Genomic DNA, 482,633 nt, shown 5'->3' with positions numbered 1-482,633 from the left:
GTGTTTTGAAATATGTTTGGCATATCATCAATGCATTTTTGACAACTGGAGACATGTTGGAGAAATTTTTTGAATTAATTTTAAATATCACTCTCTCCCTTTGTGATTTCTTGAGTGGGGTGTGCTGTAATTTATTTTTAAAGAGGCAGTGTAAGTTTGCAGATGCTGTTGAAAGAATCCAAAATAATTTTTTTTGCACCCTGCCACTGTTCAAAGAAAAGGACACTGAATTCATTTAAATATATTTGTGAAAGACTGATTCTCCCAATGGAATTTACACATCTACTTTCACTAATTATTCCTGAAGTTTCACCTATCAACTGACAATTTTCTGCAGAAGGGAAGCAAAACAGTTTGACTTTCCCTGACAGTGAAGAGCTTTAACAGAACTAGAATGAAAACTGGCACCTCACACTCCTTACCTCTCCAATATCTACATTACCAGAAGAAAGAGCACTAATAACCCCTTTTTATGTGAGCATTAGAACCCAGAGTTTAATTTAAACAGCTAGGAATAGAAATCAACAAAACATTTATTTTAGTAATGGTTACCTTGAATTTTTTGTCTGCTTGTCCTGGTTCTGGCTGGGATAGAGTTAATTTTCTTCCTAGTAGCTGGCATAGTGCAGTGTTTTGGATTTAGTATGAGAATAACGTTGATAACACACTGATGTTTTAGTTGTTGCTGAGCAGTGCTAACACTAGTCAAGGCCTTTTCAGCTTCTCATACTGTCCTGCCAGTGAGTAGGCTGGGGGTGCACAAGGAGTTGGGAGGGGACACAGCTGGGACAGCTGACCCCAGCTAACCAAAGGGATATTCCATACCATATGACGTCATGCTCAGCACATAAAGCTGGGGGGGAGAAGAAGGAAGAGGGAGACTTTCGGAATTATGCCATTTGTCTTCCCAAGTAACCGTTACACGTGATGGAGCCCTGCTTTCCTGGGGATGGCTGAACACCTGCCTGCCAATGGGAAGTAGTCAATGAGTTCCTCATTTTGCTTTGCTTGCATGTACAGCTTTTGCTTTACCTATTAAACTGTCTTTATCTCAACCCATGAGTTTTCTCACTTTTTCCCTTCTGATTCTCTCCCCCTTCCCACCAGGGTGGGAGTGAGCAAGCGACTGTGTGGTACTTAATTGCCAGCTGGTGTTAAACCACGACACATCCTTAATACTTATCTTAAATGACACACTTGTTGTCTGACTTTCAAATTAATGATAAAGTAGTGGGACTGAATATGTTTGCCCATTTTTATTGAAACTGAAATATCAGCTGTCATTTTAAAATACATACAAAACCAAGCATTTCTCTTTTTCTTTTTTTTTTTTTTTTCTTTTTTTAAGCATTAATGGCTAGAAAAAAGGTACACAGAAAGATACAGCCTGTCAAGCACACAATTTTATTGGCCTGATTTTGGAAACAGCTTCAGAAAGTTGGAGAACAAACTTAATTGCAATTACTTCCACTCTGTGTATGAAGCTGAATCTAACAGCAAATTGTTTCTGCAGCAAAATTGGATGTTCATCAAAGAATAAAGGCTCCATATAAAATGCAGTTAACACTTGCCAACATATCAGTTAAATTGATTCTAATTTCCTACCTTTTTCAAGGCATTGATATTACCCTGCTGCAAGGCATTTTGATTATCATTATTATTTTACTGTATGAAAGCTTAGAAGCATTTGCTGCTTAAGTGATCTGCATCTATGGCTTTGTTCCAGGCGTCCCTTGCTCTTTCTTAAGAAGCAGCTGTATAAAGTAATTGGTGGACCTCTTTCTTGGAGGTTTTTTTTTTTTGGAAATACACAGGAGAATTGAACATAGATGAAGGGATTTGAAAAAGCTTAAGCAAGCTGTGGGAAAACTAAGATCTGAAATAAAGAAAGGCTAAAGGGTCATTTTATTGGAAGAGGCAGCCAGACTCTCGGGCTGGCACTTGCCAGAGTTTCAGCCCATGGGAGAAGAGGACGCCCAGGGAGGTCTCAGTCTGCTCTCATGATTCCTCATCCCTAGGGATGGTGGGGTTGGAGGCAAGGACACATATGCATTTTGTCACAGACACAGATACAACTAGTGCTCTATTCCGTTGTTTGTGTCATACGGGTTTTTTTACTTACCAGCCATAAAGTTATTTGGTTTCATGAAAGGGTCCCAGTGCAATTAAATAGAGATTAGTTTTTAAATTAATGCAGAATCCAGTACATTTGGCCGATAAAAAATCTGGGAGCAGCATAAGCAACATCCATTTACTTCGTATCAAAGCAAAGATAAGCACTCCCTTCTTTTCCTCTTCCAGCCCTATTTCTCCATTTCTAAGAGCAGAGTGTTGCCTTTTCCACTGTGCCTGGTACCATTAACTTAATCAGGGTAGTCACCAAAACCCCTCTAATGTCCTCAGTGGAGGCACACATCCCATCCTCTACCTCACACAAGAGAGAAACACAGTACTTGCAGTGGCTGCTGGCCAACAACTTTCTCCAATCCTACACAGCCTTCACCATCTTTGTGGTAGACTACAGCAAACAGGGACATCACTAACAGCACGCAGCACACTTCCCACTGTGAGAAGCTAAGCCTTTAGAGACTCATTTGGGAAAAGTGCTGGAAAACAAATGTATTTCCTTATCAAATTGGTCAATAAGCCTGTTTTCCCAGCTGTGGAGAAGGGAAGAGCACAGAGGCTTTTCTCCAGAACAACCTATAAAAAGGATGCAAAAGAACATTTTTTCTTGAAGAACCCATAGGTAGCATTTATCCTAACTTTTCTAGTGTGTATTTTAGTCCTTGCCTATTAAAATACTCAAGCCAGAATCTTCACCATGTGTTTTCTTACCTATTTTGTCTGCTTTTCCAAAGCTAAATAAATCTCATTACTTCTCATGTCAAGTAATAACTTACTGAGCAGCATATACTGCATCCATTCCTCTTGTAGGCAGCCTTACAATATGGAACATATGATACAGCCAAGGCTCTTTCACCTTGTCCTTCTCCACAAACTTAATTTAAATTATCTAAGATTTCAGTCTGTAAGGAAACATCCTGGGGCTCTCACTTTGGAGTTTAAGTCTTTCTGCCAGCCTTTCATCTTGTTTTCAGTTTGTTGCATCTACATTTTTTTGACATCCAAGAGCATTTGTGACCCTTGGGCATCTCCTTCAATGTGTTCCTAGCACATGTTCTTCTGGGTGAAGCATACAGCGTGCCAGTTGGACCCTTCTCCTTCCTTCTCCTCACCATACTGCTAGAGACCCCAACCCATGGGGTGCTGAGAGCCTGTGGGGCACGACAGCATCCCGGACCTTCTGGTGCTGAGCATGTTGTGAGATCTAACAAGCAGCCGACACGAATAGATAGATAAGTTTTGAAAAATGAAAGTCTACAGCTCCTTTCACATCTCTCTGAAGAATGTATTTATAAGTGTTCTTGTAGAATTATGTCAACAAATTAATTCAAACAGACTTCCCACAGCTAGAAATCCGAAATCTGCAAAGCCATCACTTACACCAAAGTCCATTTTATAAACAACATATTTTGCTCATTTCTTTTTCTGTATTCTGCTCTCTACTCACCTACAAAATCCACCAACACAGTATGGCTGAAGACAAGCTTGCCAAGGAAGATTTAATACATCATATAAAAGAAGGTACTTAAAAAAGGGAGAAAACAAATCATCCAATCTGAACACTCAAGCTCTTCATAGAAGAGAGAATAAAATAAAATCAAAAGCAAGCAGAATTACACCAAAAAAACAGGCCAAATGTTGAACAAAAATGCTGAAGAAAATTTCCTGATTCCTGTTTTAACATGCAGTTGAGGATGATGTACAGCTTCCTAAAACTAGCAGATAACCAGGGCCCCTTGCTCATCCAAGCCTGTCCTATGACAGGCACTCATCACTATGCTACTACTCCCTGGCGTTGTCCTCTGTCCTTGCTTGCACAGTAGTGAAAAGAGCAATTGACTCAAGAGATGTTTGTAACATGGGGTGCCTCACCTCATTTTGGGCAGTTATGGTCTTCCCAGAACCCTGTATTTCTGAATTCTGTCCGTGGGCCCCGTGTTTTAACCCAGCACCAGGACAAAGAGACAAAAGCATGCCTCCCAACTCCCAGGTGGACACTAGCTATGGTAATGTTATTGAAAGCTGGGTGGGGGAAACATGATTTTTGCCACACTCCCTTTACTAGGTAATGTTTAAGTCTCATTTCAAAATCACTTCACTGTAGCACATTTCAAGAACCACCATGACAGAAAGTCAGTTACACCATACATACTGGCATACATACACCCAGTTATTCCTATTCCTCTTAACACCTAGGAACTTCTATGGAGTTAACCAACCCCTCCCATACATTGTTGGGTTAATCTTTTTCAAATCTAACACACCTAAACACATCCCTAACCAAACCTCTTCCTGTGCTGTTTCACATTGCTTTGAAAGCCCACAGACCTGTAAAGAATTGGAAAGGAGAGACTTTAAAAGTCTTGGAAGGGAGTAGAGTAGGCTTTTCTACCTCCTCCCCACCCCAGAGAAGCACTACAAGGAACAGAGGAGCAGTGGCAGTTGTTTGACTTTATAATTAAGTCATTGTCATCCTCCTTAACACACTCACCAGACCTCGATTGACAAACAGCAAGAAGCTTGCTTTCAGAGATGCCAGCTGATCCTGGCTCCAGATCAGAGGGTGGGATGTGTTGGTCCAGCCATTTTGTCTAAATTTGAAACCACTCATTGAAATTTTTCTGCTGAAAAGCTAAAATGCGTTATGGAGATAACACTGTGTCCCATCCCTGCCTGCTTAGCTTCAGCCTGTGCTAAGATGTAGAAGATAAAGGAGGAAAAAAAAATCAGTGAAAACAAGAATTAAAAAAACCCAACCAAACAAAAAACAACAAAATTGAGCAATCTAAACTATATTTTGGAAAGGGCAGTATACAATGTCCATTTGTTGGATCCCAGTCATATACAAAGACCACTGGAAGAAGAAGAAAAACAATTTGGTAAGAGTATAGAGTCTAGTCTGAAAAACACACAGTCTTGAAAAGAGACGAGTATCTGTCCTCCTTAAATGTCTGTGTGGCCTTTGTTAAGTCCAGAATAGACACCTCACCAGCAAACTCAAAGTAATGAGCAAGGTCAGGACATGATGATACTATGATGAGTCTTTGCAGGACCAAGTAGGCCTGTTACTTCAAGTCTTAAAAGTGAAGGTGTGAAAAATGCAGGCTTGTATGTGTATATTATCAAAGTAATTGACCGGTTTTATTCTCTTCTTTTCCCAGGGCTGTCTACTTATTCAATTTTTATTTTGGCATGCTGGACTGTAAACACAGATAACAACTTGCAGGGCATGTGCCCCTCCCCCACCCAAATTTTGCAATTTTCAGCAAAGGCTAAATGGCATAGGACTCTGAAGCTATTTCACTTATCAAGTTGGCTTATGTTTTTAAGACACTCAGAATTCTTCTCAGTCTTCAAAATCTTCCTTTACAGTGGCTGCCCTGAGGCCATAGTCAAGCGATTGCCTCTCAGAATGCTCTCCCCAAATGCCTCCCCTCTCACCCCCCAGTTTCTACTTTTGCTTTTCTCAGTATAAATCTTCTTCTAAGAAAAGAAAAACCAAACCAAACCATAATTATGTTAAAAAACAAGCATCGGAAACAAGCCTGTGAAGTAGCAGTTGGCTCTTGGCTAACAGTGGAGTAGGGGCTGAGATCATGCCTGTGAAATCATGCCTGAACGATAACTTACTATCACATTTACTTTACTTCTCATTTGTTGCTTGTCCTCAAAACTAAGATAAGGACTATCTGAATGATCATGTTCAGCATCACACCGAAGTTGTTGTTCTCCTTTTCTTGATCAGTGCTGACAAATATGGTATCAGAAAAATTGCACTCTGTGGGCTTCAAGGCAGCTAACTGCCGGAGTCCAAAAATCAAGTGGAAATCATAGGTCATAAAATGAAGTATGTGAACTGATCCTCATGCCTCTTGCCTGTGCCAAGCCTGGTTTTGGGAGATTATTTTTTTTCTCTTTCATGATACCTACTCAGATCTCTCCTTTATTGAAGACATAAACTGCTCACATAAACTGCCCATTGCTTTCCTTGACATTGTCCCTTGCTCAGCATCTTTCATCCTTAGTGGCCCAAACCATCTGTTCAACCTTGCTCGACCACGAGCATAACATATACTCAGTATCTGAAACTTTTTCACTGACTTGGTGTTCAGGATTTCTTTTTCTTTCTCCCATGTATTTCATGAACTGCACGCGTTTTGGGAAGTCCCCATCTGGTCTAGATTTTTTTTATACTCTCCATCCTGCCTATGCCTACATCCAAAGCTAGTGCTTTCTATGTTGTTGCCCCAAAAACCAGAGAACAAAATTCCTATCTTCATGCTGGTCTCAAGCAGTTCACTGGCTATTTTATTCTCTTTCTCTTGCAGGAATTTTATCAATCCCCCTGTGCAAAAGCAAAAGGCCCATTCCTTGGGCCTCTGCCCAAGTACCCCCCAAATGCATCCATCATACCCGTACCTGCTACCTTGATTCCACATACCAAGAGTTGTATTTGAGGACAGAGACTGCTACAGGCTGTGACTCTGACTACTTAAAGGACTACCAACTTAGAAAGGATCTGCATTAAGCATAGCTATTATTTAAAGTAAAAGTGCCTGAAAGGAAGGCACACTGAAGTTGAAACAAAGCCTGCACTTCTTCCCTGTTTTTTTTTTTTCAGAAATTTTTAAAAGCCTTTGCCACATACAAAACCACACAGCTATTTTCTCACAGCTGTAATTACAGCTCACTGCCACACTAGCTGAACCAGCTCATCTCGCTGGAGGAGAAATATGAGAAGAACCTATACTATGCCTAGTGCTTTTATGCTCCATTTTTATCCTCATCCCTGAAGTTGTCTGACCTGTGAGAACTACTGCTCAAACACTGCTGTATTTCTTAATGCAAAGTAAGCTGGCAACCTTGGTCATTTCAGAAGATGAAACTAAGCAGCAACCTATTTATACAGTTTAAACTGCATCAACTGAAGCTTCAGTGATACAATTTGTGGCAGCAGTGTCACGGCTTCCTAAGTCTGCTATTTCTACCTAACCCAATGAATGCATACACGCCTTCAGCAGGTGCTTTCAAGCATTTTCAGTAAAGGCAATTTTGTGCAGCTAATCTGTATGATCAGCAAGTTTCATAACAATTTCATCCTGAACCAGGGGAAAAAGGCTACAGCACCAGGTTCTGTGCTGGAGATAGTTTGGACTGTGGGTCCAGATGGGCTATTTATTGTGCCTGCTCATGGCTACAGCAAGTAGATCAGAAAGACTAATAAAACATCAGTAACGAGACTTGATGTCCTTGACCACAAATGAACTGGGATTTCAGCTACTGGGACTTTAGTCCACACACACAATTTGTAGCAAAACAAATGTCTTTCAGAACTTTTCTGAAACTTATCATAGTTTGGCTTTATGGCCTCTACAAAACCCAACTCACTCTGGTTACCTCGAGAGAGAAACTCTAAAGATACTATAATCTCTGGTTTCATGTTTGCTATCAGAGTGCAAAAAGACAGTAACTTTCTTCAAAATTTCAGGACAGGGCAAAATACTGTGTCATTTCAGTTACTATTCTACAAAAGATTAGATACACAAAAGAAAGACAAAAGTTTTCCACCGTGAAATGGAAAGAGCTCACACTGGTTTGCACCTGGCAGGAAAATACACACGTATTATCACAATCTGGAGGTACTGTGTTCTGCCAGATGCCATTTTGTGCTCATTACCAAAAAGCTCCAGGGTATTCCGAGGCTTGCAGAAAGATCATGTTTTGCTTCCATGTCCAGAAGAGGGGGGTTTTGTTGCTGTTTTTTTAACATAGTCTTCATTTTTTCTGCTTAGTGAGGATGTGAAAAATCTCTGAGCATATGGGGATTTCAAATTTATCTTGATATAATTTGTGAAGTCAGGACTATTTTCTGATCCAGATGGAAGCTAGAAGGGTTACAAAAGACTATTGAAATCAAGCTTTTGTATCTCAACAAGGCACAAAAACATCTGTTCTTTGTTGGCCAAGACACAGTTAATAAACATTATTATTAGGTAAGCATCCTGTTGTGCCTGTCATCATACATGTCAATCTCTATATAAATTAGGAGTCGAAACCCAACAGCAGGGAAAGAATTAATTTCTGAGAAGCGTGGGCCAAAATAACATTTATGCCTGTCAACCACCACCACCATCTCACATCATTCTTTTACTCAAGCTTACAGAAAAAGCACCCAGCAAGCTTAAAATAATTTAGAAACATTTCTTCTATATTGTCAGCATCTCAAATTTTGTTCAGACAGAGGCTCTAGTTAAAAAAATAACAAAGACAAGGTTTTGCTGCATAAAGTCGAAGGGAAATGTATAGGACTAAACCTCTGCATATTCTGAAAGTCTTATCCTCAGTATACACAATCTGTTACTAGCAGATTATTCAACATCAGAATGTAAAGACGTAAGTGAATATTCACAGATACTCTTGACTATCCTGGATCGGTGGAGGTTACAAGACCTTTGACTGTTTAACAAAGGAAGAGTACTAGCAATAAACCACCACAAAGGTTCTTTTGTAAGATTAGGATCACTTAACTCAATTCAGACCTCTACGTGACACAGGAAAGTACAGCAGAAAACGAGTTACTTTTCTTTTCAGTACAGAGCAGGGCACTATAAAAGCAGCCTTTACATTTATTTCCAGATCTCAGGGTTTCTTCTGACACAGCAGCAGAACGAAGCTTAAAAGAGGCCCTTTATACAGTCATTTGTCAGTCCAGGTGGCCTGGCCACGCAATGATTCTGCAACATTTTTTCTCAGGCTGCCCCTTCCTTGTCCTTTAACATTTCAATTCACGTTGGAGGCTCAATGACGTAGCACTTGCCTGCCATTGCTTCCTCAGTTTGCTTTTTTAGACGATTTTGGAAATTCTTAACCCATTTGAAATAGCACACTCCTGCAGCAGCATTTGCTTTCACGTTTCTCTAAAGAATATTGTGTTTCTTAACGTAGTACCTTGGGTGGAGGCAAGGACACACCATAAACTACATAATTCTATTATCTGAGTGACTTCCTGAATGAAATAAATCCCAGTAACTACTTGCATATACTGAAGATACTAAGCTTCCAGCTTCAAACTTATGCCTGCAACCATTTTCCAGGAAGGCAAAACCTATTTCAAAGCTGTTGTTTCCTGATGGCACAGCATTTACCCAGGAAGCAGGAAATGTAAATTCTAGGATCTTATCAACCAGCTGGGGTCTGATCTCTCAGGACCGGGGTAAAAGTTCAAAAAATGGGTCTCTTCACACCCGCTTGCTGGTGTGAAGGTCACTATGAACAGGGAAGGCAGATTGAGAGGGCTTTAAAAAAAAAAGAGAGAGGTAAGCCTCTCTCCATATAGGGTGCCAAGGTTTAGTACCTCTTGTTTTAGTAAACTTTGATCTCCATGACACTGCTTTAGACACTTCCAAGGATTTAAGGTGCTCAAGGCCTGATATAGTCCTTCAGTGTTGGATCCTACGATCTGGTTATTTAGGGAAAATTCAGATAGTTTGAACACCTCCCTAAGTTACCTCTTTGGTTACTGCTCTATAGAAAATGAACCAAAGCCACCAAAGTGACACTCAGAACTCCTTCCACTAGCAACTACAGAGACGAGGACACTGGAGTCATCACTTCTCAGCTTTAGAGCAAAAAATACCTTCTTGCACAGAGCAATCATGCTTTTGGGAACTTGTACGCTCCTTTGGTTCCTTTGTTATGTGACATTAAATCAGTTTCAACTTCATTCATTTCAGATTTGAATCATCTCACGCTCCTCCACAGATGAAGTCTTTCGTGCCTCTTCTTTGTACTCTGACTTGATGCGCATTTGCTCTCTCCGTATTTGCTGCTTGTGTTGGTCCTGCCTTCATTTCATGCAGCTAGGGGAAGCAGAGCCTGTGTACCTTGCAGGCTGTAGCCACTTCACCGAGTCTGTGGTAATGTTTCAGCAAGGGCAGTAGCCAGCAGAAAGATTTTGAGAAGCAGTCTTGAAACGTATGGACTTCTCCAGGGCAGGAGCTGCTGATGCATTGCGATACTGGTGCTGGTGGTTTTTCACTACCTCAGGGAGTAAAATATTTCCCTCTTCAAGTGCCCAAGGTCAGGAACGTTTCTCTCCCTCCACTGCACACTCCCTTTATGAGCAATACCTGTTCTCCCCCTGGGGCAGGTTTTCACAGTCCCCCCACTTCTCTTTCTTCTGTCTTGCACAGGTGTAAGAAAAGGATACTGGAGCAGCATCTATCCAGGGAACAGAGCTGCCACAGTGAAAGCAAACTGTCTCTTCCTGATTTTACAGTAAAAAGCTGATTCTAATATTGTCTTTTGTCTAAGAGACCCCCAAGATATACCATTACTGGAGAATGATATTTCTGAGTTGCTTCTCACACACCATATTCCCTCTGCATACTTTCCCCAGCCTTGCAAGGAAGAACTTCCCACAAGTTTTTCAATCATGAGCTATTGCCAAAGCTCATTAGGTCACCACAGTCAGCTACAGTTACGGAAATTACATGACTGTCAGAGTACTTGAACAACACAGGCAGAGTTCCCATTTGCGGAATAACCACTGGCAGCTATAATACCTTCCAGGTGAGGGGGACGCTCCCACGGAGGACTCCTGTGCAGGCACAGTGTGGTGCGATGCCAGGATTTATACTGGCATTTGCACTAGTCATGCTTAATGTACAGGGAAAACTGGGCAGAAAGATCCTACCAAGGATTATGAAGTACTAGTGGGGATGGACCCCACTGCCCCCAACACAGCAGCTCTCCCTGAAAATAACTATTCCTTCAACCTAATGGCAATGCTGTATTTTTGGTCAGGAAAGAAAAAAACAAAAATCACTCTGGTCAGTACAGAACTTGGCTTTTGCATTCCACAACCCTAAGAGCTACTCATCTCATCTGTCAAAAAAATTAATCTAGACTTCTAGACAAACCTGATTTTCTCAACACCCTTTATGGACAACAGAACAAGGCTCTTCCAGAGTCCAATTAATTTAATCCCAGACACACATCTAACAGGCAGGATTAATCAGCCCGTGGAGATGCTGTATTGTATCCGCAAAATGTGGTGACCAGACAGCTAGCTTTAGATGATACATCCAGCACTTTGAGTGCCAAAGTTAGCTGAATGCCATGGCCCCACAGAGAAAGCTGGCAATGTTGCAATTCTATTGCATGCAGCTTATAATTCCCTTTCCAATGTAGCAAAAGAAAAAAAGAGCAGTTTTCAGTATTAAGAACCCCGACCCAGCAAATGTTTTCCAACCTGATTTGTTTACCTTGCTATTCCTAGGTAGGAACTAACAATGGGTGACAAAAGACTTTTTTTTAGATCTGGAAGAGGTGGAGCTATGCAATACACATGGGGGCACTGAAAAAAAATCTTGAGTAGAAGTTCTCTAAACATTTCTCTGTCATTTAGAGTGTTGGACGGATAATTTCATGGGTCTGAAGTAAAGAAAGAAACTTAGAGCACACACATGACATGGAGTTTTCTGAAATACTCCCTGAAACACTGAAGTGAAAAATAATATAGTTTTCCTTATCCATATATAATCGGTCTTCCAGACAAGAATGACTCGTTAACAAGGCCAGTAAGTGAGAGGGTATGAAAATAGGAAATAATATAAAATAATCTTTAAATAAAATTTTAATTCACTCTTTACAGAATATTTAAAAGCACCTTATCCTTTTACTGTCAGTTCTAAAAAAGACCAACTGGAATGATTTTAGCTGGTAAAATATAGGAAACCTTGTGAACAAATGGATACAAGCTAAGCAAAAGCACAGTAATATTTTGTACACCACAACTATAATCAGAATCTGGCATTGGTTTATTCAAATTTTGCTTTCTTGGAAGCAAAGGTTACATGTTCGTAAACATCAAAATAAACATTGCTTAATTTTACAATATGCTAAAGAAATACTTTTCTTACCCTCAAGGGCATATGCAGAGCCATCTATTTGTCTGGCAGTTCTCCTGTTGACCTGTGCTTCAATAGTTTTTTAAATAATTGGTTCCCTTACAATTTTAATGGTGCTTGAAAATTCCTTCCAATATTGTGCAAGTCATAGGCAAGGTCATTTTGATGTGTGCCCTTCCTTACATAGTTTTTTGATCAGTACTTAATTAATGCAACTGTGAAAAACTATACATTTTCAGGAAAATGTTTTGATTTTGGTCCTGTAGTTAAAGACCTTCTATAACCGAGTTGTTTACATGGATTTGAATCACAAGCATGTACACAACAAAACCACTATACCAATGTTTCTTGGTCTATGCATAAAAAGTATGTCTTCTACTTACACTAAAACATACAAAAAATAAACTACAAAAATTGTTTACACTTGATTTCAGCAAAAAAAGCTTTCTTCAAGAAAAATGATTCTTCTTTTTTCAGCCATCAAAAAAGGAATGCAAGTAAACAATAAATACATGTGCTTTCTCCATATAGACATATTTACACTTGAGTCTTTGGCTTATGTTTAAGTTTCTTTATAAAGATCTTTATGTGATCCAGCCATCATTGCACATTAAAACAAAATAAGCCAGGTTTTTTTTACTATATATAATATATATATGCAACACTTGAAACGTATAAAGAATGAACCTTACTATCAATCTGCACTGTTATTATACTTTAACCATGTATCAAAAAAAAAAAAGAAAAATTAATACCATATAGGAAATATTGATACATGCAACAGATGGTCGCTCTACTGTAATTGAGAGACGGCTGCATATACAAACACTGAAAAGTCCTAATTTGCGCAAATCTCTTCTGACTCTGGGTTTCATTAAATAGTATTTATGTGGCACTAAATGTTGATACTGTATACAAGCATAGAAACAGATTGAGTTCTTTTATTAAGATACACAACTTCATAAGAAAAATACTTTGCATTTAAAATTTAAAATCCCTCCCACCCCCCTCTTCCCCTAAAATCTTTCTTCACAGGATCAAGAACTGTTGTCAAAACAGCTTATTGAGATTCATGTATTTGGTGAACTTTGTCACATCCATTCTGACTAAGAGGATTCCAAGTACTCCAGCGCAACATCATAGCAGAAGCGATATTGCTCCTTTAAGGGGAAAGAGGGAAAAAAAAACAAAAAGAAGGAGAGAAGTTAAATTAAGATTCTAAAGTATTAGCAGTAATATCTACAAACAAGAATAGTCTTTGCTAACTACTACGCAATTATAACTTCAAGCCTGACATGATTGTGGTTTGTTTGGTTTTTTTTTTTCCCTCTCCCTACTACACAAGTGTACTACCAGCTCTGATTTAAAAACTCACCCTAACCAATGAACTGGAAAAAAGAACCTGGCCATGAAATGCAATGATTTGATTCTCTGATTTTTTCCGGCTTCTGAACTGGTTTATCAAACATGAAAAGTTCTCCTATCAGTCTGAGCATTCTTGCGGTGAAAGCACCTCGACTCTGATATACCATTTATATTTAAGTTTGCTGATACTGAGCAGTTAACCAGTGCCTGCTGCTTGGACAGCCAGGGAATGGCTAGGGAATACTGAGCTGTGACACAAAGCTGCGCTGGGCCCACAGCCCATTTGTACACTCATGTCGATATAACGTCCAAGAGATCAGATGCACATTTAAACAAGAAGTTAAAGCTCAAAATTTCATCATGGTTAGTATTTTTCCTTAACAAGGATACTGTTCAGAGCTGATGCTGTGGGAGAGGGAGGAGGAAGGAGAGGGGAGCGGGCCAGAAGGAGAAGAAAACCCAAGGAAGTGAATTCATTCTCTATTGTCCTTGCGACCTAACAGAAAGAATCTACTTTTATGATTTATTTTTGTTTGCAAAGGAAGCCAGCGCGATCCATTAGCAGGAAGTGGTGGGGATATCTTAAAGGCTTTACTGCGCTGCTCATTTTTGTTATCTGATCATGCTGCTCAATGTAGGGCACATGACAGTGTTATACATTGGTTTTCCCGGTTTATTTTCTAACTAACGACTCAACAGCTGCTGCTGTTCAAGAGTTCTGAATAAAAACCCACACAACAGAAACACGTAACCTCGGAAATTCATTAACTGCAGATTAAAGCTACAATGGAATTCAGGACTATTCCGAAATGAAATATAAGATTACAGACCATTTATCCGAAACACACACAATCTACCTTGGCCTCCCTTTACAGTGACACAAGTAATTTTCCACGTGATCTGACCTGTTTTCTTCATAGCAGCAAACTGAAATCCAGGCAGCAATTCAGTATGTTGTGTCTCAGATGTCTAAGACACAGCAGACTGCAAAGTATCTGTGGCAAAACCAGCAATACCTAGCCTAATGTCACTGCTGCTACAGGATGCTCTACCTGTTAACATTTTAACCATCTTTTTAATTTATGTGGTGGCAAAGGACAGAAGTGATGCACAATAATTAAGCAAATCATGCCACAGAAGCTACTTGATACCAAGTAAACAGTGACACCTGGAAAAAAAGGCAATATGGGAAGAGGCAGCTACAGCCATTTTGCTCAATATGCAAGTTCACAAGGTCAGAAGCAATTTTCACTATGCATAAACTGCAAAACGTTTTTAATTTCAATTGGCAACCCTGATTTTTATGCTGTAGGCAGCCATCTGGTTGAAAAGTGACACTGGCTGCTGGCAGTGTGAGAGTCAAATGGCAGAAACTCCCAAACACCCTCTAACCTGCTTTCACATTCACCTACAGGAAGGAAGAAAAAAAAATCTACTTGGGAGAATTTTAAGGACTTTCCACAATGTTCAGTTTTCGTGACTGAAGGGATCACACAGATGGATACGCACTCATACTGTACAGACAAAGATTCACCAGGAGAGTGAAGGTTATTTTGAGTTCTGGCAATGTACATACAAATATTTAGTCTTGTGGTTTTGCTAATTCAGGGTCATATTGTTTATATTAGTTTAGTGTTTATATCATTTACTATTTAGGCTAACTGTTGGACTCAATTATCTTAAGGGTCTTTTCCAACCTAAATGATTCTATATAGTCATTTCCAACATACTAGATCCAAATCTTTGATTTTAAAGTTGTGAGGTATCATTTTGACTACTACATATCTGAGTAACAAACATTATCATTATTCAACATTCAATTATTATCCAAATCAGCAGTTATTAAGAAGCAAAATAGTCACATCTCCAGCTACTAACTGGACTGTACCAAGAAGAAATGCCTTGCTCCATAAAATTTCAAGATGGTTTGTGTGAGCACAACCCGCTGCAACTTCTCTTCAAATAGACCAGGTTATTTTGGGAGATTAAAGTGTCTGCTGTTAACTCAGAATGTTTTCTGTGAAAAGCATGGTACCACTACAAGAGAAGTAGCGTAAAATGCTCGGCCTGGCCTCTCGTGATGCTGGCTTGTGTGTACACTCAAGAAATTTCCACCACAGAATGTGACATTTCCCAGCCTTACACTCATGCCAAGAATCAGACCAGCCTCTGCTCAGTCTACACTACAAGGGGAGCCCAAGACCCAAACCCCACGTCCCTTTCTTCTTGTGGCCCAACATAGGTTTGCTTCGTTTTGTGGGCACAGGACTGAGAACACTGCTCACACAACAAGACAGCCTCTGGCTCCCCGGCTGTTTGCAATAACCCCGACGGGCCGCTGCTTACCGGAGTTTCTACCATGTTGGGCTTACTGTTCCGCAAAGTCTTCACGGCGTGGAAAACATCCACAACGTTCTGCCTTTTTACCATCTCAACCACAATGCCGATGGCACAGAACATCCCGCTCCGGCCACCGCCGTTTCTGTACACAAGGAAAAGAGCTGGTTAAATGTCACCACGGCATAAAAGAGCATCCAAAACGCATTTCTGTTCTTTCACTCTGTAAGCATGAGTGATTCGTGAGTCCCACAGGGAGACCAGGCTTTAGCAATCTCCCTGTAGCTCCAGTGGGTTTGGTCTGAGACATTTGCTGTTTCTAACCTTTTGAGAGGACTCAATTACTTCTTTTGAATTCTGCCCTTACAGCCCGCCATGCTGCCCAGCTATGCTATAGCCCAATTTACACAGGCATTAGAAATAAAAAACTAAGTTCCATGGCAAATACAACATTAGAAATTAAAACTCAAGTTCAATAGCAAGTACAACATTTTCCACTTAGTTCTGGGAAAAGACTTACTTAAATTATCCTATGGTATGAGGATTATCTACCCAGAGTAATGCCCAGGCATCACTGATTTGATACCTTGTGGACCTTTAGGGACACTTCTGAACTATTTTAATCTTCATTTCAAAGAAAATAAGGTAGGTACTTCTTCTTATTAAGTTCAAATTAGCCAGAAGGTTCCACAGATAATGAGGAGGGGTGGGCAGAAAGGGGCCACAAGTTAATTCTGCAACATTTAAACAGAAGCCTTTTTTAAAAACCAAGGAGAAAGGCATAATTAAATTTCTAAGTTTTAAACTTTGTATTTAAATAAGGTGGGAGACAGATTGGTCATTCTCTGCTTAAGGAGAAAAAGATTCCACCTTTTCAAAACTCCCAAACCAGCTCCCATTTGATATTCAAAGGCTCAGATAAGCAGCCAGCAGTCATTTACCAACAACAGTTTTAGGATCATATACTGTATTATAGAACTTTTCTCCGATTTCATGTATCAGTAGCTTTCAGTCTAAAAGCCTCAAAATATAGTAGGCCTTCTGGAAAAAATGCAGCACACGATATGCAAGAGAGACACAAAACCCCAACCATTTGGCATTCAACATAAAAGACTTCCTTACTGAAACCGTAGAGAAGAAATTGGTCTGAACACATTTTGTACCTGAAAAACATGCTATTATGTACAGAAGGAGACAATACACAGTATTACTGCAGTGTCATGTCCAAAATACTCATTCCCATGGTACCTTGACCTGACACAGACAAATCCAAAAGCTGACCAAAAGCCAACCTACAGTATCAGTGGTACTTTTTTTTTTTTTTTTTTAAATAAAAGAAACAAGGGTCCGTGCAAAAGAATGTAGCCCTAAGAACACCACTTGAACTCAAAACAAGAACTAATTTATAAGCATTTATTTGAAGGGCAGCAATCTGACTTTCTCCCAATTACTCACAGGCAATGGATGATGGTCCGGCCCTCCCCTTCTTCACATTCCTCTTGCCATTTTTCAACCTGGAGAATTAACTTCAAGAAGGATCTCTTGGAAGCTGGTACATCTCTGTGAGAAGCCCATCCCAAATACTGGAACTGCTGCACCATCAGATAGCCCTCTTGTGGCTGAGGGAAACCAAAGAGCTTTAGGTCAATATGGCACCTTTACATCTTGGTTTAGAAAACTAAAATATAGGACTAACATGAAACCTAAGTGTTTATATTATGGACAGATTCAAATATGTATATACATTGCATAGTAGGGTCTCCATTAATTTGTATCACTTGAGGACAAGGAAGATGTCAAAAAAGGAAAAAAAGGGAACGACATTGAAGACAACATCACAGTTTATCAATCCACAGTTTATCAATCACTAATGTAACCTATCCTGACTTCTTCTGAATAGACAAACTCCCTAGATTCTACCTGTCAAGGGTTTTTATCCTTAACATCAATAATCAATTAAAAACATCACTGTTAAATTCTTAGACCTACAGAAATGAACAGACATACCTTTGGCTCCCATGCATGAACTGACCCCATTATAAATAAACAAGAAGTAATATTGGTGCACAAATATGACTATTTTCCTTGAAGTCTTCCCTTTTTGCCACACTACAATAATTCTGAGAGCCTTGCTGCCAGTCTCTGAGCCTTCCATGTGCTAGATGCTACACAGGGAGAGCTTTGAATAGAATTAGACTGTCACAAGAAAGGCCTCAGTAATTGGAAGAATAAGTAGTCTATTCAGTTCCTTGGAGCTGAAGACGACAAAAAGGAGTAGGAATGTGGATTTCAGAAAAGGAAGAACAGAGCAGAGATATATTTAGAAGCAATATGTAAAAGCGAAAAGGTATGGGAGACAACGAGAAGTAGAGGAGTAGAAAATTAAAATATTGTAAAAAAGAAGAAATGGAAAAAGTGAAAATAAGAAATGAACCCAAAAAAAGAGGAAGTCTCAAAAAACAGCAAAAAAAGCGCTATGGCGTAATATTTGCCAGTGTGCCTACACCTTAGCTTCCTGTAGTTTCCAAACAAGATATGAAGAGCTGAAAATGTTTTTCTTAGCTCTGAATATAAGCAAAGTAAAGGTTTGGATAAAATAGTGGCCACACACAAACTGATCTCCGCACTTTGAAAAAAGAAAATGTGATGAATATATCTTTGCATACACGGTAATCGGTTTTCCCCACAGCTATTCTTCAACATTAACGAAAGTTAAACGTATACTAGAAGTACCAGTTGGTGGCATGTAAGTTCAGTACCGGATGAAAGATACAAAGTAGCAATGGTTAATAAAAATAGGGATTGCTGGTTAACTGTACATATAAAGGTGGCACAAGCATCTGTAACTCTTTACCTGGGGGCAACATAAATAAGTGATTTATAGAGGTGAGCTGAAGGAGGAGACACTGCCTGGCAAACAGGGTTTGAGAAGATGCCATGATACCGCGAAACACTACGGGACGGCAAAAAGACAAGATGGTGCAAGGTGTGAAAAAGCTGACAAGGATGCAAGACTGATACTGCTCCTGAAGTTGAGAAAAAGATGATAAATATAGGTTGAGGCACAGTGGTGCAGAACCCTTCAGAGGCAGAGGAGCTTTCAGAGTTTTTTCACACCCCGCTTCGCAGGGTGCCACAATCCTCCTTTTATGTTGCGGTTCTCGCATCTTAGGCTGAGAAGGTGCTGGTTGCATAACCAGCCTCAGCGCTCCTGTTCCTGATTAACCACGGAAGATGTCTTACGCAAGCTACGAATTAAATACCTGTCACTACATGTTCATTACAGGGATATTTCTTTCACTGCACACTGAATGAACAGAATACTACTTATACCTCTTACACTCATCAGGGAGAACGTCACAGAACAACAGTCATTCACCTTACTGCTCTCTCTGCTTAGCATGCAGCTATAGAAAAGTACTAGAAATTAGTATTAGATATCGATGCTTGACTGACTCTTTTTCTGGGTAATGGCTTAAGAACATTAGTATTTTACTATAAAAATTACAAAAGCCTAGAGAGTGTTAAAAATGACATATTTTTATGTTACATATTGTTACGATAATGCTTACTCTCGTTAGATTGCATATCCTGAAAATTCGGTTTATGACGTCGCAGTCCATTGAACATGACATGCATTCCACTTGGATGGGACCGTACCGCAGTATGCCTTCCTCGGGCCAGTATTGGGGGCAGCCCTGCGCCAGAGCAAAATGGGCATAATGAAATGGTAAGTCACAACTTGAGCATTGCCTTATTCCACTGCAGGCATCTCACCTAACCTTTACTGAGCAACTAGTGTTAATTAGTTGCTGTAAAGCAGAGAATAACTGTGAAGTCACTGCACTGCTCTACATTTTGGTCATGTAGTGGATCCAGAGTGATTAAAGCATGCGATGGTACACGGAAAACTCGAGCCCCAGACTAACCTGTGCTAAGTCGACTTCATTTAACATCACAAGAGAAGTACAGCCATAGTCATACACTAATCTCCAGAAATCTTTCACAGTGTTTGGTAAAGGATGTTGTGTGACAATAAAAGCTGCTGGCTGCCTGTAGCTCTGTAAAGGCAAACAATTTTATTAGCGCCGGTAGAGGAAGTACTTCATAACTTCCACTCAAACACTGCAACAGAAAAAACACATAAATAGAACAAAGCTGCGACATCAATTACACCAGATATTACCAAAGCTGATGTTAAAAATACATTGTCGTCTCCAGTAAGAACAAAGAGGTTACTCTGCTCAGATCTGCCTTCTGCTTTGTTGCAGGCCAAGCCCTGTTTCAGTTCAGACAAGCACGGGGCACTGAAGATGCTCTTCAGGGCTCTGCTGAGCTGAGACTCGGGCAACTCTGCTCCAGGCACTGTGCCCAGGAGGCTGAGCATGAAACCATCTCCCTGTGTTGCAGAGAGGGGTGCAGAGGTCTCAGAAGGTCACCCCATCCACAGCAGGTTAACCGAGAGCTCTGTGACTGAACCGAGGATTAAGCTCAATCCCAAATTCTGTTTTGGTGCCACAGCCACAGGGTGACCCATGGAACTGACCTTCATGACTACTGGGGCCCATTTCCAGCAGAAAGCAGAAGTTAAAGAGCAAAATACCATTTCCTGCCGTGAAAGCAGATTCAATTTTCTGCATGCTGCGTTATACACAACTGCAAATAAGGATTTCCAGCCTTGCATAGGCTAGCTGAGATGCAACTAATAGCAGAGGGGCTAAGCCCCTGCAGCACATGTATTACGAGCAGCAAGCAGAAGAGGAGAGATCAGAAGTTTTTTGCGTGCAATTTGCAACTATGCACAGAAGAGTTCTGCAGTGAAGGAATACAGATATGAACTGGCAAGGAAGCACTGACAGGTTAATCCGAGAAACAGAGTAAGATGGTGAATATTCTTGTAGGCGGATGGGATCGTAAGTCACCAGTTTGAAGTTAAAGCGCTGGGACTGCTGTATGCAATGCAGAGATCCCCGTGTTTAGCACCCATGCTAGTACCAAAAAGCAGTTTGGCTGTTTTTTTACTTAATTAAGTAGAGTAAATTAACCTAGGAGAAAGACCTGGTAGGGTAACTAAACCACTTTTGGTATGGAAGCTTGCTTGTTCAAAGATTGATATGAGGGATCTTCACGTGCAATATAGCGACATATCCTCGAAGAGCACACAGTGAGGCCCAGAAGGAAAAAATAAAATTCTTTTCACCCTTCTACTTGCTGTAAATTGTGAAGATAACATATTAATGCACTTATCATCAGTACTTGTTTGACAACAGAATAAGGAGGCTGACAATTTTTTTTGTCTATGTTTGCTATCCTTTTCTAGTGCATAAAGCATATTGGGGTAGTAGCGGCTTGTTTCCTACTTCCTAGATCTGCCCAGGGAACAAAGAGGAACAGCCAATATCAATTCTTCCCTTGTATTTTTAAGAAATAAAACATGTACTAGCTGATGTTTTCCTAGCCTTCTTCCCCATCATTTCTGGTCTATCCCAAGATGAGAGAATGTACTGAGTCTGAGATGATCAGGTTTTCAAAAAGAACAGGCAGGAGTTCTGCTGTCACGCTGGGAAGCAGACACCTTCTTGTGGGAACACAGGGACAAGTACATTGTGCAAAGGGGAAAGTTTCCATTTCTGTTTTGCTATTGAAAATCCCCTTTCCTTTCCCAGTAGTGCCCCCTGCCCCGAACAAATGTCTTAAAAAAAACCCCAAACAAACCAAAACAAGAAAAAAACAGAAGAGAAAGGGCAAGAAAAAGCTTCTATTACCCAAAGTTTTAACCCTGTACTTATAGCCTTGTTATATGCCTTCATTGTAATATATTACCTTTTTCCTGCTGCTTTTTTCCTTTTATTACTACCATTTCTGTCTTTCCTTACTTGCCTCTGATTGCTCATCCATTAATACATTGCTTGGTTCCTGTCCCTGCCTGCCACACACTGTTACACACTCAGAGTCCTCCAGCCACCCAGCCATTTCAGCCTGCGTTGTCTTCCTTTCTCCCCAAGCCACACTTGTCTATGCAGCTGTGTTGGTTGGTCCATAGCACATCAATTTTATCCAGGTGCTTAATGTAATTTTAACTGCAATTCTAAACAATTTTTGTTGCTACCAAAATTCTGCTCACTGCTTTAATTCATCCATTCAGCCCCAGTGACTCCCTAATAGATTGATCTCACACATGTTACTCCTCCATTTTTCTGGCACAATAGCTAATTGTGAGATTAGGGACTGCATTTTGCTAGCAGTTCAATGTTTCCTGCACAAGCTCAGGCAGAACTCCTGGATGAATATCATTCAGTCCTGACGATTTCTGCTGTTATTTCCCATTTTATTCCAGCATCTCTTCTTGACACTGCAGTTTCTGACAGCACTTCATTTTTGAGGAAAGGGAGATGCTCCTGGAAATCAGGCCGTTTATTTAAGTATTTACTGTAAAGGAGACTTTAGGGGCCTAACTTTGGAAATACTAATGGCAGGCACAGGCAGGTATCTGACAGCACATGTGATGAACTGCTTTATTGATCAGACACCTATAAGCAGGTTCACCTCCATTCTTCCCATTAATTCACCTTTCCCCCTGACAATACATCTGTCACTCAAACTTCAAGGGTCTTTAAAGAGCTGCAACTCAAAATATGAACAACAAAACCAACTCTATCCCCAAACCTGCTAAAGAAACATTTTTTTTTCTTCTCCCTCTGTGTCTCTCCTGCCTCAATATACGTAGCCTTTCTGCTAAACCAGCAATAGTAACCTCATGCTCAGGTAGGTAATATTTACTTCCCAACAAACAGCAGTTTTTTGAGATCCTGCTGAGATTTGAGATTCGGAGGGCTGGAGATTAGAGCTTTATATAATGCTGTTGAACAGGGGAGATTTCCAGTGGGTCCCACAAGGATGCATAGGACTAATGATAAAAACCCCTTATGAACAAGCAACACAAGCTGGTGGAGTTTCTTACCCATTCCCCCCACCCTTCTTCATTAGGACTGTTTTACTGGGCACTAGAGTAAGAAAGAATTACCCTTTCTTAAACCAGCAAGTGCGCTCTCTCATATTACACAGCTTTTTACGGCACACTATGCAGACAAAGAAGATAGTCTCTTACATCCATAAGAGCAGCATTGATGTAGTTGCTGCTCTCCCCATCAATAGTAATTAAGAAAGGCAGACATCTGTCAGGTGGCAGCATATCCATGAAGCGGTTCTTGTCGTGGTTCCTTGGCAAGCAGGCTATACTGCAGTCCTCCGCTTGCAGGCGAGGGGTCACAGAATTCAGGGTCTAAGGGAGAGAGGATGTTCGCTTTAGCACGCTGAACTAACAGTCAACGGTCTCGAGATTCCCCAAGTTTTAATTTAAAATATTGTAATATGGGAAAATGTGAGGCACAAGCAAGAAGACATTAGCAAATAACAGCTCCTATCTGTTTGATGTACGTGCTGGGGCTTTTCAAGGGGGGTTAAGCTGCAGGTGTAAAAGGCGCTCCGTGTACCACTGAACAGATTTCTTATTACACCATCCCCTCTGAAAGGAATAAAACAAAGAGGATCCTTTGGAGCCCTAAAGAGCTATGCCTTAGCTGTGCAAATGCAAGCCAAAACTCTCTGTGGTTCCTAGTCAGTGCTCTTTATTCCAGACAGATATTTACCGCAATTTTATTCAAAGGAAGATATTCCATATTTAAAAGAACTTTGCGAAGCACATAAACATGGGTGCTTTATTTTTGCGGACTAAAAGTAAGGAACCAAATGCTATAACCATGGTATGAAAACCCTTTCCCTTAAAATAAATGTATCTAGAGGCAAAAAAATTATTGTCACATGAAGAGTTAGTAGGAACTGTGAATACCTGAAACTCATCTTTGAGATGTGAAGAATTCGTCTGAGAGTCTATTCTAATCATATCAAAATAAGCAGCTTTGAATTCGCAGACAGGAATGGCAGTTTCTCCACACAGGCAAGCTTCTAGAATGGCATCATGAATAAAGATGTACTGCTCCTACCAAATTAGGCAAAGAAACAAAAATTATAGCCATTTAAAAACAACACATCTTTCCTTCTTTCAGCATAAACAGATCTCCTGCACATTGTAAAACTCATTCAAGGTAGTGTCCATCAATCCATTAAATAATGCTTTAGTACAAACACAATCTTCTCCTAATTGGGATGCAGTTAACAAGAATGTTTTCTTCAGAACCAATTTAAATTCAGTAAAACTTAACAGAACAGGCATAGCAATTTATTTAATGGGAGGTTTTCAGTTTTCTTGTGATTCTTGTGGGTTTCTGCATATATCCCAGTGACTTGTTGGCTTTACTCGTTTTGTTTTTTTTAAAAATAGCTTTCAGTCTTATAATACTAGCCGAAAGCGTAAATTGCTTCAAGCACTACTAGCGTGATTAGCAATTATTTGGCACACTGCATTCTCCTTATGTGTGTGCAAGCTAGTATACTAATTGTCTGATAGCCGGCTCTAGGCCAGTAATAAACTCAAATGCGTCCCAACAGAAACAGCATTTCTTCCCCTTTTTTTTTTCTGACATGCCTTGAGATATCGTGAGACTTAGAAAACTGCATTACTATTTCAGTTAGGCCTCCTGTCAATTTTTACACAACGCCTATTATATTTACTTACTGCAAGAGTATTATATGTAAATCATGTCTATACAGTGAAGTGTGCCAACTGTGCCAGCCTCATGTAGGTATTGTGGATACCGATGTGGTTATTAACAGCACAAAATTTAACATGTGCCTGTAACAAGAGCACATGTCCAAGGACCATGGTCGTATTCTGGCCCTACAGCCTGTGCTGCCTTACCCACATAGCTATGGAGCTATTGACATCACTGTTGTCTACATGACCATCACAAGAACTTCCTGAAATTGCAGCTTTGTTTTGCTGTGTAAGTATGAACCTTTGAGAGAAGATGAGAGGTAAGAGGCAAAAGGGAGAGAAAGAGAAAGGAACCGCAGTAGGGGTGTTAATTCACATGCAACAGCAGATTAAACTGGGATGGTTGAAGCAGTCACACTGAAACAGTCCACACACTTCCCAAAGGTTAATGGCCCTATAGCAGGGGTAGTTGACTGGGAATATTTATTTGTTCAACTGCCACAGGTTGCAGCATGGAATAAAAATGTGCACCTGATTACGTGGATATGCCTGGCACTTGCACGCGGTCACATTACGGGTGAAATAACTTCTCAGGTAGATGTCCACATGGAGGACAAGAGAGAGAGGTGGCAAACCATGCCAGGTAGCCTGTCTTAATATAAATCAATAACCTATGTTTCTGTGGAAGCTCAATGATACTCGGGTGGCAGAATGGGAGCTGTTGTAGCTTCATCACTAAGGCAATGGTTTTACTGTGGAGGTGCTTAAGGCATGATGAAAGACAAAAAGGGTAGAAAAGGAAAAAGGCTTGGTGATGAGATTAATAAAGCAAATAAAAACAGAGTTGAAAATGCTTTCCTTTTCTTACAAAGCTAGGCGGGCACTCGTTTGTGTGAAGACTGAAAGAGCTGGCAGGTTTGTTGCACTGTCCTGGTTCTGGGTGCTGTTTGCATTGAGCAATGCTCCCCAATGGAGATAACTCCACAGCACGGTCACTGGCTGCTCTTTGCAGAGTGACAGTGAAATTCCGACCTAGCACGTTTCAGAAAGCACCAGGTGCTTTGAAGGTAAACTGCCGTACCTCTGTCTGTACCATGTTGATGCGACGGGACCGTAAGGCTTTGACACAGTTGTAGATATCCACAACACCTTCTCTTTCTGCCATATCTAACATGATATCGATCACAATATAACAACCTGTTCGTCCAGCACCAGCACTAAAAAGAATCAGTAAATGCTGTTAGGAATAGCCCCATGAAAACACCTACAAGCTTTATAAACCCATTACTGAGAGCATTTTTATAAAGTCATTCAGTTCTTTCATCACAACCACTATCTAATTTTTATCTTCTCTCCTTCTCTTCATAATGTCCTTTAAATCTTTTGATGTGCCCAAACCAACCATTTTCCATCAGATTTGATCCACTAAGTAACAGCAAAAAAAGCCCTGTTTTCCTCCTTTTATCACCCAGATCAATACTTAAAGTAAAAAAGAAAAGTTAGTTAAACTGAAATCTGGAGGATAATTAAGCTTATGGACTTCAAAATATGACAGATCTTGTTTTTCTTTAATAAGACTAAGAATACTTTTTAAGTGATATATTACAATAAGAAACTCGGGTGTATGCTTTACCAGCCAAACTCTAAGCTGGTTCAGGCAGCACATTTAACAGCATCCAGAAGAATCTCTCTTGATTTATTTTATGTTTTTGTTTTATGTAAAGTTATGGACAGTTTTTGCACAGTGAATTCTTAAACTCTGTAAAGGCTGAGTAACTCTATCTACAGAATATAATTAAACATTTGACGGTGCTGAAAGAAAATTCTATTTGTCAAAAAACTGTGTCCTCACAGCACAAACCTTGCAAAGCTTGCACAGGAAAAACAACATTCTGTATTTGTTGCCATTAACCTCATTCCATCTTCCTTCATCTACTTGTTTACTTTGATTTAAATTAATAATCTGTTCAGACATTATATGCAACACCAAGCTACAAAAGCAGCTGTATCTACACTTATTCTTGAACACTGTCACAAATTGTTGTAGGCTACCTAAAATGATAGCCCGAAGCATCATATGATTCATCTGGTGCAGCTCTTGCAGGAAAAAGAAAATCCCTGGCTATTCTATTTAAGAAAAGTGTACTAGAACCTGGTTATTTCCAAACATTGCTGTAGACAGCCAAATCCTGCTGCCGTGTGAATTAGGCAATTCAAAAAGGGAACAACAAAAACAAAACACTTCAAAATGATGGATGCTTCACAAGAGACTACTGTAAATGCTCACATACACAGTTGTGGAAAAAATCAATCTACCTCTTCTGTACACACCTGCAATGGACAACAATAGGCCCTGCACTAGGAGGGTTAGATAATTTGACTCTCCGTATAAAGGAAAGCAGGCCCGTGGCATTGTAAGGAACTCCATGATCTGGCCAGCCGGTGAAATGGAACTGTTTAACTTCACGGATTTCATTGTATCCCCTCTGCAAAAGGAAGGGAGAAAAAGAAAGGTTATGAAGTATTTCATAGACTAGATATTCTCTGACTCAAATACTGAGAGCACACACTGATAGAATCTACATGCTGTTTTCATTATTTAACCAATTATTTAAAGCAAAGGCCATACGAAGCTTAAAGATGTCATTGCTTTCTTTTTCATTTTGAAGTTCGTAATTTTTTTCTTTTGCCATTAAGTACGCTAGTTTTGCTTCATTAGATCCGATTCACATAGATTTTCAGAAGTTTTGCTAATTAAGACAATGGCCTGCTACATTTACAGGCAAGTATAATGATCTACCAGAAGACCACAACTGTATCACACATCTCGCGTTCACAGAGTTTGTTTTTGATGAAGTGAGATTGGCTCAGCGGCATTTAGGGCACAGTGAATGGAGATGAATGACAGGCATGACTCATAACCTGGTACTTGCGCTCAGCTCAGAAGCGTGGCTACAAAGAGGTGACTGTCAGAGAGGGGAGGACAGCAGTCAACATTTCTGGGGAAATTTGAAATCCCACAGTGAGAGGCGTGTTTGAATAGTCTAATGCAATGCATTACTCCCACAGTGAGGTAAGGCTGCCTACACTGTGGAGCTGTTAACCAGACACAGGGATTTGGTATTGTACAGCAACACGCCCAAGCATAGCCTCCTCCATACTCCTTGCTACTGGGGAACAGTATTTGCCAAGCTCCTTCAAAATGTGCTCACCCTTCCCAGAGTGAAGGTCCTGACGACATACTCCGCAAGGGGCTCCATCTCTATACAGGTCACTTTGAAGTCACCATAAACTTCTGTGTCATCAGGCCAGTACTTGTAGCACTTGACCTAAATAAAAAAATGGGAATGCATTGTACACCAAAGGAAAATAAAAGCTTGAGGATACGTTACTGCATGTACTGCATTACACCGCATTTATTTCCAAAATGACCATGTACTCATGTGGCTTGTCATGGCTGATGGCTGTTCTGTCAAGTTAAGCACCAGCTACAAGGACTTTCCACTGCTTTACACAGCTGTACTTAGATGCCAAATTCATTGCTAAATGAGCATTTATATTTTTTTAGTGCTGAGCTATGGAATACATTTCCACTTATGTTAAACTGGGATGCATTTCATATCAGTAATCAAACTGTTGCAAGTAACCCCAGATACTTTATATTACTCCCTGAGGGATGTGTTACTGCTAAACTGTAAATAATTTGCTGATTTCTAGCCACTGATATAGAAGCACAATTGCTCACTAGTCCACTTACTCTGCTCGTTTGAGTGACAATATACAAATCCATTTTGCTGAAATATGAATTCTGGTTTCAGACAGTTCTTCGCTACTCATGAAAGCAACACAGCATCAGTCTTCTTCAGAAGTTAGCTTTGGTTTTACACAATACCATAACCACGACAATGTCTGGACTCTCCCCCCTCCCCTACTCTTAGGATGCAGGGTTGTCCTTCACAAGACTCTTCTACATTCTGCTGATAGTGTGTCTTGTTAGCAGGTTTTTCTTGTGAGCAGGTTTTTCTTTAGGCTTGTAGCGTTAAAAGAAGAACAAAACAAAAACTTACTCTCCCAACTTCCACTAAATTTGTGACCATCACAACACAAGCTGATTGCTCTTGCCATATCATTCTCCAAAAGTCATACACAGTCTCATGAACTGGACCTGTAAGAAGAAATTCCAGGTAATACTCTGCAAAAAAAATAACAGTCAAAGCAAATGCTAAAAATAAAATCCAATGCTTTTCAGAGCTGAAACACATGAACACACTTGCTCAAAGATGAAAGCTTCGTGAAACCACATCATCATACCATCATGCCAGTTTCCAGACTATATTGTTATTTCTAACCAATGCTGAATCTTCTCAGTTTAACTGAATTACCACTTAAAAGACATTAATAGCAGGTGTTTCACACAGCGAAACGCCAGAAGTTGCTTGAAAACTACAAGGACTCAGCAATGCGTGACTACACCTATAGTTACATTTCTAGGTTTGTTTTACATTTGTTAAGTATAATGTGTTGAGCGTGAGTCTCTTCAGATGTTTACCGAGGAGTTGCCCACACGAGAGTGAAGTATCACTCAGGAGGGCTGGCGGTACAGACCCTGTGCACTTACCATCTAGCTCCCAGCAAAGTGCGCAAGCATGAGTAGGCGCTGAGGCATAAACGTCCCACTGAAGGGTATTTAAACTAACTTAACTACTTTTCTGGGAAGCCAAAGAGGAGCACTTGTTTAAGCTTTGCCTCCTGCTCTGCTGCAGAGACAAGACACATTCAGTTGAGCAACAGAGGCTTTTACCCTGTTACAATCATCTCAGAAACAGCTCCCTGACCACAGTCCACCAGCAGTATAAATATTACTGCATATAACACACATCTGAAGACTCAGCCATATTCCTTCATATGCTAGATCGAAGGCTGCATACTACAGTAGCAATAAATTTTTGTGTCCTTTACACATTATTATGTGCAATGATTTACATAGGAAAACAGAAATAAAATACAAATGTAGACTTAACTGCCATAGAAAGACCTGTTTAGACAGCACTTAGGCAAAAATAAAAAAAATGTGGACAGAAATTTGAGAATCCGGCTTTAAAACAAGCCTTTAGTTTGTCTTTCCTGTGTGCAGCTACAATCAACTGAGGGCACAGCTATCTGATTATGCTCACAAATCAAATAATGACACATCTAAATCTAATTATTTTTACTTTAATTCATAGCCTCTGATACTTCAGTGCAATCTTAGACTAATCTATTTGTTCCTCATTGTGAGGATTTTTATCAGAAATACAAAATGAATAATTTCCATAGAAATTCAATTTTTTCCTCTAACTCCCCTTTTTATTAGCAGGGTGTTATATGATAAAGATTTCCCTCGCTTCTTCCTACAAAGAGGCATTGTCCTTCTCTGGCCTTACTTTACCCAGATTTTCTGAGACAGCATTTAATTTATCATTAGTACATTCATCATCTCCATCCTGGATAAATCCTAGACAGTAAAATAATACATTGTAATATGGAAAGAAAAATGCCTCAAGGCAGGTTGAAACTGTTCTCTTCTCTGTCCACATGCCTCTTTTCTCTATTCATCTTCATAATTGGAAATCATGGTAGTAGCTTCTGACTTTATCAGCTGAATTTATCACTGAAAGAGTTGCTCAATATCTAATTAACATGATAAATTAGTGCAATTTTTGCATTTATTCGCATTCCACCTGAACATGCTATGTTAATTTACCGTAACACAAGATGACAACTCACAATATTGGATATGCTTTATTTTCATCCACTTCCATTTTACCGAAACACTGCTGGACACTACAGTGAACACTTGTGTGGTTTGATTAATGCTGGTTGATTCTTACCTTGGGTTGCAATGTAGTGACTTGGTCTCTGATATCCCTAAAACAGCAATATAAGTTGGTTTGAGTACCATGTTACTAACAGAGAGGGGAAAACAAAAGCATAAGGGTACTACAGAAGTCTTATCTCTAGACAATGTTTTCAGAACAAACCAATATTTAAGAGCAGCATGAAGTTCAAAACCTAAAAAAACGGTTAATACTTAAAAGGTTTCAATGACAACAGATACAATGGAAAGAACATCTGACTTGAACAGACATTGTAGTGTATGGGAAGGAATATTCTAGATGGGTCCCTTGGGCCTAAAAATTAGTCCTCTATTGACATTATCTCCCCAGCCAAATACATCGGGGTGTTTATTCAAAATTTAGTAAAAATTGTCTTTGCCACCAGATTATCTCAAAAGTTGATCTGTGTTTCCAGATCATCCAGTATGAAAAAATACACACCTTTTGCCTTCTTCCAAACAGAGAATTATGGTAAGGCACAAAGAGCCATAATGTAAGGTAAGGTACCTGAGCCATAACTAACGGGGACAGAGCTGGACACTGTGGTGTGCGCACAGAATCAAGGCCCTACTGCAGTGGAATCTTCTGCAAAATATTTTGCGCTACTGCACAAAGTACGTATCAATTATACTGGACATGATATGCACAAGTATATACACATACATACATATAGGTAGATAGATAACCCTACACGTCTAAGCCTTTCCCGTTAGCTGGGTCTATGCCAATGCTGGTGGTACTGTACAGCATTAATTGTCTGCACAAAAACTACAAGACAAAGAGATTCTGCTCTTGAGGAAATCATTCAGAATATATTTTGACCAGTGCCAGCAACATTAGCTACAAAGAGGAAGGAAACTTTAGTATTGCTGGAGAAGACAATACAGAATTTCACAATGTGCAAATGTTAAAGAAATAACTCCAATTATTTCCGAGGTTGCAGTTTTATTAGGCCACTTGATTCAAGTATTGCATTACAGGGGAGCACGAGTCCTTGGATTCCTGGTATTCACAAGATGCTACTAAAGTGAAGGATTTCAGTGTACCCAAGGAGTTTATATCCTTTTGCACAGACTGCTTCATTATCCTGTCTAGAGTGAGAGCACCTTCCTTTGGGGCTTATGAAAAAACTTCTGAGTGTCTTACTCTTGGCTTTACAAGAGACCAAGATTGCATCAAATGACGAAAAAATTTCTCCTGGAGTCCTTAACATCAAGCCCCAGCTTCAAATTATGAAAGTGGAACCTATGCTACACTGTTTTACACTCAGTAATGCTTTCCAGAAGAAGGTAAAAGTGTCACTTTAAAATTGCAAAGTGCCAGTTTTAACTTGCAGCTTTCCTGTCTGGTTATAATGAGATTCAATTTACTCCTAAACAAGAGAAACAATGTCCTCAAGGAACTGGAACTACTACCAATCTGGGAGAATTTTCTTGTTTAAGGCCCCAGGCAAAATATCACAGGCCTAACACTCCACAGAGATTGCTGTGTAAAAATATCAAAATAAAGAGACAGTGATATACCTCGAGCTAAATCTTTACATTCTGGAAAGTCGAGGGGGTCTTAAACAATTTATCAACTGACAGTGCACAGGAGAAATTAGTAAGGTGCAATTATAAAGAAAAGTAACCAAAGCCATGTATTTTAAAAACACTTGTATTAGCTATTCCAGCACCTTTCGAATTACTTGGAATTACTTTGAATACAACTTGTTTATTCCTGAGGTGTTAACTGGACAAAATTTATATTTTGTTAATCAAAATACCTGGCAGAATCTGTTCAAATCTACTGTTTGTATCAGGTTATTTTTCAGATTTCTTGTATTTTAATCAAAGCATGGAATTTCAAACTTTAGAAGTTTTCTGCAGAAGCGAGGAAATTTCTACTATGTTAAAATATTTTTTATATATATATATATATATATGTTTGTGTATATACTTTGTAATACCTAAATTAGCACCTTAAGACACATGTCAGCTAAATATTGTTTGTCTAAATCGTTGTTAAAAACATACCTCCTCCCCTCCCCCTGCCAAAGGTCATCATCCCTCCCTTTTTGCCAAACATATATTACGACTACTTCACAGGTACATTTTCAGACGACTACAGTACAGTATACTATCCAACTTCTCACATATAAATGGGAAGGGGAAAAGAAAAACTAGTGGCCAAAATCATCATCATAAAAGAAAAAAAAAGTGAACAGCAAATTCTCTTTAACACATAGGTTCACCTGAGTTACCTAACAATATCTAACAATATTCAGAGCTATGTTAAAAGGCCAAATTATCTTTTCAAAACACGTACAAAAAATATTCACACAAAAGGAAATTTTTTAAAGGAACAGATGAGACAAATCAGATGAGGCATGCACAGTTATCTAGTGGTAAAAACAGAATAGGAAAGTAATTAATAACAATATCTATGTTAAATATTTACAATAGGATGCCATTATTCACATATAGTGGTACTTACATCCCTGTACAGCCAAATCTACAGCCCAAACCAAAGTCAGATGTGAAAGAAAGCACAACAATGTCAGTGAGTACTAGGACATAGAACAAGGAAAGTGTACATTTTGTTCTTAATAAAAGAAAGCTTTCAATAAATTTGTAGGCATAACATGCAATAGTTTCACATAGAGAAGCTGGCAAATTGAGAGGGAGAAAGCTGTGCAATCCACTCACATCTATGTAGTTGGCATTAATGTAATCTGAAGATGGATCATCTTCAACAGGTTGCAAAATCACCCTGGAGTGGTCATCTGTAAAAACCAAGTGGTTACAGTGCCTTTTTGAAGTGTGATTTTTAAGTAAGATATTACGGTAAGTCGTCTAGAAAACCAAAATCAGCTGGCATAAGGACCTCACAATTCACAACCCTTAAATTTACACAGAATTACAAAGAACCATTTTGTCTGAAGTCTCCAATTACTTCAAAAACATTCACTAAACTTCATTATGTGTAGCTGAAAGGTACCACACCGTTACACGGGGTTAAAAAGACACAAAGAAACCAGGTTACTTGCTCAAAATCCCTTTCAAAATCAGCTCCACTGATGGTAATCTAGAAAACCAAAAATCCTGATTACCGTTTCCTTACTTCCAACCCCAGCCTGCTTAAGTTCAAATTGAGACATTAAAAAAGTAAGTTAGCAATGGTTAGCAATGCACTTTGGATTTGATGAAGAGGTTACGCTACCCATTCAGGGACTTCTCCAATAGCTTCATTCCGCATGTTTGATCGCATTTGTAAAACAGTAACATACTGCATTATCCCAGGGGATGAATCTAAACTATTGAAACCTTATGCCAAAAGACAAGAGACAGAACCCTCTGATTTTAGTCGTGTCTTTTAATCATCAGTTTTACACAACTGCTATTCAGGTGTATCAGGTCTAAATCACATAAAGCAGAAAAGTTTTGAAGTCAGATTTTCCTGAAATAAATTATAACTGTAGAAAACTGCCACAGAATTAACATCCAAATGAGTGCTAGCTTGTCGCTGTTATATGCTTACCACAGCTTGCACAACAGAGATGCAAATGCAAAATTCAGCCTGAGTTATAAAAGGAAGGAAGTTGAACTGTGACGAACAAAAAAAAAAAAATGCTGGAAAAGGCACTGTCCTCCTTCTCCGCCTGGGGTATTAAGCAGCTATGCCACCGGAGACTTGTAAAGAAAGAGAGAACACGGCACGAGTAACACATGACTACAGCTACCGCTCAAACCAAGCACACTGATACTCACATGCTATAATGTTTCCATAGCGGTTCTTTGTTCTGTTTTGATCCTTCTTAGCGACATCCCAAGAAGCTGACTGCCCCTCAAAGAAACTCTATAAATAAAAATGTTCCGAAAGAAAACAGTCCGACCATTAATTTATCTCCAAAAATAACAATTTAAAAGAACTGCCCTACCATAAAGTAAGCTCAGTTTGGCTTGTCCGCTCTGGTCACCCAGATGGTACCATGGTATAGAAATATATCTAGAGAAGAAGGGAAGGCTCTCTCCCTCTGACTGCTACAGGTCAATGGGCAAGTCACCGAGGGACTCCAGAGGGATTTCAAATCCTGGAATCGCTGGAACTCTAAACTTGCTCAGACATCCTTGCTATGGAGGAACAACAGTAAGCTGAGAAAGCACAGGGAGGCCAATCACCCTTCTTTACAAGACACCGCTATATACAGCCTGTTTATTACAGCATTACATTGCTTTCCTCATATTGCTTAGTAAAATGGCTTTTCTTCCTACAGAGCTATCAGGAAGTCTCCTCTGCCAGTGTTTATTGTTCATACTGTTCTTCCTCAGATCCCTTCCTCTAGTCACTAGCAAAATTATTCTACATTTCTGAACTCTTCTTAAGAGTCTGATCTCTCAGTAGCGATAGAAGCAGCTTTTATTCCTCCTCGGCTTTTTCTTCATTGCCCGTAGATATTTTACAGCTGTGGCAGGCCTATGCTATTCTTTCCTTCCAGATGTTCTTTTATCCTGACTTGGGTAAGTTACCTCCAGAAAGTACACAGTAGCCACGGAAACAAAACTTTAATGCACACTCAGACGCCCAAGCCAGGGCAAAGATGTCACATATGGTAATAGAAGCAACAACAAGTAGGAAAACACCTGATGTGGCATCAGGGACCACCCTCCCCGCCCAGCAGTGGTTGACACTTGGGTTTAGCCCTGAAGACAGGCAGAGCATAACGAAGCGTATTCAAGTAAAAGAGAGGAAAAGAGAATAATATTCTTTTAAAAACCACACATTTATTTATTCCATTTCTTATGTTACAGTAGAGACAGCTGCAGAAAGGAGAGAAGGTTGAAAACTGAGTCAGAAGAGATTACTTACTCAGAGAAAACTCATTTTAAACCTAGCTGTATTGCATGCGACCTTGGCAGTACTATTCCCATCTTTACTGTGTGTCCTACCTGATATTCTAATCCCAACGAATCACAACAGATTCAGAGATCAGAAGTGAAATGAATCTGTACTCATCTTCTACCTCCAGTGCTGGGAATTTTTTGCTTCCATTTTAACATTAAAGTTGTAAGTAGACATGCTCAGGCAGGTCTAATTAGAACTTCAAGAAGTTACTACCCTTGGCACGTCTTTACTGCTTCTCAGCTGGAGTTCAGTCCCAGTATTGCCCTGCTGAGATGCTATAATAAATTGTGAGAGTGCTTCCACTCTGTGCTTCTCGCAAAACCAGCCAGGTTAAATCTTCACTTTAACCTAATCCAGGAGATCTGCACTGAAGATGGCTTGGAAAGCTCACATAACTAGTTACAGTGCTTCAACTAAGCAGCAGCAACAAAAGGCTGGCAACTTCTTACAATATGCCAAAAAGATTCAGCAGGACATGTCTTCTTATGTTCTAGAGGATACAGAGAGCGCTTCTTCCAGGCACTTTTAATGGCTCAAACCATTGTACTCCACTCATTATTTCACTTTTGGGTTACATATACAGGAACCTTATGCCTGCTTATCTTTATCTGTTTTTCACTTGAACTCATGACATTTAGTTGCATCATTTTGCAATGCAGTACAAACAAAAGGCTGCCCCTTTCAAGGGGATTCTTCCTAGCAAAACCCCACCACTGAAGGTCTCACCTCATACTCCTCTTTAAATCCATAGCTGTCAGAGGTCTTCATTAGGTTAATATGCTGCAGCAGATCAGCCACCCTGATGGCAGGGTGCAGCTGCCCAGTCTGGTACGGGGATTCTGTGCCTTCGCAGATGTAACGAGGGACATCCAGGAGTCGGCTGGACTCTGCTGTCGCACTGTGATTTTCATCTGTATTCACAAGAAATCAATGCATTAGGTACCTGCGCGGCAATAACACCTGCTGCTATACATATCAACATCTATTTTCAACCTCTTCCTTCAAAAACATGTCTAATTTCTAAGAACGCAAAGCACTTACTCTCCAGCACATAAATAGTGTGAAGTACATAAAGGAATTTAACTGCGAACACATACAAAAGTTTGCAATCCTTCATCCCGCAATAAAGATGTCTGAAGGGCATTTTATTTGAAGCTACAAAACTTTATGACATTAATGTACTTGGAAACTCCAGCCTCTATCACCCAAAGTAACTTTTTTAATGGCTAATATGTATCAACAGCAATACTACACCTTAAACAATAAATTAGAATAGCTCTGTGGTAGTATCAGCACATCATTTGTCTAAAGGCAACAAACAGGAAATTGAGATCCCAGTAAATAAGAGAACCAATTATTGTACCGCTTCAGAACACTACCTCTGTTTGGGAAGATGAATCAGCACTTCAGAGTGGTCATTTTAACTCGGGTCTTTTAGCAGAGAAATGAAACTGTTGAGTGTGCTGATTTCAGCTGCAGTTTTTGCTCTGTATAAACAAAGAAGTCTCCTCTAACGCCCTATGTTACACCAATTCTCTTATCAAAACCAAATGTCAAAGCTGCGTGAAGTGATCACATTTAGTCAATACCTTCTGTGATTTTTTTTTTTTTTTTTTAAATTAGCAATCAGCAGTTCAAATGAATTTAGAGAGGAAGAAAAATTCTAAATGGAACCTTTTTGGAAAGTAGCTACTGAAATGAGAAGTGGGTAGCCAACCCCTCCTACACTTCTTTGAAATCAGTTTACCGTTTTCCTTGCAAAGGATCCAGATTAGGAAGTAAAACACTCAAGGAAAAAAATGAGCACCCCAAGGGGTGGATTTTTTTACAATTCCACCAAAATGCAAACCCCGTTAATGCCTGCTGAAATGAGATTTCCTAGTAAGAAACCTGATTCTTTGAACTGTCACACAAGTTCCTAATTTCAGTACATTTATGCCTCACTAAACTGCCTAATAATGTGAGTGACATGCAGAAGTCACTTTTTATTGTAGTGTTACCCCTATTAAATCATACACATTTCAAACCACCTCAGGATTTGCAGTTCTCCCCATTCCTCGCAGTATACTTACCAGTAATAGGCACTTTAACCCATTGAAGCAGCAAAAAACAATGAGTGAACAGAACACAAGAAATTTATTTCAGGACTGTATTAGAAAATGACTAAAAGAAAATGACATTAAAAGTTGTTAAAGCTTCACAATAGGTAACAATGAAAGCTGTTTTAAAAATATAAGGGCCACATTATTATGCCATCAATGTAATGATAGGGACTTGAGAAAAGCAAAATTGTCATACTAACTTAGTGCTAATGTACACAGAATGGAAAGTAGCGTTAATAACCTATACATGAAGAAAAAGAAACCTAGTACAGCTACAAAGTAATAAAAGCAGCATTAATAACCTATACATGAAGAAAAAGAAACCTAGTACAGCTACAAAGTAACAAGAGCTTCATATAAAGTAACATGTTCTATAATTTAGAGCCCATAAAATTTTGCTCATCTCTAAATAAAACAGAGAAAACTGTTTTATGATGCTGGGCCAAGCAAGGGCTACATGATGATGGAGGAGGCCAAATGATCTAGTTCCAAAGGAGCAAGCTTACAGGTACCCAACCCCTTCTACACGGTGTGCCCAAAAGCTTGTCTACTTCTCTCCGCTATTTCAGTCCATGCAATGAAAAATATTACCTCTTCCAACCGGCACTGCTTTGCTTATACCAGGAGACTATCATGCCCAAAACACCATTACCAGTAGATGGAAATGCAGAACTACTAAACTGTTCTTCAATTAATCCCTTGTCCTCACTGTTCACAGCTGCCCGTGTCTGTGTCTGCCACAATGTAGTGGCAACACATTGACCTTTGGAATATGCTTATAGCCTAAATGAGCTATTAGGAATAGCTTGACAAGTATCACCAGATAGTATCTATGTAGCTTGTAAGTGCCTGAAATACAGCTAAAAGGTACGAGAAGATCTTAGAAGAATTTCAGGAAAAGGCTCATATTTTATGAATGTTAAGTCCATTGATCTAATTTTGGGAAGTATTCAGAACTACCAGGTCTACCCCTTTGCTCTTTCAGGCAACGGTGCTATTTCACCACCCCTCGTAAACTTCTTAAACCACCTGGTTAGGCTTCCTTGGGCCCAAAGTGGAAGGCTCCAGCATCTAACTGCTCTGATGGTTATAAACTTTCTAAGACACCACTGTAGTCAAGAGAATGGCATTTGCAACATTATCAAAAGGAAATGGGAAGAATATGACTTCATAAATCTCCCACAGGGCGAGTATACACCAGCTCGCAAAGACTGGTGCAAAGAGCAAAGACTACTCACAGCTAGTGATTTGCTGTCAGTCTCAGAGGACACTTTACATGAAGATCTGCAAAGGCTCCTCCAGAGCATACTCTCTATCAATATTTTTACCCACAACTTGCATAATGGGACAGAAAATACCATGACAGTATGAGCAGAGGGCATTGAGCAGTAAGGCAACACAAGCACTTCACAAGTACAGGATCAGATTTCAAAGTTACCTTGATTATTTGGGAGACAATGCAGAAATCAACAAAGTGAATTAAACAGTGAATGCAACATACTGTGTGCAGGAAAGGGAAGCCAAATGTATAACTTCAAAATGGATTAATGGACTGGATAATGATAACTGGGATTTTAGCAGGTAACTTAATACAAGTCAGCAACACGAGTGCAATAAAAAGGGCAAAATACAGTTCAGGTAGCAGGGACACTACAACTAGGGCATAGGGGTACCTATTCCATTCAGCATTGAGATTTCTAAGAACTGTACCTGATTTGGAGCACCATAATTTAAAAATTCAACCTATGAGTTGGAAAGTGTTCAGAAGAAAACAACGATAACAAGTTTAGAAAACATCAGCTACAAGAAGACATGTGAAAGAACTGGGTTTAACTCAACTAGAAGAGAGACAATTGAGGATGTGTGAGCCTTTCAATGGGTAAAAGACTGTTTTAAAAGAAAAGGAGTGTGTCAGTTCTCCACATTTCTTTGAGTCTCTCAAAAGGAAATAGCTCAATTCACAGCAATGAGGATGTAGTCTAGATTAGTCTAGTTAGGAAAAACTAGGAGTGAGCAGTAGTAATACTCAGTAGTAACACCCAGTCAGTAGTAACTAATATTCAGTTAGAAAATTGAGCTTTGGGTCCCAAATAATACCAATATGGATCTGAATTTTATTTTTATTTGGGAGAAGCGAGGCACTGGAATATGCCACTGCAAAAGTAAAATTCTCTTCACTCAGATTTTTAAAACACAATAGACAATCAATTGCCAGAAACAGTCTGTACTATAGGTATAATGTCCCACCTCAAAACAGAGGAGGGATTAAATTGTCTCCAGGTCCCTTTAAACTTCACCGCTAGAAATCAAATTTTCAACCTCAGTTTATATTCATGCCTACTTCCTGATATTTGTCTTTTATCCTAAAATAACCTCAGCAACTGACTGAAACTCAAAACAGCACATTGTGTTCATCAAACCAAGAACTTGGGTACAAATTATACTTTTATGTCTGTATTTTTTTAAAAAAAACTCTAAACGTGCATTCAGTGTTAGACGTGACACAGAAATAAGCAGCCTGGCCACTCCCAACATCTGTTCTTCTTTTTAAACTAAGTACAAAGTTGAAAAACTTGCCAGTTAACGTCAATTGAAAAATGTAAATGAATATAGGCATACAAGAATATTTGTACAGAACCTACAAGCAAAGTTATTGTTTGTTCTTGGATATTTCAGAAGTTCTTCCCTTTTCTCTTTTTCTTTTTATTCTTGTTACTTACTTAGAAAATCAACCTTTGGGTACCAAATATTCATCTGAATTTTATTTTTACGTATCTCTTAAGAGAGTTCTAGTTTCACATGTCAGTGTATTGGGACTCAGTTTGAATGCATTGGGGAGAATAGTATTTTCCATTTACCTATTTCCTCATTTACTCTTCAGTTGGCACTGACTAGGAATAACTTCTTAATGAGAACATAAAAATTTTTATTCTAAAAGCAGCGTCACTTTAATTCTGAGTTGACAAACTAAGTGTAGAGTTATTTTCTGACAACAGCATAGCTAGCTTTTACATAAAACAAGCTGTTCCAACATTCAACCATGCAAGGAGACAAAACTCATGCAGGAATGGGTAATGAAGGACTAGGGTCCTCACCTAACACAGCTGTCGGCACAAGTGGATCATTGGGCACTGTAGGAAAACAAAGCTCATGAAGAAATACATTACCCTCCATTTGTGTATTTTTAAGAATAAAAACAATATACTTCAGAGTTTAACCAAGTGATAAGTAAACCCCATTAATTTTGTTACAACAGAAAAACAGAACGAATACACAGATCCAGAAAGCATCTTGAATAAAAGAGGAATAAGAGGCAGTGATTTTGGACTTCAGAAATGTAATTATAAAGGCAAAGAGATGCTTACTGAAATGAAATAAAGAAGATGTTACATGCAATTTAGTTTTTGAAAGGGCTCCTCCTTCACTATTGTTCTTCTGCTTCACAATAAAGGTTCGCTTTCATAGAACCAACTCCTTTCCTTTTAAACCCATCCTCCTCTCATATAATACTTGAATAGCTTATCTCAAAATAAAATGGTATTTCTTTAAAGTCTTCAAGGAAATTTAAAAAATTATATACATATTTACAGTGAATAGCTTTTTTTATGTGCAATGCCAAAGATATTGCTCTTAATGAGTACAGAAAAATCACAGATACACAGATGCAGATGTTTGAATAAAATTAATAGAATTTTATCATTCGTTATCACAACTAGAACCATGCAGAGACAAATGTGCTGTTTCGGACAGAAAAGGTGGAATCCAGAATTTGGTTTTGTTCCAATCTGGAACAAAAATTTAAAGTATCAACAGCTCTGTGACAAAATTGAGCTCCACTTCTCAAGCAATCTGCCTAAAAAGTTTGTTGCATAGCAGAAAACCCTGGAAGCTTGGAAGGTTCCTTGCCTCATCACAGATGATGGTCAGGAGAATTGAATCCTCCAACACCGAAAAAAATCACATACCTGGGACGCTGGAAAGCAGTGATGCCAAACTTCTTTGCCAACCAACCAGGACAGCTGTGGTGGCTGGGGCTCATGGGCTTTTGGCATCACGTCAGTCCATCTGGAAAGCTGCCCAAAAGGGCCTGGCAGCCCCGGCTCACTAATAGCCATGTAGGTTCCTGATGGATACTTTGCCTGGAATCCACCATAACTTAGTCCAAATTGAACTGTCTTTGCAAACCTGCCTCCACAAATTTCAATGCCAGTAAGACATCAAACTTTGGAGAATTTTCAAACAGTTCCAGCCAAAACTGTGCAGAAAAACTCACAGGCTGATACTAAACTCCCATCTATAATTGGTTATGCGACACTTAAAATGTTAGCACTCTGCAGTTTGGTAAGCTTCAATAAACCGAGCAATAAACTCTCCTCCAAAATCCATTTCCCTTACAACAATCAGGAAAGAACTTAAGAGCCTTAAGGGGATGCATTTTGCTCAAGCATGGTAAGCAGTATTGGAGGCAGGAGAAGGGAGATGGAGCGCCATTCCCAAAAGATGGCAATTCAGAAGCAGCTCACGCTGCTCAGATCTGTTTAAAGCCAAGCCACAAGTCCATGTGGCCGTGAGAAGGTCAGGTTCCTGCCAGCTCCATGGCAGAATTGTGTCGCTTCGGTAACTTACACACTGGTTTTGAGGTATTCAGAATCTGCCAGTGGAGTATCTTTGTTTTGTGCAAGGCATAGTGCAGATGCTGGCAGGTAGGCATGCTGGACAGTGGTAGCTATAACCCAGACACTTAACAGTCAGAAACCCAAAGTGCCAAACCTTGTCAAAACCAGACAGTTGGCAAGTTTACAAAAAAGGAACACAAACATAAAGCAAATCTGCAGATATATTAACAAGCTTGTTCCTAAATTTCACAAACAGCAACGAAAACTGTCAATGTTTCCTCCTGTTATAACGTCCTTACTGCCAAAAGAAAGAAATAGATTTGGACCTTATATTATTATTCATTACAGACATGGTGTTGTGCAGTAATATTTAACATGTTGATATTAAATATCCTCATAAGGGAAAACTCAATTTAAGATTTTAATTGAGATATTCTAGAAGTGTAATATTTTTCCCTAGAACAAGTATCAACGCATACTGAAAGTACATGTAAATATTTAAATAACTGATCACATGCCAATAAGGATAACACACGAACATCCCTACTCAACCTTTGGGTTTACCAGTGTTCCTAGAAAACCTGGAGCTTACAACAATTTTCCTTAAAAAGTAAAATTGTTTTCCACGTTTCTATATTCACCTACGCTCTGGAGTATCTCTCACTGTTGTACTTACATCTGGGGCTGAAGTTATGAGAGTCCATAAATGTGATTGAAAGGGGATCCTCTGCATGCAGGGTGCTCTGGTCAGCGTAACTCCTATCCATCGCATTCACCATGTGTGTCATCTCCTGGCGGGTGGTCCCCATGGCATCCTTGCGCTTCTTTGCAAGTTTACTGCCCAGCCAAAAAAAAAAACCCAAACCACCTTAATATTTGATGAACATTGATGTCTACAGTAATAATTATCTATAATCCTGAGCGACTGAGAAGTTTGGCTGATTTTCCTGTGTACAACTTTTCCAGCATGAAATTGATAAAACTATGCACCCTGCTATGAGTGTGTTTTCTGTACACACACAAATGCTGTAATGGAAGTGCTAACTTCTGTACCCTGGTAATATTTTTTTTTTTTTCCTGTGGAGTAATTACACTAATATAAACAAATTAGAGAATATAATTACATTTTAACTGAAATGATAAATAAGAAGCATCTGTGCATGCAGTTTTATCAACCACCTCCATTTGAAACTGTGTTTTGATTTTATAAATGGATAAGTCATTCCCCTTGCTTGCCTTGTTAGGAAGAAATCATTTAACCTTCTAAATCACTTTGTTAGTCAAAAAGCCTATGAAATAACAAAAGAAACATAATTATTCAATATGGATTCATATTACCTTTTATGTTAAAAGTTGTTCTTCCCATTCAGTACACAAGATACAACATGATACCACACTTTGTTCCTGACATTGAACTTTGGTTCTTTAAAAAACAAACCAACTCCCCCTCTCACCACTCTACCCTTTCATGCAGTTTGGGAACATCTTAATTTTTGACATTAACAGTCTTACACTCTGAATTTACCGCAGTTAAACAGCAACCTAATCTGTACCTCTGAACTCCCCAAATTAACAGCCAATGCCCTTAAAGTGCACACTTCAGAAATATCTCTCAATTCTTTCCTTTTGACAAAGAACTGGAAGTGACTTTCACTGTCTCCAGAAGTGAGATGGGAGCAGACAATATATTTTAATGACCACTTAAAGCTTACTACCCTTAAAGCATATATCTCAAGTAGTAGGAAGTATGCAGAGCAGCATCAATTGCACCTTGGTTCTGCAGGAACCTGTGGCATACATGAGACTGTTCTGAAATCTCCCTGTTTTCATCTGAAGCTGTGACTGCAATATAACAGATAGCCAACCTGCTTATTTGGATACATCTGACACCACGTGGGAGAGACACAATCATCACTGAAAATACTGGGTTCTTGAAAATGTATGTTTAAAACACAGCTTAGCTTCACAAGCTTTTTCTGCATAAAATATCATCAAATATCCTGTTAACTGTTTAGACAGTGTTTATCTTGCATTTCTCTGACTAAAAGGACTGTTTGCTCTTCCTCTATTCTCTAATAACTTTTAGTATTCTGTGCCGCACCCTAAGAGTAGACAAAAGGAATATTAGTGCAAATGACCCATCAATTTACTTGTTAAGTCCTGGGAACATCCACCACAAGGGACCTACACCACTCTCTAGGCCAGGGAGCACTTCATGTATTTGCATATTGAAGAAAATGTTAGGATTGTTTCTTAAGTTAATAGTCTTGGTTCACAATAAGAGGCCACTAAGTAGGATATAGATGGACAAAGCACTCCTGAGAATAACAAAGATTCTTTCACCGATCAGTCTCACCTTCTTACTTTGTCCCCCATCCCCCCCTTTCTTTTCCCCATTTACAGATAGACTAGTTGGAAAATTGCTACTCAATAACTCCCTTGCTACAAAAATCCCAAAGGTGGTCTCTAAACCTATCATTTTTTCATCAAACCCTTGTGGTGTACATGAGGGTTCTGTGTGTATCAGTCGTTCAGTGAAAAGTAAAAAAGCAGTAACAGTTGGATGTCCCCCCTAAAATGCTTTACTTTATACATTTACTCCACACATTCGTATTTACTTAAGAAAAGCTGTTTTAAATGATACTCTGGTCAAAAAAATGAAGACCATCAGAACTTCCAGAAGTGAAACTGCTTGAGCTTTATAACTGGTTCTCAATACTATCAAAGCTTACAGAAAACTGGCATTTCTAGTTCAGACTGTTTTTTTAAGTTTCAAAGCCTTTCAGATAGTCTCTATACACTGAAGATTGCCTTTTTCTAATGCACCTCAGAAACGGAACAAAAAGACTATTACATCTCCTCTCTTGACTATATTAAGCCCTTCTTTGAAGCATCACTTCGTAACAAAACTTGCTAGCTACGCTAAATAAATCAACAGCTATTAAGGCTTTCAAGTTATTAGCTTATTACAGTAGCTACTTTCTAATTCTTATGCTCTCCTTCAACTCCGAAAAAGGCCCATTGTGTTGTAGCACCGCAACCCAAAGCTGCTGGGAAATGGGAAGACAGCTTTATTGTTCAACAGCTCCTGGCTCCCTCGGGGTTTGATGACTTCTTTTTCCTTTCCTTTTTTCCTTCCTTCACTAGGCTAAAGGCACATGCAATCTATGCTTCAGGAGAGTTAAGCAAATTGTTAGGTTAAAGTACTTGAGGCTGACAGAAAGTGTAAGTGATTCTCATTATCTGCTAAAGGATCCAGTTGGGTGAACCTGCGCAGGTGGGTGTTTCAGCGGGAGCTGGAGGGGAAAAGTGCTGCATCATAGGATGAAACTGTGCGGTTAATTATCTTGAGCTGAAGCAATTGTTATTTAACAAGGAAATTATAATTTGTCACAATAAACCGGAGAATGACAGTTAGCTAAGCCAGCTTAGCTTTTTTTTTATTCTTAAGTTTGTTTAAAGAAGTCAACTAATCTGCTTAAAAATGTGGAAGAGCATCATCAGACACCACCGGTTCATCGAAGCACTTGATTGCATTCTTAGATCCCCTCTGAAGTCAAGGACTTTACGCGTTTATTTAAAATGAAGAATGTGTGTAACTGCTTTGCTCAGTCACAGCCAAATCTGCTGCAGCCCTCACAAAACCACATTTGGTCAACACGTATAAAAAAAAGTTTGCTTTAGGAGCAAAGCAACGTCATAAAGCAAGACCCCCAATTTAAAATATGTATGGAAAGCACCTTACAAGCAACAGATGCAGACCACTTCACAAAAAATATTTCTCTAAAAAAACAAACCCCAACCAACGTTGGTATCACAGAGGCAGATGTGTTGCTCTGCCCCTGGTAGGGCACAGACCTATTTATAAAGGTCTGGCGTCTGCCTACAATCTGCGTAAGAAAAGCGGTGCACAGGATCACTCCTGAACTGATACCCTAAGAAAGAAAAATTTGTGATTTACAAGCACAGTTCTCTAGCTAGGAAATGGGAAAAGAGGTTTTTTCCTTAGTGTGATGTGTCGCTGTGAATCATAATGCAAATTAAATTATGATTATAATAAACCAAAATGATAGTTATGGAAAAAACTGTAGCAAAAAGCAGAAGTCTCAATATACAGTCAGAAATACAATATCCCTTTAAAAAAAACAGGGTAAGAATAACAGGAACAATGATACAAGTAATTTTTCAAGCCTGAGAAGAAAGGTAACTATCAATAAAACTTTAGGAAAATTATGGAGACTGTTTCTCTTTTTTAAAAAGGGATACTGCATCTTTAAAACATGTAAAATAGTAAGTCACCCGTATTCTACTTACAGATAGTAGGAGTAAGAATAGTAGCTCCTCCTGGCAAGCAAATCACAGACAGTGGAAAAAGAGAAGCAATGGTGAATGAAAAGCGTGACTCTGTCACATTCAATAAAGCAGAGAAATGTGCGTTTAAAAAAAAATTGAAAAATTCATGTTTCTTCAGTTAGCATTTCAACTTGCTCATGCACAAACTAGCCTTACTTTGCCATGCAATTAAAAAAAAAATACACTAGCATATAAAAATGATTTGTTTTTTAGAAAGATCACTTGAGAAAATTACATGCTGAGATTTCATTTATTGCCAAAAAATTTGAAAATTAAATGGATTGTGTATTTTCAACATGCAGTTCAGCATAATATAATGATTACCACCTAGATGTCATGACAAAATGAACAGCTGTGTACAAATCTTGTGCCGTAAATATGCTTTTTACTTTTCAGTACAAAAACTAAAGATTGCATTAATAAATACATTTAATCAGAAAACAAATTTCATGTCATTCATTTTAACATCTTTATCGGTACACAGGTGTATGCATATATGTTTGTATGCGTACTATATGTAGCTATATGAGTACACACATTTTAAAGAATACACGTTTACAACAGATATGTGTGTACTGACATATATACCACACATTTCCTGAATGCAAACATATGTTTTCTATTTTAAAAACTTACAATTGGAAATGCTGATGTAGTCATGCTAAGCATTAAAAATATGGAAGGTAAACAAATGGAAGGAAATGAAGGACATTTGGAAAGAGTCCAACAATGACTTCGAAAATAAAAATGGCATTGCTTGTTAAAGATGCAGTATCCCTTTTCTTAGCTGGTTTGATTACTCCAGTAAAACTCTGTAAGAGCTGTTAAGAGCTTCATTCAGGAAAACTTCAAACCAATTTGTATAAAATGATCAGGCAAAGCCTAAAACATCTCAAGCTCATGAACAAAACTGCTTAGTGCTCCGTTTTTCAACAAAATGTAATGCTGCATTTAATCAGATTGAGATAGCGATGGCTGTGCATCCGGCTTAATAAACCAATGAAAATGCAGAAACCATTTTTTTATTGACTTTTCCGTGTAATAAGCTGTGGTCAATTCAGGTACCAAAAGGGATACTACATAATGGATCACTGAATATGTACACTACAGAAGATGATTCAAACGGATCGGTTTGCAGTCCCATCGCGACTAAGTGAAGTGTGTTTATGTACGTGTGAATGTGTCAGGGTTTTTACAGCTGTTCCTGGCTTCATTATATGAATTGACCTGATTCACTAGATGGACTGAATTAACTCAGGTATACAAAGGTTTTCTATGCTTTTTGTAAGAGACCTTGACTAAAGCTGGTATTAAAAAAACCCGCCCACTTTCCCTAAGGGGGAGGAGGAGGGGACGGGAATGGCACCCCTACAACTTACGTGATAGACAACCAATTAAACTATCATGATGAAAAATTGCCAAACATTAAAGATGCATTAAACAGGTTAATTTCTCACCTATTCTGAATACAAAATAGTACAGGATTTAGAAATGTTATGTGCTTTAGAATGATGATCAAGTGTCATTCCTAAGAGGGTACTGCCTTCACAGGTTCAGAGAAAGGAAGGGGAAAATGGCGAAATTTTAAAATGTCATTTCATGGACATAATTAACTTACTTTCATCAAACAATTCAACAGTGAAACTATGAGTCTAAAAGGACTCTGAATGCAAGAGGTAAAAAGGATAGGAAAAATGAACACATTGAATTTCAAGCTTTTTTTTTTTTGTTACCTGCAGAACTAGTCAATCCCATCTGGAAGTGACTGACCTCATATAGTGGTAGACAATCTCTCTCTCACACACACATGTGCACACACACAGAGTCTTCTATTAAATATGAGGGGACCACTGCCACACGCACTGAGAAGATGCTACTCCCCAGCACATACCTTGCAATAAAGCTATAAAATAGAGATTTCTTCCTCAAAGCTGAAAAACAACTTTTTGTTTGTTTGTTTTTCAAAAGTTGTGTAAATAAAGAAAATTGGCTAACTGTATGTCTTTTTTGCATATGATGAGTTAGACCTTTTGCATATGTGTTAGTTCTCAACCACAGAGGTAAACAACAGAGAAAAGTAAAAGCACTTTTGGGAAAAATCACATATGTAGCTAACTAACACAGAACACTATAAGCATACCTAATGTTTCTAATGCAGACGTTTCTTCTCCAAGTTATATATCTCCAGGGATAATTGTAAAGAGGCAATAAATTAAAAAAATCTAATGCAAACCATTAATTATAACATATAGAATGATCTTAGGTACAATTTTCATTTTTTTTCTTAATCTTTAAAAATAATAGCAAGCTGTATTTCAGAGGAACTTTCGCAACATTTACAAATACACTTTTCATTAAGACTTCTGCAAAAGGCAAGGGAACGCAATGCACACGCCACTGGAAGACAAAGGTCTCGTTCTACCCAAGAGAAATCAGCTTGTGCCCTGCTAAGGGGACCCGCCAGGGAGAGGGTGCACAGAGAGAGGAATTAATTTCGATGCTATAACTACGAATTTATAGAGCCATATTATGAACTTTTATGCCAGGTTAAAAGAGTTGCAACCACTGGGAAGTCAAGACTTAAAAACTGAACGAGAAATAGGGTAGCACCATTTACTATAGGGAAGAGCGTTTGGATACGGAGTTAGCATTGTACAATGCCAGAAGATGGCGATATTGTTTACTGTCTAAGAAAGCGCTAACAAAATTCATTCAAATTAATACACTTTTAAACGATTTCATGCACTAAGGACTCACTAGATAATTTTACAGTGATGTGGTATGACTTTTAAGAAAAATCTCCAGGTTTACAAGACCATAGACAGAGGTATAAAATGACATTATTTTCCAAGTTGGATAACGTACAGATACAAGTAACTCATTAGAGCTGCCTATAGAAAATCAAATTCATTAGGTGATTACAACATGAAAAGTGCAGTAAGTTATTCTTTTTTTTTTTTGCTTTTCTTTAAAAAAAAGGCTCCATGAATTTCAATCCCACCCACTTTAATATTCTGTACATTACTCTTAACTGCAACTTAAAACTACTTGGAAATAAGTAAGTATGAGAAAATGTATAGCTATGGGATCCCAAATATAAAGTAATCCTCTCTTTAAATCCATCATAAGAATCACAGCAAAAACAACAGGAAACACAAAAGTCATCCAAAAGCTGATGTGAACTACTGGTCCTGAAACTTTTTTTTTGTAATGACCTGTAAAAAATACCCATTTAGTTATTGTTGTTTGAAATAGAGAGAAAAAAAAAAAGAGGGATCAGCACAGATAATTTTCTTACCTTTTTTTGACGATCAATATGACCACAAGGAGAAGCAGGATGAATACCAGAATTCCAGCACTTATTCCTGCTATTTTCACCACTCGATCTGTTTGCTTAGCCGGATCCGGAATCACCTCAGGTTCTTCTGTTGCTGCTGCTAAATGCATCAGAAAAGAAGTTGCTTAAACATGTAAGCACTTGACTCATGAAAATCATCATTGGTGATCATTTCCATGTATGTGTGTTAACACAGTAGCAAAAAATATAGATACATGTATCGCGTTTATACACCCACAGACACGTATATAGATAAGCTTAGATACACTAAGTTTCCATCTATATGCCATACACATTCGCAACACCAAGTATATGACTATATATATGAGTCTATACAGGTACATACATATATGTAATTTCATGTGTACAGAAGAAGTGCATATGTATTTGGATTTTCAAGCAAGTTACTGCATTACAAAGCAGAAGTATGTTTTCAAAGAGACAATCTATCCACTAAATCACCATTGCTTCCTTTGCTGTTATTTTTTCAGATACTAAATATGGAATATTTATCATGGACTAGTGAGATTACACAACTCACAAACAGTAAATTAAACTCTCTTTCACAAGCCGCAGCCAGCGCTGTAAACTCTAGTCCTTTTCTCTTTCCCCCAATTTCAGTCCACCTTTGTATATTAATTCACCTTACAGCACCTGGCTGGAGATCTGCATTCTACTGGGAATTTTGACTCTCTAAATAAGGCCATCCACAAAGCCAAGCCTAAAGTCAGCATTAGTTTTATTTCTGTTTATAGGTCCTGAAAAAAAAAAAAAAAAAGAAAATCGCTGGTCTACACAGAGACGAAACCACTGTGTAACACAGCTGAGTGGGCTGAGGCCACAGGTTACAGCAGAGGGGAAAACAGAATATATGTGAAAGCGCACAGCCATTCAGTCTGCACCTCTTTGCATCACAGCCTGGCGTACAAAGGATCAGGAACATGGGGGTTTTCAGCCTGGCAAAAATATCAAAAAATATAAATAGGTTTCAGCCAGGGGTAAAATCCCATGAGGTGTCTACTTGTAAAATAGGAAACAGCTCTTCAGTTCTCTAGTTCTGACTTTCTAAGTCTGTGGCTTAGCACTTTGCCTTTCCCCTGCTCACCGGCATGGATGGGTACGCGTGCTTGCCTTCTCTCTCTGACCCTTCTGCTCTCACTCTCCACCCGGCATGCAGCAGATGCCACTTAACCTCTCCCTCCTGACAACAGCTGCACGTGGAGTAGTTACAAGCTGTTGGTATCGTTATGCCTGTATCATTACACAGAAAATGTCCTTTACTCTGCGACTAGGATGCTTCTCAACAGACCACCAAAACAAGCAGAACGAAAAATGAGGAGCCATACCAGAGGAAAACCACTGCTCTCCTGAAAATCTGCTCCATAGGCCTTTCGGAAAGCCAGTGTAGTCAGTACCAGGGATAACTGGTATCTAATACTTTCTGGTTTTAACCATGTTACTCAGACCATTTCTATTTGGGTTCCATGTGCAGGAACCTGTATTGTCTTTTGAGGGAAGGATCATGCTGTTGTTTAAAATCACTCTTTATTACTTGTTTCTGTAGCCTCCATCTCAGCAGTATCTGACCACTTACTAACAACATACCCTCAAAGCAACCTTCTGAGTCAGGAATGTGCTCTCTTCCAGACACCCATGTGAGAACTAGGCAGACAGTGAGAGATCTGGCAGTGCTTTAATCATAAAACTTAATCATCATCATAAGACTTCATCATCATAATCATCTCTCTCCCCTACAGCTTGAACTCTGTCTGCTGAGAAATACTAAATGCTTCCTCCTTTGTGTAAATATATGCCTGCACGCACACTTGCATACATAACCTGCGTGGACTCAACACTGTATGTTTTGTTTGTACTGTGTGTGTTGTTGAGGTATCTAGAGGTAAGAGTCAGGATCAGGTAAGTGGCGTGTGTATGTATAGCTGCGTACACACAACACGTACTCACACACAAGCTAGAATTAATGCTGGCTACACATATGATGCCGTCTAACAGAGAAAATGAGGGAGATGACTTTTGAGGTGGAAGTGGGAGAAGAAGATGTTCGAGATTCTCAATGCTTAAAATGAATCAACTCCCAGTCTACTATTAGCTGGGCTGGATATGACAAACATGAATGAACATTTGATAAGCAGTAGAGCCAAAAGGCCCGTCAAAAGACCAATTGGTCAAAAGACCAATCAAAGCTAAAATATAAATGGCTTTATATGCCAACGGGAAAAACCCTCATGTTTGCTGTAGGGGAGAAACAGCAAGGACAGGGGAAGGGTAGAGAAGGGAGCATGCAGGAGTGGGAGAGTTGCTGTGTCTGGAATCGCCATGGGTACAACGTGAGTGCAGCTGGGTAGCTCTGACCTAGCGAAGGTAAGAACTGCTCAAGCTGCAAAATAACTAAGGCTTGAGCAAGAGATTTAGTTGTGTGGCTGGAGGTTTAAGGCCATGTCTTTGAGAGATTTCAAAATATGAATCACAAGGACTGGATGTGACCTGAAGACGCACTTCAAAAGTTGAAGGCTCAAAAATACATCCAAAAGTACAGGCTTTGAGCCTTGATCAAGGCGGTGGTATTTTCACAGGAGTGAGAGATGAGAGAGTAGAGGGGAAAGAATGAAAGACCTGTCTCACACTTCCCTGGAGAAAGATAGGACCCTTATTGCTTGATAGAGCAAGCTGCAATACAGGTGCTTCTCAGAGTCATGTTTAAAATTATTGCTTGGCCGCTCACAATGTTATTTCATTCAGAAAAGTTACCTCAGAGAAACAACAATACACTTCTCAGAAAATCTGAAGGAAAGGTTACTGAGGAAGTTTACTTATTCACCTAACTTAGGTGCTGGTGTTTTATTATATATTCTGTAAGAAATGATTGAGTTTGGAACATCAGTAACTGTTCAAAATGCAGAGCTCTGTCCAAGTTTTTAGAACAACAGTGGAAAGCCAGGAGGATATCAACTGCTTGTCCATTTATTCTGGTTTCCTTACACCAAGGGGTTTGAAGTAAGAGACAGTAACTCATTCCATGAACTTTAACGCTACTTATGAGATAAAGCTGGCACCCACTAAAAATGTACTATAGAGTCCTAAATTAGTGGAGAAAAATTATATTATAGTCTATTAGTCATGGACTAAGCAAGCGTGTAACCAGTGGTTGAGCTTCCTATATCCAAAATGCTGAAATCTGTGGGCAAAATGCTACCCCTCTCCCCAGTATCAAGAGAAAAATTGCTTTTGACTCAAATGAAGCCAGGATTATTATATGCATGTTTCCAGCAACAGATAATATATGCATTCTCTAGACTAAATGTTACATTTGGGGACTATATGAAAGCAATTATAGATATAAATCACACTGCAATCTATTATTTATGTGTATGTGCATTGTATGCAATAAAGTATATTATTTTGAGGAAGCCATTGAATGTAGCATAGACTAATTTAATGAAACATGAATTTGAAAGTATTTTATATTACTTGTGTTTTCTTTTTGATAGTTCAAAGTGTATTGTAATAAGCATGTGTGAGCTTACACATACACAACCAAAGGACAAAAACATAGGAACCTTGTGCCTATGTGTTAAACTTACATGCATATGTCAGTGTCTCCTGGTTGCTGATGGCACAAGGGCTACAGCAGCCAGAAATTCTGCTTAGTCTGAGAATTTGCTCTATCCTCTAGACTACAAGACTGTCAGGACTTTTCTTTCTCTGAAGTGGCTCTTCTATAGGTTGAACTGCTGGTTTTGCCAAACGAAGCAACTCAACTAACCAAGTCTTCACGAAGGGCAAATCTTGCCTAACCAACCTAGTGGCCTTCTATGATAGAGTGACTACATCAGTGGGCAAGAGAAGAGCTACTGATGTCTTCTATTTGGACTTCTGTAACCCTTTGACACAGTCCCCCACAACATCCTTCTCTCTAAACTGGAGAGATACAGCAGTTAAAAATCGAATTATTTTGATAATTGGAGCTAACTACTGTCTATTTCTAAACAAGGTAAAAATGGTCTAAAATTATTTAAATTATAAAAGCACCTGGTTTACTAATTCCTAACATTCCTTTTTAGCAACCAAGTCCTGCAATCCTTTCTTATATCTTGAAAGGCAGAATGTATAAAAAGGTAATTTATCAATTTTAAAAAAGAACCTTGCGTGGCAACAGAATGATGATCATATGAAAATGGACTCTCTATTGGCTATTAATTCCTTTGGCCAGCCTTACTCTAACAGATCTGCAATTAAATGTTAATTTTTAAAATATACTTGCAATATTGCTATATTTTTCACAATTTGACCCTGTCAGTCTAAGAAGACATAATCCTACAGTTTTCAACCAGCTCAAAGTCATCTTGCATAAAATTTGCAAGAAGCGTTTCTGATCTGAAACAGAGAGTTAACTACATTTTTCCCCCTTATAAGAATAGCTGCCTACACAGAAGATTTATGAGCTAGATTGGGAGGAGAACCCTGGATTTAGCAACTTATCCACTTGCCTTTCTTCTGAACTAATGAACAGTAACAGCAATCATATTCCACAGTTCCATTCACAAAGTTCATAAAATAACTCTATCCAGTGATTCTGGCTCTGTACTTTGCCAATAATAGTCACCGCATAAGAAGTAGTTTTTGTTGTTTTCATAGATACTGAAGGACAACAGTCAATCATTTGACCTCTGTGATCAATAGCATGAAGTTCAACTGTGAACAGCACTAAATTAGACTAGGATTTCTAACGCTCTCAGGGACAGTAAAATTCTAAACAGTTGGTGAGGTAGAGTCCATCTTAGCCTCACAATTTTCTAATGTACTTAATTACTCTAATTTTTTTAATCTTGTTTTTAATCAAATACACCTAAAAATCCAACACCCACTTCTGAAATTGAGTGTATGCATAATATTAATACTTAATTCTTAAACTATACCGTGGCATAAGGAATCCAGTCACGGCACATATTGCTTTCTTTTCTTCTCCTTCCTTCTGTGGCTCAGAATTTACACACAGCCTTGCAAATTTGTCAGAGAATTTATGAGACTCAGCACAAAATCTATTCACCTATACCTTCCTAAGGAGATGGTGCTGGAATCAAGATAATGATATTCTACTCGCTCATTCAAACAAAATTATTCAAGCAGAAAATTCTGGTAGGATTTTGCAGGGCTGCTTGTATGGTACCACTCAGAGAACAGCCAGCCTTCTAAAAGACAGCTTTTAAATCAGAGGTTTTGAACAAGATTTTATACGTAACCTTCTCACCATACCATTTGACTCTCTTAACATTCACAGCATTTTATGCTGAGTTTCCTTTGTGTGAGCAAGGGAAGAAACTCTGTTTTATGCATGATTAAAGCTGCTATTTTATTACACTGCATTTTCTTTGAATGTTAATTTCTGTTTGTGGCAGATCTTTGAATTCTCACAAACTGGTGTTATTGCTGCATAGCTTGATATTCAAAATAGCTCTGCCTGAGATAATCTGTTCTGCACCTTTGTTACGTGGCATTCAAAAACTTCTAATTAAAACCAGGAATGACGTCTGAATGAGTTCAACAAGGTAACATCAGGATAAAATCAAATGAAACTGGAGTTCCAGCCAGCTCTGGCGATGTGTCAGTCTACCACCTGAGAAAAGGGCTCTCAGAAATTAAGCGAGATTCTCTGATGAATATTTTGTTTCAGACTGGTCTGCCCTGTGTTTTAATCATCCGCCCAGAAAGACCGTTCTGTCTCCATCAGTTTTGTTTTGTTACTGCTTTGTTAGAATGATAATCATTGTGCAATTAAGGAAATTTTTAGAAGTCTGAAAGTTAATTAATAAATTCAAGTTCAGAGAGAGAAGATCTGTAACCCCTTTTAGCTTAATTATGTTAAAAGAAAAAGTCTCAGATGATTCTATTTGATGAAAACACTTGAATGTGCTTTTGCAGGGATGGGGGAGATGGGATGTGCAACATGTTCCAGCAAACTATGCACACGATTCATGAGGTCTGACAGATTTCCTCATGTGAGTCAGTTTGGTACACCTCTGGCCTGTCTTTACGACTTTTCTTTTTCAGTTTGAAAGCTGGAGATACATTTACTGGGAAAGGAATCCCCGCAATTCCCCCTTCTCTACATCTTCCAAAGACCTTCTCTTCTGGTGTACAGCTTCTGGGAGATGAAGGCAAGCCAGAAATTCACTAGTTTGGGTACATCTAAGCTGTTGCTTCCACAACTCTAAATTACAGCTTCGCAGGGTAGCATTATTAAAAAGAAAAATTGTATTTGATTATGAGCTGAAAACGTGATTCCCCGAGCTGTGCTTTGAAGTGTCAGGTTCATCCCTGTCACCATGGTAACCAGGGCCCACGGCTGCCCCAAGGAAAAGAGCTTAACAGGCTCTGCCGGTGAAAAGGGGGGTGCCCGGCACCACCAGCCCCTTCTCCGCACCCATACTGAAAGAGGAGGGTAGCGAGGTGATGCTTAGATACAATCTGCTGCCTCACTTCGTGTTGAAACATACTGCGCCCATCTTGGTCCTTACATGTGTCCCTTGCCAGGGGAAAGGGGGAGGCGTTATAGAAGCTACCAGCTATGCCTAACAGAGGGGGTCCTCAAGGCCCCAAAACTTTGTGATATTATAAATTAAGCCCTTGTATGAAAAAAATTAGATACCACTGTCCCCTACATAAAAGGTCACTGCTGCAGAAATGGATAGAGCCACTGTTTCAGAGGCCCCTATGGCTCCTTCTGAAAGAGCTTTTTGATCCCTCTCAAAGGATGGCTTATGTGCAAAAATGAAATAAATACAGCTTCAGGCAACCTTCTAGTCAGATTTGGGATTGTGTAAGATGCTCTTGAAGTTAAGCACATAAAGTCCCACAGGTGGCTCTGCATACAAATATGGTGCCAGGTAAACAGGTGACCACCTGCTTACATAGCCTGCTTCCAGATAATGTAGAAAAATATCCTGAGCTTACATTACTGGATGCACAAACTAGCACAGCTTATCTTGCCATACAATAATGAGAATGCTACCCGGAAATTCCAGTATATTATATACATTTGTATACAAAATACCCGTTCCTGACGGGTATTGTTAAGCCCTCATAAGTGTAGGTGTATATTTTATTTTGATAAGTCATATATAATAAAAAAAATCAACCCCATCGTTACTACTCTCCGGGACTTTCAGATCAGTCCATTGACTGGTACTACTTTGCTAGGAAACTACAAGCAAAAGAGAATCAGGTGAACCAAGTGTCTGCTGCTACTAGGGACTGAAAGTAAAATTAATGAGGACTCACTCTTGCAATGTTCCACTGAGAAGCAATTTAAATTCACAATGACTACTCTGAAAACAGTAATGTCCATGAATTTATAACCAATTATGAAAGAGTTGACCTTAAAAGATTCAGAAGTATCAAGTGAAGAAAGTGCTGAATCCGTTTGCCTCACAAACTGTGAAACCTTGGACACGTGCGGCTGAACCGAGCCAAAGCAGGAACAACGCTGAGGAGACAATGTTCCAGCAACACTCTGCCCTGCTGCCCACCGGTCACATTGAAAGAGCAGATTCGCACCTTCAATGCATTTCTACTACATCTGCCACTAAGACGTGCTACTTGTGCATGTACTTTGTAGGCACTTTACTATCTTCCAAAATACTGCAAAGATAGGATTCAGTTATAGGGAAAGAAGACGGTCAGTGCATCTGGTTGTACAGCTTTTGTTTTGCAAGTTATTATCCTCATGCAAGAGGCAGCTGTTTATGTAGAGATAACTAAAGCTAGCTTTAAGCGAGCTGGCTCAGTGACGCAACTGTGTCCCCAGGACACAAAAAACTCTGGGTGAATGCAGATGGCAACTGTGACAAGGTACTTTACACAGGTGTCCTGGTTTCGGCTGGGATAGAGTTAATTTTCTTCCTAGTAGCAGGCACAGTGCTGTGGTTTGGATTTAGTAGGAGAAGAATGTTGATAACACACTGATGTTTTTAGTTGTTGCTGAGTACTGCTTATGCTAGTCAAGGACTTTTGCAGCTTCCCATGCTCTGCCAGGTGCACAAGAAACTGGGAGGGGGCACAGCCAGAATAGTTGATCCAAACTGACCAAAGGGCTATTCCATACCATATGACGTCATGCTCAGTATATAAACTGGGGGGGGGTGGCCGGGGAGGAGCGATCGCTGCTCGGGAACTGTCTGAGTATCGGTCGGCGGGTGGTGAGCAATTGCATTGTGCATCACTTGCTTCGTATATCATTATTATTATTATCATTATTATACTGTTACTATTATCATTACTATTTTACTTTATTTCAATTATTCAACTGTTCTTATCTCAACCCAGGAGTGTTTCTCACTCTCACTCTTCTCACTCCTCCGATTCTCTCCCCCATCCCATCGGGGTAGGGGGAGTGAGCAAGTGGCTGCGTGGTGCCGAGTTGCTGGCTGGGGCTAAACCACAACAACAGGGGTGTAAGTTGAAGTTACACCGTCAGCTTCTAGTTCAGTTGTTTTAACTGGGACAGGACACAAGATAAAAACGTGGGCTAAGGCTTTTGAAATGGCACCTCTCAAAGCAAAGCGCAAACTCCCAGGGCAGAGGAGCACGGCCCTTTCCTGTGCTGCAGCAGCACTGCCCAAGAGAGGGGAGACTCCTCCCGGTTGCAGAACATCATTAAGTCGGGCAGAGCGGTGCTTGCCTCTGGAACCATCAACTCCAAAACATACAGAACAAATGGTGGTGTTGGGTTTACACAATGGAAACACATCCCACGGATAAATTAGAGTCTACTCATTAGCCTGTTGGACACCTGAAAATCCATGAGACAACCTTTTTTCTTCCCTCCCCTTCTGGCCTGCCTTACCTTCAAACCAAATGAGAACAAATCTTTAAAAGCAATCAGAATACCATATTTTGGGGGTTTGGTACTGTATTTTTTTGATCTTTGAAGTTTCTTCTCAGGTCATAATTTCAAAATTGTCACCGACTGTGCAAAGGCTAGAGCCTTACCGTGAAAAAATCCTAATCTGTGCCAGAACTCAGGTTTTAGAAAGCTATAGGCTGTCCTAACATACAAATTGTGGACAATACTAAGTGCTTGTTTCAAAATACCAGGGCTCATCCCATAACAGCTGCACGTTTGAAATGTTGGAGAAATTAAGAGAAATACCTAATGCAATTTTCTTTTATTTTGAAATCTGGTTAATTTTCTGTGTGTTGGAAAAAAACGGTTTTTAGAATTAGACTTTCTTGCACCACTTGGTGCACTTCTTTCAGTAGCCAATATGGAAGAAGAGGTCTAAAGACTCATACACATTTTTTCACTGTGTGAGTACTAACAGACTTTGAAAAGGATATGTAAAAAAAAAGGTGTAGAAATACATAACATGCATGCTGTAAAGTATCAGACTCACACAATGAAATCTAAAGTACTATTTCTCCCTGATTTTCTAGAAAGGTGTATTGGTTGAGAATGGTCCCCTAACACTCTGATGCACCTGATCATAACCATTTAGCAATGACTTGTTGGATGGACTGTTACCATTTCTTAAGGTCACTGTGACTGCTTCCTGTGTACAATGGGTCTGTTATTAGACCTGTTGTAGCATTTTTTTCCCTGAGAACATACAAAGGCAGCCTGCCTTTTGGTAATGAAGCCATTTATTAACTTTTTTTTTGGGGGGGGGGAAGTGTTAAGTGTTTGGCCACATTACAAATTAAAAAAACTTTCAAGTTTTACTCTGAACAAACAGCCTACTTTCAAAAACATGTGTTTTTAAAAATAAATTCTCACTTGATGTTAGCTATAAAATTTCAGCTATGCAAAACACTGCATTAAGAAACTATGTGGTTTTGACAATGACTCCCATATGGCTTGTTAGCTCAGAATTAAACTGAAAAGAATATTACTATAAAAGCAATGTTTGGTAACAAATATACAAAATACCTCATCTTTATGTGCCTTTTCAACAGGTAACATTTAAGAAGTTTAGTAGAGAAAGTACATTATAATGATCATTATCATTTATATATGCATGCAACATGGTTTATGGGGAAAAATATTACTCTCAAATGTCTGAAGTTCCATTTTGCTATATTTATTGAAAATAACATTTTGTGAATAACTTCTGCTAATTTAAGCAACTATAAAATTGTAAGTGAGAATTTACTGGTAGTGTAGGAGTTGCAGAGTTATTGCAGACCTATGCAATTACACTGAAGGAAGCAAGGACAGCTTAACTCTCCTCCACCGCAAAACTGCAAACCCTCAACCCAAACTATACTCACTCTAGCTCAAAATACAGACATTCCCAAGATAGTTTTTCATCTTAGATCAAATGCAGTGCTAATAACATTGAGGATGGAATCAAAAGACAAAGGCAATGAGGAGGAATGGAAACAGCGTTTCCTTCATCCTTTCAAAAAACCCAAACCCACACAGATTAAAGTTTATCAGTGCTAAAACTAGTCTTTAATAGCCTCCATTGGTTATTAGTATCCCAGACTCTTACTGTCATGACTGTCAGCCTTCAGTATTTTGTTTCCTGTAAAATTTGGTACTTTTTCAAGTAAAGTGAAAGAGTAAATACAAGTACCCCAAAAAAATCAAAGATACTGTCTTTCACATGAATTCTATTCTTCCATCCTGAGAAATTTTTTGCAACTTCATCAGTTATACAATACTTCCTTGACATGATTCAGTATCTATAGGACTCCTCTGGGCTAGCTGGGAAACATCACAGGATGCACTGGTGTGCAACGCCCATGGCAGAGAATTTTCCTTCTCTTTAAAATCTTCCCATCTGAAGAGCATCCACTCTCAGGAAGTTACATGGGTCAAAACTCTTGAGGTTCTCCTGAACTCCTTAGCACTAATAGGCATCCAAGAAGCTGGAGGTCTGGGAGCATGAGGGAAAGGCAAATTTCCTCTTTCAAACCAACTGGGTATCACCCAGCTGCACATTGCAGCGGGCTTCATGAACTGTCTCAGCCATTACCCTAATTATGCAGTTGCTCCCAAATCTGCTTATCCAAATATATCTGAAAGGTCTTATGTCAGCACTTTAAGCTAGGCCACCTGATTTTGCACTGAAACATCAAAGCAGTGGCAGTTATCTATGCTAGTTTACCAGCTGTGACGTGAGGGCAGCAGCCTTTAGTCGACTGAAAGCTTTGACATCTTCCGCTACACCAACCATTTGAAAAACAAACATGTTACCTAATCCTTAAACCCTGCGTAAGAAGTCACAAGCCTGTTTATAGGCTTGTTTACAGCATTTGACATCTAGAAACGCGGCCATAATGGCACTGCAACAACACGCAGCTAATGCAATGATAACTGTATGAAAAACCCACATTGATGTTCACAGCTCTGGGTTGATTGCCATTGACTAGCGAGTTCAGATCAGGACCTGTAATGACATTAAAAGCCTTTCATACTGTGTCATTGCCTCTCTTTCCACGTATCCCTATATTACTAATATTTCAAAGAAACTTTCAAGCAGGAGGAAGAGGTGGCAGTCCTGCAGACTACAGGACAAAACACACCTGTGAGAAAGATGACTGTTAATGTGTATTGCCACTTTCTGAACCCTTGGCTCTACTTTTTCACATTTTTTCTTTTCATACAAAAGTCTTGATGCCTTCAAACCTTAAACTCTAATCATTTTTTCTCTTCTGAAAGAAATATAAGACTTTTTGTTATTTCCATTATTCAAGTAAATACTCTCACAAAACTGCGATGGGGAAACCAGATGCAATAAAGAGCCTCCATGAATAAAGTTAGATGAACTTTTCATACCTGGCATTACACTGGTTCATAAAAAGCAAAGATTTTTTAACTGCACAAAGCTTACTCTGACAGAAGGCAGCCAGGCTGTATGAAAAGCAGCACTGGGCTGTGCAGTATGCAGAACTGAAAGGTATCAGTTTGAAAGTGGATTTGTGGCCCCATCGGCTGCGTGTTTTGTGGGTAGTGGAGCATTTAGTTGTTTTCATCCAGAGGATGAAATTAGCTGCTCTCTATTGGACATGCCTTGGGCTGTTGCTTTCCCAGCTAGATTCTCCAGGAAAATACAACTGTATCAAAGGAACAAAAGAATATACCTAACAAAAGCTTTAAATCCACACGGAAGTCAAAATAAATGAAGCCAACTATAACATGCAAATATTGTATTATGATTTATGTAATGGGTTGCTGGCAAAGAAGATTACTGTACTGGTATTTATGTTTTAAATCTGGTTTTAGGGTTTTCAGTCAGTTGTGATCTGATTAAAATGTGACTGATTTGGAGGAGAAAATCACCTTAAACTGAAGGAGTGCCAAGAACTCTTGCAGACAAGGTGGCAAAAATATATATACTGAGGCACCAAGCTTTGCCTAACAATGAGCAAACCCAAATTTACATTTTAAAATAGGATCAAAAAATTTAATTAAATGAGGACTAAAATGAAAACTATGTGCTCTAGTTTTCAGACACCCAGGCTAAGACACACCTCTATGTACCTCATTTAAATTGTCCCTTTGACAAAACGTGACTTGTGATTTGAAACACACAGGCCACTCCACAGTGTGAGCTCCCATTTACAAGTGGGTATTCCTGACCATCCACAGCAAAAAATGGCCTTTCTTCTCCTCAAGACAGTGAAAAATGGCTTTACTCAGTGACTGACTTGATATGACTTTCATGAATGACTCACTTCAGTTTCTTATTCCTTAAAAAACAGGCAATGTTATCTATCAGCTGTCTTAGAGACAGCTGGCCAGAATTTTCAAACTTGGGTGGAAGAAGTCTCCCTGACATATTCAGACAGCACCAACACAGGAGACGACTTTCAGATGGCTTGAGCACCTCTAATAAATCAGATCTGCTGTCATATTTTAAGTATCCATGTTTGAAAAGAAACGTACACCTGGGGAAACATATTAGCCAATCAACGCAATGACAGTATCTCCAGATAAGACCTCCTCTTGCCTGACTCTGCTGTAATAACAGGACTAGTATCACATGAAAATAGTGCAATCCTGTACGATCATGTCTGCTACTTACAGAATACCACAAAAGTCCAATTAAATACAAAACTGTTTGCATACCTCAAGCATTCAAGAAATGGGAAGTGGAGAATAATAATGTATTTCTGAACCAAACATTAAACAACTTGGTGCTACATTAAACTTCATAAGAAAACTATAAAAGCATTTTTTGATCACTAGAACACTTTAGAAGGTAAATGTTTATCAAACAGTTTTTTTCAGCAGGACAAAACGCTGAAGAGGAAAAGCAAGAAATAAAAATGTAATTTGATCTAAAAATCACATATAACAATAACTTGCTTTCACCCTGCAATAAATATAAATCTTAGAAAATCTACAGTATTAAAGGTGAACTGTCTTTGTTATCTCAATGATCAATTAGGGGTAAATACACCTATCATTACCCATTGAAAAAGAAGAAGGGACCTAATAATCTTTCAGTTTTGTAGAACCAGGTAGGTTTTACTCAGTGTAACTGGTAAAAATAAATGTTTGATTCTGTGCTCCCAAACTTGCTGATACATTTCCACTCAGCTACACGTGATATTCTCCGTGGAAAATAATTCCACCTTCTTTCACCTACAAAGACAAGTGCAAAGCCCTGCACTTCGGATGGTAACACCACACCATGGTACAGCCTGGGCTTAGAAAGCAGCTTTGCAGAAAATAAGGAAGGAGAGAATTGATCTTGTTGCCATCTTCAGCTGCCTCATGGGTGGATGGATGTAGAGAAGACACAGCCAGACTCTGCTCTGAGAGATGCACAGCAAACAGACCAGGGGCAACAGATATGACTTGCAATGAGGGAAATCCCAAAGTAGATAGCATGGAAAAGAAAAAAAATCACAATGAGGGTGGTAAAACACTGGGGCAAGTGCCCGAAGAGCAATCTCTGTCCTTGGAGACATTAAAAACTCAGTTTGACAAGGCCCTGAGCAACCTAATTTAACTTCTAATTTAGATCCAATTAAGCTGAACCTGCTCTGAGCAAGGGTTTGACCAGCTGACCTCCAGAGGTCCCTTCCAACCTGAATTATTCCAAGATTCCTACTTTATACATGAAGACACCAACTGACACTCTGTTCATCTCACTGCCCTAAGTGGTAATTATTGCCTTGTTTTTATAAGCACAAAAATATGTGAAGCAGTATTCTCTGAAATGCAGGGAATGCAGTTTTAGCTTTGTATTTCCTCCAGTTTCAGTATTTCACTTAGATTCATGTTTGAGGCTTTTTTCTAAGGCTGTCGCAATTTCAAAAACAATTCTCTAAGATTCAATTAGAGCTGGCTCCTGGGCACTTTTTAAAGTTGACTGTAGCTTTAAGCATCTGGCCCTAAATATTTAAGAAAAAGCCTCATGCTCTGGTTTGCTACAAGATTCTCAGTGGCCACTGATTGCCTATAAAGATGAAGACTGCTCTTCAGCTCCTGCCTCTCAACACAAAGAAGTGCAGAAAGCCAGTGGAGAAGAGACATTAGATGAGTTAGTCCTTGCGTACCAGAAAGCATCTTGATCAGCTGAAGTTTCATTAACTGGGAAAGGGGATAGAAAGCACCCTTTCAAGCTGCTATTAATATGGCTACATACTGGGTAAAAGAACTTATTGCCTATAGCATGTGATTGCTTTTCTCCCTGAAACACTCTCCTCATTTGCTTGTGGACTTCTCCCCAGGGCCCCCCAGGGCTGGAGAAACCCTGCCGTAAGAAAGAGTGCGGAGATAAAAAAGGGGCGATTCAGGCTTTAGCAGCAGAAAGACAGCTTGTGGTTAAAGGAGCTGCCCTAGGTCTGACAGGAGAATGAAAATACAGAGACATGGCAAGGGAAATCAGAAACAAAAAGAAAAAGAGTCTGCAAAACAGATAGGCAGAACAAGGAAAACACGATGAAAAAAGAGTTGGGACTATTAGGAAAACAGAGAAAGAAAAAAACCAGCAAAAAAGAAAACAACAAAAGAAAGCAAGCATGAAACACAAAGAAGAAGAAAGGGTAGTGGTTGACATAGAATATGTTTAAAATTCTTTAGTGATAAAAATAAATTATTTTTGATGAAATCAATGATTTTTGATTGTAAAGGTCAACTTAAATTGGACTTGAATTGTATTCCCTTGCTACATGAATCTGAGCAATTCGTGCCAATGAAAAGAGAAGCAAACTCAAACATGGATCTCTGTGAGCAAAAGAAGCTGCTTCTTTCTTTCCTTCTTTCAGAAGGCACAACCCCAGACCTGTTGCAAACATTACTTTGTGCACTCTAGAAAGGCCATCCCCTGTGCTGGTTAGCAATGGGAACTCCATATGCTACTACCCGTCCTGCCACACGACAAAACCACCACGTAACTCTGCATAAATTGTGTGCCTTTCAGTGAGACAGGCAGAACAAGAACGTAAATAGCATCACAAATCATGTCCAAAACGCACTGTCAGATCTGCATGGAGTGATTTACAGATCAACCTCCCTGTGATATGTATTACCTTGGGTCACTGAAACTAAGTCTTCAACTTTAGTTGTAGCAAATATGCTCCTTTCTCTTTCTTACCATGTAGTTAAAAACAAACCGACCAACCAAGCAAAGTCACTGAAATGAGGCAAGTGGTGTTACCTTCTACTTAACAGAAAAATGTCAATGCAGACCTTGTCATTTAACCTCCCCCCCCGCCCCAATCAAACAACTCCTGCCTCAAACTACTGCACTGCTCTAACCTGTGACATTTCTTACAAGGTTTTTAAGCCTGTCTACTTTTTTCTAAGCATAAAGAAATTATTTCTCAAAGTAATGTTTACTGACCAAATGAACGAATCAAAATGAGATTAAGCCTAAATATAAGCAAAGCAAGGAGCAAATTTCAGAGTCCATTTACTCTTTTAAATTTTTTTTGTATTTGGATTGTAAATACAGAGGCATTTTTTTAAAAAACAGTTCACACTTTTTAAACTGAAAATGTTCCAGTTTGTTTCAATTATTTTCTACATTCAGCTACTCTCTTGAAACCTGGGAAATCAAATAACTCCATACACATCTGAGAGCGGACCTTCAGTTGAAATCAGCAGGGCTATGCCAATATGAACAAACAGAGGAGTGGTTCAACCACTCTTAATAAAAACTCCTAAAAGAAAAGCCTTTTTTCAAGTCTATTCATCTTCTGCTTCATCAAATGTAGTGAATAAAGATGACAATTTAAGGACTTTCAGTTTACATAAAAGCAATGCCTACTGCAAAATTTTTCAACAATTTGTTAGATGTATTGGCTCTAAGCTCCCAGCAGAATCATACACAAAAAAATCTTATTTTCATTCATTTACAGCAAAATGTATTTATGCCCACTAACCAAAAAATACTTTATTAAACATTCATAGATATTGCAGGTATTTATTAAATCAGTTTCATCACCAGAAGATTTTTTTTTATATAATATCCTTTTTCTATCTGTTATTGAGCGCTTGTAAAGCGTTTTTCAAGAAACAGTAAAATACCTGAAATGTTTTACTGCATAGCAATACACTAACTAAATTTCATTCTCACTCAGCTCATTGACTTAACAATGTTTACTTAGCGAACCTGAATTCAAAACATGTTTCATTGCATTGAACCATCTTACACTGATCTTGACTTTTGGCAAGGGTAAAAAGTACCATTAATATTTAAGAAACTTTAATTACTATTGCTGACTGAAAACCCAGTGACAGCAACAGCCAAATTCAAACAGGTTTTTTTGAAGAATCCAAATATTCCTCATCCTGTAGCCCTAGAAGAATTAGCTTTTTATACTGGCAGGTACTCCCTCATTAAACCCAAATATCCTTCTCCCATAACATTGCCACCATGCCTGAGCTACTGCAGGCGCGTAACAAGTATAAGAGTCTCCTGCTCAGTGTTTTGCAAAGACCTTTCTCACATGTTTGGCCCATCAAATACTCCAGTAACAAAAGATTTCAGCTTGGATTTCATTCCTGTCTTTAATGTTGGATGAGGGAAGATTCCAGCTGAGACTAGGGCGAGTTAGGTTCAGAGCTGGGTTATCCCGGCCTTTTCATACGGGGCTCCTTGTGCACAAGGGTCTGTTCCAGCCACCATGAAATAAACAGAAATAGTTTGAAAATCACTTCTAAGGCTAAAACAAGTCTTTTCACCTCGTCTAATAGCTTAAAAATTTCAAGAGGGATGTGGGCAAAACAGTAAGAGAGTAGTAAGCAGAGCCTTTCCAGGGATGTTGAACTCAAGGAATTTGGGGGGAATGCAAATGTGAAGTAGTAGCTCTGGAAATTGTATTTTTTCTCCTTTTCTTTCAAAGGCTCTGTTCTTAAAATCCAGTTAGTTTCAGATACCTGACAGGGAAAAATAAACAGCTCATCCCCCTGTGCCTGTTGTTTGGTTTTTTTTTTTTTTCCCCAAATTTAGACCTAATGGAGGATTTCATTAATATGCAACTTCCAGAACACCAAATTTGAATCACCCCTGTAGGCAGACATAGCGGAAGGAATTTTGCCCAAACTTTCCCCAATCTTCTACTTGAAAAGACAGTATGCTGAAAAACATAACCATAAAATGCAAGCATTCTTAGAGAATGTATTGGGTCTGGTTGGGGTGGAGTTAAATTTCCTCATCACAGTCTGTATGGTGCTGTGTTTTGGATTTGTAACCAAACCACTGTTAATAGCACAGGGATGTTTTAGCTATTGCAGAGCAGTGCACCCACAGTGTCGAGGACTTCTCTTTTTCCCAGGCTGCCCCCCCAGCAAGTAGACTGGGGGTGGGTAAGAGTTTGGGAGGGGACACAGCCAGGACAGCTGACTCCAACTGATCAGTTGGAGTATTCCCTACCATATGACACTGTGCTCAGCAATAAAAGCTGGGAGTTTTGATTTTCCAAAGTAACCCCGGCTCAGAGACTGGCTGGGCATTGGGCTGTCTGTGGGAGGTGGTGAGTGACTGCTTTGCATCACTTTTTATAAGATAAACAAATCTTTCTCTCACTTATTAAACCGTTTTTGTCTCAGCCCACAAGTTTTCTTACTTTTGGCTCTTCCGATTCTCTTCGCCATTCTGCTGTTGGGCAGAGTGAGTGAGCAGCTGGGTGGGTGCTTAGTTGCTCGCCAGGGTCAACCACCCCACCCCTCTCCCCCTGAAAAGTATACAGAGAAGGTAAAAAAGAGCAACAAAAAAAAGTGTTTGAAATCTTAGCAAACAAACCAAAAAAAAAAAAACCAAAACCCAACTTATACCACTGACCATTTATGTTCAGGTTGGTCATCTAAAAACAAAAAGTTATTTCTTCTTCTCCATTTAACAAAACCTATTTATGCTGCTCTAGTCATTTAATTACTACATTGTAATTTACATGCCACCTCTCCTTCTAGCTGAACCTTTAAAAATCTTTTCAGACTTTAACTTGAGATAGAGTACTCCTATTTAACAGCTGAAAAAGCTGCAACAGAAAATAAACAAGCCTGGGGGTGAGAAGGGTCTCACACTTGGGCTATAAATGTTTGCAGATAAAGGTAATGTTTGGCGTAACTCATACTTTCCTCAGTGGTTTTTTTTTTTTTTCCCCTCCTCACTCTGCTGTTTTTACACCAAGGTAAGATAAGGTCATACCAGGTTTGGTAACCAAAAAAAAGCAACCTACACTTACTGGCACTCCTTCACACATTTCTTTTTCCTATACCTATCCTTCCTCCTTTTTTTTTTGTTTTTCTCCTCGGTATTTTACACAATATTTCAGATTAAATGATTTGAATGAGACTTGAAAGGTAAAGCACTCCAGTTTACCACTACTATTTTTTTTTCTCTATAGCTACAGAGGATGAATGAAAAGGGAATAAATGACACAGTAGTCCTTTCATACCCTCTTCTTTTTCCAAGAGCATTCTTTTTTATTCCCCTTGCTTTCAATTCAACCCATTCACAAAGGATTAGCATAACACATCTTTTTATGCTTGTAAGGGTTACAGCTGTAGTCACTTCACCTCATCACTTTACTTAGAAATCCTGTCTCCAGAGGAGTAATTCGATTACTCATGACAATCCAACTTCTGCCTAACCAAATAGGAATTCATTATAATGCTGTGCTGGTGCATCAGTTTACTGTGAGTGGATGGAAAAATAAAACCCAGCAACATGAATAGTTGGTGTGAAAGGAAGAAAGCAATTGTCACATAACAAAAGGCTACCAACAAAAGATAGGATGACTAGCAGAAATTCTTAGTTCCATGGGCAGGGCAGTCTCCAAACTAGTAATGATCTGTAGCTTTTAAAAGTCTTGGGTTTCAAATGGGCATGGAAAGTCTATAAATCGATGAGAGCATCCGATTGCATCCATCTGACTAGTCTTTAGAAGGTAGAGGGCAAGTGTATGTAAAAACCCGAGACGGAACTTTTACACAGGCTGAGGAATCAACACCATCTTCTGTTGGCAGAAAATACCTGTATATGCACTCATGCTAGTCCTTACAATGGCTTCTCTTGCTCTCTGCTTCTGAAATTCAAAAATGTACATGAAGCAATCTGACTGCATACTGCTTCAGAGTAAAACTAGTACCATCCTTAGCAACTGACAGTGGGTAAGGATAAAAGAAAAAAAATGAGGACAACTGACAACTCCAAATGACTTCCAGTTGTCCATATGCCCACAAGCATAAATCTAAGAAAAGCTCATGCTGATTGTGGCACAGAAGGACAGCACTTGGGGCAGAAGCACAGATGCCAGGATCATGCCTTCTATTTAGAAGTAGAGCATTTTATTTTATTTTATATTATTTCTGTAGAGTGATTTAAGATGCCCAGATATAATGGGATAAGTTCTCAAAGGCAACATTTGTTATGCCAAAGGTTTAGGAGCATTAGGATCCAGCTGACAAATCTTTAGCTGTTAGACTGGCTTAGGTCTGTTTTCAGCTTTCAGAGCCCATAACTATCTTCTTGATTTTTATTTTTACAGATTCCTAAGGATTTCAGCACAACATATGGGCAGCATTAAGGGCATTAAAGATTTATAAATTTATACCATCATTATAAAAACACACAAAGTCTGAAATATTTAGGGTTAAATGCAATACATATACTACTCGTGGTCAAATTAAATATTGATGTGTTCATGTCAGCGTTAAGAAGAAAAAGAGAAAACATCCTGTTTACAGTAGCTGTATGAAGAAAACATTCCAGACTTACTCATAAAGAAAGTAGTTCACTGCTTTTACTTCAGTCTGATTTCTTTCTAACCTGGAATTTCTTTTTACTTAAAGTCGCTGCTCTTTTACATTCTTCTAGGCACTTAACCTTTATTGTGATGTGTGCGTACTTTACAGTGACTGGAAATCAATAATAATTCTGAAACCAAGTCCTTTTTGTCTTGAAAAACTTAAAATATCCCTAAGACAGCATCTTTCTTCAATACTACTCATGGGAATTTACTAATAATCACATTGTTAGATGTGAGTGGAGAAATTGAGTATGTGAAATAAAAGCCAGCCTTTAAAATGAAAGAAAGACCTTCAGAGCATAGAAAAAACAGTTGGTTATTGTTAGTTTGCAAGTCACTGTTCACCATATACACAGCTGCAGTAACTATGCTCACTCTATACCTCTACACAGGTGAAGTATCTGTGTGTTTTCCTTTTACTCCATAGTTAAAAACCAGCAGAGAGCAATCCTCCAACCAAAATCTCACACTCTGATCCTGAGATGTCCAGTTCCAAGAGAGAAATCTACAGCTACACAGAGAAATGGGGCAAGATCCAGCATCCAGCCTTGAATCCATAACATATCTCAAGAAATGCAGCAAGTCATTCAGGTACAAGAACATACATTCTCTTTTGCCTCCTGACTCTTGTTGATTTGCCATCGCTTGTTTGCTGAAGATGAAGTTACAATATTAATTTTTATATGAGTGTGCTGTTCACGAAACAAGCTATTCTGTTTGCAGAAAACCAGCTCTGCTACACTGTGCAGAGAACGCAGGCATGGCTAGGGAAGGCCAGCGCTGCATATCACAATGGAAACAGGACCTTATCACCTCTGCGGGCTGGGGGGCGGCAGACGAGGCAGTACACACTTGCTGCAGGCTCAGGCAGCAACTGTACCCAGGTGGCTGTTCCTCTTCTCCAAGCTATAGGTGTTAGTCCATACAAGAGTCCAACAGGTTCAGGTCCTACAGCTGGCTCAACAGTCAACCACTGAATCTAGAAGTCCCACATCCTCAGACTACACTCAAAACACAATGCAGCTATGCTGTCTCTGAAGAACAAGGGCTCTGCTGAGCTTTTCTAATTGCAAACACAAGACGAGTCAGGAGGCCTGCCATGAACAAGTGAACGGGCCTTCTTGCAGCTGAGCTTCTGCAAGACAACCCACTGTCCTCCAAATGCCGCAGTGCTGCATGCCTACAATCTATCAGGTTACATTATGATCTATCCAAGCACCACAGGCCGCCTCCTCCTCCAGCAAACCAAATTGTTTTACCTAAGTAATTGTTTGCATTCATCCAAAACAGTTCCTTGAATGGGTTACTCAAAAATAAAGTATAAAAGGGTTGTACTTCCCAAAACAATTTGGAAAAATACTTTCAGCTGGTTCTGTTCCATGCACATAAAATTTCACTGTCTAAATTTCACCAATATTACTCAAAAAAGGACATCTTGGAAGTTATGATTTCTGTTGCTTGATTCTCTGCATGCACAAATTGATTTCACTTTCTGAGTCTGAGAAAATTCTTCAGTTTGAATTCAATCTATATTAGTAAAGCTATTTGATTTGTCTAAGTAACATCACGCTTCAGAGCTTATGCTGAGTAAGCAATATCTTTTTATACAAAGGCAACCAGATTACCAGCTTTCATATTTGGACAAGCATCTAATGAGGTTCAGTTTGCCATCTCTCAGTCCCTAAACTGCCAGCTACTTATATAGAATGAGGGTTTCTAAATTCTGTTCAAAAGCAAAATAAGAACTTGGTAGATTTACAAATAGGTAGCAACTGCTGCAAATAGCCGCCATCCTTTCCCATCTTAGTGTGCGGCATGATCTAGGCTGAAACGTGTAAGTGGTTGGTAACACCAATGGCACACTCCACAGTGCAAGTTACTAATCACAAATCCAATCTAACCCTGATGGTTAATATCTGATGGCTATTCATGGGACTCGTGACATATATTCCTCAACAGACAGAGTAATCTGAAAAATCAACCTTCCTGTCTGATAACTATAACAGAATTTTCTGCAAATATGCAAGTAGAAAATGAAATGTATTATTACATACAGCAATTATCATCTTTGATCACATTTGAGATATAGAGGACAGAGGCTCCTTCTAAATGTTTCACTGAGCAGATGAAGCACCCAGTGCCCACATTTCACAGTCCAGTATCTTAAAAACCTTTACACCAGGGCAAGGAATGGTAACCCTTTCCAATTAGGTGTACAAAGGGAAGTCCTGTGAAAGATGGACACATGGATGTAAATCCCTGTATAAACATTATGGCTCAGTGATTTCAAGTAGAATGGGAACTAGTTGACAACCTTTCTAAATTTTGGAATAATATCAGATACTAAGCACTTCAGGATTAGATCTTCATGAACTACCAGAAGTGAGAAACACTAAAGAACTATGAGAAAATCTGTTTACATCTCCAGAAAATAATGACAGCATGTTGAATTACCAGTTCTTATGAAATTTGTTACAAAATTCTAGGGAATGCCGCGCCATCATTTCAAAACAGGAATGATAATCTCAATTCAGCAAAATCTGAGAAATTAGAAACAGATCAAGGATTAATTTGAGATTTGCTCGACTACTTATTTTTCTATTGTAATGGGTCAACAAAACAAACAGACTATTCAGATAATCTGGATGGTGTTAGTGTACATAAAAATTAAGGTTCACATTAAAAAATGTGCGTACTTGTGGAAATCAACTACCTTCCAGATGTTGAGGCAATCTGAATGCCAGTTACAGTAACTGTAGAATCCTACCCTCTCCCTTTCTTATATGGAAAAAGTCATCCTTTCACTATTGTTAAAAACATGGATATAACAGCAAAAACTCCTTCAACAGTTCCAGCAAGTAGTCAACAATTTGGTTTTCCTGCCATTATCTAACAGTCCCAACAATAAGATATACAATCAGAAAATGTTTTAAAAATGTATATTCATATCATAGAATCCTAGAATAGTTTGGGTTGGAAGGGACCTTTAGAGGTCATCTAGTCCAATCCTCCTGCAATGAGCAGGGACATCTTCAACTAGACCAGGTTGCTCGGAGCCCTGCCCAACCTGACCCGGAGTGTTTCCAGGGATGGGGCATCTACCACCTCTCTGGGCAACATGTTCCAGAGTTTACAAAAAATACATTTTGCATCTTCCATAAGCAGCCCTTTGAAATTGCAAAGTCAGAAATACAGTAGCACCAGGGATGGAAAGAGAGCAATTATGATGCCTGTTTTCCATCAGTACATGAGGACTTGGTTTTATTGTCCCAGAAAGAGGCCCATTTTCATGATACTGTGAAGTCTACACATACGACCTGGTTTTGCTACCATATTCACTTATACCATCCAGCGCCATTCTGATTTTATTTGCATGTTAGGATGGTCTAAGTACCTATTCTTTGCCAGAGCAGAAAATCTTCAGATGTAATTTCCCACACTGTGAAACTGATGGCACGCAACTGAGGATTTGCCTTAAACTTGCCATTAACCACCTCATTATGCGATCCCTGAGCTTTTCTCTGCATTTCAACTGCCCATAGAAACCAGCTTTGGGCAATGCGTTGTCCAACATGAGAACTAGGTCTGGCATAACTGGACGTCCTGTAATCTTGCTGCAGTGCTGACAATGTGACAGCAATTTAGGAGTGCAGCATTCAAGGTAACATCCCGCAGCTTTACAGCAGTAAGGGCATGAAAGCAGTGCATTGGAAATGGTCTAGATGCTCAATGTGGAGACCATAAAAGGTCCAAGTTTTGTAGCCATACAAAGAGTGGCAACAACTAATGCACAATAGATGCTTTCTTTTGTGGGAAGCCAGATGTCTCTTATTTCAGACATGCTGCTTTGATGTCCTAAATACTATATTGGCTTTTGCTATTCCCTGCATGACTTTGCTATTAACTGTGGTGTTTTGAAAGAAGTAAGCTGCTGAAGTAGCATTGCTGTTCTCACAAATTTCACTAGTGTATTGTCAGCGCAGAATACTGCCTCAGGATATTTTCCACCACAGCAAGGTTAGAGCAGGACCTTTTTTTCCTCTATGCTAATGGCCTGGCCAAACCACTTGGCAGAGGGGCTGAAACAGTCAATAATATGTAGTCTGCTTACATATGTGTGAATAACCAATACTCAGTCATCAGCAAAGAGCAAGTAACACAAGTCAGCAGATATGGGACCTCTGATTTAATGTTCAGGTTAAATATTCTGGCATCTATATGGTATTGAATGTGGTTACCTTTCCGTTGACTCAACAAAGCAAATGTTAATCAGAAGTGGCAAAGGATGCAATATGTTTCATGACCTCTTTGACAGTAAAGGGTTCTGGAAGTCCATCCTGATCAAGAACCTTTATTATCACCATGTCACCATGAAGCACAGAGAATATTCACAGTCCTTTCCAGGCTGCTGCATTTGCGCAAAAGCCTCCACACACTTCCAAGGACGACAGCATTGAAAACCACACACAGGGCTGTAATTCTGTTCCCTGTGCTTTGAAGTTACCTGGCTACAAAAATCACTTTTAACAGTGCCTGTAACTGCCTCCTGCTCTGACAGACAGATGTGCGATAACCACACAATTTCTAGAAAGATTGTTCCTCCTGTGAGGTCCATCTGCATACCCTTCTGGTCAGGATCTTTCCAGAAGTAGTGTGGTTAGCACACATCTTCCCATCAGAGCAGAAAGCACGTTTGCGCTCCTGAACTTCAGAGCCCTTGTCTCCTTACACAGCTGAGAAAGCATCCATCTCTGGATTCGAGTAATTTGGCAGCAATGCCAATCATCATACTGACTTGCTCTGCAACACATTTGACAGTGTTTAGGAAGTGCTACTACGCCTGGCAATGCTGCCCCTTGTTTCTAGATGACTAGCTGTAGAACTTCACTCAGCAGTCTGTCAAGAGATGACAAGCAAACAGTTTAATAAACCCTTGTAAGGCTCATGACAAAGAGGTGGAACTTCTTTTCATTTAGTGAAAAGTGTTTGATTAGATACAGAGAAACACAGTGATGCTGATTCTAGGGCCATAAACAGTTTTCATAAAAATCAATAAGCACATTTCTGATTTAGATGTTGCTGTAGTTCTGCGTTATTTGGGCATCACTCTTTTCTGAGACAAATTCCTGCTGGCACTTCCTGTCCAGGTGCACAGTAAGCAGCTTTACTGCTTAAAAATATTTTGCCTTCTATTCAAAATATCTGTGTTAGGTAGCTGTTAATACAAGGGTGGATAATTGTGAAGATTATCACCTCTGCACTAAGATGCCGCATGTTGATATAACATTTTATGTTTGTTTTTTGTAGCTGGACTGAACCAGTTTTGACCTTGAGGTTTCATTTCTTCTAGTAGTTTTAAACATGACCTTGAGACCTTTTGGCTGCACCTGAAGATGGTGAAGTCCACCTCCCCTTGCCTTTCACCACAACTTCTCTCCAGCACGTACTATCATTTCTACCCTGCTTTCAGAACTGCTTGTGCAATTGTTCTAACCTAGGAAACATTTAAAATTATTTTGACTGACTATGTTACGATTGTTAATTTTGGCTAATCTCGGTGAGATCAGTCATTTGTAACAGGGATAGCAAGGAGCTGCTGGCAGGCACATTTTCCCACCAGATCTGCGGCCACCAGCCGTACATACTCTAAGAATTTGATTTTCTATCTGTATTGGCCTATGTGTGATCTACTGAAATCAACTCCTCATTATTAAGGATCTTATCACCAACCTGTCACATAGATGATTTTTACTTCACCAGTGCCAAGTTGTAGCATAGTAAGGAAGCTGCTACTATTTCAACATTGAATGCATCTGTGATGTCTTCTGTAACAACAGCACATCAGAGCTACGGGACAGTGATGACCAGCTAGGGCTCAGATCATACTATCACTGCTGGAGCACCATTCAAGTTTCCATTACCAGTTCCAAAACAATCTAGGACTTTCCTACAAACTTCCAAATCCAATAAATGTGTGTATATTAAAAAATTCCAAACTAACGCACCATTTCCTGGAACCAGTTTCAAACATGACTGATTTTGACCTCATGCAGTTTAAACTGTAGTTTCTGTACTGGCACTAACAACGGTGTTAAGATACCTGTATGTAGGGATATTTCTGTCATCAGCAATTGTTTGCTTTATTGGGTATAGAATTCACCTTACATGTCAATGACGTGTATGGCAAAACCTGCTCTGGACTGCAGTGTTGACATACCCACTCATGCGGAGAAAGCTTCATCCTGGCTGAGGACTACTGAGTGGATGCAAACGTCATTTATAACTCCTAGAGAGTTAAAAGGTGAAACAGCACTGTCCCTCAGTGGGGCTGCTCTAAAGCTCTGCTGCTGCACAGATAAGCCAAACTCCTGTCACTCCTGGGCCAAACGTGCACGTGAGATGCCTGTGACGGACTGTTAGAGGCAGCAATCTCTGCCTGTTCCACCTCACACACTCTTTAACCCCAGGCATTGCAAAGGTCCATTTTATCCAATGGTATAGTTAATCACAATATAAAATGAAAGTAGGGACATGCTGTCCAGGTGAAATGGGGCTAAAGAGTCCAGTCCTGTCAGGTGATGACAGAGTTTACATTCTCTAAACACTTACAAAATTGCTTATGTCCAAAAATCACCTTAAATATGACACACAGAAGGTAAAGACAAAAGAAAAAGCAAGAAATGATGAAAGAAGAGACAAAAAGGGGAACTAAAATAAACACTGCAGTATTAGCAAATGGCCATTTTAAATGGTCATTTTAATTGCATCTCTATTATCAGGGGAATCAAGGATTTTCTGTTTTCTATGGGTTTTGTAAAACCAGTAAATTTCTACCTTTATGCCTCCATATTTTTTAACAATGGATGTAAAACAGTCAATGCCCACAACCTGATTCATGAAATAATATTTTTAATGGCTGAAGAGACCTAAGAAACCAGGCACCTACTAAAAAAGCATATATGCTAAGATGCTGATCCTTCACCTAGAGCAGGTAATGTACCAACATTCATTCTCTAATATTTAAATATAAACTAGAATCCTCTACCTGAATTCTTACATTTAAAATTCACATTCTTTAGGAAACCTTTAAGGTTTCCAAGATTTCAATATGCTTATAGAATTTGCATAAAGTAATTCATTAAGTATCTAGGCCAAAAGAAATACTGAAACATTTCAAAATCAAGGAAAGCTAATATTTATTATATCTTTGGACTCAAAATTTCTTCATTCTAATGGTTGATTTTTTTTAATACACTGAAATCTATCACTAGCGTTTCCTCTTACAAACTTACTGATTTTAAAAAAGCTAACTTTAAAAACCAAACTAAATTTAAATAAAAGGATGTTTGCATGTAATACATTTATCCACTATGCAATTTTTTAGGTTTTTTTTTAGTAAAACAGTATTTAAAAATAGTGTTCTCTAGTAAGGCAATTAGATTTATTAATTGCATTTACTAGATTTAATGATCCATGAAACTTTTCTGACCAAAAGCAGCCAACTACTCTTTCAAAATGTAGTAGTAAACCCATACTCCTGAAGACTTAGGAAAGAGGCTGGAAACTACATCTGATCATAATTATTCCCAAACACAGTTAAAATAAATGGTTCAGTTCATACAATGTCATAAGCAGAAAAAATATTAGGTAATTCAGAGTTTTTTGCTGTTACCCTCAGAAGGAACCCTTATTTCTTAGAGATGTCAAGCAACAAGCAAAAAAGGGTACTTCGGTGCCTTGTAATAAAGAACGGGAAACCCATTCTCTAAAAATTGTTATCCCATTCATATCAATCAGGTAGCTTCACCTAATAAATGCTGCTGTTACATTAAATTCCTTTTTACTCAAATAAAATTTTGGTAATTGAATTCCATGATTTTGTTACTCTCTGTACATACATGAAAATACCCACATTGTAGGTTTTGTGTCTGAAAATCTGTACATGTCCCTCAGTTAACTGCTTTTTCTAATAATCATCATCAAATAGTCTGTCAAAGGATCATTCAATTTTTTTATTTACAACCAAAGGTATCACTTATCAGAACTGGCAGATGTGTTTGCTCGGTGAGTTAGTGCAATTTCACATACAAAAGAGGACAATATGCCATGCTAATATTCTGTTTCCATCTTTGGAAAGGCTCAGCAAGTCAGTTAACATCTCCTCTTTGTGAGATAAAAGACATTATGTAAAAGACTGCTGAAGTTTAAACACATTAATAGCTTTTTCCTACGAACGAGTGAAAAGAAAGATGTGACTTAGGCAACATCTGCATTCTTCTCTAAATTTATACTGCCACTTAGGTCTCCTGTGCCTATTATGATGGTACAGCTAAAAGTCATTGTAGGAACATTGATCCAAACATAAAAACAACAGTGAGAGAAGCTTTGTTTCATATACATTTAGCATCTGACATCTTCCCTCATTTGTGCATTAATCAGTAACAGACATATCTGTGCATCCTGCTACAGGAGGTGATTTCACTTTTGCAAATTTCCCTAAGAGCAGAAATATCATCAGGAACAATTTCAAGGAAATAATTATGGTCTAGACAGATTTATGACTTCTAAAGACCTAATCCAAAGCACATTAATGTCAGTGGAAGGACTCCCATTGACATCAAAGGCCTTTGGATCAATCCCCAACTGCTGTGGGAATGAATTCAGAGCAATAATGATGGTGGACTAAACGCACACTTGCAGTTGAAATGTTACCGCCCAGACCTTTTTATTCCTCAAATCAGATTAAAAAGTCATTTTCTGCTATTTCACGATTACTTCCAGATGCGCATCATCTCAAATGGCATTTTCATCCATCTGTATGAACCAAACATGCATAGAGATAGAGAAGTTCTACACTGCCTGAACTAATAATACAAATGAAAACCACAAGGGAAAATAATTTTGGAGGTGATGAAGTTCATGCTTTAAACACAGAGTGAGAAACCTTGGACTCCATTTATTCCTTCTAAATACTTTGGGGTAGAGCTGCCAGACCCACCACTTCTTTATTTACTGCCACAGTAGATTTCTTCTAATTAAATTTTCAATATTTTCCTCTAGTCTCCTAAACAAAACAAAAGAATACATGTAAATCAGTGTTAGCCTCAAACTTGGCAGCCTAAAAACTGTCAGAAATGTCAACTCCATATACTCTCTGCTTAATAACAGCTCTGCTGTCCCTTCTGTCCTCTTAAATGTCTATTTACATGCTAAATAAGTTGAAGCATCACTCTGACCATGTTAATCTAGTTTCATTCCCTTAGCAGTCGATAACATTTTAGATTGTAAAATGAAATGCCAACGTCATGTGCTAGTGGAAACTCATTCAAATTTTTACACAAACTCAACTCCAAGATGTGACTGATGTCATCAACATCATAACTTTGGTTAGGCAGCTTCAGTTATCACATATTACTTGTGATATGAGCGTGTTACGGACTGGTTGAACTGCCTTACCAAATTAGTTTTAGTAAGTTTGAGAACTTTCTATAGGAAATTATATGCAATGCTTTTTTTGTCAAATAATGCACATTTCCTAGTGTAAGTCCATCTTTCAGTTCCTAATGAATATCTGACCTATGTCCTAAGTCTCTGTACCCTTCTCTGCACTTCAGAAAACAAGATTTTTTTTTCTCCTTCTTCAGGTTCTGTGTGGGAAACCAGATTATCAGTGACTGGGTAATGCTACTACCTAGATTCAAAAAATAACAAGGCAGAGAACAATTAACTGGTTGTTTTATTTGTTTGTTTTAAACAAATTGATGGTGATCACTGGTTACTAAGAGCATCTGAATGGGAAGGGAATTCAGGTTGACAGAGGAAAGCAATATTGGCTAAAAGTATCCAAGGAATTAAAATGGTTCATTTCATACATTTTCTGGGCTATACGTGTAATGGAAATGGTGCTTTAGGTATGTCCTACCCACCACCTGTGTCACAAGGACTTATTTTTAACGTGCTTTCCTCAAGAATCAAAGGCTTATGTGAACAGACTGTGTATGCGTGCAAATTTCATACCCTCTCACCACATCTAATAACCTGGGACTCTCTTGGCCAATTCAGTCCAATCTGCAGAAGGGCAAAAGTCACAAAGTCATTAGATTCTTACAAGCTTTGTCAAATAGCTGTCCAGATAAAGGGGGAATCCTGTTACTACCCTAAATCAGGGCCACCAAAGAATCACTCTGGCATTCATCCTTCAGCTGCAAGCACACAGGAACTGCTCAGGGTGCTCTTCCAATATTTTCTTCCACGAAAAATTAACTCAGTATATTTTAATACACCAGACACTAGTAAGCCTCTCAGGTTACTCTAAAAACATTTTTTTTCAAGACACACCAAAAGCAGCAACATACTTCAGTCATGATTTGGCACCATTTTTTAGATGAGTTCACACTTCAGTGCATTTTGTTATCAGAAGTGCATGAGAACATTTCACCTGGAATATACGGACTGAAAAAGTATGAGCACTTCAATTTAAATTTGCTGACTTTCATTAGTTTGACACCAATAAACAAAATATTCCATCAATTCTCAAAGGTAAGAGGCAACCCACAGGAATGATACGTGCAAAACCCCTTATGTGTTAAAACACATGCAATTTATGTTAATAGGGAACTGCCCAAGCAAAAAAAAAAAAAAAGAAAAAAAATTGGTAAAATTGGTCAAGGAAATAACATATTTAAGAAAGTTAAATTATCAAGGTTATAATTTGGGGGATTTGAACTTCTCCAGTACCAAACCATGACTTTACTACCATATTTTTCTCCATCTTTACATCTTATTGGCGTGAATACACACAGTAGACAAAACAAGACCCTCGAACAAGGTAAAAATGAGTACCTTTGCTGGTAATACTAAGCTTCACTACCAGGGAAATTTTGTCTTGCTTTTACATGCACCTTTAATGTCGTTCCTCTCCCCTGCCTTCCACCCCAGCCCTCTATGATTTTTAATGCCTTTTCAACATGTTGAAGGCAAAATTCAGTTTGGCCAGCTGGAGGCTGCTTCAAGTCACAGGAGGTAACACAGAACTACACACTACTTTTGTAACTGAATACATAGTTTAGACAATTTGCTGGATTTTAAAAGGCCACATTAGCTTTACTGGGGTGCATCAGGTAAGGTGAGACAGTCCTCTTTTCCCTATGAATATATTACAAGTGTAACCAGACAACTCCTCGGTCAATGATTCAAAGCAAACTTACACACGATGATAAAAAATCAGCATAACCAGATGAACATATACATAAACCAATATATTAAATATACTTTTCTTCAAGGACAACAAATCATGGTATTGTTTTTACGATGAAAACATGGGAAAAAATTCAGTATCAGCTTTTTAAAAATTATTTAGAATACTAGTATAACTTGTTTGAGAGGTACGAGCATATGTGACTTTGAAGCGATGATTCCCTATTAAATGCATTCCTTCAGAGAAAGAGAAAGCATTTGCTCCTACTGTTGCTTCCCCCCACATTTCACATCTATCATTAAAACAAAGTCAGAGAAAACATTTCGGTTTTTAGTTCCACATGCAAGGAGTATAGTACTGACATATCAGGCAATGCAGTTACTTCACGAAAACATGTCTTCAGCCAGAGCAGCAAAGCCAAGATTTATGGCACGATGGTAAGAAACATGCTACTCATTTCCCCTTTCCTTCAGACTACAGCCACTGGGGTGCAGGGGACTGGTACGGCAGAGGAAGGCATACAAGCAACCACCAGGACTATTGTTCCGGCGACCATCGCTTTGACATCAGTGGACTGAATAGGGTTAAGTAAAAAATAATTTCCTCATAAGCCAGGTGAACTCCTTCCCCATTTTGTTATTACTATCCAGAAAATTTATGATGACAGAGACCACTGCTTTCCTCTTCCTCTTTCCATATTTCTGCAGTATTTTAGGATATTTCTGAGCCTTTCAAGGCTCTCCCTTGACTCAAATCCTAGCAATACATGCTTGTGGTACATAAATATTTGTTTATGCAAATATATGTTAATTCAAACATTTAATCTTGCCAGGTAAACATAAGAAAGATAATGTTGATGTACTTTTCACAGAAGACTTAGCTCACAGTTTTAATTTCCTGTTTTTATTAGCTTACCTCACTTGACGAAAATATTAACACATCTTGAGAAGTACATTTTATTTTCTGGTTTCTCAAGAAAACGCTTTGTTGCTACCACCTCATTAGAGGCTTCAGCTTTTAATTGGGACAAGTTTTAAATTGAAAGAAGCGATTGAAAAAATGGTGCTGATGTGCTACCACAGTACTTTAAATGCTTGCTTGCTTGCATCTAAAGTTGTTTTTATGCTGAATATCAATATGCAATTAGAAAGAGACAATGTAAGTAGTGCTGGGCCTCTGCAGAGTACTCTTTCAGCATCTGTAAGCTCCTTTCTTGTTTATGCTGGTGGAGTCTATCAAACAACTCTCATGTTGACACAATCAAGCAACCAAAATGAATGGCTATAAATACAGTCAAAGCAAGAGATGACAATAAGCAGAACAACTAAGTCCTCATTTGAAGACGAAACAGCATTTCTGAGTGAGCAGTATGTGATTAACCCGCTCTATGTGGGGTCAATACGATTTATTCTCACAGCTATGCAGCCAGTCTTAGCCCTGGGCCTCACTTGCTGCCAAAGACAGGAGCCTTCCTCAAATCAACCCTCCCCTATGTCTCGCCTAACACGCTGAGCTCTTACTTAAGAAAATTAACTACCATGCGCTTCGTTTAAATTATTTCCACGCCTGCTCGGGAATAACTGTTAGCATAACAGAGAGTTTACCAAGCGTGCTTTTTAGTCTCCAGCTCATCTATCTGCTGCCTGCAATGCTCCAGCAGCCTAAGAGCAGATCTTGAAAACCACAGGCAGGACAAACAAAGGAGTACTTATTTTGTCTAAATTCTGTGTGTTGCTAGAACAGTACTCTCTTGGCTCAATACCAAAGAATAAAAAGCAGTAGCCCATTACATTTTAAGACTATCAAGTGGTTCAAAATAGAGGGACAGTACTGGCGTTGGTTCAAATGTTTAACAGAACTCCACATTTCATTAAAAATGCTACTTTGCTTGGAGGGATGAACCTCTTACCTTTTGTAGCTATTCGAACACACTGAGTTTTGGTTTCCTGTTGAGGAGGGAAAAGCAAAGAAAACAGTCAGATGAGGTTGTTTTTTCTTGCCCTCCCTGTTCCATAAATTCATCTGAGATCTGCTAACCAGCTGGGGCAACCCAACAAGGTGGCTCAGGGCTCTGGACTTAGCAGGAGAGAAGAGGCTGAGTGATTTTGCCTTTACAAAAGCTAAATGAAATAGAGATATTGATTTGTACTATCCAGGATAATGATGGGGAGAAAAGGTGCAGGACAGCCCAGGTGTAGCAATTTTCAGATTATTCAAATCAAATGGAAATCGTGCCATAAGAATACAGAGAGAGGGTGCAGTGGAAGGAAAGGGGAGGACTGGTGCTCCTGTTTATTTCATGGCACAGAAATCCCAAGCCAGGGTTGACCTCCAACAGCATCACACAGCAAAGAAGGTACACTTGTTCAGCACTGTGTCCAAGCTAACTTGTCTTGCTGCATCCTGATGGTCTTGAACAGTCATCTGAAGCATGTCAGCAACATGCTCCCTCATGCTTCTCAATGTGGAATTAGCACAGAACCAGCCCAGGTATCCCTTCACATATGACACAGTTAATCTACAGCCTATATAATCTGCCCAGGAAAGACAGTGATTTGACAGTGATGTGCTTCCAAAGAAGTTGCACACGCAAAGACAATTTTTACGTTTTTACGTTTTTTTCCCCCCCTCAGAAGTTTGGTTAGCGACTGAAACAAATGAACAGAGAAACGACTTGGTTATGCACAGTTTGGACAACTTGAACAGACGAGGGTCAGTCATAAATGGGGTTTTCTGAACTTTTTCTACAATGTGCAGTCATTTTAAAGGCAAACATACTGAAACAGCATAAGGTTGCGTGAGAGGATGCAGCTGCTGCTGTATTAGATCACTCTAAACAATATTAGCATGTAATTAGAAAATAGAATAATGACAGTTTCATTCTACAAAATATGCTCCCTCTAGTTCTGCACCCCCCAGCACTCCATCCCCGAATACATCCCCTGGGATCTCTCTCCTCTTGAAGATTCCCAAGTAACAGGTAAAATATGTTGATGCTGTTTTGTAAACACAGCTTGTAAAGAATGAGCAAAGATGCGAGTTGAGGCTTCCCATAAGTGTGCCATAAAGACAATTTTTCAATCTAAATGAAAGCCCCGCAAGGTTTATCAATATAATCTTACCTAATTAGCATTCTCCCCAATTACTGGATTTACCTGCCCACTTTTGATCAAAAATATCTGTGAGGATCCAGAGTAACCCTCATCCCAGCCCTACAGTGTATTTCAGAGCATACTTTACTTCCCCTTTGACTATTCTGTGAGCCCTCTGCTTTATAGTAAAGCACCTGTTTAAATATTCTGCAGCTCAGAGGTTATCTCACAACCACTAGATCTCTATCCTGGCAGAATGCAGTGCCATCCACCCAAAACCTCCCCCCACATTCCTCTAGGAACAGAAATCTGATCCAAAGTTTTAAATGATACCAGCGAAAACCTTTTTAGGATTAAACTCTCTCATAAGCTGAAATCAAGTTAAAGTGAAAAATAACGTGTTCTTCCCTCATCTTCTACTTATCTGTCAAAACGTAACAGCCAAAATAAAGATCTATTTTTGTATTTAATATTTTTGTTTTACTTCTCCCTCCCATTTATTTCTTGGGGAATGAAAGAAATTTCCTTACAATTTAGTCAGCTGGAAGCCAACAAAAGCAAAGGGAATATATGTAGCAGGTGAGGGAAATATGAATGAGTGACTAGCAGTTACCTTCTATTTTGATTTGTTTGCTCCATACGGGTCTATAGATAAGAAGTAGAAAGGGGGAATGGCCTCTTCCATTTCAAAAAAGCCTCCAGTTCTTAAGCAGCTCCAGTACAGTTTCATTAGCTCCTGTTTTTTCCCCATTCTGACTTGATGCGCATGCAATTTTCCTAACCATAGGTAGAAGGTGAGATTTTCTTCAAAAGGTTCCAAGGCACGGCCGCCTGTTAGCTAGGATTTGTTTAGTCACCGCAGAGACCCAAACTTAAGAAAGGGTAAACACGGCTTCTGCTCCTTTCCGACAGCTCTGGTGAGTCTCAGCAGCTATCGATCTCGCTGGTCATTCTAGCTCCTTTCTGACCTGCCTGGACACCTCCTATGGAAATTCTTATGGACATATTACTGCAATTTCCTTCAGATTTCTAAACTATAAATCAAAACTTTAAATTTTTCAATATCTGAAGCTTTTGTGCCTACCATCTCTTCCCTCCTCACCGATCATTTCCCCCTCCCCCATTTTTCATTTATGAGAGGAAAAACCATTCAAGAGCAACAGCACGGGGCTTGCAGAGCCACAGTTGTTCTTCACACCTGGAACCTCCCTCCCTGGTGCTTTTCCCTCTTCCACATGCATAGAGAGCCAGCAGCAGTACTCAGCAACAGAGTTAAAAATGAAACACCAAGGAGGCAATGAAGGTAAGCGACAGCCATACTCTTACTACTACACAGCAGTGGAGCAAGCCTCAAGTACACCTTTTCAGAAAGGCTCTCGAAAACACACTGTGGGCCTGGGGTTACTTTGGCTCAAGCAAATTTTTACATTTTATTTGACGTTCACTGCGAGAGTCTCAAAAAGTTTGTAATGTTTTATTAGCCAGCTGAGCAGCCCACATTCTGTTTATCCTGCAGTAATTTAATCTTCTGAAGCACGCAAGTACTGAGAATTAGGGAAAGGGCTGTGGATGTTATTTACCGAGGAGGCAGAGTCACAGCACTGAAATTACTTCGCTGAGACGATTACTACAAGATGTATTAAAATCTCATCTAGTAGCAGTTACTATGATACACGGGCGGTATGAAATGCGAATGGCATGCTGCCATACTGTCAACAGCACGGGAGGGTTTACCGCCGTGCCCTGCCAACACCAAACTACGTTCAACCTCGACAGTCCCAATTGTCACCACGGGCATGTCTTTTGACTCCTTCCAGGAGGAAGGTGTGGTTGGCACTTACCTTCTCAACACTGCTCATGGCCTGGAAATAGATGTTGTAGCCTTTCCGAGGAGCCAGCGGCGGGTTCCAGAAACCCTGGTAAGTCCTGTTGTCACCCACGGTAAAGGGGGCTGGCTCTGGCAGGTTTCCTGGGGGCAGCTCAGCAGCAAAGTAATACGGCGACCCTCCGCTAAGAGCAGTCTGATAGGTGACAGGGATTTGGTAGCACTCCATGGCACCCGTTTCTCGCTTTGTTCGGTGCGGGTGCAGCTCCTCAACAACAATCTGGTAGGCGCTAGTGAAACAGAGGAAGAGCAACATACCTTTAAGGTCACCTGCTAGGGTCAACTCTCTAGTCTCATAAAAATACTAACCCACCAATTGCTTTGTGTAAACTTAAAAAAAAAGAAGAAAAGAGAAAAGGAAAAGACAGCAGATGCATGGATACAGAGAAGAAACAAAGGCTTGAAATATAGCAAAGTTATCTAATTCAGCCATTGGAAAGAAGCACCATCCTTTTTTTTTCAGGAAAACCAACAATACAAACCTACAGACATCCTCCTGACAATGTTTGGTTTTGGTTTTTTTTTTTTTTTTTTTAGGCTTTTTTCTTTTGAAGAAAGACAGGAATGAATCTGACTTTAAACTACAACAGATTAAACTCTTGGCTAATCAGAAGCATCTGAAGTTAGCATTTTCCTTTGAAATGATATTAGAGAAAGCTGAGCTTCAAGGCCCAACATAATGACTGCCTCCAGGCTGTGCTTGAAGCACCAATTTGCAGTTGTCATATCATTTGAGACAGAATGTGCTGACAGGCTTCTCCACCTCTTGACCTTGCTGTGGCTTCTATCTTGGCTCAGAGCTATGCAGATCTAAAGTACAAGTGACATGCTGTAATACAAGCACAGATGGACAGAAATCTGTCCATTCCACCAAAATAGACTGCCTCATTCCTCTACAGTTGTCAATGATAAAACGTTACAAATTGCTGAAGCAGATGGCATTCGGCCTATTAAAACACCATCCCAACCTCCCAATACCTCTCTTGAAATGGTCCATGGCTTGGTCACTTTTCAAAATCACCTGCTCAAAATAGAACAGGTAATTATAATTCTTCTTTCTCCTTTAGGGGAACTACCGAACTGCAGGATGTTACCAACTCATTATCAGCTTCCTCTGCTCTGCAGAAATACAGAACTTACAAACTGAGAACAGGAGGCAATTCTTCAGTTTATAAGAAAAAAAGAAAAAAAAGTGGTTTTTGGATTAAGGACTATATGTATGCATACGCACATATACACATACATGTATACATGCACACAATTTCTCATTTATATGCAGATACATTTGAGGACCTTATGAAAGATTAGTAAGAAAATACACGTAAGCGTGTAGACAAGACCTGAAGCTATTCAATTAAACTGGCGGAATTGCCTGTCTTGGTTTTGTTTTACAGATTTCTAAACAGAAAACATAAAATTGAAGAGAGTTCTGGAAGCGTCACTGCACTGCTGCAGGGACTCCAAAAGTCAAAGACAATCCTCCTCATTTCAGAGCTTATGGGGCAGCATTAAATTATTTTGTCAATTTTCTCTGCTGCTACTGCCCAGAAATCCCAATAACTGTAGTGGCAGAGATGAAGTATGTTACTGGGGAATGGAAGAAACGAGAGAAGAAAAAAATAAGAAATTAATTTCACATCTTTCTTGAGCTGAAAGAAGTTAGCACCCCCTTTTCCTAGCACCTAAAAAATTAAGGAGCAAAGCCTCTTCCCTTTCAAAGTGACGGAGAGGAATATAAAAAGTCACCTCATTTTTTAAACTCTAGGTAAAAAGAACGTAAACAAAAAAATGATAAGTTAGTTCCAGGGATCTCTGCTTCTCATAAAATGTCTGTGAACTGAGCTTTGTTATAAATCATCTTCCATGGTAACCTCTATGTATTAACCACGTCCAGTTAATGCAGCCTGCACCAACAAATCACTTCCACGAGACCCCTGCGCACCCAGAATCTTCCTTTATGCTTCAAAAATCAATGTAGTAGCAAAAATCCCTAAAAGCATCAATATTTTACAAACTTGACGGAAGTAAAATAGTAAAAATAATTTTTGTTTATAATGTCCCATGGGAAGAAATGACTACCGGTGTTCACCTCCTCCCTGGCCTGGCCCTGGAACCAGGCAGGGTCAAACCCACCGATCCCAAACTGGGCAGCCAACCAACTGGAGAGTACTGGGAGCATGGACACCATGTCTCTGCTCCCTCCATTCTGCAGTCTTTCTCTCGTGAGCTGCCAAAGGACTGGGACTGACACAATTTCTGCTCTCCAAAGTGCCAGGAGAGCGGGAAGCTTGTCATCCGTGACCGCCTGCCAACTTAGGAGGAGAAAGCCAGCAGGGAGAGCGGAAGGACAGCGCAACGTCTGCATGTGACGGAGGCAACTGTCCCCTGGCACAGCCTGGTTTGTCAGGCAGCTCAGAAGCTGAGATCTACCACAGTTTTCAAATTAAATCCTTTTTCCCCCCCCTCATCTTAGAGAGTAAGGGGTAAATGAGGCATCTTCTTTTTTGAGGCGCATATCTTTTTTCAGGGGCAAGTCTCTTTGGAGACAGAAACAAACCAAAAACTCAAAGATGAAGGGCATGAGAGTTAAATATCAGGTAAGTCCCTTTTAATAGCATTCTTTAAAAATATGCAGTAATTTTTGAATCTGAAATAAAAGGTATGGCAAAACTTTAAGCATGAGATCACAATAAAATGTGAACATTCTGAAAAATTTTCAAATAATTTACATAAAATATGCTCTAATTTAAATAAAATAGGCTTCCAAAAATAATGCTTTTTGGGCCCCTACATCTGAAAAGCTACAAAATGTGGAAAATAAGAAATAGATATACACATTGTAGCCATCTGCACTTACACAATTACTTTTAGTTAAAGAAAGAATAGCGCATGACAGAAAGCCTTTAAAGTCTCCAATGAGGCTTTGTTTTTAATTTTTTTTTTTTTTTAATTTTTACAAAGTATTTTTTAAATAAAATATGTGCCTATCTTCTTTGGAAAGGGGATCTGGCAGTATTCTTCATGCAACATTACAGGCTAACAAGACACGGAGGAATACAGTCATTTACCTCTGGGCCCTTTGTGATACCATCTGTTTAAACCCATTTACTAACACTACAGTGTCTCCAAAGCAGCACTGTTACTCTATGTACACATAATAGTGTTCGGAAAGAACACCCTGCTGTAAGATGTGAAGAAAGAAGCCAAAGTTAAATTTGCAATTTGAAAAGTGGGGTGTTCACCGACTGCAAACATGATCTGGTATCAGGCTATAAATGAAAGTTTAAAGGCTATGTACTCTGCTTATCTTTGCATTTTTACATATTACTAATCCTAGCTTCAATTATCTTATGTTTTCTACATATTTTTTGTGTAACGGTGGGAATCCAATGATTGAGAGAGCTTTCTCGTAACTGGAGCAGAGGGAATTCCTACAATAGCTATTTTTTTTCCAGTCTTCCCATACAGGAAATGAGGAATAAAAGAGAGAAAGAGGGAGGGGTGGAAAACCTAGATGACAATATTCCTTCTCCACGATGACTAAAATAAATTCTGAGCTATTCTGAAGACAAATACAAACTTCAGGAACTTCTACATAAGTTGCCAGGATCATAAAGGCCAAATAGTTGTCTGAGACAGCCAGGTAAGTTGAGAAAGTGTCAAAGATACCACAGGTGAAAAGCTCCTCTGCTGAGATTTTGCATGAGGAAATTACTTGTTATGTCAAAAACCTTTTTCTTTTACTTAATAAAACCTGCACAGAGCCCCCCTGTTGACCAAGACGATCACAAACAGCCTAAGGAGGCCCTTGCCAACAGATCTTCCTTCTCACCCCTCCCTAAAAACTCAGGCTCTCGAACAGGTACTGCAGTGGTGAACACGTCATTCATGCTTCAGCCCTATTCTGACTGGGCTTTAGCATCAGCTAGAGATTTCCTTCCACATGTCTAGTGGAGACACAGCATCGTCTCGTTTGACAGGTGCCAGACTGACTGACAGCCCAAGTTACATCCTGAGCTCTTGGAAGTCCAACTGACAATTAAGTTTGAGATGCTCCCTGCCACGGTCCACTTAATTAGTCTTTTTGTAAAATGAAAACAACCTGATTTTGCATATGGAGGTATAAGAAAAGCACCTTATCAATCAAATAAAATAAATTTCATCATTAAAAAGTTGTCTATGCTGATTCTGATACATGTACTTCATAATCCTCGTCTGCGCTAGGATTTGAAAACACAAGATTGTTTTGCTGGTGCTCAGTTCGGATCCTTCAGAAAAACTACAGTGACAAATCATGTCTTCAAATGAATCACTGAAGCACCATTGGTGCTACTGACAGGGATCTCATCCACGAGATTGATGGTGAAACAGTACGCGCTTCACAGCGAGCCTGAGCCATCCAGCCCTGTCTCCCTTTGCATTTCCAGTTTGTAAGTTGGTTTAAAACTTCAGGAGGCCATAAAGAATGCTAGCAATTACACGATAACACTTGACGGGGAAGTTATGGTTAGAGTAATGTTTAAACTGTGACGACTATGGCATGTAATGTCTTAAAGAAATGACTGACAGCCATACATAGATTACACTTGAGTTAAGGAACATCTGTTTCCTGGGGGGCTGTGCTGATCGAGAGGCTGAGGTACAACAAAACCTGATCACAGTATAATTCTGTTTGTAAAAGCAAAAGACCAGCAGACTAAGCTTTTTCTTTCTAGTTTTTTTTTTTTTTTTTAAAACATGGACCTACTGCTATTAAATAAAATGATCTTTCGACCATCTACAGCTTCAGGGATTAAAGGACTGGGTGCAAACAAACCTTTTCAAAAAGCCAGCTGTATTCTTCAGTGTCAGGCTGAAGAACAGAATTTGAGTCCTTTCTACTCAATCACAGCTGCAAGGCACAGCGATGTATTTTTTCCCACCTACCTAGTAACGCTCATTATGGCAGCAAGCCAGCTTGTAGTGGAAACACAACTGCAGCGCGGATAGAGCGAAGCTTCACTAAAATGCATCATAAAGTTTAGTGAAATCATTGAATCAATTCAGAATTTCAGCGTGCTACATTTATCTCCCCTATTAGAAGCTGCTGAAAAATACCTGATTGCAATATACATAACTTCAGAAAAGGGAATGGGACCATGTCTTCTGCATTCCCCTGGAGAATGCTCCTCATTCAGAGTAAGGAATAAACCGTCTGTTTTATTTTAAAAATAAAGCCCAGCTCTCCGGTTATGGTGGAGGACTTATTTCCTTGGCTTCTTGATGTTAGAAATCTAAGGTACTCTCTTAGGTTTTAGAAATTAATTGAAGTGGAGGGGGAAGATGGGAGGCAGGAAGAAAGACATATGCTTTTTTTGAGAACATGCTCAAACAACAGTTATTAATAATCCATGAAACTATCGCTATCAAGCTATCCATTAATGTTTAGTACATAGCTCCTTTTTGCCACCTTCACAGGCCAGAGCGGCAAGCTCATGTTACAGGACTGAGGATGCTGTAAGGAAAATTGAGAGACTAAACGTGAGGTGGTGCGCTGCAGGTTTACTCTGCAGTGAGTTACTCGCCTGCCAGTAGAGTGCGGAGAAACCAGAGCTCCCCGAGTCAGCTGCGAGTAATCCTCTAGCCACATCCCATCATGCTACCGGTCTGTGAAAGAAACCCCCCAGGATGGGGGAAAACCCGGGATGGGAGCCGGACCCCCCTCGGGGTGGGCGGTGGGAGCGAAGGCGGGAGCCCGCTGCTGCCTGCACAAATGCGCCACAGACCAGTTGGAGCGGAGAAGGTGAGCACCACCCTCAGCAGATCCCAGTGGCGTCTGGCAGGCAGGCACTGGGCGAGCCCACGCACCAGCCCCCTCGGGGGACCGGGCGCAAGACTGAAAGGATTTGGCATGGATTAGATGAGAGACAGACGTCACATTTCTCAAACAGGGACGGCTTTGGATACGGCCAGCAGCAGGACTCCTGGAAGGCTTTAAAAGCACGTACAAAGGTGTGTAGTGAGTTTAAGCACCTGCATAACCTGGGAGCATTTTCAGATCTCAGGTCTGGTTTCTACTGTATCAATTCAACAAAACCCCTATTTTAGGAGTCCAAGTCCTGTGCTGAATGTAGTCCTGTACATTTTATCATTCTTCGCACCCAAAAAAATCCTAGGTTTGCTGCAGGGCAATCTTTCAGAAACTAATGATGTACGGGGTTACAATTTTATTTATGAATATAACACATCAATATTTCCTATAAAGGGGATGAATCTGGATTATCTTCTATGACAGAATCTAAATAAATAACTTGATCATATCAATCATAAGGCTGACTATACAATAAGCATATAAAAATGCTTATAGGTACGTGACTCATCCCCACAACATTCAAATAAAACACACATTCCTCTTAATGGAAACAGACTTAAGAAACAGTTAATTTTACTCTACTTTTAGGGCTCAGGCACATTACTCAACATCAGCTGAGCCACAGTAACCGACTTAATGTAACACAGAATGAAATGCATTAGCCCGTATTTCTCTAAAATGTCACAAGGGTAAAAGCATGAAAAGGTTCTGATGCTCAGTAGCTAATTAACCCCCAATTAGTCAACCCTGTCCCTGAATATTGCTGATGCAGCCACATCAGTAAAACACAAATGGAACCAAATAATATCACAAAATTTTTGCACTAACAAGTAGAAGTAAAGAGCAGGATGTGGACTAATCTTTGCAAACAGAATTAAATTATCTCTCAATAGAGAGCAGAAAGGGAAAGACCCCTCAAAGTTAACATAAATGAAATATTTTAATATGATTATGGGACACGTCAAATAAAATTTAATAGCTTGCTACATGATTTCTAGTAAGAAGCACTCTGAGACGAAAAAGGTCAAATAGTTTGTATTCATCACTATTATTCTCCCATTTCCTCTGAGCTTCCAATTTTCCAATCATACATACATGCTACAGAATAGCTGATTTGAAGCACTGCAGAGGAAGTGTTATTTTCAAATCCGCTTTCTGACAAACACCTTTCAACCTCATATTTCAGACAGACTGTGAGAAAGTAAAATGAAATTATAATGGATAGGAGGTGGTCCTGGGGACCGTAAATTAAACAGGACAGACAGCTGGATGATTCAGGTCATGGCTATCTTCAAAAAAAAAAAACCCTCAAAGATTTTTTTCTTATTAATTACAGATCTATTGGTAAGCTCAGACTAGCTAAGAAAAACAACAGTAATGTCAAATGAATATCATTTTGAAATGAACAGCTTTATGAGCTGTGAGACAGCATATATCAGCTGAAAAATATCTTTTTTATTTTTTTTTTAATTTTATTTTATTTTTTAATTTTTTTTTACCTGATAGGTGCACCTTTGGCCTGTGCCGGTCTCAAGAGTACAGTTATTGTAGTAGCAGTTTCATTGAGAGATGCATCGACTCCTTCATAGTCCGGTAAAGTGGGAGCTGATTAATGTTGAGTGGGAAGGAAAAGAATGAGAAAAAAATCAGTGAAAAAATTCTGAATTTTCATGAGATTGTAGCTGTTTGCAATATAGTACAAAGCCACAATCCTCATCAGCTACGTGAATCTTTTAATGATTTTTCCAGTCAGGCACAATCTTTTACTAGAGCATAAATGGGACTTCACCAACAATTGATAACCCCATCCCTAACTGCTCCCCATCAAATCATTATACCTATCTAGTTAAACAGGTTTATTCAGGAAAGACAGAAATAGAGGGAGGAGGTGACTGCCAAGAAATGCTAAAACTACACAACCCCATTCTGGCCGCGCTCTTTCTGCCTCACAAACAACTATATTCACCACCTTGAAGACCCACCTGTACCACCCCTCTTTTTCCTCCTCCAACAACTTAGGAGCCTTTCACATTTCCTCTTAAATGTCATGGGAGACCACGCCAAGCAGGAAAATTGGGCTTGGACAGACTAGAACTGGATGGGAGAGTCTATTCCCATGTCCATTTCTCCTTCTATTTCTAACAGTGGATGGTCAAGCTGTTCATGGATCAGTTTCTGAATCCCTGCAGCTTTTAGCCCAGGGCATTAAGAAAAAACAAAGTCAAAACTAGAACCAGTTCAGGAACTGATTCACTAATGGACTGGCTGTTAGGCCTTTGTGCCAGTAATATTTGTTGTGGGTTGGATGGCTGGTGTTGGTGATCACTTCAACCATCCAACTTTAACCTTCTGCACAAACCAGTCACAGCCCTCACTGGTAATGGTGTTGCTGACTTCAGCTGTAGTGCAAGGAAAGAAACAGGATTTTCTGTGATTCGGAAAATAACAGATTTCTATTAATTACTAATCTTTAACAAGCTTGAAAACTATCTGTATGGTTTCTTTAAATATGTGGCTGTACCTTTATAAGATTGTTAATGATGCCTATATGATGAACTTTCACAAAAAAGATGTTTCCTAGCAGGATGTCAAACATTTAAGCCATAATAATTTTATGACAATATATCAATAGATAGAAGAGCACTGAAAGATTAAAAGCCTTGCTTCATTAGTCCCAGATCCTAGATGAACACAAAAATTTATTTCATGAAATATTATTTTATAGAAATAATGTGAATTTATAAATTACTATTTACATCATGTTCACTAGGATCATGGCAACCACTTGTAAGCTTGGTTAAAAGGAATAATTTCACTCCTCATTAAAATAAGGCTAGAATTTCCTGAAACATATGTGTTGCTTCACAAAAAGTATCAGTTATGCAGAGTGAAACTAGACAACAGCTCAGCATAAAGCACGATGAAAAAAACCAGACTGAAATACAGATACAAAGGGTGTCACAGCCTGCCTTTAAGCTTTCTTAGTATTAACCATGTTTTGCCAACTAAGAGATCCATACTGTATCTAGAAAGTGTGGTAGACTGGATTCTGGACAAAATTCCCCAAATTTTGGGGTGAAAAAGAGTGCACTTCTGAAGAAACCTGAACACATTGTAGTCCTAATAATCCAAACATGTCGAGGTGCTTATTTCTCAAAATACTGAAACGTTTGGGGGACATTCATGCTAGCAAGATATTACATAGTTACACATTTCTTTTTCTCCTACAAAGAGAGGACAAATATGAAAGTACTACATCACCATTATCCATGGTGAATTTGTTGTGAAGAAACACAAGGACCTTAAAAGAAGCTGAGTAAAATATTAAGACTTCAAAACAACCTAACAGCTAGATAAGCAGAACAGAACATGTCGCTTGGTTTTTTTTTTTGGTGGCTTGGTTCGTTGTGTTTTTTTGAAGGGCCTGGGGTATGAGGAGTGCTAGTACTTATGTGCTGGGATGGAATTCAACAAATTGTTGCAGTTAACTATGGCTACAGCATTTCACTTGCTACATAATTCAATGAGCTCTGCCTCGAATTTTCTCACATTTTGATTTATGTGCATGTTTTTGGGAACTGGGTGAGGAGACTACGTGAGTAGTTTCCCATAGAAATGGTAGGTGCATTCCAGTACGTTATTAACCTCCCTTTACAGGACAATATAAGTTTCATTATGGCAGATAATAAGGAAAATAGCCTGCTTTGTGCTGTTTACATTTCTAAATGACTTCTTTGATCTCTGCCAAGGTCTGAAGTCGCCATGTCATAAAATCAACAGTCTCTCTAGATATAGCACTGACTTATCTTCTGCTATCACCTGCATAGGCTACTATTTTATTTTTTGAGAATAACGTTAAAATTTAAGAAAATAAAAATACTAAAGCATTCCATTTGACGTTACTTTCTTCTAGAGTTTGCAGTGTGTTATTAAGATGAATAGTGTCAATCTTGGTGCACTGCAGTAAGTGAATAAAGGCATGAGGAAGCAGACCTATATGAATCTGGCAAAAGAAATTCACACTTCCTCCCAGCTGCCCCAGCTCTGTTATTGCTGTGTGCTGCTAAGTGGTGTCACCTTGAGTAAGTCAGTTTATTTTCTGCATCTGACTTTACTAATCTGCAAAACAAATATAGCACTTTGTGACCTATGGAGTGCTGAAAGGCTTAATTAGTTAAGGTTTATACAGCACTTCAAAATCTTTAAATGAAAGTACAAGATTACACAAAATCAAACCGTTGACAACTACAGGTGTGCAATTTCCACCTCATGCAAGGATTTATCCCTGAATTTTTGCTACTGTTTGGCAAATACGCTCAAAACCATTTTCAGTAAGAGTTTCAGAACATGATAGGACTTTTTGGGGGGTTTCTTTCACATTTACTGATTTTTCAAGTCTTACAAAAAATGACTCCCAAAACCTTATAAAACCAGTGAACATTCACGCACACACTTTTGTTTTTGTTTTTACCTGAGATGTTGGTTGTTACATTGATTGTGGTTGCTGGTCCAAACCCTTTAACGGTGCTTGCACGTATAAAGAACTGGTAAGTAGTACCAGGATGCAAGTGTGAGAAGACGTGGTGCGTGCTGTTCCACAGCTTTGACACGGTTTGCGGAGGTCCTGCGACTGGAACTGCAGGATCAAATGACCGTATACTGCTATAGCTGACCTGTAAAACCAATAATTTTTGTAATAATTGTTAGAGTTTTTGGCACAAGGGGATTGGGTTAGCCTGGCTGGAAAGGAAACAAAAGACACATGCTCATCTAGCTACCCAGCTATCTTGGGGATACCATAAGGAATTGATGTGTATTATTGTAGAGTCTGCTTCACTTGAAAGGCTATGCAGGTGCCCTTCATCTCTCTCTCTCTCTTTGCGATTTTAGTTTGTGTATGGAAAATGCCACTGTTACATTTAAGTTAGGACACCTGCCCCATCCTCCCCATTTCCACCAAAACCCTTTATTTTTCACTTCCTGTAATACATCTCCTTCTCCTCTTCTAATAATCATATTTAAAAGCTGTCCAAACCAAACTAATATATTCAAAGCCAGCAATGATATCTTAATGTACTGGTTTTGACTGGGATGGAATTAATTTTCTTCATAGCAGTTCATGTGGTGCTGTGTTTCAGACTTGTGATGAAAACACAAAAGCTTGCACTTTTGCCCTTCCAATTCTCCCCCCATCCCACTGCAGGGGAGTGAGCGAGTGGCCGAGTGGGGCTGAGCTGCCCACCAGGGTTAACCCACATTATTTAAAGAACTTTGTTAGCATTAAATAGATAAACAAACAGATTTAAGGAGGTTTGTTTGGTTAGTTGGTTTGTCTTCGTCCTATAATTCACTAGTACACAAAATTATATCCTCTGTTCCTTTAAGAAAGGAGTGCTGGAGAGGACGGTGTTTGCTCCTCAGATCAGCTTGTGCTTCCTGCCAATCTCCTGTGGAGGTCCCCAGAAAGCTCATACATTAAATATACTTTAAATAGAATATATATGGAGGTTTCCTTCAAGGGTGATATCTAAAGATCTGACAAAGCTAAAAAACATTACTCCAAATTTAGTAACCATCTTACTTTTCATGTAACCTTCTCTTCCAACAAAGAAGATTTCATAGATCATGGCTGTCATAGCTTTGGAAGGATGCATAGTAATGATACAAGTTTTTTAAAACTAGGACCTCCCACGTGGATTATAACATTGTTATACTCACATGCCAAAGCCACTTGACAGGGCTGGCCAACCAACAACATACACACCATAATTATGATCTTTGAATATCTAATCACTACACAAAATCCAGTATTCCATAAATGAAAGCAGCATATAATTGAATAGATGCCTACAGAGAATAAACACCCACCGTCAGCCACCCCTCTTGCTGCACTTTCCTAGCCCTATCCTATGCTTGTTAGCTGTTTAATGATTACCTCATACTGAGTAATGATGCCATTTGGATCCACAGGTTCCTTCCAGTTGAGGAAGATCTTATCTTCAAAAGGAGTTCCTTTCACTGACTTGGCAGGTATAGGGCCTGGCACTGCAAACAAATTATAACTTTTAAAAATAGGAAATTCAAGACACAGGCAAATTAAAGAGAGGACAGAACATCCTATTAAAACCAGAAGTGAGCACGTGTCTATTTTTATTAATATTCATTCGCATGCAAAAGGCAGCGGTAGAAAGTATGAAAAAGCACTTCAAAGTGTATTTTGTCATTGGCAGTGGAGAGAGAGCATGAAGTTGAAACGTTTTCCCCACATAAGGTTTTCAAAACTTCATGGAAGACAAATTGTCTTGTAGTATAGCCAGGGGAAACAGTTTAAGCTAGATTATGACTTCAGGGAACATCACTGAACTCTGTAATAAGCGTATCTTAGGACAAGGACTACATGGTTTTAAAATCCTTTTAAAAAGCAAAATCAAAGGCAAGGAAAAGCCTATGTTAAACCCCATCTTCCAAACGAGAGAAATGCTTACAAAATAGTTTTCAGTCACCCCTTCTTATGATCTGTTGTTTTAAAAGAAATCCTCGTTTAAAGAGGGGGCTGGGCACAGGGCAAACACACCAGCTCAGCTGCCAATTCTTTCAGCCACTGACGTGCTCATGCTGCAGAAGGATCAAAACGGCTTACTTCAAATCTTTCCAATAAGAGACATTTTCAAAGCTTTGAACTGAACCACACTAAGATGACCCTACTTTCTTATTTTAAACGGAACGAATATCCCTGGTGTAGTAACAAGTTTGAAGTGTCACCTCAGGCCTCTTTGCCTGAGTGATTCACAGAACCTGGTAATCCCATCAACACCAGGTGGGAGCACTTAGTTATCTCCTATTTCAGCTTACAGGATATTTTTGCCTACATATACGCTTCCTTTTTAACCACAGCAGCGCACCTAGATTTGAAAACATACATGCTGAAAGAAGGGGATGAGGATAAGAGAATGCTCGAAGAAACCCCGAACCCAAAAAAACACCCTCCTCACCTCAAAAAGACAAAGTTGCCCAAATCTGCAGTCTTTCAAGCTAAAATGTTACTCCTATTTAATATATCGACATATATTTCTCTCCCCTTCTTAATCAGCCTATTTTCTTCAATGCTACTTCAGTGAGCCTCAGGCATGACATTTCTTGGGTATTAATTATCAAAGCAGACTGAAGTTTTACAGAGAGTAAAAATAAATTAAAACCCGCTGGATCAAAGGAAGCGCCAGGCACTGTGCTACCAGCACCAAGGAATGAATGGTCTGTCTCAATAGTAGGATTTATTTCAGTCTACATGGAAGCTATAAATGATGATCTGACCCTTGGTACAAACATAACTTAGCACATTAATAATAAATTCACGGAGTCAAAAAAGCCCACAAGTAAACAGATGAGAGCTTCACAGAAACTGTTCATCCATCTGTCAAGCGAAGACTTAGAAGTTAACTAATATCATATGTTGCTGCTCTGCTTCAGTGTCCCGATACAGACCGGGCAGTGGATGAAGGCTGACACGCCATGACAGCCCCTGTGTGCTCTTTGTGGCACTTGGAGACTTGCTGTAGGCACTGCTTTGTTTTTCATGGGAATGCTCTATTGTTTTTCTTCTCTACATCTCAAATGACGTATGAATATACCCTGATGCACACATCATTCCTGGAAGATGCGGGTGCGTGTACATCTGTGTTTGGGAGAGAACACAGGAATGCACCAGGGCATGCACACAGAATACGAAATTTGACATTAAAGAATGTTAAAGCATGCAAGGTAAAAAGAAAACATGCACAATTGCTCAAAACCTGCAAAAGACTTTTTGTGTAGTGCTTTTAAAAAATGTGTTTCATATTCAATGGAAACTGGGTGCAGGACTCTAAGTCTTAGGGTTGCGTAAAGCCTCCTACATTTTCTGTTTAAACACCCAAGTGGGAGAAGCCTCCAGGCTCATCACATCGCATGACTGTGTTTTCTTCTCCTGCAATATAAAATTCGTTGCTTGTGGCAGCAGCAGCAATGTTAAACTGACTGGAACTACATGATCCCAGTTAGTTTCATGCTTCTCTTCCCACTGGCATGAGAAGGGCACAAGAACAGAAGCTAGCACAGTGATGAGCAGCTTGCTGGGAATCCCAGTAAAAATAAGGTCAGAATATAAAAGAGAGCAAAGGTGTCTAGAAAAAGAGAAAAATAATTCCCACAAACCTCACCCACCCCTGCAAGTTCACCCAAAAATGAAGCCTGGGATCAGCTTAAATTATTCGAGAGCTCAACTGGAATTAAAACAAACAAAGTTCAAATGCCTAGAAAAAGGAAAGCAAATTAATTTTAGTTTGAAGGACACATTTTGGTGGCTCTGAAGTTATTTCTTCCCTTCCATTTTTTCAGCTCAACCACAGTAAAAATGTCTTTTATTTGCACAGCTTTACCAAAGGGGCAAAGGGAAACGTGGAAAGAGAAAAGCAGGAGCAGGAATTTGCTTCAAGAACAGAGGATCTGTGAGCAAGCCCATAGATTCATTGGCCAGGTTAGTCAAAATAATGCCTAAACTTCCACATTCGTGTTTTTATGTCTTTGTCCTCAGGTCAGTTATTAGTTACAAACAGAAATTTAAAAAAGGCTGAAAGTAGTTAAAAAAAAAAAAACCCACAAAGAAAGAAACAAAAAAACAGCAACGAAAGAACAACAGCAAGGTAACCTGTTGGTAACGCTGTTTTGAAGACTAAAACTGCATCTTTCCATGTACGCAGCCATTGCTGTCTATTCCCTATGACCACCAGCAGGACTCTAAGGACTTCAGAAATACTTTAAACTTCACCTTTTGAAAGCAGTGTTCCCTTTTACACAATATTTAGCAAGGACTCTGGTGAGAAACAGCCAGGTAAACATCACCCTTGTAGGGATAACAGCTTTTGGAAGCCTCCTCACAAGCAGTCCAAAAGGCTTTCTTCAGGCTTACGTGTGCATCTCCAGAAGCCCCATCGCTCACCACAGCGCCTCTTCACTGCCTTCTCAACTCCTGTTCTTCCTCCTACGTGAGCTCTCATGCTTCCCCTTGGACTTATGGATAGTCCATACTAAGTCAAAAAAACTCAAGACTATTACAAGTCTGTATTAAGGTGAAGTACGTTACTTCAGACTCCCTATCAATGGCCAGGCATCTGAATAATTCAAAAAGTATAAGCAGCTGCTAGAGGAGTAGGACTTGGACATTTTGGCCTCCACACCCTCTCTCTAAAAAGATTCTGATCCCATTGATTTTCTTTCCATCTGCTGACCTTGTGAAGTGTGACCCCACTATCAGTGACAACAACAGTAAACGCTCTTTCTTTCACATGCATTATTCTATACTAAACTTCCAACAAGTCAAGATTTACACTTAAGTGTAAACCCAGTTAGGTGGGTTTAATTTTATGGGTTTCAGAAGAGATTTTGAACTTAAACAAAAAACCTATCGTTTTTCCTATAAAAGGTATACAAACGTAAAATGCACATGTATATAAAAGTAACCTAAAACAAATTCAAAGGGAATTTCAGCAAGGTGTTATAGTGGAAACGTCACAAGCTCTTCTTTCATGATTTACATGCATCTCCAGAGCCCTTTTCATGAAGCTATATATTCATACAGTGAATAGCTGATAATCTTTTCTTCTATATACACGTGGAACGGTGGACTTTTATAAATACTGTGCATAATAAAAGTACAAACCATCAATCTGACATCAGACCAATTCATTTTAGAGCAATCTATTTGCATTAAATTATGTCACAGTCACAAATAAATTGTTATTCACAAATAGTGTCACTTAAACCTTGTTCTACACTAACTTAACGGGAAATTTATATTACAATACATTACTTCTGGAAGAACAACGTATTAACTGACACCAACCGCTATAAATATGAATTTATATTGCTTCAGTTTTCCTGCTACAAAATAATGAAAGTGCATGTAAACAGAGTATTTTTATTGTTATTATACTCCGTGAAAGCCATGCAGAGTATTATTATGCTATATGGTAAAGGCTACGTGCAGACATACCCACGGTTACAGTGGGAAAAATTCCTTTGTGGTAGTCAAAAAGTAAAATGTATCAGCAACAAACTTACAGCCTTTCTCCGAAGGTAGATGCTAATTTTCAGGAGATGGTGACAGTCAATCTCTTCTCCTGTTTAAATGTTGCAAGCAATTAAAATGGCCCATTTTTCCATTTGCTTTTTCTGAGGGATTTACCCTTTTAAATTTATGCTTTGTTGTAACTCGAGACTAAGGCTTAAATAGAAGCAATTTTTATGCAAAAAAAGGGGGGGGGGGGGTGAATCGGAATTGCTATTATTGGTCTTTACCATAAGAGTATTTACACCAAAGGCGGTGAGAAAAATTACTTATTTGGAAATCGCTCAAGTTGCGCCATTTGCAGTGAAGAAGAAAATGCTGCTATTGAGAAGAAAACTGACTGCATATTAACAGTCTCCTTTGGTCCGCACGCTCTTTGGTTAATGATCTCCCCTCCCGGAGGAGCAGGGCTGGCGCGGGCGCCCTGGGAGGTGGCAGGGGCACTGCCCTCCCCAGGCAGCGGGCAGCGGGGGGGCACTGGGCTGCGCTCCCCGGGACTTGGCGAAAGCTGGACCCCGTGGGCACTGACCTGCTCACACCAGCACAACTCCCCATACCTTCCAGCCTATGCAAAATTACTAACGTAACAAGTATAAATGCTTACAATCAAGCTACCAACCGAGCTGACAGAGGTTAATCTGTCTCAGCGGTGGCGGCACTCGCCGTAGATATTGGTGCAAGTATCAAATGGGGTTAAATCCACGAGTTGTGGATTTGCTGAATTTGGGGGCTCAGGCACCTCACACGGTATTTCGTTTAAAGCCTTTTTATACCAAATGCTGACTTCAGTACTCCTCATGTCTGGGATTTGGAAACGTTTCTCTATGTCAGGGTGAAATAACCTCACATACTCACATATCTTACAACTTTCTAAAAATATGCTAAATCAATATTCAGAGAGTGCTTTCAGCTAGTGCACGGCTTGGGAATAATGGGAACTTGTGGGCCCAGGTGTAAGCCCTCATTCCACTGCAAATTGCTGAAATAGCCGCTAATTCTGGCCTATCTGCAGACATCATTATGTCAAACACACCGTTTCAACAAAGAATCTCATATGCAATATCACTTTTTCAGCTATAAAGCTTGTAATATAGGTATCTAAAGGAAATGAAAGTAGGAAGTTGTTTCAGCCAGGGTAAATAATTCGGTGTTTCAGGGCCAATTTTTCCTGAGCTATTAATATAAAACCTAGCTTGTATTTCTAGTCTCCGCAATACCTTAAAACAGCTTACTTCATTTGTCATTTGTTCAGTGTAAGCTTAAAATAAATCTCTGCTAATAATTTCAGTATTTTTCTTACTTTCTCACAAATCAACTTTTCTGATATCTTTAATAAAAAGTGCTCACATGTCTTTCTGCAACCACTTTTTCTCTCTCTCAATGATATGCCAATAGCAAATCTTACCTACCATCTGAAAAAAAGAACTGGAGTTATTTTCACAAGGACAAATAGGTTATCCCAGGCTCCTTTTATCAATGGCAGTAGGTCAGTTATAATCAGTTTCAGTTCACTGCTGCTAAAGACATAAAACTTCCTCCCTTATTTGACTATACTGACACTAAATTTTGCCACTGCTCATGACACACAGGTTGCTAGTCTCCCTTTTTGGTCAAAGACTGAGGTCAATACCCTTAGCAGCGGCATTTATGCACAACTTCACATTTAAACTTTTATCTCTTAGTCATGGGTTTCTCTTTATTAACTGCAGTTATTTGCCAATTTTTTCCCAATAGGATTAGTATACTGGGTTCACCTGACATCCATGTGCATATCACTTGGCTAGATAAGTTACACATTTTTTGAGACAGTCTGCCATTTCAAGCAATCTTTGCAGCCCTCCTTTGCAGCGTCGGACATACTGCCTGCTCATCTCACTGCATTAACTTTTTTCCTAGGTGGGCTATTTTTGTTACTAGTAGAGTTTTACATCTATGTTTTTCCAAAGCTCCTTGAAGCATTGTTTATTTGCTCGTTTCCTTTGAGCGAAGCATATTTTCTACCTCCTCTTCCCCCCCCCCCCCCCCCCCAATACTTTCCTGGGGTGCCAGAACAACTTCAAAAAGCACAAAGGAAAAGTGCTTCTCATATCAAATAGTGAATGGAGAAAAAAAAAATATATATATATATTTACTCTATTCTTTTTTTTTGTAAAGGCAACTTACAGCCCTACTATCAAACACAAAAAACACTGAAGGTCAATGTCTTGGGTTTGCATGGCAATATTGTGGTAGCCGGGGGGGCTACAGAGATGGCTTCTGTGAGAAGCTGCTAGAAGCTTCCCCTGTGTCTGATAGAGCCAACACCAGCTGACTCCAAGATGGACCCGCTGCTGGCCAAGGCCGAGCCAGTCAGCAACAGTGGTAGCGCCTCTGGGATAACATATTTAAGAAGGGGGGGAAAAAACCCCCCAAACCCCCAAAACATCGGGACACAAACTGCAGCTGGAGTGAGGAGAGAGAATATGAGAGAGGAATGACTCTGCAGACCCCCAGGTCAGTGAAGAAGGAGGGGAGGAGGTGCTCCAGGCACCAGAGCAGAGATTCCCCTGCAGCCCCTGGTGAGGACCACGGCAAGGCAGGCTGTGCCCCTGAAGCCCATGGAGGTCCACGGTGGAGCAGATATCCATCTGCAGCCCATAGAGAACCCCACGCCAGAGCAGGTGGATGTGCCCAAAGGAGGCTATGACCCCGTGGGAAGCCCACGATGGAGCAGGCTCCTGGCAGGACCTGTGGACCCATGGAGAGAGAGGAGCCCAGGCTGGAGCAGGTTTGCTGGCAGGACTTGTGACCCCGGGGGGGACCCACGCTGGAGCAGTCTGCTCCTGAAGGACTGCACCCCGTGGAAGGGACCCATGCTGGAGCAGTTTGTGGAGGACTGTCTCCTGTGGGAGGGACCCCACACTGGAGCAGGGGAAGAGCGTGAGGTGTCCTCCCCTGAGGAGGAAGGAGCAGCAGAGACAACACGTGATGAACTGACAGCAACCCCAATTTCCCGTCCCCCTGTGCCCCTCAGGGGTAGGAGGTAGGAAAAAATCGTGAGTGAAGTTGAACCCGGGAAGAACAGAGGGGTCGGGGCAAGGCGTTTTAAGATTTGGTTTTATTTCTCATTACCCTATACATATTCTCACTCCTCTCTCCTACTCAGTTTTGATTGGCAGTAAATTGAACTGATTTACCCCAACTTGAGTCTGTTTTGCATGTGACGGTAATTGTTGAGTGATCTCCCTGTCCTTATCTCGACCCACGAGCTTTTTCATTATATTTCCTCTCCCCTGTCCAGCTGAGAAGGGGAGTAGTAGAGTGGCTTTGGTGGGCACCTGGCATCCAGCCAGGGTCAAACCACCACAGTCAACTATTTCCCTAAAATCCTCCATCAAAGTTGGCGGAAGGTACTTCCTTTCATACATTTAGGAAGTACACTAAATATTCAACTTTTTCAATTTTCTTGTCCTCTAATTATAACATTTCTCCCTTTCTCTGCTGTTTCCCAGAGTGGTGAGCATGCTGGAGTTTTCCCAGGAGCATGAGTAATGGTTGGACAGTTGGTGTCTTAACCCTGCATCGCAGCTCTAGATATCTCTGCATGGAGCTGAATGAGCCATACTCTCTGACAGATCAGGGGGCCTCGTTTGTGTCCAATGAATGTGTCCTTTGGCTCAGACCAAAGCTTTGGCATACTTTAAGCCCCCAAATGGGTACCTATCCTATTCCAAGTGATCTTTTTTCAATTAGTTGTTTGCCTGCTGTTAGCTGACACACTCCCTTACTAGTTATAAAATCACCATCAAATACTTTGAGCTTCACGATTTGCTTTCTCCGTAGCTGCTCTCTCAGAGCTACTGTCGCTATTCCTGTTAATCCACTGCCTTTTGCATCTGTTTCCAATTAAAAATTAAAGCAGCATTTATCTGCTTTAATCCCATTCACCATCCGCTGCTCTTAAAAGGGTCCCTCTGAGTTTGCAGTGCCCTTGTGAACAGGCAGCTCCGAGAACGCGTGCACACTGCTGACTCATGCTAAGTGACAAATTCAATGCTGGTTCTTGTACTTTGTTTGAAATGCCAAACATCATCTCCGCCCAGCATGTATGCATCCCCAGATTGTGCAAGCCTTCCTCTTTTTCCTTTATCATATCCTTCAAACACTGCCCATCTCCTATACAAGCCAGGTGAAGCAGTGAGTCCCTGTCATGGCACACATAATGCCAAGTTCCTGGGTACTCAGAAGAGCTCTCTCCCAAATCTTAGTGATGGTGTGGTCTCTCCCAAAAGTGAAAGATGGTGTTTCACCCACAAAACATGCACCAATTTCCTTGTTTTCATCTTTTTGCACTACTTGTTTAAGGTATTGCTCAAGGGCTTAATTTTTATGTGGAATACAGGTCTTTGCAATTACTATTAATATACTTTAAAGATTAATTCCATCTATCCAAGTTAAAAAGAAATACTTAAAACCACCAAGTATTCAGATCTAGCTCTGGACAGAAAAGAGGCTATTTTCAGACTGATATTTCTGGCTTTGCTTTCTTGCAGATACTGAATTACAAGCTATTACAATCTTCATCTGTCAGTCACAGCTCCAAATGTCTGAAGCACCGCTTCTGAATCTTACCCTGTTCTTCTGCTAACTATTTCCTCAGTTGATTCTGCTCCTGGTACCATACACTGCTTGGTTATCACTCACCACTCTGGGAGGTTTGGTCCAGCTACGCAGCCTTATATAAATATGAACCTTTGTGAAAGACAGCCAGAGATCCTCACTGTCTCACACCAGAGCCCCGTAACAGTCCGAGATCCTCTACATTTAGGGAATCTCAGAAGTTCAAATATGTGTAAAGTTCCTAGCAGAAGGGAGGAGGTGAAATGACAGAAGAAGAGAGATGAAGGGAAAGATGAAAACAAAACACAAAAAAAAAAGAAAAGAAAGGGACAGAGAGCTGGAAGTGTGGGGAAGATGGACAAAGCAACAGAAGATGAGGGTAAAACGGTGAAGACAAAGAGAGACAAGAAAATGTGGGGTAGAAATCTTTAACTCCAACAGCCTACAAAGTTTTTACTTGATTAGCAGATCCTTGTAAGAAAGAATGGCATTGGAAAGAGTACCGCACTTCAGAAAAGCTAACAAAAAGTTAATTATCTGTTGTTGTCATCTGGAGTTTTCAAAGTTTCTATTTATGAAAAGTACACAGCGTAAGCGCACAGTTTCAGATAATCGTGTAATCAGTGGCTATTTCTAATTAATGTTATTTGCAAAAATGTAGGAAAATACTGTGATCCCTCTGTTTTCCTTCTCATAAATGAATCACTGATAATGCCCCCACTATGTAATTAACAACATGCTCATTCTACAAAACCTGCAAAAATCATCATGACAATGAGGCTACTTCTGACCTACTTCTGTGAAATATGTGGGGCACAGACTCATGTATCTTCCTGTAGTGCTCATCATCTTAGTCTGAGTCCTGCTTTAGGCTGCAAACTGTGTTTTAAAACCATTTCAGATAGATACTTGATCTCTTGGACATGGTACTAAACTAGCAGCATACACATAGGCAGTCAACTACAGAACTCAGTTTACTATCACTATGAGAGCTCAAGGAGACGCAAGTGTGAATACACCTTTGATCCTCCGAGATGGCTGAAAGCCCTCCGTATTGCACAGTGCTCACATGCTCTGTTTTTTGAAATACATGACAAAATGGACATAGATTTTCAAGTCAATCAGTAATGCACGATTAAAAGTCTGCACTTCATTTCCAATACTATCACTGAGTAGACCTCACAAGAGGCAATTTTCAGGTCACAAGCATTATTACCACCAGTGCGTCTAAATATAGGTACATTCTAAAATGTATTAATCCCTCCTTGAAAACAACATCTGCTTGAAATAGTTTACCTTAGCAACTTTTGTTCTCTGGGTGAGGCTGCTTCTACACTATTTCTGACACCAAAGGTGAGTCTAAACAAGTTCACTGATAGCACACTGGCGTGCTGGCTTGAGACCAAAACCTGCCTTGTGTGCATCATTTTCCAAGAATAATCCACAGCAAAACCAGAAGACAAAATATATGCACTTGACTCTGCTCTTGATAGGCATCGCTATAGTGACCAGCCACCATCTCCACATATCTAACTAGATAAATGCTATCAGAAACCATAACCTTTCTTGAAAACTCAGTTAAAAAGAAAAAGAAATCAATTTTCCATGGACATAACAATATTAGTACTGGGGGTTTTTTAACCTCAAGGAACATAGCAACCACAAATATCTATAATGTAAACACAGATGCAGAAATAATTAATCATGGATTATATTTAACTTTTTAAAAAAGTGATGCTAAAATTTGAACTGCATGAAATATTCTAATTCTGTACTTGTCAATAAATCTTCATGTGATGCATCTATGTCTCTATAGTTCTCTACAGCTCCTCATATTCTACCTATTTAATAAGCTGTTCTTGCTTCTTTATTGCAACAGTAAACATATTCCTCCTCTACTTCTTGTAAAATTGAAAATATATGGCAAAAAAGTGCTACTGGATTCGAACCTTGATTGCTATCCATATATAATGCTATACTCTCTCCTCCATTTTACAAGCAAACACACTACCTTTTTCAATTTTATCTTCTTATGTATCTACACTCTTCCATCAGTCCAAGTATTCTTTTTTTTTGTTACTGACGGCAGTATCTATTTTCATTTTGTGAAATATTTTAATGAAATCTAAATATAAGAAAAGGAAAGTAAAATTGCTCTTTACTACCACATTTTAAATATTCTTAGGGAAAAATCTCTGGTTTTATTTTAACCTCTTTCATACCAAGATCCATAGCCTGAACACTGAATGTCACCATTAACATCTACATCTATTCTTTATTTCTTCTCAACTAAGGTAAGTTCAACTGTCTTGCAAAGAAACTTCATCAAGAGCATTTTAAAGAGGAATCATAGAGTATCTTGAGTTGGAAGGGACCCATAAGGATCATCGAGTCCAAATCCCAAGTTGTCAAAATAATACTTTAATCTGATGGGTGGCTTTCGAACAGTTAACAGATACTATATACTCTAACTTGTAACATAAATTATTGCTCAAATATATTTGCTGAAGAGGTTTTAAATCTTGAATAGAGTCTTTAAGCACTGAACTCTATATTTAAATACAAAATCAAATTATTTTTCAAATACTACACCTAATACTGTGAAGAAGTCTTCACAGTAACACCACCACGTGTTTCTTGTCAGTGGTGTTAGCACATTTTCGGAATGACTGGGAAGCCACCTTCCTTTTTCTTGCGAGAGAGAGGCTGAGTTTGACTTGCACTACATAGACAGTTTGGGCTATATATGCAGGGTGACAGCTATAATACTTTTAATGCTACTGTTTTAGGGCTAATTAATACATTAATAGAAGAGAACTTCCATCCTTCGGGACACATATTGCAACACACAAAGTCATCTTCCACCTGTCTAGACTGGGCTTGGATGTAATTTCTGTAACAGCATTTACGCATACCATCTTCGTCTGTCTGGATAATGGTCTCCTCGCTCTCCTTCCTCCCTTCTGGGTTGGTTAAGATCATTTTGAGGCTGACATTTGTGTAGGGAGGCAGGTGATCCACAACGTGCTGTGGTGCTTTGGGATCCATGTCCAAGCAGTCCGCCTTGCTCTCGTTGTGTCCGCAGAAGTAGTGGTAGCATATAGTGACATTGAAAGTGTGGCAACGAGTGATGTTGTAACCCAGAGATTCCCAATCCACAGCAATGTGTCTGGCCTGGATCTCAGCAATCTTCAATGTTTTCGGTGTTCTCATAGGTTCTAGAAAACAGAACATAATGAAGAAAAACATTGTTAACGTTCATCCTTGCACTGAACTGTAACTGGGAGATGATCTCCAGGAATGTGAAAGCAAAGGAGATACCCAGCAAACACAGACTTATGACTGCAAGAAGTATCATCCTCTGTACAAATACCCTGAAGAGGAAAAAACTGCCAGTCTCTGTTTTTTTACTTCATTCTTCTCCGGCCTCTCTTTGCAGGTTTCAATCAGTGATTAAGACTTCGCAACAGTGAGAAAAAGAATTGTTAATTAACAGTGCAACGATTCAAAGCAATTGAGAATACAGGCAGCAGATGCAACAAGAGTGACCAAAAGGCCACCCAGCTGTCACCGCTGGCTTCCCTTCTTGATTTCTGCCTTACTTTTTTTTTTTTTTTTACCTGCGTAAATTAGATAATACATCATAATGGTAAAGAGTCAACATTCACTACACTGTGATTTATCATGCCACCAAGCAATGCTGTATACTAATTATACTAATTACCTTACTAAGCTAGCAGTTATAAAAATGATGCAGATATTAATTAATGTTTATTATTTTAGTAACGAAGCTATTAATCCAAGCAAAACCCCTCAGAAATATTACCAAAAATGCTTTTGGATATTCCCATTGTATCCCGCTTCTTTTGGATCCCCAGGCTTTGCCTGGACATTGCTCTCAGCTGCTAATCTCTGACCTGCTACCCAAGCTCAGCTGCTCTCCACACATGCATTTCCACCAGCAGAGTACATGATGCTCCCCAAGCTGTCATCAATCTTTCATTGTCTCTCTAGAGCATTCATTCCTCATGCAAGACTAACTTTTATCGTTGAACTTAATTAAAATGATTACACAATGAAAATCATGACCATGACTATATATACACTAGAGTTTCACTGGAAATATACCAAGGGGATCTTTATACCCTGCTAATACATCCTTCTTAACCAGAGAAAATAAAGCCAGCTGTAGGTACAGCTTCAGCCTCGTGTCCTTGCTGGTGTAAGGTCAAAACAATTGAGATTATTCAAGGAAGTGAAATATAGAATTTCTCTTTCTGGGCATAACAGTTCTTTGTAACTTGCATTTATGAAACAAGAGTCCCAACCAGGCTAACAACCAGCCAAAAGCACAGATGGTATATGGAAATAAGGAAATGTGAATCAGTGTAATCTATTCAGCATGCAGTTTGCCAGACAAACTGCAAACATTTAGTTTCAAACACCAAAACAACCGAGTTCTAAATATAACACAAAGGTATTCCTAGTAATATGATAAGTGTTAAGGATTAAAAGTTGTGCCTATTTGTTTCCATGATGTATCCTTCCCTTACTGGATTTTGAACAAGCATGTTCCCTTTGCTCTTAAGTACCGATTTATCATATACATGGTGAAAAATACAAATGAATAGACTTCCTGGGCAGTAGCTTTCTGAACATATTGTATACTGTGACAATAGAGATCTGAAGCTGAAAGACAGCATTGAAAAGGTCCTTGAGAGATAAGAGACTTGAAGAGAAGGAGGAAAAAAAGGGGTTTTATAGAGTAAACAATGGCTGGTGCTTTAGCAAGTACAGACAGGTATGAGGCAGTCATTAAAAAAAAAAAAAGTAGCAACACAGTAGATCTACTGAAGGAGCTTGTAAGAATCTTCAAAGAATCAGTAATTCCTTGGTTACTGCAAGCACTTAGAAAAAAAATGGAACACAGGTGTCACAGAGGAAGAGAACCTCTAGAAGAGGAAAAAAGAAAAATTCAGCCTTTTTTCTCATATGAATGACAGTAAACAACTTAGTTATACATACTCTAAATCAGAGTTTGCGGCCTAAAAGAGTAAACATACTCTTCACCAAGGAAGTTTTGTATTATAAGCTTAGTTTTCCTTCTGAAATGGATTGATTCTTCTCATTTTACTAACTCTCTTCATTCTACTAATCCAGGTTGTGCCTTCAACCACCCACACCAGAGACGGAATCCAAACCTGAATTTAAAATTTATTGGAACCTCTAAAATAAACACAACATAATACAAGTTATCTGGACACGAAGGTTGAAACTATTAATGTTTGAAGTTGACTCATCAGTAACAGAAAATGCACTCCATTTTCATCTTGCTTCTTTCATGACAAGACTTAAACTGCATTCACACTATGCTGTACAGTACTTTCAAAAGAGAAGAAAAAAATAAAAGCTTTGTTAATCTTAAAGGAAAATTATTTTACAATTCTATGCAAATTTTACAAATGTGTCACAGTATCAGAGGAGATACTGAAAAGCATCCTTTATTCACCTGTCAAAAAGGAAAGAATGAAAGACAGTGTGTGATCTCGCTTTCTCACAACTACTCCCTTCTTTGGCAGAAATTAAACAACTTCTGCAATATTGAGATGGTAATTAAAGTCTGCAGAGTCTCTCAACAGCTTTGGTAAACTCTGCCAACTGTCCCACTGCTCCTAAAATGATGCTTTAAAAACACAATTTTACTCTTGCTTCTGGGCAACATTCGTCTCAGGGATCTCTAGAGGTAAAGACCAATTGTTTTAAACTACCACACCACAAAGCCTCCATCTGTAACACCTCAGTAGAAAGCAATCTTCGAATAATTATTTTTCTCAGATAAAACAGTATTGAATTTTTGAGTAGGCTTCCCAAAAATCTCAGCATCTCATTAAAAATAACTTTGATCTCAACGGGGGCAAAAAGAAGTGCTCATCTGCTGTTTCTCCCTTTCCCATCACACTTTAGGGTTTGCATTTTACTGAAACATTTTCTTAATCCTACTGGGATTTAATTTTGATTTATGTATTCTCTTCTCATCTCTAGATACTTTTTCAGTACTACTAATCCCAGTAAATCAATTCACATCTTGTCTTCCCAGTTGTTGTTTTCTCACCTTTCCTCTTCCAGTCACATCCAGAACTTTTATCCAAAATACATGGACATTCAAACCCACGATTTCTCGCTTCTTTGTTGAATTACTCATGATAAATTGGCACCCTATGCCGAAGAGGGAAGAAATAAGACACTCCCAAAATCTCTGTTCATTTCTTAACCTATCAGCTGGAGTTTCAATAATAATAGCAGAAAGCACTTAGTATTTTCCAAACATTAATCCACCTGTTACCCCTGTGAGACAGGTAAGTGGCGTTAATCCTTTTCTGTGAGGAGAAAGAGACACCAAAAGGTTAATAGCTTGTTCAAAGCTACAAGATGATTTACTGCCAGGGCCATAAGAAAACTGAATGGTACCCAGGTCACTGGTGCTCTGGCTACCAGACAGCATCAGCTAGCAGCAGCAATTCAGAGACCTCATTTACACTTTATTTGCCAGTGCTTCCACCAAAATCCTAACTCCACTCTCCAACTCCAGTTCTTTTTTAAAAGATTTTTTTGCAGATTTTCTTAGAACAAGCTTGAAAAAGCATAACAGTGCACAGACACTAAGTGAATTATCTGAACATAAGGACAAGGTATTTGAAAAACAATAGTTCGGCTTATTAATTTTGTAAGATTTCTTGATTGAGAACTTGGATTGAGTGAAACAGCATTTTTTTTCGCATTAAAGCTTGTATTTAAAATTAAACTTTTGGGGAAGGGGTATTCATAATTTATTTTTTCAAGCTTTTTTCTCCAGCAGAAAATATATGTAACACTGGAGGCAGATCCTTGTGGTGATAGCAGAAAGTGCTTAGGGCTTCTGCTGTTGCAGGAAATTCAATATCCTCTGACTGTTCCAAGCTCTTAAATGTGAACATCCTGACTGGCAGAGGCACGTCTTCCAACAGCAATATGGCAAAAAGGCATATGGACAGTTTGGTGGTGGTGGTGGCAGGGTTGACCTTTATATCCTCCCGAGTGCCTCTGCTGAGGGCAGGCTCCCTTCTGCCAGACCCTTCCTGCCCACGGGCCGCTGCCACGACCTCCACCCCATTCCCACCTCTGCTTACGGCCAGCTTCTCCCTCTGCCCCCTTCTCTCAATGCCTGGCAATACCCAACTCCATTATCTTCCTCCTCATCACACTCCCTTTATCTCTTGGCAAACGAATACTACCAAGCTGACTCAGATGCACCACCTGACCTGACTGTTGTTACTCTCACTGAACCAATTGAAACCAGAGGTGCTGGGAGAATATCAAAAGAACAGAAAAAACAGAATAATAAGAGACCTCTGCACTTACACAGATTACCAAGTCCTCATTCCTTATCCAGAAACTGCATTAAGTAAAAGAATTACATGCACGTGGCACTCACTCGCAACAATTTATGGATCAAGAAAGATTTAACCCAACTTTATGGGATAAAATAAAAAAACAGCTTTAGTAATTCTCCAAAGGTTAATAATCCAGGGATAGATGGCAAAAGAGACTGAACCTGTTGACCCCACACCACCTCTCAACTGCAGGATGATTTAATAAGACGCTCCAGATAACAGATAAAATGAAATTCAATTTCTTTAGTGCTTGATAAGCAACACATGATACGACAGGTCAATATCAGAGCCTCTTTGTAGAGATTATCTTCACAGAGATGGCAGTGAAAACAAAAGCCTTCACAGTTGCAGAAGAAGCAAGGTGAGAGCATGCATTTCCTCAGAACCTTTTTTTAATGATAATACATATTAGCCTGCTGTCAATCAGAGAAAAACAGATGTCCTGAAGTTGTGACAAAAATCCCATAAAATGAGGCTAGGAAAGCATGACAAGTCCTTTGCTTTTCCTGCCTTTCCTCAGAAATCCTAAATGTTGACTGCAAGACACAGTTTAATTTCCATTTACCTGACAAGGGAGGCAGAATTAGATCTGACCAGCAGACAGAACACACATTTGTTCGCATGAAATGGAAAACAATCAGACAAATTTTAAAGCACAAATATTTTGGATAAAGACGGTGCTTCTTGAACACCACCATGTACTGTCTGTGTATACAATTCTTTAATTGGGGTTGGCTTTCAGATCTCCCCCCCTTGAACTCTTTCTGGTATGGCATTACACTGAGGAACTGACTTCAAATTTCTGCTTTAACCACACTGACTGAAATTCATATCAAGTTTAAGAGTGACCCAGGTCACCTTCATTGGTGGCACAGGAGGCAAAAACTAACTGGACCTGGAGGGCGAGATAACGCATAAATCTGCATAAGGTTTGAAGGAACTATGGAGTGATGTGGGGCTTATATTAAATAAAAACCTTGACATAGAAAAGCAAATGTATAACATTTATTAAAGGAGTAGAGTACATTTGGCTTAAGATAGCAACCCTGTAATTCAAAACACAGTGTTTCTGACAGAAGCTCCTTTAATTATCTTGCCCTTACATTTTAAAACAAAAATGGCACAGAAAAAAAAAGGTCCTCGTTTTTGTTCTAATATTCTCCGTCTGAACAGCCACTGGAATTCCCCAGACTTTTCTTTATGAAAACATGAGCCTCTCTGTCCTGTGGCTTCTTCTGACCTTTCCAGGATAGGTCTCTCCTTGGCATGTGGGAAATAAAAGAGGATTATTCTAAGATGTCACTCTGGCTCGTGCTGCTTCATTGGTTCATGCAAGGTCCTACAAAAACAAAATGTTCCCAAAACTCAAAAGAAATACGCTACAGTCCTGCTGCTGTAAAGAATTCTTTTAAAAAGACCCCTGATAAGAGCATGGAAGAACGGTATGAGTGAAAACCACTGGAGGAAGTACAACCCAAACCAGAATAGCTGTCAAATGTGCAGTAAGAAAACAATAAACAAAGGTTCCTCACCTGCTCATTTCAGCTGCATTACTCTCAATTATTACTTTTGTTACTAGTGAGCGATGAATCACATAGAAAGGTGTTATATAGATACTACATTCCCTCACATAATAAACTCGGTTAAGATTGCTGTATATAAAAGTGGATCACTCATTGAAAAGGACTGGACTAGAGTTATATATTTCAACAGACAGCCAAACTCTGAGCAGCAAAGCCCACTGACTGTGATTGCTTCTGCATTTCTGTAGGTGATCCGCTGCCTGTCAAAGGAGCATCCTATAATTACGAACAAAGCTAATAAAAATCCCTAGGTAAAGTGAGCTGCCCTAGAATATCCATAATGAAACCCCTGTGTTTCAAGGATTACTAATCTACAAATCCAAAAGAATATACTTCAGACTAACTCCCAATAACTCCATTATTTAACAATCTGATGACAATACAGGAAGACCCAATTTGTTCAGACATCCCAAGAATGCCATGCATCGCAGTCTGATTTCCTTGATCCAGTCTGTCTTTTATGACAGAATAATTCTTGTAAATCCTATTCAAGCTTCTTGCCAATCCTATTCAAGTTTCTTGCCTGTAACTCTGGCAGATTTTTGATCATTTCTAAGTAGAGCTAAAGGCCAGCTTAGAGTTAAAGGCAAAAATCAATTAACAGCACTGGCCTCAATCCTTTAACAACTACTTAATGATAGTTCATGAACTGCTTATCTTCAGTCAGGGACTCTTTCTTACCTACTTATGTGTATTCCAAGCCAAACCCATACAACATCATATTACTAATTGGATCAATATAGACTTTTCATAAGTTAATGAAATTTGTTACTTTTCCAGATATTCCAGTGTTGGAGTATCTGCAATCCCTCATACTTAGAACATACAAAATACAGGATACCTTCCATGTATGTAAATACAGGCTGGAAAGTCTAACTGAGGTACTAATTATTTTTTTTTTTTTTCTTCTTTTCAAATCTTGTTCCATGTCAGCAGTTCAGAGGCTTGACTAGGCAACCAAATTTGAAAATTCAGGCCTTCAATCTTTTTAAACTTAGAAGCATTAAGAAATAGTGAACATCAAAAAAAAAAAGGATTCAAATGAAGTTGAAAAGTCATACAATTTCATGTAATATCAGCTCAGACAGAAAATGACAAATTAACATGTATGTATGCCCACAATAAAAATCAAAGGGATTACTGGGCATCTCCTTTCTCAGATGTGTAACACATATGGCATACAAAGAAAATATGGATGCAAACACAGAAAGAACCCGTTTTGTGTATATTAGTATGTCCATCTATTCATCGTGTGAAATATGAACCTAGAATAAATGCAACAATGGCATTTATACTGTACTAGCAGTGCAGATTTATTTTGTTGCAAACAAAGGTTATAATACGATTGCATGAAAATCTATGAGCTTTTTCTCTTTTCACTTCATCTAGTGACTGACTTATTAAGCCAGCTTACAAATTTCTTATTGACCACATACCTCAGGGAGCTGAAGAAAACATCTGAATTATTATATAGATAATCAGCTGTACTACACTAGTTTCAGTAGCAGTGAGGGGATATTCAATATATTTTAGGACATATCCTTTTGGATGCAAAATACAGCTGTCCTTGCTTCAGACGTATAGTGAAGAGATGAAATATAACTGCACTACTGACAATTATTTGCCCATTCCCTCTTGATAGTATGTTTATTCTATTGCCTCCATCCATGATTAACAGTTTGTGCATCCTTAGCATGTAATCAATAGCTGTGAAGTCTTGTATTTGCTTTAGAGATTAGACATCCCTTGATAATAAATTCCATTGATTCCTCCAGTTTAGCTTAGCTGCATAAATCCACTTTTTTTTTCTTTTTTTTTTTTCCTCTGAGTTTAAATTAAAAGCAGATATATAGTCTAGGAGGAGAGAGGAAAAGCTGGCACGATCTCTTTAAGCTCATTCCTCCAGATGAACAAAACCTATCTGATACTGCAAACCATGAATCAGCATGTCAACAAGCATCAGACTGCAAGAGTAAACACAGGGAAAGCCTGACATTACAAAATTCCTAGGAAACCTGTCCAGAACTGCAATGGTGAAGATTAATTGTGTAAAATAAATTACAAAATTCATAGTAATGGAGGGGGGGGGGGGGAATACCTTTGACTTAAATACTGGTGGCATAGATATATTAAATCAGAATGGAAGATTCATCATGTAAAACAATAACAATTATATTATAAAGAATATATAATATGGTTTTACACACACACACACACACTTTTTACCCACCTTAACAGCGAACCTAACCATTCAACACTATGAAGAAAGCTTTTACAAACATTTATTTGAATACAAATCATCAGTTTGCTTAGATGATACATTTTTCATTTCTCTCCAATACACATTCATAAACATCTTCTTATGGTTTTGTTTACAAGCAATATATTTGGGAGCTTAGCATGTTATGAGTATTATGCAAAATGCCTAAGTTGGAGTAGTGTGAATAAGCAAAACCAGAGTTTTCTATGGATATCGCTAAGGCTTCATTTTCTTTCTCCTGTATATAAAAATTTCAGTCCTCCAAGTCAGGAAGCATAAATATCACCATATGAAATAAAGTGAACAAATGTGGAACACAGTCTGTAATAAATAACTAGTAAGCACAGAAGAGAGACGCAGACCGTGAATACAGTTAGGGCCACGTTCACCTCTGATGACTAAGAACTGAAAACTGCAAGCAGTAATTACGATGCCCACTTAAAACTTTTACATAGGCATGTGCATACGTACACACACTGATAGTTGTGCACGTACGTGCATTTCCCCACATGCGGATAAAACACCCGTGAAAATGCATCCTCTCTGGCTGCACACCTACCGAAACGTTCTCAATCCAATTTGCCCCCGTTCCCATTTCGCCCCATCTGGTTCCTGTAGCCCCTGGTTGAAACCACCTACCCTCCAACCCCACTCCAACCCAACCAGCAAAGCCTGGAGTTTCAGTGTGGGTCACAGCCCACAAACTTGCCCTTCCAATGCTGTGTTTGTATGGTAAAACTGAGTAATAACTCTATGTTGCACCTTGCTCTGGCTCTGCCCCTTTCATGAAATCAATATGTATCATTATGTATCATACATACTATGTGTATCTCGTATAGTGATTGATATATATATCTGTCACATAACATATATGATAAACCTTGGTGGAAACAGAAGTTCATTAAGTGGCTTAAAACCAGAAATGACACTGTATCATTTAAGGAATCTGCTGTATGTCTCTTGTCCTGCCAGTAAAACAATTCTGGTGTTTATCTTTTTTTTTTTTTTTTTTTCCTCCAAATGACCAACCTGTAGCTTCTATTATACAGAACAGTTTTCCTTAAGTACGTAGAAATTTATTTAGTAAATTGGCTTCACTGGTTCATACAAAGTTAAGAATGTAAGTTGAAAATATAAGCAAGTTTGTTTTCTTCATAAATGCAGACAAAAATAACACAGGTTAGCAAAGAAGAATTCCTCTGACGTTAAAGTCTTGAAGAAAATCAGAAACCATTTTAAAAGGTACTTAGAACTCTAAAAATGCTGGTAAGGTGCCAACAGGCAAATTCTTTTTTAAGTTAGATACCTGATTACCACGAATTTTTACCACCTTTGAATTTCAAAGAAATTTTGTTACTTAAGTCACTCAGTCACCTGTGAAAACCTGACTAAATATGACTAAAAAAACTTCTCAATCTATTGGCCAATGACCAATGCCAAGCAACTATCAAAATGTAATACTTGCCCCAATATAAAGAATACTTTTCCCCTATGCCTCCAGGACACCTTAAGCTGGTATTTCTTTACAGATATTTTATACAAAAAAACCCTTTCTGTCCATTTTAAGCAACCCAATTTCAAATCAACTGTCCCTTGATGTAACTATGAGAAAAAAATGTATTCTTGACTAAACAGGCAAAGCAGTGTTTACGATTTGCTAATGGAACAGTCATGACATTTTCGTTAGAAAGTACAGTCCAAAGTTGTTAATTTGCAGAGAGGAGCTTTTTTTTTCTGAAAAGTTCTTTAAAATGTTTGTTTTCAGAAAGGTAAAGGATGATAAAGAATACTTGCTTTTTGTGTCGACTTGCTCTATCTGGGCAGAATTCACACGATATCAATTCTCTTTCCTACCACCATTTGGCTATGAAGCTTTGCAAGGCCATTTTGGGAACTGGGACCTAATCCTGCAAACCCTTTGTTCCTGGAGCTGCCTTTGCTCAAAAGGAGCAGGGCTCTGTAGAAGTGAGCTCACGAGCACCTCTTCTCTACCGTGAAAACAGAGTCCTTGAGACAAAGAATTCAAAAACAACAAAAAAGCCTTGCTCGCAAATGGAGGCACTGGCAAGCTGGGGAGGCGCTTTCTAAAATATGCCATGAATTCTAAATAATATACTTCTATTTAACATTTAGATGCATAAAATACTCTAAAGAAATTGCCCTGCTGCTTTACTTTCAGCCAGCTAGTGTTTCTCAAAGCTATTGTTTCCTGTCTAAGCAGAAACTTGGAAAACATAAAATAACTCACCCTACGGTAAAACAAGGTAATTTATTTTAGAAATAATTTTCTCTTTGCAAACTTCCTCTGAACACTTCTAGTTTATTCCATGATCCCAAGACACGAAAATGCTCCTGAAAAATTATCCCAGAGATTTTCAGTTGACAGTAAAGCTGGATGAGTGATAACAGAAAAAGGTGGCAAACCCAGCAGCTTACTGGAAGCAGCAAAAGAAAAATAATTTTCGATGCTGTTGATAGTAACTTATTCTCCTTTTAAAATGAGGTGTTTTTTCTAAAACGTGATTAATTAATGAGCAATTGATCTTGCTTTATACAGAACAGATGGTGCAAACCCAACAAAACTAGTTTTCATTCACATGCAAATGTAAAGGATTAATTCTTCACTTGCAGAAGTCACCCCTCTCTACTATGTGTTTTCTTATTCTAGATACCCGTCTAGAGATCTGTCTAGTTCAAGCTGTCAATCATATTCAACAATTTTACCACGTTTTGACTTTCAAAAAGATATTGTACTAGCACAGTTGTCTTGGCTTCACCGTTACTGCAAAGCAACTGCTGGCATGCTACTCTGACCAGCACCACCGTAACAGTCACCCAAGAGTGTGTCAATCATGCCTGCTGAGTAAGTGGAGCATTAAATTTTTTTTTTTATGCCTATGTGGTACATGCTGAATCACGGTCATCATACAATCACAACAGAATACAGAAAAGAAAGGCAGCCAATTAGTCAAGTCAAGGCCACACAGGCGAAAGCAGTATTAATTTGGAAGTGCAGGCTAATTGCTGGACACCAGCATCATGTCACTTAAACCAGATTTATTGCTGAGTGTAATAAATGCTTAAGAATAAAAAGAACAACAATTCCTTCCTCCCAACTTATTACTGAAAGGCTTTAAAATTCTCCTGAGTGTCTGTTAGGCAATTTTAGAGCTAGCTTCTCTCTTCTATATATTTTTTTTTATTTACATCGCATCTAACTTAACCTTTTGGAGACTGGCATAATGAGCACACATGCAATCTACTACCATCCCCTCTTGTCACCACAATCAACCCACTAGCTCAACATTTATCAACAACTACGGTAATCTGAAGGAATAAGATTATGCTGTAAAATGTCTAGAAATATAAAATTCCTCAGAGTTGATTTGAAGACTGTTACGCCTGGTAATGAAATTATTTTTTTTACTTACATTCCAAATACACCTGATTTTTGACAGCTTTTGTATTCCCTTTTGTGGTCATTCCATTCATATTCATACCAGCTAGTGATACCAGCCTTAATCTCCCACTAGCCGTGTTCTCCATAATGATGATCTTCCCCCTTTCTCCTTGATTTGAACCTTAAAGTTACAGTAGCTCTTGCCTTCCCAAGTTTACCTGCTACTTTAATATTTAGGCAAAATTATATTATTATTATTAATTTGAGCTGTAACGAGGACATGTGCTAACAGGTGAAAAACTACCACCAAAAAACCAGGCACATGTTTGCCTTTCCCAGCAGCCCTTCACTTGTTGCTTTTGACTTGATTATCTGGAAGACAGATTGAATCACGGCATCATAGAACAATTCAGCTTGGAAGGGACCTCTGGAGGTCATATAACCCAACCTCCTGCTCAAAGCAGTTATATCAGATTGCTCAGGAACTTGTCCAGGCTATTTCTGAATATCTCAATGGAGGGAGATGCTCCATCCTCTCAGGACAGCAGGCCTGAAGATACAGGCCTGGAAGATATATAGGAGATATAAACGCAACTTCAAGGCTTGAGCTGATTTCTAACTATTTGGTGTTTGGGACAAGACAGAAAAGCAAAGAATTCCACAATTCCCTATAAAACCTCAGATTTTTTTGAATATTGATTCACAGCATCTGGCACTGATGTCTGTTAGATGGCAAGACTGCAAACCACTTAAAATTCACCTTGCTTCACCTTGTTTGACATACAAGTTCGCAGTTTGCAGAATATAAGAAGCATTGCTTCCTTTAAAAAAATATTATTTTTTAACTGTTTTTAACTGGTTTTAACGTTTTAGGTTAAATGTGCAAAAAAAAGTTGAACAGAAGAATTCATCTTTCCTCTTTGCAAACCACCTGATGCTAGAGAACAGAACTGATCAATCTACTGTACTCTACTCTGCATATTTTCCACCATTATTTAGAGATGTTTGGCAAGGGGCAGATGTCTAAACAAAATGGGTCACGGTTGTCCTGTTTAATAACCCTTAGGTTACTATACCTATCTACTAGAAATTTGTTGCTGGGTGTTTTGTTTTGCTTAGAAGGATTGGGTTGGATTTTACTTCTACCGGACATTATAATAAGAACCCAAGAACAGAACTCAATCATCACAAGTGTGCAGTGATGTATCTTAAGTACATTGCCTTTGCTTCTTAATGCAATTAAAAGAAAGATGGGAAAGGCCAAAGTTTAAATCCGAATGTACTGGGCACGGTACAATGTTTTGACAATCTAGACAAAATTATGCATATCGGAGTCTTGTAAGAAACTGGCTAATATCCTTACACTTTTCTCATCTGCACTGTCATTGTAATCACCAGTATGATTAATGAAATTTATGCTTTCAGTGTCTATTCTAACTGCTATAGTACCATGGTAGCGCAGTGCTGTTTTCAGCATTACAACAAAATGAGTAATCTGCATTAACTGGTTTTGAGTGAAGGCTTTATACAGCGTTTGAAGAGGCTGATAGAATATATGATGTTCACAGCTAAGCATTTAAATCAAGCCATTTACTGAGAGGGTGAACTAGTTTATTTAATAATGAGGTCTATTATCAGATTTTTCTGCCAGGGCTGCAGGACTGGCTTATCTAAGTGACACATAGTCTGCAGAAAAGGGGGCATATACTCTGAAAAGAGAGAGCACAAGTTGTATTTCAAGCATAACTCCTGAATGGTTTCAGAGAAAAAGTCACCACAGCTATAGAAGTTTCTAAGCAAAGAATGTAATCCATGCTCTACTTGCAGTTTGGCTCCTGAGGAATGTGTCCCTCAAGAAACACATCCAGTAGGCATTCATCTCAAAGGGACAACAAACTGCTTGTCTTCTTTTGGACACAAATACTACTGCCTAATTAAAGCAGGGTGTGCAAAATGAAGTTTCTTTCATTTGCTGAGGAGTTTGGTGGGGTTTTTTTAAGCTACTCTCCATTTAAATTCAGATGTTTTTTCTAGACACGAAAATCCTCAAGGAAATTTATTCAAAATGTTTGGTTGGTTTCTTTGTTGTTGCTGGCTCTGAACTCTCATTCTCACCTAGCTATCTTGATCAGGCCATGACTGAGTGGCATGCTAGGAAAACTGCTATCTGTCTTAGACAGGATCCAAAATACTCCAAGTTGGTTTTAATTATTTTTATTGTGATTAATAGATCTTACATCAATTCAAATTTACCTAAATATAAAATACTGGAAAAGGAAGTTTTCCATAGACTTGTAAGAAATTAAATTAAATTAAATAGCCCACAAATGAAACATCTTTGTCTTTAACAGAACTGGTTGGAAACAGAGTTTTATGCAGCCTGCTGTTTACACAGTAGTTTAAAAGCCTGATTATAACAATCAGCATCTGGCATTTGAGAAGGACACGTAATAAAGCCAAAAGACACCAGATTATATTAATAATAAAATGATACTGACTCCTTGCAAAGGTAAGTGAAGTTGTAAAATTTGTGTTACCCTCATCTCCATTTGCATATGAAAATCCAAAACCTTTAATTTCATTCACATTCCTTGAAAAAAGACAAGAGGATGAGAAATCATTTTAATGATACTGCTATGAAATAAAAACAAATGACAGAGCTGTAGCTATAATTACAATTATGACTATGCTTTGGTACTGCACAGCTGATAATATCCTAGCATTATGTGGCTTGTGCTACTGCTTGAGTTCAATTTCCTTCAGATAATGTATTTGGATTCCATAATATGCCTCTTTGGTGAAACCAATAACTGAATCCAGTGGTAATACCTCAGGGAGTTATAATTTATGGCAATTGCCTGTTCCCACCACTTTTCTCAGTAATTTGTTCCAATGATTAATGGCCTCACTGTTAAAGATAAATAAGTGTGCCTTACTTCTAATTTGAATGAGCCTGACCTCAGCATGCAGCCAGTTCTTATGTTTTTCCTCCTCTAGAGGAGAGAGGCCTTCTGTACCTGGTATTATTTTTCCCCTATATACATACTGTACATTCACCTCCCACCTTCTCTCTGATAGACTTAAATGATTGAGATCTTTTAAGTCACCTACTGTATGTAAGACTACATCTTAAGCCATGACTCTTTTTGTGGCACTTTTCTCCATTCCTCACAAATCTTCATCAGTGTGTTGAAAGCACGGACAGCAGATGTGCATGCAGTATATCAATATTGGTCATGCCCACAACATCACATCTTTCCTCCTAGCTATGACCCTGGCTTTTGTCATAGTGCTACACAACAAACAACATAGGGGGACCTATGCCCCCCCCAAATTCTTTTCAGGTTTCTGTACTACTACTTCCAAATACATGCATTTATTTACATTTGTGTGTAGATAGTAAGCCATATTATCTATACTGTCTCTACTTTAAACTATCAGAGGAGGGAAAAAAAGCAAAAATCAAACCCCACATTTAAATCTCAAAGCAAGTACAAAATTCTAACAAGTGTAATGTCATAAACTTATACGGTGAGCTATCTTGCCTTTGTAGATTCTTGCTTCACAGCTCAAAATGCAATTTGGATCGCATTTTGCAATCAAAAGATGCAAAAGATTAAAGGTAAACACAACAGGCTAAAGTGAAGGGCAGTAAACCTTATCTGCAAACATCATTACTAATTTACTTTGCTCGTCACCCAAAATGAAGACTATGTATACACACATTTGTCTGAATTAAAATATGACAATCATGTCATATTATCAACTGCAGAGAAAAATAAAAGCAGAAAAGAATGCCAATGCAGAGGGAAAGGGGGTTACGCCATCTCCTTAGAGAAACAACACAAAAAAAGAAGTCATGCTTGACTGCAAAAAACAATCATACCATTTTTTCTTAAAGACTAGTGTCTCACTGAAAGTCACTGAAGCTTCCCCAAGGACAACTTGAATTAAGAGTCAGAGGCCAGATGTAAAGGCACCTCTCTGAAACCTAATCCTCTTGCCCATTTAAAATGCTCCTGCAGCTCCTGGTCAGGAAAACACACCACTGGGATTGCACTGGCAGTTTTGCTTGTTTTTCTTTAGTGTTTTCAAAACCAAATAACTCAAATATCTGAACAAGTATCAACACAACTAAAATAAAAGCAGATGGGTTCAGCTAATCTTCTCCTTTTGTCACTCTATATCAGATTTTTTCCCTTCCAAAATACTATCTTCTGGCATTATCAACATAACAGTGTTTAAAAGACAAAAATGCATTAGAAATTTAAGTGTTACTTCTGTGGGTTTATACGAAAGGGGATTCCTAGTTGTTCGCTTTTCCATCATCCTTCTGAGATACTCTTGTCCAGGCATGAATTTAGGTGTAAGAATGAGCCCTGTGTCTTTTCAGACTTAGGCTGAGCCTGAATGCATAGCACATTTGTTGACACCAGTACCCCATAAGAACCAGACAAATTTGTTCATAAATTAGCTCTACAGGAAAATTTAAGCAGTAAGTAATTAGAGCAAGGCAAGCATTTATAAGTCATATGGATAAAACCAAAAAAGTCTTCATTCAGAAAACCATTTGAGAATCATAGAATGCTTTGGGTTGGAAGGGACCTTCAGAGGTCATCTAGCCCAACCCCCATGCAGTGAGCAGGGACAGCTTTAACTGGATCAGGGTGCTCAGAGCCCTGTCCAACCTGACCTTGAAGGTTTCTAGGGATGGGGCTTCCACTACCTCTCTGGGCAACCTGTTCCAGTGCTTCACCACCCTCACTGTAAAAAATTTCTTCCTTATATCTGGTCTAAATCTACACCCTTTTAGTTTAAAACCATTACCCCTTGTCCTATTGCAACAGGTCCTGCTAAAAAGTCTGTCCCCATCTTTCCTATAGGCCCCTGTCCTGGTTTCAGCTGGGATAGAGTTAATTTTCTTCCTAGTAGCAGCCATAGTGCTGTGGTTTGGATTTAGTAGGAGAAGAATGCTGATAACACACTGATGTTTTTAGTTGTTGCTAAGTACTGCTTATGCTAGTCAAGGACTTTTCAGCTTCCCATGCTCTGCCAGGTGCACAAGAAACTGGGAGGGGGCACAGCCAGAAGAGTTGATCCAAACTGACCAAAGGGCTATTCCATACCATATGACGTCATGCTCAGTATAGAAACTGTGGGGGGGTTGGCCAGGGAGCAGGGATCGCTGCTCGGGAACTGTCTGGGTATCGTTTGGCGGGTGGTGAGGAATTGCATTGTGCATCACTTGCTTTGTATATTGTTATTACTATTATTATTATATTGTTATTATTATCATTACTATTTTACTTTATTTCAATTATTAAACTGTTCTTATCTCAACCCAGGAGTGTTTCTCACTCTTACTCCTCCAAATCTCTCCCCCATCCCATCGGGGTAGGGGGAGTGAGTGAGCGGCTGCGTGGTGCTGAGTTGCTGGCTGGGGCTAAACCACGACAGCCCCCTTTAAGTACTGAAAGGCCACAGCAAGGTCTCCCTGCAGCCTTCTCTTCTCCAGGCTGAACAACCCCAACTCTCAGCTGTTCCTCATGGGAGAGGTGTTCCATCCCTCTGATCATTTTTGTGGCCCTCCTCTGGACCCACTCCAACATGTCCACGTCTTTCCTGTGCTGAGGGCTCCAGAGCTGGACACCGTACTCCTAAGGCGGGGTCTCACCAGAGCGGACTGGAGGGGCAGAATCACCTCCCTCGACCTGCTGGCCACGCTTCTTTTGGTGCAGCCCAGCATACGGTTGGCTTTTTGCGCTGCAAGCACACATTGTCGGCTCATGTCCAGCTTTTCGTCCACCAGCACCCCCAAGTCTTTCTCCACGGGGCTGCTCTCAATCCCTTCATCCCCCAGCCTGTATTGATATTGGGGGTTGCCCTGTCCCAGGTGCAGGACCTTGCACTTGGCCTTGTTGAACCTCATGAGGTTCACATAGGCCCACTTCTCAAGCTTGTCCAGGTCCCTCTGGATGACATCCTGTCTCTCAGATGTGTCAACTGCATCACTCAGCTTGGTGTCATCTGCAGATTTGCTGAGAGTGCACTCAATCCCACTGTCTGTGTCATTGATGAAGATATTAAACAGCACCGGTCCCAGCATGGACCCCTGAGGGACACCACTTCTCACTGATCTCCATCTGGACATTACGCTGTTGACCACCACCCTCTGGATGAGACCATCCAGCCAATTCTTTATCCACCAAACAGTGCACCCGTCAAATCCATCTCTCTCCAATTTAGAGAGAAGGGTGTTGTGAGGGACTGTGTCAAAGGCCTTACAGAAGTCCAGACAGATGACATGCGTAGCTCTTCCCTTATCCACTGATGTAGTCAGTCCATCATAGAAGGCCACTAAGTTGGTCAGGCAGGACTTGCCCTTAGTGAATCCATGCTGGCTGTCTCAAATCACCACCCTGTCCTCCATGTGCCTTGCCATAGCTTCTAGGAGGATCTGTTCCATGATCTTCCCAGGCACAGAGGTGAGGCTGACAGGTTGGTAGTTCCCAGGGTCCTCCTTTCTTCCCTTTTTAAAAATGGGCACAACATTCCCCTTCTTCCAGTCAGCAGGGACTTCCCCTGACTGCCGTGACTTTTCAAATATCATGGAGAGTGGCTTGGCAACTACATGAGCCAACTCCCTCAGGACTCTGAGGAGTTACCAGAGTCTTTGTCCATCACAGAACAAGAACTGCTCAGGGTATTTCTGGACATGTCCATGAGCTCACTGGTGTCTCCAGCAGACTCCACTCACCTGCTGTCTCTTCGCTTTCTCCTTAAACACTCCTCTTCCCCCCGCCCCACCTGGCTCCCTTAATCCCTATACTCCAAAAACATTCCATCTTAAGACTCAGGTGTGTTGGATTCTCCTACCACAGCTGAAAAAAATATTTCCCTGCTCTTGATTTGATCTAACAATGTTGTCAGCAACTCCAAATACAGATACAGAAATTTCAGATACTTGTGCCCCACACCAAGGCAAAAATCTAAGATATTTTGCATTTTATTACTTGCAAACAAGAGATACACAACTGAGGCACTCACTGTGAACATAAAAATGTCACAAAATGTGTTTATAGTCTTCACAACAATCAGAAAAGCATTTTAAAAATCAGGATTAATATACTTCAGACTCTCTACCTTCTCTCCCCGAGTGCCAGGGCTTCTCCCACCTTCTCTGTGTTTCCTGCGCTTTGGACCTGAATGGGGCATCTCTGAAGAGCTCATGTCTCATATGGACAAAAACAGATGGGATGCAATACCACGCAGAATTATGACTGGGATGCCAGTCTCCCATTCCCCTCTGCCCACCTCCCTTCCACATCAAAACGAGATGTGCTAACAGAGAGGAAACATCTCAGGTCCAGACAGTCTTAGGCCTATGCTGCGTGAAGGAGTGGATTGCCTCCTCATCCATTTTCCTTTAGTCTTGCAACTGGATACTATAAATCAATAAACAAGCTGTTAAATTGATTTTTTTTTTTTTTTGTCAAGACATTAGATACTGAATTAACTAAGGCTTAAATAAAACAGAATTCCAGCATAGGAAATCTCACAGTGTGAATTGAATTAGAACAGTCAAAAAATTTCCCAAGTTTTCACCCTCTTCTACTTTACATGAAGAGCTGACGTCTCAGGTAAATCAAGGCAAAATCTCTAATAATGGCACACTACAAACTTTCCAAACACCTCAAGGAAAATCTTATGAGTTATGGTTATATCTAATTCATAACACAGTATACAAGTACTTTAAATTATTCTTTGTACTTTGTTTCTCCCCCACCTTTGAACTTCATTTGTTGATATACTGATAAGCAACTAACCTTTAAAAAGCAGCTTTTATAATTCCTCTGTAGATAATCAGTAGATAATCAGTATATTGAACACTTATTATCACATTTATTAATTATTGCACTTCAGAATCAACTTCTGCAATAAGAAGGTGAGGTATGTATTTCCATCCGTATCTTTCAGCTGTTTAACAAACGTGTCTCATGTCACAGTTATCAAAGGTCCTGGAAAGCCTCCTCCAACACACTTTTGTTATTTGTCACTGGCAATATCAACCCCCAGTTTTGTGTACAAATACCGCACAGCTAGCTTCCTTCTCAGGTGTGCTATACAGCAGGTAACTAAGGAAAACATCAGAATTACTTCTCCTCCCCCCTCCCCCCAAACACACAGAACAAGATAATATTTTGTAAAAATAATGTTTTGATAAGAAAAATCTGAAGAGTTTTTCATAAATGCAAGTAGGTTAGAAGTTTTGCAATAGCAACAATGCACAGAATTGACATAGCAATCCATATTAAACAATCATTACAGAAAATTCATTAATTCCCTGTAATAGTGCCAGGATTAATAAATCATTGTTAAAGCCCTGATATTGTATTTCTAAAACTGGTTATGTTTTGCTAGCCAATGCTGTCTCTGAATACCAGCCCAATAAATCCATACAAGTAAAAGGCTGAATACTATTTTCTGTTGCAAGGAATCTCCACCTAAACTATTTTTTTTTTTTTTAAATAATTAGTGGAATTATAAAAGAAGTAAAACTACGATCCAACTAAGACAAATACTCCAGGACACACAGTACTTAAAATTTGTAAAGTGCTTCCTAACCCTGCAAGTGGGTTCAGCAGACCGACTCAATGCTAAAACAGTAGGAAACAATTGTCACTTAGCACTGAATTACGCAGCAATCCAAGTTGCTTAAACCAAGCTTTAATTGGTTAGTTCTACTATGTACCCACTGCATAATGAACCAGCCACCCTCAACAGTTTATTATCACTTATGATAAAAAATGAATAAATTAAAAAAGGAATCCATATAGTTAATTTGATACTCTTTTAACAGAAAACAAAATTTAAAAAAAAGGATGAAAGTTGTGTATATTTTTAATTTTTTCTGGACTTTGGAATGCGCCTAGCATCTTTTGTTTTAAATTAATGTCTTCATTTTTTCCTTTTATTTCATACTGCCCTACACTTTCAGGTTTTGTAGTACATAACACACAATTCTTTCCCCTCCCTCAACCATATGTAATCAAGTCCACAGTATTATTGTATTTTTGCATATATGACACTTCTGTAAGAAAATAGCAAACTATCAACAATCCTGTTTACCTCTTGCCTTGTAAGTCAAGCAGCATTTGTCAAAACTGTTCCAAGAAGATCTAATTCTGTATGCTCAGGACAGCCTTTCAATTTGGAAGTATGTCACATTATAAAACCACTTCAGTATAGACTGTCTTTTTGCTGAATGGTAAACTTGCATGCTCTTTAGTCAGAATAAAAATTGAAAATAAATTTTTTTGAAGGTTATAGAAGAAAGAAATTGAGATATAATCAGCTCACACATTCAGAGATTTTGAAACTGTTAAAAATACATAATCAGAGATGGAAGAGATGAAACATCTGCTGTGGCGATAGAGGGACTCAAATGATTGAGCGAGCAAGAGCAACAAACCCACAAAGTGAAAAAAATAAACCTCTTGCATTCCTTTCGCACAGCATTTGTTTTGCATTTGATATTTACTTCCCAGCTACTCCACGTGAACTATTATTAAATAAAAGCCTTCACATTTGATATGCCATGAAGCTGCTACAATTACTCTCTGATAATTTTGACAGCTACTGTTGACCTTTTGCCATTTGCAGCGCTGTTGCATAACAAGAATAATGCATGTGACATTTTTACTACAGGAAAACTTATGAAAGAGATAAACATTTTAATGATGAGGAAGGTTTCTTTACGCTCCAGGTCTTGAGATTCGAGCACCCATTGAGATGGACATGACTACGGCCGTGCAACCCATGCCATACCTGGTGCAGACAGCGAGCCCATAGCTTGAGTGCTGCACACCACCCAGGCCCTCCCAGTTCTTAGAAGCATCGAAGCAGGCTTTTATAGTGCACAAATGTATGTAACCTGTGCTACAGTATTCAGCTGGTAGTGCCTACAAACATTAAGATTTCCCACTCTGTCTCAGTTTATATCAGAGATATAAGTTCCCAGACTTGTTTCCTTACCCTCTTCAACACCATTTGTGCTCCCTCTCCCCTAACGTGCATCTTCTGGCACCTTGAAGAGAATCACTGCTGTGTCCCCTGACAAACACAGCTGAAAACCATGACCAGTGTCAACACAAGAAGAAACACTGTGTATAAATATATTGCTTTCAATGCAGACATATTAAGTGGAATCTTGTAAGCTAGTGTTTAAGCTGCCTAAATTGTTCAATAAACAGCAATCTTTGATGCCAAACAGAAATAAATTAGGCTACAAACCTAACTGTCTGAACCAAAATCATGCAATGCTGAAATGATAATACTGAAATAAATCTTAGGTTTGATAGCTCTAGGTACCAAATATCAAGAAAGGTGAAAATTAAGGATCAACCCTTGCTCTTGACTGTATCCCCTATCTTCTCCATCTGTCAAAATGGTAAAATTGTATTAATTTCCTATTTATCTGCCAATGAAAAGTATTTAATTTCCCATGGATTCTTTTAGTTCCTTTTGTTTGATGCAAACGTTAAACGTAAGACATAAAACAAAGAACCTTCCAAAAATACAATTTATTGCTTCTATAATTGTTCTGTATATGCAACTTATCATCTTTGGCAAATTTTATTATGTAAAGTGCACTGTGAATTAATAATTTTTAGTTGCATTAAAAAAAAATCAGTTACAAAATGAGCATAAACTTACAACCTACTTAGTCATTTTTGCTCTTCTGGCCACAAGCATCACAATCTGCACTAGAATCCAATCCAAATTACATGCAATTTACTCTTCTACATGGGGGGGGGAGGGGAAAGTAATTTTGAAAAAAATCAAAGGAGTTCTTCCTACCAGCTGTCTCTTCGTCCCTGAATGCCTGCCTATTTGGACTTTGCATCTCTCAAACGTCAAAGTGAATTTTAAACCCATTGTAATGTTTGGTGGCTTCTTCCAGAAATCAGATTATATAACACCTGCTCATCCCTTTCACTCCACTTTCTTAGATTTGGTATCAGAGCGAGGAGCTGAATTTAGCTTTCCAACATCACATGCAAAAGGAGAGCTGTTAACCTCCCTGTAAGTTTATAACCACAAGTCACTTTGCAGAGTACCTCTAGTGTTTAGAGACACCTCGTTTCACGATAAAGGGCAGTTAACACCTGTAAAGTAATTATATCTACCAAATGTTGTTGGCCTGAAATATGAATATATAATTGTTCCTGCCATCTGTTAATTATACTAGTTGAATCACTTATTTAATCATATACATTTACTTGACATCTACAAACTTTTTAATAGCTTTCACAAATGCTATCCTGGCGCTCAGGCAGAACTAAGTCACTGTTTATGTGTCCCACAAGGAAACGACATGGTTATACACGAGGCCCGATTTTGCAGCAGCTCAACAAGATGGGAAGGCAGCTAGTGCTAGACATCTCCCCAGCCTGTCCGTGCTGGCTAACAGCCACAGGGACCAACAGGGAGCTACCAGAGGCGGAGGCATCATTTGTCAGCAACAAGACTGGCTGGAGTGAAGACACAGGGGAAAAGGGAGGAAGCTGGCGGGTTGGGATGTGGATGGAGTGACAGGACAACCTGACTTACTACAAAAGCCACCCAAGCTTTCCTCTGGTCAATGATTGCTGCTTCTGAACATCTAAAGATAAGGAATCCATACAAAACATGGAGCGGTATGGCCACAATTTATGAACCCCATCACAGCCTTGGCACTGAGCTCTCTCTGTCCTCTCTAGTCCACCTAAAGCACCTACCAGTGTTGTCTAGCTGAGATTGCTTTAAAACATTGCAGAACTGCAGGCAAAATTGAATTTTGCTGTTCTCCAAGGACAAGAGGAGATACAACTTGCATTGCCCTTGCTGTAGTGGTGGAGGGGGGTTCTGGAGGGGATTTCTGATGAGAATACCTCCCTCACAGCTCAGAGCTAGTTCCCTTAGCCCTCTTATGGCTGACTTGACACATGCATCTCAGCCCAAACAAGCTCCATTCTGCCTACCTCTCACTCCCAGAGGTGCTAAAAGCATAAGCAAGGTGAGAGAAAGGAAAAGCAGACTATAACCTGTCTCCCTCTGCTCTCAGTCTAGGAGGGAGAAAGGACAACAGTTGAAGGTAAGTCAAGATTCCCTTCATTGACGCAACTTGTGCTCTCAGCCTTGGACAGTAGCTGCAGTAGAGGTGGGAATGAAGAGAGTAAATCCACAACCACACCAGGTTTTCAGACATTTTACACAGCTTCCTACTCCACCTGCATCTGCAGCCACCTTGTTGCTAGCAAACTGCATCCAGCTACAGTGAGTCTAGGAAAAGTGAAATAAGGAAACTAAAACAACTTACTGGAACATTGTCCTGGTTTCGGCTGGGATAGAGTTAATTTTCTTCCTAGTAGCAGCCATAGTGCTGTGGTTTGGATTTAGTAGGAGAAGAATGCTGATAACACACTGATGGTTTTAGTTGTTGCTAAGTACTGCTTATGCTAGACAAGGACTTTTCAGCTTCCCATGCTCTGCCAGGTGCACAAGAAACTGGGAGGGGGCACAAGAACCTGGGAGGGGGCACAGCCAGAACAGTTGATCCAAACTGACCAAAGGGGGCTATTCCATACCATATGATGTCATGCTCAGTATATAAACTGGGGGGGAGTTGGCCGGGGAGGAGCGATCGCTGCTCGGGAACTGTCTGGGTATCGGTCCGTGGGTGGTGAGGAATTGCATTGTGCATCACTTGCTTTGTATATTATTATTATTATCATTATTGTATTGCTATTATTATCATTACCATTTTACTTTATTTCAATTATTAAACTGTTCTTATCTCAACCCAGGAGTGTTTCTCACTCTTACTCCTCTGATTCTCTCCCCCATCCCATCGGGGTAGGGGGAGTGAGCGAGTGGCTGTGTGGTGCTTAGTTGCTGGCTGGGGCTAAACCACAAGAAACATGTAGCACGATTTGCCTGATATGCTTTAATATCAGGGACAGGAGAAAATGGTGCTGTGCACGCATATTTTGGAGATCAACAACCTAAAACACTCTGAAACTTTTGATGTAAATTTCAATATCTCTAAGATTACGTCTCTGAGTTTCTGTTGCAAATACAGAGCCATTACAACGCAAACCAAAGTACAACTGCTAACATAGCACTGTAGGAAAAGGTGTCCCCAGGTTTAAAAAAAAAAAAAAAAAAAAATCTAAATTTAAGTCAGGTTCTTATCATTTGCAAATTTAAATAAGTTTTGAACTTTAATTAAGGGAAATTTAACCTTAAAAAAGAAAAAAAACCAACTTTTCAATCAGTATATAATTAAAACTAACAGTAGGTAAGAAACATGCATAAAAATGCACGCAAGTGTGAGGATAGCTGCCATGTCACAGAAATCAATTTATAACCTAGTACCACAAAATGAGCCTCATCTTATCTCTCCATCTTCACAGCTGGTTATATTCCACACTGCTCAAAACTGCTGACCTTTTCTAAAGCTGCCTAAAAATTTCCTCTGCTGCTTGAACATTAATCCAGAACTGACAGTTGAATTCTGCTGGTGATCAAGTGCAAATAGCTAGGACAATGTCTCCAGCCCAGTGTGGTGGTTGTGGGATAGCAGCTGCACAGGGAATATAACCTGGTCGGCCCCACAAGCCTGGAAAACACTGGGACAGGTACAACTTGTGGTCACCTCTACCCTACAAGACAGCAGCTCTGCCTATGAGGCAAATATTAGCATTTTTTATGTGACAAATGCGAATACAGCTTGCAGAAAATCAGCAGCACCCTTATGCTGGACACAAGTTGAGATGTTCTTGTAACATAAAAGTTGCTTTTTCTAACAAGTCAATTCAAAACCCAAAGAAAGAAATTCAGAGAAATCTACTGGCTCTAATTTGCAGCTGCTTTGCAGATGCCCTAGCTGAGGAACAATATCTATTGAATCCTCTACACAGAAACTGCAGTGAGTTATTTTATTGTCCATAACACCCAGAAATGGGCTACAAGAAACAGAACCTTGCTTAGATCAGGACTACAAGTGCATTTTTTACTTGGAAAGGCAAAAGGCACATGCTGTCTCCTTCATTTCTAGTGGAGATCCCGTATTTCCCAAGCTTCCCCACCACTCCTGGGAAGCAGCTGCAATTTACCATCGCACTTTCCAGGCAGAAAGGCAACACGTGGGGCTGGAGCCAAGGGTAAGTTGAAACACACATCCATCCTCCTCCTTCCAGGAGGAGGAAAGGGACTAGAAAAGGCAGGGCAGGGGACGTTGGCTTTGAAAAAAGTCAACAAGAATCTACCAGTGGTCACATCGGGGTGTTAGGGGGTCTGGGGGCTCCCTGGGGGCTGGGAGCAGTGGGGAACCCCCAGGGAGAGCTGGGCAGGGCCTTGCAGCTTGGGCCCTTGTGGTGGTACATTCCCCCCTCCCCCCCCCGTTCTGTTTTTCCCCTTTACTTCAGCCTCTTTACAGTCTCAGGAATTCCAGGCCGCAGCTTTTGCGTAGCAAGTTGGTCAGTTAAGCGCCCCTTAATTGTACCAGAAACTCCTACGTGGCTGGAGCAGAGAGCAGCTCTGTTCTTATCAACATTCATATTATGGCTAACGAGGGGAACGAGAACAAACAGCTACCCCAGACAGCCTTGAAACAGGGTGGTATCATCGCTGCTGGAATTCCAGCAACAAGCTGACCCGAATTGTGGCTCGGATGGAAATTTACTGGTGATTAAAGTCAATCATCTCACAATCCTATAAACGGCAGTCCTAAGTGAGGCCCTTTGAGCTCTCCCGGACCGCCACAGGCCGCACCAGCATCTCCCTCCGACCGAAATGTCTCTCTGAATCAGCGAAAACTAGCAGACTCCGAAAGTCTGCTGCCACCAGAACTCCATTGCCGGAGATCGACAACAGAGCCTGGGCTGCCGATATTCTTCACTCCTCGAGGCTCTACTCTCGCCCGTTGAGAAATGCCAAGGCATTAGACGTGAGTATTTCACTAAACTCGAGGGGAATTTTTAACAGGTATACTATTTTCATATATGCATTTATAGTTGTAAGTGTGCATGGATGAATCAATTTAAGTAGTTTTGTAGATGTATGATTTAATTTTAAAGGGAGTTTTATATTGCTGTATTATTCTTATAGCATTACTCTCCTAAACCGTTGACCAAGTCTGAGACTAAGAGTGGGCCCAGCCGCACCTCGGCTCCTCTCTGAGAAGGAGCTTAGAAAGCAAGGGGGTGTAGTCTAAACCTCATGACTCAACGGGAGCCCCCCCCCATCTTGCCTTTATTCCATATATACGCAATCCTTTATGAATCATTTTAACGCACTGTGATTTAATTCTCTCTTATGTGCTTCTATGTAGTAATAGAGTGAACCTTGCCATCTTCGAATCTGTAACTAAGTCACTGTTTTGATCAATTTTGTCTAATCACTTTATCATTGATGATTGAGTGCTATTGAAAATATTATAATCAAATTCTGCAATTCGCTACAAGTAAATTCTAACTTTTACTAAATCAAACTGTGTAAAGTCACTCATTCATAGTGAATTGACATAATCAGCAGGATTCACAGACCTGCATTCGTGACAGCCCTTAAGTACGCTGATGCTATCTTTCTGTGCACACCACAGAGACTTCAGATACCTTCAAAAACTCCTTTAGATATGCAAATGATGTCTCCATAGAAATTAGGAGAAAATTAAGTACACTTTATTTGAATCAATTATGATTAATTCAAATGCTGCTATTAATAAAGAGGTCAGCAAGCAACTTATAATATGTTAAAGGGGTGCCTGGATATACCAACAAATCCCTAGTCCCTAATTGTCTCTCCCCATTGCTCGGAGGTTTCCTACATAAAGACAACTTCCTAGAACATCAAATTTTCTCTAGAGAAATGAGAAATAAATTGAAGTCACACACTGTGACTTTTTCAGCAAGGATTCGAAAAATTAAGAGGATTTCATCGGGTATCACAAATATATCACCAAGAACTATGGGCTCAAGATCTAACATTCTAGCTGTGCCTGTATTGATCTTACCATTTCTTTTAATACTAGTTTTCCCTTGTTCTCAAGCAAGTGTCACTTTAAAAGCATGTGAACAGTATTTGGTGAGGACAAGCACTGCCAGGCACTCTGCCAAGGACTATGAATGCTCAGAGGCAGCTGAGAAAGAGAAAAAGGCAACGGTCAGAACACCGATTCAAAAGGAGAAAGAAGAAAACTAGCCTGACACTGGAGATTCAGGGAAGACGTTGGCAAAAACTAATGTGGCACGGATAGAGCCAAAGGATCCATTTAAATACACTTAGAGTTTACACAACGAGCTCAAGTGAAAGCAGACAAGTTTTCATTACTAATCACTGCAAGAATTTTTTGTATTGTTAAAGACAATAAAACTGTAAATGAATTCTGGGAAAGTTATCGAGCTTAGAATTGAACTACATTCTCTGCTTAAACATCTTGGTAATTAATAGCTGAATTTGATGCTAAACTACTTATTTCCTATTATTTCCTTCCATATGCCAAAGCAGATAACTACGCATTATTTTCACATTTGCAAGTTATGCAGTCACATAACTAACCATATCAATAGTGTATTAAACACACTAGAGCAAAATCATTCATTTTCTATGTCAAAAACTCTTTTTTCCCTGGCATACGCCTCCCTCGCCCCTCGTGCAGGCTGAGCTGTGCCTCTTGCCCAGCCTGGGGAGCTGCACACAGTCCAAGGGCTGTTCTGCGGACAGAGCCATTCATTCTCAGCACGGGCTTGTATGCCCTGAAGTTTGCTTGCTTTTTTTTCAGGTACCACTGGGTCTAATAAATTATATCGTTTTCCCCCATAAAGCTACCTCCCTATATCATTGGCCATCACAAATACAACAGTGCTACTATTCCTAAATATTTTGCAGGGTAAAGTTCCCATTGACTGCGGTTAGAGCTGAGAAAAATGAGCAGTTCTGTAGGCCGCTCCCCAGGATCCCAGTGCAGGGGCCCAGATTAATTTCTATCAATGGCCACTTGTGAAATACGTGGTTTAATAAGACCTACCTAGAATCACTCTGAAATTTCCAGAGAATCCAGGTTTTTGAGAGCAGAGCTCAATTTCATTCATCAAAAGGGGATTCTTTCTCTTTCCGAAGTCTTTTGCCGTGTTTGCCAATGAGTCTCAACTTTCTGCAAATCCAGTAAGGGTCTTACTGCCAAGAGACCCCTTTATTAAATACTGATTCTTTACGAGACACCCCAGAGCACAATCATCCTCTTCACTGAATGAGCTAAAGATTACTGGCTAATGAGACAATTGCACATTATCTCGGCGTGCACCCTGAAGAGGAGCAAATACGAGATTGCACTGGCAATCAAAACCTGGCATTTCCTAACTAACGAAGGCTTGACTTTGACACCTGTGTACAACTTCTTTTCCTTCACAGAACAATTTGTGCTATTATGCAGATAACTACCAGAATCATCAACAGCTTTTGAGCTTTTCAAGTCCCCAGCAGAGACAACTGCAGCTTTGAGGTAATGGGGCAACAGGGAGGGATTGAACAACCTGGTGCAGATACATAGAACATCACTTTGGAGGGATGACATACTTTGTTGTCAGTTTTGTAGTTTTATGCTGGCATTTAAAAAATAGTGACATGCAGTGATCCTTGACTACATTTCAGGCTCACTTCTCAGCTTTCTCTAAATCTGATCCTTTCTTATCTATCCTCTAGGCTGTCCATGACCCACATTGAATTTTCCCCCGACTTCACTTCTCTTGCCAGTATTACTTCTCCCACATAGACTCTTTTGTTTTGACTCCAGGCTTCTCATCACAGTGCTCTCTTTCCAGTCTGCCCTACTTGCAGAATCACACAACGGCTGAGGTCAGAAGGCACCTCTGGAGATTGTCTAGACTAACCCCCCTGGCTAAAGTGGGGTCAACTGGAGCAGGCTGCTCAGGGCACTGTCCAGTCAGGTGTTGAATATCTCCATGGATGGAGACTCCAGAGCCCCTCTGGGCAACCTTATCCAGTGTTCAACCACCCTCACAGTAAAAAAGTTTCTTTTTATGCATTTCCTTTATTGCAATTTATGCCCACTACCTCTTGCACTTTCAGTGCATACCACTGAAAACAGCCTGACTCCATCTTCTTTATTCCCCCCATCAGGTATTTGTACACATGGATAAGATCCCCCTGAAACTTCTCTTCTCCAGTCTAAACAGTGCCAGCTCTCTTGGCCTCTCCTCTTATGGCAGGTACTCCAGTCTTCATGGCCCTAGTCATCCCACCAGCTTCCTCTTTCTAGTCCCATCTTTGCTGTCTGCCACAGCCCTCTAACCTTTTTTCTCTCTTAAGCAGACCCCATTCCCCTTGGCTCTTACCCAGATATTTCCAGCCCCTACCCTTGGTTCCTCTGCATTACTGCTTTCCAGATCCCATTCAACCTATGCTCTATTGAACTGACCTTCAGTCTCCACTCTCTCCCTCACACAGACATTCCACCAAGTTTTTTTCCATTTTGCAGGTTCATCTCTTTTACCTTTTTTCACTCCCTTCCCATAATGCCAGGAAACTACCAGACTACGAAGACCACAGGGGGACATACGTGTGCCCGACTCTGTTCCAGTGTCTAGATGGAAACTGCTTTTAACAGTCCAGAACGACAGCAATAAAGATCTGCTCAGCCTCTTACAGTACTGGTCATCAATGCGCTAATGTAGACAGAATCTACGGGGAGTTAGACTTTGAGTTCTTAACAAGCCTCTGCTGAGATGTGATATTTCAAAGGCTTACAACTCTGATGGGATTCTCACAGGAATAGAAAAAGCCACTCCCTTGACACAAATTCCTTGAGAAGAGTCAAGTCCTTGCTTGAACGCTTAGGGACATCATACTGTTTCTGTATTTTTGATGCAGAAAAAACACACATCCCTTAGTCATTGCTTTCAGAAATCTCTAAAATCTTTTGGCTGATTTTTTTCCTGTGCAAAAGACAATTAAAACTCTAAACACCTGGCACTGAAAATTTCAACCCAATGTTATATGCTACTGAGAACAGGGCAAGCAATAAACATTTCTGTAAGTAATGGGAAGTGGCAGCCAGCTTGGTAAACACAGCCAATCCCACAGAATAGTTCCTGCACACTTTTACTCTTAGTCTTGTTAAAGAAACACTTTCCATTTATAAAATTGACTTCTATCAAGTTCAGTCAAGACCTACAGACTTCTCAAGCACATATACTACCAAATATAATCCTAAATTAAATTTCATGATCTTTAATAACAGCCAGGAATGCTAAGAAAAGTCTGTGTATTCTTTTAGAATCTCTTACATCTCTTTTGCCCACACCTATCTTCCCTTTGGTCTTTATGTTTTCTGATGTAAGACATGGTAGTTGAGTACATTAATCATGTTCACACTCTGAAAGAAGAAAAAAATACCCACAATCCAAGGGAACCAATGAAGCATTTCTCCATATCTTTTTATGTGTAAGGGTTTACTGAGTGTCATCAGATAATACTACATCCAGGCAATTGTCTTGACAATCCTGAATATACAGCTCGACACCAACTGCACTGAAAGAGCTTGTAACAGCATGTCTTTTTCAACACAGTGAGGTTTTTAACTTAACTTTACATAATAAGTTTCTTGAGTACATTTAGGAGGCTAGGAACTTTTTTTGTCTGTTTTTCATCACCACTGAGGATCCATTTCTAACTAACTCATATCACAGCCCAGAACACTGCTTTCTGTGAGTATAATTTGATCAGTGGAAAGATACTTTCCAATATCACCATTAAAAAAAGGCACAGAATGGATTATCCCACAAGTTACTTTCTTAATACAGTGTCAGAATAAACTGCAAGAAGCAAGGGAAAGGAAGAAATTTAGTCGTGTGAGAACATGCACCTAAGAAATAATATGATGTTTATTAATATTTGCCCTCATATAATCTTACAGATTCATAAATCAGTGTTATTCATGGGATTGCAGGTGGAAGCAGCATTTAAGAACAGATGTTGCACTAGCTTTCAGTTTTTGGCTTCCTTCAAACTTGCATAAATAAATGCACCTATACTTTTCATTAAAATGGACCTCAGTAGAATCTTATTCACTCAAGCTACATTTTGGGGGATTCAGTCCTAAAATTAATAAAACTGCAGGGGTAACGCATCATAAAATATACTGTTCTCACTGGACAAATATAGCATAGCTTTAAATTCCTAAGAAAGTTTGTAGCATAGTTTGGAAGAGCCAGGAAATCTTGCAATAATGGGAACTTTCATGTCAGCCACCCACCATTAAATCTTTGCTCAGAGGTAACGGGACAGATTGCTACTCTGCATGGATAAATTAGGAAATACAGTGATGAGTAAGACCTCCTCCTCTTCAGAGAAAGTCCATGCTACTTTAAAGTAGAAATCTACAATGGATATGCTATGCAAAAGATCAAGTAAGCACAGCAGCCTTTGTATAATTAAAAGCAGTTCCAATTCTGGCATTCTTTCAAGCACTAGAAGACAAGCAAGTGTCTGTAATTATGGCAGTTTTCCAAATCCAAGATGAGCCTGACAGGAATAACTCCTTGCCTTGGTAACTAAACATGAACTACTAACGGTGGGGGTTTGAAAGGAAACCTGACCTAATGGGGATCAATACGAAACTTTGGCAGATTATGTATGCATTGTGCTCTCTCTGTGTACAGAATGAAGAGACATTTAGATGCACATAATCAATTAATTAGGCGTCACTGTTGAAATTCACTGGTTTTCTCCTAAAAGCTTCTCTCAACACTGACCTCTGTAATAGGTAACAGCACTCCTATCTCATTGAAGCTATAGTTGAAGAGCTTCCAGTTACTGAGGAATAAAAAAACGGAAAAGAAAGAAAAAAGGAATTTGACAGGAAGCACTATGTCACCCCTTAGGTGCCACAGCACAATTTTGTGATAAAACCCCCTATATAGTCTAATATGCATGCAAGTAACTGAGTTTTGTAAAAAGGAGACAATTTCCTTCCTCTTCTCTTACAAACAAAATATAGTTAACCATTTAAACACAAAGAATATATCTCTACCACTTCTTAATTATGTCAAATTAGTGGTAACTAATGCTGTGATGCTTCACAATAGGACTTGGAAGTTGTAAGCGGTATTATTAGCTGCTCTTTTTTACTCTGATCTTTTCCCTGAAGTAGACAATTACCCTGTGTAGTTTGCACACAAAACATTTAAAGAAATTACACATTTATACATATGCATCCTTTCCCTAAAGACAAAAATGGGGCTTTTCTTCATTCAAAAATGACAAAGCACTTCCATTGTTACAATTTACTATGGTAATTTAAGACAATGCAAAAAAACCCCAACAAAATCCCACAACAGAAATTGTGCACAGTTAAAGGACAGCGTTACAGATGTTTGAAATCCTACAGTCTTAAAGTGTATTTTTCAAAGGTATATTTCCCAATAGAACTTGAATAACCACGGAAAAATAAATCATGACTGCATGATTTTGGACAGGAGTAAGGAAGGACAGAGGGGAATGCTGGCTAATATTTAAGTTCACCCACCCATTAAACTCTATACATGTGGTTTTCCTGAAAGTTAATGTTTGACACTACACTGCTCTAAGTTTTAAAATAGATTTATTTTCAGTGTCATTGCATGACTAATGAAGAAGAAACAGGCCTATAACCAGATGCAGAGTCAACATGACAAGAGTGCAGAGAGAAATAACTAAAAAACTCTTTGCTGATATTTACAGTGCAAGTATAATGAATCTAGGGTTGATAGATATGTACAAATAGTATTTGTAATTATGCTGACCAGAGCAGACTTTCTACTTCATTCCCTCAACGTTCTTGAGAAAAAAAGGCAGTTTTTTTTAAAAGGGCCATTTAATTTTTCACCTTTGAGTCCCACGAGTCAGCCAACAAACTGCCTTGCTGCTAAAATAACAAAGAGCTAGGCAACAGTGATATTAAGCAAAGGTCCGTAAGAAAGAAGATGATGATAAGATTTGACCCCGTCCCTTGGCCTGCTGTTTAAGAGGCAAGTGTAGCATGTGACATTTGAAATGCCCGTGGAGCTTTCCCTGCTGACAGAAAACATCAATAAACTACATAGCTCTACTACATTTTGAACAAGTGAAATGCTGCCTTCAAAGGTCTTGTTACAAAATGATACAAATACAGTTCTTTTTAATGAAAAGGTGACCTACAGAAAAAGAGAAACAGTGTTTCCTTTATTAACTTTCTCCTCACTTTCTACTCACCAGGCGGGAAGAACACTTTCAATATAAAACTGACTTATCACAAGGCCAACTACAAAATCTAGATAACAGCTAGGCTTCTAAAACAGAAGCTAATGCCATATAGTCCAACAGATTTCCATAGTTGTTCATATCTACACCTCCAGCACAGCAGACTGTAGTAGCTACCAAGAGAGACTGAGTACCTTTTATTCAAATATTCCCCATGTAAGGACGTTTGCATTCCTCATGAAAAATGTGTCGTCGTCTCTTCAGGGGATAAACATGGGTGCATTGCTAGTGTCGTGGTTTAGCCCCAGCCAGCAACTAAGCACCACGCAGCCGCTCGCTCACTCCCCCTACCCCGATGGGATGGGGGAGAGAATCGGAGGAGTAAGAGTGAGAAACACTCTTGGGTTGAGATAAGAACAGTTGAATAATTGAAATAAAGTAAAATGGTAATGATAATAATAACAATATAATAATGATAATAACAATAATAATATACAAAGCAAGTGATGCACAATGCAATTGCTCACCACCCGACGACCGATACCCAGACAGTTCCCGAGCAGCAGTCGCTGCTCCCTGGCCAACCCCCCTCCCCAGTTTATATACTGAGCATGACATCATATGGTATGGAATAGCCCCCTTTGGTCAGTTTGGATCAACTGTTCTGGCTGTGCCCCCTCCCAGGTTCTTGTGCCCCCTCCCAGTTTCTTGTGTACCTGGCAGAGCATGGGAAGCTGAAAAGTCCTTGACTAGCATAAGCAGTACTTAGCAACAACTAAAACCATCAGTGTGTTATCAGCATTCTTCTCCTACTAAATCCAAACCACAGCACTATGGCTGCTACTAGGAAGAAAATTAACTCTATCCCAGCTGAAACCAGGACAGGTAGGAACATAAATCTGACTTCTCTTACCTTCAAAGAATATGCATGGTGTTGTACACTTGCTTGTACAGCAGGCAGCAGGGTGGACAACCTATGATCTGGATTCTCAAATGCTGTGGCTGTGTAAATGATACATATCTGCATGCAACTGCTATCTAGCATTGGTTAATCCAACTTAGTTTTACTGATTTTAAGTTCACTCTCTCAAAAGCTTTGTATTCCCAAAAAGGTAGCTCATGATTTCACTCGAAGGCCACCAGTAATTTAGATTCCCTTTCAGTCTAGAAGAAAAACTCTGAGTCATCTTACTTGCAGCCTGTGTCACACTCAATTTATTTTACCAATAGCTGTGAAATTATCTGTTCTTCAAGTTCTACAGATCTGCTATGAGAAGGTACAAGTCACAAGGCTCAGAAATTAAGGGCATAAAAAAGGGAGTGACATTGGAAATTATCAAGAACAAACACATCACCTTCCTCCTAATGAATGACAGAGAAAGCAACTGGTAGCCAGCAGCCAGAAGGAAGTTAGAGGGAAAGGAAAGTATCAGTGAAAGCACACCATGACTGTGGACAGCTGGGAAGGTCACAATGCTGCCCGCTTGATGTATTTAAACTTTGGAGAGTGCTTCCTTTTAAAACCTTGTGTTAATGTGGAGTGCAAAGCTATAAGCACATTTCTATAACCTCTCTGCTTTTCTTTCAGGCATGCTATGGTTCTGTCTAATCAGGATAAACAATTCACTCTAATGAAACTTAAATGTATTAGTGACAGTTGAACATGCTTTGCATTATATAGCTAGGAAAATTACATATCTCTCCCATATAGAAATTAACTTCAGTAACCCCATGAACAATAATTACAATCAACTAACACGAAAACACAACATGACAAAATGCACCCTGCAATTTGTCTCCTCAACAAAATTACGCTGTACAGAGGGGAAGGTATTCCATCACTTAACTCAGTACCAGTGCACCGACAGGCTAATGAAGTTCCTTCACTTACTGCAGATTCCTTCAAATCATTAGGCACTTAAGATGAAACAGATGCCATACATTGCCTCTTTTAGGCATTAACATGAATGTAATCCAACTAATCTCTATGCTATGATTTTGCATCTTTTTATTTTCTTTAATGTAAAAGAGAAACCCAGAACAAGATAGCTATTACTTGCAGCTCAAATAGAATGGTACGGGTTTCAAATGTGAAGAAAAAAAAATCCAACTTTCAAACACATTAATGGGATTAGCATTAAAACAATAAGAAATATACATAAACTTTCAAGTAGCGAAGTTTAAAAGGGCACCATCAAATGAGTTAACATTTCATTAATATTGCTTGTTTTCATCTAGACATGACAAAAAAAGGAAGATCATCACTGGTCATCTTATGCAAGTGTATCTATGACTAAACAGAATTAAATCACTGAAAGAGACATTGATTGAGTGCTAAGATGAAAAAGAAGGAAAACATATGAAATTAAGATGAAAACCCCAAAACTATTTCCATAGTAGATAAAATCTGGGGTAAGAAACAAAAGCAGCATGTCTGTGTAAGAAAGAATTTATAATAATTGTCAAGAAATGTCTTCTTTCTTCCACCTCTGCTGCAAGTACAGGTAGGGAAATAGTTGTATTAATTCCAATAAAGACATCATTAGGTTACCCTTCATGATAAGTAGCTTAAGTCATAGTCTGATCTGTATTTAATACAGCTTTAGAGATGTTAAAGAATAAATACGGAGAACGCAAAAATAAAAATAGATTTCAAAATAATGTATATGCTACTTGAGAAAAGTAGAAATATAAAACCATGAGTTTTGCAGTGTCAAAACATATTGGACAGAACATTTGAAGACAAAATCACTTCTAGGTAAACAAAAAGGCAATTATCTCTAACTCTGTATTTCATCAAGATATCACAATTTTCTATGAAAAGAACTGGATGCTAATTATGCATGTTTCATTTTCATGGTCTATCTTCTCCCTGTTTCTCTCTGCCCATCATTTTATAAAGTGTCTCCTAAGAGTTGATAAAAGTGTCTTTCTTGACCAGAGAAATCAAAATAAGGAACTAAAGAAAATTTTCTACTTCAACACTATCCTCCTTTACAGTGCTTAAAATCTCCATAGGACGAAAGGCATCCTCTAGTTCACAGAAGGAGCAGTAGTTTGCAAGTACCTCTTTCAATATTGAAATGGTGGTAAGACTTTGGAACAGGTTGCCCAGAGAAGTTGTAGGTGTCCCATCCCTAGAAGTGTTCAATGTCAGGTTGGATGGGGCTTTGAGCAACATGATCTAGTGAAAGATGTCCCTGCTCATGGCAGGGGGGTTGGACTAGATGATCTTTAAAGGTCCTTTCCAACCCAAACCATTCTGTGACTATATTCACAGAAGATGGTGACCCAAATAGATGGCACTATTTGACTGACAATCACTCAATGAGGGTCAGTGTTACAGCAAACTTAAGATAATGCTTGCAGCTTAGTTATTAGATTTTAGATGTTGAAGAACAGCAAAAAATGTTCTGTAGCAGACTTATCTCTCCCTTGCCTAGTACACATTGACTGCAGTGGGAAACTCCTTCATGAGCACTAGGAAGCCCATCACAATAGAAAAGGAAGTACCAGTATTCCAGTTCATCAAGGACACAAATCCACGTTCTGGACAACTAGCTAGCAAGTTAGACACCCTTGAAAAACAAACAAACAAAAAAGCCACCCCAAAACCAAACCCCAAAAACCACCATCAAGACCTCAAGAACAAGCACCTGCCTTCTGTTGCTGTCTTTGTAGCCTTAACTTATGGAGTGAAAGATCAAGATAAATTTGTAGCATTTTGTTAGAATATATATATTAAAAAAACAATTTAACTCCTTAATAAGGACAGTGTAACATGGGTATTATTGTCAGGGCAAAGGACAAATGTCTTATGAGTCCAGTTAAGTCATATACTTTACATACAATTAGGTTAGGTAGAGAAAATCATCATACAAAGGAATTGTACATACTGGTTTGATTAATTATTCCTTTCCTGAAACAGCTGATTTATCAGGAAAGGTACTTCCGTTATATGCTGTAGAATGTCAGAATATATACAATCCCTAAGACATTTTAATGATGATGAGCTTTAGTGCCTTATGGTACACTGATAAGTTAAAAAAAAAATATTAATAAATTGAATTTGAGTTGATTTGAAAATCTGACGTTATCATGACTTAAGGTGTGCCTCATAAAGAAGGTGCAGAAACTTAGGCTACCAATAAGAAATTCCAAGGATGTTCAGCAACTTCTTAAACACCTACCTGACTTGGAAGCCAAGCATGAGTTAACATTTGTCTTACAGGATAAGGATGTGAATGATTTACATGAACATTATTTGTACACTTGGGTCTGGACTTTGATTCCGTCTAAAATTACAAGTACCAATTGCTCTTGTTCTTCCTGATGTCTTTATCCTAGCCAACAAATCTCAGACTTTCTCATAAGGGGAAAGAGGTGGGAGAATACAGAAAAAATAATAGTAGAAGTAGCTGCTGATCAGAATGAAATCATAAACCCTTCAGCCAAAATCAACAACAACCTGCAAGCTTGATATCCTCCAGTTATCACACCAACAGGAGGGTGTAAGAGTAGCTCTGTGCAGAAGCTCAAGCAGCAGCACAAATTCATTCATTTTCAGTTTTAAAATTCAAATTGAGCTGCCTGCAGAGAAGCTGATAAGCTCTCTAGTAGACTATAAAGTGTACACAGACCTTAAGATCTAGCACAGGTGGATTATGTGTAATGAAGTAAAAGGAATAAATATCATCTAGGGTGAAGGGATCCATCACAACTCTTACCCATGCAAGCAAAACAAAGCACAAAATGCAGCCACAATTATGAATATAAATATCTCAAAGAGCATATAAATATTACATATACAAGAATGTGCCTTAGAGTTCTGAGCAAAATGGAGTTCTATGATACACATTGTATTCTTAGGAGAACATAAAGCATAAGGTAAGGAGTCTTCCTCTTCAACTGTTGGGTTAACAGAGAGTGACCAGAAGCATGAGGGAAATTTTTAAAAGGAGGTAAGTTGAGGGGCATAAATTTCACAATTCTTTTTTTTTTTTTTTAAAGGAAAAAAAAAACCCAAAACCCAAACATGAGAAAGAGGTGGTTGTCCTGCCTTTTTCTATGGAATGTCTGTTAGCCAATCAGCCATAACACTAAGCACTCATACAACTTCTTTACAACATTTATCTTTAGACCTGTCACCAAGATAAAACAGTCACTCTTATTTATTTGAAAACAGTGGATTTCTTCAAAATTAGTATTTACATTCACACTTTATCCATGACTTAGCTGAAAAATGAAATAAAAATGTGTTTGTTTTTTTGGGTGGGGTTTTTTTGTGGTTTTGTTTGTTTGGTTTTTAAATTACTGCTAATAGGCTAGCCCACAGCAGTCAACAAAGAAGAAACATCAATATTCATTCTATACAGTTGCCAGGTTGCACACATGATAACCTGACAACGTCCTAAACTTCTTTGCACCACGAAAATATGAATGGTGAATCAGAGCTTAGATCTGAAAAAGACCCAGCATCCCAGGCACATGTATCCTACTGCATATATGTATGAATTTTTTTAATCTGGACAAAGAGCTGCTTCAGCATTTGTATTTCCATGTATTTATTTTCAGTAATAGATTACAGTTTGACAATAGGAAAATATGTAATGTCCATGGTAAAAACTACAAAAATTTGTGGGGAATTCTGATTTATCAAGTAATGTCAAGAATATATTACAGGCTGTAACCAGCACTGTCAAAGCCAAACACAAGAGTGTCTTGCATGACATTTTTCAAGACAAAAATAGTAGTTTTAATGATGGATTTCTCACTTTAACACCATTTTCCGTTCTTTTGTTGTAGCATGGCAAGACGTCTAAATATTAAAAATCCCAAGTTTTTCTAACATTAAAACAATGCTATATTTTGCAATATTTTTTGTTATTGTCTTTCATCTGATCAACATTGGAGTGAAATGTATTACAGCAAGCTGCTAACACACCAACGTGTAATGGAATCAAGGAGTGAACACTCATACCCACCTTGTCTTCCATAAAACTGCTGGGAATTTGTAAAAAGCCCTCTGAAATTACACTATGTAGCAGTGCTGCCTTGTCTGCTGAACACTGATTATACTGCAAGAGCTTTGGGAGCTGGCAATAAAACCAAAGTAATTGTAACTCTAAGGAGATGGTCCAGTCTAATTTGTCAGAAGGATTGGATGGGTGTTTTATGAAAGTGTATTTCCCTTCGCATCTGCCCTCCTCATCTTATCCTGCCCCTCTCCCAATGGCAGCTTGTCCTCTCCAATCCTGTAACCGGCACCAGCCTACCCTCAATTCACACCCATCAACCGCAGCTGCCCCCTCTAACCCAGCACCACTGTGTTTACCAAGGCCCAGGGGGTATAAAACAGGAGAGGAAAAGGCAGCTGAGGCTTATCCCAAACAGTGAAGTTGCTGCTGTTGAAGGTGGAAGGGAACCAGGAAGGCTGTGGGGGCTGGAGGAGGCTGCCCTGACAGCCCCACTGTGGTTGCAGAAGCCCCGTCTTGGTGCTTGTTGGTCTGCACCTCTTCTCCTAGGACAACTCCTCCAAACTAACAAAAGACTCCATCCCACTCTGGCCTGTTTGAATAAATGCTTATTTATTGCAACTCATGTACACATTCAAGGTTGTCACGGACTATCTTTCATGTAACACCTCCATCTCTGATGGGGCCACAGCTGTGAAGCAGGTAATAGTGTTATCCAAGTCCCTGGGTGCTTTCTCCCTCTGGCTTTGGTCCAGTTCCTCCTGAAGAAATACAAGGCTCCTTATTGCTTCTCTAAAACCTTTCCTGACCACAAGGAGTCCAAAAAAATGACAACCATTAAGCTAAGGTGGCTAAGCCAACAATGCCCCACGTTTCCTTGTATTTTGACCTCTATCTCTGTCAGTCCCTTGTTTTAATCTTAGCTTCTAAATTATTTACAGCAAGGACTGGCTTTCCCCCCCACACACACTGGGTACATATTCTGCTATTTCAGAGGAAAGCTGATGATTTTCCGCAACATGAAGGAGATAATTTTTAAATCTCCTAACATTGGAAGCAACCGAGTTAAAAAGGAAGAAAAAACCCATGTATAATTAGTTGGAATAAACATTAGTGAATTTTGTTCACTGTGATAATTCACAGCATATTAGCAAATATTCCAAAGTATTTTGATACTCTTAAACCATTTCAAAAATAGGAATACATTTCAGGAAAAAATTATATGGCAAGTGAGCCGGAGTGTAAATTAGCATTGGCTGTAATTCTATTCCATTAAATTTGTTATTTTGGGCTCACTACATATGGGCAAATTCTCAGAAAACTAGTGTTTCTTTACTGCTGCATTTGCAAGTGTGTATTGGGGCAATGACAAGTTGTAGAATTAATACTTTAATATTCTTTCTTGAGCAGAGAAACTAGTCTCATATCTTGTTTGCAAAATCTACACGCAATGTACAATTGCTTCAAACATGAACATTTTTCAATACAAATAAACAGCCTAAAACGCATCCACCAGAGGGGCAAAATGGAAACATTCTCCCTGTTTTGTTATAATTAGCAAATCATTTACTTTAGCTCAGTACCATTGTTATCTTTTGAGATATAGCTTCTATGTTCCTTCAATCTAAGCTGAGTTTTAACTCTTGCATACAAATGAGCAAACACGCCAGAAGTTCACCGAAAGAGCAGATTTGGCTTTCAGATTCTCAGCTCTGAAGCAATTCTGTTTTAGCATATATTCACAATTTTCATTCCCCTCATCAATTGCCCTTTTCCCCCTCCAAATTAGACACAGTTTAGTGGAAAGGTATTGGCAATACTTAAAAATACCTGTTCTAACATTAAAGTCACTACATTAAGAACAGCTGATTTTAAAATCCAGAATGGCCAAATAGTAAATAGATTAAAAAAAAAAAAAAAAAAGAATAATAAACACCAAGATAGTTCTTTATGTTGGAAAGCAAAACGTTGGTGAGTGTGACAGAAAAGACACTTTCAGGATTTGAAGTTGTGGATGGAAGGTTAAGATTGTGAAACTTCTTTTAGAGCCTCAAGTTATCTTACTAGTTTTCACATAAAGCATTAATAACAACTCATTTTTATTTGAAAGCTCAGATGATATCCATGCCACAGTAAAACATTGATGCTGCTTGGCTACTTCCTATTTTTATGTTAGCAGCAGAGGTACTTAAGTAGGACCAGAGGTGAGGCAGCACCGAGCTCAGTGCAGGCAGGGACCCTCTGATCTTGCCCAGGTACCTAGGTAGGTTTTTCAGCTTTTGCAGAGCTCTCTGCTCCTTTAGTAATACTCCTACCAGGTGGCTAGTTTAAAACGTGCCTAGGTTTGTACAAGTTTCAACAAGATTACATGTATCTGCCAGGCAGATATAACCTGAATAGGAAGTTGGAGAGAAATCCCTGAAGGGATGGCAATCATACTTAAGTAGGTATATTATTGAATCATACTTAAGTAAAACATTAATTTTAGCATGTTATAATTTCCTTTAATATGAAGGTTAAGAACTTCTCTCTACTTAACAGTCAATACTTCTAAGCATTCCCAAACCTTCAGGCTTTCTTAAGGTACCCTGAAATATAGTGTGGTTGGTAGGGGCACATACCATCTTTATGCCTTGGGTCCAGCCTTATCCTTTCTCTTCTCTCCCAGTGAGTTCGGTGTTCTAATATATTTTTTTTGCACAGGATTTTGGCTTAACTAACAGTTCTAGTCATGGTGAATACAGCTCTGTAGCTCAATCAGCAAGTGCATCCATCCCCCTTGGCGAAGCAAATTACTTGCAGGTGCCTGTATTCTGCAGAGGGGCACAGGGGTCATGACAACAACCTGACAGCCCTTCTCCCCGATTTCCTGATTTTTAAGGACCTTTCGTTGCAGGATAGCTCCGGACTCCTACCTCCACATCCTACATGGGGCCAGGATATCCAAAATACTACTCAAAGACATAAGCTCCACTTGGCACCAGTTGCCTGCATATGCGCTATGGTACGAGAAAGCTCGTTCTCCCTAAAGCGGCCTCAGACTTTGTTTCTGCTTTCCCTTGAGAATCCAGGTCAGAAGATATGGCTAAATTAACTCAAAATGTAAACCTGAGAACTAGGTGACACAAAGCTAGGGTAGTCACCAGCCCTGGTTGTGATGGTGAGGCAAGCCATAGGTATTTCAGAGACTGACAAGATCAGAAATGTGTGTTGGCCAGCAGCGACAGACCATGGGAGGTTTGGGCAAAGTTGGGCCGGTTGCTGGTCTGATCTGCCATGCATAACTATCTCAGGTTAGTTATGCACAGCCATATAGAAAACTGTTACTTACAATATATGACGGAAAAAAGAAAGAATGCTAGTCATCATGAAGCAATTTAGTGGGTGCCCAAATGTGATAACTTAACGAAATAGAAGGACGAAGGCTGTGGTAGAAACGGTGTATTTTGCAAGGGATAATGCGGGAAAAAAGGAGAGCCTGCCCTGTCTCAGATGTTTTTGTAGTTGGAGTAATCATCACAAAAACCATCAACATTTCTGAACAAAGACTATGCCTGATTCCTCCCCGTGGACCTGTTTGCAGCTATACAGTCCAAAGCATGACCATAAACTGTATTTCAAAATAACAAAAAGTGCAGGAGGGAAGATGGGCTCAAATTACAGATCTCTGATTAAGACAGAGAAAATTCTCAGCAGTCAACCAACAAAATAGGTTAAATAGCCTAAATATTCATTATGTTCCATATTTCTTTCCCTATTTTCATTCTTTTTGCTCTTTAAGCAGACAAATCGGGACATTCAAAGTTAAACATAATGTTAAAATCCTTCGTATAATGTCTTTTTCTGTGCCCAGTGGTATTTGAATTTACCCAAATGCCATACTCAGTAACAACTGTAAATATTAAAAAGGTTGTTTAGGTTTTATGTCTGGAAAACTGTAATTCTATCCTTTATGGATCATCCAACCTCTGTAACACAAAATTTCATTTCATTTTCGAACTCTACTGGACCAGAAACTACCAAGCCTGCTGAACCTTAAGCCTGATCTACAGGACTGTTAAACTAAAACATGTAATCCAAGCCAGGCATGACTCCAGCGCAGGAAGCTTAGCCTTCCCTTGGGTCTCATTTCCTCCTCTCTTGCCACAGCAGAAGCAGCTTGCTCATTCTCCTGACTCTCACTTCACACACTCGTTAGCCTATTAACCAGCTGCATCTGATAAACAGGCTCCAAACCCACAAAAAAGCTAAGGGTATTCTGAAGCGGTGAGGCATGTTTCGATGTGACCCTGGCAATAGCCCTGCAGCACGGCTTTTCCCAATATCCAGTGGAAAGGACAAGGGCTGCTGTGTAATGGATGCCGGGCAGGCAGGGCAGACGGGAGGGGAGTTTCCCTCCCAACCCCACACTCTGTACAGGCCCCCCAAAGTCTGACATTGATGCTTCAAGTTTACCTGGGCTACTTCAACCAATTTAGGAGTAACAGTTCAAAAGACATTTTAAAGCAACGAGCTGTGCAATTTGGGGCAGAGAGGAAAGAAGAAGTAAGCATGCTCTAGATGTTCATTTCTGACAAGCTAGACATAATGTCATTTTATTTCTCATCTTTTATACTTTCGTAACTGTATTTTATCCCTTTGAGGTTTGAACAAAAAATATTGAAATATTGTGCAAATAAAATGAAACGAATACCATGAAAATATTGACAAATCCAGAGAAGACCACCCATCTCCTTTTCCCATGAAAACCTCAGTACAGATGTTCTGTTCTCTGGTAGTAGCAGCACAGGAGAAAAAGCAAAGGAAAAATCCCGTGGGCTTCTCCTGACCCCCTGGGGCAGGCTGTGCATGCTCTTTCCTTTCCTTCAAATACTTCCCACTGTCTTCAAAAAGTAATGACTGTTAGGATATTTTAAGAAAGCAATGTTACAAAATATAGGTCTCATGGAAGATGCTACTGATTAGTCGCCATTTTAGGCAACTTTGGTTGCTGTTTCATGCGCAAAGAAAAACTAACTCTGCTAAAACTTGTCACTTTGGCATGTTAGGATAGCCAAGGACCAGAACAAAGTCAGTGCTGCAGCATGAAAAACAGGTTAGGAACTAACAGACAGTATTAGTAGCTACTTTTTCTTCTTTTGTTTTGTTAAGTGTGTTTTGTTTTGTTAACCATGTTTTCTTCTTTATCCATGTTGTCATTCGGACAACCCTGCCAAGATGCTAAATGAAGGTTTACCCTTTCAGAATCCATTTCTCGGTCCATAAAATACTCCGTTCAACATAGCTAACATCATCTCTGGTCTCTTTTTGGTCTTAACCTTGCATACAAACACAGCTCAGCCGAATTGCTGTAATTCTGCTGGGACTACTCAAATGAATAGTTACAGACATTTTTATTTGCAGGGCTGGGATGTAATGATAACGCCACCTGAATTTTTAGAATGATCAGAGCCAACGCTAGAGAAATTCTGACAAATGTGTGAAAAAATATTTCAAAAGCAGTTCAGACACTTGGGGCTTCGGAGTCACTAAGGTGCTTTTTCAGCTATCCTACAGCTTTTGTATTAAATTCTACACTTTTGTTTTATATGACAAAGACCACATCAAAGTTGCCTGCGCTGTGAAAAACAGGATCAGTTTGTGAAGGCTGAGATATTCAATAACAAACAACACAAAAGAGATGTCATATCCCTGTAGTCTGTATCACATTCAAACAGGGGCTTTGGAATGACTTTTTTGCAATACTCTTCTGAAGGTTGTCAAAAACACAACCCGCTCAAGCTAACCCTTCATAATTAAGAAACATGAAGGAAAATAGCCTGTGGAACATATCAGCTAGCCTAGTTATGTTTCTCGAACATTAGTGAATACACAAACCACACTGTTTGTAGCCTTAGAAGTAGCCTACAAGAGCCAAATAAATAACTAAGAAGCTGCTAAATCCTATTCAAAATCCTGCTAAAGGCATTATGACTCTTGCCACTCAAGTAAAAGTTTTTTGGGGTTCCATTCTTTTTGGTTGGGTTTTGGGGTTTTTTGTTTGGGTTTTTTGTTTAGGGTTTTTTTTTTTGGTGGTGTTTTTTCTTAAACAGAAACTGTTTATGCATTCTGCCTTAATGTCATAGTTTTTCAAAGTCTCCTTGAGAGATTCAGCAGAGAAGGGGTTACATGTTTTTGCACCTCTAAGAGTCTGACTGCTCAGCCAGAGGGGGAGCAAGAAGCAAGGAATTACAGGGCAATCACCCTTAATAAAGTTACAGGTGGAAAGATAACAGAAGCATGTTGGAAATGAACAGTCACAGAAAGATTTGTAATTAAATTTGTTAGGGGATTTTAAGGGTTTGAAATAGCTGACAACCTGACAGGGGAAGATCTACCATTAGAACCAGACTGAAAAAAAACTTTTTAATTTTCAGAAGGGCAAACTGAAGAGGGTGAAAGCAGCCCATACTCACATTCCAACAAAATCAAAAGATTTAATAAGGATGAAGAGCGCATTATAATTTTCAAAGACCATTGCTTTCCTGGATCAGGTTGCGTGTATTGTAAATCGCCCAACAGGATATAATTAAGCAATAACGCACGCCAGGCATTAGTTTCTAAGCAGTCAGAAAACACTATAGATTTCAGTAAAAAAAACAAACCAAAACAAAAAAAACCCCACGGTTTACTTGTTACTTATCACAGTTTGTACAGCTTTCCTGCCGCTACCCTCGGCATGCACAATATATATTCACTCTGCTGCAGAGCTACATAAAACTATGTCCAATCATATCCTATAAATCCTTAATTACTTCTTTTGCATAAATCAAGGCCAGTTCTGAAGACAATCTGAAAGGCAGAATCTTCTCAGTTGATATCCCTGTAATCCTTACATTAAGTGTTATGGGTGATAAAAGTAAACCTTAGCATTCACTAAACATGTACTGACACATTTTTATGGTTGAGAAGTCCTTTGTCCCATCCTGTAATCATTTTGTGATTCTCCTAACAGCAGACAGCCAGCCGACCACACCGCACAGGAAAAAACACCACAGTGTTTTCTCCACGGGTCCAACTGAAAGAATGAAAACAACAATAAGACATTTTCTTTTTAAAATATGCTTGGTGCTATGCCTTGGAGTTTCATTTGTTACAAGTGAGCAGCAATTGTTCATTATAACTCAACCAATTTATATTCTACTGCAAAGTTACTACTCTGTATGTTGCAATTTAGATTTAAGCTTCCATGGCTCTGGCATGTTCCTGAAGAAAAGTAACTTCTAAGCAGATCAAGATCAAGCAGCAGCAGTATTGCAATAACAACAGTTGAACACGTACTCCTAAATAAGATCACACTCCTCTCAGAATAAGGGACCTCTGAACAAAACACCACAATGAAAAATACAGTTTTGTATACTAGGGAATACAGTTTCACTGGGCATTTCGGTGAATAATCACTCTGCAGGGACCTACTAATGGTTCATTCTTCAGCTCAACTCTGAAGTCTTCACTCACCTGAAAAAGGCACCATGAGATATCCAGCTATGTAGTAAGCACAGCTTCTGCAATACTATCTAAGCAGGGTTTTTAAAAAATGCCTTGCGCTATGCAGAACAACTTGTAAAATCTAGTTGTGAAAACTGCAAGTAAACACCTATAATCATTTTCCCAATCCCCTTCCTTCAGCTTCTCCCTGCCCACCAGCAGCAAGGCTGTTTTACTTCCAGGAAAGGTTTTGTAGAAGTAACTGTGATTCTGTTACTCAGGTTGTTCCTAAAACGGAAAACTAACTGGGAATACCGAACATCTCCCACTTATCTTTCCCACGGGAATTTGTAAAGCTCTGTTCTTGCTCCATCCCTCCACACTTAGGGTGAAAAGCTACATAGGCCTCCAACCTGATACAAGTCTACAGAGATCTTGACTGCACATGTGGCCACCCACCACAGCTCCTGCATTTCAGAAATGGTCCCCACAGAGGTGCTGATATAACTGTGTTTATGTTGTGCTACAAACCCAGTCATCTGGCTGGAACTCATCTGGCTTTCAAAAACCAGTAAGCAAAGACCTCCGCTCCTATGCCTTAAATAGTATTGACACCAAACTTTTTGCTATGAAACTCCACCACCAGGCTGCCTTCTGCATATTTGTCCTTCAATTAACTTTTGTTCAGATGTGTGTGATTACTGAACACAGGGATAATTTTTATGCTTTCCAATTCATGAGCTTCCAGGATAGGATTTTTGAAGACAGCATATGCATGGGACATTCAAATCCCTCAACAATCCAGCACAGTTATCTATACCACCTGGGAGATCTTCACTTTTGTCTCTCTTCAAAAGCAGTAACGTGCAGAGGTTGGATTTCATCACAGTTCAGACAAGAGCATCAAATTATTCTTTGCTCTTGTTGCTCCTGGAGTAGGTGATGGGCTCCTTAAAATACACCAGCCATCACAACCAGAAGAACAACCTGTAGCTGAAAAACTGATTCTTTATTTGCTCACTAGAAAGACCTGTCTATTGACTTATAGGTCCCCACTGACTTTGCCTATTCTACAGTAGAAATACAGGGCTTCATTTTAGTCTCAGGGCAGAGCATACAGCTACAATAATGGAGAAAGGGCTTCAGTTCTCTCAGACAGAAATTTGCACAAATATCACAAGGATCTGAAGGCAACACTAGCTTTACCTCCTGCCTGGCTGTCCTATGCCTACTGCTTCAGCTTCCACCCCCTCATCACCCTCCTGACAGAATTTACCTACATTTGTAGACTGGCCTCCAGGCTTAAAAAATGCTTCACAACCATAACCTAATGGGAATAACAGCTTGCAATTATACAAGATTTCTCAAAGAAGTTTCATACTAGCATGCTTCATGGACTAGATACACAAGAATTACTGTGGCACTCAATTACGCTACAGCCAGCATAACTGATATTGCACAATATGGGCTGAAAAGTCTCTAGAAATAAACAATACTTTTATAATGTTGCCAGCCAAGATAGTATTTAAATCACTGGCTGGCCCCCAAATTCTGATCCTGAAATTTTTTTCCTCCTGAAAAATACAATGCCATCCAAATTTTGCAGACTTGTCAATAAACGCTTGGATTGCTGTGTCAGAGAATAATCATTTAAGATGCAAATGCAACATATGGTAAAGTAAGTAATTTTCTTCTGCTGATTTCTTCAGCATTTTGCACCAATATACAGCGTGTATTAATCGGTCTGAAGTCCGACCTCCTTGGGCGGGGGCAGAATTCCAATAAAATACAGTGACAAACACCAAAAAATAGACTGTGTTGACAACTTTAAAATATTAGTTCTTTAGCCATACTATAATTGGTACAGGCTAAGAAACACAATGCACTTTCATAAAACTTCATCTGTATGCCAAGAAACCCACCGAATAAGCAGTCTCCCCCTCTCTCTTGGAGGAGGGACGAGCCCTGGCGGACCTCAAGAGCGAGGCAGTTCCACTTGGAGGAGCATGCGCGGCCCCGAGCAACTGACCTACCTTTGATCCCAGCTTCTGCACAGGCCAAGTTGCTCTTTTCCTCCTCCCTGCTGAAAGTCAGAGATTTCTGGAGCAACTACCGAGGGAGGGAACACCTAACAGACCGTTCAAATAATACCTCCATCTAAGGAATCTGTTGGAAACAGATAAGCTAAAATCTTCAGAAAGATCAGTTAAGGGAGCAGCATATGCATATTTAGAAATTACAAAGCCACTTTAAAAAAATCATGGCTGTGAGCCAGGAACTCACCACAAGTTTTTCTTTGCTCAGCTCAACATCAGCAGCCTTCCAAATAATAAGACACGTACCCAGTACACTGCACCACTTATTAATAAACCTCTCAGTTCCACAAGGGAACCTCAGAACCAAAACCATAAACCTAGACAAAAGACCCCAAAAAAACCATGGGTTACAGTAACTGCTGCTTTGCAAACAATATAGGGTGCCTGCTAGCTATAAAGCAGTTTTAATAGTGGCATTCTGATCTTTACTGATATAAAAATGGAAGGTTGCTGCTGCTACATTAAATACATTGTTCACATGTATATAAAACATACAGTGTGCCTAACACTTACAGCAGGACTAGGAAAAGAAAGTGGATTCTATGTCTGGCTGATGCACATGTTTTGCAGCAAGTGAAATTAATTTCCTTCCCCCATTTTTTTTTTTTCCTCCAAATGCAAGTAATATAGTCACTAACCTTCAAATGTCCTTTTTTCCCTGCAAAAAAGTAAAATTTTTCACACATGTATCCTTTGGTCAAAAGCAATCAAACCGATAAGGTTGTTTTTTTAAAAAGAGGAAAGGCAGAGGAGAACTCCGAATCCCTCTGTCTGGCCAGGCATGGCTGCAATCCCCAAAGTACACATTGTAGATTGTGATCTCTGGATGAAAGATAACATCCACTTGCCAAGTTCTATTATAAATCTGTGGTTTTATGTTCAAAACTTGCTCTAAGCTCAATTTCTGCTACATTGAGACTTTATGTATCTTCACTGAATAAGGAAGGCGTCAGGAAATATATACTTGAGATTATGAAACAAAAGCAGCAGATTTCTATACTGTACTGTCTCTGACCTTGCAAGTTCCCCATGTATTTCTTACTCCTCAGGGGGGTAGACTTTTAGGGTAGGTCTCTGAAACACAATACATTCAGTTTTGGAAAGAAGAAGCACCAGCATAACCAAAATAGCACTTTTCCAGGGCTTAATAATGACAGTTTACAAAAGGGTTATGTTCCAGTCCTCCTCACTTTTAGAAGTAAACAAGGAAGAAAAAAAAAAAAAAATCTGAGAGCACCTCAGCATTCTATATGGCATCCCTGCCTTCCTACACAAGGAAAAAAAGATTAGTCACTGTCACAAAATTCTCCTTCAAATACTGGTTGTGCCTCCACCCATGAGTCATTCACATGAACTTTTCAGGACAGAAGGTAGTTTTCCGTTATCTCTCTTTATTTACACAGAGCATCTCTTGTGGGCAGAGCAAATTAGGTTCTCTTCTCTTATGACCCTTTATTCACAGCAATTCCCTGGCTGGATAGCAAGAGAGATACACAATGACAAAAAGAACAGGGAGGAAAGAGACCTCACAAACAGTGCAAGACAGGCACTGCCTAGGAATGAAGCTGCTTACTGAACAAAGCCTGCTTGGGAATCCTATAGATTTCTTCCACACACTACTAATATCCCAGTGAAGGTAGCTGTGCAGCATTTATCTACTTCTTGAGTTCCACCATGCACCTCGTGAGGCCATCACCCCAAGAGCAGCTTCTCACAACCTACAGATTACCCCAGAAATTCCTAACTGTGGACATGGCACGAGGAAATAATCAGGAACTGTTTGAGGGAAATCACAGCTGCAGTTCCCTCTTTCCTTTCTTGTGGGTGTTGGTCTCTTCTCCCAAGTAGCTAGCGATAGGACAAGAGGAAATGGGCTTAAGCTGCGCCAGGGGAGGTTTAGACTGGAAATTAGGAAAAATTTCTTTACGGAAAGGGTGGTCAAGCATTGGAACAGGCTGCCCAGAGAGGTGGTGGAGTCACCATCCCTGGAGGCGTTTAAAAAACGGGTAGATGTGGCACTTCGGGATATGGTTTAGTCTGGTCTACCCTTGATTAGTCTAGAGTGGGCTTGGTAGTGTAGGTTAATGGTTGGACTGGATGATCTTAAAGGTCTTTTCCAACCTAGATGATTCTATGATTCTATGATTCTAATTTATTCAGCTAGCTGTGCATCTTTGCACTGTTTACCTCCCGACTCAGGCAAAGCAGGCTAACCTTTGGCTATTGCTGCTCTTCTCCACGTTCGGTTTTTGTTTGCTAGCCCGTGGATGAGGCAGCACCTATGTATATATGGCCTTGTTTCCCCTCTTCTATTTTGCTGTTTGTGTTTGGAGTGCTCTTGGCAGTATGCCACAGCCCACCAGTACTCCAAAGATACGTAGGACAGATGTTTCAGAATGGCTTCACAACCACAGTTCTAGTCTACCGCCACATTTACAGGTAACACCTCGTGCACAACACTGTCCTTCCTATTTCTGGGGACTGGACTTAAGACCCTACTTGCCTCTTTCTCAAGAATCTAACCACTGTGGGTTTTCTCTAGCACCCACCATCAGAGCTTTATTCTCCACAAGTTTTGGTCTGCTCACAATATCGTATTTTATTTAACACATCTGCTGCTTTTTCTAGGGTTAATTGCAAGTCACCTAATAATTTACCTGTGTAAACTGGCTACGGTCTGTAGTTTCTAATCAAAGCCCTTTTCCATCCTGTGACATTCCCCCCACCCCCCCCAAAAAAAAAAGCAGACAGCCAAGTACAGCCAAATTCTCCATGCTTTTACCTTCCTCTTGAGCTCTCTAAAAGAGATGCAGCATTTCTTATGTGAGTGCTGTGTACTTCAAATTTCTGAAATGTGTTTTTTCTCCCTAATTCCCCAGCTTCTTTATGGCTGTTTTCTACTGTTTGCAACTCTCTACTGCAGTTAAAGAACAAAGCGTTTGAAACCTCTGTTAGTTGTCCCCATTTCTGTTAGCTTTCACCTGGGCTGGACTTTTAAGATCTGAATTCTTCTATTCCTAACACTGAATTAGTTCATTAATGATTTCCCATTCTATCCAGAAATTGCTCGGAAACAAGGAATTTGGGAGAAATAGCCATCATTTAATGATGAAGTTTAACTGAAGCCCTCCCTAACATAAGATGTCCTATAACATGACTAGTTAGTTCTAGCTAGCTATCTTAAAAGCCAAACATCATTACAAATCATTAATATTTTTGCTGACCCAGTTGCTGACTAGCACTCAAATGCATGAGCAAAGTAGTTAATCGCATATTAAAAGTCACAAATAAATGCACAATTAATGCTGCAATTCCACTATCAGCTTATGTTAAAAATATAATTAAAAATAGTTAGAATTGGTATTATATATAGCACTAAAAATCATGTGGAATTGAAATGCAATGAAGTTTTTAAGAATGCAAAATAGTCACTCTAATACCACACTTCCGATAATGTCTTTTTCCCTCTCCTTCATCAAAGATTTTTTTTTTTTTTTTTCACCTTTTCTCCCTTCTGAATCGGTCAATAAATGCAGAAAGCAAGAACTTCTGGAATACCCTTCATTTCCATGGCAATGGATTGAGAGATCAAACACAAGATTTTCAATTCCCAGCTAAATTTATACAGTAGAAGAGACCAGGGTACTCAAAAAAACCCAAACTCAACCCAACCCAACCCAACCCAAAAACCCCAAATAATAATTAAAAAAAAAAAATCCACAAGCCCCCTTATTCAGATCCAGCATTTTGGAATAACAGGATGAAAAAAAAAAGACTATGATAATCTAATCAACTTGTGATTTTCCTTTTCTGTGTGTGTGAGCAGTAGGTCTTATGATAAAAGCCTTCTTTTGACGGCTGACAATTGGTATGATAGATTTTAGAAATCCCCAGTTCGTACACAAATGCAAGCAAAAAATATTTTTCCCAGTTCTCACTCACCCTACTTCCCCACATATGCCTACTAGATAATTATGTTTTATGATTATAGTAGGAAGCAATTTAAAACACTACTATATTTTAATTTTTATTTAACATGATACAGTGTCCTCATTGCTTACTGGGGTGTGTTATAATTACTTAGCTTAGTGCCAGCCGTTAAAAAAGTGGATCCATTGCTTACTGAATGACATGAGAGACATGGTTTGTTTGTTAAATATTGCTTCTTTTTCTAGCTTCTTCCTTTTTTGTTTGTTTTTGTGTTCACTGTCATATTGTTCTTAGTGTTTGGCTAAGCGTGAAACAATACAGGCTCACAAGCCTGGCATTACAATTCGCATTAATGCCTGTCTTCCCATATAATAAGCAGATTGTCCCAAACTTTCATAAGTTCACATAACAAATACTTTTAAAAGTAACATACAAGAAAGAACTTAAAAAAGGCCTTTACAGCCTCTCAAGAAGTGGTCAATAAAGTGGAACATACTGTTTAGAAATATTAATTTCTTTTCAATATGATACAGTGACAATTTTTGACGAAAGCAATGACTAGGCAAAAGTAGATTTGAGATTTTTGACATAAACTTCCTTTCTGATGCCCACCATTTTGAAAATGGGCTTTCACTGTTCTTTGTTCACATGACTTTTTTTTTTAGCAGCTGTTAAAATACTTGCACTTAAAAATATGGCTTCTTTCTAGCAAGCAGCAGTCCTTCACAACAATTTAAAGTTCTAAGACTTGAAATATAATGATTCAACCAAAAGAGCTATAAATCACAATCATTGCCCAGATGGTCTTAAGATGTCTGCAGAGAAAAGCTGCAAATCTTAAGACTAGATTTCCTTCTGGTCAGAGTCCCTTATCTCACTTGCCAGGCTATCCATACTGGAGTAATAAAACATCCTCAGAGGTACGTTAGATGAAGCTACCAATTAATTACCAGTCATAAAGTGATACTAGATCTACATGGAAGCACCAACTTTATACTACCAGTTAAACACTGGGTTGGCGGTCAGAGACTGACGGAGCATTTCTGCTGAGCTAGCCTGCGTACTATCCTTGCAACTGCTATAAGGTTTATAAATGTAGATCTATGAGGAAAATGAGCTAGTTGGCTAATATTTTAAATGCCTAGGCTGAATGCTTCAGTCCGCATGCTCCCTTCCCCTGGGTACCTGACCTCTGGTGCTTTTAAGCACCAGTTTTTCAAAAGTTTTTTAGAAAAAACCTTTTAAGCTTTAGAATCCCCAAAATTCCCCCTCCTCCTGCCCCAGGGTCTTCCTTTTCCTACCACAAGCCTCAAAATCCAGGTTCACGTAGGTACAAGCACTGCCCTGAAGCACATAGCAACAGCAAAAGCAAACACAGCGCGATTCGGCAGGCAAGCTCAAGAGTTCAATGCCAAATCACAACTTCCCAGCCACAAAACAGAGGTGTTGGAGAGGGACTGACTAACTGGGAGAGCTGTTCTGCACTGGCACGGTTCCCTGGGGAGAATAAACCTCACAGGGCTCGCAGCAAAAATTATCCAGGCACAAGGGCAACGCTGAATTTGGGGCTGGGGGGAGCCAGCAAACTTGTGAATCATTTCTTTGGTATTTTTGCAAAACATGATAGGTGATTTCCCCCTTTCCTTTCAGAAGAAAAGCATTTCTTCACATAAATATCCTCTCTGGATATACATAGGGCTTTTGATAGCAAGTGGCAGGTGAAATCTCCAATCAGAAACACGGAGAGGCTTAGTCCTGAATCAGAGGAGAAGACTTCCCCCCAGACAAAAGCGCTTATTCTCCTCCTCTGTGTTTTCTGGTCCCCTGAAAATTACCAGTGGCAGCGAACTATTCCCTGGCTGTGAAACACAGGGGAAGAAAACAAGGTACTGAGACGTAAAATGAAACAATTCTCTGTATGACCCCAAGGAATGCTCACACACAGAGCTGTGAAGTATTTTCAGTTCAAATGCCAAAAAAAAGGGGGGAAAAAAAAAGAAAAAGAAAAAAGGAGGGAAGGAAAAACAAAAAAAGGAAAAATTAGCTTTAGTAAAACTGAAGTAAAACTTTTTCTCTGGATGTCTCACAATGTAATTGTTGCCGGGTAGTTTTTATCCTTTTAAAAATTTAGCTTAGCTCAATTTCAAACCAAAACATTGTTTCAAAATCAAAGAAGTGGAGCCATTTCCTTTTGAAACAACTGGAATGAAATATTTAGGTTCCCAATATTTCTCCTCAGCTGAAACTACTGAATTGCATCAAAACAAGAAAATAGCTTTGATCAATACAGCACCGAGTCTTTCAGTTAATACACTATTTGCATAAACAATTTTCATCAAGCATTACTATGAGTGCAATCAAGACCACAGAAATAAGTCAATCTGCCGACTGGGTAATTTGCTGTGGGATGCAAACCACACCGTTGCTTAAATTCAAGGACAAGAGATAGAATAGCCAAAGAGAAAACGGCATTTCCATTGGTCCGTATGCCCCCCGCCTCCCCCCCACCCGGTGATATGGCACTGCCACCGGTGTCTGCTTTAACTGGCTGAAACAACAGAAGGGAGAGTTTTTATGCAGAAAATATTTGGGATCTAACTGCTTTTGCTTTCCAGAGAAGGACAGAGCCGGAGCCATCACATATAGTGGGAAGGTCCTGCTACTGAAGGCTGCCCAGACCAGCTGCGAGGATCAAGGCTAGGAGAGGATCACCAGCTAGGAAGGGTTGAAAAGGCACAAAGTCACAAAGGGTGCAGTTTGCTGGAATCATAACCCAACCTAAAACCGTATTGCCACATTCCTGCCCAGTGGGCAGTTTCGCATTCCTTCCCTCCAGTCAAACATTAACTCCAAGCGTTGAGCTGGATCCAGCTGAAACCCGGCGAGGCTGCACAGCTAGTCTTCAGCTGCATCGCCTGGGATGAGTTTCCACAGGCAGCCAGCCACACCTTAAAGGAAACAAATGCCGGGACTGAACAACTTCACCGTCTGCCAGGAGGAGCAGTTGCCTGTTTCGGATGGAGGGCAACTTCCCTTGGAAGCAACAAAACGAGCTCTCGCTCCTCGCCGACAAATAAGCTGAGCCTGCACGCCCGCACCGGCACTGTTGAGCGAGCAGCACGGCACTTGGGTGCCCAAGTCCTGGAAACACAGCGAAGGCGTTTTGAAGCAAGTGGTTTCTGGCATGAAATTTCTGCAGAATAACAAATGGTGGTTGGCTTCCTAATTAACAGTTTCAGGGGCCTTCTAGAATATGAATAAGAAGGAAACAAAATTTGAATAATGCATTAGTGAGAGTTCATGTTCTAGTAGCCCTATGTGGATTGTCAGTGTGCATTCCAGTAGCTCGTTATGATTTATCTTCATCAGCCATGGGCTGAAATTACCAGACTCCAATTACTTTGCTTCCCGTGTTCAAGAGAGAGGGGAAAAAAAAAAAAAAAAAAGAAAAAAGTCAGGCCTACCACAGGAGATGGTTTAAAATGCCTGAGGTAAAGAAAGTAATCTACTGTTCTCTGACATTCGCTGCCTGAAAGTCATTCACATTAACAACCATTCAAACTTGTTTAGTGCAAACCAATTGCTTCTATTTTCCTCTTGTCAGTAACATTAGCTTCAATTCAAATTTAACTCTTCGACAATTTCAAAATGTAAAACGAAATTCAGTGAGGCTTGACAGGGACATGTAAGGGTCTTGACAGAACATACTGCTACTGAATTTATCTTCCTTAATCTGTTAATTTTGAAATTTCTATTTTCAAGGGGAAAAAAATTATGATCTGCACTTCTTTCACTATCTCAGGGAAGGTAAGAGATTTATGCTGATGTTTGCCAGACTCACATTTTAATACTACTCCTAACACAACAAGGACTACGGAGGCAGAAAAATAGATGCACTCAAATTAAACTAACAAATTAAGCGATTATTTACGAGCACAACTTGAGGTTTAGTTACGCAGCAAAATACATTTAATAACTTAATATCCCATCACCATGAACGCTTAGACTTGTATAACAGGCCATTAACTTCTAAATACTTTGGGCTTCTAAGGTTAATGTCTACAGTGAGAAAGGGAAGTAGGTTAGATGGTTAAACAAGAGGAGCTGTCACAGCCGGCTCGAAGAGACACTGAAGAGGCTGGCTTTCATCAATACTCTTTCTTCATACAACACCCACTAGTAAAATGCTTTTATAGTTTCTCTTATAGTTAAATAAAATAAACAAAACGACCCCACAAGACACCCACTCAGCCTCGCTTTTTTGGTATAATGTATTTAAGAATAAAACACACAGTAAGTTGTATTTACTAATGTGAGTTCAGAACATGCTCCGAAAGATGACTTTTCATATGCGTTGGGGAGGAGGGAACTGCAAGAACAGAGGGGGAAAAAGTAATTTTTATTTTCTTTTGTATTTGTGAAATCAGACAGGGAAGAAAACACATACAAGCCTGTTCTGGCTGTGATAAATTCAGCCACATTTCAAGCAAATTAGTACTGTTATAGGTCTTTATGGCACAGCATAATTCAGCCCAAGAAAAAGCCAAATCATCTCCTATGTGCTACAGAAATGAAAGTAGTAAAGCTCGGTATTACACAGTTAATTGTTTCTAAGCACTGTACATTCGTTATTTTTAAACTAGCAGTAAAAAAATTACAGACAATAATTAACTCTGCACAGTTTGGGGGGCAACAGTTGGCTTACAGGCTAAATCAGATGGGTTGCTATGAGCCTGATGCCTACAGCTTAGACATCAGATTCTGTTACACAAACATGGCATTTCTTTACCCAGCCAAATAATTTCCTGGTTTTTGCAGTGCATGTCAAGACGCCAGCTCCCTTGGGAAGACTCCACTGTTACTTTAAGATAGGAGGCTTGGCATCACCGTAACACATCAAAAACCCAACACAGTAGTTAATGGTTATGAAAGAATTTGACCTACTGCTTTATATTAACATTAATATCACTATTTTTACTGGTGGATTCAGCATGAAGCTGGGAACTAGAAACTTGACTTATCATTCCGGTTTTAGTGTTTGCACCAATTGGCTTGTACACTCTCTCTAGCCAGTTTCACCACAGGTAATCTTAAAATATTCACATTTCATGATCTAGGCAGAATATACTTTTGTAGATATATGTCCAAGGAAAGAAGAGACAGATAATAAAAACCTTGGTACTCCCCCGAAAGTATTAGCACTCCAGCAGTTAGTTAATTAATGCCTGTCAGCCAGCAATTCTCTCCCTCAAAACCTCTGCCAGTACAATGAGCAGATCTCATTTTCTTCAGTGAAAAAGTCAAGCAGCTCTGATTAAATTGCCAACAAGGGGGATTCAAGTTAACGTGTGTGGCTGGCTTTGCATGGCAGTAGGCAAAGAGGCCTTGTGTGATCTTTTCCGCTCTCCCTGCCGAAGGGAAGGCTGGGGAAGGCAAGCAGGTACCATCCAAGAGAGATGCAATGGTAAGAAGATGACCAACAATAACGCCTCAAGGCATCTATACATAAAGCAAAGTTTGCAGTCAAAATACAGCAACAAAATAAGGTTAAATTATTAGAAGTAAGTAATGTAAAACCTTGTTTGGTTTAAAGGAAAGAACTCACCAGTACTCGGAAAAATATTCTGAGATAAAAACACATACAGGAACACAATGGGATTTTCGGAAGTCTTAAGACACATAATTCTAATTATGTCCATACAACTGCTGTACCTCCACACTTCTGAAAAATCACACTCTGGAGGCCCCTGGACTGATGTTATTTTCTTGCTCTTCTGAGTTAGGCCGTCTCAAGCACTCACGTGGCAAATCCCACAATACTTCTTGCATTACAGAACTCAGGGACCATTTCACATGGCATAGAACACGTTGCTGTCATAAAGCTTTGCAAGCACTCTAGCTCTTTGGGATTGGAAATGGAGAAAATGAAAAGAAAATCTTTTTGATTAAAAAGCTCAAAATATTAGAGTATTTAAATTCTCAGACATCAGATACATTGGTACAATAATATTGTACAGTACTTTATTGCTGATTTTCCACTCTTTCTAAGGACCAAATATTATTATTACTTGTTATTTGGTACTGGTAATAACTTGGAAGCGGATTATTCCGACTAATTAATTTTTATGACACTTGATTTTTTTTTTTTTTTGACAAAAGGGAGTATGACTCAAAGGTGTTATTTAATTTTTGCTATTTTCACTTTTCAGAACAATGAGCAAACTTTGTCTTTCAAAAGGTAGGCTTCATACGCAGGAAATGACTGCGCTCATTTATTACCTATATCTTACATTTGCAGTAATTCCATCTGTTCTCTTTCAATCAATCTGCATTGTTAGTTTCTTGAGATAACTGAACTTCAATGTTATTCTATACCCTTGTTTCAGCTCTTATTTTCTGTGGAAATTACACTGCAGCAATAGGAACTTTAGGAAAAACAAACTAGTTATCTTTATGATTTTCTTTCAACTGCCTGAACTGAGCTATTTAGAAAGGCAACGAGTGGCTCTTTGGAACTTACCAACTTGACACAAAGATTTTACAACTATAAGTAGCAGAGTCAATGGTTTTTCAGAAGCATACTGAAGCAAAGGTCTTCACTGCGTATATATGGAAACAACACAGAAGTAAGATTCATACTATTATAGAGTATCTTCTTCCTAACAGGAAACATAGAATAATACCTCTCAAGAATAATCCTGGACGTGCAGTCTCTACGTTTTGAGAAGGTATGCAATTTCCTGAGTATTTCCTGACCCAAGATTTGCATGCTGAAAGCTGAACTGCCGAACATTTTTTGAATGTTAATAATAAATCTTAAGCATCATCTGAACATTCTACCCAAGGAATGCAATATTCTCCAAACACTGAGTTTTCTAGTGAGTCCAAATATAATGAGATGGTATTTCCAAATAAAATTTCAAAACAAACGGGGTCATACCTCATGGCACTGTTATGCACTGAGGTCATCCCAATTAGCTAGAGCTTTGGTTACACCAAGAATTCTGTGGCCACTGCAGAGCATCGAGTGTCTGACAGGTTAATGTCAGATTTTAAGCCAAGCATGCAGTTTCATTCTATTCATGCTTAATGCAAAGGATAAAAATCATAAAAGTCATGTTACCAAAAGCTCATGAAGTTGCGCCTTGGGAAGCCCCTTCTCTTTATTTTCAGCAAGTGCTGAACACATCCTTTAAAAATCAGGCACAACTTAAGATACTCCAACTGAATAATAAACTGAAACAGTCAATCACTGTTTGGTATTTTATTTTGAATACGGTCATTGCCTTGTTTGTTTTGCATCAGAAATTTATTAACAAGAAAGGAAAGGGTTGGCGTCCCATCTTCTTCCAATAATTTGTTTCTTCTGCCTTGCCAGCAGAGGACAAAAACCATACAAAACCAAGAAAAACACAACCATAAAATTGTATGTATTGCTAAGGCGGTTTGGGACAGGTATTACAGAGAAGAGCAAATACAAGGGGAATAAAAGCAGACACTGATGCTGGTAAGACAGAACTACAGCCTTCCTTTGATTCACAGTAGTCCACATCCACAGATGTATTTCAATTTCCAGGTTCAGTATCAGATACTTAACTGGAAATTGAAATCCTGATACAACAGAAAGGTGGAAAGTGAATACCCAAGGGTCAGACAGTTGATGAGAAAAACACGCAAAGTGGTAAAGCACATCCAATTCAGTGCCATCAGCACCAGGGAAAAATGGCTGAAAGGATGAAAATTAAGTACAACAGTGTTGCATCCTCTGCCTTGTTTTTATATTTCCAAAAGAGAAACAAAGAAAACTGCAACCTCCACAAAACCCCCACCAACCCACCCATCACAAAACACCTTAACTTTTATCCTCCAGAAAAAAGGGACAAAGGACTGGGACTTTGGGATAAGACCTTCCCAAAGACATACTTCCATAACTCACTTCTAAAACTGGAAGCTCAATTTATGAAGTGAATAAATCTACTCTTAAAAGAAAAAGGAAAGCATATGAAAGCAAGCAGTGTTGCATGAGAGGAAAAGGCTGTGTGGTAACATAAATGCTTGGGTAGAATATAGGGTGAAACAGAGTGCAGAATGTTTTATCTTATATCCCTTCACTTTGGACCAGATAAAGTTGAGCAATGGTTCAAATGTGGGATATTCTCAATATTGTAATTAAAATTACAGCAACAAGGAAACAAAATCTATACAGAATTACTTCTTAATAATAAAATATATAAAGCTAAATTACTTTAGTGCCAATTATATTAGCATACTTGGTAGAAACCATTTTTAAATTAAATGTGCTTTTCAACTTAAACACTAACTGCAAGAGTGCAAAAAATACAGCCTTATGGGCTGTCATAAGAAATAGCTCGAAGTTAGCACTTTACTTAATTATACAAAAATGTAATATGAAATCGATTTCTTGTGTGCTGTATTAGTGCTTTGCTTATTACAAAATACTTTTGTATTGCCTTTGTCAACATAAATTAGACTTGCACAATTTTTTCTAAGAACACTGTTAAATTAAATTTAAAGTAAAGCAAAAATGGGATTGTGCTTATGTGCTTTGCAAGTATAATACTAAACTGATGAAGTAAGCTTCTAAATGCCATTAAACCATTGTATTTCCTTTTTATTTTATAATGAAACTTTAAAAATCAAAATAGTTCTTAAAAGATGTCTTCGATAATCTGCACGAAGAGCAACCAAGCTATCAATTTGAAATAAAAAAAGAGCCAATTTACATCCTGCCTATAAAAACTTTAAAAATTGCAGCAACTCTTTATTCATTAAAAATCAAACAGCAGAGAGAACGCTACCAGCAATTAATTTTCGGCACGGCTTGCATTATCATTTCAAGGTCAGGTTTCACTGGCCATGCCTCAGTGGGAGCTTGGTTTCGAGAAGATCACTAAACACCACTCACAAGGGAAACATCATTAACCACGTACTTGGAAAACTGAAATTACAGGCAATAGCAACAACTGAAAAACTCTGCTAGCCTGCCTCGACCCATTTACCCTCCAGACAGAAGCAGGTGCCTTTCAGTAAGCATTCACGAGCTACCAGATATACCACCGAAGGAATACTTGAGTCTAGCCTTAATACAAGTTTGACCTTCTGACCACAGATCCGAACACTGGTTCAGTCCATACGATGACAGATGGGAACACAAAACCAGTGGCCAATACTTCTGGGACAGATTAAAAGCAGAACACCTAAAAGGCAAATTATGCACCAAGGGATATGCTAGGGGAAGGAGAAAGAGCAGACACCCCTGGCCCCAGCAGAGATCAGCAGTGGTCTTGACTTAATTTTTCATCTCTAGCAATTCTTTTAGGTTTTCTCCAAAATCCTTTCCATAAACTTTAAAAAGTTCTTTAAAAAAAGAAAAGTAGATTCCTTCCCTCCCCATCTTTAATTGGAAAAACAATTCCCGAATTCTACTTCTTGGATGCTTATGTAATTTTTTTCTAACTTCCAAACCACATTTATTTATAATCTATATGACAAATTTTTTTTGTTTCATTTTTACTCCTAATGTAATTCTCTGACACAACTGTTAAGATGAAGTAGTTCATTCTCTTGCCACAACCTATCCTTACGACACAGGGGTTTCTAAACAGTAAGGTGAATTCAGGTTGCTAACAGGCATCCAGGTAGGTGGTGTAATTTATGTATCCCACTCCCATGACTAAGACCAACACATGGCTATGATGCAGAGACAACAATATGGAAGAAAAGCACTGAAAATAAGCGGCCACTTCTTTGCAAATGATGCCTGGCAGGAACATAGAGTTTTGTCTATTTTTTCAAGTTCATAAAATACTGCAGTTATGGATTTTTTTCTTTCATATCTATCGTAATACACTGGGGAGAGAGAATAGTTCTAAGTGTCGAACTAGTTATTAAAGATATTATAACAATGTACAGAAAAATGTTCCAGTAAGCTGAAACCAATTTTTTTTTTTTACAAAGCTATCAGATATATTTCAACACATCTATGTGTTTGTGTGCATAGACACAGTTTTAAATCTCAAAACAAAGGTTTCTCCATTTCTTTCATACCTTTTGGCAGAAAACATTGCCAGCAACACCTATGAATGGTGATGGACATTCGCAAGCAATTGCTGGAAGCAATCAGGGACTGCAAGATTTCAATTCAACACTGAAGTCCAAACAAAGCTAGATCTTTTCCTGTCTTTGAACACAGAAGAGAATATTGGTTTCCTGCCTTTTTTTTTTTTTTTTTAAAAAAAAAGCAGCTAAGCAAGAATGATTGATTTTCAAACATGTATTTCACCATGACTCCTTCAGGAACTGTTCATGTTGGTTCTTCCCTCCATGCCTTGGACAATTTCCATACAAAAGGCAAATGAGAAGACATCCTACCTCTCATTGCCACATGCTGTTTCCTGACCACAGCCTTCAAAGATGAGCTGTCCCTTGTCTGCTCCTGCTATTCAGTTACAGCACTGCATGCCAGATTTTCAACGGCACAAGAGCAGCAAGGATTTGCAAGGGACAGGTTGGTTCTTTTGTCCTGCAGTGCCTTGATCTCTTCCTCAGCTTTCCAGTACAGTAGATCTTAGCTGCTAAATCTGGGTCTCACCACCTTAATCTCCTCTGGTCCCTTCAGCCCATATGAGTCTCTACCCTGCACATCATCTCCTGAAGGACCTGGGAAGCTAGGAACTGCCTCCTCACATTAGCGGCCTCATGAAGGAAGAAAGAGTTCAGCACCTTGCCAGACAACATGAGCTGAATGAACTACATGGCCTAGAAGCAGCTGGGAGAGGGGAACTTCAGTATCTACGTGATGGTAAAGTCGAGCAACTAGTTAATTCCTAAGATAGCAGTGAGCATTTCAAGACCTCTCTCGCTCTCTCCCCCTTTTTATTTTTAAATAGGAAATGCCGTCCTCTTATATAAGGACTTCAGTTGATGCTGACATAGTAGAAGACGGAAAGGAAGGGTTTTGGTAAGCAAATGCTGGCCTCACTACTTCTGAGATTTGCTCTGTCAGTGTGTAACTGTCAAGGGAGCAGAAGGATCCTTCAAACAAAGCAAAAGGCCCTAGGGCCAGCAGCCACAGAGAATGCAGTCTGTTAACTCTTAGCATATACACAGCAGTACCACCAATACACATCCAGAGGTTACTGATTGCAATAAAGATATTGATTTAAAGATTGTTGTGCTTTAGCCCTGGCCAGCAACTAAGCACCATGCAGCCGCTCGCTCACTCCCCCTGCCCTGATGGGATGGGGGAGAGAATCGGAGGAGTAACAGTGAGAAACACTCCTGGGTTGAGATAAGAACAATTGAATAATTGAAATAAAGTAAAATAGTAATGATAATAATAACAATAATAATAATAATAATAATATACAAAGCAAGTGATGCACAATGAAAGTGCTCACCACCCACCGACCGATACCCAGACAGCTCCCGAGCAGCAATTGCTGCTCCCCAGCCAACCCCCCCCAGTTTATATACTGAGCATGACGTCATACGGTATGGAATAGCCCTTTGGCCAGTTTGGATCAACTATTGTGGCTGTGCCCCCTCCCAGTTTCTTGTGTACCTGGCAGAGCATGGGAAGCTGAAAAGTCCTTGACTAGCATAAGCAGTACTCAGCACCAACTAAAACATCAGTGTGTTATCAGCATTCTTCTCCTACTAAATCCAAAACACAGCAAGAAAATTAACTCTATTCCAGCTGAAAGCAGGACAAGATGCTCCAAGAACACCACAAAAACAGCAACAAAAAATGTAGGGATCAACGAGGTGGACGCTGAAAAAATTTCTGTATTTTTCTCAGAGTTGGAAGGCTACTTCTTCTAATGTGATTTAGCTTACAAAGCAAATAAAGGTGAAGCTTGCTACACAGAAACCTGCTACACATGCTTTAACTTAGCTAATAAACGTCATTCACAGAGTAATGCCCTAAAATGTGCAAACTCAAGCAATTTAAGTTTTTGCATGTTTTATGCATTTTAAGGCAAATAATTCTCTTTCAAATGTCAAAATGCATTTTTTATTAATTTTATTTTTCTCCAATTGCCAGCAGAAACTTTCAAGTGAAAGAATTTGAGGGGTTTTCTTGTCTGTTGTTGTTGTTTATAGCAAATTACATGCACAAAAGCTATATTACAGTAAGAGAGCAAAACCAAGCATTCAAAAGTTAAGAAATGACACCTTTGAGATACCAGTAACAAGCTTAATTCAATTTTCTTATGCATATGCATTATGATATCATCTTTAAACACATGATTTTCCTTAAGGCAACATGGAAAAATCTATACATAAAAATATGTCAACTAATTGAGGTAGCACAAGCTGAAAAAAGCAATAAATACAACTGTGTACGTACTTTTCCTGTATTCCTTGTATATAGCTTTTAAATAATCAAACAAGATGGCAAAATGCCTATCAGAGAACAGACATTACTGACAGCTGTGGGAAAAAAGTAAGTGGAGCAGCATCGGTGTCTTACCACAGGAGCCCTCACACACATTTTATACGTAGAAGCATGTAGTCCACTAGGCATTCATCAGAGAACATCCTGAAAGGTTTGCCTGGCCTGTAAACTACTGATGTTTGTCATGATATTAGCTTCACAACCTAGCATTTGATTCAGCGCATGCTAGGGTAGTTTATCTACCAGTTTTCCGTACTGATGCAGTCACGCTACAGAGAAAGTGTCCTCAATTTGCTCCGTAAATGTAAAAAAATATTCCATTTATCCTAACTCTTTAACAAATTGATCTTGTGATTGCAGCTAAGAAAAGCTTATACTACTGCTTTAAAATGAAAAGAGCAGAAATACAGGAACACCAAATAGATATTAGGTTATTAGAAACGTGATTCTGGTTATGCATAAGATACTGGGGTTTTTTTGGTTGTGGGTTTTTTTGTTTTGTTTTTTTTTTTTTAAATCTTCTTGTATCTGATCCAGATCAAGTATTTTGAATTTTCAAATCCTTCAAGTATGGGAATGGTAGGTTGTTCTACCACACCACAGGTTAAGAAAAAGCAGCAAGTTCCAGGATGGCACTGAATATAACTGGAGGGGTTTTTTGTTTTGGTTTGGCTTTTATAGCACACAGAAGAGCAATTCCTCATTTTTATAGATATAGATGCTAATTTAATTTCTCCTTACATATACAGAAATCTAGCAGTTGCAACAGTAGTAACTATTACTCCAGAATTAAAGCAAATTTACTATAAGATGTATTTCATCAATACAGAATATCATAATGACAGTAAATATTGTCATTGAAAGGGAGGATTTGACTGATACAGGAGAAAAAAATCCTCTCTAGCAGCTATTGCAAAAATAGGTTCCCACTGAGAAGTTAAAAAACAAGCATGAAACGCTGTCATAGAACCCAGCACACACACACAGTGCTGGGAAGACAGAGGAAAAAGAACAATTGCTTCTCTCCAAGCTATTCTGGGAATTAGCACACAGTTAGCAGGCTACTCGGTTCAGACTGAAGAAGGGACTCCAAAAGAGGAGCCAGTCTGAAGAAGGGCTTGAGGTTTCACAGTTTTCCTAACCGACAATAACTTACAGGCTGCCAAAAACAAAGGCTCTCTCTTCTAGCATATTCTAGGCACCTCTGCAGCCAGCTTCAAAGGAAACTGGGTAAGTATTTCTCCATTTCAGTCAGTATACAAAGCCCATTCAGTATATATTAGCTGAGCTCCAGCAGAGAAACAACTTGACAAGTCAGAAGCTGAAGCAATATATGTCAAAGAGATTGAATTCCACTTTCATATTAGTACAGAAGACGACAATGCATGATTATTGCTTGGAGCACGTGGTTGTTTAGGGGATAATGCTAGCACCTTAACACTGAGGAGTAATGGAAATTGTCTGTCTTGTTCTCATTCTTTCTGAGACAGTCACTTGTGATATGTCTTGTTACACTGCCAGGTCATTTCTCTCTTCAGGCTCCTTAAATATCACCTGTCCAAGTTGACAATACATATCTCAGATGATGACACTATGCTTTGTCCCTTGCTAAATAGCTAGACACTCACTTTACCAAGGATGAAAAGTTACGCTTTACTTGCAGAAATTAAAACACTACAGGCTGGCCACTATGTTAGAGTTCTGCTTCCCAACACTGCCCATCTGCAAGGATGCTCAGCCCCCACACCATCAAGGCATCTTACTCTGCAGCAGCCCAGGCTTGTGTCCTCCTTTATGTTCTTGTTCCTTATAAAGTAGACTAATCCTGACATGGCTAAATTCAAAGTGATGAATTCAATCATTAAAATTTCCAACAAGAACAAAAAAATCACATACAATGACTTCCATGTTCTTTTAAATGCCATCACATCCACTGAGAGGAACTTCTATTACAGAAGTTGCACTGCTTTGAATACCCCATTTGCTCTCACCAGAAATTATTCTGTGCAGAAAACAACTCAGCAAATACCCGCTCCAAAATATAGACCTTCAGCATGGGAGACAAAAAAAGTTCTTCATGAGCCATCAGTGCTATGTGATACTTAACCCTGACTACAAGGCCACACCAGCCAGAGCAAGGCACGGGATGAAACGCAGAAGGACAGCAAGAGCAACAGTAGGATATTTACAACCAGATTTTTGCCATCCAAGATTGAAACACCTTATGTAAAGGCTGCAGGTTTTTTGTAGTTGTTGTTCTTTATGGCAATTGTTGCATATTTGTTTCCATTCATGAGTAACTGTCTAGACCGGTGGAAGGAAGGATGTCCATCGCACCCAAGAGCCTTGCACAAGCTGCTGGTGCAGGATGGCTTGCTCTTCAGAGGCTTGAAAAAACACACATGGGCCCACGTGTGTCCACTAAGAGAATATGTAAAGCCTCCAAGAGATTAATTTTCAGAGAACAAAGTGTGTAACGGAAGCATCTGACATTTTCTAATTTAAGTCTGTCCACAGGGCAGACTTTCAGAGTGTGCTGAAAGGAGAGCATGACTTGCACAGAACCTGCTCCCCGCGGGGCGCAGCAGCCCAACTGAAGCCTCAGTCCTTGGAACCCACAGCATATCCATTTCCAAGAGATCTTTAAATCACCTGGAGTCACCACAGAAATCATTGTACAGACTCAGAGTTCCCACCTTAACTTGCAAATCCTTTCTTAAACACTGACACAGCAAGCTGATTTGTGAAGGCAATATTGAAGAGTGGTAGCACTTTTGTTTCCACTGTGGGAATCAGATCAAATTAACCCTAGGTTTGTGAACTGACTTTATTTAAAGCACAGGGCAACTAGTAAATTCCAGACTAAATAATTCACAGTAAGACATAAAGATCATGGTTATATACGTTTATTGATTTCTATACAATATTACTGCTGTATATTTTTTTTTCTCATTGTATAAGCTATGGGTATACGCTCTGAATATGCCCATCAGCAAAGTGACAATGAAAAATGTCTGCCATCTTTATTTGTCTTTCACATATGCATTCACCACCTTTTCCAATTACTGCTAGGCAAGATAAGTCATAACTAAAAACCTTTTTACTTGTTTCTTTTCTGTATAGGTTCTTACACTATATTCATCACCGTATGACCTGCGAACCTTCTACAAGCACATTACCCAATGTGAATAAGTTCTACAACATATTATTTGTTCCCTCATCCATTGTTTAGACAGAAGCATCTGTATTTTTGCTTCTATCTTTTAAATTGTGTTTCACAGCTGGATGGAAGGAATAGCTGGGGTTGGGGGGGGTGGTAGGGTTGTGTTCCAAAAAACCAAAAAGCTGAGCAATACAAAAAGGGAACTTGGTAATGGCAGCCTAAGAAGTCTTAGAGGTGAAGTGGCACCCACACAACAAAAGGAACATGCTCAACTAGCATGATCCTTAATTATGTCCATTCAGAGAATAAGAGACAAGTGATAAGGCAGCCAAAAAAAAAAAAAAAAAAAAAAAAATTAAGTTCAGGAATAACTTGATCTCCACTGATTTCTATACAGTATGATTGCTGCATTCTTCCCACACTCCCCACCCCATCCCTTACTGTATCAAGTGAACACCATGAGTAGACTCCATGGACAGGCACAAAAAAATGTTGGTTATACTAAGAGCTGAATGCAGAGCAGTTGTACTTGTTTATTTTCAAAGGAGGTCCCTCCACATGACCATAAAAATTACTTCAGTAACAAATAAGTCACCAAATGACAAAAATTTGTTCTCTAATGTATGATCTTCATTGTACTAAATTCTAATTACAAACTATTTACCTGTGGAAAGCATTCAGACAGATAAAACCAAGATCTCATTGCAACCAGCACACTAAAAGCAAGAGAAGTGTTTCCTCTGAATAAATTACATGAGGTAAATGAAAATGAGAGAAATTGCTGGGGAAACATGCATATTAACCCTGCTTTCCAAATGGCATCGAGAAGCAAAGTGAACTGATTTGTCAAAGGTGACGAAACAGCCACAAACAGAAAGCAAGTTTCTTGAATCGCAGTTCAGCGCTATCTTTGAAGTTCGTTACTTTAAGGAAATATGGTGCAATTGAACTAGTTTACTTATTTGTAATCATCTAAGCTGCTACATGTTGTAAACTCTGAATGCTGCACACCGTATTCCCAGCGGGTGCCTGTGCTCTGATATTTCAGCCTAGTAGAGTTCATTTTGCAGAGAAAAGAAGGTACATTGTTGAATAAATTTTTACCAGTCCCTCACATTGAGCGTAATTCTACAAAATAAAGGTAATAAACTGCAAAATGTGTGCTTATGCTACTGTTAGTATCTGAAATGTTTAATTATCTGAATGATAATTAAGCATGTTGCCATTTCCAAGAGTAATGAAATCACTTTCAGCAATTAATAATGACCTGGAAAACAAACTTCATAAAATGAAACAGTTTTAAAAGGTAATATGAAATGAAAAACACTAGTATACAAATGAAATGGTATGCTGTTTATGCAGTGGGTTTCTAGATGTGAAACAAGGAAAATAAATTTCAACCACACGAGGAATCATTGCCTAAAATCGCATCTGCATCTCTAAAACCAGTATTAATTCTGCTCACGTCACGCCTCCTTAACAATAAGATTTTGCTTCCAGATTTTAAATTTCTGCCAGAATTCTTTTATTTTGGTTTCCTACTCCTCCTGACCGTAACCTCTTGTATAACACCATACCTTTAATTCTACAGAACAGGATGCTACACAGATATGGGGAGGGGTTGGGGAGATGGGGATAAAGGGCTTGGCTCAGAAGGGAAGTAATTTGGCAAGCAATTTCAAATATGCACCTTCAAAAACTTTAAAGTATTCTCTAATACTAAGGAAAGGGTGAGAAATTTTTCTCTGGTTTATACAGCCAAGGGCTACAGGATATGGATTACTCTAGTTTTATTACAGCGCAGCTGGCCTACCTGAAACATAGATTAGCAGCACTCAAACCACTGTAAATTAGTAACCCAATTCGGTTTTGGAGTGGGTTTTTTCTACCACTTTCATAATCTTTTGCGATTTGCCAGCTTTATCGTAGTTACATTTTCTTTATAAATTACATGGAACTGTTCCTGATAGGACCCAAATAGAAATGTTTATTCAATTAATCCATAAAAATGGGTTTAGATATATCAGACAGTTTTTCTCCATTTGAGTTGATTTTATTCTGTTTTCTTAATCAAAATGTTTTATATCAAATTAAATGCATTAGAGAAGAACAATATCGCCTTTATTAACCAAATCTGTAATCTAATTTTAAAAAATCAAGTTATTCTGACAAGATCAGTATTCCATAAACCTGTTGACTGTCTCTAATTATATTACTTTCTTAATTCTTCATTAATCAACCCTCGTATTGGCTGTTCCATTATTCTGTTTAGAATTAAAGTCAAGATGACAAGCTTTTAATTAATTGCATGATCCTGATCCTTTATGGCAGTATTTTTAATGTTTGTTTTCAGGTCATCTGGAACTTTCCAGGACTGCTCCAGATTTTTATTTTTTTAAAAAACAACAAACAAAACTAGGTAACATTAAGAGTCTTGACAAGCCATTTTAGGATTCCAGACATACTGATCACCTGAGGTGTAATCTGACATCAGCTGCTGCTCAATATGCTCCTCAACTTACTGTTATAATGGAAGCTATTTCATTATCATACCATACAAAAGCATCACCTGGTTCATTCCCCCTCTCAGCACCAGCAGAAGGATTTACTGAGAAATAAAATGAAATTCACTCAGTTCTGCCTCACACAGTCTAGGTTCAAGTTAGGAGGAAAGAATTATGCTGCCCACTTTGAAAATGAAACGAAGTTGAAAAAATAAAAAAGCAAACAAGAATTAAATTAAAAACAAAGATTCATCTAGCAGAATAAAGCCCAAAGAATCAATATCGATAAGAGCCAGGGCTTTTGGGAAACCTGTCCTAACCTCAGAAGGATGTTAATCTGAACTTTATCCAGATCTCACACTAGCATGAATGACATGAAATTTCTCTGTAATGGCTTTGGAGGAGAAAGACGTATGGGGGAGAAAGAAAAAATAATGAATGTATCTGGGAAGTCTCATCAACATCCCTCTCCGCCAGCACACGCTGCTGGAACTGCTTTGTTTTCCTCTTCCACCCTTCCACATCACCACTCCTGCTACTCACAGCCCTCCCTACCTACTCCACACTACTCCACCAAAGGTGCCAAAATAACAATGAAAAATTAGCGTGCTTCCAAAACTGTGCATTGAAGTGCTGCAATGACCAGAGCAACTTTCAAAACCTTATATTATTATTATATTATATTATATATATTATAATATTATTATTATATTTTTCCTGCTTAATTTTTAATAGAGTGATAAATGAAAGTACAATGAAAGCTAGGCCTATAAAAGTTTGTTTTATTTAGGTACTTACCAATTCTCAAACCCTGTAAAAGTAATATTGCACTCCTCTAAACAGTTGAGAGACCTTAATTATGAAAGCAAACTAAATTAAAGTATCAAGCACAGTAATGAATAATACTAAAAAAAAATACTTATTTCAGTTGAAATTAAAAATAGAAGTCGCAGTTCAAAAAAGAGCTCCAGCCTTCTGAAAGGGTAAGATTATCTCAGCCTGCAGTCATATTCTTCGGAAGCAAATACAGACCAAAAACCTGTGAATATTAGTGCCCAGACTCTGGAGAAGCTATAATCAGGCTCTGAGTTATCTGGTCTGGGTGCACCCATAGCATTTTCAAGTGCTGCAATATGAATTATTGCCCATGTCCATTCTTTTACAACTGGAATGGGCACCATGGATTAATGTACTGCAATACATTTTCGTGCCACAGACAGTGCTCCTCTCGGAAGCGTGATCTATTGACTAGTTACGCACACTTTGGATAAATCACGACGGTCTCAGTGCTGCGGCATGCTCTGCTGTGGGAAAAGCTGCCGAACGAGCTGAGGTGAGACAGCAAATGGAGGAATCACTTGCGAGGCAGGGGAGCTCTGGGTGGTGTTGGCAGCTGCTTCTTTTCTTCCCCCAGCCTCCATCACACAGCTGAAATGGTATCCCGACCCCGACGGGACGAGTTGCCCTACCACTGGTTAGGGACTTCAGAAAGAAGGCAAGGGAAGAGGTCTCTGCAGACAACAGGCTTTGAAAAGTGGCTGGCCACGCTAGAGGAACCCACCTACCCAGGTCTGCTACCCTAACCCCAAGTGAAGAGCATCAGTGTTATTAAAGAGCCACAGCGTGATTTGCTGCTGAATATGACCCTATACAATAAAGAACTAGCCATGAACAAAGCTTATCCCTAAAAACGAAGCACGGGAGAATTCAGGAAACCCACGTCTCATTGGATAACATGGCACTCGCAATGTTGCGGGAAGAAAGTTTCCAGTTAGTACAGAGGGAGCTCGCAGCTGCAAATACCACAAAAATGATACTAAGCAAGGCTGAATATAGTGAACAAAAAAGGTGAAAACTAATTTAGGGGAGGTCAGTGTCTGAACTTGCAGTTTACTGCCAATTCAACTGAGTCATCAGCATTGTGCTCCTCTGAAAAAGAGGATACCATGCTTAATTTACACAATCTGACAAGAACTTGGCTAGGCAATCTGCCTGGTCTCCTGCTAGGTAACTCAGCTGCGCTACAGTCCTTTCTTATGGATATAAGCATCATTAGGATTCTATATGTGGTATGGGTATCTGAACAGTGGCAAGCAGCACAATAAGCAGAGTATGGTCGCATGTGCCAGCCAATGGTCCAAATCAGATAGCTCTTCTACAGGATGCTCTCAGTAACAATTCTGGTATTCAGTCCTAAAGGCAATATGATTAAGTTCCTTAGTCCAGACTTTCTCCATTGTTTAAATACCTTTTTTTCCTCATATCATAGCCAACTGGTAAACCTATATGGAATAAGAGACTGGTGCATTTGGTGTCTGCTAGTGAGATCTTAAATGTTTCCAATTACTACCTGGCCAAAAGCCCAGAAACAGTCACAAGCGCCAAACACATTTGTAAAAACAACAGCAACTTATAAATATTGGTGTAATGTGGGCCCTGCTGCAATGACAAATTAAAACAATTTTTAAAAGTATCACATTCATTTAGCTTCAAGTTGCTCATCTTTAGTTTATTCTAACAAAGTGTTCAACTTGTAAACAACAAAAACATGAGTAATAAAAACATGTAATTTAAGCACTCAAAATGTATTTAAGCTCCTCTTTAAGCTATACTGTCTCTAATGATACCTACTTTGAGGGAAAAAAGGTAAAGATTCTGTTTGAAACATTAAGATACCTGCTTTGCTGTAAAGGTAAATATTTTCCCTGTGTCCACTTTTTAAAAAAATTTCAATGATTGAAAATTACACATTTATCTGTACTTGTATTAGCTTTCAAATATTTAAATAATAATTTAAGATGCACTACTGCAAGAGACACAAATGTAGACCACAGCTTATCCATTCAGTGCCGTATTTTCCAGGACACTCCTGTGATGTTGACTGTACCCAATTTTACAAGCCCACCGCCTCACATACCAACATCGTAAATTCTCATGTACACCACACAGCAAAGTCTGTAAATCAAACTCCCCACCTTGAACCCTCCACCTCCACTCTGCCAGTGTAAAAGGCAAACACCGACCAAAGTAGCACTGTATGCATTGCACACCGGCACACGCAGATTCTATGCTGCACCATCCCTTTCGCTCCACTCATTTTTAAAATCAGATACAATTTTTACGTAACCAGAACAACATTCTAGTTGTCCAGATGGCCATGCAAGGTCCCTTTCTCAATGGCAACATCGCCAGGGTTCCTCTGTTAAAAATCCCAAGAAATTGAACAAAAACCTTAAGCTTGTTTCCCCCCCTGCCTCCAATGTTTCCCCATGTTTTGCTTTTTTTTTTTTAACTAGAGGAAAATTGAGCAGTATCCTGTATTCTGTGTACATCATTTTCAAAATTAATAAATGTGCAAATTGTAAACAAACATTCTGCGCTTGAAAGAGGCAGGCAGAAACCAGCCCAGCTCCCAAGCCTTCAACTGCAGGCGATCATACGCCAGCACTGCACCGCTGAACCAGCATCTCTGCTATTGTGCCTTGAGGCTGATTGTTACCAATAGCTAGGTCTCTGTGACGGGTAACAATTTTGAACAACAGAATAATAATAGTAATAATAATAATATCATCATCAGTACATATTGTTGCATTCTCAGCTCTGATAACGCTATAAAGCTGTCCCTCCACCTTACTAATTTTATTATCAAAACCAAATAATACAGGCTAATAATAATACTAATATCAAGTCATTTGGGAAAAAAAAAATGGAAGGACTTTTTCTCCAACTGCTCTACAATTCTTCATATTTTACTGAAAATCACACCCTTGCACTGAACTTCAGTAAAGTAGGAGCGAGCAATTCCACTGTGTACATATATTAAGCTCTGGACAGGCTGAACTATTGACCTCCTTTGCCACTAAAATACCAGTTAATCATAAAACTGAGCTGTGAGCTGTTATTCAGCAGCAACAGCCAATGTAAGAGAATAACTTCTAACTTACAGTTGAGAAAGCAGGCTAAATGGACAATTTTAGAATACCACATATTTTCTAGGTTCCCCCCCACCCCAAAGGAAAGGCAATCACGACACAGAGGATACCCTCAGAAGGACAACACACCCCAAAGCCACAGAAAACAGTTTTAAGGATTACTTCTGATTAAAGTGTACTCCTGCCTTTGATTTTGGTCTTAAAATGCTTGAGGAGTGAATAATTTGAGCAATGACGCTGGGCAAGAGGTGTAGTTGTACTGAAATAAAGCCCAGGTGCCCCGTGAGGATCGATAGGGAAGATGGAGCCTCCAGCATCAGCAGCTTGAAATGATTTGTGCCCAACCACACGCAGCCGGGAACACAGCGTCGTGCTCAGCACCGACTTGAGCTGCGCTTAGAAATGGAAATACAAAGCATACACCTGGCTAGTAAGGAGGACAGCGACGGAAAATAATGTTTTGCTTCACATGTTTTAGTCTTACTCCAGCCATTTAAAAACACTCAGTGGTTTCATGTATTTGACTGCTCAGCACTATCTTTAATTGCAGACTGATAAAACAACATGCAAGTTTTCTAGCAAAATGCCATTGCTCAGCTTCAGCGCAGGACAGATTACCTGGGAAATGCCGAGTAGACAAACAGGCTGGTGGAGGACGTTTAACTAGCGGAAGAATTATCATCTTAATTAGAAAACAATTTTGTTTAGCATTAGCAGAAACATTTACTAAATGAGTCACCAGACACTGGTTTTGCTATGAGGAAGACAGAAAATGATCTAAATACCTAATAATAAAAGTGCATGTCTGATACTGAGATAAGTACAACCATCGCTCAAATCGTTCAGAAGAAGAATACATCTCCAGCAAAGTACAGGCCAACTGATCAATAGTATGTTATTAAGAAATGTCAAGAAATTATAAACACTGAATGAATTATGGAAAAAATCATTTTCTATCTTCATTTGAAAACAATGCTAATGTTTGCTTAGATATTAAAGAACAGAAAGCAGAATACTAACCTATTCTTATTGATGTGTCAGTGAGTTTGCTATCACTGCTACTTGGAATGTAAACATTAAAAACTCATCAGATCAACGTTCGCTAATGTGTGCTTTTTAATCTGTATAGAGAGCAGTCAAACTTCATGCTGAAAATTCATTTATTTCCCACCGCTCCGTTTGACACTGAGCAGATAATCAATTATAACTTGTTTCAGAATTTGAACTAATAAGTACAAAACTTATGGAAAGACAAAATTGACAAAGAACATCGACAGAAAAGAGAATATCTGTCTGAAAAATAAGTGATCTTGTCAGAAACAAGAATTAGGAATAATTGAAGAATCTCCAGAAAGAAGATATTGCTGCAGACATGTCATCTAATATAGCACAGTAAATCACCTGCCAGTCACTCGTACAATATCATCAGCAGCAGAGACTGCAGGGTGAGCTATTCCATTATTAGCTTTACCTTTTTTATAAATCTTCTCTTCAGAGAGACTAATTTTTATGTTTACAGTTTGCCTTTTATGAGAAAAATATTTTTAAAAAAATATTCATATTGACCTGGACTTGCAGTTATCTTACAGAAGATAGGCTGTGGAAAAGGAAGGTCTGCCTTCATTTTCCAGACAGGTGAGGAGGCAGCAGTGCGACCTGCCGCTCAACCCGGTGCCATCCCTGACTCATCCCTGATGCTGGGCACAATCCTTCAGAGTTTCCACAAACCCTTGCTGACTCACCTTTTTCTAATTGAAGCTGGTTAGTAGTAACATTTATTCACCTTCGCTTTCATTAAATAAGAAGAATCAGTCCTACTGCAAGGTAAACAACTTGAAATTTTATTATTATTGAAATAATATTGTCACAAAAATTCTGATTTTTTTTTTTCCAAGCATTTTTTTTTATCTGCTTCATTTCATAGTGGATTAAATTGAGCTGAAAATTTGTCTCAAGCCAGATGAGATTTTGGTGCCTTATATGTGAGTGTTAAGTTAAAACCAAATTAAAAATAAAATCACACTAACAATAACGTTGTTTCCCCTAACTGGCTTCTAAAAATACGTCACATAAATCATGACTTCCTTTCTTTTCCTTTCTCATTAAAAAGCTTTAGTCTGTTCACACACTGTGTAAATGAAATCACATTTTTTCAAGTGCTAGGAAAAAGAACGCGAACATTTGGGATTTGTTAGTCTCTGCTCAGTCTCTTTAAAATAGAAGCTGGTTTCAAATTCCTGCTTTTTCAGAACAATGCCTCAACCAATTCAGTACAATAAATCAATGCTTTAACCTTACTTAGATCTCAACGACTCTCATCTAAACAGAGATGGACACACATATATTTTTACTTCACAGCAAAGACAGACTAAATTATAAATAAGATTACAAATTCCAAAAAATGCCTTCAGTTTACTCTTGCTCCAGCTGTGTGCCCCAGCTTCCGACAGTACTATGCCCAATTTCAAAAAAGCCTGTCTGATTTTCTGGGATTCATACCTATTGACCTAGTTCATTTGAGGTTCTGGCTTGCGATCCAGACACTGACCCTCTTCCTTAAGTAAACAAAACAAGTGATCATCCATGCTTAGATGAGAACTTGAATAGCTGTCCCACTGAGGTCTGCCACCAACTTGTGAAAAAAACATTTCATTTATATTTCCATTTTATATGTGCATACATATACATGACACATGGAAATCTGCAGCTGCAGCTCTTCTTTCTTCCTATTTTAGTGCAGCTTTCAATAGATGGTTATCAGCACTCTTTGCTAAATCTAATATAGCGCAAACTTTAAAATACTGTAGGTTAGGCTCTAAAAATCCTGAGACTAGGAAAAAACCACACAATTTAATTTCTGCTTATTTGCCTCCCAGTCTGATGTTCAAATCTGTATTTTTTCTCCTCTGCAACTATGAGACGTAGGCATTATCCTTCTTCTTCGCAAAGCTGAGATTAAAATAACTTTAAGTAGCTTTAGAAGGAATAGCATATAACACAAGTTGGCAGTGCTTAATCTTCTTGGCGCTGGCCACTCAGGGGCACTCTAAAAAAACAGAAGCAGACTGCAAGATTCGCAGCACATGATTTTGGTGGTGGTAGGTAAAAAATGGAGAAAAGAAAACACTCTATTAATATTTGCTATTGTATTTTAGGAGTTGCCAGAGATTCTGGCAGGCCATGCATATCTGCTTGGAAACATTACCCAAAAATACACTACATTTTTTGTAAAATTCTATTTCTTAAACAGATTCTTTGTCCATGCAAGTATCTTTATGTGCAAGTTTACTTAAAGTGCAAGTGAAAATACGAAGGTGAAAAAACAGGTGGTTTGTCCTTTTCAGAAATGATGTCTCCTTGCATGAGGAGAAGTAAAATGTTTTCTTAGCTTTCTAACATCCCGTCTCCTAACCTGCCCTCCCAGGGTTAGCAAACAGCAACCTAGAGAGCGACTGGGCAAAGCAGGGCACACAGCAAATCCACATCAGCTTGGACACTTGGGGATCCTGCGGGTGTGAAGTGAACCCTTAAGTTCTGCTACAAGTTAATTAGAGCCAACAAGCCTGCCAACCAATTAAATCATTAAATAAATAGGTTTTTTTGGTTGTTCGTTTTTCCAAAGCAGCACTCACCTGCACATTTGGTCCTGGTGATGAGTGGTGGTCCTGGCTGTCCAGTCCCACCTTCACCCGGTCTGGTGAGCAGGACCCGAATCTCATATTCGGTGTCGGGGTCCAAGTGCCAGAGCTTGTAAGTTGGTGCGTTGACAGCATGGGTTTCGGTCCATGTCCCAGACGTCATTCGGTACTCCACTTCTTTCAGGATAATCGGTCCGTCCCCAATAATTGAGTTGGCGTTCAGCTGAATGAGCAAGTACGTGGGCCCAACACCCAGCAGCTGTGGGGGTGCTATCGGTCGAGGTGGCTCTGGAGGGGAGACAAAAGAAAAAAAATAAAGCCAGTGATAAAACAAAAGCTGGAAAACCCATTAAGAAGGCGGCTCTTTCCCCAGAAAGTTGTCAGGTTGTGGTCAGCACAGATTTGAAAACTCAAAAGCAAAATCAAACTGACATCAATAAAGAAGAGCTGAGGAGAATTTTGGCTGATGGAAGCGAGTGGTGCACCACTGGCATATGCCCAATGCCATTTTTTCCATTTAAAAATCTCAGCTACGAACCACAAAATCCTGATTTATATATTGCTGCTACTTAACATGTTTCCTGAAAGAAATCTGGGTTCATGTTCATTTATATAACTTACTATGGCAATAACTTGAGATTTTCAGAAACATAACTCATTTTCTTTTATTGACAGAGGCCATATATGTACATTCCTTAAAGAAACAGTTGCAATAGTTGATAACACTAGCCCTGCACAGAATATTCTTAAAAATTAGTATCACTGCAGTTCGTTTGAAACCCACCAGATGCAGTTAGGGTAAAAGGTACAGATGCCTATTACAGGCATTCAGAATACTCCAAACTGAGCAAAACTGCCAGAAGAATGACAAAATAAAGATGTATAGCAATGACATATAACATTGTTTTGTTCTCCAGTAACTTACTACTGATTTTGAAACTCAAACAATAGGATGTACATTGCCTTTTGTCTTCCTCTGTTCTCATCAGCGTCCAGCTAAATATTTCAACACAGCTGCAAAGCGAAAAGGTAACAACGGACCAAGCGGGGAGGTGAAGTCCCCCTTACCCCTGAGAAATGTTTACATAGAGAAGTACCACATTGCCTCGGCGTGATTTATTTTAAGAAACAAATCACAAGCAACATGTACTTTCCTAATAAAATGAATCTGCTGATAAACACGGAAGGTTCATTTTCATTCCAGATGGCTCATATTTCAACTAATTTGTTTCAGTTAATTAGGCAACAATGCTAAATTCAATGCACACAGGGGTTTCATACGGCAGCGATGGAGAACTAACAACACGGCAACTCTGAGCAGGTAGAGGGATCTCATGGCCAGTGCATTAAAAATAACATTTAACCCCAGACCATAAGATTTCCCTAGAGGGGGGCCCTTCTCATCATCACTCCCTCCACCCCTCCGCACAAGACCAGCTAAGATGCAGAAGCATTGCACATATTCTGCCTCCCGGGAACGGCCCATGGCACTGTCAGTGTCACCGACAGAACCCGTGGCGGGGACTGGTGACAGAGGGGCTCGCAGAGGGCTTCCAGACCTCCTTTGACATCCTGCCCTCCCTGCATGGGGAAGTTCGGCTAACAACTCCCTGGTTCTCTACATCCTGCAGTACAGTTTCCACTCCAGACACCAGAGCTGCCTCCCAACAGCGTATTTACCAGCTCTGTAAGCAACCAAGTTTCCCATGTTCTGGTACAAAAGGAGTTCTTGCAGACTTTTTTCTAAATTAGCTGTGTCTCAAGCCACTCAGTTTGTAGACCAGGGAATCTGTGAATGTGCAGTAGTGGCTGCAAGTGGAGCTCATTTTCTTCTCCTGGAGTAAAAAGGTGAATGCTCCAAGGTGTTACCGTTTCTGCTTTGGGATATACAAAACTCTAGAACGTCTCTCAATTAATGATTAACATGTTTTACCCTGTTTTGGCAAGAAATGCGCATATGAACTAATTCAGATCCCTACCTGCATCAAAGCTCAGAAATGCAGGCGGGCTTAATGAGGGCAGTTTATTCGCAGCGGAACTAACACATTAAATGTCAAACTAATGAATTCTAAGGTCAGCGTATATTATGGCAGAAAACATAAATGTTGATGAGCATGATACACTACCAAGTCCAAGTTATAAACCTCTAAAACATAAGGCTATGTTTAGAAGTATACACTTTGATTAAGAGCACAATTATCGCAAATAAAACCTCACATTAATGAGACTAATATACCATTGCATATTAAATTTTTATGTTAAGAGGTAAAGCGTATTCTTATATTAGCATATGCATTTTGTTTTTAAGCTCTTGAGGACTATTTTTTATTTATAAAGTCTCTCCCAGTTCCAATAAATTATGCATGAATTTTAATCAGTTAGCAAATGAACAAGTAATTGTTCTGCAGCATTATTAATATTCTTCATAATACAATATACTATCAGAACCAGAGGTGAGGTGCAACCAGAAATCCCAAAAGTACACTAAGCAGCAACTGAAGCATGCAATCCCAATATACCAGGATAAACTTTTCTGATGTTACCCAATTAACTTTCTATTAATTATTCTCATTCGTTATTCTATAACCAGATCCATCAAATATTCCCCAATTACAATTTCAAATCACATAACTTCCTTGCGTATATACAGCAACCTGAAACTTTTACGGTTTAATAACTGCCATTGATAACTAAAAGACAAAACAAAGCCATTATTAATGTTTTGGTTGCCATTCCCATAGCAAGTATCACAGGTATCAACGATACTCCTCTTTTGATTGGTTTTTAAACACAAGTCACATACTTCAAGGAAGTGATGTTGCTGGCTTTTCACTCTAGCCATCTGGGTCCACCTAGTAGTAGAGAACACTGTTTTGCACTGTCCTGAGAAGTCAAGTCTGTCAAAAATTAAAAACCTCTTACATGAGGTGGGAGGAGGGGGGAAACAAAAAAAATTTAAAAGAAAAAAAAAAAAAAGAGAGAGCAAGATGCATGACAGGTGACAGGGAACCCCCCAAAAAAATCACCCTCTCAGAAGTTTGGTCTGGTTTATAAACAATATAAAAATTCAGCTTCAGTTAAGCCAAGTGGCAGCTTTACAGTTCAGAGCTTGGATCAGAGGCAGTGTTGCAGGAAGCTGAGGCTCACCAGTTACCGATCACGGCAGCCTCTGTCCTGCCTGGCCCTGCCGAGGCACTCTGTCTGCAGGTGGTCACTACAGCAAATGCATTTTGTGGCTTCCAGTCACCCACGCTTGCAGCCAGGTCAGGCAGCACAGTGACCTCCCTCCATCCCCCTGCTGCCCTGGTCACTGCAACCAAACTGAGGAACTGTATCCTTTATTTCCGTCAAAAAAACCCTCACCCCCTTCAATTATTATGAGCAGATGTGGCTAAGGCACACAGTACTCCTAGCAAGCAATTTTCACTGAGCATATTTCCCCTTTTCTCAGCTTCTGTGAATAGCCATAAAGGTTCTAAACAACGTTTTATGAAAAAATATTTCAACCCATGGATGGTTTATTAGCTCATCAGTAGAGTCACAGTTCCAGTAGGCATTGAAAACACACGCGCTAAACAGTTTGAACAAAGACCCTGCATGGTGAATTTCCTTTCTTCCTTTGCTAAGCACAAACTTTAGAATTCCTTTCCCAGTGTGACTAGTTTAGTTACTGACTCATTTTCTGACGATATTTTTTAGCCACTGTTTAAAGGTGTTAAGTCTGATTAAATCCCTTCCAGTGTGCATGGCCAGAACATCTCTGAAAGACTATATAAAAAGAGCACTTGCACATCTGCAAGATATTACAGAAATGAAAGTATTTTCATGCATAGCATTTTGCAGTATTTGGCCAGTTCTGGTTTTGACATAAAATGCCCACAGCTAAATTAATCAAAAATTAAGACTGACATTTCATCAGTACAAAGTTCCCATCCTGCTGAGCTACTAGCAGTACATTATGCTCACATCAGTATGTATATGACATTATATATTAAATGTACTGTGATATTTAGGCAGCAATGACTAGAATAAGCATGCAGCATCAACCCCAGCTACACGTCTTCCTACAGTTAAGCACTTGTGTCATATTCTTAATATTAAATATTGTATGCAAACAATTACGTATTCATAGACAGAAAAAAACAACCAAAAAAAGTCACTAGTGTCATTACTACAGTAACTAGTATGCACAAAACTTCTTATATTCCCAAGTGACATATGAATAATATGTTGATTAATACTGTTTACCCAGCCTAGGTGACAACAGTCCTACTATGTTGTCCTCCAAGACTAAACACTTCCTAAACTTAAAATAAAGGAAGGGAGTTTCATTAGTATCTTAGTGGTAATCATATACTGCTAATGATCAGTTCAAAACAGGAAGAGTGGGAGGCTGGGGTGGGTGGGAGTGGGAATCAAACTAAACCCGAATCCTACAAGGTGTTCCACTTTGGAGAAAAAGCTGATACTGGATGCATGTTTGATAAAATCTCATTTATTTACATGAAGTCATGTTTTGCCGAGCGTAACATGTACCAGTCACAGGAGACTGTTGCCTTGCTCGCAGCAGAAGGGTCTGGGGAGGTGGGGAGGAGAGGGCGGGTCCCCATCCAGCCCGACCATGGACGACAGGCGCATGCTTTCATTCTTGCCACTCTCCGTCCCATCCGTGCCTCGTACGGAGCCTCCACGCATTAGTAGCCTGCAAGCTCCCTCTGCCCACGCATGCAATGTGCCTTCCCTCTGGTGATGGCACGTTCAGCTTTCTCTGTCAAATACCTTACATGAAGCTTGGTATGCTGATGGGCATCAACAGTTTAACCATAAAAAGCTTAACTTTTACAAGTATAATAAAGCATTCATTTATTAAAAGAAGCCCAACATCAGCCTCACCCCTCCAGAAATTTAAATCGGTATGTCTTAACTATGCCATAAACTGTCAAGTAAGCAGGTAAAGCAAAAGAATAGAAATTTCCTTTAAATTTTTTCATAATTCAGAGAAACAAACAAAGAAATAAATCCACATAAATACAGCTAACACTGGCTGTTCCAGGGAGTACAGTGGCAATGCTTCCACAAATGACTCGACTGACTCGGCTCCCACCTAGATCAAACTCATTTCTTCTTCTAGGGAAATTTCTTGCAAAGCCGTTTAAGAAATGCCTGCACATTTCTTGCAAGTACCCTGGATTTCTTGCTGAGGTTCAGTGCCTGACCCGCACTGGCTATGTATAGTTAGAGCACGATCTTTGCTGTACAAAGCCCCCCTGGGACCAGGGGCCCTAGGAAGTGCAGCCTGAGACACCCAAAGTTTCTTGAAGGAGCCAGGGCACACAGGCCAAGTGGAAAATCCTCCTTGCCAGGAGCTGGCCCTGTGCAGAAGCGCTGGTGCCTCTGTGCTGGGCTCCAGATTGCACACAGAGATGTTGTGGCAAAGCTGTGTTAGAAGACCCACAGCACAGAGCCAGAAGAGGGTGGGGAAGCAGGCTGCTGATCCCATGCCATAACTATGCTGTTTCACTACTCTTCCTGTACTGGAAGATTGCATATGGCTTTAGGGATTCACACGTTTTAAAAAATATTGAAAAACTGAAGAATTGGGAACGTTTGTTCAAAAGTTGGAGAAAATGTATGAGATTTAGCAGAAAGAATTACGGCAGTCAAGTACTTGCAGGGAAACAAAATTCTCAGTCTTAAAAGCTGGTTAATCCAATGGAAAAAAAGAATTAACAAGAAGCAGTGACTGAAAGCTTAAATTCAAATAGGGTATTAAGCTACAAATTTAACAGTGAGAATAGTAACTGAAGAACAATAACGTAATACTATAGGAAATTCTGCATTCTCTGAGTGTTTTCAGTCAAGGCTGGATGTCTTCTTATAAATTATACGTTAGGGGGAAGAATAGAAGATGATAACAATATGTACGACTCCAAAGAAGTACAACTGAAAGAAATTACGCGGTCGTGAAGGTGGTCACAAAATGAGCTATGAAAAGTTTCAGGATAAAAATAAACCATGGAGGCATTCAGCACAAATACTGGGTTCCTTCTATTTTTAGAAAAGTCATTCAATATGTTGCATATCTTTAATATGAGCTAGAAATATTTTCATTCAGCTCTCCAAAATGGCTAGGAAGTACTGCTCTGCTATGAAAAAAAAAATCAAAATTTAAGAAAAAAAGGTTGATTTTGGACTTGTGCCTGCCTGAAACGACACCTGGCTGTCTTCTGTGCTGACAGCAGCCTGACAAGACCTGTTGCCCTCCGTGCCAACAAAAGTGGTATTAACACAAACAGGGGGCTTTGCCAAGTAAGGGAAGAAGCATTACAGAAAGCAGGACTTGCCTGATGAGAAACTCTTCTATTCAGTTAAAAAAGCAGGTTAATGCAGGGGATTGAGGGATCCCAAGCTGAAAGCACAGATCTGACTAACAGCAGAGGTATCGTGAACCTTAGAGTCACAGAAAGCCTCTGCAGTTTATGTTTAGATTTCCAACAAGATCTCAAGTTTTCACTTTCTCTGCATGACAGACTACACTCACAGCTCAGTCTGTCACCCTATACATGCCATCTCTAGTGAGTAGTTAGGTCCTTAATGGTTTTGTTGTATAACACACAGAAGACAAATAAAAAACCCAATAGCCTATGCATCAAAGACGTTGCCCAGCAGACTGAGGACAGTTCCTTAATGGGAGTTGAGTACTCTACTGGGCTTCTGAAAAGAAAGAAGAAAAAAAAAAAGCAAAAGAAAAAAAGCTGTCACTCTTCTAACTTATATTTTATTTTTCCGCATTATTAAGAACACACCTCTAGATGTACATTGCTCTGAGACCTTCTAACCACTAGCCAAGACTTCACATGGGAAGTCCAATTAACAAAAGTTACATCAGGACAATCTTAACTAACCAATTCAAAGATGCAGACACACACACATCCTTAAGTAGAGAAATGCTGTTGTTATGGGCTTAGCTCAAGGGACTCTTGCCTGCACACTGTACAGTGGTACTTGATTTTCTCACCTGGGCAGCCCACCTTATTCTTGCAGCAGAGGAGAGTAAGTGTAAGCTTATTCTCGGCCAGACATACTATGCATCAACCAGAGAGATTGCTCCTGCCCAAAAGACATGATGCATATGAAAAGCATCTGAATAAAGGAGCAGGTGCACAAGCAAGTCTTCAGTTGCTATAGGGTTGCCCATGGAAAAGGGAGGGGTTGGAGAGAGAGGCAGCTGCCACAACAGCCTCTTCCATTCCCAGCCAGCTCCCAAGCTCTTTTTTCCCCAAGGGTTACACTTTTGTCTACCACCTTCCTACCCCCTCAGCTGGGTAGTTTGTACCGGTTACACACCACCAGCTGGGCACGAGCCAGCACTGCCCAACTCATGCTTGGTCCTGTGTCTCGAAAGATACCCAGGCACGGTGGCAGTCAAAAACAGGCTTCAGCAGGATGAGCTCGACTGCATGCAGCACATGGGCCCTCCTGCAGCCTATGCAACACTTGCTTAAACCAGCAGTAACACTCAAAATTAACACAGAGACCTCAGAGGAGTTTTAGAATCACCTCCTCTACTCCAAGATCAAACGCTGGTTATAGATTCATACCATAAAAATGCCACCAACTGCAAGCCCTTTGGAGTGCTCTCAAGTCTTGGCCATTCTTCAGGTTTAGTATTTCCCTAAGCCATTCCTTGGCTTCTCTATTTGTTCACAAACTCATTTACCATTTTTGCAAGAATTTTTTTGTTTGCTTGTTTGTTTTCCCCAATGGTCAAAAAATTCCCTCTGTTCATCAAGTTTAACTCATTTTAACAGCTACTTTATTTTCCTACATTGTTATTTTTTTCTGATAGAAAAGTTTCTATTGCTCCCACTTTTGTCTTCTGCAGACAACTTGGAGGAAGCATTTATTGTGGGTTTCTGCTGCTCATGCAAGTTAACAACATCTCCCCCCAAAAGTATACTGAAGAGAAGGCAGCAAAAACCTTGTCAGCAAACAACTGACTTTAACATATTACACCATGTAATGATTTCATGTAGAAAATCATGTAGAAATCGGAAGGTTTTTACAGTTAGGTGTTCCAAGTAGCCACTAGCCTCCCTTTACATTTTTTCAAAAAACAATCAAAAGCGAATTCAGATTTATCTCAGCTGCTGTTCTGCAACCGTAAGTGATGGTGGATGCATGGAGAAACTTGAACAGCTTGTGATCTAGTATTCTGCCACAAAGCTTCTTCTACAGCTCTTTTTTTTCTTTCTAATGATGCTTATGCAGACTTAATTCCTGTGACTCCAGAAACATTCCCTCTGTGACTTCAGAATAGAATTTATCACAACTGTTCAGTATCTGGCACTAGTTGCTAGTCCTGAGGTTGAGACATAATACCTACAAAATGTTATGTTTTAATTAACAGAGTTAGTTGTCTGGAACAAAAGAACTCATTCTAAGCAATAGCTTAGTGACCAGGTCATATCAAGTGATTTATCCAGCTCACTTCAGAGAGTCTGTAAGACCATTTTCCTTGTGTTTTATTATTTGGAATGGAAAAACTGAAAGAATCTATTTTAAACAAACATTCAAACTAAATATCTATAACAGTGAAATTCAGGTTATTACCTAGAGAATCAGTTACTGGAGAAAAACCAGCAACAAACAGAAATGGCAAATTGAACAGCAGGCTCACAACGCTGGCTTAGGTAGGATACTGACATATTTCACTGTAGTATCATCTCTAATTTTGGGTCTGCAAACAGAGATACTATGTCACAAGCCCACCTCGAACTACTGATTTATCTTTGAGAACCTGCCTAATATATCAAGTTTGTGTGGTAAGTACAACAAAGTCCACAAGCTCATGCAGCTAGAATGTGCTAATTTAAGTGACATGGTGGTTACTGACCACATGAAGTGCTGAAAGAAGAATTATTTCAACAGTGAAAACTGCTAACTTCTGCATAGTGATTTTATATCCTATGCATCACTGTGGCATTTTATTCACCTTGATTTGAAACACCACTGCCTTCATTTTATTATCTTCCTTTAAATAAAAGGAACAATGTGCAGCTTTAGCATTGTCAGCAGAAACAGTAAACAAGGTTAAGGTCATGCCCAGCTTACATGTAAAAAAAAAGTCTTTCTAAAAACTGGAGCATGTCATCCCTCTACACATTTTACGAACAGAACACATGCCTATTTATTGAATGATAGTAGGCCATGCTACTCTGTGAATCAATTAGAAGAGTATGACATATTTTGTCAAAAAGATTGCATTGTGTTAAAGACGTTTATGCAGTACACTCCTACAGGGAAAATGAATACATGTAAGAAAAAGAGGTGCATGTATTGAGAAGACATTCAAATCTTAAAAAAAAAAAAAAAAAAAAAAATAAAAAAAAATTAAAAAAATCACTCAGTATAAATGAATCAGCTATAGAAATGTCTCAGGCAAAGACTTCATCACAATGACTTCATTATCCACATGTATCAGTAATTCCCTTGAGATCTCAATGTTGAGATTATTGTTGGAAAGGAATATTTTATCTGCTTCATTGTCAGGAACCAGGTTAAGAACAAAATTAAATGCCGCCTTCAAAATTGGTACTTCCCAAGAAAGAATCACTCTCAACTCTACAAGCTTTGCAATGGGATATTTGACAATACTGCATTCCTCACTGATGAGAAGGAATAAAGCTAGAGATCAGGGAAAGAGTGCCTGAAGAAGGACAAAATATTATTTTAGGGACTCCAGGATTTTCTTTTATATAGTTATGTAATGAGAATATAATTTTCTTTTTTTTCCTGCTTCTCAAGTACTTGGATTAATTTTTTCTTTTTATTACAAGTTTTAACTGTACCAGTAAACTGATATGGCAAAGATTTTTGCATTGTTGTTATATCTGTTGATGCTATAGTCATGCTCACTTCAGTTTGCTGCCTAAACAAACTAAGCACAGAAACTTTCTGTTGGACAAATGTTACAGTGACATATCTATAATCAAACTCAAACACTTCAAATGCCCTGCAACAAAACTAGAGCATTTCAGTAGAATTCCGTGACGAGGGCGGGGGGGGAGGAAGAAAACTATCACAGATTTACACCCTACTAGCTCTACAACTCTATAAAACCTGAAAGCTAAAAAAACTCACTCAGTCAACACTCGTGGAGTTCAGTGAAAGCGATCTACCCTACCTGCATGAGGTTATCAATAACTATGTGAAATTACCTATATGTAGGCTGTATTTCTTAGGTAAGGCAGAGCTTTCTTCAACTGATGACACAACTGTGCTACCTGGGAGATCTGCACTTTCCTGCACACCGACTGACTCACCTGCGGGGTGTTTGCCTGTCCTGGAAGACTCCCGTGTGTCTCACTTTGGAAGACACATTATGTCTGGCCAGTGCTAATCCAAATTTTTATCATCAGCTTTCCTGCATGCCTTTTAAATGACACAGAAAAATGTTTCACGTGCTGTTGGGACAGTACCATGGCCAGGCAGAATTCAAAACTGTATCATGCTCCTTAAGTGCAATGAGCTGTACACATCGCTGTACCAGAAGAGAACTGAAATATAAAGTACCTGCAGCTGAGAGGAATAGCTAGCATGGCTTTGGTTTCCAAGCATTTACAGTTTTATTTAATAGTAATTACAGAAACTTCAAACGTGTAAGACGTGAGTCATGGACAGCTCACCTTCCCAGCCCTCCCCATCCTCTGTAATACACCTGCTCGCCTGGCACCTGGGATCCCATTAGCATTCCCAGAACTGCTCACCACCATGTAGTACCTGTGCACATTGTTAAGTATGACAGCTAGCTGCCTGCAAGCTGTTTGGATGCCTACAGGGTTACGTGCCAAATCACTTGTCTGAGGCTTCTCCTACCCCCATCACTTTGCACTGTTCTCCCTCAGCTTCACCTGCCCAGCAGCACCCTGGGCCCATCTAGGCAGCCCCAATTCCTCCTCCTGTGTCTCTGTGTCCTTCTATTTCTGATCCATCAAATGAAGGAAGCTACATACTTTAAAGACTGGTTTTACTGTAAGCATTAACCCAAACCATGGACCTTGATGCGCGGAGGTGGGAGGAGGAAGGAAGGAAGGAAAGCAGCTCACACACCGTATTATTGAGGCAAGACCCTTACAAATGTGCAGGAGACAGAGATGAACTTAAAACCTTCCTCTTCAGACTGGCAGGGCATCCAAGAATGCCTGCAGAACAGGATAAGTAATGTGTCCTTTTTCCAAAGTTCTTCCTCAGGTATCCCATTTCATTGAAGTTAAAAGCTTTCTGTCAGCACTTCAATACTATCATCAAAGGGAAAATTGATACAATTTAGTATATGGGTTACACATTAATGATTATCTAGAGATTTTGTGTGTGCTCAGACTATTCAAGTCTATGGGGAAAAAATGACAGAATCCATCGCTTCTGAGCAAACTTATTTTTGAAGGACTGTTTTCTTGCTCAAATCCCTCCATTTCTGTTCATAACCTTTTCCAAGACACATTTAGATGTTCCCACCAGCAATGTCTTTACATTTCTTATTACAGCATGCCCAAACACTTCTTGCCAAAAATGCCAGAAGGCAGCCCACTGGAATGACAGAGAAGGGGGCTAATTTTAGGAGGCACTGAAACACTTCCCTCAATCTATGCAATGAACCAACAGAAACCAAAATGGAAACCCACTTGGTTAATTTTTACACCACAGTAGTGTACATCGCAGATGTGAATTACACGTCATCTAACTCCTACCTGAAAGGACAACCCTGCTCCTCCACTTCCCACCATCAGCATCGCTTGGCATACTGCTCATCTACTCTACATCCAAGGCAGTTTAGGTTTAAAATTGAGCTTGGGGGGGGGGGAGGAGGGAGACAGTGGGGGTGGAGGTGTTCTACATGGAGGTTTCTTGCTTTCCTGGGTCCCTGAAGCAGCTCCCAGTGGCTTCAGAGAAGACCCAGTGTCAGCACAGAAGCAGGAGCACAAGTCCAGGTGCCTGAGAGAGAAGAAAAGGGAGGGTAGGGATTGAGACTCCCTTTTCAGCAGGTGCTGGCCATTACCTGTGCTTGGTTTTACCATGAAAGCCACCTTTAGAAAGTGGGCGGGGGAGATAGGGGTAGCCCAAAAGGAACCAACATCCTTGCCAGAGCACCTAGGCAGATGGTAAGAAATACCTCTGAAATGAAGGGAATAGGTAACAAAGCTGCTGCCCACCTTCTTGTTGCCAAATGGATTTTGACTGTGATGAAAAGCCTGGAAGTGCTTTCTAGAAAAACAAAGCGGAACAAAAATCCTCACCACTTCTGCATGCTAATAAGAAACATATTATGAAATATGTTTCTTTAAAGGAATGAACCAGAACATAATGATTAAGAGCTTAGATAACGCAGCGTTATGAAGTAGAAATGGAAGAGTGAAGTTGGTGATGAAATTCTTATGTAGTCAATGGAAACGGGTGACCATTTCATTTATGTCATGAGAACAGCTTCACCCCCGACAGGCCAAGTTGGTTTAAAGACTTTTTATTAACTGGTACAACAAAAATGGGGAATGAGAATATTTGCCTTTGAAAGAGAAAGCAGCACACTAGACTAACAGAAAATAGGGTAGCTTTTTGACCTAAAAAGTATTGGACTGGTTTTATTGGGATATTTTCATAATCTACATTCTGTTAAAGAGTTTGAAAATGTGTATATTGTCAAGTATGATAGTGTTGCTATGAAGAGGGTGTCCTTGTAATTAAATTGACACCCAGTGCATTGAATCCCAAATTCACTACAGAACATAAAAGCATAGACACCTTAAAAATGAGTATGTGTTAGATGATTTGGATTATAAAAATACATTCTGAGGAACAGTTCATAGAAGCTTTTTATGAGTTGATAATATCCTATTATCTTTGTTTTGTTGCAACAAAGATTCAAATCATAAATATGACAAAAAACTACCAATCATTTACACTGGAAGAGCAACTCCCTGAGTACAGTACCAGAGTCTAAATTTTGCATCTTATTTCTACTGACACAAACATTTGCTTTTCTGTAGTAATATTTATGTGATTAGTGTGATCACTTACACTGGGAAAAATCTGACAGGAAAGTCACTGATTGTTTTTCTGGTCTCATGAGAAATAGACCCATTCAATCGTACCCTAACTGGACAATCAATTAAAGCCACTCAAGTGTGGATCTACAGCACAACTAATCCACAGTGCTCAATGTTCACTATTAGCAACTAAGAGTTAACTGTACCTTAAGATACAGGTTGCATATCATATCTAGACCACTTATCTGAGAGGCAGAAGCTCTTGCATTTGAGTTTGTAGAAACGTTCCCTAAGAACAAATGGACAACATGATGGTGGTGCACTGGGGAAGCTTGACTTTGAAATCTAGTCTGTACTTCACTGTGTGGGAGGATGGGGCAGCACTGTTGTCAAATAGTGTGCTCATCATCTAAAGAGTACCATCCTGAACAACCCTCCAGAGCTGCCTGTTTACATTGAGGCATCTGCCTACTTATGACTAGGTTTCAGTAAAGGGCAACATCAGTGACTGAAATCATGGAACACACCCGATACAAGAAAAAGCTGAGTAGGGAAGGGATCTTCATGTTGGAAAAGAGATGATCTAGGGGTAATATTATGACAGAGCTCTACAAAAATCACACACACGACAGAGATGTTAAGATTCAATTAATCTTCGCCTTTTCCAATACAGCAAATATAAGTCATCAAGTGAAGCTAGCTGAAGACAGGCTCAAAAATAAAGAAGAAATGAAGGGGTCTTCATGCCGAAAAAGGTAGCAGTCTCATTGCCAAATGGTGCTGTGGGCAAATGAAAGTTACCCCTTACTAATCAGACAACCACCAGGCTCAGCACCATTGCTGAAAGGAATCAGATGCTGAGAGGGTATCAGGGGAAATGTCACATATGCTTATTAAGCTCTTTCTCCTCCCGAGAAGTCCTCCTCTGGCCACTACTTAAGAATCCTGATTTAGTTGGATCCTTGGTTTGAGCAGTTGTGATTGTCCCTTGCTGTGCTCCTGTATTCTGTTAATCCCTATTTAAATTCAGGAATTTTTATATTGAATGGCTAAACAGGGATATCCAATATGGGACAAGATAAATGATGATTTTTATACACTGCCCGATTTCAGGCAACTGAGCTGATTCCCACCTCATCAACAACTTTAATATCTGAAATAAAATATGCTTCTACAATAGTCACATTAAAAGAAAAATTCCATTCTTTTCTGCTACCTTATTTTAACCACTTTAAGTTATTGTATTCATTTTTTGATGAGCAAACCTGAGAACAGCACAGCTTCTTATTCTACTATTGCATGTTTTAATCCTTGAATATGATGCTAATCAACACCTCTTCAGGCTGAGCTAGCACATTGAAAGTTGTGTATTCACATAAGAAAGGCAAACAAAATCAACAACGCTACACAAATAATGAGGAGAGAAGAAATTACTATGGCAGAACTTAGATTGTACGGCTTTCCTTTCCAAATACAAGATCCATTGCTAGTAATATAGTTTATAATAATATACACCATTACGGAGATTGCTACCTTCAAAGATTACACAAGTAAACTATGCTACTTATCAAATTCAGATTGCCTGTGCATATGGGCATTTTACCTAAAACTGCGTTCTCTGGTTCTGCATGTTGAACCAAGCTGCTAAGAGCACATTACAATAGTACTTGGAGACAAAAATAAATCACGTCACCATATTACCAGTTAAACAAACAGGAACAGTACCTTAAAGAAGCCCTTACATTTTACATAAGTATTGGTAACAAAAGTACGCAACCATGGGGAAAAAATGTTGCATAATTTTATCAGCAAGCTCTGTTGGTCCCCGTACACAAAGCTAGTAGCACTTTTTCAGGAATTTTGAATACTGCTTTTCATGAAGACAAAGAAAGTCATGATTCTTCCTGCCAGATCCCAAAGTCCTGCCTCAAACTTTTGATGTGTGAGTGCTTTTGAAGTATTTTGTTTCTTTGTTTGTTTTTAAATAACTGCAAGCACCAGGAAACCTCTCTCATGGGACTCGCTACCCTTCTGATAAATGTGGTTTCAGGAAAAAAAAGCAGTTCTGTCATGTCAGTCAGAGGACTGGTAAAGTTGCCCTGCTGAACTCTATTTAGGCTTCTACCTCTGGATCCAAATAATTATCTTGCCTGCTTTCAAGAAAGCCTCTGCCTGTTATTCACCCTCCTCCCCACCCTGTGATGGGAAAGGCAAGCTGGGTTTACAGAAACATTCAGAATAGGTGCACATAACTTTTTTCCAAGCATAACAAGCCACAACACAGCATTTTGACATTGAAAAAAAATCCCCTAAACCTTCCCCTTTTTATTTAAAATAGCTTTTCCTTCCAAAATTCACTTGAGTTTTGCATTAAGAAGTTAAATGGTTTGGCCACTGAACTAAGTCAGCGATCAGCTAGATGCATATCCCTAAGCTCTCCCAACTGACATGCTGGCGCAGCCTCTTTTCCCAACTTCTGAGGCACATTCTCAGGGTGCAAACCCTTCTGTTTAGTACCCACATCCAGCCAGTGAAAATTCAGGGGCTAGGTGTCCCTGAGCACCAAACCAATTCTGGCTTTTTCTCCAGTCCTCAAACTATTCCTTTCTCAGGGCCACACAAGTGCAGGAAACCTATTTTATAGTTAACTTTGGTTTGTGGTACCTCTATATTCTTGGCTGTAACCAATCTCATACACACATATTTTATACCTTCCTAAGTGCAGAGGCTTAGAAACTGAAAACAGAATAATTCCACATACAAAAATCTTCCTTCTCCTCAGGAATGAAATGGGCTAGATAGGCTGAGGTTGGGGTTGGGTATTTTCTCGGGAAAGGGTGGGGGTGGAGCAAAACACTCAATAAAAGTTAAGAGGGTTAAGATAAAAAAATTGAATAATTCATCTAAATTCAACAAATAGGCGCAGTAAAAAAACATTTACATTAGCATTTCCAAACGGACATATTTTGACTTTTCTAGTCGCATGTGGGGCACTAGATAATAACATGGGGCATTCAGAGGGTAGTTCAGGATCGTGTCTTATTCAATCTCTCAGCGTAAGGACGTTCCACATCCATTCCTCTTGTCTGACTGAACTGGAGCAAGGATTTGAGCAGAGACTTCCCATTTTCCAGGACAGCGCCTTAACCTACAGGCTCAGGGATTCCCAGAAGAGTTTCTACATCCCATTTTGAATCTGAACCATTTTCTGCAACACATTAATTAAGTCATATGTCTACCTAGAAGGGTCAGGAAGAACACGTGGGTTTTTGTCATGGCTCCAATTAGTGCAGCAATACTTTTATCTGTGGTGGTAGTATTTTGTGAATAGATGCATCCAGCTTATCTCATTTTCCTTAAGATACTAAAGAATTAAGAAATAAAATGGCAAATAAAGTCAAAGCTGATAAATACAAAGCAGTACATGGGAGGGGGGGGAATCCCTTATGGACTCTAAATCAGTATAATCAGACAGGAATAATATCTCTGCAGGGAATTCTATGACTGTATCACCTCAACTCTGACAAAAAAACAGATAAGATATGATTGATTATTAGGAAGAGAACACAAAAGAAAGCAAAATATCTTGTGCTACTGTGTAAACTCATAATGTTCTCACATCTAGCATAGAAGATATAGAACTGGTCTTCCTATCTCCTGCTGGATGGGCTAGAAGACAAGACACAGAAAAGGCCAAAGACAAGTTATCAAAGACGTAGGATAACTGCCATATGTGGAGATATTAAATAAGTCTGGATTACTCAACATGAAAGAACAGTGATTGAAGGAATGCATGCTAGATGTTTATGAAATGACAGGTGGCATGAAAAGGATTAATATGGAGTGACTTCTGCTACTTCTTGCAGTGAAAATGACTGTGCATAACAATTTTAAAAAAAGAGTAGCCTGCAGCTTCAGAGGGAAGTACTTTCTTCTCTAACTCGAGTTAACTGTGGGAGCTCATTGCTACAGGATGATAGGCAAAAACACAAGTTCAAAAACAATTTGACAAATTCATAGAAGGGTCATCAAAGACATTGCACACAAATATGTTAACATAGTCTCTGGCTTGATAGATCTTAAGCTGTAGAGCACTAGATGCTACAATGACTTATGAAGGGAGTGTATCACTGTGTGCCCCTCCCATTCTTGCATCTTCCCCTAAGCTTATATACTAAACTAAGCAGACTTTTTGCCTAGTAGCAGTGGAATTGCTCTCACATTCTCCAGAGGAAAAAATCAGCAGTGGTCAAGTTACTGACTGAATGTTGGACAGAGACATGAGCGCAGGCTTCAATCCATTCTAGGTGAGTACCCTCTGCATAAAGCTATAAATGCTCCAACTCACTTCTTTTAGGATGTGAATGGTGCATGATGGCATGGTCGCATTTCCTTTCCATTTTATTATAAATGACCGAGTTTCTTTTTTTCTGGTGCATGAACGGAAAGCTCTTGGTTTTAAAAGAAAAGCTACTTTACAGAACTAAAATAGTAGAAGCTAACCAACTGAAAAAAGAGAGATTAATTTTCTGTTGATTTACATCCCTGAATGGTTAACATAATACAGACATAGTAATAAGAGCATAATTATGTTGTACCTGCACTAAGTCATCCCACATACGTAATATTTTATGAAAAAAATTTCTCCCATCCCATCATCCCTTTAATGTGTGGGGAAAAATAAACAGCTAAGGTAAACAAAGTCAGCAAGTAAAATAGCTTGTTTGAACTCCTTTAACATTTCCTCTCAGTGCAGGCCAATCCACGAGTGTTACTGGGGCTTACAATTGTTAAATACCTTAAAAGAAGATAAAATTACCACTTGTCTACACAGCCTCTCCTGCCAAGGCAAAATGTTTTGCCCTGCTGTCTGCCTTTGTTTCACAGTCAGTATAAACAGTTCCCCCACTGGTAAGTATTCTAACCCTGTGGTGTTTATACTTTCCTTGGCCTGAATTATTTATCATTTCTTTCTCTACAAAACATAAAAGAAAAAATGTGTAATGGAAGGGGGCCAGTAACGTTGCTGAATCTCAGAGTACCCTTTGAGAACACTAAAGCGACCCAGATATTTTCCTCTTTGATATGTTGTCTAATTTTTCTCAAGTTATTTCATAAAGTGTTTCTGTTCATGCCCTATGTCATTTACACAATATATTAACTGACTGTAAAAAAGAAACACCTGTAATTCCACCTAAGCATCTTTAGCCTGGCCCTTACCTCATCCAGGTTCATAATCCTTTGCTCTTCAATAAAACACTTCTGCCTTTGTATTGCCTCCTCTCCTCTTCTCTGAATTACGAACACCTTAAGAGTGCTCTCTGGTTGCCTCTCTCCTTTTAAATGTCTTTTTGAGCAACCAGAATTACTTCTAATATCGCAACCCATCACTTTTTCTTCAGCAGAGGAATATTTTTAATTTAGACTCAAAAAAATAATTTGAGAACAATTGATTTTTTTCCCCAGTTTTTTTTCTTTTTAAGGGTTTAGTGTGGATGCAAATATCAAACACACTTTATAGCAGTGCAGTGATGTCTGCATAGTTGTCTTATCTTCCTATTCATAGATTAATACTGGTATAAGAACTACACATATATGTTTGCTTTCCCACACTTTAATTCTGCCTATACAAATCACACTAGCTTACTTCACTAGGTTACTGTGAAAAAGCTACTCCAAATGTTATTGTATTTATGTATTTAAATTTCTTGATTAGCATTCTGAACTTGAATGGAATTGGACATTCAGTTTAACAGAGACAGTTTACTTACTTTCCTCAACCTTTCTTTTCACCTTTTTTTTTTTTTTTGGTAGATTCCCTCCTCTTCCATAGCAAGTCCAACTGTTATTTTTCTTAACAATCCAAAGATGAGGTTTACTGTGGGTTTTTCTATTCAGAGCTATTACATTAAGGCCCATCATTCTGGTATCTGGTTATCTCCTCTACTATGACAAGATAATGTGGGCTTGAGGGAAAATACTAGTATCTCCTGTCAGCCCCCTTCTGTTGTATCAACTCCTCTAAGGCATGTTCATACAAGGAAGCTTCTACAGGGGAAAAAAAAAAAAAAAAACCAACCCAAGACAACGGTGTTTATCTCAGGAACCATTTCACACCACACTTCCCTGGAGGCACAAAGATTTTTGTGGTGTAGTGTAATCCACTTGCAAAGCAGACTGAGGATGCAGTTTCACATTATAGCTAAATCAACCTAAAATGACCACATTGTCATGGGGAGTGAACTACCACCTCTTCCCTGGTCTTTCCATCTTTTCCAGACCAGTGGTTCTACTGTTAGAAAACTATCCTGACATAATAATACCCACTTCTTTCTACAGTACTTGCTTTTTGTTAGTTTAGCTCCCCAGTCAGCTCACTGCACAGGGAGACAAGTATGGTTCTGGTGGAAAAGCAGCAGGAATAGCACGTTGCTGGGAGTGGGAGAGGGAAAAGAGAAGTAGAACCACGCCTTTTGGTGCATCTGCTGTATCTGCTGTAACATCAGACACTGATGCACATACACAGCCTTTGCCCATACCTACATATATATTCCAGAAAGGGTCCAACAAATAAGTAAATAATCTGTGTATGAACCTGCTCATGAGGCACAGAATCAGTCAAAAAAAGAACTTCCATAAAATTCCTTCACAGATTAGGAAGCTTCATTAATTACAGCAGTATGGAGACGCATCTTTCAGAAACCGGGTTTAAACCAGACCAAACAGTGACTGACAGGTTTCAGCTCTTTACTGAGTACAAGGTCCCTCTGGAGGCCCTTCTTTGTACCCCAAAGCTGTGAGTCAAAACAGGATTCTTGCCATTACAGGATCACTTCAATGATTCCCTCTCAATCACTTAAAATTCCAGAATCCTGTGAAATTTTTAATCCCCCACAGGAATCCCATGAGCTCTGCTAAACAGGTGATAAATCCCTGCAAATTTCAGTACGGAAACCTCAGGTGCCAAACCCCTGAAAGTTTGCAAAGACGAAGTGCAGGAAGTGCAAGGACACCAAACTGACACCTGCAGGAAACAGACTGTAGGTACCTGGTCCATTAATTTCTGTTAATTGGCTGAGAGCTCAACTTAGTTTCATTTGCTTCCACTTGGCATCTGCTTAGTCAGTCGGCCAGAAGGCTGTCTCCTTGCTGAAATATAGTTCGTCTTAATTATCAGAAGTCCTAATGGTGCAAATGTCTTAGGGGACAGAGTCTTCTTAACAAGGTGACAGTTTGCACATACCATGTACTGTTTGGCACACACTTCTCCCCCCTCCCCCTTTTTAATATAAGCAATAGCAGCTGTACAGAACGTTCAGCTTCAAAGCAAGAACATTCTCCTCCTTTCATTACACATTTTTAACAAATTCTTTGTTCCAGCCTGGAAGCACTGACATACCATTAAATTCCTATTTTGGAGTTTGTTTTCCTTTTACATAAAGGGCAACAAAATTTGGTCAAAACAAAACATGAATTAAATGACTCTTATCCGTCTGCAACTCCAGAAAGTTGCTTGGTGAACTCCTTGAAGCACCCACTTGGCTTGGCCTGAATAAAAAGCCAACCTGCGCTCTCTCGGTCAATTCTTTAACCTTTTATATTATTCAAAGAATAGGCTAAGGCTGCTGCTAGAACAACTGAAAGTAAAACAGGAGGATCACTTTGTTTCTAATTGTGAAAATGTCACTGATAAAGACGGTAATTTGGAGGGAAAAGAAGTGTCACTGGGGCACAATTCTTTCTGTTGCAAAGTCCACATACTTAGGGGTCAAGTATTGGAGGTGTTCCCAGGAAAAATAAAACTCATGAAATATTTCTTTAGGCAGCCATGTTGAATGAAAAATGCAAGAGGAAGGTCAAACAGACTCCTGAAATGGCATTAAGAAATAGCTGAAGTTAAAGAACTTAAGCAGTAAAAAGAAAAAAAAAAAAAAGAAAAAATTAAAAGGCAGAGACAGGTTCTCACAAAAAACAAAAACAAACCTCAGGAAAGAAGAAAAGTCTGTAAGCCTAAACTCAAAACATATCTTAACCATGTCTGCAGCCAGCCAGAAAGTTGACACAGTCCAATCTTTTTCTTGAAGTGTCCAATTATATTGCCTTTACAAAACCTTTTGGAAAAAGAGTTATTCTTTCTAGTAGAATAGACTTTTTAAGCACCTTTCAATTACCTTATTGTCATTTATTGACACATTCAGGCTGACAGCATTTTCTCTGCTCCACTGATAAAAGTAGCAACCAGCAGGTAGGGCACAAAAGATGGCCGAGTTATATCACATTGCGGAAAGTCCAACAGAGAGTCTATTGGTGCAAAACTGAAAAAGTATAGAGGGAAGGTAGTGGCAAAAACAAGGATTGCAGCATGCCATACTTGTGAGAACTAGCAGAGAAGGCTATTAACGGCAACCTGTGAGCGTGCGTCACATCACTTTGTTAGCTTGCTGAAGGACAGCCAACACGAGTCAAGAGGCATGAGAAAACTGGTGAGACAAGTCCCCTGCAGAACCTGAGAGGAGAGGCGCTTACTCTTGATGCTGCATTAATGTGATGCCAACCAAAAATGAGTAGCAAAGCTGATTCAGTTGTACTTTCTTGGGTGGGAGCACAGGCCAAATGGCCTGGTTTGAGAGGACGACAAGTGAGACTTTGCGGGCAGCAGTCAATGAGCTGACAAGAGTCATCACAGTAGTAAGGTCCCTTGCTTCAAATAACCGGCTAAAGCTGCTCCTAGAACAACTGGAAGAAAAATATCTTTGCAGAAATACTGATAGCAAGTTTGCAGCAAGGTTTTTTCCCCACAGTTGTCTACTTTACCTGCTTCTTGGAACATATGCCATGTTTCACCTAAGTAAAAGCAAAATGGAGAAAAACATCACAGACAAGGACCCTAGCTTATCTACTACCAAAATGCTGAGCTCCATGGCTTTCACCCAAGCTGCTTTAACTTGTTCAAGAGCCGAGCAGGAGTTGTTTCAGTCATTATTATACCTGGAAAAATTGCGCTGGCTTCCCTCACTCTTTTGTCTTCAGACATCGCAGAGATCAGAAGAAGCTGGTTTGAGGGCATGGGGGGGTGATCTGCAGAGATGCTGCTCTTCTCCCTATATTCTGAACTCATGCCTTTCCCCTTGCCCTGGGGCAGGAGCGGACTAGACTAGAAAGGGGCACAAAGACACAGAAATACTAGAGGATGTTTCTGGCTGGCTTTCAAGAGGAAAACTCTATACTGTAATATGACCCAAGCCTTCAACCCCAGGAACATGAGAGATCTCTTCTTTTCAGTCCACTAAGGTGACCAAGTGCTATGCCTCATATGTCCAAAGGAAGAACTATGCCACAATCCCAACATATCCAAAAAAAAAACCCCAAAACAAAACAAAACCCAACCAACCAAAAAAAACCCCAAAACCCAAACCCCAAAACCTCCCCACCCTCCAACTGTACCCTGGAAGTATCTGGCTGCCAGCATAAAGCAGTGCTTCATACACTGCCAGACAGCTGCTCCTCTCTATCCCAAATAAAGGGAAGGGGAAAATATTCCCATGGCTGGTGATGCAACCCATAGATCACAAGCTTGATCACACTGAGTGTATCTTCTTTTCTCTAGGACATGCAAGTCATCCAGTCCAAGAGAAGTGGAAAGTCAAAGAATAAATCACTAGTCAAGATATTTCCAACTGCTGTCAACACATTTCAAAGTCAGAGTGAAGTTCAAAGCAGGCATTAAAAATCATGAGACTACAATCTCAATTTTTAAGCCAAAGAAAAGCATTTGGTTTACTTATACCTCCCTTCAAAAGCAGTGGCCTTTACATCTCCAGTTCTTAAAAAACACAACTTATGTTAGCATGAGGATGTCAATGTATGAATAAAACTGAGATTTTCACATAAACTGTGAACTGCAACTTCAGGTTAAAAAAAAAAAAGAGAGAGAGGTTTTTTGGTTGGTTTTGTTTGGGTTTTTTTTTTTTGGTTTTTTTTTTGTTTTTTTTTTTTGTTTTTTTTTAGATTTAATCCATACTAGATAGTGAAATATATCAGATAATCAATATAATACACTAATCTTGATTTTCTCAGGAAATGGTAAGCTGGTCTACAGACAGCTTTACACTTGGCAGTATGTTTTCTTGTGTCCACAAACAGGTACAGTTCCATATGGCTTATGGGATTTACCACACAACAGACACAAGGAGCAAAAAGCTAATATAAATACTCAAAAATTTGAACAAAACATTCCACTAGGTTACAGAAATTATCTTATAAGATGCTTGGCAATTTCAAATAAAGCTTAAATTCAGTTGAGTTATAATCCATTTATTTGGGGAAAAATCTAAGCAAAAACTCTAAATTGAGCAAAGTATTTTGACAGTTATTTATTTATTCAAATTAAGTAATTCACATAAAGTTAGGACTATCATTCTTAATAATACTAGAATTCCCCAACAGATGTCGACCCTGCTTCATAAGCCTTGAACCAACATCATGCAATGTCTAAGCCTTTCAGATCACATTGGTTAAGAACATATTATGTACTTAAATCCTCCTTTCTTGGAGGATAAAGGTAATGCATGTAAGTTGACTGTTGAGACATTTTTCCCTACCATCCCTCCTAATCATTTTTGTTAAGCTCTAAGGTTTCTAATATGTCAGTTATAGATAATTTTTGATTCCTAAGAAGGTACTCGCACTTTTTCTAACACTATTCACTGAGTTTCGTCTCTGTTTAGTCCACCAGCTCATGAGTGGAAATTTTCATTTACTAGTAAAGAATCCAGAAAGTGAAAATTTGTGCTTATTACAAAGTATAGACATCAACTGGGATGGTAAACTCAATATGTCTGGTAGTACAAGATATGCTGCAAGTTTTAAAAGTTAAATGGCTAAGAAAAAGGGACACTGAATACAAATGAGGTCCTGGACACAAAGCAATTTAAAAAAAAAAAAAAACCCACAAACCAAAACCAACAACAAACAAAACCCAACCCCCCCCAAAAAAAATCACACAAAGTTTATGGGAGAGCTGAAAATTCAAACTTCAGTCCCAACACAACAATGACATCCTTTCCTCTTCGAGGAGGTAGGGCACAAACTCTGCCATTAGCAACATGCACATACCTGGGGAACAGGAGAGAGAAACACATTCATTTTCCTTATAACACTCCTTAAATTTTCTCCAAGACATGCCTGTTTGCAGTTCCATATCAGTCTCAATGACAAGCTCTCTAGCAAACCAGCACATCCAAATTCAACACTGCATCTCAGCAGGAAGAAATCTTCCTTTCTGCACGTATCTAAGCTTCCCTCTTCTTCAGGAGAGGCAGACATGTTTCTCACCATTTTCTATATAATTCTGCAAATATACTATCTTCCAGGAGTTAACACTGCAGGATAATCCTGCAATATGAATTATTAAACAGACAAATATTTAAAACTCTTTAGGAAAGGAAAAAAAAAAAACAAACTTCTAGCCAAACTATTCTGAGTAAACTTTTTGTAATCTCTTTAAAATTATCCTCAAATAACTCCCCAACCAAGATGATTAAAGGTCACTAGTTACACTGCAAAGCATATTTTTATGAGATAAATTCCATTATAATTGCAACAACTACTCCAGCCACAATTTAGACATACAATCCAATTATCCATTTCATTTTCATTTACACCTCATGGGCTAGATCATTTATCATGTTTCATGATAATGATCAGAAGGCACATGGAAAGTGATTTCAGGAGGTAACAAATTACCTACCATATTAGCATAGCTTACAAGATCCTGTCAACAAGTACTATGCATAAATATGAGGTAATTAAATTTACAATGTGCAGGAGCGTTTGATATGCTACTTGCTTTTCTAGCAGCTGCCAAAAAATCTGGGTTACTAAATTCAACATACCAGTTTAGTTGCTTAAGTACAGTAATTTAGCTCTTCATAACACATCAGGGATCATTATGCCACTAGAACACCAACAGGTAGACAGCAGGCAGTGGGCTTAAGATCTGGAGATGAATCTCTCATCATCTGGTATTACTGCTTCTTGCCACCAAACCATCCATCATGTCTCCAAGACAGCTTGGAATGATAGTGCCAGACCCTCACATTACTGCTCCTTGAACTCTGTCTCATCCATCTTTTGCATCATTCCCCATTTTCAGCTAAGCATCATCTCCCTGCTGCAAAAGTGAGTGTGAACCTGTAATACCTTTAACCTGCAGTGCCACTCTAATAGTAATTGATTTCTTTTTATTGCAGAAACGGCGCTTAGTAAGACCATATATGGCTGCTGAAGCTGGAAGATGGTCAGGACAGTACTACAATGCAAGTGTCTTACGCCTTTAGGAATATGACCCATTTCCAAGGAAACACTGCTATATTTCCATAGCTAGCTATTTTATAACACATTTATATTTATCAATATATAAAACTGGTACAGGAATATATATGCAGATTGTGTTCCTGCAGTTCATCTACAATTTAATAGGAAGATTCACTCAAATGCAGCTGAAAATTAATGTTAGGGGTGGCTTCACTTTGTATTTTTGTTAACTGATTCAGTATTAGAACACTATTAGATTTTTAAATACATACTAAAGCACACAGGTGCACCTGCATTCAAAAAGGAACTTAGATTAACTCTACATTGATCATGGCAAGACTTCACTAGCATGGTGACTTGTGTACCATAAACCACCCAAGACTAAGCGTTTTAATTGAGCTTCATCTGAATGCTGTTATAAAAGTTTAATAAATCAAAATGATCAAAATGCCCCCAGTGGCAGGTTGAGATTCAGTTTCCAATTCAAATTCCCTTTAATATATGGCTTCTCTGACATCCTGCATTTCCTGCCATCTATGTTGAATTCCAAATGTACTCCTTTTCATGATTACCATGCATCTACTCATCAGCACACTTTTTAACAACCCTGCACAATACACAGAGATGTCAAACCTAGAGGGGTTTTCCCCTCCCCCAAACTGGAAAATGATAGCAGGTAAGGGAACTTTGTCTACCTGTCCTGGTTTCAGCTGGGATAGAGTTAATTTTCTTCCTAGGAGCTGGCATGATGCTGTGTTTTGGATTTAGGATGAGAATAATGTTGATAACACACTGATGGTTTAGTTGTTGCCAAGCAGTACTGACACTAGTCAAGGACTTTTCAGCTTCCCATGCTCTGCCAGGTGCACAAGAAGCTGGGAGGGGGCACAGCCAGGACAGCTGACCCAAACTGGCCAAAGGGCTATTCCATACCATGTGACATCATGCCCAGTATAGAAACTGGGGGGGTTGGCCGGGGGGCCACTGCCTGGGGACTGGCTGGGCATCAGTCAGCAGGTGATGAGCAACTGCATCGTGCATCACTTGCTTTGTATATTCCATTATTATTATATTTTAATTGTTAAACTGTTCTTGTCTCAACCCAGGAGTTTTCTGACTTTTACTCTTCCAATTCTCTCCCCCATCCCACTGTGGAGGGGGAGTGAGCAAGCAGCTGTGTGGTGCTCAGCTGCCAGCTGGGATTAAACCATGACACTACCCTTAAGTAAATATTTTCTTAACCTCCCCACTAACATCAACAGCATTTAAACTGAGACAGACCATCCTGAGCTGCAGTATTCAAATGAAACACTTGATTTAAATAAACGTAGAGACAGACTAGATACTAGAAGGGAAATTATCCAAGTGAAATACAGCACTGATGTAGCAGGGCAGTCTGGAGACATTTCTAATTAAGATGAGAAAAATCATTTTACTGCAAATATCTTCAAGTCATTGTACTTGGGTAAAACACAGATATAAGAAACAAAGAAACCCCCTTATTTCCTCCCTGAAGTGGCACCTGCTGAGAGCTTTTTCCTTGCACTGCCTCCCATCAAGTCTAAAGGCAAACAGGGATCCCGCTATTCAGAGTGATTACATTTTAATTTGCCAAATGCTTTATTTGCTGCTTGAATTCAGAGGCACGTGAGAAAATTACAGAGGTATAGCACAACACCTAAACCCCAAGACCACGCTCACGCAATCAATCATTAATGCCACATCTGTGGTATCACTGGCAACACAATTTTGAACCAGGCTCAGTGAAGCCACATCATATCTTGGCTTTGCTGGATTAGGCAGAGCAGGTGATACGCAGCTCACGCTGCCTGTAAGGGAGCCCCCTTACAGGCATATATCTGGTCTGCCACAGAGGCAGAAGACCGCAGAGGAACATCACCTAAAGCCAGCATTAAGCCTGCTGGCACAGAACTAACTCCTCTGCAACCGCGAGCCACCTGGTTCACCCCAGGTCACTACATCCCATTACAGGCTTCCACTGATTTTGGTTGACCCTACAGCTGTATTTATTTAGTTAGCGATAGGACGAGAGGAAATGGGCTTAAGCTGTGCCAGGGGAGGTTTAGGTTGGAAATTAGGAGAAATTTCTTTACGGAAAGGGTGGTCAAGAATTGGAACAGGCTGCCCAGAGAGGTGGTGGAGTCACCATCCCTGGAAGTGTTCAAAAAACGGGTAGGTGTGGCACTTCAGGACACGGTTTGGTCTAGTCTACCCTTGACTGGCTTAGAGTAGACTTGGTAGTGTAGGTTAATGGTTGGACTGGATGATCTTAAACATCTTTTCCAACCTAAACGATTCTATGATTCTATGATTTTACTACCAAATCATGGCAAGGTCTCCACAAGACCCAACAAGAACAAATAGCAGCCCACTGCCTGGCAAGCAGGGGAGGACCCTTTTCCTGCCCCCCTCCCTGCTCCAGGCTCCTGGCCCTTGGGGCAGCTCTGGAGAGCAGACTGCACTCCCCAGTAAGGCAGGGGTGTCCCAGCCAGGCTGAGAGGGAGCAGCTCGATGCCCATTTTGTTTGTTGAGCCAGCCACGGAAGTGACACAGCCCTAGAGCCAAGAGAAGGAGAAGGACTGTGTGCAGCTAGGGGCATGGGAGAGGAGCAAGGAGAGGAGCAAAGGATTCCTCCCTGCCAACAGCTGCCCTTTCACCAACACTTTACCTGAACACTAAACACAGTGATCCCTTAAAGCCCTGCCCAGCCCCAGCCCTCCCTATATCTGCAATGCTCCCTCTTGGGCCAGCATGGGCATTCCTCTTCCACATGGTGAGAAGGATCAGGATTACAAACCTAACTTCTTCAAAAGTTCTTTTTCTGCATTAACCTTGGTGGAGAATAAAAAAAAAAAAAAAAGCAAAAAAAAAAGCTTTATCAACCAATGGGATTTCCCCAGCACCTTGCTAGCAAGTGGTGTGGGACAACAGGAGCAGACCTGCAGTGTGAAGGTGCCGGTGCTGAGGACCCAGAAACCCCTCCATGTGCATTTCAGGTAGTGTCACCTGGGATGAGCTTTAGTCATTACTGAATGCCTACTGGCAGCTGGAAAACACTATGCGCCTACCTTTTGGTTTACTTCCCTCTGAAAGAAGGGCAGTTCCCTTGTTCTGACAGGAACCAAGGGCCAAGAAGTGGGGATAATCCAGAGATTTGCTTTGAAAGCACATTCCTGTCTGAACGTTTATGTACATGGTCAAAGATGACCTTCAGAAAACCAGTCAAGCCTGCTACATGTTCATTCCTGGACATAAAATAGTATAGAACCTAATGGCACACAAAATAGTGTCACACTTAATAATTAGGAAAGATACAAGAAAAGCTATCTGTAGTTCTAAAAGTGATCAGATACCTATACATGTACCAGCTTCAAATATACAAAAGCAACACTCAAAAAGAAACAAAAATAGCCACGGCTGGTAAACGTCAATCTGACTAATTACCAGCATCCCTGGCCTTCCTCCTCTTTTTTTCCCTTGTCCTGCTAGTTTCAACTCAGAGCCTGTGGGAAGAGTTCCCATCATGGTTTCCACTGAGAAGTGCGTGAAGAGAAGGTAGAGGATTTCCACAGGGTTTGCTATCTCATGTGCTTTCCTTACAGGTTGGGTGAATCCTTGCAGGAAACACAACAGGAACTGCTGGCTGCTTGGACTCACAATCCAAAGTGCCACACAGCATCAGCATCTACCACAGATGTCAGGAAAAAGCACACACCAGGCAATGAAAACCATAAATAGCCAGTGTCCCTTGCACAAAATTAGTTAACTAGTTAATTGTGACTCTGTTTTGGTTCCTGCATGGTTATTTTTTAATAGGTGATGTTTAAGCCAACTATGATTCTTATATCAAGATATTTAGCAGTTATGCAAAACTGTACTGAGGTTATAAATCTATGCTTTGGCACAAGAGGTTATATATTATTCATTCTTACTTGTGTGTGACAATACGATTGAGTTTCATTGTTTAGGAGATGATCTAACAAAAATAAAGATTAAAAAAGCCCACCTCATATCAGCTCAATCACCTTGCACAGTCAGTTTTCTCCTCTGATGTAGCCATTAATTTTGTGTTTTGTTAGTATCTGATAAACTCTTTTGACAGGCTCTGTGGCTTCACATGTAGAGCAAACAGCATACTTTCAAGAAGAAACAAGTTAAGACGAGCAGTATTCTCCCTCTGCGTCTGTACTTTGCCCCTCTGCTCTACACTCACGCATCTTCCCCATGAATGAGAAATGAAGTCATGACATTGATGTCCAAGCTGAGGGGGTACCACCTCTTAGTTAAAAGATGCCTGAACCACAGACCCCTGAGAAGGTAAAATCCTATGCTAGCAAGGGACACCTCTATGTCTGCTCTTCTCTGATACTCTGCCCCAAATACCAGCTACTGAGCCCAGCCATGGGCAGGACATGGTGCTACAGGACTTTGGCTTTTGCTCTGATCCACATCAGTCACCTTAAAGTGCAGGGAATACAGCAGGACTATGTATATCAGCACGGAAGAGGCCAGCTTTTGCCTAATGAGATGATTAATCTAGACTATATCAAGCAGTACAAAACTCATGTCTTTTGAGATAAAAGCAAAATGTGTCCTTTATCTTACATGTTTCAGATCTTCCTGAAGAACAAAATCACAGAACTACAACAAAGCAATAGTTCACATTAAAAAGACTTCAAGAGGATTATACGTATAGCAACACTCTTCACCCGAACTAAGACAACACTGGGATGAAGCAATCGGATAGGCAGTCTCCATCATACCAAACAGCAGACTAATCTTTGTCAAGAATACAAGGTTTTACTTTTACTGCACAAACTTTAAAAATCATGCATACATGAAAAGACTTTGAAATAAGAGCACCTTGCTCCTCCCTTGAAAAAAAGTAAGCAAACTGCTACAAAGCATTGTGGCACTTCATGTCCATTAATGATGCAGATGACGCAGAGCGTACCCTCAGCAAATTTGCAGACAACACCAAACTCAGAGGAGTTGCTGATACGCCAGAGGGTCATGCTGCCATCCAGAGAGACCTCAACAGGCTGGAGACATGGGCTGACAGGAACCTCATGAAGTTCAACAAGAAGCGCAAAGTCCTGCAGCTGGGGAGGAAGAACCCCAAGCATCACCATATGTTGGGAGCCACCCAGCTGGAAAGCAGCTTGGCAGAAAAGGACCTCAGGTGCCCTGGGGGCACCTCTGTTCAGCACTGGTGAGGCCACACCTGGAGAGCTGGATCTCCTGCTGGGCCCCTCAGTATAAGGGAGACGTGGACATACTGGAGAGAGTCCAACAAAGGGCCACAAAGATGATGACAGGACTATGAGGAAATGCTGAGAGAACTGGGACTGCTCAGCCTGGAGAAGAGAAGGCTGAAGGGAAATCTCATCAATGTGTATAAAGAGGACAGAGCAAGGCTCTTTTCAGTGGTGCCCAGTGACAGGTCAAGCAGCAATGGACACAAAACACAGGAGGCTCCGTCTGAACATCAGGAAACACTTTTTTACTGTGAGGGTGGCCAAGCACTAGCACAGGTTGCCCAGGGAGGTTGTGGGGTCTCCATCCTTGGAGATACTCAGAAGCCATCTGAACACGGTCCTGGGCAAACGGCTCTACGTGGTTCTGCCTGAGAAGGAGGGCTGGACCAGATGACCTTCAGAGGTCCACTCCAACCTCAACCATTCTCTGTTCCTGTGATTTCAAATGTAGCTCTGCACAGCCAAGATTGCTCAACACAGAGCAATGGAATTGAGCCTGTTACAAACACCCTGCATTTTCTGCTACCTCCTGCGAATCCAAGTGTCTTTGGCTTCTTTTAAAAATGCAGTCAAAACTATTTTCTCCTGCTTCTCCAGGAAAAGCAATTTGCCTGTGCTTTCTAAAAAAAATGGGCAATGCATCCATTAATTATGTAAGCTAGAGACAAATGTTGCCTTAGCAAAGGAGATAAGCAGAGTTACTTGCACAGAAGTGTTGCCTGATGAGAAAGCAATGCTCCTACTCTTTCTGGTATGGTAAATGTGCAAATTGCTCAGAACTCCTATCTGGCTCACTTTATTAATTACGAACATATAGACTTACTGAGCTATTTTCCTATATTCTTGTTTCATTCTTCTTATGTAAAGGAGGCAAGATTTGACTTCAGGGTGACAGCCCCTCTTCACCTGCTGCAAGAAACAGAGGATTGAAAATAGGAAAATTTCTGTGTTAAACCTGCTTAAAGAGGATAAGATCTTAATATGGTAGAGAAATTAAAATCAGAGGATGTCACAAAAAGATCAAGTTAATTGGATCCTGGACTCTTTGAAAGATGCTTACACGTAAATATACACCCAAAATACACCTTGTGTTTTATTAGCGAGGTTTAGAAAAACTTCACAGAATCATGCATTATTTTTCCAACTGCTGCAAAGTCATTAAAACATTGTCATCTCCTTTTCCTACAAGGATACAACCACGAGAGAATTATGCCTCGGCTAATGGGAAAACTTGGGCTATAAAGTAGTTCTGAAGGTGGGCTGAGGGTCCAAAAGAGCAACAGTATTAATATCTGTACTCCAGGAATGCACCTTATGAACCAGGCATAGCAGCCACATGGCTCTTCCAACTCACAATAACTAACATGTTTGCATACTCCTACAGAAGTCTGGCAATGGTTCAAAGGGGCACTCAGCCAAGATAACGACGTAAAGCCCACAAATTTCAACAACTTTGACTGTGGAATCTCTCTCCTCAGTTTCCCCTCTGCTCTGAAATTTAGGGAAACACACACCCAAAGACCTTGCTCAAGACTCTTCAAAAATACGATCCAAAGCCCTATTACACATCACCACTGTCTCCCAGAGATTGAATTTCTGAACACATTACAAAGTACCACTTGTAACCTGATTTGTCTAGCATTTATGGAACTGATGGTGGGTGATGTGACTGGGAGGTGGGTTCTACCATTCATCAGACAGAGAACTTAATACTGGAGGACAGAGATATGGGTAATTTTGCCAAACTGGTACATACAGAGTTAGCCTGTTTGCAAGCAGGGAGTATATATTCAGACTGACACATTTTCTTCTATCTGCCACCTAATGCTCTCCATGACATTAGAGGCATATTTTTAGTACACTACTGTACTGAACAAATAAACCACAGAGAAAAATTGAGGACACACATTGGTAGGAAGCCCAGGGATTTCACTTTTTTCCAGACTAAACAAGTACTAGTGAAATCTGGAAAGTGAATTTCAAACCACAACTTTTTCAAAAGGAAATACTTCAGTTTTCCTTTAAGAGAAAAAAAATAATGCTCCTATGAGAAGTATTTGCCAGGGGCAAACTCCACCTTCAGAGTGTTCTGGCATCACCAGGGACCAGTGAAATTGCTGGTTTTCCTATATAGAATCCTTAAAGGGATTTCAGACAAGGCAGAAATATCAGTGCCAGACTTATTTCCATAATAGAAAGTGCTCCTGATGGTAAACTAAGTTCAGTAACGGAAACAAAGAAGAGTATCACTACAAACCACCAAAACTTGAACCAAATGACTTCTAGCAGAGACCACTTGCCAAGTCAAAACAAATACAAGAAACAAACTAACTTCTTTCATATTAGTAAACCTATGCAAACAGGTCAGTTTACCAAAATTTGCAATTTCTGGGTCAGAAGACAGTAGAGGAAAACATGTGGAATAAAATTGCCTTTCGTTTTCTGCTGCTAACTTGGATTTACTAGTACATTTCCATATTGGAACTATAAATCAAGGTGCAGACCTCCCCGTGCTTTGACCCCACCACAGAAGAGCTGTTTGGGTTGGATGAAGAAATGTTAAAAAGAAACACTACATTCACCTAGGGAAAACATCAAAATTTGTTACAATTTATTACTCCAATAAAACTGAGAAACTTATCAGTAGAACCAGACATCTGTTAGAGCTATTCACAGATTATTAACAAACATTACAGTTGATTCATACAGAGTCTTTTTCCTTATTTTTCTTCCCTGTCTTTAACCAACATTTTCTTCCAACTAATCTGTGTAAGCTCCACTACACAAATTAAAACACACGGTATTTCCTGCTGATTTTGCAGTATTTAATAGCATAATATCAAGTTTTGTACAATTAGTCTGTTAACAATGTGTAGCTACTTTAAAGGAAAACAAACTCAGGAAAGCATACATTTTACACAGAGTGTAATTCCTTATCATACCATTTAGGAGAGTGGTTTCCTTGGAATTTTTTTTCATAATCAGAGCAACAAACTGCTGTTTCAAGGAGAGGGGGGCAGGGGAAAGACAACTCAGCACTCAAGTAGATCTTCCAGATCCACTGCAGCCCAAGAAACTGGTGGTTTTATTCATAGTCCCTGCAGGACTGCCCGAGTTTGTCCAAACAGGGACAAACTAAATTGGGATTATTTTACAAAGTTTTGCTAGCAAATCACATAAGAACACATCAGTTTCATCTCCTCCTGACAGACACTTTTAACATGCCAAGTCAATCAAGAAGTTGATCACAATTGATGTGACGAAAACTAGCTTGTTTCTTGATGCACAAGGTCGCTTTTCTGAAAAATATTGCCAACTGCAGACCAATATTCCAGTAGTTTTTAAGAGCTCTGAACAATGACATGGTACAAGAACTGGTTAAAGAGCGAAGATCTTTACTGACTGAAGAGAGCAATGCTATTTGGTACTGTAATTTGGAAAGTCTACACAATTGTATATAGCAAGTATATGCATGAGCCAGGGCACAGGTGATGTCTTTGGGCACTTAATTTCTACAATTCCATATTAAGTAGTAAAAGGAGCAGAAAGACTTTGAGAACACAATACACCTGTTCTCAAAAGCAAGTAAGAAACAAGTAAAAAGAAACTGTCAGCATCTTCTTGTTCACTCTTACTTACATATCACAGCTACTGTTCCTCCCAGCATCTCCCTCAAGTTCCGCTGCAGACAACCCTGAAGACTTCAAGAAATTACCTTCCCAGATATTGCCGATTTACTGGCCACCCAGGGAAAATATAAAAAGACGATTAATCAGATGGACCTATTCAGGAGGAGAAGTCAACTAACAGTAATGACAGCACCAAGCTTCCTGTAAAAGGAAGGGGAAAGGGAGAGCTCCTTCTACACATATCCAAAGAATGATAGCAATACCCTAGAAACCATGCAAAAAAAAAAAAAAAAATCAATACAACACAGCCACTGAGCTGGGAGCTGAAGACCAGCTCTAAGCAAAGGTGACACATTAAATCACTGACTGGAACTACTTTTGGTAAAATATCATAATTGCATTACAAATCCTGCCCTAGTCTGATTTTTCTTCAAAAAATTAATCAGAGTAATTGAGTTAGCCCTTTCAGGATCTTTAAATGTATACCATCCCTCCCAGGTAAGTACATTTGTAACTGTCCTGGTTTCAGCTGGGATAGAGTTAATTTTCTCCCTAGTAGCTGGTATAGTGCTGTGTTTTGGATTTAGGATGAGAATAATGCTGATAACACTCTGATGTTGTAGTTGTTGCTAAGCAGTGTTCACACTAGTCAAGGACTTTTTCAGCTTCCCATGCTCTGCCAGGGGCACAAGAAGCTGGGAGGGGGCACAGCCAGGACAGCTGACCCAAACTGGCCAAAGGGCTATTCCATACCATCTGACATCATGCTAAGTGTATAAACTGGGGGGAGTGGGCTGGGGGGCAGCGATCGCTGCTCAGGGACTGGCTGGGCATTGGTCAGTGGGTAGTGAGCGACTGCATTGTGCATCAGTTGCTTTGTATATTCTTTTATGGTTGTTGTTGTTATTTTCTCTTCCTCTACTGTCCTATTAAACTGCCTTTACCTCAACCCATGAGTTTTACTTTCCCCCCCTCACCCATTCTCTCCCCCATCCCACCAGGGGGGAGGGTGGGCAAGCGGCTGTGTGGTGCTGACTGTGGTTAAATCACGACAGTAATAAAATTGAGAACTCCACTGAAAGTAATTCTTCTGTTAAACCTCAAAATGAAATAACGATGTTTCCACGTGATGTACATTATATAACTGGTAATTTTCATTACCAAGACTAACTTATGGACTGCCCATCAGAAACGTATCAGATGCCTCTACACATATAGTATGGTACCACATGTCTGTACAGACGTGGAATATGTAAGGTTCTCAGCCATGTACCTAAACACCCAGGTTTTGAGTTACTGGGCAACAACCCCTGTTCCTCATCCCTTGCTCTCTAATAACCAGTGTTGTCAATAAAGTTTGGCTTCTACAAACCAAAGACCTTATCATTACTCAAAATGATCTGGAAGCAATACTAAAGCCATGACAAAGTAAATTCTGTTTCATCGTTTTTTTTCCCCTCCTCTGGCTGTGAGAACACACAGATCAATACTCTTCAGCATGAGAATTCTGCAGCGAAATTTTCATTTGTTACAAACAGCAGCAAAAAGGCCCCAGGCATGCCCTGTCACTTCCAGTTTAGAACGAAACGCACTAATAAACTCTTCCCCCTGGGTCATCTTTGACAATGGGCAATACTATGCCAGCTCTTATTAAAGGCAATTCGTATCAGTGGCCCAAAAATTTCCTTTAAAATTATCATCTTTTGTATCCATGTAGCAGGATGTCAGCTTTAAAGTGCCACTGAGATATAGGACCTGTCATTATGCTTAATTTTCAGTACAGTTTTAACACCAGGGTAGCTGATCCCTAAGGGTATGCTTTTTTGGCTAACAAGATTTATTTAGTGGTTATCCAGACAAACAAGAAAATATATTACTGTATATTGCTTTTCAAATATAACAGCAAGTGATAAATCCTACTATAAAACATAAATCTTTGTTCTCTACCATGATGTCAAATGGATGAAAATGTTTTTAGAAGATTAATCTTTTTCTTTTATTTTTTCTTTTTTTTTTAAATTTTATATATATATATATATATATATATATATAAAAATAAAAATTTAAAAAACCCCTTAAAATTCCTGGGCTTCCAATGCAAAAAGCACACAAAAAGTAAAATTAACCTTAAAATATGAAACTTGTATAGCTGTTGTATATATAGCTAGATATCAAGTTTATGTTTCGAGCCATAAAGATGGTATTCTCTATCAAATCACCCAAGCTTCTCAGCAGAACAATATGCTGTATTGAAAAAGAGAGTAATATGAAGTTTGATACTGTTATCTCATTTTTTGAGAGAAATAGTGATTTAACACCATTTTATTGCTCTATTATAACAGAAAAAATAGAAAACTTAATTTATTGGATAAATACATCCATTAGCTCTGCTTCTCTAACAACAAAACAGAAAGTCTGTTTTCATGCTGTAAGAGGACTAATTTCATTGTATTAGGATGAAGGCCATCTTGCACTTTGCTAGACAAAAGGTACATCTACAGAATAAAAAAAGCTGTTAACGTATTGTCTAAATCCTCATACAGTCAGCAAAGCCCATTTTTATTGATGTGATATAGAAGGCATAAAACCTAGTTGACCTCAATCAACTGGTCTCCCAGGGAAAAGACCTTTGCCAGTAAATGCCAGACACCAAATATCTTAGAGCATTTCCTATGCTACTTTTATTTCTACAAGCTGAGGACGAACTTTCTTTCCCTGTCCCAGCTCCAGATGCAGTGGCTGGCTCCCAGGTGCCAACTGACCAAATAGCCGACTGCTGGACCAACGTGTCAAGCAAGAGCCCATCATGCACCCGGACCCCTGCACCTACCTGGCTAAAACAGGCCCCACACCAGGCAGTGGCATCACAGGCAGAATCTATCTGTACACCACTTCTTTTTCCCACTTCATAAACATTAAGCTTCATCACAGCTAAGAGTGATATGGGCAATTTTGCAGGTGACACAATTAGGCAAGGAGAGACCTCATGGCTTATCCCAAGCCAAACAGCAAGTGACTTCGGGAAGCAACAACTCAGTTCCTATATTCAACCATATCCTTTGCCAGTCTGAGGACATGCTTCCAGAACACAAAATGCATAAATAAATCACCAACCCGACATCAGCACGCATAAGCTATGATCGCACCCCAGCAGGCTTCTGAATGAATTGCAACAAAAAAATATTTCAAGTAGAAAAAGGCGAGTTTTTAATTTTCTTCCTTTCACATCAGAGGTTGGAAATCATCATAGAACATCTCCATAATGCTCACAGTCCTTGGGCTGGTGAAAGTTTACAACTATTTTTATATACCTGCCTTCCAGGTAACAGAACATTGTAGTATTATTTGCCATACTACCAGTCTGCTCAAGGCAACAGGTTTTAAAAGGGAATATTAATTAACTACAGTGGATTCTCACATACCTGTAAAAGTATTTATGAGAAGCTAAGCAGTTTCTATCATAAGTTCAACAAATAGCATCCACAGAAAAGCATAAAGGCATGTTACACACATTGCAAGATCAGGGTTTTTACACAGATGTATTCTATGGAAAGCAATCATAAAAAGTTTTGCAAACCAGTCTCATTTTATGACAATTTCAGAAGCCTTATAGGGCTATATTTGTATGATCATTTCAGATCAAGGTATCTATAGGCTAAATAAAAGGTGTAAGTAGAAAGCACTGGTACTAAGAGCATTTCAATGTATAAAATGAAAGCAATTAAAACTTTACCTCGAACAATAAGTTGAGCAAAATTTGACACTCCCGAACCTCTCTCTGACTGAGTCACACAGCGGTACAAATCCTGGTCGGTTTTTGTCACCTCTTGCAACTTAAAGGTAGCAGCAAATCTTCTGTGATTGATATTTTTAGTCTGAGCAACTGGAATATCTTCCCCATTTCTTCTCTGAAAATATGAGAAATCAAGGCAGAGTTATTTCATAAGAATACAAAAGACATTTATCATGATTATCATACAAAGAGTACATAAAAACACCAAATGCATTCCCCCTGTGCTGCATTTCCATGGTAGAAGAGCTCAGTGCTGAGGTCCCATCAAGAGACAAGCAGTACTCAAAAGCACCACAGAATCAAGTTTTGGAGTAAAAAGCACCATCAGGCTTTCGCACCATCACAAAACATGACCATGACATACTCTGCTGCTGCTGCTTCATAGCTGAAACCACAGGAGAGCCCAGCAGTAGCTGTTGTACTCCTAAGAAAATTCATTCAACTTTAAATAAAATTGTAACAGATACACTGGGTGTATTGTAAGAAATATTTAAACAAACCTGGCATTGAGGGATTTCATAGGTTTTCAACAGCTCTTTTTCAGCAAGCAGCCAGTGTTTCTTTTTTCATGCTCCCTTTTATCTGTCCAAATTCAATACCTTCTAAAATTGTACCTTTGTTATACTAAGCACCACCTCTCTACCTAAAGCTAGTTGAAATAAAAAGGGGAGGGAAGGAAGCTGCTAAAAGAGGAAGGACGTATATCTCATTTAAAGGAAGGAACTTCAAGAGTTCTGAAAAAAATCATAGCTACTACAAATCACTGAAAAATTTAATCTGTCTGGAGCTGCAGGGCAGGGTGAGAGGTCAGTAAGGTAGAAACAGTTTGAGCTCTTTTGTGACCCTTTTTCCTTATTCCCATTCATACTAAAAGCTCAATTTTGATTTTAATTGAAGAGCAGACCCTCCACCAATAGCATTTAAAAAACCAAACCAAAACAACAACAACAAAAAAACCAAACAACAGAAACATGCACCAACTGAACAAACAATGTTCCTGCTCTCTCCCATGGATCAACCGCATGTTATTCCCCAACCAGGATACAGTTTCTGAGCACTTGGCTTTGTTCAGTCAGCAGAAACACATCATCATTTCCTTGTAACTGCATCGCCTGCTCTGCTCGATACGTAGCAAAACGTGACCTCCATGGACATTTTTAGCTCTAATCAACCCCTGGAATGAGAAACTTCATTGAGGTCTTAAACTCCGAGCTTTCTGTCTAACACAAGAAGCGGCACTGCTGAGCCACAAAATTTAATAACCTGAAAACCTGTGGCAAAAATAGAAAGGGGAGAAAAAGGAAATGAGTTAATGCTGCATGTGTATTAGCCAGCCTCCTGTCACAGGTGTACTTCATAATACTCAAACACTCTATTTTACGTCTACCCTTCGTGATCTTAGCATGGGTTAGTCATTCTCAGTGACAGTTTTGCGGTAGATTAGCTAGGGGTTCAGCACTGCTTCAAACTCACTGAAACAAGTATACATTTTAACTATTAATATGCTTAAACAGATGAATTTTAGCTTCTGCCATCTTTCTTGCAGCAGCCAAAGCACCCATGCCATGTTTCACTGCAAGCCTTGGGTGAAGACGTTCATTTATACCAATCTTGCAGATTTCAGTCACTGGTATTCCACTACAAAGACCACGCCATCACCTTTATCAACAGCAGGTTTATGGGTGTGACTCTTCCTCATTTCATGAAGACATTACTCATTTCTCCCCCCCCAACACCTCCCCACACCCCAGGCACCCTCTTTGCCATTACACCAGAAATGGCAGGGAGATACTACCCAGGGGCAAGCTCAGCCTTCAGGGCCAGGCGAGAAAGTACTGTGAGATGCAAAAAGTGAAACCAGATCTCCAAAAGAAATGGTGCATGAGACATTTCCAAAAGGTACTCTCACTGCTTCTCCCTACAACAGTCACCATCCCGTAACCACCAAAAGCCTGCTTATCACATGGATGCTATCTGACAGGGTGTTCACAGGGCAAAAGCCATGGACGCTGGGCACTTGGAAACCTGGATCCACTGCAGCACAGCCAGGCCGCTCTGCGGCAGGCACTGGCTCCCTCCTCAGCTCTGTGAATATCTGTCTCCTACTAAGAAGAATTAAGGAAGTTTGCTGATGCCCGCAGAGACTCCTATGAATGAAAGACATTATTGAACTTCAGGGATCAATGAAATTATTAAATTCCAATATCACACAAATGAGGAGTGATGTTAAAGGCTTTATTTCGGTGCTGCTTAAGCTACAGCACAATTATTTTGTGGAAGGTGCACCTCCCCTTCCGGTTAGCTGGCTTGTCCTGATAGCAAAAGCTAAATCTGAAAGCAGTATATTCAAGCTACTTTCCCCCCCCCATTTCAGTTTTGACTCTCTGGAATGATAACTTAATATAAAACTTGGATCTAGTGCCTTGAAGTAACCAAAATAAACAAATCTCATGATACTTTCTTCCCCTCATGCTTGTCTGTGCCCTCCCACAGCATGTGCTGTCATCACCACACCACTGCCAGCCAGCAAAGGGACGTCAAGCTCCCCCACTAAACACAACTTGCCATATAATTGTTAAAATGACCAAGCAGCATATAATAAAGAGAAGGTGTATTTTTAAAAATGATATGATAGCTGACTTGACAAGTAACCCATGCAATGCAGTCTTTCTTGCTCTGCTATGAAGGGAAAAATAAATCAGAGAGTTTTCTAAAATGAAGGACTCCATTAAGTCCTGTACTTTAAATCTGAATGCCAAGCCCTCAGCCTGCAGCAGAGAAGCACATCCAAGCTTGCTGTGTAAAATAATTTACCCTCCGAAGCTCAGAACTTGCTTACTTAAGCTGGTGTGCATGCTTCATGTTAGAGAAACAAAGCGAATTGGGCTCCTACTTAAAATGAAATATTAATGCACTTTCAGAGCAATTAATCAAAATGAAATTTAACAAGCTTTACAGTTCTACTCCAACAACAAAACCTAGGATTTTCTTTTCTATTTATGTCAGTGATTTCCTACCACTTCATCTTACAAGGCTTAGAGTAGTTGCTCAAATTTCTCTGTATTAGGATTTGTTTCTTGGGAATCCAACTGCACAATTACATCTTCAAAGTCTATCTTCACGTATAGCTTATCCATTAAAATATTTTTCTGTCATTAAAATGATGAAAAGTTCAAACAGAAGAGAGTTCTCACTTAAAAATGAATGTTAAAGAAAATAGCCTGCATTCATTTCAGCCATATCCCTTACACCGGTAAGCCATTAGCCAGTCAGAGTTCAGATGCACTGCCACGATCTCTTAATTAAATTCTTCTTTTTAATGTCAGGGCATTACTACTGATTTTAAAGGAGAGGAAAGAAAGGCAGCAGTGCTCTCTGCTTATTAGAGGGTTCCTGGTACATACTGTTTCAATTTATGTCCTGCTCACACTGAACAGAGCTTGAAAATGCTGCTCAATTAGGTTTTAAAAATTCAATTTAAAATTAATGTGGAGTTATACTAATAGGTAATGGCTGTACCCTGTGTGATCCTTGGTTCCTCCAGTCCCTTGCTGTCTGATTTGATAACCCTGAATTGCTCATTTAGGCGAGGTCACCACCAGGCAGTCCTCCTCCTTTTGTGAAAATAACTCTGGGCTTCACAAAGAACTATGCTCTATAAACACTTGATTAAAAGAAATATAAGCACATGGAAAAATGTCCTTAATTCTGGCATATCAGGCATTTAAAATTATGACCTTAAATAAGACTCTATGCCTTCAAGGTTATTTTTAATTTGATAGGAACATGATTTTATTAAGTTTTTTTTCAGGCAATGAAATGAGATCATCTATATTTTAAAGTCAACAGTAAAGTCTACGCAGCTTAAAAAACAATCATAGGCAAATTAACAATTAGCCTTAAATGTCTCTCTTCTGTCTTATGAAATAAATCAAGCATTTAATAAACACGAAATGAAATTTTAGTGGATCTTCCAGAACCTGAATGGAACCAGAAGCATCCACACCCCAACATCTTATTTAATTGGTAGAATTTAGGTGCATTTCTAATTTTCTAATACAAATATAAAACTTATCTGTATTTCTCTCTCAACTTTTCAGGTTGAAAAGTAGTGTTTTTTGGTTTTTCATTTAAACAGCAATAAGATACTGTAACTTCCTGCAGTGACGTTCCCTCTAAATTTTCCTGAACTCCTTTTTTTCCGTACCAGTGATTTTTATCAGCCTGGACAGCTCAACCTTACACATCCCCGTCCGTTCCTTAGTGTAAACACCTTAAAATAAGTCCGTTCTACTGCTAATAATTACAGTCAACTCTGGTTGCCTTCTCGGGCTCTCGGCTGGACGCCGGGATGCCTCCGGAGATCAGAAGATGTCAATATTTTGGCTGCAGTGACACACACATTACTCTGGCAGCAGCGCCCACTTCAGCTGGCCCCCAATTGCTCCCTCCTCGCCTTCACTCCTGTGCTCATACAGAAAAGTGACCCGGAATAAAAAAAACCCACACCCCTTCCTGGCAAAAATATTCCCTCCCCATACATTATCATCACCAAAGAGATTAGCTCATGATCGGATTCACTGCGCGGCCACAGGGAGCAGAGGAAAGGGCAGGATCTGTGCGGGGCACAGGGTGCAAACTGAGAGTTTGTCTAAGCAAGCCGGTCCCCGAAGATGCAATCAAAACTTCACCGGACCGCAGAAGGGCTGGAAGGATGGCCCCAGCAGCCCGGGAATTACACCTCTGCTGTCCCGAGGAAAAGGGAATTTGTAAATAAAGTGCTCTAAAACGTTCCTGGTTTTACTCATTGTGTAAAGGGACAAATGCCATTTTTTGCAAGAGCAAAAAGGGTTGAATGTGGATAGTCTGAATGCCAGCAATAACGTGCGACCTCTGCCAAAAGATGTTTTCGAAAAATAAAATAATGTGAGGGGAATAAACAACACAAATAACTATACTTTTTAGATTTTACTTACGTGTAGCTGTCTGGCACTTTTCAGCACACACAGCATACGCTTTTACAGCAATTAGGGCACAATTTCCAAATGGAGAACAGTCTATCTTTCTAAAACAATTTATTATTATTTTTATTTTATTCTTTTACACACGTCTCAATATATTGTTGGGACTTGAAAACATTATACATACTAGAAACATTAGAAAGCATGACATCTATTTATCATAAGAAATGATAAATAAAATTTGAATATTTTCCCCACCCACAGAAGAGCAAATTACTGAACAAGTGTGATTTTTTTTCCAGTCAATTTTATTTACAAATACATGATTTAAGCCTAAGAAATCTTTTTTTTTTTCAAGAACATGAACTGAAACTATACCTTAAGTAATATCCCTAGATAGTCCTATCTTATTCTTAGTATACAAGAAGGTGAAGTAGCAATTTCTTCTGTTTGATTGATTTTTAAGAGAAAGCATGCAGTTGAACTTTTTTGGTTTAGTAGAAAATTAATACAACTTGCTTTAACTTGCTGGTCTCCCTACATGCACGGGAAACCAGACTAAGATTCTACTTTCCAATGAACTACACATTCATTTATTAGCAGGAAAAGCAACACAGCTTTTCCCATGCAAATATATACTGAAGATCTTGAGTAAATGTGACAAGCCAAGTTTTATCCTGCATGCTGCACGGCAGTACAGAAAAATCCATGCTTACTTTAAATGTCTTGGTTACATGCACTGCTGTTACTCAAACTCATCCACTTTGAAGTAGCTCAATTTCTCTCATGCTGCACTGAACCTCCTACTAAAGAAAGCAAAGATTCTCATGAAATAATCTAATTGAGAGCCATCTGGCCCTTCAGAGGTGGCAATCCTAATTTATTTTATTATAATAAAATCCACCGGAGGCAAAATAGCAAAATTCATATTACAGTGTCCCTGGCCATTCCACTACACAAATAAAAACAACACTCGCTTTCTCTGGACATCTTAAAGCCTCTATTTTAAACCTAAACTAACATATGCAAAAAACCAAACAAACAAAACAAAAACCCCAACCCACTATATTTAAATAAAAATAAATAAATAAGCAAGCTTTTCAGAAAGCTATAGTTCTTGAATACAGTGGGTTTTTTTGTTTGTTTGTTTGTTTTTTTTAAAAAAAACCAACATAATTCACAGAAATATGAATTCTGGACACAGTGATTAAAGAACTATATCACCTTGAGCAGAGCATGAACTGCAGTATTCATCCTGCAGCTCTAAAGAAAAAATCTGATTAGTTAGGAGAAGACAACAAAGGAAAAAATTTGCAAAAAAAACCCCTACTGAAGACCACCATCATACAAAACAGTTCCTTAAACACTTCTCAGCAGACAATTTTACCCTTTTCTAAAAGCAGCCAAGTATACCAGCTGCTCTTATTCTTCTGTAATTCATTAAGTGCTGCAGCTATTTGAGGAAACTAGGGCCAGGAGTATTAGGCTACCTACTGCACATCACCCCGTTGAGGAGGAGACAACCCAAATGCACGCGTTAACAGACAAGACTCACAGGACTCAATGTTCAAGGCATTTGTAACAAGATATGTTTTTTATAAACATTCTCTTAATTTCAGGTGCCTGATTTATATGGGTTTAAGCCACTGGCTGGCTGAGGAAATACTACCAGGACTACACAGAGTGACCAAACTTCCACCACAGCTGGCCTAGCTGTAAACTACGAAACGGCAGGAGGAGAGGGCAGCGCCTGGTGTTACAGGTAGTCAGTGAGCTGCCCCCAGCACCTGATGCTCCAGCTGCCCCAGGAGCAGCAGCATCCCAAGGGAAGACCTACCGGGATGACAAGCCCAAAGGCTGCCCTGTAAACTAAATGACTGGTAGCTACGCAGGCTGGAGGACTTAGTTAACTGGGGCAGAATTAAATTAAAACCAGGAGGATTACAGTATTTCATGTTGCTGAAGCCTGGGATGACCGGGCATCTAGGGGGAAATGCCATATTTATCCAAGAAGCCGATAAATTGGGGAGGGAGAGTGGGAGAACGGTTCATTCAGGGTTAAATGACATAGATAGCATCAAAGGTGAATATAGAGTGAAAAGATGGAGGAGGAAAAAGCCCAAGCCAAACTTTGTGAAACAAACAAGTTAGAAGGACGATATCAAAGTTATGAATACTGTATAACATAGAAGAATACTGTTAATATAGAAGTTATGAATATTGCATTTTTCATTGGTGAATATTCTTTATACCTGTGTCAGCAGTGTGTGATACAGAATAAACTACAAGTCAAGTCATTTACAAGTAGCTTGATATATTCACTTCATGTCAGCTTTTCATACGTCTTTGAAAAAAATGTTTGGAAAACCAGAACGTCTATCACAGAACATAAATATGATGAGGTGAAAGTGCAGGTAAAATAGACAAGCCACTGGAAAACATAAGCCCTGTCCTCTATGCTTCCCTATTCTGTTGCTCACTTTCAAGAACATCTTTTCTGTAAGTAAAAGCAACCAATGATGAGAAAAATGAGGGAAGTGAAGTTTCTGTGCAAGCCTTAAGTGCAACAGAAAAGGAACTTATACACTGCTTGGCCACTGTCAGTAATCAGGATACAGGTAAGATGATGCAGGCTTGAGTGGCATTTTCCTGGCTGAGAAAAAAAGAAAAGGTTTGGTATCAACAGACAGTAATATTTACCGTTGCAAATTAGCACTTGTTTTGGGCAGATGATGCTGCTGATCCAAAAATCTGCCATCTCCCCGGAGGCTCCTCAGAGGTTGACCCACCCCTCCTGCCACCCAAGGAGGAGAGTGAACCCAGAGGGATCAGTCCTCTCTCCTCCCACAGCCTCCAGACATCATCATGGCTTCAACTCCTTGTTAGGGCAAGCAGGCCTGGCCAACTTATTTCAGTTCAAAAGCAAAAAGCATCAAACTTGACAGTTAATTGGTACCCAAAAGGGGACCAAAAACCTCTATCATGGTTCCCCAGCTGAAACCCTGTGGGTGCTTACAAGCCACCTTCTCTGAACTTCCTTTAGGCCCCAGGAAAGAAAAAACAAGACAACAAAGGCTCTCTAACATTCAGAGTGTACTCACTTCCCTTTAACTTTTATGGGCCATAAAATTTGTGCAAACCAACAAAAGACATTCTTCAAATGTTATGAGAATGGTGAACAGGCAGGTACACTGTGACAGCAAATGTTTCATCATCAAATGAAAGAAACAGTACCTTAATCAGTTAATCAACTGTATGAAAATGCAATGGGGTCTCAAAATGCAAAGTTACATTAGAAAACTATGAAAAATCCAAAGAAGTAAACCCACGCAAACTACATGGAACAAAGTTAAATTGGACCTGACTCTCCTATTATAGATACATTTTTTCTGAGATGGTGAGCAAGCCCCCCAGCATCTGACTGTAGCTAAATGGTTTGCCCCAAAGGCCCATGGCCCGTTTTCAAACCCTCCTGTTGAATACTGATCCATGCCTTCACCTTCTGGATACTGTGGGAAGAGAGGAATTAACATGGCACAACCACTTTTCTCTGAGAGAAAATACTGTCCTTTCAAAAAAAAAAAAAAAAAAAAAACAAACCCAAAACCAGAACAGTCAAGGTCATGTCCCTCAACCCCCTGCTAGAGGCACGGGTCCTTGCATACATTCTCCAGTCTAAATTCCTGAAATATTATATTGGTCCTGCATAATGATGTGCCCAAATGCATCACCACAGGATACCAGCTGTATGTGCCCCGTCCAAAGACTCATTAAAGAGCACGCATACGCAGGAACGTAGCTACTTTCTAGCAAGAAAAACAAATGCTAACTATCAGATCACGTTCTGTGGCAACCAGCACCAAAACCCAAGATGCTGGTAAACAGGGCGTTAAGGGCTATGGCATTTTCCTCAAGAAAGGGAGCGGGATACAGCCAGTTGCTTGAGCCCGAACAGACAACGATGCAGACGCTCGTTCATCCTCCGGTAACAGTTGGTACCGCTGCGAGGTCAGCCCGACTCCATTGTTTTTACAGCAATTTGCATTTTATTTTCCATAACGCTTTTTAATACCACTTTTTCAATTACTCCTCTCAGGCAATTGCTTTAATTATCTGTTATTCCACAAGGAACGACATTTTCCTCTGGCGGAGAGAGGGGCTGCATCAGACCGCGTTACCGCTGATGAGCCTCTCCACGGGCGAGAGCGGGGCTGCCTTGCCAGCCTTGGCAGCCCAAGTGGAGCGGCGGTTAGCCAGCACCCACAGCTACTGCTGACAGCTTGGCCCGCTCGCCACCGCTCTGATGGCAATCTGCACGGGATTACCAGCCGCGTATTAAACTTTTAAACGCATGCAGCACCCCCTTTGAATTTCAGATTCGCCAAAGCAAACGCTATCACCGCAGATCGTGGCAAAACACATCTGACTGCAAAGCCAGAACAAGCCGCTTTCCCTAATCCAATGCTGTGTTAATGCAAAGCTCAGCAATGATGGATGGACTCATTAGTGCCGCAGTTATCACCATCTGAACCAGGTGCCAAGACATATGGTTTAACAGATGTTCGAGCAAAAAGCTCTATTCTCCGCACTGTGCGAATGTCCAGTTAAACCGGACATCGATAAGACACTGAAAATCGTATTGGGCTTCTGGGAGCCACAATTGTTCCCAGCTCAGGAAGCCGTTAAACACAGCCTGATTATGCAAAAAACCCTATTGCTCTAATATCCCAATTAGATCCACAGAACAAATGCTGGACAATCCATACACTGCTTTCTGGAGTCTGTGTACCCAAATGTTATTTATTCTATTCAGCCAATTCTATTTCTCCACTGTCTTAGTAAAGAAATGAAGCTTAAAACCTTAAAACAGCCCCCCCCATCACACCCCACCCCACCCCTGCACTTTCATGTTTAGAATGCCTTGCGTGCACTGTTCTTTCAAATATTTAATAGTTAACACATATCGGTCCCGAGCGCAGGATCAACGTGCAGAAGTGACTCTTGTTTGCAAGGTTATTTATTGACATAACTCCACTGGAATGCATGGCATTTCAGAGGGGGCAGGAATAGAATAAAAATGTGGCCCTATATGTACTAATTCAGCAAATCACTGTGAACAAAGCAGCAAGGTGCAAACTGATAAATGAAAGAATTCTTATTCTTTAAGTGTCTTTTCAAAGAAGACAATTCTTAGGCATTAGAAAAAAAGAAAATGAGCAGAAGTGGGCAACCACTGATCAGTTACGATGTCTATGCATACTATATTCGATCTTTTAAGATTACATGCACGTACACACTTATGTTCACCTCCTACAGGAAAGAATTTTCAGCAAGAACTTCTGCTAACTCCTGAAGCTTATAAGACAGAGCATACCAAAGAATAACAGGTGGAAAAGCTAGGTTACTGCCTCGGGTTTGGGACTCCTATCACAGAACCTAACTGCCTCAGCGTATACAGCAGCACCAAATTACAGCTGCTGGTGTGTGCCATATTACAGTGGGTTTGGGGGTTTTTCTGGGGGGGCGGGGAGGGGGGGGAATACAGATCAAAAAAACCCCACAGCATTACATGCAGAAGGGGATGGCAGGTAAACAAGATATTACACACCAAGACTGAATGTATTTCAGAAACAACATCAATGCTCACTTTAAACAAAAAACTAATGACTTTGAAACTCTTTCAGAATTTGCTAATAATTGCAGGTCATAAAGAGAATCCTTCAGCTCACAACCATAACAGATTCAATAGTAGATTAGGTTGAAAAGGTGAAGAGCAAAAAAATTTGAGCGCTGCATTTCTGTCCTGCTCCCACAGATACTATTTACACTGTCACAAAAGGTGTGTTTCAGATCATCTTGTTCAACCAGTTAAATCTCTTTATCTGTGCAAATATTTGTTTCATATTAATGCAGCTGCAACTTTTAAAGACTTCTGTTATCTTTACTGCTTATCTTTCAATGCCTGAGCTCTGACTGTCCCAGACCTTGGTCCAATGGGGCTGCAAAATGTAGGGGTGGGAGGGAAGGGGTATGTAAGGGGACAAGAGACCAGATACAATCTAAAAACCAACAAGAGCAGAATCTACAGCCATCAAAGTCAGGAGAAGTTCAGTTCAATGTTAATTCCTATTTGTCTGAAATGTTTACAGATGCATATTTATAGAAGATGGAGTTGATGAAAAGACCGTCATTACAGCAGTAAACACAGAGGAAACAGCGTATTGAAATGCCATACCTATTTTTACCCATTTTTATTTTCGGACACACAAAGGTATGTACATTTAATTATACATGAACTGAGAAAAATACAAGCATGGAAAAGTGCACACACACAGGTCACCTAGTATATGATCAGAGCTTTTTCCCCAATAACTAAAAAAAAAAAAAAAAAAAAAAAAAAAAAATTAAAGTTTACATAGGACACTACAATGAGACATGCTACCCACGATCCACTTCTACATCCGTTCAGGTTGTTATGATGCTTCCCTCTTCCTTGCTTCTAACTAAATATCCCCATCTTTTTCCACCTGCTGGCATTATTTATATAGGTAATTCAGACATGAATGAAGCTAAAAAATAAAAGAAATAAACAAACAAAACGAAAGTAAACAACCAGTCCTCACCATCCCCAAGAACAACAAAAATCCAATTTGGCCAAAAAATCTTTTTCAGCCAGATCACTTTCCTGAACTGACTTACTGCCAAGCTCCAAAAGCTCCAGCAGCAGTGCAGAGAGGGATGAGGAAGGTGAGTCCAAGACTGTGGGAGCTCAGACCGAGCCCGGCTGAAGGAGCTGTGGAACTGCACCCAGGGAGAGCACAACTCTGAACACAGAGCAGGGCAACTGCTAATTTTTTTTTGTCCTGCTGCTGAATTTACTTTAGCCCCTCTCCAAAACAGAGGGCTGGGAGAGCCAGAGAGCACTGGTAGAGTCTGCAACAAAATCTGTGCCTGCACATCTCTATTACTTCAATGCAAGCAAATGAGAACTTAGATCATTTCAGATACAAAAAGCCCTAGTGTCCCAGATTGCACCTTGGATCTTTACTTATCAAAGGATGTGTTTTAATAGCAATTTGTTTGCTGCTTTTTCTTTTTTTTTTCCCCAAGGAAATATCTGTTCTCTTTCAATAAGGACATAACCAAAAGCTGTTTTCTCTAACACAGTGTACTTGGAAAGTGTCTTCTTCCCCACCACCCCCTCCTTCATTTTTCATTTTTGCACTTTTTTTCTTTTCCAATGGCCTTTCTTGTTATGAGAAAAATACATTCCTGGAATGTTTCAGCTCAGGGCTCTCAAAAACAATTACTTAGATATTTGATTTGATCTGCCAGTTCTTCCTTTCTGGGTATTCGGGCTTTATGAATCTCTGATTTGGTCAAAGGTTAAAGCGAACCTTTTCCAAGTCACACTCCGGAGCCCCACGAGGCCCATATGTATCCACCCCAGGTTTTAAGGAAAAGAAGTATATTCACTATTAGCTGAGCACAACAGCAGTAACTTGCTGTGCTATCTGAGGAAGCGAATTCAGAGAAGGAAAGTTGCTGATTCACACTTATGTTGGGTAACTAGGATGGAGGGGTGGAATGATGAGGGAGGAAGAAAAAAATGGGCCACCTTTAAATTGGTGCAAATTTGGCACTCTTTAAGGGAAAACAAGATGGGGAAGAGAAGTTCAAGTATGTAATTTTAGTAGCAAGGCATCTTCAAGAATATCAAAGCACTTCATAAGTGCAAGCAAGCAGAGTTATAACCTCAAAGGCACTTTATCTTTCAAACTGTGAGAAATTACCGCATCTGTGATCCACACACACAAAAAAAAAACAAACCCAAAAAACCACAAACCCACCCATGAAGTATATGGAAGGACAAAACATATGTTTTCTGAGTCGTTCTGGCTGCTAACTGGGCTTCTCAGGGGAGTGAAAGTTAGAAAGGATAATCTGTCAGAGTTATCTGACTCTGAGGAGTGAGCGATAGGGAAGATTTCCAGCTGGCTGTCTCCATTGGGCCTTTCTGAGCCATGATCAACTAAAGGTGGTGCTTGACGGGTTTGCTGGTATGCTCCTATTGCTATAGTCCTGCCTTTGATATAGCAAAACCCAGCTCAATTTCATTTTGTGTGCTTTGCGTGCTCTATTTGGCAAGTATCTGAAATCAAAATCCTCTTCCTCAATGAATGCATTATATATTTGCTTAACTTAAACAAGTGACTACTCAAAGACACAGACTACAAATCACTCCTACTGCTATGATACCTTTTCACTAAATGCAATGCAGTTACTGCTAGATTTGTGTTCTGTTTTTTAGTGTTGTGGCTTTTTTGTCCAGTGATACATTTTGCATACTGGATTTTTTCTAATCTCATTCTATCTATTAAAAAAAATCTCTTTCAAATTTTAAGTTTATCACATGCTTATATGCAACTGTTACTCAAGGTTTGTCAGCTCCACTCTCTATTAAAAGAAAAATCAAACAGATTGAAGTAACTGATTATAGTTCATTTCAAAGTACAATGCTTGCCAAAAAATAGATATTTTAAAATTCTGATTATAGTTTGTTTCAAAGTACAATGTTTCCCAAAAAGTATATACTCTACAGTTCTGGAAATATACAGAAATACACATTTTTAAAAAAATAAGTTTTAGAGGACATACTTAGAAACCATTTTGAATGAGTGTTGGTGCTTAAGGTTTATGTATAAACTAAAGCATACACATAAAGGTACACATACAACTAAAGTGATTTTTTAATCCTTATTAAGTGGCAAAATTTAATTTTTTAAGGACCAACTGTGAAACTTTGCCATCCTTCTACTTAACTGGTGGTCTTAACTCTAAGTAACCCCATCCCCACACCACAAAGCAAAGCAGTTGTTTTGGGGGGATGGTGGTATTTGTTTCTTCCTTTTTCTTGTTTTTCAGTGAGAAGCGTTATTTTCTGGTTTTAGTCATCTCTTAGATTATAACATACATACTACTCTCAATTACACACAGATAAAAGTTCAAGTCCGTCCCATTATGGAGACAGAGAAAAAGGACATGCAACAGTCCTTTTATGTTGTCCCACTAAATATGGTGCTGAGTAAAACTGATAGGCACATAGAAGTACAGCCACATCCTTCCAGCCGCCTGCTTGGACAAAGAATTAGTTGTAATTTATAGGATAAAATAATCCTCAAAATTTATGGCAGCCGTGTTACATCTGTGTTTTACCAGATCCCAAATGCCAATTATCTGCATTTAATGATAACAAATTTTGATACAGAGGAGCTGATTTACAAGGAGAGAAGGCCCACAATGCCTTAAAGACCAACCCTCCTCCACTGCCCGCACCAGTTGTTCTGATTTTTAATCCAAGCTTTTTAACATTACAAAATTGATTACAAATTTCTCCATTTAACAGAGATAAAGTTGTATTTAAACTAAATATTTTACATGCAGAAGAAGAAAAGGCATAGGAATGTAAATATTTCACCTCCAGAAAGCAGCTTGTCCTCTAGCCAAATAGACTTGCATGAGTTGGCCTTACCTGGAGCCATAACTTGTTATTCACTGCATCTCTCCCCGTAGCAATGCATTGAAATGTAGCATTCTGCCCTGCATTGACCTCTACATCCCCCAGCCTCAAGAAATGTGGAGATTTATCTGCAGAGAAGGAAAACAAAAATTACAAATAACGCTTATTGCTAAAAAAGGTGCCAGCAACATTATTGTCTCCCTCAAGATGCATATTGTAACAAACTTTGGCTAAAAACAAAAACATAAGAGAGAAAATGATTTGTTTCATCTCTGTTCAAGAAGAAAGAATGCTTTTAGTCCTTCTCCTTCTCCCCTGGTGATTCTACTAACTTTATGTTATACATGAGTTATAATAAAGTCTTTTAAAAATCAAAGCCAAGAGAAGGAGATCAAATGCCAAAATGTCAGCAGCACTTCACAAAAATTATTCCAAAGACTTTCCATTGTATGAAACCCATCATACTGAGAAAAACCCAATTAGCAGGATACAGCTCAGGCAAATAGAGAGATACTATTCAGATTATTTGCAATGTAACTCAGAGGTCTGTTGTTTTACTAAACGAAATCATTTGTGCCATTGAATATAGTATTTCAGGAGCTGACAAATCTATTTCCTACACTGACAAAGCCCCTAGGAAAGCTCAGTGGCACAAACACCTGAAGGATTTATTAGACATAAGAAAGCTGACAGACACATTTGAGGAATGGGTACGTTACACAGCTCTCACCCATCTCTTTCTCAAGAACTACTAACAAAAACAGTAGCTTACTAAAAAAAAAGAACACACAAGAAAAAACAGCAAATTGGAACAAACTGTGTTTAAACATTATTGAAAGAAAAAAAAAAAAGCTTATCTGCATACTGTATCATGCTGATGATCTGCCATCATGGCTGTAACCAAGTGCCTTTTGTTTTGGCGCTTAAAAAAAACACAAAGGAAAAAAAAAAGCCAGAACAAAAAAAAATTAAAGCCAGATACTGAATCCGAGCAGAGCTTTGCTGAGTACATACATCAGGTAGCTGGGCTGGTTGAAATATAAAGAGGTAACTCGCTCTAATACCCTGCAAGCTTGGTAGCCCCTGAGAGCTATGGTCTTAACAGGTTTGGGATAGAAGAAAACAAAATGTGAAGTTGACATTGTAACTTTATTATTTGGCATTGTTTTGCAAATTTGGGGGAGGGTATTGTTACATCTTGATCATTTCAGAAAGCAATTAAATTATCAGCCATGAGGTACATTACAATGAAATCACATTTTAGAAAGGGCATGTCTAGGGGAAGATCAGAAGACCTGAACAGAACCAAATTACCAAAAAAAATGTGATAACAAGTGGCAGAAATGCACAGTAATAATTTCTGTCTCACAACTTTTTATTTGTAGAATATTCTCATTATCGCACCTTGTGTTTGCATGTATGTAATTCTTCCCCAGGATTAAGCAGGAAAAGGCAAACATAAAGGCCTGAAGTCTGTCCACAAAAACAAAACAACAAAACCCAATCCTTCAGTAGTTCAGCAGCCAGAAGCCTTTTTTTTTTTTTTTAAAATATGTTGTGTCCATTTGGAAAAAAAAAAAAAAAGGAAAAGAACAAGGGCATGAAATCTGATAAGCCTCCTACGTGCATCTGCCAATTCAGTTTTCTTCAACCAGTGAGTATACACATTAACATTAAAAGCCATTTTAATTATGCACACCAACCACGGTATGGCTAAAATGACACTGCTTTTGTATTCCCATATACTTTACTTCTGGCAGACAAAGGTTTTACCCAGGTAAATCACTATTGCAACACTACATTTTCCCCTGAAAGCTTCAACAAAAATACTATTGAAAGAACAAGAACATCAGTGATCAAGTGATGAAAACTCAGCAGTCTACAGTAATATCAAATATGTCCTGAAAAGACAGAGAAAAATGCAGCTCTTAATCATTACTTACCACAAGGGTAACTCAGAACCTGGATGTCATCAATGGCAATGTAGCCATTTCTCCCATCTGAGACTTCAGCTTCAAATATTACCTGTCAAAACGAAAGAAAAAATGTTTACAACACTCATTTCTACAGAATTCCCACAGTGGCAAGCGTATAGATATAAGACACATTGCCTTTTTCATTTAGTTGAAGTTTCTACAAGGTTTGACGACTGAATGGAATATTTATTACTCAATGTACTGCAGTTCCATCCCATTCATATACATGACTTGTTTTGGATTTGCTGCTTATGGCACATGAGAAAAGCAGGTTTATTATTACCTCAATTAATAGCATACTGCTTTCACTCCACTAAATGTATAAACATGATTCAATTCTGAAAAAATGCCATTACTTTCAGACAGGTTTGACATCACAGCACACAACTGATCAACCAATTTTAACAAAATTTATATTCTTGTCGGGGGTCACAGTATAGTCCACAGTCTCCTGTAACCTGCAGTGTAATTGCACAGGAAAACACGCAGCAGCAGCAGCACAGAAATAGTGCAGCACTCCCCAGTGGCAACGAAAAGAACAGCTATAGCATAAGATTTATGTAGTAGTCATTAACTTCATTCTTGCAAGGCAATGGGGATATTGCTGTGCATGAAGGAAAAGAAGAGATTGTCTTCACATCCAGCTTCTTGTCCCACCCCAAATGGGTAGTAATAACAAAGAATTGCTCTTGGACTGCTCCAGAGCACAGAGCTGTCTTTTGCTACAGATGTAGCAAAACGCCAACTGACCAGAAGAAATTTATTGTCAAGATTCATGCGTCCTTGTACCGACAAAAAAAAGGGGAAGAAAAAAAAAAGTAGAATATGGTGAAAGTAAAAGGAAAATAATTAGAAGGAAAAAAATAGAGGATGAAGCATGAATGTCTAAACTAAAAGGAAGATATGAAAGAGGAAAGCACACCAGTAAAGACTAAGTGGTATGATACAAACTTGCAGTCATGACTGCCCAAAGTAAGTATCTGTTGGGGTATTCTGTGCAAGACAGGCTTAGAGCAAGTCAGCTGCTCTGTATGTCGTCTTTTCAAGTAGTCTACCTCTCTCATTCTTGGGGACAATGTAAGGGAGCAACAAAAGCGATGGATTAACAACCCAACATACCCTGCAGGTGGACGGGAGAATGCTGTCCCCATCAAGCACCTTTCTCAGGTCTTCTTACTCGGGGACCTGCATGGCACCTTGCTAAGAAGTAATGACCTCTGCACTCTTCAGTATCAAGGGAGTCATGGGACCAAGCAGCTCCCATCTACCTCCGGAACCCCTTTTGGACCTCTCATTCACAACAACTACCCTCTTCAGCAAGTTCCTGACACTTACGCAATGTGGCTCTGAACACTGCATCAGGAATATTTCTATCACATATGCAAACTCTGAAAGCACTTTGTTTCTCCAAGTCCAGTTAAGAAATTTGACCATCAGTATTAAGAACTGGACTAAATTTACACCTCCCTCTGAACTGGGTTGTTATTAATTCATTTGGAAGTAACTTAGATTCAGTTCCCAGGGAAGCTTGGGCTCATGTAAGTGTGTCCTTCCCCTGTATGTCGATACCTTCCTACACTGGGGGCAGAGGGGAGAAAGTTACCTTTCTTGGGACAGAGCTGGGAATTAATTTACTTGTTTTTTCTACCTCTTCCAGTTTAAATTAATGAATCCCCACATTCCAAGAGTAGGAAGTTATCAAAAAAAAAAAAGGGAGAAATTCACAGGAAAGAGTAAGATTAAGGCATGGAGATCCATAAGAAGAAAAAACCCACCACAACAAAACACATGAATAAATATGGAAATGCAAGAAGCCTACAAAATGTTATAGGGAATAATGGTTATGAGGTAAGTAAAGGAAAGATAAAGTGATTAAAAAGACAGATATTAGAGAGCTGAGGTTTCATATATACAGTGCTACATTATTTTTTATTTACATTCATAATTGGTATAAATACAGCTATGAAACATTCATAACTATAGACACTATATAGCAAAAGGTGCAGCTCAGTTAAAAAATTCGTATCAGGCTTTAATTTGATAGCATCTGTTCACATTTAAAATGGGAAATGGAAAAAGGCAATTGCATATATAGATGAAAACAGCAATTTAAAATGCTGACAAGTCAGACCAGAACCTGAGGTAGTTCTTTTCCTCACATACGCACACACTACTTGAGAAAAACCAGACTGTTGAGCTATTCCTGTCACCAGAGAAGGTTTATCCTAATAAGACACCAGTGCTTTGGGAGTGAATCCTGCACTTAGTCTGCACTGCTGTTCAGTTTACAGTCCTAGAAAGAATAGCTTAAACACTTTCATTGTAGCTGAAAAATAATTCAGATTATCACCTTAGCCAGAAAACATTAGTTGCCTGTGGAACTATAAATGTCCTTCCACTTATTACAATTTAATTGCATGCTCATCTAGTGCACGTCTGAGAGATGCTTGCTTCCTTTAATGGAGAGGAGAGACTGTTTTCAGGGGATGAACTGGGCTTACACAGAGCAGGGCTGCGGAGACAGCTATCCTGTCTCGTTTGTACCAGTGTCACCGCAATGAATGAGAATGGGAAATGCTGAATAGCTCAGGTAATTCAAATGATACTCAAGGGAATTAGATTTGATCCCTGAGTTTTCTACACAGTTCCAAGGTGATGCTCAAATAGTTAGTTACTTCTCCAAATAAAATGGCGTGTCCTTGTTTATGAAGTGCCTGCATTCAGATGCAAATGAAGATGAAGTGTCAGGACTCGATGAACTGGACACACTCCTATGTATTTAGCCATCCCTAATGCATCTCTTGTCCATACATTGGTCCCTTTTCCTCCTAAAACCATGCAAGTTTTTAGTGAACTCAGTATCATTTGGGAAAATCCATGGTTGTACTACTGACAGCATTAAGAGCCATTTCTGTTTGTCTGTTTTGTACCTGGCTTCCTTAATGACCCAAATCAGTGACAAATTGATCCCAATCATCCTGCTATATTATTCACAACTATGTAGACCTCTATTATATGTCCCCAAGTAATTTTGTCTGAAATTTGAAGAGTTGTCCCAGATTATTCAGTCAGTCTCGTATAGAAACCATTCCCTTTTCTTTGATTATCTTTCTCATCCTTCTCTAAAGCTCTTTCTAACTGCACTATATTCTTTGAAGATAACGACAGCAGAGCTGGCACACAGTAATCAAGATGTGGGTGAGTCATAATTTATACAACAGCATAATATCATTATCTAATTTATACTGAACTTCCTTAACCATTCTTAACACTTCATTTGCTTTTTTTGACCATCGCTGGGCTCTAAGCTGACATTTTTATGAACCCCTCGATCTTGTTGCACAGTGCCAATGGCAAGCTCCGAGTCCATCGTTCTGTGTGTGAAATTAGGATTTTATGCAGTGTGCATTATTTTATATCTCTTTATCTACACTAAAACGTGCCTGCCATTTTATTGCCCCATCACTCACAGTTGGTGATATTGTGACGGTCCTTTTACAGGTCCTCACAATCACATATTGTCCTTGCTATTCTAAAGTAGCTTTCACCTACAAACTTGCCTTCGCACAGTTCTCTGGCCCCCGCTCTGGTCCTTTATGAACATGTTGAAAGGCACAGATCTCTAGCCCCCGCTCTGGTCCTTTATGAACATGCTGAAAGGCACAGATCTCTATAGGATGCCTTGGTGACTACTTCTGGGCATATTGACAATTTACTCCTACCTTCTCTTTTCCTTCTTAAACAATTACCTATCTATGGAAGTATCTTTCTTCTCACAGAATGGCAGCTTAGCTTCATGACAAGCTTTTGTAGAGGGACATGGTCAAAATCCTTTTGGAAACCTAACTAGATCATAGGATCATAGAATGCTTTGGGTTGGAACTAGCCTGTATCAATCAGATCACCCTTATCTGTATGCTTGCTGACCCCTCTAAAGGGATCCAAGGTTGAAAATTAAGTGTATGATATGCAACATACAGCAAAAAAGAGGGGGAAAAAAATCCTAGCTGTTTTGTGTCAAGCATTGCAAAACAGCACATACTTTTTTTTCGCATCCTAGCTCTAAAATGCAGATAACGACAATCACTCTTCACCTAATATTTTTCCAGAAATAAACATTTGTGAAAAACTTAAATACTCAACAGTATTTGAATGCAATGGAAAAAGTAGTAATTATTACAGCAGAGACCCCTAAAGGGATTTAGTTGCTGAAGCTTAATGCTTAAGAAATATCAAACCTTCACATTCCTACACAGCCCTAACACTGCATCCTGTAATCACCATTGAAGACTAAGCCTGCATTTGCAGGAATATACAAAATATACATCTTAAGGACTGGCCTCACTGAATTTTTAACTCTTGTCAGGATCCAAAAATTTAGGTATCCTAATTATTAGCTCATTTGAGGCATCGATCAAAGTAAGCATTCCCAAAGCATACCTAGTAAAGTAAGTACAAAATGCAGTCAGGAAAGAGGGAGAACAACTCTGTAGCCCAAAACCTACCCTTAGAACATAATTCTTCCTAGGTTTTGTAAAAGCTGTTTTCTTGTAAACTATACAATCACTGTCACCAAGTAGGGTATTTTCAGTACAGTTTGAGACCTTCCTCATCCTTCCTCCGCTTGACTAGTTCGGACTACTAGTGGTACTCAAGAAGATGAGAATCTCCCACAGCTTTGACAGTGGTCCTGTCAGACCATCATATATATGAAACAAGCATCCATACATCAATTAGATAAAAGTGAGTAGTAAAAGGTTTAGTTACAACAGAAAGGTAGTGTTTCATTGAGTATTTTTTCCTGCTAGGCTCTAACACACATCATTAGAGAAAGCTGAAAAGGAATTTGAGATGGAAACAGGGGGAAAAAAAAAGAAATAGTTAGATCTTGTAATTTCCACAGAGCATGCAACTTGCAACACATTTTTGTTCAGCTATAGGATGGCTTTTACTAGCTTAATTATCTGAAATCAAACTTGTGAATAGATCAGTTCCAATGCTTGGTGGAAACATGTATTAGAGACCTGTAAGCAAACAGAAGGTATCATGTCTGTGATAAACCGCAGTACCAAAAAACAAAACAAAACCAACCAAACAAAAAACCCCACACAAAAACAACCAAACAAACTTCAACTAGAGTCCAGAATTACTGGAACTTTGTGTTCTTTCCTCACTGTTCCAGTATGCATAATCTGATGGTGTGCATTTTGATCTATTTTTGGCACCTCCCACATAATTTCTATTCAACTGGTGAATAAAATAAATGAAGAATAAATTACTTAGAACCAAAAGAAGCAGTGGACTTATATTAACTCATTAATATGAGTTATATTAACCTCACCAAATATAAAACCTTAAAGTCTTTCACAAGGATATAAAAATAAAACTTTTTAAATTATTTATTTTTTCTACTTCATACACATCTCCTTCATTGATTCATTTCAATTTTTGTAAAAGCACAGTAGGGTGACTCCAGATACACTTGAACCTAGTACTTATACTAGAATTGGTTAAGATTAAACAGCACATAGAAGCAAATTTGTTTTGCAGTAAAATAACTTTCTGCAGATGAAAAGCCATGAACAGCAAGACCAGTTATACATAAAACACTAATGAATCCTATTCACTGACAAGCTTCTAGTTCTATCCAATGTTTTTGTAGTGTTAAAGGCATTTTAAAATACTAAAGCAAATTTTTTAATTACCAAGAAACTAAAAATTAATATAAACATGAAAAGAGTATCATGTTACAAAAGAAATACTTAATGGGAAATAGCTGAAAGAAAGGGACAGCTAAACACTATTTTACCTAACATAAAAATTTTGTTGACGTAATAAAAAGCATTTCCCTTGTGAAAGTTATAGATAATTTTGCTGAACTAATTTAGAAATCATGAAAACATAATTACTTCCATTTGAATGCTTAAGTAATGCTGTGAAGCAGCCTTTGCTGCTGACAGGGCCCAGAAGGATTTCCAGCACAGCAAATCAAACACTTGGGTGAAAACTTTGGGATCTCAATTCTGCCAAGTCAGCTAACACCCTATCACTTCTTTTTTCCCCAATAACACACCTCCTGAGATTGAAAACCAAAGGAGTTAAGGCTATCTTCTCACTACCACCCTTACGAGCAGAGCTGGTCGGCTCACAGATTCTTCGACCGTCCCAGAGTCACGCACAGGGAACCTTGCCATACACACCTCCTCTCATCCCCAAATTCGTATTTAAGGTCCACTCAAAATGGGAAGTCTATACTCCCAAGATTCATCTCTGTTCACACTCTCTGATGAGGACCTACCCAGAAAACATGCCTACCAAGGGTCCCAAAGGGTAATCCTTCTGAGAATTTATTAGTTGTAAATGAGTTAGGAGGGGACCCCAACCCTAAAATTGTCTCTTTACATGTAAGCAAGGTAAGCTTTAGGTGAGCTACACAATTTAAACATGAGGAGAGTTAGTAACAATATTTTACCTCCACAAACAACATATGTGCTGCAGGAAGACACATAATTAAGATGAAGCATAATAAACCCTTGAAAGGGCCTGTACGACACAGTTACCTGATGAAGGAGAAACTAGAGACCAGACTCAGTGATCTTGGACACCCCTATGTTAGTTAGGAACACCAAGAAAACACAACTCGCATCCTTCCACTTATCTTTGCTTACCTCTCCTAAGTTGCTTATGCCAAATGTTTCTAGGCTCATGCCTAGAAAATGTCTGGATGAAGCACCACGGACAGAAGAGTTACAGCTGCTCTGGCTTTGGAGCAGTAGTAGTTTATCATATGGGAATACTTATAGTCTTACAAAAACCCACCCTGTTCTTGACTGACTGAGGAAGTTGAAGAAAAAATATCCTTACATAGCCCGTAAACACAAGATCTTCAACAAACCAAAACATTTGTTTAAGGGTGAAAGTTCTTAAATGATTGAGAATTAAAAATAATAGTAACATTGCATGCAAAGGCATGACTTCTAACCATGGGAAACAAAAACCTTGACAGCATTGTAAATCATGACATTTAAAGGCTAAAACTGGGACAGTAGCAGTAAGAAACAAGCTAAGAATCAATACGAAATACTTAACACTTCACTTATTTTTGTGATAGACCAAAACTTTAAGAAAATACTTTCCAGCAGGACAGAAGCAGTCCTTTTCAACATGGGTAGCTACTAGAAAATGCAACAGTACAAGTCTGGCAAGATGCCACTGTATTGTTCTAAACCTAGAGCAAAGGTCAGTCCTTTTTGACTTTCAGTAACCCTTGGGAATTCCCTACCATGTGGAGAATTTATTTAAAAAAAAAAAAAAAAAAAAGAAAAAAACCCCTCCATCTCAAACCATAACTACTGCCAGCCAAATTACTGATACATTTGAAGACACTCAGTAATCATAGCCATTATCCCTTTAAGTAGTATCTGCATGAATACTGTACAGATAAATAAAATTCTCAGTTTCCCAACCACAGGATCTTTTCCACATCTGATTTTTTTTTTTTTTTTTTTTAAGAAAAGGCAACTTCATAGAATTAGTCTATGAATAACTGCAAAAACAAGCCAAGCACAGACTGAAATCAGCGGACAAAATTCATAGGTTCATGTTTCATCCTAAACATTGCTTTCTAAAACAACTTCTTCCAGTCCATTTCAGAGAAAAATTATCTAAAATTGCTTATTTTCAGAACAGCAAGTGAAAAAATTTGAAGCACCTATGCAGAAAGTCAAAACCATATCCATGCCTTTGCTTGCTCCAGACCAAGATGCTGTTCAAAATCACTTTTTAATTCCAGCAATCACCAGTCAAGGTGCTGACAGGTACCTTGCTTCCTTTCTTCTCCCTTATCTTTTCTGCTCCTCCATGATAAAACTCACATAACTGAAGCTATCGCCCTCTGCCACTCCCTCCAAAAGTGTTCATACTCAGGCTGCTTGAACAACAGCAGAATTCAGTGGCCAAAGACATCCAGTTGTCCTAAATTCCAACAGTTGCTAGCGTCAGGAAGGAAGCAAACACCAACATAAGGCAAAAATGCACAGTATCCCCTACTCTGTGTCACCACGAACCAAGTGTGGAATAATGCCAACATGTCTTAACTCAGAGAAGTTAGGACAAAATATGTTCTAATACAAGTGGAAGGCAGTTTAATAAATACAGTTTAACAGATATTTAATAAATACAGATCAAATACTGCCAATGAAAAAAAAATAGTAAAAAAGTAAAAGCAATTCAAAGCAATGGGGAGGTTATGTCAAACAGTACTGTGGAGATACTCATTGCATCAGCACCTGCCTACACCAATACTGAAACTAGCACTTCTTGTGTAGGAAATTACTCTGACATGTTCTCTCCAAAATGTATTTCAAGATGCAACAGCAACAGTTCTATCTGCAAATTCTGTATATCACCTTATTTTATCCTCCATATTTTTGCATTAATCACATCATGTTGGCACTGGACAAACACAGAAAATGACAGCCATCTATACAAACAGCTTATGTCTAAAGACACAGGAGGTATGACATAGAATCATAGAATCGTTTAGGTTGGAAAAGACCTTTACGATCATCCAGTCCAACCATTAACCTACACTACCAAATCCACACTAAACCAATCAAGGGTAGACTAGACTAAACCATGTCACAAAGTGCCACATCTACACGTTTTTTGAACACTTCCAGGGATGGTGACTCCACCACCTCTCTGGGCAGCCTGTTCCAATGCTTGACCACCCTTTCTGTAAAGAAATTTTTCCTAATTTCCAACCTAAACCTCCCCTGGCGCAGCTTGAGCCCATTTCCTCTCATCCTATCGCTAACTACATGGGAGAAGAGACCAACACCCACCTCACTACAACCTCCTTTCAGGTAGTTGTAGAGAGCGATAAGGTCTCCCCTCAGCCTCCTCTTCTCCAGGCTAAACAACCCCAGTTCCCTCAGCCGCTCCTCATAAGGCCTGTGCTCCAGACCCTTCACCAGCTTCGTTGCCCTTCTCTGGACACGCTCCAGCACCTCAATGTCCTTCTTGTAGTGAGGGTCCCAAAACTGGACACAGTATTCCAGGTGCGGCCTCACCAGCGCCGAGTACAGGGGGACAATCACCTCCCTGCTCCTGCTGGCCACACTATTCCTGATACAAGCCAGGATACTGTTGGCCTTCTTGGCCACCTGGGCACACTGCTGGCTCATGTTCAGCCGGCTGTCTACCAACACCCCCAGGTCCTTTTCGGCCAGGCAGCTTTCCAGCCACTCTTCCCCAAGCCTGTAGTGCTGCATGGGGTTGTTGTGACCCAAGTGCAGGACCCGGCACTTGGCCTTGTTGAACCTCATACAGTTGGCCTCGGCCCATCGATCCAGCCTGTCCAGGTCCCTCTGCAGGGCCATCCTACCCTCCAGCAGATCGACACTCCCACCCAGTTTGGTGTCATCTGCAAACTTACTGAGGGTGCGCTCAATCCCCTCATCCAGATCATTGATAAAGATACTAAAGAGAACTGGCCCCAAAACAGAGCCCTGGGGAACACCGCTCGTGACCGGCCGCCAACTGGACTTAACTCCATTCACCACAACTCTCTGGGCTTGGCCACCCAACCAGTTTTTTACCCAGTGAAGACTATGCCCGTCCAAGCCACGAGCTGCCAGCTTCCCAAGGAGGATATTATGGGAGACTGTGTCAAAAGCTTTGCTAAAGTCCAGGTAAATGACATCCACAGCCTTTCCTTCATCCACCAGGTGGGTCACCAGGTCATAAAAGGAGATCAGATTAGTCAAGCAGGACCTGCTTTTCATGAACCCATGCTAGCTGGGCCTGATCCCCTGGTTGACCTGCACTTGCCTGTTGAGTTCACTCAATATGAACTGCTCCATAATCTTTCCCGGCACTGAGGTCAGGCTGACAGGCTGGTAGTTTCCTGGGTCCTCCTTCCGGCCCTTCTTGTAGATGGGCATCACATTGGCAAGCCTCCAGTCATCAGGGACCTCCCCTGTTAACGAGACTGCTGATAGATGATGGAAAGTGGCTTGGCAAGCTCCTCTGCCAGCTCCCTCAGTACTCTCAGGTGGATCCCATCTGGCCCCATAGACTTGTGAGCATCCAGGTGGCATAGCAGGTCATTAACTGCTTCCTCCTGGACTATGAGGGTTCCACTCTGGTCCTCATCCCAATCCTCTAGCTCAAGGGCCTGAGTACCCTGGGGATGACTGGTCTGGCTGTTAAACACAGAGGCAAAGAAGGTGTTAAGTACCTCAGCCTTTTCCTTGTCCTCGGTGACAATGTTCATCAAACATCAAAACATTTCCTTGTTCTCAGTCTTGTCTTGCACAACATCCACTAAGCTGAACTGAATCTGGCAGAGTTGAATCTGGCAAGGAGTGCCAAGGGCAACAAGAAGTACTTCTGTAAGTATGTAAGCACCGAAAGGAAGATTAGGGAAAACACTGGCCTGTTGCTGAATGGGATGAGGGCTCTGGTGACACAGGACATGGAAGAGACTGAGGTACTGATTGCCTTCATCACCTCAGTCTTTGCTAGTAAGATCAACCTTCTGAAATCCAAGGATCCAGAGACCAAGAGGAAAGCCTGGAACAAGGAAGATGTGCCTGAGGACCAGCATATGCTGGGGGACACCCAGCTAGAAAGCAGCTTGGCAGAAAAGGATCTGGGTGTCCTGATGGACACCAAGTTGAATATGAGCCAGCAATGTGTCCCTGTAGTAAAGATGACTAATGGTATCCTGGGCTGCGTAAGACAAAGTGTTGCCAGTGGGTTGAGGGAGGTGATCCTTCCCCTCTACTCAGCACTGGTGAGGCCACACCTGGAGAGCTGGGTCCAGTTCTGGGCTCCTCAGTACGAAAGAGACATGGACGTACTGGAGAGAGTCCGGTGAAGAGCCACAAAGATGAAGAGGGAATGGAACATCCCTTACTTAAGGAAAGGCTGAGAGACCTGGGACTGGTCAGCCTAGCGAAGAGAAGGCTCGGGGTGGGGGGGAATCTCATCAATGTGTATAAATACCCAAAGGGAGGGTGCAAAGGGAACAGAGCCGGGCTCGTCTCAGTGGTGCCCAGTGACAGGTCAAGCAGCAATGGACACAAACTGAAACACAGTAGGCTCCCTCTGAACATCAGGAAACACTTTTTTACTGTGAGTGTGACCAAGCACTGGCACAGGTTGCCTGGGGAGGTTGTGAAGTCTCCATCCTTGGAGATATTCAGAAGCTGTCTGGGCACAGTCCTGGGCAACCGGCTGTAGGTGGCCCTGCTTGAGCAGAAGGGTTAGACCAGATAACCCTCAGAGGTGCCTTCCAACCTCGACCATTCTGTGATTTTGTGAAACTGTTAACCCTAAAAATAATTTCATTTCACTGATACTAAACAGAAGGTCTAATGTTCAGTGTTGACTATATTTCTTCCACACATTCACTGTAGTTTGGGTTGCATATAACCTCTTTCTTTTTAGGAAGTGTGAATTGAAAGTTTTCATGTATGCATTTTACAAATATTAATACTTGCTAGATGTATTTTGCCAGAACGCCAGCCCCTAACACCTGCTTGTTTAGGATAATTCCTGCCTATGAATCATTTGTGGGATGATGGGAGCACTATTTGTGTAAGTCACCTGGACTACCTAACTCAGAAAGGCTTGCTATCCCCTTCTACTAGAACCTACTGAAAACATAATATAATCTATCAACAAAGAAAAATTTTGAGCTATGAAATATTCTCCAGCAACCATTTTTAGCCACAACTAGTGTTATCTGTAACCACTCAAACTTAGCAGCTGAAGTCCATGGAGAAGGAGAGACTCTTTCATGGGACAATGCAATATACCTCAAACAATCTTGCCCTACCCTCTGTGCTTGCAGAGTGAGCTCACAGAGACTTGGTTGCCAAATGCTGACATCTGAATAGCCATAATAAGGAAGGTTTTTTAAACCCAAATCCCAAAACCTCTTGTGTTAATTCCCATTTGTTTCCATGTGAGAATTATGGATTATGGAGCTAACTGTTATGGTAACTCCTGAATTAACTTGTATGCTCTTCTTGATACTTTCTTGCTTGTTTTTTGCACCTCAAAGCTTTTCCATGTTTTGGTTTTGGTTTAATGAACCAGAAGTTTAAGAGAGCAGTCGTTACTGTCTCTTCTGTGATGACCATTTGTTTATCAGTAATTACTACAGACCCAAAAAACCCACATATATATATGAATGATAATCCAAGGACCATAATTTACAGGTGGAACAATTGCATGGAGAAGACAGCACATGTAAGTTCTCTAGAAGCACATTACAGCAACCAAATCAAGTATAAAATGGCTTTTGTCACAGTGAAGCAACACAATGCAAGCTAAATTCTGTTAACCATGCCCACATTAATTCATTGCTCCATAGTAGTTTTGCAGAAATCAGTTTGACAGGCAACACCTTTACTTTAGCGCAAGTAGCATAATTCCCACATAGGGTTAGGATAGAAGAATAATCCGAAGCCACACTTAGTAACTCGTTCAACTCTGGTTTTACCACAATTGAAAGAAATAGATTGCTCATGGTTGGCAAAGTGATAGTGAAGCCTATAAAATTCACATATATGAATGAAAAAGCAAAAGAACAAGGTGCTTCTCAAGAGCATGATGCATGGAAAATATGAGAACCTGAAGAAGAAAGAGCTTAAACCAACTTGTGCTTCTGTCTGCATAAACTAACATCCCTTTTAAAAAAATCAGAATACGTCTCCATAGATACACAATGGTATCCACAGCTTTTTCCTCTTTAAATTTGTTTGTATAAAGTTTAAAAAAAAAAAAAAAAAAAAGAGAGAGAGAAAACCACCACCAAACAAAAACAAACCAAAAAACCACACCACTGAACAAAACCAACCAAACTAGAATCACTAACTGAATCTTTCAAAGTACATTAGCTGACATCCTTGTACATGTCATGTCTAGGGTGTACACTTGGGACCAAGTTTTGGCGCTTTTGCCTTCAGCAAGACTACTTAGCAAGACTACAAGAGAAACACCTTGAAAAGGCCTCTAGATATACCAGATATGCCAGACCTCCAGATACTTAGATTCTATTTCAACAATGTTCTCTGAAAGTTATCTTCCTACTTCTGAAAACATTAGACCAGTAATGCTGAAGCCATTTAAACTGTCACTATTACTTGGTGATGTGTAATATCACATGACTTGCTTAATGAAACCAGACAAGTCAGATTCATTTCCTAATTTTCTAATTTCCCAGTTAAAGCAGAAACTTGCATTTGAGATTGTGACAGTGAAATATTTTTTTTCAAAGTACTTCTACATCAGAAATGGGTAGTAAAGATAATGAAGCACCAAAAGTAATGGCTGTGGAATCTGTCCATGAAATCAATAAGATAAACATCAGTCAGGAATGGTACAGATCTAGTTTACCCCACCACTGGCCAAGGCCAATATCCCCAGAAGGTATTTTACAGATATATTTTTCTGGGATATTTTTAGAGCTTTCAGGCATTATATCATTAATAATAAAATAATTAAATACAGAATCTTTGTAGTTTCTTCCATTTATTTGGAGCAGAAAGCTATAGCTATCCACCTTATGTTCTCAGTTTGCAGGGAGAGGTATGAAAGGGCTAGATGCTATTAAGGAGCTGAACAAATGAAACTGGATCAGAGCAGAGAAGACAAGTTACTGACAAGTCAAGTCAGGCACATCACAGGAAGATAAGAATCAACAAGACAGAGACTTGGGGGCAAAGAATCTCCTCTGTTCCCCTTAAAACCCTTACCTTGAATATACCTACTAAAATCTTATTAGTCCTTTTCCCTTCTACCTTCCCTCTATTGATCAATCTGCAATGACATCTGCTACATCGACTGGCCTTTGAGCAAACAAACCAAAATGAAGAGTCAAACAAAGGAATGATGAATCCTAAATCCAAGAGAAAAGGGTCTCTCCATTCTGAAACAAATCCATTTTTGTTTAAGTGTTAAAGATTAATACTGAACAGACATTCTTTGTTTCTTCTATAGGTGTACCTCATAAGCTATTTCAGTGATTTTGGCTACCGAAATGAGTAATGCTTACGGTCTCTGGTACTGTGCATAAATTTATCATTTTTCTCCACAGAAAGAGGAAGGCAAAAATATCCACTACCAGAATGAATATTGTCTCTTGAAAGACAGAAATAACCAAGAACCATTCATACTTGCATCCTTTGAACTTTTTCAAAATAAAGCACCAACTTTTTAAAAAATCGTTCAGAAAAATAGCTATGGAGCACCCAGCAATTACTATTCTTGAAACAGCTTAGGTTTTATAACTAGCAGAACAAACCTTCTACCATAGCTTATTTTAATTTGAGACATATATTTTTAACGTTCCTATAAAATCATTTTCTAACAGATGGATTATTAAATGGCAGAAAAAGATTGCATAGATGAATACTAACCTTTCACCTCATAAAATTACAATTTTTATCTACAATAAGCAGATAAGACAGAAGGACGTCCTTATTAGTAACCTTCTGAAGATAAACTTCAATCCCAACACAAACACATTTTACAATCTCTGCTCCCAAGGTTCATTGTTCACTATTGTAAGCCATTGTAAGTTATTAAAGAATGTGCCGCTGGCAATTACAGGAAAGTCAAAACCTGTATTTAAGCTGCCCTTCTTTCCAACAGGGGGGCGAGGACGCTGTCCCACCAGTGGATCCAGTTATATCTGTATCACAGCATGCGGCATTATGTTCAACGTGGCGCTTTTCACTTACATGATACTTTATAAAAGATGACTAAGGCAATTCTTAAGTGGGAGTAAATTACGTATTGCCATTGAACTGGTGATTCCCTCCTCACCAGATTCAGGCTTCAGCAGTCACAGACAATTATCATCACATTCAGTTCACAAAGGTTTGCAGATGATCTGTTACACTCACCACAGGCCACAAGAAATTCCCAACATTAAAACATAACTTTAACAACCACAGACAAATCCCAGGCAAAAGGCCTAAGGTACATTGCTCCACCACAATAGATACTGAAGGCAGCACCAGTGTCTCTGCAATAAATTCTCTACTGTTTCCTACTGGAAAATCCATGTAAATTTAAATTAGCAAAGATCACCACAGAATATACATTTACTTTATCATCACACTTAAATAAATATGCAAAAAATATTTACTTTCACAATTCTAAAGAACTACAAAAATTACCCCAAATTCATCTCTGTGTGAAAAAGTACAGGCCTCCTTCTGCTTATTGAATTTCTTCAATAGTCTCACAAAACTTTAAAGTCACAAGCCTAAACTGTAAAGCCAAGTACAAGATATATATACACAGCATCTGTATACTAGAAGAGAACAAGGCATCCAATTATAGCATAGTAAAACACTTCTGCATTTAGTAATTGTTGTATAGATGTATGCATGCATGTGCTTACATGTGTCTATACATACACTGAACTTGGACAAGGTATTGATCATACACAATGAACAGGGCGTTGTGTCCTAGCAAACATTAACTACATTTATCCAAAGAATGCTGATAAACTCTTAGACTGCTGGATGCCATTTTTAGGTAGCAACATTCTCACATATTGTCTTGTATATTCAGCAACACGGCATTTGGAGCAAGTAATCTGGATTGTATAAAAGTCTTTTGGGAAGAGGTGTCAAAATTAAGCTTTCTCTAACTGCTCAACTGATCCACACGGAAGTATCAGATTCCTCTCTCCTCTCCCTCAGTTGCAGCTTACCCAGTTCTTTTCCACCTAACTCTAGGCTCTCCTCCTCAACTTTCCTGGCAGCTTTGGATTAATGACTACTGATTGCATGTTTTTATACCTGCACCTGACTTACAGCACTGAGTGAGCTCTTCCACTCCACAAAAGAAACACTCACTTAACTCAAAGGTACAGTGCACAATATTCTACCAAAATAAACATGGAGATCCTAAAATAACTTTCAATGCATGCTTTATATTAATACATCCTTTAATAGCTCCTCAGTATTTTTTTTTTTCAATGTCAGACTTTCCAACAGCCTTTCTAGGAAATAAAAATAAAATAATTTCAGGGGAAAAAAATCATGTGCAGACTTCTCCTTATGCAAACTTCATTTCTCCTCATTTTTCCTTTCCTCACTACAACATTCCCTTCTACCAGACATTTCTTGACAGCTTTGTGTTTTCCAGACTCTCTCCTCATCTGCCTTTACTTGCTACCTCACCCATCTTGTTTTCTGCACTCTTTCCAAGAGAGTACACTCTTTTTGCCCATATGAAAACAAGTCTCCCTCCAACTTCCTTAATTCTATCTCTTTTCAATGAAGTTGTCGCCAAATGCATAATTTCACTACTCCATTTCTTTGGTTCGTCTTCCCCAGCAAAACTACCATCACCAAAATCTATCCCCCAACAAAGCTAAGATTCATTTCCATCCTCATCTGACAAGTTGTCTTACTGTCCTCTCTTCAAAAATTGAGTGCAGTTGGCTTCTGTAGCACTATTTTCTTTTAAGTATTCTCTTGGGATGTCACCTGAGGTTTCTCCTGTTCCTAAAGCATTGGGGCTTCACAGGAGCTTTACTAGGCCTTTGTCGGTCTCATTCTCTCCTTTCTCTTTTTTTTTTTTTTATTCCCTTCCTCCCCTTGACAGGGGGTGCCTGTTATTTTGCCTCAATCAAGAGAAGACAATGGAGAGTCTAGAAGTTAAGTTCTTTTTCCATTTGGATATGAACTTATGTAACAGCATAAGCTCCTGAAGTATTCCAGTGTGAACAAATTTCTTGCCTCTAAGCATAAGCTGTGAGATGGAGCACATCAGTAGCAGAGCTGAAGATGGATCGCCTTCCACGAGACACATACAATCTAGACAGCTGCAGCACAATTTGCTTCTTTTAAGATCCCTTCCATTTCCCACCTCTGACGGCCCATACTGATACGGCAATGAATCCCAGAACTAAGTGCAGGAAGTATTAGCTCTTCGTCAGTACACACTGACTGAAAAGCCATTTGCTACCTTCTCTGAGGAAAAAGTGGCAAACTAGTCAAAGTGCAGAGCTCCATCAGAGCGACGTGCTCCATCAGTTGGACCACACTGCCAGCAACAGCCAATGAAACAAGCACAGAAACTGTTACAGTACGGACACCCTGAGGCACTAAAATAGTTATAAACTGAAACATATTTCTACTACTTTTGAAATACAAAATTAAAATGGTGGGGAAACTTCTGCTGCAGTAAGCAAGCTTTTTCCATCTCAGGCAGCTGAGTGAAAGACCAGTGCATGAATAAAATAAATGGGGCAAAGAGACTGGAAACAAGCATTGAGGTTTCACAAAGCAACAAAGACACCAAACTAAGATGCAGTTAGCACTAATCCCAAACTCCAACTGTTTGATCTTTCACATCTGGTCTGACAGGCATCACTCACCATCACATCTGGTGATGTCCATTACTGTCATGAAAAAGGGGACCACCAAATAGGGAAGAGAAAAAATACACACTCAGTGCCCCCAGATCACACTACAGGTAGTCCAAGGTTTTACTTTGCTTCCAAAACGTCCATCGATATGACAGCCAGTACCAAAAGAATTTCAGGGACAAAACAGCCACAGATTTCACCAGTTACTTGTATTGCTCACGGTCCTCAGACTGTCTTCTAATAATCTGTCTCTAACCAGTTTGGAAATCGGAGCACTGTACTTCCTTTTGCTGCTGCTTCTCTAACACTTTCTCAACTGATAGTACTTCTCTAAGCTATTCTGCCCATTTCGATTTCACCCACAGATGTAAACTGAACTCGCCACACACACACTTTACACTGTATATAAGAAAGGCAAATTCTGCTCTCACTTGATACGAACAGACCACAAGGATAAAACTTAACATAGCAGAGTAATCTGAAAAAAAATAACTGTTAAACAGGATTTCCCTTTGCTTCCAAGTACTTCAGCCACGCGTTTCAGACCCTCTGTCCTTGCAGCTGCAGACCAGATATGCCAACCTAAACCTCAGCCCGAGGTTTCGAGGCTTTCCAATTACATCCCCCAGCTCTTTGGATTCCAGAGCTTCCAAAAAGATCTTATCTCCCTGACATGTTTATACAGCACCAACAATTATATTCTTTCAGCAGAGTGTGTCAGCCCTATTCTTGCAATCACTGCCCTGTCGCAAACCAGGGCTTCAGATGTGCCAGTTGGAGAAGGCTGATAAAAAAAACCTCCGTTACTGGAAAACAGATACCGGAACACACACACACGCATGCAAAACATGCTGTCTCCTGCACTGCACTTCTTCCTCAACTGTCCTGACCCGAAATGCCAACCATTAAATTTTGTATTTAATCTCTCAGTCAGGTAGGTTGTATTTTGGCTAAGGATATATAAGAAATAATATTAAGAGTAACCAAATACTTATAAAATATTAAATAAGAAGCACGTGGGAGATTTAAGAAAACTGGTGTGATTAGACCTTCTGTCTCATGGTGGTGTAATGCTCCATAGAGGTTCAGTCAGTCATGTGTCAGCTAAAGCAGCAAGACTTTATTACTTCTGAAAAGCAATCTGGAACTGTAAACCTGAATAGTAGATTTAGCTCATTGCCCAGGTTTACTTTAGCCCTCAACTCCTGACATTTAAGCACAGAAGCTCTACACAGATTTAATTCTTTTAAAACAAACACCACACAAAACCTATCCTTTTTAATTTATTTCATAGCATTTGCTAAAATTACTTTTGCACACCTTGCTTAAAGAACTATAAATATGATTCAATAACTTTTACGGCTAGCTCCTTTACAGGCAGTAAAGAGAAAATGTTTCATTAACTAAGACTAACACCCCAAAATATTACAAAATATTCAAAGATCACCTTTACATTACCAGCATTTGCTTATAGCTATAACCCAGTGATATTCCAGAGGACAGTGTCTCCTCTATAATTTGAATGGGAAATAACCAGTATACCTTGGCAAAAGCTGACTCATTTTGATCATGGCAAACAGTGATAGGACAGGGCTATTCAAAGCATTTCTATTCTCTTCCCTTACAGTGATTACTGTTTAATAATGGCAAACACGACACATTGAGTAATAGTAATTTTGTCCTTTGGCACATCCAGTTATCCTTGGCTTAAGTTTAGTCAATCCTGTGCACAAAAACAAAGTCAACCATCACAGTCCTGACAAAAGTAAGTGATGAATAAGGACAATACAAACTAAAAGAAGAAAAAACTGTGTGATCCATCTCTGTGCTGTAAACAGGTCTTTGGATGTGAAAAAATTCAAGGTATTTGTACAACAATAAATTCAGTGGATGTCAGAATATCTAGGCAACTCAGGTACTATTCATCTTGTGCCTGAAAGGTATGTAGAACAATCCCTTCCTAACAGTCATGACTTCTTTTCCTCCTTCCTTTTTATCTTTTACTATCTTACTGTAAGTTGTTGAATGCCTCAATTCTTAAATCCAGGATGCACTTCTGAGAAAAATGCTTTCATTGTAAGCTCAGCAATTTATTATGTACGTGTCCAGGTCTTAACACACACACACATGCATAAACAGATTTTTTTTCCCCCCTTACTGTCTTATTGCCACTATCTCTGGCAACATAAAAGATTTCAAGACACTGTAAGAGACCTTTAAGAAAGATTTCCATGTTTGTTCTAAAAACTTCATCCATGCACTATATTAAGGTCTACAGGATAAAATAAAGTACACTGTCTCAGCACAATTAGTTTTCTGCATATAAGGAAACACAAAAGGTAGTATATAAAATTCAAGTAAAATTTATTCATATTGGGACATTTTAAAAACATCTTAGTTCAACCCACAAAATGCTTTATATCTTGTATCCAAACAAAACTTTTGATGAGCACCAGAGGCAAGACTGAGGTATGCAGTTAATGCCAAAAAGTCATTAAAAAGTTCCAGGGTTTCAAAGCACACTTCTACGAACTGCAAAACCCAGAGATTTACCAGTATCTATCACTACACCTCAAATACCACCCTGCCACTGTTATGAGTTAAAGAAATACAAAAATAGATAAGCTGGACATACGGTTGAAAGGCTATTTTTGATCCTTATGAAAGAAACTAACTAAAAAATACTTATCAGGTACCAAAACCAGACAGCTGGTGATGTAGAATAGTACTTATCTGTAATGGAAATACACAAGAAATACAAAAAGAGCTGCTTTGTAATTACCAAATATTTTAATTTAAAAGGGGGAAAACCCAGAAGTATCATTAAAGGGAATGCTCCTGACTGAGACAGAGGGTGCTTATTTCCATGCAGCTTTTCTTCAGCAGACCATTGTGCCTCTGCGTGATTAAGTTACTACAGCATCTCATGCTTTCACCAGTTTACAGAGCTCTAACGTAAACCATTACACTAACTAGCATGCAAAAGCCAGCTCATTCATTCTGAAGATACTCTTTGAGGTGCTCCCTCCAGTGCATCCTCAAACATATGCTCTTAAATATCCATACATCAAAAACTCTAATTACTACATAGTCTCAGTTGTTCAATTTTTATTTAGTTTCAAACCCTTCTTCTACTCGGTGAACAGAGGAGGAGCAAATCAAAGGATAAACTAGAAAAAAAAAAAATCAGAGCTTGGGTTTTTGGAGGTTTGGGGTTGTTTGGTTGGTTTTTTTTTTCCCATTTTCCAGCAGTGCTTTTACTGAAAAAAGATAATGAGCACATTTGGATAAAAATTGTTACTGCAGCAACAGTTCTTAAAATTGATGCAATGTGAAATGAAGCTCACAGCAGTTAGCCAAAATTAAGTTTCTCAGTGCACATGGCCTGAGGAAAGTGAAAATAAAGAAGAAATGGAATATTACGCCTACAGAGATTTTCACGTCATCTCTAAAAACTAACCAATGAAGAGTGTATTCCAGTGTGTAAGACTATTACTTATACGTCAAGTAAGAGTAGCTAGAGAAGCACATGCTACGCTTTATGTAGCATGTGCTCCAACATGTAGAAGTTGAGAAAAACACCATTTTAATAGCCCTGTTTATAACAAGGGCTGCCACCACAGATCGATACAAATAATTTTACACCTAAACTCAAATACATGAAAGTAATGACTACAGTACTAATAGACAGATTTGCAATGTTCTTTTAAAATTTAAATGAGATCTAAGACACTCAAAAATTAACATTTCTTAGACCGAATTCGCACAGTCCTTGATTTATTGTCTCTTTTGACTTAGCTGCCTTTTTGACCAGTAAGACCAAAGTAAAAAAAAACACCTAAGCCATTAATAAATGGTTTTGGCAATAAAACGAGGTCAGGTCACTTGACAATTTGTTATCACTGACAAGCCAAATGGTAGCATCCCTTTTCATAGGTTAGGGCCCAAACCAGTTGTAGTAAGTCACTTCATGAGGAAGACATTCCATAAAAAAAGAAAAGCAACCATTATATTCAAGATGATGTCTTCGCATGTAAGTTTGCTCAGTTCAAATCAAGTCAAAGTACACATAAAGAGAGATGTAGAATCATAGAATCATTTAGGTTGGAAAAGACCTTTAAGATCATTACGTCCAACCATAAACCTAACACTGCCAACTCCTCCACTAAACCATGTCCCTAAGCAACACGTCTACATGTCTTTTAAATACCTCCAGGGATGGGGACTCAACCACCTCTCTGGGCAGCCTGTTCCAATGCTGGACAACCCTCTCCATGAAGCAATTTTTCCTAGTATCCAAACTAAACCCCCCCCATGCACAACTTGAGCCCATTTCCTCTCGTCCTATCGCTAACTACTTGGGAGAGGAGACCAACACCTCCCTCCCTGCACCCTCCTGTCAGGCAGCTGTAGAGAGCAATAAGGTCTCCCCTCAGCCTCCTCTTCTCCAGGCTAAACAACCCCAGTGCCCTCAGCCGCTCCTCATAAGGCCTGTGCTCCAGACCCTTCACCAGCCTTGTTGCCCTTCTCTGGACATGCTCCAGCACCTCAATGTCTTTCTTGTATTGAGGGGCCCAAAACTGGACACAGGATTCCAGGTGCGGCCTCACCAGCGCCGAGTACAGGGGGACAATCACCTCCCTGCTCCTGCTGGCCACACTATTCCTGATACAAGCCAGGATGCTGTTGGCCTTCTTGGCCACCTGGGCACACTGCTGGCTCATGTTCAGCCAGCTGTCTACCAACACCCCCAGGTCCTTTTCGGCCAGGCAGCTTTCCAGCCACTCTTCCCCAAGCCTGTAGCGTTGCATGGGGTTGTTGTGACCCAAGTGCAGGACCCGGCACTTGGCCTTGTTGAACCTCATACAGTTGGCCTCGGCCCATCCACCCAGCCTGTCCAGGTCCCTCTGCAGGGCCATCCTACCCTCCAGCAGATCGACACTCCCACCCAGTTTGGTGTCATCTGCAAACTCACTGAGGGTGCACTCAATCCCCTCATCCAGATCATTGATAAAGATACTAAAGAGAACTGGCCCCAAAACAAGAGCCCTGGGGAACACCACTTGTGACCAGACACCAACTGGACTTAACTCCATTCACCACTACTCTCTGGGCCTGGCCATTCAACCAGTATTTTGCCCAGCGAAGAGTATGCCCGTCCAAGCCATGAGCAGCCAGTTTCTTGAGGAGAATGGTGTGGGGAACAGTGTCAAAGGCTTTACTAAAGTCTAGGTAGACAAATATACAACTCTTCGGGGTTTTTTTTTTTTAAGATTACTTCTTCAAACCATCTTTGCCTTTTTTTTCTCCCTCTCCAAAGTTTCACTGACCATCTCTTCTCTCTCTCCCCCTTTCTGCAAAGGATAAAGTATCTTTTGCTATCCTCTGAAAAGATCTTCAAGGGTAATAATTTGATTCCTTCCGTTTAAAGTGTTCCACTTCATTCACGAAAAGCCATGAGACTTCTATTCAAGGCTACTGATATATTTTTCAAACAGATACATGAAAGCTTCTTACATAGACAATATCTTCATTTGTAAGACAGTACAGTAAAAACAAAGCCAGGAGCTGAAGTTGTCCCACAGTTGGCAGCAAAAGTCTGGAATAGAAACTTAAATTACTTAAAGCCAAAATAAATCAATAGTCTTAAGTCACATGCTTATCTGAAAGTACCTGTTTTAATTCACTGAGGCTGGAGCCTGTGTATAAAAGTTAAGTATCTTTGCTGAAAAAGAGCATGAAATCCTGCTTCTTAGCTCCTCTACCACATTTTCTCCTTGGGAGGTGGGAAAGTCTTGTAATTCACCATTTGTGGTTGTCCTTACCAGCAAAGCATGTGATTTGTCTGGTCTAACCAGTAAGACCAATTTACCTTAAAGTCACTTTTCAAAGACACCTGTTGCTAAATACTCCACTGAAATAAAAAGTCTTCAGTGTTTAGTGCGCAAATTTCTAAATGACTGAGCGACCAATTCACTAAGTGACTTCAGCAAATCCAGCAATTACATAGATCTCCAAGAACAAAGCCCTTAATCCACTTCTGAAAGACAAAATAAAACATATGCAAAACAAAAAGCCACGTGCACACAATATGTCTGAACAGCAGGCAAGTGTTTCTTGGCAACCTTGCTGCGCTGTTAAAAGCATCTTGCTAAGCTTAAAAACTTGTACAACTACAGCAAAGTCTCAAAGGATTTGAAGCAATTACACCACCTGTTGTGCATCACCTGCTGACATGACACAAGGATGACCATGTCCTCCACTTTCTTCTCAGTGTTACAGAGTCACTTACTCAAAACCTCCATTTACAGTCAAATCATACGACTCTTTGCCCTTGTCCTGTATATATTTGCAACCATCACTGGTTTGTTTTCCCACCCTGCCTTCCTGAACTACACAACTCTGCACATACAGGACCTTTCACTTGTCTTTTCTATTTGTTCTGATTTTGCATTTATTTTCCATGCTTACATTCACCAAACATGATAATGCTTCTTAAAGACAGGTCTGAACTCCGACTTTCTCAGCTGGATAGGGATCAGTTTCCCAGGCTAAGGCTTGAAAATGCAGCCTGGTATACGGCTGCCGATAGATGGGGCAGGACTTGCTAAAGGAGCAGGTTTGCTGCTTTGCCCACAAACATGGAGAACGCACGTGATCTGTACTTGGAAGCAAGAGATTCATTGTATACTGGACCATGAAGCCTTCCTTGCTCCTTTACTAATCCTAACTCGCTCTAGATCCAAATCAGAGGTTACATCTCCTCAACTACTCTACCTGCAAGCCAGAAAAAAAAAAAAAAAGCAAGCTTATTTAACACACTTATTAAAGAAACCTATTATCTCACATATATATATTAATTGCTAGGAATACACTTAAGTCTTGTTATGACAAACGAACAGTTCTTAAAAAAAGAATTCAGTCTGTTTCAAAAATAAGCATTACACTGAGTAAAATTGTATAGTCTGAAAAAATTTATAGAACTTCGCAATAATCATTACAAAGGTATTTAAAAAAAAAAAACCCTAGCTAGAAAAGATGAAAAATGGAAAGCAATCACATTGATGTAAAGCCTTTCAGAAGTAGAGCCCAAGTAAAAATCTTTAAAGAAACTCATGCTGGATGTACCAAATCACCTATGTTACCAGAAGTACATAATTATTCTTGAAAATAAAGAGTATTTTTATCATAAAAGAATTCACAAGGCCTGTATCTAAGAGAGCAATTATTTTATCTGGTAACATTTACCTATAAGGGATATAGTTCTTACAGTGCTATAAATATATATATATGCATATTAAAGACCCCATTATCAGTTAAGTGGCTAAAGTCTGTTCAGTTGTTGGTTTTGCTCTTGGTTTTAAATCTCAGAATCGTATTCTTTAAAGAATAGTTCATAATCTGTCTGAAGCACTACCTACCCAGAATTGTTTCTCCTTATCTAAGAAGGTCAACAAGTATGCTTCAGAATATACTGCAAGCAAACAAATTAGTGTTTATTTTACTGGCATTGTTTTGTTTGTTTCAGTCTTCACAATATCAGGCTGCTCACATTTCTGTTTCTTTTGATTCACTGTCATTTATGTTACATATTTTCACTTCATAAATAAGCTGCTTGCTGCTATAACAACGTGCCAGCTATGAATCAATAAAATATAAATCTATTTTATAGAAATCAAAGAGACATCACATGTCAATGACTGCAAAGAGCACTGCCGAGCATTTCTGTTTTCAGCCCACCCATGAAGATCACACACAGCTTAGACTCTGCAACCTCATATAGTGCTTAATTCAAACACATTGTTGTAAACTACTACTTTTTAGGAGACAGCTAGTGCTTTACACCTCTTTTTCAATTTTTTACATTCCATATACGAAGAATTTTTTTTGTCTTCAATATGTTTCTCATGCCCATCTATTTTCCAATCCATCATACAACTGAGGAACTCATTCATTCCTTCTTCCTTGAAAGCTCTGAGTCCTCCCCCTGCAGGTATGAGCAGCTGGTTTTGTCCAGGTGTTGAGAGTTGTCTCTTGCTTTCACAGGACTAGCTGTGGTTGTGAAATATGTCCCGGAGCGATGTACTATATCTGTATGGTCAGGATGGTGTACAAAATGCAGACTGGGAAACTAATAAAGTTAAACATACAAATGATGGCATGAACGTAACACAAGTTTAGAACTGACTCATTCTGATGCTAACACAGTCCCATAAAGAAATGAATGGGATTATTTCTGTATGTAATCATTTCATAAAGATTTGTTCCACTGCTTCCAACTATAAAATTCATATGTATGAGCCTCCCCTTTCCAGTAGACCCAAAAATAAGCTGACAAAATTTTCTGCAGCAAATAGTTGTCCTTGGGTGACTCCAGTAGCAGTGCATGAGGCTCCATATGTTAAATGCTGGGACAATACAAAGAATTATCATTCCACCTACAAACTCTGTCCATGAAAGGGCATAAAAGTGAAAACACACCTTCTAAAAGCTTTCAAATCATTGTTGCTTTTGAATATCCAAGACCTTCCTTAATTAAGAATATTCTACAAGAACACAGTACTTCCAGGATAACCATTTCATATGTCACTGCCTCCTCCCATAAAAAACACTCAGGTAGATAAAGGTGCTGTAAGTAGACTTGTTTCTATAGATTCATAGAATTATTTAGCTTGGAAGGGACCTCTGGAGATCATGCAGTCCAACCACCTGCTCAAAGTAAGCCAAGCTCAAAGTTAAGGCCACGAGCAACCTGATTATGCAATCAAGTTTTGGGAGATATTCCAAGGCTGCTCCTAGTTACTCACTCCAGTACTTAACCACTAATTTCCCTTACATACAATCAGAAACTCGTAACTGATGCCTCTTATCCTTTTACCATGCACCTCTCAGAAGAATACAGCTCCATCTTTTCTCTAACATCCTTTAGGCAGTAGATTCAAGGTCAACACCACAAACTTTAGATACTTCTATGTATTTGGCTTGCAGCTTGCTTTTCCACATACTTTTGGAAAGTATGTTATATATCTATATGCTTATCCACATACACATATACTTTGTGAAAGCCAGTAACAGAAAGACGAGGAGAGGGTCAGAATCCAGTTCTACCCACAAGAAAAAGGAAACCTGTCATCCAGAGATTTCTGATTATTAGGAGAGATCCCAAGCTCTATTAATTTTTAAAGAATGTTTGCCCTTTTAAGTAGCAGTTCAGTGGTTTCCATCTTCTAGCTAATAAGATGTATGTTTCCTTAGCCAGAAAATGCTGTCAACAAGATGACAGTGAGAAAAGTTGATGGTATCTATACATTTATTTCCTTCTCAGTACAATTATTTATGAGACACTAAATGATGGGAACCACCATTTTAGTGCTTTCCCTTTCAGGGTCAAAGAGGGTTAAAACAGAACACCAAAAGTTATAGTCCTCAAGAAGACATATTCTTTAATGTACTAAAGAAAAAAGGTAGGGAGAGAGGATGGCACTCAGCAATATAGATAGCATTTGATATCTGAAGACCCCTTTAGACTAGAACTTATTCTGAAGTATTTGGAAGTTGAATAGCTTGAGAGTAGACAACTTTGCCTTTCCTCTATATGGCTTAAAACCAAAAAAGCAGACTTTATTCTCATTTGCACTACTTGAATACCTTATGGCATTGGTGTCTCTTGCCTCTATAAGGATGTCAGAAGTTTGTAAAAGATGGTAATTTTTTTTTTTTTTTTTAGACTGGATATAAGGAAGAAATTTTTTACAGTGAGGGTGGTGAAGCACTGGAACAGGTTGCCCAGAGAGGTAGTGGAGGCCCCATCCCCAGAAACCTTCAAGGTCAGGTTGGACGGGGCTCTGAGCACCCTGATCCAGCTAAAGCTGTCCCTGCTCACTGCAGGGGGGTTGGGCTAGATGATCTCTAAAGGTCCCTTCCAACCCAAACTATTCTATGATTCTATTACGTACTTTCCAAAGCAGAAGCTCCAAAATTCTTGTATTTTGACCCAAAAATATCATTTTCATTGTCAAAATGTGAGTTCCAAAATAAAATATAATTCTAACATTGCCCTTCACACTTTGATGAACATTACATTTACTCATAAACCTATGAGTCAATCAATTTGTTAGAGTTATCGAATATAAAACAGACAAAAAAAGTAACTTGAATGAAATTGTTCTGTATTTTATACTACTGATCCAAAAAAGTATTTATAGGAGTGTTTACCTGATGTACCATAAATGGTAAGAAAATACTCTTTTCTCCAATTGTTATGACATATACATTTCATGAAACCACATATTCACCATATTTCCTGTTCTTTAAGGATGTTTTCCTACCCTAAAATTTCAGGGAGTTGTTTTTCTTTGTTCAGTTGTTCCCCCTCCCCTTTTTTAAAAAAAAAAAAACAAAACAAAACAAAACACAGTTTACATAACTGTCTGGCAGGCACCATTTTAGAATAGTCAAAACCTGATGTTATTAGAGCTATTCTCATAATGCTTTCTGCTTCATTCTTTATGTATTATTCTTCTCTTAGCAATTCCTAATGTTCTATTTTTCTTTATGATTACCTTTTTGAGCAATGAGATTTCACAGAACTATCCACAATGACTTCAATATCTCTTTCCTCCTGGCAACAGTTTCTTTGCCATCATCTGTGATCATCATGAGATACAAATTATTAGTTAGAATTCCCCCTCAAACCCATAATTTAGTCTGTAATGTTTTTATTACTGTTTATCTGCCTCACTCTTGTCCTGGAAGAGACTCTTTTGCACATCTTCATAGATGTTTTTAGTTTTGACTATCCAAAATAATTTTGAACGATCTGAAAAAGATTACCACTTGCTTAACTATCCATTTTCTAAATAGTTTGTGAAGATGCTGAACTGCATGGCATCCAGAAGAGATCTTTTCAAAGCTCTAGTATCAGCTTTTCTCTCACCTTCCCAACCTATGACCACAAATTTTACTCCTACCCATAATTTCCTATTTTATAGGCAACTGACCTGTAAGTTGCCTTTTTGACATATTTCGCCAACAAATTTAAGCCTTGGCAAAAAACCTTTAGTCAAAACTTTTAATGTCAAATCTCTGAAAATATCAACTGAATCTTCCTTACACATTTCCTCACACAATTCCTTTCCAGGAACTCAAGGATCTATGAGGAATAACTTATTTCCATAAAGAGGATGAAGGCTTTGGTATACTCCATTTTTGTACACTTAATTCAGGTCTTAACTATTTGTACTGGCTCTGGTGAGGATGGAGTTAGTTTTCTTCATAGTAGCTCATATGGTGCTGCATTTTGGATTTGTGCCCAAAACAGTGTTGATAACACAGGGATGTTTTAGCTACTGCTGAGCAGTGCTTGCACAGCATCAAGGCTTTCTCTGTTTCTCACGCTGTCCCACCAGTGAGTAGGCTGGGGTGGGCAAGAGGCTGTGAGGGGGCACGACCAGGACAGCCGACCCCAACTGACCAAAGGGATATCCCATGTCATATTACATTGTGCTCAGCAACAAAAGCTGGGGAAAAGGCGGCGGGGGGCAGGTGAGAAACTGGTTTTATTTTTATTTCAGTCATTAATGTTTTGGGCCTGTTTTACATTCTCACTCCCTTTTTTATTACTCTCATTAGAACATGACCTGAACTGTTTAAAAGATGTCCTCTTCCTTGTAGTAGTCACTTTAACTTTGGTCTTAAAATCACAACAGCTTTTGGTTTTAGTGGTGTTGGGATATTCTTGGTCCAATTACATTTATTATTCCTGACCCTCTTTCACAAAGGGCTGTTCCATGTTACCTGCAATTGCTTTAACCTTTCAGCTGCTCCTTTCAATGTATTTTTTTTTTGTTTTGCTGTAGAAAGGTCTTACTCCTGAGGTTGCTCCTATGGAATGCAACGGGGTCACTCCCGTGGAACAGCTATAGAGATAATCATCATTTGAATTTTCCTCTCCCGGACAGAGGTTTCTCTTTGGTAGGTTTCCCAACTAGTTACCTCAAGGAATAACCATTCATAAAAGTAAAACCTCACTCTCCACATTGCACCTTAATATCTACCCCACCAACCAGTATTACTGGCTTTGTATATCCCATTAACAGTAACCAACCTGGCCAGGTCAGGAGTACAGTCCTAGGATAATATTTCTCCTAATCGGGTTCACAATGTCTTTCACTTTTGAGGGGACTTCTCTGAAAAATCACAATTTTAATGCTTTTATGGGGCTGACTCTTTTTTTTAAGAGCCTGATGCTGCCCTGTGAACAGAAACCCCTGCACCCAGTTACAATCCTTTGGTGAGTTATTTGCTCAGGAGCAAAAGAGTCTTCCGATATCTCCACAAGGACAGACAGAATATTACTGGAATATTTCTTAAAGACTTTAATTTTTTTCCTCTTCTGCATATCTTACCCTTTATTAAAACTTTACTAAAGGAAATAAAAAGTAGAAATGAACTTACAGATTCAGCAGAATAGAAGATTCTGAGCTTGTCAGAAGACTCAGGGGGAGAAAAAAAACCCCACTCTTATGTAAAGTCACACTAATTAAAAAAAAATCCCAATTAAGTGTACTTTGCCTTCATTTTAACAAAAAAAAAAAAATCCCCAATTAAGTGTACTTTATCTTCATTTTAACAAAACCCTTAGCAACCAAACATTGTAAGACTTGGTTGCTATGACAAAGATTATTATAATTAATATGGTTGGAAGCAAAATAAAAACTGCTGTGCACTGGAGAAGATATCATAACAGGCCACAGTGATAAAAGGTCATTAGATACTGTAGCTAATAATAATTAACTTCTCTGGAAGGTCCCAAGAGAAGCTGCTTTTCAGTTGTTTTATTCTCTAACATTCCTTGAATCACAAGTGAAGCTTAAACTAAACTATGGACTTGACATCTCATCTACCACAAGCAAGACAAAACAGCTGTCTAGTGCAAAACTCCCATTTTCAATTCTTCAATATTCTTCAAAGAATAGGAGTAGAATTTCCAAATATTTAACAAATTGGCTTCATCACTGGGAGTTGTCTCTCTTTACATTCCAATATGAAAAACATACTTAAAACTCTCTTTTAAAATCTTACAGAAGTTGTTAATTATAGCTTATACCATGTCAGCTTTCCTATCTTTACTACATGGTAAGTGCTACTTCCAAATGCTTTTAAAGGTTTTCAGTTTTTTAAAAAAATAATTTAAATAACTAAATATTGTTTTTAAATAACCATCTTTAGATAGCAGTGGTTACTATTAGGGTATTTACTAGAGGGTAATAGTAACTCTCAATGATAACAATTTGAGTGTCAAAGTGGAAAGTGAAGACCATGTTCAGAAACAATGATATGACATACAGCAAAAATTATTTTTCCAGACCAATATATACATTTGGTATCAGTTTGACCCAGCAGATTTAAATGAAATTTTTTGAGAGTAACCAGTAAAACTGCATTGGGAAGCCCACTGAAACAGTGAGCAAGGTTTTGAAAGTGAGCGCTCTAGGGTAAACAGTGACTGACACTGATTGATTAAATAGATCTCTGTAACACAGCACAGATAACAAGTAACTGTAAGGAACAAGTTAACATAGAATGCTCAGTTTTTAATATATAAAGCCATGAAATAGCATTTTGTTTTCTTTCAAATTCCTGAAATTTGGATAGCTTTAGCAACATTTTAACAAGCAACTGACCCTATTAGAACTTCCCCATCCGCAAGGGCAGGTTTCCCTCTTAATCTCACTGTCTCTGCCTGCACAGTCCACATCCCACCTTTTGCCAGCATCAAAGCTCATCAGATCCTTCCAGAAGCCAAAGCAACTCTGCTCTACTGACTTCTATTGCAGCGTTAGGTTGGGGTTATTTTTGTCCAGGCTTGGGGAAGAGTGGCTGGAAAGCTGCCTGGCCAAAAAGGACCTGGGGGTGTTGGTAGATAGCCAGCTGAACATGAGCCAGCAGTGTGCCCAGGTGGCCAAGAAGGCCAACAGCATCCTGGCTTGTATCAGGAGTAGCGTGGCCAGCAGGAGCAGGGAGGTGATTGTCCCCCTGTACTCGGCGCTGGTGAGGCCGCACCTGGAATACTGTGTCCAGTTTTGGGACCCTCACTACAAGAAGGACATTGAGGTGCTGGAGTGTGTTCAGAAAAGGGCAACAAGGCTGGTGAAGGGTCTGGAGCACAGGCCTTATGAGGAGCGGCTGAGGGAACTGGGGTTGTTTAGCCTGGAGAAGAGGAGGCTGAGGGGAGACCTTATCGCTCTCTACAACTACCTGAAAGGAGGTTGTAGTGAGGTGGGTGTTGGTCTCTTCTCCCATGTAGTTAGCGATAGGATGAGAGGAAACGGGCTTAAGCTGCGCCAGGGGAGGTTTAGGTTGGAAATTAGGGAAAATTTCTTTACGGAAAGGGTGGTCAAGCATTGGAACAGGCTGCCCAGAGAGGTGGTGGAGTCACCATCCCTGGAAGTGTTCAAAAAACGCGTAGACATGGCACTTCGGGACATGGTTTAGTCTAGTCTACCCTTGATTGGTTTAGTGTAGACTTGGTAGTGTAGGTTAATGGTTGGACTGGATGATCATAAAGGTCTTTTCCAACCTAAACGATTCTATTCTATTCTAAACCAGGTGGTTGGTCCAACGAGTCCCAAAGCATGCAGAGCACAAGCAGTGGCCCTGCACAGCCACAAACAGGGGAGCAACCCTCCTGGGGCGCCGCAGCTGGCAGAAGTGCCCTCGCCTCTCCTCCAGCCCTGCCTTTTTCCAACGCTCACGCAATATGGGCCTACACATGAAGGAACGAACTACGTTAAATAAATCAGAACTGTAACAAGTTCACCTTTTCAGGGCAATAACAAAATTGAAATCACAGACAAAGCAGCTTCACACTTCCCTATGACCCAAAAGTATTTCCCCTACTAAACACTGGGAAGCTGTCTGGGGCCAAGGAGATTCTGGCTGACCCGCACTAGTGATGGTGGCACAGGGAATAAGTTCATAAACTCACATGAAACTGCAGGCAGGCTCGACTGCCTCATTTTACAACCATGCCCCAAGGGTGTTCCTACTCCTTTAGTAAGTGAAGTTATTTTATTGTCTCCAGTTCAAACTGCAGTTCCTGGAATTTCCAAACATCAGTCTTCTGACAGTTTTAATCTGTCCGTACTGCTCTCCTGTAGATCCTACCCACAAGGTTTCCTGTTCTTTAGATGAGCAAAGTGGGTGAATGAAGTCTTCCAATGGAAAAAATAGAGAGTTACTTCTCTGAAGATGTGCTGCAATTCAGGCAAGAAGCTGAGCAGAGAAATCACTGAATGTTTCCTACCATTTTTATCCAGTATCATATACTAAACCCACTGTTAACCCTAACTTCAAATGAAAAAAAGAGTCATCATGGGGAGAGAATAATAAGGTTATATAAACTGAAACACTTCAGAAAAAGCAAAAAAATCCTTAGTGAAACAGGAAAATAAAGCCTACATGGAAGCCAAAGGGTTCCCAAACCTCACCTCTGACAGCTAACCCTATGCAAGTTGCTTAAGAGTAATTTCACGAGATGGCAATAAACACCAAAAGTATTTGTCCTCTCAAATTACTGTCACACTCAATCCCTCCCAAACATTTCTTATCAAAAAAGAAGCATTTATACTTCCAAATGACCAATGGCCTTAGATATACTTCGAAAACAACAACAACAACAACAACAAAAATTCCCTAGTTCTTTGCTGGGATGGATGGCTTTTGGGTTTTGTTTAAAAAAAAAAAAAGGCAAGCAAGCTTTCAAAATTGTAGAGGATTTCATTCAATTGCTGTAATGTACAGAAAAATGACCCTTTGGGCAGAGTAACTAAGGAGGACGTGTATTGCTCAATACACTTCAAGGAAGGAAGGTTTTCCCTCATCATCTTATGAAAATAATTAGGGGTTCAAGACTCCATAACTCCCTCAAAATTGTTCAAAAATCACTGTTCTGCACAGTAAGTTAAATAATTTAAGATCTTTATAACATCAGCAGAACTAAGTACGTCTCTATTCAAATGGACAAGAAAAAAATCACTTCAAATTCTGATTGACATTCTGTCTTGCAAATATCTATGTTCTGCTCTAAATAGATGACAAGGAGTTGCTATGATGGTTTTCTCAGAACTGTTATTTAACATTTTCCAACTCTGCAAAGGCATGAGAACATTAAAACTCTTTTGTGGGAAGCGGAGTGTTTGAAAGCTCATTGGCAGAGCAGTTACATCCACTTTTCAAGAACACATGATAATTCTCTCTCTGGTTTCCCCAAATAGAGTAGGAGGGAAGAATGCAGAAAGAAGGAGCAGTGCACACAATATGTTTTTACTTCCATCTGCCATCTGTTAACAGCTTCAGCTACTTGGATAAATATGTATTTATACTCATCAGGAAAGATTACAGTCTTGTCTACATGCAGTTATGCAGTACAGCTGTTCACGAACAAGTCCAAGGTGAGGGCATTCTTACAGAACCAGTAGTTAAGAGTGCACAGAAATATGATATTTTGAAACAAGAATACCCAAATAAAGAACTATTCAATAGCAGGTGCTTATGAATAACTAAATATAAACCAATCTACACCATTCATCATAATAGGGTCTACTAATGTGCTCACCACTATCTGCACAATGCAGAATCTGCCAGCATGGCCTTGTCCTTCAGAAATCAGAGGTAGAAGAAGAAATTACATGTCTAACAAGTGTAGCTACGTGGACAGATACAGAACATTTTTACTGTTATGCTTCATATTAATTTAGGAAGTTGGATTAAACATATTGAAAAATCACATCTCTATCAAAAGGTTCTTTTATCTTGAGAGAAGTAATTGCTTTTTCCCTACAGTTCAGCTGCCTCTTTGGCAGACAAACTGTAAAACCTTCGCAGCTTCAATGAGCTCAGTTTAGCACCACTGTCATCTCGGATCCTTCCTGCCTTGGCCTCTTGAATAAGTGAAAATAATCTGAACTAAGATGACATGATAGTACACTACCTCTAACTACACCCTGGGAGTAATGATCTTTTCTTTCTGGTGGAAGTGATTTTAAGATGAAAGATGGCAATTGCAGCCTTGTGAGAATTTTTCAGTTTTCTCCTGAAATTGCCATTCAGCAAGAACAACAACAAAACCCACAACGCACAGGGTAGTGCTGAGGTAGACTCGTCCCAAGTGGAAGCAAGTCAATATGGCCCTGACTCGTAAAGTCAGCTTCTCCTGAAAGCAGCCCAGAAAAGCCGATAAGGCTAACCATTTTTAACATGAGTATGTTCAAAAGGCACACAGGAATACCAGACTACATAGTGGTTTAAAGTACATACCTGCTAAGTGTGAACTAAGTTCATTCTCCAATGTTCATAATTGGCAAAATCACAGTAGTAAATTAATACAAAAAAGTATCATTGAACTTTTTTTTTTTTACATTCTTGTATTAGGAACAACCACTGAAGACACCAAAAAAAAGTTAAGCCTCAGAGCTGCTAACTGACATTACATATGGCAGCATTAGCTTTGTTCCATGGATTCCAGTTCCATACAGCAGCTGAACATACAAAATATACTCATCATATTATTTTCAACTGAAATATCTCATTAATTTTCATTGTTTACTGTATGAAAATGCTTGCTAAGTTAACACCATGTCTATCAAAAATCTTCAGCATGCAGGTTGCCTTAGTATTATGAATAATCCTTTTATTCTCCAGCTGTGCATTACACACACTACATCTGTATTTGAGTCCTCTGATGGACTGAGATGTGTAGCATGGACTGTGTCTCTGTCTCTACCATGATGCTAAGCAAACTAGAACTGCTGAGTGCGTTACAAACTTGAATGTGAGAGGCTGAACACAGTTAGCACAGCAGACTTTGGGGACTTCTTGAACTTGCAGTTCCACTGTAAGACTGTAGTTGTCTGTCGGTGGCCACTTTGTACTCTATTGTGATGGCAATTTATTCCTGACTTGGGTTTACATATACCCAAGTTGTCAGGTTTGATTTCACTGGGGAGGTATCTATAGACCACTTTTAACACCCTCCACACAAATCATCTTTAACTTCAGAGTATCCTGCTCACTTAGTGGACCTCATCCTCTCTTCTGACAACCTAGAGCTGCTGCAGTGATGCACATAGATATCGAATCTATGTTAACAAACACTCTTAAAGGGCTGATTTCAGTGATGGATATATGCCTGCAAGACATGACAAAGATTAATGGTGCACAAAATATCTTAATTGGCTATCAAGGACCAGTTCTTAAAAACAGTTTACATTGCGCTTCAGGAAATGCATGTCCTGGGATGCTGCAGCTAACCATAAGAGACAGACCAATTCATGTTCAAACTGAGTTGTTGTTACTTGTTTTCAGGACCACTGTTTAACTCGGTCTGCACCAGCTGTAGAATATTGGTTCAGTATCAATCATCCTTAGAAAAGACAGCTTACAACCAGCACAATACCAACAGCTCCTTTCCAGGAAAGGAAACAGGTCTGGAGGAACAAATTACTCCTTTGAGAAAAATAGCAAAGATTCATTTGTAAAATTAAAATACCTAACACTGTAATATGGGTGATGAATTTGAAAATTAGGTAGATGATGACAAGGAAGGCAAGGTAGAAGAAAGTTGCCAGAACTTTGAATCTTACGCAATTTGGCGGAAGAGGTGTCTCATGCCACCTAGGAAGCTACCACCAAGCACAGTGGAACAGAAGAGCGAACACAGCAAATCACAATGAGGGGATGGAGGGGAGGAGGTATTTTTCATTTTAATTGGCTTGGGAAAGAAAACCTGAAAGAGAAACTAAAACACCATCTTTAAAGTTGCCTTTAATTACTGCTACCTGCCATGGCAATAAAAGTAAGTAAATAGGAAATACTACTCCCACTGCTGTGTGGGAGCTTGCATTCAACAGCAGCCACTTGATAAGTCTTCCTAATACTAAAAAAAAAAAAAAAAAATCAAAGCTTAAGTACATTAGCTAGCAAAAGAAATAACAATAAGTGAAAACACATTAAAGCCCACTAACAACAACATCTGGATTTGCTAATAAAATCCGTAGATCCTAGCTGTATTTTAAATAGGGTGTGTGAAAATTCTCCCTGGAGAACGTCAGAAGAGTACCAGTCCCTTCCTGAAAAACTTTACACCAGAATAGCATCCTCTAGACTACAGACTCACTCACCACCCTTTCTTCATGATTTATGTGAAAATGTTGTACACAAAAAATTCTACAAAACTTTCTTTCCTGAGTATTTAGGATATTTCTGCAGGCAATCTGTATCAGTTTTGCAAGCAAATTTTATTCCTATTCTCTACACAGCCAACTTCATTTTGTAACTATATTAGAGCAGAGATAAAACAGCTCCTACAGCACTAAATTGTAAACTTTAATTATATCTTAAATATCATCACTGTAGAACTAAAGGAGGAAACACCTGTAAAAACCTCAACATTAAATAACATAGGTAAAAATTACTTATCAAGTAGAATCACAATATTTAGAAGAAACCAAAGAATTTAGAAAAGCAATTAAGATCTGCGATAAGGCTCCTTTTTACACCACAAAAATTTACTACATTTAAAATTACAGTAATTGAACTAATAAAAGTGAAGCAGTCAAATGAAGCCATATTTCAACTTAAACACAAACTGTGTAATTTTCTTTAGTAAACTAATCTGATTTTAAACTATATGTGTGATACCAATGGAAAAATACTAATGGAAAAATCAGAAGTCCAGCTTCAATGCTTGATAAGTTTTCTTGGATCATTTTTCAGATGTTCAGCTTTAGTTTCATCTAACACTTTCAGAGAAGTGCTAGGAAAAAAAAAAAATTCAGCTTAGGGCTTTTACACAGAGAAGTTCCATTTGTAGCTGCACGCCTCCCCTACATGATCTTTCAAGGCATGAAGTATCTGGCCCTATTCTCACTCTGGAATAAATTAACTCTACCAAACAATATTCAAATTATTACATTTCCCAATTTATATGGTTTGAAATAGACCTGGTTTTTTTTTTCATTTTTATGAAAATTATATTTGATTTTTTGTTATGATTTTAAAAAGAAATTACTCACAAATTTGTATTTTAGGTAAATAAACACACTAAAGACATGGACTACACTTAAGGAAGCAGATCCTACTCTCATTTTGACATATTTTTGGAAAGCAAATACCTAATCATTAACAATTTTTGCCAAAAATAAGTTCTCCCTAGAAATACTAATGCCTTCACTTCTTGTGGCCATCAGTGCTCCAGAGGTAATTTAACAGGCCATTAAATAATGCCTCCAGAAAGATTTGTTGCCTATTACTGATGTCCCAGCTCTGGGAAGTTGCAGCTGAGGTGACAACTTTCCATCATCCTCCCCACTTTGCCTTCTGGTGGTGACTGCTCCAGCAGCTTGTGCTCTGCTGATGCTCACATTTGGAGCCTTCCCTGCGATTTACCCCTTCCATGTCCTCCTGCAGATTTCCGCGAAAAAGGCCCTACAGCAGTTTGCATTTGTCACAGGTTCAGAAAATTCCCTGCCCGAACACGAAGGGTGGAGACCTGCCTAAAGTGAAGTAAAACCTTGAAACAGCACTGGCTGGTGCAAGCTTTTCTACCAACCACCCCTGAGAAAGCCACTTCCCAAATCTTAAATGGAAATAAAGCCTTTTCTTTCCCCACAAATCAATAGTGCAGCATCAAGTTCCAAGTCCCAGGTAGTTTTGCCCTGGTTAAGCAAGCGCAGGTCACAGCATCAAAGGCAGCGCTGCACTGACCTACGGGCTCAGAAGTGCCAGAGCCCCCTGGCCCCCAAACCACTCCCTCATTGCCCCCTGCTACGTAACCCTGCCTGCTCTCCCACACCCACGCGGGGAAGCATCACACTCTGCAGTGACCCTAGGTAACTCACCAGCCTCGCATGCGAAGACCTTATTTTTGCTTTGGTTAGGCTTTGTTTTGGGGGGCTTGCATTTTTTTAGTTTTTAATTATTATTTTTTGGATTTTTTTTTTCACTGACATAGCAAGAACCTGCTCAGAGAGGAAGCCAAAGAGCATCAAGGAAAAGAGGCAGCATTTGCAAAATGACACAAATTATTTTTCATGTGCCCCAAAGTATTTTTGCCTGAAACTTATCACAAAAGATTGTTGTGAAAGTATAAGGATTTGGAATGCATTAGTCAAATCTTGCCTGTTAAGTGAAGCTACCAAGGTGGTTTCTGCAGAGTTTGCGCTGGAAGTGTTCTGTAGCAGGGAAACTGCTCTGCAGGCTCGGCCGTACACAGCACTTACAGAACCGGTTTTTACACTACAGTAGACTTACTGTAGCAAAATTACTATGGATTTAAAAAAGGACAAGCTAGTTTTCCCAATTTAATTAACAATCTAATTAAACTGGAGAAGAAAATTACTTACCTTCATTATGACTTTACTTTTGAGTAAAATTATAACCCTCTATGTGGTTATTAAGAATATCTGTACCTGGATTACACCAACATTTTCAGATTCACAGGAAAAAAGCCTAAGCTTATTGCCTGTACTACGGATCCTGCCACCCCTTTTTGATAATGAGCAAGACATACATATGCTTAAAATAAAATGTTCTGTAGAAGCAGAAACAAGATGACATCTGTATTTCAGCAGACTTCCCCATTACAGATCTGACCACAGTCAACAAGGTCAACATGCACATTCTTCAGTACTATCTTACCACACATAATACCCTTGACAAGACGGAGGGGGGGGGAGTAAATATCTGGAAAATGAAAGCTCTACTGTTACAATTTTGGGGAAAAAAAACAAAACAAAACAAAACAAAACCCTTCCAATTTGGGGGGCAGTTCTATCAAATATATTGAACCTAACTGATGGTTCTGTAAAGTTGCAGCCAAAGAAAATGTGTCTAGTTTAACTGTTTTGTTGTGACAAAATACCCACTTAACACATTCTTCTGTTTCAATGCACTATGCAATATTTATCTAACATATGTAAACAAATAATATATTAAAATGCATGCCATGTTCTATTTCACTGGGACTTCTGAATCAAAACAAACATAAAACCGAAACTACTCACATAGCTTTTTGAAAAATACTGATTATACTACATGTTATACTTTGGACAATTTAGTGTTATATCCATACTTGAGCAATGTAATTCAGACTGAATTCAATGCTACCGAGATAAGTATATCTGATGTTCCAGCCCTTTATGGAAAACCAGACAGCTGCTGTTAAACTATATTCCCTTTCGTTGTTTAAATATATATGGTGTTACGGTCTCACAACTACATCCAGGACCAAAGATGATGCTTTACTTTAGGGTTCATTTTACTTGTATAAAAACAAAAGGAAAAAAAAAAAAACAAACACACAAACAAAAACCCCACCCCAAGGCACATGCAAGCACATGCTGATACACACACAAACCCCATCACGTGTACACCCATCATCACATTTGGTATTTGCCATTTTTGGTTAAAATAGAAATGTGCCAACCAAGCAAATTCCAGCTTTGTTCCGTGATTTCTATGTTAAGTTGCACAAAAAACCCCAACTGGTATCCTGTCAAGATCTATGACAGAAAATATTCTTTTGTTTCCTGCAAATTTGACAGCAATGCATTGCAAGCTGCTTGATATTTTAACCTGTATCAGAAACACACATCACCACATTGATAACTTATCACAGTTCTGAGCACATTACAAAACAGTTTAATAATTCAGTTCACATAAGAGAGAAATTTGTTTAACATGGTAGGCTCACTCTTTTCTCATTAAGAGCGGCAGACAACCGAACAACAGATTGTTACCCCACTTTTAAGATTTACATCAAAAAACACTGGAAATATGGGAACAATAACTTGTCGTCCCCTTGGCTTACCATTATGGAAAAAGGAAGGGGGTTTGTTTTGTTAGTGGTATTATTATTCATTATTATTAATTATTGTTTGATTTAGTTTTAAGAAACATGATCACGTTCTTTGGGTTTGTGTGTTCTTCACAAATACAAGAAGAGTGTAAAGGGCATCACATATTCAGTCTGCCAAAGGAGAAGACCAAATATCACACTGGAAGCCTGCAACTACGCAGCAGGGAAGGGACCTGTGCCAGCGCAGAGGGAAGACCAAGGCCGACCTCCCCTATACCCTTTCCAAGGGCAGCAGCGGGGAGGCCTGGAAACGGCGCAGTGGCAGGGGGAGAACCGGTGCCGCAGCCCTCTTGCCTGCAACCCTGGGTGCAGCAGGAGAGGGGAGCAGGAGCACAGTGCTGCCGCCCTCCCTGCCCTCCTGAAGGCAAGTCTGAGATTAAGGGAGGACCTCGCTGCTTCCTGGCTTCCTCTCCAGACATGCGGCACGGTGGCTGCACCGTAATGAACCAGAATTAGAGAAACGCCAAAGTTCAGTTCGAAGTTCAACGTGGCAATTCAAGCGCATCACTAGCTGAAATTGGTTCACTCTCTTTCAGAGGTTTTGTAGTTAAAAAAAAAAAGAATCAATCAGCAATGCAGACGCACAAGGGTGCACTAATATTTGATACAAAAGGTAGCACAACTCAAAAGAAAAGGGGGGGGAAGACTTACGCAGGTTGCAACTGTTTCTTAATTCATTTTGTGAAGGATAGAAAGCTTACACTGATCACCTAAAGCATGGTTGAGAAGATGGGGACGAGAAACAGGCGTTCAGTCACATGTGAGAGGGCGAGCACATGAGCGTGCGTGTCTGCCCTTAAATTAACAAAAAGAAAGAAAAAAAAAATTGGAGAAAAGAAAGATTATCTGTGTCTATTCCTGTCTTAAAGTCCACAGAGTTAGTGGATTTTCGTTTTTGTTAGGGTTTTGGGTTTTTTTCAGATGAAATCCAGTTCTGAAGTTAAAAAGTCAAACACAAATTTTGAAAGTAATCAGGTCCAACCAAGTCAACTAATGATCATACCTACCAGTGTTACATGACACAAGCATAATACATGCCCAAAGGATAGCAATCAGTTGCCACACACACACACTAGACAAAGTATTTTGCTGCTGGAGTTTGGCAGCTGGAAGATACAATATTCTCACTCATTCCTTTCTCTTCTATTTCTTCTTTTCTTGTTCTGTCTTACAGGTCATGACCATCACCACTTGAGTCCCACCACAAAAATCTCTAATATCTGATTCCTCTTCCAGAACTTCAAAAGTGCATGGGGAAGGCTGGCATTATAGTAGCATTACTTTTTTTTTAAAGGCTTATCATAAAATCATTCAAATTGAACAAATATGCTTTCCTTGCTTGTAAATTATTTCATTCCATAAATAGCAGCAAACCTGTACCACCTCCAGGTGACAGATATATGTCTCTCATATTTGAAGAACTAAAAAACTGCAGCATTGACATTTCAGTCACCGCACACAGCACAAGAATAAAATAAAAAAAATAATTATTTGATAGGCTTAGAAAAAAAGAATTGACAAATTATTTTCTTCCAACAGACAACACCTACTGAAGAATGCACAACCTGTCAGAAATTCATTGCCTGGCAAATACAGCAAAGACTACATTTTGCCATAATTGTCAATTTCATTATCCAAGCCAAAAAACTGATCACTTGATCACTCAAGGGAGAGAAAAAAAAAAAAATTCAAAGTTATGAATTTCTAAAGGTAACAACTCACATAGGCACCAAACAGGCACACACCACTACCTCTGGTAAAGACAACGATCATCACACTGCAGCAGGACAGTAAAGTGACACTGCCACAACCCCGGGAATTTCTCTGCTCTGCATTAGCAGGGATGCCCACACGATCAGGGCCCCTCTACCAGAGCGGAAAACATTTCTTTGCTCAGCCTCACAGTTATCGAGCACTAAAGCACTGTCCCAGCTCAACACAGAGGAAGAGCCGCAGGCTGGGTTTCCGTTTGCTGTCACTTGAGATGCAGGCAGAGATGTGGTAATCCCAGCGCGTGCGTTAAGGAAACCTCAGCGAGCAACTGTAAACCCTAAAACCAAAAAGGTTTCCAGCTACGGAACCTATTCCAGCAGGTGAATGGTATGCAAAAAGGTCTCATGGACCACATGCAAAAGACTCCAGAAGACCCTGAGGCCACAAAAAACAACAACAACAAACCCAAAAAACAAAAACCACCAAAACCCTACAAAACACCAGGAAAAAACCCAGCCTGGCTTCTGGGATTGCACAGGGTTTCTCTAAGTAGCCAAGGTACTTTGCTTAAGTAATCCACTCCCAACAAAGTTTTATACCAATCCTTTAGACTTTCTGAGAGTTGCACACACAGACATTTAAAGAAAATAGTGAAGGAACTCCACAACTGACTAAGAAAAAGAGAGAGCACTCTCAAAGAAGAAAATACGTCTGCAAAGACTACAATGCAACAGTTGCTGACTCTGAGCCCAGAGCACTATCTGCCTGACTGCGCCATCGCCCCGCATCCCACAGGGCTATTACTAGTTTGCAAACTTTCCATCACTACCTTACAGCCAGAAAATTATTCTACTTCAGATGGTGTTTCAGAATATCGAGAATAGGGGTATAATTTACTTCACTCAGGCAGGAGTGAGCAAGAAGGGTGGGCGTGTCTTTAAAATTCTTTGTAATATCTTTGGGCAAAGGGGAAAATTCAACAACACTGGTTTGGCTTTTTGCTTGCTTGTTTGTTTAAATACATGGACCTTGCATAATTGATCAGAATGTGATCCTAGTGCAAAGTAATTGATACACTTCTTTCCTCTTCTTTGAATTTTGAATATTTTTTCCTTCACAGCAACCATCTCTTTTTTTTTTTCAATGTCACCTCAAACAAAGTCTAAACTAAATAAGTACATACAGGGTAGGAAGAATTATGAAGATACGAGACATTTATTTCCCTATGAGAAGGTCATATCACCAGTCAACATGGGATTCCTATTACATACTACTCGGGATGAAGAAAACCTTTTGACTTTACTCCATGCCTCAGGCTTGTTCACCATTTAGCATTAGAAAAAGAGAAAATATTCAAAAAAACCCCACCAAACAACAACACATTATAGCATGGTGTGCACAGACTGAAAAATAAATTCTTCTAGAGCATTTCATCTTGCCTTAAATAATAAAAGGCAAAAGGACAAAAAGAAAGATAAGTGGCTGTATAATTCTCAGTATTTTTTCCCCCCAACATAGGCATTATTGCGGGGGAGGAGGGAGGTGAGGAAAATCCAGACGTCTAGAAGCATACAATGCTTCACAGCAAAAATTACCTAAGAATACATCTTATCAGTGATGAACTGATGAGTTCAGACTTGTAAGTCGAAGTCCCTGACTCATCAAAGCCCATAAATTTGGGGGCTGATTGGTTTCCAATTTTTGAATTGCAGAGATTTTAGCGAGCTTTTTGATAATGATTCAATACTGCACTATTATACTACTTCTTTTATTTACTTTCACTTAGGGGTAGTCTGGAAACCCCTAGCAGAGCACAATTCATTACTCAATCTTTTCAGAACCTGTATAATGAAATAAAGTATTATCAATTTCTGCTTTCCTTTAACCATCTACTTCAAGCATATATCACTGATTTCTGCCATAACCCTCTTTCACTCGTTTCACTTTTCATGTGAATAAAAACTTATTTTAAGAAGAGCTGAGTGGAAGAGTATATCACTGCCAGCTCCTTGATAGCATGATATTGACAATTTTTCTTAGAAAGGGATGGGATCTTGCAGAAGCTGATAAAAATATGACAAAATCTGAGCTTCTTACATAACAAGCAACTATGCGTTCCAACTATAAACAAAAATACAAAAAAAAAAAAATCTTGACAAAAGGAACCATCCAGAACTTCTTTATTTACATGTCATGATTTAAGTCAATCTTGTATTTCTGAAAAATTGAATCAGGCACTCCAAGGTGGCTGATTAGCAATAGTGTGTTTTCCACTTCACTGCCTGACAGTGCCTGCTGTATGATGGGGAGGGGAATGCTACAGGCTTTTCATAATCTTGGTAATCAAGGTTAATGTAAAATTTGCATACCACCTTGCTGATGAGTGGAATGTTTCCTGGCAGAGCACTGAGGTTAAAGTCACATATATTTCATCAGAAATTAAGCACTGGCTAAAAATATTACATATTTATCTCAAAGTTCGTCTTCATGAGTTTACAGCCACTCAGGTTTCCACCTGAGACTTTTAGGTAATTAAAGATAATTTATAACATGGACTCATACAGCACATTAACCTCCAAGTCTTCCACTGCTTTTGGAAATGCATTTACTAAATTTTCATCATCTTGCCCTGAAGATATCCACTATCTTGCAGGGAACAGTGAAAAAAATCAAAACGTTCATCAGCTTCATTGACACTACGTTATTTAATGCAAAGAGAATTGAACATCTTGTATGTGTAGCCATACAGTTCCTTACAACACTCCAGTGCTTCAAGCACGACATTTCTACCCCAGTTTTAAGCTCAGATCATACTTTTAGCAAAGGAAACCCAGAACATGGTGGAACAAAAGCAAGCTGCTCACAGACTGCGATATAACAGAATGCAAAGCAGTGGAAAGACAGCACTGAAAAATTTAAACAAAGGAAAAGGGAAGGAGTAAACTTAGAAAAGTGTGTTATTTTCTGATGACCTACATTATTGCTAAAATTTGCTTTTTAGACAAACACACACTTTAGCTTCAGAATTCTGCAAATTCATTTTTTTCTTCAGCACAGGACTAAGGACAGAGCAACGTAAGTGATTGCTCACACTCCCCAGTTCCTTAGCCTGTAAAAACCAAGGTGTCCAAAGTAATTTCTTCTCCTCCCCTGCTGGAATGTTGTTCTTGGCGTTCTGTGGAGGCAGAGCCACCTCTGCTTGCAATGAAGAAATATGATTTGGGTCACTGACTTAGACAAGGTGGACACATTTTACCTGATTAACAATAATTTCTGCTATTTTTAATCGTAAAAATTGCTTTATACTAGTTTATCATATGTGCCCTTTTTTAATGTAGCAGACCCCTAAACAAATTAGGCATCTCCAAAATAGGCTAACAAAAATTAAATCCACCAAGCTAGGAAAGCTATTATATGCATCTCCATATGACAATTTAAAAGTTCTTAAGAAAAAAAAAAAAAGAAGGAAACAAGAAAAGGGGGAGGCACAACACAACAGACAGGGGAGAGGATGACAGCGTATATCACCAACATTTACTTGTTTTCCCACCACCATCACTCCCTTATCCTTCAGGAACTTCCTGTGCTCATAAATGAAGTAACTCTGGATAGGAAAAAAGCATGTTGTGGCTATCCTGCAGAACATAGTGCAACGATGCCATGGACCAGCATTGCCATTTCTAAGAAAAAAAGAACGAGCTTCCATGAAATCTTCAGTACCTATGGTGCAACTGAAAACCTGGAGGCTGGCACCTCAGCCGTGAGCAGGCTTGTTTGGGCAATGCTCATTTGCACTCTGTGCACTACGATTTTCCAGTCTGAAGACTGGAATGAGACAGCATTTGTAGAATTCTTTTGAGAGCTCTAAGTGCTTTGTGATCTACAAAACTAAATTATTAAAGTGTTGCTGCTAATCACTCTGCTGAAACTTAATCTTTCTTTGTCTTCACCAAATTCATAAACATCTCCAAAGAAATGAGACAGAAATGTGACAGATATGCTTGCACACTTTCATGTTTATGCTAACAGTTAAAAAAGATGGTGTTTTGTTTGTACTAACAAGTCTTGGAGAAGCGATAAGAAAGGTCATTATAAAAAAGCATTTCTGAGTAACTCTTCAATTAACTGTATAAAGAAAGAAATTCTCTTGATTAAGTGCTGTCTAGCAAGTAACAGTCAGAAGAACACTCAGGGGTTTACAAAGCATTTCTGACAAGAAAGCAACAGAGTTCCTATTTGGAGATATTTCCAAAGGGGTCCAATTTTCAATCATTAATGAAAGCGGTAAGGAGTAAGACAGTTAAAAGTGCTTTTAACTGATGAAAACTATGGAGAAAAGAAAGAAGAGGAAAGAGACAAACAGATGCATAAGGCATTTCATTATGTATTAATGAACTAGGAACAAAATATTTTATGGACAGCCACCCTAAATTTTTAAAAGCCACGAAGTATTCTCAAAGGAGTTATTCCACAAAAGGAGCGCTAAAGAAAGATGCACCTATACAAGGAGCATTTCAGTGACTTACACTACCTAGCAAACACAAGCTCCTGCAAGTTTAAGGAAAAGAAAAAAAAAAAAAAAAGCCATCTGTCTCCGTTTAATAAATATGAACTTAGTTTTCTTTAATTATAAAGCTAGACAACCTTTTACTGCCACATTTTAATAAACAATTTTTATATCTCTGCTAGAATGAAATTCTAGCCACTCATTCTAGCCACTAATTCATACTTTATTTCTGCGAATCTTTAGAAACTAGAAAAATTTAAAGAGCTTCATTTGTAAATTCCAATGTTAAAAGTATCTGTTACCCCAAGTTAGACTGAAAGGAGATGACAAGGGGAAAAGAGCTAAGACAAATGGGCATAGGGTCAGTAGTGGCAGATGAAGTTAGTTTTCATTTCTACAGCCAGAACAAAAACTTTCACAGAATATGACCAGACTGGTTTAGGTAACCACAGAATATAAAAATTACTTTTAGTCTGCCTAGGAATACGGAAACAAATTAAGTACACATCCACTCGGGGGGCGGGGGAAGAGGCCTTTGCCCTTTGTGTAGAACTTAAGAATGGCTTAGCACTCCAGGCCAAAGGTCTACTTATCCCAACATCTTTGCTTTAACAGTGGTCATAAGGAAAGGTAAGAACAGGGCAAGAACGCACACAATTTCTCTGTGCCCTGAAAAACATTCTCTGCTCCTCCAGCTACTTTCAGCTTATGAGACTTCCTGGACTTGTTTGCCTAATTACTGATTTCTAATAGTTGTCTTTCAAGAACTTGCCCAGCTGCCTCCTTAAGCCTACATACTCCTCTGGCATCCAGAACAGCAGCTTCTGACACAGACTTGCATGGGTCTACAGCCTGCTGTGTGACCCACCTTCTTTTCAGTCTGGGTCCCTCACCAGACCAAAAAGGCCCCCAATTCTTGAAGCAGAAGAGGAGGACTCCTCATGCCAGCGATGGTTTTGCAGACTTTTATCATGTTGCCCTGAATTGTGTCTTTTTCTAGGCCAGAAAAAACTTAACCTATTGAAGCATTGCCTCTCACACATGGCTAGAGACTGCTTCTCTGGCGCTGAACTCTTGCTCATACTAAGATTCCCACGACGAGACTTTCACTGTCTTGCAACTCAACATCCAAGACTTACAGCAAGTTTTAACATTAACTGGCTGACTGCTCATCAGTTTTTCTTAAAATGTTCAAATATAACATCTTCTGATCTATTTAGTCAACAGAATTACACTATTTCCAAGGTTTATTCACCCAGTATGTCTTTGACATTATGTTAAGTCATTTTCTGTATTCCAATATGTTTTAAATAAAATCCTTTCAAAATATCAGACCTTTGGAATGCTTTCCTTTTTTAAAGACCTTCTTTGGATTTTCTGGATGCTTCAAGGTTAGAGATTATATAGAATCAAGGACACCTGCCTTATAAATAGGAAGTGGGAGTTTGGGAGGGTGGCTTTCTTCTTAAGTTGGCCTGTGACTCAGCTCTACGCAGTTCACACAGGCTGTATGTACTTTTACAGTTCAGTGTTTTTGTTTGGTGGCTATACTTCCAAGTGTAACCATCAATCCTACCAAGCAGGTATCCTAGCCAGCCTCCTTGTTAAACTACGGACCTCTATTACTGTATAATGAAGTTTTAAAGGACCATAAAGAAACCAAGTAATTCATTTTTTACAAGTTTGAGATCTGTGGTTCCAAGTCAAGAGTTTCTTTATCAGTTTCTGATCAAAGGTTACAAAAAACAGAGACACCAAAACCAGAAAGTCCACGGTTCATGTTGCAAAGTGGACCTCACATGTGATTGAGCAAGGATGTGACCCAGTGGGAGCAAAATTAATTTGCTGAGGGGGACACACAAAACGTAGGAAACAAAAGACTTTTGAACGACATTGTGCAAGAACAAGCAGACAAAGAAAAAAAAACCAACCCACACAAAAAATTCAAAAACGGATGACATAGTTGGCAAGGGAGGAGAAGTAGAACGCCTGTGACAGAAGCAGAAAGGAAGAGACAGCCCTCAGCAGTTGGATAATTCCTGCTGTGCAAAGGAGGAGAGAACCTGGGGAAATGAACAGAAGCATTAGACAAAACAACACATCCAGACAGGAATAAACATCTTAACTAAAATAAATTAATGAGTTACAGTAGTAATCAACATAGACAATAGAGAGACAAAACTCTCAGACAGCTACAAAGTTTAAACAAAAATCCAAAAATATTTTTTTCCTTTGAAGCAAGCTTTAGGCAGGTCAAAGGTGGCATATTTCCAAGGGAGCAATAAAAAAAGATTCCAGAACTAACAAGCACCAAAATCAAATCATATCATCTATCCCAAGGGATTCTCTAACCAAACCCTTTTCCTTGACAGTTCATCCACATGTTAAACAAACAGAATAGAAGATGCAGATGCCTTGCTAGCAGGAGAGAGAAGACAGACTGTATCATTACAGGACTGCTGAATCTTCTTGAGTGTAAAATATGACAACTACGGAATTACAGGCCCCATACTTGCAGAAACCCAGAGGAATGGTCCTAACATGTAATTAACATTAGAATTTCATGTCATACACACTGTAGACAGTAGAAGCTTAAACCAGTGCAGAAAGCCTATAGAAAGGCACTACTTTGGTTCTTAAGCTCAAAGTTCTTGAGCCACAAATAGTCAAGGCTGGAACTGTATTCTGGGGGAGGTATGACCATGAGTTTGTCCTGTTCATGAACTCTTCTACAAGCTTCCACTGTTATCTGCCATCAGAGACAGGATACGAACTTGAACATTCAGCTTGATCCAGTAAAGTTACTGTAATAAAGTGTACTGTATTTTGTCAGAAAATAAATAAGTAAAAAACCAAACCAAACAAACAAGAAAAAACCCATTCAACAGAATATAGTTAAAGAAAGGCAAGTAAATGGAGTCTTTAAAAAAAAAAAAAATCTCTCTCTCATAAGTAAAAAGAAATGTTAAGTCCATGCAAAAATGCATAAGCTGTATCTATATTGTTGACCAGTGACATGCAAAAACACTGTGCTAGTTTTGAACAGGAAGCAATAAAGCTTCAACCAGCGCAGCAGAGCACAGAAATGCTGTTTAGGAGCTAATTAGCCTAGGTGCAGCACTTTATTAGTATTATTAACACAGCCATCCTGCTAACTTCCAAGCTACCATAAGAGACTTCCTTACAACGTAACCCGTGCTATTCAGCCCTTGCTAATGTCCATTCTCTTCCCTCACTTAAAAGTGAAGGAAATGGCAATGAAGTTGACCTGATTAACAAAGTACATGCAAACAGTTGTGCTCCGCCATAATCTTCAGCAGTGACCTTGCTTGTACAGGCAGAGATCCAATTCCCAGTTTAGTAGAGAACCTCTTACAGCACATTATAAAAACCAACACATATTTTCCTTCAGTGCTAGCTAAACTCATGGACCAACAGGTAGTGCCAAAATCACGAGCTGGAGCTCTACTAGAGCAAAGAACTCCTATGAGAAAAATGAAAAAAGACTTCCACGCCAAAGAATAACTCAACTCAAAACTAACACCAAAAAAAAAAAAAAAAAAAAAAAAGGAACAATGAAGGGCAATATTGACTTTGAGACCTCAAAGAACCACTTAAAACCATAAAAATACCAACCCTGTTTGTGCAAACAAGCAGGCATGCACTAACAGCATGCAGATTTCCCCCTCCTGTTCATAAAAGCAATTGTGCAAGTCGTACACAAATCACAGCAGGTTGCATTAACAGTTCTCCACTCCTACTCCAGATGTATTTTTAGTTTAAAAATAAACTGTGTTACACATTATTTCAATATTCTGCTGGATAACTGAGCAAGGGAAAGAATGAATTTAAGCACAGTCTATAGAGAGATAATGTGAAGGCTGTAACGTAAGTGAAAAATGACCATGTTGCTAAGATAAGGCCCCAACCACCAATCTCATTGTCAAGCCGGGCCATCTGTCAGCAGAAACCTGATTTACTGCATATAATACTGCTATACTTGATTACTACTATACTGCTATAAAAGGCTCCTGGATTTTTAAGCACACCAAAAGCTACTTTCTAGCAACATAAAAGGGTTAATAAAACACCTCCTCAGAAGCCAAGCTTTATGAAACCAGGTTTCAGAACTTTAAATCAAATTTCACCCAGTTTCAATGTCACTGATAGATTAAATTCCTTTATAAATAAAAATATTAAAAACAGGGAAACGAAAAATGAAGAAAAACATAAAATGATAGTAAATTACACCAGTTTCAACCTATAAGAAAGGCTGCTTGCACTGATGCTTGTTTTTTATGGAGATTATTTTGACAGTGGGTAATTGCAAAGAACTTTAGAAAAGGCACTTTAAGAGACATTTCTACAATACACTACCACTATTCAAGAAAACCATTAATAAAGAGGCCACTTTGCTTCATTTGATAACAAGTCCAGACATCCAAACTGTTTGCAAGAGCGCTAATGACCTGAAGCATCCTTAGACAGGGGCCTGTAAGCACTACGTACAAGGATGACACAACACCTCACAGTGTAACAACTCAGATGAGTGCATCTAATCCAAGTCTTCCCCCTCCTACACGCCAGCACAAAAATGCCTGCGTATGAGATTCATCCTTCACATCAAATACCCACTGAGCGAAACAGCTGCAGGTACTTTCTCAGGTTAATCAAACAAATCAAATAACAGCATCTAGTAATAACAAGACAATTTTTCTCTCTAAACAACAGCCCTACACTGCAGGTGGTTTTGTCCCATAGCGAGCAAACAGGAGAAAAACACGTCCTGAGCAGCTGCTCATTAGGTGAGCACCATTCTGCCTGCACAGCAAATGAAGCAAATGTCATGTGGAAAAAAACACAGTTTACAGTCATGTAATTAGACACAGTAACACCCGCATATCCAAAAGAGGAGGGAAGACAGGTACAAATTACAGTTGCACAGGCAATTTACTTCTGGGAGTTTATCATTTTTGATGTTCCTGGACTTTAACCTTACCATTTCTTTTAATGAGGCTTGTTTCCAGCTTATTTTTTTTCCTATTATAGAATACCAGATAACTTTGAATGATCACCTACTACAAAAAAACACCCATCCCCAAATAATTATTTATTCTGAATGGAACACTTTATTTATGGACACTGGAATAATACTCTATCAGAACAGACCAAAATGAACGCAAACTGTATAGGACCTTGCAGTAAACATTATAAAGCAGGAAGAATTTATTGCAAGCTTACCTGATACTCGTTAGGCCAGAAAGTGCTGACAGCCAACTCTGCTCGAAGCCAGTCTTTGCCAGTGGAGCTGGTGACATTCCAGATTGGATTAGCCAGAGGCCCTTTGTTCACCCTAACCAGGATGTTCAGAGTGCCCGGGTTTGCTCCGTTCTTGCTGTACAGAAGGTAGCTGAAATCGATACAGTGAGTATCGTTTTCTTTCATCGTTGGAAGCTGGAGTCGAGTCTTCTCTCCAGGGTCATGGTCTGAGGAAATCACTATCATGTATGACCCTAAAGCAGGGAGTGGGAAAGGAAACAAACAAAACAGTAGTAAGGAAAAACATAACTGCCAAGAAACTGGTTGTTCAATTATGAAAAAGGATGGAATGCAAAGGTTTTCATATTTCAAAATCTTAAAATTCAAGTAGCAAGAAATCCAGCAAGGTATAAAATGCCTAGAAACATCACTGAAGCAGTATCTACAGAAGACATCACATATCTCTGAGGACCTATCTAGATGCTTCTACCTACAAACTTTTCTTTCTCCTGTTTCAGGATCAGATAATTGGAAATAGGATCACAGACGGACTGAATAAAATAATGAGAGAAGCAAAGGATCATCATTATTCTGAGGTCATTGAGGCCAGAATTCTCTCAACCTGCTCCACAGGTTTCCTGAAAATGAAAAATATGGAATAATAAGGTCCACATTCCTCAGTGCACCTTTATCACACCTTTCTCTACCCAGAAAAAGAGGCAAGACTTGAATTTTAGATAGCAGTAAAAATAGCTCACTTAGGACACCAAGACACATTTGTCCTGAGAAGCTACTCTGTTTGCCAATGGATTTGAGGATGTACCAGAAGTTTCTACAGCTGGAAGAGAGCCCATCTTGTAAATTTATTTTACAAGTATACAGAAGACAGAACAAGCTGAGCCTGTCTAGCTACAAAGGTAGAAAGCGGAAATTAGATGTTTAAATGGGTTATACAGAACATAATGCTGAAACAGTTTGTCCTGGTGTTCTGCAGTACAGACAGTAAAGACAGGGCTACCATCTATCCTAGCCCGAGAGCACCCCCATTTCTTCAAGAGCAAGAACTCCATACCAGGTACTATCTAGTGAATAAACCCTACAGAACAAAGCTTCTGAGACACAGCATGCCAGACAAAATATTACAACCAGGTGAGAAAACCCAATTCGGTATACAGTCTGAATCCTTGCCACAGGAAAGTTTCCTAACATGAACTTACCTGCCCTCCTGCTTAATGATTCCAGAAGCTTCATGTTGACAGGTTTTGCTTCTACTTCTAGTCTTAAAGAGCACCATAATAAAGAGCCCTTCCTCCTGAAGAAGGCTCAGATGAAATCCATCAAAAATACAGTTCAAAATTTAGCATAAATTCGAGAAATCATAGATTTGTGAGCACTTGTCCAAATGAGTAGCCCCATAGACGTTCTGAGAGTATGTACATGGATGAGCATTTATTGATGGAAAATCTTCTCTGAAGTATATTTTTGTATAAACTATTACTATTCTGTATGTGAAGGTTGTCCTTTGATTTTTGTGCAACAAGGAACTATTGTGTTCTAATATGTCCTAAACAGTTGTATTAGCCATTTTGAAAATTGTTGACAAGCTGTTGCTCAGGAGATGATGAAAATTTATGGATATGGATTAAGTCGTCTGTGTGACATGCTAATTTACTCGCCTGTAAAGATATTCTGTGATAAAAAAAATTTATAACAAAAGAGAAAGCTATACTATAGAATGAAAGCAGCTCTTATTAAAGTACAGTACCAGGATCTTGATTTTTAATACTAAACATTAAAAAGGAGGCTTAAAGAAAACTCTGCTAGAATGTAACATAAGCACCCAGTTAATATTTAGAATTATATGCAGGATCTGTTATTGGATTCATATTCTATTAAAGAATGTGGTAAAGTATCAGTTTCTGATCATCTTTTCATTAATACGCATTTATAAAGACACAAAGGAATCATATTATACTATTTAGGTTGCTGTTATTACAAGTCTTTAATGAATATGGTCTAGAATCAATTGACAATTGCATGAGATGCTCGGAAATGTGTTTCTATGGCCATGTTCACCAGTGTGTAGTTATTATACCCCTTGACTCTAGAATAAACTTACTTAGTAATAACTGTTTGTAATCTCTGTCTTAATAATACATATGCTCTTACAAGTACCTGATTACTCATGATTGATACGCTACAGAATAATATTTTCAAAATTTTTGGCAAAAAATACTATGCATGTGGCAGGGGGAGGTTGTATGTCAGTAGTTTGGGTGGGTTTTTTCTACATGAGAGTTAGAAAACTGAAAAGGATCAGTGAAAAATCACAAAGACTGCTTTACATTACAAAAACTGCTTTCCACACAGTTAGCACAGATCCTCCATAGCCATTTACATTGCCTCTTGGCCATATCTTGCAAATATTTCTAAGTGACAGACAAAAAGCAACTGGTTTTTTTCCTACACAAAATAAACATCAACATTTCTACAGGTAAGATCAGGAAGCAGATAAACCCTCCAACTTTTTCTGAAGGGAATCTGTGGGGGGAAGGAAAGAGCAAAATAAAAGAACTGAGTTTTGCAGAATTTTTGAAATGTCATTTCTCTCAGCTTATCTCAAGATAAAAACATTGGGGAGGGAAAGAAAATCACAATCAAATTATAAGAAATAAACTAGATGTATTTCAAGATCTTGTTCCTATACTAATATAATCTGCTATGGTCTTTGAACGCTCCAACATACATTTTTCTGCCTATCAATGCGTTTTATAGTACTCTATTTTTTCAACCTCATTTTTCATAATTTAAAAATACTTAGCAGTAAATTTGCATATATCTAGCTACATGTGTTAGTCCTACAGCACTTCATGAAATGCTCCAGACAGCATTCATAAACCATTTGTCACAAAGCCAAAGCATCTGTTCAGTATCTCGCAAACTACTTCCCCTCGCCCCTCTTCTTAAACTTGAGGCTATATCCCATCAATGTACACAGCCTCACTCCTTTCTCAGTCTTCTATCTACTCCAAGAAAATCAGAAGCCAATGCCAAGGTAAACAATACATCAAATTTGTATCTTTGAAAAACACAGAGAATATTTTCTTACGCCTTTGATAAGTCATTCTTTATTTGTAAAAAAATACTATGTACTAAAATAGGATTGAAAGAGTTGAGCGGTTTTTTTCCCCATTTATACATGCTTGTAATGTCTTAAGTCAAAATTTAAGAAACTTATGCAAAACTTTAGCCCTAGATACTTTCTCTGCAGTTTTGTTTTTTAAACAAGCATTTCCTTTAATATTGAAAACTGTATTTTGTAGTGCTACATATATGGCACAAGTTGCTGTGCAATCTATTAAAACAAATGAGGCCAAATAAACATGAGTAACAGAAATTACAGAAAGAACAGTGTTTGAAACAAAAGGTTTATAATTAGATATCCAGCTAAGTTTGACATGGCATAGCATTGATGAGAACAAGCTACAAAGTTTTCAAATTTGAAAGGTATTGGCTAACACTAGACACTACTTTTATAAAGCAATGCCCACTGGAAGAAGGATCACAGTGGGGACGCATCCCTGTGAAAATATGTGCTCACAGAATTAGCACTAAATGCCCCTTCACACACTAAAACAAATGTATGTATTTTATAAATGTTACTAGACATGAAGTAAAAGGACTAAATAAAACTACCGCCAGAAAATTTTCCTTTAATTTTTAAATAATTGCTTAGCTACAGTGGACAGGAACTTCGCTGATATGAGATAGTAATTTATAACACTATTCAAATAAGCGTAAAAATGTATGTGAGTATTAAAAACAAGACTTTCAAAAGGTAACATACACTCCAGCGTACACATCCCAAGCAGTCAGGCAGGCATATGTCCTGTTCTCACATACAGCTACTGCAACACTCAGCTGACCATGTAAAATGGGCAGACAGCATTTACATTTAAGTACAAATGATGAAACATAGGCAGAACTGCATATGGAAAAAAATCACACACACAGGAAACAAATCTATAATACTGTATTATTACCAACTCAAAACTTTTCAATTAATAGATGTATGTAATAAAGGGATGACAAAGCAGCCAAGTGGCCACTTTGTGGAGCTAACCAATACCTTGGACTATTATTAGTGGCAATATCAGCACAGTACAAAAGCAAGAGGTGCTAAGCAAACCACTTCAAGGAACAGGGAACAATTACCCAAATATTTAATGTTAAAACAGAGAAATAACAAGAGGACAGGCGATCACAAGTTAGATGGTAAGATATTTTTGGACTTGGCAGAAATGTGAAGTGTGAGGGAAATGCTGACAAACTTATTAATCCCTAAGATTAACTATCTAGTTGATATTTTCAATGAGAACTTATAGTAACTGTTAAAGCTAACTATTCACAACAGTGCTGCAGGCTGGAGCAGGGGAACAGAGTTAAGAGGAAGGAGCAGCAGAGACCAAGCACTATGGACTGACCACAGCTCCCAGTCCCCATCCCCCTGTGCTGGTAGTGAGGAATTAAGTTAATTTTTTCCCAAGCCAAGTTTTGCCCGTGACAGTCGGTAATTGTGATTTCCCAGAAGAGATCTCCCTGTCTTTGTCTCAACCCGTGAGCTTTTTCATCTTATTTTCTCCCCTCGTGCTGTGGAGGAAGGAGTGAAAGAGCGGCTGGGTGGGGGTCTGGCCAAGGTCAACCCACCACAGTTGACAGAAAAGGTAAGCAGTAGTTAAATAGTTTTACCTAACTGCAGTTAGATACTGCATATACGAGCTGTTTTATTAAATCCCAGTGGAGACAGGCTCTGTGACTTTTGCCATTGTTATTGGCCTAACAGATCAAGCACATGCAGATGTAAACCACTATATACACCTACTTCCCTTGCAGACAAGAAAGAAGAATAGCTGACCTGTGCTCTCTTTCCACCAAGACTTTATAACAAGGAAGTTGCAAGTGAGTTGTCTCATTAAAAACCAAAATGATTTTAAAAAAAAAAAGAAAATAAATCCATATGTTGGGCAATGAAGGAAGAGAAGCTTAACATGAAAGAGCGGAAGTTCATTTTTTTCTTCTTACAAGACAGAAAGAATAAGTTTTATCTTTGGATGATGCTGAAAGAAATTAGAGGTAAAAAGTATCCACTTGTAATTTACACCTGGACAACTTAACTACTCCTTTCACTGTCTATTCTTCATCTTACCCAAATGCAAAGTCTTTAGTTACTCTGGCAGCAGGGCTGTTGCAAAATGTATCACAACTCATCAGTAACATTTTTCTTGAAACATGTAGTTCCATATTTATGTTGCTTCACCCTCCTTTCAGTAATTCCCAGAAGCCTTCCCCATCTTTGCAACTTTACAATCTTTAAAACTTATAAGGAACGTTCTCTTTCTCCCAATCACACTTAAGTGTTTGATTTCTCCAAAGCAAACTCCACCCTCCCATTTTGCTTCTCTTAAGTCCCTTCTATTTATTTGCCAGTTAATAGCTCCTAATACTATTCCTGATATAAAAGGTCAATCCAACTCTCTCCTGCACAGAATAGAAAATCCAGAGTATGAAACAGCCAAATAACACTGCCTCCTAAGCCTTTACCCAGCTCATGCCAAGAATTCAACCTCAGGATCTGACTTTCAGGAAGATTTTGATGCCTATTCAGCACTTATTCATTAACCCACTCGAAGGCATTTACATAGGTATGAAATAAGAGACATCAGACTTAGTGTCCTGGTTTTGGCTGGGATAGAGTTAATTTTCTTCCTAGTAGCAGGCATAGTGCTGTGTTTTGGATTTAGTAGGAGAAGAATGTTGATAACACACTGATGTTTTAGTTGTTGCTAAGTACTGCTTATGCTAGTCAAGGACTTTCCAGCTTCCCATGCTCTGCCAGGTGCACAAGAAAGTGGGAGGGGGCTCAGCCAGAATAGTTGACCCAAACTGGCCAAAGGGCTATTCCATACCATATGATGTCATGCTCAGTATATAAACTGGGGGGGGGTTGGCCGGGGAGCAGTGATCACTGCTCGGGAACTGGCTGGATATCGGTCGTCGGGTGGTGAGCAATTGCATTGTTCATCACTTGCTTTGTATATTATTATTACTATTATTATTACATTGTTGTTATTACTATTTTACTTTATTTTATTTCAATTATTAAACTGTTCTTATCTCAACACAGGAGTTTTCCTCACTCTTACTCTTCCAATTCTCTCCCCCATCCCACCAGGGCAGGGGGTGAGTGAGCAGCTGCATGGTGCTTTGTTGCTGGCTGGGGCTAAACCACAACACTTAGCCACATTATTAAATATATCTGTATATTCCTCAGAGCTTTCACTACGTATTGTTTATTTTGATAAGCATTGAACTTGATGTCCTAGCTCAGTGGCAGGACAGATCATTTCAGAATAAATTAATTCCTTAAGTAATTACTTGTGAAAAGCCTTAGTTTCTACCCCCTACTGAAACTCAAGCTTTCTTATCATCTAGCAGTTAATTGCAGGTAAGAAGTCACACTAAGATTAAAAAAAAAAAAAAAAAAAAAAAAAACCCAAAAAACACCACAACAAAAAAACCACAACAACAACCCAAACAAACCTTAACTAAAATATGCCTGCTGTAATGTACCAATGTGGCAGATCAGTTTCCTGATCAAATTATTTTCTCTCACTTCCCTGCTCCCTGAAAAACAGGCTTCTATTTGAAGTGTGAAACTTGTAATTTTCAGCAGGCTGGTCTTCAACTCCTGCAAATCCTCCTTCCTTTAAAGAAGTACTAACTATCAAACCATCTCCATTTCAAGGGCACACTGTGGTAACTTCACCTGCTACTGTGCTCCTTCAGTAAGACACAATTACATCACCTTCAGGTGAAAAAAAATAATTCTTTAAGTTCTGAATGTCACATGCAACTAGATTTCTGGGTACAGAAGTGGATTCAACTTTGCAGTTTGCTGATGGGGAAAAATCCCACTGATATACATCCCATTGTAGTAGGGAGTAACATGAAGCTGCTTAAGTAGATTCACAAAAAAAGATCAGGTAAAAAGAAGTCTTCCCCATGAAGTCAAAAGAAGGGTTTATCTTTATTTCACAACAATGTCAATGACATGAGGTAGACAGTCAAGGTACTTAAGTGCATTATCCTAAAGGTCAGGACTATGTGACCTTTTTGTTTCATTTTTTAATAACCACTATACAACATTATAGGCCCCGATTAGGTTCCAGGCAACCTTTATAAGATACAATGGGCAATGAACTCACACTGAAATACAGAAATAGGCTTGCAACTGGAAGTACACTGCGAAGAGGAAGTTCAGAAACATCTAAATTAATTCACAGAAAACTTACATTTCCCACACACTAGTATTTATGCTTATTTTGTTGTTCAGAGTAATATCCCTTTGATCATTTCCCAGAGGGCCCTTTACATGTATTTTTGTCATTTGCAAGAAGGGAAAAAATAAAGGCTAATGATAAAACCTCAAAAGCTATTAACTTTTTCTTCTTGCAGGAAGGATAGTCTTTTCAAAAGAAAAAAACCAAAGCAAATTAATAAATTAAATATACTCCAGGTAAACCTCCATCTGCTTGGGTTTAGAAAACTTCAAACCATAATAGACTCCCCTTCCCTTTTCTCCTTCCACTACCCACCACATAGTGAACATCTGCCACCCTAAGACAGAGAAAAAAAACAATATTAACAAAGTTAAGAAGAAAAACTAGAGACAATATTAAGCTTTCTAATTTCAGTGCCCTGCCCCATCAATTCAGTTTGTCTTAAGGATTGTGGCTAGAAATAAATGTAGACACTATAATCCCACTTAAAACACATTACTTCATACACACACAAAATACACAATATTATTATATCCTGATTTGCCTGTCAGTCATCTGCTTTCATTAAAAAAATTTAAAAATAATGACCACAAAAGTTCTCAAAAATTTCTTTAAATGGTTATGATTCAGAGGTATCTTTCCACACACCTCGCTTGCAGTATTATTCCCTACATGAGACTCCAATTGTTGAAGGCTTGATTCCATTTCTTTGCAGATTGTAAAAAATGAAAGGGAAAAAAAATCAGGCTCACCAATTTCAACTTAATTGCATAGCTCACTGCCAATGCACCACAACTCAAATGCAAGTCAAGACTCTGAGTTTACTACAAAGATTAGAAAAACTAACAACAAAAACACACAACATGCAGACAGTGGAGATTTGTCTGGAGAATGCAATCCATTTATTTTTTAATTCTACTCCCCATAGAGAATGAGAATTATTAAAATAACCAACCTGAAACAAGTCATTAAGCCACACTGTGTAAATAAAGGCAGAGTACTCACTCATTCAAACAGAAACTCAGCTTAATGGACTGCAATAGCTCATCAATTTTGCACAGACACTGCAATTTCAGGCGATGAAGAAAGGTGTCCTGCCCTCCAGCCTGTACTTGACAATTCCAAAAGCACTGCTCTACAGCAAGGTCACGTAACTGGGATTCCCCCATTTTCCACACCCACAGAATTAAAGCAACAGGGAGACAGCTTGACAAGGCAGCACCGAGTAAGACCAATCCAGGCAAGGTAAATCAAAGCAGCACCAGGTCAGCCACAGAATTAGTATCACGGGCGCCACAACACTTTACCAGTATTAACACCTATGATACTACTGGCATGACACTACTATCACTCACGACTCGTCTATTCCATAACAACAAGAAAATGTTTGCCAATTAAAAAGAGGAAAAAAAAGGGAAAGGAAAAAAAAAAAAAAACCCAAACCCATGTTTCAAACATATACTACCAGTATTTGGAGCAAAGTTTATGAAGAAGTTTTGACTGAAAACCATTCCTCAGGGTATAAGCAGCTACTAAAGTTCTGTTCCCTTTATCAACATTTTAAATATGAATAAACATGAAAAATACACACTTTTGAAGTGTTTGAATTCCTAGTTTTCTCACACATAACACTAGCTTCCTGTGGATTTGTTTGTACTGATGCAGAAAAAGAAAACGTGATGAGATACCAGTTTCTGAGGTATGATAATTTAAGTCTTTTCACCGTGGTTTTTCTTGTGATGGATCTTTAGCAAATACATAGGCTTTAAGCACTCCAAAATCTGAGACAGAAAAATGTCAGCAACTGAAATTTGTAATGAAAACTTGCAGCGTCTGTACAAAACAGCATTTATCTTGTGATGTGCTCCTTTGAACAGTCTCTTCCAACAAAGCATTCAGAAAATGACATTTGATACGGTGCATCAGGCAAGCTTACAAAAGGACAGTGTTACTGAACAGTAAGCTGCATTTAAGTAACCGAAAGGCCCATGGAATAGTTTTGTATTTATTTGGGAATTAAGTTAGGCACTTGGTTATGAATTTGTAACATCAGCATCCGCGAATGCATGGCTAAGATGAAAGTAACAACAGCTCCAAGTCATCTGAAATTCTGTTGTAAAGCCATAAATATCCCACAGGTGGTGGCAAGGTGACTGTAGGATGCTTCTCAGTCTCCCAGTGGCTGATCTTGCTGCCCAAGAAACAGCATACATTGGTCCAGCTATCAGCCTGGAAGAAAATGTATTTTTTAAGCATGAACATCAAGGCACTTCCAACTCTAGAATAATATCAACTCAGTAGGAAGTTACCCAATTGGGTTATCAAATAACTGGGTACCATTTGTGCCAGCACAGGTTAAAGCCAATAAGATGTTCCAACGTGCAGCTGCTCCCAGAGCAGCAGCTGACACTGCCAAACCTCATGGCATTCTGCACTTCCCAAAGAAAATTCAGTCCCATGAAGACATGGACACCTACAAGCAGCTGCAACAACTTCACTGTATGAAATACAAGTGCAGAAAAGAGTTGAAAGCCATTTTGCTTCACCATTGCTGTAAACTGCTCTGATATTACTTGGTTGGGTAAGATGTGCCGTAATGCACAAGCAGACATCTCCCTACGTGTTATTTTTGTTCCACCCATTCTTGAGGCAGACCTTCCAGGATGAAAGACCAGTGTTGGCCATTCTGTGCCCACCTACAGGACTATGATGACGCTGTATCATCACCACTACTGAATATAAGCCGAACACCCAAACAGACCCTCAAGCCAAGGGGCATTTAGAAGAGACATGCTTTTCTTTACTGAGAAGATTATAAGCAGATGGAGATCAAATTATCCACTTCCTCTGCAGGGTATTATTTATTTGGAACAAAATCAAAGCAAAATTTAAAAATATTAAAAGCATGCTAAGGCAGACAGTCTTATAGAAAATGTAAGTGCTGAAGAAAATGTAATTTGCATAGGTCTTTAGCATACTGTGTGCTTGCTGTGGCACACAAAAACAAGTTCACGCAGAATTCACAAAATGTCAGCTGAGGTGACCTGAAAGCTCACTGCCACTGAAACACACAGGGCTTTTCCTCCCAGCACACAGATACACCCCATGTCCTCCTCCATCTCTGCTCATCGGACCCTTGGCATGAGCCAAATCAACAGTCAAATCCAGCAGAAAATGACCCAGGTCTCCTCTCCTCCCTCTTGAGGGAGGCAAAGGGACAGCAAAGTTTGATTTCTTCCCAGGTGAGAGAAGTGAACTGACTCATGGAATAGCCCAACAAGCACCAGAATCAAGTCAAGATATGAGAGGAAGCTGAAGCTGCAATACCTACACGGGCAAGGGATTTTTCTCCCAGGAAAAAAAAAAAAAAGTTCAGTTAAAGTAACTTCTTTCAAGTTGTTGGAAAGTCTTCAGAGAAAGACAGCTCAAAAAAATAGCTTTACGGTTATTTTCTCTTCATTGCCATCTTAAAAAAAAAAAAATTCCTGCAAACTTTTTAGGTTTTTTTTCCCCCTCCTAAGTACTAGGTGGCATTTAGATTTTAACCGAATGGGAAAATATAATTTTTGAGGCAACATTCATATTCAGAGTGTCTTTGACACAATAATTTCTTCCAAAAGCAACAGTGAATTTGGAATGCACAATTTAAAGTGCATTGAGAAGATACTTATTCCTATCAGCTTAAGACACTGAAACTGAAAACAGGAATTAAACTGGTCATTCCCTGGATGAGCGTGTGACAGCAGAAAATAAGAATTAACAATCTGCTGAGAATACCATTTGCAAGGATAAAAAACAGTTAAATAAAGGCTCAAAAGCCGTAATCATTACCATATGCAACAGCAGATTACAATTGTTATTACAGACCTTTCAGAAGAGGAAATTATATGCCCTGTATTTCTTGAAAGTAGTCTTAGAATTTATTTAAAGCATGGGAGGTTTATAAAATACTTTCATCAGACTTTGGGGGGGGGGGGGTGGTAACTGGAAGAATATTCATTCCTTTACTTTGGACCACTTTTTCTTGGCACCAAGTAATAACTTTTCCTGCTATGAAAACAATTTTCCTCAGAACACTGCTTTGTGCAGCCGCAGCCTGAAGAATCATCTTTTACTTTCAGATTTCATTCCTTTTACAGGTGTAGGACCTACACTTAAGGAGCTATATATCCCTTTAGATTAAATGCACAACGTGAATTAAGAACGAACTATTAAGAGTTACCAGCGATAAGAGTTTTGAAAAACAATATAGAATGATATTTAAATAATGGAAATAATACTTACCTATACATTTAGAAGATAGATCTAATAGCAAACTGTTACCTCTTCAAAATATCACCCGTCCTCCTCTCTGAAGAAACGTACCTTACTTTGTAGTGATTCACACTCCAGTTGAGAATAACCAGGAGTTATGTCTTTATCAACAAAACTGCAGTACTATTTAGTGAACTTAAGTAGTTGCTTAAGGAAAAAAAAGCTGGAAACCTTGAAGTTTATTATTTCCAAGGAAGTCTTCAACCTGTCTTCAGACCATCAACTACACACAGTTATGCATATTTGTAAAATAAAACCTTAAGCAATTCAACAGGCGTGGTACATTAACACCAAATGCCCCGTAAAACTCTGAATTTTACATGGGTGGAAAGGAAAAGACTAAAAAAATGAACACCTACAGACAGCTACTTCTGGGATTTCTTTTGATTTTCCAGTTACTGCCTGTGATGTCGATCTTGCAAGTGCGAACAGCCTTATAATGCATCTCTATAATAACCATAATAAATAACACCACCTAAAGCAAACAGTCAAAATCCATGGATCCTACATATCCAAAAAAATGCACTAAGGAATCCTACCCAACAACATGAGGATGCATAATCCATCATATTAAATACCATGGAAACAAACAATTAGAAGAATAAATTGGCAATAAAACCAACAAAAACAGACAGACAAAAAACCTACCCAAAACACAGTTGAAACATTTGTCTTCATACCCGAGGGAGGCTTAGAAAACACATTAAAAACTTAAGTTCAGAAATTAGAATTCCTCTCTCTCCTCAATGCTGGAGCTGACAGTTAAAACAGACAACTCGCATCATGCTTCACCTCTTGCTAACAGCCCTTCGTTCCACAGATGTCAACTACTCTTCTCTCCCAAATACTTAAACTGATTAGCATTAATACATTACATCCAGAATAATGGTTATAACCTCTACTTAGTTTGATGTTTGCTGCATCTCCATCAGGCATGATGGAGGCTAGGACACCTGACAGGTCATCGCATTTTCCATCTGAATTAGTTGTTTTAAAATAAATGAATAGATAAATAAATAAATAAGCTCTCCCTATAAACCCTTGCCTCTCAAATTGTATTAGCAGCTCAATTGGTTTTACACTCTAGTACACACCATCTTTCTTCTACAGGGAAATACTTTTGAGATGGATGGAAACAACCGTATCCATTATAAAAATCACTCATGCTAACATACTAGCATTTTTTTATACTGTTTTGAAAGAAATAATTGGGCTCAGTGTTCAGCAATGGGAAGAACAGGAAGGAGAAAGACTGCATATAAACTAGGACTGCTTTTCTTTCAAAAGAAAACTTGAAGTTCACAGCTATTAATGGGGTTTGGTGGTTTTTGTTGTTGTTTTCCGAGAGCAAAACAAAATACTCCAAACATCTCAGTTTATGAAGATCAGAATCTTTTCTCTTGACACCACACTTTCCAATTAATTAAAATTTGAGAACAGTTTTTTTCCTTCCAAATAGCTAGTCTATACATGCTAATAATATTGTAATCCTCCTTTATTTTGAATACTGAAGTTCACAATGCCAACAAAATAAACTAAGCATATTCATCCAAGCCCACAAAATGTTCCTCTTACCTGCATGAGGTTACCACCTAATGCTTGGCACCAACTAATGCAATTAACCTAAAGTTCTAAAAAATACAAAACTGAGGAATCTACCAAAAGATGTACCATATGATGGATGAGAACCTAGTCTCAGTTTCAGACAACTTGTGAGCTTTTAGCACTAATACTCATTAGTCAAACACTGTACTTAATCATTAGGACTAGGAATTGGACCCATGTTCCAAATGCAATTTCATACAAATTTCTTTTGTGAGTTATTTCACATTTTGGTTTCTCCAATAACACAGTACGGATACCAGAGTACCAAGTCATGCAAGGAGCAATTTCATTTTCTTTTCTTTTTTAAACTGCAATTAAGCTTTTAAATAAAGGTTTTGCACTTCTACTTCCTAAGGGAATGTGTAATTTGCACTGAACTAAGAGGATGTAGCAATGAACAGAGTATAATTTCAGACTCTAAAACTTTCCCTTTAAAATTAGAATTTGCCAAAACCACAAAGGAACTCTAAACTTGTTAACAACTATGAATCCTAATACTGCCTTCAAATATTCTGAATGTCCAAATAAAATACTCGGAGGCAAGTGTCAAGAAGCATCTCAGAAAATGAAGAGAAATTAATCGTACAGTAGTCTTCTAAAACTGGACTTTTTCAAAAACATCTCTTTCTATGAAAGGAATATAAAGAAATTAGGAAACAAGCACAACTGTTAATCATGACAAAGTCGCTTCTAAAAAAGTTTCAAAAAAATACTTCTTTCCTCTTATGTTTTACCTATCAATCTCCTCAAGACTGATCAAGGGCTAATCTATAGAATCTTCCCTATACAGAATGGAAATCCACAACAAATAGGGAAAGAAAAAGGAATTTAGACTCTTTCCAACAAAAATAGACAAAAATAGACAATAAAGTCTGTGTATTGTTAGTTGACAGGTTCTTTTCTCACATATAGAAGACACACAACTTTTCCTGGCATTTATGCACATACAGACATTTCAGGGGGGAAAACTGTGACAGTAGAGAGCAGAACGCTTATGACTCTGTTAAGAGATAGCTATTAAGCACTCAGTTCCAGAATTCCAATTAGCGTTTTAGCTAATTGCCAACTTGAACCTCTCTTACTGCAATTTAAGATTATTACTGCTTAACCTACCACCAGCCAACACGAAGACTAGGTTACCACCTTCTCTGCACCAACCTTTCACTTTTTTAAAAATTCCATTTCCTTTTTCTCTCCTGTAGAAGAGAAAATCCTAATTTCTCCAGTCTTTCCAGAGAGGATAAGCTGCTGTCTAGCCCTCTGTCATTTTTGCTGGTTTCTTCTGAGCTTCCCAAAGATGGGAATTCTCCTTCCACGCTCCAAACTGAATACAAGGACTTATTCCTCTAAGCACACTAAGAAAAAAAAAAAAAAACCAAAATACTATTATATATATTTTTATACAGAATATCCTATACAAAGCAATCACAACAGCTACCTTTTTCACAACAGCACAACAATGTGGACTCATATTTCATTAGTAATTCACAACCACAAAAACTGTTCTTGCAGATCCACTACTTCATGTTGCACTCATGCTGCTGATCATTCCACCCATGTGTAGTTGCAAGCCTGCCCAGTTTCACCAAATTGTTTCTTTTTCATTGTTTTTCAATTCTTCTTGATGAGTAGTACCCCAATCCGCCATATTAATTTTGAACCCCAGATTACCCTCAGATAGGCTCGTGGCTCAGTAACCTGGATATCCTCAGCAAGTTCAAAGGACACTTGTTGTTCCATCATCCATGGCACTAATGAAAACGTTAAGAACGACTGGATGCTATCAGTGTTTTCCAAGCAGCATTTCACCTACTGTAAAGCAGTTTAATCAAGACATTTCTTCCCTAAGCTTAATAGTTTTCCCTAAGCGGCATAGGTTAAGACGCATGCTTCACTCTCTTCTTGTCATATATTTAGACAAATAAATTTGCACTTCATTAAATATTATGGAGCTTCATTCTCCGTACTCCCCAGAATGTGTACCTTTGCTCACTACCACATAAAATACACTGTCATACTCAGAGGTGGTTAAAGAGCTCAAGATCATCAGATCTGCTGCACAGAAGACACTCCATTTCAATACCTACCCCTAAGCTGTCCCAGTCAGCAGCAGGAGCAGCTCCTCCCTGGCCCACAGGGATCAGCGAGGACATGGGCCCCCAGGGCACTCGTAGGTAACCCCACCCAGGCCATCCAGACCGGCTGGCTGGCCAGGCTCCTGGCTCACTTGCCCCTGAACCCTGCGTGACACCTCCAACAGCTCCCAGACACAGCCCTCCCCACGCCCCTCCTGGTGCTTTCTCAGTTCAAAATGCTGAGGGTGGGAAAGCAGGGGGAAGGGGGCTGTGCTTCAGCAACTTTTGTAGCATGACGCCGAGACTATTGCTGCACGCCTCAGGCTAGCCTTTTGGAAGGAGAAGCCATGCCGAAATGCCGGCAGACAACGTAAGGCATCAACTGGAAGAGTGCAGCATCCACGCTGCTGGCCGGGCAGTGCCCAGAACTGCACCTCAAGGACGTGGAAGCCAAGTAACACCGGGCCAGCGCAGAGGGCTGGGCAACCAGGAACAATCAGCGAGCAGGGAGATCGGCTGACAGCATACACATACCAGGTTTTCTTCAGGTGCATCTTACTGAACTGCAGGCTATGGTGTGCAAGTTCTAGAAAATGGTCACCCCTATTAAAGCAAGGTTTACTGCAACACAGCTATTACCATTTTGAGTGTTAATTCATCCAGCAAAAATTAGAGACTAACAATAGAAATTACTTACACATATTCTCATGGCCTACCTTATACAGGAATCAACCGTTTGGGTTTGGGGTTTTTTGGTTGGCCAGATTTGGGAAAGCTGCTAGTAACCAAGTGCATGACTGCAGATGGAAAGAGGTGAGGTGGAGAAGGATTCCAGTAACTATAAATGCAAAAAGCCATTCTGACTCTATAGAATCATAGAATGCTTTGGGTTGGAAGGGACCTTGAGAGATCTAGCCCAACCCCCCTGCAGTGAGCAGGGATTGAACCCGTGATCTTGGCATTATTAGCACCACGCCTGCAATCTCAATTTCCCCCATTCCCTTCTCCAATGTTCTCATTATACATGAAACATAAATAAATAAATAAATAAATAAAGTCCAGAGATTTAGGGACTCACAGGAACAATTAGGCTGTAGAGCTTGGGTTGGTATAACTGCTTTGTCTGAACAAAAAGCAAAACAAATAAACAAACAAAAAAACCAAATACCTTCAGAAGCTAAAAATAATTTTTAAAGTCTAAACAGCTAATAAAAAACATTCATTTCTTTCAATGTCAGGTACTAATTACCATTCTGGTTGTAAACCTACTAAGAAACTTACCAGCATAAAAATAATACATTGAGAGATGTAAGATATATTTTGAAACCAAGTACTTTTGTTTTCTTTAATGTAATCAAGCATTTTTGTAATGTGCAACATAGCAAGGGCAAGGCAAGACTTGAAGAAACCTTATGGCTCAGTCGTTTAGCAAAACAGGAATTAAGGCAGTGCAGGTGGCTATGGAAGTTTTCAATGATGTTTAATTTTAATGAACCAATTTGAACAATGTGTGATAAAATCAGCATATAAAATGATGCATATTGCTAGAATTATCAAGAGAAATGCCTCTCTCCTGCAAGGCTCAATAGTTCTACACAAAAGGCACCTTCAGAGATTGTGGGTGTACAGGGATATGAAGCCAACAGAAGCAAATGATAGCATATATCGAATGCACATAATATCTACACCTATGTAATGCCAGACACCTGTAGTCTATCTAAAACAATTACTCCAGACTCTGTCCTTAATTTTACGCTTCTCTTTTGCCAGAACTTATTCAGTTCTGTGTGTCTCATAGCAACTAATCAATTGTTATAATTTATTTTTGTAATTTATATTCAGAGAATATATTAAATTTTTTACAAATTAGCATTTGCTTGAGAATGCTAATGCTTTCGCATTACATGATATCCAATGAATCAACAGCTTCCATGAAAAAAGGAATGATAATGTTATCTAAACCATACTACTCAAGTTCACAATCACAGATAGGCATAACTTTTCAGATGGAAAAATACCAACAGACCATAATTTTTAATATCTGCCACAATTTCTCCTTTAATTCAAAGGTCAGCAAGCACATTTGCTACTCTGAGTGATCAGTGCCTTACTGTCTTTATAAGGTACAATTACTTGGACAACTATTTATCATCTTTAACAATTAAAAAAATTGTTCCCGCCTTCAAAGAAGCAAAGGTTATCAAGTTTCACCTCCAGTCAAAGCCTTAAAAATTTGATTACTTACTCCAGACTGATAGGCGCATCACATTCGTATGATAAGACAACTCTATACTGTATATATATTCTATACTGTCTATACTCTAAGTTGTAACACTGTTGAAAATGCTGTGCTGCCAGAGAGACTAACTTTAAGCAACATACTGGAAAATTTCCATTCAATGTAAAAGTGAGTCATATAACAAGGCCCTTATTCCTACCCTTTCATTTCAAACTAAACACACACCAATCTGCAGTACCCAAAGTAATGTAAAGATCTGGAATAACCCTACATCACCTCCAAACACGTATTTGTCCCATCAGAGTCACCAGAAACCATCTTCACCTTTCATGAATCATTTTGGGTGCTGTATCATTAAGCTGAGGAAGGAACAAGACAATAATATACATACCTACATACAATTACATAGGCAGACACTTTGATGTTGCTCTGAGTTATTTCTGAGAGTTAGCCAATTTAATAGACAAATTTAGTACTACACAACTCTCTGCTACGTTTATTAATTTGTGCTCAGGACCAGTCATCACTATGAGATGAGTAAGCAAGAAATTATTCTTCACATCTAAGCCCTATTCTCCACTAGCTAGTTTACACTCCTATGGGCAAGAACCTTATTGCCAAGAACGAAATAAATGCCGGGGGGTGTGTGTGTGTAAATAAATAGATAAATTCAGAGAGCAAATTCAGTAGAAGCTAACATATAAATATGGCTTTCATCACCCTGAAACTCTTCATAAAAATCACATCAAATATGCTAGTGGAAAAGAAGTATCACAAAACCAGCTGGAGCAGCAGAGATGAAAATTAATATAAAAATGTGAAGGAAAGCATAGCTAAACAAAAAAAAAACCCACGCTTTGTTAAAAGGGTAACTGTCAGGCTGACAGAGAGGTTAACAACCGACTACTAAAGGACCAGCCCTAGAATACATCATAGTACAAAAAAGCAGTAATATCCTGCGAGACTGCTTGCAATACAACACTGGGAGACATCTCCAAGTAATGGAGAACAAGGGCATTACAAAGAAGGGGTATCAAAGAAAAGGAGAGTAACAGGTGAAACGCAGTTGCAAAACACAAAATGCCAGGAATTGAAGACTTTAGATGTAAAACTCCAACAACTGAAAAGAGAAAGAAGCAGGAGGGGTTCAAGTGAGAGACAGCTATAGTTTGAACAGTGCTAAGCAGTGTACAACTTCACCAAGTCCAGCTACACATTATGGGTGGTTGAAAGATGATGCTACATGATCCCAAAGTTAAGCTCTTAAAATAGAGATTTACTAAATGATTTTGCACATTAAACCTGGGGAGGATCTTTTTGCCAAAACAACATGCCCTTGGAACATTATTTCAAGAGTTCCAGGATATGTTTTTCTTATACACAGATCTCACACGTTTATAAAGCAAAACCTTCCACTTTTAGGCTACCAATTCAACAGGATTGCTGTTGTAGCAAATATCTGGCAATATAATCCTTTGGTAGATAGCATCAATTTAGTGACTTCAATACACTTAAGGCCAATATCTGCCTCACAAAAACCACTCTCTATTACTTTAATTTCAGTAGAGACATCATTAAGTGCATAAGAAATAAAAACAAAGTACTTAAGGGGTTTTGTTCCACGTAAGTAGGCACTCAAGCAACACATAGAAGACTAGACTGGGAACAACTCTTCCAGTCCTTGTCTGTGGATAGCTAGATAATTAAGCCTCCAGACTATGAAAAACTTCAAACATTTCATGAGCAGTGAAAATAACCTTAAAAGAAAAAAGCAACCCCAAATGAGCCCCATTCAGGGCTCTCCTCCACCCTCCCCCAGGAAGGACCGAATGGAGGAGAACACACACATTGAGATTGATGCAGGTCTTCTGAAGCTCTCTGTCCCTCTCAGAGTCCTTGAGGAAATGCTGTGGAAGTAACTAAAAAGGGCTGCCAAGCTTGCTTTGCAGCATCTCATTTGGAAATAAACATGATGTTTGGAGATTTTCTTTCTTATTATTTTCCCACTTAAAGTTTCTAGTTCTCTTATGAATCTCTGATCTGCTTGTTCAGTTACAGACAAGCAAAGCCCGTAACGTTCCTGATGATTTGAGGCACACGTGCAAGTGAAAAATTTTATTACTTACTCCACTTCTAGTTCGATTTTAAGAAGAAAAAAAACCCAAACACTTTCCTATCTTTCACATTAACTGATGTTGTTATGTATTTCTGTAAAGGGCTGAGCTGTAGAGAAGAATATATAAATGGAGGGTATGGATACGTTACACAGGAGTAGGGGAGTTAAGTGTGTTTAAAATTGTTGAAATAAAATCACAAGGATGCCCTGTTTGCCTCTCCAGCGTCTTATGTCTCTTATTAAGATTTGATAATCATACAAAACAAAACAGTAAATCCAAAATATCCAAAGAGGGGCAGAGGCAAGAAAACAGTGTCTAATAAGTAGAAGAGGCTAGAACCAAGAGCAGGGAACAGGAGTTATATATACGGTTGAAGAGAAACTGTCACTTCATTCAGAAATAATTCTGAGTATTAGGGGTTTTAATAATAATTCTGAGGTTTTAGAAAGACTGTTTACTCTGGTAAGTGCCAAGGGAAAATAACAACACAAAAAAAGACCTTTTTCTCACACATTCGATGCAGTTGCAATGTGCAGTATTAAATGAATGCTGTGAAGCAAACTGGCATGCTACTGTAGGATGACTATTTTCCTTAAAAATGTGCAGTTTCAAATTCTTGATGTAAGATACTATAATAAGTCGCATTTTGAGGAACTGACTTTGCCTTCTGGTTTTTGGGGTGTGAGGGGAATGAGAGGGGTTGTTTGTTGCAAGTTCTTCAAATAAAATATGCCTTACACCCAACCCACATTCACAAAGAAACCCCCATATCCAGCTTTGGATGGGGTGGGGGATGCGATGTAAACTTATTTTTCATTCCTCCAACATCAACCAATCATACGGAAACGCTACCAGCCCTTTTAAATATGTTATCATTCACCTTCTAACAAGAAAAAAAATCTCAGCAACCGTGAGACCAGCGCTAAGAGTGAAATCACCTCAGGACTGTAGTTGGAGAAATGGACAGCACAGCACAGCAAACACAGCCCTGGTCCCCTTAATTCTGTTTGTCACCGGACCTTTGACTATTAATGTGACCTTTTGCACTTATTCCTAGATTCCCTTTTTGTGAGACTGAGATAAAAATCTCTTCCACCACTGACAAAGTACCAGTTCTGTCTTCCATCTTCTTCCTGCTCTCCAGCATGCATAATGTGCTGCCATTTTTGCCAAGCAACATTTTGCCATGCTGATGAAGTGATTCAGCCTGCCGTGGCTCCTTTCTAGTTCATACAAATTGCACCAGGTAGCCTACAAAAAGATTTTGTCCATGCACACTGCTTCCCTAATACAGCCTGCTCAATACACAGTGCTTTTCTTGAGAAGGCAAATGCAACAGGCACTGAACTGGGCCATATGTATTAACCTTAAATAAATCAAATTATTAGTATCTCTGAAAAAATGCATTTCACAGGAAACTAGTCAAATATTAGCCCATATCCACCCCAGCCATATAATGCATAAAAGACTACTCACATGAAACTTTAAGCTGCTTTGCCAAAGCTGGACTCTCTGATGAATTTCAACTCCTCCTGAAAAATATCTAAGAATTTGCACCTCCCTGGAAAGCGGGGGCAGAACAAAACACCAACAAGGGCTGGCAGTAACACACTGAAAGCAACTTCAACATGTATTTCATGACACTCCCCATTGATCAAGTCTATAAAAACTTTGAATCTAATAGAAGAACTGATTACAGCTTAATTTTATTACTGAATAAAGTCTTTTTGTAAAAATAGCGAAACTAAGAACCTGTGAAATTACCACTTGTAAAAAAAACCAAAAAAATAACCACACAAACCAATTCTTGTCTAGCATGAGCACCCTCCAGCCTACTACAAATGACAAGGAAGGCTAACGCTCGAGATTTTCAAGTACTCACTGAATGCAAAACGCTATGAGAATGCAAAAAGCTATGTATTTTTTTAATTCACTTTTTCTTACAATTTAGTACTTCCAATTGACTGATCAGTATGTTTTAACAAATTAAGAAATGAGACAAATCCTTCAAAACACACACACACATATCTAAAAGCAGTGAGCTGCTTGAGCTCATATGTTACTGAGCAGACTTTCTAGAGAATCATCTCCAGTGAGTTACCATTCAGCTTGCTAGTTCTACACTTAAAATGTTTGCTAATAGTTTCCTACTTTTTAGCCAGGCATCCTCTCCAGTCCATGCAACTCTCAGATTAAAAAGCATTTATTTACAAAATGAATTATATAAGAATCTGAGTGGATATGGCTGTTTCTGTACATATAAACGTGTTCCTTAACCTGAAGAAACTAGTCTAAATTTAGGAAGAAACATAGTAATGAGAAAAACATGTACTTAAACAAAGAGATAAAAACATTCCTTAGGAAGACCATATAACTTACAAGGGAAAGACCCTATTATTTGTTTGTTTATTTTCTCAGTCCAAAAGAATAGAGAGTATATACACAAAAGACTTCACTATTTTTGAAAGCCTATAAAGGGAGATGCCTCAGATGTATAAATGAGCCAACTCTGCTGCGCATCACTTCCTAGAAGCTGGCTACCAGACTCCTCTCCCTTGTTAGTGCTCTACTGCTAACACTGCTGATTGAAGATGCATCGACCCAGCATTCCTAATTTCAGCACCTGTCTGTTGCTGCCTAAATTTTCAACAAGATGGAGAAGATACTCATAGGCAGAAAGACAGCATCCCGTTTTTTCTCATAAACTCTTTATGAGACTATCAAAATAAATATTCTGTGTAATAGAAAGGGATGCAAAAATACGGTTGTCCGTTTACAGCTAGACAGCTTGTCAACACTTTTGTTTGTAATTTTTTAATAGAATATTTTTGTCTGAATCAAAATTCACACCTATATGAATGAAAAACAAAGCTGGTTGTGTCTTTCCTGCTTTCCAGTGCAGAAAGAGAAAGGAAAGGCAAAACGAAAAATATTTTAAATGCGCTTTAAAAATTAATTATGTTTTGTTTCAGTTACATCCTGTTACCATAAAAATATATTTTTAAACAGTTCTAGAAAGAAAACAGTACTTTTGACTAAAGATGCTAATCAGTGATTCATAACTTGCTGGTTACTCAACAAGGTTTCTACTATTTTGAAGACACCACAGAACTACGTAACTTACCACTCAGAAAATGACATTGTTTCATAAAATGAACGCAGCCTCACAGTTCCCTTCTGAGCTGTTTCTACTTCAAGAATCCGTAATCCAAGATGCTGAAGGTGTTATGCAAATTAATGATCACTAAACCCAAAAAGGCCCCACACCTTTCAGAAACTGTAGTCCTGCAATAATCCAGGTTTCCTCTAAAGAACAGATTCTGAGTCAGTTCTCCTTGCTTAAGTCTAACAGCCAGCCTTTTCAGCAACATCCATGACTACAAGCTAGTTCCCAGCACACCTCTTCCAGCTGCAATTAAGCCATGAAGCAGGAAACTGAGAATATTCAGGTCCAGTTATTACCCACCACAGAAACAATCATAGTTTTACAGTCATTTCCATCCCTATTGCTTGGAAAAAAGCAGAACTTGCAGGAAGCTACTTAGAGAGGCAGCTTCACAAGCAACTTTAAAGCTATTTTTACTATTATTTGATCCATTTGTGGGCTACTCCACACCAGGCCCATCACCTGGTAAAAACCAAAAACTGCACACTGATCTAGCATGCCAGCACCTCTGCTTCCTAAAGGTCGTTTAGAACCAGCCACTTTCTCTCCAAATCATGCCTGGACAGAGCTGGAGAAAGAAGTGGACACGAGCCTCTAAAGTCATCTCTTACATTATTTAATGAAACATTAAAAGAACATAATAATTGTGACACTGGCCATTTGGGATGTTTAAGGAACAGCACAAGAAAAAGTCTAATCTTTTTCCTGTGTTCATTCTTCCAGCAAGCAGGTCAGGAACCTCACGAGCCACACTGTGTAACTGAACTCTTGTACCAAGAGTCCTATTGTTCATTAATTCATCAAGCATTTGTTTCAATCCAGCTATATTTTTTTCTGTCAACACATTTCATTACATGCAAACATACATATCTACCTTCATTACGACATGCTGCTTGACTTCATTGTCATAACCCACTTTTGGTATTCTAAGAATAGCTATTCTGTATTCATATATACTGTTTCATCCACGGTTTTATGGTATGTACAACATACATGCCCTCTCACTTCTATTGTTCAAGTCACTCTAGACTACTCAGTGGTTTTCAAAATTCATCACCTTCAAGTAAAGGTAGGAACTGTCTCACCACTTTTTATCCCTATTTCATTCTTTATTCTGCTTCTTTATCTTTTTAAATCTGTCATATCCTTTTAGACAATACTTAATCCAGTTCTAATCACATGAAGAGATGAAAGCATCATTGATTTATACAGCCACCTTGGTAAAGAAAACTCCGTCAACCCAAGCCCACCCACCATTACCACCTGACCACGCTCTCCTTAACCACATAATACATCTCCTGTGTGCTCACAACAGAGCAAAATGGTAAAAACAAATGCTGTGCAAAAAGGTTTACAAACCACTGCGAAGCTAAGGCTCTTTCAAAGAGCAGTATTTTAACAGATCTATACAGTATACAAGTAACTGTCTCCAAAGGTAATTCTAGTAAAACTGAGTTGGACTGTAGGATCATGCCACCTGAGCCAGCATTGACCACCCCACAGGTTGGCCATTCCCTGCGGTCTGTTGCACGGACATACTAATATGCATCTAAGTGCTACCTAAAATTGCCTAGGACAAGGGAGCGCCAGCAATTGCAGGTTCTTCTCCTCCCTATTTAGCAAAAGTTCTACTAACAAGACCAGTCTTTCTCTCTGCCTCTGGTCTCCACTGGGCAAGGTCCAAATGCAGCACCAGGCTGCAATTTTCTTGTAGCCTACAAATACTTTCTATTTTCCCACCCAATGCCTTTCACAGTTAACACAATATTTGACTCACTATTTGCTAAGCACTTTCTACAGTGAATGAAGACTTATTCCAGCATTTGGACAACTAAATTAGTGCATTGTGCTTTGTACACTTCAATACTTAGTTTAATATCATCCAGCCACTCAATGAGAGTCTTCTGCAACTCTCTGGAATAAGCTACATGTTTAAACATCCTAAATAGCTTTATTTTACACAGTAACTTTTTGGCCCCAGAATCCACCCCGTTTCACAAAATGTTTCCGATGTGGCACAGCAAAGGTCACAGGACATACTTTGGAAATCCTATTGATAAGTTTTCCCACTGTGAAGACTGGCTATTTTTCCTACTTCCTGCTCTAGCCCTTTTCAAAGGCTAGCACCAGACTTGTCACCTTGCAGCGTCAGCAATGGTTAGGACACCAGCTGATACTTCCACAGTTTCACATTGGAGTTTCTTTCAGATGTCTGGAACATTATTGCCACCACCCGTGATTCCTTGCAATGGACAGTGTCTGCTATGGGGACTTCCTATAAACACAGCCCCAGATTTTCTCTTATGAAAAAATTCCTCTATTGTATATACACAGCTTAAATAATATTTTCAGTTTCCCTGTAATAAGGTGACTTGGAATGTTCTTTTTAATCTTTCAGTATCTGTTTCTGTTCTTCCCAACAGCCCCCTCCAAGCTCTTAGCTTCTGATGTCTCGCAAAAAGTTGGGGTTTTAATTAAATGCTAAGCTTTTAGCAAGTTCCTACTAAAAATCTGTCTTGGACAGCCGTATTGCCACACAGCATTTAATGTTCCAGGGTTTGTACTCTTTCCTGTTTTCCTCATTGGTACATAATTTGCATTCCTAATACATTTGATAAAAAATAAGACCTTGAGCATTACCAGTAACCTCATTCTTCAATTATGGCTAACAAAGCTTGAATTTGCAACTCAAGCCCTCTCTGTCAGCCTGTCAGCTTTCTTTCCAGCTTAATTCCCTGATTTTCAAATTATCAGAAAACCTGATGTCACCATTTTGTGCACACATACCTATGACATATCAAACACCACACTTACCAATACCAATTCTCTTCATCTTACTGTAAATACACCCTTATTAGAAAGACAGAGGAGGTAATAGTTTTCACTACATTACTCATAAGTAACGCTCATGAATCCAGACTCAGGAGTATTAAACAACTGCTTGTCCTTGCCATGTCAGGAATATAGATCCAACAGTTCAATGACATTAGTAATGACCTTCACAAATCACGGAAGAACCCGGTCTTCTTCAACACAAGAATTTTATGCAAGACTTGAACAATTTACGGTCCACTGATTTTCCAAGCAACTTACATATGTCCATCTTGCACACATGTGAAAAACTGAAGGGTTAAAGAACTGCAAACACACCGCCATGGAGTAAGGTGAGCTGGAAGAAGAATTAAGTACACCAACGTTGCTTGTTTCTTAGTCAAGAAAAACTTGCCAGCCAGTGAGCAAGGCAGTGCTCCAAGCATCACGAAAGCACTTAATTAAGCTGGGATGACAATTTCACAATTTTTGAGATGGGCAGATGACACCTTTCCTTAAATATCCAGTGCCTTGCCACAGCTCCTCCTGGAAGAAATCTAGAGGGCTGTACCTAAGCATGTCTTTGGAGCAGTTTACTTTACGTGGGTGGTCTACAATATCTTCGCACTCTTTTCAAATAACTTTTCAAAGTACCATCTTGCTTCTACCCACTTAATTAAAAAAAAATGCCAAGTTCTGGATTTACAGCAACTACCTTCCCTTACTTGTCTCATCCCGCTTGCACAGATGATGCAGGAAGTTCTCTATATTGTATCAGGAAAAAAGGCAGACTATGCATATGTTACATTGTGACCACTCCAAGGTGGCTTCCTAATAGTAAATGTGTATGTCACTATTACTTTTATTATGATTTGACCAAACTTAGTAATGTTTATACCAAATCTGAAAACAGTGCTATGGTACAGTCAGTTCTTAAGAGACAAGAAACACTCATAGAATCATTTAGGTTGGAAAAGACCTTTAAGGTCATTGAGTCCAATCGTAAACATAACACTGCCAACTCCACCACTAAACCATGTCCCTAAGCACCATGTCTACATGTCTTTTAAATACCTCCAGGGATGGGAACAACCCCTGGGCAGCCTATTCCAATGTTTGACAACCCTCTCCATGAAGAAATTTTTCCTAGTATCCAATCTAAACCTCCCCTGGTGCAACTTGAGACCATTTCCACTTGTCCTATAGCTTGTTACTTGGGAGAAGAGCCCAACATCCACCTCGCTACAACCTCCTTTCAGGTAGTTAGAGAGAGCGATAAGGTCTCCCCTCCTTTCCTCCAGACTAAACAACCCCAGTTCCCCCAGCCACTCCTCATAAGACTTGTGCTCGAGACCCTTCACCAGCTTCATTGCCCTTCTTTGGATGTGCAAATCCTGCTATGAAAAAAGCTTGTACTTAAAATTTTTCTTCACTCTTAGAAGAGCTGCAACTCCATTATATTTAATTTCTCATATCATCTATTCCATAGACTTTCTGAAAAACTTGGCTTCAAGAGGTTGCAGGAACAAAACAGATTTATTCTCCCTCTTAGGACAATTAGGGCAAATAACTACACTATGCATTCTGGTTATTATATGGCCTCAATCTGCATCAGGGGAGGTTTAGATTGGATATTAGGAAAAATTTCTTCACAGAAAGGGTAGTCAAGCATTGGAACAGGCTGCCTAGAGAGGTGATGGAGTCACCATCCCTGGAAGTATTCAAAAAACAGGTAGACATGGAACTTTGGAACATGGTTTAGTGGGCATGGTGGTGTTGGGTTGATGATTGGACTGATGATCTTAGAGGCCCTTTCCAATCTTAATGATTCCTAGTTTTTACTTTCATTAAAAAATAATCCAGCCACCAAGCCAGGAAACATGAAATTACTACTCTACCTTTAGTTGGTTTAGTGGTAGACTTGGTAGTGCTAGGTTAATGGTTGGATTGGATGATCTTAAAGCTCTTTTCCAACCTAAATGATTTTATGATCCTATGATTATTTTGGTATGTTTTCAAAAGTTTTCCTACAAATTGTCCCAAGAGTGTAAACAGCATTATTAGCTTGATTTTAAAAAGTTAGAAAAATCCGTTATTTAAGTCTAAGCTAACAAATAGCACTAGGATTTATATCAGCTTTACAGGTTTAAGCAAAAACAATTGCTCTAGTATCAAAATTACACACAGTTTTCCTGTATTTTAGTTTTTAGATTTATTCCATTAAGTTATATTTTGTTGTTCACTGTAGTTCTACAGAAATGAAAATATACGGACCTTACATAATCATTGACGGAGTATTTCAAATACTGAATATTTTAGAAAATATTTTAAGATTTTAAAAAAAATGAAGAAAAACACGTAACAAAAATGTAATCTATTTAGGATTGGCAGCATTGTTATTATGTAATTATGGGACCACAATGTTAGTTGCCATAACAACTTGGAACAGTTTTACATCCATTATAAATCTTTTGCTCTCTCTTCATATGTATGCTTATTTTTAACCCTGACTTCCTCCTGATGCATTTTTTGCTAGGCAACCTCATTAGCTAAACTCCTAGTGTGTCAGATTGGCAGATACAATTGCAGGCATTCCCACAGCCAAACAAACATATTATCTTCACACAAGCTGCCAGATGTGCCATATATCTTATAAATGTGGGTTTGCGCCTCCTTTAATTATGTTCTCTTCTCTTGGATAGCAAAAAATCTCTAATTTCTCCATCCCTTAATAAAGTGCTTAAAGACTTGAAATTACTATATCATGCCAGTTAACTTCACAATGCACTGCAATTTATGCATGTACTTAATACAATATGGCAAGTCATAAACCTCAAACTTTAAAAACACTAAAAATTAATTTTAAAAACTTGTACAATCTCAGAGTAGATTACGTTTTTGAAAATTATTTATTTTACAGCTGTATTTAAATTTAAAAAAAACCTTAGACAAAGATTGCAGAAAATTTGAACAAATCTACCCTTCCCTCCTCTCTCTCTCTCATAAATCTCCAATATTGGCATGCATGCTACTTATTTGTAGAATTTTCATTATAATGAAAAGCCTTAACAGTAATAAAACTGTCTGTGTTACCCCAGGAAACTGTATATAAATTAATACTACCAACATGAGAAATCCACCAGAAAAATCACGCTAAAGTTGTGATTAGTTACAAAAAAAAAAAGAGGCATGAGGAAGGTGTTTTGGTTTACTGTATGCAATATGTGAACAATAGTGCCTGTATCAGATGGGAAAGTAACACAAGAATTTTAATAGCTGCGCAACACTTAAGAAGGGAATGGTTTTTACAATGATCTTCTAGTTTTGTTCCCAACAGAGGTCTAGACAAAACCAAATCTGCTTCCATATATACAGACCACAACAATAAAAGAGACGGACAATACTTTCAGAGCTGGAAAGTTCCTTTGTCTTGCTGTTCAGAAGCAGTAAATCTTATTTTAAAAGTATTTCACAGTTACAGAAACTAAGAAAACCAAATTCAAAGATTTCATAGAATAAGAGAAGGTTGAAGTTGGAAGGGACCTCTGGAGGTCATCTGGTCCAACCCCCCTGCTCAAGCAGGGCCACCTACAGATGGCTTCCAAATATCTCCAAGGACAGAGACTTCACAGCCTCCCTGGGCAACCTGTACCAGTGTTCAGTCACCCTCACAGTAAAGAAGTGTTTCCTGTTGTTCACACAGATCCTCCTGTGTTTCAGTTTGTGCCCATAGCCTCCTGTCCTGTCATTGGGCACCACTGAAAACAGACTGATTCAATCCTCTTTTCACTCTCCCTGCAGCTATTTACATATATTGGTAAGATTCCCCAATATCCTAGTTCACTGATGCACCAGACTATACATTTGGCCAGATTCAGAGAAAAGTAACATAGTGCTAGTGTTAGGCATGGAGCCTACCAGACAAAAGAAAGCCCACTACTAAAAATGAAGCCTCATATAAGAACTGTAAATTTAAGCAGGCTGTCAAGAAAAAACCCTTGGGTAGAAGAACTCTTTTAAAAGCAAAAATAACTGCTTTTGGTAAAAACATCTAATTAGTTTTATTGGTGATCTAGCCTCTTATTTCTTTCAGAAGCAGAAGATCAGCTATGATCTTATGAAGCTCAAAGCATCAGGAGAATTGGCCTGTGTCACACCAATTTTACGAGAACAAAATCTGAGCCAGAAAGCCATTCAGTGTCTCTGTTCTCCCTCTTTGTCATAGGACCACAAATTCCAAATCAAGCACATTCAACCTAAATTCTGCCATATACGATCGCAACATTAACTCTCTTTATCCTCTGGCTTGTAAAGCAATAGGAGCAATTCTTTATCATTATATTTTAAGTCAGTCTTCTGTAAATAAAAAGCAAACAAATCATCCTGCAAACTGTGGGTCATTTTACATACTCCTTATTTACACTGTGGTCCAACATGCCCACCTACTCATGGAGAGTTTCCTCTTCAGGACTTCTTTTCATTAGAACTAATTTGGTGAATAACTCCTTGATTTATATTTCAAAGGTCAATTAAGAATTCTGCAAATGGCTGGCATCTCATCAAATTGAGAGAAGATTAAAACTTGAGTCATTAATTTTTTTTGATAAGCAGTGCAAATATGTATGAAAAATGCTTGCTTGTTCTTTTGCCTTAGGCTTCCTTAGTGCATCACTTTGTCTCATTGAGCGCATAGGAAGGTTTTTGGGGGAGGGACAGACATGAAGGGAATAGTAGAATCCTTAAGGTCTTGTGCATATGTATTAATGTAAACAAACAAACAAACAAACTGATGGTAAAGCGCTGAAGTCATGTTACGGCAGCTTTGATTGTCCTTTAATTGTATGACCTTGTGCCTATATTCATAAGGGTAAGTTAAAGCATTTCAGGAGAGGGAGAGGGAGGGGAAAGAGTCAGAGTAAAAAGGGGAAGGGATGGCTAGGAAATGACAAAGTACAAAATCAATGTTTTTCATCATTTAGGTGATGAAACAGAACTAAAGATAGTTACCATTTTAATTAACATGGAAGGTCAAAGACAAACATCATTATATGTAATTTTTCTTCCTATTATATATTTCAATCAAGTACAGAGGTGTTAGAGAAGCATGCAGATTACCATAGATTTTTAAAAATATTAAAAATAACTTGCTTATTTAATGCAAAAAATAGTCACTATCCTATCAACTCCAAATATGGAAAGAATTAGTATACATATTTCAAGTTTGGATTTTTGATCAAAGGTTGTGTTTTCAAGATCTATAGCATTTTAGATCTTACAGAAAACTAATATGCTGATGACATTACAGAATGAAGGCTTTGTTGTGATGATGAATTAAAAGCAACTTTTGGTTAATGTTTAGCATAAAACATTCCCTTGGAAATTATCCGAGGGCAGACTGGTATAGGAGCTGAATTTAGTAATGGAGCATACAAAAGCGTAGTGGTTCACATTAAAAAATATTTTCATTTTAGATTAGATCATGCCTTTGTTTTAATTCTCAAACTTTATTTCAAAATATAAACTTTTAAACAAAATTATAAAAATATTTATGAAAGCTGCCAAATAATTTAAACATTCAGCCCATCAGCTTTAGATCTTTTAATCTTGTCAGTAAAATTCCTTGACTGCTACTTCCAGTTTTATATTAACTCTGGATTTTCTTTTTCTACATAACTGTCCAATCTCACTTAGAATTTTAAAGAGAAGTAAATCACCAGACAAAGAGTTTTTAGTCCCACATTTACAGTTTATATTGGGAGGAAGGAGTGGAAGCACATAACGGATCTTATTTTCAGCTGATACTTAGTCTTCTGTTCATTTAAGTCAATTTTCTTCATTGTAACTCCCACATACCCCCAAAAGATTTCAGTACATTTCTAACAAGTCATGCCGAGTCTCGAACTGAAGGAAGACAGACAGATCATAGAGATGTAACACCCCACACACCCCCAACAAAGCTTTTATACCACTAACTTAGAGATAGTTGTTTTCATATTTGTTCATCTTAAACAGAAATAACACAGTGACAAAAAAAAAAGAAAAAAAAAAAATTACACTCCAAAGGCTATACGTTCTCTTCTGCAAACATGCTGCAGTATCCTAAGCAATTATCTATAGAATTGTGGGTAGGTAAATTATAAAAACCCTTATGCAAATCTTTAAAGAAATCATCATTTTCTAGGCTATTTTGAAACTATCATAGGTTTTAGTTCTACAAGATTCTGGCTTGCATTGTTTTATTTTCTTTCCCTCCAAGAAACAAAGGGGTTTTGTCATTTTTACAACTAATTCTTTTTTTTTTTTTTTCCTGTTTTACCTAACTTTCTCAGTAAAAACTGAATGGAGAACACCTCAATAAAATATAAAACCGTGTAACCTACTCCACACTTGAACATAAGATTTGTAAAGACCAAACTTCATTCATCTGTTAAAATACAGTACCTGTTCATTATGGCAACTGTGCATCACGTTACATCTCTCTCTAGTTCAGTAAAACATTGTTGAATGAAGGTGAATGTTGAATAAATACCTTCCTATTCCCCATTTACATTCTTAAACATGAAATTTGATTCCTTGTACAGATCAATTTTTTATTTTAAAAAAAAAGGTCAAGTAAAACTTCAACTTTTCAAGTGTTGCTGTAGTGACATTAGGTCCTGTATGAGTGATATCACAGTTTACTTGGGGAACAATCATAAATGCTATCATAATTAGGATTTCAGTTAAGGATCAAAGAGATGGAGCAGATGGGATGCAAGAGACAAACATTTACATGCAAATATCTTTGTTAAGAGGAAACTTGTTAAGAGGAGCTATCAAAGCACATGGAAGGTAAATGTTCATCTATTTAAGTTGGATATATTTGAAAGTTTCTCCCAGCAGGAAAGACAGCTAAAGTCTCCAAGCAATCCAGTAACAGTCAGCACATGACTCAAAAAAGAGCAGCAAAGATTTTTCCCATTTGCCTTTTCAGAAGTCAATAGGAAACACTTAGCAAAGATCTGTATGAGTACCACTTCCCTTTCTTAATCCTATCGCTATTTGTTGCTCACATTAAGGAGAAAACACTGAATGCTGTATTGAGACAACATGTTGTTCTCCCCCAAAAGCTACTATTTCCGATTTATTCATGGAAAAATTACAACCTTCACTAACCCCTAACTGCAATTTTCACTTTTTCTTGTAACCCATTAGCTGATACTTGGAAGCCTACCTGAGGGATCTGGTCAAATCCCTGGCTTAATGAAGGCCTGCTCACCAAAATACACACCTGCCACAGCTGTCATGATGGCAAAGAAAATACTCATTTTGCTCCTCTATCTTAAAAAGGTTGAAATTGCAAAGTATTACTACCTCTAAAACAGACTCTCTATTGTACATGGAGCTCCAGAACCAAGAAGCTAGCAGTACTGCTTGAGCCACTTTGTATAGTTTAATAAGCAGTTGCATATGATGTTTCTTTATTAAAACCTTATCAAAACACACCTTAAATATATAGAAATTACACAAATAATATATAAACATACAAATATTGCAGGTCCCTCGAGGAAGCATGCATGCCTCTCTCCAGCACTGCTGCGACCTCCCACACCTGGGGATCACACCTGTAACAGCCAGCTACACTGAGCCACAACGGACCAAGGAGAAAGAGAGGCTGAAGCACTATACAGTTTCAAGCCATATATAGTTTCAAGAGTGACCACAGCTGCAGCATTAGGTCCCAGCTCCCCTCACAGAACCTGCTTGCTGGTGCACATGATGGAGCAGGTGGGGTCATCCTCTGAGATCTCAAACCTGCATGAGGCTTGGAGCAAAGGGAACCTGGCTCAGTGAAGTGGGGAAGGAACACAGAGGGGGGCGGTTGGTTTTAGGAGATGGGAGGGACAGGTTGGCAGAGTGGAGGAGTCCTGGGCTGGTGAGGTGTGATCCTGGCCCTAGGGAGACAGTGTCGAACTCTTGGCCACACCACAATTTCCCAACTTGCAAATCTGAAAGTTTCAGACATCCCTGGTACAGACTTTAAAATACTGCCACACTCTGAATAAATTAAAAAAAAAAAAAAAAATCTTTCCATCAAGCAACTTCCTGGAAACTGAATAAACTAAATTATTCCCAGGACAGACAAGGACAGGCCTAGCTGCCTTCAGGGTTTTGCATTCCAGCTCATTACTCATTTTGCACCTTCATAGCACACGTCCATGTAATCACTTCTCCACTTCAGACTGAACAAATAGTTCTGTTTTTGGATTGCACATGTGGAAACTAACAAATACATAAACAAGCTACAAAAACAAAATCTGAAGTAGGCCAATTAGAGTCACTGAAAACTAAGAAGCAACAAAACAAGCAACAAAAAAATCTAAACCAAGGTTGTTTTAATGTTAACTTCCCTCACTAGGGAAAGAAGTGTTCAAAATAGGGCTGAGAATAATTTATATCGTTTCTGCTTACAGTCACTAGATACTACAATATCTTTGTTGGTGGGGTTAAATAGCTATCACCAATTAAACCTTTTCCTCATGCAGCTACTTTCTGTCCATCTTCACAAGAGCTGAAATTTCTTTCAGATTGACTGAAGAGACCATCACTCCTCAGTCTCACTGAGAGGCACTTTCTGAATCCTTAACCTTGCTCACTGCTCCTTTCTCTGTTCTTCCCCATTTGTCAGCATCTGGTTTTGAAATGGGCAATATCGCAACGGCAAATGCTCACCGCAGATACAATTGCGCCTGCCCACCAACAATTTATACTCTAACTGTACTTATATCCGTATGTGGCTGTAAGACTGCCTGTAACCTCGGAGATCTTTTGAGTCATTGCTTTTCAAGCTGCAGTCCCACAAATACATTTAGTCATAAATGGCTGACCGATTCATAGAGTATTTGTTTTGGTACCTGTGTTCAAACACTACCTTCATTTTAAAATAAAATAAAATAAAATAAATTTACTTATGCTACCACCTTTAAGCCTCATTCATCCCATGATACTGCTCTGCTGACAATATCCTATCAATTGAGATCAAGGAGATTATTTTAAATGGCCCCAAAAGTTTTGCTTCATTTCTAGACTTCAAAAAAATCCTAGCTCATACAATGACAACATCACATCATCAACAAGCTCACAATCAGATTTAAAAGAGAAAAGCACAAAAACTTGGAATAATCTATAGTCTTTAAAAAAAAAAATCTAGCTCATCTTAAAAAAGTAGTATCAATGGCTTGGAAAAGTCTTGAATCAAGGGTTTGATTCAAAGGGTACTGCATGCAAATTATATCATCCTACAGATTTAACATGTATTTATTTTTCAGCAATTGCCATCTGATATCCTAATTATCAGTGGGAGAAGAAGGTATGTTATTACCCGAATAAGGAGTGTTGCTTCCTGAGCGGAACTCTCAACTTGCTCAGATCTGTACTACTGCTGCCTAATACTGATTTGTGGCAGGCAGAAGCCCACACTATTTTCCTTCTATTTTGTTCAACTCGCTAGTCTATTTTTCCTGTTTAATTTTCATCGTCTTCATTTTCTAATCATTGATTTATATTCATTCTTAATCCGCATCCTCATATACCTGCTGTCGTGCAGTCACAGAGTGGTTCAGGTTGGAAGAGACGTTTGGAGGTCATTCTAGTCCAACCTAGTGCTCAGATCGGACTAAACTACAGCCAGCCTATCAGGTCTAACACCTCCAAGGATGAAGATCCCACACCCTCTCTAGGCACCTGCTCCAGTATTTGACCACTCTGATGGTAGAAAATATTTCCTAATATCTAACCAGAATTCCCCATATTCCAACCCGTGTCCACTGCCCCTTATCCTATCACCATGAGAAAAAGAGTATGGCTCCACCTTCTCCATATCGTCTGATCAGTAAGTTCTAGACAGCAAACAAGGTCTTCCCTGAGCCTGCTCTTCTCCAGGCTGAACAGGCCCAGCTCTCTCAGCCTCTCCTTGGATGTTGTGTGCTCCAGTCCCTGACCAGCTTGGTAGTCCTTTGCTGGACTCATTCCAGTATGTCCATACCTCTCTCGTACTGCAGAGCCCAGAACCAGACACAGTGCTCCAGAAACGTCTCACCAGTGCTGAGCAGAGGGGAAGGATCACCTGCTGCCTACTGCAGCCCAAGAGGCTGTTAGCCACCTTTGTTGCAAAGATGCGTTGCTGGCTCATGCTCCACCAGGACCTCCAGGTTCTGCAAAGCTGCTTTCCAGCTGACCAGCCCCAGAATATGCTGGTGCATGAGCTTGCTGATCCTCCCCAGGTCCGGGACTTTGCATCTCTCTTTGTTAAACTTCCTGACATTCCTGTCAGTCCATTTCTGCAACCTGTTGTATCTGCAACCTGTCATGACCCTCCGAGTACAGCCCTGCCTTCCAGCATGCTGAATACATTAAACGGACCACGAGCAGGACTTTGCACCCTTGATCACAACTCTGAGTCTGGGAGTCCAGCCAATTTTCCACTCATCATCTACTCACAGAACGTGTATCTAACCAGTTCAGTGATAAGTAAACTATGAAAGACTGTGTCAAAGGCCTAGCTAAAGCCAAAGTATACGACACGCACTGCCTTTCCCTTGTCCACAGCACCTCATATCACAGAAAGCACTGAGGCTGATCAGGTACGATTCGCCCTTCTCAAAACCATGAAGGCTGCTCCCACCAACCTCTTTCTTGTCCTTCATGTGTTTGGAAAGGGTTTCTATAATGATTTGCTCCATCATCTTCCCAGGGGAAGGCTGCAGACCAGCCTCTAGTTCCCTGTATCCTTCTTCTCATCCATCTCAAGGATGGATGTGATACTGCCTTTTTCCAGTCCTGAGAAGCCTCCCCCAAGTGCCATGACCTTTTGAAGATAACAAAGAGTGGCCTCGCAATGACATCAGCCATCTCTTGGATGCATCTCAGCTGGTCCCACCGACTTGTGCATGTCCAAGTGGTTAAGTGATCCCTAACTCTGTCCTCATCTCCTGCAGGTGCAGCCTCATTCTCACAGATTCTGCCAGGTTTGGGGATAAGCCTTACCTGTGAAAACTGAGGTAAACAAGGCATCAAGTACATCCACTTTTCCCTTGTCACTAGGTCCCCCATCTCACTTGACAATGGGCCCATGATCTCCTTAGCCTCCCTCTTGCTGCCAGAGTACTTACGGAGAAAACCTTTCCTGCTGTCCCCCACCTGCCTTGCTAGCTTCACTCCAGATGAGCTTTGGCTTTCCTGACTCCATCCCTACATAAGCAGGCAACATCTCCATATCCTCCCAAGTAGGCTGCCCCTGCTTCTGTCTCTGTGCACTTTCTTTTTGTGCTCAGGCTCAGTCAGAATCACCATGTTCACCCAAGATGCCTTTCTGCCATGCTCGCTCAACTTTCTGCACAAGACAACAGTCCATCCCTGTGCTCTGAGAGGCTGTCCTTGATCAACTACCTCTCCTGGGCCCCTTTACACTTCAGGGCACCTCCCAATGCGATCCTGCCAAGCAAGTCCCTGAACAGGTCAAAATCTACTCTTCAGAAGTCCAAGGCTGTAATTCTGCTGTTCATCTTGGTGACTCTTCTCAGGATCTTAAACTCAAGTCTCATGGTCATTTCAGCTGAGGCTGTCCTCAACCATACTCCAACAGTTCTTGTTTGTGAAGGTAGCACCTCTCTCAGTCTGTGACTGTGAGGCTTTCACCAGCTGCATAAAGAGGGCTTCGTCTATCTCATGTTCTTGACAGGCTTTAGCAGACGCTCACTGTAATATTACCTCTGCTGATTTATCCTCTGATCCTTACCCATAAGCTATCTACTGTTTTGTAGCTTTGCTTCTTTCACTCTCCTTAATCAAAAGCTTTATATAAATTCTACATGAATATTACATGAATATAACTTTATATAAATATAAATTATATATGTAAACGAAATTGTGTATATGATGAGTAACATGAATTTTATACAAATATAAGTAAATTTACATGGTAATTTTAAGGAGATTTTTTTCTTTTCATACTAGATCAGCTGATCGGATTGCAAAATTTATTTATTCTAGAGGGAATCATCTGATTTTTTTGTCTAACAAGTTCCTTGCACACTTTTACCCATGATTGCTTTAAGCTATGGTACACCGACCTTTTCATTGAGTAGGCTCCATTTGCTTGATGCAGCAGTTCTCTTTGTGCAGTCACCTGCTCCTAGGTAACCAACACTTTTTCACTGGTGATAACCTCATCTTCCTTATACACTTAATGAAGTCCAGTGGAGAATGTTTTGCAACAATGTGCTATCAATACACTCAAGAGGTCTGGACTATATACCTGACTGAAACATCCAAAGAAGCTACTTACAAGGCTCTCCACATTTGGAGAGGGCACTTACACACGAATGCGTATATGAGTGGACTCATCTCGTGGTTTCACGCAAGATCCAATACAAGGGCATTGGCAGGTCCATGCAATGAAAAACTTGGGGCTGACATGGTGGAAATTAGATTATTTTTATCGTGAAAATCAAAACACAAGCTGCTGTTTAGCGCTTACAGGTGGCATGACCTAACAACTCCCTGCCTGCCTCTCCTCTCGTTTTTATGCCTCTCCTCCTTCCAGCTCCTTCATTCCCTTGTGCTGCTGGCTCTGATACTTGTCAGACCTTTCCATGAGTCAACTCAACTCACTAAGCCAGCCTGAAAAACAGCAACATTTTCTCTAGGATAATGATATATCAGCTCTCAGTAAGCTCTGATGAGTAAAGCTAGCTCGAAGCTAGCTTAAGCATGAAGGCAGGGGAGGAGATGGAGTAAAGAGGAGCAGAATAATCCATTTTCTGCAACAGTAGGGTTGGCTCACTGTGACTTGTGAAGCTGCAGCCTAATTGGAAACTTACACTGGCTTAATATCTACCTGCAACTGCAGTCTAATCAGAAAACATAGCTGTTACTGCCAGTCAGGAGGAAAGTGATAACAGCCCACCTACAAAACCTGGAGCCAAAGCAACCTGCTTCCAAGTCATTGTAACCAACAGGTACGAAGAGCATTGGAAGTCATCACTACTGCCTGCGCAAGGGACACTCACTACTGGCTTTGCAGATGTCACTCAGCTGCATATTTTCTTTATTTCTTTTAAGAAAGTCTACAGGTTTGGAGATCTCAAAGCAATCCATAAGCCTGTCACAAACACACACATAGTGGGAGAAGCCGATGGAAGGTAAAGGCTGGGACAGCAGACATCAGCTACACCAAAGAGGAAAAGTCCATGACAACAGTTTCTTCTGTTTGAATTCCACACGTCTGCTGATCCTTCATTCATGGGAATCAGTTAAGAAAAACTAAGAGCACAACAGAAATGCTTAGTTCATACTGTTTGTTGACTTTCTCTAAAATAATACAGTATGTCTGCTTCATGTTTATACGTGGCTAGGTTTTCTTCCTCAAGGGAGTTAAAAATGGTTTGATCCGAAATAGAGTAAATAGCTGTTATATCCTGACAGCTGCTCTTTAGAAAGACAAAAGAAGAGGAGGAAGGTTTTATTTGGTTTTATTGTGGTTTTTTTAAACCGCAAAATACTGAAGCATTGACAAAGCACTCAGAAATCCCTCGTTAATCACCATTTTGGTGCATACATGGTTCCACAATGTATTAGATGCATGAACACGAGCACATCTTCCCAGTGCTGTGCAATACACTTGCAGTGTACCTATAAGTTCTGCACTTTTATCCATTTTTTTTCTGAAGCTGTGATGTTATACTGTAGAATGGACTGAGAGCTTTAAAAGCCACTCCCTCTGAAACAAAATAAGAGCTAAATGCATCTTCGTGAAATAAAGAGCAAAACCAGAAGTGCACCAAAAAAAGAAGAAAATAGCAAAAAAGGAAAGGAATCCCACCCTTGTGCTTTTATTAGTCCAGAGTATTTCTTAATTATACCTCCCTAGACAAAGTAGGGTCCTGATACCAGGCTCCCTCCCCCACCAAATCTGGTAGGGCCGGTTTAAAATGTTCAGTGAAAATGCAGACTGGCATTTTCATAGCTGTCTGGTAGGATATTTGTCTTCTGTATACTTTTCCACTGATGCACAGACTCTGGTACAATCAGTTTATTTCAAGACCTGCCAGGAACCTCTGTTCTTTCCGCTTATACTTGGAGAACTTGACCTGGGTAGTGTATCTCTGTGTCTATCCTGCCATTGTGGATGGCATAGGGAGTGAGCCTTAGCCTCTGAGCTAACTGGTGATAGCTAGCTTTGTCCATGTAGGCCAGGTTCATCATCCTCTGGAGAAGACAGGCTCATACCTGGCTCACACCTACACGTCATCATACCTGGCCCAGCTCTCTTCTGGAGTCCTGCTGAAAACAGCTATCCACATGGCATCTATCGGAAATAATAAAAGGGATATTCTGCATCCACCCAAAAGATGCATTTATAGTATACCACCTCAGGCATAACACATGTATTGTAAACTGCAGGACGTGAGGGGACACTTTGGGACACAAGCACAGCTGCGATAGCATTAGAAGATTGCCCAATTTGTGGAGCAGTAAACTTGATGCAACATGGCCACTACCTAAACATCCCAAGAGAGCTCTCAGCACTAAGACACAGGTTTTTTTCTCAGAAGGAACTTGATGGCTTGCTCCAGCAACACGCCCTGAAGAAACCAGTGTGTGTGCGATGTCTATAAGAAAAAGGGCTCAAACTCTTGCATAGAAGTGGGAGTAAACCAAAGTGACACTGCGAGTATACCAGCTGAAAAGAGAGGATGGGAAGAGGTGCATATGCCTTCCCAAATCACACATTGGCTGCCCCATAAAACACCTGTCATCTCTCTTTGGACAGATGCAAGTGCTGGTCCTCCCTGCAACATGTACTTCCATTCGTACCCCCTTAGGAAAGGAGGAGTTTGGGGTTTCAAACACATCCAAGAAAACTCAGCTTCTCACCAAGTATTAACAAAACACAGACATCACCCTCACCAGAGGGCCACGAAACTTTTGATAGCTCGGCCATCTGAGCCTGTGACGTGGCTGACAGCTCTGGTGAATGGCTTCTTGAAGGAAACAAGAGTCTTTTAAGAGGGAGGGTACGAGGGGGAAAAACGGGGGTTTTTTCTTCCCTGCAAAATAGACACTATGTAAAATGCAAATCAAAGTTAAAAATGTATGATCTAATTCAAGTTTTCTTGCTTGCTAATTTTAACTACAGTTTAAATCTGATTAAAATCCACCCACCTTTGGACAGAAGCAACACATTTTGGAATGAAAAACTGCACTGCATAAGAGTAATATTTTTTTGTAGCAGGTCATGTGCTTCATAGATTTAATTTCTGAATAATATTCTATAATCTACACTAAAACTTATTTAAAGAAGGTTGCACTTTCAAGTCCAGGAGGAGATAAGAACAAAGGAAGACAGCTTCAGATGTTGCTCTATCTGTGGCAATTAAACAAGATCCAGAAACCAACACAAACATCACATATGAGGCAAAGCAGCACAACTGAATCTGTTCCCATACTGGACATAAACCTGCTCCTTCTCTAACATATCCACCTAAGCAATTGCCTCTTCACAGCCTACATACTTGCAAATGATAGGTTTGTGTGACCCCCAGTATGAAGGATTTGCCTTTTCAAAGTATCTCTACATAGAGAGGTGGGAAAGGGAACAAAATATTCCCAGCAAGGATGGGGTGGGGGGTGGGGGGGGGGGGGGGGGAGGGATGAAACAAGCCTTACTGATCATAATTAGCTTGATAACAGCAATTTGAACAATTATCTGTATAAGTATCATAGAATCATAGAATGCTTTGGGTTGGAAGGGACCTTTAGAGGTCATCTAGCCCAACCCCCCTGCAGTGAGCAGGGACAGCTTTAACCAGATCAGGGTGCTCAGAGCCCCATCCAACCTGACCTTCAATGTTTCTAGGGATGGGGCCTCCACTACCTCTCTAGGCAACCTGTTCCAGTGCTCAACCACCCTCACTGTAAAAATTTCTTTCTTATGTGTAGTCTAAATCTATTCTTTAGTTTAAATCCATTATTCCTTGTCCTGTCACAACAGGCCTTGCTAAAAAGATTCTCCCCATCTTTCCTATAGTCCCCCTTTAAGTACTGGAAGGCCACAATAAGGTCTCCTCGCAGCCTTCTCTTCTCCAGGCTGAACAATCCCAACTCTCTCAGCCTGGCCTTGTAGGAGAGGTGCTCCAGCCCTCGGATCATTTTTGTGGCCCTCCTCTGGACCCTCTCCAGCAGGTCCATGTCCTTCTTGTGCTGAGAGCCCCAGAGCTGGACACAGTACTCCAGGTGGGGTCTCACCAGAGCAGAGGAGAGGGGCAGAATCACCTCCCTCGACCTGCTGGCCACGCTTCTTTTGATGCAACCCAGGATACAGTTGACTTTCTGGGCTGCAAGCGCACATTATTGGCTCATGTCCAGCTTTTCATCCACCAGTACCCCCAAGTCCTTCTCCGCAGGGCTGCTCTCAATCTCTTCATCCCCCAACCTGTACTGATACTGGGGGTTGCCCCATCCCAGGTGCAGGACCTTGCACTTGGCCTTGTTGAACCTCATGAGGTTCACACAGGCCCACCTCTCCGGCTTGCCCAGGTCCCTTTGGATGACATCTTGTCCTCCTGGCATGTCAAGTAATGATAGAAAAGCCCAAATTAAAAATCTCACTGTTTCCTGAATAAGTTTTTTTCATTAGTTCACCATAACGCAAGAAAAAAAGTTTAAATCTTCTCAGTTGATTCAAAAACTGTTCTGTAAAATAAGATAGTTTTATTATTACCACAGCTTTAGTCACTATTAAAAAACATCGATGATTGCTGCATCAGCAAGGGCTTGTAGCAAAAGCACAACAAGGGAACATAAATTACATACTGAGCAGCAAAAGGGTTAGAGCTCGGAAATCGATATTTAAGTAGACAGGAAAATTTCAGGCACTGTACATGAAAAAATGTGGAGGAAACATCACTTTCCTTTGTTTTGTTGCTATTATGTGGCTTCCTGAATGTCACCTTATCTTACTTTAAGGTTTTTCGTTTGTTTTTACAGGCATTGCTTCTTCTATTGTTGGGGTTGTTATTGCTGAGGTTATAGATATGTAAGTAATTCAGATATTAGTTTCCAGTTGCACAATAGGTCCTGTATTAAAAGTGGGGTTGGGAATGTCCTTACTCTGCCATGAATTCAAAGGAGCTTGCTGTTCCAATTCTAAGAGGCTTTGTCTCTGATGTGACAGAAGTGAGAGGTTAGCACACAGAAGAGGAGATAGTCTCCCAGATCATGAGGTACCCATGCACAGTGGGTTACTACAGCACCTTGACCGCTCCCTGTACGTGATATTTCTGCAGCTTAGTGCCTCAGAAAGAATAATCTGCTTTAGCAGCCACTGTACATTATTCGTTCTATTATAGGGCTTTTTTCCATCTTTTCTTAACACGATTCTTTTTCATACATCATTGTGTTATTCCTTTACTCCTTCCCCCAAAATAGTTCCCAGGCCCAGTTTTTATCTTCCCTTTTCTAAGTAGTAAAATTACTTTACTACTTTCCCCTACTTCTAACCTGGCTTCTTCTACATCTCCGACAGGAGAGCCTGTAGTTATATTGTTGCTTGAATCTGGCACTCATTGAACTGCTAAAAATTGCACACAGGTGAGTGGGAGTGGAAAGCAGAGCAATAAGGTTTCCAGTCAGGGCAACCTACAGAAATGTCAAAGCTAAAGAATAGGAGCAGCCAGAAACCTGGGCAGGGATGGGAAGGCCACCTACACTTACAGCAAATTGAAGCAGCCACGTAAACACAAAATAATTTTTTTTTATCTTTTCCATGAAAGCATCCAGCCAAAGGGTGCCAAACAGAGGGTACAAAAACCACTAGATGTGCTGAGCCCACACCATGCTCTGCAGACAGGAGTGAGCTGTGCCATGCTCTGAGCCAGACGAAGCCACGTGAGAAGCAGCAGTATGTTAGCTCAGGTCTGCCCCTCCACTACACAAGATAGCCAAAAAATTTGAAGACAAGGCAAACTACTGTTAACTTCAGGAGGAAAAAAAAAAAGCAAAAAAAAAAGCACATATATATACACAAGTGGGCTGAGAGAGAAAAAAGGGTAGGACAATGGCACAACAGGCAGATACAGTAGTCAAAAGCAGGGCTGTCTTGCTCTTCTCCATGCAGAGAAGCAGTGAGAAATCAAAAAAGCGCTACTCCTCAGCTGTGCTTCAGGCTTCCAGCCTTGCACACTCTGAACACTAAATGCCTCAAATAATGTGGAACACCTTCCAAGCTACGAAGGTGCTATTTAAACTCTGTTTTCCCTGCAACTCTGAAAGGCTAGCACGGTACCATTTTGCTTTTTGTTCACCCTTCACAATGCTACCAAAATAGCAGCTTCAGGTAACACCTCTTACTGATATCCACAGTTCCCCAGGCAGCAACTGACTGGATACAAGCAACAAAACACTTCCACTTACAGCCCGGACTCCTGATTAACAGTGGTAAGAGTTGACCAGAACTGGTCGTTTCTCCCCACCCTGACAGTGCTGCAGTGATGGCCAATGCCATTGTGCTTCTCACAACACAGATATCAGAAGCTAGAAAGCTGCGTCATGCAGTAGAATACTATCACGAATGCTGTGATACCACCGGCACATAGTAATTTTAGTAATTTTTGGTACCAGCATGGCAAAGGTAGATTTGCTCAAGTTTAACTACTTTGGAACTCTATCTGCAGCAAACAGATTTCTCCCCTTGCTTCAATTTATACTCCAGATTCAGAGAAATAAAATAATATTCTTCAAAAACCAAACTAGGAAAAGAAAAAAAAGGGAGAAACGAAGAAAGAGAAAGAACAGTTTCTCAGAAGGCAGCATATTGTATAGCTTTCACTGGAGTTTGGTTGCGCTACACTCAAAATAACAATCTGACAGATTTTCTAAAACTTTGTTGATACCAGTAAAATACACTCATTCAACATATACAAGCAAGTAAAACGATAAGCTTTCAAGAACAAATGAGCTTTTTGGAAATCCACATTGGATGGAAGAGGCATGGCTGAACAAAATAGTACTATAACTTTAAAGGGGGGAAGACACAACCTACCAAATATCACTCCACATAAACAGATGTAGCAGCTGGCCTTGAAGGTGAAGTATATTTTGTGCAAATACAGCAAGTAATCTTTTTTTTTTAAATGTTCTGTCTTTCACTGCCCAAAGGAAAGAGAATAAATCCATCTGTGTCAATGAATGAAAAACCAACACACAGATGTTACTCATATGTGAAAGTCATTTCTATTACTACAAAAACCTTACTTGTCCTAATCCCGCACCTAAATTTCCTGATTTAAAAAATGGCTTATCTAAATGTACAAAAGCACTGCTACACTGTGCATTATCTATAAAGCCTTCCCTGCGCCCCTTCTCTCTTCACTTTATACCAAGTGAAGTGTGCTTGCGAACAACAGGGAACCCTTGGAATTAGTCAATAGATTGATTAATGCACTGTACTGAGCAAGCCAAATAGGATCAGGATGTTTACAGGTGTTCTTTAGGTAGACATTAATTGCGCTGCACTAACAAGGTAGGCTTCTCTCTGTTAAAGATCCTACTAACAAGTAAGACAGAAAGCAACCGCAAGGCTTACTGAGTAAGAAAAGCAGTAAAATATGTTTTTCTGATCAAGGAAGTACTTCAAATATATTCAGCTCTGTAGTATATTGACAAGTTAAACAGGAAACAAGCAGCAGTCAACTTTTGGGAGTGTATGAAGCGTGTGAAGACCAAAGTATGTAAGGAAGAAAAAAAATTCTCTCAGTCACCTTAAATAAAACATATCTATGCCATCACATAAAGAAAGGTAAAAAGAGGAGAGACAACCAGAATGTCTTGGCAGCCCCAAACACAGATCCAAGCCTTTACAATTTATTTCATAATGTAATGACCCATATAAGCTTTAAATGATCAAAGTTTAAAACCACTGCCTTCCTGAATTGCATTTGCCAATCCACGAACTAGTCAATAAATTCCCCTGCGCACAGTTTCTCTGTTCTATTACCTTTATACTGGCAATGTGAGCCATACAGCAGTAAAACCTTGAAAAGTCAGTTCTCAACTGCTCAGTGGACTGGTAAACTTTGTTAGCCTGTCTCTTAGAATAAAGAGACCCAGAAAGCATTCTGTTTGAACTTCACCCTTCTGTAGTGCAAAACAGCAAGTTGGTACATCGTGTGTGGATCAGCGTCTCTGTGGAAGAGCTCAGGAACCCAGGACATGGCAAGAGTTCTGCTGCTCACCGAGCTCTCAGCTTTCCAGCACCTCAAGAAACACGCAGCTCTCACCAGACACTGCTTCCCAGTTAACTTTTGGCTGACTGTACCTATACACATCCACATAATTTAAATTTATTCATGGGTTGGTGGTTTCATTTCTACATGAGAAAAATTCAGGTTTAAAGTGAAGTAAAAGGCCAAAAGTCTCATCTATATGACCTCTACACTACAGCTTTCCTTCCTGAGCCACATTCATATGAAATCTATATTAAAACACAAATTTCATGACCTTCTGGATCCCTTCTCTCATTTATACACTTCATAAACACTTACGTTGGTCCTGTGCTGAAATTCATTTTGGGTCACACAGGTGACACAAAAGCTATTTCCTTTCTGTACACGGCAGAACTTAAATAGCACACAACTGACCTTCAAGATCACAACAAATACTCAACACTATTTGTATAGGAAAATTAAAGTTGCACACAAATCTAAAGGTGTAATTTTCATATTTCTTTCAGGTGCCCCAAAGGTTTATACAACCCCTGTGCCCATCCATGCCACAAGCTCCCATGGTCCTCATCAGCTGCACCAGCGTTAACAGCTCTTTTTACAGCTGCACAAGGAACTGGGTTAACACGCTGACCCATGCTGCGCATTTCCCCTCCCGCTCCAGGTTATTATTTTCAGTCCACACCAGTTCACAACCACATGCACATCAGAGCAACTGGGAGAAGGCAGCAACATGAGAATGCCTCTGGGAATGACGGGATGCAGGAATGAGCAGCCAGAGACATTCTGCCTAAAACCCGTATCAAAGAAATTACCATGAAAGCGTGGCCCAAGATTACTTGTCAACACACTTCCTCCCATGTCCATTGCCTTTCACCATGTATGTTCTCCATTCTGAAATAACTGTGCAGTCTTCCACCAGGAACCCAAAAACGTCAGCCTGAACCAGAATATGTAATGTTTCACTTTTCAGGACTGTTCCGTTTCTTTTCATTTTTTCATAGTGAATTTAGTTTTATTCTTTAAAACAGGGCAACATGTAAGGTCATATGTAATTTCTGCAAAGCAAAAAATTGATTTGTGCAATACCCTTCACTGTAAAAACCAAAGTTTGCATTTGCAAAACACACTCTAATATTAAGGAACCTCTTTAGAGATTTAATCTGTTCTCCTTTAGTCATGCTAGATGACAAGTGCAACTGAGGACTTCCCCCACTACTGTTAATTTATTTTCCTCAGACTTTTAGAAAACTAATTAAAAAAAATTAGCACATATCCAATCCAGGCACATTATCCATCTGAGAGATCGGAACCAAGATGTCCATCTCAGCACGTCACTATTGTCCACTATAATTTAGACATTCTTCAAATTGCATTTGTATCCAGGAGGGTAATAGCCCTTACATTAAAAAAGCCCTTCATTAAGTGGCTCCCTGTCACGCAGCCCATTACAGGCTCTCATGCCCTGACCCTGCATAGCCTCAGAATAATGCTGCTTTTAACGGGCAAACCAAACAGGGTAAATAAACTATCTTCTCTATGTAAGGGTAAAAACATCAGTAAATGTATTATTAATATGGATAAAACCACCCCTTTGCACATCCCCAGTCATATAAGAAAGCATTATTATTTACTTTAAGTCTTCTGGAAAATAAAGTTATCCACACACAGTGAACAGTCCTCTGTAATAACTGGAAAAAATCCATAGCCGATTTCATCTTAATAGCATTCTCTAATTTCTATCTTGTATAGTACAACGTATAAAAATCACACAACTGAAAACATAATGCATGCTCTAAAGGGTTTGCTTCAACATATAGAATATGCCTTTCTTCAGAGGTACAAAGACCATCAGGTAAATACTTTGACTTCATTTTTGTCTACAAAAATAACCCTTGGTTACCAACCCTGCCTCACACGAAATATAAATCCACACTTGTGGAACCATTTCTTCATAAGGAACAACTCAATAGTCTTGGACCATTGAACCTAGAATGATGTCAGGAGAAGGGTGTGTATTTTGTTTAACAGGTATTTTAAAAAAACTGAATGGGTTTGAGAAGGTGATTAGGAATCAGCTTTGCTCACTTACTGTACAAGAGGCCAACACGTATCAAAGAGAAGTCACATGCATGTTCAAAACAAGTAAGAAGAGCTGCGTCTTCCCATGATTTCCTTGTAATAAAAGCTGGCACTCTGTTACAGGACACAGCAAATACTAGAAGGCTTCAAGGAGCCCACAGACAGTAAGACAAAGCTGACAGGGCAAACACATGAATTCATTGAAAACATCACGAATAAGGACCATTTGTAGTTGAGGAAATTCCAAAATGCCTAACAGCTAGAAACTGGGAGAGCATTCAGGGCATAATCATCATTCGTTTGTCCTACCTCTGTATTCTTCCCTAGGCAACTGCTAATGGCTACTCTCAAAACCAGCAGACACTTAGCTTCATCTAGCACAGTCGCTTTTATATGCTCTTAGAAACCTGATGTTGGACATTAGGTGTTTTCCAAGGTTTTCATAAGTAATCCAAAAGTTTCATCCTGTAAACTGCAGTTCAAAAAATTTACAAGTTTGTATTTAAAGCCATACACAAGCACCTGCCCTAAGTGTTCACTTTATTTCAAACTTAATCATTATGTACTGCATTTATTTTTCCCATAACAGAAGGTAAGTGGCTTTTGCCTTTGCTCATAGTTTGAGAAATACAATGTAGGACAGTATAAAAAAATTCTGAAGTTGCATTAATTACTCACAGGTAATTACACTTGCCTTACCAATAGTGTTTACTATTGCTATACCTGCAAAATGCTTTCCATTAGGACAAGTTTTCACATTTTCATAGCGGTCCAAAGCACGTGCCATTAGGTCTGAAATTTCCCAAGATTTATCCTCCTCCAAAAGCACAACATTGTGTTAAACCGTCCCTTGAATTAAAAGTAAAACATTAACTCAATTGTCAAATTTTCCCTTTTTCCTATTTTTACATGTCCCTTTCTCAATTTTTTTTTAAATAAGACTGAAGCTACTGAAGACTAAAAATTGACATTTGAAAATTGAGTATAATCCTTTATAACTACAATGGTTCTGAGTGAATCTAGTAAAGTTAGAGCTCTGAAAGCCGTATACTCAGCATAAGGGTATTATCTTTTTAACATACTGGTAAAACAGTGCTCCTTTTGAGACAAAGCTGTATTGGAATACGTATTTCCCTTACTAAGGCCAAGGCCAGGATATTGTATTGGATTCCAGAGATATGTAAGAGACAAGGGCTCCAAAAAGGACGTTAACATATGCATTAAAGAGCTTTGCGCCTAGCTGAAGGATTACAGAACCCAAGAAGAGATGGAGAGAAAACAGTCCCTAGCACTTCAGGTTCTCCATTGCTCAGCTGTTCTGGGCACCTCTTCTCTCCTCTCATTCTCTAAATGAATAGGAAAAAATGGGCTGACTGGTCCCTAGAAGATCCCTGGCTTCTACAGGTTAGAAAACCCAGCATTTTTCAAAAAGAAAACACCAGCAGTTTAATTTTACCTATACCTTCATTGCCACATCTTATTCCACTTGGACAACTCCTTCACGAGCAGTGGACTGCTTTCTAACCTACAGTTTCAACAGTAAATCGGGCAGGGTCAGCAATGTTAAAAAACTGCACAGCACATGATTGCACACAGTTATTTCCCTTCTACTTTTCCTTGAACCACTTGCTGCTCCACTTCCTGCAGACCCACTGGAGGAATTCATCGCTCATTTTAGAGCCGTGTTACATTCTTAGACTTAATTTAAAATCATGCTATTACAAACACAAAAGAGCTAAGTATTTAGTACAGCATAGATCTTCAGCATCTGAAGACTGTGAACTTCTTAAGGGCAGCTCATCAGATGAGACTGCTCACTTTCAGTCTGGATCTCAGTTACCAAACAATTCTAACCAGAGGAAGGAAGAGGGGAAAAAAAACCCAACCAACCAAACAAACAAAAACCACAAAAAACCCAGAACTACTTCTGTATCTGTTTTGGACTATCTCTGAAACATTCATTTATTCTGCTAGATTTTATTGAGCAGCCACAATTCCACATACAGGTGTGAAAAAGAACTTCCTCCTAGAACAGGCTACATGCTACACTCAGAGGAAAAGGATGTGTAGCAGAACTGAACAGAAATCAGGTGCCAAAGTCAGAGAGCACTGTGTTATTTAACTCTGAAAACTGCCTAAGGATGACAGGTATGGTATTTGGGAGAAGCAAGAAGAAGCTATCTTGTAATTTAAATTTGTTCAAAATAAAATTCCTCAAATATCTTTCTTCCTACACAAGGTGCACCTGAAGTCTGAGAATACCAAATTTTTTTACAAAATGGTGCTTCCACCACAATTAAAATACCTCCACTATTTTAACAAACCACGAAGACTCTGAAAAACGCAAACTGAAAAGTAACCAATTTCTGCCTTCCTAGGGGAGATATTATTTTGAATTTGTTAATACAAGGCCATCAGCATCATGAATGCTGATGCTTCAGGGCTTAAATTTACTCTTCCATATGCAAAGTTGAAACACCAAGTAGTCCATTAAATAAAGTGTTGCTTAATTAACCTATTTGTAAGATATGGGGCGTAGTAACAGCTTCTCATATCAGTGACTCCAAAGCAGGGGGAACCCAGCTAGTTAGCACTTAAGAAGTAAAATTACATACACTAACCACCATTAATAATGCACAACAATATATAAAAAGCAGGGAAAGGAATGGTGCAGAAGTTAGGTTCCTTCTGTATGGCAGCATTTCCCACTCCTTCTCCACACATACCTCACTTCATGAAACCTTTTAGATACAAATAAAATAGCCATGACCTTTTTTCCTCCTCTGCATGATTAATTACTTATGTACTATTAATTGGAAAATGTAGCTGAATTTCAAATGCTTTCATTTTCTCAGCATAGCATGCTGTCTGGGAAGCGCCGATTAAGCTGTTCATCAAAGGTGAGCAGGCAAGGTCATGTAGGCTGTACCTCTTCAGTTATTCATTACCTGTCCTAAATAGTAATTAACAGCAGCAATATTTCCATAAATCAAAGCTTTTCTGATTACCTTTAGATGATGAGTGGTTGAGGGGAGAAGAGGGAAGGAATCAGTGTATGGGGTTTTGCATGTATCCTTTTTTCCCACCATTTGTTCTAATGCATACCTGAATAATTCAATCGATATATTAGCTGTCATTTAAGAGACAGAATTTCACCAGGAGTCAACAGGAATTCCGTGCATAATAAAGAAGAAGTTATGACTTCCTTTCTCCCTTCCCTATGCCCCACAACTTTAAAGGGGGATTTGATCTAAGAAGGTTTCTCAGTTACCAAGATTGTTACATTTATTATTTTTGTTTCTTTTTATTACCTCCATTGTCAATTTTAAAGTGAAGATCACAGAGTATGGCCTTGAGGCCATATTCCGTGAGGCTCTGAGTTTCTTAATAGAGAAACTTATCCCTTCAGTATCACGGCAGGGGGTCTCACCTTGAGGCATCTCAGGTGGCAAATAGTGAGGCTCTTGAGCACTGACATGTACCCAATCGAAGTCATCATACAAGTCTTGGTGGTAGTCACAGGGTCCAGGACCATCATCGAAAGTACATCCCCCTAGGGAAGAAACTTGTTATTAGTTTATTTAAAAGCAGAGATTTTCCAAGAGTCAAGCAGAGGTGTTCCTCCTGGGCACACCACAGCTACGGAGCCCACACAGCCTGTGGCACCATTCACAGGCTTGCCTGCACAAAGCTAAAACCCACCAGCAGCTCATCCATCAATGTTCCTCTCTCTTTTTAAAATGTCTCTGCTTCACACAACCAATTTTCCCCAAGAGCACCTTCTGTCAGAGCAGGAGATCACAGGCTGCATCACTGAGCCCGACTGAAACCTGGCCCAGCATCTGCATGACAAAAAGCAACAGGCTATCCAAAACAACGGGGAAAACAGAAAACAATGGACTAGGTTTGAAAACTAAAGGTATAAATCAACAACTCCAATGCACTGAAAGCATAAGTAGTCCAAACACTGACAACGAGGATAAATAGTGTGCCCAAAACAAAAGCAGTCAGATGAAATAATTAAAATTACTTAGAAATTAAATAATTGCTGCAGAATGAATTGGATAATCTTGCTTTATTAAATCAATCTAGCATAACAGAACACAAATTAAAGGCGCTTTTTCAGGGTCACACAAACAACGGATATGAAAACCTTACGACAAAAGTTTTGAGGAGAAGTGACAGGGAGAAAGAAGGAGGGAAGAAATGTGAAGGGGGGCACCAAAAATTCCTGTGTAACATGATGTCTGTCCTGTCTCATTCAGTAAGTTTTTTATTACATTCTTCACTCAAGGCAATTAAGTAGTCTGGAGAAAAGAGAAAACATGATGATCATAGGAAGAGATCAAGGTTTGAGCCAGAGGTAGTAAAGGAATAAAAAGAGCCTGGTCGAAGAAAAAGTAGAGCGTAAACACAAGAAAATACAGATGTCACACATACAAATCTGCAGTATCAGTTCTCTCCATTCATGGTACACAGTCCTTAGGTTTGCTCCAACTGCTCAAAAATAAAAGGCATGACCAGGAGAGAGTGAAAGAGAAAACACGGTGCATTCATCTTTATTTAGATAGTATTTTTTAATCCAGAAAAGAAGTTATATAAGAACTGAAGAATTAGATTAGAAACAACTCCTGGAAATCAGGGGAGATACTCCTGGCATCCTCTCCTCCCTGTCCTCAGTAGTTAGGGCATATCAATCCCACCAAAAACCGTCATTACAACAAAAATTCCTCTTCTCAAGAAGACACCTCTAGAGTAACAGGAGCATTTATGATGATTTCATTGTCTGACTTCTGAATACGAAATATGGGAGAAGTACTGCAGGTCCCAAGAACAAACAAAATAATCCTTATTATGGTAAAGCCTAGTGTCACTGTACAATGAGTCACCATCACTCCATCAACAGCAAACACCCTCCCATGTCTGCCAGGCTCTCACCAGCCCACACTACACCCCAGAGGAGAATGGGCTGGAGGTAGGAAAGGGGGAGAATGAGGACCACGAAGAATCACAGAATCATTTAGATTGGAAAAGACCTTTAAGATCATCAAGTCCAACCATTAACCTAACACTACCAAGTCCACCACTAAAACAATTCAGGGTAGAGTAGCAACCCCACACCTCCTGGCTTGGTGGCTGGATCATTTATAATGAAAGTAAAAACTAGGAATCATTAAGATTGGAAAGGACCTCTAAGATCACCATTCCAACCATCAACCCAACACCACCATGCCCACTAAACCATGTCCCAGAGTGCCACATCTACCCGTTTGTTGAACACTTCCAGGGATGGTGACTCCACCACCTCTCTGGGCAGCCTGTTCCAATGCTTGACTACTCTTTCTGTGAGGAAATTTTTCCTAATATCCAATCTAAAGAACTACAGTCTGTGCTCATTTCTGCCCTCTGTACAGGATGTACATGGCCTGGAACTAGGACTGGCCAGAGAATAAGGAAAGGAGGAATGGCACATATGTCACCAAATTGAGGATAAAAAAAATTTTACCTACCCAAATGGAGTATTCAAATATCACATAACAGGCAGAGAGTTTGCAAAAACAGTGTTAATATTTGGGGAAGTCCCTTTTACCAATTTTCATTAGAAAATCCAGACTGTGTCCCAAACTGAGATTATGTTTCATCTTCAATCAGAGACAACTCAAGTAATTCCCACAGTTCTGCATCCTTGTACCATAAAACCTTAAAACTTTACATTCAGCTCCGTGTTAGCAAAACCTTCTCAGATGTTACCCTGTGACAACATAAGCACAGCAACAACAGCACAAAAGTCCCAACATATCATACTCAGTACTAAGTTACTACATCAGTGTTACTGTCAAAGACTGCAAGGCACAAGAATAGAAATATTTGTGCATCAAAGAAACATTTATGCCTTTAAAAGTCCCAACTCCAATGCCCTATTACCACCAAGAGACTTTTCTAATTAACATCTATCATGATAAAGCCAGAAAGGCTTAGAACATAAATCTTGGTCTTTGATTTAACTTACAATACACTGCTATGATCACTCTACAGCAAAAACGTACATTTCCTTCGACATTTAATTGATAAATGAATAGCAGTTTCCCTTAAAGGGAAGTTATCACTGTCTGCTGTCCCAGCACCAAAATGACATATGGCTTTAAAGCACATGCCTGCAGGGCCCCCATTACCCTTTTCAATGGTTTAAGTGCCCTCAGTATATAAATTTAAACTACCAATGAATCTTGTAGACTCATTTGGAAGATGAATGTCCTTAATTGCTCATCTTTGTGCCCACTATTAATTTTAGTTATCAGGGTTCTGATTAGCAATAACAACATGCCTGTTAATACACGGCAAGCAATCCAAACCTCCTTGTGTGTAGCATATCACTGCACAGAACAAGCAAATGTCCATTCATGACGTGCATGCGAACAAAGTTTTATGAGGACGGATTATCAACCCACTACAAAACCACCATATAACAACCGCCTAAACCAATGGCTTCCTGTCATGGAGCACACCTCCTCCTCTCACCAACAGATCATGACATTTCAAGGCAAGTAAAGTAAAAGCCAGTGCTGTAGAGTTTTATGCAGTACAACTCGATGAGACAGACTAAGCATTTTAAACCCCCTGCTGACTACTCCTTATGACTTAAAGCATGAGCAAATTTGGATCTCCCCTTCTCCGTTTTAACAGTCAACTGCCTGTGCGCTATTTCAGTAACTCTGGGTACTTAGGGACAAACCTAGCGTAACATGCTGTGTGGAAAACACGAGGAGAAGAGACGATGGGTGGCTGAAACCTGCAGTAATCTATTTTGTTTCCAGTCACTTGCTCAAAACTGTATCAATCTTTAACCACTCAAACATAAAAACACACCTGACAGAAGTACACCATAGGTCAGGACTTGTTAGTACCCTAACTCAGCTACTGGGCCACTCTCCACAATAATGTGACAGCACTGTTCAGGGAAGAAGGCGGATGGACTTGATGAATGTTTAGTACCTTCCAGTGAAGTTCAGCAGCTGAACTCAAATACATATTCGTATTTGCTGTCCAACATTTTGTCAGGAATCTGCTAATATCCTACAAATGACCAGTTAGAAATTTCCAGCTCAGCCATTTGTAACCTCCCCCCACAACTCAATAAAAAGGTACTGCAGTACCAGCCACTGTCCCCTTATGTATCACCACCACGTTCCTTTAGCTACAAGCTGGTATATAACCTGCAATTTTTCTTCAATACTACCCTACCACTGGAATTTGTGCATACCTACCAACATGCACACCATGCCACAAACAGTGATTTGCACGCCTCTGCTCAGTCTCCCAGCTGGAACCACACAGCGCTGACATTCAAATGCTCTTGGACCTCTTGCAGTACCTACACCCACATTTACCTTAGATTTCTAATACCATGCTTCAGAAAAAGGCAGCAGTACAGATCAAAGCAATACACCAGACTGGTCCAACCTCAACAGCCTGAGACAGGCTTGGGGACTGGCATGCAAAGCAGCCAGCATCTTCTCCCTTCAAACAACGCTGCCATCATGATGTGGCCCAGAAGGGCCGCACGGTGACAAGCAGCATGCTCTGCTGCGGGGCAGCACCAACCAGAGCCGTGGCTTGCTGGATCTCCGGTGGTGGCAGCAGCCAACAAGAAAGCATCAACAACCAATTTAGCAAAAAGAAAAATCAGGTAGGACAATCTGAAACAAACACCCTATTGACAAGTGGAATCGTAAGCTAGGGAAACAGAAGGAATCTTAAGTCTGGAAGGTTATTTTGCCAAACTGCTAACTGAATTTCGGGTCAATCCAATCCGTTCAGTTGCTGAGGAAGTATTTGGGAAGCATTTAACTTCCACAAAAACCAAGCAAACCAACAATTCACTGCTTCCATTATCTTTTCCCGTAAGCTTCACTAAGTTAACTTGAAGCTTAAACACACTTAGAAGTCTCACACAGTCCTCTTCAACATCCTTCTAAAAGACAAGTAATAAATCATGCTAGCCTCATAAAAGTGCCTTGACTACATGTCCATTTTCATTTATAAAAGGTAAGGAATCTTAAATGTTCATTATAAAGATATGAATAAACCACACTGAATTCTCAGAAAAGAAATCAAAGCTCCACTAAATAACAAGGTCATTAAGATTAACCTAAATTTAATCTTAAAAATTAATCTTAAAATCCCAAGGATTCATCTAAATTTAGTAAAGATCATATAGTCAAGGTTTACACACCACCTATAAAAAGCTATTTAAAGAGGCTTGAATTTAAAGACAAATTACTTTTTTTTTTTTTAAAAGGTTACCATGATATTTCCTTAGCAGCAGCAACACTCAGTACTGACACTGCTCTGTGATTTTGATTTATCCTACATCTTTTCATACCAACCCAGGAAAGAAGAGCTGAACGGATTTTTCCCCACCAGGTTAAATTATAAATAAGCTTAAGACTAAAAGAATGTGTCAGTAACTCCCACTGATAAACAGGTGTTCACTACAACTTTACTGTGGCCTCCCAGCTCATCAGCTCAGGACAGAAAGGAAAACTGATTCAGATTTTGAACTAACGATCTTTATCTAATAATTCCAGTGTTCTCACAATACTTCCTAGAGATCATGTCACTTTCACTATTTAGAATAGAAACAGCCGGTTGCATACCAATATCACACAAAATTTAAGATACCCATAACTTTTATTATGAATGGCATTATAGAGATGCTGGAGATCTACTGACTTCTAGGTAAAAGAAACTATTCCCACATATCACCTGAAAATTCTGTATGTCAGTTTTCATATTTAATTAGACCTTAACAAGTCCAGTGCCCTTTAAAATACACTCAGAAAAGTGATAGTAAAAAAAACAATTCAAAACATTCAGAAAAATACTAAATAGCGATAAATTAAATACCTATTGATAAAATTAGCTGAAGAATAACACACATTTACTGGCCATGCTTCATACCATCTTTATTAAAAAAAGATGACCTTTAGCATCAGGGGTTGGAGAAGGGAGCAGCTGACACTGCTCTGTGATTTTGATTTATCCTACATCTTTTCATACCAACCCAGGAAAGAAGAGCTGAACGGATTTTTCCACTTTGCTAAATCCAAGAAAGAATATATTTCTTTGTCTCGTGTCACACTTTCTACAGAATTAAAAATAAAGAAAAAAAAAAATCAGTATAACCAATTATATGCCACAACAGAAACAAGGCACTTATTTTTAACTCTCCTATAATAACAACAGCTATCCGCTAGAACTCCCAAGTACCTTCTCACCAAAATCTGGCACTAAGTTTCAGAAGCTAATAAGGAAAAGCAATAAAAAGAAAACTGTGTCTTGTGGATTTACGGCAGGGTAGAGAGAAGGGAAATTGGAGTACCTGACTAGGTTTCTGAAACAAATTGATTTTAGAAGTGTTCTTCATTACCGATTTCTGTAACCTATCAGAATTGCAAAAGATTCTTTTCAGCCATAGAATGGCATGTACAGAAGGACAGTCAAAAGAACACAACTTTACAGTTTATTTCTGAGATCTGTTCTTGCATCCAACTACTTCTGGTGTTATGCAAAATACACTAATAACATCTTAAATTTCACGCTCCTCAATTTTAAGGAGCTGGTTGTAAGCTCAGAAATTCATCCACTAAGAACAAGCAGATCACCAATACAGGAGAAAAAAATTCTAGCATGAGAGAAGAGTTGTACTACAGGCACACAACAAACTTCTGTCATCACAACTTTTCCCTTACACAGGACTCAAGTTACCAATTGTTTCTTTGCGCCTTATATGTATGAAGGTGTCACACCAGGAATGAAATACTCTTTTCTCATCCAGCTCAAATGACTAGTTGGAACAATCTGCTCCTTTTATTCAACAGCATGCTTTTATTTTTCTGTACCACCTGCTGTAAAAGCATAATGACTAGCTCTAAATCTACCAAAGTAGATAGCTCCATGGTAAGAACCCAGTACAAAATTATGTTTATCTGGGATGTCAGGTAAAAGTCCTGTGAAAATTTAATTTTTCTCCTCACACTGATTGGTGAATTCAAAGCTTGAAGAGTATAAAGGCGCTGTAGCAGGTCTCTTGTCAGTCATACATCCAGGAACAGGTTCTGCTTTTAAAAATCGCCCACCTACCACATTAATTTACCTGTTTCTATCACAGCATGCGTCGAAGCACAGGATGTTTTCATCTTCTAAAGGCACTACATTATTTCTGTTATGAGAATTTTAAAACACACTGATTGCAGAGCATTCAGACACCTATTAAGAATATACTATGAATTGCTGTTAATGCAGTTTGAGAATAAATTTTAATGACTTATGTTAAAATGCTTATGTTCAGTATTACCTACTGAAATGTAACTCTGAAATAACCTTAATTAACCTATGGCATCTAAAAGGCAGAAGGTCAGAGGTATTAATTTTAAAATAAGATAACCATGAAAACAGCAGCACTTAAGGAAAATGACAGATTCTCCTTCACTACAGGGAGAAGTCATACTAAATACTAAGAATATGCATCATCTTTACAGTGGTATCTTATTTTGTAGTACTAGAATTCATTACACAAACCATGACTGATTACATTTAAGAGCAATAAAAGACAAGTAAACAATTACCTACAAATACCTTTTAAAAATTTTCTATCCTTGTTCCCATTATCAGTATGTTTTAATCATCCTCTTAGCTTATTAACTTGAACATGGAACTCCAAGTCTCATCCAAAAGCACCAATGGAGTGTAAACACAAACAGCTTAATAGGAAATATGGCCAATTATTCCTAAGTTAGCATTATTTTATTTTCATTGTAAGGCTTTTGTTGTTGCTGTTAGAACAGTCAAATACTCTAAATATCCCTATAAATGTCAGCTTCTCAGAAAAGGAAGAGGACAAAAACACTCCTAAATCACTACATGCCATAAATCACCATGACATTAAAAACTAATCCCACCGCCCAATAGCCATAAAGTAGTACCATAACCAATATAAGGAGGTGGGGGGGAAGAAAAGAAAAAAAAGGCTGAACAGGTCATAGTCAAGTCCGACCTACACATAATTTTTTTCACTTTGTATCCATCTTCCGTATTCCTTATTAATAAAAAGTAGTAGCTTATTTCAGAAAGGAGAGATGGGAGCATGATAAATATTAGGGCCAAATTACCAAGAATGCAAGAAGCCTCATGTGGACATCCTTTCCTGTAATCTTCAAGGAAAGATCTCACTATTAATCCCAGCATTTATCCTAACCCCACATTTTAGGAGACCATGAAGATTCACAACTAGATGTACCTAATATAGATGTTCCTTCTATACCAGGCCTGGAAAAGGCCTCTTCATCTCCAGTTTCAAAAAGCTTCATATTGACACGCAACAGGAAACCTTTCCACGCTTTGCCAGCAGTGAACAGGATGGAAAAAGGAAAGAGACGAAGCGGGGAGAAGATCAGTCTCTATTACACTACCTGTCCTTCAGTTTCCAAACTAAGTAAAATCTGATCTAAACAAAAGCATCTTTAAATTTCCTCCTGTTGTCCAGGGAAAGGGAGGTTTTCTGTTCTTAACTGGAGAGGCAACAACAGGTAGCTGTGAAGAGTCACATTTGCTTCATGTCTTTTTCATGTTTTCTTCATCCTTCCTTGGCATGGGCAAGGCAACAAAGAGCAAATAGCCCTACATACGCAGATCACTTTATATAACTAAAGCTACCAAGACAGTTTCCATTTCAGTTCACAAGATATATCCGAGACCATGAAGAGACTCAGCAGTTTCATGAAATTATGAACAGATCTTCATTAATACACAAGTGTCAACATCCACAGAACTTGAAAGCTATTTCCTATTTCAGCTCATAGACTGCAAGCTTTAGCATTCCTCCGGTGCACTGAGCAGACTTCTGACCAATTGCACTGGTGACAAGGAGTTATACCATTTGCATACAAATAACTGGGGGGGGTGAAGGATGGAACCATGTATTTGAGATTAATAAATATTTTCATGACTATACCAATAGTAACTAAAACACCAGCAAGCAAATTCGATGACTTCAAGGACACGATTGAGAGCTCCAAAATGAAATTAATCACTTTGATTATTTATGGATATGTGGTCTTACAACGGTACTTCTGAAAATAACACCTTTTTCCAAGACACTGTTAGAGCTTATTTATAGAAAATCTTATGCAGATATCACAATCTCTGGCATTTCTCCTAAATGTTCTCACAATACGCTGTTAAAAGTTAATGGATAAGAATGCGATTAAACTCAGTAGGAGTGCTGAATGAAGACAGACCTACAACCATTACATTAAATCACAAAATTTTCTATAGATCCAGAATGCTAGGTTATTTTGTAACCTACTCTCCAAGAAGAAAGGAGAAAAAAAAAAAAAAAAAAAAAAGGCAGCTGAAACAAGGACTTGGAAGAAAAAAGTTTATAGCTAAGCTTTTGTCCTTACCAATCATGTCAACAATTCAACCATAAAAGCAGGCCTAACAACTACACTAGCCACCCTATTACAAGTTTGACAGTTTAACCATAAAACAAGGTGACAGGTGGAAAAAAACATTATTTAAAGTTTGTTCTAAAAATGATCTCTTTTGATATCAGGTAATTTTGTTCAACAGACAAAAAAGTGAGAGTTTCCAGCTGGACATTAGGAGCAACCATTCAAAAATAAAAAGGATAGACAACAAACAATCACAAGTTACCACAGCATCAGTGCAGAAGCCAGACAAACAAAGAGTAAGTTATACAGGCTAAAGTATAAAAGGACTCAAGGAACAGGGCGGCAAAGAGCTGAAAAGGAATATGGCCAACATGAAGGCTGACGACTTCCTAGGGGGAGATGAGCATAAGAATGTGCATAAAATTTTAAATGGCCATGCAAAAAGGAAGATCAAATTAAATGCAAGGAAATGGAAAAAGCTCTGATGTCGAAAGTGACAGAAGCTGTTACAAAAGGTCACTTCTGAAGCCACAGAAGGAGATTAAGTCTAAGAAGGTGGAGAGATGGTTGAAGAGCTCGGTTGTGGTATAAATCCAGAGTCACAGGAGGAAGACAAGAACCTCTCATAAGAGATCTTTCAAGAAACAACATAAAGGTACATGAAGAATTAAGCTAGCAGTGAATCACAGAAGTCAGGCACATGAATGAGAAAGGTAACGTGCAATATTGAGATCAAAAACGTATCTTCATGCACACAGGCACTGCTAAACTAAAAGCCAAATCCTTCTGCATCAGAAGTACAGTTACTGCTCTAGTTTCCCATTTTATCATATGAAAACAGTCACAAGCTTTTTAATATCTGGCATATCTTTTCATGCAACCCAGCAATATTCTCGTGAAAGGAAAGCTAGAAAGAAGAACACTGTAAATGTATTTTGAAAACACAATGACAGTTTCTATATCCATATGAAACAGCCAAGCTCCCCAATTTAGAGAAAGACCTGCTGAGATACAGACCAGCAAATAACAGATTTCAGATCTACTAGCCCCCAGTCTACAGATTCAGAGAACAGTTGAGTTTGGAAAGGACCTCCGGAGGTCATCTGGCCCAACCCCTCTGCTCAAGCAGGGCACCTACGGATGGCTGCCCAGGACCATATCCAGACAGTTTTTGAGTATCTCCCAGATTAGAGGCTCCACAACCTCCCTGGACAACCTGTGCCAGTGCTCAGTCACCCGCACAGTATAAAAAAGTGTTTTCTGATGTTCAGGTGGACCCTCCTTGTGTGGGAGACAGCGTCAAAAGCCTTACCAATGTCTCGGCAGACGATATTTGCTGCTGTCCTTCATTTGCTTGGAAATGGTTTCAAGGATGAGCTGTTCCACCTCCTTCCTGGGATCGGGGTTAGACAGACCAGCCTGTCCTTCCCTGGGTTATCCTTCTTGCCCAACCTCCTATTAAAATATTGTCTCATCTTAAACCTTTCTCCATAATGCTTCGTATTTTCTCTGGTATCAAAATGAAGCTTTGCACATCCTTACAAGTTTTAATACCTTTCATTCAATCACACAGACAAGTATAACATTGCCCTCTACAATATCATGCTTAAACATGGACCATAAAGTATCAGCGAAAAGCTGAGATAAAAAAAACAGAATTATATGAAAACTTTTCATATTAAACAAGGTGAGAGCAGCAAACACAGAGACAGAGATTTAGCTTTCTTTCTGATACATGTTTTGCCTTTCCTCTTTAGCCTTACAAATCTAAGTCTTTCATTAAAGGTGCCCTATGGAATCAAATTAACATCAAATGGATGATTCATTTCCCATGCTACTCTTTGTATTGTTACTTCATTCTTCAGCAAAGTAAGATTTATCAAAATATTTCATAGACTATCAGGAAAATATTTTAGGTAGATTTCATTAGGACAATGACAGCAATGCTATTTAACACACTCAGAGCACACATACAGAAAAAGAAGATCCTAACAACTCGCTGTCTTCCTTACATCCTGTGGGTAAATCACTGCTTACTGTTGAACTGTTTTAAAATATAAATTGTGTATGTAAGTATATAATGCATCTCTTCCCTCATCACGATTAGTTGTCAACGAGACCTCTGATGGACAAACAACACAAGTCATCACATCATTTTGGACAAAGCTTACTGATATGCCATCAAACTTAGCTTTATTTGTGCAATAAAAAATACGCTCTCCAGACAAATTGCAATAGGCGTGTAATGGTCTAGCAAGAAATCACTATTTTAGGCTAGAAATATTTACAATCAGAATTGTATTTCTACTACAATTTAACAAACAAAGAAACTGTTATTTTGTGACTCCCCAGGGAACTGAACTCAAGGACTTGAAACTTGTATTTTTATCTGCAAATCTGCACTTCAGTTTCAATAGAAGTAACTATTACAAGAATACTTAGCTATATTATAGTATTTTTCAAGCAGATTCAGGTTGTATTTAATCCCTCCACTTCTTAAATGGAGAAACACTCTTGCTGAGGTGGCTTTGTGAAATGGTGTAATAGATAAGCCTGAAGGTTAGATGAATCTTACTTTAGACTGTGCAATGAAGTTATATCATTTTGGAGCCAATCATCTTCCATGTCCTGGAGGCATACTGCCCAAAGCACAGTAAGGAGAACAATCTTACAATTTCAGCACACAAGTGAAAATGTATTCCTTCATGTTATACATTGCACAGAAGTCAAGTGCAAGAAAAACTATGGCTGAAAGCTGTCTTGGTAGGCACTGATAGGGTACCAATAATAGTCTCTGAGCAGATATTTACCACCCCGTCTTAAGATTTTAAGGCTGAATGAGGTATTTTCATTAAAACATCACCAATGGGCTCCATTAGTCAGAGTATTGCCCAGTGCAGGGAAGCATATACAGATGTCTGCAGGTAAACGCCTACACACAGCGCTGAGAATGAGTTAACGATGCAGGTGTACTCCTGATGTGATAAAATAAAGTTAAAATATACATGCAGTAGTTTTCTCAGCAATTGTCAACCACATATGTATAAACCCCCTAGTAACTTTTTTCCTTAAACAGCACTTAAGAGCTTAGTAACTGAAGCTGCAATCAAACTAAACTCTGGCAAAGATGCTGCATTTTATGATTCACTCTTCAGAGTACTAAAGTATGTTCTGTACTCCCTGTTCCTAGGGGAAAAAGAAAAGAAAAAAGTCTTACACTTTGCTCTTACACTAGCTTCTCTTTTTCAAGCCAGACATGGCATTTACACATTCAACTAGAACTTGTGCAAATATCACATGCCCATGTTTTCACATCTTTTCAGTCATCCTTTGCTAGTGTATTCACAAAAATGTCTGTATGACAAAAGTATTCACTTTTTGGTATGCCATTACCCAAAAAGGGGCAGTTTGCTGGTGAAAGGAAAGAGGCAGCAGCAGGATAAGCTTCTAAAAAGTATCAGTTAAGTTAAAATTCATACTATATCTCATCTGACAATGAAAACCTCATGGAAGGAGGAACACCTGAAGAGTTTCATGTTTGGGGGTTGTTTTGTTTTGTTTTTTAAAGCAAGGAGAAGAAATGTGAATTGTTTCAGTGGGCAATGTGTGTCTTGATACTTGCATTACTTGTCACTGTATGTACTGAAAAAAAACCACCACAAAAAAACCCCAACAAACCCAAAACCCTCCACAAAAGAAACATTCTTCCCTGTTTCTTATGTTTCTGCACTATAACTTAAAGCTAAAAATTGGCTCTGCACTACCAAAGTTAAAACACAGAACATAATGCAGAGCAGTAGTCAGAAGAAAATACTTCATAAAGACCAAAAGCCAAGAAAACCATAAAAATGTTTAATACAATATAAAAATCAGTATTTAATAACCAACACATAATCTGGATGCAATGAATAAAGCAACAAGCATAATAAAGTTTTGCTGATTTTAAATTAAAATACTTTAGTACCAGAGGAATTTATGTAATTTGTAATAAAATAACAGCATCAAGATGTGACCAAAAGTTCCCCCCCGGGCCATTTTTTTTGCCATATTACAGTCCACCCCACACAAGTCTGAGACAGTAGAAAAACAGAAATGTTTTTTTCATACCACCCATCCCAGTAAGTCAATCACAATTTCATAACGAACAAGAAGTGACAGGTATAGACTATTGGGAATTGCTGGTTTAAGTTCAAGTACAAATTCTTGTCACCCACCAGCACAGTGAGGTTCTGTCCTCTTTTGATCCCTGTAATTGTGAATATTTGCATACACTTCAAAGGGACAAAGATGGACACCAGGTCCTCTCGTCTGCATCTCATCTGTGGGTATCGTCATCCACAAATACATTTGCAAACATTTTCTCTGCCAGGCTGACTCCATCATACCACTGATCTAACATGGTCTCCTTCTGCCTAAACTGAACCTCAGCCTGCCTTTCTGACAACATCTGGCTATCATGAGCAGTGCAACACAGTTACAACAACCCTTTTACTCTTTCACTCCAATCTTGATCTCAGGTCAGCATCTCTTTTCTCAGGTATTACAGATACCATCATCCATCATTCACAGCTGCATTCAAGTCTCTTCTTGTGTCCTTCACTCCAGTTATGCCTGATTTTTGAAGGGCAACTAAAAAGCTTCTCCGAGACACACTTTCTCCGTAACTCTCTTCTAGTTTTCATCTCCCCTTAACCCAATCACTTCGGCATCTCCTTTCTGCCCTTGACAAATGCATCTTCTCCCACTCTTATCTATTCACAGTACTGCTGAAAAGACTCTTTACAGCCCATTGCTTTGGCTGTCTTCCACTTTCACTTCCTCTCTCTCCATTTTCACAGAACAAACTTATTTCTGTAACCATTCAGTGTTTATGCCCACTTACAGAAAGCCAGCCAATTCAACTCAACAGAACTAGTGGCAGCAACTGGCAGAAACCAATTCCTTTTTCGTTGTTGTTGGATTTGTTTTCCTCTGGCTTAGCTGGTTAAAGCAACACAGAGGGTTAAAGGGGAGGGGGACTGAGGGGTCAAACAAGGGCCAAAAAAAGGAAATTACACAAGCCCATTGCTAGAATAAGGAGAGAGGCAGATGTGCATAGAGCAAGGCGACAAAGCCTGGAGTGTTGAGCATGGGCAAGAAAATCATTTGGTTGGCTAGGTTTCCTGCTTTTGGCTGCCCATAGGTCTCCAATGCAAAAATCACATACCGTCCCATTCATGTGAGTTGCCAACATCATCTACTTAAAGTCAGAATGGCCCACCTGGCAAAGGCACAAGTGTCATAGGTAGCTAACAAACTGCAACTGTTCTTTAAAGAGAGATTTTAAGTATAGCTGCCCGGATATGTTTCTGGGGTTGACCATGAAGAAGTGCTAGCATATATCAAAACTTGCGGAGCCAAATCAAGAGGCCAACAGCATTATTCAGCAGTCTTGTACTGCTTGCATCTCCTACCAGCTACAGAAAAATGGAACTGAAAAAGACCAACTTTGCCAGCACATGTTTTTCACTAGCTGAAGAAAAGAGACACTGTCAGCACCTTCTTGTACAAGACAACTCCTTGTAATGTTTACATGCATTTAATGGCCACATACCAGATTTCAGGGATGGTAGAACTCAACAGTGATCAGACTGTCCTTGGATGGCAAGTGGGGTCTTCTGTTGAGCAGTGACTGTGGCACCCATGCACCATTACGCCTTTGTCTTGCTCTTTATATAGTCCAGTTATATGGAAAACAGTCATCTTCCAGTCCAAATTAGTTTCACCTAGAGTTAACTTGGCAGGCACAGCATTACTTACGCAGTCCCTGAGACAGCCTTCATTTTACAATAGTTTTAGAACCTATTCCCATAGCATTGTAGTTGTTTTAAATGAATCTACAAGTGTACTGCAATGTAGGAAGAGATGCATGCTGTGGTATGGGGTTCACTGGGAGGCATGGCAAAGTTGAGCCCTATCAACACCATTTCGATCCCATTAGCTCAACTTCTTGCTTGTCCACAGCGCTCTCACTAAGGTGAACAATCACCTTCTGGTGACAGAAATAATCACCTTCAAATCAGGATAAAGATCAGTTACATTTTGTAGAACTAAATCACCACTGCAAGGTACTCTAACAATCCATCTCATGGACTAGCCAACAAGACAGAGATAAGTTTTAGCACTGGCTTTGCTCTGAAGGTCTCAATTTTACACCCATTTTGCAAACTTGTAATAGTAGAAAATGCTGATGACTAATGCCATGCTGTTCTGTTTAGAAGGTATACTAAGAGAGTCTACTAACACACCTACCCAGAATAAACCCAAAGTGATCTGTTTCTACTGTGCATCACCCTTGTAACCAGCCACTGTTTTCACTGTCTACAGGAACAGCTCAAATGAGCAGACCTTAAGCATCAGTGTTAAGTACTAATGCTCCACATTTTCAAAGCTCTAATCAGTATTACCCTTCAATCCATACAGTACAGTTATCTATTCTGATGACATCTGCCTGGGTACCTAATCTCAATCCTTCTCTAATCCTGAGGGAACCAGGAATTGCAGACTGGCAGTTACAGCAGACTTTTACTGCAGTTGGCATATTTTCCATCTCTAGTAATGCTTTTGCGACTCAGTAGCAGAGCATTTCCAAAAAAGAGCTCTACCAAAACAATCCACATCTGTTCTCTCTCAGCATCACTCTCAGTAGGTCTCCGAGTTACCATGGCCATCTGATAAAATTGGATGCAACACCCTCCCCGCAAGCCCAAAAATCACAATAATAGTCTACACAGCAGCAATATTGGATCTACCCAGGGATCACTCATACTCTCTGGACATCTGCTCTTGAGTGCTGCTACTCCACAGCCTGAATATCATGTATCACTCTGGGCCCACCTACCTTACATGCAGTTAGCTGTCATGCAACTCCGCACTACTATGAGTGTCATTTCAGACTACAGATGGCATCTCTACCCCAGCTGCCACTGCTGAGTCATACTGCTCTGCCATTTGCTCACTTTGAATACGCATTTGCTAAAATAGTCGGAAAGATTGAAAGCTCATCTGACTTATTGTACCCAGATCCGTTTTGGTATCAAACCTCAATTTTTTCTTACTGCCAGCTTTGTCACATTGCTGTTTGTCAGAGGCAGCTCACTAGAAGAGGATAAAATAACATTCAGCAACCAGGTTTTTCTCTGCCTCGCTACTTCAGAACGCTCCCAAATCGTCTGTGTGCTGGCCAGAGAGGCCCTTGGTGCAGGGAGGCAGTGCGGCACCCAGCTGGGTTCCAGCTGAGCGGAGGAGCCAGCACATCTGCATGCAGATACAGAAAGTGCCAGCCTCCCAGAGGACAGGCTTCAACCCAGAGCGGTCATGGGCTAATGGAAGAAATTTCATTTCCAAAACTGCTGCGGCTTGGTTTCTGTACATACATCAACAACAGTAGTAATGAAATTTGAAACTTGACTACCGGAAATACTTTGCTACCTCCCTCCTAATCCATCTACTTCAACTCACTCAATACTACTACATTCAATCCATAAACTAGAGAACTAGAAAATCCCAAAACCAAAAAGTGCTAGAAACAAAAGTTATTAATTTGTTAGTTAACAGGGAACACAAAATGAAGGAGACTGACAGAAAACATTTTAATTCCTTCAGTATTCAGTTAGAAAAAGGCACACACGCCCCAATCCATCACCATACTTTGTAAAGAGAATGTTAGGCAAGATAAGTGTTCTCAAACACCACTCAAGGCAAGTGACTACCTACCACATTATAGTTATGCAGTGAATAACACTAAAAACAACAGAAGAGAGAGAGAGTCTTCACTGACTCAGAATCAAATAGCAAATAACCACTAAAAGTCAGGATCCCACCTAATCCTCAAAACTCCTTTGCCACAGTAGGAATAGCACTACTAGGATACAGTGGGTTTTCTGAAAAGCAACTTTCACCAGGTTTCACAGGCAAGGCAATTCCGCCCCCGCCATCATCTTTATATTTGTACATAACACAGAAGAAACATAAAAGAATATACCAACTCTACAGCACCAAAACCAATCATACTTTTTACAAATATTGAAAGACAATTAGAAAACAGTTAAGATGGCAGGAGACAAGAGGAAGAACTAAGGACATTTTTCCTTAGGCCAAATAGGTTTTAGTATCAATGCTACTCTGATTAGGGTTCAAAATTTTGTGATTTCTTGCCCTGAGGAACAAGCGGACATCTTCAACCTTTGATACAGTCATTTACTTCTTTGCTGCTTTTAGGTCTAGCAAACCAGAAATTCACAACTCCAATTTCAGAAAGTAAGCAGAGGAGGATCTAATTTGAGCTGGTTTTAAATTACACAGCCATAAATGAATTAACATTATGTTTATTCAATCAACATGTTCAGGTCACCTTTAAACCTCCTGCTACCAATTCATATGCTAGACTAATTGCTTCAGTTTCATCTTTCTATCTTCTGAAGAGGAAATTCATAATTGTAGCTGTAAGACCTTGAAGAGCAGAATGAAGATGAACTTACTTTTTTGCTTCTTTTAAAGTCTCAAAACAGTGTTCAGTTTGTACTATTTCCAGAAGAAAAAGCTAGGAACTTAAGTTTCTGATTTTTCTATTCAACCTGCAAGTTGCAATTTAAAAACTTATGGTTAATTTATACTTTTAAGTAGTTTTAAATATTAGATCAGACGATGAATATCAGAAATCCAATGGGAAGACAAAAAGCTATTAAAGAACCTGTCATTTAGGAATTGCAAATGACATCATCATCAAAGCCCACACAGTAAGCACTTAAAGATAAATTATTCCAGCTGGCCAGTGACTACGTAAGCCCCCCAAAACTGCCACCTCACTGACATCCAAAACTCATCAGTGAATTATCACGCAGCATTCAGTCTGAGGTAACCACAGGAGTACCTCTGGTTTGGACCTTTTACCAGCTGACATTTCACAATGTTATTTCATCATGAAAATTAAATGCTCTTACATTTCTACAAGATGCAAACACTGGTGCTCTAATCTGTAAGCAAGTAGCTGGCAGAAAGATAGTCAGAATTTTAGACAAATATACTACTTGGACTATGGGAGGGAGTGCTGAACATTGCTGCTGATGTAAAGAGTTCAAGAAGGAGAAAGTGTCAGTTGAGGAAGAGTAAGAAGCCGAGGAGCCGCTAGGACAGAACCCTGCCGCAGAGCCCTCTCGTCAGCTGTGCCTGAAATATGTAAAAGCAACACGAAGTAAGCTTTAGCTGTTACTAAGGATTAAATACAGTAGGAATACATAAGTGCACACTGATGCTAAATTTACAAGAACTTTTTAACACAGTTGGTTTTTTTGGGGTTGGTTTTTTTTTTTTTTTTGAGTTGAGATATTATGCATACAGGGGCTATTTACACACATGTTAACACTTCTAATGCAGCACCTTCTTCAACTCAGGCTGTTAAAAATAGAAGGGAATGGGTAGGAGGAGAGGTGTTCCTCTTTATCAGCAGCATCTTTCTTTAAACAGATAGGATGAAAGAAAAAATGAAAAATTAAGAACAAGTACTGAAATGTGAAAGAGAAGGCTAGCATAAGCCATCAATACGAATCAAACAGAATGGATACTTGGGGGGGGGGGGGGGGCGGGGATCAGTAAAGAATATTTCTAGTTCAAATCACTGTTGCTAATTACTTATGTCAAATTATCACAATAAAATGTCAAACTTGTAATCTGGGGAGTAAATTCTGTTCTGCAGAAAAACTACTTCATATATCCTCCTAATATAAACAGGGGATCAAACAGCTGTAAAATTTCTGCATTTTCTTAGTTAATCAAATACATGGTATCAGTATTAATATTCAAAAATACACTTACAACTAATATACTCAATAAAACAGAACACACCCAGGGGCACTGGCAATAAGACACTTTTTGTAGCGCTGACAAATGCCACTGCTCAACATTTCAGTCCCCTTACTCTGTTACATAGAGGGCTGGTGATCAGACAGGAGCAGCTACTGCTTTGGCGTAATATGGCATTGCTCTCTTATTTGGGCTTTACTGTAAAAGTCTTAGAAATTTTCACCTACCCTATTTGAAGTACTCTGTTCCAATTCTTTCTACTCCATTTTATTTTCATTAAAACCAAGTACAGTAAAAACTATAGAACAGTTCCAGCTTTTATTAAGCACTACCTGTACTACAGTTATCTTTCTTCAATAACATAGCATTGTGCTTAAAAACCAAAGTTATTCTTTAAGATTAATTTGTTTTCAAAAATCTCTCTTGAGAGATTGGTGGGCAGTATCTGCTTTCCAAGGAAGCTGTAAAATAGGATGGATTAACAATTCCTAAACAATCAGAGTTCTGTCTCACAGTTCATCTCCAAGCCCATGAGACATCATGAGGTTTGCTGCCTTTAACTACCGCAACAGCTCCTTGCTGGGCCACTGCTGTTGCAAATCAGTTTTCTGGAGTATCAGAACATTAAATTTCCAGTGACGATGGTCATTGCCACACTTTCAGCTATGCATCAGTCATCTATTATAGCTTCACAATTTACTAGCTGACAAAAGAGCAGCAGATAGTCAGCTTTAAATTGATAGAAAAACAGGACCAGGTTTTTCTAATTTATATTTTAATGGAACTAGATAAAATTTGTTTATATATTCTAGATCCTTAGGATGCTTGAATATCATGCCATAAGTATAAAACCTTCCTGGAAGAAAGTGAGAACATGAAGGTTCCACTACATACAGGAGCAGCAATATAATCACCTACTTCACCACCTGCTCTTCTGGTTAGTAAGTCAAAGCAACTGACTGGTCATTAAAGGACTCAAACCCAACTTACTCTACACTTAGCCCTTCCTTCTTGCTTACTAAGCAGAGAGAGGAAAGGCAAATTTGGAAGGGAAGTGAGCACCAAGGAGTAACCATTACTTTCTATCCAAGTTCCACAATTTCTCCTCCATAATACAGGAGGTGACAAGGGACCAAAGAGCTTTGATAGCATACACGTCCCTCTTACAGATTTCTCCAATTTCACTTTTTCCTCCAAATGTAGCACTTGTGATTGTCTTTCATTTTATTTGTCTGTATGCTAAGAATTGTAATTGTCCTTCTATAATTTATTATTTGAATAGCAGCAAATGAAATGCAAAAATACAAAATAGAGAATACCTGGGTTTCTTTCTGTCCTACAAGCAAAATGTGGACACCCAGAACAGCGATTTCTCATCCTGGAGGATATTAGCAGCTGGCATTAGCTTTTGATTAAAAGGTTAGTATAGATTCAGCCTAGAAGTGAAGATACATTGACCTACTGCTAACAAATAGCAACAAGCAAGAAAGACAAACAAATGAGATCTCACCTACACAATGTTTTTGAGACTTTTTTTGAACTATAAAAGTGTTTACTGATATTTCTCTCTCCTCTCTGGAAGACATTTTTGTGCTTCATCCTGTGATGAAAATCAAATTCAGTCTCTCAGCAACTCCACGTTAGTACTCTTCCAATTGCAAACGTAAAGTTTAAAAACTTTACACTTTTAAATACAGGTGGTGGGAGGGGTGGGGCATTTTCTAAAAACTTACCAGAAAAAAAAATTAGATTCTAAATCTAAAAACTAAAAGCAACAAGAATAAAAGTGTCCCGTACAAGAAATGTAGCTATGACTTGTTACATTTTTTCTCTTTGACAGTCAGTGTTTGAGACAGTCCGAACAGCTTTACCGTTTTGGTTTCTGAGGCTAGAACTTGGCTAATGGAATAAAGAAATGAGCCTAATTATGTCCTTTATTAATTAAAGCACATATACAGATAACGGTTTGTCACCATTACCTGAAAACTATCTACTCTCACATTGATGTGCAAATCCCACTAATTACTGAAATCTACAATCTTTTTTTGAAGAAACAAAGCCAAGAACAGTGAAATCTTTCTCTAACGAGCACAAACATAAAAGATTCGCTCTTCTCATAAGAAAAACTGTCTTCCCATTGCCAAATAAGTGTTACAGTTACTGCATCACCCAAAATGAATCCCTGCTTCTGCAAAAGTAGGTGGGCCCCTTATTAATTATTTACTGGAGGGGTGAAACTGCCGCTGTCACTTGAGTCATGTGCACAGCCCTAACGCCTCCCTGCAGGCTCTCCTCCAGCTTCTGCCATTTGGTGCAACCACAAAACATCAGGTTCCGGGAAAGCAACGATTTGTCAGACTCGCTAAACACAGTCAGCGGGTCCACACTGGGCAGACAGGGACTTGCTCTGCCCCGGCTCTGCAGCAGATGCGAGTTTGCCCTGCCAGCGCTCTGAGCCATTGGAAAGCTTTGTAACTGTGTTAACATGGAGGCCAGCCTGAACTAAAAAGCCCTGTTTGGAAAGAAATCATACTAGTCTGGTCTGAGCATTGTGCTGGGTCAGCACAGCTCCTGGGTGAGAGCTAACATCATGCTCCTCAGGCTCGGAGCACGCTCCGCCGTGTCTGCGGCAAAACACTCTGGGCATACCCAGTATTAGTCATCTGCGTGGAAAAAACTGCAGCGGAGAGCTGTCATCAATTCTGAAAAATGGCCATGAACGGCTTATACTAGAAATTAAAGCCGGGGGGGGGGGGGGGGGGGGGGGGGGGGGGGGTTCAGTTGGGATGCAGTATAAGACATCATTTAATGCCCAAGATGAAAACATAAAGCCAGTAAACAACAACAGTGTTAATATCAGAACCTAGCCAAAAACGTTTCCAGTCGCAGTTTTGTTTTTCATAGAGAAGGAATTGAGAAAAAGCCTCAAACAAAAGTCATGATGCTTCCTCGCCATGAAGACTTAATGGTAAGTATCCTTCCCTGTCAGCAGGACACCCAAACTTAAAATGTTCTGTTCAGTCGTAAAACATTCTGACGCAGTTTACCACTTCAGAAACAAATGAGTCTCACCGAAGCAAAAGGCCAACATAACACAGAAAAGCGGCCAGATTTACATTAGCAATAATGACAGTGGAGAGAAGTGAACCCTGACCTCCCAATACAGAGTACTGTGCTATCAGTTAAATACCAGATTTATGAACAAATCTTTTGTCAGAACAGTTTTGCAGGTCTGACCTAAATTTATAGGCAATTCAAGGCAACTCAAACTAAATTTAGTAGCAGACAAATGCATCAAATCAGACATTTTCTACATTTGTTTCCTGAATTACCACTCTCAAATTTGTGCTCACACCTACAAATCATCTTGACCTTTAAGAAGGCAAGCTTGACAACAACATACTGTACTGAAACAAGAAGAAATAAATGCAAAGCGATTTTAAATCTACAGTTGTATATGAACAGCTCCAAGTAGAACAAGAAATTCCTAATGCGTTTGAAGAGCAATAAGCAGTGTATTAACACTGCAGTCTGGGGGCATTTTACTGAGCTATTTCAACAGAAAACAGGTCAGACAAACCAGCGCTATTTGAAGAGAGGTGATCTACGCTACTGCTCCAACCAGTTTTAAAACTGGTTAGAAAATTCTCAACGTATACAGCCCCAAAGGCAAAATAATCCATCTTAAATGCTCTGGGAAGAAATTAAACAGCGATATTCAAGCTGCTGCTTCTACCAGAAACAGCCAGAGATTCCCAAATCCAGCCCTGCTGGTACATGTCATGAAAATAAAGAGACAAAAGATTCTAACAACCACCAGCAACAAAAAAATTTATTAAAGTGTAAAAACCATTAGAAAAGTCACCATATAACAGATTACGCGTAAAGAAATAAAACTGTACCTGAGCACCTTAAAAAGATACTTCCATTTAAAAAAGTAAACATAACTTCTATGCCTCAAAATAAGCATTTATTCTTTTTTGGGTGGGAAGGGGGGCAGGGCAGGCTATGAACGACAGCTCTTACATTGAAGAATTGAATTAAAATATTAATAATTCCCCATTGACAACAGAAAAATTTGAAGTGTATAATTTTTGGACTTCACCACGGTTTTAAAAAATTGCCTTTCCATGCTTCTAATATTTCTTAAATAACATGTCTAGAACTGCAACACCTAAGAAACAGTTATTAAAGTGGAGTCTGCACAACTGACAAGTCTCTTGTCCAACATACTGTCACTACATGTCTCACAGCAGATTGTTTCAAAGCAAAGACCACTTTTGCAGCAGCTAATCAAATTTCAGAAAGCTGAAGTATTTTGATAGCCACGACATCACTTGAAAGACATGGGGGGGAGGGGGGACAACACCCAACACAGAAAAGATTTTTAGTTTAGTTAAACTTTTGCTCTATGTCAGAACACTCTTCAAATATTTAATTAGTACATTAGGCCCTAATCAAGGCCCACTACATCTTTGTCTTCATAGTTATATGACTAAAACTTTCCAAATATAATTACATTTCCTTCCACTAGGCTGTTCTGATTTTCTTAGATGAAGAAGCCCTTCCTTGCCATTTCCATCTCTGAGTAAACCAGACTTACTTCATGTAAGTGAAGGAATCTGATGAGAAGGATTCAGATTAAGCCATAGAAAAGATTGTAAAAGTTTGCCTGCAGAGGTTAAATAACATTCTGAAATGATAACGAGCTTAGCATGGCAAATCTCTACATCATAGCTGTGCACACTTTGGGTTTTTAACATCTGGTATATTGCTGTTGGTATATGAGACTACCTCATCTCACACAAACTACTTCCAAAAGCAGCTGGAGAAGACAGAGTTAAATGATCATACAACAGCATCACCTATAACACAAGTGTAAAATTTGAGGAACATTCATTGCAGCAGAAGTCATCAGCCATGCAAAGTGGCTCACAAATGGAAATGCCCACCTGAAATCACAACAGATTTGTGCTACAGCTCTGCCAAACTCTGCTTCATCCTGGCATCATTCTCTGTATTCACATCAAAAGTTGATCTCCTTCCACAAAATCCTTCTTGAATAAACCTGTTTACTTCACATACACATGAATGTTTTTCAACTTTATATCCATATTTCACATTATGTGAATGTTATTTTTCACTTACATGAAGTCCAAAAGTTCGACTTACTAGGTATTTTCTCCAACAGATTTTCAAATGACTAAGTAGCTTTTACAACAGTTTCAACTCCTTGGTGCAGCTCTGCTTGTTTCATATACACAAACTCTTCATTTTGGAACTACAAGATGATGAACCAATAACATTACTTACTGCAACATTGACAGTTTTCTTTCACAGTTATTCAGTGTGTGTAGCTATATGCATCATCTTTTTAGTCTGTAACAGTACATGCATTTATTTTTTTTCAACTAGCCTATCAAAGCCACTGAAAGGGGTTATCACATTCATTTAAGGATACAGAGATATAACTTCTTAGTAATATTAAGAGATATCAACTACTGCCTCCAGTGCTATTGGTGATACTCCTGTTCTAAAAGGAAAACCTCAGAATGTGCAAAAACACTGAAACATTTACCTTAATGTCTTAAAAAAAAAAAAAAAAAAAAAAAAAAAAAGCCAGGGGTTGTCGATAGGTGTACCTAGCCTACCTATGGCTGGGCATGGTAGCTATAGCCATTTTAGAGAACACAAACAGCATACAGAAGATCCAAACATTGGAAACACTTCATTTCTAAAACCAACACAGCCTTTGAAGCATGCTTGTGAAACACTAGCATGCTTACTTCCTCTAAATTCAAAGGCTTGCCTAAAAAGTGAAACATAAAAACATAAACTTCAGTTACTGAAGTTATTAAATTATGAAGGTCATTTTCTCCTTCCTAGTAGCAGAGGACAGCAGAGGTTCAAGGAGACAGGTTGCCTGGAGGGGTAAAAATGCACTCCTACCTACCATTAACATTTTTGCAAAGCCTGCACTCTTATCAGCATCTCTTGATATTCGCTGTCTCCAAGGCCTCAAAATAATTGACTGGAAGCTATGTTGAAAGAGTCACGTTGTGTCAGCTCTGTGATAAACTGGCCAAAGGGAGAAAGGGTTACGCACACGGCACTGTCTGGGTTGCAACCTATGACTCATTAAGAAGCTATTCAGCACTTCTAGAGCAATCCACAGGAGAGGGGAAGAAAATGGATGTCTTTTGAAAGCTAGGATTATACTGCCTTTCCTGCACTATTGTCCATCCAGCCTTGCGCTATAGCTGGCCATCTTCTTTCAAGTCTATTTGACCTGGAATTGTTGGGTTTTTTTTGGTAACTCTTAGCAACGATTCATAACATTCTTAGCAATGACAAAAAAGAGACAGAAAGCAAGTGTTCAGCAACTCAACGTGCAAGCCCCTACACAAAACCCATATGTCTTTAGCTACCTGTGTGGTCACTGGCTCAGCAGTGAGGACCCAGGTGAAAACAAGGCTTTACCAGCAAGTTTATTACATTCACAGTATTCTATCACTGAATGATTTCAACTTAAAGCAGATTTCTTTTCTTTGATCTAGTTCAGCACTCTGGGATTTTCCAGCCGGACACCTGACCCAGAAGACTAACGAGTTGAGTATGCTCACTGCATGCAGCGCACACACAACAACCTCCCACTGCGCAAACCCTGGGATGCGCCAAGAGCATTCGGAAAAGACAACAGCTTTGGTACGCAAAGTCAAAAGTGGCACAGGCTGCTTAAGTAACACACCTGTTTTTGTTGTTATTGCTGTTTACAAGCCACACTACTAGGCCCCATATTGAATTTCAAGTTCTTCAATAAGCTTCCACTTTCCTGGTTCCAGTTCCTGGAAGATGAGAGTTTTCAGGCTTGTTTCTGGAATATATCCTAAGGATTCAGGAGAACAGCACTCAAAACAATAGTCCTGATCATATCTTATTGTTACTTCTTCTAGCATGCGTCTTTTGATTGGTTTCAATAAAATAGCTTAAATAACTATTCTGCAGCTTGAACCTTGATATAAATGCAACATGTTATTGCTAAGTTGCATATCTTATTTAAGTTTAGAGTAATGATTTTACATCAGTGCAGCATAAGAACAATTAAGGCCAGAGCCTTAAACGTATATAAACATATATATGAGTGCCTTTATATGTATCTAATTGACAGACAGATACCAATACACACACATTAACACATTTCCAACTCACACTTTACCATTAATAAGAGAATTTTAAGAGCTATGGGGCAGGACCAAACAGGGCTCTACTCATTAAACAAAATCACTATCTCCAATTAGCATCAAAGAGAACAGTTAATGGTAACAACCATAACAGTGAGTTCATTGACAAAATGTTTACCACTGGTATCCCTATGTATCACTGAGGTGTGACTAAAATTCTGAAGACAGACTCCCAGGGTATCTCTGTTCTAAACAGCTGAGCCAGTTCAGTGAAAAAGAACAGAGTTCAGGATCCAACACACACGTTCCATCATTGATTGACTACTGCATTTGCAAGGCGCTCATTTTAGTAATTAGGGTGGGAAGTCCATTAATACACTATCCATTAAATAACGATCTGTAAGCCTAATGGCTAATGGGGGGGGGGGGGGGGGGGGGGGGCGGGGGGAGAAGATTTATTGTGGAAGGCATTCAAATTCAAGTGAGCATCAATAGGAAAAACACTGAACATGTTACATAGCCAAGGTGTGTTTATCACATACAGTTTAATAATTTTGTCTTACTTTTCTCTCTCAAACACTTGCCTACTGAAAAACCACATTCCAAACCTAAGAGTTGCACTAACACCAGCTAAAGCTATTTTGCAAAGCCCAAAATTGTCTTTAAATATTTAGGACAAGCTTTATAAAACGTTGTAAGATCACAAGATTCCTTTGTGGGTATTTTAAATAGTCAGCCAGCATTTGAAACACTCTTACCAAAAAAGTGCTCAAAAGCACTCTGTACAGATGTTCGGTATTCATTACGCATTTTTATGTCTTTATGCATGCTGTATTATAGATGAGAATTGGCATGAACAAACCAAGACAAAGCCAATAACCATTAACACTGTTTCCCACACTACAGGTGATTATACATCAATACCCCTGTACTAGCATGATTCAGGACATAGAGAGGATTTGCAGTGCTGCACAGCTGCATGCCGCACTGCTCCCTCAAACCCCTGCCCCTCTGGCCCTGGGGTACGACTGTGCCCGTTCTCTTTCGACTGTGCCCTTTCTCTTTTGGGCCCAAGATGGGGCGCCGGCTGGGGGTAAGGGATGCTTGCTGTCCACCTCTCTGGAAAAAGCACTGAAGCAAAGCACAGCCACCACACATGTGCTCACAGTGGTGACGTTTGCTGTGTGAGGGGCCTGAGAATTACACTGGGACAGAGAATAAATAGAGGCGAGGAAAAGGGGAAGAAAAAAAAAAACGCGGGGGGGGTGCAGCAAGAAACCCAGAAGGTTCGTTATGGCCCACTCACAGAGCCCCCAGACTACCCATGGCACATGTCTTCAACCCAGTTTCTGCTGTCCCCTCACCCAGCAGGGGTGGCAGCACCTCAGAAGCATATCTGGTATTGGCATCACAGAATACTCGAACTTGAAAGACACCATTTTGACCGTGCACCACCACTTCACACACCTGTATAAGCCTGATAATGGCAACTCCACCTGGAAGCCAACTGACCATGTTGTCTGTTTCTGTGGTCAAATAATCAGCATTCAACATTTAAATTTTACTCTGAAGAGTAATGCAGAAAAACAAAAGTGCACTTAAATCAGTCTATAGCCTCTAAGCAAATTAACTGTTCTTACCCCAGAACAGTCTTATTAACTCCAAATCAGACCTTGCCAGCTCTATGTATCTGCTTTCCATATCGCAGTGAGTAGATCATGGAACAGCAAACAAAGTGAGCTAGTTAAAATCTGTTGTACTCACATTAAGTGTAATACTGAGTAACAAATTTCTCAAGGGCCTATACAAGCCTTTCCTAAGCTGAAATATGAATTAAGGGGTCATATCATCATGTGCATTTCTTCATCTTTCATTTGTATAGGATTAACATTCATTAAACACCTACATATTCAAACCTGAGAAGAAAGTCTTTTAAGTCAGAAGAGTCAAGTCATAAACTGGATATGAGTACACACATGCAATAGCTGTGTCCCTCCCAATCCAAACAAGAGGAAGACTCCTTGGAGTGTTTTTTCTTGATACATACATAAAAAAATAATAATTCATATTAAATTACAAGCATAGCTAAGTATTTAATATATAACACAACGTATTTGATTTTTTTAAATAACACAAAACAGAGAAGTATTAGAAGTTGCTACTCTGACAACAGTGTAGGAATAGACAAGAAAAGAGGAAATTTGAGAAAGTAGTACAGGACAGAAAAAACAATACAAGTCTGGAGGCAATGGGAGGAAATGCAGGGAGAGAGTACAAAGTACTAAAAAGACTACCTTTGTCACAAGGGACAGAGTAAAGCCATGAACTGCCAGTGTGGACAAAGGGAGGGAGAAAGGGGGAGATGACAGAACAAAAAGGCTTTTAGTCTGCATAAAATCAGGACTGTTACTTAGTCCAAGTCTGCTTTAAAATGCTCAATTACAAAAAAAAAAAAAAATATTATGGATATTATAACTCACAAGCTAAGCCCAGATAAGGCATCCTTATTTTTTTATGGGGAAAAAAACAATACTGATAACAGTATTAATTTATACTTATACCAGTTTAAATTCATACCAACAGGGTACACATGAACTTTGACAATTTTAGAGAAGATTACTAGCCACTCAAATTTTAAAAAGTTCACCATAGCTTCAAGTCTATTAGAAAATACTGCAAGCATACAGTATATGCCAGAGGCAGCACAGATATTTTTCACTCTTCTAGCAAACTCAAATATTAAGCTAGCAGGCATCAGAATTATTTTCCATAGTGATCTTTAATATATCTGAACATATATTTTTTAATCTAAAAATCAGCTGGAAGGAACAGGAACTGGCAAAGTTCAACAGGCAAATGTTCTTGAGAGAACACTAAGTACAAGAAAAGAAAATTCTTTTTTTTCTATACTAATTAATTGAAATAGCATGTTTCTTCATTTAGAGAATCACCTTTGTTTTGGAAGTGCCCTCTATTTGCCTTCATACAGTAAGCATTTAAACTTAAGGGAGGATGTAGCCCTGAAACAAAGATAAAAAGTATTTGAAATCTAAGCCTCTTGGTTCTTAAGAAAACTGTTTTTCTGTGTGATGAGCCACACCTTCCCCCATAGCAGGTACTCAACTCCACGGCTTTCTGGTACGTAAACATCATCTAGGGTAGCATTTTGCTTCATGTTTCCTTCCCAGCGAGCCTAAAGCTCTCCTGAGGGTGAGCACCAATACACATTGGCCACTTGCAATTTTTAAGATACCATTATGGGGGAGACATCCTGGTCTAAGCTAAGGGCGCAAGTGCTGGAGCTGCGCCAACAAAAACTTGTGCAGGAATGCTGGCACAGCTGCGGAGCCTCCGTAGTCTCATCAGGTGACCAGACCAGACTTGATCTGAGACAGGGAATCCACACACAATTCCCGATTACCTAGAAAAAAATCCCCACAAGGCTTCAACAGCCTTTGCTGCTGCTGCAGTACCACTCTGCAGCCTGGAGTTCCCAAAGGCCCTCTGAAGCCTTCCGTGCCTGGAAGGCGGTGGTGGGCGCACCACATCCCCCTGCCCCAGCCTCTCCTCGGCCATTCCCTCCAGCACCCATAGCCTGTACCCTCCCCTTCACAAAAAACTGCCACTCCGCACAAAGTGACAGAGAAAGCAAAGCATGCACAGGCCTGAATTTTATCTATGATGACTAATCCTACAGAAGCCAATTCCACGTTACCAAACACACGTAGAATACCTCACACAGCTGCATCGAGAAGAAAGGCTTGTAACCAAGCAGTGTTGCACCTTGCCAGACATGTGCAAGCTGTCAGACTCAAGCACCGAGAAGGCTTTAATACAGACAACAAATAGCAGAAGGCTGGTATGTCTGGGATTGAAAATACATTGGCAGCCCAACTATTTAAAAGCAGTTAAGTTTTAATTTAAAATAGATTACAAGGTTTGAAATTAGCCATGTTTCAGGACCCTGAAGTTACTCCTTCCCTTCTCCCCATCAACTTTAATACCTGGCCCAACTTGTAAATAATCAAATGCAAACCAAGAGTAAGAAGTCCAGTAAGATCTTTAAGAGAGGCCTTGTTTTACTTAACAAACAGGAATCTATTCTACATTCAGATGGTGACAGAATCACACAAAACTGGCGGAAGATTTTCCAAGTGACCTCAAATAACTAGGTTTACAAATCCCATCTTCCACAGTCGTTATTATATAAAGTTTTATTTCGGGTGTACTTACTCCATAAGAGGAAGTCTGTGCGATGTAAATGCTTCCTGAATAGAGTTCTGCAAAAGCTGTCTTAGGCCAGACAGAATGGATCAAACTACATGAAGAACATCAACAAGACTAGCAGAGGGAGAGCAGGGGTTTCACAACCTTCGTCTTCACTGAACACTAATCTCTCACTCAGCTTGTTCATCCTGTTAAAAAGATGCTCTGTGCAGAAAGTGCCACACTATATTGTAAATGAAGGGGTTGACCACACGCTCACTTTCAATTATATTGTGCTAACTCAAAGTTTGTGAGAGCACACAGCCCTAAGCATAGATCCACTCTACTCCCGCAGTCTGTGTACTGTATTGCAAACTGTGACCTGACCTGAATGGGTCCTTCTCCATGTCCTATACATTGCTACCCCATGAGCATCCACCCTGCTGGGCCTTTCTTTAGGCTTTGTATTTCAAAAACATGTAAGAAAGAAAAAGCATAAAACACAACTGGGGGGGGGGGGTGGGGGTGGGGGTGGGTGGGGAGCATGAAGACTTTTAACTACATGTTCATAATTTCATACAATTATCTTTCCAGTGTGACAAGACATAGTGTTTCAGTAGCTTCTGGCCAGTCATTAAGGACTGAGCTGAACAGACAGTAATTCAGAGTACACATGAAGACATCCAAAGTGAATTAGATAAAGGTCAAGGTATAATAAGAAAACTGGTAGTGCCATGACTTTGTCACAACAAAAAAGACTGTGTTCTGCCAGCGCCAGAAGAGAGCCCCATTAGGGTAGGGGTCATCCTGGTACCAGAATGGATACCACTTGGAGCAGGAACGTCTGGACAGGCACAGGCCCTTCAAACCAGGCATTGACACACAGGCAGAAGAACACAGAAGAAGCTCTCGCCTACCAAGCAACTTTCCTCAGTCACAGAAGCTGCTCCCCATTACCATAGGAAGGATGCAGGATCTCAAACAAGAGATAAGAATCTTCCACCATTGCTATTAATGTGAAGAATTCTGCAAAACGGTTCCCAGGAAAGAGTTGTGAACTTCTATGACTCAACCATCTGCCTCCCATTTGCCCTCTTCCCACTTACCTTCCAGCTGTCGTACTCAAAATTGGGGACAGGCAGAAAATACAATTAAAATTCACCTTCTGATAGCAACACATGTAAAGGTTTCATCACCAGTTTGGAGAGAGCATGTAATTTTAAACTCAGTGTTTCTCAGAAATACTTTGACTAAACGCAAGTCACTGGAACAAAAAAAAAAAAAACCCCACCCCACACCATGCCCAACTGCACACTCTACACACTTGCCACCTTCATATCAAGATTCCCAGGCATTAGATAGAAGCAGTAAGACAATGATTTTTAAGCATCTCCAGGAATAAAATGTAATTTCCCAAATCCTACCATTTACCAGTATTTATTACAAGATGCATAATTATTTTCTTGTCTTAATTTAAGGATTCCAGCTCATATATACTGCTTGACTAGCAACATATATGCTATACATGTAGCGGATACACTCCACTAGTTTTCAGTAACCAAAGACAAAAGGCCTGGCTTGACCAAAGGCTGTTCAACCCAACGCAGTCCTTCCCCACCTCCACATGCACACACAGTCCTGCTCAGTCATCGTCCTGCTTCTGAGTAATATCCCTTGTCTACAGCTTCACTAGTCCAAAAGCAGGCTATCCAATTCCTGCCAAAGAACCCAGCAGAAGAGGGAGGAAAAGGCTAACCAGCTGCCACCCCCCATAGGAAAGATGAAGCTCTTGCTGCAAACCCTTTTCCCTCAGTTGCTGTCACAAAATCAGCTTCTGGGCCTCCCCTGTTTCCTTCGACTTCTCTGAAAATAAGCCAACATATTTACTCACAAATACGCCAGGAAATGGTGGTGACCAGATAGCCCAGATGACTACTACTTCCCCCGAGGAAGCAAAATCACCACACTAGCGCTAACAATAAAAAGCACTGTGATGGGGCGCTGAGAAAACTACCATACATCAGCAAGCACGCAATCCCTTTTTCCATCATTAATTCAAATTTAAAACAAGGCTGAAGTGTCTGAGTGTTAGACAACTCGCTGAAATTGCAGTCACTTAATGAAGTCCATCACTACACAGAATTAGTAAAAACGCAACTACTGCTTCCTCCTTGTACGCATACGCATATTGGCTTAAGATGCGGAGAAATCAATATGAGACAATTTTAGCTGGAAAGGTTTAGTGACTTACTTTTCCCTGATTCTAAACGGTGTTCTGAACCTGCCAGAAAATACCTACAGGCAAACTTTCAGCATGTTTACTATTAATTCAACTTAAATTGTCGTGAAGTGTTGTCTAAAAGGACTTTTTTTTTTAAAGAAGAAAAATCCTGAAGAATTAGGAACAGTTTTGTTTCCATGTTCCCCACAGAGAGGGAGAGGGGGAGGAAGAGCCACCACTAGGGTAGTCTCACCTCTTATTTTAACAACCACTAATGTAAGTCAAGAGTGCGCTGACGTGCTTAGACAATTTTAGGCTATTCAAAACAGAAGGAAGCTTTTGTTTAAGAGAATTTTGAATGAAATAGCTGTGTACAGATAATTAAAAATTTTCTTATTTGTTGAGCTGAATTAAATACCAGCTTGCACTGCTCTATCTCTTTCTACCTCCCTCACTGTCTCTCTTCTCTGTTAATAAGAGAAACCAACAGATGGAAAAGAAGTTTTAAAAATAGTTTTTCTACGTACTCTGAAAAAGGGCAAAAGCATTTGGTTTTGCAAGATAGAAGATGATATAAAAAGAATATGAAAAATGCAAACAGCATTCAAAATGTGAACATGTGCAATATTGTGCTTTTAAGCCACTCTTACAGAAATCTGCCTCCAGCCAAAAATAGCAAGAGCATCGCTGTAAACTACAGGCATTCAAACCAAGATTACTATACTCTACCCACCCATCAAGCTGCTCCGACCTAAGATATTTGGAAAATGGAATGCATAATTTCAAACACAAATCTTAAATAAATTAGATCTGTACAGATGCTTCTACAGGTTTAAAGTGGCCCTAGTTCAGGCATTATACAATTGTCTAAATTAAGTTCAAGAAAGCCTTTTAGTACCAAATGAGTACATGCAAGGTTAAAGCACTTTACTGTTTGTTCAGCCTGAAGCTAACGCACATAAACTAAATGACAAACTTTTTTTGTCAAGCCCTGAGAATGTTTTAAAATTTCCATAAATTGGTGTATCTGCTTTCAAGACGCTATGAAATCACTATTAAAGCTCCTAAGGAAATTCTGACACCCTGCCAGTGACTAAGGATGACTGGAAGCCCAGTGCGCTATCTGCAAAGACAACAGGGGCAAGAGGCGAACAGGAGGAGGCGGAGGTGGGGGAGAAATGCTTGCTTCTCTGTGTTAGAAAGGTAGGCAATACATTACCCAAGTGCTTGCAAGGCCAGATAGTTCTTTTATAGCTTCTGTTGGTAAAGCCAATGGTATATACCTGGCTCTCATACTATTTCTTCTCCCTCCCAGCCTAAACCTCCTTGTAATACCTTTCACATTCACTCTAAATCTGTGATCTCTGTAAACCTCATTGCTTTTCTTTTTCCTGCTGATTCATCCTTTGCATTCTCTATTCCAGACACCCTCCCCCCTATGACTCATCCTCTTTTTATTTCTGTCTCAAAAAATCTTGTTGTCCCAGTTGTCCACATTTCTGGGGTCTGCCCAAAATATAACATGTTATTCCCTTCCCTCAAGACACACAGAAGTACATGCACTATCTCACATACTCTCCCTGCCACCCATCAGTTGTTTTTTAATTTATGAAATTCAGTGTATAAACACTTTAAAACCTAATTAGAATGAGGGATTGGGATATACAGGTGTCCTGTGGCACAATCATTCACTCCAACCCACTCCCTCAGCAGCGTTGTTCAACATGTCATCCACAAAGCAACGGGGGAAGAAGGAAGAGTTCAACAGTATCATGAAGAGCTCCCTCCCAACTGCTTTCAGTGCAGGCAGAGATGAAAAACCACATTATTATCACCATCATTTTAACTGAAATGTTTATAAACTATGAATAATAATGAAGTTGTTTACCCCACAGCTGGTTCATCACGTATTTTTTAAACAGGCCAAATGTTGCATTGAAAGGCTATGTTACATTTGTACACCAAAACAAAAGCACCAATGTCAAGGACGAAAGATTGGCATCAACACACCCAGTCTGGTCTTCTGTTTTTTCTGGGGACTTAAACTGACTACGGGGGAGGGGGTGATGGATGGGAGGAATATTTTATTTAGAAAACACAAATCGGTTCTAAAACAAAAAACATTTTAAATGTGTCCCATTTTAAAACCAGGGCAATGGAAATGGCTCAGGCCATTTGGACCTCAAAGATTTTGTCAGACTTCTACCCAAGATCACAGCCAGCTGGAGTTTTCCACATTTCTGCAAGAACTGTTTTACCCTTTCCCAGTCTCTTGGGAAATGGTGACAGTGCACTGCTGCAGGTCCCTAGACATGACAACAAGAAGTAGCAGTGACAGCCCAGTCAAAATGAGAGCTACTGCTTTGTTTTAGACAAAAATTAAATGGAGTTGTCCTAGATTAACACACCACCATCCCTGTTATCCTCTTGAAATATGATAATCCCAGCAGTTTAGAAGCACAATATATTGAATGAATCAAAGCTGACTACTCCAAACTCCTAAAATAATTTGTCAGGGGAGGATGGAAAGCAGAGTGTTCAGCCTATTTGATATATAACCATGGCAAAGCTTCACTGTTTTTCCTTTGAGATACACCTTTAAGAGTAAATGAGAACACAAGGTATATACCACAAATGATCAGCATTCACTTTAATTCTGAACTAAACTTTGAAGATATGACACATTTATCACCAACCGATCTTAAGTTCCTTAAATTATCTGTCCTACAGTTATGTCCCAGTCTATTGGGGAATTTCTCCCAAGATAGGTAATTTCGGTGCATTTCTAGAGAGAGGACATTTGTAAATTAAAACCTCCTAAACATTTTCTGCTGCCCGTACGCTGATGTAAGGATGCTGTATAACAGTGGTAAAAGCACACCCACACCTGCCAGCTGCAGCAAATGACCTCTAACTTTCTGGGGCCACCCTGGCCTCCAAACACAGCTTTGCTAACTTGAGCAAAGCTGCACAGGGACACAGTAATTTTTGTGAACCAAGCCAAGCATTATATGATGGATGTTTATCACACTTAATTTAAATCACTTCCTCTACAGGCAAATATATTTAACTAGAAAGCTGCTATTGTGACTGTAATTTTGTCGTCATGTTAAGGGGGGGTGGGAGGGAAGACGCAGTAAGTAGAGAAGCTAAGCAGTGGTAAATATATCAAAACAGTAACTAAGTGGAAACATTTGTTCCAAAGTAGCTTGTACACATACTTAAGAGCAAGCGATAGCTACTAAAAAGGAAATACATTGTCTTCAACTATGGCCTAATATAGGGCTTCAATGAGTGTTTCCAGCACAGCACTATTGCAGCCAGTAGTCATCCCTCTCCCTGCCCCCCAATTTTCTCTTTATTTAAAGATAAAAATACATCAAATAAAAGTGACTCTGGAATTGGCCTTCAGTACCTCTAAGCTCATGTTACAGTGTATTATTTTTGAAGTAACTTATTTGTCTTTTGAAAACAACAGCCAGGGTATTTGTTCCCCAAAAGCTGACAGTTGGTTTCACATTTGTGCCACGGCAAAGAGCATGGCATGACAAAATGCAGAACAGATCAACTTTAGGACAGTGCTTGAACCTTGAAAGTTTGCCTGAATTTTTTTCAGCCTGTCAAAGCAGACATCTGGCTCTTTTGCCAAATTTAAAAAAAACACAAAAACCACACAAACAAACAAAAAAACTCAAACAAAAAAAAACCCCAACAGTTATACAATGTTAAAATCAAGTGATTTTATTAAGTTCAGCTATGTTTGAAAGATGCATTTAATTAATAAATGATTAGCCAAGGATTTATACTGTTCTCTCCAGCCTATGCATTTCACCTCACAATGAGCTCATTAACGCAACAGATACAACAACTTCCATAACCCTATTCAGCCTTGTTCAAAAATCGGTGGTGGAGAAAACACCACAACTGTAATAAAAAAAAAAAAAAAAAAAAAAAAAAAAAAAAAAAAAAAAGAGTGCTCTACAGTTATTGCAGAGGACCTACTCTGATCCACAAAGTATTTGTTGTCTGCAATGACATAAGAAGTCATATCCCAAGTTATGCCCCATGGGCTGGAAGTTAAAAATGCATTTCAAAAAAAGGACAGATTTATCTGATATGGAACCAACCAGAAACACAATCAAGTAAACATTGTACTTACTTGAAAAAATAATAAACATTTAATTTACCATCATACAACTTCAGTTTTCTAGGAAAAAGAAAAAGGCTTCAGATTCCTTCATAAAACATGACTACCATTCACTTTCAGCAGCCCTTTTTGATAAGAAGATAAGGCACCACATGCCTCTTCAGCCATAAATACTTCAGAACCGTTGTGTTACATACCAAAAAGCAATTTTTTCTGCTTTCCTATTGTTTCCTATCTCTCATACCTCTCCAAGATTCAGCTTTAGATTTTGTAACTGCTGCTAAAAATCATTTCATGAAAGAGAAACAACATTTCAAACTTGGGCCTGCTATCCATCTGTTTCATGAGGAGTGGTGAAGGCTTACCTGAAGAGTGTTAAGATATAAGGAAAGGCAGTTTCTAGTTGTCCTGGTTTCGGCTGGAATAGAGTTAATTTTCTTCCTAGTAGCAGCCATAGTGCTGTGTTTTGGATTTAGGATGAGAAGAATGTTGATAACACGCTGATGTTTTAGTTGTTGCTAAGTACTGCTTATGCTAGTCAAGGACTTTGCAGCTTCCCATGCTCTGCCAGGTGCACAAGAAACTGGGAGGGGGCACAGCCAGAATAGTTGATCCAAACTGACCAAAGGGCTACTCCATACCATATGACGTCATGCTCAGTATAGAAACTGGGGGGGTTGGCCGGGGAGCAGCGATCGCTGCTCGGGAACTGTCTGGGTATCGGTCGGTGGGTGGTGAGCAATTGTATTGTGCATCATTTGCTTCGTATATTATTATCATCATAATTCTCATTATTATCATCATTACTATTTTACTTTATTTCTATTATTAAACTGTTCTTATCTCAACCCAGGAGTGTTTCTCACTCTTACTCCTCCAAATCTCTCCCCCATCCCATCAGGGTAGGGGGAGTGAGCGAGCAGCTGCGTGGTGCTTAGTTGCTGGCTGGGGCTAAACCACGACACTAGTGAATTGAAGAATTTGTTCAGTTCAGAGAAATGTAGTAGAGACCACAGTTTTTGTTAGCAGTTTCTGAAGACTCCCTCTTCGTAGAAAGACACTAATATACAAACATTGACTTCTCAGGCAAATAAATAGTGAATTAAAGAGACTATTTGGGACCAAAAAAAAAAAATCAATTAATCAGACAATTCAATTCTTTATAGAGAATACAACTACACAAACAGGTTCCTTTTTTACCATATATCCATTATCTACCTACAAGACTCTAGTCCATACACCTTCAAGCAAGAATAATAATGTCACTGAATATTTTCATGTAGGTCCAGATATCGGAGAATTTTAACTCAAAAATATTTTATTTTCCTTTTTTTTTTTTTAATCTAGAAGGGATTCAAAGCCAGACTTCTCAATTAAAGCATATTTTTATTCATAAAAATCTTCAATTTGAAATAATTACACACATGAAGGCCATAGAAAATAAAATTCAATAGCTGAAACACGGGCACAAAATTTTTTAACCTAATCTATACATCCAGTAAAAAAATATGCACTCTGAATTTGTCCTGTAGTTTGAGAACTGCAGGTTCAGCAATAAGAACAGAGCATCTGCAGTACTGAGGTCAAGCAGGAGGGGTGGGCGGATTTCCTGCCTGAAACTCACTGTAATGCATGTTATGGTAACACCTGCTGGGAAAACCCCTTCTAGGACACCAGGACTAGGAGGAAGACATTCAAACACATCTGCTTTTCATCCTTCTCAATGCCAGAAAAAGATGCAATAAATATATCTTTAAACCTTCCAATAAAACTTTTTACAAATAGAAGTGAACATAATCACAATTTCTCAAGTTTCTATCCTCTCAAAAGAGGAAAGCTAGAAAGAAGTGTACATCCTCTGACACCTGCTTTTCATTTATACAGAATTAGTTTTATATATACACACGCTATACACATAGCATGTATGTACATTAAATATATATATATATTCATACACACACATTTTTAAACTGCAAGAGGAGCTGACCTGGAATTATATTTAACCTGAATCCAGCCTTCTCTCTCTCTCATTAAAACTAGGTACCTAGATGTCAGCTACAATGTTAAAGCCTTTTCCAAAAGTAAGAATTAAGTGAACTTTCAAAAAAATCCATAACATATTACATTAGATATAATTCCTTGAAAACAACTGGTATTTCAGGGAAGAAAAACTGCATTCTTACTCTTTTCCCCCACCTCATTCTATCTAATCCTTAGTCCTTCCTGAAGGAGTAATGGAGTCAGTATAGAAGAGCGGTAAATTTTAAAATCTTCTTCCATCACCCTCAAGCACTCTAATCTGTCACACCTGCCCAGGAGTGAGGTGCTCAGAGAATACAGCCAAGCAAAGCCGACAGCTGGCACTGGCTATAGCGAGGGGCTGCAGTTCGACCTTAAGATTGCTGCTTGGATCCTTTGGTCCCTTTGCCTGTTTGGGAGCGCACAGAACTAGATGAAATTTGCTTAGTAAGCGGTGCCGAAGGGCTGCATCCACTCGCATGTGCCCACTTCCCACGGCTGCAAGAGGAAACAGGAGTATGAAAGCAGCAATTTCTGTAACACTGGTAATCATCCGAAAGAAGCTATGACACCCACACACTGGACACCCAACTGATGTTCATGATATGGGGACAAAAACCCGGCTTCATGACAATCACTTTTAGTACCGTGTTTCCTCAGCCACTTTTAATGGAAAGGCTACCTAATCTTTTTAGAAAAAGCTACCCCCCCAAAAAAAAAACCTGTATAAACTGTTGCCCTAATGGTATTCATTTACAGCTAAATATTGATAAGGTTAGAAGTCTTTTACATTCCTTTATTATTTTTATTCCCTCCCCTTTTGACTGCTTCCATGCAAGGAAACATGCAGGTATGTTCTTTGGAGGAGGGAGTTTATAAATCACTTTGTGGACTATCTTCTTATGTCATTTAGACTACAAGCTGAGACAGAACCAAAAAAAAAAAAAAAAAAAAAATCCAGTGGACATTCTATTTTAAGCTTTAACACAGCCCTCCCCACCCACCACCTCTCCCAGGAAAGAGGATGCAAAAAGGAGACTTGTGAAATAAGGATTAAATTTAGATTGGAGGGTTGTTTGGGTTTGGGGTTTTTTTGGTGAAAAAGAAAAAAACCCAACATATTGAGAGACTTTATATACTCTCAAGCAGATAAAGGAGGGCACAGAACCTGCAAGTAAACAGGAGAAACTAAATCCTCTGAAGACAGGCAGGAGCTACCACTGCACAACAGAAAGCAGCCTCTATCAGCAAAGGCAAATAAAACCAATGTACCAAACCTAAATGCTTCCTGGAAAAAAGAACAGAAAAATATTAGGAAAAAAAAAATCTGTAAAGCAAGTGCATTTTCTACTCACCAATACTATGTCTTTTATCAAATATATCCAAGAAGCCATTTTTAACCAAACCATCCAAAAATCAGAACTACTAACTCATGGATAGAGCAGATACTACTAATTTAGGGTCAAAACATGAACAGCTGGGCTTGAAAAGCAAGCATACCTGTTTAGTATCTTTTCACAAGGAAGTAAAAGTGATTCAAAGGACTTGGAAACAAACGAACAAAAACTGAACCTTGGTCCAGTTGCAGATGTGTTTTTTCACCATATAGCCTTTTTTTTCCCCCTCCCTCTCTTCCTGTTGCCATTCCTTCAGTTTTCCACTGTTTTCATTTAGATGAAGTTTTCTTTTTCAAATAGTGCAAGCCAAATTTAATCTCATTTATTGCTGGCAACTTTTATTTATAATGGCTCCTGTCCTTTTCAAAATATCCCAATCAAAATAAGTTAAGAGGGAGCCAGAAACAGAGATGAAAACTGAAGAAGTTCAAAACCCAGAACATGTGGAGTCAGTCAAGAATAGACCTCCTACAGACCCTCACCATCCTCTGACAGCCTCCCAACACGTATGGTGGGAAGAAACAAAATGAAGAGAGATTTCTTTCCTCATTGCTCCAAAGCCATATGATCACCATTAGCCAAGAAAAGGGAATGTCTACTTTTGATTCCTTCACTCTTCCAGATGAGCTTGGTAAAAGTGTTGAAAAAATAATTCAACAAAATATTTTTCTGTTATGAGCTACTCAATAAACAAAAATATAAAGAAAAACGACTGGAATTGGAAAGGAACTATATACCCATACACTTCGTACATTCATATAAACACATTGTAAGCCCTGCCAATTTAAGAGACTCTTCTTCCACCACCCATAACTACTTCCTTTTATCTTATCAGAAAAATAGCTCTTCACCGCTGTAGGCTAATTACACCATCTGTTTAGCCCCAGTACAGTAACACTAAGACATGGCACATTAATTCCTTAACTTCCCCACATGGAACTGCCTTGTGTTGCCCTCGTACTCACAAAGACACAGGCTGGGCAGAAGGAAGGGGCGGGGGGGGAAGAAAAAAAATATATCAGCCTCATATTATTTGTATTCCCTATTCCTCTACCACAGCTCTGCTGCCAAGCTTCACAGGGATTTAAGCAATCTGACAATTTCTCTCTACTTCACCTCAGCACAATAGTGCCAGTTGTCAGGATCAGCAATGAAAAACATCAATCACAGGCATGCACACAAAGGAGGAGGCAGAGTCTATGCACCACTTGTTGTATCAAGTGAGCTGCCTCTCTACACCATGGTCAGAGATCGCTGAATCTCAAGTTAGAGCATTCCTTGGGAAATGGGAGATACACAGCCTTGCATTAAAAAGCAGGATTTCTCCAGCTTTTGGAAAAATAAGACACACCCCGCACCCCTTCCACCTCTCCAAAGTGAGCACATCCTGGCCCGTGCACCAGGACTGGACAGGCACAGCATGCAAACTGCCGGCTGTCCCCGAGGTGGGAGACACTACCCAGTACGTACCACACATGCTGGCACGCTGGGAGAGGTCTTCACAAGATCCCCAAACTCTTTTGTTTTTCTTCCTTCCCTCCCACCCTTCCTCCTCCCCCCCCCCCCCCCCCCCCCAGCTCCTTTAAATAAGCCAGAACATTTAGGAACATTGCCACTTTGAATTCCTTATTTAAGTTAGTCCTAATTAAAAATAAAACAGTAACTGTGGGGTGCAAACCACTGCAGGCTCAGGCAGACAGTGCAGGAGTTTGTCCAAGCTCAATGTCAGCAGCCTGGGTTCAAGAGTTTGTACCTTTCCACTGGAGACCATCACTCCCTGCTCCTTCCCAGATCCATCATGCAATAAAGTTATTTAACCTCTCTCTATCTCACAGATAAAGTTGCATGGGAAACTGTTTACCCAAGCTGATTTGGACAAGTGGACTGAAGACTGAACACATGAAGAGGGGAGGCATAAATGAGAGGGCAGTCATCTCTGCACAGCAGCAGTCAGTCACAAGCAGCAACATGCAGCCGCCTCTTCAGCCAGCAAAGCTTCAGCAAGAAGGGAACACTTGTCTGCATCCTTGCAATTTTCTTCTACAGAAGAAAATTTCTACAGAATTTTCTTCTACAGCTCTGAAAGTTAGAAAACTTGTACCTAACTTTGAATGCATCTGGGATTCTTCATATTTCCCTGCCCTCTTCCCCTTAGAAGCATTCCTGCATTTGTAAGGCAGTGATACGAAACCTTATTACAAAGACATCTTCCAGTTTAGAAATTGTTTTCATTAGAAAAAAATACTTGCTACTGAAACCATTAAGATTACGCCAAAGTTGAAAGGAAAAATCCTTAGACATTTAACATCGCTTTGTGTTGCTCAGCCAGGTAGTTTTGTTAACAGTTATTTATAGATTCCCTTTTCCGCTATATGTCACAGGCTTAGGTTTTGTTTTATTTGTTTGGTTTTTTGTTTTGTTTGTTTGGTTTGGTTTTTTTTTTTTTTTTTTTTTAAATAAGGCATGATGGAGGCTGGAAAGGGGAGAGCCAGAAATAAGACCATACTTCATCTTACAGAGATGGCTGAAGAGGATATTTACATTCATCTACAGAACAGCAAGGGCACCCGTCACAGGGAACAAACTAGGACACAGAGGAGGGGAAAAAAGCAAAAGGTGAATTGAGCCCAATTACAGCCAATATCTCTGCCCTCAGGTCCCATCAAAAGTGAACATCAGGACATGTGGATAGGATAGAGACAAAAATAAAACTATTATATGCTTTCTTTGCTAAAATATTACGCTTGTATCTTTGCTTATCATTTCAAATTTAGAAACAAAGTACACAGCTATTCTTAACATTGCATACAGAAATTAGAAATGTTTTCATCACTACATTTCTCCTGAGCTTTTTAGTGACAAAACTACTCAAAAGGGAAGCAAGAAAAAAAAAAGTGGCAAGTTACTTCAATTAGGTAACTGCAAGTAGAGAAATGGTAAACGCTTGGCCAAAACCATCCAGATTTCATCCCACTATTCAGTAGTGCCTTACACAGACCTTGCCTATACAGAACAAACCTTAATACAGCCACAGCTCAGTGAAACTACCCGAGGAGTGGGCTGGCTCAGATTCAGGGACTCCTAGACAGTAAGGTCAGGGATACACTGTGCGAGAAACACTTCATGTAGCACTGTACTTGCTTCTATTCTCTGAGGCACTTTCCTATCACAGAGATAAAAATGTAGAGCCAAGCATTCAGTGGTATGACAGCCATATCTGCCCTTCCAGCTAATGGAAAAGTACCAAACATCCCGACTAGCCCGCAGAGATGAGGATCTTGCACGACGGCTGCTGTCATGTAACATGTTCCCTTCCCATTCACGGTCAACAGCAAGGCCAGGGTAAGTCACTAGGTAACTTTATTAACCAAGTAATCCATTAACTTAAACTATAGGACAGAAAGTACATAATCTGTATTTATCAATTCTGAAGAGGCATTCAGTAGACTCTTTTCCTTTTCAAAGTTGCTTTGATACCATAAGCCTGAAAATTTTGCCAGATGATCCCCAACTGAAAGACAGTAAATATTGTAAAAACAAGCGCATTCCATAACATAAAAGAAATTCTACTGGCCAGCCCATCATCTTCTCTTACCTCAATTTATAACACCTATCTTTATGCTTAACATGTGAACATAAGCAAACACAACTGTTATTTTACTTCTAAAATATTTAGTTTAAGAGGCAGGTCCCTGCAACAATGTGCCTTTCCCATATGTACCACCTATTTGCCTATTTGCTCACAGAAACAGTCCACAGACAACTCCAGTACTCCAATATATACTTGGTATAAACCAGGTATCCCAATATTGGTAATCCTAAAAAAAAAAAAAAAAAGAAAAAAACCCACCACACCACAAAAAAAACACACACAGAACCAAAACAACAAAAAAACCCCAACAACAAAAACCACAAACAAAAAAAGCCACCACAAAGAGAAAGAACAATTGTTCACCTGCAAGAACATTGTCATTCAGATATAAGTGAACCAAGGCAGTTTTGTTGTTGCATAAACTGTAGCTCATTAAAGCACAAACAAAACTAGCTTTGGTTTTACATGAAGAAAGGGATTTATGGCTTGATGAGAAACAAATTGCAAAAATCCCACTGCAAACTTGCAACCTAATTAAACGCCTTCTGTTACACATAGCATGAAAACTACCACCACTGCTTTTTATGCCTATAAAACCACTCTTCCTTCTAACTGTTATTTACCTCCTGTTGACCAAGTGTAGAAAAATGCTGGCATGCACCCTCCAGGATTTCCATAAGCTGCACCAGACAGTATAGCTCTGTGTACTGCCACTCTTGTGCTAGCTTGCAAAGAAACACGTCTATATTCCCAAATAGAGGGGGTTTGTTTCTGGGTGGCACACATCTTTGACATTAAAAAAAAGCATTGTCAATAACTTAGTTGCCTTGTTATGTCAAGTGTAATACATACCATCAAAGGTTAATGACATGGACCATTTTCCTCACCCCAAAAGCTCACTAGAGAAGTCAAACTTTGGAAAGATGACTCCCTTGAAACATTTTGCAGTCATACAGTCAGATTAAGTAAGTATACATGGAATGCTAAGCACCTCTTCAGTATTTCATTACTTCCCTAGCACATAGCACCACTGTATCAGATACAACACTTAATCTTGCACTTTTTAATTTTGAAAGCAAGTATCCACTAACATTTGAAATTATTTAAAACAGAACTCCAAACTCTTAAAAACAGACAAGATATTTCAACTGTACATGAACACTGTAAAGTATCAAAGTCTCTCAGTGAACCAGAAAATAGAAGCTAAGAGAAATATACTCAGTAGTCAAAGCAGTACAGGTCTTGACACTTTTTCAAGATCCTGTTCATAAAGTAAAATTGCTAGCACATCACCAAGTCTTTCAGGAAGGCTCCTTTCATAAAAGGTACAATAATTAACTGTATGGTTCAATGCAAAACACAGGAGAGCACTTCCCAAATTTCAAAAGTCCTTAGCAGAATTCAAACACCTATTACACAAATGCATATCCAATTACGTTTTCATATCTAGAAAACAAGACAGATTAGCTGCTAGCCAGAAATTTTGGTAAAGAGTCAACTAAGACAAGGCAGGAGACACTGACTTAGCATAGGCATTATAAAATTGATTGGGGACCACTAGGGAAGGGGAGGATGACATTGGTAACAGATGGCAATGAAAAAACATCCCATTTGCTGTTGTTCTCTGAGGTTAGGTTAAGTTTCTATGTAGAAGAAGAGTTCTCTAAATTTTTCCTACTGGCAGCAGTACCATCACTCCTAAGTATTAGGATTTGGTAACCTGATGAGAGTCAATCTAATCTAGTAACACTTCCTGGCTCAGAAAGCCCCCCAGAAAAGGTTGCCTTTAACTACTCTGTCAGTAGGGGGGAATAAAACCAAACCAAACCAAAAAGACCCACAACAGCTAAGCACAGCACAGACTCTTCCAAGAAGCAAACAGTCAAAATCATCTTCCAGTAATCTGGTGGAAAAATAACACAAGTGTGACAAAAACATGTGAATTTACACTCAAAGCAAATCCTCACATGAAATACTGTCCAGATACAAGGCTGCTTTAAGTTACCTTCTGAGAAGCCTGAATTTACATCACAGATGTAGCTACATCAAGACTTTCTAACACCAAATTTTTCATACACACTACAGGCTGCTCATGAGACTAATTTTTTTTTTTTTCCTAAAGCCGCACACGATCCGCTTCTGCTATCGCCACCGCACTTAACTTCTTCACACCTCACATTTTCTTACATATGAGGAAGTAGAGCTCCTGTAGAGTTAGTTTATCCAAGCACGCTGATCAGATAAAGGACATATTATAGGCATCTAGAAACAACATGTGTTAATGATAACTTGAATTTTTTTTTCACTGTTTTACAAGTCAAACTTGTACTCTAAAAAACACCCCATGTCTGAATATTTTGGGTACAAGAGGACAGCCATAAGTCTTTCTACAGACACCTATTTATAATCCTGCACCTATAACTATCACAAACTCACACTATTTTTCTCCCCATATTTTCAACACATGACAAAGAACTTTAAAGATACTTTATCGAGGTTCATTTCTGTCTTACAGACCTCCTTCACAAACCATTTCCTTGGTAGACCACAAAGGCAATACCATTTTGTACTTGATTATGGAAGTGTCCAACTGTTTTTAAACCCGTGTGTTCAAATAACCTCTATTTCACAGCAGAAATAATCGGGGGTACTGCTACTACCCCCTACGCAAAATCAGGCACAGTAAGTACAGTCCCAGGCCTTCCCCTCATTTCTTGCTGCTGCTGCTGCTCAGTAGCCCCTCTTCAACTTTGTGCTACATTACAAGGAAGAAAACAGTTCCCAGTACTTCTGCTCCTGCTTCCTTGACTATCCATTAAATCCTGTTTCAGTATAACTTAAGCACCAGGTTCTTTCCCCACGTACCACAGCATATGCCAAGTCCATAGTTGCTACAGTCATCGGCATACTTGAAGTTCATGCCCTACCTTATCCTGTGACAACTTGTTCGACTGAATACCTATACCTTTAGCTACACAGGGAAGTTGGAAACAAAGTGCTGCTAAGAAGAAGGGACATAAAAAAACCTTAATTTACTATCCATTTTCTCTCTAGATGAGGAAAGTATAGCAGAATCCAAGTTGTTCTGATCCACAATAAGAGTTACCAAAAATATGCAGAATACAGTGCTTGGCAGATGCTGCCCTCTCCCACTACAGCACCTCTCAGCCCTTCCAACTTCGAAAGGTAGACAGAAAGCTTTTTTTATTCAAGCCTACCCAGTGAGAAAAAAAACTGTTGATTTGCACTTCCCTAATGCCTAAATACTGAAAGCAAACCCAATCAGGGCAATCAGAACTCTCCAAAACAGAAACCACCATGTACCTTTAAACAGATTGGACACAACATAACCCACTTGTATTCAGTAATTCCTAGAACAGTCAAACATCAAATGCAGCATCAAGCCACAATGACCTCATCCCACGTTAACTTTTTTTTTTTAAATAAGCATGTAAACATTCAGAATTTCTATCTGAATCAGTCTTTTCCTCCAAAGTATTACTTCAGCTGTAACAGTTAGCCAGAATACTTTACAATTTGTAAAACTGATTCTAAGAGCCTAAATTTATCCACAGTCTCAAACTGACATTTTGACCCAACAAGATCTTCTGTATATTATATCATCTCGATTAAAAAAAAATTGATGCTCTTAGAAATTGTTTTTAAATATTTAGAACTAGACTCTGATCTCAGTGATTTTGGTTCATTGGTGGTATCCCACGATACCAGTGCAGCTCCTAAACATAAGATATCTGATCTCAGTGATTTTGGTTCATTGGTGGTATCCCACGATACCAGTGCAGCTCCTAAACATAAGATATCTGATCTCAGTGATTTTGGTTCATTGGTGGTATCCCATGATACCAGTGCAGCTCCTAAACATAAGATATTACTTTTTAATAGCTCCATTAAACATGTTTCAAGATACAAAACAATTTTGCGAGGCCTGGGGGAATGAAAAAAGAGAGGGAAATTATGCTATGTGTGAGTCAATTATGCTATCTGTGAGTCAACACTGGCTCCTCTTCACTCTCTAAATATCTACACAGAAGACTGTTTCGTAACTGCATTCTGCCTTGGACTTTTTGACAGCACATGATCATTAATTGTTTCCTCCTCTTAGACTCAAAAGGAAAAAACTAAAGGAAAACTATCAGTTTTTGATAGTTCATGGAGGTGGTATATGAAAAACCTAGTATGTATGCAAACAATACTGATTTAATCTATGATAAAAGTTTATTATAAGGTTGGACATCGCATTATCCACTAGCATCCAAATGGTTTTGTTTATGCAAGCAGCATTTTTAATTGTAATTTAATATTCCCAGTCATGAGAGTGACAGTGAGATTGATTCATTTATTCTTTAAAAACTAAAACAACATGGGAACTCTGAGACAAAAGCTCCATGTGTGATCGTGCTAATACAGCTTCTGGGAAGAGACTACTTATAAAACCAAAACAATGATTCAGCCTCTCTTTGTGTATTTGTTCTTTCATTCTTCTGCAATTGAACATAAATTTGGATTAATCATTCCAGCATTTTGCATTATCTCATTTTCCACATGACGTGTTAATGACTTTTGGACTACTGAACCAGGACGACATAAGCAGTTGTGATCTCAAAGTGAAAAGCCAAATATCCCATTACCTGTATCATAGAAATAAAGTTTTCATGAAAACTTACTGTAAGCAAATCTTACAGAAATTCACAACAGTTTTGTCTAGTTGCTTTTGTCTATTGAAAATAAGTCTCAAATTTATACAAAGTAGCTTCCTATACACTGGTCTTACACCCAGGATTACTGAAAAACTAGTTTCTGAAGAATCTGACAACATCCAAAGCCAGACAGCAAGTATCTTATTTACCTATATTTGTTATGAGCATTGAATGTCCCAAACCTCTTGTAACAGTTATTACAGAGAAACTGTACAGTACAGGCAAGAATAAGTAGCCTTATTAACAATTAGTCAATTTTACTTAGCAATCCCACAAGAGCAAATAATTGGCTGCCAAGCTAAACATCATATACCAATCCTCCTTTGAAACTAAACATCATATACCAGTCCTCCTTTGAAACTACACAGCAAAGCTGAAATAACTGCATCTACATGAACAGGAGGTTCTGCCACCAAAGGTGTTTTCCCCAGACTGTTTGTCTTGTTCCTCAAACAGTTCCCCAATTTCCCCGAAGTCACCAAACTCAAATGCAATCAGATAAATTTAGACAATATTTTGTGTGCTCGCAGACCATGAATAAGGCCATTAAAATCCCTATACCTACCACTTCCAATTCCCAAATTGCAATACTCACTCATCCTGAGCACAAAATGCCCTAATGGAAATAATACAGGTTAAACTTAATAATGACTACAGATCTGAATAATTCAGTTGCCTATTCTACCAGAAAAGTGCCAATATAATATTTTTTTTGTTTCTGTGTGAGATCGCTGCTTAAACGCTTATTAATCTGAAATGTGATGAAAACATATCAGTATTTACAACTATCCTATACACGCTTACAACTTGGCATTTAAACTGCCGATAATGGCATCTGTCCCTCTAGGAGGTCTGTAACCAATCTGTCAAGCATATCCTAATTTCAGCAAATTTTTCTAACCAAGCAAATACAAAACTCTCAATTAGGTGATCTGCCAGTGTATCTTCTAATGCACTCGTTGCCAAATGTGAATAAAAGGAAAACAACACTGACAAGCATTCAAGCCTGTCAAGATGTATAGAGAAGTGCAGCTTTAGTACAGAAGACCTACACTTTAGTTCTGGCGAAGCCAACAAGCACAAACAAGTAGTGTCCCTGAAAAGGTGGCCCTGTCTTCACACTCATCCTTCCACTGGCATCAGAGAAATGTCTCGTATGAGCAGGACAGAATTTAAAACTCTCCCCTTCTGGCAGCAATACACAATACGTGCAAACAACAAGTTTTTATTACACAGTAAGAACAGAAAACATCCTTCGGGCTCCTTTTCTACCAGTACCACCATGTCCCCAGTAAATTTCCTACTCCCATAAAAACTTCCTATGTTGGGTTTGTTGTTGTTATAAAGAGGAAATATCTGCTTACAAACATCATAAATCTTTTCTTTTGTAGTCCTACAAGTTCTTTCATGCTCTTCATTAAGGGAAAAACACAAGTCCCGTACAGGCAAGTACAGAACAGTAAAATCATCCGAAAGATAATCACTGGGAGTAGACATCTCCCAGAAGAGATAGCGAGGAAGGTGGCCTGACTTCAGCATACCTGTCTCCACATACTCTACATCTGGATTGTGGACTGCCCATCCTATCTTCATCACTGGCCCTTGCCTGACTGTTAAGTCACTTAAATCTCATTTCCTAACCTATACCACAAGAACAACAACCACCAAAAAAGTGCAAGTGTTCCCTATGCCAGATTTTCTTTAAAAAAAAAAAAATAAAAAGGACAAACTTTTTTTTTTTTTTTTTTTAAATCTGTATTTCACAGGTTTAGTGGAAGAGCAGCCAGGTAAAACCAGAGGATTTGAGAGTTGGAAGGTGGAACTAACAGCTGGAGATTGTGTTCACTCAACTGTGGTAAGTAGCAGCCAGACTAGTCTCCCTGACTCTTCCTTAATCCACCAGGAGAATGAGTGGACTTCAGCCTAGCTGAAGATTCCACCAGAAGCAAACATTAATTCCTTCCAACAAAAATTTCATCTGTGTGGAAGGATGCAACACTTCCTAATGCAAAAGAACTTTTAACCTTTCCCCAAAAGACTACCTTTAGTCACAGCTATTTTACAAATGGAATCAGACAACTTCCTTGCTTAGCTAAGCCAAGTATCAAAAGGCTTAACTGCACCAGTGACAGAATGCGTGAAGTTTCCCAACTCTTGCTAAACGATCAGCTCAACAGCAGAGATGCTGTATTAAAGATTCCATGAATTTTAAAAATGCATTTTTAAAGCATCTGTAGGAAGGACAAGCCCATTAATGGCATACTGAAAGATTATTTCTCAAGCTCCTAAGCTTTTAGCTTGAGCAGAGAAAGGGAATCTGATTCACCAACCAACAAGCTAACAAAAGACTAAGAAATACAAAGAGAAAACTCAGTATTTGAGAGGCTAATCAACATTTCTTGGTCGATGCTTTCTCCATTTTATAACAGGCATGTGAACCATGGACATGGTATACACAAGTACATTTTTAACCTATATCTAATCTTTTGTAGTTAGAGGAAGATAAATATATCTACACACTCAGGCAATCGCCATGGGTATTTCAATTCTGTTGGAAAATATTCTGCTAATTTTAAAGGGCTGAGTTATAAAATGTTGAAGGAAAAAATCTGGTTCTAAGCTTATTTAAAATGTTCTAAGCACAATCTCTAAAAATAGAGGAAAGTTAAACATAGCTAGAAGCACACTGCGTAAAACAAATATATCGCTACACCAGTGCTATGAATAACTGGTAGGAAATGCTTTACTCTCTGTTAGCATCTTCAAACAGTCAGTGGGACTAGCCATATACAGTGCAAGAGAAGCAAGGGGGAAGAGACACAGTTTTGTGAGGAAAAAAAGAAAAAACACATCAGTGAGCTAACTGCTACGTTAGCCCTTAGCTATTAATAGAATAGCCATTAGGATAAGCTTAATAGTTAGCCATTCTTCAGCTATTCCTTGATTAACATTATTAAATAAAATTCAGAGCGAGCGATTAAAAACCTCAACCTGGTTTGAAGCTGACTGGAATACAAAAACTTGAACTTGAATCTGAGTGTGTTTCTTTCCAGGTGTCTTTCCCTGGTGAAGAATGTCCACTGCTTTATCACAGGCAGAATCCTCTCTGCAAATCTGCATACAATGATTAATTTTACATAGTAACATAATGGCTAGATCAATTTGGGGGGGTGAGGGAGTGTCATCATGAAGAAAAAAATAAAAGGTCTTTTTTCTAAATAGAGGTGCCAAGGAAACATCATTTTCCTAGCTTACCATCTCTGTATCTGAGGATGGTAAGTATGTACAGTCTGCAGTGATAAACATAATTGTTGAGGCATTTCAATTCACACAGGGCTTGGGTTTGGGGTTTTTTTGTTTTGTTTTAAAGATTAAAAAAAATCTGTTCAGAGATGCAATTTAAATCAACAATTTAAAGCTAAGCCTTAATCTATAGGTAACAAATTACTGCAATCTGTTCCGATGCATTTACACAAATATGTTTGACTGATGCATTCAGGGTAGAAAAGGACATGACAAATTAAAAGAACTAGTATTCAAATACAGAACACAAAGCTATTTCTCAGGACAAGATTTTGAAGGTTGCATGAACTTTTTAGTGAGTCTTCCAATATCACTCTAAAAATCCATATCTAGATGTATATCAGACTTCAGCTCTTCAATAATGCATCTAATAAAAAAATTGTTCACAGGAAATGACTGAATAAGGTCACAGTAGGTTTCTTGGGTTTTGGTTTGTTTTTTTTTTTTACTGGAATCCAACTATGACACCAGTTATATCAAAACCAATTTTTTTATTTTACTGATGAGACCTCTCCCCTGTTCCTGTTTTACCTTGAAAATACAGCATGACATAACAGTTATATTTGTGATTTAGTGATCTGTTTCACCTCTCAAGTAACAAAAAAAGCAATCTTTGTATATCATGTTGCAGTACACAAATAGTAAACTGATCATGTAAGACTCCATAACATTAGCACGCTAATAACAAAAAGTAGTATTTGGTCATTCAATTTTTCTACCCACTACTCCCATTTCACTTATTTTTTAAAAGATGGTTAAAAGCCATAATTGGAAGAGTCTCCTATCAAGTACAAAAGTAACTGGTATCTGGACTATCAAATAAGAGCCTTTCAGTTGCAGGGTACATACAAGCTTACTGGAGCACGCCTCTACATTTCCATGTACTCACGACTGACAAAAGCAATCATCTGTAATTCACAGTCAAATGTTTGCTACTTTATAGCATGTTTTGCTGTACTGCGCAGTATATGACATTCGTTCTTACCGAAAACAGAGTCACTCCCATTTTCCATTAATTTGTAGACAGCAAGGTATTTCCCCTAAGCATTACATTGTCAACTACTCGTGATTCTTGGTTCAAGTTCAAAAACTTTTAGGCTCACCACGGTTTAAAAATTAAGTAGATCACTTGCCCCTTGTAAAAAGAGTAGTAACGTTAATCCTTTGATATCTCTGTGGTCTGAGGCATAACTGATCACAGAAAAGATATAGCATTTTTAGCTATTTCATTACACTGCTTCCTCTATCAGGTGACAAAACCAAACATTGCTGACAATCCTTAAAGATTGTCTTTGGAACATGCATAGTGTCTCTGGGATTAAGTCTTAAAAAACTTTACTTCATTTCCTATTACAATCAACTGGTTTATATACTAGATCAAAGTACAAATAACAGGATGTCAACTTTATGTTGCTTGGCTACTAAGCACCATATTTTTTTCTTATTTTCACAGTGACTAGCAGAGGAATTTCAAGAATTCATTCTTACACTGAAGGCATGCTATCAGCCACCATTGAAGCAGGCCTGGTAATCCCGTCTGTTTACACATTCTGCTACATGCAACAAGCATTTGAAAGAAATTCTTCTAAATGGACTATGGTAAAATTTATCTGAAGGCAGCTACCATTTTGCTCCTAATTCCACTAATTTATTCTCCTTTTAAGAGAACCAACTAGACAGGACACTCCACCAACGCAGACACTCTCCCAACCACAGAAGAACACAACAGGACCAACCACAGAAAAGAGTAATTCATCTGACTGCACTGTAAATTTAAATGCATCGCGTTTTGTGTATATTGGGCAAATAAAACAGTAGGTAACCCAAAAACGAAAGCCAACTTTACTTAGCCAAGGCTTAAACCTACAGAGTCACCCTAGTGGCAATAATTTTGTAGATATGTTGAAAATATTTTCTCAAAAACAGTGAAGTCCTTTTTTCCACTGAAAGAGCAGTTGAAGCGACAGATATGTGGACACTCTGCTACCAAAAGTACTAAGGGTAACTCTTTTAGGACTGCACTGCACCATCCTGCTCTGGGCTTTTCTCCTCAAAGGTGCCAAGTTATCGTTCCTCTGATCAATATCACCAGACACCATCACAAATTGCTGCTTCTCACTGCTTTCACACAGCTGAATTCCTACAGTTGAAGAGATCTGTAACCATATTTCACTTACAAATGTATAACACTGAACTATGACTCCTTTGGGGCTGACAGGGCCTTCTCCCTGGCTGTAGGCACCACAGGAGAACAGTGTTCTACAACTACTGTAAACTTCATTTTCTAGGAGATAGGACACAGGTCTATAGGGTTTCCACAACCAATTCCAGGTATACCTTTGCCCCATTTAATTTATGGTTTTATTAAAAATCTATGAAACATGTTTTCAGCAGCCTTGAAGACAGCATTGATGACTACAAGCGAACTAGCACAAGCATGGCAAATGCTGCAGTGAATTCTTCCCCCAGGGGTTAAAAGCTTTTCAGTGTTACCCTCAAAGTCATTCACTTTGCTGCTAGGCTTCAAAACATAGACTTGTGAATCCACTAAATACTTACTTTCTCCAGGTTTATGGGAAACAAAACTTCCTCATATTCAGTTGTAAGACAGAGACTCATCAAGAAGAGGCTATGGCAACTCAGTTTACAGGAAGCAAAAGGCATGCCCTACCAAAAAACCTTTCAAAAAAAAAAAAAAGAGGGAGAAAAACCACACACACCCCCCAAACAAAAACACCCCCCACACCTCTATGTTATTTATCTCATACCAAAAAATTAAGTCAAGAATACACAAAGATGACCTGAGTTCTTGCTTTACTCCTCCCCCCAATACTATCAACACACTTCTGCGGAAATTCCAAATCAGAATAAACAAAAACCTGCCAAACATTTTGGTCCTTGCACTTTACGGAGTATGTCTTTGGGGCAAAGCTACCTAGATATCAGTCCACAGCCAATATACATCTAAGTCTTCAAACTCCATGGTGTGTGAATATGGTGAAACTTGCTAAGCTAGGCCATCTTTGGTTTAACCCTTTTTGTCTATCTGACCCCAGAAGGACTGTTAATAATGTGTTACGGAACCACACCCCCCAGCTTAAAGCGTAGAGCAGCATGACCCTTCATTGCACAGTTCAACCTCTTCATTTGTCTTTGAAAGCATTCTGTGTAAGCAGCTGCTCCTCATGGTAACTACCTGCTTTGATTAACTGCTATGAAAGCCTCTATCAATAGGATATCTTCTTATCTCATATCTTCTGACAAACTTTGAAAATCCTTTTACAGTGGACTCTACCCTCAAGGTCTGAGTTTAAGCTGCACCCTCCTCATTACCTATATTATAATTGCTCTCGGCCAAAACCTGTTTTTCTCCTAGCACCAGAGCTCCACTAGACAATGCTGACAAGGCGTTTGTGGACTGAAAATCCTGGCAGTCTCTCTCTGACAGCGTAATGCTTTAGAGGTATTATTGCACAGACCCGATTAGTTCGAAACACTGCAAGAGTGTGTGTAGTGTCTCCCTACAGGTACATCAGAGGTCACAAAAATGGTCCTTCAAAGTCCAAGCTTGCCCTTATTAGCATGCAGCTCTGTCTCAATATCAGGCATTTGTTCTGTTTATACCTTAGGACCTCTTGCATGTGCTGGATGAAATCCACTCCCAGTATAACCCTTGAAAACACCAGTCACTACTAGCATAAAGAAAAAAAAAAATTTCAGAAATTGCTTATTTTGGTTACAGCAGCCAGCACTGAAAGCAACTAATGTCTACGGTACATTTTTCCCACCACCACTTCCACACCAGGAGTTTTCAGAAGTTTTCCAGTCTTGTCTCAAATACATACTCTTCCTTTTTGCTAGCAGCCACTGATAATAGCCCTCAACTCAAAACTTACTTTACTGGTAAAACTTCTCTATGGGCAGTTTTGCCTTCATGGTCTTTGCTTCTATCCTCTAAGTTTCACCTGGCCTAGGAGCACTCAGGAGACCATCTCTGACCCACAGAATTCTTTCCAGTGGCTTAAATGCATGCGTCTCATTTTTAGCCATTTCACTAAATTTCTTAAAGGAATTATAATCACAGTCAGAGTTAGTATTCAGCTTTCTTGCTTTTTTTTAAACTAATTTTAGTTTCCCCACTTGCCAATTTTGCAGGTAAAGAAAGCTTGGTTTCTTCTTTATCAACATGTTGTGAATGTCCCTTATCAATTGCCAAATTAAATTCCGATTTAAAATAACATCTCTCACAATATTCTTCAAAGCTTGCCACTAGGCATTTATCCCTCCCAGTTACATACCTAGCTAGTCCCAAGATACATGACAACAACTACAAGGTTTCCTTCTCCCACTGTCTCCTAACTTATCATTACTCCTTGTACGGTTTGCAACAGGACAGTAACTATTTCAAAGTAGTTGATGGTCCTTGTGAAATCATCAGCAAGATTCATATTTAGGAGCTGCTGAGAAAGAAGTTTAGAAATTACACTTAAAAACAAAAAGGCTGCTAGATGATTTTCCCACTTTCTAAAACAAGTTCAGTAGGGAAAAAAGAAAAATCCTCCAAAAAAACTTAGATTTTTTTGCCCAAATAGTGACTGCAGCTCAAGACAACCATGCAATATTCCTAATACCTCCCTGAGCTGCTTTTACTCCTTTTGACAAAGCAGATTCTGCATGAGCAAGTCTCCCAAAAATATACACTAGAGATAAGCAGCAAGTTCACAAAGAGGCCTGTCAGCCTTGCTGTACCATACAAAGTATAAAAGTATTAATTAGCAAGTTTTCAGGATAACTCACTCTTCCCCACAGTGTGGACAACAAACAACAAAAAGAACAGTCTGGAAAATAAAATATATTGCTCAACTTTTACAATACCTAGCACACTTCAACTTCTATCCCCTCCCACCTCAGGTTTCCCCTGTAACATGAGGCAGGTAGCAATACAAATGCAGTAGCACTTCTGCTTTAAAATTGTTCTAAAATGGTTGCAAGTTTGATAATTAATTTTATATTCCACTTAGTAAAGTGCAACATAGGAAAAGTTGTATAAGATTCATAAAACATTTGTGCGCAGAACTATGGAAATGTTACTCTTGAAACGTTATTCTTCCAAAAACTTTAAATACAGAAAACAAACCTAAATCCCTTCCTCTCTTAAGGAAGTTTCTCACTGCATTTAGCATGTCAGAAAACACACAAATTCAACTGCAGCAGAGCATTCCACAGCTGCTGGTACAAAGGACACGCAGTGAGTGTTAAGCATTAAACCAACACAAACAGCAAATCGATTTTCTAGAAGAGCCTTTTAGAGTATTTCAAAACTTCAAAATGGAGGGAAAGAGGCAGGAAATGGGAACTACAAAAACTGAACTGCTTTGCTCTTTTGTAGATAAGCGATTCAACACTAGGTACAGATGACAAAGAAAACGTAAGACATTACAATTATTAAATAATAATGAGTTATGCTAATTATGACTTTGAATAGGAAACAATTTCCAGAGTCCCAGGAGCCAAGCAGACATACTACTCAAAATACGCAACTAACACTTCTATGAAAGTTAGCACTGACGTTACTGTTCATACATAGTGTTTCTTGAAGCGACTGTAAATGACTAAATCATATCATTTGATATGCAAAACTTTTTAAAAATTAGCGTACGTGGTCCCAATATCTAAGAATTGAGATAATTAAGAGGTATGTGGACAGCCAGAGGGGATCCCCTTGCAATTCACCCACCAAAGGCAGGGGAGCTCAGCTCCAGCCCCCCCCCCATGCTTTGGAGGTGCAGGCGCACGCATAAGGCACGGGCCCGTGCAAAGGCTGCGCGTGTCTCGCCACACAGACAACAGCAGCCCTATGCCACGGACACCTCTCTCCTCACACCTGTCCCCAGACCGGCAGCAGAATTCGAAAATTCAAATTTAACAGCGGGACAGTGCGGCGCTCTCTTCTACCAGGCACATTTTGACAGGGAGCCCTTGCCACCAGCCAGACGCACCTTTCATTTACTGACGGAGGGACGCCAACCTTCGCTGGTAAAACTGTATGCAAGATTGCCCTTGCCAAGCATGCCGTGGGCTTGGGAAAGGCAGGGTGCAACAACGATTACTTATACAGCACTAATGAGTTGCATAGGCTCGTCAATTGGTCAAATAAAATTTACATTTTCATGACAACATGAAGATAGGAGTGGGAGGGGAGCAGGTATTTCACTGCTACATTTCCACATTCAAATTCCCAACCGTTTCAGCTACCTCAGCTTTTCAATAAAGCTAACAGGCTTTCCTTAATTTTTAACATTTCTCCAGCTTTGCGCCTCAACCTCATGAATTTCTATAAGCCTTTGGGAAAAGAGGATGGCTGGTAAAACGAAATCCAAAAGATTCCAATTTTGCAGGTGACAGGTAAGGAATGTAGGAGAGAAAAGTCGACGCAACCCTAAATAAATGGGTCGCTGTCTAGACCACACTCCAGCTTTAAAAGAGCGCGCTTATTAAACCGTAGGTACGCGCACCGCTCATGTGTTTACCTCTCTTCTGCCTCGTTTGGGCGAGTGACGGCTCAAAGCAAACAAACAAACAAATCATTTGCGTATAGCCAGCATTTTAAATAGCCATTCTCAGGCACCGACGCAAGCGAGCGAAGACCCACCGTAAGGGGACGGCGCGGTGAAGCCTTTTTTCGGCGGGCAGCGGCCCCGCGGCCCGCGCGAGAAGGGCGGCGGCGCCTCGCGGCAGCGGCGCCTCGCGGCAGCGCCCGCGGCCTGCGCGTGTTCTCTACCGCCACCTGCTGGCCGCGGCCAGCCCTACGGCACGCGGGACGGCGCGGGACGCTTTTCACTCGGGAGGCGGAGGGGAAGGCGGGGTGGGGGGGGGCACGTTCAAGCCGGTCTCGAAAGAAACTCAGTATCAGGGAAAGCAAAACCAAACCAAAACAACAACAAAAACCTCCAAACAACCCACCAAAAAAAAAAAAAAAAAAAAACACAAAACCCACCAAACACCACACCAATATTTGAGGAAGTTTGCACATCATTTTTTTTTTTTTAAAGCTTCTTTTGCTTCCCCCACAAAGGAGGAAAGAAAGCCTTGGTCAAGGCAGGAGGAGAAACTATCGTGCTGAGCATGCAGAGAAACTAAGAGTCTGACATGCTGAGGCCAAACGATTGCCCACAGTGCGGTGAAGAGACAAAGTATAAGACCGCAAGGGTCTCCCCCAGACTGTATTAGTTTGTATTGAAAGGGGGAAACAATGAAGCAACTTTGTGTCAAAAAAGCCACCATGAAGCACCTGCAAAATTCCTGCTCCACAGCAAGCCTAAGAACCTAAGCTCTACAAGCTGGGGAGAGCTCTCCTGGACATTTACCCTTCTGCTGACTCTTCTTGCCACCTGCCTTCCTGAAGGCCCCAAAAGGGCCCCCAAACAGGGTCCCCATGGGTGGTGCTACCAGGAGGAGATACCATACAGTGACAACCCCTACAGCTTTCAGTTGACTTCATGGCTACCCGAGCTCACCTGGCAGAAGGTTGGAACCTCGCTGCAGCAGGCAACGTCTCCCCCACCCACCATTCAGATAGGTCCCAGCTAGGTGGAAAAAGACAACCTGGAAACACCAGAAATCCCTTCAGGCCCACACACAAATGGCTAGAGAAGAAAAATGTGCTTCTGTACAAGGTGGGGAGAACCAGAGCGTTCACCTCAAGTCTTTCCTCAAGGCTTCTTCTCCCATACTTTTTAATCATTTTACTTCCTTGCACTTGGTCACTGATTATGGACAAAAGGGATGTGCTTCTGCAAATAAGCCAGACACAGCTTTAAAGCAAATTACTGCATATATGAAGCTTGAAATTCCAAGAGCAACAAAAGCTAAGAGTCAGAAAATTAACACGTGAAACGTGTATGCACTACGTACAGAGACCAAGAACATAATTTTTCTGATACGCTTCTTGTGGTTGTACCTAACTGCACTTAAGACTACCACCCAAGATTTTATGTCAACAGAAAGAAGATAGAATTCACATGTACAACACCTGTGAAATCACACTATTTAAACATCTGGCAAAACATATTTACTTTGTGGTTACATTTCAAGTTAATGTTGCATTTATAATTAGTGCACATATAATTACACAGAAGAGCTTTTTTCCTAGAAAAAAATTAACCACTACTCTCACAAAAAAAAAAAAACCCAAACAAACAACTTTTGGAATTTATAAACATGGCATCTGAAATTGTCTGATGTCTTCTACTACCTCCAACACAGGCTGCTTATAGAAACAGATCTTATAACAACATTGCATGTAAAATAAAATGTGACCAACTTTGTTTGTTAGAACAATTTACATGCACTTGCATGACACCATGCTATGAGCAACTCAACTCTACATTCCTGTCCAAACAAATCTAATCTCTTCCTTACAACAAACGCTCTAGAGCTTTCAGGTTGATTTTACCCAAGAGTATTTCTGGGCTATCTATGGTATGCTTGCAGGGGGCGGGGGTGAAGGACCAGAAGGAAGTGGAAGAAACACCAGCAAGTAATAAGCGAATACGGTTGGAAGTTAAACCTTACTTTGGGTATTGACCAAAAAAGTTATACCATTCCTTATAAATCACTGCTTAGCTAACACTGACCTGCACTAAAATGTTTACAAAGTTAATGCTGTCCTGCAGATTCAACCTCTGTGAAAAATGGCACTTTTGCCTCCTCTACTAACTTATGTTACTCCATTCATATGTGCTTGCACGTTGGATCATAAATTATGGACTCATAACCTGCTCTATGTCCAGCTTTCCTACTTCCCATAAAAATTGCAATTCCTACTTTTAATGGGCAGGTAGAGGTTTTCTACTAAGCACTGACCAAAAAAAAAAAAAAACAACCCACACTTTTAAAATCTGAAAATAAAGTGCAGGATTTCATCTCTTAACTCAGATGCAGATTACACCTTTTTTCCTGCTCACACTCTCTTACCTCCTTGATTTGAGTTACTGCTCCACAGTTTGCCTTGTGTCTCAGATCATAAGCTTTTTAGAGAAGGGAAATTAGACTCATTTTTTGTGTAGGAAAGAGCCATTCACATTTACAGTTCTATGGAAACAACAAACAGCATGCATACAAATTCCCTCACAAATTGCTTTGTTAGAAATATTCAAGAGTTGAAACAAGTTACAAGTTTAAATCTGTGCCAAAACTTAGTAGTAACATAGTTTAGGTTTGCTCTTTGTCTTTGCTGTCACCACCGCTCATAGTAGAAGTCCTCAAACTTCCTACTACTGCTCTGAAGTTATGAAACTCGGTAACTTGAAAACTTTACTCCATTATCTGCAAGAATGGAAGTCAAATGGATGAGTCAAAAGATACAAAAATCAAGAGGAACATAAAGAACGTGTTCTCAAAGGGTTTCTTCCACAGATAAAGTGTAGCAGTCAGTGAAGAGGAACATTACTTCTTTACTGGTCTCAGTTAGAGGTTTTCCCACTGCAGACCTGAAAGAGAATGGCCCTGCCTGCAATGAAGCACAGTACCAGCCCATTAATCAGAATTAGGTATTTTAAAGTGACTACTTTTCAAAACAGATAAATTGCCATTCCTCTGAATTCCAAAGTTTGTTTGTAACCATGGCTTGTAGGCACCTGCGATTTCATGTTTTCTATTACCTCCAACACAGACACTTTGCATTTGTAACGTGTGAGATTACACAAATGCATTTGTGTAATGTAAAGTGTGATCAACTATTTCTTTTTTTCTGATGTGCATTCTGCTACTCATTTGCAGACATTCTCTGAGAGAAGGTATTAAATCCCACAAACCTTATTTAAAAACAGGGAGGTTGTAACATCAAATTTCCTAGCTTTCATAAAGCATTCAGCTATTATATTGATGGCCATGGGAACATTATAAATAATTTAAGTAAATCCTACTGGTCTTGTCCTCCTTACGTGACTTGAGGCATCTACATAGATTTAATGACCAACAAAAATTAATTAAAACAGGAAGGGTGAGAAAACAGGCATCTATTCTGAGATCTCCCAGAAGCATTAAATACCTCACTTAGTAGTAGCAGACAATACTGTAAAACTTGGCTCTTACAAGCTCTAGAACCAACTTTGACCTTTCAACAAGATCGAGGATAACGACAGCCTAAAATTTTACATCTAGAAGTAATTCTGTAGCAAAATATTAGTTAACATCATCATATTTAAAATGCTTGCTGCTCTATCTACGCAGACACTGACCTCGTCTTCTTCATAGCCCATGTGCAACCACTGCCTGAAGGTTATCAAACCTTGTGACAGAGATCCCATTTTCTTAGGAGTCTGACTGGTAGAATAGTTAATGTTCCAATTAACACCGAGTTAAGTGAAGACTAACTCGGAGTTAGTCTTCAGTGCACATTATAAGGACTAAACAGGAACCAAGTGTTGTGTCCTTAGACAAGTATGAACAAAACCATATTTAACATCACCTGAATATACTGTGGCCAATGTGGAATAGACTCAAACTCAACTAACACCTCTCAGACACATCACAGTGCCCCCTGTCCCTCCTATCAGGACAGCCAAAATCCAAACTGTACTGACAAGCATAGCAAACTCTCTAAGCTACATTTACCTCTTCCCAGACAACCCCTTTATTTTCCACAACTGCAAATTAGAGATGAATGACTCAACCATGAGAATAAGTCAACACCACAGATTCTAGTTCGCCTGTACAATACAAAACAATAATATGAAATCTTTCTACTGTTTGTTCTAGATATAGCCAACACTCCTTAAACACCGCCCCCCTCCCCTCCCCTCCCCCCCCCCCCCCCCCCAAAAAAAAAAGAGTTTCAAATCTGTATCTTCAACTCTACCTTCCTTGTTTTGCAATGAGATCACTGGGAAGTTTCTATGCAAGGATTTTTTTCTAAATGCCCTTGAAGCGCAAAATCTGATTCTGAGCTTAGGCATAAGAACATACAATGCTAAAATTTAGGTGATTAAGACGGGGGGTGGGGAGGGGGAAATATGTTTTCTAGGAGCCACCTGTCAAAAGCAGATATGTGTATATTTACATCCCCAAGGTCAGTACTGCATATGACAAGTTATTTTCTGACTAATTTTCTACCAAGTAAACTTTAAAGGCCACAGCGGCCACTGGCAAATGGCTTTTTTATTTAAAAAATAAATAAATAAAATAAACAACAATAAAAACCCCACAGCTCTAGTAAATGCAAATGTGGTAGCATGTTAATGGGTAATACTGCTGCTGGTAACACAAAGAGGCTGTATAGAGCATTCCCTAACCACTTATTCCTGTTAATAGGACTATCAAGATTACTTTAATTAGTATCACTTGTCTGCTTCAAATCCTGTCAAAAAAACCAGAATGTCACAGATAAAAATCCTACAGTTAGAGATGGTCATACTTTTTGTACTGTGCAGTTAGTAAGCTCTGGGGTTTTAATCACATAACACTATCCCTCCTCGATCACTCCAAAAAAATATAGATCTGTTCAAAGTGTTATAGTTACAACCTGGTTTGCATCTACATCAAATGGTACATAGAACCCATAAAATTAAATTGTGATTAGAAGAGGCAGGCTATACCTCCATTGTCAGGACCAACAACTCAGCAAACAGAGCCTTGAAACCACAACAAAGAGAATAAATCTGCAGACAATAAACGTTGATCATTTGCATCTTTAATGCCACCTAATAATACTACACATGTAATTACAGTGGAAGGATATAATTAGGATGATTTCTCTAGAATAGGTAGCATTTTCAGTCTTTTATGAAAAAGAAGGTACTAACTTATAATGGCACACTATAGACCTGCTTTTACAAAAATTTCTCTGGTTCCAAATTCCTGAACAGAAATCACTGTAGAAGCCTTCAGATGGGACTAATGCCATCCAGAGGAATCTCAAAGTTACCTTGAGTAAAAAAACAAAATTATTTCACTTCAACTATTTCATTAGCCTGCCCTTTTCAAGTCTTGCAGCATGAAATTAGTAACATCAGTACCAGACTGCCTCCCTATTTGCCTAACACTAAAGGAGGACTACTTAGGGGGGAAAAAGAAAAATTGCAATAGAAAAAATGCATCCAACATGCTGGCATACGAACTAGAGTGTGTTCATGCTCATAAAAGGTTTCCACATGCTATCCAAGGAAAGTTACAAAGAGCCTGACTACTAAATAATTTATAACAGGGGAAGCATACATTTTAAGTTGAGTCCAGAAAGGGACATAGATTTGATTACCAATTCTGACCTTTTACCACTTTAAATCACAGGAGAAAAATAACATCACAACTACAAGTATGCAAAACCCTTTAAGGTAACATTATAGCCTTTTTGAGCAGTTGAAAGCATGTATTAATAGTGTCAAAGAGACCCCAGAAGACATAACACAGGAGCTAGAGGATGTTTTCATAGCAGAGCCTTACAGAGGGTACTGGCACGCAAGTCGGTCAAGCCAGCATATAGCTGAATATGGAAGCGCACAATTTATTGGAGTGCATCTAGGACTGGTGACAACAAGCTTTGCTCAGTGTTTCAGGAGGAAATAAATGGCATCCTTTCCCCAGAAGCTGGTGGAGGATTCTGGAGGATTTCCAACCTTTTTAGCTGCAGCTGTAACTCTGGGGAGCCCAGGGACAAGGAGTGGGCACTTCACACTTGCTAACCAACAGCAGGCGGTCAACCCAAGCTAAAGCAATACACACAGCCTTAACTCTGCAGCCCTAAAAAGCCACCCAGCCATGTTTGATGGGGAAAAAATTGAAAGGTTTGTCAATAAACAGAAGGACAGATGGAAGGAAACCCTAGGGGCACGACTTAACATTCATCACTCTTACCTAGTGGCCACACAGATTTTGGCTTTCACCCTTTGTGCCAGTACTTGCACTCAACTGAGCCGCAAAGCCAGGGATCTGGAGTTCACAGAGATCGGAGCTAGACCCTGCGCTCCCAGGATTACCGCTGGCCCCGCTGCCTCCTGCGGCACAGCACTGCTCCCAGCCCTCCCTTCCACCTGCATGGCACCTCGGGGAATAGTTTCCTGCTGGATCATCAGGCTGGACTGGCAAACCAGGAACAGGCAGGTTCGTGCCAAGGAAAGGAGAAGAAAGGCACCAGGGAAGTGTCAATTCAGGTCAGCTGGTGAGGAACCGACTCCTAACCTTACCTCACTGAAAACCAGGAAAAGAAAAACTGCTTGCCATCTTAACCCAAACATGTTATTAACATTTTTAAGTTATTTAGACAAGAGTCAAAATCTGCTCAAGCATGAGAAGTAAAAAATACCCTTACTTCCACATTCCATTCATAGAAACGAAGTAGACTTGGAGACGCAATTACCATAACCACCTACTTTCCAGCACACTAAACCTATATGTTAAATTCAGTCCAAACTCTATCCCATGACAGCCTAAAGCTACCATGAGTAATACTGTCTCCCACAGCTCACAAGTCAGAAGCTTCAGCCAGTCTCTTCCCACTTTTTTCCAGAGTCTTCACAGGGAAGTTGGTTACCATCCTCAGAGCAGGTTGAGTAGGAAGGTCACAGAAATACTGAAGGAGACAGGCAAAAGCACAAAACCCTGGTCCCAGGGCAGCCCTGTACCTGCTTGAGTTCCTGTTTCAGAGGAACTCCAAGACCCTCAAGCACCTGCCTCCATATGCTGGAAAACTTCAGCCGGGCTGGAAGCGACCCTCTAATGAGTCCCAAAAAAAAGCACTGTAAAACCAGCTCCAAATTATATATTAGGCCAGACAAATCTATAACCACATGGAGTCCAATTTGCAGTTGATTATCCCAGGAAAAAAACAGAAACATAGCCCCTGAAAAAAACCTATTTCAACTCGCCAGCATGAAAAGTAACACTTTCAGTTTACTCATGGTTTCTCTCCTGGTTTCCCTTCTGTTTGCATTAGCAAAAGCAATTGGAATGAGTGCTCAAGAATTAGAAAACAAAGCCGGTGGGTAATAATAATCAAATATGCAGAAAATAAGAAAAAAATATATAGGGATATATACATGCACTTTACTAACAACTTTTAAAATGGTCCTTGTCTCACGTAAAAAGAGGAGAGTGAGTCATGTTTAATTCACGAATTTGCTACAGAAAGAGGCAGGTACAGCTTCACTGAAAACAGGTATAACAATCTTGCAGCATTGCTTTGGCAATGCTTGAAAGATTTCTTGTTTAATTAAGGTTTTCCTAGAAACACAAGGAGGGAAATAAAGTACCAATCTTCCTGAACATAAGCAGATTTTTTTGAGTTTTTCATCTAACAGTGCCAAATACTGTATAAAATTGCCTCTCTCTACATTAGAAGCTTGCATCAACCTAGCCTGAAAACAAAAATATTCACACTTCTCATTTTTCCCCTCCTCGTTCAAACTAGAAGTATATAATATCCATAAGACATATGGCTCCACAATGACCTGTGACTTCAACATACTTACTTGACAATGAAGAAAGCCCCAAGGCCCGTATTTGTAAGAATAAAACAGATCCTACTAATCTGGCTCTAGGAATTTAAAGACTGGTATCATATTGCAACTGGCTACCCACTTGAGCATAATTTTCTCCTCAGGTTTTTCTTTCTACTTGAATTGCCAGCAGTGTTAATCCACTCATTCAAGCAGCACATATTACCACTACAGAACCCAAGGAAAGCTCTAGATCCTACACAGAACATTCTCCAATACACGAAACTGTGCAGAATTTAAATTTAATTGGTTTTGACATCCTTCTAAACAAACCACTTTCCACTAGCGAGTTGGAAGCCTACACTCTATATTCGAAATTATTTTACAAACACAGTCTTGAAGGCTTGAGAATTTTTGTTTCATTCAAAATAGTAAGCCAAAAATGGGATAGATTTTCTTGGGAATGAGAAGGAAACCACAAAGTTTATGCCAATTGCTTTGGGTAGTCCTGAAGTATTCTCCGAACAGGGTTGCTTAACTTTTCTAAGCACAGTCAGTTTAAAAAGAATAAGCAAGAAACACCCTCTACAGTTGAAGCATTCTCCCAGAAATTCCAGGGAACTGTAAAAGTTTCAAGTATGTTCAACAAGATGTAATACTGCCAGTATTTAAAAACGGGATTCAAAGGTCTAGGCCAACAAATACTGGTTTGGTGTTTTTTTTTTTTTTAATCCCTCTCTTACAGTACGATGTCATGTATCTGATCAGAATTTGACCCCTGCATAACTTCATACCTCTTTCAAATTGTGGGGAGCAGAAAAATAAAAAACAAAAAAAATAGCCACCTTACTAAACACAATCTCCTTGCATTGGTGCTTCTGTTGTTCATTGGCTTCTCATTCTTTCTTCATTTTCATTAATATTGTGGTTTTCCTATTTAAAAAGCATTTTGGTTATCATTATTTCTGGATTTCTGAATGGCAGGGAATCATCAGGAGTGATGTACTATACAAAAAAGGAAAAAAGCTAAAACATATCTGCATCAACTGTACTATCACTTCAGTGGGAGATGTTACCAGCAACCAGTGAGAGAGACGGTTTTTCCCATCTAAAACAGCTAAAGCTCCTGATCTTTCTCAAAGCAGAACTCTAAAGCAAGCATTTTGCAATTATCTGCATATTTGCCTTCAGAGCATATTTTTTATGACAACAGGTTACTAGTCCTGTGCAGTTTTCCAGAGTGTGCATCAAGTTCCTCATCAGACTAAAAATCCAGCATGCAAATGAGGAACAGAGAGTGGCAAAGCACGACAACACACAATACATACAGGGGATGCAAAAGTGGGAGCAAAACCCTACAAGCACAGTGGTCTCAAAGATTAGCGTTATGCAATTCTGAACTGAATGCACTTTAAATGAGGGACTGTTCCTTCAAATATGGTAAATACAATAATAAATGCAGTCTTAATGACATAAAAAGCAATCTTTACATGTAGTGAGAGTCCCATGACAGAAGGCATCTTGTCCATAGAAATTGCTGAAGAATTCTGTGCCAGCTACGCAAAACAGAACTCTTAATCTGCTCTTTTAATCTTCTAGTTAAGCACCAAGCAGTACAATAACCAGTCAAAATTACTTACTTGGATATTAAAACTTTACACTGAATCTACACAAAATTGTCTATACGCTACAAAATTTTGTGCTGATCTTCTACAAAACAAAGACTGAAGCTTTGGTTGCTCTATAAACAGCTCGCAGGTTTGGTACAAGGATAGGATTTTAGGATCATAGAATAGTTAAAAGTTGAATGCTTCTGCAAAAAAAAAAGGTAGTATGAAATAATTAGCAGTCTTAGCTATGATACCATTTAGAAAGGGGTAATGAGCTTCTATCTAAACTAGTGAATTAAGTTACTAGGCAGCTGGAGCCAGATGTCACTATCTTAAGTTATACTCAATGCATGGTTAAAGTTAACACAATGAAAGGGGCTTCCTTCAAAGAAATGTAAAAAAATCTTTGGGAAAAAAAAAAAAAAGAGACAAACCCTACACTTCTGGAACAGAAACTGCTTCGGTTTCAAATTCTAACTTCACAAAAAAAGTCACTCAATTTATCATAAATTAAAACCAATATAAACAGGTAAACTACCTTCCCCAAATACCAAATATTCTGAATATATTAGCTCAAAAAGTTTTGACAATATGAATAAAGCTTGTTTCCCCTAATATTAGTATACATCACATCAAATGCATCACACACAAAGGTGCCATTCTGTGGGTTGTTTGGTTTTGAGGGTTTGGGAGAGGGGGCATGTTTTCCTTGGTAAGCAGCAGCTTGTTTCTTGGCTTTTAACCATGAGAAGGTTGCCTATAATAACTTCAGAGCACACAGCTTCAAGGAGACTTAAACTAATCCCTTTCAGAATCTGCCGACACAGCGCGCCCCCCGCTCCAACTCCCTCTGGATTTGGTTAAAGCAGCTGAAGGAGTTAAGTCCCCCCTTCACTGAGCAAATGCCCACAGAAACTGTGAATGGGAGCCTGGGAGGTCACAGCCCAGCCACAAAGGAGTGGACACACTTCCCTCTCTGTGATCTTCATTTTGGTTTCAAGCTCTGATGGGGGTTACTGGAGCAGACAGTCGAGGACAACAGCTCCTTCAAGTGCCCCAAAACAGACCACCAGATGCCTTGGGGACCTTAGCTATCTGAATTATTTCCGAGGCTAAAGCCAACCAAGTCTCAATGAAAGCACCGTGCAAACACATAGCACACTCTTGCCAATATACCTTAATGCCGTACCTTTAGTTAAGTGACTGTTGTTTTACTGGGGACACCACTACATACACATTTCCTTATCAACATCCTGAAAAGCAGCCTTGTCCTGAAAGCCACCCACTCTTCACAGCTCAACATGAATAAGCAAAATATATCAACTGAGTTCATTCTTCTTCTGATGTAATCTAGTTGGAGACTATTAAAAATGTACCTCCCTCATACACCAAGGAAGAAGGCTCAACAGGGCCTTCAGAGGCTTCCCAGCAAAGAAGGATAAAAACAGGGGCTCAACATTAAAAAAAAGTGATTTCACGTTTATGTCCAGCATAGCAAGGAAGTGCTGGATCATAAACACTCTTTCGCCAAGATTAAAAGAAGGTATATGTGCCCTAGGATGACATATTGAAAATTAGTCTGAATTAACTCTGAAGTAATTTATTTCACTTTGAAAAACTTGTGTAGCCTCTTTTTCCAGAATTAGTCTACTTTAATCCCATTTACCCTAATCCATTCCTAAGGTGAATTATACTACACTGAATTGTAATATGTCATTTTAATACTGAATGAAAGCAACCCACACAGAAGTTTAACATGATTTAACTAAACTGTTTTAAATTAATTTTTAATTTGAATGTGACCTTGTCATCACATATGGACAACCTTCACCCATGCTTCAAAAAAAAGGTCATCTGAATTAGAGAAGTTAGGCCTGACAACATGGAACAACATATCTACAGACACTGCTGTGCCAGGCACAAAACTTCACATAAGGTGTCCTCCCTGTTGGCCAGCTTCTCAGCTGGCCACCTCCTTAAAAAGCAAAGGGTTAAACAGGTGTGAGGGGTTTCACCTCAACAAATGTTGTTGAATACAACTGTAAGACACCTTTCTGGTAGAACAGTGGAAATCATATGGAAGAACTTGCAGACATCCTTTTCCTAGTAGATCTATGCTTACTAAAGAACAGAAGCAAGCAGTTCAATTCCAAACCCTAGCTATCTTCATGCTTGACTTGCAGGGTAACAAGTTTGTGAATGAGCCTGCATTAAGAACCATAGATCTGCTCAATTCACAGCTTTAGAGAAGGGGAAAAAAAAGTGCAGGTATTTCTGCAAACCCATTCCTCATCTGCAACAAAAACTTTTGAAAGTTCTTTGATACTGGGCTAGCTGGGAATGCATTACTTTAAAAAAAAAAAATCCTGTCTGATTGTTAAGAGAAGGAGCAAAGGTTATGACGGTTATGAAAAAGTCTCTAGAGCAGAGACCAACCAGCTACTCTGCCAGGCTGGAGCTTTTCAACCTGCATCAACCTGTTCCCACACCCTATGAAATTGCAGACTACAGTTCTGCTAGAATCAAAGAAGTGTTGCTTGTAAGGCACCTCTGGAGGCCATGTAGGCCAAATGCCCCCTTCAAAGCAGAACTATCACCAACACTATAACATCAGCTGCAGTTCTGTCTAGCTGGGACTTGGAAGCCTCCATGGACAGGGATTCCCTGAGGCAGTCTGTTCTGCTCCACCACCCTCCTCCACATAAGCAATGTTTCACAGCACCCAATCTGAGCCTCCCGAACTGCAATTTGTGGCCACTACCCCTTGCCGTAGTTTGCTGCCATCAAAAGGAGATTGGCGCTCTCATCTTCATAATTGCCCTTCAATTTCTTGCAAGCTCCTGTTAAGAATATCCCCTTACTCTTCATCTTAAGACCAAACAAGTCCAGCTCCCTTCAGGTGTCCCTTGTAGGTCACACCATCCAGGCCCTAACCATCTCGGCTTCTCAACACGCTCCAGTTTCCCCACATCCTTCTAGACCTGGGAAGAGGGCAAGAGCCCCAATAGCCAGCAAATACTCCAGACGTACCTCACCAGCACTGAACAGAGGGGGACAACACCTTCCCTCAGTCTGCTGGCTACACTCCTCCCAGTGCAGCCCAGTATGCCATTTGCTTTGTTCACAAAAAAAAAAAAAAAAAAAAAAAACCACCAAAACACACCACCAACAACAAAAAACCACCACAAAAAAACAAAACAACACAACAAACAAAAACCACCACCACAAACACCAAACAAAAAATACACCACTAAAACACAAACTGGCTCATACTCAGCCAGGTATCAATCCCAGATCCCTTTTTGGCAGGGCTGCCACCCAGCCACTATCCAGCCTGCACCTAGGCATGGGTATTCCTTCTGCTGAGATTGGTCCATGCAGTGATGTTCTTGGTTCAGATACCCTTCATGACTCCATTCAAAACTAAACTATCAACCCCAAACTATTCTGGCTTGCAGTAACATGCCATGTGTCACGACTACCACAGTAGAATAAAGAGACACCACAACTCACTTTATAAATTGTACCATTTGAACAACAGACAGTCCCTATCAGAAACAGTTAGGAGCACTAGTCATCCTCCATTAAAAAATTGGCATTGAAAATGAAAAGACAGCAATAAGTCGTAGAGTAGGTATTGTAACTACAACATGAATTACAATTACACTCTTCTTCAGAGTGCCTAGTAAAATGCACACCTCTGATAGTTGACATCTGCATGACTTCTAGCAAAAGCAAAGCTATACACCTGAAAGCTTCACAGTTAAAAATTGGGGGGCGAGAGGTGGGGGGGGGGGGGGGGTAGCGGGCAATATGAAAGTTTTACCCCATCATCAGATTTCCCCAGTGTGTAACCAAATATATCTCATCTGGAATTGTACTTTGAGATCACTAGTTTGATATACTAATACTTCCCTGACTTCTTCAGTGAAAACATGCACTAGGAGAACTCAAAGAAAAAGAGGCAACTAATCTTTAGAGTTGGGAATTTTAAAAAGTGTCTTTCAACCAATCTGTATTTCTAACCTGACTCATCCATAATATGAACCATAATACTAATATTTTGAGTAAGAGCTGGCTCAAAGTCAATTTCTGCAGGCATTTAAGGAAAAGTGTCAAAGGAACACATTCATCCTAATAAATTAGAATAAAGTTTAAGGAAAACTAAGCATAAGCACACACCTACCTTTTTTCTAAAAAAAGGTTGGGTTTTAACATTGAAGTGTTAAACACAAAAATATATTACGCAGTTAACAGATAAACATAGGCTATAGAAAGTTTGCACTTCCCTCCCTCAAGATCTAACTTCTGAAACTCTGCTTTCAGGAGCTGTTGAAATGACAGAGGTAGAAAGAAGTGTTTGATATGTCAATAACAACATTGATCCTCCGTTGCTTAAGCAGAAACCTGATCTGCTTATTACTTACTGTGTAAGGAAGAGGATTAAATATGAGAAGAGTGAACTTGCCACGATTTGCTTTGCAACGTTAATAAAACGTTCAATAGTAGTTTTGTTGCTAAGTCTGCTCAAGTAAAATGTTCAAATGGCCTTGGAAGAATCTATTTGACAACAGAGCATTAGTCTCCGAAAGAAAGTCAAGGCTATTTACTATGCATGTGCTATAAGATCATCCCCTTGGTATGGAGAACACATGTTTATCTTCTTTCCAAATCAGATTTTCGTTATTCTGTGTGATATTAATCTCCGTGGGGGTGGACACCTCTGTGAAGGTGCAATGGTTCATCTCCCAGTTCTGGTCAATTCTTGTTTTAATCTCATTTCCAGATTGGAGTCTTCACACATAGTGAGATATTAATCTCTATAGGGGCAGACATCTCAGCTGGCCTTAGTGCACAGCTCCCCCTCTTCTGGTCAATTCTTATTTTAATTCTAATTTCCTGTGATTTATATTCCTCTTTCAAGTTTAATATATTCTACTTTGCTCTTCTCAACAAGTCTCCTCTCTCCCTCCTCTGCCTCTTTTCAGAGATTTTCACAGGAAAACTACTGGTTTGGTCCCTTTCACCAACCATTTCCCTCAAAATCAACGTAGGTGTTATTGCCAGGTCATGGTGTTATTATCATCTACACTACTTGCAAACATACTGATAATGCTTGCCTTATTAAGGACTAGTTTTCTCAGCGGGGTTTAATTTTGTGCAGCCTTGCTTCATATAAAATTTCACTTGCCTGTTGCAGGATGGGATAACCCCACAGCCAGGTAACGAACTAGAGTATAAGTTAGAACATAAGAAATTGAAGTATAATGCCTTACCGTAGACTTTTTGATTGACAGTCAAGTCTCTGGGCATGCAGTCCTTCTCCTGCAAAATGAGGGGTGTAGTACAAACAGACCTCACAGGAACATCATGAGGCTAAAGTATTTCAGGTCTCTCAAGTATTAGTCTCTTAAGGGGCAACAGAACCTCAGAGGAAGAAAACAGAACCAGAGATCTTCAGCCTGCATCGTATCCGGCCTCAAACATTTTGAGACTGTACCTTTGTTCTTCCCACTGAATACACAGCTTTGTATAAATACAGTATTTAACTTCACTATCTAAACAAGCTTTCAATTTTCCCTGCAAAGTTTGCTTCTCAGCCTTGAAAACATAATCAATTTCTCATCACCAATAACATATAATCATTATCTTCATCTCCCATTTGCTCACCACTTGAAAAACCTACTAGCCAAACGGTTAAATCCAACATACAGAGAGATGCATGTTTGTAAAAAGGGCAAGAGACGTTATTTCAAAAATATCACTACTCTTTCAGAGCATGTTTCTCTTCAATTTTTTGTCCCACTAATTTTTATATACCCTCTTGCAGGAAGCCTTTCTAATATCCTACCTTTTTTTTTTTAAAATAAGCTGTACCTGTGTTAGGAATTTGGTTCAAAACAGCAGGAAAAAGTGAATGCCCTGATTGCCTCCATTTACCAAGCATTAGTTTGTTTCTCAGGACAGTTCTCACACACATGAACTACATCACCATATTCAGAGAAGAGCAAGCCAGAAGCTCCACGACTGAAGCACTCCAACACTTCACAGGGAAGCTTGGTTCGGAGTTAGTATACTGCAAGATCCCTAAGGAACACAACACAGCAGAGACATTTGGCCTACAGGAAAAGACCATCAAATCTGAGGTAACACTGCCTGGCTACACCACATGCGGTGGTTCCAAGAGCCTTATGAAGCCTAACACTTCGGTTCAGTGACCAGCATCTATTGCACCAAATTGCCTGCCAATGTAGATACAGCCACAGTCTTCTTAAGACATGGCAAAACAGAATTGTCCTGACAGTTACTAGTGTCACAGATAAAACTGCCAAGATCCTTCCAACTTCTTGCTGTAGCAGCTCATAAAAGTTAAAGAGCAAAAAGGCAGTGCTGCTAAGTGTGCCGACAACCCTACCCAACCATAACTTTATTTCACCTTTGGAAAAATTTTTTGAAAATGTTTCTATTCACAGCCACTCAAGTTAAAAGCTTAAATTAAAAAAGGAAGCCTTCCTACTTATCCAGGTGAGTGGATTTTCCAACTCTTTCATTCAAAACTTTTTGGAAAGCAAACTGAATTACACTTCAGAACATTTATCCAAGCTTTGGCTTCATTTAATTTTACCATGCATCTGCATTTTCATACATGGTCCTTACAGCTGGCTGGCTGCTAGGCTACTATCTTGTGCAATCCATTAGCCAGTTTTCAAACACTGATTACAGTCCCCCATTAAGAATAACTTCTTTTCCCATGCACTTCACCTCCTGCTATCGTAACATTTCATCATGCCAGAATCTGTAAACTGTGTCTGAGAACAAACTACTCTATGTCTTAGGTAAACTGATCAATCATATATGAAAGAAACCAAAAATACTCCAGGGAACCTAGAAGTATTTATATATTTTACCATGTATAAACACATTCCTGAAACAGCCACTGGGTCCGTTTATGAGCTATACATCAATTACTGAACATTTACATAGAAGATACAATCATTGCTAGTTTATCTTATATACTGCTAAAGGCAAAGCCTCTTAATTATAACTTATTTAGACAGAAATTTTCAATATGTGAAACTCTGATGTTCTTAATGTGCTTACACTTTCTCTACTTTTTCCCCTTCCCCCAGATAAGAGAAATTCTGGGGTCTGATCCGCCCCCCCCCCCCCCTTTTTTTTTTAATTGGGTTCTGAACCTCAAAAGTGTAAGGTAATAGCAACTTCTCTGGGCCTAAACATAGCCAGAGTAATCTTTTACATAAGAAGGCCCCATTTTGCTTAAATACTGAGGCCACATACTGCCTTCTCTTTCTTAATTCTTACACAAAGAAATGTAAATTTAATCAGGTGCTTGATTACTATACTTGGGATATAGTAAACAAGCAGGTGAGAGAGAATGTAAAAGAAAGGCAGGAAGGATACTGTCACAAACAAGACACAGTCATCTCACATGCAGAATTTCTCAAAAAGGATTAGGAAGCAAACAGGAACCAGTTTTACCTGGATACCTCCTTGACGAGGCCTTTTTAATATAGTAAACTAGAAGATAAAGACACCATGATCTGGGAATCTAAAAAAAAACATACCAATAAAACAAAGGCTGAGCAGAAGCAAGGAAGAAACTGGAGAATTATCAGGAAAGTTACCAACCCCCCCCAACTTGGGGCTGCAAGCTTGGGAAGTGAGGTCTTAAGCACAAAGGTACTCAACCTACAGGCAAGTAAGTACGCTGGTTTGTTTTTCTGTCCTGTTTAATCTGGCAATACAGTCAACATATAGCATGAGTGGAGTGGTTTGGAATTTTACTTATTACTGCCCACACACCTACAACTGTCAGTGTAACAAGATGATGATAAAACATGAGTTATTCCTAAAGTACCAAAAGCTGAAGAGCAGCAACAAGCATGGGTTTCACTTCTTTTGATTCTCCATCCACATTTTGCATCTTATAGAGAGCAAAGCTATCCTCCTCATTGACGGCACACTACTGAAGAAACTCATCAACTTCAAGACTTTCACAACAGATTTGCAGACCCTTCGGCCACTTTTTAATATTACACTTTCTTCTTCAAACCTTCTGTCTCGTTTGCATAGCTGCAAGGCTGCCACCATCTCGGGACTCAATCCTCAACCACAAGACAATAGCTGATGGAAGAACACGGAAGAATTTTGGATCTATATAGTTTAAGGGTTTTTTTTATTATTATAACACTGTGATCCCAGGACCTAATTTTTTCCTCCAACACACACAAGAGCCGTTGCTTTTCCTTACTAAATAATCTGTTAGATAATCAACATCAGTACTGCCGTGCATCTCAAAAGTAAAACAAATTGTTATATTATTTGGGAGATAAATAAAACATTTACCAACCTCATTCACTTGTTCCCGTGTCCTCTAGGGACTGCCTAATATATCAACTTATTAAATTTGAGCATTTTCTTTGGCATTTGCTTCAGTTCCTGGTTGCCTAATGTTTTTTAGGTCTAGGCTCACGATGCAAATACTTCACATCCAAGTGCAGGGGTTTTTTTGTTTGGTTGGTTTTTAATCATGCGTTCACTTCTATTAAACAGATTTTTTTTCTAATTCTCTTAACTTTAACATCATAGAATAAGACTGACCTATAAATTACTTCAGGTTGCTTTCAGGTGACAAGTGAAGAATAGGTGTTTTAAGAGATGGATGGCCAAAATTCTTTCCCTGAAACACAAACTATCCAATAGTTGTTTTCATTCCTATTTCCATGCTTAAGCAAACAGAGAGAGATGTTTATAGTTAGCATCTGGATACCATCATGATGCAAAGCCATCCAACAGATTATTTCGTTATTCCCAGGGTCTGCAAATGTCATTATTAATCACAAATGCTACTCTTTCAGGTTCACAACCTCATTATGTAGCCCATAAAGCTCAGACCAAAGATTTTCAAATACGTGGTTTCTGTCAAATTGAAAGTAATGTGAAGTCTCCCCTCTTCTGAATGCTCATGAAGAACATCTGTGCAGTCTCTCTAAACAAGAGCACAATCTTGCCCTTCCCAAACACTGGCCACTTAACACAACTCCTTGTTCAACAGTGGACAGAAACACCAATAAATCACCAGAAGAATTGCACGTTTGGAGTACAAACTCAAAGAAATAAAGATAAGCGAGCCAGAGGGAACAAGCACCACCCCCAAAAAAGCTCTTTAGTATATCTACTTCAACGTGTTTAAAACAGCCTATAAACTGAGCCTGGTAGTTAAGTGCTGCTGTGCAGACACGGGATACACAAACCAGCAAGGAACTTGCTCATCCCTGGAAAGGACTGCAGGCCTGGAAGCACCTCATGCTTTCAACATGACTCAGAAGGAGCTGTTAACCTACCCTGTACTATTTAACCAAATCAGCGTACAGGGATTTCAAAGCAAAAGCAGGGGGAGCAGAGAAAAAAAAAAAAAGGGGGGGTGGGGGGGTGGGAAGTACCGAGAGTAACATACCGCCTAAGAATGCAACATCTTCCCACTTATGCAAGATGAAGCAAAGCATTAAACAAGCTTTATCAAAGAAAAAAGCTAAACAGCTTGGCGATTAACAGCATCCAAACCAGTAACTACTAGTAGAATTGTTTTTAAAATATCAGAATTTATTATTAAAAAAAAGTAATTTGACTGACAACTTCTCACTGCCGGGTTTCAGCCACCTCAGAGAAATCACCTTTACATTCTATGACATTACACCCACCTATTTAGTCTGTGTTTACCACAGAAATTATACTCTCTTTCATTACCAAGCTTTGTTTCAACTGATTCAGAAATCCAAATCATTACACACTAAAGGTTTTGCTTCCACCTGGAAATAGTCTGTCCTGATTTTACACTTACATATGTACGTACATTGTAGCTTTATGTAAGCATGTAGCAAGGAGATGAAGGGTTTTTCTTTGGTGTGGGGGTTGTTAATAGTTTGTCATACTATCTGAAAGAAAAGGTAGCAAGGAAAAGGAAAGGAAATCCCACAGAGATTTACAAAATCAAGAAACTTAATATAAATATACCTTTTGCACTAAACAAGACCACACAAACAAAGTATCAATATACTGAAGAACTGGCAAGCCTGTGGAATTAGTCTGCAATTTCTAGTATTTTCACATGTTGGGTCAGGATAGATTACTAGTAAAAACTAACTGCAGAAAGAATACATTTGGCTTTTCTGAACTGAATAAGGAAAAGACCGAAAAGACCATTTTATTACATTTCTGTTGTGAAAAAGAGGAAAGCCTCTTTCCCTGGAAATTTTCTAGCCTGAAAAACTGAACATTGAATGCACCAAAGAATACTGTCACATGAACAGACACACACAGCTAAGTAGTTAAGCAAAGGAGCATATAAAAATTCCCTGACAAGTCCAATGCTATTTATACTCATTAACCATTTTTGAGTAAGGAATCTCATATACCTTGGCTCCCTTCAATTATAGCAGTAAATCTCATAACATTGCCATAAAACTCTTCCAGCAAAAACCAAGGAGAGCCATGGAAATAAAAAAAAAAAAAGGGGTGTGGGGGGGTTAGAAGAGTAGTGGGAATACGACAATCCACTTCTTTTTTTCAGGGACAGGGGAAGGGATTATGGGATGGTTGGGTGGTTCTGGGTTTGGGGTTTTTTATTTATTTAATATTATTTTTAAACCAACACCATTATCTCCTCTGTAAAACATATAACAAAAAGCACTGAAAAGTTAATACACCAATGTTTTGGTGTATTGTCTACTTAAAACATATACAACACTCAGATTTCAGCACACTCATTTGAGTCATACCTGAAGAAATGTCTTCTACAAATATAAAAAAGCATTTCTTCAAAGGAATTAGAAGTTGAACAAAATATAAAACTGCCTTCGGTATTTTGGATTAGTAGGTTTTAACAAATTGTCCCTTTAAAGCATTTTAAGTACGGTGACGGCAGTCAGCACTGAGAACTTATCTCTGCTGTATGAAGTCATGAACTCGGCCACATTTCTTCAGTGCTCTCATGGCTGATAAGCGCTCTCACATTTACAAAGAACAGGCAAACAGGATAACACTAGGAGAACCAAGACAACTGATACTCCCCATTTTGATCTTACTCCAGCCTAATACCACATAGAGATGATACAGATATAATGAAGTGATAAAATATCAAATCAGAGCATTTTTCTAATGAACAGCTACGGGGCAAGTGTCCGCCAGGTCTTATAATTTTAATTTTTCACTGTAGTGAAGAAGACAAAAGCAGCCTAACGTTTCAGAGCTTCAATACATTTTCTTTTTTATTACTTAAATCCTTCAACCATTTAAAAAGCAACAGGTATCCTAAGTCACACCATAGGATTCACAAATAAACACGACCTGTATTTGTGAATAACAAAAAAAACCCACCCCAGTAGTTCAAGAAGTCAGCTATCCAGTCAAAATTTTCATTCTGAGCTGTTTTGAATTCATTTGAACCACAGCCACGATTGCTCTTCATAACATTTTTCTTTTCTGTTTAATATTCATCAGTCATTTTTACTGTTACAGAACAAGTGTTTACACACAAAAGAAAGCATACAACTCCACCTCAGAATAAATTGAGCAACCAGTGTGTAATAATTAGAATGAACATACCATAATTTAATTGCAGCAGAACTTGGTTTTAAAGTATACAACAGTGTCTCATAAGTCATCAGAATTAAGTTCATGACATGGTAGTTGAGAAATGGCTTTTTTTGCTATGCAATTAATAAATACAATCACATGTTTTTAGTAAATGGTAGCAGAAGTAAACGACTTCCTGGCAAACTGAAGGGTCCAAATTTTCATACACTGGCTAAGAAAAATAACCTCATATTACCCATAGTACTAAGCAAAGAATTTAATCTTTTCACAGCACCAATCCTCAAGAAATTAAGCCTCTCGAATCTTTTACTGAGGCATATACTTGGTGCATTACCATAAGTATCAGCCAATTCCATATACATACGACCTTCTTAAAAAGAACAAACGCCTGACAAGCCCAAGCACAGCACCTTCTAGCTTAAAACAAGTTTTTACATGTTAAAGTTAATTCACACTTATGGAAAATACTGATTTTTTTATTTCCTCTGGCCTATTAGACCATTAGCCCAGAGAATCTCTTCTAGACCTCATCCACACTAGAAGTTTTTCTTGTTTGTTTGCATGCCTACCATTAAGTAATTGTGGGGGGAACCCCCCACAAACCTATTAGTAAATATAGCTATGCCAGCAAAAAATCCTAACGCAGTCCCAAGTTTTAAACCTACAGGAAAATAAGCTTACAATTATGGCTTATTCTGCTTGAGAAAGCAATTCAAAGTTATCAGTACATGGCTGCCCCATTGCTGTAATGTTCGCTGTGGTTTTTGGGAGGCCCCCCTGGCTTTTGGCAGTGGCCAGCACTTCTCGTCCTCTACAAGGACACTCAGATGTTTTTAGCCAGGGACTAGTATATCATTCACATGTCATGTTATTCCTCTATAGCGGGTCTTACTGCTATATGCTTATGCTATGTTCTTACCCCCGAATGTGGTTACATATTACAGATGTTTCAACAATACACTGACTCCAGTTCCTGACTGTCCACCCAGTGCTTTAAGGACACGCTGCCCCTGTTGAGGCTCAATTCAGCAGCCTCAGTTCTACAACCACTTTATCTATCAACAGCAGAAATTACCTTGATTAACAACTTCACAGAACTTTTCATCTGCAGTCCTTCAAATAAAAACAAAATGCAGCACTGTGCCATTAGTTCATTGTTTTCATACTGGGTAATCTATTAGACCCTGTTGAATATTTTTAGACTGTTTAAAATAAAAAACAATGCAAAAGCTGTCAAGGCAAAGATTTGGCCATGACAGCAATCACAAAATAGATTTGGTTAGATTAACAAATAAATGGTTCCTAACTGAAATACATGTAGAGATTTGTTAATAAAAACTCCAACTTTTATAGAAATTAAATTTTGGTAACAAAAAGCAAACCTAAAAACTTCTGCTGTTTCAAATTCACTGATAAATACTTAGCTTTTACCTTTAAACAGACAAATGCAGCTTATTTACAGAGAAATGTATCAGATATTAAGTCAACTAAAATGAGCTCCTTAAATGTGTAAATATGCTTTATAATGGATAATTTTAAGCTTATTTCCACAATTTTAATGGTTATTGAGCAGCTCAACATTCAGAAGGAAAAAATAGATTTAAAATAGTTTCACATGCCACCAACAGCGGCTTTTCACGTCTGAGGGTACGTGTGCACGTACTTACAAAAAAAACCCCTGCAACAAACAGGTATTATTTTGTCATATTCAGTGTTTTGGGGGTTGGGGCAGCATGTGGCTTTTTTTCTTGTTTGTTTCTTTGTTTTGTATTGACACAAATACTAATAACTTCTTGTTCAGGAAAAGATTTCAGTATGCTTCTGTTGGCTTCTAATATTTATAAAACTTCTGGAAAATGCAAACATGACTTTCAACTATATAGCTTCCTGGTAAGAGCAGACTGTACGTGACTTTAAACTACCTGGTAAGCATGCACTATAGGTGACTTCAGACTGGGTAGTTTGCATAGTTTTAAACTACATTGTTTAAAGTCACCTGTAGTCAAGGCATACCAGCAAGCAGCATGAGGTAATGGCCCTTCTGACCTACAAAATTATGTGCAGCAGGACCTTATGCTCAGCCAGATGCTGCAAAATTCTCACCGATGCCATCTACCACTCCTCACCCTGGCCTTTAGAAACCATGGCCATTTTTCCTCTTCTACCCATATCCACATGTCTCATGGGCAATCCTATTTAAACACGCCACGGGATGGGGAAAGACAGCTCACACGGGGGAAAAGGTGAAACCTTGGAACCCAGCTTTAAACCAGTTCCTGCTGCACCCCAGACTGGGTGTCACAACATCCTCTAATTCTAACCTGGTATCTAGGCGTCACCTCCTCCAAGCCTTCTACTGCTTGCCATCACAGCTGCTCTCTACTAAGTGCCATTAATAGGCCACTTCTTGCTTATACATTTAGATAATAAATGCCTCAACTACCTAGTATAATGAAAGAACATATGTAAGCCCAGTTTACTCAAAGATGCACGTCAGTGAAAGAGAGACTAGCACCGTGTCATCTGTTTGTCTGCAGTCAGCTAGAACGCAGCCTCAACCACCTGCACCCAGTCTAACCCCTCCAGCTCCAGAGGGAGCGCTGGACTTCTCCTTCCCGCCCTTCTCCGTGCCCTCCTGCCTCATCTTTGCACTTCCTCAGGTGAAGGAAGCGCTGCACAGCAAGCGGAGTGTAGAGCCACTGTGACTCAAAATAGCACAGGTTCACCTTACATCAGCTGCGCTACAATTACAGCTTGTTGTCAAACCGAGCCATCCCACCATCAGCCCTCATCCTCCCATACATCTCATTTATATGGCCACGCATCTGCCGGTCAGCTAAACTCACCGATCAAAAGGAAACTAATCCCAAGCCCCATCTTTCCTCCAAGAAGATTCACATAAAGCTAAACCAGCTCACCCCCAGGCCACATGGTGGCCAGACCTAGCACAAAGACCAGAGAGCCATTCGAGTGATGGAAATGCCCCCCTCTGCAGCAGCAGTAACTTAAATTGACTTAATGGCATTGGCAGATTGTAACTGAAGCTCCTAATCTGAGTGCACACTTCTGGGAGCAGCACTACAAAGGCAGCTTTCCATGACAATAATAAACTATGACAGATGGGATCCCATCAGCACATGAAAACACAAGGTGTGTCCTGACTGACTCAGTTATCAGGACTAAAGTAATAGTTTTGGAAGCTTCCTATTACACATTCAACAGCATCCGTGTTGCAAAAGGAAGAGTAGGGATTCCACCAAAACAGATGCTAATGTAAAGCAAAGCTGACACTTTGTGACGTATCCAACTCCTGAGAGGTAAGATGACCTAAAGGTCTTCCAGCTAAAGAGGTCACACAAAGACATCATAAAGACTCCAGAGCCAGAAGCAACTATACAGCAGTGTTGCAGATCTCTGCATGTTAATCCAGATACTGTCAATCTTTACATGTAAGAGGATAAACTCGTAACTCACTTGTATTAACAGCATTTCAGAAAGAGGAGACAAACCACAGTGGTTAGCATTAAACAGGTTAACTCTCCCAGACATCCAACACAAGGTCAAAGGTCCTTCAAAAGCCTTGCTTAAAAGTTCTTCCCACCCCCAAAATGGCTGGTTAAAGACTTTTCCCCTTTCCAAGAGTCCTGCTGTCCGCTGACACAGCCACCCCACAGACCATCATTTAACCGCAAGATCTCAGCTCTTCAGTAAGGAAATAGATAGTTCCATAAAAGTGTCAGCTCACAACCAGAAGTGGGACAAATGGTCAAAAAAAGCAAAGTAAATGCCAGGAACGATCACACTATGGATAGGGAACAGAACAGAAAACATTATTAAGCGCTATATAAATACATCAGGCAGCTGTCTCTTGGATACTCTGAGCAATGTAGAACTGGAAAAAAGAGAAGGCTGATAAAGGATGAAAAGAAGATATGGAATGGTACCTTCATAGGAAGGGGCTACACCTGCACTTTTCCAACTAGAAAAGGAATAGTTGAGAGAGGGTGGAAAAATCCTGCATGGCATGAAGCAGGTAATCTGGGAGAAATTATTAACCATCTCTTAATACAAGAGCTAGAAGGTATTAAATACAACTAGCAATTAAAAAAAAAAAAAAAAAACAAAGGACCACACTTCTTTCCACACAACATATAGATTCCTTGCCACAAAGCAAGGCGAATGCTAACAGATGCAGGCTTAAGATGTTATTAGGCATAATCACAGTTTACAAGAATCCATTTACAACATTAAATACCAACACATTGTCTCTGTGGACAGACAGTACTCAGAGGAAGTCACTCACCTTGCCAAAATCCCTCTGCCCCAAGTGCCCACCGTCAGAGACTGGGTACTGGGCTAGGTGGACCTCTGCCGTGATCCTGTGCCGATTTCTCACCTCCCTTTTTTTTTTTATTAAATTTTTATTTTTAATTATCTTAAGTAGATCTTAAGTAAGGGCAAGACATCTACCTGGTTTCAGATGCACTGTTTACATTGCTACCAAACTGATCAAGCAGTACCGTAATTTCTCAGACAAAAGGGACTAAACAAGACTTCTGGGGTCACTGTGTTCTGAGTGCTTTCAATCCCATCTGAACCAGTTAAGTTCCACTTTGAAAGTTTATATACATTTTATAATTGTAATATCGTATCTGAAAATACAGATGGACAAGTGGTCTATGAACCAACAGTGCCACGGAAGGAGCTGAATGTATAAAGGAAAGGAAAACATTTGGGAAGGAGGGGGTGAAAGCGAGAAAATAACTTCACTTTTAATTCCACTCATCTTCCATATAATTTGTCAATACATTTTAACAGCTTGGTGGAAAAAAAAGCTACTGAGAAGTCTCTCATACATACACGCCTACCTGCACAAGTGTCTCTTGTATATCACATGCAAATTGTAGTACATTCAAGGATAAAATATGACTAAAGCGACTTTTGCTGTTCTGACAGCAAAGGGCTAATTTGAGTTTAATTACTTAAAAGTATTTTAAAACATTCTCAAAAAGCCCTTAATTTCTTCTACTGCTTGATTACAAATTTTAAAAAATTAGATATGCTTATTACGATTTTCGTATATTTCTCTATATTTAATTACAAAATCCTTATAAAATAAACAATATCTTCTACCTTATAATATCAATTTTCTGAGTTACAGTCTGTCTTTGGGAGAGAATCTATTTTATTGGCAGGGGAAAAAGATTAATCCAGAAATACTCCTGCCTGTTCATTTGTGACACTGTAACTACTTTGCATGAGAAAGTCTGAGGAGTAACTACTCTAATAAAGGACTTGAACTTGTAAAACATACAGTCCTCCTTTTTATGCTTAACCGTCCCTATGGTCTGAAATACCACACTTAAAGAACTTCAGGTAAGCTGATGCATTTCTAGAATTTTTATCCTCGTATCTTTCATTTAGTATTAAAAAAACCCCACACACTTGCACAGACACCATCGGAGGCAGTGCAATGCATATTTCCATCAATTAGTTGACAAGCCGGCAGCATTCTTAAAAAAAAAAAAAATTTCAAATATTTCCTTTTCTTTTTTCCAAAATTTGAAAATATGCATATTGCTAAAAATAATATTCAAAAAATATAAGTTTAAAATGATTGAGTTGTGAAAACAAGCTGAACTTGTTCTTTATCGAACTGTAGGAGTTGCAGATGAAAGGAGGTGCTATATAAGGAATAGCTAGACTTCAACAGAGAACACGCTGCCAAAACATTTTGGCCTAGATTCTGACAGGCACGCACCCAAGTTGAAGGGTCATGGAAAGCAGCGGTGTAAAGAAACAATCTACAGAGACCAGAAAACATTACACGGTGGATTATGGCTGGGTTGGGGGGGGCAGAGAGAAGCTACTTGCATTTTATTTTCATTTAAGATCTGTGGGGAAAGACGAAATATACAGTGTTTCAACTATGTGCAAAGGGGGTGGAGATGATACACAAGCACAGTTTTTAAGACAGCAACAAACTACAAGATGTATCTTGTTCCTTTTCCTAACTTGCTGCTGCTCCTCCTCTTGCCTTCTCATTTGCTTTCATGGAATATGTTATGAGGAAGAACAGATAACAACCGTCGCACACATGCTCCTGAAGAAGGCCAACTTTCAAGAAATTCATACTCTGTAATTTGATTAGACCCTTAATAAACACCAACATTTTTATGAAGAATTCTGGATCTGGCCAACGTTCACACTCCGGAGTAGTACAAAGCATCATAAAAAGGAAATACAAATCAAATTACAATGAGAGAGAGATTTGTGAAAGGTCCAGACTGAATTAATAGCTTCATTAAGAGCAAAGAAAAATTCACAGTTTTAAATCCTTACAATTCAAACAATAAGAACACTAATAAAAAGGAAGCTGAAAATGAGTTCGATTCAGTTTAACGTGGAAAAGTAGAGGCCATTGCATTAAGGTGAGGAGGGGGGAAGGCAGTCAAAGGAAGATGCTTGAAAAACAGTACTCCTGTTAAACAGAGGAGATGACTATGAAGAAAACAGATGCTCCTGTGTGCACCAAATACAGAAACACCTCATTGTAAGCTATAGAGAGGCCCTCACTGGAACGGACATATGAACCCCAACCTTTGTGTCCTGCATCCACTAACACCAGGATGAAGCTGTCTCATAACAGACACACAAAAACAACATACACACACTTCAGGGACTGGTTTAGAGTAAGGAACAAAACCAAAGTTTGTTGTAGTTATTAAATTCCGAGCCTTCAAACCAAGATTAACCATAAGTAAGTGTTCAGTAGGGCACAGCTCTACATGTGGATATGGAATGTACTTAGCAGGAGTCCCAGCACCATACCTTAAACCGAGTACACTGAAAGCACCAGCTACTAACAAATCTACTTTTCCAAACCTTCAAGAAAGTCTGTGCAAGTCTACAATTAATAACCCTCTGACCGGGGCAACACATCAGTATTTTTGATGCTTGGCAATGGGAACTAAAGTCTCTAGCTGCTGACATGCTATACAAAAGAAGAAAAAAAAAAAATCTCACGTGTCCTAGATGCAATTGTTCAACTCTTTGACAAGCTTCACCTACTCTGGTCAGAAGGATGTTGAACATTCTTCCCTGCTTACCTAACACATACCCCATGGTACCACCCTGGCTGCTTCTACTTGCAATTCCAAAAAGGGCTGCATGCCACATTTTCAGCATAAAATACCACAGGCCATGTAAGTTATCAGAACTTCCTACTCTTCTTACGCCAGTGAAAAAGCTCATAAAAAGATCTTTATGTAAGTGTTACCTTTGGCATTAACATTAGCCTGACGAGCTACAGTAAAGCAAGAATCACTGGTCCGATTTCAGTATGGTTTTGAATGAAAAGATGTTATGTTTGGGCATATTTTATTTTAGCTATTCCTACAACATATCAGCTGCATATATGGTACACTTCCCCTGGTAAAAGGCTTGTAGGTGCTTACGTAATCTTACAATTCCGATACGCAGACATTCAACTATACACACCAGAGGCAGCCACATAGGAAGGATGTAATCTGTTCAGACCAGCACAATTTCTCTTACTGCTTCGGCACATTTCTTAATTGACGACACATCTCAAATGTCACAATTAAAAATTAATTTATAGGAGGACCAGGGAAGGAAAAAAAAAAAGAAGCCTCCTAACTACACATTAGCCCTTACGAAAACCGTGCTTCCAAGTCTCATGAGCGTAGATACTTTTATTAATGGCAGTTTTCAAATCAGTATCCTACGATAAGGGCTTCAAGCGCTTGTCCAACTGATGCGCCCGGGGCAACTGCAAGTACTACTTAAATTAAAAAAAAAAAATAAAAATAAAAAAGAGCCTGAAGTCTACTTCAGCTAGTCCTTCGAGTAACAGTTCACAGGCAAACAATAAGAACATGCTCACGCTACAGCTTCCCCGTAAGCAAACGAAGGACGCTTCCTCAACTCCAGCGGAGGGGGTGGGGGGTCCGGCTCAGGGCCCCCCGTGCCCGCACCGCCCGGGCAGGGCGCGGGAGGAGCTGCTGCCCCCCCGCCCTCCCCTCCCGGAGCGACCGCCCCGGCCCGGCCCGGCCCCGGCCCCGCCGCGGGCTCTGCCCCCCGGCTCCCCGGGGCCACCAGCTCCCCGCCGCACCGGCCGCAGCTCCCACCGCCCGGCCCCGCGGGCTTTTATTCTGCAAAACCCCGTGGCGTGGGGCAAGCGGGGGGGAGGAAAGGGCGAGAAATTCGCGGCTTTCAAACAAAACAGACGCCGTCCCCGTATGCTGCCGTCCCTCCCCTCTCTCGCCCACCACTCTTTTTTATTTGGGGGAGGGGGTGGATTCCGGCGGCAGCCCGGGCCGTGCCTCCCCGCCCCGCGCCCCGGGGAGCCGGGCGCCGTGCCCCGCTCGGGCGGGGAAGCGGCCGGGGCGCCCCGAGGGCTGCGCCCCCCGCGCCGGGCAGGGAAACGCCGGGAAAAGTTTGAGCGGGGGAAGGGGCGGCAGCAGCAGCTCCGGCCCCGCCGCCACCTGGGAGGCTGGCCGGGGCAGAGGAGGAGGAGGAGGAGGGGAGGAAGAGGAGTTTGTGCGGCGCCCGAAGCCCGCGCCCCGCCCGACCCTGCGAGCCCCGCGGCGGCAGCCTGCGGACACGCGTGGGTCGCCCCCCCCGCCGCAGCGCGCCCCCAGAGCGGCGGCAGAGAGGGGGGGGCCGTGGGGGGAGGCAGCCCCTCTGCAGCCCCTCTGCAGCCCCTCTGCAGCCCCAGCGCCGCTCCCCGGGGGCGGGAGCCGGCTGCCGGCGCGGTGCCACCCGCGACCCCCAGCGACCCTCCCCCCGTCGCCGGCGGGCACCCCGGGTGCGGCGCGCCCCCGCTCGCCCGCCCTCCCTCACCTGGGCGCCGAGCGACAACTCACCTGCGGAGAGCTGGGCCCGGGCCGCCCCGAGCAGGGCGGGCGAGCAGCCGGCCAGCAGGGCCAGCGCCGCCAGCAGCGGCAGCGAGGCGGCGGCGCCGGCCCCCCTGCCCATGCCGACTTGCGGAGAAGTTTCCGAAAGAGGCCGGGGCTGCCCCGGGCCCGCGGCGGCGGGCGGAGCTCGCCTCGCCCGCCCCTCCCGCCCCGGCGCCTGGCCAGGAGACCCCCCGCGCCGAGGGGCGCCCGCTGGCCCCGGGGCCGCCCGCTGGGGCAGCCGTCTGCGGCGCGACGGGCGCGGCGGCGGCGGCACCGGCTCCCCTCGTACTCCGGAGTTACTTTGCTGCTGGGCGAGCGGGCAGGGAGGGAGGAGCCGAGCGCGCACGTCCAACCCCCGCTCCCCGGCGCTCGGCAGGGGGAACGTGGGACTCCGGCCCGCAGCCCGGCGCGGGCGGAGCGGCGCCCGGCAGCGCCTCCTGCTGCAGGCGCGGGGGCCAGCACCGCCTCGGCGCGGCGCGGCGCGGCGCGGCTCTGCCCGGCTCGGCTCGGCCCGGCCCGGCTCCCTCCGGCGCGGCGCTGCCCGGCTCGGCGCTGCCTCCCCCGGCACGGCTCGGCTCCCTCCGGCGCGGCGCGGCGCGGCGTGGCGCGGCTCTTCTCGGCTCGGCACAGCCGCTCTGCCAGGCGCCCCCCGCCCGCCCGGGGGAAGCAGCCTGCCGCCGGCGGAGGAGAAGCGGGAGGCGAAGAGGGGCGAAGGCGCCGGCGGAGCGGGCGGGGTGGGGAGGTCGGGGCAGGGAGCGCGGCCGGGGGGGGCGGCGGGTCCCGGGCGCTTGTGTGCGGGGGGGAAAACTCCGGGCCCCCCGGGTGTGATTTGCTGCCTGCTCCTGCTTGTAGAAAACGCCGCGTAGATCGGGCGGCGAGCGTTGCGTTATCGTCGTGCACCAAGCCGCCTGGCTGTATCTTCCAGCCGGGGTTCGCGTTTTTTCTTTGCTCCCCTCTCTTTGGCAACACTTGCCTGGCTCGTAATGCTAGTGAAGTCTCATTGATCGGAACTGAAACTGTAATAAACGGTGTCGCCGTTAATGCTCTCATTTCCACCTGTAATAAATAACCGACCTTTCAGACAGGTCTGTGTGCAGCTATACGACTCTGACACCCGTGGGCTGTGAAGCAGGATCTCCTCGCCAGACCCAGGCTCCAGGTATGCCATGTAATAAAGGCCGCCTTCTCTGTCTCTGTAGGCACTGGAGGTCTGCACGCTTCCAGAGCTTAGGACCCTAAAAAGCATTTGGAATAACAGGTAAAGGGCAGCACCATCGCTGGAATTTCTGTTCAAATAAATTTCCTGCAATTTTTTTTAACCTTTTTTTTATTAGTTTTTCTTTTTCGCATGGCAGCTTGTAATTAGAGATGTTGTATAATGATTGCAACAGAATCTGAAACCACTGGAAACGCACAGGTTTTATTGCAAACTCGAAATTCAATCCAGGTTCATCAAAGGTTTGCTGTGATTCAAAATCCTTTCCAGCCGATGTGTGGCAATTGATAGGTTTCCCTCTAAACCCTGCAGACCCTCATGTTTTCACAGCAAAAAAAAAAAAAAAAAAAGGCAAAACACAACAGTTTGCTTTGTTATACAAACTAACAAGTACTTCACGCCCCCCCCCAAAAAAAAAAAAAAAAACCAACACACCACCACTAAAAAAGCTCCACACCTGGAAACCCCTGTACTTCATTTGGGTGGACTGGCTGAGAACCAACCTGCATGCTTACTGTGAACTATGAAATGATGTGCTTCAGTGAACACTGGCTCTTTGTTTGAACGTGGAGAAGGATGGGAGCGGGTGAGGCGGATCTCACAACACCCGGTGTTTCAGGAAGGGTGGGCCACGTACTGGGTCCAAGTAAACACGGGAAATTCTTCTGAGCAAGGTGAAGGAAAGTGGTGTGCCAGCCTGGCTTCCGATACATTAGGCTACCTCACAATTTCTGTTGTTATGTGGAAATTTTTAATGAAAAAGACGTACCAATTCACCTTGGTATAGGGGTGGGGGAGTAGCCAGGTATCTGACGCCGTCCCTTATGCTGGGAGCTATAGAGCCAATGCTGTAAAAATGACTTCAAGCCAGATAACTTGTGAGTGGTTTGGGAGGGCAGGGGAGAGGAGGACTAATGCTCGCTTCCCCTCAACCACTGTGGCAGTCTCGCAGGTATCTCTGGTGACCAGCACTGCAGAGCGTCACGTCTGGACTGTGAGAGAGGTTGTTAGGTGGTGGTGGATGTGCAGCACCAGCTCGCTGCTGCATTTCATTGCTGTGGGGCGGTGGGTCCTGCTGACATACAGTCACCTGCGCTTTATCCAGATAGTTTCTCTATCTTCTCTATCTCCGGGGATTTCATCCTTTCCCATTACTCCCGTTCCTATTAAAAAGCAACAAAGAGAATTTTGATTGCTATTTTTTCCTTGACTGGAGAGTTCAAGCTTGAGAGCTGTGGGCAAGATGCGCACGTGACCCCACTTTTCCTCCAGGTACGTATCTGTCGAACTATTACGTGTCGTTCACTCGATGTGTCCTTCTACTGTACTTGGCATCCTTACAAATACTTAAGCTTACACATCAGGTTGGAGATCATTTTTATGTTATATGACATGAATGGATTTATTTTTGTTCCAGCTTTTACATTTTAGAGCTCTAAATGCTTTACAGGCTTTTGCATTTTCAATTAAGAGCAAAGCATATTTATATTACTCTTGCACATCTTTTAAAACCTGTCTGAGCTAACAACTTGTATGCTAAATGTAAGCCAAATATAACAGCAGAAAGATGGAGAGACCCCACAGTAATGTCTTTCTCTCCAGCCCGAGGGGTATTTGGAACTTAAGGAAGGTGCAGTCTTTATCCTGATAATTACAAACTCTAAAGTGTCAAATAAATCTCTGTCAAATTCAGGAAAGTTAGGTTCTGAGACTCTACGAGATGCCTCTACCCTCTTTGCATTCCCTGTTAAAACTTTGCTATTATATTTTTGGGTGTTGCTGAGCTCATCATAACATTTTTTTAACACAGGCTATCATTTAATTTTTTTCATAATGACTGACAGATGTCTAGCATAATATACCATCTCACAGTAAAATATCTTAAATTAGCAATATTCCAATGCTATATGATAGAATTTGTATCTAACATGGTATTTTCCCATGGTATTTGAATAGTATGTAAAATATAGTTATGTTATAGTAAAATACATATTCCTAACCAACAAAAATATTCCCCTCTTCCCTCTTTTTTTTCAGAAACTTTTAACCATTCTCCTAGAGCGCGAGGGGATTTCGAGAGATTTAAATGAAATTTTTCTAGCCATAAGATCAGATAGTCAAGGATTCTCATTATCCTGCTGCTCCCACCCAACTTTCCACCCTCTGCTCTTTTCCTTCCTTTGTGAAAATCTGCTTGCTTATTTTGTGAGCCTTAGCAAGATCCAAGGCCTTGAAGAGCTGGCTTTTCAAGGTTGGAGATCCTAGAGAAAATTGAGAAGTGTATTGACTCAGGTTTTCTTGGTGTTATCCAGTAATGCCCACGGCAGGGTCTTCATTGTATTTTGACTTCTGAAAAAAAAACCCTCAGTAAAATGTACTGCAAATTTCAATTGAATGTATTATTTTACTGCCTAGTGCTCACAGAGGCTTTTTTAGAGCATACTAATTCCACAGAGAACCAGTGGCCAATGCTCTTGTCGTAACAAGCCATGGACAAGTGGACTGGAGAGAAGGAGGCAATGCTGAGAGTCTTACTGATGCCTTTGAAGCATCTCCCCTCATACCGCTGCTTTTCGGATGCAAATGTAGGGCAGGTAGAGGGTCTAAAAAGGATGGGGGTTTGCTGCTGCATATCATTTGTGCACACGTGGACTAGGATAATAGCTTCCAAGTAGGAGCACCCCACGTTAACCCAGCTACTTGTGGTACATGGTGGGAACAGGGTATGCAACAGGGGAGCTGCCCCGTGACTGTTGGTCCCCAGGGGCACCTCTGCAGCTCTTGCTCACGTTCTCCAGACCCCTGTCATCAGAGTTAGTGACAGGTTTGTATGATTACAGAGAGCTGTGTGGCATTTCCCACCCTGAGCCTCCTGTTCTCACTTGACCACCATTCTCAGCAATGTCCACCTTTTAGGCTAGAACTTTCCATCCTTTACCCAAAGATGGGATACTACTTTGGTCTGCTTGTGATTTCCAGAGTTTTGATAAAATAGCCTGTGATTTTTAAAAAAGAGCGCATTCCCTATTATTGACCAAATCCTGTCTTATTTTTCCTTTGAGCAGACAAAATAGTTGACAAGTGAAGTATAGCATGGGAATAGCCTTCAAGAAGGAGTGAGGCATGGCCTTGTTCTGAAATAAATTGTTTTACTGAATTCCATCTCTTCAAAATTATGTTGTACTGTGCATTCTTTATGTCAGCATGCAGCCCAGAAAGAAACTGGTCTCTGAGTTTGTCTAAACATCAAAGAAACTGTTCTGTAAAAGTCTCTATTTCAATAGAGTCTTGTCTGTAAGACACTGTTTGGACAGCAAGGGACATCAAGAGCTGGTCTCTGGGAGGCAGCTAGTAGGTGAAGCGCAGGATATCTATCAGTGATTATGAATGCATTAACTCCTCAGAACTGTTTAGCTTTAAACAAGTTCTTGCAACACATTTTCTGTATGTATGGGTTTAAGTAAATACTTCTTTCCACATTACCTAGAAGCCTTTTACTAGTCGTCTTCTACCCCCATTCATCACAGCTTCGTGCTTGTATTCCTTGTTAGAAACCTAGGAGGAAACATCATTTTGTGCCATTGGGGAAGATACCAACAAGACTTCAGAAGTTTCTGAGGACTTGAAGAGGTACACTGCATTTCTGTACTGATTAGCCAATTCTTTCTAGATTACTGTACCTGTACCTGCTGCTTGCAATGGTTTGAAACCATGTAGAGCTTCAGAGTCCACAAAACTAAAGCTGAGCTTGAACTCAGTTGAAGGTGTTCATGCAGGTTTTGGAAGAGCTCCGAAAGGGCACTCAGTGTGGGAAACTGGGAGAAAAATGGACAGATGGCTTTAGGGCATGTGTTGCCACTGAAGTACAGCAGACAAAGAGATCCAACAGTGGAGAACGGTTGAGTGGGATGAGGTCTTGCAGGTGTTAATCTGATGCAGTGAAAACTAGATGCTGGTAGAAAAATGAATGTAAAAGGATAATATATAGATGGGCCATCTAGAGAGATCATACTGTGATCAGCAGGATAAATCACATAGTATTACTTCTGTTCCCTTATTAGGTAAACCTGTATATATTTGTGGCTTAAGTGGGTAAACATGCACATTTAAAATTCAGTGAATAGAATGTTTGTAAAAAGTTAATGGATGAAAGAAACAAGCTGAAAGTAAAATCAATGTGATCCAAGATCACATTGCACTTTTCATGCAGCTTTTACCCAGTCTTAGCGTGTTGTGATTGGCACAAGCAACATGGCGATATTTTGTACATAAAAAGAAATGCAGAGCTGGGTAATTTGTTCTTGAGAACCTTTAAAGAGCATGCAGTTTGTGAACATTGTCAAGAGATAGGCCTGGAAACATTTAAATATCTCTTTCCTAGGGTTTTTTTTACAAGGTTTAAGTGATTCGGAGGTCGCAGAGGAGACATCTCATACGAAACAGACATCAGAAACGCATTTGTAAATGTCAAACCCTGGCCCCATTACTGACAAAAAATTCGACAACTTCATTTGAATGGTGTGATTCATCTAGGGAGAGTAATGACATGGAAGTTGTCCATAGCCTCAAGACCCTTCACAGTGCTCTTACGTCCAGTTGTGCTACATCCAGTGATCAGTTTATTAAGGGGCCTTGGAGGCAAATTAATTATTTAGAAGTACAATAAATTGAGAATTCAGTCTTCCAGCCCTTAATGGAAGTAGCGTTCTTGAGATTACCATTAGATCCTCAATACCAGAAACTGCTGAACTGTTATCTGAAAGAAGACCTATTTGAGAAAACCTTGAAGTGACATAAATAAAGCTTATAAATCAAAAATTACTTTTAAGTAATGCAGAACTCTGTAGTGTTTAGCAGGCCTGCTGGGACTGGTAGTGACTTTATTTGGCTCATCCAGGCATAAATGTCCGATAAAGATTACTGCAAAACCTGCTACTGAATTTAAAGAAAGCTGGGCTGGGCTTAGAGGAGAGCAATTACTCTCCCTGTAATAATAGTTGGTGTTACTGTGGTGTATTCAAAACTTATGAGAGATCCAAATTCTTACATGTTTCCACCTCTTCTTGTTAATTGGAAATTGATACATATGAGGGTAGCTGAGGAGTCTGCCTGAATATAAAATGATCTAAAGAAAACAACCCTAAGCATAAACAAACACGAGTAAGTGACAATATAAAAAACATTAGCCATTCCTCTGGCATATTTATCCATTAAAAAGGAATATATTCAGGTTCTTGCTGTTAACCAAGAGATGGCTATGATTTGAATTAGAAAGAGGCTCAAGAAGCCCAGTATATGATTCAGCCTTACCTTCACAAATTTTAATGATAGCCAGGACTGAAAATTGGAATCTGCAGTCAATCAGTCCATACTCAAGGGAACAAGAATATGATTAAAGACATTTCAAGTCCAGCACTATACTCACATTTATTTTTGCAATCTCACTGGCTACCAACTGAAAGCAAAATTGGGGCCCAGATATGTGCGCTTCATACCTGTGTCCACGCTGCTGATCAGTGACAGCCCACCTGAAAAGGAAAGGTCGCATCTGGCAGAGGTTTTCCAGCATTACCTGCAACAGAGCAGGGAAAGATGCTAAACAAAATATAGCCCTCTCTTCTTCAGCCTACCAAGTAAATTCATCAGCTGGGGTAGGGATATATGACCTCTCAAAGAAGGAGGAATAGATATTGAATTATTTCTTCATCTCATATAAAACCAAGGAATTGTTAATACTCTGAAGATACTTTTGCAGAAAGAATTGCTAAAAATTCATGGGTGCCATCTTGTCTATTGTTTCAGGCAGATTTCGTCCCCGAGGGAAATTAATCAAGCCACATTAATACATACTCAGCAGACTCACAAGTCATAACTGACGTCTGGTATAGTGATTGCTCATGTCATTCCGCAAAAGCTTTCTCTATTAGAACAGTCTTTCATAAGCTGCTACTAAACTTCTCTTCCAAAGTGGAAGGGCTCATCAGATAAATCTTACAAACTCATAAAGACTTTGTCTCTGGGGTCTGACAGCTATTTTCTGGTTGCTCTTGGAATATTACTGCCTCAGTTCTGTGTACTTTAACTCCAAGATTTCAGTGTGACTTTCAGATATCTACCATAAAGCCCTAAGCTCCCACTTTTATGTTCCTTCATTTCAGCGCTGAAGTATCCTCTCCAATTCCCACTTTTTAAAATAAGCTACTAAAATGGAAAAGGCTACCTACTCCAAGAATACACGTGTATATATCTTATCCAAAGTAGGTTAACTTCTGCCCGAAGAGTTTATTGGCAGTTGAATTACCATACTTTGTCTTTGCTGGATGGCAAGTGACTCATTCTGAATTACTGTATGTCAGGATGTTGGAGCCATGTGTAAAGTTATTCTATTCTTCTTTTTTTCCCTTTTTTTAGTTCTAAATTTAGAAGTTGCATTTCTTATATCCAGTTTAAGTTGTGTAATACCCGGAATATTTCTTCTTTCTCTAGAATAAGTTTGTAGGAACAAATCAGAAAAGTTGGAGAAAACAGCATTGTGAAAGACAATGCTATCTGAGACAGGATACTGTAAATACATTTAATAATAATATTATCAGGGTCTGGAGAGTGTTGAAAAGTAAAAACTTTGTAGAGCAGAATTAGTGGGGTTTACCTGGAAACTTGTTAGAGAATTTGTTGTTTCCTGAAAAGAAGGTTCACACAGCCATTTATGTGAGAAAAATGTTTTGCCTGGCCCGATTGTTCATTTTAGTTTTAAAAATATATCTCCAATGGATTCTGAAATTCTTTTCATTTTAATGCATGTCCAAGGAAGATGTCTTTACATTTTATGTAGAATAACCTGGCAGCTTTTGTAATGAACTTGGCTGCTATTTTTTCTGTCTGTACTGGGGTGATTCTTTATCACCATGGCTATCACTTACTCAGTTGAGCTGTATTACAGTCCATTTTATCTCAATGATGACAGACTAGGGGACAGAAGAACAGTTCAAGAATGCTTATGGAAAATGCAATGCCAACCTTCATCAGCTGTGAAAAATATATTGTACTACATTACCATCCTTTTGTGTGCTGTAAATAAGCCCTTCACACATCCTTTGTTTTGCCTAACTCCTTCCAGATGCCACTTCCCTCAAACAAATCACACTCCTCAGGTTCTCAGCAATATTAACTCACAGATTGAAATGTGTTTATGGATCTTCCTTTGGCCTACAAGTAGGTAGTTTCTCCAGGTTCAATGACTGGATTGATTATGTCTTACTGTTGCACTCTGCATTATCCCACCCTGTTCTTGAACTGCCATCTTTTCTGGGTAGGGGCATTTCAGATACAAACAGGAACCCTAACTGGTAGCAGTAGTAGTGTTGATGCAGTGTGCAAAGTGGTGTTCTTGTCTAAAGGACTGGACATTTTTCACCTCAAGCTCCGGTTTGGGTAGCTTATTATCTTCCTAGGTCAAAACTGTCCCAGGAGACCTGAGGCAATCTGTAGGATCTCAGCCTGTTTTTCTTCACGTTCCAGTCCATTTCTCTCCCCTCTTGGCTGCTCATCCTCCGGAGAAGAAGGGCAGGGTTCTCTTCTAGGCTCAGACACCTCAAGGAGGTGTTTAAGAATGAATCTGAACCAAAACAGTGTCATAATAACTTCTAGTAGATCTGATCTTGAGGCTTTGTAAATCAGCAAGATTCTGGTCTCCGGGAAATTCCAAAATACTTTTTAGGTCCTATTCACAATGATTTGGCACATTTGTCTGATTTTCGGTGTCCCAGTGAGAGGCAGTGGCTAGTTGTTTACTCCTCTTACAGTGCCCACCTGAGTGCCAGCACTTAATGACTGCTGACTACGTGGCACCACTATAATGATAGCACTAGTGATAGCATCACTAAATCAACAATATCATTAAATCATTTTCCAGAGGAGATTATAGACAATGATGAAGCAAAAGAAGCAGGCTATAAATATAAAAGATGTTAGTCTTGGAGAAAATCACTAGTTTGTTCAGCAGAAAGAAAAAGACAACAATTATCAGAAACCCTCCAGTTCCTACAGATGAAGGGTTAAGATTCCCACAAACTCCATCTAACTACGGGTTTTATTTGGACAAAATATAGATTCAGAGAGAACCTGTCCTTGCACAGCTGAAATGCCCTTTCTCCTGTTTCCTTTCCCACTGGAGTAATTAGCGATGGTAGCAGTTCAAAAGTGGTTGCCTGGCATTTATGATTAGAATTGTTAATTCCAAATTGCTAAATATTTCATTTAACAAGGAGAATAGTCTGCTTAAAATCTCACTTCTGCCTACATTTTTACATTTGAGGTTACAAGTAACATCTACAAATTATTGCACCTGAGAGATTAGAGAGTATATGTTCCCCCTGTTTTTCAGTGTGCTCACATGATGCATTTTGTAGCACTTCAGATCTAGTTATTTAGTTGTTTTCTTTATAGAATCAGAGAGAGCCCTGTCCAGCAACACTGGCTCTCCACCTGGTACTGTGAATAGTCCCACTGAAATCAGGACCTCATTCATCAAGCCTGATGATAATGGCTTGCTAGATTGGGCCAGATCTCATAACTTCCCCCCAACTCTTTCCGAGGGTGTTTTCAAACCATTTGGAAGACAAAAATGTATATTAAAACACCCAAACAGGTAAAAATATGAAGTACCCATAAAAACTGAGATTTCAAGATTTAGCTTTTAAGGCCGCTGGAAGAGATCATTTGTTGGCTTTCTGTGTAACACGGTCAGTAACAGTGTCATCCAACAAGACCCTCTGTTAAGTGACCACACTTGCGCTCAACTAAATCAAAGGTCTGAAAAGGCACTCAGTCTTTATTTTTGAAGAGTCTAAGTCTTTGCCTCATAATGGATTTCAATGACTAATCAACTTAATTTTGAAAATGTGTCAAGCTTTAATTTCCAAAAATGGTTCTTGACAATATCTCTCTAAATTAGTCTTTGCTTTTGCCTACACTAATTATTGTTTTATCTATATACTATAGATCTCAGAGGGGGTTGTCAGCAATAAAATGATTAAAAAGATATTGTTAGCAAGCACTTAAGTTAAAATTATTTTACTTTAATTTTTTAATCATCAACTGTCAGGGATTTGAGTCATGCTTGATTTACAATGAAATCTGCATTTCTAACACCTGGAGAAGATAGGTTATTCTATTGGCTTATGCTAACAACGAGTACTCCAACAAGCCTTTGGGATCACAAAGTGGAAGCCTACCTATCCAGTCATAAATTCTAAGCAGTCTCATTAATTTATTTCAGGTTAGCACATGAAGGGTTTTTTATAACCATGGTTGCTATAAGGCAGGTAGAGTGCCTAGCAGCATGCACAGATTCCAGAGAGGTTTGTGATCTTCTCATCCTGCTGTGTTCAAAGTTTCAAGGATTGTCTTGAAGCAAATGTTTGATGGATAGCATACAGTGCTTTTCCATCCGGCACTGTGAGTCATAGCATTGTGTATTGTACCAGTTTATTCAACTTCCACAGACCAGCATATCCCACACAGAGACCCAAGTGTTTCTTTTTCCTTTCTCTAAGGATAAACTTTCTGATTCTACTTTATATTCTTTATCCACAGCTTGTGAAGTGGAATAGAGTTCCAAATGTGGAGATGGTGACTTGACTCTGCTTTTTCTTTTCTTTCGCATGGAGAAATAAGCCTTGATTAATGATGAGTTTCTGTTCACAGTGTTCTTTCTTTTAAAAGGCAAAACCTGTTCTCTGTGTGTGTGGAAGATGACAGATTGACAGCCCTGGGAGACTGAAAGCCCTCTGTTTATCCCCAGTACAGATACAACACAACTAGTAGAAATGCAACTTTCTGTGAGCTACCCTGCCAATGTATTTCAGCCCCGGTCTACACAGCCAGGGAAATATTCAGGACGCTGGAGGTTATTTTAGTTATCCAGGCTATGTGGCCCTTTGTCTTTGCAGAAGCTACCCACCACTGTGATGGCAGTTTTTGTGATCTGGGTGTCTGAGAACATCAGCTTTCATTGAGCAGTCATCACATGGTAGTGACTTTCATTTAAGACTGATCTGGTCTGAATTTGAACTGTGTTTCATAGATAAATGCCTGAATGTCTGGTTTCCAATCACCTGAGCCTTCCAGCTTCTCTGAGTGTCCCTTGTTTCAAAAGAAAAGAGGGAGAGGTTATATTTTGCATTTGTTTGACTTGGGAAAGTGATCTTAGCTGATGATACATGGGCCTGATTGCATTCATTTCAGTGCCTTGGTACCACTTTGAAACTGGTGGGGATACGCTGTGAGGTTTTTGTGACTCTTCTTGCATGGCTATAAAATTCAGTGAGTTCAGAGGGAATAGCTGGGCGAGTGGCCTGAGCATGTGACAGTGAATTACATAGTGAATGAGTGGTTATTTGCACACTGATTATTGCAAGAGATTTTCACAGATGCTGATTAGGAGGAATATAGATCGTAAAATGCTTTAGTGCCATTTTGGGAAGTGATACACTGGAGATGTAAATGAGGAGATATTGTTAATGATAGGTTTCTTAGCACATTCCTGTTTCAAGGAAGCCAAAATTAAACAGGCATTCTGCGGTGGGGATAGGAAAAGGAACGCGTTGGCTGGGCATACGGCTGTCTTGGGACAGCAGGCGTTGGTGAGGGAGAGGATGAGAATGAGGTAGGAATATTCTTGTGATCAAAGAGAAACAGAAGGCACGAAAAAACAGGCAGAGTAGAGGTGGCCAGAGAAACTCCTTGGGATCTTTATTCGTGTCCTATGCCTGGTGTAGCCATACCACGGTACTCAGAAAGTGAGTTTAAGATTATGTGACTGTGGCGAATTTTGGTCAGGGATCTGCTCAGGCAGCCAAAGTGAAACACGCCCCCCCCCCCCCCCCCCTCCCCTCCCAAAAATAAGGACTCTGTACAGTCCTGGTGCAAGGAATTCAGCAGCTGTAGAAATTACTGAGGGGACATTTGGCCTTTGTGAACATGCAGTGAAGTGCTACCTTGCACTACTACAGTGGCAGTAAATGATTAATATTGCAATTAATAGCTCATGTTTCTCCCCTGTGCACCCAGATACTGAGCTGTCTGAAACCTGATTCGAGATCTTGCTGCAGCTGCAGTGTTCTTGGTACAACTCCCCTGTGCTTTTATAACACCGTAACTAATATTTCAACGCTATTCTATTCCCAAAGTCCCCAAATCTTATTTCATCTTGTTTTTTTTTCCTTTTTTCACATTTTCTACAAATAACATTTGCTGCAAGGATGTGAATATTCTCTCCATGTCAATGAAGGTCTACTTTATGCTGAGCTGTGTTATTTCTGTATTTCCACACTGAATTCTAGAGCATGACAGCAATTCCCACTGTCCTCCAAGACAAGGAGGGAACTCATACCATGAAAGATTGAAAGAGTTTGGGCTATTGAAAGTCCTTTGCAAAATCTTCCCATCCAGCTCTAGAATCTGCGCAAGCCCAAACATTTCACATATATGCCTGACGGAGAATTTTGACGCTGCTTTCATGTGTTGTACGATTTTGAGAACATTAAGGAGCTTTTTGGGAGCACATTTAGTTACTCACAAAAAGTGCAAATTCAGAATAGCTGGGGGCTTTTTGGTAAGTTTGCTCAGGGTTTAACTCATCAGATGCAGCTTTTTTTTAATGGCTTCCTGAGGAGTATGCAAGATACAGTCTGTGAGTTTGCTTTCCTACCAAAAGGGCTTTTTTTTCCTCTTTGAATGGCCAGTACAAATGTCTTCATGCCTCATCTATGAACATCATGTCCTATCAGGAAAATCTCTTCTCAGTAACTGAAAAAAATATTTGCCCTGTTTGCAATTTCATGTGCTATCATGTGATAACAAGACTGTTATTTGGAAAAACTCTGTTGATTTTCATTCTTATAATTACAGTGCTTATTTAGTCATCTGTTGAAATGTTCTTTGGTCCCCAAGGCCATTTTTGTATAAAGCCTAACTCAGTAACAAGTATTTTTATGTCTTATTTGAATTGCTATTAGCATATGAAGTTTTTTGCTATTTGTAAACTTTTCTATCAGTTCAGTTAAAATTTGAAACATAAATTTAGTTCAACTAGCATCATCTGAAGTGTATGTACTTCATTTTTACATTCATTTTGTCAGCTATACATCCCCCATACCATATGGTATGATACTCTCAAAGAGAAACTAAATCTTTTCTGCACAGTAATTGTTTTCATTTCTATTAAAAGAGAAAGGCACAAATAATAGGTACAGTGAAGGCATGCAATCTTTGGCATGTCACTAAATCCTTGATGTCTATTAAAACCCCACCTAAACTTGCAATTCCCTTGACAGAGCACGTAGGAAGGCCTTTCTCCATCTGCTGTTTTTCCTGATGAGATGCCAAATGTCTTTACAGATACTCTCATAGAAAAGGAAGGAAATGCAATTACAGGAATCATGCTCTTAAAAGCACCATTTGAGGAAAAAAAAAGGTGAAGTGATTTTATATATACTAGATCACCTCAGAGAATGATTACAAATGATGTTCATTTACAATAGAAAAGAGTGATAACTGATTTTTTATATATTGGTGTATATAAAAGATGATGTTTGAAATGTCCATCATTCTCTGCTAATTCAGCTGTCCTCTTGCCTTTAAACTTACAGTTGAGCACAGAATAAGAAAATAGCTTTCATCAAGTTTAAACAAATCTAGTAGAACTAACTGAATCTGATTTTTTAAATGAGAGGACCAGTGCTTTAAATGCTGTGAAAATGTTAAATCTTAAAATCATCCTAAATAATTGCCTCAACTGCATCTAGAACAGCTTTATATAGTGGCATTGTATTGTTAGATGTATGCGTGCAGATGTGCTTTCAAAACAACAGCAAATTGTTACAAAAGACACACTACTTGTTTTGCTCATTTGCAATGCACTGGTATGGAATTAAAGCATTCCCTTAGAGACTGAAATGATAATTATATCTTTTTTTTGGTAACATGTCTAAACCAAAATATCCGGAGGCAATCAGCTGGCATCTTTTGACATTTTTGTTGACTTTTTTTTTACATGGAAGTAAATATGACAAACAGGATTCAAGCAGTTTTAGACAGGGATTTCTTTTATATTCACAACCATTTGCTTGAACTGAAGTACAATATTAAAAGCATCAAGTTGCTGAAAGAGTGTCTATGAAAATAAAACTGTCTTTGTGAACCATAGGTGATACATTTTCTGTGTTCTCAAATATAGGTGTAAATTGAAACAGAGTAAAACTAGCAAGAGCAAACAGGAAAAGAATTAAAACACTATGTCTTTGTTGTTTCATTTCCTTTACTACAGAGTGCAATCAATACTTTACAACAGGGTTAATATGGTCTCTTCAAACATGCTATTATTCTTTCAAAATAGCACAATAACTTTATTAGTTATGCTGTCTGCAGTCTTTCCAATGTGACAGGATTGTGTGGGTGTTCAGATTGCAAGTAATTTTCTTGGTGCCCTCTGTTGGAGTATTTTCCGTGAGTGCTAACAATAGCAGCTAGCACCACACAGCTGCAGGAAATTTGAGTGGTGGAAGTTCTAATTCTAATTAGTATAATTAACACAAACAGAAAAATGTCCCACACTGAGAGACTTACTGTTTCTGCTTAGTAGTTATTGAATATTCAGATTTCACATCTGCTGGCCCTTTACTATTCAAGTGAGGTTGTAGTGATTGATTTTTTCTTTCCCCCCCAGCTTCAGTGACATTCAGGTGCACTGAAAGGTATTTTAAAACATAGCCTAGAGACTGATCTGGTAACTAGTTGTTTGTATTCCTTCTTGTACCTTACTTTTGGAAAGCATCTGTTTTGTAAGTAAATAAAAGTGAGTAAGCATTGGCCCCATTTGGTGTAGCAGTGCCTCTTGCTTTTGGTTTCAGATGAATTCTGTGTTCACAACACAAAAATAGAGATTGCTTCCTTTGAAAGAGAATCAAGATTGAGCAAGTTCAGAAATAATCCGTGTGACCGGCTACACTGCTGTATCGAACGCCTCAATCAAATGGTCAATGGCCAGCCTTCGGGAGGGCAGGAAGAATGTCATCAAACTTATTATTTGAGGAGATTTGAATATCCTAATGCCTCACTTCAGCATTGGTTCGGATCTCATAGTCCCAGGCACTACCATCCTAGATAACTTTGCCAACTTCCTAATCCTGGGCAAATCCTTTTTTTTTTTTTTTTTAAGCTTGCTCAGGTCTTGGCATGCAAAGCACCTGAGCATCACTAGTTCTGTTTATAATCCAGGGTGCCAGTATCCTGGCAGGACAGTTTTTCATTTGTCTTTGATGCTATGTATCACCTTAGTAAAAGGGCAGAAATGTGATGTTCTTGCTTACAATGCAAAGTACCCTAGCTACAAGTAGCTGCATTTGTGTAGCAAAGTGTTACTCAGCACTACTGAGTAATACTCAGTACCAGTCAGTACTACTGAGTAAAAGTGTTACCCATATGGCTGGTCCCAATGGACAAAATATGGCAGAAGTCATAATCTGAGAGGGGATTCGTTAACATCGAAAGAACAGATATGTTGGCTGTTGCTTATGAAAATGGAAGAATTGAGGAAAACGTTATCTGCTGCAATTAGGTCGGTGTTGGGCAATCCAGACTGCCTCACCTGCCAAAGTTAGAAGTGGTCATATCTGCACAAAGTGATAATTTTTCTATCCCTTTTCTTGTCAAGATTGAGTCAATCATCATGTGACAGACCACCCATGTGTAAAAAGATATATGTCTGGTGGGAGCTGATATGGAACCTGCAGATGGGCTTATTGGCTTTGAAAAGCAAGTAATTTTCCATTAATACTTTCTGCAGAGGATAAGGCCCTGATACCTTTCAGATGAGCTGCAATTAGGCCATTATTTGAGGTCTCCGATACTGCAGCGGATAACTCTGCAAGTTCTAGTCTTTTTCTAAATTGGCCTTTTATGTTTTAGTCTGGCTTTCTGTCTGGATATGGCACTGAATGAATCACTCATGTTAATTAATAGTCAACATATTAGCTGCATGAGTTGTTTATAATTTTTTCTCTCTCTGTCAGCCTCATCCCAGATATCCATTATTAATAGTAAACTGTTTTATAGAAGCACCCACTTACAGTTGGGTACTGTGCAAATACATATAAAAACACAAACCCACAAAGCATAGAAACTAAAGAAAGATAGAATTAATGACCTTATTACTCCAGTCCGAATCTCTGTAACAGCAGCTAATTCTCAATATGGGAATTTTGTTTCTGCAACTTACTTCTTCCTTAGAGATTTCTCATTCTTTGTATGCGGTCCAAAGAACATGTATTTCCTCAACTATTTTTAAAAGAAACAAGTATAACGTTTGTAGTAGCCTTTTTCATGTTACAAGATCTAACTTGGGCTCTTACATAATTACTAGGATTTGTATATCACAAACATGCATTGCTCAATTATAATATTTTGAAATATTCATTTGGGGTTCATCTGTGTTTCTTTTCAAGTGTTTCTTACATGATCACTTACCCTTAAGTAATTAGCAAGAATCAGCTGATCTGGACTAAAATAAGTAGTCCTTGGTATGGATCTCATAAAAAAATGAGGTATTCCCCAAGAACTACAAATTAAAAAGAGGGTTAGATATACAGAAAGAAAGAATTAAACATACAGAAGAATGAAAAGTGCACAAGCATCGGTGAATTAGTCAGTATATGCTCTCATACACACATCTTACTAGGAATTGTAAGGAGCTTGGGAGTGAGAGATCGAGATGTTTGCAAGAGTCTTCTGAAGAGTGTAACTAGATGGGACTCCATAAAAAACTGAGAGCTGGAAGAAAGGAAATAAAGCTACCAGGTTTTCCAGAGGGTGGAAGAACACAAAACAGCAGCGCACAGCAGAAGTTGGGAAGGCTGCAGGAAGATGGGGGCAGAACAACAGCCTGAGTGATGGGCTTTGGGCTTTTTTCTGCTATGGAGCTGAACGTCCAGTAAGGACTGAGGGCCTGGGAGCAAAGAAGAGAGGAATGACATAAATCCCCAGGGGAGAGGTCTGCAGAATTTCTTCTGGGATAAACAGGAAGGCAAAAGATTGACAAGACTTGTTACGACAGAGAGTAACTTTAAGAGTGGAACAGGACAAAGGGGCAGTGCAAGTGTCCTGTAGCTGAGGTGTACAACGTAGCAGTGGGGGAGCACTGGATGGAGAATTGCCCTTCTGAAGCACTACACAGAGAGTTTGTTAAGATGGTATTTTGTTTATGGTTAATCAAGGGAATTGCAAGCCAAGTTCTGAAGTTAAAAAAAATCCAACAGATAAACAGAAAACATTCTCATGGTTTTTTGGGTTTTATTCTCCTTAAGTGGCTGCTTGCATGGACCTCTGTCAGGATATAGCTAACTGGAGCAGAAAGATACCACCGCTTCACACTACCTGCAACCGAATGCTAACAGAGGATAACTGCACATTCTCTAGTTCACTGAGGTACAAAGTCATTCAGGCAAGTGCAGATCACCTTATCTGATAGTCACCTGAAGGAGACCAAGTTAGCAGGGAAGCAGGTGAGGCATGTCCCCTTGATCCACGCCACCAGCTCTGTAGAGGGCCAGGAGGTGTCTTAAAATACTTCACACATTCGAAAGTGAATGTATATCTGTGTCTTACACAGTAGTTGAGGTGGTTGAATACTTTCTGGTTTGTTCCTCTTTCAGTCTTGCAATAGCCAGTAATAAATAGCTTTAGTCAGTAGCAGTAAAGATAGAAAAATAAAATTGTAGCTAGTATACCATATGTTGATTTGCAGCTAGGATGCAAACCCTGCCTTCAATAACATCTGTGTGAAACAGCTCTGCTATCCAGCTGCTATCACAGTTTTCTCTTTGGAAAAAGGAAAATACGTTTCTACATCTGAGTTCATTTGAGGTACACACTCCAGAGGGGCCAGTTCTAGCATTAGGTTCTCTGAAGATGTATGCTAATCGTCAGTAAGACTTCAGAGGTACCAGGAAAGCTTGTTATATAGAATGTCTCTGTACTACATATTTGGTGTGTGCTTTCTGTGAAACAAACCTAATTTTTGACCCCCTTAGGTTTAGATGCAATAGACATATGCCCCTGACATTGCTGTCTTCACTGAATATTTACTGTCACGTAAACCCCATCAGAGAATTCTGTGGTTTCATGGAAGGGAGAAAATACTTAAGTAAGTAAATGAACAGACAAAGAGTGTGGTAAGTCATGAACTTTCCAGAACTGAGGTTTTTATGCTGAGAATTACTGTATTATATGGAGTACTTTTAGAATTACCATAGAAGTGGGTGTCACAGTTCTGCAGCTGAGGTGGTCATGGCATTTCAATATTATTTTTTTTCTGTTGAAATGCATTGTTTCACAAGTGTGCCATTTCCACACATTTTGAAAGAGGCTCTTCCATCATCAGATGGTCATTAGCACAAGCACCCGTCGTGGAGAAGCTCTAAGGTCAGTTCTCTTTTCTGATGATTCAGAGCAGAGGATTTCATACATCTGAATTTCACACATTCAGAAATTCAGAGATTTCTAAACAATCCACACATTAAACTTGTAGGAGAGATGTTGCTTGTCATAATATATAATATGTTAATATTATAGCAAACAGACTCATACCTGCTTTCTGAGTCAAAATGTGCTTAGTAAGTCCAAACACCATACCATTCACATGAAAATGTTCAGAAAGTGTTTTTACCCTGTAGGACTGGAATCTTATTTTTAAGATGCAGCCATTACATTAAACTGATTTTATAAACTATAAGTATTAGGAAAGTCAGGGCTACATCCGGATTTACTCTTTCCAAAACACAGGAAAAGGTGCAGTTATAGAGCTATTGCCTCTTTGTCCTCTTCCAGAAACAAATATATCCAGTTCTGCTTTTTGCCTGTGATCCTTATTGCAAGCATTTACATCATGCATGTTTCCATGTCTGTCTTTGCATGCTGGTTTTTAGGATTATTCAAAGCAAAGCAAAACAAATAAACAAAAATCCCCAACGTCAAACCCAAAGAGTTATTTGTTTTTAAGCTAAACTCACTGCATGCCATAGTTACCCTTCAGATATCTGTTTATTTTAAATGGAGCTCTGCAAGGGATATTATTTATTTAGCAACTGCAGGTCGAACAAAACTGTATTAGTGTGGCTTATGGGATGCATTAGTAGTATTACAGCATCGCAGAGCCTCATCATGAGTTAGAGACATGTGGTGTTTCATGCTGCATCCTCAACGCAGGAAAAAAGCCCCTCCTTCAAAGATGAGATCGTCTAAGACAAAAAACACCAAACATGTACAAACAGGTCTGGAAGTAAAAGGAAATAATTTCTCAGTGACTGAACACCAGTTGCCCAGCTGGTTTTGAGGACACCTTCATACAAAAGAAATACTGGAACTGCTTATGCACTTTGAGTCCCGGTTTTCACATTCTCTGGAGAGGAAAAATAGCTTGGAAGCAGATTTATCTGTGCCTACAAGTTCTTGATTCCATTTAAATTCCTTTGAAGACCGGAAGTATTTACAAAATACTTCTTCCTTTCCTAATGTGAAAGTGAGCTCTTTGCTTATGCTGCTATTCCTTATTTTGCACTCCCAAATGCTTTAGCTCTCTATTTGCATGGAATTTCTAGGTTTTTAATTTTTTTTTCCATATAGAAATACCTTCAGATTGCCAAGGGGCTGCAAATTGTAGAGAAAAGCAGGATGGCATATTAGTTTATTGCTGCTCCTGCTGGTATTTGTGATGAGATGCCAATGACAGGCTGGGTAAGGTCTGTGGTGTCCCTGCCCCCTCTTCCTGGCACTGCTGAAGCTATAAGGGAAGCCCCCAGAATGTCTGTGTGCTGCACAGGAACACGCTGTCCCCACCCCTCTGCAGACAGCGCACCCCCGAATGTATACGCACAGATGGCCCCGAGCTCAGCTGGTGTAAATCAGCACTGCCCATCCGGCAGAATGTATGTACTTGCTGTAAATAGATGCTGTGCATTATATATCTGTGTCAGGGTAAAACACATTCCTGCAATATTGGGGCTGAGAACTTAAATCTATAAAACTCAGGCAAGTAAAATTAAAGTTGCAGTCACTCGCTCCCCTTGACATACAAAATATGGTACTTCATTACGTGTTTATTTTTAGTGCATGTACAATGCAACATGAGGGACTTAATGTTGCCATGGGAACCATAACTTTGAATTCCTGACTTTTTATGCATTCAATTTTTTTTCCTACTATGTTTTATTAAAAAAAAAAAGTGTACGGAAAGATCGTGGACAAAAAATTATTGGACAGAACTCCAGTCGGTGGTACACTGGTATGATTAACATCAGGGGGAGAATAACAAACTTAAAATAATGTCAGTCTTAAATAGTAAACAAAATTGTAATTAGCAAAACGTGATGAGTTTGAATAAAACTAAATGGATCTGGCAACAGGATCCCATACTGCTGCATATACATATCTCAGATTTTATATATCTGCCCCAAATTTTATCGAACTAGCACCTGAGCACAATCATTTTTCTGCCAGTCTGCTGCAATGGAAAAACAAATAGCTATCAACAGGAACAGAAAAAATGGATCTATACTCCTGTGTGGAGATTCAAGCCTAGCTGCTGAACATGGTAAAAGGTTAATTTTTTTATATATGGTGATTTTTTTTTAAATTCTTCTTTTCTCTTTCAAAACATATTTATCCTGAGGCAGTTCAATTCTATCTGTCTTATTGCACAGTCTACACTGTAGCCTGTAAAGAGAGTGTTATGACCACTGTACTGTTTTGTAACTCTAGAAAGATAAAAGACAAAGCAGTGGATATGTTAATAGACACTTTTAAACTTATTGTTGCTCATTAAGGAGGAGATTCTTCTTTCAGCTGCACATTCAGACTGCCTGGAAAATGGAGACTTCACTACTATCCTGTAGGCTCCAGGAAAAAAGTACCTGAGACCTATAACTTGTCTCTAATCTCTCCAAAGGAAGGGGCTGATACTGATGGAGAAGGTTCATTGCTGTGCCTTTGATTTCTATCCAGCCATAATCCCTGACTGACATAACCCCATCTGTGTGAACTTTACGCCTTATACAGTTAACAGCAACATGAAGAAAGTCTGACGTGGTATCTCAGAAGATGTTATTTGCAAACACTGGACAATATGCAGTGGCCTTGCTGTGCCTGTAATGCTTTGGCTGGTTTCTAAGAGTTTCTGAAACACAGTGAATAACTATTTACAGTGAATGAACTAGTTTACAAACTATTAGAAGCGTACTAGTTGTTCCCTATATAGTACAGTACATGGGTATAATTGACAGGTCACAGAAAACAAGTGCTTTATTACTTCTGCGCTTTATTGGATGGCGCTGTCACCGAAGAACATCCCAGTTGGAGATAAGCACAACCTTTAATATAAAAGGATAGAAAAAGTTAGATATGCGTGAAAGTTACTGGGAAATATGCATGTTCTGTTTACAAAGCTCAGAGATGCATCATAACATCTTTCTGGATAAGAGTTTATTAGTATCAAAATAGTATCTGGGAAAATATGCAGACATTGCATGTCTGCACCAGATACTCCTCTGAAGAGTTTAGGTCACTTGCAAATAGCTACTGGGGCCTGAGTTTCTTTAGTGGCATCACAGATCTATTTTGGCAAGTATATTGTAGGTTGAGTACATAAATAATACACAAATAATACCCAGAACTGTGCTGACCTGTTCACATGCTTTCTCTATGAACAGATTTCTATGTGAACAAAAAGAACAGTGCTGGTTTTGTCTGGTATAATGCTGAAGTAATCTACTGTAATCGTTCAAGATACCCATGAACCATTACCACATTTGCTATCTAAGACCCTTTCTTCCCCATGAAGGCTGTGCAGCAGTGTCTAACCGTGGCTAGCCATGTGGTCACGTTGTTTCTCTCTGAAAACATCCATCTTAAGACTGTACTTAAACAAGCCTGGGCAAGATTTTAAATTCCCTCTTCCAAGCAACCACTTGTGATTGATCTGTTCTGTTACTGTTGCCTTTCTCTCGGACAGCATAACATTTAGGGTTTTGTTGTAAGCTACCTTTACCGAGAAACAGAGCAAGAATCATTTGCAGACATTTTTTAATAAATCTGTTGATAAATCTGTCTTTGGGAAAACAGTAAGAGTTCCGGTCTCCCAGTTTAGTACATGCTGTTTATGGTTTTATTAACTTTACTGCAGTGATGATATCCAAGGAATCGAGGATTATTAATCATCACGGGTGTTCTCCAGGAGTGGGAAATCCTGGATAACAGGACTGCTGCTGGAGGGCATGTTCTTCTCAGACTGCTGCCGTGAATGCTGGTGTGCGACCCTATTGGTGGTGCCACCAGTTTCCTTTATCCTTGCACACATCAAAATAATGTGAAGAAATCACGTGGCCCCTTTTAAAATCTGATTACAAGCACCTGACCACTCAGGCTAGTTTCTGTTGATTAAAAAAAAAAAATGGCTGTATATTAGAGATTATTAGGGAGCTTAGAGCATTTGAAAGGGATACAACTGTTTTTCTATGCACTGTGATCCTTTTCCCTTGCTTTCATAACCCAAGGCCCATCCTCTGCTACGCTGTGGAGCCTAAGAGAAAGTTGAACAAAATGCTTCTTTGTGCTTCCTCCCTTCAGCCCTGGCTCTGCCCTCTGTTCCAGGCTCGTGTTTGTACACAAAAGCATACACATCATTCATAGTGGCAGAAGCAAATCTGGATGAGCAGGGTCCTTTGCGGATGTGGAGCCAGAGGGCATGATCAAGCATGCAGTTGTTGACTGATGGCTCGTTTGCACAATGTGTATCTGAAGTAATTCTTTCTACCCGATAGTTTAGCTTATTGTTAAAAGAAAATTGCTTGGGTTCTATTTGGGTAATGTGCCTGCTGGAGGGGGTGTGCATAAAAGTTTTTGCGTCTGAGAGCACTGAGATGCATAATATTAGCATGATCATGATGTTGTCTTATTAGTAAGACAACTTGTCCTTTTTTGTCAGTGAATTGCAAAGATCTGTCAAGGCCCAGTTTAATCTACTCCCTGTAATAGGATTTGTCTGTAGCTTGAGGAAACCGAAGCTTGTAATGCATAGGGTTATTAAGAGTGGGATGTAAGCTATTTGGGACTCTTTAATAAAATATAATATCAGTATATTCAATGAATATGGAAAGAGGGATCTAAATATTTCTCGTTACAACCTTCAAATATCTTGGGAGAGGAGAATGATACCAATTAAAACAAGGGGAAAAAAGCAATAGAGCTCTGAATTCTAGCCCTCCTCAAAGTTAAATATTGATGTAAGCTAGAGTTCAATTCAAGAATCTCATTGCCCCTGCTGTAACATTAAACTAAATCCCTGCCCCATTCCAAGACAAGGTTAATGTATTTAGGGAACCTTGCGAACAACAGCTTTAGTTGCTTTCATGTACACCCATGCGTAGCCCTTTTACAAACAAGGCAGTTTTAAACAAGGAAAGATACAGCTGCCAGGAGGTACAAAGTATTCTGCCCTGTGAATTGCCTCACTTCCTATGTAACAAGCTTTGAGACAGTTGGAAGTTATTTGCAGTCCCAAACCTCACTCACCTCCTCCCTCAGTGCCTTGACAGGAAACACAAAAATCGAAAGCTTTAATTGCTTCTTTTTAGAGGGAGTTTTGGTGTCCGGAGCAAGTAATCAACACAAAGTGATTGAATTTTTTTTGTGGATAGAGCCATTAGGAGCAGGGCTCTGTGTTCTATGCTCCTGAGCATTAAGGTACGCTGTGGTAGGAAACAGACTGATTTAACATAATATTTCTGATCTTCCTCCACAAACACAGTTATACCCATCACATGTACAGTCATATCCCTGTTATTGGAGATTCCTGGAACTGGAGTAACTTAAAATAAACTAAGACTGGCATCTTTTAGTCAATAACATCTTTGCAACCCCTATAGCACATCAAATTCACTGTTTACGTTGCTGATTAATATGACTTTGTCTGTGTTATATCTAGACAGGTTAAATACCTAGATTGTCAGTCACTGCCAGAATGCCACTAAATCTATTGAACTGAAATCACAAATAAGCAACTTGGGACACTTCTACTCACTTGAGGTATTCTACAAGTATCCCGTGATTGTGGTCCTCCAGAAGTAGCATAGGGCAAAATGTACATTTTGAAATGAAACCTCCTGGTTCCCCCAGCTGGTTACCTCTGAATACAAAGTCTAGATTCAGATCTCTGAACACCTGACCCACAGGCTGTGCCGACATGTCGGATACAAGTAGTCCTCAGTCTGTAGAAAAAGAGAAGGGGGGTGTGGTGTGTGAAAGGGGCAAATTTCACTTTCTGTTTACTGGGTTTGGGGCTGCTTTGGGGGTGTTTTTTGGTACCTGCAGAGTTTTGCAGAAATGGCAAAAGTACGGGAATGAGTATGGTAAGATTTTTTTGGTTTTAATCAAAAGAGAATTATCTGGGGTTTGTCATTATGAAATGAAAATTATTTTTGGACAATGGTAAAAGAATGAGATGAAACAAAAGGGGATTTTTCCTTAAGGAATTCTCCTTAGTTTAATGACTAAGAATTTGTTATTAATTAACCTCAGTTAATCTGGAAAACAAGGAAGTTGAGCTCCCTCTGTAAAGTTATTTGCTAAAGGAAATAGGCCTGGATATTATCTCAGATAGACAGAAGGGAGGAGTATAGGTCATTTTCCCATTAATTATATTTGAGGCAAAATCATACAGTGAAAGCATCAGAGATGCTAGGCCAGTCATGACTGAAATATACTCCACTGAGGCTTTTCCCAGGTCAGGAGGGGTGTAGTGTGCCTTTAAGGAGTCCAAGACTCCCAAAAGGGTTTGTAAACTGGCTTGTGGAGAGACAGCAGATGGTTATTTTTGTGGCCTCACCCATCCTCTGTCAGGAAGCTTATTCATGGTGGGAACTGTTGCAGTGGTGAGACTGCTCTTGAAGCTTAAATTGGACCTTATCAAAGAGCAGCATGTCTCTATCTGTACTCCTTCCCTGAAGTGTCTCAGGTTACTCCTCTAAATCCTTCCTTCCAAAGCAGATATTACCTCTTTTTTATTAGAGAACGTGGAACATAAAACTTCTTTTATATTGCTGCTCTGTTTTGGGTCCCGAAGGTTTTGCTTACGATGAGCAACATGACATCCAAAACATTTCATAACTTCCTGAAGAAATTTGAAGTCTGTAATTTTCAGTGAGTTCTAACACAGCAGAGAATTGAACAAATTGAGAGCCCCACTCACAGAGGGACTCGAGGAGCACAGGGCTGAGCGGTGCTCAGGGGGTGCCAGCAAAAAAGGTTACATGCCTGTGACCTAGGGAAAGCAGCAGCTCTGAGGCCTTGGCTCTCTGTACAGTCACAAAACTTAACTGGAAGGAAATCTCAAAGAGTGAAATAGGATTTATTCTTTCCTCCTGTCACAGAGATGAGCATTTTCCCCAGCCGCAGATTCTTCTCAATGGTAGAGACCTAGGAACCAAGCCCTTCCCTAAGTCAGAGAAAGCAGAGATGTGCCATTTTCCTCTTCGCTGCTTCCCGTAGCCAATGGTACAGTGATGGAAGCAATCACTGGGGGCAGAATGCAGGGTACAGATCAGTCCTTTGCCTGAGCTGAAGCAGGAATTTGAAGGTTGTTTCAGTTTCTCAGATAAATGTGTTAACCACAGGCTATAGGGCAATCCAAGGAGCATGGGAAGCCTCCCAGTCTAGGAGGTCTATGGGCACGCTATCAGGTGGGCTGCAGTTCACGCTCTCTGACTCAACACATTTCCACATCTGTGCACAAGAGAAAATCTTCAGAGAAGAGAGCAGGAGAGACCAATTTTAGAAACCGCTACAGCCTAGTGAAAATTACACTTAGTGACAAATTAAGAGACCAAGCAAGAATGGAAGTTTTCTGTGCATCTTAAGTATGTTGACTTACTGGGCGTAAGGGAAGGAGTTAGTAGTGGGAAATAGCTTCTCCCATTATTGCCAGGGGTGTGGTATATATTCCAGTATTACCAAGTGCGGTCGTAGCTGCCAGTTCCCCATGCAGATCAAGATTGTACCCAGGCCTGCGCCTACCTTCCAGGTAAATGCTCTAATGGGGGTAATGATGTAATCAGAGGGATCGCTTCTGTCTCTTCTTTTCCTTTTGCTTGCGTTAGACACAATACCAGGAAACCAACATGATCAGTCTTTGTAAAAGCCATAATTAGGGGCAGGGAACACCTCACTTTCAAATTCTACTGAGTTTTGTGGAAAACAAAGAGTTTTGCCAAACACTTTAAGTGGATAAGATGAGAGAGCATTAGTGATCTTCATGCTTAAAAGTTGAACTAAGTGGTACCCTCAGGCATCCTTAGTTGAACTAAGGTGGCACCCTTGGGTCTTAATCATTAGATTACAAGAGAGATAAAGGTCTAAAACACGGACATAAAAGCAGATAAAAAAAGCAGTCGTTTTTCAAACGCAAAATATCCCTAATGAATTAATTTCCCACTCAAAATCTGAAGTGTATCTCACCTCATAAACACTCAAATTATTGAAAAAAATGTAAGTAATGAGTTCCAGTGGTGTGAGGAAAAACAAGGACTGACAAGAGAAGGCATGAACAAGGTGGCAATGAAGTTCTGCAAGTGAGGCTGTTTCTGGTTGTAAATTATTTTAATAAGGCACACAAGAGAGAACCTGCTTCCAATATAATGGTGGGAAGTCACTGCTAAGCTTACTGTGTCTTACTAGAGCTAGAGGCTGGCTAAAATATTTTGGGATTTTTGGCCGAATCTTGTGCTCACCAAACCGTTGTATAATATCAACAGTAGGATTGCAGAGTGTTTCAGAGTGCAATCCTATATGTTTCAAACAAAGTTTATAAGCAATGAGCCTGTGAAATCAAGATTCCTAACTTCAGAAGGTTAAGCCTTCTGTTGACTTCACCTTTCCAAAGATTTCAAGACTAAATAAGAGTCTGTGGTCCACACAGCTGCAAGGGAAGCAATGTTCCATGCTTATTTTTTAATCTTATATGCAACAGTAGATAAAATAGCCAATCTTCATGCACACATACACACATGATAAGCACTCTGTTGGTGAGATATCACAGACCATACATCAGATGCAGTGGTAACAATTCTAATAATATTGAACAAAACTGAGCAAAATTAACCCACAGGAAAAAAAAAAAAATCCTACATTGCAATCTATTATTCTGTTGACTAATCTATCAAAGGAAGGAGCACTTGCACCATTTGAAACTACACCGGCCATTTTTCTTCCCATATAGGATCAATACATATATAAATAGCTAGGTTACAGTTAGAAAATGGGTTTTAGATAACAGAGCTGAAGCTTGAAAGTTGGGTTGTTGATGCAGCAAGTGCCAAGATTCCTTTAACCCACAGATACACTAAAAATTGCACAGATCTGCAGAAAAGAGTAACAGGTAAGAAAATCTCTATAAAAGTGAAATTTCTCTCTACTGTTGGATCCCTTTGGCAACAGAGCTGCACTTTTGTGAGTGGTGCTTGTGGCTGGATAAGGAGCTATTTCCTGCAGGATTTCTTCTTGAAAGCCTGAACTTTCCCTGTGGGAAGTTTTTGTACAGGCAGTAAATGCTTTGCAGGCCATTGTACACTAGCTTGCCAAATTCTTCCCTCTTCCTAACTAACAGAGATAAAAAGGTATCTGTGGTATTTTAAGAAAAGGAGTTGTAGCCCTTTTTCTCCCTCTACCGTGAATGTTAGGAATTTTTCACCTTTATTTTGATCTTCCCCAGACTGCTGTAGTTAGGAGGTAGATTGTGCCCAGAGCAAGAAAACTGTGTATTTTCTAGTAGGCTGCACTGGCCAACTGTTACTTTCCTAAGTTCTAGAAAAATTACCTCTTAGAATTTAAACCCAGCACAATAATCTGCACTGTTGTTGGAAGACCAAGCATAATAGCGGTGGACAAAAGCAAGATCTGCTTCCTCTCAGTGGTTACAATCTCTATTGCATCTCACACACATCATGGTAAAGAAGCAGAAACCACATCAGTGTTATGTGGTGTCAGGGAGAGGTTGCCACAACACACGTGGTGTTGCTCAGAGAGAGCCAGTGTTGAAGCTCTAGTGCTAGATCTCTAATATAGTCTAGAAGAACTTACAAAATAATAAAAAAAAAAATTTGTCTCAGAATCCAGGTGCACATACTATCCATCCTGAGATGGATTGCAGGTTCACAGGCAGCCTGCTTTACAGCCATCCTCACCTTCATCCTGAAGAATTCAAAGAATGATGAGATGGTCCATTATTTTTTCAGTAAAAGTGCATACACATCATACACTCTCAGGTGAAGCCTACTGTCTGAACCTTGAAATGAGGGGGTGGGGAGAGGGAAAAAGAACATGGGAATACATGTTCTGCAGAGAAAACCTCATCTTTTATAAAAATAAAACAGAAATGATGAATGCATTGAGCAGACTGACAAAAACAGTTGTTTGGACTTGGCCAGAGACAAACTTTAAATTGCTGTAAATTTAATTTTTTTATATATTTAATCTATGCAATTCCATACATTAAATATATATACCCAATGATGAAAACTGCACATTCAGATATGAAGGTCGGACTCTTTAATTCTAATAGATCAGACCTGGAACCTCTTACACCTCCTCTGAGAACTGGGCTGAAGCTGAGCAGAGGTGAGAGTTGAGCTAAGAAGCCCGTGACACCTGTGGTAGCGTCAGAGTCCATGATGTAGGATCCCGGCGCAGCATTGCGTACCAGGGCAGCAGCCTCCTCACTGGGCATCCTCCCCTCTGAGCTTGCCTTCCAGCCCTGTGCTTGTCAAGCACCAGTCAGAGATCAACAGCTGTGCATAAAAACCCAAATGTTTGTTGCATGTGCAGATATTTCCAGACATAGTGCAGAAAATTCCCATTATTTTGCATTAATTAAAACTCTTGCTTAACAAGCACTTGTTTGCAATTCTGTAAATTTCTTTGCTTTTCATTAGCGCAAAATAATAAGAAACAAGCATGTGCACTTTTGACACATTTCATCTTAGGAAGTCAGAGCACGTCGCAAATATTAATTAATCTAACACCCCATTTATTTATCAGAAGCCTTTAAATGTTCTCAAGTCATAAATGGTGCTGTACTGTCAGTGCAGCTTGTGTTGGTGATCTCAGCCAGTGTGCCTGGCATTAATCATTCTGTTCTGAACAGGCCACGGCACATAATTTGTTCTAATATATATATATGTTTGACAAAGATTATGTAAATTAATATTATTATTTATTTTAAGTGGCTTTAGACCCCCTAAGTGCAAGAAGCTTCCTTGTAGACTGTTGTTGGTTTTATTTTTTTAATAAGGAAATTGCATTAAAGAAATTGAGAGTGCAAATTATTTTTCATAATATACAATATCCTGTATTTTAACATAAGGAAGAAGTTCTGTGAGTTTCTAAAGAGTCACTGTAGAATTAAGCACATCAGACTTTTTCCCAGATTAGTCTCAAAGCAGTGAGGTTAACAGCCTAATCCCATAGTCACTGCTTTTGATGATATCCTTTTATACTGGCTTCAACCAGATCAGGATGGGATCTGATGCAGTATATCCTCTTTTCAGCAACCCAGTTGTTAACATGTACTTAAACCGTGTTGTTTAAGAGCACCTCTGAAAAGAGATTGCCTTGAGAGTATGCTTAAGGTTCAGTATGTGCTCAAGTGCTTTGGTGAACTTTAGTACTTTAAAGAATTTAAAACATTTTGACAGGAATCCAGAAATTAGAAGGATTCGGGCAAGTAATTAATTGCATTTGAGAAATGGCTCTCACATAACAAGCACAGGTCAATAAAAAATAAAATACTGAATCTTTTTAGAAATATGGCACCAAGGGTATTAAAATTATGCGTGATGGACAAAGAATAATCTTTAATCTAGATCATAAACCAAGTCTTTCAGTCTCCTGTTACATGGAGGCATCTGGATAAGGAATGGAGATAGCTATGGAAAGTGAATAAGACTCAACTGAGAAAGCTCAAGTTGAAAATCTTGTTTCAGAAAAATTCCTGTGCGGACTGCCTCCTAGTCTTGAAGGTACCCGATACAGCGGGCCTTCCTGTCCTTCTGTTAGTCCTGGAAATAGCGTGGAGTCCTGTACGGCTCTGGAGCATCCCTGCTCTGCGTCGTGCAGAGTGAGCCAGGCTCCAAGACAGAGGCTGCCTTGAGGTACCCCATTGCAATAGGTATGCTCTGGCAGGCTGGGAGTCTCTCACAACATGCGGAATTACTGATTCAGAAAGGAGGAAATTCCCCCAGACCCTCTCCAGCAGTTGCGTGCCTTACCTCTTGCCTGCAGAGCAATGTGCCCCCAGCCCCATCGGGACTGTGTGCCCCTTCGCGTAGTGCCCCACTTCCATCAGCGGCGCAGGGGACGCACAGCCGTCCTAGCTGCACCATCCAGGCTCTCTAGCCTGGTCAGAGTACATCCTTGAGTGGTGGGAGACGTAGGTCTGAAACCTCTAACCGAGGAGGTGCTGAACCAAATGTGTCCATTTCCTGAGAGAATGGGTTATTTAAAAAACCTACAAGTGTGTGCTTCTCCCTGTGAAGGTTTGGAGACTGTGAGTCCTGGTTAGATCCTGAACATTGGAGAGATGGGTATTTCAGACACTCCTCAGGACTCGGTGGTTTTTAGTGTATAGGCAATTCAGTGTATGTCCAGTGTATGACATTCTTGATAATCATTTGGGGTGTATAATGATCCTGCGTAGGCTATAGGGAGTGCAATTCTGGGTACATATGTGTTACCTGCAGATGCTTAAATCATTTTTTAGATCTATTTCTAAGTGCCTGAAGTAACCTTAACAAGGCAAGTCAAATTCAACTTCATATCACAAAAATTGAAGAGAAAAAGATCAACAAAACTAACTGTTAGAGTAAGTGGAAGAAAAAGTAGGAAACCACCTATTGGTGAGCTGGGGAGTATAAAGATAATTCTTTGCTGAAGGAACTGAAACCATTTTATAAAAGCGCGCTGATGTGTCTTTGAAACTCCATTTCACATAGAGATAGCAATCTTGATTCTCAGCTGGTATAAACTGTCAGGGATACATTGAAGCCAATTTCCTTCAGCTTCTGATCTGGCCCAGAGATATCATCTACTGCTATCTATACTGGTATTATCTAGTATCATCTATACAGGCATCAGGATGAAATGTACATGTCTGCATATAGCTTTGTATCTGACAAAGACACAGAACTGTGCTAACATAGAAGAGAAAAAATGAATAGTACAGAATAAAATTAATACCGATAGCTGAAAAATTCTTTATACATGATAATGCTCTGTTTACTCTTTAGTTTCTGGTTTTATTTATTTAAGAATTGTTTTCTTCAAACTGGCTGATAGTTATATTAGCTTAATTTACAGGCTTTTTTCCAATGCAATACAAGAGCATATTCACTCCTGCTGAAGGCAGATGTTGTAGTAACATACCTAACGTACTGCTACTGTTTCATGAAGAGAGGATAAAATACATGATGCAGCCAGGGAAATGGTGGTTAAGTGTGGTCATTGCCCTGGTTTTTGGCAACAAAAAATGCTGTGCTTTTCCTCCTTCACAAATCCAAAAATTTGCAACCAGTCAGAATGCAAAGGCTAATGTGGATAAGTGACCAAGGTTTATTTTGCAACTTTTTGTCAACGGTCTTAAAGAGCCTCCCAGCTCTCAAAGAGGTTTTGTATGGTGTCTTCCTCTTGTGGAAAGCATGCACGCGTGCGCTTGTGTGTGTGTGTCCACGCATGCGTGCCTATTCTAAGGGAGTTTTACGAGACTTCTACATGTGGATGCCAGCCTGCAGGAACGCCGGTCTGGAGATGTGGAGTGCGATGGTACCGGTCTCATGACTACTGCCTGAGGTGAGAGATTCCAGTAATTTTCCCTGCTGTTATGGGAAACATTGTATGTAATTCCAGTTTTGACAGGTTTTTCTGTAATTGGTATTTGGCTGTCGGACGCACCTTTTGCTGGCACAAGACACTGCCCCTCAGGCTGCGATCTGACAGTCTGCAGCAGTGCTGCTGCCTCTGCTTCTGTGCTACGGCTGGAGTCTGCACAGCTCTGCATGGGAATCGCGTGGGGAACTGAGCTGGTTTAAAAAAAAATCCCACCCCAGCATCAAAGGCCTAGTTTTTTAGTTGGATCCAGCACAGATTCCTGTGCCGGATCAATGAATGGCTGTAGAAATAGCATGGTGGTAGGAGAGTCAGGGGGTGAGGAGCAAGTACCTGGGGAGGAAGGGGTGGCAGCTTCTTGAGGAGACTCAGCTGATGCAAACTTGCCCACTGCCCGGCTCTAGTGTAGGTGTGTGTACTTGCACCACCACGGCTCTGATTCAGGTTCGTGCTCAGTCGAGCAGATTTAAATGACTGCATAAGGCACAAGACAAAGGAGAATTTAACCTTTTCTTGTGATCATAAGCTGTGAAATATACCATTGCTGCTGGAATGCTGAAGCTGCTGTAGCACTGCCTCCAAGCCTAGGCAAGGTCTCGATGTGCTAAATGCAAAGGTACAGACTTGTCATCGGTACTGACTCTGTACACAGCACCATATTTTTAACACCTCTGCCACCATGCAGCATGTGGAGTGTGTTCTGGCATGCATTTTAAAATGGTGGTATCACTACTGCATTAGCAGGCAGGCAGTTTGAAATAATATTTGAAAGACCTGTAAGCAGACAAACTCTAAAATTTGAAATTGATTTGCCTTGAATAGATTTGCCTGAAGATGGGTAGAAATCTGAGCTGTACCAGTCAACAATAGTTCAGCTTTAGCTCCACTGGTACTTGCAGTCACGTGCATTCTGGCATTAAGCAACCACCGTTCCTGCACCTGTGATACAAGGGCAACATGTGTGTAGGTAGTTCTTTAGTGTGATCTGACTCTTTTTAAAAGCAAGATTATAACGAGGAAAGGATTTTCACTAGGTACATGGTGTTGAAAGTTTGATTCTTAAAATCACCTCTTCTGAAAAATTCTGACATCAGAATATGATTAACTGTGCTATTCCTGTCATATCTTATTTCAGGAAGTCCACAGTAGTGCCGTGGAAGTGGGAGAGTATTATTTTACATAGCATGCAGATTTAATTTCGAGATGTATGCTGACAGCCTATGTTACTCCTTCTGTCATAATAAAACAAAGTAGCTCAGTTTGGAAAACCTCAAATACTCTTTTTACTTGATCTTTAGAGCTGCTGAAAATAACTTTTACAGTCAGAAATCCACCTTCTTTGCTTGTGCTGAGATAGTAGAGAGCTACTGGCTTTCCAGCTCTGTCGTAGTGTACCAATGGCTACATGGTGGACATTTTATCTGTTTGTTAATATAAAGTTAGACCCTGAAGTCTGTACACACTTTTTATTCCAGCACAGTTCTCCCTAAAGTCAAAAGATTTTTTCTGAATAGGACTGATGAAACATGTCAGGAATTAGATCTGTATTTGTTTAGTGCCAACAGTGTGTTGGGTACTGTCAAGTATCTAATTGTTTCTATCTCAGGCATTTAAAATGCTTTAAATACTCTAGTGTCTACAGACTAATTCAAATAACTCCATGTTTTTTGATGAAAGAATCGTTCAGATTTTCCATAGGGCCATAGCAATAACCATAATTTCAGGATGGGATTTCAAAACCTTTGTGAACAAGTGATCTTTCTTTTTCTTCTTTTTTTTTTTTTATCCTTGTCCTACAATGAAACCCTGTGTGGGATTTCCTTTTTCTAATTGTGAAATTAAATCATTGCAAAGGCAAGGAAATACAAGCTGAAATACAGGACCTACTGAATAGCAAAAAACTTCCTATGGAAATGGAGCTCAGAACTTAAATTATAAACCTATCAGTTCATCTCACATGAATTTCACTTATCAAAGAATATCCGACACTGTGCCACTAAGGATTTAAATAAAGTTATATGCTAGAAAAAAAGATCCCTGAAGCAGTGAAGTAGTAAGTGATCTCCTTACCACCTTTTAGACTGTGGGGAGGTTCTCCAGCACAGCTCTGAGGCAGCCCCAGGGCAGGTTTCCTTGGCTCCTGAGACAAAAGTTGTGGTCCCCAGGACTGCAGAGGTTGACCGGATCTGCCATCCTGCCTGGTCCCTGTCCCATTCCTGTTAGTGATCCCTATCTCAGTGCTTCACTCCCCCAAGCTCTGCCTTTTGGGGGACAGAGCTGGGAGGCCAGAAGGGCAGAGGCAGTGAAGAGCTGAGTGCCTCAGCCTCAGGATGCAGAAAAGACAGAGGCAGATCCACTTGGTACCTGACTTCTGAGTTGGCCCTGCTTTAAGCAGGAGATTGGACAAGATGACCTCCACGAGGCCCCTTCCAACCTAGGTTGTTGATGACTTCTTTGCAGTGTGATTCATTTGAAAAGCATGAGCAATTTCTTCATGTAGCATCTATTTATAGTTACTGGATAGTCTCAACTTTTAAAAGACATTTCAGAGCATCTCTACTGCTCAGTTCTTCAACCCGGGATTAATGACAAATATTTCTCTTTTGGCTTTACCTCTGAAAATCTTCTTATTGCATTGATATACGGAAATCAACTCCTGATGTCTGAATAAAATTGAGTATGCATGTCCTTAATCAAGACCACAGTGCTCCTAAGTCACCTGTGTAATTTTAGAGCATTTTTTTCTATTATGCCATTAGCTGAATTTATGCGACCAATAAAGATATATTGGAGTGCTGCAATTTATGAATTAATTGTTGCAAGCAACTACTAAGATTAATATTAAAGAGGTGATTCCCCTATACTGGAGATACAGCAAGTACCTGGTAACAAAAATATCATGGTAACAAGTGTATGACAAATAATCAAAGAAAGGAAATTGTTTGCAAAGTAATAGTATATTTAATGAACCAAATCCAGTCCAGAAACAAAAAGAGTTGTTTCAGGCTGTCCTTTGAATTGTAGTTTAATAATAGACAAAAATAGCTGAGCAGGAAAATCAACCTATCAGTCAGACTGTGATACCTTTACTTTCAAAAAGTATTTTATTCCACAAATAGTTCTATTAATTTGGCATAACACACAGGGGAATATCACAGTTAAGTCATACAGCCTTGAGGAGGTAAGTGAAGACCCGAGGCAAGGTTAGCTTTAGTATCACAATTTTTTCAATTGATGTTGGAAATAAACAGTCTGCTCTCAACAGAAACACTGAGGAGAGCAGGATGTTAAGTTTTATTGTGTATCCTGTTTTTTAGTCAGCTCAGTATTACTTTTAAAAACTTGCAAAGTCTTCCGCAGGCTTTGTGTGAACAGAAAATAGTCAGACAGCTATTCTTTTGCTTGCTGAAAATTAGTATCAAGCACTTCTACAATACAGTCTAGACAGGAAATTGCCTTGTCCTTCAGCAGAAAATTGATTAGGTAATTCATTACATCAGTCATCTAAGACACTCCATCCTTGGAAAATTTGTTTTCTGTGGCTCTGATAAAGGTAAGATCTATAGGTCTTCTCTAAGTAGGTGAGTCATCTTAGGCTGGACATTTCACACATGTTTTCTTAGGACAGCAATTCTTCTCTGTGGCTAAGCCAATTGAAGAAAAACATTAAACTTACCTGATGCTTATCTGTAGGGTGCTCAGGATACAGGACAGAATAAGCCTCCTATAAGGAACTTTTGGTACTTCTGTTCCTCTTCAGCTTGCAATCAATGGCTTTTGTTCGCGTCTGAAATGTTTGCACTCCCCCAAGAGAATGCTCTCAGTAGAACCTGAATTTCCCTGACGTATTTTCTTTTCATTGCCATCTATTGATTTTCATTTAAGTGTGTAGATCACAGCATATACGTTAACTCTGTAGATCAGCTCAGAAAAATTCTTGCTTACATGATGCATTCTTCTTCTGATGCATTAGTGATTGCATATTAATCACAATTATCTGACTTATAGCATTTGCAGTCAACATGTGACATAGATGAACCTAAAAATGTGTCCCATGGATCCCAGCCAACAGAAGAAAATAAATCAGAGAGTAAGGAAATGTAGCAATTTATACCAAATTACAACCAGGAAGAATTCAGAGGGCAGGAAAGTATGAACAGAACAATAAATGAGCTGAATGTGAGTATGTGACACGGCAAAAAGGAAAACAATTAATAAATCAGTCTTTAAAAAGTAGTGGAGAAAAGAAAGACAATAAAATAATCCTTTTTTAAAACATACAAACAAACAAACAATTATTCACAAAAGGGTTTGGTCCTTTTTTCCCTCTAAATATATAGTTTTACAAACTTGATTTGGACAGAAAGCAATTCTAAAAAATGCTGAAAAATGTTCTGAAGAAATGTCATGAATGATTAACATATCCTTCCAATGTTGTAACACCAGAAAATCTGTAAACTGGAAATTAAACCAGCCAGACATGTAAAAGGAAATAAACTTACCACATTTCATTGCCAAACCCAATTCAGAATCTAGGACAAGCTTGCAGTATAAGTAATTAAAAAGAAATTATGTTTTGTAATGATTTTTTAAGGGAAAAACATGACTTGACTGACTGTTAGCATTTTACCAATAGTGAAATATACCTTATTTAGATTAGCGATTTACATTTTTACTTATCATAGTTGCTCATTTGTCCATGCTTCAACTCAGTCTACATATCAAAGTCTAGTTGCTTAAAATTGTCAGGTGCTTGGTATTAAGTCACTGAATAACAAGATGGAAAGGAAACAGGAAAAAAAAAAAAAGCATCAGCTTGGGAAAATGAAGGAATGAACAATGAGAATAAATAACCCTAGTCCTGGACAACTGGCTTTAGGTGGCCCTGCTTGAGCAGGGGGTTTGGACCAGATGACCTCCAGAGGTACCTTCCAACCTCAGCTGTTCTGTGATTCTGTGAAAATACTCCCTTTCTGCAAAGGTTTTGCCAGTAGTTTCTTAAAGTAGATTCTAATGGGGTGTTCCATATGCAATGCCTCTTCACTTTATCAATTTCCTACTTGTTAATAATGATTTTGTACATCTATGTAAGCTCCTCAGTCCTGAGGTAAAGATACATTTGTGTTCTGGGAAGGTTTCAGTGAAAGCACTAGTGAAAAAGCTGTGGTAAGAAAGTAAATGCAAACGGAACTCTCCCTTTAGCCATATTTTTATCTCCTCACAACAATCAAAGGTAAGAAGCACTTCTCCACTTTGGGTTTTTGCAAAGGAAATAGTTCTTCTCCCTGTTCAGTTCCAGAAAGGACCAGACATCTCACCCATCCAAGCTCTTGGTCACCACTTTCTTACTAATCTGGAGAGATGACTTGTGAGTAATAGTCATAATGTGGGGCTGAAGCACCATGCTAGCACCAAATTATACAGAAAAGTTTGACAAAGAAATCTTTGACTTGATTTTTCTTGACACTAGGATAAGGGAAAAAAAATCTTTTATTTTTCACTAGGGTTGATTTGAGAGGCCTTCCATCTGAGGAACACACTTGTCAGTAACTATCCCTTTTTCTTCATTTTAGCAGCAAAGTGTACTGGAAAGAGGAGCACAGCTATAGTTCTTTCCTCTCTTCTCTTAGCTGAATTTCCAAGGGGGTGCCACACTTGCAAAATCTGCTTAGTGGAGTAGGCAGGTAAGAAAGTATCCTTCAAAAAATTGAAGCCATGTCCAAGCAAGCAAAAGAGCAGAGAATGTGAGAAGTGGCAAATTAAACCTAATGACACAAATCACAGGCCAACAATAAAAGTTTTAGGGACTATTAGCTAAACGCGTAAAAACTAACAGCAAACTCTTCGTCAAAGCCGTGGGGAGTGGGGACCCTCCCTTGGAGTCATTAAGGCCAATTGACATATCAATGAGAGGATAAGTTACAGCAGAAAAAACAAAGGGATTCTTGCATGTTTCCTCATCCTGGAAGATCTAAGAGATTCACACGCCAGAAGTTGTCTTTACAAGGATGTATCAGAAGATCTGTTTTAAACTGAAATGTCTGTTGAGGAGGTTATAGAACAAATTTACAAAATGAACAGTAGCAAACTGCCAGGACCATATGGTATTTACCCAGGGGATCTAAAGGAAATTGAGGATGAAATAGCTGAACTACTATCTTCCTGAAAACTGCCTCTATACTAAAGATATGGAAGGTGGCAACTGTGACAATAACTTTTCACAAGCATCTCAATTAGGGACTCTGGGACTACAGACCAGTTATTCAGATTTCTGGGAAGTAGCACACAATGTGGAAAAAATAATCCTAACTTACATGCAGGGTGATAAACTCTGTACTAACTGCTACCACTCAGAAAAAAAAAAGGTCTTGGAAATGTAACACATAATGCTGTAAAAAAGTCAGGTTTACGTTCAGTAAAAGTCAAAGAAGCAACTACAAAATAAGACAGAATTTTTAGGTATTATACTTGTTCTTCAGCATATGACCCCCTTTGCAAAATGCATGCCAAAAGTTGTTGTTTTTTTTTTTTTTTCATGTGTTCTAATAAACACATTACCTCTATTTCCAAACTGCATGCTTTGATATGTCCTTGGGCCACCACAGCAAGAACAATGCTACCAATAAAAAAAGCAGGAAATTATTACTGCAGGAATAGAGAACAAAACAGCATGTCAAGCTATGTCCACTTTTAAATACTGTGTTACATTTCTGGTCTTCCCTCCTATCTCTCATCCCCAGAAGGGACAGGGCAGAACTAGAAAAGGTTCAAGGAAGGACAATAACAGTGATCAAAGAGATGAAACAGCTTCCGTAAGAGGAACAACTAAATTGCTTAGGACTGTTCAGCTGGGGAGAGACAACTTAATTTTGTACAGCTATCATGGCCTGGAGAAGATGAACAGTCAATGACTTTTTTCCTACTAAAGCTAGTGAGAGCTCAAATGATATTTTTGAGGGGTAGGTTGAAAATGAACAAAATTAGTTATACTGTGAAACTCTTTCCCACAGGATATTTTGATATTAAAAGTGTACAGCTGTTCAGAAAGCTAATTAGCAGATGAAAAATCCAACAGATGAAAAATCCACCAGATACTATAAGCATAAAGGTAATACCTCTCACTCAGGAATTTGCTGAACCACTAATCGCCGGAGAACTGAAAAACTATTGTGGGAAGTATTGGCATATTTGGCTTGTTTTTTACACCATTACCAAGATATCTGTTATTGGCCACTGTTGAAGAGGTTTTACACTTCTGGATGGACTTTTGATCTTATACAGTAAACTATGCTTATAGTCCCTAATTTACATATAGGGATATCCCATACAAGGTTTAAAGGAATATCGAGGTTAATTTCTGAAGTTCTTTATGCCTGGTGTGTGGGAAGAGTCTCAGTCAGAATCTACCTTCTGTTTCTCTTAGGCATAAATGTGGCTAGATTTCAGGTATGAAGGGAATGGCATGGCTACTACTAATATTTGGCCTCTCAAGAATGCAGACTACTTCACCAGATCTTGAATAAATGAAAAAAAAAAAAAAAAGGGTTGGTCTGAAATAGTAAATTATTGTTTTGTATTAATTGCACACAACATTGTGCTTCTGAGAAAGTGTGTGAAATTCTGTCTAATCATCTAGAAGAGAAGATAGAGCAAAAATAAAATATTCCAAAATGTCCATAAGGAAAATCTGTGCCCAGGAATTAGTCGAGTGAGGGTGAAAAGTAAAAAGTTTTAAATCTTTCCTGTAGTTGGATTTTTTCCAACTTACAACAAATTTATATCTCCTTTAAGGCTTAGTATCTGTAGATATTACACAGTTATGAATTCCACCAGAAAAGGGAGTTATCAGTGCAACTCTGTTGCCAAATTAGAGCTGAAATTTTAAATTAGAAAGAGGTCACGTGTCTTAAGTGTGGCCATTTTCCACACAGAGTTTCTGATGAAGATGGTGGGAATAAAATGTTCCTTCACAGTTTGCACTTGTGAAGATGAGTATTTGACTTTCATGAGAACCTTTGGTTTTTAAGGGTAGAAATGGAATTAATTGCATGCTTTTTGGTTTCTAGAGTCAACATTCAAACAAACGAAAAAAACTTAGCATGACTGGCACCTTTGCTAGCAGCCCCCAATTGCTGTGAATCAAATGACTGGAGTCAGACCTCACTTTTCCTCCTTGGAGACAATCCCTATTAAAAAAAAGTTGCATGGCCCAGTAGGTAGGGACCTACACATGCAATTTAAAAATATGTTATTATAGGATGAATGAATAGAATATTTGGGCAAGAAACAGAAAGACAATATTTCTTTCTCCAACCTTGGGCAAATCACAGCTGTTCCTCTCTTTTTCTCTTACATTTTTGCCAGCTTTATGCTAGCAGATGTACATTGCCAGCTATATAACTCCTTCTCTGCATTTCAAAAACTCCTGATAACTGTCAGGATGCATTGTCTCTAAATTAATACAATAATCAATATCTGTCTGGATGGACCTCACTGATTTGAAGAGATTTTACTTAGCCATGAGACACTAACCAGTTACAACTTTGTAGCCCATTGTAACATCAAAATTGGAAAGTTTTGAATCTTTCATTGTGGTCTGGGCACAACTGTGGCAATAAACATCAGTGTGGTAATGGGGAGAAAATTTTCATTTCTGTTTGCTGGAATCCATGTTTTCTGAGTCTCAAAGGCGATAAGCAGGTAGCCTTTGCTTCTGGGACTGGGCTGGGTCCTTCCAGGTTGTTGAGAGATTTTCTGGATTCAATCAATTTTCTGAAGAGTCTCCTCAACTGAATTTATTTTTTCTCTCTAACCACAGCCCCAATTCAGCACACTTACTAAAGAGAAGGCAGGCAATAGCAACATCAGTTCCCTTTTTCTGGGAAAAAAAGCACCTTTGTGAAGCAAGGGGTGAAGCTAGCAAAGAGAAATTCAGTTTATATTTTTTTAGGCCAACTAATGTCTGTGTAACCCAAGAGGGCTTAATTTCGCAGTGATGTTAGCTTGACTCATTTCATGACAACTGTTTTTTCAAGTTGCTTTTAAAAGATGAAAAATTCTATGAAAGGTGCACAGCTCTGGCAACAAGTTAATAGGGGACAGCCTGCTACAGCCCAAAGTATATGAGCCCTCACTTGCCAATCTAAGAGTCATTCCCTGTTGGTATGATTGGATTATTTCATTGGATTATTTCCCAGATGGGCATTAATGCATTTGTAGGGCACATTCAGTTAAAGGGTCAATGTTTATTAAAGCTGCAGATATTGCATTTGCTCGGAGCATGTAATTAAAACAGCAGATTGCTCTCTGTTTTGCCTTTCATACAGTAGGCTGCATCATAAAACAGCTCCGGATGATTTTGCCACCTGTTTTTGTCAAGAGCTTTAAAGTAGAATATATTATAGGGTTCTTATATGAAACGAAATAGTATTTTTCCATAAAGCTAAGGTTTTCAAAGATTATGATTTACACTGTAGGCAGGGAAATTCCATATTCCCTCAAAGACCTCTGCCTTGGTTTATGGATTTGTTGTACCTTTCTCCCTCCAGAAGTCCCTGCTTCTGCTATTTAATTTGGTGGGGCAATCTTCAGTGAAATAAACATGACTTAGGTCTATAATTTCTAAATATATGATACTGTACAGAGCCATTCTTGCATAAAAGCAAGATTCTGATCATACTGTGATTCAATCATACTTTTTAATGTGACCAATATTAGTAATACTCATTGTCTTACAATTGCCCCTCCCTAAAATATCAATGGTGTCTATTTTCAGGAAGATACAAAAATATTTTTTCTTACCTATCCTGTCTTAGCCAATTCCATTCCACATTTTATGTTATATATTCTAAGGTTGTTTCAGTTCAATGGTGAATGAAATTATGGTTCTATATAATATATATTATGTATTATTTATTAGAAATTAACCACTGAGATCAAGCAACCTTTTATCAGTAGTTTTAATAATATTAAGCAGTAAAATACAGCAGTCCTAGGCATTAAAATGCTATGTTCGTTGCTCCAATACACCATTTCTACCATACAAAGTCCACATTGAAAGTCTTTGTTTCCCTTATTCTATCTTAAGAAGAAAGTCTCAGAGCCATATCCCAAGGTTCAGCCAAGAAAAAATCTGCAGAGCTGAAAAATGAAGGCAGAAAGACTTCTTGGTTTTCAATGTAACCTTTGGACCATATGTCATTAAGAGGCTAGATCTCCTCTAAGAGCCTCTTCCAATTGTGCTGGCTTAGCACTATTCCAGAAGCTTACCATGTCCAATCACCCTAAAAGAATCCTAATCAGGCCTTAGGCTAAAATGCTGCGTTGACAGAAAAGCTGGACAGTAAGTAAGACATTGCATTTGTTTCAGCTGATGGCCTTGTCAAATAACCACATTTCCAACTTCTGGAGTTAAAATAGATGAAGTGTCATTGAAAACCAAGGTCAGTCTTCTGTTCCCAGGTAGGCAGACAAGTTAGTCCTGCAAGTAAGTTTTAGATTGTAGCATTGACTCATATTAAAGCATTTGGATCTGCAAGACGAGCCTGGATGGACAACATTCAGGTATGATGCTTTGTGTTAGACATTTATTTAAGAAGCATCATTCAGAGCTGCTCATATTGTCCATCCTAGGAGTATAGGACTTCTTCAGGACTTCTGATCCTGCCCTTCCCTCTTTGAGATCTGTGGCCTTAACCCTCTCAAAACTTCTGCAATTTGTCTCCTCTTGTCCTGTTTGGTGCTGCTCCAGGCCTCTGCAAATAGCTGTGTGCTACTACCAACTCAACTGATACACTAGATACTGGCCTGGAACAATTTGAATGTCCATGCTATGGCAAAACTAGTAAGAATTCCAAGATACTGATGATTTTTTTTTTTTTTCATTAGGGTGACTAACAGAGTTTGAGAGCATAAGAAGGTATGATGCTTAACTGATTTGAATTGGTATTTTAGGCCCTGATCTTCTCACATGTTTCATGCACACAGCCACTGTGAAATGTAAACTATTAAGCTCAGGTTGGGTTTACCTGAATATTTTATTTGGTAGTAACTTGTCTTGTTTTGCATGACTTCTGTTCCTAAAGGATGATGGTTGGGCCCAAAATAGTGAAGTGTGTGACTGATATGATTAGAAAAATGATGGAGCATTCACTTCTATTTTTTAATTCAAACGACCACCTGTGGTAACCAGTCTACGAGTTTACTTACCTCTTTGCAGATTATCATGTAAAAGCAGCACATTGAACCAGCACCACTGGACTTGGAGGGAAGGCTGCCCACTTACGTTTCCTTTGCTTTGGCTGCTGCACCAGATTAAGAGCAGCCTGTGGAGGTTTGGGGAAGTTGTTTCTTTCCTGAAAGCTGCTGAAAACACACAGGGGTGAGTTGCTTGTGATGTGCAAGTGAGAGAGGCAGGAACTCAACAGCACAAACAGAGGATGAGGGGATATCCAAGAAGAACAGACACCTCACTGGGCTTTAACAGTGACAGCAAGGAGCAAGAGGAGACAGTGGAATTTGTTGCAGCCCCGTAAGTCTCTGATTTGCAGGACTGAGGGTGTGACTGAAGGAAGGGGTCTGCCCAATAATGACATCTGGGGCAAAGGAGAAATTTGTTTATAACTCTTCTGTTTCTGATCTACTTCACTATGTTCATTTAAGTTCCTGTGCTGCAATAAGCTTTTGGAAATCAGTTCTACAGGAGTTCTGGGAATACTCACAAAAAGGCTGACCCACCTTTGATTTGGGTTGATTTAGCTTGACTCACCTTTAAAATTTGACCCAATTCAGATTCCCACCACACCATTCTTAATAAAACTTTCTCCTGAAGTGTAATTAGCAAGTCTGTACGAATGAGATTAGCGTTGTCCAATAAAACTGATAACTTAATGCCTGCTCTGTGTTCCCATCTGATGCCTCAGCTGGCAAGACATTCCTCTCTGTAGCCATCACTCCTAGGATTAGTTACCAGCTGATTAAATCTGAGGAAAGCCCTTGTATCCTATGGATTGGGTGCTAGCCATGCTCCCTGCAAGCAGGTGTGGGAGCAGATATTTTCTGCTCATGGAGGGTTATGCCTTTGCAACTGTGCAGATTGTCGTAAGTAGTAGCACCAGAGATGCAAGCCACAGATGGCAACAAGGGGATGCAGCTGTCTGCATGAGGCTTAGTATCCCTGAAGCAGCTGTACTGGGAATTTGGTAGATGTAGCGTGGCTTATGTGTGCCGAGTGCTCTCCTTTAATCCTTCTGTCTCCACCTTATCTTTGCTCATTACATTATTATTACAAATTATGAGCATTGCTAAAGCACTAACAATATGGCAGCCTGTTGACATAGCCCCTATGTCCTGTGTTCTCTGGGTTCCTGGCCTAAGGTAGACTACACTCTGCATTCATCGCTAATTATTACTTCTCTTGTCTTTTTTGGTTTGTTTTTTGCTTTGCTTTCTACTTTGAGTAGGAACCATTTTATGGGTGTCAAGAGCCTTGTGTAGGAAGGGTAAAAGGCATTTTAAATGGTAGCCCATGACACAAGATCATGACGCAAGGCTTAATTATTGAACTCAATCCCTTTTGAATCTATCACTGAAGCCAGAAGACAAGGGTAAAAGATAACCTCGATGGAATACTTAAATTTCAGCTATTATTTAAATCATGTTCAGTTTCACACAGAGTGAAATTAAGATTATCCTTATACCTTTCAATTTCATTTCCACTGCACTCTTAGTGTTTCTTTTTTCTTCCTCTGCTTTGCTTCTCCAGTCACTTCCAAATTTGTTCCTCAAGATCCTTATCCCATCCTCTTTCCCATTGCCTTTATTTATTTGATTAGCTCTTAATAATTCCTTTATCTCTCATCATTGTCTGTATCATCATTAGTGCTTTAGCATTAGCACAGAAAGTGTACAGTAAAACTTCTCTTGATGTTGGAGCAAATCTTTTTCTCTGAAGCATCCATGCAAAATTTGGATTAGAACTCACGTTACATCCAAAGGCAGCCTGATCTCCTGCTGGTGTATTACATACTCTCTGGAGGGAACTGGATCTTTCTCCTGCACATTCCTGATTTGGGGGGAACTGACAGGCTAATTAGGTCCCTATTACCATGTGAAGGAGCTCACAGGGATACTTTAATTTGTATCTTGGTAGAAATTGCCATTTTACATGTTGTGTCACCTGAGGAGCAACAGAGGTACAGTACAGTGCCATCTCAGTGTTACCTTTTCCCAAATCCTGCCTGACCAGAGTTTGCTAGCAGGCACCTAAGTGGATCTAAACCTTTTCCAGACTGGGAATTCTGCAGGGATATTACCTTTTGTTCTGGCCTGAGGTGCAGAAGACCCTCTGTGGTGGTCATTGTAAGAAGACTTTTCCCATTTTAAGACCTTTTTTCATTGCCTTTGGGGCTGCAAGGCAGTAACTGCTTAGGATCAGCGCATATCTCTGAGTCAATGCTGTAGGAGAGGTCAGGAACAGGAATAGGTAAGGACACACAGAGAAATAGAATATGTTTATAATATTACTTATTTAGCATTTTTTCCTTTGGGAAACAGAAATTAACATTAAAAATAGAGATAATTCCAGAGAAATGAGAAGGATTTTATTTTAAATGTTTTGAGTTCATGAGAGGTTTGGGGAAGTGAAAGAAATGAAAACTGTTCACACACAGAATATATCGACTTGCATCAACTAGAGAAGCTTGAATTACTGCGTGTGCAAAACTGTAGACAATTACAGGCAATGTTATTCTTACATCAGATGATTTCCCCTGCTTTGCCTTCCCCTTCTCTCCTTCTGAGATTTTTTCTTTCTATGATATTTCTTTTCCTTTTTACTTGCTCTCAACTTCTCACTTTTTGCTAGTTCCCAGTTTTCCTCTTCCAGTCCCTCATCACATTTTTTTCCCCTCCTCTCCCCTTTTGCCTTTTTTGTTGCATTTGCTTTATCTTTAATTTCTCTCCCATGTGCCTTTTTTCTTTCATATCACTTGCTGCTTCCCTCTATATATTTCAGCTACTTCAATTCCCTGAATCTCTTTATATTTCTGTCTTTAAAGACCAAAAAGTTAAATGGGAAATGCATCTTTCAGTTAAATATTTATGCTGCATAATGGGCTGCTTGCTGTGTTATATACCTTCATGTTATCCTGGCACAAACTGGCAGAGGAGATGAAATGAAGGATGAAGGAGATGAGATGAATAAAGAAGTGTTGACTGTCAGGATCACCATGAAGGCATGGTATAGTGAAGAGTATTTAACCTAGAGCTTCCTTGGCATTCCCTTTTGGGCTAATCTATGCTCTGAGTATTGGCTTTGCAACAGTAAAATGAAGATTCTGGAATTTCCCTCCTTCACAGAGGCAGTGTGAAGACAAATATATTAGAAGTTTGAGGGGTGACCACATAAAAAAGGTAATGACACCACAGAAGAATGAAATACAGTTAACTTAAAAGTGGCAACAGCTTGACAAATAATTAAGCAGTGGACAAAAATACTTAAGTGGTTTTCAAACTGTATATTTTCAAATTCATTGCCAGCTACTACAGAACACAATAAATCTTCCAACATTTTATTTCCCATATGAGCCCTTGGGACAACTAAATCTCAGCATGCTATCAAAATATTTTTTGAGATACACTTCCTTTTCTACCCAGTTTTTGAAGATAAATATTTTACAAGACCAATATATCATCCAGATAATGAATAATAATGCAGAACAACTGGCTAAATGATTTCTAGATATCAGCTATCAAGTTTTAAAATGTCACAGTTCTGAAAAGAAATACTGAAAATTGAAACTTGATTTAAAGAAACATTTGCAGGACACCTTATTTGTTCCATTTTTGTACAACCACATTTTCAGAGTAACCAGTTAACGCAAAGTGAATTTTGTACCTGTAGTTCAGAATTCACTTCACAAAATAAAAATTAAGTGAATTCACTTCACAAAATAAAAATTAAGTGAATAATCAAGGACAAAGTGTTAATGAGATAGTGTTAGCCTCAAGAACTTCTTTCAATAGCTCTTCTGATATCTCTCTAACATTTCAGTAGCATCTACAGGGAAAACATTTATCTCGCTGCTGGAAAAAGAGAAAACATGATAATGTGGAAAAGGACCAGTTATGAAGTAAGGTGATGACCAAGCTTTGGTATAAAAGTAAATTAAGCATTGTTAATGGACTATAGATGCTAGAGCCTTGGTCCACTGAAGTCAACGATTATAATCCCACCGAGTCAGTGGGAGCAAGGTTTTTACCCTAGTTTCAGATTTAAGCTTTTGAAAGCCTTCATAAACAAACACTTGAAGTTTCTCAGTTTACCTGCAAGAGATACCTCAGTTGAGCCTACATTTTAACTTTGGAGTAATCTGATTGATTTAAATCTGCATAACTACTGTCAGAACTAGGAATTCAAGGTTTGGTGTTAACACTGCAATCCCTATAAAATGAGAGAAGCATTTTGGGCAATGCCTGTGGCATTCTTGCTGAAAGGAAATGGGTTCCTTTACTCATACTTTTGCTGGCACAACAAATGCATTTTCTTCATGTTCACTACTGTTGGTTGTTTGCTTTCAGAATTAATTTTGATAAAGCACCATCATATTACAATGAATAATCCAGGAGTGGGGAAAATAATAGATTAATATTTAGTCAGTCTTTTACTTTTCTAGCTTCAGTGATTCTAATGATTGGTAGTATAAATTTAGTGACAAAAATTCCCAATAGTCTTTATACAGATAAATACAGTGCCTGCTGGTTCGTAATTGATAGTAATACCACCTTTCTAGATTCTCTGAACATATTCTATAAATGGTATTTTAATGTCTAATATAGACAGTTGCAAATATTTTATGTACATTATTAATAGAATTTTGCCATTGGAAAGTA

The 482,633-nt window shown here is 39.4% G+C and overlaps 1 protein-coding gene across 1 annotated transcript; it reads right to left on the bottom strand.

Moving 5' to 3' along the window:
- Nucleotides 1-13,144: 13,144 nt before the first annotated feature.
- On the bottom strand, nt 13,145-434,627 carry PTPRK (protein tyrosine phosphatase receptor type K). Its single transcript, XM_075707712.1, has 35 exons — nt 434,516-434,627; nt 346,321-346,443; nt 294,863-295,134; nt 243,044-243,125; nt 241,113-241,228; nt 226,560-226,734; nt 188,555-188,848; nt 109,396-109,698; nt 97,715-97,824; nt 96,251-96,452; nt 93,279-93,384; nt 85,885-86,158; nt 82,861-82,897; nt 49,484-49,622; nt 48,326-48,367; nt 46,147-46,176; nt 42,509-42,678; nt 40,312-40,347; nt 37,187-37,198; nt 35,841-36,025; nt 33,980-34,067; nt 32,918-32,994; nt 32,706-32,723; nt 30,225-30,261; nt 28,422-28,519; nt 27,567-27,683; nt 26,686-26,840; nt 25,436-25,571; nt 23,590-23,739; nt 22,849-23,022; nt 19,670-19,801; nt 19,313-19,438; nt 17,196-17,359; nt 15,750-15,885; nt 13,145-13,198 (listed from the first exon to the last, which is right to left on the bottom strand). The coding sequence occupies exons 1-35, from the start codon at nt 434,625-434,627 to the stop codon at nt 13,145-13,147; spliced, it is 4,482 nt and encodes a 1,493-aa protein (XP_075563827.1).
- Nucleotides 434,628-482,633: the final 48,006 nt, after the last annotated feature.

Source organism: Pelecanus crispus, chromosome 3, assembly GCF_030463565.1.
Source record: "Pelecanus crispus isolate bPelCri1 chromosome 3, bPelCri1.pri, whole genome shotgun sequence".
NCBI lineage: Eukaryota > Metazoa > Chordata > Aves > Pelecaniformes > Pelecanidae > Pelecanus > Pelecanus crispus.
This window is presented reverse-complemented; position numbering and strand designations above follow the sequence as displayed.

What these genes read in the sequence shown, in the direction of transcription:
- PTPRK (XM_075707712.1), bottom strand. Translation starts at nt 434,627, where the DNA reads ATGGGCAGGGGGGCCGGCGCCGCCGCCTCGCTGCCGCTGCTGGCGGCG. An exon ending in ATATTGATCGTCAAAAAAAG is followed by an intron (nt 48,368 to 49,483) that starts GTAAGAAAATTA and finishes TTATCCCTGGAG; the next exon opens with ATATATAACTTGGAGAAGAA. An exon ending in CTATGGAAACATTATAGCAT is followed by an intron (nt 32,995 to 33,979) that starts GTGAGTATCAGT and finishes TGGTTTTTACAG; the next exon opens with ATGACCACTCCAGGGTGATT.